The sequence below is a fragment of the Pipistrellus hanaki genome, assembly GCF_964339955.1.
Source record: "Pipistrellus hanaki genome assembly, chromosome: 12".
NCBI classification, from domain to species: Eukaryota; Metazoa; Chordata; class Mammalia; order Chiroptera; family Vespertilionidae; genus Pipistrellus; species Pipistrellus hanaki.
In genome coordinates, this window is record NC_140514.1 from 11078279 (window position 1) to 11487664 (window position 409386).

General features: G+C 41.7%; 3 protein-coding genes and 1 pseudogene across 14 annotated transcripts in view; 1 reads left to right on the top strand and 3 right to left on the bottom strand.

Annotated features, from left to right (window-relative positions):
- LTBP1 (latent transforming growth factor beta binding protein 1) overlaps positions 1-69237 on the bottom strand; it is a 300379-nt gene extending 231142 nt beyond the window's left edge. Inside the window, exons 1-3 of one of the 5 annotated variants that reach the window (XM_084900645.1) lie at positions 68695-69237; positions 67736-67806; positions 36693-36990 (exon numbers count right to left, since the gene is read on the bottom strand). In XM_084900645.1, the coding sequence (XP_084756771.1) occupies positions 36693-36990; positions 67736-67806; positions 68695-69173 (848 nt within the window). In that variant the 5' untranslated portion in view covers positions 69174-69237. The remainder of the gene's footprint in view (positions 1-36692; positions 36991-67735; positions 67807-68694) is intronic. The other 4 variants (XM_084900647.1, XM_084900643.1, XM_084900644.1 and 1 more) reach the window with 4 other exon arrangements.
- Positions 69238-106206: 36969 nt separating this feature from the next.
- On the top strand, positions 106207-112977 carry LOC311631104 (serine/threonine-protein phosphatase 4 regulatory subunit 3B-like; annotated as a pseudogene). Its single transcript has 4 exons — positions 106207-106230; positions 110292-110581; positions 110803-111131; positions 111374-112977. The product of its transcript is annotated as a serine/threonine-protein phosphatase 4 regulatory subunit 3B-like (transcript).
- Positions 112978-154907: 41930 nt separating this feature from the next.
- TTC27 (tetratricopeptide repeat domain 27) lies at positions 154908-238484 on the bottom strand. Its single transcript, XM_084900661.1, has 20 exons — positions 238172-238484; positions 236811-236988; positions 235153-235282; positions 232380-232520; positions 227016-227118; positions 217380-217544; positions 215106-215239; positions 212327-212439; positions 211209-211275; positions 199097-199210; positions 190370-190465; positions 189590-189712; positions 179002-179229; positions 169021-169119; positions 166879-166931; positions 164577-164742; positions 159694-159891; positions 158174-158285; positions 156386-156486; positions 154908-155134 (listed from the first exon to the last, which is right to left on the bottom strand). The coding sequence occupies exons 1-20, from the start codon at positions 238269-238271 to the stop codon at positions 155012-155014; spliced, it is 2544 nt and encodes an 847-aa protein (XP_084756787.1). The 5' UTR covers positions 238272-238484; the 3' UTR covers positions 154908-155011.
- A 3289-nt stretch (positions 238485-241773) lies between these two features.
- BIRC6 (baculoviral IAP repeat containing 6) lies at positions 241774-394472 on the bottom strand. 7 transcript variants are annotated; one of them, XM_084900640.1, is made up of 74 exons: positions 393891-394467; positions 379922-380103; positions 376826-376963; positions 372996-373189; positions 368569-368680; positions 365190-365272; positions 362611-362833; positions 362374-362534; positions 360820-360878; positions 356583-357977; positions 351170-351319; positions 348043-348268; positions 346449-346609; positions 345260-345349; positions 344642-344773; positions 342152-342330; positions 340838-340971; positions 339890-340054; positions 339673-339804; positions 338918-339015; positions 337207-337354; positions 336236-336369; positions 334086-334220; positions 329877-330064; positions 328751-329110; positions 328403-328505; positions 325630-325844; positions 325250-325458; positions 324347-324693; positions 323556-323775; positions 322982-323115; positions 322097-322234; positions 320419-320546; positions 316430-316561; positions 314231-314446; positions 313444-313627; positions 312672-312827; positions 310869-311002; positions 309761-309914; positions 307586-307702; positions 305417-305571; positions 304481-304607; positions 301734-301844; positions 300077-300210; positions 298294-298421; positions 296571-297133; positions 295378-295553; positions 294076-294172; positions 293742-293936; positions 292179-292379; positions 288528-288807; positions 285965-286221; positions 285617-285725; positions 284233-284454; positions 282276-283056; positions 281380-281523; positions 280796-280925; positions 278720-278851; positions 277104-277271; positions 275913-276086; positions 274624-274820; positions 273281-273581; positions 272529-272746; positions 269700-269864; positions 268588-268756; positions 267449-267659; positions 256113-256258; positions 254942-255052; positions 253224-253441; positions 251566-251727; positions 248929-249006; positions 244589-244777; positions 243932-244066; positions 241774-242913 (listed from the first exon to the last, which is right to left on the bottom strand). In XM_084900640.1, the coding sequence occupies exons 1-74, from the start codon at positions 394222-394224 to the stop codon at positions 242734-242736; spliced, it is 14664 nt and encodes a 4887-aa protein (XP_084756766.1). In that variant the 5' UTR covers positions 394225-394467; the 3' UTR covers positions 241774-242733. The 7 variants fall into 7 exon arrangements, 6 of the variants coding, with proteins under 6 accessions (XP_084756766.1, XP_084756765.1, XP_084756768.1 ...); XM_084900639.1 differs by having other exon boundaries at positions 334074-334220; XM_084900642.1 differs by having other exon boundaries at positions 329976-330064; positions 345260-345391.
- Between the last annotated feature and the right edge of the window lie 14914 nt (positions 394473-409386).

Sequence of the window (409386 nt, forward strand, 5' to 3'; positions counted from 1 at the left end):
GCATCAGGCCTCTGGAAAAATATATATATTTTTAAATACGGAAGATGTAGCTAATCTACTCTTTAAGATTATCTGGAAGAGCAAATGAAACTGAAAGGGAAAATGAGACATTTTTTTTGGGGGGTGGGGGGGGCCTATCAATCCGAATCTGTGCCGGGAACCTAATGCACATTCTTGTTAGCCTACAGTCTAGTCACTGCCCCTTCTTTAATTGTCTGGTCCTGCAAGACCCGGTTTACCTAAGTGACTACCCCCATTGTAGAGAGGCCATACACCATGAACAATACACAACCCCCAGACGGAGTTATCAGCACTGGCGCCAGGCCTTCAGAAGTGGTCTCACGGCCCCCATCCCAACACACGGGGCTTTTTGCAAAGCCCGAGAAAGGTCCGGAAGTCCCACCCCATATTTGGGGACACAGAAACCAAAGGGGAACGAAGGGAAAGCTTCTCCCCCACGGGCCTGCTCAGGATTTGGAGAGAAACAGCCTCCCCTGAGTCTGGTACCAGTACCTGAGCAACACCTGAAAATAAGCACGTTTTTCCTGTGCCTCCGGTATGCCTGCATATTTTTCGGTCGCCTGGTAAATTCTGTAGCAAAACCATCACTTTCGGAGGACTTGGAATATGCTCAAAGTGGCACGCCAGGGTAACGGTAAATAGACATAGCATATGTGAGACTGTCCAGTACCCTACGTGTCCAGACTCCAACACAATGACCCAACTGGAGGCATCGAAGTATGCCTACGGCAATGTGCCCAAATCAGTGAGTTCCCCTGTGTGCCTACAGCAGCTGGGACGCAACATAGCCGAAACCGGTTTGGGTCAGTAATGTCAGCCTGCAGACTGAAAGGTCCCAGGTTCAATTCCAGTCAAGGGCCTGTACCTTGGCTGAGGACACATCCCCAGTAGGGGGTGTGCAAGAGGCAGCTGATGTTTCTAACTCTCTATCTCTCTCTTTCTCTCTGAAAAAAATCAATATATAATATTTAAAAAAAAAAAAAAAAAAAAAAGACACAACACAAATAGCCACAAGATGGGGACATTCTCCAACAAATAAATAAATAAATAAATAAGCATTAAAAATGGGGGGAAACGAATGTGTTACTCCATTTCTTTTGCCAAAAATTAACAAAAGATGAAACAGGGCCCAATGAGACAAGGAAGTAAAAATGATTCTGGCTTGTTCGATCCAGCAAACTGTCCTCCACGCTTCCCATGAATTAAAAAGGCACCAGCAGCCGCGGCCCAGATACTCTGACTGCAGAGAAAAATGAATCAGATGGTGACATCATGAAGCTTACAGAAAGCGTGCTAGGTTGTGCCGTCCAGAGTTTCCCAGCCAATCCCTCCGCTCCCCGGCAGAGGGGAGAGAGAAGTGAGAACAGCACACAGTGATATCAAAGGCATCCTGGAGAACGTCTCAGGCCTCCAGCACGTCCCTGTAACCACCAGTCAGAACCATGGGGCTTTGACATCATCTGGGGGGCTGCCCTCCCCGCCCGCCCCCCTACCCCCTGGCCTCCGGGCGAGGATCCTTCATGCTTCCTCCCGCGGCAGGGGCGCCAGGCAGCTCTCCAATGTCTGCCCATGGCCCTCTCTCCCTCTCCCTGTGTCCCGTCCTCTTCTGTCTTTATATTTTTATATTCCCCCCGGAGGCCATGGAGCAGGCGCTACTGGAGCACAGCCACGCACATTCCTGGGTGTTCGCACCACAGCAGCAGAGTGGCGGGGCTGTCACAGAGCCACGGAGCCTGCAAAGCCGAAAATATTTACCGTCTGGCCCTTCGCAGAAAACGTCTGCCAGCCCGTTTTGAAGGCATCAATTTTATTCATAGTTTCAGTGCAAAAACGAAGTTAGTTCAAGTATCTTTATATTAACTCAAGCACCACGGTCTGAATGGTACGCTAGTATGGAAGAGTGACATCTGCTTTTCAGATAAAACAGATTTCAAAGAAGCCCTGGGCTGCGAGCGTGCCTCCTAAAGGTCCCCCTTCGGACTCCTCTGGGCATACTTCAGTTTGTTTTTGTTGTTTTGTTTTTTTTAATATATTTTTTTTATTGATTTCAGAGAGGAAGGGGGAGGGAGAGATAGAAACATCAATGATGACAGAGAATCACTGTTGGGCTGCCTCCTGCACGCCCCACACTGGGGATCGAGCCCGCAACCCAGGCATGTGCCCTGACCGGGAATCGAACCGTGACCTCCTGGTTCATAGGCTGACGCTCAACCGCTGAGCCACGCCGCCTGGGCCGCACTTGCACTTGGGAGGAGAGGTTGGAATTGCCCTGCGCTGCCCTCCCTCCTTCCACCACATCCTGCTGGGGGAGGGGGGGAGGGGAGCCAGAGGACCAAGCTCAGGCTGCTGGGAGGAGAACGGGCAGTGTCCAGAAAGAATATCCAAAGAGAACAGGAGGAGGCTCAGGAGGACACGGGCAGGGGGTGCAGGGCGTGGGTTTAAGGACCAGGAGGCACCGCCATCCGTGCCCTGGGAAGGGGCCAGAGAGACAGTCCTGATCAGTCGACTCTTCTGTCTGATAAGGACACCAGAGACTAGATTTGGGGTCCTCGTGGTTAATCTAGGACAGTGGTTGGCACACTGCAGCTCGAGAGCCACGTGAGGCTCTTTGGCCCCTTAAGTGTGGCTCTTCCACAAAATACCAAGGCCTGGGCGAGTCTGTTTTGAAGAAGAGGTGTTAGAAGAAGTTTAAGTTTAAAAATGTTGGCTCTCCAAAGGAATGTCAATCCTTGTCCTGTTGATATTTGGTTCTGTTGACGAATGAGGTTGCAGACCACTGGGCTAGGGTGATCCCCTCCTAAATTCCTTAAACGAATGACACCTGCAAAGACTTTCCAAATCAGGTCACACTCACAGGTGCCAGGGGTGAGGATGGAGGGCCACCATTCAACCCACTGGACGCTGGAAACCGGGGACCTCTGAGGTCTGACCAATAGATGGAGGGACACTGGCAGCTGGTGGGGGAGAGGCAGGGGGGCTTAGCGGGACTGAGCTCTGGGGGAAGGCACCTGAGGGCATCACTGGCAAAGGAGAGCTCTGTGTCGGGTGGCACCATTCGGACAGGAACAAAGAAAACTCATGTCTTGCCCGTGTGGGCAGGGAAGTTCCATGGAAATAAACAGAAGCTCTCATCCACGGGGGCTTCTAGAGAGAGGGAGGCGGTAAGGAAGGAGACGTCCAGCAATGGAGAGAGACCCTTCCTCTTAAGTTACGCCCTTCTAAAAAACGTTGGGTTTTATCTGCTTGCCACAGGCTATCCAACTGAGTTCCCGAAAGCCAGATGACCACTCCTATGACCCAGGTTCACAAGCAGCCGTGCACAACTGCAACAGCAATGATGAGGATCCAGACAGAACCTCGGACACCTGCGGGCAAGCCCTTCCCAGCTCCAGGGCTTCCTCAGCCTCAAAGCCAGTTTCCCCCCTGCTTTCCCCAGGTCAATACCTGGACGACATCAGGAGCTGATCTCAGCTGCCAGCTCAGATGCATAATTACCTATCTGGGCACACAGAGAAAAAATCCGATGCACATGTGTCACAAGTACGGGATCATCAAGTTTCACCAAGAAAACGCCCTTGATTGTTTATCCTCTGAAAGCCTCCTTTGTCCGTTCTCTGCGGAGTCACAGAGAGCGCCTGGGAGATGGGCAGCCTGCCCTCGGAGGGGAATGAGACAGCATCTCCAGGCCCCGGCTTCCCCCACGTGTCATGCACAGTTAATTAACACTCAGCGAGGTCTACTCAAGTTAATAACAGCCGCCCATCAGGAGCGCCTTCCTCTGGAAGGGGATCCAATATCCTTTCAGGCTAAGAACCCATTAGGCAGGCCAGCTTCCTCCCATTTACAGTGCATCAGGAGGTCATTGGAAAAAAAAAAAAAGACCATTTCCTTCTGAAGTGACCTTATGGAACTTCCTTTTCCAGGGGCCGATTGTTTCTTCCCTCTACAGTTTCCTGTTGAAATGCTTCTGCAGCATGACCAGCCCTGCCTGAAGGTCACAGAATAAGTTCATTCATACAGCTCTTTTGGGTGTTCCAGCATTCACCGATTTCACTGGCGAACAATGAAAATGCTTCCTGTTAGCCACCACTCATCTCACACACATCCTTTCTATCAACATTGTCGTCCCTGATAATAAGAATGCTGCATTAATTCTTCAACTCAAGACATACTGTCAGGATGATTAAGTGAATTACCATATGCCCGCCTGTGGGCTTTGTGGTTTGGGTGCAATACAGCTGCCTCCTCCCCGGCTGACTAGGATCCTCACCATCACAGCACACACCGGACTGGCCTGCGGTTCTGGCTTCTCTTCTGATTTCTCCACCAGGATGTTTCCTCCTTGAGAACAAAGACCCTCACTCACTATATCTCCTGTGCCCCATTAACGTGGTTGATCATGTTAATAACACTAGTCAGAATATATAAAATAGAAGACAAAATTGACAGGTGAAGTGGAAACATAATTATTCCTATCTCAGCAACACAGGAGGGCAAAAATATTCACCTTACTCAACTGACTATATTACATAGAGTCTAATTTAGTGATTGACTACTCTCATGCTTCTTTAAAAAATAAATGGATATATTAAAATTTTTAGTTAAAATTAAGTCAAGCTCACCTTCGGTTACATTGTGACTATGAAATCAGATTAGATTATAAAGAACACTATTGTGTTGTTCTGCTTTGAATTTAAAATAATCGTCCACATAAAGAGTGTTTATTGCTCCCCAATTTTGCTTCCAATAATTATTTCCACAAAATTCTGTGTCTCCCAGCAAAGGTACATGTCATCAACATGAGCTTGGCTTTAACTCTGTATTCTGTCACATGACGAGCAGGCCTTACCCCCTCTCTAACAGCCTGGCTAATTGTAGGCCAGGTCTAATTGCTTCACAATTTAGGTCTGCAGGCATGTGGAGGACTGCTTCACTCAAATTCTGCCAACTGCGCCCTACACAATATTGTGAGGTTAGCAATTCAGCCTTCCCCTTGAGAGAAAACACTGTTCCCACAATTCCTATCACTTAATAATAGTATTAATGTGATTAACACCAAGTCTGTGGTGTTACAATCGTGGTTATCACATTTCATTATGAAAAAGCAGCCCCAATTCACCTCAAGTATTCAATCACCTATACATATCTCCAAATCATATAGTATATCTAGATGTGACCTCCTCCCAGGCTCCATATATTTACAACTGCACACTGGGCATCTCCACCGGAATGAACATCCTGCAGGCACTCAACCTCAGAACAGACAACAATGAATTCATCAGCTTCCCCTCCTGCCGGGTTCCCTGTGTCCACAAACTGATACCCAACCGCCTCACTGCCCACATCCACCGAAAAGTAGTGAAAGTTTGAAAAAGAACACGAGTTATCTGTATTACCTATATTCAGCTTCAATAGGATTTTTTTAAAATGTATGCTTTCTTTGAGAGTTTCCATTTTTAAATAAGAATAACGCTTTCCCAAAAGCCAATGAGCAAATGGAAGAGGCTTTGAATCACCCCTTAGTTCTACTATGTGGCTTACAAGTAGCGCTGAGCTCTAGGTAAGATGTTGAGCAATTCAACAGCTTTCTGGGTGGGAAGAAGAACTGTGGCCTGGCCATCCATCCCCCTTTGCCATGTCACGGCCATCCATCCCCCTTCGCCCATCTTCTTGATCTAGTCGCTGCTGATTGTGTCCTCCTTTGACATTCACAGCTTGCCTTCCCCGTGTAACAGGGAGCAGCTAGTACCACCTTGGTCCTATCAGTGTATCTCCGCTGGGAGAAGACTAGAGATACAAATCTCTTCCAACCACTCAGAATCAAAATATACTCCATCCCAGCATAGCCCTGATATTCCTTTTTTTAACTGGTGACACACCAGCATAGAGAACCACTACTCACAGTCACTTCAACAACTCAAAGAGGTTTAATTTATTACTAAGAAATCAGAAAGCCGTGGTCGCCTACCTACACTTGCCCATAACTCAAAAGCTGAACAACATATAGAATGACCCGTAGAAAAAGCCCAATGTCTAGAAAAATAACCCATTCCTATTAACTAGAAACAGAAAAAAAACAAAAAACTTAGAAGAATTGCTTGCTAAAGCATTTCATTTTAAAGCACCTGGAAATGACTTTTATCAGAATGCCATCATACGCTAAGATGTATGGATTATATCACTTGCTTAGAGTATTAAATTTAATAACCCCCACTGAAAAACACACAACACGCAGTAAAACAGGTAAGTGGTACCAGGCAGCTGGGTCACTTCAAAGTCAGATGTTGGTTCAAACACACACAAGGCCGTTTTAATGGTACATTTTTTACAGTCCATCATCCTTGTGTCTTGCCAAGAAGGTGGGAAGGAATGTTTCAGAAACATACATCCCACATAACTCTCCTAGCGTAATAATAGCCACTTCCTTGATAGGACCAACGAGTGAGTGGTTTGTGAAGATTCTCAAGACAGTTTTTCAATCAGAGGAGTAGTAACTTGACTGCATTTCAGATTCCGAAGTTTACAAACATGATGCTGAGTTAATTCATGAGAAATCAACATGTACACCTCACATGTGTGTTTACTTTTTGGAACGACTTAGTCCCCAAATATTTTTTTCATCTTTCACACTGATCACATCTCAATTAGCCACCGGTCACTGCAAACCTGCAACGTGGGGATAATCCACCACGTCTGAGCCAATGTTTCCTTGACACCCTGGGCCGCTCTCTGCGAGGTCAGCCCCCGGAGGAGATGGAATTGTGGGAGGTCGGGAGAGTTCAGGGTTGCTCAGAAGCCCGCTCTCTCCAGCCCCACCTGTTACTTGAAATCCTACAACCACAGCATCATTCCTTTTTACTGGAGTCGGAAGTGCTGGCTCTTACTGTATCTCCACCTAGTGCAGGGCTTGGGAGGTGACTGAAGCTGCAGGAGGAGGAAGTGCCGTGAAAAGAAATGGGAGACTCATGAGAAGAACATGGAGGCCAAACAAAACAAAGCCAAACAAAATCCTGTTTGCCCTTAAGCAAAGCAGACCTGGTTTGCAGCCCCGTCTATGCTTTAGCAATTCTTGTATGTTAATGAAGTGCCAGTGTATTTAAATATTTAGTGAAGGACAACATATATGGATGTTCAATCTACTTTTCAACTTACGCAAACTCAAATATAATCGATGTCTCAGTTACCCGTTTCAGATCAGCTGTGTCTCGACGTTAGCCCATTTAGTAGCTCCCAGTTGGAATAGAATGTGCCCTGCATTACTTCTTGGCCACCAGAAATGAGTGGGAAAAGTGGCAACAACAGCACAGCTGTATATCACTTTACAATCTACCAGGCACTTTCCCATATCCTGCCTGAGATTCTGAGCTCAGCAAAAGATGGAAAACTGATGTTTGAGGGTAAGTTTGGAGACTGAATGAGATTTAATTCTTTCCAAACTTCCAAAAACAGTTAATAAAAAGGCAACATAAAAAAATGTAAAGTTAAGTTTCTTCAAAAAGCCTGGCAGTTCTCATAATGGCCTAACTGTTTGGCACTTCAGGAAACCTACTTAAAAAAAAAAAAAAAAAAAAAAAAAAAAAAAAAAAAAGGGATTTCTTGTTTAAAATCAGTGGGAAACGGGCACAAGAAGTTAAGTCAACTCTTGGTGGTCAGTCTGGGATCATCCTCACACACACGCCAAGCAGTGCTTCACGGTTAAGGACAAAGCTGTTGACAAGTATCTGATCCACAATGAAAAGAAGTCCACCATAGCAGCAGTCAACGGTTAAATGAAAAATAATGGGGCAAGACTGGTGATCAGAGCTTCCTTCTGCTTGCTAAGCAATGTCTACAATTTCTCCCTTCCCACTCTCCCCTCCTTCTCATCTCCTATTCATTCCGCCACCCTCTGCAATCAGGATATACCTTATCTCTCCACAGACACGGCCACAGCCAAGACTAACAATGACCACAGCATGGCCAATCCCCACGCTATGCTGAGCAGTCACATTGTGCACTGTGTGGAGATTGATGCCACTAACTCTTCCCTCCAAGGTTCTCATCAGTGCTGATCGTCAAATGACTCTGGGTCTCCATTCTCTGAATGCATAGGATTGGGATCCTCTGAGGGGAGGCGGGCCAAAGGACATTATTGGGGCAATGAAATGTGAAAGGAAATAACACGAGCTGAAGTTCTGAGAGTTAATGCATGGTTCTCCACCATCTTTACCCTCTGCCATGGCAATGAGCAATGTTTCAGACAGTGAGAAGCACACAAACTCTGTCAGCTCAGGACCCACAGTAAAAGTGGCATGAGGAATCCCTAAATGGCCTTGATGGACATGACTTAGGAGTGAGTAGGTGGCACAAAGCCCAAAGCAACCTGCAATGAATATCTGCATGAGCAAGAAACAAGCCTAGAGTATGTCAAACTCCTCAGATTATGAGTTTGTTACCACACCATAACCTAGCCTACATCTGAATTCTCCTCTCCTTCCATTAGCTTGTGGGGCCACACCTTCTGATGCTTCACAAAACCCATTCAGCAGCTCACCTCTTAGATGCTGAGCTAGGCAACCTCTAAGATGGCCCCCAATCATCCCCACCTCCTGGTGGTTTCGGACCTTGTGTCATCCCTTACGCCTGAGAATGAGGAAACAGCCCTGCCTTCAAGGAACGACTTGAACAGATCTACAAACGGGAAGAGAAGGAGCTCGTTAGAACAGACCCCTTCCGTGAGCTGCACGAATAAACAGAAGAACGGAATAAAGGCTCTGCTTCTTGTAAATCAGGTGTGGTCCTCAGGCAAGTTCCCAATGTCACCTGGGAAATTCCCAGTGTGGCTGGGAAGTTCCCAACGTGGGCTAGCAAGTTAAGGCGTCCTCTTGGCACAAAGCCAGTGAACACTACAGAGCCATCCGCGTGGGTGAGTAACTAGGTGGGCATCCCTTAGAGCAGTGTTTCCCAAAGTGTGGTACGTGTACTCCCCGGGGTACGGGAAGAGTTTGGTGGGGGTACGCATTGCACAGGAGTTTGGTGGGGATGTGCACTTCACTGTGCTTAGCTGTGCCTAATTCTACGTTCTCATGAGTACGAGGGGTACTCAGCATTACGAAAATTATAGAAGGGGTACACATATGTCAAAAGTTTGGGAAACACTGCTTAGAGGACTTCTTTACACAAATCCCAGGCACACGGAGTGAGGGCACATGGCCACCAGCCATGGCTAGCCACCCACCACCTAGCACCAGCTACCAGACTGCACCTCCCCAGATGGGCACACTGCCCCAGTTTACCTTACCCCTCTCCCAGGTCCACAGTCACCCTGCCACGGCCTTAAGCAAACTATCCTCTGCAGGACAACAACAAACAACTCCAGGCAGAGAAATGACAAACTATTCCAACACACTTTTCCAAGAAGAAACCAAGACAGGTATTTCTGGGTCTGTTTTCTGTGGGCAGCTGGGAGAAAATTAAATCTGCCCAATTCTCACACCTCTCCAAAAGGTTTCTGGCCAGGACCATGACGAGTGCCATTAGGAATGCAGGTTTCCGGCAGAGAGAACGTGGCACATCGCTGAGTCACCGGCAGGCCCAGCCCGGGCTGAAAGTCTTTGTCAGAACTGGGGGATGCTTTCCCTGTCAGAAGTTGAAAATTAGAGCGATGGTGAAGTCAATCGATGAGTCATCTTCTCACATGTTATGCTTGCTTCTCAACACAATCAGCAGACCAAGTTCTCAAAGATGTTCCTTGGGATTGTGAGCAGTTTCCATACGGCGTTCAGGAGAGCAGTGTCTGACATACTAAGTCAGAAGCTATCAATCCCCCACAAATAACCCAGAGAAATTAAGATTCTACAAAAATATTAACAGCCGTAGTCTTTGTGGACAAGAAAGGGGGAAAGAGGCAAACATGGAAATGGCACTGTATGGTTCTCCCTCTCTATAACTGTTTTATAAGCTGAACACTCATCAACTGCACAAGACAAATTCAAATATCTGCCAAGTGCCTGATGACAAAAACAATAGTCACAGGCTTTAGACACTTACGTTTTCACAAGCTTTATAAATTTGCCCAACGAAGCCTTTTTCTGCTCTACATATATTTTATCATCCTCCATCACAGCAAATCCCACTTCAGATTGTACCGACCCCATGTCTGAACTTCTTTTAAAATATTCTCGCGGGTAGCTGTTCTATCCAAACTATTCACAGAGGTTCACTTTCCTGTCACATTCAAACTCTACACTGACCCTCAAAAAGGCAACTGAGCAGTCCTATCAATATCTGTCAACTCATCAAGAGTCCAGGAAAACCACTCAAAACCATGTGCCTTGTTCATTAACTAGTGACAACATTGAGTCCTCAACTCCTCCAGGAACTCTTCTCTCCTAGAGGCTAATAGTTCAAACCGTTTTGTTTTCTCTGAACACATTTCTACAGCTGCTGCCATCAACCATGACCTTATTAACTCACCAACAATTAATGGCTTTCCAGCTTAGCTGATCAACAAGCCACTTGGCAACTTACACTGGTCACACCAGTGTTTTTCAACCTTTTTTGGGCAAAGGCACACTTGTTTCATGAAAAAAATCACGAGGCACACCATCATTAGAAAATGTTAAAAAAAATTTAACTCTGTGCCTATATTGACTATATATAAAGTAATTCTCTTGAATAGGAATCAAATAAACACAAAGAAAGTATTTTATAATTACTTTATTATGAAATATTAAGTAAACAAAATAGTGAAAAATTATAAAATTCTTGTCTTGTCTGCACCTACGGCACACCAGGCAACATCTCGCGGCACACTAGTGTGCCGCGGAACAGCGGTTGAAAAACGCTGGGTTACACCACCTTTCCATTTTTTTTATTTTTGGGAAGAAACTCTGTTACAGTGAGATATTTGGTTTTAAGTTTTCTCATTCTTAGCTTGCTTTCCTGGGAGTTGAGCACGTTAAACAAGTGCTTACTCCTCGGATGGAGACGGACAGCACATCCTCTGAGCACAGTCAGAGTCGCGGAATAAGCACAACGCGTTGTCATCTCATCAATAATGAAACAGCCCACACTCCGCTGTGCCTCCAAAGCACAGTAGTCAGAGCTGGCTTTTCTCTTCTTACCTTGTTTCGACATCAAGGCTATACACTGGCAAAATAAATGAATAAAAGGTCGCTGCCAGGGGAAACACAGCACTCACTCTGCCTGCGTCCCTGTGGTTCACGGAGCATCAGGCAGCTGTGAGAAGTGACAAGGGAGCCCTCCACAAGCCTCTGTCGCCACGTGGCTGTCGCAGGGAGAAGGCAGCTACAGACTCTACGCAAACAAATGACCGACAGCATGGTGGCATTCCAACAAACCTGACTTCCGGCAGAGTTTATAAAATAGGAACTTTATCAATGTTCACATTGTACATCACAAAATAGTCTTCTTTTGGTTTGTTTCAGTCGCTGTAAAATGTAAAAAACATTCACTCCTGGGCTATTCAAAATCAGGTTGTTAGTTGGCCACTGTTTGCCAACCCCTGATCTACACAAGATTTGGATCCATCAGCATGGCTATGTCATTACCCAACTCTCACCCTCTCCGTCTGAGGAAGGTGGACAGAAAGCCGGACGCCCCTGGGTCCAGTGAAGGAGGAGAGGCCATGGCAACAGAGAATGAAGAGAGGGATTAGAAATGCCACAGATAGCCGAAACCTGTTTGGCTCAGCAGTGGAGCGTCGGTCTGCGGACTGAAGGGTCCCGGGTCGATTCCGGTCAGGGGCATGTGCATTGGTTGCAGGCACATCCCCAGTGGGGGGGGTGCAGGAGGTGGCTGGTCGATGTTTCTCTCTCATCGACGTTTCTAACTCTCTGTCTCTCTCCCTTCCTCTCTGTAAAAAATCAATAAAATATTTTTAAAAATAAAAATAATAATAATAATAATGCCACAGATAAGCCTTGCCCATTTCACAGTTTTGCCTCAGTCTAGCCCAGTGGTCAGCAAACTATGGCTCGCGAGCCCCACGCGGCTCTTTGGCCCCTTGAGTGTGGTTCTTCCACAAAATACCACGGCCTGGGCGAGTCTATTTTGAAGTAGTGGCGTTAGAAGAAGTTTCAGTTTAAAAATGTTGGCTCTCCAAAGAAATTTCAATCGTTGGACTGTGGATAGTTGGCTCTGTTGACTAATGAGTTTGCTGACCACTGGTCTAGCCCATCTGTCTTTGGAGAAGTTTCAGATGACAAATGCCCTGACACCTGATTACAGGTGTGGTTATTATGGTAACCACCACCATCTATGGACTGACCACTAATGTTCCAGGCAATGACCTTGAAGCTTTATATTTCACCCCCTCTACAGCATTATGACATAGGTGGTATTTTTCACCGGTAAGAAAACTGAAGTTCAGACAGGTCACATGATTTCCCATCAGTCCTGGTAATAGTAGACGGCAGAGCAGGAATTTGAACTCAGGTCTGTCCGATCCTTAACCACTCCTCCAGAAGGACCAGGGTGAGGCACCTGACCTGTTCGCTCTCCTAACAACCATTGTTCTTTCTCTTTTCTCAATGCTTGATGAACAGAAATTAACAAAGTCATTAAATGCTCACATAAATTGTTACAAAAATTAATTCCTCAAACAATAAAATGTATTGAAAATATTCGCACTGGTTTGCATTTCTGAAGATATTTTTAATGCTTAGCATAAGCTGGATTTTCCTACCCAGTTCCACATCTAATTGATTATAATATCACACATTATGTAGCCTCTGGAAAACTCTACTGTACACTCCCTGAGAGAATTAGAGTGTGAAATCGAATAAGCCTTAATATGATTATGGAGACAGTTTTGACCTGGTGAATCCCAGGATTTCCAGATTAAGGCAATGCAAATCATAATCCCACAAGCTTTTTTTTTTTAAAAAAAAAAAAAAAAAAAAAAAAAGGAGAGAAAACACAACAAGCGATTCTATGACTTATCTAGACAAAGGACCCACAAATAACAAAAAAAATGAACAAAAGGGGAAGACTTATATAACGTGAAGGCTTACTTTGGGTTTTTTTTTTGGGGGGGGGGGGGTTGTTGTTGTTGTGCATCTTCACTCGAGGATATTTTTCCATTGATTTTTGGGAGAGTGGAAGAGAGAGAGAGAGAGACAGAGAGAAACATCGATGTGAGAGAAACACATCGATTAGTTGCCTTCTGCACAAGCCCCGACCAGGGCCCAGGCCAGGGAGAAGCCTGCAATCAAGTGACGTGCCCTTGACTGGAATTGAACCCAGGACCCTTTGGTCCCCAGGCCAACACTCTATCCACTGAGTCAAGGCATCTAGGGCTAAAGACTTACTTTGGAAACTACAGTATTCAAGAGAGCGTAGTTCTAGCATAAGAATCAACAATCAGATCAATAGAATAGGCTAGAAACTGCCAAACAGACTGACTGCTCTTTGACAAAAGGTGGCAAAGCACTCCAAGGAGGGAGGGGAGAGACTTTTCAAAAAGTGAGCTGGAACAACTGGATAGCAGGATGGAAAAAGAAAAAAATGAGCCTGAATCCTTATCTCATGCTACCCACAAACTTAACTCCACGCTCATCACAAATTAAATGCCAAAGTTAAAGCTGTAAAGCATCTAGAAGACATCACAGGAAAATATCTTCATAATTTGGGGATAGGAAAAGATTTTTTTAAAAACACACATAGAAATCAACCATATAAAAAAAGGATAAATTAGACTTCATCAAAATCGAGAACTCCTGCTCATTAAAAGACATGGTTAAGAAAATTAATAGACGAGCCACAGACTGGAAGGAAAAAGGCAGCACGTGTACATGTGACAAAAGATTGATGTTCAGGATGAATAAAGAATTCTAACTCGATAAGGGGGAAAATTAATAAATGGGCACAAGATCGAATAGACGTTTCACAAAGGAAAATATACAGATGGCCCATATGTACATTAAAGCCATTCCCCATCATTAGTCATCAAGGAAATGAAAAATTAAAAACACAGTGGGATACCACGACACACTCAGAGGAAGGTTAGTATTAGGAAGACTAACCATACCATGCCCTGGGGCAGATCGGGAGCAACCAGAACCTCATCCACTCTTAGGACAGTCAAACCACTTTGGAAAAGGTCTGACCGTTTCTTATAAAACGGACCATGTGCCCACCTTAGGACACAGAAATACCACTCCTAGGTAGTTACTCCACAGAAAGGAAGGCATACGTCCACATGAAGACTTTTACGAGATGCTCATAACAGCTTTATTCACAACAGCCCAACAGAAACAACCCGGGTATAAACACCAGATGAATGGGAAAACAAACTGTGATAAATTCAAAGAAAGGAATACCACTCAACAATGAAAAGGAACAAACTACTTGTTCAGATGACAATCTCAGAAAAAAACGTGGCGAATAAAAGAAGGGTTACGCAAAAAAGTACACACTGGATGATTCCATTTATATAAAATCCTAGAATAGGGACAACTCATCCATGACGAAAAGATGAAAATGTTAGCTGTCTAAGGGACAGAGAGCAAGATTGAGTGAGGAAAGGCATGCAAAATCTCTTATGTAACCTATGTTTACATTTCTCAAAATTCAAAGGGTGCAGTTAAGAAGGGTGCATTTCACTGCATGTAAATTTTGCGCACACAAAGACTGAAAACAGACATTGGGCTCTAGGCAATGCTGTTCATGTTGAAGTGTTTACAGGTAAAACACACTGGTCATATGTGCACCCTGGTCTGCGACGCATGAATAAACTGGAATGGACTGGTGGAAGAATATTGTATTTACAAGGTAAGACAAAAAAATTAAAAATAAAACTATGACATAGTTACGAAAATGACACATTTCACAAATAAAGACGAAATTATATCCCATGACCACCTTGATCATCTGTTCCCTAATTATGCCACGAAGCGAAAGGCATATACCCACCAATGCTGCTAGTTCCTCTGCCTCGGAGCCAGGCAAAACCCTTGTTACTGTCCTATGATGTGATGGGACATAATCAAGCACATGGCTACAATTAGGTTTCGGTTTTCATTTCCTCAACTGTCTGCAGGGTCTACTTCAGAAAAGATTTTATGAAAAGCAATTTTTAATTTTCAAAACTCTGCCGCATAAGGAAACTCCAACAGCTATAAAACATGAGATTTTTTAAAACGTACACATTGTACTTTTTAAAACATGAAAGCCAGAAAGAAGCCTTTCTGATCTCCTGCTGCCTTTGGCTATACGAATAATCTCTCCCTGATTTCTTTGCCATTAAAGGCCACGCATATTTTCATTTTGGCCATCGGAAAGGTATTTATTTCCACACCCAAGAAAACCTGACGTTCCCTCCTCATACCCTCCTATATGTACCACACATACACATACATAAACACACACATACGCCCTCAAGATGACTTAGCACAGCCCAAATTAACATATAAGTATCCCATGATCGCACAAGTATCACACAATCATTATATGTGGAATCTAATGAACCAAATAAACTGACAAACAAAATACATGGAAGCATGGGACAGACTGACGATCTCAGAGGTAAAGGAGGAGGGGGCTGGGAAGAAATTAACCGAAGAACTTACATGCATATATGTATAACCCATGGACACAGACAATAGGGTGGTGAAGGCCTGGGGGGAGGGGTCAATGGGGAGAAAAAGGAACATTTGTAATACTTTCAACAATAAAGATAAATTAAGTGATACACACACACACACACACACACACACACACTCTCTCTCTCTCTCTCTCACACACACACACACACACACACACACACACATATATGACATTTAATGGCAAAATGTCTGTGCCATTATACTTTGGGCTTAAATTATTCCCAATAATAATCAAAAGCAACACATTACTCAACAACAAAGAAATCTAGCTTGAATGCAAATATACCTTCAGATATTAGAATTAGGCAGCTTCTGTGTTCTAGGATTCCAGTAAGTTTTAAAAGGGGGAAATTAAAAAGAAAAATAATCCATTTTACTATGCTCACTTAGCCACTTCTCTCCTCTCCACCTACTCCTAAGGCAGGCTCTCATCCCATCCCCTCCAGCAGCAGGTGCACCGTCTGAAAGAGCCCTGGGACAGAAGGGGAAGCACACGGAAGCTAAAGGGAGTCGGCAGTTCAAAAACAGGCCTGTGTGCACCGTCCAGCGTCCGCTCGCCGGCGGGGAGCGGTGGCCAGTTGCGGGCATGGCCTGAACCAGCAACACCCAGAAGAACTTTGATCTCTCGTTCCAACCTTCTCCGGCCTATTTTCCTTCTTCCTTTGCGAACGAAGTGAAGGGGCCGGTTGGCCTGCCAGAAGTCTAGGAATAGCCCGTCTCTGTGTTTGCCTTAGACCTACCTGCCGTCCAGAAGGCATTTCTCAGTTTCTTAGGGATACAACTGACTTACTCTCAGACATTCGCACCCTTTCCCTCTGTCCTGGCGAAACTGTTTGGATGCTCAAAGCTTATGGCCCCGGAGCTCTCACCAGAAGCCCAGGATAGTTAGGGGCTGGAAGGGAAACATTCTGTCTCTTGCACAATCACGGTATGATTTTCGCCGGTAACATGTTCGCTTCATGAGCATGTGCAGAGCCCTCACCGGATAGACCCCGTATGTTTCCACCTCTCCAGGCCCAGACCTCTCCGATCTGAAGGCTAACAGGAGCGCGTCTGGCTCCGCTGCTTCTGCCCACAGAAAGGCTCTCTGTTTGACACCTAGGTTTGCCAGTCGGGCCATTCACCTGGGCACCGTGATCCTAGGGAGTCTGAACCAAAAAAGGAGTCCCTTGAAGGTGTTTGAAATTATATCCCAGGGCTCACTTGAAGTTTCCATGTTCGTTCTTTTGATTTATGGGTCTCATCACGGAGGAACGCTGAAATAGCTCTCCTTCCTCTCTTCAACGCACTTGGGTACTCAAGTATATTGGAGCTAATTTAAATCACCATCGTAAGCACCAGTGTGCTCAACAAACCAGAACAGACCCCGCAATCCAAAATATATGGTCACCTTTTATATTTAACTAGAGGCCCAGTGCATAAAATCGTGCACTGGGCCGAGGGTCCCTCAACCCAGCTTGTATCCTCTGGAAGGCCGGGACCTCTCAGGGGATGTCTGCCCGCTGGCTTAGGCCCAATACCTCCTGCAGTAGAGACAGGAGAGGCTCCTGCCACTGCCACTGCCACTGCCACTGAGGGACCCTTCACCACCACCCCCCAGTGCACTGGGAAAAATCAGAGGAACGGTTTGTAAAGTAGACTCTCACTAGCCACTGAGGATCATGTCCCATAGTCAGTACTCATGATGGCAAACCCAAAGCTTAGTCTTCAAGTAACAACTGCCTATTTCCTTCTTTGCCAAGAGGTGAAACCTCGAGGGGCCTCTGTCCCTGCACCCTGCACACTGTCCCAGGTTCCACCTGGCCTTTGCCCACCACTCCCTGTGCCCACACCTGTCCCCTTTGATCTCTCATCTCATCTCATCTAGTACCACAGGATTCTATAGCCTCCTTCCCCTTCTTGGTTTCAGTTCCAAAGTGAATCGTACACAAAACCAATCTCTCATATTGAAAAATTCCACTCTTTTAAACAATGTATTGATTGACTTTTTAGGAAGGGAGAGAAAGAGAAACATCAATTTGTTGTTCCACTGGCTGATGCATTCATTGGTTGCTTCTTATATGGGCCCTGACCGGAGACTGAACTCTCAACCTTGGCGTATGGGGAGACGCTCTAACCAACTGAGCTACTTGGCCAGGGTGAAAACCTCCACGTTTAGCAACCAGGATCAGCCCAGGTTTGCAACTGAAATACCAAACTGATAGCTATCAAATTCCAACTCAGCTTCTTGAAAAGGAAACTACAGGGGGCCAACAAAAACAGGCAACTTCATTCACCCCCTCAATTTAAATTTAATCGCCTACGATTATATGATTATAGCCCCCCTCCGCCGAAACATAACATGTAATTTCTCAATGATTTCGACGAGTGTGTGATTAGAACTGGTCAGCCCAAAATACACTTCATTTCCATTTTGGTTAGGAAAAATGTGTACTCGGTGTCCTCATAGATCTGGCAACCTACAGGCTGCCAAGTTACAGGTGGTCGTGGCAAGGGATGAGTCTAAAACAGCATTAAAAGGTGTAAATATAGCCCTAGTTGGTATGGCTCAGTGGATAGAGCATTCGGCCTGTGGATTCAAAGGTTTGATTCCGGTAAAGGGTATGTACCTTGGTTGCAAGCACATCCCCAGTAGGAGGTGTGCAGGCGTCAGCGAACCAAAACCCAGTGCACGATGTTTCTCTCATTGATGTTTCTAACTCTATCCCTCACCCTTCCTCTCTGTAAAAAAATAAAATAAAATAAAATATATTTTAAAATAATAATAATTTGTTGCACTCTGTGGACCAAATTTTTTTTTAAAGTGTAAATTTAGAGCCCAAAGGAGGCACAACATTGCTACTATTTGTAGCTATAACAGCTACGCTACTTCAGGAGTACTCTTGGATTTAAAAGTATGTTTCAGCGGGGTCCCCGCTCACCCTTGTGACGGCAGTTCTGTTTTTCCCTATCATCATTCCCTATCATCAGACACCATTGGAACAGAAGCAACCACGTGTCTGCCCTTCTCCTGCCCCCACATGGCTATCCCCGCCTCCTCCCTGGGAAAGGATGAACAGAACTCCGATTTCCTCTCAAATCCTCAGAGAGAAGAGTGGGATTATCACACACAGAGGCTAGCTTAACCTCTGAGAACACCAGTCAGTACTCTGAACATACACCTTGGAGGGCTAAGGAATGCCCGAATGAAACCTGAGACCTGAGGAAGATGAAGCCGCAGGAGACAAGGTTTAACCCCCAGGCTGGGGACAAAGGGACAAAGGCCAGGAAATGAGGCCCAGCCAAGAGCACGGGTGTCCCGGTCCCGGGTGCCAGCGAGGCGGCACAGGTCAGGCTGCAGAGTGTCCCACAGACCCCTCCGGCCCTGGCCCCTGGCTGGAGGTGCCCCCCAACACAAGAGAGTTGAGAGATATAAAGAATGGGATGGAAAGGTGTATTAGTTGTCTAATTACACTTCTAAAATAAGAACTGGGGAGCGGTAATAGTTCAAGAGGAAAAAAAAATGACTAAGAATTTTTTAAAAGTGAAAAACATGAATTCTCACATCATAATCCCAATAAATCCCAAGCAAATTCAATAAAATCCAAACGGGGGGGGGGGGGGGAGAAAAAAAAAAAAGATGTCCCATAAAGGAATAAGAATCAAACTGATCACCTGCTGATTTGATCATCAGCTGATTAAATAATTAACAAGGAAAGCCAGAGGCCTTGGAAAAAATGGCTTCAAAATGCTTCGAAAAAATAACCACCAAGCTACAACCGCACATCCAGGAAACCCGAGGAAATAAAGAGACCCTCACCACAGGAATTTCTGAAAGAAGCCCGTTAAGAAAAACTGTTCCAGAGATAATGTCTAAAATGCAAGTAGGAATGGTGAACAAAGAAAATGATCAATGTGTGAAAGAACGAAATGAGCATTAACAATACAGAGCGGTGACATAAATACAATCTGTAGGATTCAGGTCTTTTCAATGAGCTGTTGCAAAGTAACAGCATTCACCCCTGGAGGGAATGACCCAAGTTGAAATGTCCAAGGCCCCATGGCACTGAGAGAAAAGCAGTAATACGGAATATCTTTGCCTTTGAGAATCTAAATACACATTTCTTAGGTAAACATCTGGGACAATCACTAAGAGAGCCGAGATAGAGTACATATGCAGGCAGGCAGAGTCGGACCCGACATACGTCGTTATGTGGTTACGTTGCAATCTCCCATTTATTTATTAAAAACAAAAACAAAAAAATCTGTCATTTCGATGTATGAACATATGTGCTTTATGGTTTTGTTATTTATTTACCACCAGTAAAGGTCAGGAATTGTTATCTTTCTTTTAAATTGTCTTACTGTTTTCACTTCACTGCTGCTGGGTGTGTGCTCCACGTGAGGGACATGGGTGCTCGTGTAGATGGGTCCCACTTAAAATGGAAATCGAGTTACATCACGCATAGGAACGGAAATCCGATGTAACCTGAGGACCTGCTGTAATCCAAAGTAGTTTGTGAGGAGGGAGGGACAATACGGAGAGGAAAAAAGAAAACTACCCAAAGGGGAACAAAATTAAAGAAAAAAAAAATTTTTTTAATATACTTTATTGATTTTTTACAGAGAGGAATAGAGAGTTAGAAACACCGATTAGTGAGAAACATCCATCAACTGCCTCCTTCCTACACACCCCCTCCTGGGGATGTGCCCGCAACCAAGGTACATGCCCTTGACCGGAATCGAACCTGGGACCATTCAGTCTGCAGGCCGACGCTCTATCCACTGAGCAAAACCGGTTAGGGCGAGGAAAACTTTAAGTACAAATAAAAAGTGCGAGGGACAGTAAAAATTGGATCACCCTCATGGAAAATACCCAAATAGCTTTTATAAGCAAGTTCTCCAAAGCATCCAATCTTATACAGGATTTTCTCAAAAAAAGTAAGGAGAAGGAATACTCTCTGGCCCATTCTATTGGGCTAACTAACATCACCTTAATACCAAAGCCATATCAAAACAGTATGAGAAAGCAAAATTATATGCCAGCTCACTCATGAACACAGATGTAAACTGAAAGCTCTGAAAGATTTAAGAAAGACACAATAGACAAGTGAAGTTTATTATACGAATGCAAAGTTGTTCCAACGTTAGCAAACCTTTCAATAGAATTCCCCACGTTATACATAAAAGGCAACCATATGACCAAACCAACAGATCAAATGATCACATTCAACATCTGTTGATGCTCTCCGCAATCTAGCAAGGCAAGCGGCTCCCCTTCACTTGATAACGGGTATCTACAGACATCCTACAGCAAATATGGCCCTCCGTGATGAAAGGGGAACCGAACCCTTTTTAAAATAAGGAGCCACAAGCCAAAACCGGTTTGGCTCAGTGGATAGAGCATCAGCCTGCGGACTGAAAGGTCCCAGGTTCGATTCCGGTCAAGGACATGTACATTGGTTGCGGTCCCATCCCCGGTGGGGGGTGTGCAGGAGGCAGCTGGTCCATGATTCTCTCTCATCCATGTTTCTAACTCTCTATCCCTCTCTCTTCCACTCTGTAGAAAATCAATAAAATATATATTTTTTAAAAAGATCTAAATAAATAGAAGGACATATTTATACATAAGAAGCATCAATATCAAAGATACGCCCCGGCAGGTGTGACTTGGTTGAGCATCATCCCATATACCAAAGGTCATGGTGGGCTCCCGGCTAGGGCACATACCCAGGTTTCAGGTTCAATTCCTGGTCGGGAGGCAACAGATCGATGTGTGTCTCTCCCATTGATGTTTCTCTCTCTCCCCTCCCCCTTTATCTCTCTCTCTCTAAAAGCAATAAAAACATATTCTCTCAAGTGAGGATTTTTTTTAAATGCACATTCATCTCAAATTATATACTGATTCTATGCAATAATCAAAATTCCAGCCAGATTAAAAAAAAAAACAAGTGACAAACTGATTCTCTAATTACATGGAAATGCAGCTGATTCAAGGATAGACCAATATAACAGGACAGAGAATTCAGAAACAGACTTACACATCCCCCCCGAGGGGGATGGGCCCCGGGAGCCTGCTAAGGCCATGCATGTTTTCTTTCTTCAGTGCACACGGGAATGTTGGCTTTCATGATTAGCCTTTAAGCTGTGCGGGCTGTAAATTCTATGTCCTTTTCGTAAATGATATATTTTTCTAACAATAAAAAATAAAGATGTACAGCTGGAATTTAAAAAGCTAAGGACCTATAAAATATTGTCAACGTACAATAGGACAGCCCATAGGAAGGCGTTTCTAACCAAAGTCCTAGGAAAAGTGACGGAGGAAGCAGCAGGTATGGAGTATTTGTAGACAGTGAAGTGTTTACAGTGAAGCACACACTTCTTCATTCTCCTCTGCTTCCACGATGCATAGAATCACTACCGCACAAGAGACGTTTTACAGAGCACGTGTGAGCAAAGAGTGTGTACAACCATCTGGTGCCCACCTCCCCAGCACTCCCGTCTTCACGCTTCGTCTCTTCTCCGGACTTCCAAGTCCCAAACTTGGCAAAGCACGCCTTATTGCCGGAGGGAAGATAATAGCGTTCCATGTTGGGGGTCTCAACATGTATTTTTCTTCTCTAATTTTCCAAAAAGTACTTTCGTGGCACTCTATTCCGCTTTAATTGCGGCAGGCCTTGGAGATGCTGTGGCTCAGCTCCAGGCCACAATCACAAAGTGAGTATCGCAAGAACGCAAATCGTAACCGTCCTGCCGGTGGAGGGTCTTACTTTCAATTTGTAAAATAAAAATAAATTAAAAAAAAAAAAAAAAACCACAGTATCTGTAAAGCACAATAAGCTAAACCCCATAGAACAAGCTATGCCTATACTTCTCACACCACGGCATCACGGAATCTAAACCAGTGAGAAGCGATTTTTTTTAAATGGAAACAAAACAAAACAAAACAAAACAAAACAAAAACAAACAAACAAACAAACAAACATATGTATGTATATATATATATATATATATATATATATATATATATATATATAGTTAGTAATAAGTAAGACTGAACAACAAAACCTCTTCCAAAGCCACACAAGGGCTGCCTTACGAACTCATTTGTTTCTCATTTATTTCCCCCATTAGCAACGTGTTGCTAAAAATCCCAAGAGAATAAAGCATTGCTCCTCTGCAGGAAGCCCTCTCCCTCTGCAGCAGGGATCCGAAGAGAGGCAGCCGTGCCCCATGAGCAGAGGAGGCGGCTCCAGGTCGCCCTGCCAAGAATGACAGAGGCCGGCGGATCCACACCGCCCTCCTCGGAGCCTGGCATTCCGCAGCAGGAAAACAAAACCGACGTCCATGGCAAAGCAAAGCTTGCCACCTGCTGCCCGGTGGCATAATCGTAAAAGTTCAGACTGGGTCCACGTTCTGTATGCAAGCCCTTTTCTGAACGGATCGGTATGGATGCCTGTGTATACTGTATTTTATTTTATTTTTTTTTTGCACTCGTTCTCACTAATATTTTTTTTAAGAGAGAATGTCAGCCCCGACGTTTTTTTAACTGATTCTGTTTCCAACCCTTTACATAATCAGCCATAACAAATACGCCTAAACAAAACAAAAACAACAAAGACAACACTGCACACTATGATACACGTTGTGTATATAATAGATGGGCTGCTGTGCCCTTGTGTTTATTACAGTATCCAGGCCCGGGGAGAATTCCTTTGAAAATGTGCCAGCATTGTCCTGGGATCCAAGGCCTGTCATCGTTCTAGATGATACTGAAGACTAAGCCCATTTCCTGGCCCACGCAGACTCCAAAATGCAACCAGCGCTGAACGTTAGTATAGAACATTTGCATTACAAAACGTGAAGTAGCAGCCCAGCTAACCAAAAAGAAAAAAAAGCTCGCCTCCAGGATTTCAATATTGCTTTGTCAGCTCTAAATATTCAGGCTTCTAAATACCTTAATTATGTTAAATTAGCAAGCGTTTTCGCTGGTTGAATAAAATAGTTCTAGGATTCTTTTCCATTGGAATTCATTCTAAGAAAATCTGAAAAATAAAAGCATTTTTGCTCTCCCCTCATCCCCCTTTCAAAGAAACCACACACCTCAAGTTTGGCCTGATTCTTGTGATTCTGTAGATCTGTGTATCCATGCTATCATCCCCTCAAAAAGAAATACAAGACACTCCCAGGGAGAAAATGAAACTATGCATTTAGGAGGGAAAATATTGAGGGGAGAAGAGGCAGAGAAGAAAGAGGAGAGAAGAGACAGAGAAAAAAAGGAGAGGGAAGAAGGGAGGGGGTGGTAGAAGAAAGACGGGAGAGGGGAGAGGGGAGAGGGGAGAGGGGAGAGGGGAGAGGGGAGAGGGGAGAGGGGAGAGGGGAGAGGGGAGAGGGGAGAGAGGGGAGAGGGGAGAGAGGGGAGAGGGGGAGGAAGGTGTGGGGGGAGAGGGGGAAAGGGGAGAGAGGGAGAAGGGGAGAGGGGAGAGAGGAGTAGAGGAGAGAGGGGAGAGAGGAGTAGAGGAGAGAGGGGAGAGGGGAGAGGGGAGAGAGGGGAGAGAGGGGAGAGGGGGAGGAAGGTGTGGGGAGAGAGGGGGAAAGGGGAGAGAGGGAGAAGGGGAGAGGGGAGAGGGGAATCAGTCCCTCTTCCTGGACTGATTATTTCAAAAGTAAATCATCCAACACTTTCTAGCAAACTTTGGCTCCCTAGCTAAATTAAACAACAAATATAAGCAAAGGTGTGTGTGTGTGGGGGGGGGGGGGGGTCGCATTTTTTATTATTTAACACCACCCAATAAATAATGCCATTTTTCTTACAGACTTCAATTATGGGTAATTATTTTTATTAAATTATGATAAATATTGTAATAATGACTAATGAGAATCAATCCAAATAGAAACTAGACATACAATCCAACTAGAAAGGTAATTAAGAGCCCGTGGACATATAGGTGGGGCTCCTCTCTAGGTCATCATAAAGACATCCTGGAAGGTGTGGGCTTCCTGTCACCTAAGGCAGAGGAAGAGGAGTGAGCTGAGCACTCTGAGTCTAGCATGAAAACCAAAGAGAGAAAGCGGAGATCAGTATTCAAGGAGCGTCAATCACATGAAGTGGTTATGGCAAAAGCTATACAGCCAACAAAGACAACGATAGAAAACCGGAGTCTGGTGGACACTTGAAGAAGAAACCAAGATCTTGATTCCTCTGCAGGGCATGATGACCTGCCACAAAAGATGGGAATGTTCACCTGACCAACACAGAAGAATCTTGTTCTGATCATGGACTGGTGAATCTGAAGACAGGGCCAGAGTGAAATAGGGAAAGGGAAGCATTCAAAGACCATTTCCACTGTCCCCCACTCCCGAAGCGATGATGTATTATTTGATTTGATGAGAGAGAGAGAGAGAGAGAGAGAGAGAGAGAGAGAGAGAGAGAGAGAGAGAATATGAATCATTAGACTACACATAACTTCTCACCTGGCATCTAAAGGAACCATCTTCTTGACTGGTAGATAGTCTGCATTCCTCTGTTTTAAAGGAAATCAGCTTTCCTCTTAAGACCACACAGCCAGCTCCTTTTGGCATCCCTTTCTCCAACCTCCCCATCAACCCCAACCCAGCTTCCCAGGGGAAAGTCTTACACTTCTTTAGCGGCTGTGAGAGGCATCTCTCCATTTCTCACAGCCCCGCTCAGAGATCCTCTCTCTGACTGTCAAGGCCTTCCATAATCTGATCCTACCCACCCAATCTCATCTCCTACCGCTCTATTCTTCCTAAACAGACCGGTCTCCGGCCAGTCCTGGGGAAATAGGAGACTCATTCCAACATATCTCCCACCCTCTCATTTCCTGCACTTCAAGGTCAGCCTCTCCTTCACTTCCCCAAACCCTCCTGACTCCGGTAAGTGTTCCTCTGCTCGGGTACTCACTTCCTAATGCCCCACTAGGATTTATAATAGGTAGTCATCAACTAAGGACTTATCCTATATTATTAACTACTTTTTAGGCATGTTAAGCTTGATCCTTTTAATTAGAGTGCCAATAACATAACCTGGCATATGGCTGACACTCAATAAGTATTTGCTGACAGACTGAATGAACCAACTACAGTAAACCTAAAGTGTGTGTTGTGCAGGTGAGGAGAACTGTGATCCTATCTTCATGATGGTTATAGGTGGTTCAGGGGTACATGCAAGATTTTTGTCTGTATCAATCAACAGCTTCTCATAGGACAGGAGAATTCTGAAATATATTACTCAATGAATAACAGGTTATATTCTTATCCTCATAGACAAGTAGAATTCACACACACACACACACAAAAAAAAAAAATCCAATTTAAGAAGTTTTTCCCCCAAATTTTGGAATTAAAACATTAAATAAGTACTAATAATTTGCATACAGGTACCCCCTCCTTTGAGAGTTCTTAAAATGTTTGACGAATGGGAAGTTTCATATGAAAAGAATTTCTTACAAATAAAAAAATTTTATAAGACCATGTACTAGAAAATGGGATAAAGGTTGGTAGATTATTCATATAATAAGTATGTGAATAAACATGTAAAAAATGCTCTCCCTCACAAAAAAAAATCTAAGGAAACCAAATTGAAATAAATCTGTAAGCAATGTGAGAAAAACATACATCACGGGAATATTTAAAACCACTAAGACTTTACAAACTATACCTTACTTGATTTACCAAAGTCTTATTTGAAAATAACCACACTTACTGTCCCACGTAGTATCAAATATCTACATGTAACTAACATTTACTTTTTTTTTTAATATATTTTATTGATTTTTTTTTTTTTCAGAGAAGAAGGGTGAGGGATAGAGAGTCAGAAACATCAATCAGAGAGAAACATTGATCGGCTGCCTCCTGCACACTCCCCACCAGGGATGTGCCCGCAACCAAGGTACATGCTCCATACCGAAATCAAACACGGGATCCTTGAGTCCGCAGGCAGACGCTCTATCCACTGAGCCAAACCAGCCAGGGCAGACTAACATTTACTTTGACTTAAAAAATCACTACATCAAATTAATATGAAGCAACGTGGCAACAAAGAAATGAATCAAGGAGACCGGGAAGCATGTCAGCCTTACGTGAAGTATTTCTAACAGCACACTAAGTTTTCCAACGATTCAGGTTCGTGGGTCACCTTTCAAGTCATTAAGGCAAGTAAGTTGTGAAATGCTTGCCCTCACACATGAAAATGGGATGTTTAGAAACTTCTGTTACTCCTTCAAAAGAGCTTCATTAAGTCCAGAGCTAAGTAGGAGCTATAGGAATGGAAGAGGAACAGAGAGAATTTTGCTGGGGGGGAGGGGGAGGGGGAAGGGGAGGAAGATGGTTATTTGTTCCCAGGGAGAGAGGAATGGGAGAGGACCACCGCTTCCTTTCACATTCCTTCTCTCAGAGTAAAGTGCACCCTAATCTTCTCCAAATGCCCACGTCGTCTTCCTGTTTGAGTTAAGAACATCCTTCCCGGCAGTATAATTAGGAGGGATTAGCTGCTGCATAAAGAGGCTTTGGACAAATTAAGGAAGAATGGAGTCTCACTTTAGAGTCTGTCCATCAAGCCTCTAAACGCCAGCGCTGGCAGAGGACCAACGCCAGGCAGGGACTGAAAAAGGCGGCACTTTGAAAGCCATTGGAGTGACATGTATGTTAAGGCAGCCCTAAAATGAGAAAGCTTTAGAAGTAAATTCCGTACGTGTGACACACAGGCCAGCTAATCTCCAAATATTTGGCAACAGTTTCTACACTGGTGATCTACTATAATGAAGTAATCGTCACGTTTTCTTCATGAGATACAATATGCTGTGACTCAGGGAACCTTGATTCTTTGGAAAATAAATGATTTTTTTTTGTCTGACAACATCGATTCACTTAAAATTTATGAAACGAAAATGCCTCACTTCTCTGTCCTTTTTATTTATTAAAAAAAAAAAATACTTAAAAATATTGTGCAAAATGTTTTCACCATTTTGATAAAAGGAGAAAAAAAAGAAAAGTCAGACCATGGTATATGAAAGATAGCAAAGAGAACATGGAATAAGAGGTCAGGTGGTTCAGCACTAGCCAGTGTGGCTCAGTGGACAGAGCGTCGGCCCAAAGACTGAAGGGTCATGAGTTCAATTCCAGCACGAACCTTGGTTGCAGGCTCAATCCCCGGGCCTGGTCCGGCATGTGTGGGAGGAGATGTGTCTCTCTCCCATCCCTGCTTCCCCCTCCCTGTCCCTCCCTCTCCCTTCCACACTAAAATCCAATGGCAAAATATCCTTGGGTGAAGATTAACAAAACAAAAAAGAGGTCAGGTTCAGGTCACAGCTCTGCGTCTACCTTCCCGTGTGACCCTGGGAAGGCATTCACTCCTGCAAGTTATGAAACTTTCTGGTCTGAGCTGGTTGAAAATTTTGGAAGATCAAAAAAAAAAAGCAACAAAAAACCAAACACCCTAATCCCTGTGTTCTATTTCCCATGATGCTCAGGTAACTTCCCAGCAGGACAGGAACCCACAGTGACTCCGTTCAAAGTCACTGAAACTGACAAGACCCTCCTGTGCTCCGGTCACGGCGCCCCCCGGGAGTCACACCCATCACGCTGGGATCACATCAACGCTGAGTGACAGCAGAAGTCAGCCTGCTGCCCCGGGTCCTTCCTCGCAGAGCCGAGCCAATTTCGCATCCAAGTTCAAATTATTAATATTTCATTAAATCCTGAAGAGGCCCAAAATGTTCAAGCGCAGACACTGGGTTTACAGTGTCTGGAATTCCCCCACGAGACTGGCATCCAGGCTCTGCCGTCGCCTCTGTCAGTGGCAGTGCCTCACGCCCATCGCAGGCTTCCCGGGAAGCGCAGGGAGCGAGAAGACCTAGCGCTGCGGGGTCCCGGCACCCAGTGGCGTCTGAGCCATGAGAACTCCTGGGGACACGGACAGGGATAGGCCGGCAGGGCCGCCACCACACGGAGGGAGGCCTGGGAGGAGCGGCTGTCCTGCCTGGTGAGTGGGGCGGCTGAGTCAACGAGTGCCTGCTCCCATCGGAGACCCTTTGAGCTGGTCTCTTCTCATTACTTTGGGGAAACTGAGGCAGCCCAGAAGATGTGTTATCTGCACTGCATTCCTGCGGGGTCAGACTTTTCCATTGAGAGCAGTCCCATGCGATCCCCCTCACTTACGCATTCAACAAGTAAGCACAGGTGGGGTGAAGCACAGAAACCACAAGGAATGCTGTGAAGGGAGGGGGGGGGGGGCAAGAAAGGCTCCCCAGTAAGTGACAGAGGAGCAGAGAATGCTTCCCAGAGGACACTGAGATCGGGAGAAGGAGCAGGTGCTGATTCGAGGAGAGGAGAGTGTGCATGGGGCACGGGGCATGGAGTGGGGGAGAAACAGAGAAAATATGCCAGGAAGGAGCTGGCAGGGTCAACAGCTGCCTGCGTATGGGGACAGCCAGGGGAAAGGGAACACATGCGACCAGGCAGCCTGATCCCAGGGAGGGGCAAACAGGTCCTTATCCTCAGAGCACGGAGAAGCGGGGGCGGGGCCACAGGAGACAGGTCTTTGGAAAAGATCCCTCTAGTTGTGAACACAGGTTTGGGCTTAATTCTCTCATCCTACCTAATAAAAGAGAAACATGCAAATTGACCGCACCTTCGCTATGCCCACCAGCCAATCAGGGTGAGTATGCAAATTAACCCAACCGATATGGCGGTTAATTTGCATATCCAGACCAGAGCAAAGACTGAAGACAGCATAGAAAGAAGCCAAGCACTGCAGAAGGGAGCGAAGCTGCGGAGAGGCAATCAAGCAGGGCAGGGGAGAAGGGAGGGAAGCAGGCAGGGCAGCGGAGACCGCAGCAGGAAGCCCTATTGCAGGAATCTTCCTGCAGCAGGCCTCTAGTACTTTATAAAGCCCCAAGCGCTTAGGACAGAGGGGACAGTCAAAGCCTCCTCACCCCCCACCTCACAGGGAAGTCTACCTAACTCCAACAGGAATGGGAACATTGTCCAAGCCACTATTTCGTTCCCCCCCTCCCCTCCCTGCCGGCCTTTCTGGTCCCTCCCACTCTCCCGCATGACCCTGAAAACCTCTCGTCTGAAAATAGCCGTCCTGGCTAACGGCAGGCGTTTTCTCCTGGATCAGCAAATCTCGGGGCTCTCTTTTCCAGGCGCGTAAGTAGACATTCTTTCCACTTAGAAGCTCTTGCCTGCAGGACCGTGAGGCCAGCCATTCCTGCGGGGTCCCCGCTAACACATCGGGGGCGCAAACAGAGCTGGAAATAAACTTGGCTTCAAGAGCTTCGGGAAAAGCATGCCTACCGTGCAGACTGCTGAACGTTGCTTTTTATTTCCTACGTGGGCAGGTTTTATGTAATCTCAGGTGTCCTCGTCCCCTCCCTCACACAGAACTCACATCTTATTGGCTCTTTATTCTGATCCCAAAGAGCTGCCATAAGAATGTGGTCTTCAGATGTAGTCTGCACTCTGCTGGAACGAAAACAGGCGCCCAGGCCAAGGCAAACAGGGAGAGAGGACGGAGGGCGACCCCAGGCGCAGCATCTCTGGAATGCCGAGCGGAGCCAGATGTGATTTTCACTGCAGTCGGCACGACACCCCAAGACCGGCTCTAAAAACCATTCTTGCGTTTGACACCGGCCTTGGGGGCCTGGCCCGCGGCTCCCGGGTCAGCCAAACCGCACTCTGTTCCAAAGGCTTCTGGGCGGATTCACCCCCGGTTCCACTGTCGGTTGCAGGCAGTCCTCTGACAACAAATTAACTCCATTTTCCCGCACAGATGTATGACCACGTACAAGAATCATCCACGGGAGTCACTTTATCAGGCCTAAGGGCTCTGGTGTCATGGTCGCAGAGAGCGACATTCCTAGTCCTCTCCCACTCTGTCCACGTCTGCCCGGCCCTTCCCAACGCCTCCGCCGCAGGCCACTCTGTTAGTGGGTGGGGCTTCTTTCAAATGTTCAAATGTCCCAGTCTCAGCTACGAGTGCTACAAAACGCTCGAACCGTCTCCCTACAGTTTTCACTGTGGGTGTCGTTTCACTGCTGGAGGGTTTTGGGGGGATTTTTTTGTAGGGCTACGAGAGAGTCCAAACAGAGGGAACAACTTTACATCTTGCCGTGGTTGTTGTTGCTAATTAGGAGAGAATACATCCAGGAACATTCCAGAAAGTCTCCCCTCCTTGTGGGTGTCTCAGCACAGTTTTCGTTAAGACCGGACCACAGCGAGAGGAGGCTGAAAACTCCACGGCATAGACGTCACCTAAGGCTGCCTCCGGTCCACTGAGAAGGTGGAACCCATCAACCCCACGTGGATTCTGAAGGACCTTCTCTGTATCACTTAACAAATGCTCGATGCGTTTGAATTACTTCTGTCTTATAAAAGGACGTTCGTTTTCTTTTTTTAAAATATATATTTTCATTGATTTTAGAGAGGAAGGGAGAGGGAGAGAGAGATGGAAACATCAATGATAAGAATCATTGATTGGCTGCCTCCTGCGCACCCCCTACTGGGGATCAAGCCTGCAATTCCAAGAATGTGCCCTTGACTGGAATGGAACCTGGGACCCTTCAGTCCGCAGGCTGACGCTCTACCCACTGAGCCAGACCGGCTAGGGCTAAAAGTACGTTTTCTAATGTGCTGTTCTCCTCCTCACATCCCAGGGAAGAAAATGACGGGCAGAGGGACAGTCAATGGTATCGGATAAATGCAGTCCCCTCAGCTGGTTTGAGACAGGAAAAAGCTAATGTTTCCAAGAAACTAGCCACCAGTCTCAGGAACATCAGGCTACCACAGACGGTGAAAACAGCCAGCCCCCGGCCAGAAAAAAGACTGGGCCCACGTGAGCTTTGTAGATAGAGGTGACACCATATCCTGAGTAAAACCAGGCTCCCTTCTCCAGCCGGAGAGAGGGGACAGGGGACCTTGTCTCCTGCAAAGTGCTTCCTCCTGACCCAGCGCAGATAACAGCTCCCCGTCTGGCAGAGCCCTGGGGGCAACTTCACATTCTTATCACACAGCTCCACGGAGCAGCAGGAGGGCCCGAAACCAATGTTTATGGGAATCCTCGACGTATTCATGTGACTAAGGACCCTGGCCCGTGCGGAAGAAGCTCTGGAAAGCTAAAGGGTTTTGAATGCTGTTCCCTTGTAAGTCAGTCAATGAAAGAAAACCACCACATGACCTCACTCATTTGTGGATAATAAAGAACATTATAAACTGATGAACAAAAAGATAGACACAGAGACAGTAAAGCAACAAAAAGACTGTCAAATTACAGCGGGAAAGGTAGGGAGATCTGAGGGAGATAAGAGATCAACCGAAGGACTTGTATGCATGCATATAAGCATAACCAATGGACGCAAAACTCTGGGGAGGGAGGGCATGTATGAGAGTGGGGAGAGGGGGGAATTGGTAAGATATGTATACATATAATACCTTAATAAAAAAATTAAAAAATTAAAAGAAAGAATTAACACCTTTTTAAACAGGTAACGCAAGGCAAGACCTATGACTGAACAGCGGCAATTCTCCAAACACACTGCCGGTGCCATGGGGATAACATTCATGGGATGCAACTGTGAGAGGAGCCTGAGGGGTGAATAGGGACTTTCCGAAGAACCCGGCGTTACAGAGTGGGGTAGGTGCCCGTTCAGGCGTAAGAAAAGGGGCTGCCATGTGTACGCAGCAACGTGAAGCGTCATTCGTTCCTTGCATCAGCTCATGAAGTTTCACTGTTGCTTCACTGTGTCCTTTTGGAATTGTTAGGTGGACATCTTAGTCTTTAAAGTGGTTTTCAAGCAATCTTTAGAACTTTTCTATAACCCCTCGTCTTCCTCTACGTCAAGTTCCAATCCATTCATGTCCTCGATGTGGTCATGTTCAAATATGTCCACACATGCTTTGCTATTTCTCCCTTCAAGAAATAAGCCCTAATAACCGATTTGGCTCAGTGGATAGAGCATCGGCCTGTGGACTGAAGGGTCCCGGGTTCGATTCCGGTCAAGGGCATGTACCTTGGTTGCGGGCACATCCCCCGTGGGGGGTGTGCAGGAGGCAGCTGATCGATGTTTCTGTCTCATCTGTGTTTCTAACTCTCTATCCCTCTCCCTTCCTCTCTGTAAAAAATCAATAAAATACTCGAGAGAGAGAGAGAGAGAGAGAGAGAGAGAGAGAGAGAGAGAGAGAGAGAGGGAGGGAGGGGGAGGGAGGGAGGGAGGAAAGAAGGGAGGGAGGGAGGGAGGCAGGTAAATTCCTCTCCCTTGGAGGATGGTCTGACTTGGCGACTCGCTTCTGATGAGCAGAATGAGGGAGAAGGGAGGGTACACCGTTTCCAAGACTGAGGACTGAAGAGGCGCCGTGGCCGGGTCCCGGCTCTCTCCAGCGTGGGCTCGCTCGCGCTGGGAGGCCAGCATTGTGTCATGAGGACACTCACTTACCCCAAAATAAGATAACCTGAGAACTGGTACAATTCTCAAACGCGGCAAGATGGTCCTATCATCCGTGCTGCCTCGGCAGTCTGAGTAAGTGTGAGTTCAGGTGGTCGTGTCATTCCCGAAATTCATCCGTGGGCCATCTGCCCCCTCCCTGTGCACCCCTCTCAGGTGGTAGCCAGTTATTTCAACATCCCCCTCAGAGCAGGACCGATCTCATACATAGTAATACCTCTGCAGTCTCAGGGCAACCTCTGAAAGCTTTTGAAGAAAATACCAGGACTGGTTAGTCTCTCAGGCCATCTCTTCTCCTAACCCTAAAGCGCCCAGTAGACACGCAGTCTCTGAAGCACGTTACCCAGAGGCATACCGGGGACATAGGCAGGCCTGGTTGCCCGAGCGGTGCCATGCAATGCCGTGGCTCACACACACGTGCTGGTCTCCTGGGGCATACAGACGTTAGGCTTGCCATAGACGGTAGCCTATTCAGTACGCAATAAATAGCACTGTGTCTCAAAAATGTACATGCCTTCCTTTAAAAATTCTTTATTGCTAAAGAATACTAACCACCACTGAGCCTGTTGGGGAAAATGGCACTCAACACTGGGGCACCACAAACTCTCAATCAGAAAAAAAAAAAAAAAAGAAAAAAAAAAAAAACACGCAATATCTGAGGGGCACAATACGCCAAGGTGCAATAAGAGGAAGCACAATCTAACAAGGTATGCCCACCATGTGAGAGCTGACACCTCAGCCTCCTCTTGGACTCACCACATTCTTGTCCAAATTATACCGCTGCTAAAGAAAAGGAAGGAAGGAAGGAAGGAAGGAAGGAAGGAAGGAAGGAAGGAAGGAAGGAAGGAAGGAAGGAAGGAAGGAAGGGCGAGACATCTGACATATGGTTCTCACCAACAACCCTCACACACTTCCCAGAGGGTCACCATCTAGCAGGGAACGGTGCCATTCAAGATGAAGGATGTCGCTTGTAAATGACTTCCCAGCTTATGTAAGTAACGACGCTGGAGAAAGAATGACTGGCACGCTCAGTAATAGGTCTCCTGTGTGCCAAGGCGTAGCTTCACGCGGCCCTGCCTTTGAGATTCAGAACAATGCCGGGGAGAGCTGCCTCGGTGTGACACATCCCTTCAAGGACATGGTGACACGCGTGTTCTGGCACCAGAAAGCACAACTCGCCGTCCTTCAGAGAAGGGGTCAGCACACCACAGCTCAGGGGCCGAGAAGTTGGCCCACGGCCTACAGGCTAAGAATGGTTTCTGCATTTTTAAAGGGCTGAGGGGGTAAAAAAAAAAATCAAAAGAAGAATGATATTGGGTGACATGTGAAGTTTATATGGCATTCAGCTTTCCATAGCCATCAATAAAGTTTTACTGGAGCGGTCACACATTCGTTTCGGCATCATCTGTGGCTGATGTTGTGTTATGAGGACAGAACGGAGGAGCTGAGACAGAAATCCCGTGTCCCCCAGCAACCCACCGACAATATCGGAGCCCTCACAGGAAAAGCTCACTTCAGGGCATGGGTGCCCGATCCCGCTGCCTCCACTCACAGCCCTAGTCTGCCCGCATTTTAACCCAAACACTTATTATTATAAATTATTATTATTATTATGGCCTTCAGCAAATGACTTCACCACACTGCACCTCATTGTCCTCACCTGTAAATGAAATTAATTAGTGATTACCACACAGGGTCATTGTGAGTGATACGTTGATAATATATAATAATATATACAAAGCACCTGACACAGTACCTGCTGGCTAAGTGACTAAGTATTGGTTAGGAAACACTGCTGCCGAGGATGCGTTATCACCACGATTCCTTCTTGCTGGGAGTAGCGGGATGTAAATATCTTCCGAATAAAATGCCAGCCACGTGGTCGGATTTCAAACCAGCCCCTCCCCCGATCCACTTGTCACGGCAGAAGTGAAGTGCGAGACAATGAGGAATGAGAGAAAATTGAAGAAAAGCAGGAAGAAGAGGGCAGAGGAGGGAATGCAAGGAGAAAGAACAAGTCAGAAGGCCTGTTCAAACGGGATGTATAAGTGAGGGTAATTTCATCCACAGGAGCCTGAGGGCGGGCTGGGTCCTCACCACCACCTGGAGCCTGTTCCCAGCGGGGAGAACACACTGGGAATTCCAAGCTCAGAAATGACTGCTGGGTCAGGCCCGCTCTTACGCTGAGGGCTTCCTGTAGTTTACATTCCCAGGCAAAGGACAAGTGATCGTTGTGGTCAATTCTGCACCTTGTTATCCACTTGGAGCAGCTGATTACAAGGCACCACCAGCACCAGGGTCTCAGGCAGCCGAGCCACTCCACCGGGGCCCGGCCTGGATCCAGGCTCTCGTCTTGCTCGGATCAGCTCTCCCCGATGCTCAGAACAGGCTCCGCGCCCAGAAATAGAACAGAGCTCACTCCGCAAAGATGCGCCTGCGGGGCAGCTGGCAGTGCCCTCCACCTGCTCCGGGGCCGGGACCTCCTCTCCCCGAGGCCCCCTTCTATGGGAACGGATACCTTCTCTGGGGAAAGTGCAGTCCCTGCCTTCTCCGTGTAGCTTTACAGATCACACTGCGTGTGTCTCTGCAAATTATTATTTCCAAACTCGAGAGCACTCTCCTTCCCCTTGCAGCCCTCCCCCCCAAAAAAGGATTTTTAAACTCACAGCTCCACCCTAACCAAACAATTCTCTCTCCTATTTCCCTTCCACCCCCGCCCCCTGTCATCTCCACTCCTGCTCTGGTCTGTGCTTAGAGCAGTGGTCAGCAAACGGCCGCTCTTTGGCCCCTTGAGTGTTTAGCAAAGGCCAGCTTCCGAGTACCCTCATTAAGTTAATAACAATGTACCTACCTATAGAGTTTAAGTTTAAAAAAATGTGGCTCTTAAAAAAATGTCGCCGAGACCGGTTTGGCTCAATGGATAGAGCGTCGGCTTGGGGACTGAAGGGACCCGGGTTCGATTCCGGTCAAGGGCATGTACCTTGGTTGCGGGCATATCCCAGGTAGGGGGTGTGCAAGAGGCAGCTGATCGATGACTCTCTCTCATCGATGTTTCTAGCTCTCTATCTCTCTCCCTTCCTCTCTGTAAAAAATCAATAAAAATATTTTAAAAAATAAATAAATAAATAAAATAAATAAATAAATAAATAAATAAATAAATAAATAAAAAATGTCAATCGTTGTCCTGTTGATGTTTGGCTCTGTGGACTAATGAGTTTGCTGACCCCTGGCTTAGAGTCGGATCTCCCTGCAGAGGCTAAAGGCACACATCGAGTGTTTCTCAGAGACGCGGTGTGTGAGCCTAGACAGGGGTCTTCAAACTACGGCCCACGGGCCACATGCAGCCCCCAGGGGAGTCTGATCTGCCCACCAGGTTTTTTGGGCAGTGAGCGCAGCCGAGGTGTTACAGTAGGAATTAGTAGTTCATATAGTCCGGCCCTCCAGCTCTCTGAGGGACCGTGATCTGGCCCCCACTTTAAAAAGTTTGAGGACCCCTGAAGCCTTAGGGAAAGCAGAGACAGACATGATGGTGCACGTGACTGCTGCCCACAGTGCAGGGAAAGGAGGGTGGTTGAAAGTAACTGAGATGCCCCCGGGCCGGAGGCACGTTCAAAACACTCACTGAGAACGTCTCTGCTGGGAGAGTCCCACGGCTGGCTTGGGCTTGAGGGTCAAGGTCATCTGGGCCACGGGGCTGACCCTGGGGAGGGTGCCCGCCTTCTTCGAGGACACGCGCTTCACCGCTGGCTCAGGGGGGACCCAGGAGGCCGCGGGCCCGGCACCCTGCCCCGCAAACCCCGGCGGCGAGGTGTCCTGGGCGGCGGTCATCTCGCAGGCTTTGCCTGTGGTCCCCGGTTTGCACACGCAGAGCTGAGGCCGGAGACACAGCCCTCCATTCTGGCACGGGGGCACGCAGCTGGCTGCAGAGAGAGAACAGGAGACACCGCGTTGGAAGGAAAGCATCACGGACGTGGCTAACGCTTCCGAAGGGTCAACAGTCACCCATCAAGGGAAGCCCGACTTAAAGATGTCAGGATGGTGATGGTAGTGATGGCAGCTCATATGTATTAACATCTTTCTACGTGTCGGGCACTGTTCTCCTGCATATCAACAAACCTGCCTAGCCAGCGTAGCTATGAACCCAGAGGTCAGGGTTCAATTCCCCATCAGGGCATGTGCCTGCCTTTCAGGCTCCATCTCCAGTGTGGGACATGCCGGAGGAGGCTGATCAATGGTTCTCTCTCATCATCGATGTTTCTCTATCTCTCCCTATCCCTTCCTCTCTAAAATCAGCAAAAAGATGATGTTGTTGTTGTTGTTTATTCTAATCCCCCAGCAACCGTTTTAGTCGATATTTTATTCTGCCATTGTACTGATGAAGGGGTTGGACAGCTGTCAAAGGTCACACGATTATTAGTCTAGGGAGGAGCTGGGCTTTTTATCCAAGCGAACTAGCGGCCAAGCCGTCGTTCTCATCATTGTACTCTGACCGCCTCTCAGAAACGCATCAGAAACTCAGGGAACCACTTAAGAAAATGCTCTGCCCTTCTCTGTCAGCGGTGCCCTGTGGCATACGTTTAAACTTTCGGCATCCAGGTCAGACTTGGCAAAGTAACCAAAGCCCACAGCCCCCTCAGAGAGAGCTCCAGACCTCATCCCGCAGGAGCCACCAGCGCTCAGAGACAATCTCTCAGACACGGGGCCCAGCCCACTGTTCTTTCCACGAGAGAAATTCAAGATGCAAAAGGCGGAGAGTCGCCCGATAGACATGGTTATGCCTTTGCCAGGGCGCTGTACACCACCCCTGACTTTATAATGAAAGGCAACCCAAAAGCAACAACCTCCTCCCCTCCTGCGTGCTAGCACAGTGGCCAAGCACAGTTTTAAAGTCAGGAGGGCTCTTGGTCTCGGGTAAGGCAGGTAGACTTTATCGGCCCCAGGGGAGTTCACACGTTACTGACATACGTTCCATGAGGTTCATGTCGTTGGCCTACAAACATGCCTTCTCCAGTCCCTCCTGTATTGTCCGAGGACAGGTGTGCACGCCAAGCTTTCGCTGTCGGCGCACCGTGGACGGAAACGCTCGGTCCTGAGAGAGATGAGACTACATCGCCCACAACGTCCAATGCGAGGTTCAGTCCATAGACAGATGTGAAGGAGGTGAGGGGTATGGACCAGGGGAGGCTCAGGACGGAAGATGAAAAAGGCCTGAGGCCCGCTGATTTTCTTAGAAAGAGAGACGACACTCTTCCCACCGTCCTACAGCACTAGTCCTTTGGTTATAGCAGGTGACAAGAAGTGAGTGTCAAGTGTCAGAATACTGAGCTGACCCATTTTCCAAAAGCTGAGAAGGCTTCTTAAAAAAGAAAGAGAGGAAGAAAAAGAGGAGAGGGGAGAGCGAAAGGGGGGGGGGGGGGCTGAGGAGGGAGGGAGGGAGAGAGGGGAAGACAGACACAGCCAGCTCCCTGGGTGACCTTGGGGCTAGTGACTTGACCTTGGCCTCTGCACCTGTGCATGTTTGGGGGCAGAGGGAGGGCAGCAGCCGCTTGTTCTGAAACGGTCCCCACGGGGCTTCGCCTACGAGGCTTCTAGAATTCCGCGTCCAACGTGGTGCCCTTCTGGAGCCCAGGATTCTAAGCGATCAGCGTTGTTTTCCTGGCGCGTGACCGCCGGGTCCCTTCTGGGCCGGGGGCATTTACGGAACGTCCCTGAGCGGAAGCAGGCTCCGCCCGCGGGGAACAGAGGGGCTGGGAGCGAGGACCGGGCACCTCCACGTGCGCATTCTCCTCATGCTTCCCATTAGTGCCTTGCTTCGGTGGAACATCTGAGAGCGATTTCCGCTTCTCCTCCCTCCCAAGGTGTCGTCTGCTGACCCCCAGGGAGGCGGCCGGGGCAGCAGAGCCTGCAGAAGCTGGTCCCTGACAGAGGCCCAGGCCTGGGGTTCCCCCCCACCCTCCCCCAGTGCCACCGAGATGGCACAGCAAGAACCGTCCTTAGAGGGTATGGGGGGGTGATGAGGGTAAAAGGGCAGAGATTGCTTTTAACTCTTCAAGTGTTGTATGTGGTAGGGGGGGAGGGCAGGAAAGGAATAATAAGAGAAAGAATTCAAACCACAAAAATGTCCTGCTGGAAGGGAAAGAACCAGGCCTGTACCGGTGTGACTCTGTGCAAAGGCCTCCCCTGTGCGGTGAATGGTGAGCGGAGAACCAGTCCCTCCTCCTCCCGCCCCCGGGGTCCTGGCAGAAGCCCCCGGGAGCCTGCAGATAGCAGGGGCTGGCTTGAACTGGGGGTGGGGGGAAGAGGGGGGGTGCAGATTCCCTAATGGCCAAGACAAGCCCCTCCACCTGACATGAGAAGCAAAACTCATGTCCTGCAAGCAGCGGTCCTCACACTAAGGTGATCAGACGTCCCGCTTTGGGCGCGACAGTCCCGATCTTTAACAAACTGTCCCACCAAAAGCAGGAGGCCTCACACTCACTTCTCAGCGCTGGGGGGCCAGGGCCAGCAGCAGCATCGCCTGCAAACGCTGCCGAAACGCACTCTCTCGGCTGCTGCGTCCAGAACTGGAGCCCGAAGCCTGACCGCCTCCTGGTGGGCCCCACACACTTGCACGTTTGCAAACCACGGACAGACAGACAGCATTTGAAAACGCAGTCTTCCACCAGCCGATTATTTTTTTTTTTTTTTGAGGATTTCTATTTTTTTTAAATATATTTTATTGATTTTTTACAGAGAGGAAAAGAGAGGGATAGAGAATTAGAAACATCGATGAGAGAGAATCCTCGATCAGCTGCCTCCTGCACACCTCCTACTGGGGATGTGCCCGCAACCAAGGTACATGCCCTTGCCCGGAATCGAACCTGGGACCTTTCAGTCCGCAGGCCGACGCTCTATCCACTGAGCCAAACCGGTTTCGGCGAGGATCTCTATTTTTATCATTGGGAGTTCCGTGTTTTCACACCACCCGTGCTTTCACCACGCGGCATTCTTGCTGTGATCAACGTGTTTGTTTTTTGTGGCCCTTGTATGTTTCATGCATAAATAAAATAAAGAATGTTCCATGTGACCAAATTCTCAAGATAAATATGGGCCCCTTCCAAGAGTGTAGACATATGGTCGCCATCTACTTCCCGGCCGGCGCGAACGTGTGCAGGCATTCATGAGAAGGCTGTTATTCCGAGGTGTTGGACTCTGTGGAGTACGATACATACGTGTCACAGAAGTGCTTTGAAAAGGTTGTTTCCGCCATTGGATTCTGCATTTTCCCTGCCAGCCGAGGGTCGGCACAGTGAGCCAACGTTACATGCAGGTCTTACCAGAGGCCTGGGAAGTGGTCCTCAGGCTTGGGCTGCACCGCAGAGTCAGCGGGGCAGCTGTGAAGCCGCTCAGAAACTCAGGCCTGAGACGGGAGAGGGGGGAGGAGAGGGAGGAGCCGGGGGAAGGGATGGAGATGTACAAATTGCCCGTTATGAAGACAGTCCCAGGGGAATATCGTCAGTGATACTGTAATAACCACGTACGGTGTCAGATGGGCACTAGATTTATCGAGGTGATTACTTTGTAAACTAGATCAATGTCTAATCGCCAGGTTGTACACCTGCAACTGATTATTACATGTCCACTGTCATTGAAAGACTTTTTACATTAAAAATAAACAAACAAAGCCCAGGCCTGATGCCAGCAAATGGGGGGATGGAGCTCAGGCACCAGTGTGTTTACTTGGTGTTACATCCCCAAGGGACGGCACCGGGCAGCCAAGCCTGAGAACCACTGGGTCAGGGAACAGAACCCTCATCCACAAAATTCATGCAGGGATCGGGTCCCGAGGCGTGGCCCGTGATCAGGGCCAATCAGGGCCCTCCTTACCCCAGGTGCCAGCTGCTGGCTGGGGCCTTCCTTCACTCTGCGCCGCCCCCTGGTGGTCAACACACATCAGAATGAGCGGCCGAACTCCCAGTTGGTCGAAATCCCGAGGGGGCAATTTTCATATTAGCCTTTTATTATATAGGATAGGATACTGCTACTTATGTGATCATATTATAACTGTCTGTGTCAATAAATTACATAAAACAATACTATTTGTTCGTGTGGGTCCACGGGAAATCAGTAAAAGCATGAAATATGACTGGTTCACACTAAGTTCGTGACAGCGACCACCTCAGGGAACGAACCGGAACAACAGTGAAGGAGGATAGAGATCACTTCATGGGGTACTTTTTCTTTAAAAAAAAAAAAAAAAGAGCTGAAACCGGTTTGGCTCAGTGGATAGAGCACCCCAATAGAAGGTGTGCAAGAGGCAGCTGATCGATGTTTCCCTTTCATAGATGTTTCTAGCTTTCTATCCCTCTCTCTCTTCCTCTCTGTAAAAGATTAATAAAATATATTTTTTTAAATAAAAATAAATAAAAAAGAAAGATGGGTAGCAAATATGACAACAAGTAGACCTATATTAACTACGGGGAGCAGACACATAGGGGTTTACTGTTGTGTCCCTTGTATATTTCTGTACATTTTTCCATTTTTAAAAACCAAAATAATTTTTTTAATCCAGCAAAGACAGCTGAGACTTGTACCGTGTTTCCCCGAAAATAAGACATCCTCCGAAAATAAGACCTAGCGCAACTTTGGGAGAAAAAATTAATAAAGACACTGTCTTATTTTCGGGGAAACAGGGTAGGTAGTTACACTTGTTCCTTAAGCACCAGGGGAGGGGGCGAAGATAAGGACGGGAGCCGTCGATGTGGCAGAAACTGCCACCACGACCACAATGAACTCCATCTGCAAACACTGGCCTCGGAGCGAGCGGAGACCCCGCCTCCGGACCTGGGTGAGAGGGACAGGCAGCGGCCTCGGAGCCCGTCCAGACGCCACGCTGGGCTCCTGGAGTCACCCCGTCCCCGTCTGAAACGGTCAGATTCTCAGCGGTCGCCCCCACCGGTCGGATTTTTCCACATGTGAATCCCACTCCAGTTTGACAAGCTGTTCCTCGTGTTATTCAGACGCTCGGGGACTGTGTTTTTAGGAAGCAATCCATGCCCTGCAGCCCGGGCTCTGTTGCTTTTCCTCCTAAAAAAGCAGCTCCTCGTTCTATTTAAAACCATCCCCCGCGCACACAGGGCTCTCAGTGTGACTCTGCCCCGGGCCCCCCGGCGTCCAGGGAGAGAGGAGCCGCCTGGGTCTCCTGTGACCACGGGCGGCAGGTGAGACACGGCTTGGCTCTGAGAGTCTCCACAGCCATCCCTGGCCGCCTCGGAGGCCGAGCAGTCACCCTCAGCGACGGCAATCCCCAGAAGCCCAGCGTGAGGTCACCCGCTGGGTCTGCTCCGAGCACCAAACCCACAAAAACAAATGCTGTGCTTTCCTTGTAAGAGTCTCTGCGTCCGCTTCCTCCAAAGACTCCAAAGAGCAAGGACTAGGAGCGTGACGTCCCCATGTCTTCTCCCTCCGGCCTCCTGGGATAATGAAGACGTCCACATCATGTCTTACCACCTCCCCTCAGACCTTACTCCGGCCCCTCTGTCCCCCGGGGTCCGTCCAATCTCACCAGCAGCCAGCGGGGGCCTTCAGAACCAGAGTCAGGTCACACCACTCCTCCACTCTAAGCCTAAAAGGTGCCCCTCTCGTTCCGTGGAATGCCAGGCCCTTTTTTCCACAGCCTGCAGGTCTCTGCCACCCCTCCCGTCACATCCCAGCCCCTCTCACGTACCGTCCCCCTCACACTGCCTTCCTTGCTGGTCCCCGGGCACAGCACACCTGCCGGGCCCCGGCCTGGCTGTTTGCACACCCCCCACCCCCCAATGGCCCCGGCCTGGCTGTTTGCACCCCCCTCACCCATATCCCCAGGGGAACACTGCCTTCCACATCCCTCAGCCTCCCCCACGACGTTGGCTCCAGCAGTCTCTGGGCCTCGATGCCCTCACTCTACCTTCCTTTTCTTCAAAGCACTTATTCCTACCTAACATGATGTTATATATTTATGTGTTCATTGTCTGTTTCCCCCACTAAGATAGCAGTTCCACAGGAGAGAGACGGTGTGGGCCACTGCTTTTTCCCTGGGGCCTAGCATAATGTCTCGCTCACAGGAGATAATCAATAAATGAGTGAACACATGACTGAAGGCTAGAAGAAAAACACACTTACATGCTAAAGTGAGTGAATGCCCTGTGCGTGGTGAAATTACACAAGTTATTCAATTTTTTGGTTTAGGCCATATTATACTTTCCTTGTTTTTCTAAAATGGCTTGTTGTTACTTTGACGGTATGGCAAAAAATCAACACTTTTTAAAAAAAAAAAAAAAAAAAAAAAAGATAGGTTAAGTCACTTAAAGTCTAGTTTAAACCTACTTACATTTTTATGGGCTGTAATTCCTACAATGTAAACAAAATGTGAGGCAGAGTCCCAGGCACGAGATTTTATGATAATTGTACAATACGGGAACTTGCATGATCTTTAGTTTGAAACTTAACCCTTAACGCACTGTGATTGGTTAATGTAGGGGTGTCGATCTCAATCAGAGAAGGGGCCAAAATCTAAAATCCAGCCTAAATCGCGGGCCGAATGGTTTACTGAACAGTCATAAACTGACAATGTCATAAACTGACAGCGGAGTGCAGTGATGACAGCGCGGTGCGGGCCACATTGCAAGGCCTGGCGGGCTGGATTTGGCCCGCGGGCCTTGTGTTTGACACATGTGGGTTAATGCATTGGTAATGCGTCTAGCACTTCTATTAACACGTTCAGTGTGTTTGAAAAGCCAGCTTCTTTCACTTGCATCAACCAAAAACATTAAACAAGAGAAGCTCTTGCAAAAATCACAGCCGTGAACATAAACTTGACAAGGCCAAAACAACTGCCAAACTGAGAGCCGAGTCTCTGAACCTTGGGTTAAATCAAAGGGAGAGAGAAGACCACAGCTTTTATTCCGATCGGGGAGTGTCACCTAGTGGTACAGAGAGCACGTAAGCCACGCAGCCCGAACCAAGCCCGGCTCAGACACTGACCAGCTGCTTGCCCTTGGATAGGTTTCTATGACCTTTTTTTGCATCTCAGCTTTCCCATCTGTAAAATGGGACCCATCTAAACACACACACACACACACACACACAGAAGGCTTCTGTCTGGATGAAATGAATATATGCAAAGCACTTAGGACAGTGCCTGGTTCAGAATAGCCCTCCACAGGTGTCAGCTATTATTATTACCCCATTCACCCCACACTCACCCCACACTCATCCCACACATGCCTTAAAGTGGCTTTTGAGAAGCAGGTCCCCCACTATATCTGGGTAGAATTTTATTTCTGCCGTTGGAATTTCACATGTGCCCAAAACTGAACCAAACATCGTAAGCTGCCCTTTTTTTTTTTTCATTCTTTCTTTCCCACACTCAGTCACCCCAAGGAAAGCCGGGGAGGGTGGCAACCCAGGGGCAGGGAGCCGCATGGAATTAAAACAAAATATCGTGTGAAACCGTTCTCACGCTCCAGACTCCCATTTCCAAACTCGTTTTCTTCACTGGATGAGGAAGAACGGCCCCATGCGTGAGACAGGGCCTTTAAAAATTACCCCGGGGTTTGTGTTGACAGCATTCCTTGAGGTAAACTCAGAGCATTGTGTGGCCGGGGATGGGAATACCCGGGAAGACATGTGCTCCAGGCCATGCCAAGCCCTTTCCTTGCAAAAATAAAAAAACGCTTGCAAACGTCCCCAAAGCCCCGAGCCTCCCTCGCAGCGGGGCGCAGACCGCTGACCGGCTGTGGGCCTGGGCCCAGCTGCAGAGACCAGGATAAATGAGGCTTTCACCCCCCACAGGAGCCGCCGTGGAAGCCTCCCGGTGACATGCAAGGCCACGCTTCTCCATGGGAGGAAGCCGCCGGGCAGAGAATGCCACGGGCACACCATGAGCCCTCGGGCCAGCAGCTCTGACGGCGGCGGGAGAGGACCGTTTTCGGAACTGAAGCCGAAACAGAACCCTGGACGTCCAGGGCCCCTCAGAAAGCGCCGAAAGGAACAGGCAAAGCTCTGTTTTCAAAACACTGAGAGGTGAAATCAAAACCGGTGAGACGGCTTTTCTCATTTCCGACGGCCGTCTGAACGGAGAAATTATCCCAGTAATATTGTGACTGTAGAAGGCGCCTTCTGCCCCTTACACTGGCCTAGCGTCCCGTCTGCATTTCAATTTTTTACTTCCTTGATCTCTGAGAGCCCTTCCACAATGTCTGATCATCTCAAAAGTAAAAACTGTACAGACAGCTGAAACCGGTTTGGCTCAATGGATAGAGCGTCAGCCTGTGGACTGAAGGGTCCCGGGTTCGATCTCTGTCAAGGGCATGTACCTTGGTTGCGCGCGCACATCCCAGGTGCAAGAGGCAGCTGATTGATGTTTCTCATCGATGTTTCTAACTTTCTATCCCTTTCCCTTCCTGTCTGTAAAAAATCAATAAAATATTTTTTTTAAAAACTCTATAGACAGTAAATAAAGGATGTTAAATAATTATCAAGATCAGAAATAAGAATTATTTTACTGCTAAAAAGTGTCAGCTTTAAAAATAAATTAACTATTTCTGACTACAACACTATGCCGAACTCGTTAAATAATGGATAGTGGTAAGTGTTATTATTCCCAAATTCTTAATGTGCCTATGTTTTCCAAGAAAACAAATGGTTGTAAAAGTTTTTACAGATTTAATCCAAATAATTCTTTTTGTTGTTCAAAATATGCCATGAATAACTGACTTATTTTAATAGTAATTGTATTTCTCTCTGTTTTCTGACAAAGCAGACCTGCTAAATTTTCTGCTAATCAATTCTGGAAAAACATTAATTAAGAGAAATAAGCCATAATAAAATCTTACACAATGATTCTGAAAGCAGATTATTTTAATAAAGCCATGAAAACACAAAAACACCATAATCACAGATCTCTCCTAGCTGCCTGTTTAACAGATTGTGCCGTCATTTACTCTCAAGCCACAGCCCCTGAAGGCCATCTATTCCTGGTACCCATTTTTGCATTTTTCTTAAGATTTCTCCCCATCATTTGTCATCATCAGCTCATACCATGATTCAGGGCAGGCTTCTGTGGATTGCGAATGAGGAACAAAAAAGAAAAAAGAAAAAAAATGACTATTGTGGTTCTTGTTATGTCTAAAGGTGTCCTCCAACAATCCCTTCCCCCCATCAGGACACGCTCTCCTGCCATCAGAAGGTGGAGCACATGTCCGCTCCCGCCACCCTCAATCTAAGCTTAGAAAGGCTTAGAAAGGCTTCTTATTGGGAGTGGACATCTGCCTTAGCTTCCATTCACTGACTCCTCTTCCCACAGTTTCTTTTTTTTATTTTATTTTATTTTATTGATTTTGTGCAGAGAGGAAAGAGAGAGATAGAGAGTTAGAAACATCGATGAGAGAGTCATCGATCAGCTGCCTCTTGCACACCCCCTACTGGGGATATGCCCGCAACCAAGGTACATGCCCTTGACCGGAATCGAACCCGGGACCCTTCAGTCCCCAAGCCGATGCTCTATCCATTGAGCCAAGCCGGTTTGGGCTCTTTCCACAGTTTCTGAGGGAAGTTCCTCACCGCCGGCTGGCCCAGCCCGGGGTATATTCCAGTTTGTCCCAGGACGAGTGTGGGGGTGAGAATGCTCAGGACTAAATCCGAGTTCCGTCGCTTGCCCGCTGCATGAGCCCTTTTGCGAGCTTCAACTGTAACATCTGCACAGCGGGGACGGTGGAAAGTCCTCTCATCTTCTGGGGAGGGAGGGAGTTAAATTAAATTAGTACCTAAGATGAAAGTCACCTCCAGTCGAAATTACTCTGACAAAACCTGCCGACGATGGCCAACAAAATGATGTCTGTCCAAATGGCTTTCTGCATCGGCACAGGCACCCATCCTCAGTGTAAGCACATCTCCCTCCCTCCCCCCGGCCGAGCTCTCGGAGTCCTAACTCACTCCACTCCACCCAACACAACCCACCTCGAGGGGAAGCAACGAGCAGGGGCCTGGAGCAGCAGACACCCACCCGGGCGATCTTTGTTTTAATGGAACAATCATTATTCGCTTTTATTACTCCGCCCACTGGGATCCTGGGAGGGAAGCACAAGATCCGAGCTGAAGCTTCAAAGCTGTGGAATGGGGCGGACCTCCGAGTGGGACAGAACTCCGAGTGGGAAGGTCTTTTGATCTCCTGTTGTCTTCTACCCACTTCAGGCAGGATAACGAGGCTGAAAATCCACCGAGGAGCAGAGACCCTGGCCCTCCCCTGCAGGGCGCTCACCCCTAACCCTGCCTGTCAGCAGGAGCCCAGCTCACCTGGAAGCACTCTCCCTCCTCCCAGACGGCTCCGGGGCCCTCCTTGGCCTCAGCCGTGGGGAAGGGGAAAGTGGTTTTGCCTGAGCCCCCCACGCCCTCCCGGACATTAAACACACCATTTTCTTTTCAGCAGCCCCCAGACCCGGCCCCACCACCTGTGCGATGTAATCACCGTATTAGCTGACCGTCTGCACTTGCTCCAGAGCAGTGAGTGGTGTCACCCGGGTGTGCTGTCCAAAATTGACCCTGAGTATTTCCCATCGCGATGAGCCCCTTCAAGAAGCAGCTCGGGGGCTATTGGTTTTAATGGCACAAGCATCCTAGTCACTGGCCCGACCCAGCCGCTCCGCACCTGAGGGGTCCCCTCCCGTGCCCGGCGATACCTCCAACCCGGACGGCAGGGACCGCGAGCCTGTCTGGTCCACCTTGCCGGAGAACATGTCTCCTGCCCAGCTCCTGGCAAGACCAGGGGACTCTGAGGAGAGCAGTCCTTCAAAAGATGACTTAATACGGGGCACTTCCGTTCTTTTATCACTTGTGGCAGGGGAGAGAAAATATTTATCTTTCTGAATACCAGTGCTCCTCGACGGTTGGCCATGCCCACGCCTGTCCCAGTCCCGGGCAATGCCAAGCTCTTGCCAAGCCTTGTCCCTGCCGCACCCTGTGGGGCAGGGTCTCTCTGGCCAGTGCCAAGGGAACCTGGGCAGGCATTTCCCTGCAGAAACCTCCTTGCTGTCAATGGTGAGTTGAGCTTGGTGCTGAGTCCAGCAAAACCTAATGAGTGTCACCCTGGCTGGTTTGGCTCAGTGGATAGAGCGTCAGCCTGCAGACTCAAGGGTCCCAGGTTGGATTCCGGTCAAGGGCATGTACCTTGGTTGCGGGCACATCCCCAGTTGGAGGTGTGCAGGGGGCAGCTGGTTGATGTTTCTGACTCTCTCCCTCTCCCTTCCTCTCTGAAAAAAAAAAAATCAATAAAAGATACACACACACACACACACACACACACACACACACTAATGAGTGTCAATGGAACTGGACCATAACCCACATTCACACTGAGTTCTTCGTGCCACTCACTGTTGACGCTTTAAGGACCTTTCCTCTCCTCCTGTGCCTTTACCAGCCAACAGAAAGCTGGCCAACGGGAAAACTCACCCGGCAGGAGCACCGAGCCCCAGGTGCCTCCATGTCCGTGAATCATACGGCAGCGTGGGGGGAGGGGGGTGGCAGCAGCGGGGGTCTCCCTAGAAATGCACGTTCTCATGCCCCAGCTCAGACACGAGAGCCAGCAGCCCGTGCTCTAACAAGCACGAAACACTGTGGGAGCCACAGTCATGTTCTGGAGTCACTGGGACCTGTGCCCAGGACCCTTGCGGGGTGACAGGCCTTCCATTCGCTGCACAGCAGTCTGGCGCCTGGGAGGAAAGGCCATCCGGCACTATACCCTCTTCAGGGCCGCTCAGGGTGGTAAGCATCACGGGCCAGGCAGGGGAGGCGGCTCAGGGATTGGATGTCAGAGCGACAGGAAGGACGGGTGGTCCTGAGACAGAGAAGCGGACCTGAGCCGTGGCTTGGGAGGTGAGAACGGTGCCACCTTCCAAGAGGCTGGGCATGAAGGGGCAGCCGGAACTCATGTTCACAATCTGGCAGTGAGGTCCTCTCTTCATGTGCAGTTTTTACAGAGAAGCGGACTCACTATAGGAAACAGGTAGAGAAGGGGGTATCTGACCCCGCCCAGCCCCACACATACCTTGCTGCTTCTCTTACCTCTCCCCCTTGAAAGCCCCTGATGGACGTGGGTCGTGTCCTGAGGATGTCTGAGAGCACAATGGGAAACGCACAGATCTGAGCGGGCGGACATTTAACATCCACTTCACGACTCCAGGGACAAGCTCGCGCCTCCTGTTCTAGCATGTTCCTCTGGGGGGACACGTAGTAGAAAGTTCTAACAATTATGAGGGTTGCCTGGCCAGTGTGGCTCAGTGGTTGTACATCGACTATGAACCAGAAGGTCACGGTTCAATTCCCAATCAGGGCACATGCCTGGGTTGTGGGCTCAATCTCCAATGCAAGGCATGCAGAAGGCAGCCGATCAATGATTATCTCTCATCATTGATGTTTCTCTCTCTCTTTCTCTCTCTCCCTCTCCCTTCCTCTCTGAAATCAATTATATATAGAGAGACAGAGATAGAGATATATAGATATAGGCATAGGTATAGATATAGATATATAGATATACAGATATAGATATATAGATATATATAAAATGGGGTTGGTCCACGGCTCTTTCTCACAGTCCAGCCCTCAAACACTGTAGCTGAATGGTCCCTGAACAACCCCTTACACACACACACACACACACACACACACACACTCTTAGCTGCCGACCCCGTTCTTCTGGGCCATCCCCGGAGGAAGTAGCCCAGAGGGCCTGGCCGGGGATGAGCCGCAGAAGCACCTGCCATCCCGCTGGCAGGCTCTGCCCCCGGTGAGCTGCGAGGCCCTGGACCAGTCACAGCGCTCTGGGCCTCCATGTCCTCATCCATCACACGAGAGTCAGCCCGTGGTCCGGGTGGTCCTTCCCAGCCCCGCCCCCCTGGGTCCTCCGGGGTCACAAAGGACTGAGCCGTGTTTACATCGCAGGGTCTTCAATAGAACAAAGCAGGCGCCACCCTCCCCGCCTCCTGCCCAGGACGGGGACTGGTGATTTACATCTCTATGGTCTCCCGGTGACCAGCCAGCAAGCTAAGCCTTAACAATAGGCTTTCTCTAAACGTCTTCTAAATATAGACATGTTCTCTGGGAGCCAGAGGATTTCCTGAAGGGTTTTTCTGGAGAAACGAACAGGCCTAAATAATAGATGAACTTGTACACGTGAATGCCAGTGTGTGTGTGTGTGTGTGTGTGTGTGTGTGTGTGTGTGTACAAACAATGTAATGATTGTGTTGGTCCCCCCCACCCCACCCAGAACACTAAGACATTGGGCACCGTTTGTCAGGCTGTCTCCGCCAATTTTCCTTTCGCTGTCTCTTGAATTCATTCCTTTCTTTGCTTTTAAATGAGCGGGCCCCCCCCCCTTAGGTTCTGGCTCCTCTTGCCCACCTCCAAGGCTGGGCAGCAGGCTGCCTGCTCTGGGGCTCCCGTGCCTGCTCCCACCTGCATCCCCAGCACACTCCCCTGGAGCCCCGACCTTCCCCTGGCCAAGTGCCCACCTCCCGCCAGCCCCCAAGCCCAGCCTCTCTCCCTAACTGTAGGGCCTCCGCCTCAAGGTGCCCCTCTCCACACTCTCCCCTCTCGCCTCCTGCCTTCCTCCACAGAAGCCTGAGGGCCATCTCTCTTCCTTCCGCTCAAAACATCAGACCTGATCCTACATCCCAGATCAACGTCCCTGTCCCCTTCCCCACTCCCACTGCCACCCCTGGCATTGCATCTTCTGTCTGCCCTGGGCAGGCCTTCCTCTGCAAAGAGCCCTGTGGCCCGTGCAGGCTCCTCGCTCCCCTCAGCCTAGCCAGCGCAGGATCCTGCCATTCCCAGGCCTCTGCTGGGCTCACACGCTGTCCTGCAATCCTTACAAGGCGCCCGGATCATTTCTGGACTGAGATGTGGAGGCCCCGTGACAATACCTGGGTTCCCATCCAGGTCTCAGCTCTGGCGGCGGCATGGTGATGGTGCCGGACACGCAACGGAGGCGGGGAACCAGGCCTCTCCCAGCTCTTGGCTCCGCCTGCCTCCGTCCCCTCCCCTCCTCTACAAGCCTCCTGGAGGCTGAGCAAATCAGACCCCAGCCTCGTGGATGCAACTCATGCCTCCTGCCCTGAGGCTTTTGTCCATCCGTCTGTCTGCCCCAAAGGCCCTTCTCCCAGACTCACCCCGCAAAGCATCCCGCCTGCGTCAGCTCCCTGGGGCAGGCACACAGCCGGCCTAACGCAGCTGAGTCTGGTACCAAGGTCTCTCTTTGGAGCCCCAGCTGCACTTGGTTTCCCTCTCGGATACATCTGTGCGCTTTTCCGATCCGTTTCCCACCGCAGCACAGGCCTGCGTGGCAGGAGCCCACAGATCTTGGCGTCCCCACGCCTTCCGCCCAGCACTGAGGAGAGCGCCTTGCACAGGCCTGAGAGGCAACAAATACATGCTGAACTGGGCGAGGTTGTAAGAGGCCATGGAGGAGGAGCTCGCCGAGAAAACACAAGAGTCATGAAATTATATGTCATTATCCCACCTCTACCCATGTTCTAAGAAATGCCCTGTGTGCACAGGGGCTCTCTGTGTCGTCTTCAGGTAGAAACTAACAACACTAGCAGATGAATGACCACGTTTTCACTCAACGACGACTGAATTTTTCACAATTACAGTCATTTATGAAAGAACGGGGCTGGTCATGAAGGTGTGAGCTCCCTGTCTCTACAAGGATTCAAGTTCAGTCCAAGTGGCCAGCGGCAGAGGTGCCTGGAGGACTCCTGGGCTGGAATGAGGGCGGGGTGGCTAGATTCAATGACTGGCTTCCGGATCCTTCGCAATTAGGGTTCTAAGGCGTCAGCTTCCTGCTGTCAGGACACCCACTGAGGAGGACAGGCATGTTCTGTCATGTTACAACGCCTGCAATCAGTTCCCTGAAACCTTACCCCATGTCACTCAGACAGACATTAACGTATCATGTAACCCTGAACTTGGGCAACAATAAAAAGTAAAAGAAGCTGCCTGGTTGAGCACTGACTTAGGAACCAGGAGGTCAGGGTTCCATTCCCAGTTAGGGCACACGATCCTCAGTAGGGGGCGTGCAAGAGGCAGCCTATCAACGATGCCCTCTCATCTCTCTTTCCCTCTCTCTTCGTCTCTCTGAAGTCAATAAAAATGTATTTTTTTTAAAGTATGTTGGCGTACATCCTCTGTAGTTACAGGTATTTATGTGGGAAAATACTAAAAAAAAGAAAAGATAAGCTAAGCTGAGATCATATTTTGTTTGGTAACTTTTAGCAAACAGTTCTGTGATACGAGATAAAAAGCAAAATGAGATACATTCAAGCAAAAGAAAGTCGGCACTGTCTTCTTTCCAAGCCACGACTTTGTCATCACAATTTCCAAAACCAGCTCCTCCTCTGAGACAGAGGTGGTCGCCGTGAGGATCCGAGAAAGCACGCCGCTGTGTCTGAGAGACGGGCAGACGCCAGCGCTCTCCGAGAGGGAGGGGGCATTCCACAGCCTCCATGCAGTTCACACGGTGACAGATGCTTCACGGGAAACTCTCCGGTGCACCTTTTCGTGTGTGTCACCCAAAAGCTTATCAGTCCGTCTCCCACCCAGATGGAAAGGCTGCACAGACAGGTAGAATCATGATACCACACTGAGTCATAATAATTACTACCGAGACCTAGAACTTTCTCTACTAGCAGCTCTGCCTGGCGGTGCTATGAATCAGTCAAGGTCCCCTTTGGATCACTCCCTGACACGCACTCCTTCCGCACCCCAATTCATGAAAATGTGGCCGATGGCCCAGATCAGTCTTCACGTAAACAATATAAGCAAACAGTAAAGAATAACAGGGCTCCAACCCAGTGGGGTTAAGCTTTGGGAAACTCACTCCGTGTGTTTCCAAGTGAATTTTTTTTAAGTGGAACTTCATGAGAACTTTACAGAAAAGTTACTGAAACTGAAATCACATTAAAAAAGTAAACCCTATACTTTGTCTCCATATAAATACTCAACACTGGGTTGAAACCTGAGCATGAATTTTGAGTTCTAGAAGAGCTCCAGTCTCGAAGAATGCCCAGCCCTTAGGACAGTACACAGAGGACAAGAGAGACCAAGAGCTCATGGGCTGGAGACCTGTCAGCTGCAGGTGCACAGACCATTGGTGGGCGCAGTGAGCATTGGGGTCAATAAAGCAGCCCCCGAATGGTAAGGCACAGGGCCTACGCTTGGCGGTCATTATCCATCCTTGGAAATTCACAGCAAACCTTAACCCATGGCTAAATTAACGTTTCTTAACAAAGCCCCTTCCCCCATTTCCTTTTGCACTGAGCCCTGCCGATGATGCAGCCCACATGGGGCTGATAAGAACATTCGACCCCCTGGGTCCAGCGAGGCCTGAAGCCAGCGTAAACCTGAGGCCTCCCAGATGTCTGGCGATAAACAGCCTCTTTTTCCTTTGCCAGTCTGTGTCTCCTTCACTTGCCACCAAAGCATGCTGCCTCACACAGACTCGGGGTCCACCCCTCTCCCACCACACCGCCCCGACACCCACTCCACCCGGCCGTGGCTGCCTCTGCGTTATCCTCAGTCAATCCATCTCCTCTCCAACATCATCTTAAGAGCCGCGGCTGATCCTCTGCCAGCTGCTGAGTCTGAATATCCCTCATAAATATACTAGCAGACGGTTCAACGTCCATCTTCTGTTTCCAAGACTCAACTAACTGACCCAACAAGGTCAGAAAGAAAGATTCATTCATTCGCTGATTCAAAAAATATGTATTGAGAGTTCGTACCATGCAGTAGGCACAGGAGAAATACAAGGAACCTTTTTGCACCTGACCGGCGTGGCTCAGTGGTTGAGCGTTGACCTATGAGCCGGGAGGTCACAGTTCGATTCCTAGTCAGGACACATACCAGGGTTGCAGGCTCGATCCACAGTGTGGGGCATACAGGAAGCAGAGGGTCAATGATTCTCTCTCTCTCGCTCCCTCCCTCCCTCCCTCCCTCTCCCTCTCCCTCTCCCTCTCCCTTTCCCTCTCCCTCTCCCTCTCCCTTTCCCTCTCCCTCTCCCTCTCCCTCTCCCTCTTCTTTCCTCTCTGAAATCAATAAATTTTCCTAAAGAACCTTTTACACCTGCAGTTGATAGCAGAAACCACCTCAGAAAGCCTCCAATGAGCTACGTCCTTCCTTCAGAAACAGGAGGGCTGTCAGCTCCACAGAGCAGCGTCTTAAGCGTCTTCTTGGCCCACAGCAAAGTGCCTTCCACAGAGCGGGCACCTCGTCAGAAGTTAGGGAAGTGAAATGACATACACATAGGTAACCCAGCTATAAAAACGGTAGCATTTTTCTAGGTGCTTGCCCACACTGAGTTAGTGAGAACTAAAGCTTTGTAACACATTTTCTCACACCAGAGCACCACTGTCTGACTGAAGCCCTGTCTGCGTGGTATTTAAACACCTGGAGGCCTCCTCAAAGTGAAATGCAGCCCTGGCCAGGCGGCTCCGTTTCTTAAAGTACTGTCTCATGCACCAAAGGGCTGTGGGTTCAATTCCAGGTCAGGGCACATACCTAGGTTGCAGGTTCAATTCTCAGTTGGGGAGTACACAGGAGGTAACCAATCAATGTTTCTCTCTCCCTTCCTCTTCTTAAAACTCAATAAAAACATTGCTTCGGGTGAGAATTTAAAAAAAATATAACATGCAGCCATTTGGAAATTGCTATTTACTTACATTGGGGGGGAAAACACAATATTTACTTTTACCAAGGTGGACGTAGTAACACAATAGCTGGTTATTTAAACAAGCTCCCCCACAAAAAAAAAAAAAAAAAAAAAAAAAAAAAAAAAAAAAAAAAAATTTATTTCTATTTGGAGAGGAATAGACATTTTTAAAAGACCTAATATTTCTTCAGTACTCAGGTAAAAAAGGTACATAATGGTTGCAGAGGTGTGAGCACCACACCTTGCCACCTGCAGCTTGCATGAATTTGAAGAAGTGCGATCTGAGCATCTTCCCTGTGAGAGAACAGGAGAGGACCGGGAAGGCCCACAGGTACCAGACTCACATTCACCGGGTGGCAGGATGGCTCCCCTGGTCCCCTCCGTCAGCGTGCCACAGGGAACAGGCGGGAACAGGCACGCTGCACCTGCTCAGAATGCGAGCTTCCCGTCGGGGGACTGCAGAGCCGCCCCGTCCCATCGGGAAGGGGGAGAAAGCTCAGCTCCTAGTCCCCAAGGCTTGGAGCCCCAAGGAGCCCATTTCCCTGCACGCTGCTTCCCTCTGCCCATGAACAAGGCGGGGAGGGGGAGGGAGGTGGAAAGAGAGGAGACGGATTGGGCCCGAGCAGCACTTCTCAAACTCTAGCTGCCAGAGGGCTTGTGACCACAGAGTGCTGGGCCCGGGCCCAGTGTCTGACGGGATGTCTAAGGTCAGGCCCAGGAATGTGCATTTCGAACGAGCCCCTGGTCCCAGGACCACACCTGGGCCTGGGACATGCCGCTCAGGCAGGCTGCGTTACAGGGCCAAACGGGCCACTTCAACACTCAAAACGGAGCGTGAAAAGCCGCTGCCCGAGAAGGTTCCCTAATATTCGTTCTCTCCTGACAAAGGGAGCTGGTTAACGACGTAATCTCGGTCGGTCCGCGGAGTCAAATGAACTTCAGCTGGCCTCTCCCTCGGAAACAACCGCGGCTTGTAATGCGTAGGAACCAAGCGAACCCACTGAGGGTCCATTGTGTGCCCAGACGTGCTGTGCAGGCCAGCTCTCTGGTGGGTAAACTGGAAAACAAAAGCGGGTCCCTGCCTTTCATTTACTAATAATCTGTATTATTTCACCGCCGGTCGCTCAGATACTCTGGTCTCGCTTAACCGTTTCACATCCTCTGTAAGAAACGGATCTCTGCAGCTGAAACTGGTTTGGCTCAGTGGATAGAGCGTCGGCCTGTGGACTGAAGGGTCCCGGGTTTGATTCTGAACAGGGGCATGTACCTTGTTTGCGGGCACATCCCCAGTAGGGGGTGTGCAAGAGGCAGCTGATCGATGACTCTCTCTCATCGATGTTTCTAACATCTCTCTCCCTTCCTCTCTGTAAAAAAATCAATAAAATATATATATTTTTTTTAAAGAAACAGATCTCTCCAGTAAAAGAGGTTTCTCGTCTTTGCCTGCACTCTGCTTTTAGGAGAATGATACACATCGCAGTGGAGACATGGGGGAGGTTAAAGGGAGATTTATAGGTGTTTTTGCTTATTTTCAAACCCACTTCCAGAAGGTGCCCCCAAGAAACCATATCCTATCGGTGAACAGGACAATCAGTAAAGGCCTGAGACATGAGATCTGTAATCCTCACCATCCCACGGACACACACGAAGGGGTCTACGGTTCCAGACCAGACACGTAGCCAGCACGTTTCAGAGAAAATTTTCACCCACTGAAAAACCGCTCAGGAAACAGCCAGAAAAACTTCGCTGGTCACATCACCCCGATGCTTAGATGGCACTTTGGGGGAAGCTTTCTCGTGAACCACGTTTTATTTAATATTTACTACAGCGTGGGAGGCTAGCCAGCGGGTACCCCGTTACACACACACACACACACACACACACACACACACACACACACGGGAACAGAATCGCCCGGAGATGGTGAGTGGCTGCCAAGGCGGCCAGCAGGTGGCCAGACTATGACAATAATTTGTTGTAGTCCTGAGCACTTCACTGTTTTATTTGGAGTTTTTCTCATCCATAAAAAAAATAGCAATAAAAGTGATTGAATGGATTTTCTATCTGAGACATTCTTTTTTCTAGGCCTCCAAAGAAGTGCTGGAAAATACCAATTCCTCCATCATAAATCCACTTGCATTACCAAGCCCCCTTTATTGTCTTATTTATGGCCTTATATCACCTACAAGACTGACCAGGGGCCCTGCTCTGTCTCCCTCCTCACTCCAGTCCTACCTGCAAACCAGTAACGCTCACTCCTGGCCCCTGCACGGGACCCGTTCCCACCCCGAGCCTCTGTGCCAGCTCTCCTCCTGGCCTAAAAGCCTCTTCCTCCAGACCCCTTCGTGTCACACAGGCCTCATGTCCCTTCCCTACAGACACCGTCCCTGATGCTCCCTCCCCCCGCCCCATCCCTCCCTAACCTGTCATCTGATTCATTTTCTTCAACGCCTAACACTCCGTGTGCCCAAACCTAGTACACAGGGGCTCGGTGAAAATGCAGCAAATAATCCCATCCATCTATCCATTCATCCCACCAAGTCTATGTGCACTTGCCAGACACTGAGGGTAAAAGATGGCTGAGTGTACACCCCACTAGCACAGAGCTCACATGCAAGCTGGGACGCCAAACACACACACACAGACACACACCGTGACACATGTGAACAGTGTTAGGAGGGAAGAGGAGCCACAAGAATGACTTGAATGAGGCTGAGTAATGAATGGTGCTGGCCGGTCCATCTTATTTAGATTCTGAAATGTCTGAGACGAATTCATTAGTTGAGCTGCTTGAAACATCCCGGTTAATGGCAAAGGCAGAAAAGTGCCCCACTCTTGAATCAATGTAGCCAATAATTAGTTAAGGCGAGGTGGTATGTCTTAGCTGGTTTAAATAGCTTTTACCATGAAACTTACTTTGAAGGTTTTCATTATTAACTAGCCACTTGATGTGGTGTTAAAATACTTATGGGTGAAAGGCTGGAGACTCTACTTTTTAAAATATATTTCATTGATTTTTTTTTTTTTTTTTTTTTTTTTTACAGAGAGGAGGGGTGAGGGAGAGTTAAAAACATCGATGAGAGAGAAACATCGATCAGCTGCCTCCTGCACACTCCCCACTGGGGATGTGCCCATAACCAAGGTACATGCCCTTGACCGGAATCAAACCTGGGACCCTTGAGTCCGCAGGCCGACGCTCTATCCACTGAGCCAAACTGGTTAGGGCTACTTTTAATTTATCATAACAATGATAAAATTAAGTTCCTGCAAGATTGCAAGTGAGATTGGAATTGTTTGGCAAACCTACAAGAAATACAGACTTTTTTTAAGTACCGGTATACAAAGTCAAAAGAGCCTTATTATTGTATTTTCCTTATTTTGTTTCCTTATTTCCCTCCAGTGCCTTTTTACTAGTTACATTCTCTCTCCTCCCTCCCTTAATTTATTTCCAAAACACCTCTGATGGTGCCACTGTGTCCTCACTTCTGAATAACTGGTTTCACCCGGTCAGAAAAGTTGACCACATCAACTGGTGACCCCCCCCTTCCACTGGTCTTCCCATCCGTCAACCAAATCCATCTCGCCTCAGGCCCAGCAGAGCCGAAGGAAGGCACGTAGTCAAAAGCCAGCCCCTCCATCTCCTAATTCACAAAACACAACATTTCGCAAACTGTTTACTTACATCCCTGCCAACAATATTACTCAAATGCGGTGGAGTGGAAAAGCCACGGGGAATGGTGCAGTTGGCCAAGAGCAGCATTTGAGGATCTGAAATTACAGGGGGTTCGGGGGGGGGGGGGGGGGAATCATACCACATTCATTTCACTCCGGCCCAAATCTCTCTCAGAGGATGGTGAGCGGAGAGAGTCTAAAACTGGCAGGAAGAAAGGGAAAGCTGTCTGACAGCCAGGGCCATGCCCGGGGAAGAGCGGGAGGAAGGTGCTGTGCCCCCTGAGAAGCTGTCAGAACCGCAGAGTCTGCTGGGCAGGGAGAGCCGCCCGGAGAAAAGAGGGGGAAGAAAAACCACGTGGAAGTGACCGCCAAAAGGTGAGGTCAACGAAGGGAGCAGAATTCTTCACGTAGGACTTAGGGGACGGTGTTTACCAAACACAACAGAATCGGGCGTGCTCGTTCAGTTCGACTTTAGTCCATTCAGGTCCCCGCTGGACCATGGCAGGGAGCCTGATACTTAAAATGACCCGAAGAAAATGCTGCTGCCAGGAGGCCCCCGCTGATGGGAGGCAGGTGCCTCTCCCACCTGGTCCTACTCGGGCCAAATCAGAGTGAAATCCGAGGGGGGGGGGGGGGCCTGGAGGAGAGAGCACCATGGTTTTCCCCCAGGGGATCCAAGAAACTCAACGTGGGGTGTGTAGAAGGCTGGGGCACCCAGGAGGGGGGGGGGGGGGCTGAGCAGAATGGGAGCCCCTGAGAGTTCAAATATCACTGGGTACCTCCTCTATAGTACTTCATGGGGGACCCCAACAAGCCTCTGAATCACAGGACAGGGAGCTGTTCCCGTGCTGTGAGTGGGGTCACCTGGCCTGGCCCCAGGTCTCGCAGCCCAGTGGGCCGTGCCTCCCAGAAATGCCCCATCCCGCCTACTAAGGCAGGCAAATGACTAGGTGCGCGCGGGCATAAACAGATAAACACAGCCGTGGTGCCTTTTTCCGTAAGTACCAAAACAACCAATTTGTGCCACACCAACCAATTATGGGCTATTTTCTCTCCACCGACAAGACAGGAAGCGTCATTAGTGAAGCACGCAGTTAGAGCGAGATAAGACCCTGGTCTCCCCTTTATCTATAAATCACGGTGCTTAATTACCACCTCCGGGAACTTTTAAAAACACGGCCCTGTTGAACCTATTATTTTCTGGTTTTTTGTGGACTTGAAATATCTCGTAATTAAAAATAGAATGTTCAGTGGAAAAAAACCACTCCGTGTGTTCCAAAGCGCTCCAGCCTTTGTAAAAGCCATTTATTTAAGCTCATACCTATCGCTGACCATTTTGAAATTTTCCAGCTCTTGTAAAAACATATTTATCATACACTCAACTAAATAAAGAACAAGTGGAGGAAATAACCTGATATTATGCTACAATCTCCGTATCTACTATTCTTTTTTAAAAATATATATATATTTTATTGATTTTTCATAGAGAGGAAGGGAGAGGGATAGAGAGTTAGAAACATCGATGAGAGAGAATCATCCATCAGCTGCCTCTTGCACACCCCTTACTGTGGATGTGCCCGCAACCAAGGTACATGCCCTTGACCGGAATCGAACCCAGGACCTTTCAGTCCACAGGCCGACGCTCTATCCACTGAGCCAAACCGGTTTCGGCCGTATCTACTATTCTAAAGTGAGCTGAACTGATACTGAGAGGACCCCGGCCGTGAGAAGTGCCTGAGATGCTAAGTGTTTGGCTTGGCCCTTTAAGTTCCCAAATGAAGGGTCCCAAATATTGCCCAGCAGCAGGTTCCTACTGAATCAGCTTCCCAAAATGGGGGTCACCCTCAGCAGCATCACCGGGTGCTGGTGAGAAGCCCCGGAGACTCTGACTCCATCCAGCACTTGAACAAACGCCTGCCATGACCAACCAGCTGCACATTCACGGTGAAGAACCACCCACCTAGAACCTCTTAAAACAGACCAAGCCATGTGGCCAGAGTCATAACCAAAATCGAGGTACAGCCAGTTCCCCGCCAGAGCAGCCAGGGCGCCTGCGTTGGGGAAGAAGCCGAGCGAGTCCACAGCCGCAGCCTGTGTGGGAGGGACCCCCCAGAGTCTGGGCCCACCCGTCCGTAGGCTGCTGCCGGGGAAATGCCAAGTGCCCCAGCGGTGACCCACCTCCAAGGACCCCACCGCTCAAGTCCAAGTGCCCAGAATCTATGGGCTTGTGTTAGGAGTTGAATTGTGTCCTCAAAAAAGAAGGTACGTTGGGAGTCTTGACGCCCTGTACCTTCGTACGTGACCTTAGCTGAACCTTATTTGGACACAGGATCATCACCCTTCCTCTCTGGGATCCGGTTACAATGAGGCCATTAGGAGGAACCCTAATTCAGTATGACAGGTGTCTTTATAGAAAAGGGAACGTGTGGCCAAAACCGGTTTGGCTCAGTGGACAGAGCGTCGGCCTGCGGACTCAAAGGTCTCGGGTTCGATTCCGGTCAAGGGCATGTACCTTGGTTGTGAGCACATCCCCAGTGGGGGGTGTGCAGGAGGCAGCTGATCGATGTTTCTCTCTCATTGATGTTTCTAACTCTCTATCCCTCTCCCTTCCTCTCTGCAAAAATAAATAAATAAATTAAATATATTCAACAAAAAAAAGAAGACCAAGACCTCAAGAGAGACTATGGCAGCACTAGACGTCCAGGCAGGCGAGGGCGGTGGAAGGAACCAGGAACCAAGAGCCACAGGCCTGGGGTGGGGTGTGAGCTCTGCCTCCTCTTTGGAAAGGGGGTGCTAAGTCATACCGACCCCCACGGCGTGTGCAGAGGAAGAAAATGAAAGCAAGGCACACGCCACCCTCACCCCCTCAGGGCCCCCTCCGCCAATGCTCTCGCCCTGGCCGGTGGGCGCTGAGAGAGCGGAGACACGGCCCTAGCCCTCGGTCTCGCCCCGTCCATTGCTAGGAAGGCCTTGGAAGCAAACTCTGCATTTTTAGGAAAATTTCATCCGAGCTCCCAAACATGTTTGGGTATGTTTGGGATATCCAAGACAACAAATGACAGGGTCAAAAAACAGCAAGCTCCTGCGGTTGCCAAATCAGGCTTCCTCGGGGCCCAGGGCTTGTTGGGAAGAGACATGTGGACTTGCAGGTCAGACCGGGCGGACGGCGGGAAGTGTGTCCAGGCGGCCCCGGGGCCAGGGGAGGGCTTGCCTGCGAAGGTCTCAGTACTATCGCAACCCGGGATTTATGGCTCCTCAATGTTTGTTTTCACTAGCGTGGAGAGCACATAGTTGACCCGGTGTGAACTTGACCTCTGGGTCCCTCCTCCCTTCGCCAGGCTGTCTGTGATTCTCCAGCCGGGCCTCCCACCCGGCTCCCAGCAGTGGCCATGGCAAACCTCACTGCAGACCTACGGGCAGAGTGGCCGTCGATGGCCATAGCAGGCACACGAAAAAAATGTGTATTCGCTCTGGGCCTGGCTCCCGAGCTCCGCTAGCACAAGCCTGAGCCAAAAGGGCCAGGAGACAGCCTGGGGGTCCCCTGGGTCCCCCGGAACCCAGCCTCATCGCACCCTCCCGGCCGATGCCTTCGGCTGCAGCATCGCTGAGCCCCGAGGGCCCACAGACCCGTCCCTCTGCGTCTAAAGGAGGAGCATGTCTAGGTTTGGGCTTCCTCTTTCCAAAGCGGCGTGGGCTGGACGCCAATGGAAAAGCAATGGAATATCGATCTTTCTATTTCTCGCCGAGGAGAGAACAAGTCACTTGCTGTGCACGAGCGAAGTGAGCAAAAACAGACCCTGTCCTCCCTACAGCTGGCTGCGTTTCTCCTCTATTCATAGAACGTGGTGCAGGGTGAAGGCGAAACAGACCTTCTGTGAAGTAAATGAAAGAACCATCCGTGCCTTTGCCGAGGGCCTGCCATGGGCCGGGCCCTCCGCCACCTTCCCCCTCCCGCCCCCCCTCCTCCTGCCAGCCCGGCCTCACCCCTGTCTCCCCTCTATCCTTTGTGGTGTCCATTCCCACGGCCAGTCTTCTCTTTACAGCCAAGCCCACTGGCAATGTCTCTCTCTGGCCCACATTTACCCTGAAAAGGAGACAGACAAATTGAAAGAACCCTAATAGGCGGTGGGTTCCATTTGGACAGAGGGGGGAGAAATGGGGAAAAAATGGAGAGAGGCAAAAACATAAATGCTCCACCCAAAAGACAGAGTTTCTACGCTGCAAAGCCCTCCTCACAACGGTAACGCTCTGGAAAGAGGAAAAATGTGGCACTATCTCTTTTACCCAAAACCGATACCGTTATCAGCAGTCACTTCCTATTAATAACTAGAACGCCGTATCCGGTGCTGCGATTTCCACTTCTGGGGCTCCACGCACAAAGGGCGTCTGGGACGCCACCATCAGCATGCAATCGGGCGTCCCTCCGGAGAGCCTGGGCAGCTCTGACCCCCGGGGCCGCTTCTGTGGGCACGCACATCCATGCTTGGCCCCTGTGGGCCTGCCGCCTGCTTGTGTCCCCTCTCTCTCTCCGATCGGAGACTGAAGGGTCACTACATCTCCAGCCTGTGGTCCATTTCAATTCGGTCTCAACCAACTACAAACGATCCTGGGGCACCTTATTTTCTTCACTGGATTAAGCAAAGGAAACAACATAAACACATCCTACTTCTGAGGCAGAAATACTGTTTTACATCCATTGGCTCTGACCGGGAATTCTTTAATGGAAGCCTTTCAATTATCCTCAAAACACAGTGACAAGGAGGAGGCGTCATGGGTGATACACTGAGTGAGCACACGCACCGTATGATTGCTCTAATAAGGAGGAACTTCGTGTGGGCATGCCATTGGGGTTTTGGGGGTGTGTATGTGTGTGTGTGTGTGTGTGTGTGTGTGTTGTATTTTAAGTGTAATAAATCACACCCAAGTGTACCTGTTCAATCTCAGCATAACAAATGAGAGAGGAAGGAGACCACAAGTCAGCTTCTGTTGCAATCTTAATGCCACTAGTATTTCCTGAAGCCATTAGAGTCACAAAAACTGGTGTCAGGATTTTTTCCATTCAATCTATGAATACCTCAGGGGAGTGTTTTCCCCCTCAGCAAGCTCCTGCACAGCAGACCTAAACACAGAAATAATCTAACAGTTAGCCTCTTTTAGAGCTCGTTCTGGTGGGCAGAGCAACCCAAAGTACTTTATTTCTTTTGTCTTGCTAATCAAAGCCAGAAAAGAGCGGAATGACTGGCTTTTTCTTTTGTTCTTTTTTTTTTTTTCTTCCATCTTTATTGAGGTATAATTGACAAATAAAATATTGCATGTGTTTAAGGTGTATGCCATTGTTTTGATATGTTGTGAAATAATCACCACAATTAAGCTAATTAACATACTCATCACCTCACAGATTTAGCCTGTCTTTCTTGTGGTAAGAACTCTCTAAGACCTACCCTCTGGGCAAATTCCAGGTCTACGCCACAGTACTGTCAACTGTTGTCACCTTGCTGGGCATTGGATCCCCAGAACTTACTCACAGTCCCCATTTACTCACCCCCCCCCCAACCCTAAATTACTCTAAAGAGAAAAGCATGGCAAGGGCGAGTGCTGGGAAACTCACACAGGAATGGAGAGAGAGAACCAAGTCAGAGAGACGTGAGACAGGATTGACTTGGCTTGACCCAATAATAAACTCTGAGAATCCTTCTGGTCTCATCAAGGGTTTCACATCCATCCTCTTTCACCTCCGTCCCTACTATAATCCTACAGAGCAGGCACGTTTGGGGCAGTCGTTTCAGGCTGGGAAACTGGGTTAGAGAGGTCAAATGAGTTCCCCAAGGCTAGTGAAGGCCTGAGGTTCTGAACTCAGTCTTCTTCTAAAGCAGTGGTCGGCAGACTCATTAGTCCACAGAGCCAAATATCAACAGGACAACGATTGAAATTCCTTTGGAGAGCCAAATTTTTTAAACTTAACCCTTTGCACTCCGAACCATTCTGGACATTGGCTACCAGCTACTCGACGCAACTTTGCGGCGGAAACGTGCGTTGAATTAACTCAATTCCCCGTAATCACTAATAAACTGCAATGTCCCACCTGAGAGAGGACATCCGAGTGATATGCTAGAATTCCGATGTCCCCTGAGAGGGGACAGCGGAGTGCAAAGGGTTAAACTTCTTCTAACGCCACTTCTTCAAAAAAATGGTCTCGCCCAGGCTGTGGTATTTTGTGGAAGAGCCACACTCAAGGGGCCAAAGAGCCGCATGTGGCTCGGGAGCCGCAGTTTGCCGACCACCGTTCTAAACCAAGGGTTTTTCCTAGCGACACAAGCTTCCAGCATCAGTGTCACCCCTGCAGTCCCATCTGAAAGCAAAAGGCTCCTTCATCTTGCCGGCAATGCGAGACACACACAAAGCAAGTCCCCCGCTGAAACAGATACATCACTTTGGATGGAGCGCTGACCTACCCCAGGATCGTTTTTAAAGACAATCATTTCTGGGAGGACTTGTGGTCTAGGTTTCTAGCAGTTGGGCCTGAGTTAACTTGTCAGGTTGGGCGGGAAGGATCATCTTTTGAGGGAAAGTGATGTTGCGTTGCTTAGACACCAGCGCTACGTTCCAGGATCTGGAAGGATAACGTGGGCCAACGGCCAGAAGCATTTGCTGTTGGTTTTGTTGATACTGCGTTAGTGGAGCGACTTCCTCTGAAAGCCTGCAGGGACTGTTCAACCCCAGCTTCTCAGAGACACACCCCTGCCCTCTTGTCTCTCCCCTGGAGAAACAGAAAGCCGTGCGGCGGTTCCTCAAGGTCTGGATGTTCTCCTTCTACAGCATCTTTGGGCCTTCTAGAATGTCTTCAGGCCCCCGAATCCTCAGACAACCTGAGAAGGGGAGACTACTTCTTGTCTGAGGATGGGGGGACCTACAGACATTAAGAGAGGGCACTTAACTGCAACATTTGCCAAGTAAATGTCTCAAAGCCTTGATGCATTCTCTCCAACGAGCGGCCCCCACCGTCACCTCTGAAATCCTGCTCTGTATTTTTCATCTTTACACAGTAATACCCCACCGCCACGGTGCTCTCATGGGTGGGTTGTCTCCGTTTTTTTTTAGGCAACCACGTCACATCAGGTTTTGCGCAGGAGTTACGGAAGGGAGTCAAGAGTGTGTAAATGCGACCTGAGCAACTGTAAATTCGGGAGAACACTGATGCGCCACTGTTCAGTGCAATCTGAGAAGTGACAGGTTATGACCTAATCTCAAATGCCTGCAACCCTGAGCATTTCTAATCTCCTGGGTTAAGCTCAATCAGTGAGTTCACATGTGCCACTACCCCTTGATCACAGCCAAATCCTAACCCACCTGGACACTCCCTTTTACAAAACTGAAGCCACCGTGCCCAAGGCCTCCTGCGACTTTCAAGGGCGGAAGGCGTTTTTCAGCAAACAAGCTCACCAGGATGACTGGACTTGGATGTTTAAAACCTCATCCACCGGTGTTTTTAAATCCAAACCGTACACAAGACAAACTGCTAAATCTGGCTTGTTACGCTGAATACTAACAAGCAGCTGTAACTTTGGATAATTCCAGTCCACATGGTTATGGCTCAAGCGCTCTGAAGAGAACACCCAAGAACGCTTAACTTTTTCTGAGTGGAAGTGAAAATTTACCTCCAATGAACACGAGATAGGAGCAACTTGTCAAGAGGAGCCTCAAAATATGCTTCACCTTAATCCTCAACTTTGTGATGCATCGGAGAAGTATTTCCAGATCTAAATGCATCCTTAATCTATTCATCTAAAACACCGCTAAGCATGAGTATTAACTGCAGGAAACCCCACCCATCAGACAGCCAGGCCTCAAGGATTCTGGTGGCTGTCTTCAGAAAGCTTTAAAAACTACTGATGCTTTGCCCAGATGGTGTGGCTCAATGGTTGAGTATTGACCTATGAACCAGGAGGTCATAGTTGGATTCCTGGTCAGGGCATATGCCCAGGTTGTGGGCTCGATCCCCAGTGTGGGGGGTGCAGGAGGCAGCTGATCAATGATTCTCTCTCATCATTGATGTTTCTATCTCTCTCTCCCTCTCCCTTCCTCTCTGAAATAAATAAAAAAAATTTTAACTACTGCTGTTTTATTCTAAAATAAGGCCCTCTTCTTCCCATTCCCCTCCCACCATCCTCTTAAGCAGGGGTCTTCAAACTACAGCCCACGGGCCACATGCGGCCCGCAGAGGAGTCTGATCCAGCCCGCCAGGTTTTTTGGGCAGTGAGCGCAGCCGAGGTGTTACAGTAGGAATTAGTAGTTCATATAGTCCGGCCCTCCAGCTCTCTGAGGGACCGTGATCTGGCCCCCACTTTAAAAAGTTTGAGGACCCCTGCTCTTAAGGAATGTTTTTCACTTGTTGACATCCAGGACTCCATGAATTGTATTGCACCTGCCACAGGGCACATCCTCCTAGCAGTGTTTCCCAAACTTCTCTCATGATGAGAGTCACCTGGTGGAGTTGTTAAAATACAGATTCCTGAATCCCAACTAAGAAGTGCTAAACTAGAATTTTTGGGAGCATATAGGTAAAACTGTATACTTAACTAGTGCTCTAAGCCAGTGTTTCCCAACCTTCTCTCATGATGAGAATCACCTGGTGGAGTTGTTAAAACACAGATTCCTGAATCCCAACTAAGAAGTGCTAAACTAGAATTTTTGGGAACATATAGGTAAAATTGTATACTTAACTAGTGCTCTAAGACAGATTTTATATACAGAGCACTAAGTTAGGTATGCAATTTTACCTATATGTTCCCAAAAATTCTAGTTTAGCACTTCTTAGTTGGGATTCAGGAATCTGTGTTTTAACAACTCCACCAGGTGATTCTCATCATGAGAGAAGGTTGGGAAACACTGCTCTAGCTAACAGCTCCACCAGGTGAGTCTCATCAGGAGAGAAGTTTGGGAAACACTGTCCTACTGGAATGTTTTGCTTAACTCCCCACTCACAGGTGTGACGGAGTGGTTAGCACCTGAGCTGGATGCAGAGGCGTCCTGGCTGCGTGGTTCTGGACAACAGTCTGCTGCTGGCAGTGATACCAACCAGCGTCACCAGGGCCCAGCCCTTCCCGGATGGTAACGAAGGCTGCAGATAATGGGGTGGATTGTCCTCCAGACACCGAGGTATCCAGGACAGCACCGGCCCCTTTCCCGTGCCCTCCCTCCCCTCTTCCGATTGCCCAGTGAGAACAGCCCCTCTCCGCCTACCCTGCAGGGCCGCAGTGAGCAGGGAGACTTACGTTTGGTGCACCTCTGGGAGCCAGGGGCCTTACTCCAGCCTTGGCAGCACTGCCCTCCACAGACATTGACCCTGAAACAAAGCAAGATTCCTGTGAACCCAACCTTCCCGGGGGGTTCCCACAAGCCCAGCATCCTGCTCCCCTATTCCTCTGGCTAGTATCAGGACCGGGTGGGAGAACCAAGAAGCCAGCATGCCCTGGGGCTAGGCAGGAGACCGAGGAGTTTCTTTAACCCCCCAAAACAGAGCCAAAGGTATTTTATGTGTTACCTGCACCCCACATTTTAAACTGCACCTGAGCTTCAGAGAAAAGTGTCCAAACCAGGAGGAGGGGTGAGATCACAATGCTTGGAACCACCCTCGAAGAAAAAAACGCCCAATAATTAAAACCAGTCTCCTCCACCCACCCCCATCTGCGATGCATGGCGAGGGGGGCCGGGAGAAAGCTTAAGAGCCCCCCCAAGAACAGAAACTTTGCAACAGAACCTTGTCAGTGCTGAGACACAGGTGCAGAGAGATCCAAGCCCAGGATTTCTAGGATGCTGATCATTTCTAGACTACAGGACAGGAACCAACACTTTTCTCATTTTTTTTTTCATTAGCGAGAAGAAAACATCCAAACTGTGTTGCAAGAAGTTGTGCTGATGCTGAGGGACCGGGCTGTTGTGGTGACTTCATGTGGACGCCCAGCCCCTAGGAGTAGCCGGGTTCCCTCTCGTGCACACACGAGGTTACGCCCCAGGCAGCAATGCCTTTTGTGTTTCCCCGCAGCTCGGTCACAATGCACTGGGGGTTTATCGGGGTGCAGTTCCCGGGCTCCCCAGCTCCACGCTCCCGGGCAGGCGGGGGCCAGCGGAGGGCAGAGAGCGGACCCGCCGTGCACGGCGCCCCGAGTGGCCCTGACCCCGGCCGGTCCCGCGTGGGAGGGAGGGATGGACGGAGGGAGGGGTGCATGCTTACCCCTGCAGCTGCTGCTTCTGCTGGACCTTGAGCCTCGAGCCCCCGCCGCTCTGCGCCTCCTGCGCCCCCTTGGCCCGCACGGCCGGCCGGCCTTGCTTGGCGAACGGGGCGGCCGCCGGGTGCCCGCCGGACTGGGGGTGCAGCTGCCCGCCGGGGCCCCCGGGCCGCGCCGGCTCCCGCGGCGGCTGCGGCGGCGGCGGCTGGAGCCCCTGGAGCCCCTGCAGGGCCCCGCCGGGCTGGCTGGTGCGCCGGGTGCGCTCGGAGGGGCCGCCCGGGGCGCCCGCGGAGCTGCGGCTGTACCCGGCGTTGAGCGCGACGTTGAAGGTCCGCGGGCGCGGGGGGCCGCCCAGGGGCACGCCCGCCGCCAGGCCGGGGCCCGGGCGCACCACGTAGGTGATCCTCCGCACCCGGCCGTGCGCGCCCGTGGCCAGCAGCGCCGCGCACAGCAGGAGCCCCCAGCGCAGCCAGCACCCCGCCATCGCGGCGCCCGGCCCCCGCCCCGGGGCGGCCGCCCGCGCTCCGCTCCCGCCGCCGCCGACAGCCGCGGGGAGCCCGGCCGGCGGGAGGAGGCACCGGCGCGGTGACCGGAGAGGAAGTGCCGCGGGCGCCGAGCAGCCGGACCGGAGAGCGGAGAGCGGAGATCAGAGATCCGAGGGGAGGGTGGGCGTGGGGGTGGGGAGCCGGGCGGGAGGGGCGCGGGCGGCGGGCTGCGCCGGGTGGGGGTCCCGGCCGAGCGCGGGGCAGGGGGCGCCGCCGGGGAGCAGAGCGGGCGCGGGCGCGGGACGGGCGGCGGCGGCGGCCCCGCTGCAAAGTGCTGCCGGAGTTTCTCCGCGCGGAGCCCGGTCCGCCCGGCAGCCAACCCCGGTCTGCGGCAGACGTGACGTCAGGCAGCGGCCCTAATTGGGGAGCGCGTGCAGGAGCCCGGGACGCCGCACCCCCGCATCCCCGCGGGCCGGGCCGGGGTCCCCCTCCCGGGGAAGGACAAAGGACCCCCCCCCCCAAAGTGCCTGATCGGCCTTGCCTTGGGGCGCCCCACGGGCGTGCTTGGATACGTTTGGGAGGCATTCCCCGGCATTCTCCTACGGGTGTTTGCTCGGATACCTGCAGCGGGGCGTGGATGGAAATGCCAGAGAGGGGTCCCCCCGAAAGGACGGCTCGGGGTGCGCCTATCTGCCGATCCGAGAGCGTTTGGGCGGCTGCTGGGGGGTAGGGAGCTCCTCCGCGAGCCCGGCTCGGGGTCCGCAGCTCCTGGTACCCCGCTCCTCGCTCGGCCCTGCAGGAGCGCGGCGAGACCAGCAGGGGGCGCCCGCGGAGACTGGGAAGCCCGCGGCGATGCAAATTCACCCCAAGGCAGGCAGCCCTGCACTCCCGGTGAAAAGGCCTTCGGATGGAAATACTAAGTTTGGGGATTCATGACACCCCCCAAGCCATGATTAGTATTTTTTTTAAAGTCAGATCAGTTCCCTAGGGCTCTATCGGGAAGGAAAGAACCGCTCCCTAGCAATGCCCCCCGCAATCACATGAAGGGAGATGCAGAATGTTCCCGAGTAGAGAGTCAACAGGGGTCACAGGGCTCTCTAGGGAAAACCATGACATCATGGCGTATTTACTTCTGGCATTTGAATGGAAAAGAATGTCTCCAGCAGGACGATTCAGCTTAATCACATGAATGCAATAGAAAGCCCGTGGTTATGGCAGTCTTCTTTTAAAAAGCCATCTAACTAAGAATAATAGTGTGCAAGGCTTTGGGGGTTCTTGTTCATATTTATTTGTGGCTTCGTGTTGTGTTGTCTGTCTGCATTGGCCAGTAGACAATTAGGAGCAGGTGTAGCGGCTCAAAAAGAATTAATGGAAATAACTTTTAAATTGAAGAAACGTAATCCACTAATCCTGCGTGGAAGGAAGACCTCCGGTATTTGATTTGGCGGGAAAAGGCCTTCGTCCATCTCCTGAAACCCCAGTCTCATGTGAGAACACTCCCTGAGAGCCACTGTCCCAGAGTAGCAGCCTTGTGCGTGAGGGAGAGCCCTGTGTGCAGGGCTCACGCTGCAGTGGATTAGCTGTAAGACCACAGGCAGCTCACTTCTCTGAACTTCAACTTCCTCCTCCACAACCCGAGCTGGATTCAGAGTTCCTTCCAGCCCTCACAGGGTCGGTGAGGTCACTCCAGGTCAGCCTCTGCGCAAAAGGCAACCAGCGGAGAAGATGGGGAAGAAATCACCCAATGAACTCATGTGCTTATGTGCATAATCCATGGACACAGATGGTAGGGTGGTGAGAGCTTGGGGATTGGGGGGAAGGAGGATTGGAAAGGGCTATGAGGGGTAGGGAAAGATTCATATGTAATGCTTTCAACAATAAAGATTTATTTAAAAGGGGGGGGGGGCTTCAAAAAGCCATACTGTAGGAAGGACACACAGCCAAGCTAATGCCTATCCGAGCAACCACTGTGCTGGGGAGCACAGAGGCTGACCCTGATACCACATCTCCCAGGGCACAGCCCCTTTGTCCTGTCTGGCAAGATCTAAAGAAACGAGAGCTTTATACAAAGATAAACAACAGCCTTGGCTGGTTTGGTTCAGTGGATAGAGCATCAGCCTGTGGACTGAAAGGTCCCAGGTTTGATTCCGGTCAAGGGCACATGCCTGGGTTGTGGGCTTGATCCCCATTGGGGGATGTGCAGAAGGCGGCCAATCAGTGATTCTCTCTCATCATTGATGTTTCTATCTTTCTTTCCCTCTCCCTTCCTCTCTGAAATCAATAAAGATGTATTAAAAAAAAAAAAAAGATAAACAACTGAATAAAGCAAAACTTTGCGTTAACAATGTTCAATTCACAAGGCAGGACCTGGTTTGTACAATTCCAATGTCCAGCACAACCTTTGTCATCTCATGGAAGATTCACAGCACTAGGGAAAACATTTTCCACCTGCAACTCAACTGAGATTTGACCTCGCAGGTAGAATTATATAGCAGCCATTGAAGTGGATGCGGTAATGGAGAGTCTAGCTGCACTAGCTCCATTCTGAAGAGTCAGAACAGGAGAGCAGGGGTGTCACAGGTGAAAGCTCAGAAAAGAGTTAAGGACAGCATCACCCAAGGACCAGCCTTCAGGGCGATGGTGGGCGGGCCGTTCTTGTGGGGCCCTCACAGGGCCCTAGATGGACCACATACATCAAAGCCTCTTTCAGCCAATGAGAGGCAGCTGTCCGCAGAGACAGAATGTGGGGCCGGGAGCCGTCAGTCTGGGCCCTAGCGCTCTGCTTCACTTCCCGTGGGAACTTGGGCCTGTCAAGTCATCTCACCTGAGTCTCAGTTTCCAGAGAGCCCGGGGGGTCAACCTTGGGGAGACCGCTGACCTGGATTCGCCATGCTCTGTGGCTATGCAGAAGAATGTTTTCTACTGTTCAAGCTTCCTTCCTCTGGACCCACAGCAACCCAGAGGTGGGCATTCGGCCCCAATCTTCAACCTGCTTACAACCTGCCTCGTGATGTGGCTATATCACAGTCAAATCCTCTGTGACACTAAACCACAGGAGGACTCTCGAGTGTGGATGTTCATCTCATTCCCAAAGGGCCCATAACCATTTCGTATACATGTGCGTATACACAACCATGAGTGTGGCAATGTCCACAGAAGTAATCTAGTGCAGAAACTCTAGCAAAGTCATCATTTGGCACGTAAATCTCGTTATTTATATAGCTAGCAAGATAATCCTTGGAAAATGCGTCATGCACCCTCTGTACTATCTTAGGAGATGGTTACTCATCTAAAACACTGAACTCATATTATTCTAAGAGTGAAAGCCCAGTTTCTGTCCAGCATAAGGACCAGCCTTTGCCAAGTCCAGACCCAGTTTCATGCCCTGGGTTTTGGATGCACACCCTCCCCGCTACGTTTCAAGTCTATTTATATTGGCAACACACCACTTCCTGGTTCGCAAAACAAGTCTTTAAAGATCTCACAGAACGTCTTGGATGTCAGATGGTTTTCACAAAACAATACACAGATGAGCTAAGTATAAATGAATCAGAAAAGAGGATTACATTCCCCGTAAAAAACTCACGCGCTTGAGGATTAGGGGAAGAAAGGACGGCTGGCAAATGCCAAGTGTTTGAAAGCACTTTGAAACCATTAGTCAAACCGAAAATGCGGCCAGGTTCCCTCATCTTTGTACTTTATGAGTTTTGTAATTGGAAGTCTTTTCCTACATTTCAGATCAGCCACAAATCAAATTTAGTGTCTGCCCGTGATGAGAACTGCTTCCACTCGTTCTCTTCCAGCCTAGGATTTCATGGGATACCTTTCCGTGCCCTTCTAGTTGCATCAAGAAATTCTTAGAAAGAGAAAGAGAGGAGAGAAGGGAAAGAGAGAAACAGGAAGTCAATAAAGTAGTAGGTGAAAGGAGGAGGAAAAAGGAGAGTGAGAGCAAGAGAGAGATTGAGGAATGGAAAAGGAAGGGAGAGAGGCCTCGGGGTGGCTCCTGGCCAGCATGGCCTTTGCCCTGTACTGGTGGCTGTAGGTCATTCTGTGTGGAGGCCATGGCCCTGGGGCCTGAAGAGCATCCCTTGAGAACACTGGCTGGGAAACAGACGAGGGAACTGGAGGATGCGGGGAAGAACCAGGGATTCGATCTTAGCCAATGAACCTTGTTGGATCTATAGGAACTGTGTCAAGAGTTCCATTGATAATAGTAAATTCAATTGCAAGTGTATTGCTTTTACTATTCGGGCAAAGATCAGTGAGGGAACTAAAGACTCAGAAGAGACACTAGCAGAAGTTATTACTTTCATCTTTATTGGAATATACATATCTTGGCAAACTGCGGCTAGCGAGCCACATGCGGCTCTTTGGCCCCTTGAGTGTGGCTCTTCCACAAAATACCACGGCCTGGCCGAGTCTATTTTGAAGAAGTGATGTTAAAAGAAGTTGATTAAACAATTTGGCTCTCAAAAGAAATTTCAATCATTGTACTGTTGATATTTGTTGACTAATGAGTTTGCCGACCACTGTCTTAGCTGGTTGTCCTTGGACTTGACAAAAATGGAAACATGATCAGAAAACTAAAGTCCCCATTTAGCTGATTTTTGTTTTCAATTTACACAGAAAGTTTCTTTACAAAAAGATCAGCTCATTAGAGGCCATGACCCTACATAATTGGAATCCACTTGCTCGCTGTTAGCAAAAGGTCAGGCCATGGTAACACTGTGAAAAGGGGACAGGACCAACACTTGGTGTTTTAGAGCTTTATCTCTCACTTGTCAACTTCTTTTTTCAAAGTTTTGAAATTTGTTGTGACTTAGCTATTCTGTGAGAGTGATCACCCTCCTACATAAAAGTTGAAGGATTTTTACAAAGCAATCACTGCACATAAAATGAAAAATAGGTAGTATGGATAATTTTATTTTGAACTCTTTGGTCAAATGTCTATGTTGTCTTGGCTATGAAAAATTCAAATTTATAGTAAATTGAGGGGCAATACTCTGATTTCAGGAAGAATTCTAATTTTGTAAGTTGGATAATCAAATGATGATTCTGTTTTTTGTTTTAATATTTTTCATGCACTTATTTTATTAGTTAGCCTGAATGATGAGACCAGATCAGTATCGCCTTATTCTTATTGATAGAAAAATCTATGTGGAAAGTCTGTGCTTTATCTACAATGATGCCTTATTTTTAAAAATCAGCATAAATATAAGCCTACAAGAGCAATCCTGAATGATCACAATCGAACCATATTGTGTAAGAAGACTTGTCTATGTAAGAAGACTTCATTGCAAACCATTTACCTCTGCCCAAATTATCACGTTTCATTTTCTTGGAATAGCACATGGAGGGATATGATTCTTAATGCTTCATTCCGTCAACAGCACATTCATGCTAGGTAAGTTGCCTTCTGTTTTGCTTTTATGCCATAAACCATTGCTCATCCCATAATACAGTTTTAAGCAGAAAGAATTAAACTGTGTAAATGGTTTATCTGGAAATCATCAAGTTAGATTTTAAAGGGGGTAGGATGGCATCTTTGTCTATAGGAGAACATACATTTGTAAGTAAGGTTAAATTTCCAAATCAAGAAAAAGGTAAGGAGAGAGAGTGTGAAGACAAAAAGAGAGGAGGAAGGCAGTGGAAGGAGGGCCAAGAAGAGGTGGACAGAGGGAAGGAAGGAAGAGGAGTGACCGGAGAAGGGGAAGTGAAGGAGGGCTCCATGAAGGAAAAAGGTAGAAAACAGAGGTAGGAAGAGTGAGAAAAGAAAGAATGAACAATGAAATGTAGGGAGAGCAGAATTATTCCCAGAACCTGTGGGCTAAGGTTCTGAGGCTGCTCACTAAGATTCTGGCAGGCTTTTCTGAACATGGGCTGGTTCTGGCCTGAATATCAGCTTGCCCCGGTTTGGTCTAGAATGAAACCTGTGCCTTAGAAGTTGCCAGCGCAGTTGGCTGGCTGGCCACCCCACCTCAGGAAAGTGGGAGAGATAGGAAGTTGCTCCTCCACAGCAGGTGGCCAGAGATGCAGCCTCAGCCAGACACCCGCCCATCCGCACCTCAGTGACACTCATGGTCCTCCCTTGTCCTCTGGACCGTGTCATCAAAAAGAGGGTGAAGGATTAGAGGTATGTGCCCTCCTCCACATTTAACCCAGCTCCCATGATAATTCGCATGAAGCTTTACAAAAGAAGAACTAAAGCTGAGACTCCTGGGATGAAGGCGTCAGTGTGCCTGTCAAGCTGCGTGAGCAAGACAGAGATGGGGCTGAAGGGCAGAGAAAGATGAGGTGCCCCTGGAATTGAGCAACAAGTGGGACTGAGGTTCCCCCAGGGTTTGCCTTCCTTCCTTTAAAGCTTCAGGTTTGGCATTTAAGCTTATTAATATATTTTAATTGATTTCAGAGAGGAAGGGAGAGGGAGAGAGAAATAGAAACAACAATGATGAATCATGGATCGGCTGCCTCCTGTACGCCCCACAATGGGAATCGAGCCTGCAACCTGGGCATATGCCCCGACTGGGAATCGGACCGTGCCTTCCTGGCTCATAGGTCTACACTCAACCACTGAGCCATGCCAGCCAGGCCATGTAAGCATTTTTAGTTGCCAACCATCGGGCCCTCAGCTAGCCTATGTAGAACATTAAATTAAGCAAAATCAAAACAGAATTCCATTGTGCGTGAAGTTAAAGTAATACCTGGTTGATTTGCAGCCCAAAGTTGTCCCTGGGCCAGTGAGTGACATGTAGTCTCCTGGGATAAACAGACTCAGGACAAATAATCACATGAATGGCGAGTATTAAAAAAGGACTTTGGGAAAGGAGATCCTTAAGAGGAAAAAGGGTCGGGGGCATGAGCTGCCTTCCTACAAATTCAGAAAAGTTAATCAAAAAAAGCAAACTCTGAAAATAAAGTCCTGTGTACACTACATTTTCCTTTCTGATTATTCTGATCAACCTCTCACTTGCCTACATATAATCAAGGATTAGAATTCCACAATGGCGGATGATCAAGACGATGACATGCCAAAATCTGTTCCTTAATTTAGCCTTCCTGGAGATGTTTTCATACCCATTGGTTCAGAACTTTTGAACATGGAACTATGTAATAATTTAATAGCTATCAACACAATTTGATTTACACTTGGCATTCACAACCTCCGAACCTCATTGGGCCATTGGCTAGTCCACCTCAAGAGGGCATTAAGGAGTCACGTTCTTGCTCTCGTTGAGTCTGCATCTTAGAAAACCCTAGAATGTTCACTGAACTGAGAGGCACTTCAACAGAGCAATCCTCGAAGACCTGCCTTTTGAATGGGTCCCAATTACTTGCATTTCACTGTCGGATCTTAGTCATAAACACTTCTTAGACTTTCCATTCAGTCAATGGAAGTTTTCCCGGTTTCCCAGCTTAAATGTACGTTCAAAGATGCCCAGACACCTTCAAGGTTGGTTGAGTGCCAGGAGGACAAGCAAAGTAGCCTTCTTTCCATTCAGATTTGGCTACTTAGGAATTGTGATCCAGTTTTCACAGGAACCCCCGGCTGTGCTTCAGCTTCAGTGCTTCCCAGGTTGCTGAGTAGCAGGAAGTGCTTCTTTCTTTAACTTGCAGGACTGTAGTGATGGTCATTTCTCTTGTCTACGTTAATATTCTCCCAGGGGCAGTAGAACATGATGTTGCTTGGGTTTAACACGATCAAAATCCACCCCACCCCGCCCCCAATATCCTCTGTTGCCCTGACATTGATGAAGATATCATAGAGTGGATAAAGCAGCCTGGAAAATGCCAAAAGTTGCTTATACCCTCTCTACATACCAATTACTAGCCAGCCTGCCTGGCTTCCTAAGTTCCCAAGCCCTGCATAGATTGTCTCGTCTCACTTTTTCAACCTCACCCTGGGCTACTCCCCAAATGCATTTTCTGTTGCAACAACATTGATGGACCTGTTTTTCTTCTCTTTAAAAGGAAAAAAAAAAAAAAAAAAAAAAAAAGACTGGTCAGCCCCTAGCCTGCAGAAACAGGACACTCACAGCCACCTCTAGCCTCCCCTCACATCAGTCTCCTGAAATACCCTCAACTTCTCAGCTAAGCCCGCCTCCTGCTGCAAAATAGAACTTGAGATCTTTTACTTCCATGAACCATCCTTAACCTGTTTACCCTCTGCTCCCAGCATTTATCCTCCATCTCAGGCATTAAGCACATCATCCATGCTTTGTAATAGACACAGAACACTTCCTGCAAGTGAATCTTTTTCTTCTTCTCAGTCCTAGTAAGATAAACCAGAATTAAGGCACATCGTGGTTGGTAATAGCTAAGGTTTGGTTACTTGTCGTTAGCTGTCTGTGGGCAGGGTTCTGCTAAGGAGTGGGGTTTTCCCAGCTTTTCCCCCAGCCTAGGTTAACTTGAATGAAAACAGTGGCCCTCTTTAAGGAAAAAGAAAAAAAGTTTCCTACCTCTGAATTAATGGTTTGGAAAGTTCTATAGAAAGAATTTTGTCATCTTTGTGACTGAAAATGGTTAGTTACATTGCCAGAGTTAAATCATTAAAACAGTCCATGCTTTTATAACATCTCTTTTGTGTGACCCTCTCAATTTACCCTAAGATTGGAGGCCGGACATACTCTGAGAATGCCACTAGTAAAAAACCCCCATAACATGGATGAACTGAGCAATATACAGAAGTCACTCACACCAGCAAGCAAACCCCAGCTATGCACGGGGAGGCCTGGCTTTCTAAACAGTGAGGGGAGACCAGTAAAACCAGCCCAGTGTCTGATTCCTCCAGGTTTCCTAGTTTTAAAGCCCAAACTGCTGCGAGGGATCGGGTTACATGTGCCAGCTGCCAACAACTTTACACTTAACCCTTTCCAGCCCACGCCCTGGGCGTGAGCGCTGCCATTTCACTTCCTAGAACCCGTCTTCGGGCTACCTTTTCCCGTTCTCTTACCTGCACACAGGTATTGGACAAAGCCCCGGTGGTGGTGACGGCGACGCAGCCTCCACCTCAGCCCTGGAGGCCTGTGTTGAGAACTGAGACCTCTTGCCTGTCGACCACCCCCTCCCCCTGCCTATCCCACTGTGCAAGTCACAGGAAATGCTGGTAACACGTTTGCTGAGAATGACTGTCCCTTTGGATGCCGTATTGCCGTGTGTGGTCCGCGATAAGAAACCTCCTATCTTTTCTTTCCGTCGTGAGCACAGACCTCGCCACGGTGAGTTGCCAAGGATCCTGAGATGGACTCACTCATTCAGTCATCCACTGACTCCTTCCTTCATTCACGGGATGTGTTTTGTGGGCCAATGGTTTCTTTCTTTCTTTCTTTCTTTAGTATATTTTATTGATTTTTTACAGAGAGGAAGAGAGAGGGATAGAGAGTTAGAAACATCGATGAGAGAGAAACATCAATCAGCTGCCTCTTGCACACTCCCTACTGGGGATGTGCCTGCAACCCAGGTACATGCCCTTGACCGGAATCGAACCCGGGACCTTTCAGTCCGCAGGCTGACGCTCTATCCACTGAGCCAAACCGGTTTCGGCGCCAATGGTTTCTTAATTCACAGAAACGGAGAAAGGATTTTAGGAGTTTTTGCTTAGGGATCTAATATTTCTCACTAGATCCAGGATTCTCTCTGAAAGTAGGGGCATTCTCTCTGGGAGGCATACGAGGAAGAGACAAGAGACGGGCAGGGGGAATCCCTTCCTGCAGTCTTCTTCAGCTAATCCACTGGAAAATCATGGGCAGAGCATGTCCACAAGCACATAGAACAGCATCTGTAGGAGGTAAATCCATAATCCTGGCTGTCTACATCCCAGGAAGGAGTAGAGCATGATAGATCCTCCCTTCCTCCAGCTGATGGACAAACGTAAACCCCCACCTGCGGCCAGACATTCCTAAGCTCTGAACCACCAATCAGCCCCTGCCAAATACCCTAAACCCCAGATTCCTAAGTTTCTAGGTCTCTAATCACCAATCAGCATGTGCTGAGTGCCCTAAGCCCCGTCCCCTATCCTTAAAGGTGCTTGTACCACGCTCTCTTCCACCCCTCTCCGTGGAAGCAGCCAGCAGGGGTACTCTTCCCTCCAATCAAGCCTGTGTGTGTCCTGCCATCCCGTCTCCGGCTACATTCTCTGTTTAATCTATCAGAACGGATGGTGAAGAGCACACACTTTGGTGTCAAACAACCTGGGCTCACGTCTCAGTCCTGACAAACGTGGCATTGAACTTGGGGCACCGGTCACGTTCTGGATGAAGCTACAAGGCAGCTGTCTGGCCAGGAAGGAGCTAACCTCTGACTCTCCCTGAACAATCACTTTTATGAGGAATGTCCTCATGTTCCTCAGTGCTGGCCCGGGAACCATGCTGGAGGCATCTGGGAATAGATCCTTTCAGCCTGAGAGGCTAAGGCTGCCCCGGCTGCCATTCTGTTTTATCACTTTACGGTTCAGCATAGAGAGGGATTTCTTAGTGAGCATGAAGCTTCCTAGTGGCCAGCTCAGCCTCTACACGCAGACTGCCCTAACTCCTTCCGGTGGGAGAAAGCCATTGCTGGGGATTGAGAGTAAAAGACAGCCAAAGCTCTTGAGTCTCCTGCGTTTCTCACTCGGTGGAGGAAGGTCGCAGGTGACTGTGTCAGGAGCTCTCGCTCAGGAGAACAGGACCAGGCTGGGAGGGAAGTACGAGATGGAAGAGGGGACCTCAGCCTTGCAGGGAGGGGTGGTGGGAGGAAAAGAATCATGCCTGTTCCTTCACCAAGCACCTACAAAGACCCAACAATGGTGCGAGAGGGCTGCGCACCTGCCGTCAAAGAAGGGCCTTTCCGTAGATGTTTGCCTTTGTAACCAAAACACAGCATTCTGTGATAGAGTAATCCATGTTCTTCCCTACGGTCCTATCTTCTTCTTTAAAAAAAAATATATATATTTTATTGATTTTACACAGAGAGGAATTGAGAGGGGCAGAGAGTTAGAAACGTTGATGAGAGAGAAACATCGACCAGCTACCTCTTGCACACCCCCCACTGGGGATGTGCCAGTAACCAAGGTACATGCCCTTGACCGGAATTGAACCTGGGACCTTTCAGTGAGCCAAACCGGTCCCGGCGTATTTTCTTATCTGTAAAGTGGGAACGATGCCCAGCACAGGGCTCAGCTCGCTTTATCTCAAAGGGACCTGATGAAAGATGAAACAGAGTGGGGGCCGGAGACCGGGATGCCAGGACACAGTCTTTATTGGAGAGGAGAGTACCACTGCCGGCTGCTTCCAGAGAAAGAGTGGAGAGCGAGGGCCAGGGTACAAGCACCTTTTAAGGGGAGAAAAAAGAGGGGACGGGGCTTAGGGCACTCAGCACACGCTGATTGGTGGTTTCATGGAAGGCCTATGATTAGGGACTTATCGACTTAGGAATCAGGGGCTTAGGGTATTTGGCAGGTGCTGATTGGCGGTTCAGTGCTCAGGAATGTCTGGCTGCAGGTGGAGTTTACTTCCGTCCATCAATTGGAGGAAGGGAGGGTCTATCACCTGATTGTATTTTCCACTTTGCGTGCCATAGGGTCTCTGTCACAACTACTCAGTGCTGCCACGGTGGCATGAAAGTCACCAGAGACAGTACATAGAGGGATGGGCATGGGCAGATGTGGTCTGCAGTCCACAGCTGGCCGCCCCCTGGTCCACATAGATGCTGTGAGAATTAAGTGAACTAATCCGAGTTTTGCTTATTTTCTCCACTACAGTTTACATTCAATATTATTTTTGTATTCATATCAGGTGTACAGTATAGTGTTTAGGCAATCATATACTTTATAAAGTTCCCCCTGATATTTCCAGTACCCAGCTGGCACCCTACGTAGCTATCATAATATTATTGACTACATTCCCTATGCTATACTTTAGATCCCCATGACTATTTTGTAACTATCAATCCTTCATTCCTACACCTTTTTCACCCAGGCTCCCAACCCCTCCTCCCCTCTGGCAACCAGCAACCTGCTCTCTGTATCTATGCATCTACTTCTGTTTGTTTGTGTCTATTGTCCAAGTAACATGTCTTAGTGCAGCATACCACAGGTCAGTACACAATAAATGTTAGCTGTTATCTTTGCTCTGACTTTAGATTCTCCCATTGACATGCTTTCTTGACTCACTTCAGTGAGTGACGTAGTCCTCAGAGCTCCTGGGAGATATTTCCACCCCTCACCCTCTTGGGTATATGGAGGGTGCCCTGGGTTGGGTTCTTGGCAAGGAGGCCTGAGGCAGAGTTTAGTGTGCAGGATGTTTATTATGGAGTGTCTTGGGAGCAACCCTGTGGAAAGGAAGAGAAGAAAGCAGGATGGAGCAAAAGGAGAAGTTGAGTCACCCAACAACAGCTTGAGCCAAATCCTCAGAGGTGTCCCACGTTGGGTCAAAATGACTGGGCCTCTGTATCCCCCACCTGGAGCAGTCTCTGGGTGTGGGCTGCCCTGAAAGAGGTATGTCCTTGCGTGAGGCAGCTCTGCAGCTCAGATGCTCCTGGAGGGACCCACAGGCGAGCCTCTCTGCTGACAGCACCCCCCACAACTGGGACGACAAAAGGGGAGAAATTATGACTGGTTCTGACCATGGATTGTGCACCGAGGCAACACCTGTTACTTGCAGCCCACACATTTAATCGCTGCTTGCAAGACTCTGCAGAGACTTGTTCTTCTACAGTGACTAGTAAAGTCAGGGGATGGCCGCTCCATCAGCCTGGGTTCTCCATCAGCAGAGCCCCCTGTCAACTGGTGATGGAAACATCATGTGAGCAAGACCTAAGCCTGTGTCCTGTAAAGCCACTGAGATTTTGGGTTTGCCTGTTGCTGCAGTATTGTTATCAGTAGCGGAGGAGGCAGCACTGGAGACATTTGAATGTTTTAAACCTTTAGAATCTTAAAAAAAAATCAGGGAACCACTTTGAAACCATCATCGTCATTACTGGCATCATCATCACAGACAACACTAGCATTTCATGAGTTCACTAACTGAATGCTCACACAGAGCGGAGCTATAATCTTCACTGCAGAGATGGTGCTTATAGAGGTTCATTAACTTGCCCAAGACCAGGGGTGTGCAGGATATAATCCACAGGCCAAATCCAGCTCATGACTTGTTTTTGTAAATAAAGTTTTATTAGAACACAGCCATGCCCATTCATTATGTAGCATGTAATTTTGGCTGCTTTCACGATGCTGTGGCAGAGCTGAATAGTGGCATATGGTCTGCAAAGCTGAAAATACTTACCATCTGGCCCATTATAGGAAAAATATACCCACTCCCTCTCCTCCTCTCAAACCCCCCCACCGCTACACACGGTCTAATTCCAAACCCAGGTTGTCTCCCTCAGAGACAACACTCATAATCCAGATATAAGTAAACACAAGGTAGGCTTGGAGCCTGGAGGGTATTGTAAAACTTTCCCATGTCCATTATCCTAACTGTACATTTTTTAATTTAAAATTTTCATGACATTTATTTCTGGCAATATGGCAGACTTCATATCCTGAAAAAGCCTCCCCCAACACCACCTATAAAAGGCTGGATACAAGGAAGAGCTGACTTGGCAAGAAATGAAGGTAAATCTTCAGAGGCCAAAAGTGGAGTAGAGGCCAGAATCCAGAAGGAGCGTGGTACATGCTCACTTCGGCAGGCACTGGAGTCCTCAGGTGTTTGCCAAGTGGGGGAGGCAGGCAACATGGTAGTCACATGTCAGCACAGAGACTTTGGAATGAGTCCCTAAAGACCCCATTTCCAGTGAAAGAGTGGACTGGACAGCATTTGCCCTGTACAGGAAGACAGCAAAGAAAAATTTGTATCTTAGCTTTGATTTTGGTAGTGGGGGGGGGGGGGGGGCGGGGGGTAAGTCCTTACCCCATGCCCAGAAGTAATTAACCACAAACCACACCTCAAGACCTATGGTTCAAATTCACTTTCTTGCCTATGTTGGTAGTATTTTAAGCTAAAGAAATGTAAAATGGTCCTAGGTTAGTGGCTCCCCAGGCGCTTGGCATCAATAAACACAAACAGAAGGAATAATCTCTCAAGTGAAGTCTCCTAACACCCTCACAGATAATGCCCCCAACAAAACGAGCTCACAATAAAAAAAATCACAAGACCTCTTACAGAGCAAGACAGCATGAGATGAGAGTTAGCAGTAATGTCCAGCAGCAGAATCAGACACACTAGGTCTTTAGGTGGTGGTATTACCACATCGAGCAACCCTTTTCTCCAAAGGGCCAGGTAGTATATATTTTGGGCTTCGCAAGCCATTCGATCTCTACCGAAAAGACTCAACTTTGACCTTCTAGTGAGAAAGCAGACCCAGGCAGTATGTAAATTGATGGGCTTGGCTGTGTTCCAATAAACCTTTATTTACAAAAACAGGAGTGTGCCAGATTTAGCCAGCAGGCCATAGTTTAAAAAATAAGTATGTTTTCAATATTTAAAGAATTTAAAACATGAGTAAGGAATAAAATATTATCATAAATATCCAAGAAGATCCTTATCTTCTGGCAGAAAAACATATAGTTGAAATTTTAATGCGTTAACTAGCAGATAGAACTTTGAAAGTTAGATACAACAAACAAAACTACTTAGAATATAGTACAAAAAAACAAGAGGAGAAACTTATAAAAGAGAGCTTAACAAATATGGAAATTTTGAGTGAGAAGTTCTAACATGTATCTATTCCGATTTCCAAAGGAGTGAGTAGAAAAAATGGAAGAAAGACAATATTCAAGAAGTTTCACAGATCCTTATATTTAGGAAGTATAAAAAACTTTCAAAAAGTAGTTACACCCTGACACATCATGGGGAAATTACAGAACATTAAAGACTAGTTAGCTAAAAACAGCCTGAAAGACAGCTTACCTGCTTGATATGTGGCTTCTTATGAGCAGTTACAGACACCAAGACTGCCAGTTATGCCTTCAAAATGATGAAAGAAAATAATTGTCAATCAATAATCACATACCCAACAAAATTTCTAATTCAAGAATGAGAATAAACTAGAGATGTTTTTAGATGAGTAAAAACAATATTATTATTATCAACAGGCTCTCAGTAAAGGAACTTCTTACAGGTATATACTTTGGAGATGTAAGAAGGATGGCAACCAAGTGAACAAATTAATGGTAATCATGTAGATAAACTTAAGTAAATATCAACACTATTAACAACATCTAATCTGTAAACTTAAAAACATTGGGAGGAAGGTACATGGGCTTCTAAAGTAGAGATAATATTCTGTTTCTTAACATAGTAGGTACATAAGTATTCATGAATGTGAATGCTTATGCTGTACACTCTTTCCTATATGATACATTTCACAAAATATTTTAATAAAAATAAAAAACTAGACAATAACCAGCTTGTAAGCTGGAAATAATTAAAGTGCCATAAATTTTAGGAGGACAGTAAATATAATAACTTTTACCATTAAAAAAGTAAAATAGAATCTATAAGTTCCAAACTACTAGAGGAGACAAAAAATAAAAGGAGAAAAAAACTCCATTGAACAAATAGAAAGCATGAAACAGATAGCAAAAATAAATCCAAAACCATCCATGTACACAAAATATAATGAATTAAATTTGCCAGTTATGATAATTTTTAATCCAGCTATAATCTTCTTATAAGAAACTCACTTAAAACACAAGTACATCAGATGTTTGAGAGTAAAATAATAAGAAAACTATATAAGGCAAATACATTTTTTTCAGCGAAGAAATAAAGCATAAGCAAAAACAATCTTTTTATTTGCTTTTTGGTACAACCTCTGAATCTTCATAGCAAGTGATGGATTATAATAAAACAAAGAGAAGAGAGAAATGAGAAACATCCTCAAAATACTGCAAAACAAAATCCACACAAAGAAACAACAAACAAACAAAAAAACACCCTAAAGATATGAAAAGGTTGTTCCACATGTGCTATACCTGTGTTACTCCAGTTTGGGTCAAATTTCTTAACTTAAGAATGGAGTTTATATAATAATCAAATAACATTGCAAAATAGCCTGCATTTTCAGATGAAGGAGAGTGTGGTCACTTTTAACTGTGATAAGAAAACTCTTAACATTTATGAGGCATTACTTATTTAAATATAAGGCATCTCAGGGAAAAACATTAATAAATTTGAAGTGTGAATGGATTTGACCATTTTGAAGTTTCAAGGATGAAAAATTATGTATAAAGGTGGATAATTGCCACATTAAAACAGAGAAAGATTAGAAAGAACCTAAATGAATAACATAGAAATGGTTGAAGTATGATGCATGTGTATAAGATGTTCTCAAAGGTATTTTATAGATATAGGGAAATACTGATGGTATAGTTAGTGTGAGAATAAACAAGTCAACTTTTCTGTCAGAGAACAGTTTAGACAGCCACCATGTTGGCCACATGGCTTGCAGCTCCCCTGGGGGCTGCCATCTTAAAACAGCAAAGGCCAACCCCTCCCTTTGAATTAGCCAATCGCGAAAGACAGTGCACCTGAGCTCCAATCAAGAGCAAAGGACAGTTCACATGCGTAAGGGATTATAAACCCAAGCAGCCTGCCTGCTTGGTGTGCGCGCACTTCCAGACCTTGTCTGTGCACCCTTCTACGTAGAAGTAAATATGTTTGCCTTGCTGCCTGGTTTCTCGAGTGTTTTGTATTCTATCAGAACCCCTGACTGGGGGGGGGGGGGAGGGGGGGGGGGACACTTGCCTTATTTCTAACATTAGTAAGCTAAATAATACAGGAAATTGTATTAACAATATGACCATAAATCCACTATATGTAGTCAATTGTGCCTAGAAACAGGATTGGGGGAAAACAACAACAACAGAATAGTAAGAGTAATAGGGACATGAGTAATTTATATTCTATTTTCCAAGTCTTTGCAATGAGCATTTTCATAATCTGGGCCTCCATTGGGAGGGTGCCATTGACCTCCCAACACCCTCTTGGTGCCCAGGACCTGCCCGGAGGTGCCCAATAAATATCTGTTGACCAAATGAGTGAACCAGGGGAATGGATAGAGGCGCTTCCTCCATCTCCTCCGTGGCTCTTCATCTTCTCACCCTTGAATCCAGACATTCTCCAAGACTCCACACTCAATTGCTTTTCCTTTTCATTCTGTACTTCCCCCCTCAAGCCTGTGGCCAGGAGTTTGTCAGACGTGCATCTCTCTTTTTTTTTTTTTTTTTTTTTTTTTTTGCTTTAGCCAACATTCATATGCAAATGAGCCCAACTTTTCAACTCTGCCTAGTCTTTTCCCCTCATCTGCATTTCTCACTGCTTTTGGTAGGACCCACAGACATTCCATCTTCTCATCTACAACTCATCATTTTCCTCCCAATCATTCTTCCTCTAAGAGCTCCAACTTGGTTAACATCACCACCATCCCTCCAACACAACCAATCCTGACTCCATTCCCACTGTCCTGCTCCACTTCTCACCAACCCTGAGGAGTTTCCTTTCTTTGAACCTGCACTTTCCATGCCTTTAGAATAAAGTCTGGTTCCTCAAAGCTCCTTCCAATCTGGCTCAGTCTCTTTGCTGCTTCATCTCCCATCATCTGTTTGCACACCCACCACCTCTGCCATGCATTCATGCTCGCTCTCTCTCTCTCTCTCTCTCTCTCTCTCTCCTCCCTCCCTTCCTCCTTCTTTTCCCCTTTCCTCCCTCCCTCCCTTCCTCCATCCCTCTCTCTGCCTCATTAGGTTTCTAGCTGGTCAGCTACCTCTGTGACTGCTCACATTTCTCCGATGCCTGGATGCTGGTCTCCCACTTCTCTGCCTCTCAAATAGCTCTTCCTCCTCTGAAGCCCATATCAAGTGTCACCTTCTCTGAGAAGCCTTTTCCCATACCTTCAGTCAGGATTAAGGTTCACTCCCCTCTGGGGTCAAATTGCACCTCCACCATGCCCTCATTAGCACAAAGCCCCAGGTTGTCAGCTGCCGGTGGGTGGACAGGGGGAGACAGCGTGGTGCCCTTGAGAACCTGAGCACTGGGGATGTAAGGTTTTCGCCCTCGAATAAACCCATAAAAACAGTCAGTAATGGGAGAGAACAAAAGTCCTGCTAGGTTCACTGGCAACAGCTGGAGCCTTTAGCCAGTGATGCTAATGAAGCTGTGAGAAAAGGCAGTCTGGGAAGCAGGGGTTGGTGGGGGAGGAGGAATCCATAGAACACGTTCTGGCATTTTCCCAACCTTTTCCAGGGAGGACAGTGTGGGGCGGGGAGCGGGGAGGGCATTCGATTCCAGGCATTGTTGTCTGGAAAGGGCCAGGGCCAGGGCCTCTTCTGGGCTCACCTGGACCTGAACTCACTATCCCGGAAGCTCCCTGTGGTGCAGTCATGCCCATGGGGAACCTGGTGAGCAGTAGCCAAACTTGGGTGAACGCCCCGGTATGCAGAAAGGGCAGCCCCCAGAAATCATTGCAGCCCCTGGAAGGGCAATCCCACACTATGTTATTAGCCTACATGACGGGCTTCGATTGGGCATCTTTCAGCCCATCACAAGCGCTGTTGTCATGTCCAAGTGAACCTACAAAGTTCCGTTTCTAGGCCTGCAAGGTTGAGGGCTGGTCCACCAATCATGGCAAAGCCTGGGAGCCAGACAGCCAGCGCCCTCCTCACCACCAGCGCCACCCACAGACGGGAATTAGAGTTAACCATGCATGGCTGAGTGTCTCCCACCAGCCCAGGGGCTGACAAGCTTTTTCTGTGGAGGGTTATACAGTCAATATTTGGGGCCATACGGTCTCTGTCACAACTACTCAACTCTGTCCTTACAGTGGGTGCTGCAGCAGCCACAGACAATATAGAAATGCACAGGTGTGCCTGGGTTCAACTAAAACACTATTTACCAAAAAATTAAAAAGTAATAATAAGGTGATAAGTCAGATTCAGCCCATAGGCTTTAGCGTGCCAAGCCCCGGGGCAGTTCCGTGGGCTTCTGTATTGCAATGTAAGTGACATATAGCATTATGTTCATTTCAGGTGCATAACCTAATGATTCCACATAGATTGTGAAATGATCATCACGGTAAGTCTAGTTAGCCTCTATCACAACACATAACTGCACAGCTTTTCTCCTGGGATGAGAACTTCTCGGATGTACTCTCTCAGCAGCTGCAACTATGCAGCAGTGTTATTCACCACAGTCACACCAGCGCATTCGATCCCATGACTTCTTACAACTGGAACTTTGCATCCTCTGACCCCCTTCGCCCATTCACCCACCCACACTGCGAGTTCACGCCATCAGCTGTGGGCTCCCAGGACTTGCCTCAGGAGGCATCTCTGTATCCTGGTTGCCTGCTGCCTCCCACTGTGTCTGGGCTTCATAGAGGCTCCAGTGATACCCTAACAGGGGCTTGCCGATTTCAGAAAGTCTTCTTTATATCTATCTATCTATCTATCTATCTATCTCTATCTATCTATCTACCTATGTCTATCTCTATCTATCTATACATATCTATCTCTATCTATCTGTATAGATAGAGATAGATAGATAGATAGATAGAGATAGAGATATACTTTTTTATTGATTTCAGAGAGGAAGGGAGAGGGAGAGAGAGAGAGATAGAGTCATTGATGGCTTGCCTCCTGCACGCCCCCCTCTGAGGGTTGAGCCCAAAACCAAGGCTGACCAGGAATCGAACCATGACTTCCTAGTTCATAAGTCAATGCTCAACTGCTGAGTGACACTGGCCAGACATCAGAAAGTCTTACCCATAACACAAACCTCTCCCTCTTCTGAGAGCTTTAACATTGGCAAAGTGCATTCACATGGCCTTTCTTAATTCACACCAAAACCCTGAGGTACAGGAACCTCAGTGTCCCCAAGCCTCACCCACTTGTGAGGGCCCATTCAAATGAAGTCCATCTGTAGGACTAGAAGCCCTCAACAGTTACCTGATCCCCCCATCCCCCGGCATCGCGTCAGATCTCCCCTGACTTCTGGGCATCCTCGAGCTGTCTCCATTAGCTCATGCCCAGGCCGGCAGCCTCTGCTCCTCCTTCCTCCCTGTCTCACCCCCTGGCCCACAAGCCCTGGGGCAGCAGCGCCTGGATGCCAGATGCTGGTGCTAGCATCCCGCGGGCCTTGGGGTGGAATCGGAAACAGTGGCTCAGTTCCAGAGAACTTTGTCACCTGGGCTCCATGGCTCAGCTCCACTCCAAACCCCACTCCATCAGGCCAGGAATGGGGTCAGGAACAGGGATACCTATACCCAGGATGCAGGCTGAGGGCAGAGACACAGATGCCTTACTGTGGTCCTCAGTCAGCCCTCGGCCTCCTACATCCAAGAACACCCAGAAACTCCCTCCTCCTCCAGCCAAAGAAGGGGAACCCTCTTACCCATGATCACATTCATCCCTAAGGCTCCGGGCAAGGTCACTTGCCTTCACATCTCATTTCTGCTGGGCCTCAGCCAGCCCTGCTATCAAGGCATTCTCTTCCCACTTCATGGTCAAGGCAATGAAGGTCTGAACCCCATGTAAATTAGTGAATAGGAGAAACTGCGGCTTGAACGCCAAGTCTTTGACTTAGAAGCCACCCTTCCTTTCACTTCATCACAACTAAGCAATCTATGCCCTGCCCCCGCTTCTTGTTACACAAGATCGGGCCATTTGCTACCTGTAGCCTGTCAGTTAAACTCCATCCCTCCTCTTTTTTCCCACGTGCAGTTATGTGGCAGTGCCAAGGAGTGGAAGAGAGGCTCATTGGCCTTACAAAAACGTCAGTGTCGTAGGCGGATAAAGCAACAAAACACTTTCTTTACAAAAGAAATTTCGGCAGAACCCGGTGGTTCCTACAGACGTTGTAAGCAACCACCGTGAGGACTGTGACTGTGATTCCCAGCAAGCGAAGGCTGCCCCTTAGAAAGTGGGCAATTTCCAGCACAAGTCATCCTTCTCCTCTTTCTACTCTCTTCTCGGCGTGGCCCTGCCCTCTGGAGCCTCCACCCAGAGCTGGAGCACAACGGCGAAGTAGGAAAAAGAAACGTAAACCATAGGAGATAGGGTTTGCGTCATGCAAAGCCTTACATTCAAGCCATTGTCTCCAATGTTTTGGATAACTCCAGCTTTTCGTTTAGGAAAGAAAATCTGAAACAGAACGATTACATCACAAATGGAACGTTTATATAGTTCCCGGGGCAGGAAAAAAAAAAAAAAAAAAAGGTTCAGCGAAAGGGAAGGCTGCATGGTCTCAATGAGATCCAGGTGGAACAGCCCTTTCAGCAAATATCTACACACCAGCCCGTAAAAATGATGGAAAAGGCACAAGACGAGAATAAAAGCAACCAAGTGCCAGGTGCTCATCCCGACTGAGCCCACATCCTCTCTGGGTCTGTCCTACCGCCCACTCTCCCTCCCTTCCGAGGGCTTGGACCTCTCTCCTGCCTTTTGGGGTCTCCTGCTCATGGTCCTCTCTCTCCCCCTGTCCTCCCTCCCACCCTGAACTAGGCAACCAGGGCTAGGGAGAGCAGCAGGGAGCACAACATGAGGGATGGAGATAGTGAGGGTGATGGTAACAGCATCTGATCCCTTGCTGAGCGCTGAGGGCTGCCTTGGAAGCTTTGCCTGGATTATCTCACTTAATCGTGACAACCCTGTACAATAGGTTCTACAGCTGTTCCCATTTCATAATTGGGGGGAATGAAAGGTGAAGGATCTTGCTCAACATCACACAGCTAGTTAGTGGCCAAACTAGCTTTCAAACGTAATGGAACCCATCACCCTAACCCAGGGGTCGGCAAACGCATTAGTCAACAGAGCCAAGTATCAACAGTACGACGTTGGACATTTATTTTGAGAGCCAAAAACCGACTTCTGCGCATGGGCCACGAAGTTTCAATCACACTGTATGTGCACGCCAGCATGTGGTATTTTGTGGAAGAGTCACACTCAAGGGTGCCAAAGAGCCACCCGTGGCTCACGAGCCGCAGTTTGCAGACCACGGCCCTAACCAGTAGCCTAGTTATCTCCAGAAAATAGCTACTAACTACAGTGTATTTACCTATCTTCCCTCAAAACAAACGCACAAAATTGCAATGCATCTCACAGATGAGAAAACGTGGGCACATCGGTTGAGCATATACTACCTGCCAGGAGGTACACATGTGCACGCTTGCATCTAGTTTCAACTGCAGACCCCAACTACCTTCAAACAGGCCTTTTAATAAGCTTCAAATTGCAGCCCATAAACACATGCCCCCTGCCAGGTCTGCATCGTCATCAGGACCATTCTATGAAGTTCTGGGGGAAAAGCATGGATGCAGACACCTCATGGGGAATGCAAAGGGGCTGGGGGAGAGGGGAGGGAATGGTAGAGGAGGGGCAACAGCAGGCCTGGCTAACCAGGAGAGGAAGCAGCCTGCCTCCCCACGGCCCTGGGGCAAGTCATGAGGGAAGTCAGGGCAGGAATGCCACGTGTGCAGGTGGGACCCCATCCTGGCAGGAAGCGAGGAGGCCAGGCTGGAGCAAACCCAAGAAGCATGAGAGATTGAAAAGGGGTTCCAAACTCATTAGTCCACAGAGCCAAATATCAACAGGACAACAATTGAAATTTCTTTTGAGAGTCAAATTTCTTAAACTTAAACTTCTTCTAACGCCACTTCTTCAAAATGGACTTGCCCAGGCCGTGGTATTTTGTGGGAGAACCACATCCAAGAGGCCAAAGGGCCACATGTGGCTCGAGAGCCGCAATTTGCCGACCGCTGGTCTGTAAAAATGGCTGGACCACGGGAGCTGGTACCTCAGACCTAATTCTCAGTTGAGAGTGAAACTTATCAGGAAAAACCGTTAGGCATTCAAATGTCTCTGACTTTAGTTCCCAGAGGATGGAAGGGATGTTAATAATAGGCCTGGCCATTCTCGTACATAACTGCAGTGGTGGCAGGAAGCAGCCTTACGTATGACAGAGGGATGCAAAAAGATGGCCTGGTCCCATCCAGAAAGCCACTCACGGAGGGTGGGAGCAGGACAGAATTACAGGAGTCGTGCAAACCAGAGTCCTGCTAGGGTGAGGGTCACCGCGGGTGCCCAGGCAGGGAGGGGGCTTTCTGAAGGCAGACCATGTCACCACCGGCAGGCAGTCACAGGCTGGCGACTTGAACTCTCTTTGTGTCTGCTGGAGGTCACACTGGGCTAAAATAGCATCGCCTATAAAAATGTTTCACATTCCTAACGAACAATTTCAGCCCTCAGAGAGGAGAAACTGCCCTTTGAGCTGTAACTTTAACCAACAAGAAAGAACCGGTTTCTATACAGAAATTATAGGCACTTGGGGAGAAAGTGACCATGTCTTTTGGGAGTCCGTAATAGCAAGGCAGGGGAGTGTTACGCAAATGTGGAGGCGATGCAATAATGACGAACTCTGGTGCAGAGGGAAAGGATAAGCAAGCTCCGAAGCCAGTGTGGCCACACACAACTTTCTCATGAACTCGTGCTCTCAAAAGGGCGTTGTTCACAAGAGATAATGAGGGACACATACCAAGAGCAATACGACAAATGAAGGTTTTCAGCAAAGCTAAAGCCTCTGCAAATGGGAAACCCAAGGAACATAAGAGATTAAAGAGGGTTTCCATGAAAAGTTCAGTTCAGAGAGAGAAGAGAATGAGGTAGAAGAGAAGATGGGCGGGAGGGAGGAAGGGAGGAAAGAAAGATAAAAGAAGGGAAGGAGGAAGAGAAGGAAGAAGAAAAGAATAGGAAGTGATAGATCCAAGAAGATGATATAATGCTAACAGGCTTGTAGAAGTCCAAATTAGCAAAAATTCAAATTCCATTTTATGGAGTAAGAAGAATAGATTTTGAGCTCTAAATGTGCAAAGAAGCAAAGGAGACCATGAAAGGAGGGAAATGGAGCACATGATATGTTAGGGCAGCGGTCGGCAAACTCAGTCAACAGAGCCGCAGTTTGCCGACCACTGAGTTAGGGAATTAAAACAATCTTGGCATAAGAAATGATTTCAAACCTCTAGGCTCAGACAAATTATAGTCCAGAGTGTGAAGAAGAAAAAAATTGCAGATATAATCTCAGAGCCTCTGGCAGTGAGTTTGAGAAATCATGGAAAATGGGAAAGCTGCCAGAAACCTTGGGGAATGTTTTATTTTGCAATATGTTGAGGTCGGGGGAAGCCCAACAGATCCTGAAAATAAAGACCTATGAGCTAGATATGATCCCCATCGAGGAGAGTGGGTCCAACTGGACTCGGCGGTGATCAGGAAACATCTGCTTTTCTCATGAGGGATGTTGTCGGAGTAGAGTCTCCCAACAGACAATGAGCAGTGCGATGAGGAAGTTGGGAGCCATGCCATCCAAGGGAGGTGGAGAGATCTGTACAGCACAGAAATGACATGACCAAGAAGATCTGATATGTGGGCATGCATAAGGAGCTGTGGGATCACTTTGTGTTGCCTTAGGACACAGAAGTAGGACCAACGTTGACATTTCAGTAGGTGGATTTTCCAGTAACATTGAAAAAGTATTTTCTGGTCATTCATTCAACAAGTGTTTATTGAGCAACTACTGTGTGCCAGAAACTGTGCTAAGTGTTGAGGATACATGAAAAAATGACAAATATTAAAATATGTTCAAAATATTATATTATCCTGTTCAAATATATCTGAGGAGGTGACATTCATGCTGAGACCCACATGACAACAAGGGCAGGATTCTGTGAACAGTTTGGGGCAGAGGGAACAGTAGGGGCAAAGTCCCTGAGACTGGAAAGAGCTTAATTTGCTCCCAGAACGGAAAGGAGCTAGGATGGCTTACTTGGTGAGCAAGAACGAGCAGAATGTGAGACGGAGAGATAAGCTTGAAGAGGTAGACAGGAGGCAGGGGAGTGAGGGGATGAGGTGTGGCCATCAAGAGGAATTTAAGCCAAAACCAGTTTGGCTCAATGGATAGAGCGTCGGCTTGGGGACTGAAAGGTCCCGGGTTCGATTCCGATCAAGGGCATGTACCTTGGTTGCGGGCATATCCCCAGTAGGGTGTGTGCAAGAGGCAGCTGATCGATGACTCTCTCATCGATATTTCTAACTCTGTATCTCTCTCCCTTCCTCTCTGTACAAAAGAGGAAGGGAGAGAGATATTTTTTTTTTTTTTAAGAGGAATTTAAAATGTCTCCTAAATGATACAGATAGCCATAGCCATTGAAAGTTTTAGCAAGAAAGTCATGTGGTTTGGCTGAAGTGTGCGTTTTGTTGTTGTTGTTTGTTTGTTTTGTTTTGTTTTTTAAAATACATTTTATTGATTTTTACAGAGAGGAAGGGAGAGGGATAGAGAGTTAGAAACATCCATGAGCGAGAAACATCCATCAGCTGCCTCCTGCACGTCCCCTACTGGCGATCGAGCCCACAACCCAGGTACATGATCAGAATCAAACCCAGGACTCTTCAGTCCACAAGCCAACACTCTATCCACTGAGCCAAACCTGTCAAGGCGAGGTGTGTGTTTCGATGCTTCCTCCAGCTGCTCCGTGTTAACTGGATCAGAATGGGCCGCAGGGAAGAGGAGAGCGCTCAGGAGCCAGTTGTCGCATTCAGATGAGGCCACAGTGTAACTGAGGGTGTGGACAGAGGTGGAATTTAATGATGAATTGAATATGGAGTTGGAGGGACTGGAAGAAAAATGACGAGAATGATCCAACGTGGACTCAGGTGGCGGCATTTAAAGGCCGCCTGAGAGGACACTGCAACATGGGGCTGGCAAGAGGCTGGCACGGGCTGGAAAGATGAAGGCTGCATGTGACTTCGGTGATGATGACAACAGAACCCCTGAGAACAGGTGTCCAGTACCAACGCCAGGTTGCAGGGCTACCAAACGCTCCAGAAAACAAGTTCTTACTTTGGCACAATTTTTTTTTTTTTTTTTTTGAGAAAGAGAGAGAGAGAGAGAGAGAGAGAGAGAGAGAGAGAGAGAGAGAGAGAGAGAGACATCTGTAAGAGAATGAAACATCAATCAGCTGCCTCCTGCACACCTGCCACCTGGGACTGAGCCTGCAACCTGGCCATGTGCCCTGACTAGGAATTGAACCGGCGACCCTGCAGTGCTCGGGACAACGCCCAACCAACTGAGCCACACCAGCCAGGGCCACAGTTCTTAAACTGCCACTGGTTACAAACTTTATCACATGCACCAATAAATAATTTCTACGGAAACTTCCAGTGTTCCCAGTGCAAATAAGAATACAAGAGGGATTGTAGGTATACTTTGCTACATGTATGTTGTATACACATGTATATGTTACTTATACTTATAGCTTACAACTTAAAATATAGAAAGTACCCATGCTTTCAGTGCACACGATACACATTAAGACCCACCAGACACAAATACCACAGATTCTCCTAAAGAGAGCCCAGCATTCTGGTCCCGTTACGTCATCGGCAGAAGCCTTCTCTTGAGAAGAGAGGTTTTTCAAAGGCAATAAAACCTTCAGACTTTTCCGTGACAGAACGGATCCCCCCAATCAATCCTCTCGGCCCGGTTTCACTCCCAATCATCTCACCTTCCAGCCGCGGAGAAATTCCTGCCTTCAAGTATCATAAATACGGGCGGGCGGCGGAGCACATGAGAATTTGATTGTGGCGAGGCTTCTTCTCAAGCGCACATCAATCTCTCCGAGGTAGCCAGGCCGGCCACAGATCACCGCAGAGGCGAGATCTGCTGTGCCGTGAGCCCTTGATGCTCCATCTGTCTGGCAGCAATTAAACCTCGGGGCTTAAACTCCAAATCACAGACAGCTTGCCCTCAGCCCCACCGTGCAAGCTGTGAATAGTTAGGCCCCTGAAATATCTCAGAGTCAAGCGTGTGTGGGAACCTCACCCTGGGTCCTTTCTCAATAACACATTCATTTGGCACTTAACTTTGTTTAAAAAAGAATGAGAGAGAGAGAGAGAGAGAGAGAGAGAGAGAGAGAGAGAGAGAGAGAGAGAGAGAGGAAAACTGAAGCCTCGGTGTTGGCCAGCAGGTGGGATTTTGCATGTTTCTCATTCGGGGTCCCAGACTGTGGTTTGGGCCGCAGTGGGGTGTTTTGTCTAACTGTCTGGGCTGTGACGGGGGTTGTCCCACAAACCATTTGTCACACCGTGAGAGCTGCGGACTCGGGGACAGCGCTCGCTCGGACCATCTGGCACCCTGTGCTGCCCTGTCAGTGACGGTCCGGGTGGCAGGCCGTTGCTTAGCCGTGAGCGTGTCCGCATCCTGTGTCTGCGGGGCGCCGGGAGATCACCCCTTCCAGCCGCCAGTCGCCAGGAGGACACGCCTGTTAGCAACCACACAGCACACAGGGCCGCGGGGCTTCCGCACGCAGCCACGCTCGGATGGATGGGGGATTTCGGAAAAGGATGCTTGAAGGAGAAAGAGTTCACCGCCAGACGCAGGTTTGGGCCTAGATCATCCCCATGATGTCACGAGAGGTCCTAAAAATGTCCGAGTGTGACTCCCCCCATTTGTTCTATCCGCGGTGCTGAGGACACGCATGTACAGACAAGCGCACGATGGAAAACACAACGGAACCGGCCGTCGGGGCAAAAGGCTGTGGAATCGATCCCTTAGGAATGCCCTCGGGGGAAGGACTCAGCTCCATGGCCGGGTGTGTGTGTGTGTGTGTGTGTGTGGGAGCTCCATCCCGCGGCCCTCTGCTCACCGTCATCCCAAGAGAAAGAGTGTGACAAGCCTTCGAGCAAATGCCAGAGACAAGCCCAGGGCAAGCCAAGGCCTGCCAAGGTGGAGAACCAACCGAGGGCATGGGGGAGCCGGGGAACTGGTGGGGGGGGGGGGGGAGGGAGGACAGAAAGACATGGCTGGAAGGTGGAGGGGCCAGGTGAGATACTTTAAAAAAGACTCCGAAAGGAATCGGGAGGACGGTCAGAGGGAAAGATGGAAGAAGGCAGCCTGCACCCCTCGGGGAGCTCTTACAACCCCTGGCTTGCCCTTGTCCGGCCTCACAGCCACAAAAGCGCTGGAAACAGCGGGCTCTTGTTTTCCGCTTTGAAAAGACAAAGCAACCGCCACAACAGTTTTAGGACAGGGGACAGACCATGTTCTCTGCACCCAGTGAATGAGGATGTTGGGGAAATGGACCAGAGCTAGGGGGAGGAGAACCAGCGCTGACCCTGACCGCTGCCCAGGGCCGGCTTTGGGTCACGGCCGCCCGGACGTGAGCTTTCATCCCCCCCAGAGCGGTGAAGAAGGCGCTGGCGCCGAAACCGGTTTGGCTCAGTGGATAGAGCGTCGGTCTGCGGACTGAAAGATCCCGGGTTCGATTCCGGTCAGGGGCATGTACGTTGGTTGCGGGCACATCCCCAGTGGGGAATGTGCAGGAGGCAGCTAGTCGATGTTTCTCTCTCATCAACGTTTCTAGCTCTCTAGCTCTCTCCCTTCCTCTCTGTAAAAAATCAATAAAATACCATATTAAAAAATAAATAAATAATAAGAAGAAGGAGGCGCTGGCGTTAGGGCCTCGGTTGGCCGGTTGGCCGGTTGGCTGGTTGGCCGGCGCTATTGGAACATCCATGGTGCCTTCCTGCAGATCCGAGGGCTGGCAGCCCCGGCAGGTTTCCCAGGGCAGCACCGTCGCTTTGATCTGCCGGGGGCTCTGACATCTGTTCTTATTGTCTGCACATCCACCCGCTGGAATCGGAGCTCGTGGCGGGACCGCGGAACAGCAGTCTGAGGCCCCAGGACCTGTCCAAAGCTAATAGAGCCGAGATTTACACTTTGGAGATAATAGCATCCCACGCCTGCGAGCCAGGAGGCAATCGGCCCGCTGGGATTGTGAAAAAGCCTACGTGCTGCAGAGCAGGGAACGCTGCTTTAGAAAGGCGTCGGACGGGTCCCAGGCCTGCGGGCCCTCGCAGACGGTGTTACAGCCCAGGTTATGGTGACTCTCCGCGTCTGCGTGGGACGTTAGGCAGCCTCTCCGCAAAGGTGCTCCCCAGTTAGCCAAGAGGTGCTCAGGAATGAGCCTCCCTCCCTCACTAGCTCTAGTGCCGGGCCTCTGTGAGGGGCTGGTGCCCACCCAAGAGCCCGCCCCGCATGGCCTGGTGTCCTCTGCAGTGGCATCTCTGAGCCCTCGGGATGAAGGAGCAGGTCCAGGGGTCAGGGAGGCCAGCACGGCCCACAGGCCAGATCGATAGCCTGGGCTCAGAAGCTACGTGCTCCACATGAGGTTCAAGGTCTTTCAGGAACACAGCTCCTTCATGGGGGATGGGGGGGAAGAGGGGTTGTTCCCAGCCTGCCCGCCTGCCTGCCCGCCCCCCCTCCCTCCCAGTTCACTCCTTCCCAGGACCATCTCGCTCACATAGGCTTTCCGTTTGTGAGCTCTGCACGGAGCCAGGGGACTGGCTGCTGGTGGCACTGCAAGGACCACAGCAAGTGATGGAGAAGGGGCATGGTTTGGGGACCGGACAAGACAGGAGGGCTCCCCTCTCAGAGCCCTCTCCGGGAGAAGTGGTCCTCCCCATGGGCGCACCCCCTCCCAGACTCCTGCACAGCTGAGGGCTCACCCTGGGGGAGACTCCTGGGTGAGAGCTTTCCTGACGCACATCCAGATGAAAGGGAGGTGGAACACAGCGCTTATTCATCATTAATTCGTGGACTTTGGGGTTGTTTCCACTTTGGATCTATAATTAATAATGAAGCTATGGCCATTCACGTACGAGTTTTGTCTAAATACACGCCTTCAGTTGAGTGGAAGCTTTGGGTCATATGGCAAGTTTATTTTTTACTTTTTAAGGAACTGCCAAACTGTCTTTCACAGTGGTTGCCACTCTATATTGTCAGCAATGCCTGAGGATTCATCTCCACACCCAATGCTAACTTTTTGATTATAGCATTTTAATGGGTGTGAAGTGTATCTCGTGTGATTTCATTGGTGGCTAATGATATAGAGCATCTTATCATGTGCTAATTGGCCACTTGCAGATTAGAGCAATATTTATTCATGTCCTTTGCTCATTTTAAAAATCGGGTTATTTTTCTCTTGATTATTGAATTGAAAGAATCCTGTATATGTTCTAAATAGTAGATCCTAATCAGATATGGGACTTGCAAATATTTCCTCTCAATCTGAGGGCTGTCTTTTCACTTGCTTAATAGTGCTTTTAGACATACAAAAGCTCTTAATTTTGATAAAGTCCAATTTATCTTTTTTTTTTCTGCTGGTTATATGGTGCTTTTGGTATCATATCTAAGAAACTACTGTTTAATCCAAGGTCACAAAGAGTTACATCTATGTTTTCTTCTAAAAGTTTTATAATTTTAAGCCTTATATTTATATCTTTGATCCGTTTTATTAATCTTCACCCAAGGAATTTTTCCCCCATTTATTTTTTCCAGGGAATGGAAGGGAGGGAGAGAGGCAGAGAGAAACATTGATGTGAGAAAGACGCATCAACTGGTTGCCTCCTGCCCGTGCCTGACTAGGGCCAGGGACTGGGCCTGCAACTGCCCTTGACCAGAATCAAACCTGAGACCATTTAATCAGTAGACAAGGCTCTAACCACTGAGAAAACCAGTTAGGGCTTTGATCCATTTTGAATTCACTTTCATGGGTGGTGTGAGGTAGGGTTCCATATTCACTTGTGAATAAGCAGTTGTCCCAGGACCATTTGATGAGAAAACTATTCTTTCCCATCGAATGGTCTTCTGGTTGAAAATCAATTGACCATCAATAAATGGGTTTATTTCTGGGCTGTCAGTTATTCTATTTCATTGGTCCATATGCCCATCCTATGCCAGGACTACACTGTTGTAATGACAGTAGCTTTGTAGTAGGTTTTGAAAATGGGTAGTACAAGTCTCCACCTTTGTTCTTTTTCAAGGGTGGTTTGGCTATTCTGGGTTAAAAACTTTTAATACATCTTCCATCCATACTGTGAAACTGGGTTCTCTCTCTGAGATCCCCCCCAAAAAAGAAATGGCTATACTACTTGATCTTAAAATACAAAAGAACCTTTCTCTTTCTTTCTCTACATCACAGTCCACACCCCCCAGGGGCCTGCACAACATTTCTCTGTTTGTAAAACCCAGAACCCATGTCCATGTAAACGCGGTAAAAGGCACCTATATTCCCTCTTCGCCAATGCCATGCTTCCTGGGCAAATTCCGTGATGGTTCTCAAAGGCTGGGGTTCCCCAGAGTCTTGTATTTCTCACAAAGAACCAGTCAGGCCCTTGCCCAATTCTTTCCATTCCGGGGTCCATGTCTCTAAGAAGTTTAACTCCTTTTGGAGAATGAAAACAAATAGCACACAGCAGTCACAGAGCAAAAGCAAGAAGGAAATCAGGCACTTTCTATTTGCAGAGTCAGAGGCAATGTACCTTGGAGGTGGGGGTGGGGATGGCTTAAGAACTTTAGAAAATAAAATTCTTAAACTATCTAGCTTTCAAAGATAAAATGGTCATGTGGTCATAGACCCTGGAGACAATTGCATGTCTGTGAACGGATCTTGTAACCTATACTCCTGCCCTTGGTTTTTAATAAATATAATGAGAGCTTTGAGAATATGACAGAAAGAATGACAGAAAGGCATTCATGTGCAGGGCCCAGGAAGCACGGGCTGTTCTCTGGACAGTGTATGTTTAACAGCCACATTGGGGGCAATAGGGGGTTCGAATGGCCTTCCTGCTTTCGTTGGCTTTCTCAGAACATTCTGGAAGGCGCTCATACAGCAGCCACACAAGAGCAAAGCACAAGGCCAGCCCGGGCAGTGTAGCTCAATGGTTGAGTATCGACTGATGAACCAGGAGGTCACAGTTCAATTCCCAGTCAGGGCGCATGCCTGGTCCCCAGTGGGGGGGCCTGCAGAGGGCAGCCAATCAATGATTCCTTCTCATCATTGATATTTCTATCTCTCTCTCCCTCTGTGAAATCAATAAAATAAAAATTAAAAATTTTTTTAAAGCACAAGCCCAGGCAGACATGCTGCCCTCAGCCCTCCATCTCACTGCAGACTCCTCCATACAAGGAAGAGGCCGAGCCTGGAGGCAGGGGCTGTCTTTAAAGAGACGCTGAGCTGACTGTGGGCAGCTGTGTAACCTCTGTCCCTTCCATCCCTCACAGCAGCAGCGGCTCTGGAGGAATTCTCAGAGATGAAAATAACTTCAGTGGAGGACCTTCCGTTGGGAGGGACCGGGCCATTCCATTTAAGACAGAAAACAGCTTCTCGGGGTAAAAAGGAGCGCGGCTTTGATTGAGAAATACATTCTTCAGCCACCAAGCCAGGCGCACACAGGCCGGGACCAGCGTGAGCTGGGCAGCTGGACATCATCGCCTCTGCTTGCGGCCCCCGTGGTGAGGTTAGGATTGATTTAGAGGAGGAAAAGGGCGTATTTTTAGATTCTGTCCCACAGGATATCCAATCGCACGGCAAACACTGAGATCAGATGCGATGACGGATAATGCTGGCGGGGCGAGGCAGCAGGTGGTGTGATGCTAAAGCGGATGGGGTGTGTCTGAGGACTGAAATACCCCGGGACAGCCCAGGGAGGTCAGGAGAGGTACTGACCACATCCTGTTGCATAGCAACTGTGTAGACCCTGGGCTTGCTGCTCTGTGTCCATTCAGCTTTTCTGCCTGAATGTTGTGTTTTATTTTCTACAGATGCTCTTTGCTCCTCCCTGCTTTGACCGCACCACAGCGCTGCCTCCAGGTGTGGGGGTGCATCTCCCTCGGACAGAGCCCCCCACCCTTCCTCCCTCTTCCCCTCGCAGCTTCAGCCTGACTTTCACCCATGACAGTTTTCCTCGGGGGGTTGCCTGTCTTCATCCTTCTGAAAGTCACACTTCTTGTCGAAACCAGTTTGGCTCAGTGGATAGAGCGTTGGCCTTCGGACTGAAAGGTCCTGGGTTCGATTCCGGTCAAGGGCATGTACCTTGGTTACGGGCACATCCCCAGTGGGGGGTGTGCAGGAGGCAGCTGGTCGATGTTTCTCTCTCATCGATGTTTCTAACTCTCTATCCTTCTCTCTTCCTCTCTGTAAAAAATCAATAAAATATATATATTTTTTAAAAAGTCACACTCCTGGAGACAAGGTCAGAGTCCCTTGACCTCTCCGCCCGCCTGAAAACCACCTGCTGGGGAACGGCCTTCAGCTGTGTGGCGATCACTGCGGGGCCCAAGATCGCAGACCAGGCTCTGCCTCACCACAGGGAGCACCAGCATGAGGCGGGCAGACGCCGCAGGAGGAGCATCCTAACCACGACCACAGCTCTGCTCCAACGTGGCACAAGAAGGTTCTAGAACTTGTCGCCAAACCCCTGGCTTGCAGTGATGGGGCGGGCACCGGTCGGTTCAAACACGGGAAGGTCTAGCGCTGTGTGTCCCATATGGTGGCCACTCCACATGGGGCCCGTGTGCCTGAGGCGCTGAGTGCACATTTTATTTAGCTTCGGTTGGTTTAAATTTTAAAGTGGAAGCAGTGTCAAATGCTTTTCTGTTACCTTGGTTTTGGTGGGAGGACACTTGGTTTCAACTCATGTATCATGAAGATGGTCACGTGGCAGGGCTCATATCAGCACCTATGTTAGTTCTGGTACTTATCAATACTTTAAAAATATCGTTTGCACGTTGAAAAGATACTATTTTTTTGATATGTTGGGTAAAACAAAATAGACTGTTAACATTAAATTTACCTCTGTCTTTTTACTGTCTCAATGGGGGCTACTAGAAAGTTTTACATCCCTGCCCTGGCCAGTGTTGCTCAGTGGTTGGAGTGTCAGCCTGTACACCAAATGGCCACGGGTTTGATTCCCCACCAAGGGCACATAGCTGGGTTTTGGGGTTCTCTCTCCGTCTTGGCGAGTTTGGGATGCAAGCCGTTGATGTGTCTCTCTCGTATCAATGTTTCTCTCTCCCCCTCCCTTCCCTTCCACTCGCTCTGAAAAACAATGAAAAAAAATATCCTCAGGTGAGGATTAACAACAACAATAAAAAAGAAAATGCTATATTACACACATGGCTTGCATTATACAGGGTGGGGCACAAGTAGGTTTACAGTTGTATGTGAAACCGAGTTTATTCTTGTATTATTTATTAACTAGAGGCCCAGTGAATGAAATTCATGCATGGGGGCGGGGGGTCACTCAGCCCGGCATGCACCCTCTCCAATCCGGGACCCTTTGGGGACCACTGTCTCCTAACCACTCACCTGCCTCCTGGTCTGATCCCCCTAACTGCTCTCCCCTGCCTGCCTGATTCCCTAACTGCACTTCCCTGCTGGCCTGATCACCTTAACCGCCTCTGCCTGGGCCCTGCCACCATGGCTTTGTCTGGAAGGATAGCTGAAAGGTCGTCTGGAAGATGTCCGGTGTAATTAGCATATTACCTTTTATTAGTATAGATTATTCCATTATTTTACATACAAACAACTGTAAACCTACTCTTACCCCACCCTGTATCTTTTTTAAAAAAATCTGCTTTTATTGGTTTTAGAGAGAGAGGAAGGAAGAGAAAGATAGAAACATGGATGTCTCTTGCAAGTCCCCTACTAGGGATCAAGCCTGCAACCTGGGCATGTGCCCTGATCAGAAATCAAACCTGTGACCTCTTGGTACATGGGTCTACACTCAACCACTGAGCCACACTGGCCGCTCCGCCTTGCATTCTTCTTGCATTCTTCTTGTGCTAGTCTATAGGACAATGAAGATCTTCCGATGCAGGAAGAGCAGAGCTGCGGCAGATCTGGGCAGGACAAGAAGAGGTTGTGCCTCTGGTTTTCATCCAAGGGCTTCATTTTTCCCAAACAACTGGGAAGAATGAGAATGTTTAAAGCTTGAATTTTTTATTCTGTAATAATATTTAAAATGTTCATCTATTGCCAGCTGGCCTTCTGCCCCTAAAATAAGTTCTCCGGCGAGGGAACAGAGCGACCTTTGTGTGCAATGACCCAGGGCAGGCCTGTCTCTCCTGCAGCCCCAGACGCCGGGGACAACTCGGAGCGCCTGCAAAGGGTCCCCAGATCCGTGCAGGCCAAACCCTTGCCTTAGACGGAATAGGCAACCTCCAGCGCTACCATTTATCAAAAGGATGGGTGTTGCTTGATTAATGAAATCTAAGTTCATCTTCATGGGCTGCTGAATTCAGAGTAGTCAACGGATCAGGATACATTTTTCAATCAAAAGAATCTAAAATCCAGTTACTCACGCCTGGGCTCGGTGGAGAGTTGGGTCTTTGCTAGCTCACTTCGTGCCTTTGTGCACGTTAGAGCAAGGTACTCCGGGGGTTCAAGTCCTGACTCTTCCGAGGGGTGCGGCCTGCACCAGCCGCCTGCTGCGGCCTGCTACAGTTTAAAGTTCTTCTCACGTGAAAAGGCTTAGCTCTCCTGAGAAATACCCAGCCACCATCAAATAAGAAACAGATGCTTCACCCCCAAGGAGCCCTGACCGTGGCATTGTCCGGGCTCAGAGTTCCTGCTTTTGACCTGGAGGCTGTGAGGTGCGCCCCTAGTCTGGGCCAGGGCTCGGGGCTCGGGCGGCCCACCACGGGCTCTCACACCATCCGTCCCCGCGGGGAACGCAAACAGGAGCCCGTGGCCTCGTGGCCAAAAGGTTCTGGAAGGAGCCGAGTGAAGTGGGAAGGAAATTGCAATCAGGACTCTTTGACCTTTAATTAAGGAACTTGAAAAGTAGGCTGTGTTTCCTAAACGTGTTGGCATTTGTTTAAATGTAGAACAGGGTTTTCCAGCCTCGGCCCTGTGAGCACTTTGTTCATTCTTTTCTGCGGGGCCGGCCAGATGCTGAGCGGAAGCCCTGGCCTCTGACCCACCAGACGCCAGTGGCTCCCCCTCCCTCCCAGCTGCGACAACCAAACATGTCTCCACACGCCCCCGGGAGGGAAAAACTGCCCCGGTGGAGAACCACCGACTTAGAACCCCGAACACCGTCTGTGGCCTTAGCTGGTCCCATCATTCCCCTACCACAGCGGCAGGTACCGGGACCTCGGAACCTGGCGCCTGTGAATTCCAATCCGGCCCACGCCTCGCCAGCCGGGAGGCTGGGGGGCAAGTGATTGAATGTCTCTGCTCCCCATTTCCTCCATGTGGGATGGGGCGGTGGCTGTGCTGTCCTCGGAGAGATATAGGGCTGAGAAGCTAAAGCTCCCACGGGGGGACAGTGAACAGCAGCTCGAGCACTCCCAGCACAGGCGTCCCTGGGCTTCCTCACTCCAGGGCCGCTGTGGTGTGACAGCCAAGGTCAAAGCCCAGAGGTCACACTCCAGAGGCAACATAGAACAAGCTGCTTAACTCTGGAGAGAGAGAGAGAGAGAGAGAGAGAGAGAGAGAGAGAGAGAGAGAGAGAGAGAGAGGGCGCCTCCCCACCGGGATCAGGTGCTGCAAGCTGGAGTGTGAATTTTGGGGGGAAAGCAAGGTTTTCTAAAACTGCGACAAAATCATGGTCTTTCTTAACCTTCCTCCCCGACTGCTGCCCCACCCCCACCCCCAGGGAATGTGCTGGAACCCCGAAGCCCTCGCACCTCATTTTGTGGCCGCCTAAGGATCCCATCGGTTCCTCCCACCTACTCCTGCTTCTGGAAGCTCCCCCGGCCCCCTGGGGCCGTGCCGTTCCCAGGCAGTCACCCCGTGTCCCTGGGAGAATGAAGCCAGACTTCCTTCCCAGTGCCCTCCTCGCTGGCGCCGGCCTGACTCAGCCACAGAGTCCCACGGGCCTCACTCTGCTCAGCTGTGAAATGGGCGGGCGGGCAAGCCTCCCTGTCTCCCATCCCGGCCTGGCCGGGCCCAGAGCAGGTGCTGCTCATCCACGCCACGTGGCCGCCTCTCCCTCCCGGCCTCACCACCCCTTTAAAACAGACCTGTTTGTCTTTCTCAGCCCTCACTCCCCGAGCCAAGGACTATCTCCTGTCCATCCTCTCCCACCACCCACATACACATACACACACACACACACACACACACACACACTCACTAATTCACAGCTTAATATCTTCTACAATCCAATTTTCCATCTTCCCCAGCACGCTAGCAGAGTTACTAGGAAAGCTGGGCTAACAACCGAAGATGCGACAGAAGCACAACCTTCTGGTGGGGAGACAGCTGAGACCCAGGAGTGGTTTTCTTTAGGGAACAATCCTACCACAAAACATGTGAATAGAAGCAATTCAAAATGCTCAGGACACAGCAAACGCTCGACTGACTCCAAATCGCCATTTAGCATGCTTTGTGTCATAGGATATAAAAACGGATGTCAGGCTGACAGTCAGCGCCTCCATAGGCAATATCCCGCTATTTCTGGTTGTGCCAAAAAATAAACAACCAGCAAATCATATTTATTTCATCTCTTTGAATAAATAAAAAAAAGCATTTACACTTAAAAAAAAAATGGGATGAGGTAGAATTCCCTCCTTCTTAAAAAATGTGTCTAGAGCTACTAAAACACTTGTGTTTCTCAAACAGTCGATAAAACGATTCCTCTGGATTGTGCAAGCAGGGAGACAGGGACCCCTGATGAGAGCTGGTCTGTGCCCTTCTCCGGACTTGGCTTCTTCTCTCTCTCCTGCTCCCCCCAGGACGGCCTGCCCTCGTCGTAGTGTCTCCTCGTCCCACAGGCAGAGTCCCTGAGGCTCCTGGGCAGCCACAGCGCCTGCTTTCCCTTTTCCTTTCCGTTTGCACCTTTTGCCTGCAGAGTTATCCGTTCCTGCTGCCTCTGTTGGCTTCGTGTCCACTTTTGCGGGAGCAGGTTTGGCTGACAGGCTGGCCCTCTCCTCTCGGGCGGCTCCCTGGCCGCCCCTCGGCAGAGCTACCTTCCTTTTGGGCCTCGTGGAGGCAGCCCAGGGCCCGGCCCAGGGCCCGGAGGACAGGGCCTGCCACGCTGCCGAGACCCGCAATGGGGGCAGAGGGAGAACCAGATGGGACGGCCCTATTCATACTCATATCCCAAACATAGTTCCTGCCACAAGGCAAGTCCCCAGTCAATGCTTGTTGAATGAATGAATGAATGAATGAATGAGGAGAGATTGGGGCGTGTGACCACTTTAAATTCTCCTAGTGCGACAGGGTGGGGTTTCTTTCCTTCTCACCCTCCTCTGGCCCCACCCCACCTTGCCCTTTGCTGGGAAAATACGCTTTATAAGGTGAAGCAAAGACTGTAAGGCAGTGGTTCTCAACCTTTCTAATACCTCGACCCTTTAATACGGTTCCTCATGTTGTGTGACCCCCCAGCCATAACATTATTTTTGTTGCTACTTCATAACTGTAATTTTGCTACTGCTGATGAAGCATGATGTAAATATCTGTTTTTTGATGGTCAACCTGTGGGTTAAGAACCACTAGCAGGGTCGCCTAAGACCATCGGAAAACACAGGTATTTACATTACGATTCATTAACAATAGCAAAATTGCAGCAACGAAAATAATGTTATGGCTGGGGGTCACCACCACATGAGGAGCTGTATGAAACGGCCGTGGCAGCAGGAAGGTTGAGGACCACTGCTGTAAGGTGAAGCAAGAGCAAGTCCAACCCATGAGACATGACCTGCGTGACTTGCAACACTTTTCCAGGCTGCACGCCACACGCCCCTGTGTATACAGACACATGGAGACTGTTCCAGAAGAAAGCCCAAGGGATCGAAGAAAGGCCCTTTGGGGAAGGGCAGCCACTGGTTTCACAATAGCTGGAGGCCCAGGGGAGTGGGGACAGAACAGCGCATCTCCTCTTCTCCACCGCTGGGCGCTCACCGGGCCTCCACAGCCCACACACGGTCCTTGGGCCTGACCCAGGGCTCAGTGAAGTGAGAAATGGGGAGACCCCCCGCCTCCCACCACAGGTCCCTGTCACAGCCCAGACACGGGCTTCTCACCATGCCCCAGGGACCAAACGTTCACTCAGGGCTTGAACATGTTGCTCAGGAACATGTGTTCCCTGAAGTCCTCTCTGAGCTTTCCTTTGCTTGGTTTTAACTTTTCACTTGGCTCTCGTCTCCAACACCCTAGCCCAGGCTTCCCTCGGAGTGTGCTCAGGACCACTTACGATGGAAGTCCCACAGCCCTCGCGGTCTGTCAGCTAAGCTATTAGCAGGGAATCAACGTCAACTGAGGGAATCAAGCGGAGCGCTGATATGGTCCTTTGCAGCCCGCCTTCAGTTACTTCAGGAAACACCCCTTTGTTCTCAAGTAGTGTTATCAGCGGGGGCCCAGCCTTCCACAGGCATGCCCTGTGAGCCTCTTCCTCCTTCTCCTTTATATCGCCTCTAGAGGAGTGGCTAGGAAACTGGTAAGAGTTGCATATAGGCACCAACACACCAGACTTTCAATGCAGATGGGAAGAAAGATCCTCCCTTTTTGCTGTATTAGTTTCCGATGGACGCGGTAACAAATTACCACACACTTGACTGAGTGGTCAGATCTAAACTTGGTTCACCAGGCCAAATCAAGGTGTCAGTAGGGCCACACTCCCACTGGAGGCTCTAGGAGAGAATCCTTTTCCTTACCTCTTCCAGCTTTAATTCTTTAAAGCCAGTGAACAGTGGAGAGCTAAGGACACAAAGAAGGGCAAATGAACTAAATTCCTGTGATTAGGACTCAGGGGGCAATATCAAAAAAATCTAACATACATGGAATGAAAGAAAGAAAGCAAACTGGGCAAAGAAAGAAAAAAAATGAGCAAAATAATTATCGGAAGATTTAATAGTCAGAAAATTTCCTAGATTAACAAAAGACATTAAACCACAGATTCAATAAACTCAGCAAATCCCAAGCTTTGTCTGAATACAAAGATCGCTCCTAGGCACATCATGGTCACTGAAAAATCAAAGATAGGAGGAAAGCTCGTAACAAAGAACATTATAACCTGATGAACAAAAAAATAGATACAGAGGCAGTACAGCACCCAACAGACTGTCAAATTACAGTGGAAGGATGGGGAGTGTTTGGGAGAGGGGAAAGAGATCAACCAAAGGAGTTGTATGCATGTATATAAGCACACCAATGGACACAAGACACTGTGGGGGAGGGGAATGAGGGCATGTGACAAGGGGTAAGGGAGGCTGGGGGAAGGTCAATGGGGAAAAATGAAGATATATATACTACTATATTTATACTACTATATACTTAACAATAAAAAAAATTTTTTTAAAAAAGAAAGAAACCAGAGGGGAAGAGAGACACTTTATATTTGGGAGGAGAGGAAAGAGACATAGATAGCAGTTGACTTCTAATAAAAAATATAAGGAAACCTAGAAGGTAATTGGATAACATCATTAAAATGAAAGAAAAATAGTAAATGTCAACTTAGAAGCTTATAGCCAGTGAAAATATACTTCAAAATGAGGGAGAGAAAGAAAAAGATATTTTCAAACAAACAAAATCTAAGAGAACATGATACTAACAAACCCAAAGCTTAAGAACTAAGCCGTTCTGTTTACATGGCTACAATCTCGACAGGTTTTTTAAGCTAAAGGGGCATTATCCCATGTGGAAAATGGAATCTACAGGAAGGAAGGAAAAGCACTGGAAAAAGCAAGTGTGTGGGTAAATATAAAAGATTATTTCTAATGTTTAAAAGATGTCTGGATGTTCGAATAAAAATAATAGCAAGTATTGTGACACATGTAGAAGTAAACGTCATGGCAAAAAATACCACTGAAGACTGGAGGGAGAAGATGCAATTGTAGTGTTTCAAGGTTCTTGCTTTGTCCGTGAAGTGCTGTAATATGTATTCAATGTTGACAATGATATATTAAGGTTGCATATTGAAATAAAACAAAGAGGCACAGCTAGGAATCAAAAGAGGAGATAAAAGGAATATGAAATAATAATCTATGAGAGGACAGGAAAGAAGGAACCAAGAACACATGGGACAAATATGAAACAAAGCAAGATGATTCATAAGCCCACCCTATCAGAAATTATATCAAGATGGCTCGTGTGTACTAGTGGCGGCGGCGGTGGGAGCGAAGGCCTGTGCCCCGGATGAAGGCCGGTGAGGGCACGACCAGAGCCTGGGCCCTCTCCGCCACTTCTGTGGGGGAGCTCACGGGGTGTCGCTGCCGGCTGGGCAGAGTCCCAGGGATCACTACGCTTGGAATCAAACATAAACCCAAACACTGCATATTAGACACAATAAGACACATTCACTGTTTGGTCAGAAGCTGAACACTGATCTGGCTCCACATTTTCAGGAAAACGCTGGTTGTGATGAGATCTGGGGGGAAACTGCTTACGTTCAAGGTTCTGCTCCATCAGGGGAAGTAACACAGGGCCTCAGCGATGAGTCAGAAGAAGAACGGTGTGAGGAAACGCCTGAAACAAGTCACCTGACTGATCTGCCCACATGGAAATTCAATAAACGTGAGGAGATTGCTGACTCAGTGGCCTCAGCTCTCTCCTCGCCTACCCAGAGGGAAAAGCTGGCTCTGGCCTTGCAAAAGAAAGGTTAAATTGGAAAACTAGCCGAAAACGGTTTGGCTCAATGGAGAGAGCGTCGGCTTGGAGACTGAAGGGTCCCGGGTTCGATTCCGGACAGGGGCATGTACCTTGGTTGCTGGCATATCCCCAGTAGGGGGTGTGCAAGAGGCAGCTGACCGATGACTCTCTCTCATCGATGTTTCTAACTCTCTCTCTCCCTTCCTCTCTGTACAAAATCTATAAAATATATAGAAAACTACTGCAGCTCTCCCAAGCTTGTGAGAACCTAGAAAACACCAAAGGCTGACACCATTGGCATGAAATTATTAAAGCAGTCCTATTCCTAAACAAGGCAGTTCTGTCTGAGGCAATGTTTTCTGATGCATGTACCATCGATGTCGTGGGATGCCTGGAATATGACCCTGCTTTGGCTCAGCCAAAAAGGCATAGAGAATCCCTGACCAAAACTGCAAAGTTTAAGGAAGTTATGCCAATAACACTCTGAATGAAGGTAAAAAGTACATCAGACTCACAGGATACAGTACATTCAGGATATGGTTTTGCCTACACCTTTCGTTTTTGTTTGTTTGTTTTTCTAATATATTTTTATTGATTTCAGAGAGGAAGGGAGAGGGAGAGAGAGATAGAAACATCAATGATGAGAGAGAATAATGATTGGCTGCCACCTGGACATCCCCTACTGGGGATCAAGCCTGCCACATGGGCATGTGCCCTTGGCTGGAATCGAACCTGGGACCCTTCAGACTGCAGGCCGACACTCTAGCCACTGAGCCAAACCTGTCAGGGCTATGCCATCTGTTTTGAAGAGAATTTTCTTTCTACTCTTCTTTTATTTAATTCAACGAAGTTGAGATGGTCAGCATGTTACAGGAAGATGAGAAGGTTTTGTCTGAAGTTTTTGCACAATTAACAGATGATGATGATGATAAACTGAGTGAGTTCACATTACAACCTCAAAACAGGGATGCACTTTCCAAAACTTTGACAAAGTTCAGGGTTATTCCTGCTCTTGACATTGTAATGGGCACAGGTGATTTGCAGGTCAGGTCAAAAAATAAGTTTTCTTACCTAATAGAGTTTAGTCCATCGATGGCCCGTGAATTTGTCATTCAAAAAGCCCACAGAGGGACCATGAAATCCTTCTCATTAATGTAGGAACTGAGCAAATGATCTGTGGTCCTGATCTAGGAGGTGCTGTTCAGTTCATGGGACTTCTTTGTATTCAAACTGAGACCATGCTGGCTGCAACTAATAAAACTGAGAAAGGGTGAATTTCTACATTTCTTCTCCAACCATTGTATGCCTGTCCTCACAGCACCATTTTTGACCAAAAACTTCAGAAGACAAAAGGAAAAAAGGATAATATACTTGGATCTAACAGACACAGCACCATTTGTCCCAATAATTGTCAAACAGCATAGCTGCTTGCCTTGATTTTAGAGCTACTCGCATCTTGTGTGGAACATCATACATGTCACATAAAAATTATATTACGAACGAGGGCTTGCTGAGAAGAGTCTTGGCCTTGATGCTTTCCAAGCACACTTTCCTGGCCTTGTGTGCTCTTCGTTTTATGAGGCAGATAATTGGCCTTCAAGATGCATTTTACAATCGTTACATCACCGAGAGAAATCTTTCTGAGCCCGCTGTAAATGCTCTTCTGGATAATGGAACTTAGTACAATCTGTTAAATTCAGCTGTAATTGAGTTCTTTTGCATTTGTAAGAGTGGAAGATAAAAGTCTTCTATTGCACGTAGAGTTGAAGACTTATAAGTCACTCGAATTGATTGAATATGTTCAGACATTCAAAGGATGAAAGACTAAATATGAGCAAGAAAAAGACAGACAAAATCAGAACCTGACCAGTGTACCATCTGCCCTGCGCAGTAACAGGTTTTAAGAAAGAGGAGAAGCAGTTGTGGCACCGGCGGAAAAACCCAAGCCAGAAGGTGACTTCCCAGGTAGTTGTGAAAAGTGTGTGTAGACTAAGAAAGCAGAAGAACGTGAAGACAAGGAAAACCGCCCCAGAACGAAAGCTTCCGGTGGCTCCCAATTTCCTTCCTCCCCCTCGGCCGGCGCTGATGGAGAAGCAGTGCAGAGAGCAGGCTGTAGTGGCCCCAACACCACCAGCAAGTGCCAATGGAGCCTCTTCCGAAACTACACCCGTGGCTACATCAGTAACAGCCCCCAAGGGGAGTCTGGTTGGTTCAGTGGATTATCCAGAGGAAGAGGAAGAGGAAGAGGAGGAAGAGGAAGAGGAAGAGGAGGAAGAGGAAGAGGAAGAGGAAAAGGTGAAGAAGAAGAAACACCTTCCAGGAAAAGACCTCATCTTAGCTCATAAAATATTGACGGGGGTCCCTCAGCATGTGATCTCACTAAAACGCTGCAGCTGTCCAATGAGCTGAACCTGAATCAGAAAGCCTTCTCACACACACGTCTAATGAGACAGGGAGAGCAGAAATGCTCCGTATAGCAGCTAGGAGACGTGAGTTCTGGGAAAACACAGGCTTCCTAGGAAGTTGATTGCTTGCTAATAATTAAGCCGTTTGCAAGCTAACAGAAAGAAGAAAAAAAATTAGTAACTGAACCTACGAGACAGCTCCTCAGGAGCAAGGAAATGCGCAGGCTTGGGGACACTATTGGGTTGAAAAATAATAGGAATGCAGAGTTGCTTGGGGGGCGGGGGGCAGTTGGCGGGTTATTGATCTAGAAACAATGATGAAACGTCAGAAAACCCAATAACGTGATTTGTATCATGGTGTTGGCCGTGTTGTTCCTGTAATCAGCTGCCTCTTTTTAAAAGAAGCTTTATGGAAAGCATCGTTTTTCAAGTGTCCTAAAAGAAACATGAAGCTAAGATGTTGGGACCAGGTCTTTGAAGACTTCACAGAAATTCGGCCTTTCGGTGGAGTCGGAGGGACATGCACATGTTGAGTTTTCACCAGGAAGTTAATATGTATTTTGATGGAAACAAACAAGCTGGATCCCAGATAGTTTTGTTCATGTGACTTTAAAATCATGTGACTTTTAGAGAGACAGGTACCAGGAGCCGGTACAGCAGCACCCGGATGATTTTCTCTAGAAGAAAATCCAGAAGGTTAACAGAGTGTTTTCAACTGCCCCCAGGCCAGGCCTTTGGGAAAGACACCCGGAAGTGACTCTCTGCTTTGCTAGGGGATGGCCCCTCTCCCCAGAGCTGCAAGGCCATTGGAAAGTGTCGTCCATGCCGACTGCTATACAGAGACCCGTGCTGAAGCAAGTGGAATTTAATATCCAGAGGCCATTTCCATCCAAGAAGTGACTTCACTGTCAGACCCAGAATGCAGCCCGGGAAGCTTTTCCATAAACAAACAGGGGGGAATGGGAGCACTGCTGTTCTTACCGAGTGAAAGCCCGTTCCACGTCTGTAAGTGAATTTAAAATCATAATGTGAGGCGAGCAGAGGAGAGGCTTTATTTTTAGAACAAGCAAGCGAACCGTAAATATTTTTAAATGTCCGTTTGCTCGTCTGTGATCTGAGACCGTGCGGGGGGAAAACATCCCTCACACTACGAGTTAATGCGTTGGGAGGGAAAAGCTAAAAATAGCGGTCCAGCTACGCTCTTCAGATCGCCCTTGTGCTGTGCTGTGGGTCCGCTTTTCTTGGAATCGTTTTTTTACAATAGTTTTTATACACTGAAGCAGTTTTCCCTGTTTTGGAGATTTTGTATTCCATTTCCATTTTGACTGTTTGGGAAAGATGGGCTGCCTGTGCTAGTCAATGGTCTGGGCCAGTGGTCGGCAAACTGCAGCTCGCGAGCCACATGCGGCTCTTTGGCCCCTTGAGTGTGGCTCTTCCACAAAATACCATGGCCTGGGCGTGTCTATTTTGAAGAAGTGGTGTTAAAGAAGTTTAAGTGTAAACAATGTGGCTTTCCAAAGAAATTGCCATCGTTGTGCTGTTGATAGTTGGCTCTGTGGACGAATGAGTTTGCCGACCACTGGTCTAGGCACCGCTGGCCCAGCAGCGAATAAGACAAAATGCAGGCTTTCATGATGCTTCTATGACAGAAATATCAGGCAATGTTACTGTGTTAACGCGGAAAACGCTGTCTCTACCGAGAACAGCCTCTTTTACGTGAGACCACGTTTGAGGAGAGGCTGCGGCCTCAGGCACTGTGCCAAGTGGAAACCCACAGCGCACAGGATGCTTTTCCCTGGACTTGCTGGCTGCTTTCTCTCCGAAACCAGGAGCAACGACCGAGGTGGCTGTGTCCGCCTCCAGGCCCGGAGCTGATCTATTGCCTCACTCGTTCCTCTTCCTCTTAGAGCCTCTCTCGGCCCTGCAGCATCGGCGGCCCTGGGGCAGCTGGTTCCAGCAGCCCCTCGTGGTGCAGAGTCGCAGAGTCCGTTCCCGGGATTCTCTGATGAATGTGCGCTTTCCCAGCCCCGGCTGGGGCTGGAGACCACAACACACTGCTGTGCGTGGATGTGACCCTCCGAGCTGCGGCGGGATGAAGCCAGCCCAGAGAAGAGGACAAACCCAGAAGCCCACAGAGCAAGGGCGCCATGCCCTGGGGAGCCTTGGGCTTTGTCATGCCAGATCCTAAATCCCCTCGTGGGGTAAGCCCTCCTGGGCTGGGTCTGTGGTTACTTGAAGCTCTAAGCATCCTCACCAATGCCCATCCCCAAAGCCCCTTTGTTTTTAAGAACGGGCGTGCTCTAAAGCACCCATTTCCCAGAGCTCCCAGGCAAGGAAATCCTCCCACAAACCCATGGAATTCTCAGTCTTTGTGGCCAATGCTCTCCGTCTGCCCCTTTCTTTTTCCTTACCCTTATCCCCTCGGACAGCTCCTCAGACACTGGGGACATTGAAACTGCTCCAGCATTATTCCCGAAAGCCCCGTGAAGACACTGGAAGAGAAACAACGCTTTGAACTCAAAGCGCGTCTCCTGGCATCACTGAATGGCACAAAAACGGGACGCAGGCCTAGCCCCCCGCTGCGGTATTCAGGGCCTGGCTGCTTTGGTGCGTGCCCAAGTGCCTTTGGGGCCTCCCCGGCGCTCCTTTCCTTCCCTTGATTGCATTCAAAAGGGACTGAAAGCAAACAAGGCACGTTCATTACCAAGGGGTATTCACTACTTTGTCCGGAGTCTCAGGGCTCGAAAGCATTGGGACAATCCATTTTCTGAAGTCGCTCCCCCTGGTTTCCCCAGCAGCCACCATGGGCACAGTCCTCAGGGCTTGTTGAAAATGTTCTTTCATGCAAACTGGAGCGTCTTGCAGCAAAGCGATGAGATCGTCCGTCCTGGGGGCTGGAGGCAACAATGAAGCCTTTTTCAGAAGATGTGCAGCCATGACTACTTGGGAGTTCTGAGGGAACTTCATTCCAGGAAGCCCAGCCACTTCTGAATGAACGGGGGGGGGGGGTTGGCATGTCCTTGGCCTACCCCAGGGGGAGGGTGTCCTCTGCTTTGTTCATTCCTGTAAGTTGTACTTATTTATTTTTTTGTCATAGTGGACTCAGAAAAAAAGTACAGACAATAATAATAATAAAACCAACCTCCATACAGTAGTTACAATGATTGAGCAAACGCTGACATACTGCCATCTTTCTGTTAAAAACAATCATAATGATGGATATCGCTATTGGACGCATGAAATACGTTATTAAGCTAAACTCACAGTCCCATTTCCATTTCTCCCCGCGCCCCCCCCCCCCAATTAAACCTATCAATGAGGAGCTTTTTGCAAGCAAGATTTCAAAACAGAAGAGATATGTTCAGAAATAGGCCAAAGATACTCCAAACAGGACTTCCACGGGGCTTCCCTGCTGCCTCCACAGGGGCTGTGGTGGGCAGAGAGCCTGCGTGGGGCAGGAGCACGGGCTGTTTAGAAGAGATAAATGCTCTGTGAGCATCAAAGGGACTAGACCTGCCGATCACAGGTTTCTGGAAGATGCAGGTCTCAAGTCACTAGGGTCTATGTTGTGTGCATTTCCTTTAATGCATGCATATTCTGATACTTTCTTTCACAAGCGTCTTCGTTTTAAACCACACCCAGGCACAACTTAAATTGCAGAAGTTTGGAAAGTGAACTCGCCTTGTCCCCCTACTCAATGACACCCAGTCCTATGTCCCCTTGGCGGGGCTTGCTACCCTTCTCTGCTTCCCTACATGACATCATCCAGTTCTCCTCAGCTCCCGGGCCAGCCGGCCGGTCCAGCTGGCATTTCTTTTCAGAGCACTTACAGATTTTTGTAGCCTTCCCCTGGTGTACAACCGTCCTAAGATAAAAGCAGAGCTCAGAAAAGGGGTGAGCACAGTCTGTTGACAGATGCAAACATCCCTAACCAGAGCTGTCTCGGTAATTGTCTTCCTTCCCAGGCGGGAACAAAGCAAACAAGCAACTGCTTATGCGTCTCGCTTTAAGGCAAAAACCACGTGTTTTCTCTTTCTGCTCAAGTGTTGCATCTGGGAGAAGCCTAGAAAAATAGAACCCAAGTTCTGGAAACAGCCAGAGGTGATGGCTACACCACACCGTGAATGTGCCGAATGCTGCTGAATGGTGCATTTGAAAATGATTAAAATGGCCAAAGTTGTGTTATGCATGTTTTACTACCAATTTTTTTTTTTAAAGGTTTCAGAAAACAAAGAATGGTTGCACCATGGAATTGTGGGAAAATGAGCCTTTTATCCTGCCTTGTGGGCCAGCAGCAAGCAGAGCTGACAAGATGCAGGCGGCACTCGCTGGGACCATGTGCGCCCCAGTCCGTTCCAGTTCTCAAACACTCCGTGGACAGAGGCCCACGCGTGCTTCCTGCACCAGGAGGAGAGCGGGGTGTCTGGTGGTGAGAACCCTAAGCGATTCCACATTTACAATATGGCTTTGCTCCGCTCCGGGCAGGCCACATCCATCCTTCCCTCCTGTTTTGGACACCAGCACACCCCCCACACCCCCTCACAGTGACTTGCTCCTCCGAGTCCGCATGGCATGGATTTATGTTTTAAGAAACCAGCTTTCCCCGTGTTGGGTCCTGCCGTTTCCTTCGCTAAGCTCTCTCTGCCAGCACACGGTGGAGATCGGGCTGCTGGGGAAAAGCCCTCACAAAGCTGCAATCGAGTTTTGTGAAACTTGTAGCCTGTGTTTCCCCCGATCCACGAGGACAGGACCCCAGGAAGGAAAGAGGGTGACCCGGTTCGATTTATGAGGATGCCCTGTTCCCGGGACGCGGGAGCCATGTGCCCCGGAGGAGACTGAGCCGCTCGCCTTCCTCCCCGACGTGGCCCGCGCTTACCACCAGCCGGTGTGTGATGAGAGCATGTGCTGCTTTTCCACATAAGTTCTCTTTCCAGCTGAAAATTGCTCCCAGCTGTGCTGCCCCACATGTGCTGGCAGCCTGTGCGGTGAGGGCCACTTTGCAGGTGATGGGGCCTCAGACAATGAGGCGTACGCTGCTTGGATGAGCCGGTCAAAGCCCCTGGTGCCTCTGCACGTCTGAGGCCGTCCCCTCCCAGCACAAACAGAAGGAGGGGTCTCTCCAGAGCTCCCCTCGGGGCCAGCTAAAGGGTCTCTGTGCTGTGGCCCACACTCACGGAGGAGGCCCCGGAGTGGGATGAGTGACCCAGAGTTTCCTTCCCCCTGAGAACGGGCCTGAGTCCAGCGCCCAGCGCCCCAGGCAGCGAGGGGGCACTGGTGGTCCCTGGGCTCGGCCTCCAGGAGAGCTGGCGGGATGCACACCTGAGCCGCCCGCTGCCGTTCATCTCTCGGCTGTCATGGTCCCGGGTACCGACTTCACTCATTCCTTCACATCGAAATGATAGGTCATTTTTATTCTATGGAGGTTGTTCTAAAATTAGTACACTATTGTACTTCATCAGGGAGTCACAGGCTAACCAAAGAATGACTGGTAAGTGTGGCTATGCCTCCAGGTTTTTCCAGAACAGTCTTGGGTTGTTTAACACATACCAGATGCTCGATTTAAGGAAGGAAGGAAGGAAGGCAGGAAGGAAGGAAGGAAGGAAGGAAGGAAGGAAGGGAGGGAGGGAGGGAGGGAGGGAGGGAGGGAGGGAGGGAGGGAGGGAGGGAGGGAAACACCCCTGGCCAGGTGGCTCAGTCAGCTGGAGCATCATCCCTTACACTAAAAGGTTTCGGTTCCGTTCCCAGTCAGGGCACATACCCAGCTGGGGAGCATTCGTGAGGCAACTGATTGATGTTTCTCTCTCATATCAATGTTTCTCTTTCTCCCCCTTCCTCTCTCTCTGAAATCAACACAAAACATATCCTCAGAGAAGCTTAAAAAACAACAGGTAGAAAAGTGACCTGCAGAGTATTTAAACAAAGCAGAACACTAGTCATCATGGTGGTGTACACACCCTGGGACGGGGTTGGCAGGCCTCCACCTGGCATTCCCAGCCCCCTCCGGTCTTGAGCAGAAGGGATGGGACAAGCGCACAAACTGAGTGCACGGTTTTTCCTCCTGGTGAAATCCGAAGGATGCCCAGCACCGCCTTCTTCCTTTCCCCAGCTCTTCCCCGATGAGGCACAGCCAACTCCCCATTCGATGGGCAGCAGGGAAAATACCGAGTGCCCAGCCGTCGGTTCCTCGGGACTCAGTGGTCCTGAGAGAGCTCGCTGCCTGCCACCTGTCCCTCGTCCCTGCTGAGGCTGGGGGGTCGTAGCCACATGGCAGCAGGCTCAGTGGGAAGCGTGAGAAAGTGCGAGGCAGGTGCAGGTGAGATGTATGCAGGCAATGGAGACTGAGAGGGTGCAGATGGCAGTTTTGTTTGTTTGTTTGTTTTTTAATATATTTTATTGATTTTTTTTACAGAGAGGAAGGGAGAGAGATAGAGAGCCAGAAACGTCGATGAGAGAGAAACATCGACCAGCTGCCTCCTGTACACCCCCTATCGGGGATGTGCCCGCAACCCATGTATGTGCCCCTGACCGGAATCGAACCCAGGACCTTTCAGTCCGCAGACTGACGCTCTATCCACTGAGCCAAACCGGTTTCAGGGCAGATGGCAGTTTGAACACTCTTGCTCACAGTGGTTTGTCATTTTCTATCCAGTGTTATCTACAACAACTATTTATAGTGTTGTTGGATAACATTTTTCTCTTGCAATTAATCTTTTAGCAGCAATCATCTTGAAAGATCAAAACACATTTTTAGGGGGAAATTAAAATACAAATATTGCAGTTGAATGTGCAACATGCATACAATGTGTGCTGACACCTACATCCATGAAAACCAGCAAACACAAATTTGCTAAGAAGCATCAGAATTACTTCAAAAGTAGGTTGTTACTTGAAGTAAACCACGCTCAGAAGTGATGAATGAACACAAGCAGCTGCACTAGGTATGTTTTCGTGTCACTCTGTGAGGCTTAATCTTTCATTTAGATGCAATGACAGTTCTTTAAACCAACTTACTCCCTTTCAAGTTTCCATGGGCATGCCCCCCCGCCCCAATGCTCTGAGTGCCCATCGGCAGAAGTGGGCCTGTGGGAACAGGGCCATCAGATGCTTCAGTGAGAAATGTGGTCATTCTAATAACGGCGGATTGTTTTAAAACCAAATTTGTGGAATACAATGAAAACTTTGGAAAGTCTCTTCTGTCAAAGGTGAAACATCTGGCGTTCTTCTGATTGGTCTCATATATCCAATTTGAAAGTCCATCATTGAGGAAGAACTTTGATTTTGAGCGGATAAATATTCATGACCAGCATCCACGGAGAAACAATAGTGTTATCAAATGAAGAACCTGTGGAGCAGAAATGTACTTGGACTGGGTAGTAAGCCATAGCCAATTAGTACTTTTGTTTAAACAAGCTCTGGCGGTCTCCCAGAAATTGAACTGTTGCAAACACACACACACACACACACACACACACACACACACACACACACGGAGTAAGTGAATCACAAAATTCTCCTTCCTGTCGACTTAGCATGTCTGAGTCTTTATGATGACCTACTTTGTTAATATCAACCCACGTGTCCTCCAATGCTCTGAATTTTAGCTGCATTTTGTCCAACATCACTCGGAAGTTTTCAATGCATTGAGTAAGTGAATTTCTAAAAAGTCGGCTTTGGAGCTTGAAGCTTTGAGAAAGCGACTATCCTTGAAAACCAAGCAGACAAACAGGCAGGACCAGCTACCTCATTTGAGGGAGTCAATGAGGGATGAAAACACAATCCCTTGTTTAAAACTGAAGAATTTCAAGATGGCAGCAGCAGGGCACTAAGCCACATGGGGAGGCTCTGAGCCATGGCGCGGGCCCGTGGAGCTGACTCTGCGAACAGGAGCCACTGAAATGTATCCGGCAAAGGGCGGGGTGAGAAGGGGCTCAATGAGTGCTTTAATGAGTACAGGGTTTAATTCTGAAATTCTATAATTGCACCCAGGATGACCTCAACCTCTGAGAAGAATATTTTGATGGAGTTCCTATTTTTATCTAGATAAATTTAGATTCTGTCCCAGAATAGGATGTAACTGAGAAGACCTACAATGTTGAACCATCTAAATTTGGGGAACCATTCAAAAGAATCATAAATAGAGACAACTTATTTGACAAGTTATCATAAAAATATTTGTCCAAGAAAGGTAATCTGAATGAAGGTCAGAATTTCCTGGGAATGACTTAGACTGAATTATTCACATTTCAATGTTTTTAAAAATTAGAATTGAGAATTGCGCTCAGTTACCAAATATTTTAATACCTGTAGAGAATTTTCTCAATTAAATATAGTGTGGTCTATAGCGAAGTCAATGAAAATACCAGCAATTCCAAATTTATGAAGCCCGAAATGCAGACGATTTTGTGGAAAAACGTAAAAATAATAAAACTCTTGAGAAATACATTCTACATAAAAATACCATGATTGATAGGCTAAGAAACTTGATTCCGTTACAATAAATACAGGGTGGGGCAAAGTAGGTGTACGGTTGTTAAGTATGCAAAACACAGTTTATTCTTATATTACTAGTTATTACTTATTGCATTATTTTCCATATGAACAGCTATAAACCTACTTTTGCCCCACCCTGAATGTATCAAAAATCACATTCTGCTTAAATCCTTTTTAACATTCAGATCATCAGCACAATGAAAATGATCAAACTTGCTTTAAAGAGCACAGTATATGCTCTTCTATATCTACAAAAGAATAGTTTTTTATCTGAAAATAGTTCCTGAATAGAACCATTTTTTTTTTAAATATATTCTATTGATTTTTTCAGAGAGGGAGAGAGATAGAGAGCTAGAAACATCGATGAGAGAGAGAGTCATCGATCAGCTGCCTCTTGCACACCCCCTACTGGGGATATGCCCGAAACCAAGGTACATGCCCTTGACTGAAATCGAACCTGGGACCCTTCAGTCCCCAAGCCGACGCTCTATCCATTGAGCCAAACCAGTCTCGGCTGAATAGAACCATTTTATAGGTACACCAATATAAGAAACCAACGTGTTGGTCAATAAATAAATCTTTCAGAAAAAATTATCATTCTAATGGTGTGTAAGCCTTCTGTTCCCTGCCCAAGTACCTTGATTGGGATTACATGATGTGGTACCTTGATTGGGATGACATGATATGGTACCTTGATTGGGATGACATGATGTGGTACCTTGATTGGGATGACATGATGTGGTACCTTGATTGGGATGACATGATGTGGTACCTTGATTGGGATGACATGATGTGCTACCTTTGATTGGGATGACATGATGTGGTTACCTTGGTAACGATCACCACAGCCACCATTTACTAAGCACCTGGGGTGAGCGCGACGCTGCTCAGCCATGAGCTCATCTGATCTGTGAAACGAGCCCTGTGAGAGGTCATGTTGGATCAACCACCTTCACTGCTGCAGACACTGTGTCTTCGGGTGGTTTGGACACTTCTCTGAGGTCACGTCGCCGGGGAAGCATCTGAGTCCAGGCCTCCGGACGCCCAGACCCGAGAGCGTCCCGCCGCCCGTGAGATGAGTTCACCAGAGAGTCTGATTGAAAGAGGACAATTGCCCAGTGAAGTTTCCAGGAACGAACCCAGATCTCTGATGTCACCATCCAAACCCTGCTGCCTCTAACGGGGCTAATTGGTGGTGCTCATCGCGGCTGATTAGCTCATATCTTCCCTTTCTGGCACCGCTCATAAAGGTCCATTCAGTCTCCAACCTTTGTTCGGCCTCCGGGGACACAGAGGGAAAGCAGACCTGGCTCGCCCGCAGACCTTTCCCTGGAGCCGCAGACCAGGGGTGACATGTGCCGTGTACGTCCCCGGAGGGACTTGGCGGCCGAGCCAAAGGAACTGGCTCCGAAGAGACTAAACAAATCAGGAAGACGTATTCCAGCTTTCACCCCAGCTCATGATGCTGCACCGGACGTCTGGGCTTCACCTTAACCAAAGGAGCCTTCCCTTAAGGCGGCCGGGCTACCGTGATGCCTGCAGGCTAATCAAGATCTTTAAAAAATAAAATAAAATAAAAAATTATATATATATATATATATATATATATATATATATATATATATATATATATATATATAATATAAAATTGATTTTTTACAGAGAGGAAGAGAGAGTGAGAAGCATTGATGAGAGAGAAACACCAATCAGCTGCCTCCTGCACACCCCCTACTGGGGATGAGCCCACAACCAAGGTACATGCCCTTGACCAGAATCGAACCCAGGACCCTTCAGTCCGCAGGCCGATGCTCTATCCACTGAGCCAAACCAGTTAGGGTGGAACCATCAGATCTTAATCCTCATCCACCGAGTCCTCGGACCCCACAGTGCTACTCAGGCGGGTGCTTCCAAAATGCCATTGCTTATTCCATCCCACAGCCGCTGTGTGGGGCCAGAGGCGCAGATCGGAGTCTTTCCCCTGCAGATTTGGTGTCTCTTCTTGGGAGGCGGCCACCCCCCACCTCCTCACCCTCCCACCCCCACCCCCCGTGGGCCTTCGCTCAGCGTCAGGCTCCCAGAGGCCTCCGGCCACTCCTAACCAAACACAGTTACTGTACACGGATACCAACTGATACCAACTCGTTCCTGGCAGGCCAAGAGGGGACTTCTGGAAAGGTCGTCAGACGCCTGCCTCTGACCCTCACCTCGAGGCAAGCCTTCCGTAGGGCAGGGTCGGACAAGGGCAGGTCGGACAGGACGCGGATCTCCGCAGGGCTGGCCAGGAGGGTTTTATGGAAGTCCCTTCTGCACTTTAAAGCCCGTTGCTTTTTTCTCTCCCGCAAATGAGCTCTTCCCAAAGATGTCAGCAGAAAGGAAACAGCTTTTTCCTGGAGTTACTGAGCCTGGGCTTGATGTGGTGAACACGTGGGGAGGAGGGCAGCCCTGCGACCGTCTCCCCTTCGGATGTCCCTGTCCTCGGAGCCATGGTAACGACAGTGGCTACAGGAGAGGCTGTGGTGCGCTGCCTACACCCCCCTGCAAGGCACCGGTCCCCTGGCTGCAGGGAGGGTTGCTACTGAAGGCTCCCAGCCGAGTCTGTCTGCAGGCCTTGCCCTTGGCTAACGTGAGCAACCCTGCCCAAGGTTACACCCTGGCCCCAGCAGCAGCGCCCAGAGAGTGGCTGTTTCAGGGATACCGAGGCCTGACCATCTAAAGGAGGGCCAGCCCAGCTCCCTGCAGGATCGACCGAGGCCCTGTGCTGCAACCGTTGTGTTTCAGCTCCTGCCTCTGTCCATCCTGAGTCTCTCAGCTCCCAGGTGCTGATCCTGTGAGCACTCCCCATCTCAGAGCCTGCCTCCTGGGGGAGCAGGTAAGATGCTGACCCTGGGCCGAGGGCCTGTGACCGGCAGCATCTCTACCAGCGGGTATTATTGGTTTCATTTTATTTTATTTTTATTTTTTAAATATATTTCTTTATTGATTTCAGAGAGGAAGAGAGAGATTAATGAGAGAAACATCAATGATGAGAGAGACTCATTGATCGGCTGCCTCCTGCACACCCCCTACTGGGTATCGAGCCCGCAACCCAGGCATGTGCCCTTGGTCGGAACCTGGGACCCTTCAGTCCGCAGGCTGACGCTCTATCCACTGAGCCAAGCCCGCTAGGGCTTGGTTACATTTTATAGGGGACAAAATGGAGACGCAGAGAGGTTGTGTTCCTTGCCGAAAATCACATGACGAGTGAGCCACAGGTCAGCCTGAGAGCCAGGCCTTTAACCATAAATTCCACACAGCTTATTCCACACATGGCCCCATGCTAGGCTCCGGTGACTAATCATAATCATAGATACTTTTATGAAGTATAACTTTCATTAAAATAAGAAAATACTGTGGGGAGCTGCCCTGAATGCAGGGGTCCTATATGCCTGAATGCAGGCATGGGTGTAGGGCACAGCTCTCCATGTGCCCCCTTTTCCATTATCCTAAGTGGAAAATTACTACTACCCCTAGGAATGCTGCTAACTGCAGATGTCTGTGCTTTAGGGTAAAACCATTGATAGGAGCCTGCTGCCACAGAAGGAGCTGTAAAAGGAGTTGTAAAAGGTCAGGTGGTGGTAAAAGGTCAGGTGCTGAAGGAACTTATCTGTACAGGAACTCATCATGTTAGCAGAAACGGCCACCTGTATGATTGCCTGAAATAAATATTTCCTCCTTCAGAATTGTATTTAAAGGTTGGAAAAATAAAATTCGGGACTGCAGACTTCAGTCCCAGTCCTCCTGATCCCATCTTTTCTTGTCTTTCCTTTTTCTCACCCTCACCCCCTCACTCAGGTATTGTTCGTTGCCCGCAGGTTCCGACAAAATACATTTTTAAAATGAATGGAGTCCCATTGTAAAGGAGTGGCACAAGGGAATTGCTTTGTGGGGAGAAAAAAAATAAGATCTGTAGTTTAGTTAATAGCACCACACTAATGTCAGCGTCCTGTTATGTAAAATGTTATCATTGGGGCAAGCTGGGTGACAGGTATAGAGGAGTTTATCACACCATTTTTTCACCTTCTTTTGAGTCTAAAATTATCTCAAAACAATATGTATAAAAATTTCCAAAGGAAAGAAAGAATGAGACATAAGGTTTTCTGATGTCTTAAAAAATATTCCTCCGAAGGGAAGCTAAAAGCTATGTCGCAATGATTGCCATCAGTAAGAACTTAATATAAATACTTCCCTATGATCCGTTGAGGGCTAAGAGAAACTTTTCCCCTGTAAGCTAACAACGTGAGATTATGGTGGGCCCTACGCCTCCTTCCTCATTGTGGCTTCAAATAAAACAACGCACTGAACCACCAGTCCTCCCCCCACAGAAGTGGGAGAACTGTGCCTATCACACTACCTTTTTACCTGTCACCCAGCTTGCCCCAATGATAACATCCTAGCTAATAAAGAGGGATTATGCTAATGGACCATCACTCCATCACGAAAATGCGCCTATCACACATCCTCTTTTCCCAGCGGAGTCCCATGACGTCCTAGGCAGGAACCAGGATGTGGTTGCCGCACACACCCTCCTGCCCAGGCGGCCGCAGTGGCACTTAGAGGCAGGGGATGGCGTGCAGGACAGTGACTGGAGGGAAGGAAGCTGATGGGCGAGGTGGCATTGGTGCTGGGCGAGGAGGAGGCGCTTGACCAGAGAAGGGCATAACCCTCAGTGGAAGACAAGAACCATACGATTTCACTTACCATGTGGAATCTAAAGGAACAAAGTAAACAAACAAAACAGACACGGACTCACAGACACGGAGAACAGACTGACGACGGCTGCCAGAAGGGGAGGCTGGGGGACCGGGTGAAAAGGGTGAGGCGACTGAAAAGTGCAGAGTGGAGCTTACAAAACAGCCAAGGGAACGTAACGCCATAGGCAGGACAGGGTGTCCCCAAAAACGTATGCACACACTTTGAATAATGACATGCTTACTGCACACTGTGCTCTTTTCTGCACATATTTTTTTCCACTGCTATGAACGAACTAAATTTTGTATGAAGTCTTTAGTGTACATAAAATTAAAACTGGAACAAAGACGCCTGAAGGAGCTTCACTGAGCCAGGGAGGCACATGCAGAGGATCTGTGCCCATGTCCTCAAGGATGGCGAGGACCCGGGTGTCAAGTGGCTCTAAGGAGCGTTTGTTCCAGGTTCGCTCATTGGCATCCTGAGCAGAAGGAAGGGTGCAGAACACAGAAGCGCCCTGAGCATGTGCCAGCTGTTCCCCACGGGGCCACCTGGGAGGGTGCGGGGCTGTGCCACCCACCAGCCCACAGGGCCCTGGGCACCGGGCGGCGGCCAGAGGTGCGGGCACCCCGCCTCCCGGAGTGGACACACGCCTGCCAGCTCGGCTGCGGTTACAGGTCATACACAACTTTGCAACCTTCAAGCCCACACTCCCTCATAAGCAGATGTGAGTATCTCCCACTTTCCTTTCATGTTATTTGAAATTCAAAATTAATTAACCATTAGGACCAAAAGCAAAGCCCCAGACAAATGCTGCTTTGTTTCCAAGCTGCCTGCACAGCCCCACTCCCCTCGGCCCAGCCCCGGAGTGCGTGCCCCACGCCCCTCTCCTCCCCGGGCCCCCCTGAGAGCCTCGGTGGGTCTATAAGTTACAGCCTTTCATTTCCTCCGGGTTTTTGATGAGAGACTTGGGGACGCGGCCACCAGGTGGACGCTGTGCCCGGCATTTACGAGCTGGTGGCCTGGCTGCCCAGGGGGAGGAGGGACCGGGAAGCAGACGGACCTGCTTCATTTCCAATAAAACCCACAGCTCCTAACTTATTAAATGGGCATCACTTCATGGTAACGGCTCCTTCTCCATGGGTGCTGCCCCTGTGCCACACACCGTGTGCTCCCCCCGCGCTGTCCTGTCCACCGCAGCCCAGGTGACGGAGGGGCCATTGCTGCTGGAGGGCCGGGGAGGCCAGGCTCGGGGTGGCCAGCGGCCTGCCCCCGGTCTGCCGATGAGGAGGACAAGGATCCAGTCAGGCCGCCTCCGCGTGCCTGGCCCCAGCAGCAGACCACAGACGAACGGCCAATGACCGCGGGATTAAGAAGCGAAGCGGCTGCCTCCGGGGGCCCTGGGAGGCGGCTGTCCCCCTGCCCGGCCGGCGGGATCCTCTAGCTGCTGTGCAGTCACACGTCCGTCCCAGCTCCGAGGTGCACCTGCTGCCTGATCCTCTCAGGCTGATTACGGCTCAGCCCACCACTAAGCTGAGAACCAAGAACCGAAAACCAAGACCATTCAGAGCCACAGGGTGTGAAGGAGGCGCCCGGACCGGATTCGGCCGCTGGGAGAGGTGCAGGATGGCGCAGGTGGGAGAACAGAGTTCTCGCACACGGACCAACATTGCCTTTGCAGCTTCAAGTGAATAATGTCTCACCGTGACGCGGTCAAAGAAACTCTCATTCTGTGCTTCTGTGGCACGGCGTCACCTATGCCACGGGAAAGGAAGCTGCTAGACCTGCCAAGCCAGGGAGGGGTGGGGCCCGGGTCTGTTCTCTCAGAAGGGGGCCGGGCCTGGGAAAAGACTAAATGAGGTGGGTCATTATCCTGGCTCGTAAGTAGTCAGGCCATGGGGCTGCCTAGTCAGCTGAAGACCCCTGTGGAAATGTCAGAAACCGCCCTGGTTGGTTTGGCTCAATGGTCAGAGCATTTGCCTGAGGACTGAGAGGTTCTGGGTTCGATTCCAGTCAAGGGCATATGCCCAGGTTGCAGGCTAGAGATCCCAGTAGGGGGCATACCAGAGGCAGCTGATCAATGACTCCCTCTCCTCATTGATGTTTCTCTCTCTCTCTCTCTCTCTCTCTCTCTCTCTCTCTCTCTCTCTCTCTCCCTTCCTCTCTAAAATCTATTTTTAAAAAATTAAAAACTCAGAAACCCACCATCAGTCCACAAAGATTAGCAGATGAGAATCTCAGACTTGCAAAATCACCATGGTTTTAATAAAAGAATGAAGTGGGAAGTACTGGTTTTTGTCTTGTTGGGTTTTTTGTTTTTTTTTCTTTTAAAGAAGATTCTTAAGATGCTTGCTTCTCTTTTTAAACGATGTTGTAAAGTTTGAATCTTCTCTTAGCAGCCCATCTCCTGGGAAGAGCCAATAAACAAAACGCCCTCGATGTTTTGTCATTGGGAACGCAGCTAGGAAAACAAGACGCCAGCAGTTTCAGTGCTTGGTCACTGGACAGGCTCTGGTTTTGATTACAAACACCAGCCGTCTCAGAGATGTGTTTCTAGATGCCAAATGCAGCCAGACCCGGGACCGGGAGCCCCGCGGAGTCTGCTCTGAGACGCATGGCGAGCGGACCGCGGTGCACACAACCGGCCACCAGCAAACCGGGCTTCTGGTTAATTAGGGAGGACCTGTTCCCATTAAAATCTTCATGGCATTCACATCAGCCCAATTAACAGCCAGAGAAACAGCCACAACTAAACCACATTCCACTGTTTCCAATTAAGTGGGAAGCCATGGGTGCGGCACCCACCAACAGCACAAAGTGGGGAGGCGTGCCAAAAGTGAACTCCTTCCGTGTTCCTCAGACCATCGGCAACCATGCTGATGGAATTAGTTCACGGAGCGTGTGCAGGAAGCACAGTGAAGCCAGCCACTTCCCGGCGTCCGCTTCTTCAGGGACACAGTTCGTGCCCAAGGCCGAGCAGGGGCCGGTCAGGCCCACGAGGGCTCCGACGGGAGGCGGAAAGGAGAACGCGGTGCCTCTGGTGTGCGGTCTCCATCCCCAGCACGCTGAGGGAATCACTGGCCTTCTGCAGTCCAAGAGGAAAACGGCCAGCCTGGCCAGCGGCTTCGAACCCATTGCTGGTAGCTTTGGATCACTGAGGTCAAAACAACTCTGATGTCAGTGTTTATGAAGCAGCTTCCAAGCCTCCTGTGCTCCGCGCTGAGAGCAGCCCGGTCTCGGGGGAAAGGATGCAGGCTTTGTTCTGCAGTCGGCGTAGCTTCAGTGTCCGTTCGAGGCTGTCAGCAGACCACACTACAGAGCAAACGTGTGCTTTTCGGGGCTCTGGGGAGGCGTGGACTCCCCTAAATGCATCCCCTTCCTGCTGGTGCAGGTCCAAAAGTGTGCTGTTACAGCGTCATGGCTCTGGGCCGGGGTTCCCGCTAAAGATCCCTTTGAGAAGAGACACCTGGCTATTATTGCCTATCCAGGGCTTAAGCAGGCCCCCGTTCCTATGGAAACTTAAAAAGCGAGTGAGGTAAGTTTCTGACGCTGGTCTTGCCATCCCGCCTGTTCCACCCGTTCTTCAATAAATTCCTTCCTTCCCACCGTGAGTGCGAAGGCTTTGAAATGTCTCTTTTTATGACAGCCGTAAAGATGACGTCTCCCAAGTCCTTGGTTTGAAGGAAGGTGTGAATGGCTGCTATAAATTGTGTTACTTCTCCAAGGCACCTTGGTATTTGTGAAATTCAAAGTTTGAAAGGGGAAACGCTCTAGCCAAAGGGGTTTCAGGAGCAGCCAGCTTCGTGCTGAAAACCGCCTGTTCTTTTGGTCCATAAGCAGACTTGGCAGGTGAACTCTGGTGTATGGTCTCCAAAGATGAGAGGGAAAGAGAGGGGGAAAAAAGAGCTCTCTCTTTCTCTCTCTCTATATATATACACTGATTGGTCAGATTATTATGATCTCTGAATAATAATCTGGTCACTCAATGTGTATATATATATATATATATATATATGAATGAGGTCTAGTGCATGAATTTGGGGTCCACCAGCCTGGCCAGGGGAGGGGACATGGGCAGTTGGCCAGTCTGCCTGCTGGTCAAACTCCTGTTCGAGGGACAATTTGCATATTAGCTTTTTATTACATATGATATACACAGTGTATATCCTGTGTTCAGAGATCATAATAATCTGACTATATGGTGGAGAAAGTAGGTTTATGTTGTGAGTACATGCTACACAGAGTTTAATTATTGTACTATTATTTACTAATCATTCCATTATTTTCCACACGAACAACTGTAAGCCACCTTTCATCCCATCTTGTATCAGACTAATACAGAAGATCATGTTCTGAACCCAACATTAGAATGGCCTCGCAGCTTCCACTGTTGCACTTCTGGGAGTCCTGAGCTGCCATCTAAGAAACCCGGGTCCTTGCTTAGAGAGACCATACGGAGAAGAGGGCCTGCACTGTGTGAGGGAAATGGCTCAGATAAGACGGTGTCCTGGCCGAGGCCCCGGATGACAAACATCTAATGGAAACCACCTGAGATATTCTGAGTGAAGCAAGCACAACTGCCCACTGAGTTCAGAACACAGAATTATGAGAGATCATGAAACAGTTGTCATTGTGCCTCAAAAGATAACAACAACAAAACCACAAGTTACTGTTTTAATTCTGACAGCCACATCCACCAAGTTTTTTCTCTCCAGTACTTACATCTCAGACTTTCCACTTAGGATAATCTCCCTTTTGGGTAAAGTACAGTCATTTGCTGCATAACAACATTTCAGTCAAGGATGGGCAGCACATACAATGGCCGTCCCATCTACACTAATAAAAGAAAAACATGCAAATTGACCATCACTATGCTATGCCCACCAGCCAATCAGGAGTGGATATGCAAATTAGAAGGACAAAGATGGCAGCTGCCCAGCTGCTCCAGATGTGGAGTGGCCGGGTGGGGCAGGACACCTGCTATGAGAGAGAGGGCAGAGGGCACAGAGATCTATAGGAGAGGCACTCCGGTGCAACGAAGACGAAGACTGCAGACTCCGGAGTCTGCAGTGAAGACCAAGACGGCAGACTCCAGCCGGGGTCTGCAGCAAAGACGAAGATGGCAGACTCTGGCTGGAGTCTGCAGCAAGATGAAGGCAGCAGACTCCAGCCAAAGCAAAGGCCTCGGTCCCGGAGGAAAACCGGTGCTGGAAGCCAAGGGCAGGAAGGTCTATTGCACGAATCTCTTCATGCAACAGGCCTCTAGTAGAGTATAAGGAGCTGAACATTTTCTATCACCTGTGATAGTGCACTGATCTTCAACCCGTGTGCCTCAAGAATTTTTAAAGTGCACAATACCTGACTATTTAGAGTCACTACCTCTTTTCCCTTGTATTGTCAAATATAAAAATGACAACAGCCAACGCAACAATAGCCACAATGGTGTGAATGAGTCAAAATTATACCTATTTCTTTGTCAGATGGGCAAAAAACACAATATATTTTGTGATGTGCTGCAGAATTTTAGTCATTAATTCATGTGTGCCATGAGATGAAAAAGGCTGAGAATCACTGTCCTACAGACTAGGTGTGTAAGCTAGCCCATCTGGGTGTGTGAAATATGCTCTGTGATGTTCACAAATGAGAAAGTCACCTAATGACACATTTCTCAGAACTTACCCCTCGTTGAGCATTGCATGACTGTATGTTCCCTAGAATTTCTTTCAGTGCATACCTACAGGTTTGAAGACGCAAACTATTGTTGTTGTTTATCTGAAAACGTCTTCATTTCACCATTATTCTTGAAGGATATTTTCACTGGATACAGAATTGACAGTTGTTTTCTTTCAACAGAGCATAGATATCATTTCACTGTTATCTGGCTTCCACACTTCATATTAAGAAGTCATGTCCCTTCTCAAAGATAGACCACATTTTGGGACATAGGCAAAGTCTCTTCAAATTCAAGAAGATAGAAATCATATCAAGCATCTTCTCAGACCATAATGGCATAAAACTGGAAATTAACTACAATAAAAATAATCCAAAGAAATCAAACACATGGAGACTAAACAGCATGCTATTAAACAAGGACTGGGTTACCAGAGAAATCAAGGAAGAAATTAAAAACATCCTGGAAACAAATGACAATGAAAACACAACAATCCAAAATCTATGGGACACAGCAAAAGCAGTTTTGAGAGGGAAGTTCATATCCTTACAAGCCTATTGCAAAAAACTAGAAAAAAGTGTAACAAATGATCTAACTCTACAACTCAAAGAGTTAGAAAAAGAGCAACAAGAAAAGCCCAGTGTAAGTAGAAGGAAGGAAATAACAAAAATCAGAGCACAGATAAACGACATAGAGACCAAAGAAACAATACATAAGATCAACAAAACCAAGAGCTGGTTCTTTGAAAGGATAAACAAGATAGATGGACCTCTAGCCAGACTAACCAAGAAACAAAGAGAGAGGACCCAAATAAACAAAATCAGAAATGAAAGAGGTGAAATAACAACAGACCCCACCGAAATACAACGGATTGTTACAAAATACTATGAACAACTCTACTCCAACAAACTGAACAACCTGGAGGAAATGGACATATTCCTAGAAAAATATAATCTTCCAAAACTCAATCAGGAAGAATCTAAAAATCTCAATAAACCAGTGACTTGGGAAGAAATTGAAACAGTCATCAAAAAGCTTCCAGCAAACAAAAGCCCAGGGCCAGATGGCTTCACAGGAGAGTTTTACCAAACATTCAAGGAAGAACTAAAAACTATCCTCCTCAGACTATTCCAAAAAATCCAAGAGGAAGGAACACTTCCAAATTCCTTCTATGAAGCCAGCATCACCCTAATACCAAAACCAGATAAAGACAACTCAATGAAAGAGAATTACAGACCAATATCCCTCATGAACATAGATGCTAAAATCCTCAACAAAATTCTAGCAAATCGACTCCAGAAGAGCATCACAAAGATCATACACCACGACCAAGTAGGATTTATTCCAGGAATGCAAGGATGGTACAATATCCGCAAATCAATAAACGTGATACATCACATAAACAAATTGAAAGATAAAAATCATATAGTCATATCAATTGATGCAGAAAAAGCATTCGATAAAATCCAACACCCTTTTCTGATAAAAACTCTTAACAAGGTGGGAGTACAAGGATCATACCTCAACATAATAAAAGCTATATATGATAAACCCACAGCCAACATTATACTCAATGGGCAAAAACTAAAACCATTCCCTCTAAGAACAGGAACAAGACAGGGATGCCCACTCTCGCCACTCCTGTTTGACATAGTACTGGAAGTACTAGCCATTGCAATTAGACAAGAGGAGGAAATAAAAGGCATCCAAATTGGAAAAGAAGAAGTAAAGTTATCCTTATTTGCCGATGACATGATATTGTACATAAAAAACCCAAAAGACTCCATTAAAAAACTAATTGACTTAATAAATGAATTTGGTAATGTAGCAGGATACAAAATTAATGCCAAGAAATCCATGGCTTTTCTATACACCAACAGAGAAACTGCAGAAACAGAGACTAAAAAAGCAATTCCATTTACCATCGCACCAAAAAAATTAAGATACCTAGGAATAACTTTAACTAAGGAAGTAAAGGACCTATATGGGGAAAACTACACGACACTGAAAAAAGAGATAGAGGAAGATGTAAGGAGATGGAAGAACATACCATGTTCATGGATTGGTAGGATCAACATCATCAAAATGTCCATACTTCCTAAAGCAATCTATAGGTTCAATGCACTCCCCATTAAAATACCAACGACATATTTCACTGACCTAGAAAGAACTCTCCAAAAGTTCATTTGGAACAATAAAAGACCCCGAATAGTCACAGCAATCCTGAGAAAGAAGAGTAAAGTAGGAGGGATCTCAATACCAGACTTCAAACTATATTACAAAGCCACTGTTCTCAAAACAGCCTGGTACTGGCACAAGAACAGACATATAGATCAATGGAATCGAATTGAGAACCCAGATATCAACCCAAATCACTATGCTCAACTAATATTTGACAAAGGAGGCACGAATATACAATGGAGTCAAGACAGTTTCTTCAATAAATGGTGTTGGGAAAATTGGACAGACACATGCAAAAGAATGAAACTAGATCACCAACTTACACCATTCACAAAAATAAACTCAAAATGGATACAGGACTTAAACATCAGACGGGAAACCATAAAAATACTAGAAGCATCCACAGGCAGCAAAATCTCAGACGTATGCCAAAAGAACTTCTTCACTGATACTACCCCTAGGGCAATGGAAGCTAAAGAGAAAATAAACAAATGGGACTACATCAAAATAAAAAGCTTTTTTACAGCAAAAGAAACCATCAACAAAACAACAAGAAAGCCCACAGTGTGGGAGAACATATTTGCAAATGATACCACTGATAAAGGTTTAATCTCCAACATCTACAAACAGCTTATACAACTAAATAAAAGGAAGATAAATAATCCAATTAAAAAATGGGCAATGGACCTAAATAGAACATTTTCAAAAGAAGACAGAAGGAAGGCCAAAAGGCACATGAAAACATGCTCAAAGTCACTAATTGTCCGAGAGATGCAAATCAAAACAACAATGCGGTACCATCTCACACCTGTCAGAATGGCCAACATCAACAAATCAACAAACGACAAGTGTTGGCGAGGTTGCGGAGAAAAAGGAACCCTCGTGCACTGCTGGTGGGAATGTAGACTGGTGCAACCACTGTGGAGAACAGTGTGGAGTTTCCTCAAAAAACTGAAAATGGAACTCCCATTTGACCCAGTAATCCCACTTCTAGGAATATATCCCAAGAAACTAGAAACACCAATCAGAAAGGATATATGCACCCCTATGTTCATAGCAGCACAATCTACAATAGCCAGAATTTGGAAACAGCCTAAGTGTCTGTCAGCAGATGACTGGATCCAAAAACTTTGGTACATCTACACAATGGAATACTATGCGGCCATAAAAAATAAGGAATTCTCATCATTTGCAGCAAACTGGATGGAACTGGAGAACATCATGCTGAGTGAAATAAGCCAATCAATGAAAGAGAAACACCACATGACCTCACTCATTTGTGGATAACAAAGAGCATTATAAACTGATGAACCAAAAGATAGATATAGAGACAGTAAATCAACAAGTAGACTGTCAAATTACAGCGGGGAGGGGAGGAAGATCTGGGGGAGATAATAGATCAACCGAAGGACTTTTATACATGCATATAAGTATAACCAATGGACACAAAACTCTGGGGAGGGAGGGGATGTGTGGGAGGGAGGGTGGGGGGCAAAAAAAAAAAAATCAATAAAATATATTAAAAAAAATAATAATAAAATAAAAAAATAAATTGATGTGACCTAAAAAAAAATAAATAAATAAATAAATAAATAAAAATAAAAAAAATAAAAATAAAAAAAAAATAAAAAAGCTCAATAATTATCAATAAAGAACAGAGTTTTAGAATGTAAAAAAAAAAAAAAAAAAAGAAGTCATGTCCCTTATTAATAAGTAATCTGTCTTTTCTCAGGCTACTTCTGACATTTTTTTAAAATATACTTTATTGATTTTTTACAAAGAGGAAGGGAGAGAGATAGAGAGCTAGAAACGTTGATGAGAGAGAAACACCAACCAGCTGCCTCTTGCATACCCCCTACTGGGGATGTGCCCGCAACCAAGGTACATGCCCTTGACCGGAATAGAACCTGGGACCTTTCAGTCCGCAGACCGACGCTCTACCACTGAGCCAAACCGGTTTCGGCTCTAAGATATTCTTTAAAAAAAAATTTTTTGTGTTTGGTATGAACTTATTACTATTTCTTCATTTCTTCGTTTGTTATTCAGCTTATTGTATTATTAACATTATTACTTATTATTAATATTTTTTAATGTAGGATTTATTTGGCTTCTTGATCGCATACTCTGTTTTTAGCATCTGTTCATCTTTCTCACGTCACCCTGTATGGTAATGAGAGGAGTGCAGTATTGGCACAATAACTAAATAGAGGTAGACATATAGACCCAGAATGGGAAGCCAGGAATAAACTCACAATTGTCTGGGCAGTTGAAACAGAACAGCAGAGATGGAGCAGAACCGTGAGGAAAGGGTGAATTTTTCAATAATAAATATTACTAGGGAATCTGGGTATCCTTTAGGAGGGGTGAAAAATGGAGACTCCTTCCTATTACATACAAAAACCAATTTCTAGATAGCCCTAAAAAAAAAAAAACAACTTTCAGAAGATAATAAAGGAGATTGTCCTCCCATTGTGTCAAATTAGGAAGCACAGCATGGCGCTGGGTTTCATTTTAAGAGACCCTAACTTTTTTTCACTTGAAAACGTTCTGGGGCAGCGAAGCACCCCCCCGCGCTGAGACCGGCGCACCCACAGTTGGAGGTTGGCACTGGGAGACAGAGTCTTCCCTGGAAACGGAGGTACCTGCTCCCGGCACCGCCACGCCTCCCACTCCCAGGCAGCCTGGTAAGAAAGGGTTCATGTGGGGTCGAGATCCACAGACAAGATGAAGAGGCACAAAACCTTCCTAGGAGTCCCCCCAGCTATGCCAAGCTGGCACAAATACTCAGGAAGAGTTCTTACCCTTTGCCAACTCGCTCAGACAGAACGGAGGGAGGAAAAGCCATTCGTTAAGGTTGAAAGGAAGTTGGCAAGAAATGTATGTGGCCTGAGGCATCTTTGCTCAAGAGCAGAACTGAATGTCCTTCCCATGAGCCCGCCCTCTCCTCCCCAGCCCCACCCCGGCACGTCTGCTCCTCTCTCCTCGCCCCTCCCGCCGATGCACACCTCGGAGGTGGCATCTTCCTGGGTGCCACGCGGACATGGACGGTGGTGTCCGCTCAGTCCTTCGGGGCATCTGCTCCTCCCTCTGCTCCCCCAGCGCGGGAGGGCAGCCTGCCGTCGCGGTGCCTTTGGCCCGGCCCTCTCTAGAAGGAAAGGAGGAGGGAAAGGCAGCTCCTCGTTCACAGCGAAGAGTCAGACGGAAAGCCAGGCCTCTCCCAGGGCCGTTTCCTGCTGCGTGAGAAACAAGCACAAAAACCTGAACCCGACACACGCAGAGGAAGGGAGGGGACACAGCGCGGGTGGCCCGCCCCTCAGTCACACGCTTGCCCCCAGCGTGGTTCTGTGAGCCCTGTGTTTGCCCTTCCCTCTCCGGCCAGAGCTCCAGTCCTGGCCCCGGAGCTCCAATCCATCACAGGCTCCTAACAACGGGGGCCTCTGAGGGGACCCCGGACAAGAGGGGCCTTAGAGGAGGGTGGCCTGTCCGCAGACCCCCCCAGGAAACAAGCCCACTTCTTTCAGGCCCTCCAGTCAGCAGCTGGTTAACTCTCAGGTGGAGTGTTTCCTTGTTTTCCTCTGAGCCGCCATGCTTTCCAGCATCCTCACGGGAACGGGGCCCTGACTCTCCATCACCCAGGCCATCAGGCCGGCTCGGAGCCTCCGAAGTCTGACAGGCCCTGTTCGCGCGGGTCGTGGAGTGACTGTTTCCATGGCCGCTCTCTGGCGCTGGCTCTCAGGGTCTTCCCTCAGGAGAGTCTTTTTTTTTTTTTTTTTAATATATTTTTATTGATTTCAGAAAGGAAGGGGAGATGATGGGGCGGGGGATGGGGGGAGAAACATCAATGATGAGAGAGAATCATTGATCGGCTGCCTCTTGCACACACCCCCACCTGCTATGGAACCACAACCTGGGAATATACCCTTGACAGGAATCCGAACAGGAACCCTTCAGTCCACAGGCTGATGCTCTGTCCCCTGAGCCAAAACAGCAAGGGAAGGAGAGACTCTTACTTGCTGCCTAGAATGCTCTAGCCCAGTGGTCGGCAAACTCATTAGTCCACAGAGCCAAATATCAGCAGTACAACGATTGAAATTTCTTTTGAGAGCCAATTTTTTAAAACTTAAACTTCTTCTAACGCCACTTCTTCAAAATAGACTCGCCCAGGCCGTGGTATTTTGTGGAAGAGCCACACTCAAGGGGCCAAAGAGCCCCATGTGGCTCTTGAGCCGCAGTTTGCCAGCCACGGCCCTGGATGGAACCTCCTGGGAGACTGGCAATAAGATGGTTTAATTAGCTGATAATAAGAACCAGATCGGCACTGTTTGTGTAACCAGCCTTCTTTCACTTCAACAGAGATCGCATTGTCCCGTGGCTTCCTTCCAAGCACATTGAAACATCTGCCTAAGACCCAGTTCCATGCCTTTCTTTTTGTGCTGTTTTTCCCCCGCTTCCTTTGGGGAAATCTCTTTGGATGGTTTATTCTTTCTCAAAATCTAGAACCCAAACTTCAGAAGATGTGGTGGAGGCCTTGAGCAGTGGCAGGAGGAATGGGGAGTCATTCCCCAACTCCTGAATGCCAGGCCGCTGATACATCCCGGCATCAAGTCTGTGTGTAAAATGACATGGCGACCTTTCCCTCTCCTCTCCTGGGATCTGCTGAGCCAAAGCACGTGCCCGACCGTGTCTCAGGAGGTGTCTCGGAGCCCCAGAGGTTCTGGTCCCTTGTTCGTCAATGGGCCTCACAGTCCCCAGTCCCTTCCCGTGCGGGTCCCGTGCCCCGGGCTTCGGCCAGGGGCCAGGCCGGGACGGACGAGGCTGCTGCTCTCCCCCTGAGGCCCAGGCTCCGCCGGCCTCTCTGACGTCTGAGGAGACACGCTGGGAGCCTGACAGATTCCTCATTCTCCGGGGACCAGTCAGAGTTGGAATAGACCTGTTTGGGCAGCTGTGATCCCAGGGACATTAGTTCATCATTTCCATCGAGTTGGGAATTTTTGATGCGTCTTTGAGGATCCGTTCTGTGCCAAGACCAGGCCCTCCCTGGCTTCAGGGAAGGCGGGCGGGGGCGGTGGTGGGGGGGGTGGGTGATGCAAGTGTCCACAACCCTTCTCTCTCCCACCCCTGCTGCTTTCCTCCCTCGGAAGCTAAAGATGGGGCAACCCGAAGGTTGACCAGCCTTTGCTGTGGGCAATGAGGCCGTAATTATTGGTGAATGAAGTCACCAGAGAATGGGCTGGTTTTAGCCTGGTCCAACCAGCAGGTTAAAAATGCCGCTTGTGCCGAAACCGGTTTGGCTCAGTGGATAGAGCGTCGGCCTGCGGACCGAAAGGTCCCAGGTTCGATTCCGGACAAGGGCGTGTACTGAGGGCCGAGGCCTGGCCTGCCCTGCCATCGGCGGGCTGTAGAGACGTGGGTAATAGCAGTGGGACACCCTGTGGGCTGGCCGGGGGAGCTGAGTGAGGTGTGAGGGGTCCCTGCTGGCCTCCGGGAAGCGCCCAGTCATGGGGCCGCCGCTGAGCCCCTCTTTAGAGAGATGGCCACGTGTCCAGAGAAGCCAGAGCCTTGGTGGAGATCCCACAAGCACTCAGTGACAAAGCCAGGTGTGAAACTTCAACCTTTTCTGAATCCAGATTTTTATATCGAGAGATGAGAGATAGAGAGATAGAGAGATAGATAGAGATAGAGCTAGAGATAGAGATAGATAGATAAAGAGGGAGAGAGGGAGAGAGGGAGGGAGAGAAAGAGGGAGAGAGGCAGAGAGAGCGGTTCTTCCCCTGGACTGGATGCAAACATCCCTAAGTTACTGCACATGAGGACTCCCAGGGAGGGGAGGCGGGCTCACCCCTCAGGCACAGGAACCCTGGCGCTCGCTGCCGTCCAGGGCCTGGGCTCTGCATGCCTCACAAGCCCCAGAGAGGCGGTGGCTGCTGGTCTGGGGACAGCTGGGAGGTTCTCGGGGATGTGGCCGGGGGATCTGCCCTGCCCTGCACCCTCCTCCGCTGACTGTCCACACGCGTCCCCCAATCTCCCCTCTCGCCCTGAGCCCCACATCTGAGTCCACTGACAGCATGGAGCCCCCAGGAGGCCTCCGGCTGGGGCCCGGGGCCCCCCAGGGATCGCTGAGCCCCATGTGCCCAGCCATCAGCCTCGACCCTGGGGGAGGGGGTTTGCACAAACAGGGCCGCCCTGATCCGCATCGTCTGAAGCACCTGTGTTTATGGTTCCAGAGAAAACGAACGTTCACTCCGGAGGGCCGGTTCCCACATTTTAGAAGAGGCGCCTCTCCTGGGATTTTCCACGGTGACATCCGTCTCCAAGCCTCATACGGGCAACGTCTACTCGCTGTTACCTCAGAACATGTGAGCGCTCTGGAAATCCCCGCAGCCTGGGCCAAGACCTAACGGGCCGGTTTAAAAAGCTCCCGGTGCCCTCTGCCTGCACCAGCCCAGGGCAGGTTCCCGCAGGCATGGACCCCGCACAGCGGCAGCCCCATGGGGGCCTGAGAGCCAGCCTGGGCCCTGAGCTTTGCAGCAGAAGCTCGAGTACAAAGTAAGCGAGGCGTGGCTGGTTTATGACGCTCCGCCGGCCGTGCTGGGAAACTCCTGCGATCAGACATCCATGGAGTCAGGCCTGGCCCTGCAGCCGGGCTCAGACCCTGACTCAGAACCGGAATCTGCCGCTGGGCCAGAGGGAAGCTGGATGCTGAGCCCTGGCCAGGCAGGAGGCTCTGTTGGTTAGAGCAGTGGTTGGCAAACTGAGGCTCGCGAGCTACGGTTTGCTGCTCTGTTGACTAATGAGTTTGCCAACCGCTGGGTTAGCACATGATCCTGTGCACCAAAAGGTTGTGGGTTCAATTCCCAGTCAGGACACACGCCTACGTTGTGGGTTAGATCCCCAGCCAGGGCGTATAGGGGAGGCAACTGATTGATGTTTCTCTCTTCCTTCCTTCCTTCCTCTCCCTAAAACAACCTCAGGTGAGGGTTAGAAAATAATAATGATGATAATAAAGAACAATAAAATTGGGGTTATGATACGTGCCCTACCAATTCTCATGGGGTTATTGTGAGAGCGACATAACATATATAAAAGGCATGTGAAGGCTGTTACTTCATGCCTAAAATCCTGGCTTACCATGAAGATAAAGTTAAATGAGCATATACAGTATATAAACACACACACACACACACACACACACACACACTTGTGTTCCAATAAATGCTTACCAACTGGCTTTCTAGAGAGGAAAATGCCTGGGTTCTTTGGCCTTGGCCAATTTCTGTGGTGTAAATATCCCCACCATGGCTGATTTCCAAGGACCAGTGTGACGGCACTGAATGTCAAGGTGAGAACTGGTTGTCATTGGCCCTTATGGCGGGCTGAGCTGCCCAAGCACACCTCTGGCTATGCACTTGGTCCTCTCATATATGAAGCACCGAGCACAGTTCCTGAGAAACTGGAATGATGGCCGCCTCCTCCTCCTCCTTCTCCTCCTCCTCCTCCTCCTCCTCCTCCTCCTCCTCCTCCTCCTCCTTCTCCTCCTCCTCTTCTTCCTCCTCCTCCTCCTCTCCTCCTCCTCCTCCTCCTCCTTCTCCTCCTCCTCTTCCTCCTCCTCCTCCTCCTCTCCTCCTCCTCCTCCTCCTCCTCCTCCTTCTCCTCATCCACCTGCTCACCACTCGTTCAGTACCCAGGCTCCCAGGTGGAGAAACGGCAGCCGCCTGTTACTGCAGCACCAGTGCTGGGCAGTGCCCGATCTCACAGTCCGGGGAGTCAGACTGGGAACCCCAGCCCCTGGCTGCTAACTCCCTGCTGTTGTTGTACCCCCAGTTCCAGGCCTGACGCCCTGGATCCGTCTCCAAATGGAGTGGCAGCAGCTCGGGGTCTGAGGCTAAAAGGGTCCAGAGGGAGGTCCAACTGCAGAGATGCTTAGGAGAGGGGCCCCTGGCCTACCCCACTTGCATGGCTGCGTTTCTCTCCCCTCCTCCGCATGGCATCCCTCCCACTGCGTTTCTCCTCTGGGTTCTGCCCCCCCTCCCCCCGCCCCCCGCCCCACCACCCATCCTGGTCCTGCTGAGTCCCCTCTCGGTCTGTGGGGCCTGGGCCCACTCACTCCCCTGGTCTGAGTTATTGGGGCTCAGGGCGCTTTCCCTGTACCGAGAGCCCCTCAGGCCAGAGCACCAAACTCAGATAGGGGTGCCTGGTGTGTGAGCATGCGTGCTGCCTCTCCATCGCCTCTGTGAGCCCTGGCTTACTATGAGGATTCAATTAAATGAGAATGTACAGTATGTAAACTGTGGCGCTGCCCCTGGGACCGTGTGTGTCCAGGACTGGCCCTTGGTGAAGGCTTTTTGATTTTTTTTTGAACAGTTACTGGGTCAGGACTGCAGGGAGGGGGGAGAGACAGGCCTCCCAGGTGAGCTCATGGCTCCGGGAAAGACCTGGAGTCATTGGCGCTTCCTTGGCTCGAGCACAAAAGCGAAGGAAAATGGATTTTCAAGCCAAAAACGCTCACGTCTCCTCCATCACTGAATGGGGGCCCCACCCGTTTTTATGGGCTCTTTCCGAGTCCTGCGTGCCAACATCAACTCCCCACGCCCCGCCGTGTTCCTCCAGGAAGCCTGGGGAAACCGAGAAGGTGGGACGGAACAGAGCCGCCCGAACCACCTGCCTCGGGCGCACGCCCAGCACGCCTCCTCCCGGCCGGTCGGACGGGTAACGGGCCGCCGGGCACAAGGCGTGCGCGTGGGGGAGAGAGCCTGTCTCTAACCGGGGCGTCGTATGAAAATCCAGCTTGAAAAGCAGCACCCAATGGCCCTGCTGAGCTGACATGGACCGTGCTTCTCCTGCATTGGAACACGGGTGACTCTGCTGACTTCAAAGCAAGAGGGAGAGGCACCCAGAACTGCAGAGCCGAATGCAGGCACCGTGCTCCGCACGTACGCTAAGGTGACCAGGCATCCCGGTTTTTAACAATTTGTGCCGCGTCCCTCTACCTTTTAACAAAGTTTTCAAACCGCCGAGGGACACATTGTTAGACGCCGGGACTGTCCCGCCAAAAGCGGGACGCCTGGTCACCTTAATCATAAGCACTCCTCGTACCCAACCCCATGAACTGTGATTCCATCCACTTCAGAGACAGGGAGCCACGCACACAGGCGGCCTGAGGGGTGTGGGTGCCAGGGACAACACCGGGGAGCCACAGCCAGACCGCCACTGGTCTCTCCGGCTGCAGCCTCGACGGGCACAGAGTCCAGACTTAGCTGCTGCTGCTGTGGCTGCCCCGCAGGCCCTCCAGCTGACCCTCGGAAGAGGCATCGAGAACACAGAAGGAGGCAAGCCCGTCCTCGACCCCCATGGAAGCAGAGCCAGGGGAGACAGAAGGCAGGGCAGTGGTTAGGGCCAGAGGAGGTGACCCAGGGACCAGATGGAAAGTCTGATGTGCAGAGTCTTTAGTCCAGGGGTCCTCAAACTTTTTAAAGTGGGGGCCAGATCACGGTCCCTCAGAGAGCTGGAGGGCCGGACTACGTATATGAACTACTAATTCCTACTGTAAGACCTCGGCTGCGCTCACTGCCCAAAAAACCTGGCGGGCAGGATCAGACTCCCCTGGGGGCTGCATGTGGCCCGCGGGCCGTAGTTTGAAGACCCCTGCTTTAGTCGTTGGTCCATGGGCTTATCATCCAGAGGAATGATGTTTGCTCTTAAAAAAAAAAAAAAATAGGAGTAGGGGCAAGAAACAAGTGTTTTAATTAAAACTGAAGGCCTGCGCTAAAACCCGTTTGGCTCAGTGGACAGAGCGTCGACCTGCGGACTGAGGGGTCCTGGGTTCAATCCCAGTCCAGGGCATGTACATTGGTTGTGGTCACATCCCCAGTGGTGAGTGTGCAGGAGGCAGTTGGTCGATGTTTCTCTCTCATCGATGTTTCTAGCTCTCTCCCTTCCTCTCTGTAAAAAATCAATAAAATATATTAAACAAACAAACAAACAAACAAACCTGAAACCTGGTCTCCATGCTGGCAATTGGCCGCCCAGGGGCCTTGGGTGATTTGCCCCTAATCAGTCCTGTGAGCCTCACCTGCCCCGCCCCACCACCTGGCTGAGGGCCTGGGAGGAGGGGTGGGCCTCAGTCACCTCGGGGAACCTCGGGACCTGGGGCCCGCGCTGCTGGCAGGAGGCAGTGCTGAAAACACAAATCTTGTGGAAGCAGACTTTTTTTTTCCCACCTTTATTCCCAGAGTCGTCTTTTGGCGTCTTTCAACGAACTCTCACGCAAGCCTTCCTTCTCCTCGCCGGCGCCGGGCCCTCCCTGCGGACGCCCCGAGCACACAGGTGTGAGCACCGGCCCCGCACGGGGAGCCTGCTGTGGTCCCTGGACCAGGGACAGCCTCTCAGCCGGCCTCCTGCCCCGAGCACCCCGCAGAGCGCCTGGGCTCCAGGAAACGCCATTCAACACCCGTCATCAGGACCGACCCCGGCACAGGCTGCTAAAAGTGAGCCTCTCATACCTGCAATGTTTCCATGTGGTCTCTGCAGCTCAGCAGAGAGCCCCTGAGGACAGGGGTCAAGTGAAACTAGTTATGGAACATGGCTCTAAGCCCAGGGCCATGGCGTACCCATGTGTAGGAGTCTGTAAGTGCCCATCCGGAGTATCATTAATTGAGACCATTCTGGAGTCACCTGTGACCAATTGAGAGGCATGAATACAGACAACTTAATAAACGCACAGACTCACCCAGAAAAAAGCCCGCAAACGGCATCCACGGGGAGGTGAGCTCTGAGCAGCAGACCCCGCAGCCATGTGTCCAGGCGGCTTCCAAATCTGCGCAGAGCTGAGCGCCGGGTGCCCATTCCTTTCCAGCTGGACTTCCAGCGGCTGGTGCCCGGGCTCCCCCTAAAGGGATAGGGCGCATCTCCTTCCCGAGAGCCCTCCCTCAGCGGAACTCCTTTGGCACGCTCGGGGAGACCTGCGCCCTTGCCGACCTGCCCTTCACTGTCATGTGACCAGTCATGTGACCAGATGATGTTCCAGGTGCAGGAAGGACCAGAGAAAGATGGGCAGCCTCTGTGCATGCAGCCTGGTCTCACGTGGGCGATCAGAGCCGAACCAGAAGGCAGAAAGCGAGCCGGGATGATGCCAGCACCTGCCAGGTTTGCTAAGGAAGGCCAGGGTGCGGGGTATAAAGCAGGAGACATGGAGTCGGGAAGAAACCTCATGGAGGAGTGAGGCTCTCACAGGCAGGACATGAGGGTGAGGGACGGGGACGCGGGCAGCAGGAGAAGACGCAGATGTGGGAGGGATGGGTCACAGCAGGGGAGGTGGGCAGGGAGGCATGGAATGAGGTGTGGGGATATGGTTTGGGTCACATTATAAATGTCACAAAGAGTTTGTATGTCATGGAGATCTCCGGAAGGTCTTTAGGCAAAGGAGTGACATAACTAACTACAACCACTTAAAATATATGTGTGTGTGTGTGTGTGTGTGTGTGTGTGTGTGTGTGTTTTCAGAAAAGAAGGAGAGAGAGAGAAATATCAATGATAAGAAACATTAATCGGCTGCCTCCTAGTGGGGATCAAGCCTGCCAACTGGGCATGTGCCTTGACCGGGAATTGAACTGTGACCCCCTGGTTCAGAGGTTGATGCTCAACCACTGAACCACATCGGCCAGGCCTACAGCCACATGTTAGACCACAGAGGCGTCTTACTGCTTACCCTCACACATATACTCTCTTAGCTCAAAAACAACGATGGAAATGATAGTGACAGTGTATAGTAAACAGTGAAAACATTTGAATTTAATCTGTATGTCAGTTTACCACCTTAGGAATAACAGTGGAAATGAAGACATATTTTGTAATTATTAGTAATACTATGAATTTGTTAAAAAAAATGAAAAAAATTAAAAAAAAGACCGGTGAGATCTGCTTAGTTATCTATTGCTGTATAACACATTGCTAAGGCAAACCTAGCCACTTGAAACATACATATGTTATGTCACAATCTTTGAGAGACGCGAGTCCAAGGACAGCTGAGCAAGGTCCTTACCATATTGGAATCGAGGAGCTGATGAGGGGAAGGGTCTCATCCGAAGGTGTAACTGAGGAAGGACTTGTTTCCAAGCAAAAGTGTTTTTGTCAGAATTCAGTTTCCTGAGGGCTATTGGACTGAGGGGCCTTCCTCAGATCCTTCTTTCCTTCCTTCTTTCCTTCTTTCCTTCCTTCCTTCCTTCCTTCCTTCCTTCCTTCCTTCCTTCCTTCCAGGCTTGGCTGACAGTTGGCCCCAGGCCATTTCTCCAGTCCCTGAGCACGCGAACAACCATGTGACGGCCTGATTCAACAGAACCAGCAACGGAGAGGGTCTGCTAGCAAGACAGGTGCCTCTGTCTTACGTGACCTAACCATGGATGTGACATCCCACCAATGTGGCCAATATTTTGCTGGTTAGAAACAAGTTGTTTAAGGGAAAGAGATGGCAGAACGCCAAGAATAAATGCCAGGAGGCAAAGATCACTAACATTGAAGGCATGGTCTCTCTGCTGGCAAATGGCCACGCAGGCCTTGGGTGATTTGCCCCCATAATCAGTCCTGTGAGCCTCACCTGCCCCTGCCCCACCACCTCGCTGAGGGCCTGGGAGGAAGACGTGTACCCCATTCACCTCAGGGCCGTTAGGGCCTGGGGCCCGCGCTGCCGGCAGGAGGGAGGGCTGACGACACAAATCAGTCTGCCCGACTCACCTACAGTTCACCAAATCAGAGCACCAAGTTTTGCGAAACCACATTTTAACGATTATCTCACCAGTGAACCCGCAGAACGTGAGATCAGGGCAGGGAGCAGCTTATGTTGGTGGAATGTCACAGTCCAGGATAAAAAAGCCTGTGTTGTCACCGGCCCCTTCGCAAGTCGGGATTCTGTTGTGCGAGGGCAGCAGTGGAGGAGAGACAGCGAAACCCTCACCACATGGCCCCACCCTCAGGGCTGAGCGCAGCCAGTCTGTTCTCATTCAAGTCCTCGGCCGCTGGCAGGCAGGCTGGGGAGAGGGAAGGCCTCTTTTGTTCTGTGCGGCTGAAACAGGATCCGCTTCATTCCGTCTGGTTCAGACCCCTTCCTAGGAATGCCTCTTCCACACAAAGAATGTACCAGCCACATTCCTGAGGACGAGAGACCGAGTGCTGTCAGGGGTGATTTGTGAGGCTTGTGATTCTCAAAGGGAGAAAGGGGAGAAAGCGCAGGCGGTGTATCTGGGTGTGTGCAGCAGCGAGAGGAGGACAGAGCGATGGGCCAGCTCAGGAGCAGACTAATAAAACCCGGCGTCTTTGATCTGCAGGTCACCAGCTCATTTAGGGTTTCCCTGAGACATTCCCTTGAAATATGTTTTTGGAATTCTTCCAGAAAAGCTTAAAACCCCGGGTTATCATTTTCTTTTTTCTTTTCTTTTTTTGTAGTGGTCTGCATTTTGATTTATCATCCCCTATGAAGCTGTGGGTGAAATTTTACCTTTATTTGTTCAGAAACCATCCAGGCGCACACAAACGCTCCCCCTGGAAGGAGTGGGGTGGGGATCCTGCCAAGATCCGACTCCGGGGATGCCTGTGACAGCCTCGAGGGAAATCTGGGCCCAGGCCGAGGGGCTCGAGGCCTTGCTAGTCAGCTTGGCCATCCGACGTCAGCAGGGACTTTTTCCATCACACTGCAGAGCCCAGAGGAAACGCCGCGGGATATTAAACATGTCAACACCACGCTTTTCCAGAGGAAACGTGAGAAGCCGGCTCTGGTCACCGAGATGGCCACACTCCGTCAATGACTCCGGGCCGGCCAGGTTCCCGTGGGCCAGTGCCCGCCACGCGCAGATCGTAACCGTGCTCGACAAAAGCCATCGAGGCTTAGAGGCTCATGTCCAACTACCCACATTCTGGGCTGGAGCTGCAGGCAGCACGCTGCGCTCTGCCTAAAGAGGTGTTTGCGAAAGAGGAAGGCGGAGGGAACGTTCAAGTCTGAATTTGCGACGCAGAGCTTCGCGTGGAAAAGCAGCACGCTGGCTCGAAAGCCGGCTTGATGATTTGCAAGGAAAATTCCTTGAGGAGCCGGGTCTCCTCCGGGAAGAGAGGCCCAGAGGCAGACACGCTGAGAGCCTGGGATGGGGAAAGCAGGCTCAGCTCGCGGCAAGTTAGCTACACCGCTCCTGACAGCTGAACGTTTTTATTGTGAAATATAACACATCTTCAGAAAAGCGTGCAGAATAAGAATGTAGAGCTCGATGAGTTGGCAAAAGCACAATGTTTGTCACGACCGAGTTAACAAAGGATGCAGCCCTCTGCCCAGAAGCCCACCGCACCCCCTTCCCCCACAACTGGACATCACCCACGTGCACCCCGAGAACCGCCGTCCTCCTGTCTGTGGAAGGCACTTCCTTACTTTACCTACGAGGTCAACACCAAGCCCGCATCGCCAAGGAGTGTGGTTTGGTTTCGTCTGCTTTCTGAACTCTGTGTTATATGTACGGACACATGCAGAGTGCTTTTTCTTTTCAATCCTCACCTGAGGATATGTTCCCATTAATTTTTAGAGAGAGTAGAAGAGAGAGGGAAAGAGAAACATTGACTGGTTGCCTCCTGCACAAGCCCCGACCAGGGAGGGCCCAGGCTGGGGAGGGGCCTGCAACCGAGGTCCCTGCCCTTGACTGGAATGGAACCTGGGAGCCATCAGTCCGCAGGCCGGCGCTCTATCCACTGAGCCAAACTGGTTAGGATAGGGTACGTTTTTTCCATGTCTGGCTTCCTCTGTCAGCAAGCAGTTTGAGATTCACTCTTGTTGTGGCTGTGGTGGCTGCACTGGTCATTGTTGCACGGTAGGAGATATTTGTGTGGAAGCTGCTCTATACACTCTATAGGCGGGTTTGGGTAGAGCGTGTCTGCATCTGTCCGTGTGTTCACCTGGAGTAAAGCTGCTGGGTCCTAGGGTACGCTTCCAATGTGCAGGTCCATTTATATTCCCATAAATGCCGCTCCCCGACACTCCCGGCACTTGTATGCAGTCCATTCCGTCCCAGCCGTTCTGTGGAGCACGTGGCATCTCACCGTGATGCCCAGAGGCCCGGGCCTGCTTTGTGGGGCTGCAGGGGCCTCTTCCCCGGCCCACACTCCTGAGGAGAGAGTGGCTTCTGGTCTGTGTCCTCCCAGACCACAGGGGTGGCTGGTGACCGAGTCGTGGCTGCGGTGAACACGCGTGGGCACGCGAGGGCCCTGCAGAGCAGGGTGGACTGCCGGGGGCCGATGGCCCTGCACCGCCCTCTCCCAGTCTGCGATTCTGAGGGCTGAAGGTCCTGAATTAAAATATGGCCTCCCGAGTCAGTAGAAAGGAGTACTTGTCCAGATCAAAGCATAAAGGAAATCTCATTGAACAGTGTCTCAGCTTGATTTACAGCTTCATTATTTAGATATATGGTACGTGGCTCTCCACTGGTCCTCTGGCGCTGAGCCTCACCGGTTACAGACACGCCTACATCCATGGCTTTAATAGAAAGCTTAATTGGGTTTTTTTAAAAAGCCTCTCTGTCTCTCTCTCTCTGGCATACACGTCCTAGTCTAGAAGGGTAGGCAGAAACATGTTAGCATGGTTATCTTCCACAGCACTGGGGCCTGGGGTGATGTAATATTTTTCTTGCTTAGTTGTATTTTCTACCGCTTGTACAACGGCTTGTGTGACTTAGTAAAGGGGACGTGAACACTGAGCAGGGCATACCTACCCAGACAATAGCCTGTGTCCTGCCGGTTATGGTCGAGGGGATCTGGCATAAGCAGGCATAAGCAGACAGCTGTGAAAATATAAAGATCCCTTTTATCAGCCCTGGCACAGACATCCCACAGGCCCAACTGGTTCAGTAAGTGGGGAAGAAGGGACACCGGAGCCTAGTGCAGCGTCTGCAACATTGTTTCTCAAAACCCAGGGTCCGACCGCCCGAGGATTAGGAAAACCAGAGCCGCGTTGCTGGACGCCCCCACCCGGGGCTCCGCATGCCCCTTCTCCTGATCGTAACAAGAACTGACTGTGCACAGTTGCTCACAGAACACTTCACAGCCATCGTCCGCTGTGACCCCCACCCCAGCTCGGTCTGGTCCGGAGGGGGCTGTTTGCATTTACAGTTGGGGGCGGTGAGGCCCACAGAGGCTCAGGTGTAGTCACGGCTAGGAAGTGGGACATAAATCCGGGTCCTCTAACCCCGAGTTCACTCCCATCCATCAATTCCCATTTCATCATTCTCCCACCTCATCTTCCTTTGCCTTCTTTCTTTCCTTTTCTTAGCACCAATCTGAGACACTCCGATGACAGGAAGTTGGTTCTCTTTCTCTTTCACTTCATAAAAATCCATCACAGCCTTTCCTTCGTGCCTTCCCGGCCCGCACTCGGCCCAGAGAGGGGGAGAGGTGCTGCAGAACGAAAACCCCGAGAGCCACGGCGCTGGCGAGGGCCCAGCAGCATGGAGGCCACCAGCTCCTGCTGGGGGAACAGACAGGACTGTCCGTGCTGACTGCCCGGCGGCTCCTGGACACGGACCCGCGCTTCGATTCAACCTTTTTGTTTCTGCTGCAAGCATCTTCCTCGCGGACCGTGTTAGAACATCTGTCACACGGACGCTGACGGCTGTGGAGGGTGGAGGACACCCTCGAGGTCCTCAGTAATAGTCTTCTGGGAGCGGCGCTGCGCAGGAAGTTCTGTCTGCCTACAGAGCTGACATTCACCTGAGCCCTCGGGCGGCAAAAAGTGAGCAATGTTGCCCTAACTGGTTTGGCTCAGTGGACAGAGCGTCGGCCTGCGGACTGAAAGGTCCCAGGTTCGATTCCGGGCAAGGGCATGTACCTTGGTTGCGGGCACATCCCCAGTAGGGGGTGTGCAGGAGGCAGCTGATTGATGTTTCTCTCCCATCGATGTTTCTCTCTATCCCTTTCCCTTCCTCTCAAAAAAAAAAAAAAAAAAAATCAATTATATATATATATATATATATATATTTTTTTTATTTATTTATTTATTTTTTTAAGTGAGCAATGCATGGGTTAGCTCCTTATGATTTACGCACACACTCCTTTCTGGCAAAAACCACCACAAAAGATTAAAAAATGGCTGATGCTCACCATTCAGAAGACTTAGTTCCCCGCCTCGAAGGCCTTGGCAGGAGTCCCCTTCGCAGATCACAATGCTGGCGCAGGGCCGAGCGATGGTGTGGCTGACTCACGGGTCACCGCAGTTCACAGGGAGTCAGGACAATAAAAAGGAAGAAGGCAGGTCTGACATCACTGGCAGGGGACACATTTCAGGGCCGCGCTGAGCGGATCCATGGCAGCTGGCGCTGAACAATGTGTGGGGAGGAGGGAAGGCCTTGTTGGACAGAGCCCAGCGCGGGGAAGATAAAAGGGCCGGCACAAAGCCCCACCTCGCTGGCCGGAGGTGGTAAATCGTCTCAGAATGGACACTCACTCGTTATGGATCCGAAAGTCAAAGGAAAGAACAAAACCGGCTCCAAGTCTTCATTACTGACCAAGTGAGAGAGGAGCTGCTTGGTGACAAAGTGACGCACGCACACACACACACACACACACACACACGCAGTGGGTTTCTAAATGGGCTTTGCCACACGCTGCTGCCGTGTCTGGAGTAAAAAGCACCTCTTTGTCCGCGAAGCCACTGCAATTTATAAAAATAAGGACAGAAAACATTTCCAGAGAAGCCCGGCTTCAGTCCACTGGGCGAGAACCTAATGCAGCGACAACGACCTGCAGGCCGCGGCCTGGGAAAGGCGGGAGGAGAGCTGAAAGCCATCAGCACCACCTGAGCCCCGGAGGGATTCCTCTTTTATGAGGACAGAGCCTGGGGATTAGTGGGAACGGCGGCCTCATGAATGCAGCCACTATAGTGGAGCACATGCCTGAATGAGCCGCTTGTTGATTGAAACCTATCTATTTATAAGCACTGGTGCGCGCGGTGAAAATCCATCTGTGCCGCCGCAGCGTGGCGCCCACGGCTGAATGGAGGCTCTTTGCCATCGGCTCTGGGGCCCCGAGCGAGCGGCGGAGAGGAAGTGTGCGGGCCCCACTCACCGGGTTTTATGCCTCACTCTTGGCCAGTAAAGCAGAGTCCCCTTATCTAAACAGGGGTTTAGATTGATGTGGATGCTGTAAAAACAGACATGGAAAAAAGAACGCTTTTAGTCAGGCTCGCCCACGTGGTAAATGTAATAGATGGACCGGGATTTGGGAACATGGTTACGAATAGCCCAAACTAGCCACACCTCTGCTGATGTCACCGTTTTCGAGAGGAGTCTGGAAGGTAGGTGGGTTTACTGCACGCCCTGGGTAGCGTTTCTTCTCTCCATTTCTGCTGCTGTGAAGAGCACGCGGATAGCATGTCCCACAGAAGCAAGAACAGCACGAGGAGAAGAGCCTGGATGTGCAATCAAACACGTCAGTGCTGCCAGTGCTGGGTCCTCATTTCCGTCGGAGCCTCCGTCGGAGGCAAGGCCACGCTCCCACGCCTAACTGAGAACCTCAGATTCGTTCTGGGATTCTGTCATATTGAACCCCCATCACCCTGACACACCCCAGCCCGACAAAATGCCCCACCCCTCAAAACACACCCCATGGTTCTGCTGCTCAGACTCAGGGCCACTCTTGCACATGTGTCAAACACAAGGCCCGCGGGCCAAATCCAGCCCGCCAGGCCTTGCAATGTGGCCCGCACCGCGCTGTCATCACTGCACTCCGCTGTCAGTTTATGACATTGTCAGTTTATGACTGTTCAGTAAACCATTCGGCCCGCGATTTAGGCTGGATTTTAGATTTTGGCTCCTTCTCTGATTGAGTTCGACACCCCTAGAGAGGAAGGGGTTTCTTATTCCATTAGGATTTTAACTTCTTTGTATGTAGGGACTTCATTTACTAGGCTACTTCTTTAAAAAGACTAACCAAGAATTTATTCACTTTTAAAAAAAGATTTAAATAATCTTAACCGAGACCTCCCAGAATTTTTCTCCTTGAAGAACCTTATAAACAATGACAGGAAAATTTTCCAGGTATCCCCCCCTATGAGAAGACTGACAGCTCCCCCCCCCCCCCCATCCACCCCCTCTAGCCCACCACTGCCCCCACCCCAGGCCCTCACTACCCCACTGTCTGTGGCCATGAGTGATGCATATATGCATACAGGTCTGGTTGACTTCCTCCCGCCCAACCACCCTCCCCCACCTTCCCTCCAAGGTTCCGAACTCTGTTCCATGCTTCCATGTCTCTATTTATTTTGTTAATTAGATTCCATATATGAGTGAGATCATATACTTTTCTTTCTCTGCTTATTTCACTTAGGCTCATTCTCTCCAAGTCCCTCCATGCTGCCTTAAAGGGTGATAGATTCTTCTTTTTTACTGCTGTTTAGTATCCTATGGAGTAAATGAACCACAGCTCCTCTTCAATCACTCTTTTCCTGAACTTTTTGCACTTTTTAGCTTTTTAATATTTATCTGTTTTCTATTGGGGTTCCCAACCAGGTACTGATAAAGGGTTCACCTTAAAACTTGGCTCTATCCATCCACCTACATATCCACCTATTCCCCAATGGCTTCCATAAAAGACTGAGCCAACATATAATGATAACTCATGCTACTACCCATGTTCTCGGCCTTTCTCATAATTATTATGTCTCCTGTAAGAGATACTGCTTTGGGACAAATGTCAACTTTTCTTTAGGCTAGTTTGAGAATAGAAAAGAGAAGCAGGTGGTGAAGGAATGAAAGCACTGGTAAACACTCACAACCAAAACTGGTTGATAAGTTTTTAAAGACTTTTTTTTTTAAATATATTTTATTAACTTTTTACAGAGAGGAAAAGAGAGGGATAGAGAGTTAGAAACATTGATGAGAGAGAATCATCTATCAGCTGCCTCTTGCACAGCCCCACCTGGGGATGTGCCCGCAACCAAGGTACATGCCCTTGATCGAAATCGAACCCGGGACCTTTCAGTCCGCAGGCGGACACTCTATCCACTAAGCGAAACCGGTTTCGGCAAGACTTTTTTTTTTAAAATGTTCAAGATACTTATATTTATGAATTATGAATTTTTTAAGTGCCAAAGGCAGCCGAAACTCACAAAGATGCAAAGAATAGAAATTATTCACATTTTATAAAAAAGAATATGGAAAAAAGCAAGGGTCAAATGACTTATGCATGGTACCCAGAATTCTAAGTCCTCACTCTGACTTTTCTAGTAAGATTATTAAGCTCTGCTGCTGCCTTCAATACTTGTTTCCATAGACATTACTAAGAAAGCATTTTTACTTTGGCATTTCTGTAATATGGCACCATTTATAGCTGTCTTCACTCATAATACCCTTACTAAACAACCGTCTTCAGGGCTGGCATACACAAGGAGGGTCGGTCGGCCTGGTTACTGGTGGCTAATGGTTAAAACAAAAGTTATGTCATTTTTTTCTTGCATTTTCTGGATTTAGAAGTTAAACCATGCCCACATTTCTAATTCAGCCAAGCCTGAATCTTTCTGACACACATACAAAATCTCAAGTGTAAAGGTTTCCATCACCAAATCTACTCTTCTATCACTTTTGGATAATAAAGCAGACAATCTAATGATTTCACAAACTTTAGTGTATGATTTTTTTTTTCCTGTTTAGACCAAATTTTTCCAAAGAATGATCTAATTAATTTTAGCATGAGAGAGAGTAAACCCTATGCTAAAAAAGAAAACTATAAATTTTGTTTTGCTTTTTGCTGAAAGGCGTCAAGAATCATAAAAAAAATACTGAATTCAACTAAACTAAGGAAATAGGGACTTTTCAGGAAATTCAAACATTGAAAAAATCACAAAATCAAGAATGTTAGCCACAAAAGAGAAATTTATGTAAAAATCAGTCTCAGATCCACAGGTGTAAGAGAACGTCTCGAGGCGAAAGCACCTTTTCCAGAACCGCTCCCAGGAGCGTCAGTACCGATTTCGAAACTGGTTGCTTAGGTCTTGGAGGTCTAGGACTAGGGTGTCCATAGCTGCAATTTCGTCAGTTAAATTCTCGGAAACTTCTCCACTGGCCACATCTGTAAAAAGTTGCTGCAGCATAAAGAACAAAGCAGAACTATCAAAGCAACGAAAATCTCTTCAAAATAATATACAGAGACAGAGTACAGAACTACGACCCTTTGCATAATAATACGGCAATGTTATAGCAGCAAGGGCAGTGTTTGTGCTGCTCACCACCCGGGAAAAGTACGAGCTGCGACAGTGAAGAGGTGAATGGAAGAAGCACAACGTGTCTGAACTTGTAAATTTAAACGAGTGCTGCCCTTCATAATGCCTGCGTGACATAAGTAAGTTCAGTGCCGCAGGATGGTTTTTGGAAGAAGGGATGTTATTCATCCAAACAAAACAAACCTATTCACTGTGTATACAAACAAAAAATATATTTTGTATTCACATTCATATAAATTAGATCCTTTATGCTAATTACTTAAAAATTAATTACAGTTTAGGACTGAGAGGTCACAGAGATGATCAAGATTTGGTAAAAACAAAAGACCCAGAAAAAATAAGAACGAATGCACCGCCTCCTGTAAAAGGACCGGCCTTGGGCAGCACACCGCAGCCTCTGTACGTCAGCCCAACCACAGGTTCTGCTGCTGCGTCTCTAGTGCCTGCGGGCCAGGAGCTCGTGACTGGCAGGCAACTCACCCCAGCACCGCCCACAGGGTGCACGGGTAACTGAAGGTGTGCGCTTTCGTTGCCAAACCTGAGTCACCCGTCTACCTTAACAATTTTTGTCAAATCCACATACACCCTACTTACTATTTTTTTCTATTAATCAATTTTTACATAATAAATCTTTTTTCAAAGGAAACATTTCAGCATTACTGTAAATGAGAAATAGGCTAAATAATCTTCATGAAATTGTAAGTCTGATGTGTAGGCCAGTTATGCTTTTTCTACTATGCACTGAAATAAATATATATTAAAACCCTAAGGTTACTCAAGTGCTCCCAGTGGCATATATGCTATACTTAATAAAAGAGCATTATTTTAATTTAATATAGAGAAAGCATTAGGGAATTTAATTTACAGAAAGCATTAAGGGCTGGACTGTAAGTATTAATTTCTAGGAGCCCTAACAAACTAAGCCACATTTAGGGTGGTCTAGCCATTGGGCCAATAAAATCCTCAACAGCACAAGTAACTACCTACCTGGGAACTAATATAAAAACTGTAATTTGGCCTAAAATTAGCCCAGATATAGAGGAAGATTTAAGAGCCCGGGTGACACTACAGCCTCCTCTCTAGCACGCCCTGGTGAACCCACGCCCACCTCACCTTCGCTTTCGATGACAGGCCCTGTAAGTTGAGCCGAGCTGAAGAAAGCACCTGCACGGCCTCTTGGGGACTGGATTTGCTTTCGCTGCATTTCACAGCCACTGGAAGAACAACACAGGGAAACATCCATAAAAACTGCCGCTGATCATGAACAGGTTAAAAAACCCTCAAAACTACTGAACTAAGAGTTCAAAGTAACAGATTAGAGAAATATTTCTCCATGGAAAGTTCTTAATTTGGCAAAAGGATAATAAGTATGTGCATAATTCTCCCCTTTGTCTTTCTTTGAGAAGGATAACTTATTGGTAAAAAGAGAATTTTGAGGAAAATAGGTCATTTTAAGGGTATTGCAGATCATTGGGAAGAGACCCTCTGAAACACACACACACACACACACACACACACACACACACACACCAGAGATACGACACTCTCCGTGTGGCTTCCCCAAAGGACTCCCTGATGATGATACTAAGCCCAAGGAAGAGACAGGAGAGAGATTCACAGCTCAGTTCCTACTGCGATTTCACACTCAGGGTTTATACCATCTCCAGGAGAACCGATATCAACCACTGGACCACTGCTTCCCATTTGCTGTAATTATCAATTGCAGAAGAATTTAGAGGAGGACTTTAGTATGAGTTCACAGTACTTGTGACTCAGGTCTTAACATTGTGGTTTGAACTGTAATCCAGGGCATCAAAGACCCATAATCAAATCTATATCTATAAAAGGCACTGAGCCACTAGTATAAATATAAAAATGCATCACTAAATTATTAATGCAAATAATTTAAAACAGCCTTTATCTAGAATACTAGAGGCTCAGTGCATGAAATTCATGCATAGGGGCGGAGGCTGTCCCTCAGCCCAGCCTGCACCCTCTCCAATCTGAAACCCCTCAAGGGATGTCTGACTGCCCATTTAGGTCTGATCCTACAGAAACGGACATCCCTCTCATAATCCAGGACTGCTGGCTCCCAACTGCTTGCCTGCCTGCCTTTTTGATTGCTCCTAACTGCTTCTGCCTGCCAGTCAGATCATCCCCTAACCACTCCCATGCCAGCCTGACTGATGTCTAACTGCTCTCCTGCCAGCCTGTTTGTCCCCAACTTCCCTTCTCTGCTAACCTGGTCACACCTAATTGCCCTCCACTGAAGGCTTGATGGCCCCCAACTGCCCTCCCTTGCAGGCCTGGTGCCTCCCAACTGCCCTCCCCTCCTTGCCTGATTGCCCACAACTGCCCTCCCTTGCAGGCCTGGTCCCTCCTAACTGCCTCTCCTGATGGCCATCTTGTGGTAGCCATCTTGTGTCCACATAGGGGCAAGATCTTTGACCACATGGGGGCAGCCATATTGTATACTAGAGTGATGGTCATACAACTTTACATAAAAGATTACTTCTCCCCTCAAATATCACCCATTACATTCCTCAAGGCTATTTGGATATACATCTCTAAAGGAAGACTGTGTATGAGTCAGGAAAGGTTAAAAGATATCCTTAATACTATAAATCAATGCGAACAGACTGTGACCTGAAGGATAACTACTACTGTAAAGATTTTTCACATCTTTAAAGTTTCTAATGTCAGTCATTTATTCAAATGGTACTTAAGCCTCTATCCTATGTCTTCTTGTTGCTCAAAAGTGCCTCTTACATGGTAGTTGGTCTATAAATGTTTGCTGAATTAAATACAACAATTCCAATACACTTGACTCTTGACTACTACTTTCTCTGATCAGTAAAAACACATTCTAATATGCCATGGAGGCAAACGTTACATCAATACCATGTGCAAGATCCAAGGCTCTCCGAACCAGTTTCTTAAATGATGCAGTATCTTTCTCCCAGCCACTGGACTGTGTGTCACACTTGTAGGCCTTAGAGAGATAACTGAACGCCTGAGGAAAAAAGAACAACAATTCAGAACAAACAGAATTCACATTTCAAACTGTTCCCTGGAAGTTACATGGAATTAACTGCAACTTGAAAACCAGCATCTGTGGGACACAGCACAGTCTCCCTCACTCTCCTCAAAGAAGGGGCACGGATGCTCATCCAACAGCAATCAGCATGAAAAGACATCACATGACATTGGACCAAAACACTTCCTTTCAAACAGAAATTTACAATTTGCATATTACCCTTTCATTAGTAAAGATTAGTATTTGGTTATTAATATTTGTATATCCATATATGTATGTGTGCAAATGTGCATGACATATATTTTTATACTGAAAGAAAAACTCTAGAAAAATTACATATTTCTTAATCATGACATATTTCATTATTTTAACTTAAATAATTTGTTGTCTTTTTAAATTTTTGAGACAAATATTCAATTTGGGTTTTCTCTGATCTAGATAGTCCTCAATTGACACTTCTACCAAAATCCTGGTACTCTGAGTACATAGGTCAGTCATGCAGCAAACAATAAAAATAGTGACAAAAAAAAAAAAAATTCACAAGAGTTTAAGACATTTCTTTCACAACCTGATTCTTGAGGGAGAAGTCACAGGTGAGAGAATTCAGAGTACCCTTAATAGACAAGGGAGCAGGGAACTCAAGGAGACTGGGAAGGACAGAAAGCAGGAGTGGGTGTGGAAGTGTATGTGTTATCCAGGTGACAAGCAATGGGAGAAGCCAAAGGGGTAGACCGAGGGAGGAGAGGGTGGCCAAGAATCCTAAAGATGAGCTGTGCTGTAGCTAATTCCAAACTCACACAGACCACACTTGATTTGTTGTGGATGTTTGAGAAGAACACAATTGTTCCAAACTTGGAAACACTGGAGGCCCCTGCAAGGTCTAAGATAGGAGGCCACAGGCACAACTGGAGTGTAAATGGGGCTTGTGAGACAACAGGGCAACCTCCACCAAGCTCTTCTCCAATCTTCTAATCTGGCTCCTTCTCCTTTTTCCCTTTCACAGGCCATTGCAGATTTAAACACCCTTTTGTCCTTTACCCAGTCTACCTTACTCCAGCAATGAACCTGCAGAAAGGGTGCTGAGGACATGATGAGCTAGCTAGCTGTTTGCCACAGCTCTGAAGGTAAGGAAGCTGCTTAGAGACCCTTTGGCAGAAAACAGAGAACATTTATATAAAAAAATTCATGGACAGAGAAAAAATGAATGCTTACAAGTCTTAACCTGCCCACAATTCAAGGTGCTTGTGTTAAAGACGGAATCAAATTGAAAACTTGAGCGTATTAATCTTATCTTACACATCATTAAACGTTTTCTCCAACCATGAAAAAAGCAGATCCACTAGACATATGTCCAAACAAGAGCCAGGAGAGAAGAAGGACTCACCTTTTCATTGTCTTCAGGCTTCTCGCTCTGCCCATCCCCATATACTTGGGCGTACAGCCTCCAGATTTCCCCGTCATTTGTCACTCTCGAAGTTACTCTGCCAAATAACTCCTGCAGCTTTCCTTTGAGGCCAGTTGCGACATCTCCATTGCGATCAGTCATCCCATCAATCACTGCCCTCACTAGGATGTTAAGGACCTTTAAAAAATGCACAGAAGAAACTGGTAAGCTAGAAACAACCAAACAATAATAAAAAACAAAGGCACCCATCATCATCATCATCATCAAACCACATGAGACCTGCTAGAAGATCATCCTTACACTTTCCTTTTTTAAATATGTTTTTATTTATTTCAGAGAGAAGGGAGAGGGAGAGAGAAAAACATTGATGAGAGAGAAACATCGATCAGCTGCCTGTGCACACCCCCTCCTGGGGATCAAGCCCACAATCAGGGCATCTGCCCTGACCTGGAATCGAACCTGCAACCTCCTGGTACATGGGACAATGCTCAATCAGCCAAGCCACACTGGTTGGGCTCATCCTTACAATTATAAAAAATAAAAAGTCAAGCCATCATGAGTTACTCTGCAGAACTACATGCTGACTAACCTCTCTGGTGTCCCTTTTCAGGCCTCCCAGGGGGCTCTTCTTTCCCAGGGCACTGTGCTCAGTGCTCTTTTCTCCTCATCCTGAGTTCCCTCTGAATGACCTGACCCACACCTGTGGCTTCACATATTTTACCACGTCTACTCTGACAGTGTCGGCATAGCTCCAGCCCAGCTCCTCTCCGGAGCTCCATGATGGTGGGCCTCATACCTTCCAGCGTGGCCTGTCAATGTCTCACACTCCCTCTCTGTGAAACACAGACCCCATCTCTCTTCCTTAACCAGGTCCTGACTCCTCCCAAGAGCTGAACAATAAACTGCTAATGCATGTGCATTAGGCATACAGAGTATCCAGGAAGCATCTCTTGTCCTTCTAACTTCCCCAGGTCCGTTCACCACTTGTCCACTTCTTGGCTATCTTGCTTTCATTTCTTTACACATTCTATCCCAGATGCTATGGGTGGGGACAGATGGGCTGAGCCCCAAAGCAGGTTACATATCTGTCATATCTATATTAGACAATGTGTCTCAAGGCAGCTTCTTAGAAGCATAGAAAGTGCCTCCTCAATCATCGACTGCTGTAATGGGGAATCCACTAAAGAATCAGCTTGACCTTGCCCACGGGCCAACAGCACTGGCAACACCAGGAGCTTGAAAACACTGAAACAAACTCTCGCCAGGGCACTGACCCAGCTTCTATTGATCATCTTCCAGTTTCAGTGCAGGAAGCACTACATGGATGGCTTTCAGATCACAGCCTGCCCCTATGAAGATGTGACCTCCAGCTCCCAACTCCCTGGTCAGTCATTCTTTCCTTACACGCAGAGATTTTAAATATCCAATCTCTCCTTAATGAATTATGGCATTGTGTCAGGATTAAAAATGTTTCCTCCACCCCTGAGCTTAAAAAAATATTTACCACACTTTCTTTTAGTGCTTTTATCATTTTACTTTTTCATTAATGATGATAATGACGATGATGACAGCATAGCAACACTTAAACAACACTTGTGCCAGGCCCTTTATATACATTATGTCATATAATCCTCACAACAACCCTGTGAGGCAGGTACTATTATCATCCCCATTTCATGAAACTAAAGAACAAAGTGTTGAGGTAACTCGCCCAAGTTTTAGCTCATAAATGGCAGGGGTAGGCAATAAGCCCAGGCTGTCTAACCCCGGAATCTATGCTCTTACCTACATAATCCTTTTTCTCAAGGCATTTCAATTTAAATATTAATCCATTTGCATTTATTTTGGTTTAAGGAGTGATGCAGAGCTTCAATTTTTGGTCCCAAATACTTGGCCAACTATTCCAATACATATTGAATACTCCAACTTTATCCCACAGATTTAAATGCCATCCTTATTATACACTAAATTCTCACACTTACTTGAGTCTGTTCCTGAATCCTTTATTCTATCGCATTTAGCATTTCATTCCTGTAGCAGATGTTAACTCTTTATATAACAAGGATATTGTTAGATTTTTATCTTCCTCTTTATTACAAATATTTTAAGCACATATTTTTTAAGGAAGTCATAAAAATTCCTTTAAACTTTCTTCTTTTGTTTCAAGGTTTAGAAAACTTGGTAAGTATCACTTCTATTTCTAATTCCTATTCCGAATTTTTCTATGAGATGAAAAATATTTAGCATATATTTAGTCCATTTGAAATTCATTTGGTATATCATAAAATACTCTAAGTTTATTTTTTGAGTCGGGATTCTTAGAGGGATTTCATTGTTATCATATAAAGAGCCCTGTACTCTGTCGAATGACTGGTTCCACATAATGACTTCTGCATCCCTAACTGCATCTCTAATTCATTTCAGTGACAGAGAACTTTTGTTCCGCTCTCTGTCCCAAGCCTACGTCTCACCTCCATAGCCCACGCTTGGAGGATGAAGCAAGCAGGCAGTAATCGCAGGAAACCACCACCAGCCCCTGCAGAGAGCTGACATTTTCTCACGTGGAGGAGAAGCGATTCTCATATCAATGCTGAAGAGTCTCCACTAAAAGAAGCGCAACTAAATCCTTCGCCAACACAAACCTTGAAGTCCTTGGCCAGTCTCACCAAAATCTTGGCCGAAAGCACATGGTGTTGGCCTTTGAACCTGGAGGCCTTCAAAGCAGGAAGGAATGGGTTGCCTCCGGTACAGTTACAAAAGCTCCTAGAAGGGCTCGAGGCCAGGCACAGAGTGACTACCGCCTCCCCAGCTTGGCCACCACCCTGCTCCACTTGGCGCTCTCCAAAGAACTGCCCGTTTCCTGGCCTGATAACCCTGACCCTGCTCCCCACACCGTGGTTACCAGAGCGCAATAGGCAGTTAGACACTTTCTTTTTCACTTCTTCAGGGGGAAAAAGTCTTAGCGTGTGGGAAAAGACACACACAGGCTTTAGGGTAAACAGACCAGACGCCAGACTCTGAGGCTCGGCTTTCCTACCTGTTAACTGTGAGACGTCGGCCTGATTGTTCACCCTGCTGAGCCTCAGACACGGCGCCAGTTAAGTGGAGATCATCCTATTCCACAGAGAGTATTTGTGTACACATGTTCCTCTGTCCCCTTTTCTTTCAGGTAACTCAGCCACCACTTGTTTCAGGGGTTCAGTTTGGTTGGCAAGCCGCCCCACCCACATCTACACCACCTCCCTCCTTCCCCAAAGAAAAAGCCACACAAAGGACATCTATATAAAAGAAGACATACGTATGTATTTACATGACACTCAAGATTCTGTTTATATGACATTTGAGAAAGAGCAAAGTTGAACTGTGGTGACAGAAATCAGAAACTGTGGTGGCTGAGGGGAGGGCGGGGCTCAGCTGGCTGGAAGGGGCATGCGAGAACGTCTGTGGACAACATCCCTATCTGCTTTGGGAAGTGGCTGCATAAGAATATGCCCTGGTCAAAACACACCAAACGTTCACTCAAGATCTGTACATCTTATTACATATAAATCTAACACCAATTTGAAAAAAATACTTTGTCAGACATAGTTCACATGCACATTAGTATGATGGGGAAATGTGCTTTTTAACATAAATTTCTCACAGACTTCAAGTCAACACAAGTAGAAAACGAGCATTTGTGGTGCCGGTCATGTGACTGGTCAAGTTGTAAAACCTCCCTGGGTCACCAGTCATCTACTGCAAAATGAGAAATATCAGTATCCTTCTCAAATACTGTAGTTCTAAAAGGTTACCCATGCAAGTTCCAGGACGTAGTAAGCACTCAGTATGTGTTAATCTCCTTCCCTTCTATTTGTAAAAAGCAAATGGGGTATAATAATGCAATATTTAAATTCTTTTCCCCAAGTGCCAAGTTATCAAAGGAGAAAGAAGAGAATGGAAAGGAGGATAAAAGGGGGTAGGGAGAGAAAAAAGGGGGAAAAAGAACAAATCGCCATTACAATTACTCTGAGGAAAGAAGCATAAATAAATATAAGGACTACAAGGATATTCATGGTATTATTTACATTAGCAGAAAATTGAAAACCTGAATAGGAACTAATTATACAGTTACTTGAAATTAGTTTTATGATAAATTAATAAAAATATGTATAATCTAGATATGAATATAGATATCAACTATTATAGAAAAACATTTCTGAGCTATGCTAATTTATGCATCAGTCAAAATTAAGACAGAGAAAAAAGTCATTACAAATAGTGGAGGGGAAAAGAATAATCCGTAGCTAATTTACCCTACATCTGTATTAAAATTAGTGTGGATTTACACACACACACACAAAAATTAAAACAAAAATAATCGCATCTATAAAGAAGTAGAAAAAGAATAGATTAAAAATAATCTTAAAGCAAATTAAAATAGAATGGGGTCAGGTAATGTCAAACATAATAATATCAGAGTTTTTTTTTGAAAGACACCTGTTGCTGAACTTAGAGTCAAATTAAGTTAATTTTTTTTAGCCAAGATAAAAATATTCCAGACAATCTACCAATCGTCAGTGACTAGTTGTCATCAAGTATGATGACAGAAATATGCAACGAAGCTAAATATGGCTGAGCCCATACCTAGCCATCAAGGCTTTCCCTCAATGATGACTTACCCACTGTGAAGTGATCCTGCCCACACCCGCAGAGGAGTGCACACTGCCACCAGCGTCCTATCATACTTCTAAAGAGAGCTATTAACAAGGTCTCGTGTAAACTGAAAATGTTCTTGTTTATAATCAAGGAAACAATTTATATCCTTTAATCAAGTATTAATACCAAACACAAACCAAAATAACAAAATATTAATATCCTACCTGAACATCTTTGTATTTGTCTCTTAAGTCCAAGAGCCGGTGATAAGCTTTAATGGCTTCTGAAAACTCCCCAACATCAATGCTAGTGAGAATGTAGTTTTCCCAGATCTGCCAATGTTCATAGTTGCACTTGAGGGCTTCTTGCAAAGTTCTAAAAGCTTTCACTCTATTGAAGGTCCAAGATGAAAGAGAACAATATGAATAACCACAGCTAAACACACCACAGCTGTAAGTGTATTAAGTGTGGATGTGGATTTTCTGTCCGTCCTTAATTATCCATGTAATAAATAGAATGAGAGGCCCAAACCACCTCAAATTTCCCTGCAAATTTTTTAAAATTTTAAAAGAAGCATGAAATCACAAAACAAAAACAGGTAGAAATAAAACAAGCATTTGGAAAGAAGTGTGCCCATGTCATCAGTAATTTCATTTCCTGGCCTCAGAATTTTTGCAATGAAATTCTTTTTTGGTAAATATGGCTTCTTCAGAAGGAACTTCAATTCAGGATTCACTTATCAAAGCCACATGGTAGGACTATTGCATGATGAAGGCTGTATAGGAAGATGGAAAGATTTCCCAAGGGACCGGAAGGGACATAATGTCGAGGGGAAGCGGATGAAACAGAGAAAAGAACTTTAATGAAGAACCTTGTGATGGCAAAAGGACAGAAAGATAGCTTAAAGAGTTGCTGTAAGGCATGATTAGGATTCTTTTGAGAAGAACAGTAATAATTTCCCCCTGAGTCAAAAATCACTCTTGTCTGCAGTAGCAGCAAAGAAAGGAAAGAGTAAAAAGCTAAGAAAGAAAGAATGATTTACCTCTGAACTTAAAATCCCACTTTTACACCAAAACCTATTCATGGAGCTGCATGCAGACAAGAAGCATCAAAAAGAAGTTGAGAAACAATGTTTAAAAACGCCTAAATGCAAAATTATCAGTGTTACTGGAAAAACCAACTGAGATCATTCTACAACTATGGCAGGGATTTCCCTCGACCCTTGCTTTCAATCAAAAGGGTCTCTAGTGAGATTTAACACTATCAGTTGCAATCAAGAACATAATATTATTTTCTGAAGAAAATAGTAGAACAAACAGTCCTTTATTTTTGCAGACTGTCACCCAAGAGCAGCGGAAGCATTTCATGATCTCAGTGCAATGTGGACTTGATGATATCTTTAGAAATATCTTGTGAATCCACAAAGAAAAATTAAATTAAGTTTGAAAATGAGGCCAAAGGAAAATAGAAATGTATCCATCCTTTAATTCGGTCATTCTAGCTCAAGAAACAGCAATCCTGGTCTCTGTCCTTTCCTGGGCTCCCTCTGGCCGGTCAACAAGCCCATCTGGTTGTCCCCTTTATAAACTGGCATCTGCCTCCTCTTTTTCCAGCCTAGTTGTCTCCTCCTGGATTGTTACAACAGCTGTCTCCTAACTGGTTTCCCGCCCACAGTTTCCTCTCTAGTCAGTCTCACACTCCGTCACCAGATAAATCTCCCCAAAAAGCTCTTTCTTCGTGAAATTACCCCACTGAAATCTTGGCATCCAATTTCCAACAGAATAGTCTTAACTTGTTAGTCAGATAATCAGAGCATACTGCAACCTGATCCCAAATGACCTTTCAACCTTATTCTCGCTGTAGATTTCACTGGGGTCCATAGCTGATTCTCTCTCTCTGCCTCTCTCCTCAGGTGTTGTTTTTCACTCCTGTCACTCGGCATTGGATCCAATTCCCCTTGGCCGAATGGCTTTCCTCTGTGTCCTCTACTCATTCTTCAAAGTTTAGCTTGGTTCCAATACTCTCTCAGAAGCGGATCTGAACTCGGGTCGTATACTTACTCTCTTCTGAGATGTCTGGCACAGAATAAGTTTTCTACAAATACCGCCCGCTACATTATAGTCCTCTTTGTATTTCTCACTTTATATTACCTCATACTACCTACATTGTTAATCAATTTTTAATAATATGGCACAATATTTTTACACCTATACTCCCTAAAGACATTGGTTTGTATTTCTATTTCTCAATCATGTCTAGTACACAATCAATAAGAATCTATCAACTGAATTGACCAACTAAAGGCATGCTTGCTTTTCTCATGTAAGGAAGTTTAGGATGTAAAACTTCAATAGCAAGTAAAGATTTCAAATAAGATTTCTTATTTTATTACACATTAAATGTTTTTAAGAATTAAACTACATTTAGAAGTCAAATGCTATAAGGCACAATTCTTCAGTATTCAGTTGAAAAAAATCTCATTCATTTATTTTGGAAGCGAAGTTCGTATTTGTCTGACGTACTTACTTTTGTTTTAATCGGATATAGGAAGTTGATAAATTGTTCCAAGCTTCAGCATTCTGAAATGACAGAGAACCTAGTTATAGAATATTCTCATTTAGGTAAAATAATTGCTACAACCAAAAATATAACATATTTTCCTAGTCCAAAATGTGCTCTTTACAATCACAGTTTCCACTAAGGTATGTTTAAAGGTGTATCAGAAAAATGAAGTAAACTAAATGTAACTTTTATAATTTAGCATGAAAAAGTCACAAAAATAGCCAACAAATTGATATAACTATTAAAGTACTAATTTAGAAATTAGTTAAGATTTTATTTCTATATTTAGATTTATAAAAAAGTGGTACAATTACAATATCATTTATACAATATATATATTTGCTGCAAACCCAAGATATTCAGAATGTTGTTTTTCCTATTTTAAAAGGCCCTACTATTTTTCCATCATCCTTTATCAGATAAAAGAATAAGAGAGTGTGTTCTCCAGTATTATTGCTAAGCATTTCACCAAACACATTTCTCTACCTATTCCTCTATTCAACGACAAAAATAAATTAAAACTTTTATATAAATGTTGATTCTAACAAGAACGATATGAATATTTGTTCCTCTTTGAGACAGGGTAAACAACTGAGATATCTCAACAATCAACCTAGGCTTCTAACCAGAGGCGCAGAAACCACACAACACACAGCAAATTGAGAAGAAGAGATCCAAGTTCAGGGCTGAAAATTTGGCTGGAATTTATAGGGCCAAATACCAGGAAAGAGAGATCTGCACAGAAAATAAGCTCCAGAAATCTCAGCAAGTGTCTCATTGGGTCCCTGGCTGAATACCAAGCTGCACATGTGCAGGGCAAAACTTCTTAAGGCAGAGAACAACTCCAGAAAGCTGTGAGCCGGATGGAATTCTGGAAGTCACACAGTGCTAGCAGTCACTCAAGGTCTAACTAACCAGGTGAGGAATGCTGAGGGCATCGAGCACCCACGGCATTAAGTACTAGCCCAAAAGGCTATATCTTAAGAGAAGGGTGATTGATTGCAACCACAGAATAAAGACAACTCCAGACCCATCCTAGCAACGAGTAAAACCGAACTGATCTGCAAAAGGAAATTAACCAAATGCCAAAATAAAACTCTATCTTCCAATGGAAAACCCAGAAACTCAACAATATAGCATCCACAATAAAAAACTGGTAGACATTCATGCAAATAAGTAGGAAAATTGATCCATAGCCAAAGGAAACATCAGTTAATAGAACTAGACACAGAAATGAAGGAGATGTTGGAATAAGGACACAAGGACTTCAAAGCAGTTGTTATAAACATGATCAAAGATATGAAGAATCATGAACATAGTAAGGGAACATAATTACAAATCTCAGAAACATGAAAACTGCAAAAATCAAATGAAAATTCTTGAACTAAAAAAAATACATTATCAGATGTTTAATTTTTAAGTTGATATATAACACTGTATACCTGTTAAGTATATAGCATAATGATTTAATATATGTAAATATTGTGCAATGATTACCACAATTTTAGTTTATATCCATCATGACACATAGTGTGATAAGTTTAATGAATAAGTCTTAACAACAGTTGGACATAAATATAAGAGCTAAAACAATACAACTTTTAAAAAATATATATTTTATTGATTTTTTACAGAGAGGAAGGGAGAGGGATAGAGAGTTAGAAACATCGATGAGAGAGAAGCATCGATCAGCTGCCTCCTGCACCAACGCCCCCTCCACCAGGGATGTGCCTGCAACCAAGGTACATGCCCCTGACCAGAATTGAACTCAGGATCCCTTAGTCCGCAGGCTGACGCTCTATCCACTGAGCCAAACTGGCCAGGAATAAAACTCTTAGAAGGAAAACCTTTTTGCCCCCCCCATTTTTTTTTTTACAGTGACGAGAACACAACGTGATATCTACGTATCTACCGTTTGAAAAAATGTAAGTGTGAAATACAGCACAATTCATGTGACCCAATGTTATACAGCGGATCTCTAGCACTCATCTTGCATAACTGAAAGTATAGACTGATAGGAATTACTGTTTTGAACTCCAGTACAGTTGGAATAACTTAGTGAATACCCATTTAGAGCTGTAATAAGGAAAGATGAAACAAACTTACGTCGGGTTCTAGAGTCACACAACGCTGAAACGCCTTTGCCGACCCCGCGTAGTCTTCCAAGGCCAAATGGGCACAGCCGAGAGAGAACCACACCCCGAGCTGTAAGACCAAAAGGCAGTCATTCAAACACAGACATTTACAGGATGCAGTGTGAACAGTTAACACACTACCAACCAACACTACTGGAACGAACACAGAGCTATATAATCAATATTTGCCTTACATTTTATAAGGATCATAAATGTATGGAAATTTAGCAAATGGAGATGAATTTTCCAATATAATTTTCAAAGCTAATGACACTGAAAGCGGGTACAGTATCACTGCACATCTTTCGCTGAACAAGACCACACTTTGAGTTAATCAAACTCCAGGAATGCAAGCCCTGAAATTATGTTTGGGATTAATCTAACATTTTTACTGAGCATCAACTATATAAAAAGTATACAAAAATCAGCTGATTCACAGCTGATGAATGAATGTACCACAAACTTAAGGAGAAAAGTTTATGCTTTCATCTTGAAGTAAGACCACAAGTAGTCGCACTGCCTACTCTTACCAAGACTCAAACTGTCCTGGCATGAATCTGCTTAGGCATGGCTGAAAGTAATTTTTAAAAAGCAGGCTCAGAATTTCAGAATGGAAAGCCTGACTTAAGTCAGTAAGATTTGCAAGCACAGAGATTTAGAAAACAGGTAAATTAGGAAGTAGCTATTGAAATTACAAAAGAAATCTTTACTTCGCAGGGTTTCCTTAAAATTCAATAGCCTCTACCAAAGGAAAGATAGAATTGATAAGAATTCAATGAAAGCAGTCAGAAATGCGGCCATTACAGTTGGTTTGCTTTCCTTTCAGATACAGTGGGCACAGCCAGCAGACTGCAGTCCCCTTTCTCGCTGACATCCAGACCAGCCAGGGAGCCAGCAGGTGGATGCGGCTGAGCACCGCAGGGTGGGAAAGGAAGCGAGCTGTTCAGTTACCTGTCTGTCCACAGCTTCCTCGGAGGCAGAGGAGGAGGCTACCCCCATCTCTCCTCCAGGGAATTCCCACAAAACCTGTTCCAAATGGCTAGTTGAGGCCTGAAAGTTCTTAAGCAGGTAAAGATTTTTAGCCAGTAATTAGAGGTAAGGCTTAGAAAGCAAACATCCCTGGGCAGTTTATAACACTTTGCCTTGAATTCCCGAAAGGCTATAAATAACTGCTATCAGGAATTGCGTAGAGAACAGATTTTGTCAGAGGGATCGGTGACAGCTGAGAAAGGGTGGGTGTGTGTTTGGTAGGAGGAGGGAGGAGCAGAAATAACAGGTTGAAACAAAGTTAGTAATTCACTTTTTTTAATCAAGGGATTTCCAGCAACCTAAAAATGAACTCATTACAATTTGCTTTTGTCTGGTTAATTTTGGAATCAAATTTATAGGATGTAATCTATAAAAGTAAAAAAAAAAAGCTCCAAAGCACCAAACCGCATTCACTGAATATGACACAATGTGAGAGAGTCTAAAATTTGATGCTAACTTATAAAACAATAAACCAAACAAGATCTTTAACTTCTAACCAAGTTGAAAGAGTCAAAATCTGTGTATTTATTTCATCAGTTATAAGGTATACTTTCCTTTCAACATTTAACATCTCTGAAATAGATGCATCTCTTTTCTTAACCTTTTAAAAAATTATTTATTGACTTGACAGAAAGGGGGGAAAATACCCATTTGTTGTTCCACTTATTTATGCATTCATTGGTTGATTCCCGTATGTGCATGGCATCTTAATAAGCAATAGCTTGTCATCGAGTTTTATTGGCAGCATTAAAGTGGCACCTAAAATAAATGTGCCTCTTACAGTTGATGGCATCTTATAGCCAATGAATTACGGAAGCAAGTTTATTTTGAATGAGTAATACCCCATTCTGGGACTAAATCAGAATCGATGAGAACTACCCTCAAAGTTCTCAAACAAGGATGCAACCTTCTTGCTTTCTGATTAGCAAAGAATAAACTCTCCACAAAACAATTCCACATGTGTTGTTATTAAAAACAGAAAATGCAAAATCAATATGCAAATAAAGAACTTGATTTTTCAACCCACCCGAAAAGACAAAGAGTACAAATGTCTAAAATTAGCTATTATCTTATAGCTCTCTATCTTACAGCTGGTAATGAAGTTACTATTTAGCTTGAATTTTTTTAAATAAGTCAATGTTTTATAAATCAGGGTCTTAAGATGAAAATAAATTAAATGAAAATCAGGCAGATGGCTTAATACGCATTAAGGTTCTCTTTTTACTCTTGGTCATTTGTGGTGTTGTTTTATTTGCATCAGAAGAAAAGTCCTAAAATCATCAACTGCAATAGATTTTCATCTGGTATTGCTAACATCTATAATAATAAGTGTAATATGCATATTGACTGAACGGCCAAACAGTTGAATGACCATCCTGATGACCTTCCCAGACGAAGCCGGGGCGGGGCTGCGAGGGCCGAGGCAGCTGGGGCTGCGAAGGCTTACTCTTGCACAAATTTCATGCACCGGGCCTCTAGTGTAATTATAATGAGATGACTATTGCACATACCCTATTCTTTAAAATCGTAAAGCGGCTTTAAAATAAAAAACTCTAGGATCTTCCCACTGCTGTGGCTGACCCACTAAACCACAAATAATGTATTCATATCTTGCTTTTCAGTTGAGGGCCTCAGAATTTGGAAGACTAAGGAGATATTTGGTGCCTCTTTTACTTTTTTATTTTAAACTGTTACATAAACTATTATTACCACCCTGCCCCTATACCCATGATTTATGGCAACGCCATCCTTGCTAACGATGAAGGAGGGGAAGGCAGTGAACAGGTGCTGGAAAGCTGAGAAGATCAATGTTTTAAGAACCAGGGCATATCAAGCCCCCTCCCCCCACGCTCTCTTGAGTGTAGGCGGGCAGACAAAGATGAAACAGAAGAACAGATGACCATGTTTGGTTGGAAGGAAGAGCTGAAAGGCAAACCTCTTATCAGAGGGACTGGGCAAGACAGAGGAAGTCATCTGTAGAGGCTCTGGCTGAGGTTCCTGCACAGTTTACTTCAGGGCGAATTGGGAGGGCAAGCCTGACACATGGGGGGGGGGGGGGGGGCAGCGATCGTCTGTACAAGCTGACACTCAGCTTTCTCTCCTGAGCAAACCAATGCAAAACACAAGTAGGCCAACTATTTATTTGAAATGTGATAACATGTATTCTTAAAGGATGATTTTTAATTATTTTAAAAATAATTAACAAAAGAACAGCAATGGTTGGGAATATGGTCTCTTAACTTTCCTCATAAAGTTCCCTAGAGAAACAGTGCAATGGAAAGATGGATGCCTGAGATTCAAGAGATTCTGTGTAACTGTATGACCTTGGCCTTGTCACTTAACCTCCGAGTCTCAGTTCTCCAATTGTTTAATGGAGGTCGGAATAAAAAATTCCAAGGTTCCTTGGGACCCCAGATTCTGAAAACCCAGAGGTGACAGGGTTCAAAGCTGCAATAGTGCCATCTAGTGGCAACACAAGTACACTGGTCATACAAGGAGATTAGAATTAGAATCGCAGGTTTGAGGAGCTAGAGGGGGATCTGTTCAATCAGAGGCCTTAGGAATCCATTCAAAAAGGAAATCGAGGCCTAGAAAGGAAGTAATTTGCCCAAAGCCAAACAATGGGTCCCGGTTCCTGGTGTGAGATTCGTGTGATGAAGAGAGTGACTACAATGCTTACGAGCCCTCGATAATTAAAGTGGGAATTAAAGCGTGCCACTCAGTAGGCTAGGAAATACTAAGCACCGCTACACAATGGGTGGATTAGTTTTATAATTAAAAGGTTAATTTTTTACAAGGGCACTTAAAGCACATCTGCAAAAGGTGCCATCTGTTTACATATTTCAATTTCCTTTCTTACATTTTGAGCCTACTACTCAAAATTCCTTACTCCAAGGTTTCTAAGCAGAATGAATCATCAGTTTCTTCACACACTATTTGCTAATTTTCCTTACAGGACTGACTGACTGAATTTTTCTGATGTCACATATAATAAAGTTTACATGTTTTAATGGAGTCCTAAAGCCAAGCTTCACACTCCTTTCTCTCCTTTATACATCCCTGACACATTCCCATGATCCCACACACAGATCAGTTGTTGAATGTGGTTTGATCAAACAGAAAATGACCCACACTGAATCCAAGAATGATAATCAATGTTCTTTGGTAGTAGCTTTTCCTAAAGTGATGCTGCATACTCATGGTTTTTTGTTTGTTTTTTTTAATGTCTACCACCAACTCTTTTGTAACCAGATTTCTCATTTACTAAGTCCCAAGTTATTTTCCCTAAAAAAAAATCTTAACCTACCAGCTTTTCTCTTTCCCTCTCTCTCTCTCTCTCTCTCTCGCTCTCTCTCTCTCTTCTCTCTCTCTTTCTCTCTCTCTCTAACTCTCTCTTTCTTGCAGTGTCTTCCTTTAAACCAAAAGATCAGAGAAATTTTATGCACGCATTTTTATTTTACTAGACAGGCCATTAATTGTTTAATGCCCTCCTCTTATTCCTGTTCTAGATTTGGTTATTCTGGTTTTTACATTTCCCCCCGCCCAGAGAATGCACAATGTGAACTATTATAGGTGCTGGTCTGTCATGCGCATTTGAGACTCTCCTGTTAGAAAAATATCCCTATTTTTAGGCTGCAGAGAAAGAGGCAACAAAGATTTTTCTACCACCATTACTACCACACTACAAGCAGGATGGGAAAATCCCACTCTGTAACATCTATGACCGAGCACTGAGTGGGATACTTTACATAGCTTAGCTCTCATTTTCCCAGCGGAAAACTGGGATAGGGATTACAACCTCCACTTTACAAATGAGGACACTGGAGCCCAGAAAATGAAGTGACTCGCCTACGTCATAGTCCTTGGGATTACGGGGATTCAGAATCTGGCCCATGGCAGCAGAGCTCCTGCCCTCTTTCCACCTCCCAGTCACAGCCACGGCCCAGATGTTATCCCAGGGCTTGTGTTTCTTGGCAGTTATGCAAGTTAGACCTTAAGAGTTTCATTTTTTATTGCTTACCAATATGAGAGATGAAGAACACAAAGGAAAGAATCTCTTTTTTCTCTACATATTATTCACACATGTTCACTCTGTCTTCTCCAGTGGAATGTAAGCTCCCCTCTCCTTGAGTCTTCCCACCACAACTAATACACATTCACAACAGAAACCATGGAACTCTAGTTCGAATAATACCTTCTTCTTTCCAACATTAAATGAAAGATAAAGTTAATCCCTACAAATCAAGAGAGAATGTTAGCTCCCGGGGTAATTAAAGCCATGGAGTATGATAGCAGTCTGATCTTATGTGAGAATAGGCTGGGAAGAGCTGCCTCAGTTTCTCTAAAATTCCCTGGTCTTGCAGAGACTTACTCCCTGTCATGTGCTGGGTCGTCCCAAAACATTGACTATCTTCCTAAAGTTCCCATGAATCCCTTCCTTGGTTTCCTTCCGTCTCTCTGATCAGAACCCTGGAGTATTCTGTGTGAGTGCTGTTTCACTGGTGCTCTTCCTTCTCCCTTCCTCCACGGCTGGGATGTCCAGAGCTGAGTGCTGGAAGAGAAAACCAACAGTTTTCTGTAAAGAATCCATTCACTTGCATGGCTTCACCTTACTCGGCAGAAAAGCCGGGTCTGGAAGCTGTGTTCTGGCCTCACTATGGGCTTCAGGTTTCTATGTCCAGTGAAGTATCTCTCAGGCAGCTTTCCTTACTAGTAGACACAGCTACACCTCCTCAGAGTCAGCACGCAAAGTCACAGCACCGTCCCATGTACATATGTACTTTCCCTTCCTCTTGAAATCTCTGTATCTATCAACGGGGACATTTCCTTTTTAACAAGAAAACTGAGAAAACTGACATCCTCTTGGAATCTCGGTCCTACCAGCTCAGTGAATACGGCCCAGAAAACGTCCCTTTGCAATGAGGCTTCAACCCGTGCTCCCTTTCCATTCTCACTGCTAAAGCCACTAGTCACTCACCCATGATCTCATTCTTTATTTAAACTTCCTGAGTACTGCTCGTCATATCATCCACTCTCTTATTCAAAACCACAACAGACTCCCACATCCAGAGAGTCAGATAACCCAGAAGAAAGGCATTTTAGGCTCCCCACCATGGAGCTCTGTCCCTATCACTCCCGGCAGGAACGCTCTGCTCTCTGCTGATAGGCTGACGCAGCCTAATTCAGTCCCACTGCCGTGCCCGGTACACAGCAGGCCCTCGATAGCCCGTAGTCAGGCAACCACATGATGTACTGTTCAAGCCGCAATATTCTGAAAGTGAAATGAGACATTAAAAATAATTTAAAATATATGACTTAAAAAAGACTTTATTGGCCAACAAGTTACTGACCAAAAAACTGGTTTTACTATATTAGGGCTCTATAAGATTTGAAAACTATTTTCAAAACTAAAATTAGCCGGGACCGGTTTGGCTCAGTGGATAGAGCGTTGGCCTGCAGACTGAAAGGTCCCGGGTTCAATTCCGGTCAAGGGCATGTACCTTGGTTGCCGGCACATCCCCTGGGGGGGGGGGGGGGTGGTGGTGCAAGAGGCAGCTGGTCGATGTTTCTCTCTCATCGACGTTTCTAACTCTCTGTCCCTCTCAATTCCTCTCTGTGTAAAATCAATAAAATATATTTAAAAATATAAAAAAAAAACTAAAATTATTTTTGAAAAATAAAAATACTGTACATTAAAATTAAAAAATTTTAATGCTGATTACCTGAACATTTAAAACTAACAAAAAGAACATTCATGAAGCTATACATTTGTGTCATCTGCACATTTCTGCAATATATTACAGAATTAATGTTACTTTTTCTTAGGTACTCATACATGCTAATCAGTTCCTTGAACATTCTAATACCATGTCACTGACATGTTTCTGATGAATTTATAAGTGAACGACAGACAGTAATCTCCAAAGCATGAATGCTGTAAATGGTAGGTACATCTAACAAATGGCCATAGAAGCAGAGATGATGCACTTAGATGGCATTTTAATACCCCTTTGATTTCAGAAAGTAGTTATGATGCACAAGAGCCATTCAAACATCACTCTCATTTTGCCTAAATTTTGTTATTAAACCTAATTGCATTGGTTTAAGTGTGAGAAAAGAGGGTGGAATTCCGTTTTTTTTTCTGTTTTCCTTTTATCCCAGGACTTACAGGAGGGAACAGCACATAGAGCTGCCTTCCTCAGAGACAGTTCACACTTGGACCCCAGCTAGGGCAGTCTGCAGTGTCTGCCTCTGCGGTAGTCTGTACAACTGCAGATCAAATGGCTGCACATTCTGGCATGCTCACGGCCTGCCGCAATTGGATCCATATGCCACACTGCAAAACACCCTCACATAACATCTGTTTGTACTGCTTTAAACAATTGTCATTTTCTGTCTCGCTGAGTAATTAATTCAAAATTATATAATGGGACGGGTAAGTCCTGTCACGTCCTGCCTTGCACATTCCCTCACATCCATCCCTTCTTTCCTGCTGCCCTGCCACACTGACGCGGCCGTGCCAGACTGCTGCTAGTTCCCTAGCCCTGCTACCCCGAGCCCCAAAGCCATATTCCCAAATTACCTCCATGCGCACCGCATTCCTTCCTCAAAGACGAAGCCAAACACAAACCAACCCCTCCTTGGCCCCTATCTGCCAAATGAAAAGTCCCATTTAAGACCTTTCGTAATCTGGCTCCAGGCTAGCTTTCCCACTGGAACTGCTCTATTCCCTCTGACTCTAAAAAACCAGCCTGTTCACTCACCCCTCCTCTCCTGCAAGACACACACCCCTTCCTTCTTGTTCTGTGTCTAGGCTTTGTTCAGACTGCTCACCTGCCTGGAAAGCTCCCACCCCTGCCCCTCCCCTGGCCTCTTTAAGTACTATTTGTCCTTCAAAGCCAAGTTCAACATCCTCTCCAATGTCTCCCAGGGGCAGAAATATTCTCTTTGGCTTCTATATAACTAGTGCTTTATAAATAATTCACTTGGTCTTTCTCTGACGCCTTGTGTAATTGGCCGGTTTTATCTGTGTTCATTTCACTAGACTGTACCAGAAGGTACAAACAGAACTATATGGTGATCTGTTGCTACTGCTTTATCTTTTGGTTCAACGCTGTGTGCACAGCAAACAATCAGTATATAATTGACAGAACGATTGGTTAAAAATATTATCTATTCAGTCAAATATTTATTGACTATCCAGTATGTGATAGACTGTTACAGCACTACAGAAATAAATTAAAACTTACAGATAAGAACTTCTGCCTTCATGGGACTTGCTGCAGGTGGAGGATACACATAATTTTTTATGTAAGCTATAATATTAGAAGGTTCTAAGTGCCATGAAGAAAAACAAAGCAGGGAAGGAAATTAAGGAGTGTCAGGGGGAGATGATTTGAAATAGAATCATCGTGGAAGGCCTCTCTGAGAAAAGTCATTTGATCAAAGACCTGAATGAGGCTACGGAGCAAGGTATACAGATGCCCAGAAGAACATTCCAGGCAAAGGAAGAACAATGCTATATCTGTGAGGCAGGGATGTGCCTAAAATATTCAAGGGAGTACCAAGAGGCTTTTCCCAGCCACCTGATTTGGAAGATACTTACCATTCAGATGAGGAAAGTAAGCATCATAAAAAATGTACTTCTGATATTTTTTCTATGTAAAAGACATGCTCTGAGTTTACTATGTTCTAAAATGGCCATTTGTGCATACTCACGTACACAGGAGCATTATTCACAAAAGTCAAGAGGTTGAAGCAACTCAAGTAACTGTCCGTTGACAGACGAATGGAAAAACAAATGTGGTACATACACACATACAATGGAATTCGGCCTTAAAAAGGAAGGAAATTCTGACACATGTTACAACATGGATGATTCTTGAGGATAAATATAGTCTATGACTCCACTTATACGAGGTACTTAAGAGTAGTCAAATTCAGAGGCAGAAAGCAGAATGGTTGTCAGCAACTAGAGGGGCAGGTGGATAGGAAGTCATTGCTTTGCAAGATAAAAACATGCAGATGGATGGTGGAAATGCTCACACAACAATGTGAACACACTTCACACTACTGAACTTTACACTGAGAAATGGTCGAAATGAAAAATTTTTGTGAAAAGCTTTTTACCACAATTTTAAAAAAAAAGAAGTGCAGGTTCCGGAGGCAGACTATGCAGGTTCAAATACTGGCCAAATGTCCAGTGAGGCACCCGGCTCATAGTAAATGCTTGGTAACATTTCTTCTTATGATGATCAGCGATCCATTCTGTTATCCTATTTTATTTATACGAAAGTTTTTCTTTCATTTATTGATTTCACCAGTTACTTGCAGAATCCTATACTGTCTGTAGTTTTGATTCATTTCCTTTCTAATGTATCTTTTCAAAATGGGACTTAATTTTAACAGCTATATTTGCCTTAAGCAGGAATAACAACACTAACAAAATGAACAGAAAGTCAATAAAAAAACAACAACAACACAACAGAGAGTCCACTTTTGCTCACAAGCAAAAAGTGTATCCGAGATGAAGTTCTTAGCAGTCAAAGACAAGCTCACCAGCCAGTAGGGCAGAAAGAGGGTACTCGTTCAGGAAGAGTGTAAATCAAAGAAAACTGTTAGGCTCTAGCCAGTTTGGCTCAGTGGACAGAGCAGCGGCCTGTGGACCAAAGGGTCTCAGGTTTGATTCGGGTCAAGGGCAGGTGCCTAGGTTGCAGGCTCCTCCCCAGTCCGGGGCTCATGCAGGAGGCAACCAATCGATGTGTTTCTCTCACATCGCTGTTTCTCTCTGTCTTTCCCTCTCTCTCCCACTCTCCCTAAAAATCAATGGAAATATCCTCCGGTGAGGACAAAAAACAGAAAAGAAAGGAAGAAAGAAAACCGTTAGTGCCGAGAGCAGATGGGGTTTCCTGAGCTGCCTGACCTGCATGGGGTTGATCTGCACCGAGCGCTCAAAGCACTGCACGCACTCCGTGAGCTCCTTGTTGCGCAGGTGGAGGAGGCCCTTGGAGCGCTGAGCGCGGGCGCTGCGGTGGCGGGACAGCTCCCAGGCCTTGTCGTAGCAGCGGTGGTCACGGAGGACATCGCCAAGCAGGCAGTACAGACTGGGCGTTTCCTTTTTCTCCAGCTCTTGCCGAAGGATTTCTTCTGCCTAGAAACACAACAGAAATGACTAAGTTGCTTTCATGGTTTAAAGGTAAACATCTTTTAACTCACATGATCCAAAACTTCATTTTCAATGTTTAAGGTGACCAGGTTAGTTCATGCATTTAGAACACAGGCTGAGTAAGAAAATAACCAAAATAAATATGAAGTTTTAAAATATTATCCATATAATTCCCTTATTTGCAGATAATATAATAGTTATTAATGTATCTAACGCTAACTCTGTAAGGTCACATTCTCTCTATTTACATATAAAAATTTATATATAAATAAATATAGATATATTCAACCAAATTATGTAACAGACTGCAGCCACAGCAGGATTTTTGCGGAAATGATCTCCCAGTGTAGATGAAGGCATTCTCTCGGCAGCATGGCACTGAAACTAGATTAGATAACTAATCACAAATATTCATTTTCTGTAGGACTGCTGAATTGTGTACAGATGACTTCAGATTCACCAGTTCCATGTGAAAGGTAAGGCATCTGATTGGGTTACTCAAGTGCGTTTTAGTCATTCGTCTTATTTCCTCTATTTGTCTTTTAGCTATACTAGATACATCATTTTATTATTTTTTTAATGATACTCATGTGCATCTCCAATTTACCAATATTCATTTACAGTTATTATTGTATCACCTCACCTTTCTCACATCACAAGTGGCCATTAAGCTAATCAATATGAAACGCAGTCTATTTTGTATTATTATTTATTATTTTTTCCATAATGACACCTATAGACTTACTTTTTCCCTTACTTGTATTTTACAGGATTTGTCAAGAAATATCACCAAACAAAATCCAAATAGCAACATCTTGACTTCCAGAGTTGCCACATATTAAGTGTCCAATTTTCAATTAAAAAAATTACAAAAACATGTGAAGAAACAATAAAGCATGACCCTTACATGGGGGAAAAGCAATTATTAGAAACCCCAGATGACAGGCTTTACAGACACTTAAATCTGCTATTGTGAATAACCTCTAGTAAAATGACTAATAAAATAACTCAAAACAACAGTAAAAGAAATGACAAGGGAATTAAAATGGTACACTAGAAAATATCCACTTAGCAAAGAAGAAGGCAGTAATAGGGAAATAAAAAAGACATATGACTAATACAGAAAACAAATAACAAAATGACCATCATACATCCTGAATTATCAGTAATTAAATGTAAGGGGATTAAACATTCCAATCCAAGGCAGATTGGCAGAAAAGATTTAAAAATGATCCTTAATGTTATTTACAAGAGACATACATTAGATTCAGAAAAACAAACCAGCTTAAAGTGTTTAAAAAAAAAAAAAAAAAAAGGAAGATGCATCATGTAAACAGAAACCAAGAGCTGGAGTGCCAAGCATGTCAAACTCGTGACCTATGGGCTGTGAGTTTGACATGCTTGGCCCTAGACTAATATCAGACAAGATATACCTTAAGACAAAAATTGTTACTAGAACAAAGAAAAGCATATTTTAATGATAAATGTTCACTCCATCCAGAAGATATGATAACCATAAGTGTATACAATCACTTAATAACAGATCCCCCAAATTACATGAAGCAAAACCTGACAGATCTGAAGGGAGAAATCCTGAATTCAACAACAATATTTGGAGACTTCTATATCCAACTTTCAGAACAACTATACAGAGGATAGAAACAGAAGGCGTGAACAATGCTATAAACCAACTAAATCTAACAGACATCTAAAAGATATTCCACCCAACAACGGAATACGAATTTTTCTCGAGTGTACACAGAACGTTCTCCAGGATACACTACACGTTAGGCTGTAAAACAAATGTGAAAGGACTGACACTTTTATGTGGCAAACAACACACACCACTTGATGATCTAACTCCCGCTTACAGTGCCAACTGCATTATCCCCCTACTCCTTTCATCTCCGCTGCAGCCCTTGTGTACTCGCTCATGCAGGTGCCCAAAGTTTCAGCAGGACGAAACCACTGATTCTGCAGCATTGCTTCACCTCAGGACCTTTGCACATGCTGTTGTCTGTCTAGAACTTGTCTTCCAGCGAACTCCTTCTATTTCTTCAGGTTCCTCCTTGCTGGTTACTTCCTACAGTGAGTTTTTCCGGTGCCTCCCTCTCAGAGTTGGTGGTGTTCCGTGTGCTCCTATGACAGCCAGTACCACTGCAATTTCCCAGCCTCCACTTCCTTATTACAGTGCAGTGTGAGTGCCTCTAATATACTATGTTCTCTACAGAATTATTCTGTCATTGTCGTATATTATTTATAACAACTTACAGAAGTGTGAGTTGTTTTAGCTGTGCTGAGTTGCAGAGTTTGGAATCTGAACTCAGGTCTTCCTTTCCCCTCACCTGCCTTCCATCATGATTGTTGTTAACCCTCAAAAAATTAGGTATTCCTTTTGTATGTTAAAACCTGTCAGTTTCACCTGAATGAGCAAAATAACTGAAAATATGCTATAAAATTGGTAATACAAATAGGAGATGCTCAGCTAAGGGGATAAGTGTGCCTGTTTTTAACTATTGTGTTTTATCTTGGACAGAATATTTATGTTAGGTAGCCTTTGAAAAATCAAGCCCCAGAGCATGGTGCTGTCACACAGATAAATGTACGAAGCAGTTAGTGAACAGCTGGCTGAGTGAGAGAGCTAACAGGACCAGGCACCGCACATGGAAGAAGCCTAGCTGGGGATGAAGTGTTTTGTACTTTTCGCCTCTCGGTTGCTGTTCCTAGAACAAGAATTGAGACTGCTTCCCGCTAGAAGGATTGTCCTGGCGCCATAAGAGTAGAGGTGCTCTGGTGTTCCCTGACTCTGTCCTGTCATCCTTTCCTCTGTGCTGAGGCTGGTCACCTTTCCAGTGGGCAGTCTCTGTCTCTGAGAACTAGCCTCTACTACAGCAACAAACAGAATCCATCTTTGCTTCCTGCTTCAGGGAAGAAGGTTGGAACTAGAAAATGTGCCCTAAGTTGGTGATTTAGCAGCATGTGTGAGCAAGCTCGCGCGCATGCACCCTCACAGATACACGCACATTTTTTTAAAGCCTAAAGCTATTGTCAGGTGCACAAATCTGACTATTAGCACTCCGTTACATTCTTAGCCTGACCATTGTCCTGTCCCCTCGGAACAAACCTCTGCCCTGTCATTTCTGTAGTCCTCCACGGCTCTCTCTAGTCAGTACCACCTTTGGGTCTAGAGCTCATTTCCCACCTTCATGCTTCGCCTGGAGGGCTTCTTACAGTTGTTGGTTTGCCCATTCCCAATTTCTATCTACTGACCAGAGCAAAGTCAGATGAGCGCCACTCTTACCATACACTAGAATTTTCAGTTCCTTCTGCTAATTCACAAAATCAAGCACAAATCACAGCCGAGAAGGGCCTACAGTGAGTAAATCTAGATTTCCTGGCATCTCTTAAAGAATCAAATGATGTGGAAACGCTAGTCTTTGGCATTTGAAATGCCTTTCGGACTAAAGACACCTACGTCCTCACAGATCTTATGGTTGGAAGCCTGTAGCATGGATTATGTAACAGTTTTCTACGGATGTGTTTTGGTTGTAAGAGAACCAACATAGCTTAGGCAAAAAAAAAAAAAAAAAAAAAAGAAAAGAAAAAGGGGGGGGGGGAGTGACTTATTGATTCATGCATCTGAAAATTCTTATAGACCTATCATGGTAGCTGTATCCAGGGGCTGAGACAATGTCATCACGCCTTTGTAGCTCTCCGTGAGCAAACAAGAAGAGCCCAGGAAGCCCAAGTTTCGTAATCCCAATGCGAACACACAGTCCATTCAAGGCTCTACCAGAAAGGTTCCACCAAAGCCTGAAGGGCCTGAGTCATGTGTCCTCTTCTCTGATGGAACCACATGGAAAGGGCTGTCCCCAGGGAAGAGAAGTTCTGTTATCACACAATCAGTGAAGGGATGCTGAGCAGGAAAAAAACAATTGGTGTCCACTATGAGATGGGAATTTAATGCTCTAGGTCTGAAGTTGTAAGAGGTATTTTGTTTGGCTTACACAATGTTTTGAAAAAAATTAGAGTAGACATTTTTAGGCTGTTTTATTTAAAAATCTAGATTTCTTGGCATCTCTCACAGAATCAAATGATGTGGAAACACTGGTCAAATCCCCACATTATTGTATTAATTCATTGGAGTTGAGCCGCGGCTCCTCTTTTCTATGCTCACTACCAGCTTGCTTCATTCATTCTCAGCAAGGACCTCTGGGCATTTGAGTATGTGACCCTCGCTGTGAGCAGAAACTTTCTCAGGTAAAGTAAGTTGAGGGTAATTCATTCTAGCCATAATTGTAGGTTCTGCTTAAGTCTTGGTTGACTTAATGTTATACTTAGATTCACTATGTGTAGTCATTGCCACAAACTTGTATTACGAATAAAATTAGTTGCATACAATTGCAAAATAAAACAGATTGTTGAAACAGCCTACATGTGTAATATATATGTGTGCACAGGGAAGTGGTCTTTGGGGTTTGCAGCTGACAAGATTCTTCCAAGCACTTCAGATTCATTGCAGTTGCCTAGGTAGGTATGACTCTGTATGTTTGGGAATGTATTTTTGTCCCATTGAAAAGACATTTAGGTGACAAATTTCTTGCGGCCTATAAGGATACACATCTATATTTTCCCATAGGGAAGTAGCAACCCATAGCCATAAATACCAAAGCTTTTTCATTCTGTGAAGGTTTCAGGCCTCCCATATTTAATATTGCAAAAGTGACATTACAAGCCCTTATGCTTTATTAATGTTCAGTGAGCACATCTTTTGCAATGTTTTATTGGATAATAAATTATGTAAATTGAGTGGGTAAGTGGAGGAGGTAGGAGAGCTTTTGGAAAGAGTGAAGAAGACTGAGGAATGCAATGTAACTAATTGAAGGAAGAAATATATTGCCTGCAAGCATTGCCCCTTGGGAAAGATAATTCTTTGGCAGGACAAAGTGGAAGATCTCTAGGAGAAAGAATTGACTTCTAACAGAAAAATGTGGGATGGGAATCTGAGGGACAAAGAGGCCAGTTCAGACCAACTCACTGCTCTGGTGTTTCTGACTTTAGAAGCTGCCCCACTCAGGCCCCCCAGAATTGTCTTCCAGTAGATAAAATATCTGGAAATGATGCTGTTTGGTAACCAGAAATTGCATACCACTCACTTTCTATTTTCTTTATTCTTACTAGTGTTTAGGTAGGTACCTGGTGGAGGAAGCATCTGAAATCCTCAGTACCTCAGCATTTCCAAATGTAAAGTTTCTCATGATTACGAATCATCTTCCATTTGTAATCTTTGTTTTCTTTGACAAAGGTTGCAAATATTAGGTCTGTGCTATATGTTTTTTGGACTCTGAATCTTCATGGTCTATAATACAGTCCAATTAGAAGTAGAATAAATATTTGTAGAATGGTAGTTTTTTATTCTGCAAATGTTTTTAGGGTATTAGTTGATATTCTGTGTTTCAGGTCCTATTTTAAGTATGGAATACCTGTGGAGTATAGTATTTTCTTATAATCCTTTTTATTTCTGTAGTAATTTCTCCTCTTTTATTTCTGAGTTTAGTACTTGGGAGTATAGAGAACCAACTTTTGGTTTACTCTTCTTTTTCTAGTTTTTATGGTGGAAGATTTGGTGATTGATTTGAAATCTTTCACCTTTTTCAATATAGGCATGTATAGCTACAAATTTTCCTCTAAGAATTGTTTTCACTTCATCCCATAAATTACAAATACTTACGTAATTTAATTGTTTTTAATTTCCCTGTAATTTCTTTTTTGACCTATTGGTTTTTCAGGAGTGTGTTAATTTCTATAGATTAGTGACTTCCTCAAATTTTATTCTGTTATTGATTTCTAATTTCATCTCATTGTGATTGAAGGGCATACTTTGTATAAAAGACTTCCAGTCCTGCTAAAGAGCTCAGACTTAATCCTGGAGACAAAGGGAAGTTACTAAAGACTGTGGGAATGACATGATCAGATTAGTCTTTTAGGAAGATCACTCTGAAGTGTGGGAAAATAACTTGTGAGAAATCCTTTCAATCATATAAAAAACTATCTAAGAAGAAGAAAAAGCAAAAAACCCAAACCAACTGCTAAAAGAATCCCAGCTGTTAAAAATGTTAAAGGTTAAAAACATTTACTTACAACCTCAAGAACAATATTTAAGAGCCCATTGGGACAATGATGTGCAAATATAGTGTATTGGAAGAAAAAAACTACATAATCGCAGGTAAACCTTATTTGTTAAGAACAAGAGAGGTCCCAACCCTTCTCCCTCCACCCTCTTCACGCCAGCCAGTGCACTCTTTGTCTTTCATTTAGGGACCAAATTTGCTCAACAAAATAAGCTGCCCACATGTTGGGGAAACTGCTATAGTGTGCCAGATAACTTTAAAAATTAAATGCTAACAGACGAGAGCCAGGTCTGATCCCAAGGTCAAGCAGAATTAGCCTTCGCTATTTTGCCAATGGTCATTAAATAATGAGAATCTCCGCAGGTAGTTTCTAAATTAGAAATTCTGAGACCCTACAATAGCAGGTGAAAAAATGCAGGCAAGTCATGCAGAACACGATGATTAGAATTAGGTACTTTTCCGAACTTGCCCTTTAAAAAGAAATTATGCCATAAGTACTAAAATTCGATCATTAAAATTGGATTGTAGTGACAACTACTGGCACGTGACCAAATACTAAAAGAATATCAGCTGTTTTAGAAATAAAACTTTTGCTTCCAACTTGAAGCAAAACTATTTAGGGTCTTATGGTTAAACTGATCTGCTAATACAGCATACAACAAACAAACAGGTAAGGGAAGTTTTTTATGTGGCAAATAAAATGCTAAAATCAAACTTTAAAATCAAGATTTTGAGAAATGTTTGGCTGTAACTCACAAAAGACTTAAAACAAAGTAAATAATTATATATTCCTAAAAATTAAAATACGCAAATTTTCTAGAATAATTATAAACATAGAAATTTATCATTATTATGACATCTCTTAAGGTGTTAAAAACATGTGCAAATTTAAAAAAAAACAATGCCACAATTACTTTGAGTACATAGTCAAATCTGTTATCTGAAAAGGATAGATTAATTATGTTTGCTTCTACAGTTAGAGAAAGTCTCTACTTTCCATACTTTCTAAAAATAATTAAATAAATGTAATATTTCAAAATGGGTTTTGGGTATTTGTGATTCACCAACTTGCTTAATTACTTCAAAGAACCACAATATTTTTATAGACAGTATTATTTATGTTTACTGACCAATGTAAAAGACTCGCATATTGAAGAATGATGTAATGGAAAGTACATCAGACTAGTAGGGTCAAGATATTCATTCCTTTGTTACACAGACATCCGAGTATTACTTCAGTGCCAGACAATGGACCCTGAATTTTTTTAAGTCCCTGAAGAAACATGACACTACATCTCATCAAATTTCGGATGCCATCAATTATAGGACTAACTCTTAATAAAGAAAAAATGCTTTCAATTAAATTATGACATAATGCCTTGAATGAATCACATCAACCTCTCACTGCTTTGATATTTTTTCAATCTATTCAAATAAATTTGGCAATTTTTCCTGCCTTCATTCAGTATATTGCTTGACATTATAAATGGCAGCCTTTCTTTATATACATAACGGTACAGAATAAGATTCACTTATTTTGAGGTACCTTCTTTCCTCAGCTTCCACAAAGCACTTTGTTGTTTTTAAGGAAAAGTAAATGGAATTGTGATGATCTCTCCAATAACAAATGTTTACTTCCCTAATATCAAATTTACATTTCTTACTTTGCTTCTCTCCTTTCCTGTGTGTTCAATAACTTTTTGTCTCAATGCCAACTCATAATGGGATCTTTCTGAAAATATTTAAAATGGCAATTACATCCAACCCAGGTAGCACTGACACCATGCACATGCAATCAAAGTGAAGGTATGAAATATGGCCACAACTGGGCTTGTACTAGCACAGACAATGACAGCCTGGCCATGGCCACCTCACTGATAGCAATTGGGAGGTACCATCAAGTGTTAGATACATTCCAAATTCAGAGATGTTAAAATGTGAAAAAATGTGTCTAAGATCGCAGCAGTAATAGCAGCAAACACTCATGTAGCACCATGAGGAAAGCACAATTATATTTATTTTACATAAATATGTCATGAAAACCTATAAGGTTATATATTATGTGCCTCTACATGAGAAACCTGAGGCATGGGGGTAACTTGCCCAAAATCACATGGCTAGCATGTGCCAAGTCTAGCATTTGAATCAAGATAACCTGGGTCTAGAGCTGCGCTTTTAACCACTGTGCATGCAACCTCTCAAGTTAATGATCAATAACTGGCCTTGTGACCTGAGGCAAGTTATTCAAGACCCCCTTCTTTATGTGGAAAAATAGGGAACTGGAATGGGTAATTAAGAAGCTCTTTCCGAGGATGGGAACATTATCTTACCTAATAATAGAGAAACATGTAAATTGACCATACCTCCGCTACTCCCACAGCCAATCAGAGTGAGTATGCAAATTAACCCAACAAAGATGGCAGTTAATTTACATACATACTTGGGTACTGGAAACGTCCTCAGCACCCAGGTCACTCCCAGCCGGCCATTGGGCAGAGGCTTTAGGCTTGGGCAGGGGCGGAGCCTGGGATTGGAGGGAAGGGGGAAAAAATCAAAGGAAACATATCCTCAGGTGAGGATAAAAAAAAAAAAGAAAGAAAGAAATTATCCTATGAAAGACACATCTTGAAAATGCTTAAAGAAAGTTGTCATTTTTTGGTGATGAAGAGACTGGAGTCTGTGTTGATGAAAATACCTTGGCAGCAGTGGTGACTGGCAGTGGCTGCAGCAGCGGTGATGGGGCTGGCGCCTTCTCCTGATCAGTCCAGTCACCTCCCACAAAGGGAAGCCAGACTGCCCAATGGGGAGCGGGCCTAAGCCATCAGTAGAACATCCCCTGAGGGCTCCCAGTATGTGAGAAGGGGCAGGCTGGGCTGAGGGACTCCTTCCCAGTGCACTAATTTTATGCATCAGGCCCCTAGTAATTACATAATCTTCTCACAGTAAAATTATACTTCCAAACTAGTTTCTCCATCAGTCAATACAACTCAAAACCTCCACTGCCATTAGTGATTAGTGAAAAGAACGGAACTTCTACTACTAGTCTAAAATTGACACTCTGTAGAAAGTATTTGCAAAATAGACACACATGTACCACTTTCTCTTTTTTATGGTGATGGTGAAAGGTTAACTATAGATAAAAATGACCCAATTTGTGGGTTTTACTTTTTTTTTTTTTTTTTTGCATACTATACTTATGATAGAAATTTAGTCACTTAAAATTTTAATCCAAAATCAACACAATTTCAATGTGTCAGTTTTAACAAATATTTACAGTATGGAGCCCCTTATTCTTTTAAAAATCCTGTTCATTTATGAGGAGAAAAACAATAGATAACAGATGCAAATACTGCAATATTTCCCCTCCTGACCGAATTTAAGGTGGAATTAAATGTACTTTATACACTTAACAACTCTTCTGCCCCAGTAGTCATCACAACCTTTGGATTTTCTTCTAAAGATCGAGCCAGTCACTCTCCTTCCTAGACAACCTTCCTTCAGACCCACAGCCTCTGATCACCAGACAACCCAGGAACAGTGAAAATAACTCCTAATCTTTCCATGTGAAGTTGTCCTACAGGAGGAGAATCATAAAGGAAAGAGATAAAAATGTGAAATGTCTTTAAGCTTTCATAACTCATTCTTAAATGTCAAATACCGTATCAACTTTGGCAGGCTTTTCTCTTATATATATATATACTAGAGGCCTGGTGCACACAAATTTGTGCACTAGAGGGGGGCGGGTCCCTCAGCCCAGCCTGCACATTCTCACATTCTGGGAGCCCTCAGGGGATGTCCCATTAGGCCCATGGGGAGCAGGCTTATGCCATAGTCTGGTCTCCCTCTGCGGGAGGTGACTGGACCAATCAGGGAAAGGAGCCGCTCCCATCACCCCGCTGCTGCTGCCACTGCCAGCCACTGCAGCTGCCAACCCTCCTCAGCCCTCACAGCCGCTGTGGCTTTTGTCCAGAAGGCATCCAGTCTATCCTGTCTAATTAGCATATTATACCTTTATTAGTATATATCATCCATGCAGACTTATAAACAGAAATTATTAAAAAGAAAACATTAAAAAGATATTGGGGGATGGGGGGTAAAGTAGAAAAAGGGATATAAGTGAACTATTGGCAAAAGTAGGCTTAAAAAGAGACCAAGTGAGAAGGTGCTTGAAGACAGAGGTTCCTGCCAGCACACAGAATGTTACTATTACATACCTTCCCATGCTGCCCAGCTCTTTCATAACAAATGACAACATCTTCCCACATTTCTAGCTTCTCAAATATCTGAAGGGCCGAACTGGTACATCCCAGCTCAAAGAGTAAACTTGCAAGTTGGCGCTAGAAAAATCAAGTTAAAATAATGAACATTTGTTTATGAAAGACAGATTCCCATTTCATTTGCATGTTTATCTAATCTGCCATTCAAGGGGCTGCTTTTGCAATAAAATAATTTTCTCCTCTGTAAAATTAAGAAATTGGACCAAGTGTCTAAATCGCCTTCAGTGCTAAAACTATGGATCAATGAATGGGTCAGGAGGTCAGAATCTCCACCCCAACATGGGGGTAGGAGCTACAACAGGTAGCCTTATATCCTCAAGAAGAGGAAAGTAGTAATGGATATCTTACAATAGAGTAAGAAATACATGCTTTCTCTTACACTCCGTAAATAACCTGGTATAAGGTTCATTATTTATTTGGCAGAAAGTTCTCACAGGGCTTTTAAATGTAAAATGTTATTTTGAAAATCAGAGCTTCTGTGGTTATCCTATTATTTAATTTCAAGGATTATGTTTATCTAGTTTTAAATTCTTTTTTAAATGTTTTAAAAGTCTAATATCACTTTAATCAAAATAGATATTTGAAGTAATGGACAATACCCAACTATTTTAATTCTTTTTACTGAAATATCTGAGAACAGACATAAATTGGATATCATTATTTTCTAATACATTTATCTTTCAAATGCAAAGTATATCCCATGACAAACAATAATACCTGAATGGCCCAGTGAGGTGGTACTTGACAGCAATAGAAAATCTTCAGACGCTCCAATACAGATGTAGTCTTGTCTTCAAATTGGTCTGCAAGAGCCTTAGGAGCACAAATCCTAATCAGAATCTACATATATATAAAATCTTTTAAATTTAAACAGATTCTTCTTGTAAAAGTTATAAAAGTATACACAGAAACAATAAAATAAAAAAATAAAAAACAAGTCATGGTGATAAGGTGATGGGGTGTGTAAATTTTTTCTTGAATTTCTTTAAACATTAAAAAAAAACTTTAATCAACATTTAAATAAACATGTACATTAAAACTTATCAGAATGTTTTTAAAACTAGAACTTCCTCTAACAGTTACTTCAAAGAACTATCCTTATTAATCAGCTCTTTTACTTTTTCTGAGAAAAACTGTTCTTTAGTGTATCTATTTCACAACCCTAATGTCACATTGACAATGGTACTCTCTACTATGAATTCGAGAAAAATTATATAAAGAACTCAATTTAAGCCCTAATAGTTTTGGCTCAGTGGAGAGAGCATTGGCCTTTGGACTGAAGGGTCCAGGGTTCAATTCCGGTCAGGGGCATGTACATTGGTTGCGGGCACATTCCCAGTAGGGGGTGTGCAGGAGGCAGCTGTTCGATATTTCTCTCTCATCGATGTTTCTGGCTCTCTATCCCTCTCCCTTCCTCTCTGTAAAAAAATCAATAAAATATATATATTTTTAAAAAGAACTTCATTTAGGACTATTTTCTCATGAACAAGATGAAAGTGAAAGGTGGATCTATTTGATCACAGAAAGTGAACTTTCTTATTCTTCAGCAACAGAACTGTAAGGACATTCATTCATGCAAGATCACCCTAAGGGACAGAGGACAGCGAAAAGTGGTGTGCACTTGTGCACTGAAGAACCGCCACACACACACACATACACACATACACACACACACACACACACACACACACACACACACACACACACCGGAACGGAAATACCTGCACCAACCATGTCAAATGCAAAGGCTAACAGGGGCCAAATAAACAAGGTTTAACTTTATGTGGGCTGCAAAAAAAACAGAAGCTTCAATTTTCATAGGAACGTAGGTATATTTCGATAGAAACATGCTGAATACAAAGAGCTGAAATAAGTAACTGTTAACATAAAATAATAAAACATTTTAATAAAAATCTATATTTTTTTCTTGAACATTTACTTACTAAACACTGAATAACAGCGCAAATTAGTAAGCATAACACAAATAAATCTATTTTTCTTGTTTTCCGAAAGTGAAATATTTCCTGTTGTGCACACCAAACAAGTCAGTACAAGACTAACAACGTGGCCATCAGCTGCTAAAATATTCGCTGCTACTATTAGTGGAGAAATGGTGCACCTGCGTGTAAGGCGAGTAAGGGAAATGAATGCAACACGATTATAGTAATCAGTCATTAGCGAACACTGTAGTTTGTTATTAATAATTATGTATAACAGGATATTGTAAAAATTAAGTTACAAAATTTTTATTAAAATATTTCTTACATACCATTATATTGGCTGGGCTGCAAAAATATTAATTGTGGGCCGCATGAGGCCCGTGGGCCACGAGTTTGACATGCTTGACCTACAGGGATACTGAATAACTGAACATCTGGAAGCTACATCAGGAAGCAGACCAATATGACCAAGAGGGCTAACTCCGAGAAAAGGTACCAGGGCCAACTGCAAAGTCAAAGGCTACACTATCCAGTGGTCAAGTGGTCAACCATCAAAAGAACTCACATATTCAGCATCTAAGAGAATGCAGACATATTCTGGAATTCCTAATCAAACACGTGAACAGCAGCTCTATTATCATAATCGTCTTCACCTGTCTCTTAATTTGTCATTCAGTTTGTAGCAAATGTTTTTTTAAACTGTAACTGTTTTTGCATAATATAGTAATCAAATTTTACTTCCTTGCCCTATTTTTCACAGCCCTGTCTCATGAGTAGATAGTAACTGGGCCACGCCAGCACAGCCAAGGGTTCGGCGCGCCTGAGGGAGGACCAGCAAAGGATAAAGAAAAGACAAAGAGGCCGAAACCGGTTTGGCTCAGTGGTAGAGCATCGGTCTGTGGACTGAAGGGTCCCGGGTTCGAATCCGGTCAAGGGCATGTATGTTGGTTGCGGGCGCATCCCCAGTGGGGGATGTGTAGGAGGCGACTTGTCAATGTTTCTCTCTCATCGACGTTTCTGGCTCTCTATCTCTCTCCCTTCCTCTCTGTAAAAAATCAATAAAAATATATTTAAAAAAGAAAAGAAAAGAAAAGACAAGACAAAGAGAATAAGCTGGGTCTGGGTCACATGTGTCAAACACAAGGCCCGCGGGCCAAATCCAGCCCGCCAGGCCTTGCAATGTGGCCCGCACAGCGCTGTCATCACTGCACTCCGCTGTCAGTTTATGACATTGTCAGTTTATGACTGTTCAGTAAACCATTCGGCCCGCGATTTAGGCTGGATTTTAGATTTTGGCCCCTTCTCTGATTGAGTTCGACACCCCTAGTCTAGGTGGATCTTCGGTGCCTGGCTGAGGCCACAGAACAGATGCAGATGGCATGCTAAGCCTTTATTTTATAGTCAGAGGTAAACAAGCTAGTGGTCACCATAGTTACAATGTTCTTGTGAGTTTCACTTGTTTTGGCAGCACTTGCTGCACCTCCCACAGTCCACTAGCTACCCAGGAAAGGGCTAGGAAGTAGTCACAAGATCAAGCTTAATTATGCTTAGAGGACTGTGCCCTCTAACCTGGGACTTGTTGGCGACTTTGCCAGCAGGTCAGTCTGAGGCTTAACCCTATAACCGCTCCCTATAAGTAACAACATGGCAAGGTTGGTTTTCTGGTGTTAATACACATGCTATGGTTATGTAGGAGAATGTCCTTGAATTTGAAGATGGTTGTGCACCATGCTGGCAACTTAGTTTCCAACACTTCAAGACCAAAAAGATAGCTGTACTGTACTTGAAACTTTTCTGTAAGTTTGAAATTGTTTCAAGTTTTTACAAAGTTAATTTTTAAGACTGACATTTTTTTAAAGAGAAAGAAAATAGTAGCAAATATAAACTTCCTCAGAAAAAAAAGAGAAGACAAAGACAAGAATGTAACATATCCCAGCAAAAGTACAGGACAAGGAGACTAGTTTCTGAGCAGGGAAATCATTCCTCAATTGGGGAAATCTCTCTATTATACTACCCTGTTTCCCCGAAAATAAGACATATATTTAAAAAATTAATATATTAATTTTTTCTCCCAAAGTTGCGCTAGGTCTTATTTTCAGGGGATGTCTTATCTTCCCATGCGCTAGGTCTTATTTTCAGAGGATGTCTTATTTTCGGGAAAACACGGTAGGTGGGAAATATATGGTTAGCCTAAGAATATCCTGTAGAATGAGAGGCTACTCATTACATCACTTGTTTGACAATCCAAGATGTTATTCCATCAAGTCAGTCAGAACAAATTGAGACATAACCACACTCCTAAACCATCTTGGTCAAAATATTTTTAAAGCTTTCTGGCCTTACTTCAGAGAAGCTTAATAGCAAAAAGGTTGCATGCTTCTGCCCAAAGCTGTTTAGTTGTATGAAGGAGCAAAGAGAAGAAAAACTTCTGGCTGAATACATATGGTTACAATACATAAATAAAAGGTTCACTGAATTACTTCATCAAAAGAGAGGCAAACTTTTCTTTTTATCAAATTCTTTTTCTTTCTCTGGAAGGAAAGAAAGGAACTAATGCTTATCTAATAATAATAAATTTACTTTTATGAAGTCCTAATTACATGAAAAGCTTTTTATTTTCAAGCAAAACTCACTCTGTTTGCTGTAGTTACTACATCTAGCTTAAACATATTAAACAGTAAACACTTCATGATTATTAATAAACAATTTTGTTATGTATTTCAGATACTCTAAGATACTTTTAGATGATCTCAGAGTAAGTGTCCTTGATAGTCTCAGATCCTCTCCAAAGGCAAAGACCACAGCAGAGAGAGGGCAGGGAACCAAACCTATTTGAGCCGGAGCCCATGAATAAGCCCGGATACAAGTACACTCCCGCTTCACAAGAATGTGACTAGGCCATATGTATGATAAAGATTAAAAACAGAATCCTAACCTATTTTTACTCCTGCACAAAACATACTTCTCTGCACTTTAAGCAAAACAACCATCAAAATAAGATCCACCTACCGCCAAAACTGGTTTGGCTCAGTGGATAGTGTCGGCCTGTGGACTAAAAGGTCCCAGGTTCGATTCCGGTCAAGGTCATGTGCCTTGGTTGTGGGCACATCCCCAGTAGGGGGTGTGCAAGAGGCAGCTGATCAATGATTCTCTCTCATTGATGTCTCTAACTCTCTATTCCTTTCTCTTCCTCTCTATAAAAAAAAAAAATATATTGAAAAAAAAAAGATACACCTACCAACAAAACTAAGGGTGATGGGTATATTTCCCCTACTAGATTCAAAGTACTTTTTTTTTTATTTGCAAAGTTACTATAAATAGAGGGCATATTTACAGCACATCTCTACATTTTTCAGAGTAGAATTATTTCCAGTAACTCATTCTTAAATAATTCCATTATATTCAAACAAATTAGAATCCCATCCAGACACGGTGAATAATTCCATTATACAAATAAACTGGAGTCCCTTCAGGAGAAACAGAGCTGGTAAGTGAAGTGACCTGAATCTGTTCTAGGTTTATCAAGCAGGTCGGTAACCACAATGACACTTACCTAGATTTCCTACATGATCTCTACGATGCCAATATTCTGAATATATGGCTTTATCAAAAGAGTATTTTTTTTATTTCAAGCATTTGGGGTTTGTTAGTTGGTTTTGGCCACCCTTAGCGGAACACAGCTTCCCATACATCGTTAGGGTGAGCCACGTACCCAAATAGTCTGGAAAAGAATGTAGGGTGGTGAATACTGGATGAGTCCTAGGAGAATGGGACTGAAAGAAAGTGAAGCCTCAGTTACTATTGTGCATGTTTATGCTCATGAACATGGGCGTAAACAATGTGCTCAGGGAGAAAACAGCACTTTGCAAGCTTTCACGCACACCCAGAAATTTAGGTAAATGGCCTCTAGACCATTGTCCCAACCTTTCACTTGCCGTTTTCTCTTTCCAGCTTCTAAATGTTATGAATTTCACGAGCACTTGGTTGTAGTTAAATCTGAAGGTGGTCTTTTTAAGCGGGGGGTGGGGGTGAGGGGGTGAGGAGAGCAAACATACCTTAAACCAGTGGTGGGCAAACTCATTAGTCAACAGAGCCAAATATCAACAATACAATGATTGAAATTTCTTTTCAGAGCCAAAGTTTTTAAACTTAAACTTCTTCTAACGCCACTTCTTCAAAATAGACTCACCCAGGCCATCGTATTTAATGGAAGAGCCACACTCAAGGGGCCAAAGATGTTAAAACATACTTGTTTACTTGTAAACAGAAAGAGGTCTAGAAGGATACAAACTGTTGAGATTGGAAGACAAGCAAAGGGGGAGAAACTCTTTTTAGTTTCCATTTCTGTACTGCTTACATTTTTTTATAATGACCAGGTATTGTTTCTAAAATTAAAACAATTAGGAACAGTGACATAGTTTAAAAAAGCAAAAACACACTTTGCCATTACTAACCATGTGCTTAGTCCAGATGTTACACATAATGCCTCACAGAGTATGGCATTCCATCCATATAAAAATAATCTAAAGGATCTCTGTCTCAAATTATTCAAACATAAGTACAAAGCTTAGTGTACGTTACTATGGCCAGTTTTCCCAATTAAGGCTTTTGTTATGACATGCCCTTAATCATTATTTAGAAACAAACAGTCATATAAATGACCAAATTCTAAAAGAGAAATCTTTCAACCTACACAGAGCAATAATCTCCACAATGGTACCAATCACCCAGGTCTGCGTCCTCTTCCCTCCAATAATTAACCATAAAAATCCCAATTCCTTCAAAGCATAAATCACTTAATTTCAACAAAATCAGATTTTTTAAAATTTGTTTAAAAATTGTGAAATCTCAATTAACTATTTACCACAGTTAAAAAAGTCAAATTACAGTATGAACAATCTCTAGTGACAGAAAATGGCTATAATCTCAAATTCCCAACTCAATGCAATGTCCTTCTAGAAATTCAATGGTGAAGGAAAAGATCCCTGCTAGGTAATTGTCCTCAGAGGCAAAACCACCCAGACAGGAGCAGAACATCATAATTTAAATTAACAGATTAAATAACATTCATTAGCAAGATTATTTTAATAATGAACATAAAATAGTCTCTCATTAACCCTCAATGACTGAGCTCAGCTTATTTAAACTTAGGTTAAAGCAGTATGACAGAAGACAATGATGACAACTGGTTTGCACAACTTTTTTTGGTTGGGACATAAGTAAGATGGCCTCTTTGAATGTATGTGTTCAATTAATTTGCTTCATATCTGGATTTATACTCGTAAGGAACTGCTATCACCACAAAGGAAAACAAGACATGAGCTTATAAAAATGAAAAGGTTAGTATTGGATTTGGATCAGTCTGGGAGGGGAAACTGAATGACAAGATAGAACAGTATTACTTTATACTCCATTGGCAAGAAGCGGGGTATAAAGAAACACTGGACAATAAATACTGAACGTGCAATAAGTGAAGAACTCCAGCCCAGAAGAATTTCAAGGTAGAGTGTTTTTAATGGGTTGTCCTCAACGTGGAGCCCCTTGTCCTGAGTGACCTTATGGTGCTGGTTTATTCACCTTGAGCTGTGATACACCACTTCCTCTGCAAGTTTGGCATGTCCACGTAGAAATCCCCTGCAAACCTGCCATCGTTAGGACCTGCCACTGGATCCTTCCATGTAATGGCCTGTTGCTGTGTAAGTTATAGTCCAGACCGTGTCATTAACTAGCCAGGCAACGGGGAGCCAGGCACCTGACCTCATCACACCTGCATTTTCCCAACTTGCAACATGGCAGGATTGAGCTTTGCCCTAAGAGCACCTCCTAGCTTATTTTTCTTTCCACTTTAACAGTTTATCATTTTATCACTTTATACAGCTGAGGAAGGGAACAAATTTTTACAGAAATGAAAACTTTTTTTAAAACATTGTTTTATATATATAAGTATTTTTCAAATCATTTTCCTCTTATTCTTCAGGTATGCAGTAATTTCAACAAACACAGTAATATCAAACTCTGATCAGAGAAATTGGCAAAGGTTTAGATTATGAGGTAAATGGTTCAACAATGATAGAAAATTAGATAAATTTCATATTTATCTGTTATATGATCTGGCTAATTTCCAAAAACTCTTAACTGGAGAGTGCAAAGATTTTCTTTGAGATACACCCTGCAGAGGCAGAAATAACAACTTCCTCATAACGCAGCATTTGGTCAGCAAGATGAAGACACTCCAGGTATAGAAAGGCTAAGACGGGAAAAATGCTTGAGCACAGTGATTCAGCTCTTTCTTTAAGTCCATTTGCCCCAGCCAAAGCACATCCCTGTTGTTTGATGTCAAAAAACATAACCTGCACAATTCATAGAATGATGCAGATTTTGAATTGAAAAGATGTATTATACACCTGTAAACAAATTTAATTCTATAGCTTTTTTAAAAATATATATATTTTATTGATTTTTTACAGAGAGGAAGGAGAGAGGGATAGAGAGTTAGAAACATCGATGAGAGAGAGACATCGATCAGCTGCCTCTTGCACACCTCCTACTGGGGATGTGCCCACAACCAAGGTACATGCCCTTGACCGGAATCGAACCTGGGACCTTTCAGTCCACAGGCCGATGCTCTATCCACTCAGCCAAACTGGTTTCGGCAGTTTTTTTGTTTTCTGTTTTTTGTTTTTTGTTTTGGTTTGTTTTGTTTTGTTTAATTGCTGCTACAATCGAAAAATTAAATGTTGATGATTACTTTATATGCCAAAGTTAATGGGAGAAATGAATACAAAGCAAATCATTTCTAAGTCAAAATGTTCTTCATTAGTAAATTAATGTATTCTAGTATTATTTGCATTCAGAAGGCCAAAACTTTAAAAGATATTTAAACTAGTTGCCCCCATCCCCCTAAAAATGGTACTAAGTGGTTTCCTTGAACAAGACATCATACACTTATCTTAATAAAATATACATAGTTGATCATTTTTAACACTTTGATCATTTCAGCATTTTGCTGTTCCATTATGAAGTGATTTTTAATAAATAGAATTCTTTTCTTTGTTGTGAAGACCCATATATTTGGTTTCAAATTTTAAAATCCATGCTCTAAACCAGTGTTTCCCAAACTTCTCTCATGATGAGAATCACTTGGTGGAGTTGTTAAAATACAGATTCCTGAATCCCAACTAAGAAGTGCTAAACTAGAATTTTTGGGAACATATAGGTAAAATTGCATACTTAAGTAGTGCTCTAAAAGAATTTTACCTAGATGTTCCCAAAAATTCTAGTTTAGCACTTCTTAGTTGGGATTCAGGAATCTGTATTTTAACAACTCCACCAGGTGATTCTCATCATGAGAGAAGTTTGGGAAACACTGCTCTAAACAATAACAAAGTATTTGAGCAAAATGAGAGCTATCTCATTCTTGTAGATTCGTGACAGACATGTATGCTTATTGATGGCAATAAAGAGTTGAAAGAAAAACAAAAACTGCCAGGTGAATCCCTCCTACCTGTGTCTGCCTCATTGCCCGTTCCACTCGGCGCGTGCTTCCTCTCTCAAGCTTTGTCCGCAGGATCAAGGCCGATGTCTGAATGGCCCAAAACTTTGGTTGTGAAAGCAAACACTGATGGAGAAAAATAAATAAAATGAAAATCACAGAATTTACCAACATAATAGGTGTATATGGTACCATAAAGATCTAAAGGAAATAGAAGACATTAAAAAACTAATGCTTTAAAATGTGTAACACTATTTGGCAGGAAATTTTATTATAAATAAAATGATTCAAGAATTTCCAAACGAAAGAACTGTTTTCACTAAGTAAACCTGCAAACGGATTCTACTACCTACAGTGGGTGGTATCTTTTTCTCTTCCTTATTCACAAGGGGCTGCACAGCACTCAGCACAGGGCTCTGGAACAATGGGAAAGTCTCCAGGTCAGGAAGAGCTCCACCGGAATCCCAGCTCCACCAAGTGTGGCCATCAGCTCCTGACCTTGGGAAGTTAGCTGACCGCCCTGCTCTACTTTCCTTCTCTGCAAACAGCAGGGTTGGGAAGATAAGTGCGCATTGGAGAAGCTTCCCAAAGCCTCCCCGGTGCCCCTCCAGCACACGTGCCCTTCCCAGACTCCTCCGACTCCCCTTTCTCTCACCCTTCCCAGAAAGTCACCACCCAGAGTGGGTGCGGGGGATGACACTGAAGTCTGGTGGGGGTTCAGAACACGCTACCCCCAAACTGAGGGACCTTGGGGGTAGGAGTTTGAGAAAGCTGAAGGAGGAAGATCTCTCTGACCCCGCCCCGGCCTTCTACCCTGAAACAGCTCATCGGAGAGGTGCCTTCTCTTTAACCTGCGGAAAGGAGCTCCCTGGCTTCCGAAGACCAATGGGTGCGGAGAAGATCCCAGCGATCAGTCTCACTAAGATTCCCCAGGCTGCTGTCCTCCGACCGCTCCTTCTCCCGGCCTGCCACTCTCATCAAACCTCGCATAAAAAATGCTCGCTTAATCAACTGTTTCTTCGGGTCACTTCCTCATGAAGGCTCCCATGTCATGCAAACCCAGTACTAAATTAATGTGTGTGCTTTTTCTCCTGCTAATCTGTCTTCATCAGTTTAATGATCAGACCCACCCAGGGACCCTAAGAGGGTGGAAGAAAACTTCCTTCCCGCGGCCTCCCAAACGCACGATCACTAACCAGCAGCATCGCAGCACACACATCACCCGGGGCCTGCCAAGTCAGAGCCGGCTTTCAGGAGGTTTGCACACCAAAGGGCGGGGGGGGGGGGGGGCGCACGCGGATTTTCCTCAGAAAAACAACAAAGTCAGACTGTTTTCTATGCTGGCACGAGAACAGGAGTTAGCCTGAGACTTTCATGTGAAGGGCAAGCAAGACATTCTCACTAAACACTGAACGTAAAATGCAGCCTGGCAAAGAGACATTTGCAAAGCTTTAAAGGAGGAACTGACTGGATAATGATATCACTGAAGAATGCATTTATCTTATAGCCATTTGGCTGGGAGATATAAAGACTCAGGAAAGTCTTTCTGAAAGGAGGTAGCAGTGAGGCTAGACTTTATTTTATAAAACACTTCTGCTCTCAAGGTAAAAATCAATCATGATACAAGACACCAGGTAAAGAAAAAGAAAACAGGAGATATGCTAAAATGCTCTACTGACTTATTAAGAAAATTATATATATATATATTTTTTAAATTTTAGTCTAACAGTTTAGCAAACAAACCCAACAGAGAGAACACCAACCCAACTACCTAAGCAGCAGGCCAGCCTGCTGGTGAGGACTCTAGCTATAATTGATACAGAGTCTCTTCCGTGTCCCAATGAGGGTTACTGCTCTCATTCCACTCAGTTTTGGAGAATGACCACACCCTGCCCCTGCGCGCTCTGTCTCATCTCTAGGTCTCAGCTTAAATGCCATCTCCAACCTCACCCCCAGCCCCAAAGTGACTCCATCTCTCCCTAGTGATTCTCTGCGGCTGCATTCAATTTGGAATATTATTTGGCCTTCTAAAGGAAGGAGGTTCTGGTACACATGGATAAAGCCTGAATACATCAAGCTTAGTAAAATAAGCCAGACACAAAGGACAAATATTTTATTATTCCAATTGCATGTGGTACCTAGAATAGTGAAACTCATATAGACAGAAAGCAGAATGGTGACTGCCAGAGGCTGGGGGGGTTGAGGGGAGGGAGAGGAGATGAGGAGATAATGTTTAATGGGAGGGTAACATATTATTTATTTATTTGACAAATATAACACACACTATGTGCTGGCAAGGCACTGGGTCAAAGTGCTTTGCAAACAATATTGGTATCTTCTGATAAAAAGAAGTGCTTAATATGAATAGAGTCCACATTTTTGTTTTACGGTTAGAGCTTCCTTTTCCTGCTAGTCCTAAGTTCTCAAATATTCTCCTTTATTTTTCCTCTAAAAGCTTTATAGTTTTCACTTTTACACATTCATTCTGAAACTGATTAGTGCAAGAATAGTATTACAGAGGGGTTAAAACAGCTTCCTTCCACATGAATACAAATCAGTTTATTGACAGCTTACCCTATACCCATGTACTGCAATGCCAACTTCGTAAATCAGAAGAACCATGCACGCATGGGTCTATTTCCAGACTCTCCATCTGATCCACTGATTGGTTTGTATTTCCTTATGTCAAAATGTCTTAATTAAATGTTCCTCAAATTTTAAAGTACATAAGAATAACCTAGATTGTTAAAACACAGCCTCGTTGGCCCCAACCCCAAAGGTTCTGATTCTGGGTCTAAGGTGGAACCAGAGGAATTCCATTCCTCAGGTGACACTGAGGCTGCCAGTCCAAGGACCACATATGCTGAGCGCTCTCTCACCTAATCCAGGGTCCTCCTAGGGCTGCTATCGGCAGTGTCGGTGCTCTAGTGCTGCTCTTCACCTCTGCCATACCTATTCTTAGTCCGTGTGAATTTTACGGTCAGCCTGAGCTCCTCAAAACCAAAAACAGCAGCAACAACCAAAAAGTCAAACTGCTGGAATTTTGTTAGGGTCTACGTTAATTATGTAGGTTAATTTTAAGAGACTTGAAATTTTAAAATACTGAGTCTTCCATGAACAAAGCACATCACTTCAAGATATGCCACCAGAGCTGACTCTAGGACTCATACAAAAAAATGGTCATCTAACATCTGAGGAAACTGTTAACTGCATGGAATGAAAAGGTCAATGGATGCTGCTTTACCTCACACTAAAAAGTGAATTATAATATTATGACACACACACACTATATATATATACATATATACATATACACACATACATATATTTATTTATATATATATATATATATATGCATTATTTCATTTAGCTAACAATTTCTGACTACATCCACACAACCCGCATTCCCAGAAAAGTGGCAAAGAAAAGTTTGTAACACCATCAAAGAAGATCCAGAGTGTTGTTTCTAAAACCAAATTCCCTTTTCATTCCTATCACTGCACATTTCACATGATCTTCTTCCAGAGGTCACTGGGGCCGGTGTATGAAGACAGCCAGTCTGCCCCTTTGCACACAAGGAGCTCGCGGAGAGCTGCTTTTCCACACACATAGCAAAGCTGACTCGGGGCTCTCCTTGTGGGTGCAAATGGTAAGGCTGGTACAATAAAGCCAAATCGGACGATGCCCACCCAGGTCAGGCCAACCTTACAAAACATGGAACAAAGAAATACTATAAAAAGCAGAACCACTCCCCTCCTTAATGATCTATTTAAAAGCGCATTCGTTGTTCAAATCAGTACCAAATGACAAGTTTAAATTCCAAATTTAGTCTGTAAATTACTCCCCATGAAGTGGAACAGCAGTCCAATCCCCTGTCCTTGTTCTGTGGACCATTTAAAATCCGTCTCAAATCTATTTTCCCCGAGACACTATTGCCCCAAAGAAACCTTCCATCTCAGCCTCAGGAGCCCACGGAGGCTCACCCCTTCCCACGTCCTGCCTTTGCTCCTGCTATCACTCCATCTAAACCCCAACTGTCTGTCAAGGCCTGACTCAAATCCCTGCTTAGTGAACAAAGCCTTCTTTGACTGCTCTGTCTCCAGTATGTTCTCCCTTCCCGAATGGTGAAGAGATTTATTTACCTGTGCTATCAATTTGTAGTTTAAACTCCTGGTATTGCTAATTGCATTATCCTAAGTTTATCTGATCTTGGCTAAATTAAAAATTCTATGAAGGCAAGTCCTATGTTTTATACCTTCATTTCTCCCACCATATCTAGGAGCATGGTTGGCAAATCCAGAGATTCTGGATCTCCTGCTGGTGCAATGCTTTCAAAGCTCTTTCCTGTCTGCAAATTTTCATGCAAAAGGCAGACACCAGAGATCAGCTGGCCACCTGGCTACCTCCACAAGACAGGTCTTCTGCATTCTGGAGGCGCCAGTTCATCAGCACGACCAGAGGGTAAGTCTTCAAAGTGGTATCTTGTTGTGGTTTTAATTTGCATTTTCCCAATGATTAATGCTATTAAGCCTTAAATAGGCCTGCTTTCATAATGCCATGAAAGCAGGCCTATTTAAACATATATATTATTTTCAAACTGAATTTTTTATCCTTCAACACCATGTTACTTCATAATGTCAAAAGGTCTGAGAGCTTTCGCTTCCATGATGACCAAAGGCAGAAGCACACAGCCATGAGTCTGACAAGTCGCCTTAATATTAAATGCCGTGCCATCTTTTAAGTCCTATATATTTCTCCTGTCTGAGGACCATAAGCCCCGCTAATGGGTTTTCTTTCTTATATTATTGCTCTCTAATCATCACTGACTCTGCTCTCACCAGCTTGATAAATACAGTGAGATTCACTTTAAAAGTATGTATGCAATGAAATCAATACTGTTTAATCTTTTAAATGGTTTTTCAAATAACATTTAAATATCTTGCTATTACGAAAATTTTTTTAGATTTTTCTTTGTTATTTGATATAGCAGAAGATTAAAAGTAACTAAAATCTACGTTATAAAGAATAGTAGCATAAACATCTGTGAATATGCTCTGATATGTACGATAATTCCTAGAGAAAGCACAAAAATAATAAGTTACAGTTCAAAAGCCAACAGAGAAATAGAAGAGACTTATTTTTACTTGTTTCTCTCTGCCTGAAAGTTATCTTAATTATTAGTTCTTGATGGGAAAATGAGGGGAAAATTAGCCTGATTTTTGTCTTAAAAAAGAAGTACACTTCATTCTGAATGCAAAGACTGAACAATTTCCTATTGAGAATTTGTTCTTCACCTTCTACATTCTTCCCACTTAACACATTAGGGAGTTTGTTGTGCTGCCCTTCTGAAGCTGATGGGGAGGACAAATCTACACGGAAACCAAAATCTGTGGTGATAAACTAAGCAATCTTACATATGAGAGCTCTAAATAATATACATGCATTTCCGCCTCTAGGATATTCTTAATGACTTTATTGAAATACTAGAGACCCAATGCATGAAGATTTGTGCAAGAATGGGCCTTCCTTCTGCTGGCTGCCCGGAGCACCTTCGCTCTGGCCAGAGCCGCCTTTCTGCTCCAGCCTAGAGCTGCCTTTCCGCCTTCCCACACCCCCAGAGCCCCTAGAGGCTGAGGTGGTGCAAAACACCTGCGATGCAAGCATCCCGCCTGGCCCTCAGCCATTGGTGCACGTGTATGCACATTAACCCACTATCTTTGTTGGGTTAATTTGCATACTTACTCCTGATTGGCTGGTGGGTGTCGAAAAGGTACAGTCAATTAGCATGTTACTCTTTTATTAAGTAGATAAGATAGATATGATATGAAAAAACTATGATTTAAGGTGTTTGACCTATTTTGACACCTATATAACTACCATGAAATCAAGATATACAAAATTCCCATCAACCCAGAAAGTTCCCTTGTACCCTTCTGTAATCAATGTGACCTATGTTCTACCATTATGGTTTACTTCTGCCTATTTTAGAATTGCAATGAAATGAAATCATACAATCTAGTTCCTTTAATTCAAAATCACCCACACTGTTACATGTATTTGTACTTCATTTCTTTTTATTGCTGGGAATTATTTCTTTAGGAGAATATAAGGCTATTTATCATTCACTTATTGATGGACATCTGGGTTGTTTCCAGATTTAAGCTATTATGGATTGAATAGCTGTGAACATTGGTATATAAGTCTAATAGATAAATACCTACAGGGGGAACTGACTATATGAGAAAATGTCAAATTGTGTTCCAATGTGGTTATACCATTTTATAATGCATTTGCAATGTATGAGAATTCCAACTATCCTCCATAGTATTGTAAGTCTTTAAAGTGGTATCTTGTTGTGGTTTTAATTTGCATTTTCCCAATGATTAATGCTATTAAGCCTTTTTTATGCTCTTATTTGTCATTCCTATATCTATGGTGGAATGTCTGTTCAAATCATTTGTCCTATTATTTTTAATTGCCTTGTTTGTCCTATTATTATTAAGTTGGAAAGAGTATTTACTCTGGATACAGGTCCTTTACAAGATATATGTACTGTGAACATTTTCTCCCTGTCTATGCCTTGTCTGTTCTTTTTCTTCATAATATCCTTCAAAGAGCAGAAGGTTTTAATTTTAATAAAGTCCAGCATATCTTTTTATCCAATTTTTCTTTTATGGTTCATGTACTTAGTGTCCTACTTAAAAATTGTTCATTACCCCAATATCTTAACAATTTTACTTTAAGAAAACATGAGAAAATTATTGTTACATTGGGGTCAATGATTTAGGTTAACGGTTGTCTTTTACATATAAATTTACTTTGTGATTTCTTCATTGATCTATGAACTAAGTATGTTGTTTAATTATTCTGAGATTTTACAGGTATCTAATATTTATTTATGTAAAATTTATTTCTGTTGTAGAAAGAGAATATATTCCTTATGATGTTTATTTTTATCCGCTGAGACATGTTTTACTGGACCAGCATATGGTCTTGCTGAATACAGCATGTATACTTCCAAAGAAATATATTCATATAACAACTGGCCCTCCATAACTAGGGATTCCACATCTGTGGATTCAACTCATCATGAATTGAAAGTATTCTTTAAAAAATGTTATGTTGTTGCTGACTTCTAACATGTAGTTAGGTCTACAAGGGTTGTGTCTGTACTGAACATTTTCAGATTTACTTTTCTTGTCATTATTCCCTAAACAATACTGTGTAACAACTACTTCCACAGCATTTATATTCTATCAGGTATTGTAAGTAATCTGGAGATGATTTAAAGTATACAAGAGGATGTGTGTAAGTTATATGAAAATACTATTTTATTTGATAGAAAGGGCTTGAGCATCTGGAGATTTTGGTATCCATTGAGGACCCTGGAACCAATCCCTGGCAGACACCTAGGGATGACTGCATTATGAGTGCACTATTCTATAAATGCCAATTAGGTCAAGCTGGCTAGTAGTATTGTCCAAATTATCTATGTATTTACTCACTGTCTTTGTCTTCTAGCTCAGTCAATTGCTAAGGATCATTATCAATAAATACCTATTAAATTTAAATACACAAAGCAACATTTTGGAAGACAAGCATTCAAACCACAAAGAAAATCAAAATTCTGAGCTATTCCACTTAATATAGAACATGTCATCATGTAATGCTAACACAAACTATCGCAAGTGTTGTGGCTAGCCCACAAAGTTATATCACCTACCTTAAAAAATTAAATTAAGAAATGAGTATGCTCTGGAAAAAAATAGATGATCATTTAAACCTGTAAAAGTGGTTAGCAAACGATTTTATGTTAATAAGTATTTATTAAATAGTTTTAAAATTAATAGCAGAAAGAGAAAATAAATAGATTGTAATGTGTAATTTCCAAAGATCATTCTTCTTCCTTTTTCCATTTCCAGTGACCTTGTGGTTTTGGCAGAAAGTCAGAAGGCAGGCTGCCAATATCAATTCACACTTAAGCAAAACTTTTGCCAATTAAAACTGAAACACCTGTCTGGATTAACAAAATTGTTCTCATTTTCAACAATGACAGGAAATTAAAAGCATTACTGAATGTAACTGACTTGGCTCATCTGAAAGGAAATAACGTAGATAACAGCTAATTTTAAATTATCAAGCCGATACGACATAAAGGCTCTCTAAAGCAGATTGGGTTATTTTTACTATGACTCATTCAGTTTTCCTGAAACGTGCCGATATAGCTCAGGAATAGCACTACATAATGACAACTTAAAAAAAAATAAAGTATTCCTTTTAAGAAAGCTTCTGACACTGCTGAATTAAAACATTTTCCCAACACATCTCACATATATTTCAACATGCTGCACCAACATGAAAACATTGGCAAATCTTCTCCAAAAAAGGGATTACATTGTAATAAACTTCAGGACAGTTCATTAAAACTGAATGAAATTCAGGGCCAATAAGCCATTCATTTGTTTTTTCAATAAATATTTACCAAATGTCCAATAACCATGTCCTGTCCCTCCAATGTTTACAAAAGGGTCTGGTGGGAGTATTAAGACTTGTGCTGTACTTGCTCTTCTATCAGCAAAGGAAGACACCTCATAATCTCAGGAGTTCACAAGCCCCGTCCCAGGCCTCCAACGCTGCTACAGAGCAGGATAATGGCTGCCCAGCAAGAAAGGGATGCTACTTCTTTCCTCTCTGTCCCCGTCTCTTCCACGTCTATGGCCGATTCCAAACAGGTCTCACCCCCTTAAAAATCCTATTCCTTTAGTCTGGCCTGTGTGGCTCAGCTGGTTGGGATTCGTCCCATGCACCAAAAGGTCGCCAGTTCCATTCCCTGTCAGGGTACATGCCTGGGTTTCAGGCTCCCCGAACCTGAATTTCATTCATTCTCTTACTCTGCATACATTTATTTAGTAACAACTATGAGTAAAGCCTTGAAGCATTGTACTGGGCCTTGTAGAAGACCCAGAGAAGAAGAGAAACCAGCCACAAAAACTGGGAATGTAGTCTTATGGGAAAGATAGAACATATACGTAAGTAATTATAATGTAAGCGCAAAGATAATTCTTGCTCAAAGAGAAGCATAGACAAAAGTTCAAGAGTTCAGAAGTGGGGTAGCATCTAAAAGAGTACCCTCTTACCTCAAATACTCTTTTGAAGTTATAAATAATAGATTATAAATAAAATATACTTATATAAGGATATAAAGTTATATAAGATATCAATGTCAATGGAACTCTTCATTAATACCAGGAGCCACTTCTAATTCACTATTATCCAGTTCAGTATCATGTACAAAGCCGGGATAAAAGGAAGTACTGATAGATGAAGGAAGAGTTGACAAGGGCTGGTTTGGGTTTTCCTGCTGTATTCTGTGCACTTTCTTTGGGATTAAAAAAAGAATGAGGTGGTAGAGCCCAAAGTACGCATGGGGCCTAAAAGCCCTCCTCACACATTAGTTCCTTGCCCTACTTCTTACCAATTAAAGATTTACCTGGATTCACACGCTCATCTCTTTAGGCCTAGCACTAGGAAGCCCTGTGATCAAATAGCTTTCCTCCAAAAGGAAATCAGTCCTTGGGTCAGTTCTGATTTGAAAATGAACCGGAGGAGGAGGAGAGCAAAAAATGTGTGTGTGGCCCTAACTGGTTTGGCTCAGGGAATAGAGCATCGGCCTGCGGACTGAAAGGTCCCCGGTTCGATTCCAGTCAAGGACGTGTACCTTGGTTGCAGGCACATCCCTTGTGGGAGGTGTGCAGGAGGCAGCTGATGGATGTTTCTAACTCTCTATCTCTCTCCTTTTCTCTCTTAAAAAAATCAATAAATATATATATATTTTTTTAAGTGTGTGTGTGTGTGTGTGTGTGTGTGTGTGTGTGTTACAAAACCCTGAGGGAATAGTATAAAACTTTATTTTTTTATTATTTTTTTAAAATATATTTTATTGATTTTTTACAGAGAGGAAGGGAGAGAAATAGAGAGCGACCAGCTGCCTCTTGCACACCCCCCACTGGGGATGTGCCCGCAACCGAGGTACATGCCCTTGACCGGAATCGAACCTGTGACCTTTCAGTCCCCAGACCAATGCTCTACCACTGAGCTAAACCGGTTTCGGCAGAATAGTATAAAACTTTAATTGAGGATCTTGACCTTCACTGCAAGCCAGGAAGAATGAGTTAATGAGCATCAAAAGTTCTCTTCAGAAGCACCTCACAATTTAGAGGAACAACAATGGGAAAAGAAATAAAATATTACAATAATAGAGAATCACAGAAGTAGAAAAAGGTTTAAAAGAGAAGAAATATACTCGCACCCACAAGAAAAGCTAAAAAGAAAGTTAAATATCTGAATGAAAATAGAGTATTTTAATGTCTGTTCAGGATAACGATGGACGATATATGTTCCACAATAAACTGCTTATGACACCAGACCCAAGAGGATGTTGCTACTGACCATCCTCCCCACGAGAAGCCAGCAGGAACGCTTTCTATCATGTGCTACATCCTGTTTACCCCGGACATCAGAAGAAACCCAAGAGTCCTACTCATCATTGATCACCCGACACAGTCTCCCTCCAGCTCTGTGCTGCCTTACACCGACTCAAGCTCAGCACCGTTCCAGAGCCCCGCACCCTGCCCTGGGCCTCACTTCATGCTGACGTGAGTTCAACAGCATCTTGCCCCTGAGACCTTCCCCACCACTTGTCTAACACTACCGTCCAGGTCCCATTTTTATCCCCTTACCCTGCTTTATATTTCTCCTGCACACTTCTATTAAGTATGTATTTCTCTCTGTCTACTATGTATTTCCCCCACAATAATGTAAATGGATGTCAAACTCCTAGAGGGAAAAGACTGTTCACTGCTGAATTCCTGATGACCAGCACAAGACCTAGTACATGTTAAGTTTTCAATAGATACCAGCTGCATAAATAGATGGGAAGTGCATAATAATTTTAATGTATCTTTTTAAAAATGTCTGTAACACTTTACTTGTCAAATTCCTGAGAGCATATGTAACAAGTAAATAAGGAGATTTTTACACAGTAATCTAAACACAGACATGCCATAATGATACACACCAAAGATTTCTAATAAGTGGGAAAATAAAAAGGGCATCCGAGGACTCGAGGATTAACATCCAACCAGTTCCAAAGCAATCTTAGAAAACAGTTACTTGCAAAATTTATATCACAGTACAAAGGAAGCGAACTTCTCTTTCTACCAGATAAGAGCATCATTTTTGCCTTATCTAAAAAATAACTAAAGGAATAAAACATTAGCATTCTAGCATGACTCCCAACCATGATATTAAAATGTCTGTGAAAAAGAAGTGAAGTATCTTAAGCAGCTTGTGTTCATTAAAGATGTGCGTATCTTCCTTCTCTCCCTAAAGCCAAAGAGATACTGAGTGACCCTTCATCTGTGATGTTTCTCTTCTGGAAAAGCCTTCTTGGACCTCAAATCCTCAAACATCTATTACTCTTTCCTTTTCCCTGCCATTTTCTCCAACTGTGGTCTTTATCGACTTTATTTTCTCATACCCCATCTCCTCCTTAATTCTCTAGAATGACTACCCAGATAGTCCACCGAAACTGTCCTTAGAGATAAGCAATGCACTCCAATTATCCAAGCCCACAGTCTTTTCTCCTGACCGCTCCATGCTGTCGAATGCTGCCAAGCACCCCTCATGCTCTTGACCATCACCTCCCTCCCCAGCCTCTATAGCCCATGCTGTCCTGGTTTGGCTCCTAGTTCCCTGAAATCCTCTACTCATCACACCCAGGTAGGCATCACACCTGGCTTTTACAACAGAGCTGTACACCAGATAGGCTCTGGAGGGAAGATTCAAACTTCTGCTCTGTGACTTCATTCATTCAACACTGAGCACCTATTTCAATATTTATTGAGCACCTATTCTGTGTGATGCTCTGGGAATAAAAATGAACAAGAAATATTTGGTCACTGCTCTCAGAGCCATTTTAATTTGGAAACTAAAATGATGAGTTTTTGTTTCCTTAATTTCCTTAAGTGGCAGTGTCCCAAGGTGAGCAATTTGAGGCAAGAATATATCTGAGGCAAAACAATCTATAAGAAAAGAAAATGGAAAGAAGGAAGACATTACTCACCGATGTAAATGCCAGCAACTCCTCTTCAGTTAACTTATGCACTGGGTTATTCTTTTGCATATTTGTGCTTTAAATTAAAAAAAGATATTACTCCTAAAATGCATGTTGTGTCTAATGAAATATAATTTTTGAAAGACAAAATAAACTTATTTCAAATATTTGAAAGCACATATTTTAATATTACTACATTACATACAAATGTAGATATGAGTTTGCCAAAGATAAGTACAGAAAGTAGTAAAATACTGACAAAATGTGCTTAGTGTACTAAATGTCAACCTAATTTATTTTACTAGGAAAAAAAGAAACTCGGGGAATGTCTACAAGATAAGTGGCTTTTAAGTTTCAAAAGTGTTAATATCATGAAAGCCACGCAAAACTGAGCAACTGTTCCAGATTGACCGAAACTAAGGAGAAAACAGCTAACGGCAACGCACATCTAGACAGGCTCCTATCTATGCCCCAGAGATGGTACCTGAGACCCTGGCAAACTTGAATGGAATCTGAGTATTAAAGGAGAGTAAGTATGAATGTTATTTTCCTGGTTTTGAGAACTGTATTGTGTGACAATGTACAAAAGTACACTTGCTTGCAGGAATCACACACTAAAGTACTCTAAGTGATGAGAGCATCATGTTGGAAGATGATTCTCTTACATTCTTTGCAATGCTTTGCCCTGGAAACTTTTTTCCTAATGTGAAATTACTTCAAAATAGAAAAACTATAAAAATAAGAGTAAAAACTATTTCCACCACACATAAGGTTCTACAGTATTCAAAAATAAGTCTACCTTTTGAGTTATAAATATCCCCAAAGTTCAAAATACTCATTCTCACCTATGCTAAATATTTTATTAAGAGTCTATTTCTAGCTAAAGCTAACCAAAGAAATGTTGCTTATGAAGGGAGGAGAAGGATGAGAATACCAACTCCCAGGGGATTCCTGAGGTCTCTAACTTCTAACCTTTTGATTGGTTACCAAACTATTCTGGATCGTGAGCAGCATTACAGATTCCCTCTTCACCCAGGACCCTTGGGCCCTCCTGAATAAAGATTTCCCCAACACATGAGAATCCACATGCCAGGTGCTCAGTGTAGCCAAGAGAGTCGTTAACTCACCAGATTCCCAGGATAACAGCCAGCTCTTCAGCACACAGGCTGGGCATCTGATACTGTTCACAATCTGCTAACTTTATCTCATTTAGAACAGTATCATCATTCAGCTCAAGATTCTGGTGGAATACAAAAGAAAATACTTAGACCGAAAATTAAATTTAATTCATTCAACAGACTGTATGCAATTGATTGCTAGGGAAGGATAAAATAGCTTGTTTAAAATTATACAATGTCTACCTATGGTTAATAGGCTTTCTCTTGAAACACTTATTTGAGGACAACTTACTGTGTAGAAATAGAGGACAGGCCACCTATGCCTCAGGAATACATTGACAATATCAATAGAGAATAACAGTTATCAGTGCTTGAGCCTCCTGTCATACCTACTGGCCAGTTGCTTAGCCTTTTATATATATATATATAAGATATATTTGTCAAATCCCATAATTTTTATTATGTCATTAATATTTCAAAATAATTGTTTTTTTAATTAATTATCAAAATAGTAAAATAACAATGTAATTCAGACATTCAGAAGAATGGCAAAAATTACCAAGCATTGATAGGATGTAGAGAAACTGGTGCCTTGAAAATTGGAGGGTGGGAATATAAAATGATACCATTTTGGAAAACAATTTGGCAGTTTTTCACTAAGTTAAAAATATACTTACTACATAACCCAGTCATTCCAATCCTAGATATTTACATGAGAATTAAAAAGATAAATTTACACAAAGACTTACACACAAATCTTCCAAGCAGTTTTATTCCTTATAGCCAAAAACTAGAAACAGCTCAATGGTCCACCAACAGGGGAATGGATAAGCACATTGTGGTATTAACTGAGCAATGAATAGGAGCTAACCATTGCTATCAAAATATCAATGACTCTCCAACATTATACTAAGTGAAAGAAACCAGACACAAGAGCCATACTGAATGATTCTATTTATTTGAAATTCTAGAAAAACAGCTCCTGTCTGTGACAGAAAACAGATCAGTGAGAGGGAGAGGGATTTTAGGAATATGTGTGTAGTTTCTGGAATGATGGAAATGGTTCTATATTTTTATTACAGTGGCGGTTACATGTGTCTCTATCAGAACTCACCAAAACTATACATTTAAAATAGGTATATATTATCTTATGTAAATATTTCCCCAACAAGTTTGATTCAAATTGTTTTTCTAATCCTATATAATAAAAGGCTAATATGCAAATAGACCAAATAGCGGAATAACCAAATAACCGATCCCTATGATGTGCACTGAGCACCAGGGAGCATGTACAGAACATGGCAGGCATTGACCACAGAAGGATAGTGGAGCAGGTGAGTGGGGGCACCAGTCCAAGATGGGTGCAGGTCGCTGTCATCAGAGCGAGGCTCTGGTGGTTACTGAAAATTCTTTGCTCCCACATGCTGCGGTCCAGCACGGCATTCGCACCTGCTGCTGGTTCCGACCCCACTTGCACCCGCTGCTGGTGCTGGAGCTGCCGCTTGCAACCACTGCCAGTGCTGGCCCCGCTCACACTCGCTGCCAGTGCCCTGCAAAGGGGCTGGTCCCACTCACACTCGCTGTGGTGCCGGCCCCAATCACTTGGTGTGTCAGTGGGTGCGAGCGGGGCTGGTGCCATCAGCACGTGAGAGCAGCAGCAGCACATGGGAACAGCAGAGGCGAGAGCAGAGCTGCCAGCAGACAGGAGACCAGGGTCCTCAGTGGAGGGGTCGGGCAAGGGAGCGAAGGATGGGCTGAGACCCACCCTTGTGCCTACAGCAGCCTCTCGGCCCACAGTTCCTTTCAAGGTGCACAAATTTGTACACTGGGCCCTTAGTAATTCAATAAAAGTAGCTAAAATTAGGAAGAGTTTAGGAGTTGAGTGGAGCTCGGCAGAACCCCATAGAAAGCTGAAAACTACCTCTGACTAGATCAACCTCTTACTGGTAATCTCTTAATTGATAACCAGTCCTCTGCCCACATCACAGCCCAAAAGAACAGCTTTCCTTGTTTATCCTCAGGTTCATCCTAACTATAGGCCCAGCTCTACCTATAAGATGTCAAGAAACAATACTGCACCTTCAGGAACCATTGATGAGAGAGACACAGAAAATGGGCTGCTGCTTAGTTTCCACGGAAACCATGCCTCTTCCTCAGGACTAGCACCCTTCAAAGGGCAGGCTGGCAGATGCACAGCACACCCTGGTGGCCATCCATTTTCAACACAGGCCTTTCTTAATTTTTAAAAGGGAGCTACATATGTAAGTTTTAAGTTTTCTAAATGCCACACTTAAGGGATTAAGCAAAGAAAAAAAGAAAGACTCATGGACACAGACAACAGTATGATGGTTACCAGAAGGAAAGGGAGGTGGGGAAGTGGAGGAGGGTAGAAGGGGGATAAATGGTGATGGAAGGAGACCTGACTTACTGTGTTGGTTAACACAATAAAATATACAGATGATGTATGGTAGAATTGTATACCTGAAACCTATATAATTTTATTAACCAGTGTCACTGCAATAAATTCAAGGAAAAAAGTTTAGCACAACCAGCGTGGCTCTGTGGTTGAGCATCGACCTATGAACCAGGAAGTCACAGTTTGAATCCCAACCAGGGCACATGCTCCGGTTGCATGCTCCATTCCCAGTGGGGGGCTTGTAGGAGGCAGCCAATCAATGATTCTCTCTCATTGACGTTTCTGTCTCTCCATCCTCCTCCCTTCCTCCCTCTCCAAAAATCAATAAAATACATATATACTTTTTAAATAGGTAACTCGGATCCTCCTCACCTTTGTTAAATGTTCCTGAGGAGTCGGGGCTGGACTGAATTCGCCATTTGAAAAGGCATCTCCTTCCCTTTTTACATCTAGAATAAGCTGAGCCACATAATTTTCCTGGAACCGTGTCCTTTTGCCCAAAGCACCTGAAAAAAATATAAAATTATATTCATTGATTTGTTTATCAGACCTACTGTTCAATCATAAAAAGCAATTTTCAGAGTGCTTTAGAATTTATAAAGTGTTTCTCCATCTCAGAAAGAGAAACCTGAGTTTCAGTGATGATTTTAAATGACTTACAAATTTATAAAGCCAATAAGTCATGGGGCCAGAATTCAATCCCAGGATTTCTGCCAATAGATTCCACATTATACTATCTACATTCTCAAAAGAGTAACTCATTAAGTGCTATAGGGAAAAGAAATATTACCATCTGCATATGACAGATGAAAACATGGAGGTTCTGAGATATAGTCACTTGCTCAAGATGAGGGGGCTTCTCAGTATCCGAGCCAGAGCTTAAAGCCAGGTTTTCAGGTTCTAAATCCCAGTCTTTCTGTCTCGCTTCAGGTGACATCAAACCTTTTTCATTTTGTAACTGAACTAACTTGCTGTAGAATAGCTTTAAGAGAAGCAAAAGTGCTCACATCCATTTTCTGGTAAGAGTCAGATTACCATGATCCTTGATAACAAAGGCCAGTCTAAGAAGTCTGGACTTCATCCTGCTATGAGTCTGGCTCTAAGTTATCCATCAACCTTTTAAACATGTTATACTAAAAACAGCTATTGAGATGGTCTAACACAGCTTATAATTTTTATAATAAGGTTATATATAGCTGAATAGAAAAAATAATGTGAATCTCCTTTTATATTTGTGAGTACCACTTTTGAATTTTAAGTTCTTCACTCTTAACTTGGGAAAAAATGTGAACACTAGGCAGTAAATTCATTAACAGTTAAAAGTGACCATACATGGCACTATGCTATTAATTTTTCAAGTGATCAAAAAAAAATCCCCTAAATCCACAATATTCAAAATCATAATCTCTGAAAATAACCTCACAAGTTTTATTACATATAACTATATTTTCAAACACAGACAACACTTCAACTTGCATAAGGCCATTGCTCCAAAAATTGTAAGCTGGATATTTAATAATTTTCCCTACACAAACAGTAATAAAAGATGGCCAGGATCCTAGGCAGGTCACAAAGTCATATTTAATTCATAATATACCTGAAGGATTTTATTATGTAGCTCAATAATAAATATAGAGTTTGGTGGCTAAGAATGGACCTTAGAGATAATCTAGACCCAGCCTATGGAAGACAGCAAATTCAATCATTTCAATACTCACAGGTTGGGAGTCACAGTCAGGTATGCTGAGCCCATGGGCAACAGGTATAAACAGTGTGATCAAGTGATGATGTCTGACTTTCATTAATGTGTTCAATACTGAATGCCAATTATATTTTTTGAGACACCAGGGACAGAGTGATACATAAAAAGAAACCAATGTTTCTTATTTGGTGTTCAGAAGAAACACAGAGGTTTTAGGAGAAACTCTGTAATTTGCTTGTTCACTCAGCAAATGTTTATTGAGTGCCTAGTCCAAGCCAGATAGTGTTATAAGGAACTGAATAAACATCTAATCAACAGTCAAAAATTTGGTCTTAAGGAATACAAAAAAAAGAAGGAGAGAAGCAATAGATAGGCATTTACAAGGAAGGGCAATGTAGGAAGGCCAAACCAAACTTGGGAATCAGGAGGGAGGGGTTGAAAGTTCCTTTGTGTCCTGCCTGGCTTCTATACTATTAGCATGTGTCTAACCAGATTAGGAAATACATGGGCATCTTCAGAAATAAAAAATATATATAATTTCAAGTTTGTTGTAAGACTATGAATTTTTTTAAAATATATTTTATTGATTTGTTATAGAGAGGACGAGAGAGGGATAGACAGTTAGAAACATTGATGAGAGAGAAACATCTATCAGCTGCCTCCTGCACTCCCCCGACTGGGGATGTGTCCACAACCAAGGCACATGCCCTTGACCGGAATCGAACCTGGGACCTTCAGTCTGCAGGCCGAAGCTCTATCCGCTGAGCCAAACTGGTATCAGCAAGACTATGAATTTTTAAAATATTTAAAATCCATTTTTGTAAAGCAAAGAATAGGACATAGAAAATCAAATACAACCAAACAATATAGCCAAATTGCCAATGTATATATTAGTTTTATCAAAAAAATTAATCAACTAGCCACAAAAAAATATAAAGTCTTACCTGTCAAATCAATTTGTAATTTGCTGATGTCTTTAGCAATGCTGAACTGATCTTTTGCTTTTTTATATTCATAATAATATAAAAATATATATGCACATTCCAGATGGAACTGAATAGCCAAATATCGACCTGGATCATCTACAAACAGATGTTCTAGCTTCATCACTGCAAGAGAAAAGATAAACATTAAAAACTATGATGAGAATAAAATGTTGAGTCCATAATATGTGAAGTATATATTACATTAGCCCTGCTCTTAAAGAATTTTCAGTTTGGAAGATAAGGAATTCATATAATAGTTCACAGCTAAAATTTGCTGAGTGCTTGTAAGTTCCAAGCAGGAAGCTAAAGACACTATACAGGTTACCTCCTTTACTCCAAACAGTCCTAGAAGGCATTATTCATAGCCTGCTCTTTCTTGTTTTAGAGGGTGCTTGCCTGCACCCTATGATTCATAACCCTTTTCTTTCTTCTTTTAGGGTGCTTGTCTGCACCCTGCTATTAAAAAAATATGACAACACAAGTTGATACAAAGTACAAATGAACCTATGAAGAGCTAAACAATACAAAAAGTCTGATGAAGAGATCAGCTTACAATTTCCTCATAAAGAATGTAGAATTTCTCCCTTAAAAGAAAGAGAGAGCTCTTCCCAAAAGCGGCCTGACGTGACCCCTGAGAATGGTTCAGTACTCACTTGACCTAGAAAAACCCACAAAATCATGCAAATCGAGAGGTTCAAATGTTCGTGGTCACTTTAAGAACACTCATGAAACTGCCCAGTGCCTTCCTTCAGGGTACTGCATAGCCAAAAGCCACCAAACAGCTGAAAGATGTCACTGCAGAAGCAATGTGCCACTCTGTCCTTACACTGGTGGAGCTGGTGGGTATGCCCAGGCCAAACAGTACGGCTGGACATAGGATGGTGACCCAAAAAGAGTGCTCAAGTTTTGCTGCACGTGCTTAAAAATGCAGAGTGATGTTGAATTAAGGGTTCAGATGTAGCTTCTCTGGTAATTGAGCACATCCAAATGAACAATGCTCCCAAGATGTGGTGCAGAATTTACAGAGGTTATGGGTGGATTAACCCGTCCGTGAGCTCTCCCTGCCACATGGAGATGATCCTATTGAAAAAAAGCAGACTGCTCCTAAACTAGAAGAAACAAAAGAACAACTGTAAAACTACCTTTCCCCCATCCTGTATTATAGGTAAGTCCCTTATCAGATATATTTTTTGCAAATATTTCCTCCTATTCTGTGAGTTGTCATTTCAGTTTCTTGAGCATATCATTGAAAAAAAAAAAAAAAAGCTTTTTTTTATTTTAAAGAAGTCTAAATTATTTTTTCTTTTGTTATTCAAGCATATATATATATATAAAATTGATTTTTGAGAGGGAGAGAGAAGATAGAAACATCAACAATGAGAAAGAATAATTGATTGGCTGCCTCCTGCACGCCCCCTACTGGGAATCAAACCCACAACCTGGGCATATGTCTTCTACCTGGGACCCTTCAGTCTGCTCTATGCACTGAGCCAAACCACTGAGGGCCTTACTCAGGCTTTTGATGTGGTGTCTAAGAATCCATTGCCAAATCTGACGTCATGAAGATTTACCCCTATTATTTTCTCCTGAGATTTTTATAGTTTTAGCTCTTATATTCAGGTGCCTGACCCATTTTGATTTAACTTTTTATATATGATGTAAGGTAAGGGTCCGATTTTATTCGTGTGCATATAATTACCCAAAGAGCCCCAACACCATTTGTTGAAAAGACTATTCTTTCTCCATTGAGACATTTAATATGTAGAATAAAGCAAGTAATTATGTTAACATTGTTAGGAACAAAATTTTCAGTTTAACAGGTATCAAGGTATCAAAGATAGAAACATTTTGCAAAGTTAAATTTTTTTTCAAACTATAAGAGAAAGTTTATTTAGAAAGACACAGAGGTAGAAGTGAGCCAAGGAACGGGCTCAGGAAATGAGTAACCCAGGCCAAAAAAAAAAAAAAAAGAAAAAAAAGACCCTTGAAGCTTAGGGGAGAGAGGAACAGGGAGGTAGGAATATAGGGAGGGATAGAGGGAGGAAGGGAGAGAAAAAAAGAGGAGGGAGGGAGGCCGAGAGAGAGAGAGAGAGAGAGAGAGAGAGAGAGAGAGAGAGAGAGGGAAGGAGACTGACCCTGAGAGATGAGAGGAGGAGGAAAGGCTTGAAATGAGCAGATATTTAACAATCCTTTGATGGCTATCACTAACAAGATGGAAATCCAGTGTCCTAGTGATCTAAGGTCTAGTTCAATCTGACACACAACCCCTCACATCTGCTCCTGCAATTCCCAGACATTCCAGTCTCCCTGCCTCTCTTTGTACATACCGTATACCCTGTCCAACTTCTCCACCTAATAAATTCTCACTGGTTCTTAAAAAGTCAGCTCAAACATCAAACACTTTGTGAAGCCTTCTCTGATCTCTCAAGTTTATACTAATCACATCCTTTCCTTCATTCCTTCCTTCCTCTTTATGTCTTTTTCTTCCTATAATCTAGCTCCTATCCTAATGAATCCACTGGCATCCCAATCACAGTGACTGGAACCCAGCAAGAATTTAAAAATATATATGTATTTTTTTTATATCTTTTTTATATATATATTTTATTGATTTTTTTACAGAGAGGAAGGGAGATAGAGAGTTAGAAACATCGATGAGAGTCATCGATCAGCTGCCTCTTGCATGTCCCCTACTGGGGATGTGCCCGCAACCAAGGTACATGCCCTTGACCGGAATCGAACCAGGGACCCTTCAGTCTGCAGGCTGACGCTCTATTCACTGAGCCAAACTGGTTTCAGCTATGCATGTATTTTTACTAAATATCAAATATGGCAGGCAACAGAAAGGCACAAATAAAACTGGGAATAACTGAATATTTTTCTATTTAAAAAATGGCATGATGAAATTGCTATTTAGAAAAACTAATTCAGTAGTGATGTACATGGACAAGGAACAAAGGCCAAAAAAGAGCCCACAGGGGAGGTGCAGTCTTTCGGACATGAAGGGATAATGATAGTGGCCTTCAGTAACTGGAGGGCTGGCCACACACAGGACTACACCTATCCCACCATCTCTGTTGCTCCACAGCAGTGCTGTCCACTAAGTCATTGGTGATTACGTTAACGTTACATATTTGATAGCTGAACTCTTCACAATGATAGCCATTAGCTCCACCTGGTCTCTGGGCACTTGAAATGTGGCTAATGAAACTGAGCAACTCAAGTATTTAATTCATTTATTTCACTTCATTTTATTTTAAATAGTCACGTGTGGCTAGTAGCCACTATACTCGACAGGCGCTCTAGCTAGCAGTTGTGGCAAAATAGCAGATATTTTAAATTAATAAAAGGAACCACTTGGTAGCAATTACTGATCCTAAAAATGTAGTGGGCTCCCTCTCAAAGTCATCTTGGTAAGTGCCCAAGAAAAGAAGAGATGACCTTTTTTTAATACAATTTCCAACAGATTACAGCATTAGGATGGGTGGAAAGATGGCCTACAAAGAACCAAATTATTTTTGCTTGGAAAAGATTCAAAGATCATTTTTACATGGAAGAGAACCTTGGTTTGGAAGTTAGATAAGTTGAGGTCACACAGGACAGAAAAGCAACTAAAAGCCAGATCTTACAACACTATGTTCTGTTAATTTTCTTGATTGTGACAATTTCATGGGAATGCATATGTAAAATGTCATCAATTGTATACTTTAAATGAGACTTATTATAGATTAATTATACTTCTAAAGAGCACACTATACCCACCACTATACTACCCTATGTCAACTCTTTAGCATCATCTCATAAGAGTTATTGAGGATAAGTTAGTTAATATATTTAAAGATTAGAATAGTGCTTGGTTTAGAGTAAACACTACAGAAATGTTAAGTGCAATTATCACTATTAGATACCAAAATTCTGCCCTACTGACCATTCTGGAGAACTGTAATTGGAGTCAGAAACTCCAGATCATAGTTCTGGTTCTTGGACAGTCTCTCTGAGTCTCAATTCTTTGAAAATGAGTTAATTAACTGCAGAAAATAATCTCTAAAGCAGCAGTCACCAACCTTTGGTCCGCAGACCATGGTGGTCTGTGAGGTCTGAAAAGTTGGCGACCATTGCTCTAACGGCCCTTTCCAAATGAAAGATTTCAGAAGTGGACTAGGTAAGAGTTGTAGAAAGAGAAAAGAAGGATAGATGTGGGGACCTTAAGGAAGAACTGATAAGATTTAAGAACTGGAAAAACAATGAATCAACTATGAACATGAAGTTTTGAGCTTTGGATGACTCAAGGCTTAAATAAAAGCCTTCTATATGTTTACACAATAGAAGTACATTTATTGTTTTAACAAATCAGTAAGTACATGAAAGTGAATATTCATGACCTTCTAAATCAAACCCTCAACCAGTACATTTAAAACATGTGAAAACCAAAATCTGTTCTCATGAGATTATGTGAATGCTGTGTTAAAATGAAATCCTATGGATAATTATAATTAGACTAGAGGCCCGGTGCATGAAATTTGTGCATTTGGGGGTGGGGGGCAGAGCAGGTCCCTCAGTAGGGCCTGCACCATCTTGCAGTCTGGGATCCCTCGAGGGATGTCAGACATCCTTAACGCTGTCGCAGAGGCCAGAGGCTCCCGCTACCAGCCACCGCTGCTGCACTCACTAGCCATGAGCCTGGCTTCTGGCTGAGTGGTGCTCCCCCAGTGAAAGCACACTGACCACCAGGGGGCAGCTCCTGCATTAAGCATCTGCTACCTGGTGGTTAGTGCATGTCATAGTGACTGGTTGGTCAACCATTTGGTCTATTTGCATATTAGCCTTTTATTATATAGGATAATCATATTAGCATGATTAATAACATTCATTCTAAAGTATCAAATCATTTTATAAGTAAATGCATATGTCAGTCACTAAAAAACTAATCTCTTCAACTCTTTCAATGTGGGAACAATCTGACCCTAGAGTTACACAACTGCCTGTAGATGTCACAACAGAACCCTTTAACAAAGCATTTTAACCTGTTTCTCTCAGACGGTGACTTCTTCATGAGTTCATCTTCAAAGAGCTAAACTGCAATATTATGGCTCATGCATTTTCAGTATCAAAGCCTACAATAAATGGTGTGTATCCTTAAGCAGTGTGTGTGTGTGTGTGTGTGTGTGTGTGTGTGTATTATTTATTTTTTACAGAGAGCAAGGGAAAGGGATAGAGAGATAGAAACATCAATGAGAGAGAAACATCGATCAGCTGCCTCCTGCACACCCCCCACTGGGGATGTGCCCGCAACCAAAAAACATGCCCCTGACCAAAATGAAACCTGGGACCCCTAAGTCCGCAGGCTGACGCTCTATCCACTGAGCCAAACTGGTCAGGGTCTTAAGCAGTCTTTAGAGAACCATGGTTTCATGAATGTGACATCCAAGAGTATTTTAGATGGTGCTGAGAGATACCATCTCAAAATTCCAACTTACTCCTTTCAAAGACGGATCAGTCCAGCTGACACTCTGATGCACTCTTTTCCACTACATCGTACTGATGCAACATTCTTGGACCAAAAGATAAAGATCACAGTTGTTCATAATATACTTCTCTGTTTCATAGACTGCAAAAAAATCCTTCCAACTTTCTGATGATCCCTCAAGGGCAACATTTCAAATATAATATTCTTCCCTGGACACTGAACAGTATTTCAGTTATAACTGACTGCTTGGTTAACACTTGGGTCAAATCCCAGAACAAAACATTTTTTAAATAAAATTATTTATGAAATGTTGTAGTTTAAGACTATCTACAAACCTATTTAGACATAGCCAAATGGACCAATTTATGACTAGATAACATGAAAAATGTAGTTGATTAGCCTAAAATAGCAACCTAAAAAATTCTGAGTTGTAAGGCAAAGCAAGTGATATGCTACAATACACTGCAGAAAGGAACTGAGACCACTTGGGGAATGAATCAGTCACAGTCATATTTTCCAATATCTTAGTTATTATCCCTTTCTGTTCAGAAACTTAATTTTACCTCTTAGAATTCTCTCTAAGATACAACATTGTGGTTCCTGCCTTTAAAATTAATACATACGGAAGGAATTTCCTTCTTTTCCTAATAAAGAGTTATCATTATGAAAACTGGTCAGAGATATGGTAAAGAGACAGCCATTAATACAGATTAACATAATATAGAATAAATCTGCAACAATGACTACCCAAACTTCATTTCCTTTGAAAAAAAAACAAACAAACAAACAAACAAAAAACCTGCCTGTAATACCTTAGTTTTTGTTCATTTACAAATTTTCCATGAAAGTATAATAAACCATAGGAAACTGTATAACATCCTAGGCAGTAGGCTGTAGCTACCTTTTTAAAAATTAAATAGGACCTGAATCCTGATGCCATTCTCCTCCAATTTTTTCCCATTATCCTCTGGCGGGGAAAAATAAACTTTCCCCTCAATACTTTCAATGACATTCAACTCATCCCTGGCTTTCAAAACTTTACCCAATTTCATTAACTAGCTGCTTACCACCCCCAGCCCCCGATACACACACACATTCATTTTCCCTTTGAACAGTTTGTTTACGGAGTGTCTCTCACTTACAAAATATGTGAAGACATGAATGGGGGAAGACACAGTCTAAACATTTCATTGCACTAAAAACAGAAAGAGGACAAGACATATCTACTAAACAGGCATTGTCAGGTCTCAGTTTTCTCCAAGTCTCACTTGATATTCCATTTTGAAGAGAATGCCATACCTCAGCAACACTATTATGAACTGACTCAAAGTACCACATGGTATCTGGATAGGATCAATTTTCTATAATAATTTACATTTTGAAATTTTCTTGTACAGAAATTAAATTAGGTCAAATCTGCAATCAAGATGGAGGACTAATAGAAAGAGTTCCCCCTAAAAAGTACATATAGAGCCCTAGCCAGTTTGGCTCAGTGGATATAGCATGTTAGGGAGATAACCAATCAATGTGTCTCTCTCACATCAATGTTTCTCTCTCTCCTTCTCTCTCCCTCCCTTTCTCCCTCTCTCCTTCTCTTACTCCCTCCCTATCTCCTTCCCTTCCTCCTTCTTTACCCCCTTCCCTTCCTCCCTCTCTCTCTCCCTTCTTTCTTTCCGCTCTCTATAAAAACTGATGGAAAAATAGCCTCGGTGGAAAAATATCCTTGGTTGAGGATTAACAGAAAATAAAAATTGTTAGCTACCAGCCCTGGCTACATAGCATCCTGTGCACCGAATGGCTGCTGGTCTGATTCCCAGTCAGGGCAGCACATACCCGGGTTGCAGGTTCGATCCCTGGTTTGGGGTGCTATGGGAAGCAACTGATCAATGTTTCTCACATCGATGTTTCTCTCTCTCAAGATCAATTAAAAAAAAAAAGAATCAACCAATGAACGCGTAAGTAAGTAGAACAACAAATAGATGTTCCTCTCTCTCAAATAAATAAGTAAATAAATAAACTAATTTGCAACTAAATGTCAGGTTTAGATCCAGTGGCAAAGAATAGCTGTCATCAACAAATCAACAAACAAAAAGTGCTGGTAAGGATGCAAAGAAAAAGGAACCCTTGGCCGAAACCGGTTTGGCTCAGTGGTAGAATGTCGGTCTGCGGACTGAAAGGTCCCAGGTTTGATTCCGGTCAAGGGCATGTACATTGGTTGTGGGCACATCCCCGGTAGAGGGTGTGCAAGAGGCAGCTGGTCAATGTTTCTCTCTCATCGACGTTTCTAGCTCTCTATCCCTCTCTCCTCCTCTCTGTAAAAAATCAATAAAATATATATATTTTTTTTTAAAAAGAAAGAAAAAGGAACCCTTGTGCCCTGCTGGTGGGAATACAGACTAGTATGAGAACAGTATAGAGTTTCCTCAAAAAACTTGGAGTTTCCCATTTGACCCAGTAATCCCACTTCTAGGAATATATCCCAAGAAACTAGAAAAAAACAATCAGAAAGGACATATGCACCCCTATGTTCATAGCAGCACAATTCACCATAGCTGATTTGGAAACACCTAAGTGCCCATCAGCAGATGAGTGGATTAAAAAACGGTGGTACATCTGCACAATGGAATACTACGCTACTATAAAAATAGAAAAACTTTTTCCATTTGCAACAGCATGGATGGACCTGGAGAGCATTATGCTAAGCAATATAAGTCAGTGGGAGAAAGATAAATATCACATGATCTCACTCATTTGTGGAATATAATAAATAACATAAACTGATGAACCAAAATAGAACCAGATAAAAAAATATTTTAAAATATAATAAAAGTAATCCTGTTATTTGCAGATTCTTAATATTTCCTACAACTTTTGTGATATTATACTATGTTAATATAGTTTTGGTAATATTATTATATTTAAAATCTTTTTTCTTGAAATATTAATTTTTATTACATATAATATTATATTTTAAATTGTTTTCTTTAAATATTTGTGTTTATTATATGTAACAATAAATAAATAAATCCAGTGGCAAAATAAAAAGTTTTTAAATATACAAAGGAGAAGCTCAGAATATTTTTTTAACATAAAGAAAAATGTATTTTATTAAAGAAATGGAGACAAATATAAAATGTCATATGAATCTTACCACAAAATATTTTTTAAAAATTAAAAAATAAAATGCCCTTGCTCATTCCATAGCCTTATGTTACCTGAAGTCCTGAAAAAATATAAACGAAGTCCTAATATAAACAACAGAAGTGAATCAATTATTATAGATTATTAAAATCTATAGTATTATCGATTCAAATATCTTCATTCTGAATCATATATAGATGGTTCACTTTATCTAATGTTAATATATACTTATGTATTTGTCCTAGAACAAAATAAAAACTTAAGAAATTAGTTTCAACTGGTCACCTAGTTTACTATATTACTGCACAAATTAATATCCTGTCTAGTGTATCTGATCGACCTTTGTATAATCACAGGGTTGTACACCTGAAACTAATATATAGCAACTGTAATTAAAAAATAAAAAAATTATTTCAAAAAATCAATGTTAAAAGAAGAAAACAATAATAAAACAAAATGTAAAAATGCCTCTTTAGCCAATGTCACCCTCAATAAAAAGTATTTTCCACCAAGTTTTTTAAAAAAAGCTTTTCTTCATGTACTTAATAAGATATAAATAATTTCCTATTCTGCATGCAATTCACTCTATAATGAGTTAAAGATTTTTTTTTAAAAAAAAGGAAGCTTACACTTGTTTTTGCTTTTGCAAAAAGACCTCTTAAAAAACAGAGAAAATATTAAAATACCTTTAAGCTAAGTCATGATAAAATCATGGTGACCTGCATAGAACAGATCATTCCTTCTAAGTAGGTAACATAAATGATAATGATTGTCTTTAAAAAAAAAAAAAAAAAAAAAAAAGGAAAAATAAAAGAAATTCTATAATCTGATACCCTAATAATTTGATATTCCACCTCCAAAAAAAAAAAAAAAAGAACTCAAATTAAGTCACTATTACCTATAAAAGGTAAGTTAAACAAGAATGACTCAGTCAAGAAATTGAAATGGAGTTACATGCCCACATCCCATAAAAACCTGCTACATACCTTGATTGATACAGCCTTCAGCAAGAGCAAAAAGCTGAGGTGAGCGTTCCTCAAGCAACTGCTGGTGAACGTTCACACACCTCAACGTCCACCACGGCAAGCTCTGGAAAGAGACAGCACCGAGTATGGTGAAATAAAGGGACCCTTCGGGAAAATATCTTTTACATTAACTGAAATTAATTTTTTTTAAGTTTGTGAAACTGACCGTATTCAATAAGCTTCCCAATCCCCTGCTATGTCTTCAGTAATAATGCTCAAATCCACTCCTACATCTTCCACAAGAACATCCCTGTCCTCTGTTCTCTCAAAGCCTGTCTTTTTTAGTCCACTGGGCTTCCTGACATCATTTCGAACTCACCATCTCCTCCACTAAAATGTGTGCTGCAACCACACTGTTTTCTGTCAGCACCAACAGTTCTAGGAGGCCTCCTGCAAGAACATCCTAGGGGGAGCCTGACTGGTATGGTTCAGTGGATTGAGCATGGTTCCATGCAGCAAGAGGTCATTGGTTCGATTCCCAATCAGGGCACATGCCCGGGTTGCAGGCCCCAGTAGGGGGCGTGCAGGAAGCAGCCGATCAATGTTTCTATCTCTCTTTCCTTCTCCCTCCCCCTCTCTCTAAAATCAATAGAGACATATGATAAAAAAGAAGAAGAAAAAAGAACCTCGTGGGGTGTGGGGGTGGACATTTTCCTTCATTTACATTCCCAGCATATACATGTACCACCCTTTGCAAAGACACAGCTGTGATCCTGTATGTCACCCCTAGCTTTCGGTGTTATCCACCATTTACCCAACAAGATGAGAAATCATGTCTTACTCATCTCTGTATCTTCCCCAAAGCAATGTGTTTTGCACAACCTACCAAGTAAGAAACACACTGGATTCATTCAGATATTGTCCAAAACCGGCCACTCCCTTCCACACGTCTGTGAACCTCTCCCATGAAGCCCTGTCCCACTAGTGTGATGCACTCTGGTCTCTCACTTCTGAACTTCTACACTGCTCCTAGAAGTCAGACCACATTGGACAGTTCTTGTTTTTCAAGTGTACAACTCTACCTAGTCCATACATTTTTTGAATGTTAAAGAATGCATTTTAAAAATTGACTTGACTAACTCACAGGCTGAGAACACAGTGGCTTTTCTCTCTTTTCTGATGCTTGTTCTTACTTATTACATCTTTATTTAAAAAAAAAAAAAAAAAACTGGCAATACATAAGCAAACACAGTGAAGAGTGAACATCTCTCTCCTGCTGCCCCAATGCCATCTTTCTTTCTTAGAAAAATCCAAGACAAAGACTCATATTGTTCTACATTTTCCTCTATGAATGTATGGTTGTGTGTACAAGTTCTATTTTTTATAGATTCACTAGAAGCCCAGTGCACAAATTCATGCATGAGTGGGATCCCTTGGACTGGCTGGCAATCAGGGCCTATCTGGGCTGGCGAGCCCATGGGAGGAACTGTGGGGGTTAGCCAGCCTTGGGAGGTTGGCTGTGGGAATGCACTGACCACAGCCAACTGCAGCTCCTGCATTGAGTGTCTGCCTCCTGGTGGTCAGTGCACATCATAGCAACTGGTTGACTGGTCATTTGGTCAACCGGTCCTAATGGTCGTTTAGGCTTTTATATATATATGTATATGTATATATATATATATATATAAAAGCATTAAACATGATCATGCACTAAATCATCTAAATTAAAACTGTTATTTTGAATTATATTGTATAACGCTGTGAAAAATTAATTTTCCTTTTTATAAAAAAGCAGTAAATACTAATGGGAGGTCATGCTTAATTACTAACTTTTACTTGACCTTAACATCTGCATTTGATTAAGAGGTAAAACTGCCTGGTTCTCCTTTTAAACTGCTGTACAGCACAGCAGTTGCAACAATGACACAATCACAAATGAATTTTGACTCTATGACAAATGCTTTCTAATTATTAATGTGGTTTCCTCTGCCATGTAAGGAAAGATAGAATTATCTAATAGAAAGAAGTTTCCCATCATTTTTAATGTAATTCCCTGGGTGTTGCCTCATTCTGTTCCTATCAGTAAAGCTAATGAAGTCAGTGTACACATCAGTTATCTGTCCCTTATCCTCTGTCAGCGATAAGTGAGTCAGGTTTGGCAGCAGAGTCTTTTCCTTGTCTACATATGAGAATTTAGACAGATCCAAAGAGACTGCCTTTGTAAGAAAACATCATACAACATAAGATGCTGAACTCTTAAAAAGCAGATCTAGCCCAGATGGTGTGTGGCTCAGTAGTTGAGCATCGACCTACCAACCAGAAATTCATACGTAGTTTGATTCCCAGTAAGGCACATGCCTTGGTTGCAGGCTAGAATCCCAATGAGACATTGATGTTTCTATCTCTCTCTCCCTCTTTCTTCCTCTCTGAAATAAAAGTGTGTGTGTGTGTGTGTGTGTGTGTGTGCGCGTGTGCGTGTGTGTATGTGTGTGTGTGTATGTATATATATATATATATATATATATATACACACTATATTTGCGCATATATATATATACATATATAGATAGATAGATAGATAGATAGATAGATAGATAGATCAGATCTATAAAACTAATTCTTAACCCAAAATCTTTATATACTAGTATCATAGAAGTGGGAGTGCAAAACAAATAAAGCATAGCTTATGTTCTACTAGAAAATAACAGTGCCTTTTTCTATTTGCTAAGAATTGCTTAATAGAACATTTGAGTCATTAATAAATAAGAGAATCTGAAGCCTTGCTTTAGATGGTTTCTAGATCTTGCCTCCTGATTACAGGGCTTATTACAGAATGTTCTGATGGACAAGTCATGCTAGTCAATACCCTCCTAGAAGGCAGGCGCATTCCTGTACCCACACACTCAATAAATGCTTCCTGGCTTATTCCATCTTATCAACAAGGGAACTGGAATTCAGAGAAATTAACTAGCATAAGGTCACACAGTTGTTAAGTGGCTGAACCAGACAAACTGGTGTGATTTCAAAGCCAGGACTCCTTTCACTCTACATTTACTTATTACTAATACTAGTCTACAAATTTCCCAAGTTAGAGGGCAGGGGAAAATCATCTTTTACAGTTCCACAAAAATAATACTGCAATACACAACTTGATACATTTCCTAGGAGCCAACTTATTCAAAATTAATTTAAAAGATTAAAATTAACTTGGATAAATATGTTGTGTTTTGTAACCTTCTTAGCTTCATTTATTAGTTACTTTTAACATCATGATTTAGAGAGTAATGTATTCAATGCCCCAAGAGAAAAAAAATTTGAATGCTTTGATTGAAAGGCCAGCTTTCAGCACAGAACGATCTTTGTGTTGCATAGCGATGTACAATAAGAAAACAAGGTTAAAAGCTGAAGTCAACGTTAAGCACATGCCAAGAAATTCAGGTAACTTGTCTCTCCAACCCTACCAAGTATAACCATGTGTTCACTTGTTCTACTAGTTGCTGATAGTACATGTATCTTTATTCAAGTGATGCTTAGCACACTTGCTGATCAAAATTTTCCACCAACAAAACTTAAAATTGTCTGATTCACTCATTAATGACCATTAGTCTCACTAGAAAGAAAATTCTGTCATCTGTAGCCTCATCCTTGTTGATACTTTCTTCAAAGCCAAATACCGACTAGTTAGTCTACAGCAGCGGTCACCAACCAGTGGTCCGCGGAGTCTGAACGGTGGACCACTGCTTGTCTGTAGGACCATTGAACTCAGATCAACTGGGGAAATATTCTTTTAATTCAAACTCATGTTGCTAAGAAGACAATGATAAGACCTTATATCTGCTAGGACATGCTGAAACACATCAATCAGAAACATTTCCAGAGCAGCTGGTTCCAAATAAATCTCTGGCTCTCAGGAGATTGTTGACAGAGATGTCACTTCCCTTTTGCCTCTTCTCCGAATAGACTTAAAAGCAAGCCCTCATACGGTACAAACCAAGTCTACATTTTGCCAGAGAAATATTGTGTTTTTTCAATTTTTTCAATTTTTAGAAATTGAGACATTTCACAGAATATTTAGATTTACTATTGGCAATACAGGGTCTGAATCCCCAAGCTGCAATAATCAGAACAGGAGTAAGCAAGGCATAGCCTATGGGCCAAAGCAGCCCACCACCAGCATTTGTACATCCCAGGGAGTCAGAATAGCTTTACATTTTTAAATCATTCCAAAATACAAAAGAAGGATAACATTTTATAACATGAGAGAGAGAGAGAGAGAGAGAGAGAGAGAGAAACAATGTTCAGTTGTCATCCCCAACTGGGGCTGGAAACCACCTAGGTATGTGCCCTGACGGGAATCAAACCTACAACCTTTGGTGTACGGAATAACACTCCAACCAACTAAGCCAGCTACTGAGGCTAAAATTAAAATTTTAGTGAACATAAATAAAACTTTATTGGTACAACATAGTCACACCATTTGTTCACAGTCTCCAGCTGCTTTTACACCACAATGCAAAGCTGAATAAAAATAGAGACTGCAGGCGAAACAGGTTTGGCTCAGTGGTAGAGCGTCGGTCTGCGGACTGGAAGGTCCCAGGTTCGATTCCAGTCAAGGGCATGTACCTTGGTTGCGGGCACATCCCCGGTTGGGGGTGTGCAGGAGGCAGCTGATCGGTGATTCTCTCTCATCAATGTTTCTAACTCTCTATCCCTCTCCCTTCCTCTCTGTAAAAAAATCAATAAAATATATTTTATAAAAAATAAAAATAAAAATAAAATAAAATAGAGACTGCACAAAGCACAGGTGACACTTCCTCTAAACCTCCAAAGACTTTCTTTGTATGTCTTGTGATTTTGTCGCCTCCTACTACTGCCTGTTTAGCTTTCTGAGTCTGAGTGCTTCTTCTCACTAATTTACACATGACTTAAGGAAACCATGTCAGATACTCAACAAATGCTCTACTAAACCCAACCCAAATAATGAAACCAACCCAGGAAATAGTAACTAAGATCCTCCACAGTCAATCGTGCTAAACTCTGCCTATTGCTCATTATCTTACATGAAATTCATAAAAGACTATGAAGCTGTTTTTAAACCTGCATTTCAGATTCAGAGAATGAACATTTATATACATGCACACGTTACATACACCCATACTTACAATCCTATTAAAGTGGCTCAATATAATCTTATTTTATACTAGATGAAAATCATGAGGGGAGAAAGCTTTTGCTTACGTTCATCAGGTTTTAAAATTAAATATCTACAAGGCAACTGAGACAATAAATATGTTAAGATATCGTCAACATCACACCTATAGTCTGATGCTAATCAGCACAAAGTCACACTGGGTATGAACCTCCTGGCTCCTTGTTTTCCCTTACCTGAAGTGCTGTCAGTTTATGTCTTACATTCACTAGGATAATGCGTGCTAATAACAGCAGTATAGGGTTCGAGGTCAGGCTGTAGACTGATTCGCCATCAAGAACGAGCAGACTCAGAACAACTGCATCCAGTCCTTTCACCTAAAAAAAAATTTGTAAGCTAAGAAGATATAATTTAACAACATATTATTAATCTTTGTCTTGTAATTACACATATTTTCCAGTTATTCCAATTCTGAAGCAAAGACATTAATCTATTACATAGTAATTGGCACCGGGCAGAATCATAACATCATAAATGCCCTTAGGGATCTACAAATCGAGCCAGCCCTGACAGAGAGCCACCCATCTGCTGTGCTTCAGAGGAACAGGGAGCTCAAGACAATACTAATACTGAAGAGGCATCATGACTTTATAGATTTACTTACAACAAAATGTCATCTCTGTGAAAAACATCCCTAGTTAAAGTATTTTAAACACATTTCACATATGCTTCATCAGCTGGCAAATGTCATTACAAAGCACAACTGCTCCATAATTTTATTTTGTTTGTTTCTCTTTTTTTATTATTTAAAGTATTACATATATGTTCTTTTTCTTTTCCCCACTGACCTTCCCACCGTCTCCCCTACCCCCTGTCACATGCCCTCATAATTCCTATCAAGCCAACAAGGTCTTACATAGCAAGTGCTGAGCAGGCACACAACAAAGAGAGAGAGAGGGAGAGGGGGAGGGGGAGGAGAAGGGGGAGGGGGAGGAGGAGGGAAGGAGGGAGGGGGGGGGGGAAGAAAAACAATTGTTTTTAAAAAGCTGCAAAAAAGGGATGCCTGTGAAAACTTCACCCCTTGACTGCACAGATTTCCTAAATGTTTTTCAAATGTGAACTGCACAACTGTGACAGCGTCCACAAAACAGACAGCAGGGATGCATAACTGTTAGGAATATGGGCTCTAATCTCAGAGACACAGGATGGTGTCCTTTATCTGCTTCTAATCTGTTTGTAGACAGATAAATTTCTTAACTGAAGCCTCAGTTCCATCAATTATAAAATGAAATAATAGAAACTATACCTCATAGAATTCTTAAGATAAAATTATACTGAGAAGTATAACAGAGGAATAAAGACAACGTGAATGACTCCCACCAAACCACACATAAAGCTCACGGTTATCTCCACTAAGGAAAGAAGGCATTTTTAAAAAATTCAATAATTAAGAAACTATTTTGAAGTTATTTCCAACTGCCTCAATTTTAGAAGTGAGACAACAGATCCAAAAAGTTAAGTGAAGCCCCAAATCACACAGAACTTAGGGTATGAATAAAGAGTATAGTTCAAGTTTTCCAACTCCCAAACCAATGTTTTTCCCACCACACGCTGCCTTCCCCAGGCGGCTCTCTCTCTCTTCCTGCCACTCAGCAAGGTCAGGGCCGTGGAAGGCATTAGGAAGGCCTCAGTGCAGGACCAGGATCACGCCCAGCCTTCGCACTGACACAGGCCATAAATCAGAGGCAGGGGAAATCAATCTGGCTTTGGTGACTAGACTCCATGACCATAAAGTATATTCACAAATATTTGTGCATTGCAAGGGCTAGGAAAGATGAATCAGCTTTATATCACACATGTGAGTGAAATCATATGGTTCTTAACTTTTTCTATATGACTTACTTCCCTTAGCAAATAAGATCTATAAAATTAAAAGAGACAAATGAACAAACAATGACTCAGTAAACTGATGTACACACAACGAATTATAATGGCTTTCAGATTACGGATGCTTTTGTACCTCTTCTCTTTCTACCTCACCACCGAATTACTAACATCTCAGTAACTCCATTCCTTTCATTTGCTATTTCTCATTGAGACACTGGGTAACAGTAATCAGGCCCCTTTCACTGCATAAGCTTTGGGTGCCAAGGAGCCCTTTTTCCACTATGTTCAAGATCTCTGAGGTGGCTGGATAAATCAAAGTTACCACACTTCTTTTGGGAGCATGTCCTATTCACCAAGCCCTAGGCATATGTGCTCAAAAATGCCTGAGGAATTCAAACTGCAAGCTTTTCTGATGATCTACTGATGCAAGTCAATAACATTGTCTTCATATATGGAGAATATTAACAGGGCCCTGGATGGTTTGGCTCAGTGGATAGAGCGTTGGCCTGCGGACCCAAGGGTCCCATGTTCTATTCCTGTCAAAGGCATGTATCTTGGTTGCGGGCACATACCCAGTAGGGAGTGTGCAGGAGGTGGCTGGTCGATGTTTCTCTCTCATCAGCGTTTCTGGCTCTCTATCTCTCTCCCTTCCTCTCTGTAAAAAAAATCAATAAAATATATTTAAAAAAAAAAAAAAAAAAATATATATATATATATATATATATATATATATATATATATATATATATATATATATATATTTCCAGATCTGCCGCTTTGCCAGAAAACACCTTTAAGTAACTGGGAACTTATGCATCTACCAGTATATATGCATAAGTGGTATATGCATACATACTGGTACAGCTGCCTGTGCTGTGAAAACTGAGCAGCTCACAGAGCTCCAGAAAATGGGGCATCTGAAGAGGAGTTTGAGACCAGCAATGACACTTCTGGAAATATGTCAAAACTCTGACTGAGGAACAAGCCTTCTTGGCAGGTTTTGTACAAGCTATAAAATCATGAATTCATTCTTACTAATTGGTAACTCCAGTTTCTAAAAACTAGTCCCTGAAGAATAGATCACATCATAATAACTACATATGATGTTTCCAAGAAGCATACCTCACTGAATTGCTGGAACAAAACAGATGGCAAGAATTCCTGAGGGTGTAAATCAACCGGAGGCCCCGTCCAGTTACTCTGAACGAAGAGTTGCAAACTGCTCACACCAATTAGGAATATCAATTGTTGTCTGCATATAAAAATAAAGAAATAAGTATGAACCACTGTATAAACACCATACTATTTCATTTCAGTTTTAATAAGCAAAATGTAAGATATCAACCAATATTTGAGGTTATCCAAGAATATTACCAAAAAAAATTTCTGGCCCGGCTAGCATGGCTCAGTGGTTGAGCATCAACGGTTCGATTCCCAATCAGGGCACAAGCCCAGGTTGTGAGCTTGATCCCCAGTGGGGGACATGTTTCTAACTCTCTCCCCCTTTCTGGTTCTCTCTAAAATCAATAAAAGTATATTTTTTTAAAAGAAAAAATATGATGTAAAATATTACTTAAAGATGAAATCAATAAAAATATGTTTTGTTTTTTTTTTTGAAGAGCAGCACTAGAGAAAACAGCTGACCAAAGAGCTTGCTTCATTAGAAGTTTGGAAACTTGGGGAAAACAGGTGGTAGCAAGATCTTAAAGCCTTACTATAACCATCACAACCAAAATTCTAAATTCCTAAGGCCAAATGCATATACAGTTTAATTTCAAATTCTTCAAAATGAGGCAACTGAAATCTTTCTTTTCAGCTCTGCATGACAAGCTGGAATTCTGCTCTCCCAGTGATTAACATACATGTGTATGTTTTAATGTGCACCACAAAGCCAGTTTCTATGATACTGGCACATACTTCAGACAGCAAAATAAGAATCAGGACAGCCATTTCAGGAATGTAAATGGTAAATGTAAAGGGTAAACTACCAGTAAACCATAAAGATGAAAAGGAGTGATAGTAATCTTTAAAATGAAATAAAATGCCTAGAGAAACATTCTTTTGTGAACTCCCTTGTGGATACAAATTATGTCTTATTTCTCTTCACAACCTCAACATTTAGTACAGTGGTCTGTTGAAGAAAAAAACAAAGCCTTTACCTAGAAATAATGGTAAAACAAAATTGTATGCATTTTAAAGAAAATTAAAACTTGATGCGGATGTCAACATAATAAAGAAAGAAGTATATTAACAAATTTACAACAGTAAAAATTAGGTTTCACTGCTGTGTAACTATTATACTTAATCCGATAAACTTATATCAACTTTAGTGGAAGAAGGTAAAGCAAGGGTTCCATAATAAATGCATTGTTTTCTCATCTCTAGAAAGCTAAGTCTAAAACATAAGTTATTAAGTATCACTCAGTAACCTAGAAATAACAAAATGAACAGAATATATTTTCAAGTTAAAAGGAAATATGGCCTGAAGTCTTGTTTACAGGTAAAAACTATCAGACCTAAACATTTGGAAGCTCAGTGAATTAGCAGTTACCATCCAACTACATGCCAATTGCATATACAAAACCCTTATATCCTACACCACTTTACTTTTTCATTCTAATGGTCCCCTGGACAGAAGCTCTTACGTACATTGATTATTTGGTACACTATGAGCCCTAAATAAATATAAAGCTGGGTTATTCAATAACTGCTAAAAATCAAAGCTCTATTAAATGTATTAAGATGCACATTCTCTATGAAAACTTCAAATAAAATTCTACCTTTGGGTTTTGTCCAAATCTGGTGAGAAATCCAGGAATGTTAATATCTGCTTCTCTAGGTAGCTGTCAATTTTTTCTTCAGTTATCTCCGTTGAATTAAAAATATTTTGAGTCAATGAATTTAAGAATATGGCCTCATAATTCCCTTCTAGCAGCAATTGTAGGAATGATCCACTCTCTGTAATATAAAAAATTAGATCAATAATTCAAAAGAACAATTTTTTTCATACTGTAAAGGAAAATACTATTTAAGTAAATTCACCATTTTAGTATGCAAAAGAGTACCTATTTAGAATGCTTGCTGTACATTAATCAAAAAGCACTGAACCAATTCCCATCACTCTACAAACATCCCTTCTCCTAGAATTAGCAGTTCATCTATAGTATATGATGAGTAGCAAAGGAGGCGTTAGACCCAGGAAAAATATTCCTCGTTAATAAGTATTCTCACCCTTCTGTGGGGAATTCAAAGAAATTCCTACTAACAATGTAAAAGTTTCCATAGTCAGAGTTCTAAGACATTTCACAGCCTGGCTGCCCCTACACCCCTCTCCCCTACACTCTCTGAAAAAAAGCTGGTTCACTCATGACTCCTCTAGAATCTCATGCACATCCCCTCCTCCATCCTCTTACACTGGTGATTTCTCCTGCTGAGCTCTTCTCCACCTGTCGGTCTTATCCTTTCATCAAAAATCAGCTCAAGTCTTACTTCTTTCCCATGAAACTGTTCCAGACAAGACTTCAGAAACTACCTACCCTGGTGCACCTATTCTGTGTGTCCACACACTGCACACCGCTTCTATACTGTCATCAATGTGGTTTCTCCTCTGGGTCCAGCCTAAATGCCACAGTCAGATGTGCCTCTATCCCACTATTCTGTGTGCCTTTTAATTCTTCAACTCTCGGTTAAATCTGCATTGCTCAGAAGAAATCACAGCTTTTCTGCTCATGAAGCTGTGCAACCTTGAATGCATGACTTAACCAATCCGTAGTGAAATATGCCTTCATCGGCAAACTTAACGTAGCATCTACCTTTCGTGTCTATTATAAAGATCAAACAACTAACCAAAAGAAAACAAACAAACAAAAAGATCAAAAAGACTAAATCCATGTCAGAAAAGTAGCTGATGTTGCCATGGTTATCATTTCCGAACCTGGGCGATGAGAAGTTTGGGGGGAAGACCAGCTCGGAGGATGAGGGACACGCCCACACGTCAAGTAAGCAACAAACCCAGAGCCTTAAAGCAATCAACAAGATTTCGGTAGGAAAAAAAAACAAAACAAGACAAGGAGGGATAAGAACCCAGCCACTGCCACCCCTTCTCCTCACGGCCCGTCCCTGGCGAGGGCGCCTCGCTCACCGGAGCCGGCGACTCCCTGCTGCTCCCACTGCTGCAGCTCAGCCTCCGTGGGGAAGCCCCTCAACACGGCCAGCTCCGGGGCCCACATCGCCCCGGGCATCGCCCCGGCCCGAACCGGTTACCAAACACGGCCACACAGAGTCACAAACTAAAGGGGGAAAGGGAAGGTCCACAGGCGCCGAAGTCTAGCGGCGACAACTCCAGTGGAACCCCATGTGCTGATAACGGCCCGCGGAGGCGGCCATGACAGCCGCGCGGGGCACCCTGGGAAAAACGGACACCCCCCCCCCCCCCGCACCGGCTTCCGCCTAGAAAGCCAACAGGAAGTCCCGGATACTGAGCATGCCCAGTAGGGTTGCCACGCCCCGAGCGGGGAATGGACGGGATTGGAGGGCGTGGCCGGCCTCAGCCCCGCCCCGAGCGGGGAATGGACGGGATTGGAGGGCGCGGCCGGCTTCAGCCCCGCCTCGAGCGGGGAATGGACGGGATTGGAGGGCGCGGCCGACCTCAGCCCCGCCCCGAGCAGGGAATGGACGGGATTGGAGGGCGCGGCCGACCTCAGCCCCGCCCCGAGGGGGCAGCCGCGGGATGCAGGAGTCGTGGGAGGCGTGGCGGCCTCAGGGGCCTCTCCCTGGGGACTGTGGTGTTCTGGTCCAGTTGCCCTTCATTGGAAGGGCTACCGCTTTAATTCCCAAACCTTCTTGTGTCTGAAGGCTCCTCGCTACCTGATGAAAGACGTAGTTCTTTCTGCAAAATGCACGTGGGCCTCGACTACCAACATCCATGGAAGTGAAACCCCTTGGAGGTTAAGCACCCCGGCCGCAGAGAAAAAGTATTCTCTTCATGAATTAAAAGTGTATTTGTTTTGACGTTGCCGCCACATAAATTATGCCCTCATGGGGACGCCTGGCCAGCCGCTGATGCAGGGAAGTTTTGGGAGGATGAACTGAACGCTGCAGAAACCTGCCATCCTGCGTGCCTGCTGCTGCTGAGACAGGGCGCCTTTCATCCTCACAGCGGAACTCCAGGTGGAAAGGCAGCTCCCAGGCTCCGCTGTGGCAGGAGGGACTGTGCCCTTCCTCCCACCCCCGCCTCCGTGGACTTGGGGCCTGCACTGGGATGCCACCGGGAGAAACCTGCAGGGTAAGCCTCACCACACAGGATTCATGGAAGAATTTAGGGCAATGCATCTCCGGAATGATCCCACTCCAAGGAGGAAAGAACAATGATGTTTTTTGTTGTTTTTTTAATTAATCCCCTCCACCTTCTCCCCCACCCCTGCTATCCTGGCGCAGTGATTGAGCTTTGACCTAGAGGTTGCAGGCTCCAACCCTAGTGCTGGGAGTGCAGGAGGCAGCTGATCAAGGATTCTCAGCATTGATGTCTCTCCCCCTCTCCCTTCCTTTCTGAAATATATATATATATAATCTCCATCCAATAGTATCTAACGTGGTGCCATCAACTCGAACTCTCCTTTTGCTCTCTTGTGTCTGGAACAACTTCTAATTTTTTTATTCTCACCCCTCAAGACTCTGGATATGTTTCTTTAGGAAGTGTTCCCTGACCATGTCACCTTAGTGCCCATCATTTACCTGAGGTAGTTTTCCCTCTGTGCTCCCAACAGTACCCTGCAACTAACACCATCAGAGAACTTTCCATACTGCACTGACATTGTACTTTCATGTGTCATTCAACTCTCACCTCCAGGAACCTGTGCGACTATGTATATGGAGTGGACCTTAGAGAACTGGGCTTGTTACTTTCCTTTTTGTAAAATAGTATTCTGAGGACTAACGGTGTAGAGTGGAGAAAATGATTGAAGCTTATTTTAATGACCAAGACCCATAATTGGGGGAAAACACATAAAACAGCAGCTTTTATTCTCCACCCTGATGGGACCCTGACAGACCAAACAATAATAAAGGTTAAAGGATTAATGACTGTTCTTTTGCCTTTTACTACTGATAATTTTATACTTAGATTCTAGCTATCATGCCTGTAGTAAATGACTTTTTATAAATGGATTCTCTTGTCATTCTTGGAGTAGCTCACCACCCACCAGACCTAACACTGTTTCAGAACCTTTGCTTTCCTGGTCACATACCGTTTGTCCTTCCTTTATTATAAGGAGCTCTGTACCTTGTAGTTCCCCTTTTTTCAGAGAGCAACTCACTGTTCAGAGTATGTCTTCTGGTTAGCTCCAGATTCAGGATTCCTATGTGCCACTTTATCCTATCTAATAAAAGAGAAACATGCAAATTGACCATACCTTCGCTTTGCCCACAAGTCCTGCCCACCTGCCAATCAGGAGCAAGTATGCAAATTGACCCAACAATTGCATCAGCAGCCACGGAGCTGGAGCCAGCCAGAGGCTAAAGTTGCCCCAGCAATGGAGAAAGCCAAGTTTCCTGCCCGTCCTGGCCTCTGCTCAAGGCCACTAAGTTTCAATTATACAAGATAAATAAATCCCAAAAAATGGCGGCATCCACGAAGCTGGAGAGCAGGAGGCTTAGCTTTCCCCCAGCAATGGAGGAAGCCAAGCTTCCTGCCTACCCTGGCTCAAGGCTAGTTTTAATTATAGAAGATAAATCCCAGATACCAGGACCTCTGCTTGGGTCACTGGTGGGAGGACATGGCCGGCCTGCAAACCACGACAGGCCCCTGGCCCGGGGCACCCCATGCACCAAGGGAACACTCACCCTGATCCAGGACACCCTTCAGGGCAAACCAGCCGGGCCCACCCATGGACCAGGTCTCTATCCTATCTAATAAAACAGTAATATGAAAATTGACTGTCATTCCAACACAAGATGGCTACCCCCATGTGGACACAAGATGGCCACCACAAGATGGCCAGCAAGGGAGGGCAGTTAGGAGGGACCAGGCCAGCAAGGGAGGGCAGTTGGGGGCAATCAAGCCTGCAGGGGAGGACAGTTTGGGGTGACCAGGCTGGCAGAGGAGGTAAGTTGGGGACAACTGGGCCTTCAGGAGAGAGCAGTTGGGGGCGGGGGAAGGGGTACCAGGCCTGCAGGGGAGGGCAGTTGGGGGGGATCAGGCCTGCGAGGGGAGAGCAGTTGGGAGGAGCAGGCCTGCAATGGAGGGCAGTTGGGGGTGATCAGTCCTTCAAGGGAGGGCAGTTAGGGGTGACCAGGCCTTCAGGGGAGGGCAGTTAGGGGTGACCAGGCCTGCAGGGGAGGGCAGTTAGGGGTGACCAGGCCTGCAGAAGAGGGCAGTTAGTGGCAATCAGGCTGGCATGGGAGTGGTTAGTGGGTGATAAGGCTAACAGGCAGAAGCAGTTAGGGGCAATCAGGAAGGCAGGCAGGTGAGCAGTTGGGAGCCAGCAGTACTAGATTGTGAGAGGGATGTCCCAGATTGGAGAGGGTGCAGGCTGGGCTGAGGGATACACACACCCCTGCATGAATTTCGTGTACCAGGCCTCTAGTTTTATATAAATACTGTCAAAATTTATCACTTTAGCTTTTCCTTTGTGATAATTGGTCTTATAAAAATATTATTTTCTTTCCAATGTTTAGGTCTCAAAGGTGTCCAATTCTTTGTGTCCAAGTATTTCACACACAGCAAACTGTTTTAGAAATAAGACATACTAACACACCTAAGTCTTTATTTATTTGGCTCTAGAAAGAGTTTGCATTAAAATGAGCCTATATGGCAAGTACAAAATGTACTGTAACAGCACCAGAGAGGTACCACCTCTCTGCTCTACAGAGCCTGTGTTTAATGCATACAGGTAACTTCAGTAATAAAACCAGAGTCCAGGAAGAAAAGGAGCCCTTTAGGAAAAAAATCAGTTTAAGGGAGACTTTTCAAATTAACCATTCCTTTCATATACTTAAGTTCAAATAACAAATACATTCACAAGCCCAAATATTGGCATAGAATAAAATCATGTTCATTTATTTTTCTGCAATTAGAAGGCATAAAATTAAATATGTTGAATGTAATAAATTCATCCATACAAGTGCAAGTGTCCAACTATAACACATTTTAATGGCAGATTTATAATTTAAAAAATGTACCAGTAAATCAAAAAGGAGTATGTCAATTAACTTTTATTGAAGTGTATGTACGTAGGTCTTCAGAAATCAAATATGAGCATGAAGATATGGCCAAACATAAAATCTATCAAATTCAGTGAAAAGTTGCTGACTTCAAATAGTAGTTGTAAGAATGACCAATATATATTCTTTGTTAACAATCTCTCACTCTACAGTAAAAAAAAAAATAAAATAAACATTCAGTAAACATTCTTTCCTAAGGTAGTTTCCCTTATATATCAGTGATTTATCCATTTCTTTGTATACACAAATTTGTTCAACATACCAATCAGTGGTTCTCACAATTGAAAAATAAAAGCACAAAAAAGTTTACACTCTTGTACAGGTAAATAAAAGATCACCTTGAATTAAACTGGATCTCCTTAAGGGCATAGTATAGTTTCAGTTTCATTACCTATTACATAATTAGTTTCTTACATACAAATATTGACATATTTGGCTTGTGCTTCAAAGCCTTTGTGTCTATGAAGTCCATGTCAATGCAGCTCATAATTTGAAGTCACTGGGGAGTTCTTTACTGCTGCTGGGTTTGACCTGATCGTGCATGAGTGTCCCCTCAGCACCTGCTGTGGCACTGCACATTTCTGAGGCATCTTCAACATCAGGGTCCAAGCCGTCCGGACAGGGAAGTTTTAGCAGCTCTTCCCGTAGCTGAGCAGTGTGACGCTACACAGGGAAATGAGTGATGTCAGAAGTGCAACCCAAGGAATTCTAACACAGTATCATTTGAGGGAAGAGTTAGGTTTAAAACGAAATCCAAAGCACAGGCCAACAAGTACTTATTGTGCATTTTTCTTATGCTACTGTCACAGAGCGAGAACAAAATTGGCAAAACATCTCAGAGTGATTGATGTTGAAGAGCCCTGAGTAGCATGGTAGAATGCAAGTTACATGGCAAAAGGTTAGCGAGAGGGTAGGGTTTTACAATGGAAGCCAGAAGTATTTATTGCTCTAGTTTGATAAAAAGAGAAACAGTTCTATAATAATGGGCAAAATAAAACTAGCTTGGGGAAAGCAAATGTTAAAGAGGAAAATAATTTTCTTTCTAGAAGTTTTTAAAATAGAAATCTTAAAGTTTGAACAGAAGGATCCACTAGAGATGGAGAAAAATTGAAGATAGGAAGAGGGAAGATAATTGGTAGAGGATGAAAGAAACGGGGGGAATAAGAACAAATATTATGAGGCTGGAGAAAAAAATCTCCAAAACCACCCTATTTTACATGTCCACTTGAATGTCCAGGTTGAAAACAATTGCTCACCTCCCCCAAAACAGGCCTGTATAACAGATGCCTCCACCAATTAGCTGTTGGAGGTTCCACCGCTACCATCTCCCTCATTACTCCAAGTAATAAAATTCTAGAAGGTAAATAAATGGCCTAAGGAGAAGCTAAAGGAATAAAAGATTCATTTACAGAATACATTTTGTTGTCATCACCTTCAAAAGCCTGGATAAAAAACAGATCCTGTACCTATTTTTTTTATTTTAGGAACTGTTGATTCATTGTGGAAACTAACCTAACTGTTTAATAGACTTCTGGGTAGCAATTTAGGCCTCTGAACTAAAACTTTACATTTCTTTGATTCCCTCCCATCCTTTACCATCAGGTAGCCATGGTTCTGTCAATGAATATACAACTCCTCTTTAAAAGCCATCCACAGGGCTCCTGCTCGGAGGCTTACTCACCTTGAGAGCTGCTGCATGGTGAGACATAGTTCTGCCTACCCGCTTATCACTGCTGTACTGCTGGATGTCGGCAATCCACTCCTCACACTGGGCCATGATCTCAACTCTTTTCAAGTAAAAATGTTTGTGTATAACCTTAAAAATAAAACAAGCAAGGGAAAAAGATGTGTTCCGGTCAGAAATGAAAAGACAAAAGTATGTAGCATTGCAAAGGAATGAAATTTAAAAGACAATGCAATTTTTCCTCTGCATAAAACTCAATTTAGTGAACTCTACATTAGGTTTATGACATCACATGATATAGGAAAAATTTCCCAGTTCTATAGCAGAAAATAATGCCTAATCCCAAACAGATTCAAATAGTTAAATCCTATCCAGAGAGAATAAGGCATAGATAATACAATGCAATATCTTCAGAAGGTGAATGCAAATGAACAAATGACCAGGAGAAAAGAATTAGAAAACTGTCAAAATGTAGTCAGATGTCTTTTAGGAAGTAGGTGGTTTTAAAATTCATTAATACTGATTTTTTTATTAGTAACTATAAAAAATTTTAGTATATTGTAAATACTGCAAATACAAAGGCAAGTACACTCCTAATAAACTATATTCCATAATGTCTTTAATAAAGTATTCCATTAATTTTATTGAACATACCTCTTTAAAGCATGGTGAGGGGTTTCTGATTTGTTCTAGCATTGCCCACTTAACTGTTGCCTGTCGAATGTTTCCGTCATATTCTCGAGAACTCTGTGTGCCACTGGGAGTCCCTCTAGACCGTTCATATCCTGGTTCATTAAAATAAGGCTCAGCTACTAATATAAGAGACTGAACAGACACCAACACCTGAACAAGAAAGAAATTAAAAATACTTATAATGGGAAATTTTAACTAACAGTAAACTAATATCCACTTTATCAACCAGGATTTTCTTTTACATATTATTATCAGCATAAAATTAATCTTAATAATTATAAAACTGAACTACTTTTATTATTAAAGCAAAATTAAAATGGGTAAAATCTTGAGCATAAAGCATGCAAGAGGCAACCCATTGATGTGTCTCTATCACATTGATGTTGCTCTCTCTGTCTCTCCCCCTCCCTTGCACTCTCTCTAAATATCAATATAAGAAAATATCCTCGGGTGAGGATTAACAAAAAATGAAGAAATAGTATTTATCATAGTTACATGTGGACAAAGAGTTTTCTTAGAATATGAATTCAAAATGATTTGGTAATTAACAGAAAACGTCTTCTACATACCATAGTATGTTATTACATACTAGAGGATTGGCGTACAGAATTCATATACTAGGGGGGAGGAGGGTCTTCAGCCAGACCTGCACCCTCTCCGTCCGAAGCCCTCGGGGGAATGTGTGACCGACGGCTTACGCCCGCTCCCCATGGACATCCTTAGTGCTGCCATGGAGGCGGGAGAGGCTCCCCCGACTGCCGCTGCTCTCCCCAGCCATAAGCTTCTGGGTGAGTGGAACTCCCCCTGTGGGAGCTCACTGACCACCAGGGGGCAGCTCCTGCATTGAGCATCTTCCCCCTGGTAGTCAGTGCACATCACAGTGCCAGGTCATTCGTTGTTTGGTAAATTTGCATATTAGCCTTTATTATATAGGCTGGCTATATTATTGCATATCCTTTATTATATAGGCTGGCTATATTTAACTTAATAAACAATGTATTTCATTCCATACTGTATGTTCACTGATTCTTAGTCAATTCTTTGATATTTTTATAATGTCAAGAGCTAGACTTTATTTTTTTTTAATGTGAAAATTATATGATTCAAATTTTATTGTCCATAATTAATATTTTATGGGTAAAAAGCCATGATCTTTTTTTTAATGCATCACGTATGGCTATTTTTACATGAGAAGAGTGGACTTGTGTAGTTGCTACAGAAAATACCTGGCCTATCACCTCTAAAGTATTTGAAGAGCTAGACTTTAATAGGGTAAATTTACTGTCCTTCTATTTAATTTCATATTAGCATTCACAAAATTATAAGAAATTCTCATTGTAATCTGTTTAAGAACTGACTAAGTAAAAAACTCTTTGTTGCCGAGATCGGTGTGGCTCAGTGGATAGAGCGTCGGCTTGGGGACTGAAGGGTCCCGGGTTCGATTCCGGTCAAGGGCATGTGCGTTGGTTGCGGGCACATCCCCAGTAGGGGGTGTGCAAGAGGCAGCTGATCGATTACTCTCTCTCACTGATGTTTCTATCTCTCTCCCTTCTTCTTTGTACAAAATCAACAAAATATATTTAAAAAAAAAAAAAACTATCTTTGTCAAAACAAAAAATTTAACCATTTATGGTCTTTTACCAGACCACTCAACTAGTCAGCATTCTTGTCTCCTACCGTTTTATGTATTCATTTGGTCCCCATAGTCCCACCATTATCCATTCTGTTAATTTATTCTTACCTTTAGAATATCCACTTTGCCAAATTCCTCCTCCTATCCCACTCCCATTAGGAATTTTAACTTAAATTTCTTTTATTTTCATGCAATGTTTTGTCAAGGATTTAATTCTTTGACTTGATACAATATATTAAAAATTTTATATATATTTCAAACACAGGAAAGTACAAAAACATACAATCCAAAATATTAACTTGCAATAAAAGTGATAAAATGTGAAATAACAACAACATGTTTGGAGTTAGGAAAAGAAACAATCAAAATTAGTAAAATGCATTAAATCTTTCAAAATAGTCTTTTAAGTCTCTCTGGAAAATTATGCAATAGAATAGGATTGTGATCAGTGGCTAATTTTAAGAATTTTCCATTTCAAGAAAAATAGTATTATATATTTAATATTTATAACCATTCTTAAATGGTTGATGATCTGAACCATTAAATATGTTTAACTCCTCTTAAATATGACATCTTTATTAACATCCAATAGGAACAAACCTCTCACAAGAAATTATATACATTAGTAGAGGCCTGGTGCATGAAATGGTGCACAGGTGGGGTTCCGCAGCCTGGCTAGCAATGGGGGCCAATTGGGGCAGGCCAGCTGGGAGGAGGGGCTGTGGAAGGTTAGCCAGCCAGGAGGGACCACAGGAGGTTGGCCGTCCACGGGAGATTGGCTGTGGGAGTGCACTGACCACGACAGGGAAGCTCCTGCATTGAGCATCGGCCCCCTGGTGGTCAGTGCTTGTGATAGCTAATGGCTGGTCATCTGGTCATAATGGTCACTTAGGCTTTTTATATAATATATATATTAAAAACCAGTTACATTATCAATATCAAAATTTGGTGCTACTGATAAAATGTAATTATTGGTGGCAATTCTAATGAATAATGTGACTTTCAATTTTAAATTATGCAAATAGTAACGACAATTACTAGGTTATAGCTAGATATAAGACCTATGGCATAAGACTAAAATATGTGATATTTTAATTAAATAAATGTTATTCTTTTAAGAACCTCATCCCTAAGAAACTAATTCTAATAATGACTATCACTGTTCAAAGTATTTTGGGGGATTTTTCAATATGCTTTTATTGATTTTTAGAGAGAGAAATAGAAACATCGATCAGCTGCCTCCTGCATGCCCCCTACTGGGGTATGTGCCTGATCAGGACTCAAACCCCTAATTCTTGGTGCATGGGTCGATGCTCAACCATTAAGCAACACCAGCCAGGCTTGGGAATCGTTTTAATTATATACAGCCTTCAAATACTTTTGTGGAAGATTCCCAGGCTGGCAAAAGTACCATTATCCTTTCTGTGCATGATAAATGAAAGGGTAAAACATCCTTGGGTCTCAAACTCTAACTAAAAAAAAGTCAAGTTTTCCTGAGACTCTGTAGCCTGCTTCTTCTTTCTTTCTTTCTTAGGGTGTTTTTTTTGTTTTGTTTTTCCTGAAATCAATAAAAATGTATGTTTTTAAATGGTTCCAATTCACATGTAAGTCTAATTTACTTAATTAAAGATAGGATACCTCCGAGTTTCCTTTCATAGTAAAACTCATAAGTTTAGTTTATGTTGTCAAGAGTAATGGGCATATAGAAAAAATATTTGAAAGTGTTGGAGTTTTTTTTTAAATAGAACCAACATAATTATTTTAAAAATGAAATAGTAGTTACTTAGAGAAATATTCTTTTAAGTTCCTTAATTACTTTGTATGAATTACATAACTTTTTTTTCTTGGTTTCCATAATGGCACAAAAAAAAAATAATAATAATAGTTTTCTTTATTTCATATGTGACAGGTCTTTATAGAGTCAAAAATAAGTGACAGCCTAAAATAAATTTTATATCTTCTTTAAACTATTTCAAAATGTAGGAAAAGAATCCTCTCAGGGTAGGTCAACTTCAGTAGGTTTACCTGAGGATAATTTATGATGGTCTTTTTAAAAATAAACAGTAAACTTAATATGTGAATTTAAACTATGATGTAGCAACAATTTGTTTGTTTCTTTAATAAACAAGTAATAAAGTTAATTCATGTTAATTTGCTTATTTTTTCATTTCTTTGCTAGGATCCAGAACTATTAAGATATCAGCAAGAAACATTAGATGTGATGTTAAATAACACTTTATTTTCTGTGCTCAAATGTGTGAAAACTAACTTATAAAATGAAACAGTACTTCTGAGCCTCAAATGAATCCCATTACTAACTAGATTGCAGAAGAATTATATCCTAGAAATATGTAATACCAGGAATTTATTGTAGTGACTGGGATATGGGATAATCTGTCTTACCTGTTGCATCATAGTGTACATTAAAGGTAACTTAGGGAATTTTTAAAAGGCAATTTTGACAAAATGTAATTTCTGTCTGTCTGATTTTGATTCTAAACTCCAAATGAGATGCACCAACTGCTCACCTATTAGCTATTTAATAGTGATTTCCTATAAATCTATCTCTTTGTTTGCTTCATTATTTATTCTCAGCCACTAAAATAATTTTTTCAAATATAAGTAGCTCTACATTTTCTAAGTGAAACTGTCAGAGAAATTTGTTTACTTGCAAAAAGCTTGAGGTCTGAGGATTCCACTTCTCTTCTGGTCTTCCATGCCATGTATTTAATATGCTTAAACAAACCTGAGGAATAAAGAGAAAAGCATAAACAGAACTGAAAAAAGTGCTTTTTAAAAGCAAACTGTCACAACTAAGAGTAAAAGTGAAATGCTAATATGTCAAAGTATCTCAATTTTATGTCCCCAATCTAAACCCTAAGAGTTAGTCTGTTAAAACAAATTAACATCTTCAGATGTGATAGCAATAACGAAAAATGCGTCAATAACTACTATACAATTAACATTTATAAATAAAAAAATAACTTTTCCAAATAAAAATCAGTGAGGAAAAGTGATACTATTTTTCATTTTTAAAAATCTTTTTCAAATTTTATAAATTTTGAAATTTGGGCATAACTGAATAGATTCTGATTTCATATTTGCCTCTGCATTCAATTTGTTGCAATATGTTGTTTTGGTTGAAGTATATGGGTAAAATCTGGCCTCACATGACCATCAATTTGGAAAGGGTAGGATCTCAGAGATACCATGAAAAGGTCTTGAGGATCAAACTTTAAGACATATTATACACTTGTTCACTCACATAGCAAGAATGAACTCAAATTATTTGCCTATAACAGTTCAACATAAAGCAATACATGGATTTTGCAATATTGCTTTCAGAGCATTAAAAGAAGGACTGCTTTTGGGGAAAACAAAACCAAGGACACTTTATCTATTCTTATAAAATAATTGAAAAGCAGAGTAGTCCACTTCTTAATAAATTCAATTAACAGGTAATTTCATGAATAATTTTAAAAGACTTTGTGTTGTTATTTAAAGTACTAAAAGCCTGATGCACAAAAATTTGTGCAAGAGCAGGCCTTCCTTCCCACTGCCGGCACCGGCACCAGCTTTCCTCTGGCACCCGGGACCCAGGCTGCTTCCCTGCTCCAGCCGTAGGCACCCAGGGCTGGCTTCCCTCGGGCCCGGCTTTGTTAGGAGGGATGTCCGGAATGAAGTCTGGAAGATGTTCAGTCTAATTAGCATATTACCCTTTTGTTATTATAGATTGTCAGATATACCATCCCATTTGATATCAAAAGCATCCCTGTGACTACCAATGGCAGGTATTCTTATCTCTATAGATCCTGAACCCAAGTAAATGTTTAGTGACCCGAGAATAAATGTTACCAGTATGTAATAGAACAAAAACTATATAATTCAGGATACTGGACCCTAAAGTCCTTACCCTACCCTCTTCTATATAACAGTAAGTCTCGAGAAAGTAATTTCTTAAATAAATTTCAACATTTTACACTAAAACTCTTTTCATGTTCCTCTCTCTCTCTCTCTCTCTCTCTCTCTCTCTCTCGCTCTCGCTCTCGCTCTCAAAGTCAGCCTTGCTATTTCCTCTTCTTTGCTTAGTTATAAAGGACCTGCTTTGCCAAAACCGGTTTGGCTCATTGGATAGAGCGTCAGTCTGCGGGCTAAAAGGTTCCTTGGTTGAGGGCACATCCCCAGTAGGGGGTGTGCAAGAGGCAGCTGATTGATGATTCTCACTCATCGGTGTTTCTAACTCTCTGTCCCTCTCTCTTCCTCTCTGTAAAAAAATCAATAAAATGTATTTAAAAATAACAGAAACATTCAGTTTTTAAATAAATAAATAAAAGGACCTGCTTTGCTTTCCCAAAGAAAGTAGGTCTATCTGTAGTCAAATCTCCTGAAATAAATCCAAAAAACAAATTCCAGTTTTATGACATGAGCTTATGATGAAGACAATATGATACTTGCAAGCCCAGTCTGAGGCAGGCCGGGCCTTTGAAAATAGAAAGGCAAAACCAAGGGAAAACTTGAGTCATCTTTCATATACCAATCAACCTCTAGCTGTTGCTATTCTCACAGTATCAAAATAGAGTCTGCATGTGAAGTCTATAAATTTTTTCTGACCTTCTAATGATTTTCAAACATTAAATACTCTCAGCATAGAATTTACTGTTGAAATTTCATCCAACTGTCCAAAATTACTTTAAAAAGTGATGGTTGTTCTTTTGAGTAAAATTTTAGAAGGTTTATGAAATAATTTTTATTAAACTCATTTGTCAACTTTTGGGTGGTGGTGGTGATAGGAATGCATCTTACCATTTATAAGAAAATATAAATCATTTTAACATAAAGTTCACAGTTATTTCTACCACAGGAAAAAAAACTGGATAGTTATGATAGCAAGAGAAAGTTATTATTTGCAAAAAAAGGAACATAGATGTTTGCCATTCATCTAGCTTCAGGCACTTGTGAAAAGATAACTGGAACTGGAGAGAGGGAAAGTAAAAAAAAGCGAGAGGCAAAGACAGACATCTGGCTACGATCTCCAGATGTGAGGAAGCTCTCGATTGGCCCAGGAACATGTTAAAGAAGTTAGTACTTCAGTAACCTAAGACGGTACTTGCTTCTTAATACTGTGTGTCTGCCCTTTTCGGTTCCTTCTCCCTCATTCCTTAAGCTAATCTTTGCACACAGGGAGAGAAGCCTGAAGAAAGCTATGTACTATGAAAATATAACCAAAATGAAATTTTTGTTCAAATTACAAAGAAACTTTGGTCACAACACTTTGGCACTAGAAACAAGAGTGTAAGTATATTACCTTGCCATCATTATAAAGGTTTGGATTGAATCGCACGCTATGGCCACCAGTTGTTTCTAGATTCACAAGAGGGGGTGAACTGGGATAATCTTGAGGAAAATATACATCAAACTCAAAGCAGCCATTTGCGTAAGGAGTGTCCGCTGGACCAGTTATTAGAACCTAGTATGCATATACAAACACACAAAAGTCTGTTACTATTCAACACTGATATGTAGGAAAACATAATCCAGCAGAAAATAATAACCTTCTGACATTGTACATTTACATCTCCACTCGAATGTGTAAAAATAAATACAAGGACATGGTTTTAAATTAAGAACAAATAATTTGGTTTTGATAAAAATGGACTGTTAAAAGATAAGTCTTTATTGGCAGCAGGAAAGCTTACCTTAAACATCAAATACCTTTTAAATTAAGTTACTTTTTTTTCTGAGAGCTTTCCTTCATAATAGTCTCTACAGCATTTTCAATAAGTTGAGATTCTAAGTACATTCATTATCATATCTCAAAGTTATGAAGCTAATTTTTTGTTTTAATCTTTAGATAAGTTAATTTCTAAAAAATAACTTACTTTTAATATTTTCCTCTGGGAGGAGACAAGTAGATAACAGAAATAAAGGTTCTCATGTGACAACTTGTGACAAAAAGGTTTTGAGAGAATGGTAGGTATTTCCCTTAGGATTTCTGGTAGTCCAAAAAATAGCAAATAACCCAACAGTGAGTGTCAGAATTATTTAACAAATTTTGTTTGAGCCACTCAACAGTTCTGTATTGTGCAATGCCTGAGCAGCAAAGCCTCTGTTTCTGAAAAGCTGCCTATAGAGGTAAGTGGCACTAGTCTCCATCTGTGATAACTCTGATCTTTGCTTTGGGACTCCAATTTGGGATCCTTTATATTAGGTATAGCTTACTGCTTAACAAAGTCACAGGTTTGAATTTATGTGATCTATTCAGTGATAACATAATTCCCTAGGTAATCATCCAATAATCGGTTCTATTGTTTTTAACAGGAAACAAGTAAGAGTGTGGCCATATAGGCAAGGTCTATGAAATTTCTATTAAAAATATATCCAATGGAACAAAACAAAAGAGCAAGCAAACAAAAGAACTTCTGCATATCAATGGGTCAATAGTTTCAGCAGAGTTATCTAAGGAAGACAGAATATTTAACCTATGAATTAAATCATAAATGTAAAGAAAGCACCACCCCACGTACTAACTTTTAAATCGTAAGAGCTAAAGCATAAAGGTGCAAGTTATTTATTATTGTACGACCATTACTAATTTCATAGATCTTATTGATCTGTAAATACATAATTTCCTAAAAAATAAAAGAAAAAATAATTTTGAAGTCTGATAGCAGTATGAACGTGAGAGAAGTATATTGGATGACAAGGTAGAAATTCTATAACTTTTTTTTCTACTGGTCAGCATTAAATCCTTTGATACTATGCTCAACAAAGGTATTTTAGTATTTTCTTCTAAATCTTTATTTTAAACAGCAGCCTCATCCACATACTCTGAACTAACATTAGGAAAGAACTCCTTTCACTGACTCCAAAATGGTCAACAGAATTTTAAATCCTCAGTATTTCTAGTGCTTTGTTTGAATATTTTAATAGTCAGGGAAATATGGAAAAAGTTGCTTTATCTACCTTCATGATGTCAAGTCGCTCCTCATCACAGCGCACAAACACACTAGATGATGACGAAAGAGGCAGTGAGGTGGAAAGGGTCACAGCTTCCTGAGCAAGGCGGCGAGCTCTGGCAGCACTGTTTGCATCGTTTGCATTTTTCACCTGAGACATGTAGTGGTAATTTACTTTAAAACCCAACTTCCCATCTTCGTCTTCAGAAACCATCTCAAATGTATCTAAAAAAAAAACTAGAAATTAGAAACACTGGGGAAAAAAAGAACCAGCATAGAGATGGTTGTTTTAATGACAAAAATCACAAATAAATCACTAGCCCTTCTTTCCACTCAAAATGCAGAGGAAAGCAATGTGGAAGAATAGTAAACTATAAACATTAAGGTAACACCTACTACTTTCATGGATGAATCTATAATGGAAGAAAAAACATGATTCTTAATCTGCAGTGTGGACATATTGGTAGATTATATCAAGTAGCTGACAATGCAAAGTACTAATTCATTCTTAAATGAGTGGCATAAAATACTTTTGATAAAATAATTCAGAATAAGAAATGTCAAAAAGTATTCTGATTGTATTTCTTTTTTAAAAAAATTAAAAATGGAAAAAGTCTTTATTTCTCCTGATCTCAAAAATCAAACATTCCAGGCTGAAGTTTACTCGTGTATTACTTCTGAAATTTAAATTAATAGAATAAAAAAAGATTATTAATATTATAAATATTATTTTCTAAGTACTTTGACAAAGCGATAAGCTTTGATCTTGTGTTTATATAATTCTAAATATATTTTTAAAAATTAATATTATATAATAATTAGTATTATATCAATCTTACCAAGAATTCAGTACAAGTTTCTAGGTAAGGTGTTTGCGTTAAATGATAAATTGGAAAATACATTTGCCTTCCAAGAGCTTATATTCGTGCCTTTGTCCAGGCCAAGATATACAGAAATAGAGGTAAAGAAAGAATATAACTTTCTGCTTATTTGTTAGATATCTGGATTTTGTTTTTTCTATGTTTCTATTGAATCATGATTTCCAAATATAACTAGACCTCTGAATTCCAAGAGATAAAAAAGATACAATTTGCCAAAACCAGTTTGGCTCAGTGGATAGAGCATCGGCCTGCAGACTGAAAGGTCCCAGGTTCAATTCTGATCAAGGGCATATACCTTGGTTGCGGGCACATCCTTGGTAAGGGGTGTGCAGGAGGCAGCTGGTCAATGTTTCTAGCTCTCTATCCCTCTCTGTTTAAAAAATAAAAAAAAATTAAAAAAAATAAAATAAAATATATATATATATTTTTTTAAAAGATACAATTGTGTGTGTGTGTGGAGAGAGAGGAAATATGAATAATTCGTTGTACAAGCAAGTTTTAAAATCTTTAATTTACCAGAACACATTTCAATAGCACCATTAAAAAATATGAAATTAGCCGAAACCGGTTTGGCTCAGTGGATAGAATGTCAACCTGCAGACTGAAAGGTCCCAGGTTCGATTCTGGCCAAAGGCATGTACCTTGGCTACAGGCACATCCCCAGTAGAGGGTGTGCAAGAGGCAGCTGATCGATGATTCTCTCTCATCAATGTTTCTAACTCTCTATCCCTCTCTCTTCCTCTCTGTAAAAAAATCAATAAAATATATTTTTAAAAATAAAATAAAATAAAAATAAAAAATATCAAATGAAATCTAAAGAAATGAATATTAAATTTCAACTTACCAAACTGTAATCTCTTCATAACAGCCACATATTTTTCTTCAAGTGATTTCAATACTGATAAAGGTTTAGGTTTCATTGCCACCTTCTTTGAATATTCACCTAGTTTCTTTTCTGTTAATTTTAGAAGATTAAAACAAAAAAATTATTAACTTCCAGAGTTCAAATTTTTAATTCTAAAAAATTACCAAATTCTTGACAATCGTCTTCCTACTGAATGATTTTAAAAATTAAAAAAAAATCTTTCGATTTCATAACATAATTAATAGGGCTAAAAATCTCACCAATTTTAAAGCGTAAATTCGTGAAATGGTAATTAGGTTTCATCCATTTAGGCAAAACAGCAGAAGTGATATAGATAATTCAGAGTCATTTATATCTTCTGTTGCTATTACATGAAAATGCCAATGCTAAGTTCTGACAGTATTAATATACTATTTTCTATCTCATACAATGGTATTTTTCCATTTCATGACTTTTAATGAGAAAAAATGTATGATGCATGCTCAGGCTATAAAATTTAGTGTTACCGTGTTCCCCGAAAATAAGACATCCTCCCAAAATAAGACCTACTTACAGGTTTCCTTCTGAGTGAAATATAAGGCATCCCCCCAAAAATAAGGACCCCTAGTCTCTGTCTCAGAATGCTATTGCTAAACATGAGAGATTTGGTCCACTGATTCTGAAAGAAATGGAGTCACAAGAAATTCACCAGGAAATTCAGGAACTAGATTGTTATGATGGTGTTCCAGAAGATGATGACATGATTGTCATTGAATAAATGAGTAAATTCTTGATACTGTAGGATTCACAGTTTGTCTGGTTTGTGTTGACAACTACCATACTACCGTACCGTATACAGGTAATAAATTTCCTTTATTTTCATTTAACAATAAATGTGTACTGTATTCTTCTTCATGGAAAAATAAGACATCCCCTGAAAATAAGACCTAGCGCATCTTTGGGAGCAAAAATTAATATAAGACACTGTCTTATTTTCGGGGAAACAGGGTAGCAATCATACATAGTAGATAAATATTTAGAGATTACTCATAATTAACTTAAAAATATGACATAGAAAAATCATTGTAGGTAAATGAACACCATTAGCATAGAGGAAAGATAGAGTGTTTTCACTGAGTAATGGAGCAGCAGGAAAGAAGCAGAGCTGTACCCTGGTTTGCTTGTCGTAAACTGGTCGTGGCTGCATAAACGATCTCTGCAGTCCTTTGGATATCTGGTACCAAAAGAGTAAGTCCTTCTGGTTCTTGATCAGATGCATCTGGTTTTACTCCTGTTTTAGCATTTTCCCTTTTAGATCTAAAGAAATTTTTTAATTTGGAAAAAAATGAAGGAACATTAAGATTTTAGGATTGAAAAATAAATATCTCCATAAGTCAACAAAAGTAGTTAAAAATCAAAATGATAGTGTACATTTCATCTGATATACACATGATATATATCAGAGGTAGTTTAAATTAGATTTATTATTGCTTCTGATGCGATAATGCTTAGCTAGCATAATAAAGTGCTGGCTAGATTTTCCCTCCAAATGTAAAAACAAACAAGAGATAAACATTGTAGAAATGTTATACTGTAAAAAGACCCAGATACCTTATGTATCTTTGAATCCACAATTTTAAAATCATACTTTTAATAACTGTAAATTCTAGAAATAGAAAAATCACATCTATATATAAAAGTCATAGGTATCTTTCCTGTCTTCTAAGATTTAGGAACCAAAGAACTACATATACTTTTAAATTTCACTCTTTCTATATTTCACTCAGAGTATATTCATATCCCAGGTAAGGGGGTAGTCCATAGTAAAGTACAGGTTCACTATTAATGTATCTTAACACAGTGTGCTTCTAAATACTGAAACTTTAAATATAAACACCAAGTTCTAGCGCATAATCATCTAAAATATAATCCTCTTATTCCCTATTCAGGGTCTAAAGAGTAACCAACCTTCTATCAAATTGTGTATCATAATAAGATTTGTTACAGCAAGGTTTCAGTGTATGCAGAAGGCATATAAAATTTTTCTAGATGTATGCAGTAGTATTTACTACAAGATTCACTGGAAATACTAAATATCAATTGCCTTTTTCCTACTTCAATTATCAGCATGTTATTCTCACAATAAACATCATTCCACTACTGCTTAGATACTAAAAATATAGATATTTGCTAATTCATTATTAAATAATTTTAAACAAATGAAAATCACATGTTTAAAGTATTTCTGCTAAGATCTGATCTAAACTATACATCAGTTATTTATCTAGTTGCATACCTACCTACAAAAGGACTTAACTATTACATTAGTATTTCACAAAGTGGGCATGGAGCCTTAGAGAACTATGAAAGACTAACAGAAAGTAGAAGAGTCCTTAACAAAATAATTATTGTTACCTATGTACAAATGAATTGTTCTTTATCACAAAGACAAAAACCTGCTCAGAAAAGAAGAGGGAAATTAAGAGCCCCTCAGTGCGCAGCAAGCGTAGGAGGATACATTATGTGTGTATTTGGAATGGGCTCCGAAGATGGTTTTTTTAACTATAAAATATATACTACCTCACCTGACAAGGTGATTTAAGTGAAGAGAGATACTATGTCACTAGGTTAATACCTTTTCTCCTAGGCTCTCTTAACTTCCCTGACTCCTTATAAGAAGTCAGAGAGAACACATGGCCGACTTTCCTTTGTCACTCAGGAACCACTTGATAGATCTCACACTGTATACCATTTTAGTCATCAACTTCTGTATGTGTAGGTGTATATAAATATATATGTTTGCATATGTATGTAAGGAAATACAGTGAATGTTTTAAAACTGAAATGTCATTTTTACTGCTAGAATCAAAGATAATGCATCTTTTATACCTATAAAGTAAAGACTATAGTATAATAGTGAATCTGATCATTTTCTTACTAAAGATATGATTTTGGTAGACAAGCTCAAAAAGTCTCAACTTCTGTATTTACCAATAGCTATTCACAATCAGAATCAAGCACAGAGAGTCAAGAAAAGTGTGTAAGCTGTTTGACAGCACCTCCTTTGAATTTATAAGGACTCTCTCTCCCCAATTATAAAGAATCCTCTACCTTATAGCAGGGCTTAAAATATTCTTAACAGGGCCACTGAAGCATAACAGGAAAACAATAGTAAACAGCTTGAGAACACAGAAGAGTATGGTAATAGCTTTAAAAGATGGTTTCCTAAAAATCTATCATCCATCAGTTGACCTCAAATAAAGATTCACTTAAAGAAGCATATCTTGCCAAGCAGAGAATGAAGATACGGGAGTAAAGCTCATTTTTCCAGAATTAAGGTATTTTCACCTTGAAGAAACAAGAACCTCTGGTCTGGAGAGTAAACTGTATCAATGCAACTTAAGGCAAGTTACCCTTGAAAATTACTAATTCTAAATTTAAAGCCCTATTCATGAATACCAATTTTCTAATTCCAGTTTGGGAAAGATTACTGATAAGAGAAATTCCCATTACTAAAATGGTGCAATTAATTAGAATGGGAAATTCTATTATAACTTTTTACAGCAAAATAAAAAATGAAAAAGTGCTAACATCTATAGAAGTTTAAAAGTATTTTTTACACTACCTGTGTACAAGAAATGATAATATACATTGCATATTTGAAGACAATGGTTCACTCATAAAGCTGATAAATCTTAGACCTTTACAACCAGATTCTAATGAGAAATTTTTTTTGTCAACAGTCGTTTTGGAAAACACATATGGGGAGAAAGGAGACACTCTCCAAAAAAAAAAAAAAAAAAAAAAGAGTAGTTCAAATATACGGAGAACACAAACTACCTACCTAATACTACAACTAGTTTTTATCTGACATTGCACTACAGCCAGTAGTCTCTTTTCTATGAAAGTTGCAGGTTACTGTCAACCCATATGTAGGCCCAGCTCATGAAAAAAGGCCATACCTTAGCTCACATCCTGAAGTCTGTGTGAAAAGCTATTTGAATTCAAGGCACCTAGCTGGAAGTAGGTCTTTGAGACTGACAATGGATCCAACATGGTAAAAGCAATCAGCGACGGCCGCTACCATGGTATCCGCTGCTCTGTGCATACGTTGAATCTGGTTGTGATCACTGCCCTGAAGAAATACGAGGAATCAACTGAAGTTTCTACTTTTGCACAGAATTATCTGCAAACATTTTCCACTCTGCTATGAATTCCAACTAAACAGCTAACAAATTCTGCATATTCTGGCTCTGTGACATACTCTCAACTAGGATGTGAGCAAAATGGGCAAATCTTGTATAAACAAAAGGGGGAAAAACACCCATAACTCAACATTCAGTTATATTAAACTGCCTCTGCTAGTATCACCCAAACTGGGTTGGATATTTGTTAAGACTAAATACAAAATAACAAAATTATGTTCTTCTTAATCATCTCTAAACTGAAAACAGCATAATGTAGCTATTTTCTTAGAACATTAAAGAAGACCATTTCAACTCCTGCACTCTTAATTCTAGAGTCAAAACACTCATGCAGTTGAAATGACAATTTAAAGAAGTAGTAATCTGGAGACTACATCCAGAGATGTCCACATTCAGGACTGTTAAGAATCAGCATCTTAGGGAAAGATTCTAAAACTACAGGAAAATGAAACTTCTACATTTACCTATAAAAGATACTGTGTCACACTTCACAGTTCTAAAGCACTTCGCCAGGAATTACAGTTTTAAAAAATTAATATTAAAGGTAAGCAAAAATATTTTTTAAAAATATTACTGTGGACAATTATTTGCTTCTCAAATCTCCAGAAGACATTAAAGTGACCACTGAAAGGCACCAGGAAATGGGGCAAAGATCACTGTAAGATGAAATATTTTCTGTGATTTATTTAAAGCTTCATTTTTTATCTCTAGATTCCCTTTTGTTTTTGCTTAAATTTTTGCAAATGAACTGCCTTTCCAATATGGTTTAAATCAAAGTTGAAAATAAAAGCTTCCTCTTCTTGGGAAGTATTAATAAGCAGTATGAGAGAAAATATTCAAAACAAAGGTATGAGTAGCCTTTAAAAATAAAACCTTAATTTCTAGATCAGATAAAAATATAGTAACTTTTAGGTCGCATTAAACATCAGAAGACAACTGTCTCAAATAACATACATCGCCAAAGGGCAATCCTCCTGAGGAAGAACTTTAAATATCGGCGTCACTATCTCCATAACTCAGTAGAAAGTTGATGAACAACTGAACTTTATGGTCAAAACAAATGCTTCTTGGCTAGGAAATCATGCCCTTTTAATCTTGTAGGTTTTTAAAAGACAGAGGAAAAAGAGAAGAAACTAGGAAATGTTTCTCCAAGGGAAACAAAGTAGTGGGAGGACTGGAAAGGAAATTCTTAACTGATTGAAGCCCTAAATAACTAGCTTAAGGGAGTTAAAGTAAGAGTTTGGTTAAAAAAAAAAAAAAAAAAAAGGCCTTTGAAGAAATAGACCAACTAATCTTATTGCTTAGTTAGATAAAAAGAAATTGGGTATTTATTTCTACAGGATAATCTGTGATTTTAAATATGATAAACTTCTTTGCACCACGAAAACGCTTTAAGATAGCCAAAGGAAAAGACAATAAAGAACGCTTGCTTTAATGTGTTATTACAGAGAAGTTCAATGTCCAAAACACCTTACACTCAAATGCAGTCATCTGTGTCAGGTCCGCATAACCAATTAAGACTATTTGACAGAAAGTCCCTCTTTCAAATTCTTGGTGAACCTGTCAAATACTAACTATGATTAGTTGCCTGTTGGAATCCATCAGGAAAAGTCTGCACATTAGATCAAATGCCTTTATTCCTACTCCAAGGAAGCTATGAAATATGACACTTATTCAAAAGTGAAACCAACTACTACTGCTATAGTCTGACTTCATCTCGAGCTAACACAGGCTGGAAGAACCAGAAGGAGATGGATTTCATCATGAAGGTACATAAGAGCTAAGGGGTCACATCTTGCAGTGTGATTGTTTTGAGGACAACAGTTCAATTTTCACACTAGACCAGCGATTTTCAACCAGTGTGCCATAAGAATTTTTAAAACAGGCAATACCTGACTATTTAGTGAGGAGCAATGACCTCTTTTCCTTGCCATTCCTCTTTTAATTGAATGTCAAATAAAAAATGACAATAGCCAGTACAACAGTATTTTACCTTACATGTATAAAGTGTATTTTCAAAAGCTCTAAGACTAATAATACAAACTATGAATGATGACAGGTGGATACCGGAAATATCAGGGGGGAATACTTTGTAGTATGAATGTCTAACCATTATGCTATACACCTGAAACTAATACAAAATAACAATGAATGTAAACTGTAACTGAAAAATAAAAAAGAAACAATATATAAACATGTCATATACCTTTTAAAGATTTCCCCCAAAATGCTGATAATTATGTTTCACAAAAGTTGGAAAGCGCTGAATGTAAAATTCTCTATTTTGAACTAATACACTTTTGCTGAGCCTTTTGTATTTCCAAAAGGAATGTTATCCCTGATTTGTCTTAATCAAATTGCTTGGTAATAATCAGCTAACAGCAATATTAGTTTGTCTACATTAACTATTAGACTTAATTACTCTATGCAATTATTAGTAATTGCGCATCTTGAAAGGATGCATTAAGAAAGGTGCTGGTGCTAGATAGTAAAACCATAGAATTATGAACAAAAGAATATTAAAACACTGTCATCTTAATGTAATTTGTACAGCAAATATTTAACAACAGCCTGGAAACTGTGAACTTCTAATAAAACAGACGAAATCACAGTAAATCACTCACTCCTAGATGCCACATTGCCATGTCAACAGGATAATTTACCAGATAAGCCAGGAAAGATGAACATAATAAACATGTGGTGATTCCTTGAGTAATGCTCTGGCTTACATTATAGTTATGCAATTATCAGTCACCAAACAAATCCTCAACTCTAAGAGATAATCATTTTATTATTAAGGTGTAATTACAATTCAGGAAAATTAGAAATGCCCTAGAGCGTACGGTATCAAAAATAAAGCTCTTTTCAGATGTACATTAATATATTATATATATGCATGTTATACATATATTACTCTACATTTAACAAAAAAATTGTTTTGCTGTTAAATATAGTCACATATTATATGTCACATATATTACTCTGTATTGAACCGCAAAATTTCAGCAGTAATTGCAGAACTATCAGGCATGAAGAAAGATTCTAACAATAACATAGGTGGTATAAGATCTGAAAGTTCTTCCTCATAAATGCTGCAGCTTTTGCCCTGATAAGGAATTTCTACCAAGAAAATTTCCTTCAGTTTCCAATCATGAAAACAGTTTAACTTATTGATCAGATGAATAAAGTATGATTACTATATAAGAACTTTTTAAATTTAGATGAAGTCTAAAATAGATGAAAAGTCTCCAGAATAACTTTATCTGAAACATACTTACTATTTTATAAAACTATTGTATTATACAAGTTTTCTCCATCTACAATTTTGGCTGGATAACAGCTTTAAGAAAATAAAAGAGCCCTGGCCGGTTTGGCTCAGTGGATAGAGAGTCGGCCTATGGACTGAAGGGTCCCAGGAGCGATTCTGGTCAAGGGCATGTACTTTGGTTGCAGTCACATCACCTGTAGGGAGTGTGCGGGAGGCAGCAGATCAATGCTTCTCTTTCATCGATGTTTCTCTTTCATCGATGATTCTAACTCTCTATCCCTCTCCTTTACTCTCTGTAAAAAATCAATAAAATATATATATTTTTTTTAAAAAAGAAAACTTCTGCCTGGGATTATAGACTTCAGATCCTGATGTATGAACAAAGGAAACCATGCTCCCAGACCCATTTACTCCAGGATAAATTTGCAGTTTCCAACATTAACACATAGGCAGAATAATGCAGTTAACAAGTGATTTACATAATTGCTTTTTTAAGTCAAGCGTCTGGAACTCAGAATTTATTTCTACCTAGGAAATAACTTTCTCTTTAAGTCCATAATACAAGAGCATGAATGCTAATGACCACACATCCACAATCCCAGAAATGGCAGGGGAGGAGAAAGCATTCAGCTCTACTACTGAGATGGAAAGGATAAAAATCTCTTCCAGGTCCCAACTCCCACCACAACCACTCAGCTACTGCAAGACAGCCTTTTTATAAGGCCTTTCAGTGCTCATCACATTTAAGAGTAAACAACTAATACATTTAAGAGTAAGTAACTATAATACTCCACTTCATCTTCTAGCCTCTCCTTTCCTCTATAGCCTCATCTCTTACCCCTACCTCCCACCCAGGCAACACCCAAGCACACCAAGCATTTTAAGCTTCCCAAAATATGTGCTGCTTTCTTTTACTGCTAACATAATTCCTACAGCCTGGTATGACAGCCCCTTCCCCTCTTCATTTAGCCAGTCCCTACTTAATCTTTAAGTCTCCAAATCTGGATTGATTCTTCTACTTCTAAAATACTACAAACTGTGCCATTAAAACTGTTTAGTTATTATTGCCACAATTTGTCAGTCCCTCAGAAAAAGGATGTAATTTTCCTGTTGTGCTCCCATGAGCATTCAATAAATATCTATTAAATGAACAAATCAGTCATGTTCTTATTACCAGGCCAGATCTCACCTATCTAAATACAATTAAAAATTTTCTAATGCACAAACCAGTTAACAGCAAGGAGCTTGGCCTGCCTTTTCAGCTTCTTAGCGATCCCTTCTCTTTCCTCTCACAGAAGTTTCAGGTTGGAGAGAGTCCTAGAGCATTCATTCTTTGAATCCTGAGAACCAGATTAGCTGGGTTTAAACAATGGCCTCGAGAGAGGATAATCTCAATTAGGTTATTCCCACCAGGAAAAGTTAGCTTCCTCTTTGTACTTTGGTAAAACATTTTAATTTCTCTCATCCACAAAAGATAAAAATTGTAAATATAACGTGCACAGAAGAAATAATTTCAATGAAAATCATCTGCAGACTAAATAGCAAATCTGTTTCCTTTAAGATGACCAAAAAGTTAAATATATTAAAACTTCATTTGAAGCAAAAATAAATAAGCATTTGCATACCTTAAGTGTATGTTTGATTTTTTTAAAAAGAAACAAATGAGAAGTTAACAAGAGAAAGAACATAAGGCAATAAGGTATATAAACAAAACTAGTAAACTAGTACTTGTTCTAACTTTAAAAAAATCCTTATAGTAAATAGATGTACTTTATTCACCCTTACATTTCTTATTAAGAGTGCAAAGACAAAAATAGTGTAAAACTGTTATAAGCTAGGGTACACCTACACACACTTCAAACCCCAATAAAGCATATCCTCTAAGTCAGTGTTTCCCAAACTTTTGACATGTGTGTACCCCTTCTATAATTTTCGTAACGCTGAGTACCCCTCATACTCATGAGAATGTAGAATCAGGTGCAGCTAAGCACGGTGCAGTGCACATCCCCACCAAACTCTTCCCGTACCCTTGGGGGTATGCGTACCACACTTTGGGAAACACTGCTCTAAGTGATATATAAACAGGACATACTTGCCCTGTCTACTCTCTTCTCAGAGTATCCTTTTGTGTGTTTTTTTAATACAGTTGGAAATGAAGTAGATGGGTGGGGTGAAGGGGAAGTTTTACACTTTGAATCAGTGTTAAAATTGAATTTAGGCCCCCCTGGCTATGTAGCTCAGTTGGTTGAGTGTCATCCTGTGCACCAAAAAGTTGCCAATTCAATTTCCGGTCAGGGCACATGCCAGGGTTGTAGGCTTGATCCCCAGTAGGGAGCCTGCAGGTGGCAGCCACTCTCACATTGATGTTTTTCTCTCCCTCTCCTTTCTTCTCTCTCTAAAACTCAGTTAAAAATGAACTTAGGAATTATTTTTAACTCTATAAGAAACTGAACTATATTGCTCATTTTAACTCTTTTATAATGAAAATATTAGAAAAAAATCTTTAGTCTTGACAGACTGGAATAGATTTTACCTTCTCTCTGTAAGGTAGAAAATGAATTCTCAATGTGTCATACCTTAAAAGGAAAGTAGGGATTTTATATAATGTATGTATCTGTTTCCTAACAGAGGCTGTATAATGTAAGAGATGTATTCAAATTCTCATACAAAAGTCACTAGGAGTGTTTGTTCTCAGTAAAATAAAACTATTATTAGAAATAGTTACTATATAGGGTCACTGTAAAGATAAAACAACAAATGAGCCCTGTGAAGTCACTATGATCTTCACATGCATGTGTTGTTGGTACAAAATTTAGAAGTTTGAAGTGTCTTTTTTTTTCTCATTAAAGCAGGAAGGAATGTAAAGAATTATTTTTTCCAGGTAACCAAGTAGAAAATAAAGAGCTCTTGTGAAAATACATTAAGAAAAACAAACAAAAAGGAACTCTAGGTGCAAAATTTCCATTCACTGAAATAAGCGTCTTATATCATTATCTTAAAACTCAATATACTAGAATTATATTTTTGCAGGATCAAATGAAAACTTGATAGGGAAATAAGCAGTATATAGAAAGTTATTATTTTAAGTGGCCTTATTTTGACATTTATAACAACAAAAATTTGTCATTTTTTAACCAGAGATAATATAACAACAGTCCAAGTGTTTGACAATTTTCATCCAAGAAATAAGATACTCCTGAGGGGGAAAATCTCCCAAAGTTTCATAAATTCTCAATTTTCAGTTATAAACTACTACATTACATCTCAAAATACAGAAACATAAGATATAGAAACACAGGGAAAAATTCCCCCTAAAAATAAAAAGGGCAATTTTCAAAGCTCTGTATATATTGTATTAATTGCTCTGTTAAAATTATACGTTTATTGTATGGGAATAACAAACACATGTAGCCAACGCAGTGAATAGAATGCTCAATTAGGCATTTCTCAATGAGACATTAACTCAATTAGAAAATTATATCTTCAGTTCAATTGTGACACCACATTATTTTCCAATAATTAAATTGGCTGATGAGGTTACTAATTAGAAATATTTTTGCCACAATAAAGGATTGGATTACATATAATAATATATTCTCTTCTCTACAAGAGAAGTAAATCTCATAATATCAAAGAAAATATGCCTTTACATTTTCCCACCCTCATATAACAGTATAAATCCTGTTTTTTATCACTACTAATAGATTCTTCTTTAACCTTTTCTCTAATTTAAGATCCTTTTGCCTGGCAGTGAGCAACTAGTTTTTAAAGTGATCATAACAGTAACATAAACTAACAGAGTCAGGATTATCTGAGAAGTTGACTTGTTCCTGAAAAGTGAAGATTGACAAAAAACTATTCCTCCAGTGACCAATTCTCTACCATTATTTGACAGATACCATTATTCTCAAATTTTAGGTTCTTTAAAATTAAGTCAGAATAGGTAGAACAAATATATTACAATGACGGTAAAGAACATTGACTCAAAAAACTGTCGACAAAGGAATAAACTCCCACTGGCAGTATGATTTTTAATGCCTTAAAAATCAAAATTAAGCCATCTTTAAGTAAAACTAACCACCGATGAATAGATTCTGCTAAAAGAAAAGGTTTACTAGGTTAATTTAAAAGAGTTTATATCAAAACTCATCATCTGAATCTAGTGAGGTATAAACTTACATCAAAGATTCATTTAAAAATTCAATATTCCATGAAGACAAATACTTTTACAACTCTAAGAAATATTGATGCCGAAACCGGTTTGGCTCAGTGGATAGAGCGTCAGCTTGGGGACTGAGGGGTCCCGGGTTCGATTCCGGTCAAGGGCATGTACCTTGGTTGCGGGCATATCCCTGGTGGGGGGTGTGCAGGAGGCAGCTGATCGATGACTCTCTCTCTCATCGATGTTTCTAACTCTCTATCTCTCTCCCTTCCTCTATGTACAAAAATCAATAAAATATATTTTTTTTAAAAAAAAGAAATATTGAACCTCTGACTTGTAAAAAAAAAAAAAAAAAAATTATAGTGTGAATTATATGTATCAAAATGAAATTGGAATAACCTATCATCCAATAAGTCCACATCTATGAATCTACTATGCAGATTTCTACATGCCCCAAAACAAGCGTGTCTGAGGTTATGATAACCCAAGTGTCCACTAATAGATGGTTATATAAAATACAGCATCCATATAACATGCATAACTAGAAGTATTAGGTACACTGTTAGCAATATGTATTTACTGTACTGAAAGGTGTCTTTGGCTTCAATATTGGGTAAAACTAGCATCTATCTGTAAAACTGGTAAAATGTACCAGTATAAGAAAAACTCTATAATATCACATAGGGAGATGCTAGGTAAGTCAATGTAAATAAACATTCCTGAATGTAGGATTCAATGGATACTTTTTCTTTGGAGTTTTATACACTATCTGGGTGTATTGTGTTTGATTAGCATATATCATTTAGAAAACCCTAAAAGATATATAAAAAAGGATAAAGTCAAGTACAAGAGAAATGAATAAAGTATAGTACCTTAAACGATTGGTATAAGTATCAACACAGGTCTTCATTTTGGCTAATAATGTACCAACAGAAGTTTGACACTCTGATTGTTCCTCCTCTTCTTCACCATTCTCTGTAGAAAGGGGCAACAATAGGGGCACCATGGACGTACAAGAAGCAATGGCTCGGAGCAATTCCAGCAGAGCTCGATAGAGTGGCACATGTCTTGCCATGTCGAGAACTGTAAGAAGGATGAGGAGGCAAGTATGAAATGAGAACAAGTGCAATCTAACAGTAAGCCCACAGCAATATAGCTTCTATTTGAATCTTAAGATTAATTGGTTGGATAGTAAATGGATTAATACCAATGTTTATAAAGCGCCAATATAGAAAGTATAATAATAAGTACATTTAGGAAACAAAAAGTAAATAAGGCATAGAATTGGGGAGAGACCAAGAATTAAGTAACTATATAGTTATATTGCACATAAAAACGATTAAGTAGTTCAGATAGTACATTGCGGCAGGAAATACATTTATTGGTATAATGTGAAAATATATCTTAAAAATTGAAATGATGAAGCCACTCTAAGAAATTAACTACTTTCTCTCTTTAAGGGTTTTTATCATTCCTTTTAAGAATATTAAAGGTAAAATATCCTAATAAATGTACACTTATTTGTTCCAGGGACCTACCTTGAAACTATGGCTGCAAAGTTTGTTTTGTATAATCTTTATAACAACTCTCTTAAAGACAGTTTATTGAATTAAATTCTTTGAAGAAAATTTTTCTAAATTATATTTTTTAAATTACTAAGTTTGTTACATACAGTTAGTCAACAGAGTTGAGTTATGTTACTGATTTCATGTTAATCCAATGTGCTAAAACCAAATAAGAACACTTAAGAGTTCATTGGGGTCTTTTCCAGTCTGCGTTCTAGGATATGTGACTACATAGTATCAAATTAGAGCCCTTCTTCTCCACACACATACACAAACTAAATATTTCTAGAGAAAAAAAAATTAAAAATAAATCTATTAAACTCATTCCTTCATAGATTGGGGTAAATCACTAAATAACTTTACTGTTTAAACTGATAATGACAAAAAAATTAAGCGAAAGTACTTGCCCACAAAGTATCTCAGAGGAACATTAAAACATGATTTACCCGAATCATTTCTTAGATAAGATGACATGGCTGGGATGAGGCAGGACTGACTGAGCAGCTCTAGAAGTACAGAAGGAAGGGCATTACTATTCTGTCCTCTGCTCTCGTGAGATGACTGAGCTTCTCCATTTATTGCACCACACATAGGATTTATATAACTTGCAAGAACCTAAAAAAAAAAAAAAAAAATTACTGGATTTAAGCTTCATATAATTAAAAAAAAATTGTGTTAGATATTAAGTCTGAATTCCAAGAGTATATATTTTCAACTCAATAAATCTTGCACTGTATGATTTTAAAGAAGGCATTTTTTCTTTAAACTTTCAAAAGGAAAGGATGGGTTTTGCATGAGGCACCATACAAAGTGGTGTAAAAATAGGATTAAAGTTGTTTGTGTGGAAAATAATACAACAATAAATAATAACATAAGAATAAACTGTTTCACATACAACTGTAAACCTACCTTTGACCCACCCTATATATGACTAGACATATAGAAGCAATCCACCTAAGAGCAAATCTTAAACCCTTAGTAGCAACTCGTGGTATTATTTATTTTATTGAATGAATTCACTATACAGTTTGAGGGGGACACAATCTTAGAAATTTATATTAAAATGACCCGTTCATTCTAGAATTGCAGGGAAAAAAATGCTCAAAGACTTGACCAATATTAATCATTTGATTGATGCACCTCCTCTTCTCATTTCTATGGTATTTAAGACTTTGCTAGCTCAACTTCCCTGATTCTAGAAGTTACAGACAGCGTGAGAAACAAAGATATATAAAAGTAGATAAATAATAGTTTTTTTAAGAGTCCATATTCAGCACTTATATTGAGATTACTAGAAAGAGATAGATTTTCCATTTGTTGAATAATTTCATTCTTGTCACTTTACTCCCAGTGAAGAAGAAATTGAGAGGGAAGAAATTTAGAATTACCAATACAAAAAAGCGATCTTTAACCAGTGGTCTCTTAAAAGAACTTAGAACAGGGAGTATATGGCCTTCATAAAAGTAGCTGAAGATTATTTGGATAACATCAATACTTAAAAATCAATACAAATACAAAAAATAATTTATCACTGATAATATCAACTTTACAAACGTACCTGCAGAAGACAGGTAACATGTTCCTCTTCCAGCCTCTGTTTGGTTAAAGCTTGTTCCACATCCCACCCAGAAGCTGTGGAGCCTGTCCCAAAACCAGTCCCTTTGGCCCAATACAGCTGCTGTTCTTCTGTTGATGTAGGGTTATGAGAGCTTGATACCTGAGGCTTATTACAAAACAAAAAAATGTATTACTATTTGGTTTTATTTATCTTCAAAAATATTTATCAGTAGAAATATAAACAGTTCAGCTAATGAAAACAGTTTGAAAATTCCTCAAAAAAATAAAATAAAGAATTATTATGTGTCCCAGCAATTCCATTCCTAGAAATACTGGTATATTCAAAGAAAAAAACTTGATACTCAAATAAATGTACACACATGTTCAAAGGAAGAATATTTACAATAGCAAAAAAGTAGAAACAACCCAAACACCCATTAGTGGATAAATGAATAAACAAATTGTGGTATATACACAAAATGGGATATAACTCAGCCCTATGAAATACTGATAAACCCCAACAAATATGTATCTATCAAGTGAATCTAAAAATCAAGTGAATAAAAAACCTGATGAAGAGAATAAACTGGTGAATGGAATAGAATCAGTGGCATGGAAATGAAACAGACTGACGATTCTCAGAGGAAAGGGGATGTTGCGGGGGGGCGGGGAGGGAATAGGGGGGATGGAGAGACACAGGAAGAGAATAGACAAAGATCTTATATACATGTATGCATTACCTATGGGTACAGACATTAGGGACATTAGGGTGGCAAGGGCTTGGGGTGGGGTGGGGTGGGGTGGGAACTGGGTAGAAAAAAGAGGGGTATCTGTACTAATCTCAACAATAAAGATTGAATATATATATTAAGAAAAAATGGAGTAAAGCACCTTAATGCCAAGAGAGTCAATGACTCAAAATTAGAAAAGAGAAACAATTAAAGGAATGGGGACGTGAATCTTTTAAGGTATATAATAAAGCATCCATCAGGAGAATTTCATGATGGCTGTCACAAGTTTTCAATCACACTAAGCAAGACTGCTTTTATTTCTAGGAGTAATTCTTAATTTTTTTCTTGTTCAGAAAGTGATGTGTAAAAAAATATTGGGAATAGAGAACATATTAAAAACGTGAATGCTATAGAGACAGAAAAAATAACTGAGACATATTGATTTTTTAAAAGCAATCTCAAACTCTGTAAAGTTCAATTCTTTATTATTACTTGTGTGGATTGTAAAATTAATTATATAACAACAAGCCTCCTTTAAAGAATTTCATTAAGTTTCACTTCATTGGCAATTATTACTTTAAAAAATAAAAGGAAGAATATTATGTACAAACAATACGCTGAGACCTGATCCACAATATAGTTTTATGGAACTGCGACTAAGAAATTCCATCTTTCACATTTTATAAAATAAACTGATAAATAAATCACAAAATTTTTTATTACCATATAAACATTACCAATAGAATAATTAAGGTTACTGATTAAAATAGCTATTTTTTAAAAATGCATAAATGTGAAGTATAATATATATAGAGAGAGGGGGGGGGGGGGAGAGGAACAAAAAACAAACAGATCAAGTTTAATTAATTATAAACACAATTTTAACCATGCAGGTCAAGAGTGAGATCTTGTAAGAAATTGCCCTCATTCCATCTCCTATTCATCATAACCTCATTCATCCTGATTTTAAAAAATATATATATTTATTAATTTCAGAGAAGGGAAAGATAGAAACATTAATGATGAAAATCACTGCTCAACTGCCTCTTGCACATCCCTTTCTGGGGATCAAGCCCACAACCTGGGCATGTGCCCTGACCAGGAATGGAACCATGACCTCATGGTTCATAACTTGATGGTTAATTCCTGAGCCACACTTGACAGATCCTCCTGATTTTTATACTTATAACTACCTTTTTTTTTTTTTTTTTATAATTTTACTGCCTAAGTATGATACCCTAGTCATTATAGTTCTATTTTTTCTAATTTTTGAACATTATCTAAGTGGAACCATGTTGCATATATGCCTTTATGTCTAGAATTTTAGTTTGCATGTCAAATTAATCAATAGTTATGTGTAGTTGGCTAGATTGTTTTCTTTCATTACTTTAGTATAGTATTCCATTACCTATTAGACAATTACTTTATCCATTCTACTATTTTTATACTATCTATTTTATCTATTCTTTTACCTTTACATTATTACAAATGATAATAGAATAATATTTGTGTGTTTTTTGTAATTTTACACATTCTAATGGGTGTGCAATTTTAGTGTATTAGAGGTTTTCTGATAACTAAGGAAACAGATCACTTTTTCAATTTATTGGCTAAATTGCCTTTCTTATAAAGTGTCCATTCTAACCTTTCATCTATTTTCCTACTGGGTTTCCTGCCTTTTGGGAATTTTTGAAGTTCTCTGAATATTCTGGATATAAACTCCTTATCATATATACATAAACAGTGTCCCATGCAGTAGTTAACATTTTCATTTCTTAGAGATGCTTTTGACAAAAAGTTTGTTGGAGTGTTTCTTTTTTTTAAATGTTATAAATTTTATGAAGAGAAGTACACATATTTTTCAAATTTATATTTTCTTTTTTGCTGCTAGTCTAAAAAGTACCATTAATAAGCTCATTTTATGTTATTGATGGAAGTTATGTTGAACTACATTTTTGAAACTGTGTATTGTATCCTCATTAAATTCACTTATGACATTAATGAATTTGCCTTCCTGATTACTTTGGAAAAAGACTACATTCTGTATTCTGTGAATTAAATTAGGTTTTCATAATCTAAAGAATTAAAACTGAACCTACCTCTGCTTGATTGAGGCTAGAGTTTGGAACTCGAGGGGCATGGTGGCTCAGAGCTGAGAGACAGACAAGAATGAGGTGTAGTGCTCCAATTTCCAGCGCCATCCGCCTCAGAAGCACACCATCGTCAGTTGTCAAAGGTGTGGTGCTGAACAAACTGCGAAGGACGTGGAAGGGAAGGGTTGGAAGCACATTGGCTGATGGAGATTGCAGAATATGACCTAGATTTAAATTTAAAAAAAAGAACTCAAAATTAAAAGATTTTAAGATACAATAAGAAACAATATACAGGATCACAAATAATGACAATGTATTAGAAAATTCTATCACTATATTTATTAGGAAACAACCCAAATACCACAAATACAATAGTGAATAACTTAAAATTTAATAATAAATAATATCTGGAAAAGCTCTGAAAGACATCATACATAAACTACAAAAAAATCTTTAAATATACTAATATGATAGTTAATAGCTAGACTATGTTAAATTTACTATAAGTTAGAATTTATACTAAAATCTAACAAGTAAAAAAGAAAACAGTATGAAAGTGTGATTTTTTAAAATCACACTTACTTTCATAAAAAGATTTATTATATCTATTATTGAAACTAAGTTGCCAATAACAAATCATGTAATATCATGTAATAGCTTAACTTTGAAAGTAATAAATGATGACTACTAGGTAATGATTTGAGTAACATTTACACAACAGACCTATGTAAATTTCATTAATAACACCAAACACTTACTTCCTTCTCCATCATCTGTCACTCCCAACACCAATCGAAGAAGGCACTGAGCATGTTTTCTCTCTTTCAGTAGCACTTCAGCATAGCCCGGAAGACGAAGAAATAATCCAAAGGCAGCCAAAGAATGGGCCGGTATAGGAGACATGGTCTGTACTGCTGACTTGATAGGTGGAGGTTCAGCGGCAATGGTTTCTGGTGCTTCATAAACTAATTCTCCTGATTGTTCAATTGTCACCCATTCAAACTGATCACTATCCTTTGGCTTTTCCTGAGTGGTGGATGTTACAACTGGGGTGCTCACCTAAAGAAAAAATAAGTCTTTGTTTGGCTATTTACATGTTTCAACACCACGTTCAAATTAATCACTTGATTACAAATTATCTTCTTAAAATATAGAAATATAAGATCAATAAAGGAATTTTTCTTTTCTTTTTTTAATTAAAAGCTTCCAGCCAAAACCGGTTTGGCTCAATGGATAGAGCGTCGGCTTGGGGACTGAAAGGTCCCGGGTTCGATTCCGGTCAAGGGCATGTACCTTGGTTGCGGGCATATCCCCAGTAGGGGGTGTGCAAGAGGCAGCTGATCGATGACTCTCTCTCATCGATGTTTCTATCTCTCTATCTCTCTTCCTTCCTCTCTGTACAAAATCAATAAAATATATTTAAAAAAAAAAAAAAAAAAAAGCTTCCAAACATTGAGGAGTTACATGGTATTGTAAGTATGGTGGTGTCTGCCATGTATCTCTAGTTTAAAATTTCTATTAAGTCCTTTTTAATTAAGTTGACAGATTCTTTAAGACTATTTAAACATCTTATTTCTCATCAAACTTTGATCTATTACAACTAGTATTTTTATAATGCTTGCCTAAAACAACAATACTACAGTGGTTGTCAAGTGATGATTTTCTAAAGCTTTCCTTCTACATTTATTAGTACTGAACTGTAAACATTCCTTCTTCCCCATCTATTTACTGATGTATATACCAATATAGATTCTGTTATCCTATAGGTTATAATGCTCTATTATTTTATTCGATGCTCAAGTAGAATCAGATTTGATCAGAGGGATCCTGTTAAAGCAGGTTTCTGTATCTAGACTGATCTTGTATATTCCCTACCCCAATCCTAGAATTTTTCCAAGAAGCACAAGAACTGATAATATGATCTTAATAGGAAGTAAGATCTTTTCAGATGTAATCAAGTTAAAATGAGGTCATAATGGATTAGAGTAGACCTATATCTATCTTAATAAAACTGAGAAAAGAACTAGTAAATGAAAAGCCACACAAAAGAACAAAGGGCTTTGTCATGGAATGATATATTCAATTAGGAATCTTATCTTACCTGTTGAATTACTTCTGGATATAGCATTGGTAGTCTTTCTGCAATAAGAGCCAGTCCACCCATTCCTGCAAAAACTTGTAATGGTGACTGAATGGGACAGGTTTCAAGTAAAGATTCATCCAATATTCCATCCATACATTCATCACTTGGAGTGAGAGCCTCATCTTCTGGACAGCTACCAAGTAAATCTCCATGTTCTAGATTTTAAAAATAGGTAAGAAAGAATCTGTTTATTTAGTACTCTTTTATATACAAAGCAGATGTCATCTTCCTAATTTAAAAAAAAAAGAGCAAAAATATCATAAGTTATTCAGTTATAGCTACATTAAAGCTAGATGCTATAAAAAATGTTTAAATGACTTCTGAATCTGCCTCCTATAGTCTTGCTACAAAGTATGGCCCAAAAACCAGTATCTTTGGCATCATCTAAATAAGTTAGAGACTCACAGCAAATAGCTAATATGTTGAGCTCTAAGACATTCAAATAGGAAAAAATGAATAATAATAGACTTCTTACTGAAAACTAAAAATTATGCCATACTGGTTTAGCTTTGAATCACACACAAAGGAAAATCAAAAGGTTAGTATGTTCACAATAATGAAATCAAATAAACATTAAGAAGAACAAATTATTTTGGGCTGAAAAAAAAAGGAGCTAAAATTTAGTAAAGAATACAAAAGGCTAATAATAATTAAGTATTAAATTTTACTCATGGGAAAAACTGAAATTAAAATAAGATTATAACATATGCACACTATGAAAATCATTGCTCAAGTAGCATTTATAGTAGTTAAAAACTGGAAACAATCAAAATTTTTCAACAACTGGAAGAAAAAAATCAACTTCTTTCTAACCATAAGAAAAAAATTGGCAATAAAAATTATTGAACATTTAGAAATACTGAATGAAAAAATAAGTTAAAATAAAATTGTAAGAAAATGTCTGATCCCACTTCTTGTTTGAGGGAAAAAATATTTATCAGCATAAAATACTACTTTATCTAAATTATCAGTAAATTGAATTCTGAATTGAAATTCTCACTTTAATTATAAATAATTCACATGGTTCATGCAGAAATAAAGTTTGAAATTAAAGCACAGGTGCTTATAAAATAAGTGATAATATAACAATGTATTAAGATTAATTTCCAATGGAAATAATGGCAATTTTTTTATATTTACAAATAACTGTCATAGAGAAAAATATCTTTACGTTAATGTAAGAAAAAAAAAAGATAAGCCTCCTCAGGTTATAGACAGTAGTTTTTAAAGGAATACCATACACATACCTTTCTCAGGATGTAGTCTTTTAAAAGAATCTGTTTTTGACAGACTTGGGTCTGTGATAACTCTTGATCCCAATTTAACAGTCAGATCTATTGAGCGGTATCCTTGAGGAAGTTTTCGGTCATATAGGAGAGTTAAAAGTTGAGCAAGCGTCATTTCAGCAGGCAATGGCTGGCCTATAAATGACATTACTAAGTTAAATCTATAATTCAAGTGGGATAAATTTACTAGATCCATCTTACTCAGTTACTTAATGAAGTTTGATTCTGACACTAAATTTAAAGTAATTTAAAATCAACCCTTACAAAGTTTACAAAAATTAAAATCTGTTTCTAACATATGTAAACAATAAATAATGTCTATAGAAAGTGTTAGTTACTAGTCAATCTCACTAAGATCTTCTGAGCCATAGCAATTAGAAACAAACAAACAAACAAATAAAAACCACAGACATTCCTATAAACCTGTGTTTGGCAAAGCTTTTCTGTTGAAGGCCAAATAATAAATATTTCACTCTATGAAGGCCATAGGTTTCTGCTGCAACTACTAGCTCTACCGTTGTAGCATGAAAACAGCTATGGACAATACATAAGTAAATGGGGTTAGCTATATATTTAAATTAAAAATATTTTTATAAAAAGGCTTCCAGTTCACCATCCATAGTTTGCTGACCTCTGCTATAAACAGCCAGGTAAAGCTAAGAAGGAAAACCCACTTAAAGTAAGTTGGAGATTTAATTTGTAACAATACAGAACAAAAATGGAGACAAAGTAGATTATCACCTTGACCAACAGAAAGTACATTGGTCAAAGAATATGTTTTAGGTGGGGAGAAAATATTGCTTAATTATCAATGATACATCCAAGGCTTTTACTACTAGAACTAATTATTTAAAAGTTGCCTCACCACACTTCCTATATAACTTGTGAACTTTCTAAAATATTAATTTTACTGATTATATTATGGCAAATTAACAGTGAAATTTAGAAAGTAAAGCATAAGTGTGCAACATAATTCAGTAGTGTTAAAAAGGATATGGTCTCTGTTCTCCGGGAACTGCATGGACAAAGTCAATAATTCATTTATCTCATCAATACCACCGAATTAAAGATGATTCTGGTGAGTACACATCTGATTTATACAGTCATAAGATTATTAAAATTTCTTAAATGTCTTATCATTGTGAACATTACCTGCCAAAAGTTTGTGGAACAGATGAAACACTGGGACAGTAATTACTTTGCTGGCGTTGTCTGCTGCTGAGGAAGCACTTCCTATTTTATCGGGCATTGCTCTCCCTCTCCTGGATGGTGGGCGCGGTGGTGTAGCTGACACGGCACGTTTAGATTGGGATTTCAGCCCTAGGAGTAAAGAATCAGTAAAATTGTATATAGCCAGCACTCTAATGGAGTAAAAGTGTGTTTCTACAATATTTTAATAAAGCACCACATTCCTAACCAATGAGAAAAGATAGAAATGTTTCTTCTAATTTAACATCAGATCTCCTGATTCTATTTGTTCCTCATGAAACTCCACAAATACATTGGGCTGCATTTCTAAATATTTTCAAAGATAAAAATAAAAAATACTGTCAACTGCCGAAACCGGTTTAGCTCAGTGGATAGAGGTCGGCCTGCGGACTGAAGGGTCCCGGGTTCGATTCCGGACAGGGGAACGTACCTTGGTTGCGGGCATATCCCCAGTAGGGGGTGTGCAAGAGGCAGCTGATCGATGACTCTCTCTCATCGATGTTTCTAACTCTCTCCCTTCCTCTCTGTAAAAAATCAATAAAATATATTTTTTAAAAAATACTGTCAATTACTGTATTCTATGATACAAATGGCTGTCCATTTACTACTATAAAGTAGTTTTGTGCAAATATGGGTAGGAAATCTTATGTTCTTAATTTTTCTCTGATGGAATAGCTAAGCCAATACAGAGGCCTACTATTTGAGGAGTAAAGTGGACTTTGTCTTTTGAACTAAAATCGTCACACCTATGCCAAGGAATATATGAGCCCAAATTACAAGTTATCTTGGCCATTTTTTTTCCTGCACCTACCAATTTTCTTTCAATTATTTTTTTTCTAATTTTATGTTAAGTAATGAACACAATACCATAAGTAAAAACTGATATTTTTTCATTTCACTTTTGCTTAAAAAAAAAAAAAAAAAAACACGGAGGTTACACAAAAATCCCTTAACACATAAGAGTATAATTCTCTATACACTATCAAGTTGAAATGCAATATGTAAACTATTCACACAAGGTCAATACTTGATGACATATTACAAGCTTTGGACATAAAATAAGTTTCAGTGCCAAAGAATAACAGATTTTCAGAATACTAGTTTTATATTTAGATTTAAGACATCATTATAAGTCAGATTTTTCATTAATACTCTTTATTATAAGAAATTCCTAGAAATATGAATTGTTATACTGCATAGAAACACAAACAAAATCTACACTAATAAAAGAGAAATATGCAAACTGACCATCTCTCTACTGTGCCCACCAGCAATTCAGAGCAAGTATGAAAATTAACCTAACAAAGATGACAGTTAATTTGCATACACAGGCAGGGAGTGAAGACTGAAGGCAGTGTAGAAGGAAGCCAAGTGCTTCAGAAGGAAGCAAAGCTGTGGAGAAGGGAACGAGGCAGCAGAGACGGGAGGGAGAGAAGCAGCGAACTCAGCGGGCTTCGCTCCCTTCTCTGCTTTGCTCTGACCACAGGAAGCCCTATTCTTGCAGGAGTCTTCCTGCAATGGGCCTCCAGTCAAGATTATAAAAAAAACAGAAAGCTTACCTGAAGCAACAACAACACTGTAATTGTCCTGAAATCCATTTTCTGCCTTAACTTTTTCTTTCTCTTCATGGTTTTTCTTTTCTTTGTCATCTTTTTGTTCACTAATTAGTTTGGCAGTGATACTTGGTGTATCTGTGAGGAAATATTGTTATGTAAAATACATTGTTTTTCAAAGTCACTAGGAAGGGAAATGGTAAATATCTCAAAATAAGATTATATAACATTGTATTATCACTAAAATTGTTGATAAATGGATTTAGGACAAATAAATCAAAGTCTGGAACTCACCACTGTTCTTCCCCCCCCCACCACCACCACCACCACCACTGTTCTTAAATCAGCATACTTAAAATCCAATCTCAAGAAAATATTGCATATTACTTCTAAAGGCAAGAAAACCATTACCATGAAAATCTACTTTATTTTAGGTACTAGAGGCCTGGTGCATGAAATTCGTGCATGGGGGTCCCTCAGCCCAGCCTGCACCCTCTACAATCCAGGAGCTCTCAGGGGATGTCCTACTGATGGCTTAGGCCCACCCCTGTGGTTCTCTGCTCTCTGCAGGCCTGGAGGTTTCGCTGCAGCCATGGATATGAGGCCTCCATGCCCTGCTCTCTGCCTGCCTCCACCACGCGCCATGTGAAGGAAGCCCCAATGCCCTGCAGTGTGCTCTGTCTGCCAGGCCTGGGGGCTTTGCTGACACCAACGCACTAAGGAACCCCCAACCCCTGCTGTCTGGGCTCTGTCTGCCATGTCTGGAGACTTCCCCGCCACCACAGCACTAAGGAAGCACTAAGGAAGCCCCCAAGCCCTGCTGTCTGGGCTCTGTCTGCTGGGACTGGGGGTGTTCCTAGCACCTCTGCTCTAAGGAAGCCCCCGTGCCCTGCTGTCTGGGCTCTGTCTGCCATGTCTGGGGACTTCCCCGCCACTGCAACACTAAGGAAGCTCCCAGGCTCTGCTGTCTGGGCTCTGACTGCTGGGCCTGGGGGTGTTCCCACCACCTCTGCTCTAAGGAAGCCCCCATGCCCTGATGTCTGGGTGCTGACTGCATGCACAGTTGTATTAGAGGTGGTAATTAAAACTGGAAAAGGCTCTTTTCTACCTTATTTCCTCATTATAATCACATCCATTCTCATGGTTTAATTTACCACTTATATTTGGTAACAATTCCCAAAGTCTTCAACCCAGCCTTTTACTTTAAGCTTAGATTTGTACTTACACCTGATAAATAAACATCAGCAGCTTTTCCTGAGATACTGTAAACTTCCTTCAGTTATCAGTGTTGCTTCAAACTGAAGTACATGCTAATGTATAGACGCATGTTTATATTTAAATTACAATTTAAACAGTTATGTTTCCAGCTTGTTTTTTATTCTCACAACATATATATAAGATCATAAATACTTTGAAGGGCAGAACATTTGTCTTGCTCATTATTATAGCCTAGTACAAACTACTGTGCTTACAAATAGCATGAATTCATTCACTGATTAGGATTGGTGATAAACTCAAACCATCCATAGTCACATTGCATTCTTACATCAAAAACTAAGTTTTTAGTAGTTAGTAAATGTTGTTTAAAGGCACTATGTGAGAGCTTTTGAAATACAGTTAAGAAACCAAGGGGAAAAGTTATGTCTTCTTTCTTCACTAACTATTCAAAGCAATTAGGTCACCAATCAATTCTACCTTATTTTCATCTTCTGAAGACTTAGTAAATTTTTATTACTGTCATCCACGCTAGTACTCTAGAAATAACTTACTATAAAACAGCCAGAGGCTTATTGTGAGAAATTCTATCAATGGCTACCCACAGCTTGTCTACATATCCAACAACTCCATCTGTCATTGTTACACATAACACACATCACATCAAAAGAAATATAGGTGCTAACTTGTATTAAACATTTTTTATTCAGCTACTTACTCATGCTTCATAAAGGGAAGATATATTGACCTTTTCTAGCCATTAAATGTTTGCTGAGTAAATGAAGGTAGTAAAATAAACAGTAATAAAAGTAATAAAATTCCAAATATATCTAACATAAAGTTAAAGAAAATTTAAGTCTGACTTACCTGACACTCTGTCAAGAACTTCTGATAATGTTGTTGACACTGGCAAGTGAAGTGTCCGGAACTTGTGGCCTGCTCCATACATTGGATGCTGGATGACATGGCTAGTAGCATTGATTCTACCTTTGTATAGCTGAAAATTAATTCAAAATAAATCAAAATGTGTTTTTTTAATAAATATTTTACAAATTTTGAAAGCATAAAAGAATAAAAATTCTATAATGCATACAAAATATAATGGGCTTGTTTAATGTGTTTCTTTAAAGTGGCATATTTACCTGCCCATGATTGGTAGGTTAAGCTTTGCATTAGCATTATTGTACCTAATATTATGTTAGTTTTTCCCAAATCAAATTATACTATTCTACTAAAGTATAATTAGGTTATTTTAGGTAGAGAGGGTTTATCTCAAAGAGATTATTAGATCCTATCATGAAGTATACAAGTTTTTCTAATTTCACTTTACTTTCTTAGAAATTAGAATGTAGAAATCACTGCAAACTGTTGTGAAATTATAAAATATCTTTACAATAAAATATCTTTAGTAATCTTATCTAATCACTAAAATTTAATTGTTAAATACTCACTGGACAGGGAGACTGTAGAAACATTGTCACTTTCTCATCCTCTAGCATCAACTGCAAAAACAATCTACGCACAAACCCTGAAATGTTCCCCGATGTAGGAAGGTTTCCTCTTTGAGGAGATGCCTGAAACAGTTCACAGAGAACCTGGCAAGACAAGAGATATAAAGTTAAATGCAATGTGTATTTGCAGCTTTGTATTTTAACTGAAAAAAGAAAACTAAAAGTGTGAATTAACAAGTACATTTCCATATATCATATTAGTATAATTAAAGAATGCGTTATTTCATCTTAAAGTACATAAATACAGAAGTAGATAAGAAATGCAACAAAAATGTCTGTGGGTAAGAAAAATTACTACTGTAGAGTTTTCAAATAATAAATACCCAGGATAACCAACTTACTGTTAACTTTGGTCAATATCTATGTGGTTACAATACAATCCTATCCTATATAATAAAAATCTAATGTGCAAATTGACCGGTGGAACGACTATGACGCGCACTGACCAGCAGGGGGGAGATGCTCAACGCAGGAGCTGCCCCAGCCCTCAGGTCCAGGCCAGCCAAGGCAGGTGCAAGCGGAGGCACTGCCAGTCGCCCCAAAGATCAGCCCTGATGGTCGGCCTGGCTTAGGGACCCCACTATCTCATCAAAAAGATTAACTGATATATGTGACAATTGAGGGGAGGAAGGAGAAGATAACGGTACTGTGTTGTTGTTTTTTCCATTTCTGTATTTTAATTTGGGTTTAAATTCAGACATTAAACATACCCAATCCCAAACTTTACCACAATCTAGCCTTATATAATACATGCCCATTTCTTAACTAATTTCACTAGTACTATTTGACAACATATTAAAATAATTTAAAACATAAGCCAGATTTCCCACTCTTACCTGTGCCATCAGCTTTTGATTATTAGGGTGGCATGAAATGCACTGCAGGAAGAATGCCACCGTTGCATTCTCGATTGCTGTCCTCTGTTGAGCAGTCAATCCTGCAGTAGTAGCTGAAGACAGAGAAGCCGATCTTGCACTGCTCTGTTGTGCACCTAAATTATGTCCTCCAGAAGTGGACCCAGAGTGACACAATAAAAACAGAAGTGCTGTCCACAGTGGATTGACTTCTGAACCACCAAGCCAGTCTTTCATAACATGGCTACTGCCAACTTCTGTCAAAAACCTAAGAATAGGAGCAACCAGGTCTGCTGTGATAGGCATCTTATTGCATTGTTGTGGAACATGATGCCGCCTGAGTTTGTCCTGGAATGCATCTATTGATTGAGCAATGCTTTCCGAGTAAGAAATGTGGCTAAAGCAGAAACTGGCCAGACTCCTCACAAGAAGAGATGGCAAACCTGAGTCCAATAATTGTTTGATAGCTTCTGGAGATTGAGAAGAGGAAGCAAGAGTTGCTAAGTGTGATTCAGTTAGTGCAAGAGGAGCTTGTGCGTTTTTAGAGTCATCTGTTAAAGATGAACTAAGATCTTGCTTCTTGCTGTCATCTGTCATAGATAGTCTGTGGTGACACTGTATTGGAGGAGGTGTAATTCCCATCCAGCCCATCAGCAAAGAAAAATAACTTGGGTGTACATGGCACATTGAGCAAAGTAGACTGTCAACAGCTTTTTTCAAAACCATATTGCAGGGAAGAGACATGGACCAATTAAAGAGTAACCTAGGGGAATAAAAGATGCCAAGTTAACGATGTGTACGTACGTATACATATCAATATATTTTCTTACATTTATTCCAAGTATTTCTACTAGAGATCAATCTGAACTCTAATAAAAAATACATTGTTTATTTGACATAAGTATTATTACATGGTAAGATTTCAGGAAGATGGCTTATAACATACATTAAGTATTTAGGTAAATTAGAAGGTAGAATAAAAATATAAAATGAGTACAGAAAACCAAGAGGTCTACTTTAAAGTTAGAGGCCCAGTGCACAAATTCGTGCACCATTTGGGTCCCTTGGCCTAGCCTGTGGGATGGAGCAGAAACCAGCTCTCTGACATCTGCTAAAGTGTCCTGGATTGAGAGAAGATGCAGGCCAGGCCGAAGAACCCACTGGTGCAAGATCAGAGGTTGGCCACTCTCTGTGTGATCTCAAAAAAGTGGCATTAAATAAAAACAATGAAATTGTTTACCAAGAAAATTTGACATGATTGATGGCTTAAATACATGTTTGCAAATCAAAAATTATTAGTGACTTTCACTAATAAACCACAGATTATACCAATTGATAGGAGGAATTATGATAATGACCGACTCCAAGACAAAAGCCCAACCTTTTATCTGTCATGGGACTCTTCAAAAGTAAATATAATATTCTGCTAAGACTTAGGAATTATCAGGCAGTAAGCTCAACAATGCATTAGCTGAGTATAATGAAGAAAAGTGGGTAGTGGAAACCACTTATCAAAAAAACAATCGTTAACAGGCATCTAAAATATAGTAGTAAAAACAGTTAATTACAAAACCCTTCTGACATAGCAAGTCTTTCAAAATTTATAGCTATACTTTTTTTCACAATTACACATTAAAGATAAAAGAATCTGATGGGTAAATGTGCAAATAAGATAAACACTATGAAATGTAGGGAGCATATACATTAAACATTCTACTTTTAGGTTGGAAAAACAGACAATGACATTAATAATATCTTCTAAAGCATGAAGATAAATTAAATTTTTGTAACATCTCATTTCAAAATTGTACCTAACTATATTTACCCACTACTTTCAAAGTATTAATTTTATCCCAATAAGCACATAAGATATTATTTCAAGTGAAAACCAAAGCAATTTAGTACTGGAGGAAAAAAGAATTTCACAAATCATACTCACTCAAAGAGGTCTCGGTCCAACAGTGCTGGTAAATCATACTCTACCAGGAGTTCGTAACTGTGCCACAGAATTGCTGCTACACAGTGCAAATGAGAAGGAGATGGCATTAAAAGACCATATTCTATTGCTGAAGAGTTAGGGCACATGTAGTTCATTCTGCCACTTTTCTTCATAGCAGCCACTCTTGCAGAATCACTGACCCATTTTAACAAGGCCTGAATCCTTAAAAGAAGAAAATGAAATTCAAATAACTACTTATATCTTAACTGACATTTAATATGGATAAATATCACCATTATCTGAAAGAAATATATTTATAATAAAAACATACTAATTGTTCTCATGAGTTTTAATCTAAAATAGAAGGGAAAACAAATTATATAAGAACAAGGATATAGTAGTTCTAATTTTCCAATAACCTTTCCAATCTTTTTTTTTTTTTTTTTTTTTTTTTAAAAAAATATATTTTATTGATTTTTTTACAGAGAGGAAGGGAGAGAGATAGAGAGCTAGAAACGTCGATGAGAGAGAAACATCGACCAGCTGCCTCTTGCACACCCCCTACCGGGGATGTGCCCGCAGCCAACATACATGCCCCTGACCGGAATCGAACCCGGGACCTTTCAGTCCGCAGACCGACGCTCTACCACTGAGCCAAACCGGTTTCGGCAACCTTTCCAATCTTAACCGGTGAAAATTCTTGAGATAATAATTATAATTCAACAAATAAACATTAATTCCTACCTGACTTATAACAAAATATATAACTAGAATTACAGTACATACAACTTAACAAACTCACCATCTCTTCTAAATTTTCTTTCACAACAAATCCATATAACCTAGAGGAGTAATCTGGGGCTAATTCTTCATTGTGCAGAATCACATCCTATACAGCCTGTTTCATAAATCTTGCTCCCATCCATTAATACTAGTAGCAGCCACTCACCCCCCTTCATTCTGATAACAGAATATAAGCCCAACATATGTCCTTTTATAAGTGCCCCCCTACTCTCAATCCCCTGGAGCTGGGGAACACTAACTGAGAGTAAAAGAATGATTAAAGCAATAGTGATTTGAAGTTTAAGAAACAAAAAAGATACATTGCTCATTCTTAAAACACTATTTATATTTGCATTGATTTGCTTTCAAATTTCTATTTTAAACCATCAGATTTTTTTCTAGGTAAGAGGTATATGTGAAAATTTGTTTAATGCTCACAAAAATATCTAGAAATTGCGTCATGTAAAGTATACAGGTGAATATACAATATAATAAATGGTCTTAACTTTTATAACATGATCTAAGGAGAAAATACTACAAATAAATTCCTACAAGTGATCGTATGTTTCTGTGACTTTAATTTAAAAATGAGACTATATACCTCTCTTTTGTTCCAGTGTCCTGAGTTGTTCCGAGCTGATAAAGAATATCTATAGTAGAGTCAGAAGAGAGCCCATTCAGTCTTCCAAAAAGTAAAGGGCTATTTAAATCTTGTAATAAAGAACCAAAAGGAAAAAGTTGTTAATGAAGCAAATGGAATGAGATTTGCTCAATTTAATGTTAAATTATTCATTAAAAATAACTCTTCTATAAATTGCAACAAAAAAACTCCAAACACAATGAAGGCATAGATGGAAGTTAATTTCAGAAACAGAAGTAACCACAAATGACATAATTCAAGTCACTGCTTTGCAAATGTAAGAATTAAAATATGAAAGTTAATGGTCACCTGTAGGATCACTGCCTGATGCTGCACAATTTCTCAGCAGAATGTCTATAAGCTTCAGACCAATTCTAGTGGATTGCAGGCCTATCTTTACAAGAACAACCTCAATGTTCGGTGAATGCATTCCACAGTATGGGGACATCAATAAGGCAGCACAAGTCTGTAGCAGATTAGCAGTAGGTGCAGCAGCACATGCCATCATTCCTTCCAGATCACTTATGTGAGTTAGACAATGATGTAATAACCGTAACCATCCAATACTGAAATACACAATACAAAGTGACTTATAAATTTACATAGCTCAAATTATTTCAGGTGTATAACAAAACTTCTTAGAGATCAGCATGCTGTTTCATAAACAGCACCAATCTATGTAAAAAAGTTTTAGAATACTGCACTATCAAAGAATTAACTAAACAATAAGTTTCCCCTGTGACAGAAGACATAAAAATATTTATGTGATAATAGTATTTTGAAATTGTGCTTGCTTCTTTTTTAATATCAGAAAATCTACACTAATAAAAGAAAAAGATACAAATTTACCGTCACTTTGTGACACCCACCAGCCTATCAGAAGTACGCAAATTAACCCAACAAAGATGGTGGGTTAATTTGCATGGGCAGGTGCCCGAGGGGCTGGGGGCAGGGCAGCCGGGCGTCCTTGGGACCCAGGCCGCTCTGAGCTTGTAGGGCCACACGTAGGCCCGGAATCCTAGAATGAACCATGGCCACTCCAGGCCTACACGTACACACACCGAGCAGCCAGGGGCGAGCAGCCAGGGGCAAGCAGCCAGGGGTGGGACGGCGCCAAGTGGCCTGGGTCCCGGAGTCAAGCATCCTCAGGAGCTGGCCGCTCTGAGCTTGTAGGCCCACACATAGGCCCAGAGCAGCCAGGGTCCCGGAGCAACCCGTGGCCATTCCAGGCGCCAAGGAGCTGGGGTCCCAGGGAAGCCACTGGAGTGTCGAGTCCTATTAGCCCAGCCTGGGGCGGCTGGAGTTCTCAGTCCTTTTTGTTTGTGCAGCCCCTGGACCAGAAGTGGAAACCAAGAGCTTGGGGAGCACCAGAAATGCTGGGAATCATAGTTCTGGTGGCAGATGTGTTTCGGGATCTCCTAGACACTAGAGCAAAGTGAGCCTGGAGCAAGTTACTGTTGTAGGTGGGGAGTGGGGGAAAGCAAAGGTGAAAGTCAAGTCAAGTCACGGCATCGAGGAAAAATTAAAGGAAAGATATCCTACAGCTTCTAGGAAATCTCCACCAATGGAGGGGGAAAAAAAGTCCTCTATTATTCTGTGAGCACCAAACCAAACTGGGTTGGGGTCTCATAAAATTTGCTCATATGATTGCAAAGACAGACAGAAACTCCCAGATTGGAGAGGGCTCCCCTGAGCACTCCCAGATGGGAGAGGGTGCAGGTAGGGCTGAGGGGCCCAACCCCAAGCACGAATCTCCGTGCTCTGAGCCCCTCGTGTTTTTATATATACACATACTTATGTGTATAAATACAAACTGTATAGGACCATAGACTTTTAAAAATGAAAAGTCTTAGCAGCTTGGGAATTAAAAAGATATCCTAATTTTTTTTTTTTTTTTTCAGGCAAAGCTTTCAGTAAAACCAGTTTATAAAAATTCCAAACAACAAAATATACAAGAAAAACGTAGATTAAAGAATATATTCAGGTCCTTGTTTGTTCGGTTAGTTTTGTATGGTTCAAATACAACCCTTTTGCTGACTGTCATTTAGGAATTACCATATAAGATTAGATCGATTTATGTGGTCAATTTCTATGGTTTAGATAGATTCCTGGTGATAGGCATTTGGATAGTTTCTAAAAACATGTTTTTACTGATTATTTTATAGAGAGATATAAATATTGATGGATAAGAACCAACATTGATTGACTGCCTCCTACATGTCCCCTATTGGGAACCAAGCCTGCAACCCAGGCATGTGCCCTAATTGGGAATTAAACCTCTTGGTGCATGGGTTGACACTCAACCACTGAGCCACACTGGCCAGGGTAGATATTCTTATACTCCAACCCAAGAAACTAGAATCCGCATCCACATATACCACATTGATGAATATCTCAAGGATTAAACACATATAAATCTAAATTTTAACTAGCCTCCAGGTTCTGCTTGATAGAATTGTCTCTACTACACTTAAAAAACAAACAAAAAAGCATGTTTTTATACATATTCAACAAAGCAATTCCTAAACCCTAAAAAATAAAAGCCACAGTCCTGACTAGTATGGCTCAGATGGCTGAACACTGTCACATGCACCAAAGGTCACAGGTTTAATTCCCAGTCAGGGCACATGCCCAGGCTGTAAGCTCCATCCCCAGTAGGGGACAAATGGGAGATAGCCAATCAGTGTTTTTCTCACATTGTTGTTTCTCTCTCTCTCTCTCTCAAATGGGAGATGGTCAATCAGTGTTTTTCTCACATTGTTGTTTCTCTCTCTCTCTCAAAGCAATAAAACCATTTAAATTAAATAATTAAGTAACTAAACTACAGAATAATTTCATAGAAAGCTTTCTTTAGAATGCGAAATAAACATACCTTGTTTTAGATACCTGATCTTCAGATGGTAGAAAAGGATTGTTAACTGTGGCTGAAGAAGTGGTACCGAAAGCAGTGAGGCCCAGTAATTTAATTTGTGAAAGCCCTAATGTGCTGGCATCTCGAGGACGATGGAGTCTAAGGCAGACAGCAGAGGCAACTTCTGCTTTTACAAGCTGAATTTTTATGTAGGTGAGACCACTTGTGACTACAGGAGTGGACAAAGGTAGCATATTTATCCCATCTGCACTCACTTCAACAGACACTGAGGATGGGCAGGCTGCAGAAGAGAAAATGAAACAATTACTAAAGAATTAAGTAAACTAGCCTTCATAGGTTAGTGAAAATTCCAATAAAATAGCAGCTTTCAGTTATATTCACAATAAAGCTGTCAAAAGAGCTTTTATATACCAAATCATTCACTGCCTCTCACCATAAGTTATTTTGAGTTATTTTCCAACATGTAATATGAAATCTAATACATAATAAAAGTTGTTTTTAAAAAATTCTAACATTCACTTCAAACAAGAGTAACTAAAGATATACAGCCCACATGTACTTGACTCTCTATTACTTCTATCTTATTTAGAATTATCTCCAACAATATGGGACATCTGATTAATATATTCACTGTTGTCAACAATTAAAGAAAAATATAATTTTTAAAAACTGCTTTTCCACCAACTCATTATTTCACTACTACCATATTGCAATGATTTTAAATATAGTTTAGAAATTTTTTTGCCTCTTATTTTTTGTTTCTCTTTCAAACCTTAGCCAAATATCCTGAAGGGTTGCTTTTAAAATAATTTCCTTCTAAAATTTAAGGAGGCCTAATGAAGTAACAACTGGCAGTTGCTAAGGGAAAGTGTTTCTTCTTTCCTAACAACATGAAAGCTCATATAATAAATTTACCTATTAACTACAACAAACTTTGAACTCTGATTTTAATTTCGACTGTAAAATTAGGAAGTAACACTTATTGTACACCAATTACACATCAGGTTTACAATAAGACTATACAAGTCACATCGAGTATTAAATATAATCTTCAAAACCTTGAGATAAGTATTATTCACTTTCTACACAAGTTGACGAAGTCAAAGAGAGATTAAGTAAACCAAATACCCACATTAACAAATGCATATTTTACATTTTAGTACATATTTGATTCTAAAGCCTAGGTTTTTTCTACTGGAAAACAGTGTATCTTCAATTTCTGCTCCAATCCAATAATAAAATCAAAATGTTTTATTAAGCTCTCCTTCGTATCATTCTTACTACATCAATCCCCATGTGCAAATTCAAGCTATATTTTCAAAGCCACCATTTATATGAACCACTTTCTTGTTCCAAATAAAAGCAATTTCTTCCTCATCTTAGATTAGCTCCTTAAGCCTTACATTGACTTATATTTTACCATTTAACATAGTTCATACACACACACACACACACACACACACACACACACACACACGAGGCCCAAGTGCATTAATTCGTGCACCAGTGGGGTCCCTCGGGCTGGCCTGCAGGATCGGGCCAATACCAGCTCTCTGACATTCCCCAAGGGGTCCCGGAGTGCAGGAGGGCACAAGCCAGGCCGAGGACCTTCCAGTGCACAATCGGGGCCAGGGAGGGACGACAGAGTTGGCCAGCTGGGGAAGGACCACGAGAGAGCTCCAGGGCATGCCCGGTCTATCTCACTCAGTCCCAATTGGCAAGAGCCTAGCAGCAAGCTAACCTACCAGTCGGAGCACCTAACCCCTGGTGGTCAGTGCACATCAAACTATTGGTAAACAAGCCGACTATCTGCCACCTGGTGGTCAGTGCACATCATAGTAAGCAGTTGAACAGCCTTAGCATAGCATCAGCATATTACACTTTGATTAGTTGAAAGGACAACCAGACAAATGGAAACTTAGCATATTAGGCTTTTATTATATAGGATATATATTTTTTATTATTGATTTCAGAGAGGAAGGGAGAGGCGGTGAGAGATAGCAACATCAATGATGAGAATCACTGACTAGCTGTCTCCAACATGTCCCCTACTGGGGATTGAGCCTGCAACCCAAGCATGTGCCCTTGACTGGAATTGAACCCAGAACTCATCAGCACACAGGTTGATGCTTTATCCACTGAGCAAAACCAGCGAGGGCACATAGTTCTTTTTTGACCTGCTAAAAACCTGTGGATTCGGAGCAGCTGGTTGTGGAACGAACCAGAGCAACAGAGGCCAGGCCCGGAGCAGCCAGGCCCGAAACAGCTCGCTCCTCGCCTGTACCTGCCCACGGCTGCCTCTCAGACATGGCTAGAAACTTTTGCGGGAACTTGAGGGTCTGCTGAATCAAGTGATGAAGGCTTAGATCTGGATGTGTTGAGTTAGTATAGCGCTGGGGTGTTGATCTGTGAGTGCCTTGGGTGGGGCCTGGATGAGGCTGGTTGACCTATCTGGAAATGTCTTTTGTGTGAAGTGTATCATTGGGCATGTGGAGGTATTATTGATATGAGAAAATGCTAAGTAACAGATTTACTATCTTAAAAGGGATTTACTATCGGGGAGAGGGAGGGAGGAAGAGACTGAACATAAACTGTGCACCTATGGATGAGGACAATGGGGGATGGGGAGGGGGCAGAGGGTGGGGTGGGAACCTGGTGAAGGGGGGAAGAAATGAGGAACCTTTGTAATAATATGAACAATAAAGATTGATTTAAAAAAAAAAAATTAAAAATAAAAATAAAAAAAAAATAAAAACCTGTGGATTAGTATACTTTCTTTCTGCATTTTACTCATTATATCTGTTTCTAACCAAAAGGGAGATTCCACAACTATATTAGATTATAATAGTAGTCTAACAAATAAATGAAAAATTTATTCTTCCAAATATGCCAGGGATCTACAAAATCTCCCATAGTTCTATATGCTATTAAGTGACATCAATCAATAAACATAAATGTGAACATTTCAATAATTCTATTAAAATTATATTTTACACTGAAAGAATTTCATATATACAAACTGGTATTTCACACTACTTTATGAAAACATGAAAAGAGTTCCTGCTTCTCTTAGTGCATAACTTATTTTCTAAAAATTGGTTTGATTTACCTTGCAACTGTAACAAATATTCAATGAAAAAGGATTAAATTAATAATTCTCAAACTATCAGTCAAATGTTCAAAATATTACAAAGGATTATCTTCAAAATATGATGATTTAAAAATTCCTTACAATTGTAATTATCTTTACAATGGGAAGTGGACACATATAAACTTATGCTAACTTCATATTTCAGGGCTAGTATTGATTGTCATACTAGAAAAACGAAGATTGCTATCTACAAGTGTGTAAACTCACTCATTTCAACTTAATGCTATAGTTTAATAAATTTGGGGGACAAGAAAAGGCAATATACAATTAATTGAAGTATATGTGGATTTCATCAAACATTCTATTTGAGGAATAAACTCATCGGTTCGTTTTAGGGAAAATGTTTTGATGGTAATATCAAATATTACACTAAAAATTCCAAAATTAACAAATCTAGAAATCATATCTTTTTCACCATTTGCTAAATACTTTTCTCATTATTATGTTTCTATATTATAGTTTATTTTTATTATGCTTCTTTACAAAAAAATAGTACTGACTTGCAAGAGATGCAAGGTGAGGTTGGATATGTATCTCTTTGAGAAGTACTGCTGCAGGAAGGTGAATGGTAAGGTCACACCACGCCTCCTCTGGCAGAAAGATGTAGGACCAAGCAGCAGAGCGAGCTCTTCGATGGGGCGGGGTGGCCTGCAAAAGCACCTCAGCTGGTTGGGCAGTAGGACTGCTAGATGTGATTGTACCTACAAAAGACATTTTAAGTGAAAACTTACAAAAGAAACCCAATAAAGCATCAAGAACTATCCAAATCATAATAATATTAGAAAATTTAGTTAAAAACGTGAACTTTTTTTGATACTATGCATGATTTGCCACAATATTCTCAAAACATCACAATACCTAATCAACTGAGAAAAGACAAGTTCACTTTTAGTTGCTGCCTAATTTCTTTATACTCACATATTGAATGAAAACTAAAGTAATACCAAATCTAGCACTGTAAATCCTCATATAATTTAAGTAAAACACAATATCCAATACAGCCTTCAATCTAAAAATAATCACTTTTTTTGTTTGTTAATCCTCACCTGAGAATATTTTCCCATTGATTTTGAAAGATAGTAGGAGGGAGCGGGAGAGACAGAGAGAAAGAAACATTGATGTGAGAGAGATACATTGATTAGTTGAGGCCAGAGATTGAACCTTCAACCGAGGTACATGCTGTTGACCGAGAATCGAACATTGGACCCTTCAGTCCACGGGCCAACGCTCTATTCACTGAGCCAAACTGGTTAAGGCAAAAATAATCACTTTTATTCTAAGATGGCAATGTTCATGGAGTTACAAATATGAAAAATATTTTTAAAAACTACATAGACTGGAAAATGAAGCAAATATTTAATCTGAAGCTTATTCAAAGGAAAATGCCTCACAAAGAAGAAACAATACTAGCATTTACAGTGAAAACAGATATATCTGTTCTATTTAATCTTCTACATTACACTTTTATTTAAACTCAAAATAAAAACAAATATTACTACTAAAGAACTATTAAAAACACTTCCCTCCTAATAAGTAGAATGCTTCATAAACCACTACTTTAAAATCAAGTGTTTTTCATTAAAATGGTAATATTATAATGCTAGAGGCCTGGTGCACAAAATCCGTGCACTCAAGTCAGGGGGAGGAGAGAAGGAGTGTCTCTCAGCCCAGACTGCATCCTCTCACAGTCTGAGAGCCGAGGGGATGTCTGATTGATGGCTTAAGCTCACTTCCTATGTCAGACATCCTTACTGTTGCCTCAGAGGTAGGAGAGGCTCCTATTATCGCTGCTGCGCTAGCCGGCCATGAGCCCAACTTCTGACTGAGCGGTGCTCCCCCTGAGAGACCACACTGACCACCAGGGAACAGCTCCCGTATTCAGCATCTGCACCGGGGTGGTCAGTGCATGTCATAGCAACTGGTTATTCTGCTGTTTGGTCAATTTGCATATTGGCCTTTTATTATATAGGATTATCAACTTATTTCAACAACTATTTTTGTTTCATTCCAGTTAATAAACTACATAAATTCATACCAATAGGATTTAATAATTACTTTCTTACCTAGAGGTGCAAAGTTATGAATTCCTTCTGCGTTGTCAGGCTCAGAAGCTAGTATTCTTGTTTTCAAACTGCTGTCCACAGCTTTATTCGGACCAGAGTCAAGAAATTTCATAATAGTTGATACCATACTTCTTGCAGTGTTTACAATAGCTCTTGTGCTAGTTACCATATTGTTGCAAATGAGCTGAACACCACCTAAATTTACCCAAAAATACTAAATGAATCTTAGGATACTTTGATATCAACTTAACTTTCCTAATGACTACTCAAATGAGAACATAACATACTATCAAATGATTACATTTAAAGGACAAATAATGGAATTTTATCTTACCCATGTCATGGAATGCTTTCAAGGCATCACTAGTATCCAATACTCTCAAAATGAACCACAATAATGGTTCTGATAACTGGCAAGTAGCAAGAGAGCCCTAATTAAAAAAAACAAAACAAAACAAAAAACCACACATGTACATTAATAAGTTTAAAATATCAATTAATTTACAGTAAATTAGGACAATGAAATTTCTTATTAAATGTAATATTCCTTTATAGTCTATTATAAAATGACACCCTTAACCTGTCACTACAAAATAGTGTCTGCTAAAACATATAACAAGTCTCACTTGAATCAAAAAGGAACAATATCCTCTCTGAATTCAGAGCACATTTTTAAGCATCTGTCTTCAAATACTATTGTATTATCACTTTTACCTTAAGTTAATATGCATTAATTTTTGCTTCACTTCAAAAATTATTCCTTCCAAAATATATGTGTATCTTCCAATCAAGAAATATGCAATAAATACTTAAGAAAATGCAATAAATACTTAAGAAAATGATAATTATACACTGACATATAAAAAATTCTTTACAAAACTGTTTTTTTTAATCTGCATTTGAAAGACTGTAAGTTTTTTAAAAATCACTTTTTTAAAAAGGAAATATAAAAAGCAATAATATTCTAACATTTCCTTTTAAAATTACTCTATTCTTGCCGAAACCAGTTTGGCTCAGTGGTAGAGCGTCGGTCTGCGGACTGAAAGGTCCCAGGTTCGATTCTGCTCAAGAGCATGTACATTGGTTGCGGGCATATCCCTGGTAGGGGGTGTGCAAGAGGCAACTGGTCGATGTTTCTCTCTCATAGACGTTTCTAGCTCGCTCTCTCTCTCCCTTCCTCTCTGTAAAAAAATCAATAAAATATATATTTTTTAAATTACTCTATTCTTGAATTTCAATTGAAAGGAAACTAAATATGCAACATAAGCTTGAAAAAATACTCATTAAATTTTCATATGTGATATCCTAAAGACAACAACATTTTAGTATTGAGGAATGCTACTGGAGGGGCGGGGCGGGGGGAGGGGAGGGGCAAAGAACTTTGGGACAATGGGAAAAATTCTTAAAATTTAAGAATACGATAATTATATCACTGTGATTGTCTTTGAAAATTAACACTTCAAAGACATCTTACTCTCCAATGTCCACTAATAATTTATTGTTCTCATCTGTTGATGTTGTTCATTTTCCAATTTGTAATATGAATATTCTATTCATCTCTGTTCTCTAAATAATTCTCTACTTCCATTGTCAGAAACTACTTAAATTACTACAACTGTTGTTGGATCAAACTTACTTGTCTGCCCATATATCCACAAGCCATGTAGGTTAAAATTGGCTGCAACATCATGTGTACTGTAGATGCTTTTTTACTAAGGGTTGTCAGTATGGTAAATAATCCATCTCCAACTGATATGGCATCTAGCCCACCATGAAAGTTTTCATGTTTGGTGAGATGTAATCCACTTGCACCTAGTTTAAATAAAAAGATTACACATTTTTTTTTAGAGTATATTTTTAAAACCCAGTAATAATTAAAATACTCTTAATGGTCATAATTAAAATATACTTAATGGTCGTTTTTCCTGAAACCACTAAATGATGGGTACATTAATAGCTGTCTCTGCTTCTGGAGGGGGGGGGAGGGGGAGGTACTTAGAAATTAAATTATCTAATATAATATTCAGTAGAGCATGTTTTTTGGTAATCTGAGATACATGAGTTATCTCTATTGCTGGTAACAATAGATGCTGTTATGTCATATGATCAAAGAACATAATTCCACATAGCTATATGAAGCAGAAAGAAAATGGAGAGAAAAATAAGTGATATATGTAACTACTTTCAAACAGCTGATGATTAAAAGAAGATAACTGTTTCACATACCCACTCACAAAAAAATAGAAAAACATATATATATTATATATTACACACACACACACACAAAAAGAAAAAAATATATCAGGAAAGGATGTGTCACAATTTACAAAAATTCAATTACCTTGAAAAATTAACAATAATATAAGCTTTTGAAGAGGTAGAAAACAAGCAACAATATATACATTTTTCACTGTTATGTGTCATAGAAACTATTACACTTTGAATAAAATTTTATATTTCGCTTTTTAAGAAAATATAAATAAATCTTATTGATTCCCTAATACCAAATTTGATGTAAAAGTTTTCATCTTTAAATTATTAGAAATATGTCGCTATAAATTTTGGTACCTGCTTTATGGTCACATTTTTTCTTAATTTAATTGACATTATTTTGTTAGTATTTTCCAATTACTTAAAATTTTTCAGTATTTCAATTTAATTCATTGATTAAAGCCACTCTACATAAGTTTTCACTAATGAAAATCAAGCATGTTAAGAAATTTACAATTACCCCTACATTAAAGTGAAAAGAAAATGAACTCATACATTGCTAAAGAGAAGAGATATAGCACCAAAAACAAGAATAAGATTAATATTCTCCATACGTACCAATTATCATCGCCATGGCACTGCTATTACACAGGCCCAGAGCAGACAAAATCTGGCTCATTATCTGCTGGTTGGCTAACACCAAGTCAGCGACGTATGCAGGTGATCCTTGAATACTACCATTGCTTCCATTACCATCTTTGCCTCCTGAGACTTTCTCTTCATCTGAAACACTGTCTGTCGTATTGGTATTCACAGAAACTCTTGCACTGTATTCCCTATTGCCCGAAAGGGGCAGCTGTACCAAAATATTAACCAGTTTTAACATATCAAACATGAGTTGGTCTCTTGTCATTTCTCCACAAACTGCTTTTGCATCACCTGGACGAATGAGGTTGGCAAAGAGTCCCCCAAAGCATGCTCGAGCACCCACTGAGCTATCTGATCCACTTCGAGACGTGACTTTGTCAGAGCAAGTGATATAGTGGTGCACTAAAAAGGTGACAGACTCTATCACGGCAGAAATAGTACTAACTGAAACGAGTTCAAAATTCTGCTCCAGAGTAAATTCTAAGAGCTTTACTTGGGCATCAAGAGGTCCTTGGCCTGTCTGGAAGGCACCCCTGCAGACAAAGATAGAGAATTAAAAATTAATCCATTTTAAGATCTTTGGACGGGGAAGTCAACATAAAACAATAAAACTAAACAAAAAATAATCTCGTGGTATTCACTATTTCATCTGACAGCAAATGGTTTCCATGTCTTCCTGAGTCCTTGTTCTTATCTCTATTTTATACAAAATTTAAAAATGACTTCCCTTCCTAATAGAAAACTAAAGGACAGGTAAATCAAACGGGTGACTCTGAAGCTATAGAATAAAATATGTGAACATCACAAAGTACTCCTCCTAATAAAATTAGCTGTTATATTTTATCCTCAAATGTTTCTATTTTAGCAGAAACCGGTTTGGCTAAGTGGTAGAGCGTCGGTCTGTGGACTGAAAGGTCCCAGGTTCGATTCCGGGCAAGGGCATGTACATTGGTTGCGGGCACATCCCCAGTAGGGGGTGTGCAAGAGGCAGCTGGTCGATGTTTCTCATCGACATTTCTAACTCTCTATCTCTCTCCCTTCCTCTCTGTAAAAAATATTTTTTTTTAAAAATGTTACTATTTTAAACATTTCCTACAGGTTTTAATTTCAAAAATTAAGATTCAATAAAATAATTCTTATGCATCAGAACTAAATGCACTCAAGTTCTCCTATGCCTAAAATCATCCTCCACAACTTAAGAAAAAGCTAAATGGACTATAAAGTCATAACTCTTCTTGAACTCATTAGATCCCTGAGGTCAAGGGGTACCAAAAAGCCTGACATTTATAAAAAGACAGTCATCTCCAACCAGATAGAATATGAGCATTGGCTTTCCTGTGGCAGAATTAATAAGAGACACTAGCAATACACAAATGGGTAAGAAGTGGTGAGCTAATTTATTTAACAAGTTGCTAAACACCAGGGATGCGAGGGTGATGACATACAATGAGTGGCCAGATTATTATGATCTCTGAATGCATAATAATCTGGCCACTAAGTGTATGTCCTATATAATAAAAGGCTAATATGCAAACTGTCCCCTCAAACAGGAGTTCAAACAGCAGGCAGGCCAGCTAATCGCCCATGTCCCATCCCCTGGGGCCAGACTGGCTAGATCCCACCCATACATGAATTAATGTACCGGGCCTCTATATATTACACATCAGAAATATATGTATACACTAAAATATACCTCTCTGTTGAAAGTATATGAATTAGCTTGAGTAAAAATTCACTGAATATCTGAGGACATGTTGAAGAAAGATGCACTTGTAATCGGGTAAGAAATTCTTGCATAGCTTGTGTAGCTGTTGGCCCAACCTGAAAAGAAATGAAATTTCACTGAAAACTGCTTATTGGTACCAATTAAATTAATATTTAAAAAGTCTCAAGTGTTAAATCAAATACTACATTGTTGTAACTTATATTAGAAGAACAAAAATATCACTAATAGCAGGAAATTGATTCATTTTTAGATATTCATAAATAGGAAATTTCAGATTCAGAATTTAACTACTTATATTCCTAGTACCTAGAACAGTACCTAGCCTAGCACATAGCTAAGAATTAAAAGATATCACTGTAGCCTTTAATAGCTACTATTAAAAAATATGTAAATTAGCCAAAACCGGTTTGGCTCAATGGATAGAGCGTCGGCTTGGGGACTGAAGGGACCAGGGTTCGATTCTGGTCAAGGGCATGTGCCTTGGTTGCGGGCACATCCCCAGTAGGGGGTGTGCAAGAGGCAGCTGATCGATGACTCTCTCTCATCGATGTTTCTAACTCTCTATCTCTCTCCCTTCCTCTCTGTACAAAATCAATAAAATATATATTTTAAAGAAAATAAAAAAATAAGTAAATTAAATGAATTGTCAATTCTTATAGAAGTCATTACAAATGATACATAAATTTTAAAAGCTTTAATTCCAAAATTTTTTGAAACGCTTCCCTGACTTCCAGGTATTTATTCAGAAAATTGCTTAAATGATACAAAATCAATGCCAAAAATCCAACAGAAAACACTATAATTCAGTTTCAATATAGCTACCGTGTTTCCCCGAAAATAAGACATCCTCCGAAAATAAGACCTAGCACAACTTTGGGAGAAAAATTAATATAAGACACTGTCTTATTTTCGAGGAAACAGGGTATTACTCCTACATAATGAAGGGCTAATATGCAAATGAAACGGTGGCACAACCAGAAAAACCTCACAACAAATCGCTATGACATGTGCTGTCCACCAGAGGGCGTGTGAAGAACATGGCGAGTGTTGGCCGTGGCAGGAAGGTAGAAGCAGGTGAGCAGGGGCACCAGACCAAGGTGGGGCGCATTGCTGGTCACTGTCATCAGAGCAAGCCTCTGGTGGTTACTGAAAATTCTTTGTTCCTATGCGCCGTGGTCCCGCCCGACACTCACACCCACAGCTGGTACCACAGCCAACACTCACACCCACTGCTGGTCTTGAGAGCCCCCAAGAGCTTCACCAACTCCCCCTGTTCCTGAGGGGTGACCAGGGCAGCAGCCGCCAGTCGAACCCGCTGATGGCACTTGCCCCACTCACTCCCGCTGCTGGTGCCGCCCCAATTGCTCCACACGGTCAGGGGGCGCAAGCAGAGCTGGCTACATCAGCGCGTGGGAACGGCAGCAGTGGGAGCGGGACTGCCATCAGACAGGAGACCAAGGTCTGCAGTGGGAGGGGCTGCACAGCGGCACAGAGGATGGTCCAAAACCAGCTCCTATGCCTACCGCAGCCTCGCGGCCCAAAGTTCCTTTCTCAAGGTATATGAATCATGCACTGCGCCCCTACTATTATTAATAATTCAAAACATTTTATTACACTGACACAGCAAAGGCTACCATTTAATACTGTGGCTATAACAATGTAACATATTTAGGTACATTAAAGTTTTTCTTTACAAATATTTTAATTTTATAGTATGGGGTTTATCATTGCTTTTCAAAATTCATATTACCTGTGGACTGTGTTGATTTGTTCCATGTGGACTGGTGCCAGAAAGAAATTTCACTAAGACATGAATCAGGTTTGGATCAGAAACCAAGAGATGGGCAGTACTGTCCTGAGTACCAATGGCAGTGCTGGATCCAGCTATAAAACATTAAGAGACAATAAAAATGTAGTATCTAATATTTTTTGGTTTTAAGGAAAACTAACATATTCCTGGCTGTTACAGGTTGTTAAATGAATCTGAATTAACTAAGTTAGATTCATTCTTTATTTTCATCTTCAACAGATCTCCTGTCCCTCTCCTACTTCAATTGTGAAAAACACCCTATCCTATGTACAAATCAACTGGAAAAGAAATAACTAAATGCTTAATGCACTTTCAGTGAACCTATCTCTCTTCCAGAAATAGAGATCTACTTTTCAGGTAAATTTTAATCCAGCTTTTTAAACTAAAATTGAGGGAAAAACTATTAATTCTTAATGTTGGTTATTTCAAGGTTGTATACTGTTAACTGATACACAGGCAACACACCAGTTTTCTGAACTGAAGAAAATACATTTTGCGTTAATTCTATCTTCAGCATCATATAATAATGCTTTGATTCCATATTTGGAAAATATATTTCAAATTATAAAATGGAATTTTCATGCTAAGCAATGACTTAAATCTTTATTAATGTCACAGAGTTTTCTATTTACAAAATTATGTCCAAACAGAATGGGGAAGACATACACGCTCCTTTTGTCATAACATACAAATAAAATAAAGATTTCTTTTTATCTTTATTGTTGAAAGTATTACATATGTCCCTTGGAATAAAGATTTCAATTCACAAATGGCTAGTCCATGCCCTCTAATACAAACATTGATCCCTATCTTACAACTACCTCAAGAATTCATACCTCAAGAATGCCAAATAAAAACCTAGAGTTAAACATGAAAAACAATAAGCACCAAGAAGATAAAATAGGAGAGTATTTTCATGATTTGAGAGGAACAAAAGCCACAAAAAGCACTAAAAGTTCCTTTCCAAGAAATGTTCAGAAATTATTTTACTACCTTAACTAAAATGGTAAAAAAAAAAAAAAAAAAAAAAAAGGGGGGGGGGGGATGGGAATGGGGTGAAAAGATAAAAATTTAATAGGGCATTGGAATCTGAGAAAAATTATGTTCAGTAAACATAGGTTTTGAATGTAAAAAAACAAAAACTGAAGAATCTAGTTATATACGTTAGTGAGTATTATAAATCATTTTTAAATACAAAGGTACTTTAATAGAATAACATAAAACACAGATAAGTATTAAATATTTTATTTTCTGCTCTAAAAGTAATCAGTTTTATTTTAATAATTATTACATTTTAGAAGGTAAAAATATGACTTGAATTTATAATGGTACATATAGGAGAATATATTATCAACATAAAGTTGATACAAGTGGAAAGTAAAGTATACAGTATATAGCAACATATATATATGCGTGTATATATATATATATATATATCAACAAATTCAGAAGATACATATTCAAATAAATTCACTAATTGTCATAACTATGTCAGTTCTTAGAAAAAGTTTTTTTCAAAGACTCTGATAGCAAGAATGTTGTATATGTCAGAGATTTAAAGGAATGAATAGAATTAAAAGAATAAATTTTTACTTACAATTAAGCTGCATGTTCGTCATGATTGTTAGACTATGAAGCACAAGGCACCATGTCCGGAGCAAGGTATTTGGATACCAGGCTAACACTGTGAGGAAGCTAGTAATTGATGCTATGCAGAGAAAAGAAAAGGGAAAATTTCTACTCAGTAAAACCAAATGTTTACTCAGAATTTAAATCAACTCACTATCTAATATCCCCATACAAATGAAAGAGTTCCCCATTAAAAAAAAAAAAAAAAAAAAAGCATTAAGCATCAATAACACTTTATGGCTAGGTGTAAAGCTCAGCCCATTACATAAAATTATTATCATTATAAATTTATTGTTTTTTCCAAACTACAGGCATTTCTATTGAAAACAGAATTTGTGTTTTACTAAAAATCATCACATTCTGCGAAATTGAAAATAATAAGCCTTATTAGAAATAAAGGGCCCTGACCGGTTTCACTCGGTGAATAGAGTCCCAGGTTCAATTCCGGTGAAGGGCATTTACCTTAGTTGCAAGCACATCCCCAATAGGGGGTGTGTAAGAGGCAGCTGATTGATATTTCTCTCTCATCGATGTTTCTAACTCTCTCTACCTCTCTCTTCCTCTCTGTTAAAAAAAATCAATTATATATATATATATATATATATATATATATATATATATATATATATATATATATATTTTTAAAAGGATGGGCAAAATCACTGTAACTCCCCAACAAAGCACAAAGTAAAACCATAGTAAGGTTGCTTAACAGGCCCAAATGAGATAAGAAGTACCAGCACCAGCTAGAGAAGCCAAAACAATTATTGAAAATGCACAAACATAATAGAGTGCAGAAAGTATGCTCTTAAAACACTCTGAAAAATGGATTCCAGACATCAGGAAGGAAATACACAGCCTGGGCACCTATTACACTAAAAGTTCACAGAAACCGAATTATTTATTTTTTTTTTTTTTAATGACACCCTTCTCCCCAAAAAAACTTTTAAAAAAAGTCTCTTACTGGCCACAACCATCAATAAGAATTATAATTATTACTTTCACAATATAGAATTTTAAGTTTTTTAATGTAATTTTTTAAAAAAAATAAAGTATGTATAACTTTTTCTATAAAAAAAATTATCAATAGAATTGTAAAAGAAGCATAAAAATATGTTTAAGTTCATAACTCATACATATATTTATTAAAGATACTTATAGCTTACAAATATAGACTATTTGTGAACCAGGTCATTTTTAAAATTAATTCTATAAAAGAAAAAATTTTCCAGCACTTTTCCTGCATTTTTTCATACAAACTATAACATCAAAAGGTGACATGATAGCATATAAAAGAAAGTTTCTCTTTATTGGAGTATTTCAGCTAATAGAGAAAAAAGGAATAATAGACTTAGACTATCTTCATTTTGAAATATCTAGTGAATTATTTTTATAATATATATTTTATTGATTTTTTACAGAGAGGAGGAGAGAGGGATAGAGAGCTAGAAATATCGATGAGAGAGAAACATCGACCAGCTGCCTCTTGCACACCCCCTACTGGGGATGTGCCCGCAACCAATGTACATGCCCCTGCCCGGAATCGAACCTGGGACCTTTCAGTCCACAGACTGACGATCTACCACTGAGCCAAACCAGTTTTGGCTCTACTGAATTATTAATGACTCTAAGCATTAAACATCAATACTTGTTAAAAAGACAGACAACTTATAAAATGCCTTCAAAACATCAAATCAGAACAAGCTTCAATTTACTACAATTTATAATAGCTACCAATTTATAGGAAATACAGAGGATATAGTGGAGATACAATCACAAAGAAACAGGACCCAGGAATCTTGGCAAACATACAAACATATTTCTTTGACAAATGACTTAATAAGGGGATAAAAAAGACACAGAAGGAACCTACTGAGATTAAAAGGAAGAACATAATTAAAACTACAATGTATAGGCCTTATATAGATCCAAATTTTAAAAAATTTTTAAATTATAAAAATTGAGACAATTGTGAGTTTGAATACTAACCAGATTATCTGATGATAGTAAGGAATCATTACTTCCCTAACTACTCTTTTTAAATATTTTTTCACAATAACAAAGTTTAAAATAAATGAGAGAAATATTTATAATAATAATTACTAATGCAAGGAAAAGATGTAAGCCGAATAAACTCAGGCTGGTCTTGCTGAAGCAATGCAAACATATGTGGAACCATGACCCAGTGTGGCTGTTAATAAGACTGAAAGACAGGTCGTAGGAGAGTCATGCAAAATATAGGATACCCCTCCACAGGGAGAAACACCAGAAATAGATCATTTTCACTTTTCTTAAAATATAACTAAAATAAATTCTTATAACCAGATCTAAAGGCTAGTTCTATTCCTGTTAAAGATATTATTCTAATTTCCACATCCTTGCATTTGCCATGAAAAAAATGAACACAACTTCTATGTCAAATTAATATCCTTCTCCAACTTACCAATTCCCCTAAAAGCAAATTAAGATACTACTTTACGGGAATCCAATATAAAGATTCATGGAATATTGTCCATTTCAGTTGCACAGGCATAAAATAATAAAGATAAGAGAAGATACAAGTCTTCTGTTCTTTCCTGCTATTTATTGTCAGTGTATAAAAATATTTTTCTTACATTATAACCCTTACGACAAAGTTTAAGTATATATTAGCCAAATCATTACCTTTTTATTTTATTATTCATGCTATGAGAATAATTTTCCTAATAATATTACCTTGATTTAATGAAATGACAGGTATTCGATTAGCATTATATAAAAAAATTTCTGCTCCATTCTCTTTATTTCCAGATGAACTAGAATTCAGACTCAATGTGAGCCACAATTGGAGAAGTGATTCCAACTGCAAAAGAATAAAAATGGACATGAAAAAAGTAAGTTATATTATGAAATACTATATAAACAAATTCTTCTGTATGAATCCCTATGATTAAGTATAAATAATTTTTCTATTAAATACTTTGGTTACTTCAATTTAGTTGACAAGCAATCTTAAAATTCTTGATGATGAATCAAAACTTAAGTAAATTAAAATATATAATGTACCTAATATAAATTTATAATTTAGCTAATAGAAATGCTTTTCTAACTTAAGTTGATATTTACAGTTGACCATTGAATAGCACGAGTTCGAACTGCACAGAATTACTTACATGCAGACTTTTCCAATAAATATGTAAATGTATTTTCTCTTCCTTAAGATTTTGTTAATAACACTTTCTTTTCTCTGGCTAATTTTATTGTAAGAATACAATTGACTGTTATCAGTAAGGCTTCTGGTCAACATAAGGCGATTAGTAGTTTAAATTGGGGAAGTCTAAAGTTAAATGTGATTTTCAGTTGTGGGGGAGGTCAGAGCCGTTAACAACTGTTTTCCTTTTTATTTTTTTTATTTATTTATTTTTTAAAACTCAGTGTTTTTCAAGCGTCAACTGTAGTGGGATCTAATCAATAAAACTTAGAATCATAAAAATTATATTTAACCTATTACTAAAGAGCTGTGGTTATTAAAGCATCTCCAATATTTTTCCAGCTAAGCACAATAAAGAAATCATCCCTGTTAGGTTGAGAATGCTCTCCCCAATCATTTTCATCTTATATCAGGCTGTTAATAATGTCTAAAAAGATGCATCATTTCTCCTGAAGTCATACCTGAACATGATGGACTTGAAGCATGGAAAAAAGTTTGTTGAAACAAACATTTAACATTGGGACAGATGATAACTGTATAATAAGTTGGTTGGATTGGTTCGCTGCTTGTAAACCCCCTAGAAGTGAATCATCTGTTCCAGTGGGAGACTGTGATACTGAAAATTAAACACAATTATGATTTTTATACACAAATCAGGAGAACTGCTAATTAGCTATTATTGTACTATGTATAGGTAAGTGATGGTCGTGTTTTTTGTTGTGTATGTGTGTGTTTTTTTAATTTAAAACTATATTCTTTAAAATGATATGAAAACTTGTTTTAATCACATTACTTGAAAGTCAAAAAGGACAATCAACAGAGAAACTCCCAAATCATAGGATTTGTCCACCAAAGAAAAGGAATTTTTTTTTCACTTTACTCTAACAATTTTTATTTTTAAAAATTTCCTAATTAATAAGAGGAAAAGAAAAGGGAGAGGAAGAAGAATCTTGACTAATTCTTAAGAAGGTAGTTTTAGAATAATCTAGACTCTAGTCTATTGACTGTTTTCTCTCTCTCTGTCTTCCACCCCCACCCACAAGTATCTAGAAGTCCCCGGCATGAGCCCACTGGAGCTGAGCTCTCTTCTCCAGGTTTGGTTTCTAGGATGCTCTGGTCCACAAGCGAAACCTGGCAGGCCACAAGCTCACCATAAGGGATTAGGATGGACAATCTAGTCAATTGGTTCTTAACCCTGAAGCAGCCAAAAATCCTAATGCCAAGCCACACTTCAAACTAATTAAAAAATATAATTCATGAGGAGCGAGAAATATAGGGACTCTAAGAGCAGTTCTTCATATATTTAGAAAGTTATTGTATTAAAAGGGAGGGGGAAACAAGGGGGAGGACACAGTTCTGCACATGACAATAATCAATAGACAACTGAGAAGTTGATACAAATTACAAAAGGAACTTCTAATAAATATTTTTCTGTGTGTTTTTTTTTTTAATGGCTAACAAAGAAGAGCGCTATTTTGGGCAGTATTGAGCTGTGGTGATAGAAAGGCTAGCCAACAAAAGGGATCCCCATTATTACATAGGAGACAATGTACAACAATATTAAATACCAATACTAAGATTACAGAACATCATCTTCTCTTTTTTTCTGTATCTCCTAAGAAGTAAATGAAATTTTGCAATAAAAGAATTTAACTTAACACAGAAAGAACTTTAAAAAAAAAATAGTAATGCCAGCTTTTATTAAAATGAACTGTGAACTAACGCCTTTTGATTAAAGGAACATGATGCTCTCCCTAGGTTCTAACTGCTATGACCAGCCCATTGTCACCATGTGATTCGTAGGTCTACGTGGGTGGGGGAACCATTATCTTCTTCTCAATACTTCTCCTCGATCTTTGCCTTTGAGAGACAGGCTACTATCTAAAATGTACTCCCCTGAGAGGAGCAGATCTACCCAAGTCTAGCACTTTACATCAAGGGTCAGCAAACCATGACCTGACAGCCAAATCTGGCAGGCCACCTGATTCTGTAACAGCCATGCCCATTCATTTTCATATTGTTATTGTCAATGGCTGCTTTATGGCTAAAAAGTCAGAGTTGTGTAGTTACAATACCCACCACATGGCTCAGAAATCCTAAAATATTTAACATCTGGTCCCTTATTATAAAAAAAATTTCCTTCCTTTGCTATAGGTAATTAGGTAGCAAATCCTTTTAATTCTGCAGTTCAATTAGGCCCATTTCACTATCATCCTTACCTAGGTCTTCCATCCTAGTCTTTAAGGATAATACAGATGTTGTAAATACAAAAGCCAATTTTATTAATGATCTAAATATAATGTAATAAACTCACAGACAACTAGCTAACAGCCTTCCCTAGGAATTTACTTAACCTCACAAGACAAAACAAAAACATGACTCAGGTTTCTGGGTTGAATTTTAGAGCACTACATGGAGATATTTTGTTCCCTTCCACTCTCCCAACTTGTTAATCCTTTGTCTTGTTTCTCAACTTGCTACTTATTTAGCAAGAGAGGTGCTTTATATTTAGCCCATTCAGACTCACATCAGACATAAAACTTAAAAATCTATCCTTGCTAGCTACACCTGAAAATAATCAGCAGATTAACCATTTTTGCAATACCCTAAAAACGATGATTTTTACTTACATGTAGGAGATGTATTTGTTAATGCCTGCAAAATGGAATCTGCTTCCAAGGTAGACATCATTTTCAACATTAATTCTGCTTGCTGTTCAAGTCCAACTTCTAGACGAGCATCTAGGGCTAAAGAAAAGCAATGAAAAGATATTTTTAAAAAGATAATTTGGTAAGACTTACTCATGTCCTACTTCCTACAATAAAATGTTGGCATCAAAACACAAAACCTGGTAGGCTAGGTGTCCTCAGGTAAGAACAAATGGCTATTATCATAGTCATAGCATGTAATAATAACTGTACAAAGAAGTCTAGTGATGGGAAGGTGAATAAGCAGAAAGAGTTGGATCAAATAAATGAATAGTAATGAAATGAATACGTTAAGGATACTGAGAACCAGGTTCCTCACTGTCAGAAGATACAACTATGAAAATGGGGACTACTAAAATGAAGCCTATGAAGTTGGATTAGTCAGATTAAGTGTTGTGTCAATGTGAACTCATGGCATTCTAGACAGACATAGAAATGAATATAGATGCTAATGTGTATAAACACACATACACACTCTCCTACATTGGTCCACCAAGAGGCCATGGACATCAAAAGAGCAATAAGTAGCCTAGCCAATATAGCTCAGTGGTTGAGCATCAACCTATGATTCCAGCTCAGGGCACATGCCTGGATTGCAGGCTCGAGCCCCAGTAGGGGGTCTATCAATCAATTTAATTTTGTTTTTTTAAAATCACAATTTCTTCACTAAAAGGTTTTGAAATCGCTTTACCTTATTAAAATATCTGATTCTCAATCTGGGGAAGGAAAAGTAAATAGTCAGCCTTGGCATCTTGCTGCGCCAGAAAACAAGGAAGTGCTCAAAGAAATATGATAACATGGCAAAAATAAGAGACCGGCTTGGAAAAGATCCCACTGGTCAAAACTGGGACTGTCTGAACATCAAAATAAATGACAACACTAACAATGGACTTACTGCAACAGAACTAACTGCACACTTAAAAAGGCTAAATGGTAAATTTTATGTTATTTATATAAAACCGAACAAACAAATAAATAATGATAACAGTGAATTATAATTCATTGAGTAAAACAGCAAACCAAGGGTCTATTCAAACTAAATGAATAAACTAATAATTTTTTTTTAAATTGATAATTTCCAAGAACTCCTCTGCCACCACACCCCTAAAATATTATACTTGAAGAAAAGACTAACTTTATAATGGAGAAGATAGGCAAACACCTCCTTAATGAAGTAAATAAACTTAAACTCGCAGTAGTGGGACAAATTAAAATCATGAGCCACCTAATGGGGTGCAGTAAGAAAACCTGAGCATTACACTTTCGCAATAATTCTGTCGAAGACGCATGACTACAATCTAGTCATGAGGAAATAGCATACAAACCCAAACTGGAGGACATTCTATAAAGTAACTAGGCTGTAATTTTCAAAAGCATCAAGATCACAAAAGTTAAACTGTAGCAGACTGAATGAAACTGAAGAGATAAATGTACTGCATGTTCTTATACTAAATCCTTTTGTATTAAAGGATATTATTTAAACACAACTGCCAAAACTTGAATGAGGTCTAAACATTAGTTAATATTAATATTAATTTCCTGATTTTGATTAAATGTGCCTTCTGATGTGTTTATGTAGAATAACAACCTGTTTTGAAAAATATATAAAACAAAACAAAAATAACATCAGATTAGCAACTTACAATTAATGGATCAAGGCAACACATGATAAATTAACTCTCTGATAAATATATGATTGATTCAAAATGTTAAAAAAAAAATTATATATTTTATGTGTCTGGAAGAGTGTCAAAATAATAATCAAAATGGTTTTATTCTGTTGAAAAATACAAAAGTTTATTAACATTAAAGAAATAAAAGCAGATTTACTGAAAATCACTGACAAACACAATTACAAATATATTTTGATAAGTGTTATTTTAAGGAGGGAAAATTTGGACCATAAATGAAAGCTCCTCAAAACTTACTGACACTGACAGAGAAACTCACAGCTCTGAATGTCACTATCATGGCACACCTGTGATATTAAACCCTCTTAGAACACACTTGGGCTCAATTTCTCAAGAGAGAAAACATAAATTTAGGACTTATTTCTAAGAATAGCGTATGTCTTAAAATATATACACACACACTTACCCTGAGACACTGAAACACTGACTGTCTGTGATCCATTCTTCTCTGTATTTGCAGGTGGCTTTGCTACAGGAATTCCAAGACCTCCAATGTAAGGGTTGTAGTTGTAGGTGCCATAGTCAGCACCCCAATAATCATACCATGTACTGCTTATTGGCTTAAAAAAAATGGAAAACCAGTTTATTTTTGCCTCTTCAGAAAGACTGACATTATTATGTACCTTTCTAAACTCACAAAGGGCTAGAAAATAATCATTCTCTCTACCTTTTAAATTCCCCAAAACATACATTATAAGCCTAATGATGTAGAGGAGTGGTTCAATAACATTCTCTTCCTTTTATAAAAATATTTAAAATAGCTTAGTTAAAAACCTGAGGGATAATTACCCTATATAATGAAGAGGTAATATGCAAACTGACCATCATTCTAACACAAGATGGCCACCCCTATGTGGTCAAAGATGGCTGCCCCTAAGTGGACACAAGATGGCAGTTGTGGGTGATCAGGCCAGCAGGGAAAGGCAGTTAGGGGGTGATGAGGCTGGCAGGCAGAAGCAGTTACGGGCAATCAGGCTGGCAGGCGAGCAGTTGGGAGCCAGCAGTCCTGGTTTCTGAGATGAATGTCTGACTGCCCTGAAGGGGTCCCAGATTAGAGAAGGTGCAGGCTCCTTGGCTGAGGGACACAAATTCTGTGCACGAGGCTTCTAGTTCTTAATAAAAATCTCTTACACACAAAAAGCACCAAAATAAAGTATTAAGCATGTATCTCCTTTAGAAAAGTTAAAGCTAACACAGAAGTAAAATCTGAAATGAAGTCAGCTTGGATCAGATTAAATACTGCTTGAAATGTTTATAATCCACAAATATACTTCCCCATGCTTATTAGTGGTTCTTATATGAGATAATATTAGTAGAGATATTAACAAAATGGCATAAGTTTTCCTTATACTATTCATTTGATATACTATAGTACCTACAGCAAATTAATAGATTTTTTAGTACATTAAGTCATGGGTTAATTTGGTGATAGATATGTACACTTTCCTCTGTTGATTAATGAATAAACCAAAATAGTAAGATGAAATGTTTTATTTGCAAAGAATACATCATACCTTAAAAACTTTGGCTGCAAGAGGATCCTTTTCCAAATCAATATCTAAAGGATCAATATCAACTTCCATTAGATCTTGAAGTAGCTCAAGATCAATTTCTTTATCTTTTTCCAAAGAGGAAAGAGGAGGTGCACCTTCAAATAATTGAAAATTATTTTACTGGTGGAATAAATTATCTAATTTTAACCAATATATAGCTTTTAATTACAGTAAAAGTTATTTCATTTGTGTATATGTTCCTATTGATATAAAAATTTCTAAATTTTTATTTTGACAATTAGGTATTAGTAGGTATGCAAATATATCACTCTATAACAACACAATTTTTAAAAACCAATGCAATTCCTAAGGAAAAAGACCACGGAATTAACCTTTGTTGAATCGTTGCATAATGTTTAAATGTTGCTAATTTTTCTTATCTCTAATAAGAAATTCATTGTGTTACATCTAATTTTCAGGAACCAAAACCAGTGAAAAGCAAAAAAGATTCAAGTTATAAAACTGTTATTCTCATTTTTCTATGATTAATTAGAAAGTATTTTGCTCTCTTAACTAGCCTTCTATTCCTTACAAATGTTATCTTCTCATAACTTCCCACCCTCTTAGTCAACATATATTTTATAGAATGCCTAGCAAATGCCAGCCTATATTAGGGTTAGAGTATATGAAGATTAATAAAACCAATTTCCAGCCTCCAAAAAATAATAGTGGTTCAGAGGTGAGGGTACACTACAATTATTAAACCAACTACAATATGGTGAGTGCTATCAGAGAGAATCAAATGTAAGGTACCACTGATGGCAATCTCCAACACTAATAATGGTGGTGTTGGAAAAAGCTTCTGGGAAAGGGCATGTATTGTTTGAATGTAAGATAAGGAGTTCTCCAAGTAAACAAAAGGGAACATTCTAATCCAGATAAAGGGAATATTAGGTAGAAAGGATAATGAGAGAATATAAGATTAAAGAAAGACAAATGGGGGGTGGGGGGAGAGGCTGGGGAGAGGTCAATGGGGGGGAAAGGAGACATACGTAATACTTTCAACAATAAAAAATTTAAATTAAAAAAAACAAGTTAATGTAAAAAACATACATACATAAAATAAAGACAAATGGTCCTAGCTAGTTCACTCAGTTGGTTTGCCATCATCCCATCAACCAAAAGGTTGCTGGTTCAATTCCCTGTCAGGCGTATGACAGCCTGGGTTTTGGCTCAATTCCAGGAAGGAGGCCAGCAGGAGGCAGCCAACTGATGTCCCACTCTCACATTGATGTTTCTTTCTCTCACCATCTGGCATACATAGGGTATTAGTCTTAAAAAGTAGGGAGTATCCCACAAACAATTGTGCAGGCTAAGCTACAGTTACTTTTTTTAAAAGCAGGGGGGAAAGGGGAAGGGAGGGGAGGGGAGGGGAGGGAAGGGGAGGGGAGAGAGGAGAGGAGCAAATATATCCAAAAAGTGAGTCTTAAATCACCTTTAACCCTGTTTTCTTAACCATTGAACATCTTTAAGTTTTCTAGCTTGTAATTTCTTCAACACAGTCAAATCAAACCATATCAAAGTAACTAAGACATTATGAATAGATAGCATTTTATTACAAGCATTCATTCAGAGTCAGAGCAAAACATAATCATTAGGAAAATAACTGATACAGTTACTAAGGCCAAAAAGCCCTAACAGAAAAACAGAAAAATTAATTCTATACTTCACTAACATTCGTAATTTTGAAACATTTTCATTTAAAAAAAAAAAAAAAACATAACTAAAGGATATTTGAAATAAAACATAATACAAAGAATGTACCTGTTATATCATGTGTCAAAGGTTCATCTATAGTTTCCAGCAATTGCACTGAAGACTGTTGAAGGCAGTCATCAGATTCAGCAGCTGCTGCACCGACATCATCACTCACCGTTCCCTCCTCCATGGCTTCTGCAGCTACTGGCGCCAGCAATTCTCCTGTATGTAATGAAACAGTTCTAAGTGCTTGAATAATTTATAAATAGATATTCAAAACATATTAAAGCATATGTCTCCCTCCAGCTTAGAGAATGACAGCATGTATTCTCCACCAACTATATAAGATTCAGTGGCAAATGAGACCTCATGTACCTAAGGAAATACTAGGACCTATTGTATTACCTTTAATTTCTGAAAACTAAGTAAGTAGGAGAAAACACAAAATGTGTAACTCCCTTAATTCATCAAAACAACTTGATAAGAAAGGTACTAATTTTACATATGAAGATACTATTATTCTTATTTTATATATGAAGGCACAGAGATTACCTTCCCTCAAGGCCATAGAGAACTAGTAAGCAGTACACTGCTGGTATTAATAATGAGGCCAACAAACTCTAATATTCCAGTACACAATCTAACTCCTCCAAAAAGACTTCGAGTCATCACAAAAGTCAACGAAATTAAACAAAAGTAATTTGAACTGTTGCTATTGCTATAACATTAAAGAAATCTTTTATACTTTGGGGGTTTACAGTTCTCTTTAAAGGTTACTTAATAGAGCAATGACAAGCTAATTTTGACATACTCCTATGAAAAATAAATCCTGACAAACCTGCTAAAATATCTTGCAGCATACAAGTTAAGGAATACTGAGCCCAAGCACCACCCCAAGATATATCTCCTCTATTGAAGTCAGTTCCAACCAAAAGTAATAGCAGTCTTTCCAGTTGGGGTTCATTTACAATTTCACACAGATGGATGGTTGGCCTCGTGGCATTCGCAATACGTGCAAGAACCTGCAATACATTTTATAAAATCATACACTTAATGAGCAATTACACATGCTTTTTCCCCAAATCAAAGCATTGTAGTTTTCAATGAGATATGTATATGATGTTAAAATAATTGGCTAACACAGAATGAAAAAGAATGTAATTTCATGAGTCAAATATAAAATCTTGTTTAAAAAACTGGGATGAATAGTTAAAAATAATTTCTATGAACAATGAATATGCTTCAGGAAATTAAAACCCCCTCATTACTGCAATTTGGCATTTATTGGTATGTTTTCTATTTTAATTTTTTTAAAATTATTAAAATTATTTAAATAATTAAAATTATTTTTAAAAAGTATTTTTGAGATAGACATACCCAAATTATATACATTTCAAATCTACATTAACCAAGCTTTAACTAGATTAAAATATAAATCAGGTCTCCTAAGAAATCAGTGACAAAATATTTATTAAATATTTCAAGGCACAAAAAAATGCATAAAAGGAAAAACCAATAAAAGCACCATAACTTCTCTTAATTAAAAATTAAAAACTGCATTTTTCCTAATTCTTTTCATACCCTATAAATCTATAATTATAAATTATGCCTATTAGTTTACTTACCTTACAAACAAATAATAAAAGGTCTGCATGACATGTAAAGTCCATGGAGAGGAGAAACAGGACAAGTTTTTGGACTACTGAAATACAGCGTTCATGAGCCAAGGTAAACGGAAGTGGTTCTATCTCTGGACTTTCTTTGGTTGTTGTAACTTCTGTGTCTAAATTGGAACGAGACCATTCTGCTGTCCGACGTAACCGAATTAAATCCTTAAAGTGCTGTACACAGAAATTGATAATATTTAAATCAGTATCTATTGAATGGGAATTCTTTCAGTAGAAATATATTTATACTACAGGCCAGGTGCACGGGTTCATACACAGCTGGGGTCCCTTGGCATGGCCTGTGGGGAACAGTGGATCTCCACACCGCTGCAGCCCGGCCTCACCCACTAGCTTGTCAGGCTCCAGCCCCCTGTCCACATCTATCTTGAACAGCACAACGTAGTGCACGAAGCAGCAGGATGCCGGGGAGGAGCCAGAGCCCAGGCTGGGTGCTGCACCACTCCTGCGGGAGAAGCTCCCTTGGCCTGACCTGCATGGATCAGTGGACCTCTGCACCTCCACAGCCCGACCTTACCCACCAGCTCATAGGGGGTGGGAGGGAGAAGCGCACAGGGGGAATATCCCTTGGAGAGGCTTGTGCCGGTGAGGGTGAAGAGCGGTGTCTGGCGCCTATTGGTCAGCTGAGCAGTGCTCCTAATGTGGAAGCACCCTCACCACCGGGGGCAGCTCCTGCATTGAGCGTCTGCTGCCCTCATATTAGGTCTAGTAATAATTAATGTCGTTTTCTAATACTTTTTTTTAAATCGAATTTATTTAAACAATACAACAAAATTTATCAACAATATAGTTGCTGTTGTTTTCTACTACTTGTGCCCAACGCTCAGGAAGCATTTTAATTCCTCTGTTGTAAAATTCTTGTGATTTTGATGCAAAAAATTCGGTCAATGCATTTTTGAGGCATTCTTCATTATTAAATTTTTTTCCAAGAAGAAAGTTTTGCAAAGAACGAAACAAATGGTAATCGGAAGGGGCAATATCAGGAGAATATGCAGGTTGAGGGAGAACTTCCCATTCCAACTGGCGCAGTTTTTCAGCAGTGATTCTTGCAGTATGCGGTCGTGCGTTATCGTGGTGAAGAATTACGCCCTTCCGATTAATCAGCGCGGGTTCTTTTTCTCTTAAAGCTTGGGCTAACCTTTCCAATTGGGCACTATACACTGCACTTGTAATGGTTTGGTTAGATGGTAAAAGTTCATAATGAAGAATTCCTTTAAAATTCCACCAAACACACAACATCACTTTTTTCGCATGCAAGTCAGGTTTTGGCGTGGGCTGCGGAGCCTCATTTTTGTCCAACCATTGAGGCCGCCTTTTCAAATTAACATACAGCACCCATTCTTCATCTCCGGTAACAATTTGCTCTAAAAACGGCAAACGGTTTTGACGAGAGAGGAGCCAACTGCAAATTGTGACTCTTTGATTACGGTTGTTGTCGGTCAACTCATGAGGAACCCATTTTCCAAACTTTTGGACTTTGCCAAGTGCACGCAATTGATTGGAAATTGTTTTTTGTGAACAATTTAAAGTTGTCGCAAGCTCTTGTTGGGTAATTTGAGGATTTTGCACCAAAAGAGCTTGAAGAGCTTCTTGATCAAAATTGGACACACGGCCTCGACCACTCTTGTCATCTAACGAAAAATTTCCCTCGCGAAATTTCTCAAACCAACGCTGGCATTTTCTGGAGCTAACTGCATCTTGACCAAGAGCACTACAGATGTTTTTTGCAGCCTCACTTGCTTTTCTTCCTAATTGGAACTCGTAAAGCATGCAGTGCCGAATATGCTCTTCATCCGCCATCTTCTTAGCCCTAGTTTTGCAACAAAAACCAAACCAAACACAAACTTTTTCAAGCAAAACTTGTTAATTGCACTTCACACGTTCTGTAGATACCACGTGTTTGAAGGTTATGTCAATACAAGTCAACGCCAAGCAAGATTTTAAACGAATGTTTAAAAACGACATTAATTATTACTAGACCCGATAGTCAACGCACATTATAACTACCGGCTGGTCATGCGGTCTTCCAGTCGCTTAGGGTTTTACATATATAGATACTTATCTATTCTAATAATTTGAAATAATAAAAGGGAAAATAACTTTTCTAAGATAATTACATTTAAAATTTAAAAATTATACCTTTGAAGTAGCCTGCTTTAGTTTTGCTTGCTCTACCAGAAGTTTATATGATGATCCTTTGTTACTCTGTATTTTTTCTTTTTCCATCTGTTCCACCAAAGCCTTCTGTTTTGCTTTTAGTAGGTTAAGTTGCTTTAAAAAAAAAAAAAAAGAATACTGTTAAGATACCAATGTTAAAAACAACAAAATAAATATTATATCCTCACAGAATTCATACATCAAACTAATGGAATTATTACAAATGTTACCTAGTTGCTGACCTGCACTATATAGTTAGGCCCAACTACCATGGTTGCGCCTATACTGAACATACCCAGAACTTACTTTTCTTGCCATTATTCCCTAAATAATATAACAACTATTTGCACAGCATTTACATTGTATTAGGTATTATACGTACTCTAGAGATAATTTAAAGTATTCAGGCAAATGGAGGTTATATGAAAATACTATGCCGTTTTATCTAAGTGCCAAGCATATGCAAATTTGGGTATCTGCAGGGTGCTAGAACCAGTACCTGTGGATACCAAGGGACGGTTATAACTCCCCGAAAGGCCTAATTTTTACTACGTTGCTCATTTTAAAAACAACAACAATAAAAAGAAAAATCATGTTTCTAAGTCCCAGTAAGATCTTTCCATTTAATAATGAAAAAAAATGATCAATTCATTATCTTATGAGAGAAGGGAAATAACCAGAAAATTTTTTCATATAAGCAATTGAGACTATTAGACTTTTCTTTAAATAAAAGAAAAATTATTTTTAAATATATGGGAAAATATTTTGGACAATTTTTTTTTAGTTTTGCTTTATGGGAATCTCGCTCAAGAACAGTATATTTTTGGTATGCATATGTATTCACTAATTAAAATTTTTATTGAGATTACAGTAGATTCATATGCAGTTGTAGGAAATAATACAGATATCTCTTAGGCACTTCACTGAAATTCCCCAATGATAATGTTTTACAAAATATAGTATTAAAAAAAAAAATCACAACTAGGTAAGGACAATGTTACAATTCACCAAACTTATTCAGATTTCTCCAGTTTCAATTGTATTCATTTGTGTGTGTGTGTGTGTGTGTGTGTGTGTGTGTGTGTTTTCATTGGATACAATTCTAAACATATGTTAGTTCATGTGTCTATCATCACTACAGTTAATACTGAACCGTTGTTATCACCACAGGTTCCCTTATGTTCTTCTTTGTTGCCCACCTACTATCCTCAAACCAATTTGCATCGTCTGTAATCCCTGGCAACCACTAGTTGGCAGTACTGAACAAACAGACCAAAAGGGGGGTAATATCTCTGCCCAGAAAGACCTTAAAAACCTATTGAATGCCTTAACCACTTCCTCATATAGCCATATATATGCAGAACAATACTCTTAAGTAGAAAATCACTAGAAAGTTACAGTCATAATTACAAAAATGTTATTATCATATTATAAATAAATGCCAACTTGGCTGTTATACCATTACCAAAATTTATCCCAAATTAAAACCAGCCATTTACATACATTAATCAATACATATTATGTAAATGTAAAAACTATTACAAATCACTATTTTCAATTGTTCCAAGAGCTCTATAGTTAACATGTGCAATTACACTCAAGAAAAAAATATAACTTATAATTTATTTTGAAACAACCACAATCTTAGTAATTTAAATTACTGTATAAAGACATTTTTCCCCAAACTATTTGAGGATAAGTTTTGCAACCTGATGACCAATCAATCCTGAACACTTTAGTGTGTAATTCATATAAACAATAACCTTCTTCCACAAACTATAATAGAACCATCAAAATCAGAGATGCAATATTGATGCATTATTACCACTACTCCTCAAACCCCATTTTTAGTATTGCCAATTGTCCAATAATGTCCTTCACACTAAAAAATAAAATGCAGTAGTACTATTTTACTAAGAAAAAAAATCTACTGAACTATAAGTTTATTTTCTATTTTCATATCCTAAATTAAATGCAGCCAGCATAAACATTAAGTGACCAATAAATTTTATCTATATTTGAAAAAATGCAAATTTGTACCACTAAAAATTAGTTGCGTTTCAAAAAGAGTTGAGAGAAAAAGCTTCAGCCCTGGCTAGTTGAAGCATTGCCCTGATATGCCAAGGATGCAGGTTCGATCCCCAGTCAATAATTATTTAAATAAGAAAAGAAAAAGCTTCACATCATCTTTCTTGTAAAAGATCAAATAGTTTGCTCATAGCTGAAAAACTTAGAAGTGAAAATAAACAAGCTGGTGCTAAGTCATGTTTTTTATAAAAAGCCCAAAGCTTTCACAAGCTTGCCATATCCTAAGGGTTTCAAATAAAATGTCATTTCATCTTAAATCAATTACACAAATATTACTGACAACACACTAGTTTTATATACCAAGTATCAAGGACATAGCACCTTGATATAAGAGAAAGAGGAAGACACTTCCAAAAATAACTGTAGCCCTGGCCAATGTTGCTCAGTTGGCTGGGCATTGTCTCATGCACTGAAAGGTTGCTGGTTTGATTCCCAGTCAAGGCACATGTCCAGAGTTTCAGGCTCAATTCCCAGTAGGGGGCATGCATGAGATGTTCCTTTTCACATTGGTCTCTCTCTCTTTCTCTCACTCCCCTATCTAAAAGTCAACTTAAAAATCTTTTTTTTTTAAGTAATTATATAAAGTACAGCATCATAAGAATCTAAGGTCAGCTATAAACTCACTTCCACGAAGTGAAATGCACATTAATAAATTTATGCTTAATTTTCAAGAGAAGTCATGGAACCAATTGAGATCAAAACCACAAGAAGCCACAGAGGGCCTGCAATAAAATCACATCCTAACATATATGGATGGGCAAAAGTAGGTTAATAATAATAATTTATTAATAGTAACAAGAAGAAACTCGAGTTTCACGGACTCACAACTGTAAACCTACTACTTTTGCACACCCCATATACCTTCTATAAAAGAAAAAGTGAGTTTATGTGTTCACAAGCATTTGCAGTGAAGAAGCAGAGATCTATTTATATTTTAAAGAAAAACGATTAAAGAATAAACCAAAAACTAAAGGTTTCATCATCAGGAAAGTGGAAAAACAGATTTTGGAACATTTCAAAAATGAAATAGTAGTAATGAATAAAAAAGAACCACTAATACACTCAATAATATAGATAAATCTCAAAAATATCATTTTGAGCAAAAGAGGCCAAGAATTAAAGAACACACACTCTGCATGATTCCAAATAGTACTGTAAGAAATCATTTACTCAGTGAAATGTTCAAATCTCATGTTCACAAAATAAAAGAATCCCTATAAAAACATATAATGCTCATGAAAGGAAAAAATATAAGACACACGAGGAAATATTGTATGTAATACTATCCTAATTCAGAAATCAGAAAAGACCTGAAAAATAAGTTATCTATGAGAAAGAATAAAGTATGTTCTTTGGAGGGAAAATAAAACAAGACAAAACAGCACAACCAAAATTCTGAATCAGAAAACTAGTCCAGGAACTCAAAGTAACTAGACCAAAATTCAAACCTGAAAGTTAGACAGAGGGTCATGTAATAGATGCTCTGAAGCCATGTTAAGAAAGTTAACCTTCATTAGAAGGTCAACTGCAAGAAACTAAGAATTTGAGGAGTGAGATAATCCAATGATTGGGTTTTTTTTTCAAAGAACTCTTTAGGGGCAGCATGAAAAACAGATTAGAACAAAGGCAGAGAGCAAAGGATAATGAAGGCCTCACTTAAAGTGGTAGTAAAGAGAGACAAGAAGAGGTAGTCAGTTTAAAGACATCACCAAAAATCTGTAAACTACATATTGTTGCAATCTTACAAATAAGGAAATACAGTCTCAAAGTGTTAGTACTTTGCTTATTTAGCTCTTCACTTGCCATACCTAATGCAAGTGTATCCCATGCAACTTGTAAAACAATGTTCTCAAACATTAAAATAAGAAAGTATTAAAAATTACCTGTTTATGATGAACTAGCTGCTTTCTGATTTTCCTGGAATATAATCTGTCCAGGCTACTGCTGCCTTTGGAAGACCTGTGTATGTTCTGAGTATGCAGATTATTGTTAATAAAACTCCACTGGTTACCTAGAGGGCAAGGAAAAGTTTTATTAATAATACTGTTCAATGTAATTTTAAAGTACTTTTGATACCCAGTAAACACAAAATTATAAGTATGTCAATCATGACAAAGCAGTTTTAAAAATTAAGAAAATCACTGTAAAGAAATTGCTAAGAATTTTACACTGGAAAGGTTAATCTAAACCCTAATTGACTATAAAAACCAGAGTTCTTAACCTAATCCTTCCAGATAATAGCCAACTTTATCAGCAATTAAGAGTAATCTCCGTACAATACAACTGTGAAAATGTCACTCAAATCAAACAAGAACAAATACTTAATACTGCCTAAATTTCAAACTCCTATGCTTTTGTGCAGGTCCCCCAAAAATGGTACGCAATAATTTGACATAATGACTGCAAAAATAAGATTGAGTAATTCAAGTATCATGCTGCATAGTTCTACTTATTCTCATTTTTTTTCTATGTATCCAGGCAATTCTTTGTGTCATTCTTCTGCTCGACTCAGGCTTATTCCGACACTTAACCAATTATTTGTTTATTTGAATAACCTAAAGACATCTTTTTTGATTCTCTACTATCCGTTTGTCAAGTCAGTATAAATTCTTAAAATCGTAAAAAAAAGTCTTCCACTGATGTATTTCCATAATCTCTAAATGATATAAATAACAACTTAAGACATTCAATATTCCAACTTCATATTATAGCCTTGTTTGTTTTACATCTAATCCTAAAACTGAGTAAACTGACCACTAACATACAGTATTTGTTCAAAAAATAAATATCTAGACAAATTCTTTATACATGAAAAGAATCCCCCATCCTCTTCCCAAACATAATGTACACCATAATCAATTGATTCACCTATAAAACACTCCAGGGGATTTTTTTTTTTTAATACTAGGAACCTGACAATGTTTAAAATTTCAAATTTTATGGCACTTGTTAGCTAAATGCAACTATTTCAAATAGCTTCATTTTTATAACGTTTTAACTTGGAAGAGGAGAAGAAAACAATTCATCTCGCAATTTGATTTCCCTTCATTTTAAAAAGTTGCCTCAAGACTATGAAGAACGATTACAACAAAAATCTCAGAATTTCTAGAAGTATAAAAGCCAATTGTAATTAATTAATAGAACTGTACTTTATAATGGTAAATGAAATGACACTATATTAAAGTAACATAAAGCAAAAGAAGTCTTCACATATTTCCTTTTTTTAAACTTCACATATATATGTGTATATAAATATATATATATACATATATATAAATATACATATATATGTTGTTGTTATTATAAACTGGTTAAATGGGTATGGGGGAAACCTCAATGAAAAACATAATTGTATTTAGAAACCAAAGTCAGGTTCAAACAAGAGGTTTGTCCATAATGTTCTTCAAAAATGAATTCTATCCTTACAAAGATTCCTGGTAAAGAAAATTCATATTTTACATAAATTTCATACAGCTGGAATCTCTGAGCCAATAAATAGTTGTGGAACAACAGTGAGTCTCTCAAAAACCCCATCAATAGATTATTAAAAATTTCTCATACCTGTCATAAACCTCTCCCTGTCTTTACCATTCAACGGCTTCTTTGCAGCTGCTGCTTCATCTTCAACAGTTGACACATAATCCAGCAACCTGGACACCAGCATAACAACCCAACTGATCATGGGAATATCTAGTACCCCTATATAGAGATGGGAGGTTAAAATATAATCAGGGGACTCTAAAAGTCCTAATGTTGTCAAATAAAATAATTATGAGATAAAACATCTTATAAATCTAAAACATACCATATCACTACTAATACTTAATATTTATTTATAATAAGCCTCAAAACTGGAACTTAAGACCACAAATCAAGGAACGAATTGATTGTAATGGAAAACATTGCTTCATGGTACAAAAATAGAATCTTAAATATAGGTTGAATATAAAAAATAAATTGTAAACTAGCCAACAAGACATAAGATAATATCCTTAGACTTACAGGTGACTAAAATAAAAAAATCTCTCAACTTACGATTAATAAAGTTATAAAATTGCCTCAAGACTATGAAGAAAATCAAATGTTCTCTAAGAATTTTATTTCAATAAAATTTTCTCCCTCAAATGAAATTTATTTTCAATGACCACAAAAGCAATGGTACTTTAAACCTTAAACTTAAGAAAGCTTGATTTTAGTTATGACAGTATAGAAGATACACATTATAATAGTTTCCAAGTTCAAATTCAAATAATGAAAAGATTGAAAAAGCAGGGACTATATGGAAGTCAAACACATGAAGGCTGGACATCTAAAAAAATCTACATTATAAAAATAGTAACAAAATGTGCAATATTGAATATTTTTTAAAGAAGGTTAGCCTATCTAATTTCTAAGGCAATATTTACAGGAATCTTATGTTTCTACTAAAGATAACTTTTTAAATACCGTCTGTTCTCCGGTGCATGGGTAACTGTGGCTGAAGAGGTGACAATAAATTATCCAACAGATTAAGTAAGCTTTCTAATACTCCACTATTACTAAGTGATCTTTGACCAATGCAGGAAAGTAACATGAAGACCCTAAAAAGAAGATAGAAATAAAATAGTCATCATGATTCAATTTAATTAATTCAAAAAATATTTACATTGAAATTTAAGAATAATGATAGAATATTTGGTTCTAAGCAAGCTCTCTCTATATATAATATTAGTTACCTTTATCAAACTATTGATTGTATTTTCTAACTTTAACCACAAGAAATCAGGTAGTGGGAAGTGGTCCCAGATTAGAGAGGGAGCAGGCTGGGCTGAGGGACACACAACCTGTGCACAAATTTCATACACCAGGCCTCTAGTCATGTATAATCTTCAATATGCTCTTCAGTGGGCATGCTCCATCCTCTGAATAGACATACATGCTTCATTTTTCTATTCAGTATCAACATACAGATTACAAAATCTGAACACAGACCATGATAAGCATAAATCATTAATAGCAAGTCCAATATTGTCTGACCTACCTATCCTGTGGAAAGATGAGAAGCTGTTCGGAATTGTACAGTTCCTGAAGAACATTAGAGAGAAACTGACCCCACCATCTTTCACCACCACAGAGTTGAACAAGTAGAAGACCAGTATGTAACCGTATTTTTGGGGTTCCACTGATGCACAAATGTTTAAAAAGTTCTTCACAGGCCTGGGCATGAAACGTGCTCTGCAAAACTGCAGGAACTGAGTGTCCTATTATAAAAAAGAAAACAGTAAAATTTCCCATTTAAGTGTATGCTATGATATCAAGATTAGCATGCCTAGAAATGCTTTCTTCTTTACCAGCAATCAATACACAATTATATTATCTTAATAGGTAGGATTTCAATTGCTAAATACTTGAGGAAGGGAAGAGTTCGCATTTAGATCCATTAAATTTCTTATATGTGGAATGGATAAACCAGATGGCTGTGTATGTGTGTTTGCATGTGCATCAGTAAAAACAAAATATAGCTTTTGGACAGCTCTATAATAGATTAACAACTATTAAGTTTTCCCTGTTGCACATTTAAACAATATTTATTATTTTGCCGGTAACGCGATGTGGCACATCAATGGCAGAGAGTCAAGAAAAAAAAGTAGTCCAAAAAAATCCATTAAAAAAAATACAGGGGGAAATGAATTAATCTAAAGAACAGATTTCATCTTCACATTAGAATGGATATCATAATTAACACTACCAGGAAATATCAAGGCAACAATATAATACTCAACTAGATCACAAATATTCCCAGTCTTTAAAATACTTAAGGAAAATACAAACCATTGGAAGAGTGAAGAAGGCTTAGCAAAGTGTCCAATAAGTATCTGATGATAGTCCGTAATTGCTCTGTGGAAGACGTCTGAATTAAATCTCTTGGATTTGATGTTTCATTCAACATCTTCCTACTTGCACCTAGAGCTACTCTGAGCCTCTGCACTGCATTGTGAGCCAAATTAAGTTGAAGCTGTAGCTGAATACAGTCCTGATAGGAGGAGAAAACTCTGCTGTCTTCCTCAACTGCCTTATCTGGCTTCCGCAAGAAGTACTGTGCATTGTTAGCACTGTTGAGAGGAGGAAGATCTATACTTTGCAAAAGAGTTTCTAGTCGATGACAAGCTAAATTATACCTGTAAGTAAAAACAATTGAACAGAATCATTCTTACAATGTTCTTTAATGTACATTTATGAATATACACTAAAATTTAAATTTCTAAAGCATGTTAACACAACAATTTAAACAATCATTTGTTAAGTACTACACAGAGCCAATTATTTAATTGCAATATATCAATGTATTAAAATTATTGTAACATACTAATACCTTACTTCCTTCTGCTCTTTTCTATACATTTATGAAAAGACATTATTTGAAAAATATATGCAAGGGATTATACAAAATATAATGGTTTGTCCTAGCCAGTTTGGCTCCGTGGATAGACTGTCGGCCCGTGGACTGAAGGGTCCTGGATTCAATTCCAGTGAAGGGCACATGCCCAGGTTGCCAGCACAATCCCCAGCAGGGGGTGTGCAGGAGGCAAGTGATTAATGATTCTCTGATCACTGATGTTTCTCTGTCTCTCCATCTCCTTTCCTCTCTGAAATCAATAAAAATATTTATATATATATATATATATATATATATGATTTCAATAAGACTAAAATATTCTGCAATTTTCTAACAACCTGCACTGTATATCCTCCTGTAGAGCAATCATCATTGCTAAATGCTGGTCAATTTCGGGCTGGTTTGCAGATTCTCCTTCTCCCCTGAGAGGATCATGCATTAACTTCAGTTCACTCTCCCAAGACAAGATGTAGGTATGGCCGTAGTAAAATCCTAATGGGATTTTGGCTCTGGCATTTGTACTTCCATAACGTCCAATGACAGTGATCTGAAATGAAAAATATACATATATACACTCACCTTCAACAACAGAAATCTGAGTAATGTACTTAAAATTTTGATATAGTTATACATTTTAATTATATGTCTGAGTATTTTTCATAATTTATCAGAAACATAGAAAATGTATCAATTACATCACTTTCTTGAAGTTCTTTACCTTCATGAATCTGCACACTGGAGGTGGTATCAAGTCATGAAGAATTAGTGAATGGGTGCTTATATCAGTTGCTACTACCAATCGCCTCCCATCCACCTCTTCTCCTAATGTCCAAATGTCAATTGACAAGGAGGCCAAGTCTCCACAAGTGGGAATCAATACATCAGTCAACAGTATTGGTCTGCCAAAATCCAAGGTCACAAACCTTCTTGCTCCTATGAGACAGAGAAAAAGCAACAGCAATTGATCAAAAATACCATATATCAATTAACCAAAAGATATACTATAAAAGTTCTTAAAAAAATAAATTAACTTAAATACAAATAAATGAGAAGTTAATATTTCCATTCAAAAAATACCTGAAACCTCAATCTATGTTACTTTGAACACCAAGACTAAAATTAAAAATAAATAAACAAACAAACAAACAAACAAACAAACAAACCCTATCTGGTTTGGCTCAGTGGATAGAGCGTCAGCTGGGAACTGAAGGGTCCCAGATTCAACTCCAGTCAAGGGTAAATTCTGGGGTTGCAGGCTCAATCCCCATTGGGGAACATGCAAGAGGCAGCCAATCAGTGATATTCTCTCATCACTGATGTTTCTCTCTCTCCCTCTCTGTTGCTCTCTGAAATAAAAATATATTTTTTTAAAAAAATATATATATATATACACACAATAGTAAGTTGTTACTATAAAGGCGATCAACTATACATAAATACTTAATTTTAAAACATCAGACCAAAAAAATAAGATATAGATTAATTCTATAAAGTGCCTATCTATTCTTCTTTCAACTAGTGGGTCTTTCTTTAAAAAGTTCACAACTAGATGTATATCACATTGTAACACTTGATTTTTGTTTCCTTAAGCTTTGTTTCACTTCTTACAGAGTTACATCTTACATTGGGGATAAAATACAAGGTAAAATTATAAGGCTGAAATAACATGTAGTTATTACTATCACTAAAAAAAGCCCTTAGCAAGGTCCTATAATGGACAGATACAGCTTATCTAAAACATTGTTTCCCCCCCGCCAGTCCTGACACACCCCTGTTTTTTAGCTACTCAGCATGAGATGCTTACACTAAGGAAAGGCAAAAATGATCTGAAAGGAAAGGAAGAGCAGATTTGCATCACTCATCTCACACACTTCAGGTTTAGACTCAATTAGTGAAACACGAAGCAGAGTCATTAATAACACTTTAGTTCTTTTTACTTCTTATTGGTCTGGAGTGAGGGGCAGCTAGTAATCTGTACTCCTATTACAGTAAAGAAACCCAAGTAAATAAACCCAACTAGAGCGATCCTCAATGGAGCTAGTTTAAAAGAAAGCAGGCAGTTACCAATACTTTCCTAAACAGGAAAACTATTGAACCACACACACACACACAAATTCCCCTCCCTAGGTTTAGTCCCCAATGTCAATTCCATAGATTAAAAAAAGCAAATCAAAGTGTAAACTACTGCTCACATTTTGTAAGACTGCATAAGAAACTACGGATTAAATATTATATACACTAACATTGTTACCAATAAATGATTAATTGGCAGAAAACACGATTTCAACTTTTGCTATTTAAACAAACAAAAAAAAAAACTCTCTTCCAAAGAGAATAAATATGCAATAGAGTAAATAAGGTTCAACTGTTGCTATAATGAAAAGTTACACAGGCCCTGGATTGTTTAGCTCAGTGGATAGAGCATCGGCCTGAGGACCAAAGGGTCCCAGGTTTGACTCCCTGACACCTCGGTTGCAGGATCCTCCCCAGCCCAGGCCATGGTCAGGGTGTGTGCAGGAGGCAACCAATCAATGTGTATCTCTGACAATATTTCTCTGTCTCTTTCCCACTTCCTTCCACTCTCTCTAAAAATCAATGGAAAAGTATCTTCAGGTGAGGATTAAAATAAATAAACAAAAAAAAGTGACACAATATGCAATATATTCATGTACTGCCTCCTATAAAACATACTTAAGGATTCTGTTGAATTCCACTGCTGCTCAAACCGAAAAAATAATTGGTAGGATTATAAGGTAAAAATTGCCTATAGCTTATTAGTAAACATGATCTAATTGAAACCACCTATCAGGATCACGGGTCTCTACCATTAAAGCAGGGTATACACTTAGTTAAAATTTCAATTATCCAGAGACTATTAAGTGTTATTAATCTTACTTGGTTGTTATAATCTGCAGTAAATCTTTCTGCTATTCTCAAGAAATGGTCCCAATAACAGAATGTTAGTCTTAGAAATACTACTTCTTTAAGTATAATTTCTACTGTAATGCTATTTAAGCAGCTACATTGAAGGCAAATATTTGTTTATAGTTCAACAGGCAAGATTCATTGGGGGGAAAAATCAAATCCATTGGTTAGTAACCTAGGGGTGTCGAACTCAATCAGAGAAGGGGCCAAAATCTAAAATCCAGCCTAAATCGCGGGCCGAATGGTTTACTGAACAGTCATAAACTGACAATGTCATAAACTGACAGCGGAGTGCAGTGATGACAGCGCGGTGCGGGCCACATTGCAAGGCCTGGCGGGCTGGATTTGGACCGCGGGCCTTGTGTTTGACACATGTGGGTTAGACAGAAGTAGTGAACCTATTCTGCAGCATTGTTCCCTTCAATTGGGTAAGCACATATCTTGGGTCGTTGATAAAGGATACTTACTCAAGAACAAATGTATTTGTAAAGAAAAATCAAACTACAGAATATTACGTCTTCAAAACCCAACAGACTATGCAAGAAAAATATTAAGAAAAAGATTACCTGAATGCATTCGTTCGATAATAATGGACTGGTGAGGCGGAGGTTGAAGAAAATGTGAAGCATGAGAAATTGCAAGGGCTAGACCAGAACCACCAAGCGGATTCTAGAAAAAAAAAAAAGTACACCTCTATATTGATATTATTCTTGCTCTAGAAAAACTAGTAACCATAACATCAAAATAACAGGTTTCACTATCTAATATACGTTCTATAATATTTTATTAAAAACAATCAAATTTGCTGTATTAAGTTGGTAAAATAAAATTTTGCTTTCTATTATAAAATTAGCATGTATTTCAGTTATTTTTAACTGTCTAAGCAAATACCTATTTAAAATATAATACTTTACCACTCTGGACTTGTTGGAATTTTTGTTATGTGCAGCAAGATTGACTGCTGGGGGGTCAATAACTGAGCCTGGGAAAAGTTGTGCAAGTTCAGCGTTAATCACAACGGAAACCGCTTCATTAGGTGGTGTGAGCGGTGGAGTCATAAAAAGTGGCGTTGTTTTTGGAGTGGGTGGAATAACATCAGATGGGTGAATGAAGAATCCAGGGGCTGCCACTGGGTTGGAAGGCACAGAGCTGTGAACAGAACCACCGGCTGCTGCTACTGCTGCCGCCGCCGCTGCTGACGTTGCTGCTGCGGCTGAGGCTGCCGCCGCCGCTGCGGCTGTTGTCTGATGTAACTTGGCTTCCAGCTTTGCCTTCTGTAAAAAAAGGAAAAGCAACACATATAGACTAACCCTGCCCCCCCAATACTACATGGATATATAGGATGAAGATAAACATGAATAACTATATCCTAGGTAAATAAAAATGAAATGAAATAAAAAAAGTGCACAACAGATATAAGGGGTATTTCTTTGCTATGTATATTTCACTCAAAATCTGCTATGAAATTTCCTGAGCATTTGGGAACTAGGACTTTCTCATATCAAACATGGCAAAGAAGAAGAAAAATAAGAAAACAAAGTTCTCCTAAAAACAAAATATTAACAGGAAATGGACTCTCATATGTTACCTAACCTGGTACAATTTGTCACCTGGAATTGTATATGCTATTTTTAAATCATGATGAAATCTCCAAAACATGTCATTATTACTAAATTTTAAATCATGCTCATTTGACTGGACTTTAAAATATTATTTTAGATTCTTCAATCCATATAAGTAGCAAATGGTAACTACAATGTTTGACCAATAGTGGTGAAACATATGTAAGAATGGATTTTACATAAAGATTGCAAAAAAAATCATCAACTATATTACCTAAGTTGTATATCAAATAACATGTATTTATATTATTTTTTTATTTACGCATATCACAAAAACTTTACCTCAATTTTTGTAGAAAATGCTTAGTTCAGATCAGCCAACCTACTTTCCTTTATGAAAATAATGGTCATTTTACAGTACTTTTTCAGCTTTTGAAGTTTAGAGACAGCATGAACAAAGAGCCAAATGGTCTCCAACCTGTTGCTGAAGCTTCAAAAGCTGCTGCTGTTTCTCTTGCAGCACCTGTAGCTGTTGCTCGGCTGAAGCCATTGCATGAGAGAGAGACTGCAAAGCTACCTGGGCTGCTGAACTCAGGGCTGTCGAAGCTTCCCCAACTGTCCCCGTTGATAGTCCACCTACTGCAGGAGTAACCCCGAAGGAACTCACTGGCATGAGACAAGGGGGGAAAAATCAGGATGAAGAAAAGGTTCACAGAGAAACACATTCAAAGTACTATACTATTATGACACTAAAACTAGTTAATTTTCACTTTGAAAGACAGAAATCTAGAGAGTATAAATAAGGAAATCTTAATATTAAAAATCTATTTATAATAATACTATTCAAGTTTAAGTGATCCAGGAATGACTTCAAAGTCAAATAAAAATTAATCCGTATACATTTATTTTTAAATATTTTCAATATAGTCTCTAACAAGAGAAAAAGAAGGACCCAGCAATTTCACTTCTGGGTATTTATACAAAGAAACCCAAAACACCCAATCAAAAAGAGATATGCACACATATGGTCACTGCAACATTATTTACAATTAGCCAAGATATGGAGGCAACCTAAGTAACCATCAGCAGATTAATAAAATAGTGCATATATACAATGGAATATGATTCAGCCACAAAAAAATAAAATCTTTTTTTAAGTATATTTTTAATTGATTTTTTACAGAGAGGACGAGAGAAGGATAGAGAGTTAGAAACATCGATGAGAGAGAAACATCAATCAGCTGCCTCCTGCACACACCACACTGGGTATGTGCCCAAACTAAGTTACATGCCCTTGACCGGAATCGAACCTGGGATCCTTCGGTCCGCAGGCCAACACTCTTATCCACTGAGCCAAATTAAGGCAGGCAGAGAAAGATAAGTATCACATGATCTACTCATTTGTGGAATATAATGATGAACAAAAATAGATCCAGAGACAGAGAAACATCAATCAGAATGTCAAACCTCAGAAAAGGTAGGGGAAAGTTTGGGTAATGGGGAGAGATCAACCAAAGGATTTATATGCATGCATATGAGCCTAATCAAGGGACATGGAAATCAGGAGGTGTGGGGGCATAAATGGGAGGTGAGGGTAATGGGGGAATAAGGACACATATGTAATACCTTAATCAATAAAGAAAAAAATTTTAAAGAGAAAAAATAGAATAAAATGATGCCATTTGCAACTACATGGATAGACCTAGACAGTTTTATGCTAAATAAAATAACTCTGACAAAAACAGATAAATGCCAGATGATTTCACTCGTATGTGAAATATATACTAAAAAAAAAAAAAAAAAAGCAGAACAAGAAATACAGAGAACATTTTGACCATTGCCAGATGAAAGGTGCTTTAGGGAAATGGGTGAAAAGAAATTAAGAACAAATAGGTAATTACAGAATAGTCACAGGAATGTAAAGTGCAGCATAGGAAATACAGTCAATAATATTGTATGCCCAAACCGGTTTGGCTCAGTGGATAGAGCATCAGCCTGCAAACTAAAAGGTCCTGGGTTCGATTCCAGTCCAGGGCATGGTGCCTTGGTTGCGGGCGCATCCCCAGAGGATGTGCAGGATGCAGCTGATCAATGTCTCTCTTTCATTGATGTTTCTAACTCTCTATCCTTCTCTCTTCCTCTCTGTAAAAAATCAACAAAATATATTTTTTAAATAAATAAATAATATTGTAATAACCATGTACAGTGTCAGGTGGATACTAGATTTAAACAGGGTGATGACTTCCTACGTTATATAAATGTCTAATCACTGGGTTGTATATCTGAAATTAATATAGTATTGTATGTCAACTATAATTGATAAGTAAAAAATTATTTTAAAAAAATATTTTCAAAAAAATATTTTCAGCATGAAAACTTCATTTAATATAGCTTAAATGAAAATAAAAAATGAGAGTGGCCTCGTCAGACAATTTGAACATAAGAAATTTGCTTTACAAAGGTTTCTTAAAAGCAACAATACTTCCTTCTCCCTCCAGACCAAAAAAGCTTATCATTTTAAAGCACAACCTAGACAGAGTCTGGTTTGCACAGAATATGTAAACCAGTTTCCTACATAAGCTCCCAGAACACTAATATAGAGAGAGGAGTGTCCAAGTCACAAATAGTAGGGCCCATACATCTTACTCATGAATATTACTATCATTAAAGGTCTTATAAAGTCCTACAAGTTAAAAAATTTCTTTGACTTTTCCACTTCGCTATTATTCAAATATAGATTATAACAGAACTATTTTCAAATTAAATATGGATGGAAATAAATATTTTTGGAAAACTTTCAAAAAAGCGGGGATAAAAATAACTTCACAACTTAATCAAAGAGGTCATCACAAAACAAGAAATAAAGGCCAAGTCTAATCAACAGCATTAATACTTATTTTAACAGGCCTTTACTAGAAAGTTATATTGGGGAAAGACAATTGCTACAATAATAGCCAATGTTCAGTGTGCATTACCAGTGACAGTTTTCCTTAACTACTATATTCAAAAGATGAACAACCCTGAGAGTCAGATACTATGATTCTGGGGTTTGTTTGTTTGTTTGGTGATTCAGTAAAGAATGGCTCAGAAAAGTTACTCTGTAGAGCTGATGGTGGTCAAATCAGGAGTAGAACCAAAAGTAATATACCAAAGTCAATTTGAGGCCCAGTGCCAATCATTGAACTAACATCGACTCATTTATTCCTTACAATAGCACATAAGTCGATATAATTCTTGTGCACTTCATAGATAATGAACCTAAAGTTGAGAGAGGTATGATCATAAATCCTTAAAAGGAAAAAGAGGAGGTAACCTGACAGTCTATCTTAACATCCAACAATGGCTATATTAAACCAGAATTCAGATATAAACTATTAAAAACTTAAGCTACAATAAACAAGACAGCAATAACAACAAAACTGTGAATAGCCATGCCACCAGCCACACAGAGTATGCAAATTAACCACAACCAAGATGGCTGTGGCCACAGAGGACAGGAGGGAGGCTTGGGTTTCTCTGGCAACGGAAGAAGCCAAGCTTTCCACCTGCCCTCACTGGCCTAAGCTTCCACTCAAGGCTACAAAGTTTCCATTATAGAAGGTAAACAAATCCGAACAGAAATGGCTGCCGCCTCACAGTGAGCAGAAGGCGTGGCTCTGCTCCAGGCTACAAAGTTTCAATTGTAGAAAGTAAATATATCCCAGGTACCAGGGCCTCTACTTGGTACCTGGGATATTTGTCGATTGTAGTATAAAAATAAATTTGTACAAAAGTGACTATTATAGTCCAAGAAAACAAAAGCAAATTTTGACCCTTTTGGCATCTACATATGAAAGAAACATTACAATCTAATTTAATTTTAAATTGAAATTATCATCATTATACATAATCCATGAATTTCACTTAGTATTTACTGCCACAATTGGAAGATATAAGATGATTCTGTATAAAGAGTACTCAAATAAAGAACTAATAAGTTTCTTTTAAACCCTTTGCCATTCTGAAGCCAAGGACAAGTTTAAATTTTTCATGACTTCTCTTGAAAATTGATTTTACTTTCTGTTCAAGTGTTAGAAGATAATATATACAAAATGAGACATCCCACTGATTATTCATTTAAAACATCAGCAAAACCACACTGTTCAACATATTCAAATATTGGTTCATAAGTCTGAAGTTGCATTAAACTAGCAGGAAAAATGGTACTCCCTCTTTACTCATCTCACACTTCTCAAAGCATTGCACCAAATATACCTTTAACTTCAACTGAAAGAAATAAAATAATATGATGCCAAAACTACACAAAAGACTGACATCAACTTTTGATGATTATTGAAACTGGATAATGGAAATATAGTCTATTGTTCTCCTCCTCTTCCCTCTATTTTCATTACGTTTAATATTTTCCAAATTAAAAAACTTCGCAATATACACACACATAAAAAACCATAAGATTTAAAATAGTGTACTAGAGGGTAGAACAAAAAAATCCTATGAAGATTTAGAAAGTATAAAACTACTTATAATATTTCCCCAAAATGTTCCTCCTATTAATAAATTTTTACTTAAGAAACTTATTAAGTACTGAAAAAAGATACTTAAATCCTTATGTCACTTAATATTTATACAGCTCATAATATATAAAAGAATGTAAATAATAAAAGAAGGTATATACCAGTAAACGTACTTGCATCATCCCTTTCAATTCTGGTTCCATCACTAGTTGACACACAAGTAAAGTGTAGGGGCTCAACTTCTAGTAGTCCAGTGAGAGATGTGAAACTACCCTCAGCAGCTGTGCAACTACTGACCTTTCCATTTCCTAATGCAAAAAAGACACAAGTTTTATAGTATTGAATAAATCTTTAAAAGGCAACAGTCACATGAGAATAATAGTGCTAGTCCAATTTTAATTACAGAAGGCATATTAAGCAAACACACAACCCTTACATAACGCTTCACAATTGACATGGTACTAAGAAAACTCACAAGCAGAAGATACTGTCCTTGTTACGAAAGCAGAATTGCATTAAAACAACTCAGTGTCCATTCACATTAATAAGAAACAATAACGAGTGATAGATTTTAAGTGAGAGAAAAAAATAATAAATCAGCTACTTCCAATAGCTATTGCCCAATCTGTTATTTGCATCAAATCAGAATATAATATGATATCAACTGTATAAATATGCCACTAAGTAGATAAGTAAACATTCCAAAGTATGAATAAGTCTGTAAATGTTTTATATTTTATATATATTGTCAATTTTTAAAATGAGGCATACTACTTTATAATCATACGAAGAGTTTAAGTTAGCACATACACTGAGTGGCCAGATTATTATGATCTCTGAACGCATAATAATCTGGCCACTCAGTGTATATCTTATATAATAAAAGGCTAATATGCAAATTGTCCCTTCAACCAGCAGGCAAGCCAGCCAATGATCCATGTCTCCTCCCCCTGGCCAGGCTGGCTAGACCTACCCATCCACAAATTCATGCACTGGGCCTTTATTACACACACACACACACACACACACACACACACACACACAGAGTGGCCAATTGTGCATTCAGAGATCATAATAATCTGGCCACTGTGTATAGTAAAAAAATATATATCATATGTGTATAGTAAAAAAATATATATCATATGGTCACAACTATTCTATATAATAAAAGCCTAATATGATAAGTATATGGTCATCCATTCAACCAATAAAAGCATAATATGCTAAGATTGATCAACTACTTGCTATGAGATGCACTGACTACTAGGGGGCAGACACTCTGACCAGTAGACACTCTGACCAGTAGATTAGCTTGATACTGGTGTCAGGCCAATCAGGACTAAGCCAGACAGACCAGACACACCCTGGAGCCCTCCCACATTCCCTCACTGGTTGGCAACCTCCCGCATCATTCGCTGGCCCCAATCATGAACCAGTGGGGTCCCTCAGCCTGGCCTGCATCCTCTCACAATCCAGGACCCCTCACAGAATGTCAGAGAGCTGGTTTCAACCCAATCCCACAGGCAAAGCCAAGGGATCCCACTGGTAGGGGATGTGCAGGAGGCAGCCAATCAATGATTCTGCCCCCACCCACCTTGGTTGCCTGTCCCAACCCCAATTGGACAATAGGCACCTGCCAGCCGGGGGAGGAACCAGGAGGTTGGCCAGTAGGCCACATCTGATCGGGGCCTGTGGGCCAGGGGCAACTCCTGCATTGAGCGTATCCCTCCTGGTGGTCAGTGCATATCATAGCGACCAGTCGTTCCATCGTAATGATCACTTAGGCTTTTATATATATATAGATGTTATAGTCAATTCAATTCTTCAATCCTAAATGTATTTTCTTCAGAAATGTTTACATTACATATAACACTGTGCATAAAGTTTTCCTCAGTAGAGTGGGATGGTAGATGCAGAAAATTATTTTTCTTTCTGCACCTTTGCTTATTACAACAAGTACATTCTAATTTTATTTTTAGTGTGAAATATGTTCTTTGATTTAAAGACAGGAAAAGCACACCAAATATAAGTGAAAAGACCACAACAAGTAATAAAATTTTAAATACTCTCTTTTGAGTATTAAAGTCAAACTGACATGCAATGAAACATAAAAAACAAGTTCACATCTCTTTCAAAAATAGCCTTAATAATGGAGGGATGGGAGATTAAGTAGGAAAGGCAAATAGTTTAATGATTCACATATGTTAAGTTCTAAATTTTAGTTTTTAAAGGTAAAATATAGAAACTATAATCTAAGAATTCAATGGTAGCTTAAATACAAGTTTTAAAATTCAGAAATTCCTTGAATAAAATAAGTTACTACCTGAAAGGACATCCGACAAATCAATTTCATCTGATTGAACACCAATGCTGCTGTTGTACACATTTTTACAAGTAGAGCCACTCATTTCTAAATCAAAGAGGACTGGATCAAATGGTGAGCTATATAATCCGTATCTGAAAAACAAAATAATGTCCTAAAAATTTTCCTGTCAACCATCTAATTAACAAATTACCTATTTACTTAGTTTTAAAAGAAGTTTGAAACGGGGCAGAAAGAGATGCTAACCAGGTTTAACCCATTAAATTCAGTGAATCTCAACTGTGATCCCTGTAAACCTATACTCCAAAAGACAAAGTCCAGAGTCAACAAATGTGATCCCAATAAGCTGGCAGCTAATGAATCCACACTGAATCTTCTACTGCAGATTGAAGCATGGGAGAGATACGAGGCAGCCCTTCTTCACCACAATCACTACATTACCCAGGAAAAGGTACAAAGGCTTTGAGTAAAATTCCATCAAAATCAAGATTTCCAATTTAAAAATGGTTACAAAACAATTGTGCAACTCTATTTTATTTCATTATGTTGAAGTGTTAGGTAATTAATCAGTAGATAGAGAATAGTAGTTAAGGGCTATAAGTGACTTACATAATTCTGCCCATGAAGTTTTAACAATAGAGAAACAAATTACTTGAAATCCTTCTTCCATTAGCAAGAAATAGAATTTTTAAATATTTTATTATTATTAGCCTTATGAATAACAATCTTCAGGACTTCCAAAATTGGTAAACAGAATCATTTCAGGAAAGGGGGGGGGGGGGGGAAGAAAAAGAAAAAAAAAGGCAGGGGAAAAGAAAGGCTATTATCATTTGGGAAAAGATTGGGTATAATTTCAATATATTTTTGTAAGAAAAAATGGTTTTTAAGCAAATATATATGTGACAGTACTAGGTAAAGGTGGTACCATGTCCAGAAAGGCCCACTATTAGTTATTATATCTATTAAAATACCTTGTCTGAAGTAAAGCCTCCATTGGCGTTAGCCTGTCCTGTAACTGTCTGGACACAGCAGTAAGCAAAGATGCACAAGCTGTACTGCACCCAGCCAAATCTTCATCTTTAACATAATTCAGTAAGACAAAATACCAATAGACAGAACCTGAAAACAACAAAAATCAACGTCTCTTCATTTTTCTCTAACAAAGAAAACTTCAGATTACATATTTATCAGTGTCTCCTTTTCCTAGACACACTTTCTTACAGCTTGCAATTTACAAAGAAGGACCAACTTACAACTTCCTAACTACACATTTAGATTTTCAATAACACGAGATGACTCTGAGGAACATTTTGGAATAGGTAGAAACATATAAAGATGTCAGAGCCTTCAAGCCATCCATGCTGAGATACTGTTTCTCTGTAGCACTAAAATTTTCAAGAACAATGGATGGCATCACTGAGTTACAACTAACACACCTTACTAAGAAAGTGAATACAGTATAGTTATTCTTTACTGCCAGTAAATACAGACCAATATTGCTTAAAAGATGATCATGGTGATGTATTTTAATACTCTTTTATAAAATTTGAGATATCTAAGTACACACCAAAATTTTAAGCATTTCACTTCTCAGATTACTGTCAACAAAATATTTTAATCACAGAAAACTATTAAATGATCAACCAAGTCCAAAATATCCTACTCTATATAACATAGAGTTAAGAGTTTTGCCTACTATATATTCAAGGTAACTATAAACAGACTATCTAAATTAAGATAGTGCCTGGCTGAAGAGGCTCAGTGGTTGAGCAATGACTTATGAACCAGGTGGTCACAATTTGATTCTGGTTGGGGCACATGGTCAGGTTCCAGGCTTGATCCCCAGTAATGTTTCTATCTCTCTCTCTCCCTCTCCCTTCCTCTCTGAAATTAATAAAAATATTTTTTTTTACAAATTAATAATAAATCAAGGTAGTGATAAATAGCCATTTACCAAATAAATTTGAGAAAGCTTTTTTCCTGTTATACCCAAAGATCAAATCTTTATGAAATATATTTATCTTATTGAGATAACATGTTGAATGGGTTGGTCATTTATAAAAGAAAACATAGTAAGAAATGGCTAGTAAAAATACAGCATTAGGTTTAAAAGGGCATATCAGTATCCTCTCACAATAACAACATAAAACAGCAAAAGACATTTTTAAAAAATTTAATCTTCATTGCCTTATACATATGCTACTTTAGGGGATTGCTTTCTCAATTCCTACTTGATAATTACATTAATTCTTGAATGATATTACCACAGTCTTCGGGTACTAAAAAAAAAAACCACTGGCCCCTTTTAGAGAATTTCAATTGATTATAGCTGCTACTTACCAATCATATACCTCTCTGATCACTTACTAGCATTTTAGTTTGTGATATCTGATCTATAGTCAGTAAAAAAAAAACAAAACCACCTAATTCAATGATTTCAATTAAATTAGAAAATGTATATATTAAGATTACTTGATATTTAAACTTATCTATCCCACTTTTTCCTAGCAATATTATTAAACAGAAAGTACCAACCCACCCACTCAATCAGAACACAACCACCACTTAAAAAGATACAGTGAAAAAAGGAAAATATACAAAAAAGTTACTAAGTAATCCTAAGTATATTGTGAAATATTTCCCACGACTACAGTTACTAGTGATTAAACTAATTTCACATACCACCAGTTGCAGCTGCAGGCAAAAATGACATATTATCAAGTAAAGCCTTCAACAGAACAGATCCAAATCCTGGTTGACACGGGTCACATTTTCCATTACTGAAAAGTTTTAAAAGAAAAATTTAAATGCATTGATACTCAAGGTTCAAATTCAACTGAAAGATGGTACAGTTCTTTTAAAAATATTCTAAATGTATTTATACTGATCACAATAAAAATCTGCCCTTAAGAGGCAAAAAGATAGTAAGGATTAATTATACTAAGGGTCTTTATAACTGCTTTCTTATGCATTAAATCATTCACTTTACCAAAAGGGACTGATAAGCAGGTACAGTCAATATAGACTGTTAGCTTTTAAATACTCCTAGGTAAGAGTCTCAGGGTCTAGAGAAAATGATCTGGTCAATATTACAAATAAACCTGGTAAAACTGACATAAAACAGGGAACACGGCCTCGGGGAAAGGATCCAAAGACAACCAGGGAGAATAAGAGTGAAGGTTGGGAAAGAGTATCCCTTACCAAACTCCCAAACTGCTACTAATAGGCAGAGAAGCCTATTTACTAATAGGTTTATTTAACATAACATTTCCCCCTAAAAGCCTTAAATTCTTTCTTAGAATCTCATCAACTTTTACAAGTTCTCTTAAGTTATACATACATTCAACAAGGTTCATATTATACTAGAGATAAGGTATCACCCACCAAACTGCAAATGCATCTACAAAGTATACTTTCAAATTAAAAAAAACACCAACCTAATGCACAAGGCTAGAAATCGGGCACACTTGTGGGCTATACTTCGGCCTGCCTCAAAGAAGCAAACACGTACAATATCCGAGAGACATTTTCGTGTTTTTGAAAGCAGGCTCTCATTTCCTTCCTTTGAGCTGTGAAACAATAGCACACATTTGAACTTGCAATCATAAAATGCAAAAAGCAATCATCAATGGTAATAAAATATTAATTATTAACCTTCCAGGTCCATTGGAATGTACTCCTGCTAACCAACAAAGAGTATCCAACACGAGGCTCTGGGCATGTTCTGTGATTTGGCCATCATCATCTGCTTTTCTACAAAGGGTGTTAAGAAGCTTCTCATGAAATTCTGAAAACTGTAACATGGCACATCGTTGTACTCTACAAAAAAGAAAATATAAATACATTAACAACCAAAATAAAGCAGACAAAAGCTATCACAAGCTGTTTGATCATATGTTTCATTTTAAATCATTAATATTACAGTTTTTTAATAAGTTTCAATGAATTTTATAGTTTTGAGAGAGGCAGTGAGAGGGAGACAAAAATAAACATTGATGAGACACCAAAACATTCATCAGCTGTCTCCTGCACACCTCCTACTGGGTATGGAGCCTGCAACTCAGGCATATGCCCTATCAGGAATTGAGCCACTGACATCTCAGTACACAGGATGATGCTCAACCAACTGAGCCACACCAGCCAGGGCAAAATCATGAATATCACAATTTTTAAAAAAAAGAACTTTTGAAAATAAATATTACAGTGGAATGTCAGCCGCTGAACTTAACGTTATGGTATTAAAAGATTTAAAATAGTAGGTAAGTTATACTTGGCTTGTAGACAGTTTTAAAAGAAATAAAGTTTATGATAATGTATTATAATCTGATATAGTGAGTAAAATTTCAAATTATTTATTTCTTTCCTCATGCTGTAAATATTGTATTGCTGGTATATACCAAGCAGTATATAGACACTATGGTTAAATCAATGAAATAGAAAAGACAATTCATACTCTGATTGGGATTACAAGCTTTTAATAAATGAAAATTTTAAAAGATTTTTCAAGTTTTAGATTTTAAAATATTGTGTTAGTATATTTATTCTTCTTTTGCATGATACTTTTATTACTATAAGAATAATAGGGAAAGGGAATGAGGTTACCTTTCCTTAGAAATTGATGTTTTCTTAAATCTTCGAATTGTAACTGAGACCTCTTGAAGTAAGTCACAACCCCTAAGGTTTTCAGCCTTACGAGTGCCACTTGCATTTTCATTCTTAACATTAGATGATTTTTCCTATATATACAAAAATAAATACTTGAATGAACAAATGATACTAAAAAGTATTTATTATTAAAGTTTTCAAATAAAGGACAATAACTGAATTATGACTATCATAACATATATCTCAAATTAAAATGACTTTTTACCTTATATTCAGTAAAGGACTAATTTCCCTCAGAATTATAATAGAAGAGAAAAAGACACAGTTATTAAAGTTAATACCCAATGATTAAGATTACACTGCCAACATCCTGAATCCAAGTCCCAGCTACAGCACTTAGAAGCTACATAATATATGATAGCTCCCAATCTCAAATGTTCACTCACTTAAAAAAAAATTTTTTTTTAATCCTCACTGGAATTTTTACATTGATTTTAGAGAGAGGAAGGGGAGAAAGAGAGAAACATTTACGTGGGAGAGAAACATCGATCCCATTGCTTCCCGGAGGAGCTCCCACTGGGATCAAACCCACAACTGAGAACTGAACCTGCAAATTTCTATGGTGCACGGGTAGATGCTCCTACCAACTGATCCACCTGGCCCCGACAGTTGATAAAAAATAAAAATAATACTTGCACCTGCTCTGCCTATCTCGGTTATTTTAAGCATTAAGTCAGATAAAGTGCACAGAAGTACTTGAAAAATGAGAAAACCTATATTAACATAAGATGATTGGTATTACTGATATAAGCTACTGTTGCCTATGAATAATGATAATAAACAAAATCTCTATAAGTTTCAGGAAAATCCAAGATCAGACAATTATGAAGAGACTAGTTGCAGAAAATCAACCATAAATATTACAATTTATCTCTAAAATCACTCCCAACTTCTCTTTCTACATACTAAAAGAAAAAAGAAAAAAGAAAAAAGTGGTGAGTTACCAGTAAGTCATTAAATCAAATTCTCTCACCTAAAGAAATAAATATTATGACCTAAAATAAGGTAAAGGGAGGTACTAACTAATAATTACTCCTTACTAAGTATACCTTATACAATTTATGTCATTTGCTTAAACTTAATTCAAAATATTTTCTTTTCAACATTTTTAAGTCACTCTAAAGAAAAAGAAAAAAGCTAATGATCTGCTGGGGAAAAACCCCACACACAATGGTCATACTACTTCCAATAGTGTGTCAAATCTCATTGTCTAAAACTGGATTATTATAGTTCAAAATAACTGTTTCATACCTTGACTGCAGCAACTTTTGCCAAGAGTGAAGCAAGTGAATAACCCTTGTTACTCTGGTGTTTCAGGGATGGAAGTCTCACTACAGGACGCATACCGCCGTTACAGATCTCATCTGTTCCTCTTTCGTTCACTGCCTTGACATGGATTAAAAATGAACGATATTTTCCTCCTGCCATACCTAGAGGAGCAGGTAGAATGGGATAAATAACTGAGTCACCAAAAGGGCAAATTGTTTTTTATCTTCATAATGAAAGTTTAAAAAATAACTTTAAAAAAAAGAAGAAACACAGTTCAGAATTCTTTCAAATGACACTGCTATTTCAGCATAATTCAATACCTTCCTATATTCAATTGGTAGCCAAAGAACAAGAAGCATAGGAGTTACATGAGTAGCATAAGACAAAATTTTTTTACTGTTGGGCATATTTTCTCCAAAAAATTATTGATTCTAACAACAAATTTTTACAAATCACAGAAAAACACAACTAAAAAAACCGTCATTAAGGCACCACCATATGTGTATCCACACAATCCTTTTATACACCCATGCACACCCAAACAAATAAGCATTATAGTAACAATAGTTGAAAAAGCAAAGGCTTTGGGGTCACTACCTGGGTTTGAAAATGACCACCATTTATAAGGCATATGACAAATTAACCTCTCTGTGGTTCAGTTCCTTCAAACGTAAAATGAAAATAATAGTACCGAACTCAAAGGTAGTTTAAACATATAATTGCATGGATCAAATTAATACACTCATCAGCAAACCATCAGCCAATTGCTGCACCAACACATTAAATTTTCCTGTGATTATAACCTTTGTTGTTTTCCACAGATCTGCCTGCCCAGCATGCTAGCACTACACTATTACCCTCTTCTTTTTTTGTTTTTTGTTAATCCTCACTCAAGGATATTTTTCCATTGATCTTCAGAGAGAATGGAGAGAGGAGGAGAGAAAGAGAAACATCGATGTGAGAGAGACACATCAATTGGTTCCCACCCACACCTGGGCCAAGGATCGAGCCTGCAAACTAGGTATATATGCCCTTAACCAGAACTAACGGTAAAAATGTAGATAAGCCGGAACCGGTTTGGCTCAGTGGATAGAGCATCGGCCTGCGGACTGAAAGGTCCCAGGTTCGATACCGGTCAAGGGCATGTACCTTGGTTGTGGGCACATCTCCAGGAGGGGGTGTGCAAGAGGCAGCTGATCGATGTTTCTCTCTCATCAATGTTTCTAACTCTCTATCCCTCTCTCTTCCTCTCTGTAAAAAATCAATAAAATATATATATTTTTTAAAAATGTAGATAAACATTATAAAGGAAGCATATATAAAATAAAAGTCATTTAGATGGTCAGATATTTCTTGGCTTGGGAAAGATCTCCACAACCCACCCCACCCCACCTCCAAATTTACTTTAATAATAAGGGAGTATTTTGTTCGTTGGCTTTTTTCCCCCCATGATTACAAGACTGGGAGAAGCTGAAATAAGAGTCCTACTGCAATATCTATTATCTGTATAATTGCCAATTATTTTTAAATATACATTAATTTATGTTTACATAATTTATGTTTACTTGAGACACTCAAATTGTTACATCTGATACTTATGAAGAACACTCTTCTATAAAAACCCTCTTCAGAAACTGTATTATAACAATATACAATAAACATGCCAAAGACACAGAACTCTCCAATTGATGGGAAAGGCACACATGTCAGGGTACAGATGGCAACTTTAAAGAGCTTTGTTATATTAATATCACACTAAAGTCCCTGTGTTCACTTTATGCTTTTTCAAATATCACTAAGACCTCTGAGACAAAGAAAGTAGGGTCAGAAAATTTCATATAAAAGTAGACATTTAGCCGAGACCGGTTTGGCTCAATGGATAGAGCGTCGGCTTGGGGACTGAAGGGACCCGGGTTCGATTCCGGTCAAGGGCATGTACCTTGGTTGCGGGCATATCCCCGATGGGGGGTGTGCAAGAGGCAGCTGATCGATGACTCTCTCTAATCGATGTTTCTGGCTTTCTATTTCTCTCCCTTCCTCTCTGTACAAAATCAATAAAATATATTAAAAAAAAAAAAAAAAAAAAAAGTAGTCATTTATGCCCTAGTTGGTTTGGCTCAGTGGATAAGAGTGTCAGCCTGCAGACTGGAGTATCCTGTGTTCAATTCCGGTCAAGGGCATAGCCTTTGCTGTCTAGATTCCCAGTAGGGGGCATGCAGGGGACTGTCAATCAATGATTCTCTCTCATCATTGATGTTTCTCTCTTCCTCTCCCAAATCAATAAAAAAAATTTTTTTAAGTAATTTATGAGAGGAAATGATGTCAGCTACCAGGAAATTGATGGAATTGCTAATAAAAACCCCAAATAAAACAATACCTTACTTTTTAGTAAGTCAGGGTTTTGTGGGGGGTTTTCCTATTTTTAAAATTGGGTCATTATTTACTCTGCTTTGGTAAAATATGTTACTTTACCTTTAACAAGTTTGGGACTTGTTAATGTCAACATCCCAGCATGTCCTGATAGATCAAGGCCACTAGCAAGCCATACTGGCCCACATAGAATGTCTTCTTTATGATCTTCTAAAAATGGACATAATCTAAGACCTGTAAAGAAAAATACACATTTTCTTTTAAAGTAGTTGATAATTTAAAATGTAATATTTAAAAAACAAATGCCTGTCCCATTTACATGTATTACCACCACATAAAATACCATACTTAGAATGTGTTCAAGTATGAATCCACTATCATGATTAAGGTACTATAATAATCAATTACTTGACATTTTATGGTTTTTTTCATTCCCATTTTATTTACATTCACTTTGATTTTCAATAGTAGTAATAAAACCATAACATAATTTCAAATCCCAAAATATTAAAAAACAATAATGCAAGTAATAGCACAGCTGTGTTAAAAAAGATAAGCTGAAAGTTAAAGCATTTTGGCCAAAGCAGAATTACAGGTTACTATTTAATCATGATCTTAAAACCAAGTTTTTGCAAGCCATAAGGAAATCTGTGCCAAACATGATGCTTTGGTCACTGTTCCTTTTACTGTCACGGACAACAGCTCTATAATGTAACTCACACTGTGATTCCTCTACATCCATCTGCTGCATTTCTTCATTCAAATCAACCAGGGACGGTTTTCCATTTTGTTCCACTTCAATGTTAAGAGCTGGAGACAAAGGAAAGGTGATCTGCCTATCTACTGCTGTTTCTAGAGGATAAAAATATTAGTAAACTTAATTTTACTTACTATCAATGATTTTAGTGCCTAAAATTCTACAATTTTCTATAAAACTGGGAACTGTTGTGATTTTCATCACAGAAGCTACAAAATGGTTGTTAGGAAGGAAAAAAAAAAATAGATTCCATTAACTGTTCATACACTCATCTCTTTTTTAGTTGTGGTAAAATATTCACCTGAAAAAATAATTTGCTGGCAACTGAACTAAAAATTCTTACCCTAGGCTGCAGAGTACAAGCACCAGCAGAATTTTTAAAAAGATCAATGTCTAAGTCTTAAACCAAATTAAATCAGAATCTGTCATATTTCAAAAGGGTGTACACATACAAGATCTCTATCTTTCTCTCTCTCTCTCATCTCTCTCTCTCTCTCTCTCTCTCTCTCTCTCTCTCTCTCTCTCTCTCTCACATACACACACACATTTTTTTAAATAGGAAAATTTCAAGTCTTTAACCCCCTGGGTAAAGTAGCCATTTTACTCTAAAATTACCCCCTGCCTTTTCAATTAATCTATTAAGAAGAAATGACTGACAAGTAAAATCTATATGCTAAATGTGTAGCATATTTTTATTATTCAATATATCAAATTCTAAATTTGTGACAAAGATAAATAGAAATGAATATATTTCTGGCATGACATGAAAGGTTGGGTTTCACTAGTAACCTTACAAGAATATGACTTTCATAACAAAGTCCTTTTCCCAATCAATTCTCCTCTTAAAAAGAGTAATATTAAGTTTAATAATGCTAAAAGTGAAACTAATTCACTAAAGAACTAACTGTATTTCCCCAAAATGCATAATTAAATTATTTAAAAGTTTATGCAATTCTGAACAATACTGGGCTACTACAAAGCTCTAAAGTATTCTCAGGATTAACTTTATAAATAAAATCATCAAAAGTAGAGCAAAATATATTGGGGATAAGAGCAGGAGACGTAACTGGCAATCCTAGACAACAAATTAGTTTTTTAAAGAAACCAATTACAAGATAAAATCTTCAAATATAAATTTTTATTCATTCTTACCATTGACTTTCCCTAAGCCTGGAGCTTTATTTTTCAGCAGTGTCACTTGTATCTGTGGAATATTGGTGATGTTTGAGTTCAAAACGAATTTGAAGTCCACATGTCCAACCATACAAGCCTTTGGCAGAACCAATTCAAATACATGCTCATCCCAACTGTTGCTGTTAAAAAGAAAGAATATGCTAAATAAAACAAAAATCTTCCGTCAACCATAACCATATTACAATTAATACCACATTTTACACTGATTTTTAGCCCCCAACAAAACTTAATGCTTCTCCATATCAGAGAGAAGATAAGCAGCTCCCAACACATGGTTACTTAGGACCATGAATCATCTAACCTTAGGAATCCATAGCTGCCTTGGGAACTATACATTATATAAACCCTTTTTACTTACAGTATGGACTATTATGCATCAGAATTATCTATAGATTCCTGGGCCCGACCCTAAATCTATGAGTAGAGTCCCAGGAATCTGCATTTTAAAACAAGAACTTTTTGTATTTCTTATTTATCCATTCTGATTTAAATTCTATATAGATATATGATAAAAAACAAAAACAATCTCCAAAGCATTCTCCTCCACAAAATTCCAGATTCATATCCAAATGTCTACCAGACAGCTCAAATTTATAAACCCAAACTTCATGCTTGTCCATTCCAATCTCAGCAAACAAAATTCCGCTTTTCAACTAGTTCAACCCAAAACCTTAGTCATCCCTGACTCTTCTCTCACATCAGATGTTCATCACATCAGATTATATCGTTCCTTCTATCTCCAAATTATATTCATATCCAGAAGGTGATCACTCTTTTCACTACTTCCATCAACTATCACCATGCTCAACCTACCCTCCCCATTTCATACGGATTACCACAACAGCATCCCAACTAGAATCCTTGCTTCCATCACTGCTGCCTAATACATACACCACAACCACTCAATCTACAGTCAACACAGCAGTCTTACAGCATCCTTCTAATATGTAAATTATATCACATCACCCCTTAAAACCCTCTAACATCTTCTCATTTCACTCAGCATACAATTCTCACTGTGGCCTATAAATACATTCATGATCTGATTACCAGCTACTTGTTTTAGACCTGGCCTCCTACCAATCCCACTACGTTCACTGAACTCCAACAAATGGTCTTGCTCTTTCTACAATTCATAAAACATACTCATTATCTTTGATTCCTACTGTCTCTGAATAATGTCTTCATGAAGGCCTTTCTTTGGCCCCTTATATTAAAAATTCTATACCCATATTGTTTTAAAAAATTTCAACATTTTTATGAGTATAGGAAATAGTCAATATCTGATTACTGTTTATCTATTACAATATAAATTCCATCATTCATCAAGTGTTAAATTTGTGGACTTGAGTGGCCAAACTAATGACACTGGTATATTATTTTCACTATTTTATTCTACAAGTACGAATATAGCAACTTCCAAAATTAAGGCAAGGAATAAAACAAAAGCTATTAATATAAAAAGAGAAACAATATGTATCTAAGAATTCTGTTGCCTCTAAAAAATATATTATATGGATTTCCAGTTTAGTACCCTGGAAGAATGTTTTACCTGTCAGTCTGTAGTTTCCAAGTTCTAGTATGCTGAGCAGCATCTCCATGGTGTTGCTGATGCAAATGTTGAGGATGCCGCCTTTGCTGTTGTTCTTGTTGAACTTCTACCCAGCATGGAGGAACAGTAGCTGAAAACCGTGGAGTCAAAGTCTCAAAGCGGGTTAGCTCCACTAAAGATGTCAAGATGTCAAGGGTGAATGGCTGCTCCACCAATAAATCAACTCCTTAATAGTAGTGAAGAATTTAAAGTCAGTTTTATTAAAAAATTAAGCTTTAATTAACGTTATTATCTACTCAAATTGTAACATTTACTAAATATCCTGAAAGTTAATAATGTTGGTTCAGATACCTACGTGCAACTAAAGTAACTAGCACTGACTACATAACAAGCATAAGAAAAACACATCTTAAATATTTTAAATTATAGGAAGGGTACTCATTACTGGAGAAACGCAAAGTCAACCTATTAGAAAAGTACTCACTAATCTTACCTCGCCCTAAATTAGAAAGAGCAAGAAAAGATGGTGCTAAAATGAAAGTCTAATTTACATCAGATAAATATCAAATTTTAGATTTTCTTATTCATAAAAAAAAAATGGCTATCATGTAACATCTGCCCTTTAAATAGTATTTGTTTCCACTTCAATGATAGTTGAGAATATCATATATACATATCATCGTTATAAGAGTATCAATCGGCTTCAGACACATTATTTTTTTAATAAATACATCTATTCATATTTGTGAAATGTCTAACATTAGAGAAAGATAAAAGGCTGTTAAGGCTGTTAATCTTGTTCCAATTAACAAGAGTTTAAAGGAAGACTAAAATATAAAATCTAATAGGTTTAGAATATGTTCACAAAGAAAATGTAAACCAAGTTCCATAAAATTGTTAAATGTACTTCAAACCACATTTTTTCTCAAAGCTTAGCACTTTATAAATCCAACTGAAACTGTATTACCGGTAAATTGTTGATAAATATTAACAGCATGTTAATGTCTTTTCTTTACATTATAGTCATGCACTGCTTAACAACGGGATACATTCTAATACATAAGAATTTTACAGCTCCTTTATAATTGAGTAATTATATCATTGTGCAAACATCATATGGTTTACTTATGCAAATATGGGTGGCGTAGCCTACTACATACCTATGCTATGTAGTATGGCATACTTCTCTTGGACTACACTTAGGCTATGTGGTATGTACAGCATATTACTGTACAAAACAAGAATAAATCAAGCACAAGAGAAAATAATGCAATCAGGAAACATGGCAAACATGAGATGTGAGACTACTGCTAGTGTTACATAGCATACTGTTTGTGCAGAAAACCGTTTTTGAAAGTAGAAAGATTACACTCTAAAGTAATAATAAAAAGTAGAGGATAGCTGGGCCAGTGTTGCTCAGTGGTTGAGCTTTGACCTATAAACCAGAAGGTCATGGTTCGATTCCTGGTGAGGGCTCAAGTCCAGGGTTGCTGCTCGATCCCCAGTAAGGGGCATGCAAGAGACAGCGATCAATAATTCCCTCTCATCATTGATGTTTCTCTTGCTCCCTCTCTTTGAAGTCAATAAAAACATTTTTTTTTAAAATGATGTATTGTATATGACTACAAAGTGCTATACACTCTATATGACTGGCAGCACAGTTGATTTGTTTATACCAGCATCATCGCGAACACCTGAGTAATGCATTGTAACAGTAATGTTACCACAGCTAAGAAATCACTATGCAATAGAAATTTTACAGCTTCTTTATAATCATACTAGAGGCACGAATTTGTGCACTAGTGAGGTCCCTCGGCATCAGGCCGAAACCAGCTCTCCGACATCCCCAAAGGGGTCCCGGATTGGAGGGACCCCAACGGTACATGATCGGGGCCGGGAAGGGAAGAGGGAGGTTGGCCTGCTGGGGAGGGACTATGGGAGGGCTCGAAGGCCTGTCCAACCCATCTAGCTCAATCCTGATCGACTCGACCCCAGCAGCAAACTAATCTACTAATCAGAGCATCTGCCCCCTGTTGGTCAGTGCACGTCACAGTGAGCGGTTGAGCGGCCTTAGATTATCATTAGTATATTACACTTTGATTGGTTGAAGGGCCGATAGGTTGACTGAATACTTAGCATATTAGGCTTTTATTACCTAGGATATCTAAAGTTTCACAATGGGGCCGAAACTGGTTTGGCTCAGTGGATAGAGCGTCGGCCTGCGGACTGAAAGGTCCCAGGTTCAATTCCGGTCAAGGGCATGTACCTTGGTTGTGGGCACATCCCCAGTAGGGGGTGTGCAAGAGGCAGCTGATCGATGTTTCTAACTCTCTATCTTTCTCTCTTCCTCTCTGTAAAAAATCAATAAAATGTTTTTGTTTTTTTTTAAATAAAGTTTCACAATGGGGCAATTAGGGTCTGAATATGCTATTGTAGGGTGAAAGTATTTTTTTGACTTTTCAACTCCTATAGTAATATTAATAATATAGGCCATTCCACTGCCTTTACACTTACTTAATAAGTCTTCTCTTTTTCATGTTTTTTTTTTCTTCCCTTGCTAAACCAAAAGCTCCTTAATGACCAATGTAATTTTTTTCCTTAGATAACTGAACCAATATTGGTTAACCTACCCCAAGTTGAGAATCACTTCTTATTTTAATTTTTGTAACATTTTCCAACTACTGGGAAAATAATAACTAATACAAAAAAACAATCCTCGTAAAAGAATGCCAATACAGAAATTAATACAAAATTAAAATATTGTGTAGGAATATAATAGACTCAGCCCTAACCAGTTTGGCTCAGTGGATAGAGCATCGGCCTGTGGACCAAAGGGTCTCTGGTTCGATTCTAGTATCCTGGTTACAGGCTCCTCCCTGGCCCAGACCCTGGTCTGTGCGTGCAGAAAGCAACTAATCGATGTATTTCTCTCACATCAAGTTTCTGTTTTTCCCTCTCTCTTCCACTCTCCCTTAACAATCAATGAGAAAATATCCTCAGGTGAGCATTAACAATAAAATTTAAAAAATAGACTCAGAAAACTCTGAGCATCACAGGAATCTGCATTTTTTAAAATTATTTAAAAACTTAATACCATTAAAAAAAAACAAAAAACTTAATACCATACCTGAAATGCCAGGACTTGAAGGATTCGATAAAGGTTTGGAACCTTCTAAAGATGGTTCTATTCCTTTCGAAAGGGATCCATCCACTAATATATCAGCTTCATCAATATCATCACAGGTTCCTCCAATTTGGAGAAAATGAAGCTCACCACCTACAGTGTAGTAATATTTCATCAACATACATACATGGATGGGTAAACATACAAGTGCACTTTACTTAGTTAAGAAAAAATTTTTTATTATCACTTGATAGTCAGATAAAGAAGGGTAACAGCCCAGCCTGTGTGGCTCAGTGGTTGAGCACTGACCTATGAGAAGGTCACAGTTCAATTCAACAAAGTGATATATTTCCAAGACCTTAGAAGTTAAACTGCCAAGAATTGCCAACTGAAAGTTAACCCTTTGCCCTCCGAACCATTCTGGACATTGGCTACCAGCTACTCGACGCTAACGGCGGAAACGTGCGTTGAATTAACTCAATTCCCCGTAATCACTAATAAACTGCAATGTCCCCTGAGAGGGGACATCCGAGTGATATGCTAGAATTCCGATGTCCCCTGAGAGGGGACAGCTGAGTGCAAAGGGTTAAATTAGGAAAATGTCAAATACACAAACATGTTTTAAAATAATAATTATTCAACTAGTATTTACTTGCTATGTGTTAGGTACTATTTTAAATACTTAAATTAATTCATTTAATCTTCACAAAAACCTTAAGATAGGGACAGTTATTGTAGCCGCTTAATTGATAAGGAAACTAATACACTAACTATTTTGGGATCAAGGGCCAATCTCAATCCCAGCAGTAACAAACCTGGCCAGTGGGGCTCGGTTAGTTAGAACACTGTTCCATGTACCAAAGGGCCAGCGGTTCAATTCCCAGTCAGGGCACATACCCAGGATGTGGGTTTGATACCCGAGTCAGGGCTCGTATGAGAAGCAATCAATCAACGTTTCTCTTTCTACCCCCCTCCCACCTTTAAATCAGTGAAGGGGATGGGGGAAGAAGTAAAAAAGTCTTAATTTCACAATGAAATTGAATCCCTATTTTTTATATTTCTACCACAGAAAAATACTGAAAACAAACTTAGCAAAATTTTAAGACAAAAATAAATGAATAAAACCATATTCTAGCCAAAACCAGTTTGGCTCAGTGGATAGAGCGTCGATAGAAAGGTCCCAGGTTCAATTCTGATCAAGGGCATGCACATTGGTTGTGGGCACATCCCCAATAGGGGGTGTGCAGGAGGCAGTTGGTCTATGATTCTCTCTCATCAATGTTTCTAGCTTTCTATCCCTTCCTCTCTGTGAAAAATCAACAAAATATATTAAAAAAAACAACCACCATATTCTAGCAACAGTATTTGGATATTCACTTCCAGAATTAGGAGTACAATAAAGTCTCTTCTAGAAAAGCAACTTTATATAAACCTGGACAAAATTGTCATTCGACCAGAGTGATGCAAGTTGTAAAATCAGCTGATTCACTTCCATTGCCAGAGGAAGCTCATTGATTTGGAGAGCTGTCAGTTTAAAGTAGCTCAGTGGCAATTAAAATGAAGCCCATCAACTCTGCTACCTGCAGTCAGGATCCTGGGACAAGCAAAACACTGGAAATAATCAGGAATTTTAACTTAGACATGATAGAAGCATAGGGGTTTGGTAAACTCTCTATAAATCCTACACTGATTAGAGGTTGTACACATGTGTAGCAAAGACCACACTGGGCCTACGCCATCAACACATTCCCAAACAAGCCCCCAATGCCTATGCAGGGAAGAACTGAGAGGGCTCAACAGAACACAAAAATAAAGAAAATAAAAGTCAGGGGACACATGAACACAGCCTTAGTGGTTAATGTATTTGGTATTTGGGCAAAACCACTTATCAAAATCTTTAGCTGAATACTAAGGCATATGGACACAGAGTTAACAATAAAAGAGAAACAAGGCTTAAAGTTAAAACAAACAAAAAAAGAGAGGCAGCAGCAGCTACACACTGCAAAAGACACATATTTCACAGATTTGGTCCAAGTAGGTTATCAAACAAAGAACCACCACCATCAAGAGGGATGGATGGGGGGGGGGGGGGGGGGAAGCAGTGGAGTGGGGATCAGAATCCAGAGTTTTGCCGATGTCATTTAAAATTTCCAATATTAATTTAAATTAAAAATAAAACATGCAAAGGAAGAGCAATCCATGCTTAAGAAAAACAAAATCAATGAGAAATATCTGAGTGCCCAAAATTAGATTTGGCAAACAAAAATTTCAAGTAAGTAATTGTAAATATTTTCATAAAATAAGAAACCAGATAAGGAGAATTAATGGAACAAATGGAAAAAATGACTCAACAAATTAAGAATCTCAACAACAACAAAAAATAAATATTAGAAAAGAACAAAGGAAAATTCTGGAGTTGAAAGGTAAAATAACTAAAATTAGAAGTTCACTTGAGAGGCTCAAAGTGCATTTGCAGTAGCAGTAGAAGAAACCAGTGAAATAAAAATGGACCAGTAGAAATCAAAGAAGCTAAATAAAAGAAAGAAAAAAAATTTAAATGAAAATAGCATCTCATTGACCTATGGGGCAGATGAAATTTAAGTGCATACTACATGTAATGAGAATTTCAAAAAAAGAGAGAAAGACATAGAAAAAATTTTTATGAAATAATGGGCAAAAACTGCCAATATTTGATGAAAAACATTATACAAACATAATCAGTTCAGTTAAACTCAAATAGGCTGACTACAAAAAGATCCACAGATATGCATACATTACAGTCAAAGTCAAAGAGAAAATCTTCAAAGCAGCAAGTTAAAAATAACTCATCAGACATGGAAACTACAATGGAAATTAACAGCTGACATCAGATACAATGGAGGCCAGAACCAACAGAATGACATGAACAGGAAGTCAACAACTAATTCTACATACATAGCACTATTCTTCAAAAAGAAAGTGAAATAGACACTTCCAGACATTTCCAGATAAACAAAGACGGAGAGAATTTTTTGCTAGCAAACCTGCCTATTAATAAGTACTAAAGGAAAATCCTTCAAAATAAAAGACAATACCAAATTCACATACACAAAAAGAAATAACAATTAGATGATCAAAATGTTTTTTTCTGATTTGTTAACTTTTTTATGAGACAAAGATTTTATAAAATAACACTTTTTGGTTGGATTTATAACATCTAAATATTATACTTAAGACAATAGCACAAAGGTAGCATAAAAAAAAGATTACAGCTGAGACCGGTTTGGCTCAGTGGTAGAGCGTCGGTCTGCGGACTGAAGGGTCCCAGGTTCGATTCTGGTCAAGGGCATGTACATTGGTTGCGGGCACATCCCCGGTAGGAGGTGTGGAAGAGGCAGCTGGTCAATGTTTCTCTCTCATCGATGTTTCTAGCTCTCTATCTCTCTCCCTTCCTCTCTGTAAAATATCAATAAAATATATATTTTTTTAAATTACAGAAAAATGTCCATATATTACTAGAATTAAGTCACCATTATTCTGAAGTAGATTGTGGCAACTTAAACCACAAAGACTGTAACTCCAGAAATAAAAACGATGCACCTCATCTTATGATGGGAGTTACTTCCCAATAAACCCATCCTAAATTGAAAGTATTAAAATTGCATTTAATGCACGTAACCTATTGAACATAGATTAGCCTAGCTGGTTTCTACTGAATGCATATCACTTTTGCACCATTTTAAGTCAAAACATCGTAAATCAAACCATCTTAATTTGGGAATCATCTTATATATTTTCAAAAATATTAAGACACTAGTGATGTCATGCCAAATGGCAAATTAAATTCTTCTCATTTTTTAAATCTTTCAGATTAAGATTCCAAAAGTCAACAAATGAGTCTTATGATTTGGATACATTCTGACAGTATAACTTAGTTAATCACTCTGATGACAGACTGCCAGGTCTGAATGCTGACTCGGTCACTGATTAGCTTTCTACAGGCAAGTTACTTAACCTCTCTTTCCCTCAGTTTCCTTATCTATAAATTGAGACAATAGCACATACCTCATAAGTTGGTGTGATGACTTATTACAAATTAACAGAGGTAAAGATCTAACAACAATGAACAGGCCATAGATGAACAATAAATTCATATTTTAATGTGTTTTCTAAACTTTATTAACTAATGCAAAGTATTATTAGTCTAAAATTATTATGCCTTGCCATTTATCAAGTTAACCCTGGTTAGATTTTTATGTTATTTGAAGATGTTTGTATCTTTGTTATTTCACTTGAAATATTTCAAAGAAGGCAACCTGAACAACTATATTCACCATTATTACTTTTAATGTCATCTCTTGCTTTATTTTTTTTATTTAACTTATTTATTGTTGAAAGTAACAATTATTATTTTTAGCTAAAGTATTGATATATTTTTAAAGAGAGGAAAAACAGGCTAATTCTTACCATAACTACGTGAGATATATCACTCTTCTCAAACCTAATTCCTCTGCCCACGTAGTAGCTATAGTTACCTAGGCTTCAGTATCTCTTGGCCCTAAATTCCTACTAAACTATCAATATGTTGTCTGATATTGTCAGTAATCCTTTTCAAAAATAGTTTTTTCTTTCTGACTTAAAATACATACTAAGTAAAAAAATAAAATAAAAAATGCATACATATGATAATTTATATAGAGCCTCAGATGTTACAAAACTGATTTCACTATCACTCAGAGGAAGGAATAAATCAAACAAAAAACCAGGCAAAAATACTAATTATTTGCTAAATATTTTTATTTTGAGGGATATGAGGATCAATACCTATGAGAGAAACTTTATATGATTTTATTTCATACTAACAAGCCTGAAAATAGGCCTTCTTATCCTAGTTTATGAATAAAGAAACAAAGGTTTACTGAGTTTAAAGTAACTTGCCCAAGGCCACAAATTTAGTAAGCAAATACAGAGTCAGGACTCACAGAAAGAAGAACAGGTTATTTTCTTGAGATTAAAGCAGAGAAAATACTTGCTCAGAAATTTATTAACTTATCTACAGTTAGAATTCTTATTTAGGGCAATAGAAAAAGTTTTTAAATTGGTTTAAAAAGTTGAAAAGTTTACCACTTCATTATAAAAGAATGTGTCATGGATCTATTATAAAATTCGCACATCAACAAATGCCATAGACCAGGGGTCGGCAACCTTTAAGACATAAAGAGCCACTTGGACCCGCTTTCGAAGGAAAAAAAAACCTCGGAGCCGCAAAACCATTGCGACATAAGTGATACAGCTCCCCGCCCTGCTATCTGCCCTGCTAGTGTCGGACCTGCTGGGGGCCGCAGCAAAGGTTCAAAAGAGCCGCAGGTTGCCGACCCCTGCCATAGACAGTAACTTTATAAGTTTTGTAGAGAAACTCAACAAACCAACCACTTACCTTTGGTGCATGCACACAGCCTGTCTGTGCCGGAGCAGTAAATGACAGAAACAAACGCGTCCTGTTCCTCAGTGCCCTCCTTTTTGGGAGGTTCCACTTTTGCCAAAATTTCAAAATTTGAAAGATCTAATATTTTTACATATCCTCCCTGAGTGGTTATTACCAGGTGTCCTAGAGTAGAAATATCAGACTTTTTTTCTCTCTCAATGCCATTCTTTGAGGTTAATTGCATTTCCTCAATAGGTTCCTCACAGTCATCCTCTCGATTATCCAATATATCTGGTGGAAGCAAAATGAGCGAGGTAATTGCATCCTGGGGATCTTTGATATGTTGGATTTTTATTGGCTCCTCTTCTAAAGTCACTATCCGAGTGGCATAATTCATTTTATAAAGTATTAAATATCCACCACTAACATTCCTCTGCTCAGGCTGAATTATCAAAGGGGTCTGTACATCTGCTGGTGATTCATGTTGGATTACACTAATGTTTGCACCATTCACCACAGCAAGATTGGATTCCAGCTCACCTTTCCGTCTACTACACAGTGCAGAGTTTAATTTATTTAAATTATTCAAGGCCTCTACTTGATTTATTGCACTCAAGGATTCAACAGGGCATGTCCGCAGTCCTACTAACAAATGAATTCCATCAGCACAAGGAGTTATAGAGTCTATACAAAGATTCTCCTCCTCTGCAAACTTTGGCAGTCTCAAGCACTGAACCAAAGTCCCAGGCTTGGGAAACACGGAGTTCCACTTCTCAGAATCTGGAGAGGTAAGGTTGGCCGCTGCGTCTGCAAATTGCTGAATGTAAGTCACAGGAGGATCCTGCAACAACATCTGTTCCTGATTATCCAGTTCCATTTCAATAATCTGTGGAACTGTAAAACCATCATCATGCAAGCTTTTACTCATTATACTGTTCATCTGTGAAAAGATTTTTCCTGCTTTCTCATCAGATTCCTTGATGCTATAAAGAAGCAAAATAGGTAAAGTCCTCCGTACCAGAGGAGAATTTAATTCTGAATTAGTGCAGGATTCATTGTCAGTTGACCCTTGTTCTGATATACTTTCACCCTGAGTTCTGCTTAAACCATCCAGTGACCGGTGAGAATTACTACTAATGGGTGAGGTAGCAGGAGATTTGTATGTTAATAAACCTCCAGCCAATAAACACGGAAAGGGAATGTTGTGTTGTTCCTGGTGCTTTTCCTTTGTCTTTTCACTCTTAGAGTTTGTTAAGCAAGGATTTGCCCCAAGTTCTTCAAGATCCTTAACAGTATCTTCAAGCACATTTGCAACAATTTCCCACTGAAGTTTTTCTGGCTGCTGGAGAATGCTGAGTGCTGTTATGTCAAGGCTCACTTCCATGGCTTCCTTCTGTGATATATGCCCTGTGAAAAGAAACAATATTTATTAGCAATGGCCTTCTGAATGTAAATCAAAATCTCTAGTGCGAAGTTTCTGTTAATTTTCAGTTTTACTCATCTAGTCAATGCATTACCTATATAAAGCCTAAGCAACCGAACAACAGAACCAGTCAACCAGTCACTATGATGCCAACTGACCACCAGGGGGCAGACGCTCAACATAGGAGCTGCCACCTGATGGTCAGTATGCTCCCACAGCAGGAGTGCTCGCTGCTCAGCTGACTGATGGGCACCAGATGCAGAGTTCACAGCTGGCCACTGCAGTCCAGAGACACAGTGGAGCAGCAGCAAACCTACCAAATGGCTTAGCAGGGGCAGGATGAGCAGAAGTGGCAGGAGGCGTTGGGGTCTGCCCGTTTCGGCCCGATCCCCACAGGCCACGCCAAGGGACCCTCTAATATTAATATACTTAGCTTAGAAGACACATATTTTACTACAAATAAATGAGCTACTTACAAATCTCAAAAGTAGGCAACACTAAAGTTTTTAAACTAGAAGAATTTTTTTCTATTACTAATGCTACCTTTAAATACTACATGAAGACAACATTCCCAACCCTACTGAGGTATCAGAGTCAAGAATATATGGTAATTTTTTAGATATAGGGATGTCAAGGAAACAGAACTATAGTTTCTATAGGATGAGTGAACGATCAAACAGGCATAGGTGAAAAAGATAAAAGGTTAGAAAATGTATAAGGACACAAACCAAAGGTAACAATTAAAATTACAAAAATACCTACTGACATCCTTAGACCCAGAGAAAAGAGCGAAGCCATAGCATACAAAAAAAATGTTATAGGCATACTTTAAAAGTTTAAGAGTAGAAAAAGAAAATTTTATTTCAAACACTTCAGTGTATAAAGGAAAAGCTAAGGGCGAGAGTTCAAGTGACTTGACAAGACCTAAGAACTATTTGGTAGAAGAGATCAAGCTCTAACTTAGACTCCAGGTGACCAATGACCAGTTTATTATTTATCAAATTCAAAATACGCAACAGTAGCCCTTTTATGTTTTTACAAAAGGACAACAAAGATGGGAACAATTATTATCACCAGAAGACTAAACATTTTTAATAAAATCTTTATTATTCTGGAGCTAATTGTACATTTGTACATCACTCTTGGCATTTTCCTACATTTTTGTTGATTTTTTTTTTTTTTTTTTTCCATTTCTAAGAACTACCTCAAAATACAACTAAGGATTAACCCAAAACCAGGCCAGTATTGTTTGGTGTCTTTAAAAAAGATTTCATGACAAACTGAATTTTAAAAAGCACTTGCTATTTTAAACTAACTATAACTTTTAACAACTATACTATATAAAACCATGTCTCTTATATAGAGGTTTAACAAATTATACATTCTTTAATTCATAAGATTTGCTATCAGAGAAGAGCCACAATGTAATAACAGTCCCTTTTGAAACACACTGGCTACTTCCAGGGACTATGCTTCACATATTTTTATCTTCATCTCAAAAATGCTAATTAACAGATGTTAGCATAACTATTTTATATATTAGAAAATGCTATCAGACTATAATTAAATGACAAGATTTTAATTCTGACACAGTAAAACTATTTTGAAATGCACTATTATCCTTGCCCATACTATAACAATATTAAATATGAAAAATACTGTTTCATATTTCAAAAGATAATGAATAAGGCAGTACGTAATCGAAGCCTTAATGTCTATGATTTTATACCTAAAAGTGTATTTCCTATTCACCTTTTACCTTTAGTATTACTTTTATTTAAAAGGAGAAAACATTAAACAAATAAATTGAACACATTCTTAAGAGCTCAATGTCAACGCCCTGACATTTATAACAAAAATTTTATAAAGCTGTCCCTTTACTTCATTTGGCTCATTTAAAGTTAAGTAGGAAACAGTAAGTGCTACTACCGTATTTCCCCGAAAATAAGACATCCTCCGAAAATAAAACCTACTTACAGGTTTCCTTCTGAGTGAAATATAAGGCATCCCCCCGAAAGTAAGGTCCCCCCTAGGCTCTGTCTCAGAAACTTTGTGAAACCTAAACTGCAAGAAGTTGTGACTTGGGTGAAGAATTCATGGGAGAAAATCACTGACAGTTGCATTGCAAATGCACTGCGAGCAGGCTACCTTGACAAGAAGTACTCATTTAAAGACAATACTATTGCTAAATATGAGAGATTTGGTCCACTGATTCTGAAAGAAATGGAGTCACAAGAAATTCACCAGGAAATTCAGAAATTGGATTGTTATGATGATGTTCCAGAAGATGATGACATGATTGTCATTGAATAAATGAGTAAATTCTTAATATTGTAGGATTCACAGTTGGTCTGGTTTGTGTTGACAACTACTGTACTACCGTACTGTAAACAGGTAATAAATTTCCTTTATTTTCATTTAACAAATACTACCGTATTCTTCTTCATGGAAAAATAAGACATCCCCTGAAAAATAAGACCTAGCGCATCTTTGGGAGCAAAAATTAATATAAGACACTGTCTTATTTTCGGGGAAACAGGGTAATTGAAGATCTCTGCTAGAAACAGATCATCTAGCCGAAACCGGTTTGGCTCAGTGGATAGAGCGTTGGCCTGTGGACTGAAAGGTCCCAGGTTCAATTCTGGTCAGGGGCATATACCTTGGTTGCAGGCACATCCCCAGTAGGGGGTGAGCAAGAGGCAGCTGATCAATGATTCTCTCTCATCGATGTTTCTAACTCTCTATCCTTCTCTCTTCCTCTCTGTAAAAAAATCAATAAAATATATTTAAAAAAAGAAAACAGATCATCTAATATTCTTTACTTACCTGTCACAGAATCTGATCTGGAATGCTCTTCACTATCTGAATCCTCCAGTAAATCATCACTTAAAAGACAAAGTAAAAATACAATTTGAATTTCAAAAAAATGTATACATGTGAGACAGAAAAAAAGTACAATGTTATAACCACCACTGCTTTACATCTGGAATATAAGCATCATTAAAACTAACTTAAGTTATTTGTAAGTAGTCTGAGACCATAACTGATTAAACAATGCTGATAAACTATGGAACTCGATCCCCAGTGCAGGGTATGCAGGAGGCAGCTGATCAATGATTATCTCTCATCATTGATGTTTCTATCTCTTTCCCTCTTCCTTCCTCTCTGAAGTCAATAAAAATATTTTTAAAGGGGGTCTTCTTTAGGAAGAAAAATAGATCAAAAGTATGAATAAAATAGCAATAGATACTATCAATAATAACTTTAATTGCAAATAGATTAAATGTTCCAACCAAGCCGAAACTGGTTTGGCTCAGTGGATAGCGCGTCAACTGCGGACTGAAGGGTCGCAGGTTCAATTCCGGTCAAGGGCATGTACCTTGGTTGCGGGCACATCCCCAGTGGGGGGTGTGCAGGAGGCAGCTACTCGATGATTCTCTCTCATTGACGTTTCTAACTCTCTATCCCTCTCAATTCCTCTCTGTGTAAAATCAATAAAAATATATATATTTTTTAAAATGTTCCAACCAAAAGACATAGAATTGTTGAATGGATAACAAGAAAAGACCCTACACATGCTATCTTTAAGAAACTCACTTTAGATCAAAAGACACACAGACTGAAAGTGAAGGGATAGAAAAGGATATTTCATAAAAAGAAAACGACAAAAAGCTGGGATAGCCGAAACTGGTTTGACTCAGTGGATAGAGCATCGGCCTGTGGACGGAATTACAATTGCAGTTTCTTGGAAACAAATGAGTGAAATGGGATTGTACTTTTACTCTCCTTCCCCACATAGATCAAATAAGCCTACAGAAATCAGGAATCTGCCAGAAAATCTCAATGGAAGAGAATCTAGCACAGAGTTTTTAACAAAATGTTTTATAGCAATAATTTTACCTCAAATCTTTGTTGGCTACTAATAAATTGGTTTAAATAATTAGGTCATCCTCTCCAACCACAGTTATGTCATTATTCATGAAGATATCTAAAATTTAAAGTGCTAATTTAAAAAAAGGAAAAACACTAAAATAATTTAACCATTTGGTTCTACTGCATTACGAAAAAAATTTAGTAGGAGGGGAAATTACAAGCCTAATCGAAGGTGTGTTTTTTTCATTATTTACACTATTTCCGATGCAGCAATTATGTCTAATTAATGGCAATTATGTCCAATTAATGTACAAAATAAAGTGTATTTTTGCAGACTATGGTATTTCTAAAAGAATTATACAGCTATTTCAGATTCTAAACCAAACATTTATTATCTAATTTGTTAATATAATTTTTCTGCCTCTGTAATTAGAATTAAGAGAATATACAATTTAGGAAAAGAAAATACTTAATGTCTATAAATACCAATAAGACAAATTCACATACCTATCTCCTTCCAATTTTGGTATATCTGAGCAACTAGAGGAGTCTTCTAGCCACGCCAAAGTTGGTCTCCTTGATTCGACTGTTGAGCTTGGTTCTCCTGACAGAATAAGCTGTTGTACAATAGCTGGATCATATGCATTAATTTCAAACTTTAAGTGCACCTAAACAATGAAAAGGCTAAGTTTACAACTGCTTTTTTATCAATTACTAATCTGTTACTTCAAAATTAAAATATACCTTCATAAGTTTGGAAACATCCCATATGCAGATCTTTCCTCGTTTCGTTGCAGCAGCTAGGAAATGGGGGCAGCTTCCAGAACCAAAGCAAGATATTCTGTCAGTTCCATCCGTACAAGGAAACTGTGCAGGACTTGTTGCGAGAGTGACTGACAATGGCACGTTCTGTGTGTGCTCACCTTTCACAAAGGGGCAGTTTGGGGAATGTCTCTCGTGCTCAGACCTTTACAATATTAAGGAAGGAAAAAGTTTAATGAATAACAAAGCAGTTAAATTTGGACATTAAAAAAAGAACATCAGGATCATCTTTTCTTTTTGCAAAAACAGGTATTCCTTATTAAAAAGGCTCAATTACTAAGTCATTCAACATCATCTAACATGTCCAACCAAAACTTCGTAATAGCAGTTATACACTTTAACTCAATACAGTCTCAGATGAAACTCAGAAATGCTACAGTATAACTTATGCTGTATCAGCATACTGTTTAAATTGCTTAATGTCCTGCTATTTCCTCATAATGGTTTCCTACATCTTTAAATGAGTAACTACTTTGTTTAGACTTAAAATTCTCCATCTACGCAGAGTAGAGTGAAAACAGTTAATACTGAATTGTATATTTAAAATGTGTAAAGCCCTAGAGCCAGAATGGCTGAGGGGATAAAAGATCAGCCTGCTGGCTGGAGGGGCCCAAGTTCAATTCTGATTCCAGTCAAAGGCACATGCCCAAGTTGTGGGCTTGATCTGCAGTAGGGGACGTGCAGGAGGCAACCGATCAATGATTCTCTCATCAGTAATGTTTCTATCGCCCTATCTCTCTAAAGTGAATAAAAATATATTTGAAAATAAATAAATAAATATTTACAAAGAATAACCCTGTGATGAAAAGCAAGAACCTATAATCATGACTCAGTTGGTTCGGCATAATCCCATGCACCAAAAGATTCAATTCTGGGTCAGGGCACAAACCCAGGTTTCAGGTTGAAAAACACAGTAGAATGATTACAGGAAGCAACCAATCGATGTTTTTTTCATCTATCTCTCATTTTCTCTCATTTTCTGTCATTCTCTCCCTCTCTCCCTCTCTCCCTCTCTCCCTTTCTCCCCTCCCTCCCTCTCTCCCCTCCCTCCTCTTCCTTTCTCTACAGAATCAATAAAAAATATATCCTTGGCCAAAGCTGGTTTGGTTGAGTGGATAGAGCATTGGCCTGCAAACTGAAGGGTCCCAGGTTCGATTCCAGTCAAGTGCATGCACCTTGGTTGCAGACACATCCCCGTAGGGAGTGTGCAGGAGGCAGCTGATCGATGTTTCTCTCTCATCGATGTTTCTAACTCACTATCCCTCTCCCTCCCTCTCTCTGCAGAATCAATAAATATATATATATATATATATATATATATATATATATATCTCCTTGTGTGAAGATTAAAAATATAAAATATAAAATTTATTAACATAAATAATAAGACCCTCATCTGTGGATTCCTTACTGACAGCCTGCCCGCAACAGACACTATTAAACAGCTGAAGTTAATCATGCTCTTTTCATTTATTTTATCATAGTCTCCTGGTTTTCAGAGTCTGGTTCTATTCTTTGGCACTTTCAAGTACAGACTTTTTTTTTTTTTTAATAAAGATTTTCACTTTTTTCTCTTCAATGTTATATTCTTTTTTTTAAATCTATTTTATTGATTTTTTACAGAGAGGAAGAGAGAGGGATAGAGAGTTAGAAACATCGATGAGAGAGAATCATCGACCAGCTGTCTCTTGCACACCCCCTACTGTGGATGTGCCTGCAACCAAGACACATGCCCTTGACCGGAATCGAACCCGGGATCTTTCAGTCCGCAGGCCAACGCTCTATCCACTGGTTTATCCACGCTCTGTCTATCAAACCGGTTTCGGCCTCAAGTAAAGACTTTAGGAAGTGAAAGATCTTAGCAATACTGTATGCCAAGTGATGTGATAGAGCACAGACACTGCTACCTCATCCTCTTGGGACAAGGAAAAAATACTGTTGGAAGAAAGACATGAATATAATTATATTTAGATCAGAAAGCGCTCAGACAGGTTCAAGCCTCGGACTGACTTGTGGCAAAGCCACATAAAAATCCCAGCGAGGAGGGCAAAGCCCTCCCAGCACAATTATAGCCAGAAAGCAATGATTGTAAGCTTGACCTTATAGTCCGACCCTGCAGTCCTAGGTAGTAGCTAAGGGATGTGGGCTGCTGGCAGGGGAACAGCAAGTGCTGCCTAAGTGAAGTTGATAAAGTTCAGAGAATGACAACAATGGGAAAAAAGCAGATTTGAAAATCCCAAGAATATTGTAAACATCTTGCCCTTCTCTTGCTTTGTATGATCTGACTATAAAATAAAGCTTCGGCTTACAGACTGTGTCACTATTTCCTCATCTAGGCACAGTGATCCACCTGATTCCAACTGTATTCACTTGTCTGTTTTCTTTAATCCTTCACTGCCCCTCCTCAGGTTCACCCCTGGCCGAGCTGGACGCGGTTCAATATATCGGATTAATTTAGCTATTATAATTTAGCTATTATGTCCAGAATAATCAAGACTCACCAAGGTTCATCAGTAGGTTCCCAACAAACGAGGCATACACTACAAGTAAAACACATGGCTCTATCATCTCCAGATGAGGCAGGCTGCAAATTTATAAAGAAGACAGACAGGGTTAATCAACATTAAAATAATTTTTTAATAAAAATTTCTAAGAAAGTTTATAAATTTAGGTAAAATTCTTTATTGAAAAAAAGAAAATTAGCCTTCTCTATTAGGTTAAAGCAATATACTGAATCCCTAAATGTTTATAAACTTGCTGCTTTATTTGAAAAATTGTGTTTCATCAGAAAATGGCCACTAAATAAAACAGAAGCACACAGATGATCTCATATTTATTACTGACTAGAGGCCCAGTGCATGAAATTCGTGCACAGGGCGGGGAGGGTCCCCTCAGCCAGGCCTCTCCAATCCGGGACATCCCTCTCACAATCCTCGACTACTGGCTCCTAACTACTCACCTGCCTGCCTACCTAATCACCCTAACCACTCTGCCTGCCTCCCTGATCGCCCCTTACTGCCTCTGCCTGCCTCCCTGATCGCCCCTAGCTACCTCTGCCTGCCTGCCTGCCTGATCACCCCTAACCATCCCTGTCTGCCTGCCTGATTGTTCCTAACTGTCTCTGCCTCGGCTCCCACCATGGTGGCTTTGTCGGGAAGGATGTCTGGTCTATCTGATCTAATTAGTATGTTACCCTTTTATTAGTATAGATTAGAAGCTCAATGCATGAAATTCATGCAAGAGTAAGCCTTCCTTCCCCCAGCTGCCACAACCAGCTTCCCTCTAGCAACCGGCAGGCACCGGGACCTGAGCTTCCCTCGCAGCCCCAGCTTCGTCCAGAAGAAAGTATTAAACTTTTATTACTATAAAAAAATTAAAGGCCCAATGAACACAATTAGTGCATGGCGTGGGTGGGTCCCTCAGCCCAGGTACGCTCTCGCAATCCGGGACCCCTCACTAACCCCCCTCCTGCTTGCTCCTTACCACTTGGCTTGCCGCTCCTTAGCACTGCCACAGAGGCAGGAGCGGCTCCCACCACCGCCACTGCACTTGCCAGCCATGAGCCCGGCTTCTGGCTGACCAGCACTCCCACTGTGGGAGTGTACTGACCAGCAGGGGGCAGCTCCTACATTGCATGTCTGCTCCCTGGTGGTCAGACCGACCGGTTGTTTTGATAATTCCACTGCAATGGTTGCTGGGCTTTTATGTATATGGATTATACTACTGATTATATTACTAAAGTATTTGAAATAGTTAAGTATAGAAAGAAAATAACTAATAGGTTTATTATTATAAGCTGAATCCCATTCGACCATACAAGGGCAAGTAAAAATGAAATGCAAACTAGTGAGCCAAGGGTAATATTCTTCAAGACACATGGGATTACATCCTACATATGAATAACAAAACCTGAACTGAAACATACCTCTAAAAACCAATATTATTATTTTTATCACTTATTCTAATTAGCACTTACTGTTGTCTACAAGATGTAAGATTTATTATATATTTTAGAAGATTAAAAATAATCAACCTTTAATACAGACAGAAGATTCTAGAATACCTATGATTTTACCTCTTGGCAAAGAATACAATGAATAATTCAATACAAAAAATATCAAGTTGCCCCTTCTCAGAAACTATTTTAGAAAATGACACCAAATCTTATTTAATAAAAGCCTAATATGCCAAGTGCCCAGTCATCCAATCAAAGCATAATATGCTAATAATATGCCAAGGCCACTCAACCACTCACTATGACATGTACTGACCACCAGGGGGCAGATACTCCAACCGGTAGGTTAGCTTGCTGCTGGGGTCAAGCCTATCAAGACTGAGCAAGAAGGGCCAGACATGCCCTGGAGCCCTCCTGCAGTCCCTTCCTGGCAAGTCAATCTCCTGTGTCCTTTCCCAGCCCTGATCGTGCACTGATGGGGTCCCTCGGCCTGGCCTGTGCCCTCTCACAATCCAGGACAACTTGGGATGTCAGAGCGTCAGTTTTCAACCCCATGGCAGAACTGGTTGCTATGATGCACACTGACCACCAGAGGGCAGACACTCAATGCAGGAGCTGACCCCTAGTGGTCAGTGCACTCCCACAGGGGGAGCACCTCTCAGACAGAAGCTGGGATCAAGGCTGGCGAGCACAGAGGCAGGAGCAGGAGCCTCTCCCACCTCCAAAGCAGTGCTAAGAATGTCTGGCTGACGGCTTAGGCCTGCTCCCCAATCAGACATCTCCCTAGGGCTCCTGGACTGCGAGAGGGTGCAGGCCGGGTGGAGGGACCACCCCAAGGGACCACACCTTCCAAGTGCACGAATTTTGTGCACCGGGCCTCTAGTAAGAAGATAAAAAGTTGGGTAAAATGGTCCATATTTAATCCTTAATTCAAGAAAATAATTTAAGTGATTCTAATATTAGCCAGTCTCCAAAGGAGTCTAACTAAAAATCTGAAAAACTTTAAATAAAATATTCAAATATATATGACATTTTGAATTTTAGTTAACATATTCAGAAACACTTCAAGAGAAATAAGGAATAATCACTTTGCAAATTCTTCATGATAGTAACTTCAATGTATTTCAAAGTTTCATGAAATTCTAAAATTTAATAAGCAAGTTTACTGAAAAACTTATATGTAAATGTTAACTTAGATTCTTTAACAGGGGTAAAACAATGGCAAGCCAGTTTACACTGTACTCAGTATAAGTAGTATATATTTTCCTATCTACACCCATTTTTTTCCTACCTTCCCTCTACTTTATTCAGTAAAGCTCTCCATAGTGTCCCATTCTGATGTCTTTTTGTCCCACTAATCCTTACAATATAAACAATTCCTCTTTTCCTGTATAAAACTATGACTATTTTCCTTGACTAATTATTCCTCTTTCTGTGCAATGTCTTTATCAATTTTTCAATACTTTATGTATTCAGGTTGCATTTTATTACACATAATGTTGATACCATAGTTATCTAGTATATGGGTAATTTTTATCCTAAATAAAATTAGAATTTCAGTAATAATGTATTGCTTTTATTGAATTACCCTAAGTAATTTCTCTGTTATGCATGCAGAAGTCAGAAAGTGAAAATAAATACACATCCAGAGAGAACAGTTTTAAAAGAGCATATCTGAAGAATATTGCCTACTTTTAAAAGAAAATAGTTATGTAGGATTAACTGAGTTGTTAGTTACTTTTAACACTTTTTTTTTCTTTTTGTGCACAATACATGACATAGTAGCCAGTCCATATTATGATCAAAGGTATAAGAAGAAAAAAACTCACATAAAGTCATACACATAAGCACACAGGGAACACAAAGTAGGATTTTGAAAAAGTTTTTTTTACAAAAAAACTGAGTTTTTTAATAATATTTTTTACCTGATGATAGAATCCAGCTTGAGCCATGGGATCTGGTTGTGCCCATCTATAGCCTACATGAGGCCATGATGTAAATGTCTCCCGTCTGTTAGCTTCACTATACATTAATGATCTAAAAGTAAATATACTTTATGTAATTGAAGTTAAGCATCAAATGATAGTGACACTCCTATTTCATATTAATAAAAAAAAACTTTACCAGATTATCAACAAAAACTTCTAATAGTGTAATAACCACTTTCAAATTTGTATTTTAAACTAAAAATAATCACTTTAAGGAATGTCTCTTAAATATGGTAGGAAAAAATAAGCCTGATTAATAGCCACAAATTATAAACAATTCCAGAGATAGATTTAATTAACCGATGTTACATAACTACCAAGCCAAGAACACAAAATCTGAAAATGTAGAGGCAAAGAGTCATATGCCTTCATCATTTGCCAAGTTTTGGATAAGTGGGTAAAATTATAACCAAAGAAACAGTGGTTTTATCTCATCCATATTGAGAAAATATTTTCTAATTTAATATTTTTTAAGTGGAGGGCAATCTTTTGTTCTTTCAGAGAAATCTTTTTCCAGGAAAGTTGTACTCTCTATGGAATTATAAAAAAGGTAAATCTTCATATGTTTTTATATTTAAATATGTGAGCTCATTGTGTGCAAACCTGTAACACACAGAGCATTAAAGTATTTATTTAAAGAATCATATCAAATTAGAAAAAGTCTAAACAGCTTCAAGTAAGAAAGAACTGGTAAGCAAAGCTTACTCTTCCTAACATTAATGAGTAACTGATAACAAGGGGGGGGATGTAAGAGGGGGTAAGAGAGAGAAAGTGGTAAAGGTCATCACAATGAAATCAGAAAAGTATTTTTTCCTTAAATTAGTACACAATCCTATATAATAAAAGGATAGTATGCACATTGACCCTAATATTGGACCAAATGGGAATGATCAGTTGCTATGATGTGTACTACCACCAGGGGGCAGATGCTCAACAAAGAAGCTGCCCCCTGGTGGTCAGTGTGTTCCCACAGGGGTTGCTCGGCTAAGCCAGGCTGATGGCTGTGAGCACAGCAGTGCTGGAGTATCTCCTGCAGGAGTATCTCCTGCCTCCTCAGCAGCACTATCAATGTCCAACTGCCAGCTTAGGCCTGCTTCTGGACTGCAAGAGGATGCAAGCTGGGCTGAGGGACTCCTCCCGAGTGCACAAATTTTGTGCACCGGGCCTCTAGTCTACTATAATATTGCTAGTGATTTTAGGCTAAGTCCAGCAGGTCATAACAGATGCAAGAAGTACTCAAAAGGTTGAATGGACATATTCAGCGGGGCTAAAAATCTGCATGTTAATACCTGCTGCTGGAACAGCTGAAGGCAATTACCCCAACATGATGGTCCTTTACTGTTTACCAAACCTTACCATTGATATGTGTATATCTGCTTTGCTAAAGGGCAAAATGTGTGAATAAAAAGCCCTGGGTCCTGAGATTTGGAGAGCCCACTTCACCAGTAAGTGGAGCCTCCCGTGGCTCCCCCATGACTCCCAAATTTACATTTCATGTCTAGTCTCAATCCATTTACGCACAGCCCTTCTCCATGATCTGAACCCTAGCTGCAAAAAAGACTGCAGCATTCTGGTTTGAAAAGAAAACACACAATTGGGTTGGAAAAGCCCTATCCTTTATAGAGTATATAAGTCTTCAAGACCTGTGTCAGTCTTGGAAAGCTGTCTCCTTAGTTATACTACCAAACAGAACAGCACTAACATCTACCGGAGCCCAATTCAAACCTCCACCAGATTTAAGTTCATCAAAGTACTAATAAGGTCCCTAGATTCACTTGTAATGAAACAAACACAGACTAAATCACAATATTTTGAGACATTACACCTCCAGAAACACTGAATATCCTATCTAATCAATGCATTTAAAATAAAATATTTACCACAGTTTACACTGCTTTCTTTAGAAATCCTGCTATTGTTTGCAATGAAAATAGCTCTGAGTGGCTGTTTTATAATCTCTTCAAGATAGGTATAGCTCTCAGAAAAGAAACATTTACTCTGCATACACCTTTCCTCCACCTCCAGACATTCCAAAGAATATTTTAAGGACAGCCACAGTACGAATCACCTATAGCTATCACATTAAAAATGACAATTTCGCCCTAATCGGTTTGACACAGTGGACAGAGCGTCAGCCTGTGGACTGAAAAAGGGTTCCAGGTTTGATTCTAGTCAAGGGAACATGCCCAGGTTACAAGCTGATCCCCAGTGAGGAGTGTGCAGGAGGAAGCTAATCAATGATTCTCTCTCATCACTGATGTTATTATCTCTCTCCCTCTCCCTTTCTCACTGAAATAAATATATTTTAAATATATTTCTACATTTTGCCCAAAAGGCAGAGATAACAATATTACTATCTTAATAAAAGTGTAATATGTTAAGCTCAACCAGTCGCTATGACTTGAACTGACCACAATGAGCAAACAAGGTTAGCTTGCTGCGGGGGTCCAGCCAATTGGGACTGTGCAGAGAGCCACACACGCCCTGCAGCCTTCACAAGGTCCCCCCAATCGGGAATGGGCAGGGACCCCACCTGTGCATGAATTGGTGCACCAAGCCTCCAGTGGAATATAAAAATTCTTTGCAAATTTTAATACAACCATAGGAGTTATTTACAGAATAAAATCACTTTTAAAAAGCAACTGATTAAACAAAGTATCAGTTTACTGAGATAAACTAGTAAGTACTGCAAACTAATATAAGAGCTATACTTAAGGTAATAAAAGTTAAAAGTTAATTCATTCAGTAGTGCCTTTGCTAACATTAATATGTACTATTCCTAAAACTTTATATATTTTTTTTAATTGATTTTTTACAGAGAGGAAGAAAGAGGGATAGAGAGTTAGAAACATCGATGAGAGAGAATCATCGATCAGCTGCCTCTTGCACCCTCCCTACTGGGGATGTGCCCGCAACCAAGGTACATGCCCTTGACCGGAATCGAACCTTTGACTTTCAGTCCATAGGCCGACGCTCTATCCATTGAGCCAAACCGGTTTCAGCAATATGTACTATTTCTAAATGTACTTCAAAAAAGAGCATAAAAAGCTACAAGTCACATACAAGAAAATGAAAACATAAAATGCTGCATGTGAAGGCAAATGTGAACCTAAATCAAGTTAAATTCAATATTTCAGTATAGCATTTTCATATTTTAGTGCTTTTAATGAAAATCTGATGTTACTTCAAATAACAAATTATTTATGTTTTTAAATTAATTCATTACTAGCTTTTCAATTTGTTTGAGATATAGCGGAACCCCAATAAATCTTTATTAAAGAAAATAATGGTTGAGGTATGATTTTTATAATACTCTATTTTTTTTAATTGATTTCAGAGAGGAAGGGGGAGAGAGAGAGAAACATCAATGATGAAGAGCGAATCATTGATCGACTGCCTGCTGCATGCCCCACGCTGGGGATACATCCTGCAACCAGGGCATGTCCCCTGACCAGGAATCAAACCATGACATCCTGGTCATCACTGAGCCACACTGACCAGGATATAATATTCTTTAAATCGAGGGCAGGCAGCATAAAAATCTTAATTCAAAATTGTCCTAATTAATTTTAAATAGTTTTCATTATTTTCAATAAAAAACATATAGCTTTTATAGTCAGATTCTGGCATGGTTTTTTATCAAAATTTATTTCAAATGCCCTGGCAAAGTAGTTGAGTTGGTTAGAACATTGTGTCAAAACTCCAAAATTTCGGGCTCCATCCCCAGTCTGGGAACATACAAGAATCAACTAATGAATGCATAAATAAGTGAAACACCAATTCCATGTCTCTCTGTCTCTCTCCCTCCACCCCCCCTTCTTCTCTCTCTCTAAAATCAATTTTTAAAAATTTATCTCAAAGGTCACAAAATTTCAACAAGAAAAATAATTCTTATATAGTAAATAATTATTTGTTTTAGTTTCAAAATATAGTTTTACAAGTCCTTTAAATACCTTCCAGGTATCAAAACAAATAACAATTCAAGTAGTAGTTTACTTCACTTCAGTATTTTTTTTTTCCAGAGAGGAAGGGAAAGGAAGAGAGAGCTGGAAACATCAATGATGAGAGGAATCATTGGTTTGCTGCGTCTTGCAGGCCCACACTATGGATAGAGCCCAAAACCTGGACATGTGCCCTTGGACCGGAATTGAACCTGGGACCCTTCAGTATGCAGGCCGACGCTCTATCTACTAAGCCAAACCAGCTAGGGCTACTTCACTATTTTGATAGAAATGACTTCTGAATGGTTTTCAAAAACTTGTGAAAATTTTTAAATTATAATCAAATTTACAGTTGTTCTTGGTTAATTCAAAAATGAATCAATTTAATCTCAGTGTCATATCTCTTTATAAGCAAAGTTATACCTGTCCACAGAACGGCCTGGCCCCACTCCAAGTTCTGGACGTGCACTAGGTAAGAGGTAAGACAATCTGTCCATCACTGAAGACGCCACAGGTAAGGCAGCAACATTTTGATTTATTTTCTTGAGTTCATTCACAATGGCACTGGCAATGGACTTTAACACATGATGAGGAAGATGAAATGTAACTGTGGCCCACTGAAAGAAAATGGGGAGTGTAAGCAAAGGAAAATGTACTCAATAGTTTTAACCAAAACCATAATGTATACATTATTAAAGAACTACTTATCAGTCAAGTCAGTTTACTCCATTACTTCATCAGTTAAAGCAGAAACTTGCAATTACATAAAAAGTGAAATCTCAGTCACCCTCAAAAAGACAGTTAAGAACCAGATGGTAATACACCTTCTCACATATCCTATCCACAACTTCTCACATATCCCATCCACAATTTAAAAAAAAATTATCTGCAATTTTTTATATTCCTCCAGCACATATACAATGTTAAGCACAAACTAGGCACTCAAATATCTCCATTCATCTGAATTCATAAGAATATAGTTGTAGCCCTGGTCTGTTTGGCTCAGAGAATTGAGCATTGGCCTGCGAACTGAAGTATCCCAGGTTCGATTCTGGTCAAGGGCACATATGGAGGTTCCCTGGTTAGGGCTCATGCAGGAGGCAAGTAATCTTTGTGTGTCTTTCACACCAATATTTCTCCGTCTTGCCGAGACCGGTTTGGCTCAATGGATAGAGCGTCGGCCTGGGGACTGAAGGGACCCGGGTTCGATTCCGGTCAAGGGCATGTACCTTGGTTGCGGGCATATCCCCAGTAGGGGGTGTGCAAGAGGCAGATGATCGACGACTCTCTCTCATTGATGTTTCTAACTCTCTATCTCTCTCCCTTCCTCTCTGTACAAAATCAATAAAATATATATTTTTTTAAAAAAAAATATTTCTCCGTCTTTCCCTCTCTGTTCTACTCTCTAAAAACAAATGAAAAATATACTCAGGTTAAGGATTAAAAAATAAAAAAATAATATTTGTACAATTTATTATTACTAACGTAGTTGAGAAATTACACTGGCTTAGCATATTCTTATGCATTTATTGTTGTTGTCATCAAAATCCAGCAAAACTAACAAAAAATAGATCTATAGTCACAGACTAGGATTCCAAGTCCATCTTCACCATCAATAATGGTACCCTATGCTGAAACCGGTTTGACTCAGTGGATAGAGCGTCGGCCTGGGGACTGAAGGGTCCCAGGTTCGATTCCGGTCAAGGGCATGTGTCTTGGTTGCGGGCACATCCCCAGTGGGGGATGTGCAAGAGGCAGCTGATCGATGATTCTCTCTCATCCGTGTTTCTAACTCTCTATTCCTCTCTCTTCCTCTCTGTAAAAAATCAATAAAATATATATTTAAAAAAATAAAATAAAAATAAAAATAATGGTACCCTAGTCAAATTAACTTCTGATTCCTGCTTATATAAAATGGGAAAAAACAAATACTTATTCATATAATGTGATTATGAGAATTCAAGTGAGAATTGGTACAGTATTTAACAAAGTTGGTATTCAATAAATATTAACCATAATAATTTAATATTAAAATTATTACTTAAAAAGTTAGACTTTAATGATAAGCATTATTCTCCCAGAAATCTATAAAGTAATTTCATCTTTATATCTTGTCCCCACTCACCTATTGTTTCCACTCTCTAATATACTCTAGGCATCCTACTTAAAGTATTACTTATTTAGATAACTAGAAAACTTGTGTCCAGAAATATATTTTGAATTGCTAAACTATAAAAAAAAAAAAAAAAAAAAGAGAGGCCCTGATTGGGTAGCTCAGTTGGTTAGAGCATCGTTTGCAGGTTTGATCCCCACAACCAATGAATGCATAAACAAGTGGAACAACGAATTGATGTTTCTCTTTCTACAACCAATCTAAAAAATTTTAATTAAATATAATAAAAATGTAAAATAGAGAGAATGAAAACCTCTTACTTTGTTTTTAGACCTAAACTGTTCATACACGCAGAGCCTCTTGGTTGAAAGGGAGGCTGAATCCCCTTGAGAAGAATCCTACAACAATGCCTCAACTCTACACTATAAATCCTATTCCAAGTCTTCTCCAAAGGCATCTGTGTATTCTCTACCGTCACTGTGCACTGGGAGACATGCTTGAAAGGTTCGAGTTGTGTCTTACAGGATTATTCTTTAAATCAAACAAAAATATATGATACAGTTTCTCCTGAGCAGGGTCAGTATTATACTTAACCAGCTCTCAAACTTTTAAGATTAATGCTCTGGAAATCTTATGTCCCTAGGGAAGAAGGTTCCACCAGGACACAGTATTTGTTCTACTGAGTTACATGATGACACTGTTACCAAACATCGGGCAAAAAAAGGAGGTTATTCTACTAGTTGGTATAATTACTAGTCAAACTGACAAACAAGAAAAAATGAATTGTTGCTAAAGAACAGGGGCAAGAACTTAGTTAAAATCCAAGAGATAAATTATCTAGGATGCCCTTAAGGCCTATGTCCACTAGTAAAAGGGAATGGATGATTACAACTTAAACACAGCACCACTGAGGATTTCAATCCTGCAAGAATTAAGATTTGTGTCACTACACAAATGAGGTACTCAGGACAAAAAGAGTTTGGAACAGGTTCTTGAAGAAGGAGGTTATAAATGTCCTTGTCACCATTATAAAATTGAGGAATAGAGCAGCCATACATATTTTCTTCCCTTATTACATATTGATGAATGGATAAATGGATGGATGATTTTCAAGGGTGAGAAACACCTGGCCTGCTGTATAAGGGGAAAAAAATCATTTGGTCTGGCCTTGCCAAGGCATTACGAGTGAATTAATTAAATGTTTGACCAAATATAGCAGGCTAATTTTTAAGTTGATAATTTTGGATGGCCCAAGAATGACATTACAATTATCTAAATGGCCCTTGGCAAAAAAAAAAAAAAAAAAAAAAGGTTCCCCACCCCACATTTAGATAAAGACACACATAGACACACATATATAGACTTATTATTTTATGTAAGAATTTTTAGTTATACTTAATTTAGTCTTTAGGTAGCAGAGTTCTGTTACCTAAACATTTGAGACTCTAAATTTTAGGTGTAGTTAATATTACCAAGGGATGAATAAAATTCTGTTGAAAGCTTGTTTTTCTCCTTTCTGGAGAATGGGGAAAGAGATTCTTCATTTGTAAAAAGAAATAGTTCCCATGGTTAAGTAAAAGCATAATATTTTTGTTCAAATACATATAGATTTTGTGTATGGAGATGCTGAGTACACAAAAGGGTAGGCTGTGCCTGTTATTAAACTACTGTGTCTAAGCACCAAACCTACCCTTTAGTTCTCTTCTCTGTCATGTTAGATCTGGGACTCTACAAACTATATTTCTTCTCTGCCAACCAGTTTTCTGGCTGATGGGTTCTGACAAAAAGAACACGGGATGGAAATTGGAAAGGGAAGAAAAACTTGGTAAGGGGAGAAAAACTTGCGCCTTGCTATTTCTTGTCATTGCTATCAATATACCCACTGGGGATGTGCCTGCAACCAAGGTACATGCTCTTGACCAGAAACGAACCCTGAGACCCTTCAGTCCGCAGGCTGATGTTGTATCTACTGAGCCAAACCGGTTTCAGCAACACATTGTTTTAAAAAGAGAAAAACCTAGAATCTATGACAGTTGGGATAAAGGGAGGAGAGAAAAGTAAAAGCATAGAGAGAGAAAAGTGAAAGTATGAAGGTTTCTTTTTCTATTATAACTCCAAAGTATTATTTTTATTTTCTTACCTTAGCAACTTTGTGGTTTGCTGCAGTCTCATGAGATGTATTTTTTAAACCATCTTTAAGCTGTGTGATGAACAAATCATAACCCTCCGTACTAGAAATATCTATCTTTTCTAAACATGCTGATAAGAGCTGCTGTGCCTAAATGAAAAAGATGAACACAGAAAATTAAACAAAAAATGTTAAGTTTAAATTCACATTCAAGTAATTTAATTTATAATGATTCTAACAGTTACTATACTGAAGCTTACCTACTTTTGCTTTTCTTAACAAACTTAAATGATTTGAAAGGGCAACTGCAAAATTAAATTATATGAATTCAGTGTATTACCACACAGGAAAAGTTTCAATACACAGAAGCTATCATAAACCAAAGCAAATTAAAACAAACAAACAAAAAAACTTGGCAAACTAAAACCATAAACAAAAATAATAGAGGTAAAAATTTTGAAGACATCAATGTCTTGTCCTTCAAATAATTTTAAATATTCAGACTATGCAAAACCATCAGAGAAGGCATTCATTCACTAAGTTACCATGATATATTTTAAAAAGCCCTTTGAACTGGTATGCATATATTCACTATGAAATACCTTAAAAGAAATATATGGTTAATATATGGAAAAGAATACATCCACTCTGAGGCCCAGCTTACACTGTTTCACAGCTGGGCCTCATCTGGGCACCTACAAAACCCAAACAAAAGAGAGGAATCTGCAGATCTCTCCTTAGCTTCTGCTGGGTGGCCTCAGGTAGAGGCTAAATTAGCAGCTCCTTGGAGATCCAAGAGCCAGTGTACCCAGTGGTTAGAGTGGGACCATCCAGATTACAACTCCTCAGATCCATAAGGGACACACTCAGGGGGCAGACTCATTGAGCACCAAAGCCCCACTGAAGCAAGTCTTGCCTCATAAGGGTGTCTCCAGCACAGAAGTTTTCCCAGCGTAGACACAGCTGATCCTCACAGCCAATCGGCCTGGAGGTCAATTCCTCCCAGTGATACCAACAACAATCAAGGCTTAACTACAACAAGACTGCACACAGCCCACAAAGGAGTGCACCAAGAGTGTCCACCTCAGGTAACTAGGAAGGCTGAGCCACTGGGCCCTATATGACACCTAGCACACAAAGCCACTCTATCAACCAGGGAAGCAGCCAAAATGCAGAGACAAAGAAACAGGTCACAATGACAGAAATGGAGGATATAGAGTTCAAAACCACAGTTAAAAGGTTTTTCAAGAATTTTCTAGAAACCGCCAATAAATTTAGTGAGACCCTCGAGGATATGAAAAAGGACCAACTAGAAATTAAGCATGCATTGACTGAAATAAAGAATAATATACAGAGATCCAACAGCAAACCAGAGGATTGTAAGAATCAAGTCAAAGATTTGAAATACAAAGAAGCAAAAAACATCCAACAGGAAAAGCAAAAAGAAAAAAGAATCCAAAAATATGAAGATAGTGTAAGGAGACTTTGAGACAACTTCAAGGGTACCAACATCAGAATTATGGGGGTGCCAGAAGAGAGAAAGCAAGATATTGAAAACTTATTTGAAGAAATAATGACCAAAAACTTCCCCCATTTGGCAAAAGAAATAGACTTATAAGTCCAAGAAGCGCACAGAACTCCAAACAAAAGGAATCCAAAGAGGATCACACCAAGACACATCATAATTAAAATGCCAAGAGCAAAAGACAAAGAGAGAATATTAAAAACAGCAAGAGAAAAACAGTTTATTACCTACAAGGCAGCACCCATATGATTGTCAGCTGATTTCTCAACAAAAATTATGCAGGCCAGATGGGAGTAGCAAGAAATATTCAAAGTGATCAATAGCAAGAACCTACAACCAAGATTACTCTACCCAGCAAGGCTATCATTCAGAATTGAAGGGCAGATAAAGAGCTTCACAGATAAGAAAAAGCTAAAGAAGTTCATCACCACCAAACCAGTATTATATGAAATGCTGAAAGCTATTCTTTAAGAAGAAGAAAAAGGAAAAGATAAAAACTATGAACAACAAATACATATCTATCAACAAGTGAATCTAAAAATCAAGTGAATAAAAAATCTGATGAACAGAATAAACTGGTGAAAATACGTGTTTCCCCGAAAATAAGAAATCCTCTGAAAATAAGACCTAGTGCATGGAAAGATAAGACATCCCCTGAAAATAAGACCTAGTGCAACTTTGGGAGAAAAAATTAATATAAGACACTGTCTTATTTTCGGGGAAACAGGGTAATAGAATCAGGGGCATAGAAAGGGAATGGACTGACAATCCTTTGGGGGGAAATTGTTCTGGGGGTGGGGGAAAAGATTGGACAAAAATCACACCTATGGATGAGGACAGTGGGGGAAGGTTAAGGACATGGAGTGGGGTGGGAACTGGGTGGAGTGGAGCTAAGGGGAAGGAACAACTGTAATAATCTGAATAAAGGTTTATTTTAATTAATTAATTAATTAATTAATTAATTTTAAAAGTAGAAATAAATAAAAATTTAAAAAATAAACATCTTTCCTTAACTTCTTAGCCTGATATGGTCATGTGACTAAATTCTGGCCAAAAGGGTAAATATGAAAAAAGCATATGTAAGAGAATTTGTGAAAGAGCTCAAGAAGAAAGGAGGAGACAGAGAGTAAGGAGGGAAAGAAACACAGGAAAGGTGGAAGGAAAGCAAGGTTGGAAAATCGTGTCACACTGTGCTCTCCTGGCCTTTGTCCTCCTTGTCACTATGACTAGGAAATTATGACACTTAGAGCAATTGTCTTACACTTACAAGATGAAAGCTATAAAAACTGAGATAAGCAAAGATGCCTCTACACTTAGCCCTGTACTGTGTTACTGTAAAGAAATTATCCTGTTTAAGGCACTGTATTTTGAGGTCTCTCTTACAATGCTTTAATCTGTAAAGTTCACACTTAAATATCACTTCAACAAGCATTAATTATGCACAGAAAAAACAAATATTTAAATAAAGTTGTGATCAGTACGTTAATTATTTGTTCTTATTAGACAACCTAATTTCATTTAACAGCTTATAGGTCTGAGGTTACATTAAGCAGAAAAATATATCAATACTTATTTTAACTTACCTCTGTAACAGGTAATTCAAGCTGAACAACATCATCCTGCTTTGAAACTGGAGTTTGCAGAGCAGTGTCTAACAACAAGATTCCATTAAGGTCCTTCCTACATCCTACTGCATAGTCATCCACAAATATAACTTTATCCACCGCAGAAATATACTGACATTTCACCTGTCCACCTGGCTTAGCTGTGAAAAGAACAAAAATTCAACACTTAAGATTTTAAGACCAATAGTCCACTCAAGATAAATGTTCACATGGCAATTAAATACAATATAGAATCCTGAACTGGGGGGAAAAAATTGCTCTAAAGAACATTATAAGAACTGGTTATACTGAAACATACACTGTAGATCAGAAAAAGTATCAATGTGAAATTATCAACTTGGTAAATATCATTGCTGTTATAAAAGTGAGTCATCACTGTTCCTAGAAATAAACAAAAATAGTAGGGTAGAAGGGTACGATATATGCAACTTACATTCAATAGAACTAAAGTAACATATATGTATATGTGGGAGAATATATTAGCCCCTGAATGAATGACCGTATGACTAGGTCTATGGTCAAAACAGACTCACAGTGAACAAAGTGGGTTTGAGATATTTGGCTGCTGTGACACAGGAAATCATAGTAGTCTATCCCCTCCCCGCAACCCCCACATTCCCACACACACCCCATCCCCCACACCACCACAAAGGAGTAAGTGCATCATGCTCCTTGCAAGACAGATTCTCAGCATCCGAGAAGTAGGGAATGATTAGAACTGAATTTTGACTTCCCCTGCGGAAAACACAGAACTTTATCATACTCTGCATCCCTTTCTACTTCAGACTTCAGAAGAAGCCTAAGACCTCTAGGTCAGCCTCACCACTGACCTGAAATCCCTAAAGGGCTTTTTCCATTCCCACCCACTTCTTGCTCAAAATGGCAACCGCAGCCTTCTCGGGGGTGGCTGTTTTCCACTCACACAGCACCTATTTCAGTTTTGGAAATGGGTTGGGTATCGCTTACTCTTTATTGACATTATACCTCCCTTCTACCTAACTCCCTGCTTTTTTGAAGCTGTTAATGAGCTCTGATATGTGTTATTTCACTTTCTGTTGCAGTGTTCTGAAGATTATGATTTTGTGAAGATTTTAGCACTCGAATCACTGTTTTACAACCATGTTGTTAATTTCAATATCCACAAAGCTGATCCTCCTAAGGTACTGGTCTCTCTGTTCCTCAACAGCTCTCCTCCATTGATCTTATCTTCAGCCTCAGGTCAAGCACCTTCTCCCATGGTGACACCTAATCTCTGTCTAGAGCACTGCTCACCTGGCCATTGTAATCCCCAAACTCCAACCATTCTCTGACCCCCAATTCATTGACCAATATTGTTTTATGTCCTTACCTGACTCTAGCTTTCCTCCATATCCAGCTCTGATCATTATCATAATAAACTTTCTTTCCCTCACTTTCTCAGCTACATTCAACTGACAAAGCATTAAGCCTAATCTCACTATTCTTTTTGTTTTTGTTTTTATTACCCCCCTTCTCCCCCGCTACAGGGGGCCTCAGTGTAATCCTATTGTGCATGATTTTGTGTGTTTTTAAATAGCTAGTTATTCATTTATTTATTTATTGCTATCACCATTTATCCCCTCCCGATCCCTCCTCCACTTCCACCCACCTCCTTCTCCCCCAATTACCACTGCTGTCCCTGTCCATGAGTTGCTTTTTGCTCAATCCCTCCACCCAGCCCCCACAGTGTCAGCCTGCTCTCTATCTGTGAGTCCGTCTCTATTACAGTTCTAATTTCTTATGATATTTATTACCACCTAACATTGTGTGTATTGGGTAGGGGGGAGGGTATAATACATCTCTTCCCACTAAACCATGCACTCCAGGAAAGCAAAGACTTTAACTGCTGTATCACCAGTACTTGATACAAAATAAGTTTTTTTGAATAAATGACTTATTTTCTATATATAGTGGGAGGGGGGGGGGGTATTGAATATTATGGATGTCCCCCATTTACCCCCTTCCCCACTCAACCTGGTTCCCACCCCACCCCAGGTTTTCACCGCACTACTGTCTGTGTTCATGGGCTATGCATATATTCATATAAATCACTTGGTTAATCTCTCCCCTTCCCCCTAAGATCTGCCAGTCTGTTCCATACTTCCATGTCTCTCGACCTATTTTGTTCCTCAGTTTATTTTGCTCGTTAGATTATACATATAAGTGATACTTGAAGTGATGGGATATCTGTCTTTCTCTGACTACCTTACTTCACTTAGTATAATAATCTCCAGGTCCATTTTTTGCTGTCGCAAAGGTATTTTCTAGTTTCAGAGAAATTTTTAATATATTAAAACTAAACTAAAATGTGGCAAAATGCAGTATTCTTACAATTATTTTAGTACACATGTAACTTAGATATTTTATGTCTGAAACAGATAATCCCGGCCATCTCACCCTCCTTGCCCCTTTTTACCTCCTCTTCTCCTGCCAGTGTACAGTCACTCTCCTAAGCTGCAGGGGCATTTTGGCGAAAAAGTACCAGAGTGCTCTGTAGCTCAAAGTAAGAAAGGAAGCCGAGACCGGTTTGGCTCAGTGGATAGAGCGTCGGCTTGGGGACTGAAAGGTCCCAGGGTCGATTCCGGTCAAGGGCATGTACCTTGGTTGCAGGCATACCCCCAGTAGGGGGTGTGCAAGAGGCAGCTGATCGATGACTCTCTCTCATCGATGTTTCTAACTCTCTATCTCTCTCCCTTCCTCTCTGTACAAAATCAATAAAATATATTTTTTTAAAAAAAGAAAAGAAAAAAAATCAACCAAAACTGAGTTAGAAAAGGAAAAAATACAAAGTAACAGAAATTGAAAGTAATTGAAATATCCCTGGTCTTTCATGCACTATTTAATTACATATTAACTAAATGCAATTTAAAATATGAGATAGGTTTTATTAGCAGACAAACTAATTTGGGAGGTTTTTCTTACCAAAATAAAAATAAGACAAAACCGTTATTATTCAGTTCAAATGAAACCTGTTTCTCGTTTATCCCAGGCATATCAAATAAACGTGCTTGCTGAGGTCCTAGTTAGCTTGAACCTCTGCACATTAGAATCTCACCTGGCATGCTTTAAAAAAAAAAAAAAAAGTATGCCTGGGCTGCACTCCAGACCACTTAAGCCAGACGACTGGGGCCCAGAGTATTTTTTAAAAGCTCCCTTGATGATTCTAATGAGCAACCAAGGCTGAGAACCACTGCCCTTCGCCATCTCCCCCATCCTACTTCTCTCTTTCCTACTTCATAAATCAAAGTAAAAGCAGAGAAACAAATCACAAAGATTTAAATTCATGGGGCTCATAACAAATCTCAAAGAAGGGATTCCTATCTGCCTCACTAAAACATTTCTATAATTTCCTCTAAAAAGCATAATATTTATATCCTCTAAAATACAGCCCTTACTTAACACACTCAAACTAAACCACACTACTTTTTAGGAGCCCTGCCCTTGTCACAAACTCTTTTATATAGCAATTATTTTATTATCTTTGTTATTTGTACATCCATTTTCTCCTCTCTATACTTCCTTCTTTTTATTACTTGACCTCTCTTATCTCCTCTTTTATACCCAAAGAGTTTAGCTTAAAACTCTGTTGTATACCTCACATTTTTAAAGTTCTACAGGTTAAAAAGAATTTCTCCATTCATTATCTTATCAAGTAATAAAGTAATCAGGGCAAGAATTAAATGATGTAAGCCCACTTAAAGATAAGTAAATTAGGCCCAACTGGTGTGGCTCTGGTTGAGCATTGACCCATGCACCAGGAGATCACTTGTTCAATTCCCAGTCAGGCCACATGCCCAGACTGTGGACTCAATCCCCCGTTGGGGGGGAAGGGGTGTGCAAGAGGCAACCAATCGATGTTGATGTTTCACTCTGATTGATATTTCTAGCTCTTTCCCTCTCCCTTCCTCTCTCTTAAAATCAATGAAAACTTTTTTAATGAAAAAAGAAAAAAATATATATAAGTCAAAGAAGTGTCTTGCCAAAGGCACCCAGAGGCATAAGGTCATGAGCAGTATAATGCCCATGAGAGAGGTACTTCCCACCCATCTCCCCACTGTTCTTACATACTACATTACAGAAATCTATTATTGTTTACGTTCTAACTACAGTTATAGCCAACATTCCTAAGTAGAGAGTAAGAAACACACAACTTAAGTACAATTACAACTACAAATTGCCAGTTAAACAATAAGGATTAGTAAGATACTCACATTTATCTCTGTTCCCTCCCAAGCTCCCACTGCAAAGACAGTGAAGAGATAAAGAGGGCCTTACCAAGCCCACAAAGAAAAAAGGAACAAGTGAGAACCAGACTGAGAGGGGACAGAATGAGCTGAGGAACCCCCCCCAACCCAGTGCATGAAAGTCTATATATAGAAAAGCCTAAGCGAGCGGCCAACCAGTAGCTATGACATGTACTGACCACCAGGGGGAAGACACTCAACAAAGGAGCAGGAAACCACAGGCATGGAAACATGAAACAAACTGACGAACTGCAGAGGAAAGGGGAGAGAGAAGAAAGTGGGGAAAGATTGACCAAAGTTCTTATATAAATACTAGAGGCCTGGTATAGGAGATTCCTGCACTCAAGGGGGTCCCTCAGTCCGACCAGCATACCTCTTGCAGTCCAGGAGCCCTTGGGGGATGTCCTACTGATCCCTTAGGGAGCAGGCCTAAGCTAGCAGTCGGACATCCTTAGCGCTGCCGCAGAGGCGGGAGTGGCTCTCGCCACTACTGCTGCACTCACCAGCCATGAGCGTGGCTTTTGACTGAGCAGCACTCCCGCTGTGGGAGCTCCTGTGTTGAGTGTCTGCCCTGGTGGTCAATGCATATCATAGTGACCTATCATTCCACCATTTGGTCAGTTTGCATATTAGCCTTTTATTATATAGGACTAGGACTCATTGCATGGATTTGTGCACCAGTGGGGTCTCTTAACCTGGCCTGCACCCTCTCACAATCCAAGACCCCTCAGGGGATGTCCGAGAGCTGGTTTCAGCCTGATCCCCGCAGGCCAGACAAAGGAACTACGTTGGTACACAGAACTGTACAGAGCCTCTATTCCTAATCCTAATATATAAAAAGCCAGGGACCATCACAACCTAAACAACCAGACGTGGGGCGAAAAGGCCAGCAGGGGGGTTAGTGAGGGACAACCAAACAACTTAACAGCAGGCTGGGTGGGGTGACTGAACCAGAAGGGGGCATTTTGGGGCAACCAGGCTGGCGGGGGGCAGTTAGGGGCAATCAGGCAGGCAGGCAGACGATGGTTAGGAGCTTATGGTCCCGGATTGTGAGAGGGATGTCCGACTACAGTCGGACATCCCCTGAGGGGTCCCTTCTGAGGGGACATCTTCCCCTCCCCCCAGCCAGGCACAAATTTCATGCACTCAGGCCTCTAGTATAAATATAAAGCACCAAGATTGTCCTAGCTGGTTTGACCACTGATAGAGCATGGGTCTGTGGTTGAAGGGTCCTGGGTTTGATTCCAGTCAAGAACACAAGCCCATGTTTTGGGTTTGATCCACAGAAGGGGGCGTGCAGGAGGCAGCCAATAAATGACGAACGACATTTCTAGCTCTCTCCCCCTCTCTGAAATCATTAAAAAATATTTTTTTAAAAAAAGGTACCAAGCCCTAGCTCATTTGTTGCAGCGGATAGAGCGTTGCCCTACGGACAAAAAAGGGTTTCGAGTTCCATTTTGGTCAAGGCACATGCCTAAGTTGTGGACTCAATCCCCAGTAAGGGGCATGCAGGATGCAGCCGATCTGATTCTCATCACTGATGTTTCTATATCTCTCCCTCTACCTTCCTCACAGAACTAAATTTAGATAGATAGATAGATAGATAGATAGATAGATAGATAGTTATATAGATATATAGTACCATTTATTGAGTGCTTTGGTAGATGGTTCGAGCAGTGTCTACAGATATCAGTTTACTTAATCTTTCCAACAACCCACTGAGTTGGGTATTATGAAGTACAGAGAGAGGTTAAACATCTTGCCTATGGGCACAGCTACTAAGTGGTGAGTCACAGACTGGAACGCAGTCTGGCTCCTGAGCCAATAATTCTTAACCATAAGACAAGCTTTCTCTATAAATGCCAATGCCTTCCAAATCTGTATTCCCAATTTTTCAAACTTCAACCCTGGATTTCCAAACACCTTCTGAATATCTCTACTTGAATGCCCTTCAAAATTAACACAACTGAAATCATTATCTCCCTCCTGCTTTTTCCAATAAACGCCACTCACCACACTTTCCTGTACAGTAGACCTGCCCCCCCTTATGTATGGGAATGCATCCCAAGATCCCCAGTGGATGCCTGAAAGCATAGATAGTACCTAACCCTATATATACTATATTTTCCTATGCATACATACCTATAATAAAATGTAATTTGTAAATTAGGCACAGAAAGAAATTAGCAACAATAACTAATAAGACAACTATTATAGCAAAATAGTGTAATAAAAGTTATGTGAATGTGGTGTCTCTCTCAGCAAACTAGCACAAATTTCTTTTTCCTTCTTCACAACTTCAGATAGAAGACTCAGTCTTACTATATAGATCTTAGCAAGTTTAGCATAGGATTATTTCTTTCCTTAATTTGAGAATTTTCACCTTTTCACTTTATAGCTTCTCTTTGGCATAACCAAATTGCCAGCATCACTATTCTTTGGAACCATTACGTAAAATAAGGGTTATGTGAACACAAGCACTGCAATACCGTGACACTTGATCTGATATACCAAATGGCTACTACCTACCTAACGGGTGGATAGTGTATAATACAGTATCAATATATAGGACAGAGGAATGATTACCATCCAGAGTGAGATGGAGAGGGACAGCTTAAAGTTTCATCATGCTACTCGTAACAAGGCACACTTTAAAACTTATGCATTCTTTACTTCTGAAATTTTCCATTTAATATTTTCAGATCACAGCTAACCGCACAGGTACCTGAAACCATGCAAAGCACAACCATAAATAAGAGGAACTACTGTATTGCTTATTTGGGTTAATAAACGCCATTCATTACTCAAAGTAGGAACCTAAGTATGAGTAATTTCATCTTTTCAATCTCATCCCCACACTCACCAAATTATGTTGTTCCCAACTCTCAAACTAACTTAATGATACTCTCATCACTTCTCACAACAACGCCTTCTAAAAATGAATCTGACCATGCCATAACTACAATGGCTCCCTACCAGTGACTTCTTAGAAAAACATATTATGGCCATGGCTGGTGTGTCTCAGCTAGCTGGAGCATTCTTCTGTATACCAGATGGTGGTGAGTTCAATATTGGGTCAGGCACATGCCAGGTTGCACGCTCGATTCCCAGTAGTGGGTGTGCAGCAGTCAATTGATGTTTCACTCTCACACAGATGTATTTCTCTCTCTTACTCTCTCTAAAAATCAATTTAAAGGTGTGGCTCAGTGGTTGAGCAATGATCTGTGAACCAGGAGATCACAATTTGATTTCCAAGAAGGGCACATGTCCCAATTACGGGCATGATCCCCAGTTTAGGGCATACAGAAGGCAGCTGATCAATAATTCTCTCTCATCATTGATGTTTCTAGCTCTCTCTATCCCTCTTCCTTCCTCTCTGAAATCAATAAAAATGTTTTTTACTTACAATAAAAATCAATTTTTAAAAATGCAATAGTCTTATATAAATCCACTCATTAAATATAATTTTTTGCTAAAGCACATCTTTGACATAAGATAGAGTATCACATAGCATTACTAAAGTCAATCAATTGAAATAGAACCAACTTATGTACTCATAGCCCACAATGAAATTTGCTGAATTTCATATAAAGGTAATTATCTTACTTCTGGGGTTATTAAAATTCCAACTTATACTGTGTTTATTATCTTTCATAGGAGAATAATTGAGACTAGGAAGGCTGCGTGTACCAAGATTAGTCAGGGAACAGGAAGTGGTTTAAATCATTATTTCCAAAGCAGGAATAGAGAAAATTTTACATTTTATCCAAATTAATGCATGAATACATGCCAATTCAGTAGTAGTAAGAAAAATATTTTCTGCCCTAACCCATTTGGCTCAGTGGGTAAAGCGTTGGCCTGCAGACTGGAGGGTCCCAGGTTCGATTCCAGTCAAGGGCGTGTAACTTGGTTGCGGGCACATACCCAGTGGGAGAGGTTCAGGAGGTTACTAACTCACTATCCCTCTCCCTTCCTCTCTGTAAAAAATTAATAAAATATATTTTTTTAATATTTTCTAACACTAACACAGCGATAAGTATGAGCTTTATCCATAAAATTTATTTCTTGAGTACTATGCAGTTTAACCTGGTTTTCTATATTCTAAGACTTCTGGAGCAGGCAGCTCTGGGCTTTTAAGTCTAAACAAGAAGTTGTTACCTCAGACAATCAACCAATCAATAAGAATTCTTTTAATCTGAACTTTGCTGCAACTAGAATATAATGATCTTTTTCTCATTTATGATCACTGTACAAACTTTTCAAATCCAATCAAAGTCGATGCCTATCTAGGACAGGGTGGGGAATGCCTGGCCTGTGGGCCACCGGGAAATCATTCGGTCTGGCCCTGCCAAGGCAACCGCAGGCAGGACTTGAAATTCAATAAATCTAATAGCTTTTTTCATAGCAACATAAATTTATATTAAGTGAATTATAATAAGTGAATGATGTATAAATATCCAAATAGCCTCTGGCAGGAAAAGAGGTTCCCCACCCCTGATCTAGGAAAAAGATAAAGGGAGAGATTCATAAAGAAATGTAAAACCAGAGTATTTATCTGAAAACAATAAGCAGCTTTGGAGTTTTGCATTTTCACTGTGACCAAGATTTGGGATCCCCTTAAAAAACTGAAGAGACATGAATTTCTTTTACATATACACTGTATTACAATATCTACCCATTAACACACATATATATATCTTCATTTCCTTATATAATATACTACACATACATCCACAAACAGAACTAATAATTACAACAAACTAAACTTCATCCTGATTGACATTTAGCCACACCAATATACTGAAATATGTTACCAACGTTTATATTTCCATCTACATTTGAGTGATATCTATTTATCTTCTGTATATAAACATTAAGTCAGTGAACATTTTTTAAAGTAATAAATAATAAGAAGCATGTTATTAAGCACATATGAAACAAGAGAATTATCATTCATTGTACACCTACTATACCAATTAGGTACAAGAATTGTTAGATATTTTATGCCAAAAACTGTTAGACAGTTTAAATGTTTACCACTTAGTCTTCACAGCCACCATATAAAATATTAATCTTAATTTACAAATGAGGAAGCAGAGTTCATGAAGTTTAGATAGTGAGTTAGTGAGCTAAAGTTCAAAATTCAGGATTGCCTAAAACATAAAAGCCCATTCTCCCCGAAACTGGTTTGGCTCAGTGGTAGAGCGTCGGTCTGCGAACTGAAAGGTCCCAGGTTCGATTCCGGTCAAGGGCATGTACATTGGTTGCAGGCACATCCCCGGTAGGGGGTGTGAAAGAGGCAGCTGGTCAATGTTTCTCTCATCAACGTTTCTAGCTCTCTCTCCCTTCCTCTCTGTAAAAAAATCAGTAAAAAAAATATTAAAAAAAAAAAAAAAGCCCATTCTCTCACCACATGCTCTCAAAAAACTATAAAAACAAACAAAAAAAAAACAGCCCTAGCTGGTTTGGCTCGGTGGATAGAGCATCGGCCTGAGGATTAGAGAGTCCTGCATTCGATTCTGGTCAAGGGCACATGCCCGGGTTGCAGGCTCGATCCCATGGTGGGGCATGCAGGAGGCAGCAGATCAATGATTCTTTCATCATGGATGTTTCTCTCTCTCTCTTCCTCTCCCTCCCTCTTCAAAATCAATAAAAGTATTATATATAAATATATATATATATATATATATATATATATATAGAGAGAGAGAGAGAGAGAGAGAGAGCGCACCATTTTAGAAACAGAAAACACCACCAGCGATAATTAAAAAAGAAAACACTGAATAAATGAACAATACTTTATTCACCTTTTTAAGATTTGTATTGATTTTTAGAAAGAAAAGAAGGGGCAAGGAGAAACATAAACATGGATGTGAGAGCAGAACATCAATCAACTACCTCCTGTTGCTCCCCATCAATGATCAAGCCGGCAGGCATCCCAGGAGAATCATCGGAACTGGCAACCTTTAGGTGCATGGGATTACACCCAATCAAGCCACAATGCCCAGGGCAACAATACTTTATTCTTTATATATATATATATATATATATATATATATATATATATATATACACACACACACACACACACACACACACACTTAAATATATTTTTATTGATTTTTTTAAGAGGAAGGGAGAGGGGAAGAGAGAGAGAGAAACATCAATGATAAGAGAAACATTGATCAGCTGCCTCCTGCAGGCTCCACAATGGGACACGTGCCCTTGACCAGAATCAAGCCCGGGACCCTTCAGTCCACAGGCCGAAGCTCTATCCACTGAGCCAAACCAACTAGGGCAAATACTTTATTCTTTTATAAAAGTAAAAACTATCGCTTCTCGGCCTTTTGGCTAAGATCAAGTGTAAAAGTAAAAACTAGATGAATTCTCTGGGGTAGCAAAAGTTGGTAAATCAGAAAAACAATCCTAAGAAGTTTAAATTTGGAGTTAAGTTGAAAAAATTTAGTAGGTTTTAAGTAAAAAGAACCAAAATTTACAGAGATTTACAAATAAATAGAAATATTTTTGAACATTAAACAGTGTCCTGAGTACTTTATAAACACTGAATCCTCAAAATTAGTACAATTATTATCCCCAATTGGCAAAAGGGAAAACAGAAATGTTAAGTAATTTAGTCAAGGCTACAGAATTTTGTTTGCTGTAACTTTTTCTAAAAATATATTTTTATTGATTTCAGAGAGGAAGGAAAAGGGAGATAGAAACATCAATGATCAGAATCATTGATTGGTTGCTTCCTGCACGCCCCCCCCTCTCCCCCCTCCCCCCCCATCGAGCTCCCAACCGGGCACGTGCCCTTGACTCAAATTGAACCTGAGACCTTCATTCCGCAGGCCAACACACTATCAGCCAAGCCAAACTAGCTAGGGCTGCCATAACTCTTATATGTATACTAGAGGTCTGGTGCACAAATTCATGCACAGGTGGTATCCAGCGGGCCAGCCAGGGGAGGGGCTGTGGGCAGTTGGCCAGCAGGCCCCACCCCCTGGTCAAACTCCCAGTCAAGGGGACAATTTTCATATTAGCCTTTTATTATATAGGATATTTTTCTAAGACCTCACCTAAACACATGTTTATTGATTGTAGACAGAGGGGAGGGGGAGAGAGAAACATTGATGTGTTACCTTCCCATGTGCCCCAAACAGGATCACATGGTATGTGCCCTGACAGTAAGTAAAACCCTACAACCTTTCAGTATACAGGATGATGCTCCAACCAACTGAGTCACACCAGCCAGGGCCTATGTATTTTTATTTATACATATTCGATCCTCAATGTATAGGCATCTGCAATTGCCCAATCCCATTTCTTTCTAATTAACAAACGCCCCAACAAAGTCATCCCAAATCAGTTCTATGCATCTAACCCTTACACCTAAAACCCTCCCCTTTAGTAATCTACCATAGAGTGACTATTGTTTTTCCCTTTCATTAATAGGTACATACATAGATGTCTAATTTCCCCAACCACTTATAACAAATTCTAGCACATATTTTTCTCAAACATGACCTCCAGATATTATAAAATTCCATGAGACTACTCTTTTTATGGAAAACACTTTTAAGGCTTCTGTTAATATGGCTTTTTATAGAAATCCAAATACATATTCTATAATACCATTTATTCAAAGTTCAAAATCATGAAAGACATTTCTGGATATTGTTTAAAGTTACAAGCATATGCTAAAAAGCATGAAGATATGTATGAAAATGATAAAACTAAATTAAAGATGATTTTCATGGAAGGAGGAAGGTTGGAGGAATACAATCCAGAATGGACACAGAGGAGGCTTCAACTCTCTTTATAAAAAAGTTTTGTTTCTTCAACCGAGTGGGGGGATACATCATAATTCTTGATACCCTCTCGAATTTGAAATATTTTTAAGTGAATTTAAGAGGATATCCAATTACTAATGGTTGGCAATATTAACTATCATGTCCAAGTTGCAGTAACTGTTCATTGCTCTATCTAGGGCACCCCTCCTGTTCCTTAAGCCAAGAGCAGAAACATTACAAACAAAAACTTTCTCTTAGACACATCTTAGATATGGTTCCAGGTTTATATTCGAGAGCCATACATACACAGTGCATTCCTTTCACAACTCTCCCATCAACAAAAAATCAAATCCCTCCTTTTATCTCTACATCCCTAAATCGCCATTTACTGAAGTGCCTTGTTTACTCACACAGGAAACTAGAAGAACGATCTTTCCTTCATTTGTCCATGTTCAAACACAAGTGAGCTGGTAGCAGCAACCACGTTCCTATTTCCACTTTATCCTCTACATCAGAAATCTGTGCATGAATCTTAACTCACTCAATACGTGCTCACTCTCCAAACTCCATTTATAAATCTAAAGTACGTCGCTCATAAAGCCTCAAATGAAATGTCACCTCCACCAAAAAGTCCCTCGGCCAGGGCGGTTCCAAAACACGGCAATCCGGTGCCCCGAGCGTCCGCCCCCCACCCCACCCACCCCACCCACCCCGCAGGCTAAGAGGTCTGGTCCCTGGACCAGCGAGTACACCGCCCAGAACGGCTCTCCTGGGTGAGACTCACTCTCACACTCTCACATACACACACACACACACACACACACACACATATATACACACACATACACACACTTACACATATATATACACGCATATATATACATATACACACATACATACACCTACATACACACATGCACATACATACACACACACACACACACACACACACACACACACACACTTCCGAATCCCAACTTTCGCTCCCTGCGGTGAAACAAACAGAAAGGGCCTCAAGTTTCACCCAAGGGGATCGACACGTTCACACCCCGCGGTTCCGAGTTTCTGGCCACCGAGGAGGGGACAAGGTCTAGTCTCCCGTGGCGTCCGCCAGAGTCCTATAAAGTCGTCGTCGACTGCACAGTTCGGGCAGCGAGCCCGCCCTCTTCCCTCCCTACCCCCGCTCCAGCCCACCCCACCCCCACCCCCATCCCCATTCCCAATCCCACTCCCCATCCCACTCCCGGCGCCCAGCCCGCCGGCACCTGCAGGTCGTCGGCACAGCCGGGACTCGCTTCATCCTCCCGCGGGGAGGGCCAGGATGCTGGCTGGCAAGGACGCTCGCCTCCCCGCCAGTGTCTGTCTGTCTGTCTTCTCTCTCTCTCTCTCTCTCTCTCTCTCTCTCTCTCTCTCTCTCTCTCTCTCTCTCACCAGCCCTCGGACACCCTGCCTCTCTCACCTGGCTGAAGGCAGTCCCGACCCTTTCTCCGGGACCTCCCCGGGGCCCGGAGCCGAGGCCCCCTCTCCTCTCCCGGAGGATCCACCTCAGCCCGGACGCTCCAAAAGCCCGGGAGGCGACTCCCTCCCACCGCTCCCCAACCCGCCCGGCGCTCCGAGCCCCGGCGGCGCCGCAAAGCCAAGCCGCACGGCCCCCTCCATCAGCTTCCGGGCTCCCCTGCCCGCCCTCGGCCGGGCCAGGCCCGAGCCCCCCGCCGGCCAGCCTCGGCCGCCACCCGCTCCGTTACGCCGCTTCCCCTCCTTCTCCTCCTCCGGAGGCCGAGTCGCGGGCTGGGCGGCTTCCTCCCCGGCATCCTGCGGGGCCCGGCCCCTCCCGCAGCGGACCGGGCCCCCGCCCGGCGCCCGCACACTCACCGCTCAGCGCCGAGGCCTGCAGGGTGGCGCCCGAAGTGCCGTCGATGACTTTGATGGTCCCGCGGCTGGTGACGGCCAGGATGGCGTTGAGCGCCGGGTGGTAGGAGAGGCTGTGCAGCCCGTCGGGGTCGCAGCGCATGCAGCCGTCCCGCAACACCAGCCACTCCGAGGCCCCGGCCGCCCCCGCCGCCGCCGCCGCCGCCGCCGCGGAGCAGCCCGGGCCCGAGGCCGCCGCAGCCGCAGCCGCCATCTTCCGGCCTGCGCTCAGCACAATCACACTGGGAAGCGGCTCAGTGACAGTCCCGGGAGGTGCACCGCCGCCGCCAGTCACCATCCGGGGCCAGGGGGCAAGCGAGCGCGTTAGCCGGAAGTGAAGTCAGGCGCCGGCACGCACGCCGGACGTCGGCCGCGCTGCCCCCGCCCCCAGGGGCCCAGCTCCGAAGGGCCCGGCGCGGAGGAGGCAGGAGGGGGAGGGGGCGAGAGAGCGAGGGGGCGGGGCGGGGCGGGGGCGGCGGGAGCATGCGCGGGAGGGCTCTCGCGTGCCACGCGCCGCGGGTCCGGCCAGCGCTGCGTCCTCAACGTCCCAGTCTCGGTGCGCCCTGGGCGTGGCCGGGCCCCGCCCCGCGCCTGGGCCCCGCCCCGCGCCTGCGCTCCGGGCGAGGGAGGTGGGGGCCTGTGTATTTCCGCTGGGCGGGGGCCCCGCCGGGTCTCCCAGTCCCAGAGGATCGCGGACCTTTGCTTGGTTCCAGCTTCGCCCAAACGGCTCTTCCCGCGGCGGCCGGAAGGGAACCTCAGGGCCTGGGCTGCGGCTCCAGTCAGAATAAACAGTGAAAAACCTCTGGTCTGGATTTGGAGAAAATGAGCGGTCTCCCCAAACCCGTTGCCTACGACAACGCCCCACCCACCCCAATTTCCGAATCTTTCTGTGGAGTAAACATGCCAGATCTGGGGTGCTGGGAGCTCATAATTCAGTCTCGTTTCTCTTCCACCTTGCACACAACCAGAGTTATGTGAATGGTGAATGAGTGTGCGTGGGTGTTGTGGGGACTCTAGTCAAGTAAATAGACTTCTCTTAACAAACAAAAAGATAAAACACTTAGCACTCTTTAGGATGACGACAATTTTTTTTAAAGGGAAAATAAATGGTAGCAACAATGTGAAGAAATTGGAACCCTTGCGCACTGTTGGTGGGAATATATGGTACAGCTGCTATAGAAAACAGTATACATGTAAAGTAGAATTACTGTATGATCCAGCAATTCCACTTCTGGGTATATAGACTGAAAAGAATTGAAAGCAGAATCTCAAATATATCTGTACACTGATGTTCAGAACAATCTTATTCACAATAGCTGAGGTGTAGGAACCCAAGTGTCCATCAATGACAATGTGGATGTACCCTAAGACAGTATGCTAAGTTAAGCCAGGCACAAAGAAAAAAATAGTGTATGATTCACTTATAGGAAGACTTGAGTAGTCAGATTCATAGAGACAGAAACTAGAATGGTATTTGGAAAGGATAGGGGGCTGAAGAAAGGGTAAGGGACTGAAGAGTCATTGTTTATTTTGCTAGATAAAAGAATCCTGAGGATGGATGTGAATGTATTTAATGCCACTAAACTGGGCACTTAAAAATAGCTTATATGGCCCTAAACGGTTTGGCTCAGTGGATAGAGTGTTGCCCTGTGGACTCAGGGGTCCCAGGTTGGATTCATGTCAGGGGCATGTACCTTGGTTGTGGGCACATCCCTAGTGGGATGTGTGCAGGAGGCGGCTGATGATGTTTCTCTCTCATCAGTGTTTCTAATTCTCTGTCCCTCGCCCTTCCTCTCTGTAAAAAATCAATATATATATATTCCTTTAAATAGCTAATATGCCCAAGCTGGTTTGGCTCAGTAGCTAGAACATCGGCCTGCGAACTGAAAAATCCCAGGTTTGATTCCAGTCAAGGGCACATGCCCAGGGTTGTGAGCTCAGCCCCCAGCTGAGGTCGTGTAGGAGGCAGCCAATCAATGATTCTCTCTTATCATTGATGTTTCTATCTTTCTATCCCTCTTGCTCTCTGAAATCAATAAATATATATATATATATATATATATATATATATATATATATATATATATATATATATAAAATAGCTAAGGTGGAGCCCACCCGGTATGGCTCAGTGGTTGAGCATCTACCTATGAACCAGGAGGTCACGGTTCAATTCCCAGTCAGGGCACTTGAGTAAGTGACTGCAGAAACTGCCTGTGGTACGTCCATTAAAATTATTGTTCAGAGACAAAAAGAAATAAGCTATCAAGCTGTAAAGAGCATGGAGAAAACTGTTCTAAAAGTTAAAGTGTATTAAAATGTGTTAATGAAAAAAAAACATTGAAACCTGTAAAGAATTTTTTTATGAGTTTATTTGAGCCCAAACTGTCGACATATGCCGGGAAGCAAAACCTCAACGGATTGAGATAATGCTCCGAAGAATGGCGGGTTATATTTCTCTATTTATACACTGAAATCAAAGGAGGGACATAGGTGGGTTACATGAAATTCATTGGTGATGGAGTAAGGAGGCGGGAGAAAGCAAAGTGGTGGGAAACTCCTGGGATTGGATAAAAAGTAAAATGATGGACTTGTACTCAGGTGAGTGCAGGAACAATTAACATGATAGAGAAGGAATTTGAGGCATCTGTCCTGGCGCCCACCACATTTGGTTGTTCCCCAGGGGCTCCGGAAAAAGGGAAGTTACAAGTTACCCAAACATCTCACAGATATGTTATCTTAGAGGTAAAAAGGCAAACGGGCTCAGTAAAAAGATCAAAGTTGATCTTTGTCTGGGAGAATATCTGGGACATGACTAACTACTATAACCTGTTAGATATTTAATTTTCAAACCATCTTTTGTGGTCATCTTAGGTCTCTGGGTTTGCAAGACCGTCACGCAGGCCTTCCCTGAGCTTGTAAGGTTAACATGTGGCTTTTTTCTTTCACAATGGTTAATTTTTTAAGGTTTTAAATTTTTAATGTCAAGCCGAAACCGGTTTGGCTCAGTGGTAGAGCGTCGGTCTGCAGACTGAAAGGTCCCAGGTTCGATTCTGGTCAAGGGCATGTACCTTGGTTGCAGGTACATCCCCGGTAGGGGGTGTGCAAGAGGCAGCTGGTCGATGTTTCTCTCTCTTCGACGTTTCTAGCTATTTCTCTCCCTTCCTCTCTGTAAAAAATCAATAAAATATATTAAATAAATAATTTTTTACTGTCAAAATAAAAGAGGAACAAAATCCATATTTTTTTTTTCTCATCATTAAGAGGGGATTAGGGTCTCCCTATTCCCAATTTTTCCAGGTAGTTGGTTATCCTGGTGTCCTGGAAAGAGGCCAAAGCTAGGGCTGTTACAGGATGTGTATATTTGGAATATGAATCTGATGATTTATAGGAGGAAAATGCTGCCAGGGGAAACAATAGCATCTTAGCTCCAAATATTGCATCTGATGCAAAAAATCAGGCTTATGAAGTTAATACATATTTAGGAGGTACTGGTTTTTTTAAAAGACTCTCCATAGATTGAAGTCATCGCCACCTATTTCACTATAACCCCACTCAGTGGTTGAGTGTCGACCTATGAACCAGGAGGTCACGGATTGATTCCAGGGCATACCCAGATGGTGGGCTCAATCCCCAGTGGGGAGCATGCACGAGGCAGCCAATCAATGATTCTCTCTCATCATTGGATGTAGAAATCACTTTCACGTCCCGCGTGGAAAGGATTCCAATTCAGGGTTCGGGTTCGGGTTCTGGAGAAGGGCCGCACACAAATGAAAAGAGACTTGAAGAAATTCAATTTGGCGATATGGGGGGCTAGGCGGTAGTCCAACTCTAGTGGGAGAACTACTCCCTGCTCTGGCCCTGCCATCCCTTTTATTGAGGCTTTGGGGAAGACATTTTAGGCAAGATAAATAGAAATTTACATGTAGCCCTTAGGCAGGAAATAACAGAAACTTACATGGGACAAACAAGGTGGAGGCTGCTTCAGCTGACAATGTCTCAACTAAAGGGTGAGTGGTTAGAGCAATTAAGGTTGTTGACCAGCCTTCCTGGCTTCCTGTCAACATCTCTCTTTTAGTGAAATGGATTTGTTTCTGGCATCTGAAATCAATAAAAATATTCTTTTAATAATAAATAAATAAACAAATAAAATAAAAATTAAAAATTATAAAAATGCATACCCTCCATCTAATCATGAGAAAAACATCAAGCAGATCTAAACTAAGAGACATTATACAGGATAACTACTTTTCAAAAGTTTCAAGGTCACAAGGACAAGGAAAGACAGGAACTATCACAGATTGAAGAAGATTTAGAGAGACATGATGACTAAATGCAATGCTGGATCCTGGAACAGAAAAAGGACAGTAATTAAAATCTGATGAAATCCAAACAAAGTCTGTCATGTAGTTAATAATATGTTACTGGTGCTAATTTCCTGATTTTGATAAATGCACTATAGTTACACAAGATGTTAACATTAGGGGAAAAGGGGGTGATAGATATTCAGGAACTTTAAGGATTATTTTTGCAACTGTAGTATCAGTATGAAATCATTTCAAAATAAAAAGTTCACACACACACACACACACACACACACACACACCCTTAATGGTTGGTTAAGGCACTCTGGAATGGACTGAGAGGCAAAAGGAGAGCCAAAATTCATTGCCTAAGAAATTCAGAATCATTCTGGAAGCGACACCAGAGGACAGGGAGAAGGTCAAAGAGGAGCTAAGTACCCAGCTCCAAGGCTCTTTGTGGAGAGACAATCATAAGGGAAGAGTGACTGAGAAACTTTTAAAGAAAAGGACCCAAGTTGAGGTTGTTTATTGTAGGAATCTCTTCCACGTCCCACGTGGAAAGGGTTCCAATTCAGGGTTCGGGTTCTGGAGAAGGGCCGCACACAAATGAAAAGAGACTTGAAGAAATTCAATTGGGCGATACGAGGGGCCAGGCGGTAGTCCAACTCTAGTGGGAGAACTACTCCCTGCTCTGGCCCTGCCATCCCTTTTATTGAGGCTTTGGGGAAGACATCTTAGGCAACATAAACAGAAATTTACATGTAGCCCTTAGGCAGGAAATAACAGAAACTTACATGGGACAAACAAGGTGGAGGCTGCTTCAGCTGACAATGTCTCAACTAAAGGGTGAGTGGTTAGAGCAATTAAGGTTGTTGACCTTCCTGTCAACCTTTCTCTCTCTCTCTCTCTCTCTCTCTCTCTCTCTCTCTCTCTCTCTCTCTATCTCTATCTATCTATCTTTTTAATATATTTTATTTATTTATTTATTTATTTATTTATTTATTTATTTATTTATTTTTACAGAGAGGAAGAGAGAGGGATAGTTAGAAACATTGATCAGCTGCCTCCTGCACACTCCCCACTGGGTATGTGCCTGCAACCAAGGTACATGCCCCTGACCAGAATGGAACCTGGGACCCTTGAGTCCACAGACCAAGCTCTATCCACTGAGCCAAAGTGGTTAGGGCACAATATTTATTTTTATACATATTGTTAAACTTTCCTACAAAAGGAAATTTTACTTTAATTTTAAAGGAAAAGTTTATCATAGTAAATTGGGTGGAAGCTTAAGGGACAAGCAAGCAAGGCAAACCTGGTTTTCACAAGTCCTAGAGGATCCACCACAGAGTGACTCATAGCTAAACACATTAGGGTGACCTTACTCTGCAGAAGTGTCTGAATGCCTCTGGGTTTTCCTCATCATCTCTAGTCCAGTGTTTCCCAACCTTCTCTCATGATGAGAATCACCTGGTGGAGTTGTTAAAACACAGATTCCTGAATCCCAACTAAGAAGTGCTAAACTAGAATTTTTGGGAACATATAGGTAAAATTGTATACTTAACTAGTGCTCTAAGACAGATGTTATATACAGAGCACTAAGTTAGGTATGCAATTTTACCTATATGTTCTCAAAAATTCTAGTTTAGCACTTCTTAGTTGGGATTCAGGAATCTGTGTTTTAACAACTCCACCAGGTGATTCTCATCATGAGAGAAGGTTGGGAAACACTGCTCTAGTCCATGTTCTTGTTTTTGTTTTGTTTTTTTTTTGGGGGGAGGGGTTGTTTTTTTTTTTTAATGTGTTTTTATTCATTTCAGAGAGGAAGGGAGAGGGAGAGGGAGATAGAAACATCAATGATGAGAATCACTGATTGATTGCCTCCTACACGCCCTCTACTGGGGATGGAGCCCACAACCAGGGCATGCACTCTGCCAGGGAATGGAACCATGACCTCCTAGTTTAGAGGTTAGTGCTCAATCACTGAACCACAATGGTCAGGCAGTGTGCAGTGTACCAGCAATTCCATATTTGGAGATTTCCTATGGCTATGCCTGGAGACTTGTGACATAGCATGTGTATAAAATTAGGAATGTATTACCTATTCACAAAAGCAGTTTTCTGAAAAGAGAAACATTGGAATAATAAGGCATTAACAGTTAAAAGTAAATCAAGACCGTAGTGATTGTAAACACCATAGAAAAATGTTTGCTCTTGAATCTAGTACCCCTGCACACATCTGGCCACTAGCTGACATTCGGAGCAGGTACAGAAGGTCACCAGGGTGGGAAGCCCTGGGTGCCTAGCAAAGGACAATTGTAGGTTGGGACCTCACCCCCAGGGTGACCTTTCCTCCTCTACTTATTACTGGTCATGTGACCTTTCCTTCATAGAGATAACATCAAACGTTCAGTGTATTTCAACTCCAAGTCCAGAAAAGCAGCAAAACCAGACAAGTAACACCAAGGCTGACCTCAGGACCAGCTGCATTGAATAGTGACTCTCTGCTGTGGAGCTGACCAATTAATCAATGGAGACCTAAACCCTGAAAGGACACACCTGGAAAACTGCTGAATATTATAATGAGATCTTCCCTTGGGTCCTCCCCTAAAATCTCTACCCTTAAAACCCTTAGCAGGAGGACTCAGTACACTCTCCCTCCAAGCAAACCCATGCTTTTCCTTTTCCCTTCTCCTTCTCCCCCCCCACCCCCCCCCCAAGAACATTACCCTTGCCTTCTCTCCCAAGTTCCTATGGCCCTTCCTCTGCCTCTATTACTTGCTTCGTAAGCCCATTTCTTTTACATATCACTTCTACCACCTCTATGATTTTCCAAATAAATGTTCTCTTACAGTTTTGAGTCTTGGCTCTGAATTCTTTCCTAGGCAGAACTCATGTACCAAGATTGCTGAAACCGGGTTCAGTTTAACCCACTGGCCTAACACCTTGGTGCTGTTCCTGCTGTCTATAACAGATACTGAGGCAAGGAACCATGTTCGATTCTTGAACCCTGGGAAGCATCATGGTGTTTGGGGCAAAAATAGAATATTGGGAACTAGCTATGGTTATTGGAAATATAATCATACTCTGTTGGGATTGCCTTGTTCTGGTTAAAGAAAGACCATTCTAATCTGGCGGGGAGTTGTCATACAATTGGGACCTGGGAGTCAATTTTGGAATGCAGTCCATTCTCATTCAAGAACTGCTTATTATCATGGAAAGATAGATAACCTTGTTGCCCAAAAAGTCCCACCCCAGCCTCCTACTCAACCATGCCTGTAATCCCTTCTTCTCCATATAATCTTTGTCCTACCCTGTATAAGCAGCTGGTTTATGTGGGGACAGCAGAGCAGATCTTTGTGGATGACCTGCTGCTCTCCCATACTGCCAGCGGTATTGGAATAAATGCTCATATATGACTCAACCCCGTCTCTGCTTAATTGGCTCAAGTAGTGACAGACAGCCATACTCATTGATTGTCCAGTTACAATGATAGTGTGGTCTTGCACTCAGTCATTCCTGGTAGTGGTCTCAGAGGGCAGTCTCCTAGTGAGTCAATTCTGTATTGTTCTAGGACTCATTCCTGAAGTCCCAGTCTAGAACCTGATCCTTCAGCCCTTTCAAAGATTTTTCTAAGCACATAAATATGTACAACAAATCCCTTCAGGCTCAAAACACTTCCAATGGTATCTGTTTCCTGTACTGAACCCTGGCTGATGCAATCAATAGACTTTGCCTCCCTGCCCCCTGGCTCCTGGCACCTCCCCTTTCACTGAGATTCCAGCCCTAACCCCAGGCTAATAAGATATGCAGAGTACATATTCAGTAGTCCTCTGGCTTTGCTACTTTATTCCAAGTTTCTCAGCATGTGGCATAACTTCCCCTCCGGAGCTAAATTTTTACATTTGTGACCCAGTTTCTTTCTTTTAAAAGATTTAAAAAACAAAAATCAAAAACATTTTTTTTTTTTTTTGAGAGGACAAACCAGAGAAAGAAACATTGATGAGAGAGCAAAACATCCATTGGCTGCCTCCTGCATGCCCCCTACTGAGGATGGAGCCTGCAACCAGACATGTGCCCAGACCAAGAGTCAAACTGGGAACCTTTTGGTGCACAGAAGGAGGCGTGACACTCAACCAATTGAGCCACACCAGGCAGGGTGTGACTCAATTTCTGAAGAGCTGGATTTTATTTTTTTATCCTCACCTCAAAATATTATTTCCATTGCTTTTCAGAGAGAGTGGAAGGGAGGGAGGGAGGGAGAGAGAGAAACATCAATGTGAGAGAGACACGTTGGCTGTGTCCCAAAGGTTAAAGACAAAAAGAAAATCTTAAAAGCATCAAGAGAAAAGCAATTAGTGAAGCATGGTGGCAATTATTTTGGGTAGAAACTTCAGTATAACTTTAACTTTAACCCTGCTGTTTTGGCTTCTGTATGTATTTGCTTCCTAAAACAATAGAAAAGTTATTTTGATTTTCTGAACTTTTGTATGCTATCTCAATCAATTGAATACTCCATTGTTGGTGGTTTGAATATCCCATTGATTGTGATCTCACTGGTTATTGAAGCACATTCTTCTGCACCTGGAGACCAGGAGAGCACAATTACCCTAAATTGCCTCAGTGGCTCCAGATAATGTGTTTCGGTGGTCCCAAGATCCAAACTATAATTAATCTTTTATAGTTAACTAACTTGTTCAATTTTGCTTCTGTAACTGCTTTGTGCTAACCTGGTTCCTCATTCCAAACCCAAAGGTGTAATCAATACCTTTGTGATATTCAGCCTATATAAGCCTGATATAGCCAGCATTTCGGGGTTGCCAGATTTGGAGTGCTTTTGCGCCCTCGTAACCACCTGCTTTTGAATAAATGACTCCATAATTTGACTTCTTGATTGAGTCATCCTTTGTGAGATTCATGGTTACACTACAACATTAGACCTACAAGGCAGCTCCCATAAAACGGTCAGTTGATTTCTCTACAGAAAGTTGGCAGGCCAGAAAGGATTGACAAGAAATATTCAAATGATATAAAGCAAGGACCTACAACCAAGATTACTTGATTCAGTAAAACTATCATTTAAGTATGGAAGGACAGATAAAGAACTTTCCAGAAAAGCAAAAACTAAAGGAGTTCATCACCACTAAACTAGTATTACAAGAAATGTTAAAGTGTCTTGAAGAAGAAGAAGAAGAAGAAGAAGAAGAAGAAGAAGAAGAGATAAAAATATGATCAATAAAATGGCAATAAATATACCTCTATCCACTACTGAATCTAAAAACAAATAAGCAGAACAGAAACAAAAAAAATAAAAAAGAGCCCTAGCTGGTTTGGGTCAATGGGTAGAGTTAGAAACATCGATGAGAGAAACATCCATCAGCTGCCTCCTATATGCTTCCTACTGGGGATGTGCCCGCAACCAAGGTACATGCCCTTGACCAGAATCTAACCTGGGACCTTTCAGTCCATAGGCAGATGGTCTATCCACTGAGCCAAACAGATTAGGGCACATTTTCTTTTCAGTAGGGAAAAAATAAAGGTAATTGGAATTTGTGAGGAAAAAAAATCACAAGAAAGCTACAGTCCATACATGAAGCAAACTAAAATATGTCTTGATTGTAAACAACTAATGGAATTTAAGAAAAGTGACATTCTCTCTTGGATGGCTGAGGGGTCAAAAAGTGGACCCATGAAACAGGAAAGAAATGTTCTGGCGTGGCACCTGTCTCTGCACCAATATTTACATAGTGATAATAAAGCAAATGTTGCTTATTGCCATTCAAAGTTCAGAATCAATTATAGACAAAACATGGACTATTTATTTATAGCAACAGAACAGAGTGCCGCTGTCATGAATATTGATGTCATCAATTAAAAGACAGAAAGCAAAAGTGAAGCGGACAGAGGCTGGGTGGGAGAAGGGAGGGGAGAAGGGAAGAGGGATGTGGCAATGGCTTCACCATACTTCGTTGGGGGAGACAACGGCTGCTACCATAAAGCTGAAGAACAAGAAACAGGAGTATGTCTTATTTTAAGTTATAAAGACTTCCAATAAAATAACTAAAGATAATAGAACTACCAAAAATGGACAGGATCGAGAAAATATCTTAAGCAGTTAAATCCTCACATTTCAGAGGTAGGAGAAAAAGTCTATGATTGATACAGCAAGAAATATTAACATAGGGATATTATTCCAAGTAATAAAGAGGACCACCTGAAAAACAAAAATAAATGAGTTGCCCCTGAGTAGTACTGTGATGAGGTGTGGAGAAGGAATGGCACTGAGGTTGTGGCATATATATATGGCGCTAATAATGCTAAGTGTCCATCCTACCAGTAGCTATGACACATACTGACCACCAAAGGGCAGACGCTCAAAGCAGGAACTGCTGAATTGCAGTAACTTGGCAGTAATGGATCTTGGGTGATGCCCGATTCCTCATGGAGCCATGCAATGCCACCTTCGGCCTTGGGTTCTGTTGTTGCTGGGGCACTGCTGATCCCGAATCTGGCTTATTGCACACTTGCATTTGCGTTCCACACCTTGTACGACAGCAAATTTGCAGAGTGCCCTCTCACACTTCGGAACCCCTTGGGGGATGTGGGAGAGCCAGTTTCAGCCCGATCCCTGCAGGCCAGGCCGAGAGACCCCACCTGCTGGAGGGACCCCACTCACTCTGCAGATGTCCTTTGAGCCACAGCGTCACCCCAGGTGCGACTGGCCGCTGGGGAGGGACCACTGGAGATTGGCTCCAGGGATTGTCCAGCCCCTCTCACCCAGTCCCACCCCTGCCGGCCACCTTCTAATTAATTTTCTTTCAGTGTGCCTTAATCTGTACAGTGGATCACTAGTTTCATTATAACTCTCCTGGATTGGCAATTTTCTTTCTTTTTATTTTATTTTTTACTAAATATTAACTCAATTTCTTTATTTTTATTGCATCAGAAGGGAAGGGAGAGATAGATAGAAACATCAATGATGAGAGAGAATCATTGATTGGCTACCTTCTGCATGGCCCACACTGGGAATGGAACAAGCAACCCAGGCATATGCCCTGATGAGGAATTAAACCGTGACTTCTTGGTTCATAGAAACAATGTGCAACCACAGAGCCACACCGGGGGTTAACTTAATTTCTTAAAACAGCTAATAAAAACCAAGAACCAAGTTGGATTGAATTTAGATATAATAATGTTTTTTCTTTAGCATATCAATATAAAAAGTATTAATATTTTTGTTTTTTCTTTGTTGTTGTTGTTGTTGATTTTTGTTTTTGTCCTAAGCAATTAACACTTGTTTCTCACTTCAGGGATTTCTACACAGATGAGGTAGTCATTGAACATAACACATTAAGCATGATTTTCAAACCAATCAGACAACCTGAGGTTATGCCACAGATTGATGAAAGTTTTGTGATTATTTGCTGGAGAGAAATACAACCAAGCAGTGTAGAGGAGCTCTCAGCAGATCATATCTTCTCTGTTTTAACAGGGGCCATGAGTGCACCTTCAAGATGATGCTCCTGGGAGTGGAGCAGGGATAACTTCCTGCAACATCGTTTTCCTCAAGCACAAAATAAGCAGGATGGGGAGACTTACCATCCCCACAGTTTGTCAGGACAAGTAAGGCCTGAGCAGCTCTAAAGGTTCGCACAGTGTGTGAACCCTGGCAGGGCTGAATTCTTATTTTGTGTTCTGAAAATCATTTGACTTTTTTTGTTTTTAATGAGATTGCCTAATAAAGTCTTTATTAAATTTTAAATTTCTTTCATTATGCTAGAAACCACTAAAATTGCTCCTCTTTTTTATTCAACCTCTTGTGAATATTGGCTTCATTCTGTAACCTAGTTTATCTCTAATTTTGTATGTAAATTTCTCCCTTTATTTCGAGATGAGGGTGGAATACTTATGAGGCAGATAGAAATGAAGTACTAGTTCAGTTTTAGTGCATATAGAAATGAAGGTAAAACCATACAAAAACTCATAGAGCAGTCCAAATTTTTGATTGATTAAACAAATATATATTGAGTGTGTATTATGTATAGGTACTAGGCTAGCTGATAATATTCTATATCAAGACAGGACTAGAAGCCCTGGCCGGTGTGGCTTAGATGGTTGAGTGTCCTCCTTAGCTTACAGAAGGATCTGGGGTTCGATTCTCAGTCAGGACACATGCCTGGGTTGCGAGTTTGATCTGTAGTCTGGGTGCATGGGGGTGGCAACTGATAACTGTTTCTCTCTCACATCAATGTCTCTCTCTTTAAAAAAAAAAAAATCAATAAAACATTTTAAAAAATGATAGTACTGGAAGCATTATTCCACCCCTTGCAGAACTGCTTGAAATTTTAGAAAATGTTTTCATTTAGCCCAAGATTTCTTAACATTGCCAGGACCGGTTTAGCTCAATGGATAGAGCATCGGCTTGGGGACTGAAGGGACCCGGGTTCGATTCCGGTCAAGGGCATGTACCTTGGTTGCGGGCATATCCCCAGTAGGGGGTGTGCAAGAGGCAACTGATCGATGACTCTCTCATCGATGTTTCTAACTCTCTATCTCTCTCCCTTCCTCTCTGTACAAAATCAATAAAATATATTTAAAAAAAAAAAAAAAAAAAAAGATTTCTTAACATTGACACTATTGACATTTTAGATAAGATAATCCACTGTTGTGGGGACTGCCTGTGCCATATTCCTGGTTTCTATTTCGGGATGCCAGTAACACGCCCTCCCACAGCCCCTCCCCCCCATTCCAATAGTGAGGAACAAAACTGTCTCCATACTTTGCAAAATATCCCCAGGGGACCATATTTTCTCTAGTTAAAAATCATTTATATATATGAAAGGCTAATATGCTAAGTGTCCGACTGTTTGACCATTTGAATGGTAGCTATGATGTGCACTGACAACCAGGGGGCAGACCCTCAATGCAGAGGCATAAAAACATGGAACAGACTGATGAATCTCAGAGGGAAATGGGGAAGGGCGGGAAGAGATTAACCAAAGATTTTATATGCATACTAGAGGCCCAATGTATGTTCACCAGTGGGGTCCCTTGTCCTGGCCTGTGAGGATAGGGCTGAAACCAGCAGTCCAACATCCCCTGAGGAGTCCGAGATTGCGAGAGGGTGCAGACCTAGCCGAGGGACCCCACTGGTGCACAAATTCGTGCGCTGGGCCTCTGGTTTAAAAATAAGATTCTTATATTTAAAGAATTAAAATTTAATTTTAGAGATACTACTATTGTGCCAGTAGTATTTCCCATGAGACGAATTTGTCTTGCCATTGAACATTTGAACCTGAGAAATATAAACCATAATGGACTCCAATTCTTAGTTAAGATAAATTCTTAGCACTGCAGTTGAGTGGCATTTTCAACTAACTCGTAAATAGCAGAACAAATATGATTCAATATTTTTAGCTTAGGAAGATCTATCTTAAACCGTGCATGGCTGATAAAAATGTGAAATCTAAGCTCTTGGAATTTCTCTTGAGTTAACCAGATGGTGTGCTTATGATCTGCCTACAAAATCTTTCCATTCTTTTAAAATAAAATGCTATATTTTTACTTTCCATTTAAAAATCATATGCTTTTAGATTTTTTCCAAGTTAAAAAAAAAAACCACCCAGGCTACATTAGACACTATAGTAAACTATCACGAATCCTGGGATTCCTGGGACTTGGGTAATCTCAGGAACATGTCACTAACCTTCATGTTCTTTACCTTCACCTTCTATCTTCACGTATCCTAGGCTTCTCGTATATCCTTATGGTAACAGCAAACACACATGTATTCCTCATTAGGTGTCAGGCACATTCTAAGCTCTTTTACATGTTTAAATTTAAAAACTTTTCCACTTTATTGATATTAAAAAAATAACCGCTCGTATCTAACGCATACAATTTGATAAATTTGCACATATGCATTCACCCATTAAACTATCACCACAATTAAAGTATTCTTTGGCAAAAAATACCACAGAACTCCAGCCAGTATGACTCAGTGGACTGAGCACTGTCCCATGCACCAACAGGTGACCCGTTTGATTTCCTGTCAGGGCATATGCCCAGGTTTCGAGCTTGATCCCTGGGAGGGGGGCGTACAGGAGGCAGTTGATGGATGTTTTTTTCTCTTTGAAAATATCTATTTCTACCTCTCTTTCCCTCTCTCCTCTTCTCTCTTTAAAAAAATCAATTTAAAAAATACCACCGAAGTGATGCTTCAGGCGACATATAATTTTGGTTTCTCTCTTTATTGTGATACTATATTTGACATTGGTTAAGGTGGTATTAGCCAGGTTTCTCTGCTACTAGTTTATCTTTTGTACTTAATAGGTATCTTGTTACTGTTATTCTTCAAACGTTCACCCACTAGTTTTAGCATCCATAATTATTATTGGATATTAATGTCCAGAGATTCTGTGCCATAATAGAACTTAGTCCTTTGGAGCCCACCCAGTCTGCTGAGGGTACCAGGTGGTCGCTTTGAAAGGCATGAGTGGCACAGGATGGGAGAAAGCTCTTTGTTAGGTTGATTATATTATCTATGGCTTGGAAGGACCTGGCACCCTTTTCAAACGGACCAATCAATTTCCCAGGTTTCTGATGGGTCCACCCCCTAACCAATCTAGTTTCTACATCTATTCTGGTTATGTCTCTCTTTAAAAAAGAAAGAGAAAAAAAAAAAAGAAAAATTATTGATTTTTTTTTACAGAGAGGAAGGGAGAGGAATAGAGAGCCAGAAACATCGATGAGAGAGAAAAACATCAACCAGCTGCCTCCCGCAACCAGGCCACATGCCCTTGACCGGAATAGAACCTGGGACCCTTCAGTCTGCAGGCTGACACTCTGTTCACTGAGCCAAACCGGTCAGGGCCTGCTTATGTCTCTTATCCAATCCAACCCTTTCCCAAGGTTAGACTGACATACCTCCATGGTGGCCTTCTTGGTTCCTACTGCACATTTGCCCACCACCTCCTTTATTGTTCTCTCCCGCCCACCAGTGATCTGGGAGGAACAGAGTCCTGGTGCCCTGGGGAGTGTGTGAAGCTGTAACTTGGGAAGCAAGCAGGCTGATGGTCCCTAGGTGATTATGCCTAATAATGCCTGATTTCCTTTGCTCCCCTCCTTTATAATAGCTATCTATGCTAAGATATCCACTG

Bases quoted from the DNA above. Each gene is read 5' to 3' on its own strand.
- BIRC6 (XM_084900637.1), bottom strand. From the start codon at position 394,224: ATGGTGACTGGCGGCGGCGGTGCACCTCCCGGGACTGTCACTGAGCCG. The intron at 297,134-298,293 runs GTATATTTTAGT...CTTTGTCTGCAG, and splicing joins CATATACTTTCAACAGAGAG to GGGTGCCTTCCAGACAGGCC. The intron at 284,455-285,616 runs GTATATAGTCTC...TCTTCTTTTAAG, and splicing joins GACACTGGAACAAAAGAGAG to GATTCAGGCCTTGTTAAAAT.
- TTC27 (XM_084900661.1), bottom strand. From the start codon at position 238,271: ATGCCCGGGGCGATGTGGGCCCCGGAGCTGGCCGTGTTGAGGGGCTTC. The intron at 235,283-236,810 runs GTAGAATTTTAT...TTTTATATGCAG, and splicing joins GATTTGGACAAAACCCAAAG to ACAACAATTGATATTCCTAA. The intron at 169,120-179,001 runs GTCAGGCAGCTC...TTGGTCTTACAG, and splicing joins TGCAGATCAACCCCATGCAG to CTCGGGGTGTGGTTCTCTCT.